The 576716-nt window shown below is 41.8% G+C and overlaps 9 protein-coding genes and 1 pseudogene across 27 annotated transcripts; 6 read left to right on the forward strand and 4 right to left on the reverse strand.

Annotated features, from left to right (window-relative positions):
• The first annotated feature begins 83539 nt into the window (after nt 1-83539).
• On the forward strand, nt 83540-92751 carry ATP5PO (ATP synthase peripheral stalk subunit OSCP). The gene is made up of 7 exons (XM_030880823.3): nt 83540-83649; nt 84846-84896; nt 85894-86004; nt 88712-88841; nt 89558-89670; nt 92184-92270; nt 92570-92751. Exons 1-7 carry the CDS (start codon nt 83614-83616, stop codon nt 92681-92683), a joined length of 642 nt encoding a protein of 213 aa, XP_030736683.1. The 5' UTR covers nt 83540-83613; the 3' UTR covers nt 92684-92751.
• A 12394-nt stretch (nt 92752-105145) lies between these two features.
• ITSN1 (intersectin 1) lies at nt 105146-337642 on the reverse strand. Of its 6 annotated transcripts, XM_060297826.1 has the most exons (40): nt 337429-337642; nt 276365-276424; nt 274088-274180; nt 273037-273100; nt 260755-260915; nt 250726-250905; nt 249146-249242; nt 245601-245701; nt 241459-241522; nt 238454-238591; nt 236925-237040; nt 233314-233576; nt 231000-231149; nt 230773-230913; nt 222817-222904; nt 222543-222682; nt 195103-195230; nt 191921-192147; nt 189966-190087; nt 188199-188213; nt 180330-180577; nt 177494-177653; nt 173878-174083; nt 173018-173100; nt 168905-169071; nt 165557-165602; nt 163109-163230; nt 159677-159794; nt 157797-157988; nt 138335-138456; nt 136417-136523; nt 130792-130975; nt 128694-128792; nt 118314-118481; nt 113863-114075; nt 112734-112855; nt 111591-111673; nt 111227-111310; nt 110233-110406; nt 105146-107752 (listed from the first exon to the last, which is right to left on the reverse strand). In XM_060297826.1, exons 2-40 carry the CDS (start codon nt 276390-276392, stop codon nt 107604-107606), a joined length of 5163 nt encoding a protein of 1720 aa, XP_060153809.1. In that variant the 5' UTR covers nt 276393-276424; nt 337429-337642; the 3' UTR covers nt 105146-107603. The 6 variants fall into 6 exon arrangements, with proteins under 6 accessions (XP_060153809.1, XP_060153810.1, XP_060153811.1 ...); XM_060297827.1 differs by lacking the exon at nt 188199-188213; XM_060297828.1 differs by lacking the exons at nt 165557-165602; nt 168905-169071.
• A 304-nt stretch (nt 337643-337946) lies between these two features.
• CRYZL1 (crystallin zeta like 1) lies at nt 337947-372694 on the forward strand. Of its 3 annotated transcripts, XM_030880817.3 has the most exons (14): nt 338370-338448; nt 338649-338738; nt 347249-347320; nt 348959-349036; nt 351278-351350; nt 354375-354419; nt 355873-355941; nt 363440-363573; nt 364637-364748; nt 366845-366943; nt 368333-368454; nt 369276-369381; nt 371569-371614; nt 372132-372694. In XM_030880817.3, exons 3-14 carry the CDS (start codon nt 347255-347257, stop codon nt 372229-372231), a joined length of 1050 nt encoding a protein of 349 aa, XP_030736677.1. In that variant the 5' UTR covers nt 338370-338448; nt 338649-338738; nt 347249-347254; the 3' UTR covers nt 372232-372694. The 3 variants fall into 3 exon arrangements, with proteins under 3 accessions (XP_030736675.1, XP_030736672.1, XP_030736677.1); XM_030880815.3 differs by lacking the exon at nt 338649-338738 and having other exon boundaries at nt 337947-338448; nt 371565-371614; XM_030880812.3 differs by lacking the exon at nt 338649-338738 and having other exon boundaries at nt 337949-338448.
• A 147-nt stretch (nt 372695-372841) lies between these two features.
• DONSON (DNA replication fork stabilization factor DONSON) lies at nt 372842-382706 on the forward strand. The gene is made up of 10 exons (XM_030880809.2): nt 372842-373651; nt 374400-374480; nt 375624-375827; nt 376854-377032; nt 378471-378649; nt 379283-379364; nt 379472-379576; nt 380175-380373; nt 381096-381308; nt 382069-382706. Exons 1-10 carry the CDS (start codon nt 373346-373348, stop codon nt 382204-382206), a joined length of 1686 nt encoding a protein of 561 aa, XP_030736669.1. The 5' UTR covers nt 372842-373345; the 3' UTR covers nt 382207-382706.
• Nucleotides 382707-384001: 1295 nt separating this feature from the next.
• On the reverse strand, nt 384002-414539 carry SON (SON DNA and RNA binding protein). 6 transcript variants are annotated; one of them, XM_030880804.2, is made up of 12 exons: nt 414407-414539; nt 411169-411335; nt 403480-409422; nt 401980-402140; nt 399926-400072; nt 399557-399745; nt 392332-392442; nt 391134-391250; nt 386858-387005; nt 385112-385183; nt 384890-385005; nt 384002-384332 (listed from the first exon to the last, which is right to left on the reverse strand). In XM_030880804.2, the coding sequence occupies exons 1-12, from the start codon at nt 414481-414483 to the stop codon at nt 384174-384176; spliced, it is 7407 nt and encodes a 2468-aa protein (XP_030736664.2). In that variant the 5' UTR covers nt 414484-414539; the 3' UTR covers nt 384002-384173. The 6 variants fall into 6 exon arrangements, with proteins under 6 accessions (XP_030736664.2, XP_030736665.2, XP_030736666.2 ...); XM_030880805.2 differs by having other exon boundaries at nt 384189-384385; XM_030880806.2 differs by lacking the exons at nt 384002-384332; nt 384890-385005; nt 385112-385183 and adding an exon at nt 387637-387716 and having other exon boundaries at nt 386862-387005.
• An 871-nt stretch (nt 414540-415410) lies between these two features.
• Nucleotides 415411-443210, forward strand: GART (phosphoribosylglycinamide formyltransferase, phosphoribosylglycinamide synthetase, phosphoribosylaminoimidazole synthetase). 4 transcript variants are annotated; one of them, XM_030880796.3, is made up of 22 exons: nt 415482-415564; nt 418257-418442; nt 420885-420980; nt 421456-421630; nt 422699-422810; nt 423878-423946; nt 424881-425006; nt 425854-425941; nt 426502-426587; nt 426776-426944; nt 429838-430069; nt 432474-432568; nt 432859-432968; nt 433685-433883; nt 434885-435136; nt 435296-435448; nt 437062-437268; nt 438356-438493; nt 439586-439716; nt 439964-440105; nt 441141-441256; nt 441354-443209. In XM_030880796.3, the coding sequence occupies exons 2-22, from the start codon at nt 418298-418300 to the stop codon at nt 441543-441545; spliced, it is 3033 nt and encodes a 1010-aa protein (XP_030736656.1). In that variant the 5' UTR covers nt 415482-415564; nt 418257-418297; the 3' UTR covers nt 441546-443209. The 4 variants fall into 4 exon arrangements, 3 of the variants coding, with proteins under 3 accessions (XP_030736661.2, XP_030736656.1, XP_060153816.1); XM_030880801.2 differs by lacking the exon at nt 418257-418442 and having other exon boundaries at nt 415411-415564; nt 441354-443210; XR_009563663.1 differs by lacking the exons at nt 439964-440105; nt 441141-441256; nt 441354-443209 and adding an exon at nt 437892-437950.
• Nucleotides 443211-462795: 19585 nt separating this feature from the next.
• DNAJC28 (DnaJ heat shock protein family (Hsp40) member C28) lies at nt 462796-465971 on the forward strand. 2 transcript variants are annotated; one of them, XM_030880795.2, is made up of 2 exons: nt 462796-463090; nt 464605-465971. In XM_030880795.2, exon 2 carries the CDS (start codon nt 464636-464638, stop codon nt 465794-465796), a length of 1161 nt encoding a protein of 386 aa, XP_030736655.1. In that variant the 5' UTR covers nt 462796-463090; nt 464605-464635; the 3' UTR covers nt 465797-465971. The 2 variants fall into 2 exon arrangements, with proteins under 2 accessions (XP_030736655.1, XP_060153528.1); XM_060297545.1 differs by having other exon boundaries at nt 462797-462884.
• Nucleotides 465972-480611: 14640 nt separating this feature from the next.
• TMEM50B (transmembrane protein 50B) lies at nt 480612-515193 on the forward strand. 2 transcript variants are annotated; one of them, XM_030880791.2, is made up of 7 exons: nt 480612-480747; nt 500152-500291; nt 501687-501799; nt 503648-503715; nt 507467-507559; nt 510488-510545; nt 513744-515193. In XM_030880791.2, exons 2-7 carry the CDS (start codon nt 500193-500195, stop codon nt 513787-513789), a joined length of 477 nt encoding a protein of 158 aa, XP_030736651.1. In that variant the 5' UTR covers nt 480612-480747; nt 500152-500192; the 3' UTR covers nt 513790-515193. The 2 variants fall into 2 exon arrangements, with proteins under 2 accessions (XP_030736651.1, XP_030736652.1); XM_030880792.2 differs by having other exon boundaries at nt 480622-480756.
• An 8068-nt stretch (nt 515194-523261) lies between these two features.
• Nucleotides 523262-523826, reverse strand: LOC115865781 (histone H2A.Z pseudogene; annotated as a pseudogene).
• Nucleotides 523827-530005: 6179 nt separating this feature from the next.
• Nucleotides 530006-564637, reverse strand: IFNGR2 (interferon gamma receptor 2). 2 transcript variants are annotated; one of them, XM_030880788.3, is made up of 7 exons: nt 564359-564637; nt 549601-549733; nt 542598-542806; nt 538161-538306; nt 534372-534531; nt 533805-533962; nt 530006-530680 (listed from the first exon to the last, which is right to left on the reverse strand). In XM_030880788.3, the coding sequence occupies exons 1-7, from the start codon at nt 564432-564434 to the stop codon at nt 530498-530500; spliced, it is 1065 nt and encodes a 354-aa protein (XP_030736648.1). In that variant the 5' UTR covers nt 564435-564637; the 3' UTR covers nt 530006-530497. The 2 variants fall into 2 exon arrangements, with proteins under 2 accessions (XP_030736648.1, XP_060153817.1); XM_060297834.2 differs by lacking the exon at nt 530006-530680 and adding an exon at nt 531754-532367.
• Between the last annotated feature and the right edge of the window lie 12079 nt (nt 564638-576716).

Consider the following 576716-nt stretch of genomic DNA (forward strand, 5'->3'; position numbering starts at 1 on the left):
CTATATTCAGTATCCTATGATAAACCATAACGGAAAAGAATATAAAAAAAAGAATGTATATATGTATAACTGAATCTCTTTCCTGTACCCCAGACATTAACACAACATTGGAAATCAACTGTACTTCAATTTAAAAAAATAAAAAAACAAGAACAAACAGAACAAAATTAATATAAAGCCAAGAAAAGAAAAGATGGTTCCCCAAGAACTACAAGGAATCCCCTAGACCTGGCCCGTGGTTGATCTTCTCTTACCATCAAACGTCATGGTTTCCTTCTCAGAATAAAGGTCAGGGGGTGGGTGTGGCCAATGTCTGCCTCTGCCTCCCCACTTTGTACTTTCCTCCCTCTTCCTCTGGCAGCAGCTAGTGGCAGAAACAGACTGACCCTGGAAAGCGTTTGCATTCCAGTTCTCCTTCTACCCACATGACCGCTGGCAAGTTTCTGAGCTGTTCTGGGCTGTTCTCCTTTCCTCAACTGATAAAATCAGCACGGATAATACCTCAAAAGATTTGGGGGTGAATTCCGTGAGCGAGGGAACATAAAAGAGCACTAAAGGATGGGTCTTTCTTTCTGTTTTGTCTTTTTTCCATGAGAGGGAAAAAGATTCGAAGGTGGGAGGAAACTGAGGTTGTTCACTTGGTACTTGGAAAATCTCTTCCTTACTGAAGCTTTGGCGTGTCTTCACTCTAACCACACAGCTGTAGTGATGCTTCAGCCGCCTTTCTGCAGAGTTCTGTCCATCTAGATCTGAGTGCACTGCACGCACTCTACAGGGGGCCTTCCGTGCAGCCTCTTTGACGATCATGATGATGAAGCCATTTCCTGCCTAGAGGAGCACAGTAATTCTTCTCACTAAAGTGATCTAATTTCACAGGAACACATTTTGTGCGTATTTTGAGTGTAAATGGAAAACAACCTTTAAAATAGTCATTTTGGAGTTCCATAGCTGGGATTTCAAGGGGTCTGTAATACCTCTGAAATTATATGAATGTTTACGTGTACTGTGTACAAAAGAACATTTCCAAAGAGAATCTCTATAGCTGTACTTCCAATGAAAATATAATGTGAGCCATACACGTCATTTAAAATTTTCTAATGGCCATGTTTTAAATCAATTCTAATATATTTTATTTAACCCAATATATCCAAAATATTATCACTGGAACATATCACCAATATTTTAAAAGATCGTTAGTGAAATATTCTACAACTTTTCTTTCTTTCTTTGCTTTTAATTTTTTTTACAAAGTTCACATCCTAGTGTGCATCTCAGTTCAGACTAGCTCTATTTCAGGTGTCCAACAGTCCCCTGTGGCTAGTGGCTCCCATACTGGACAGGGCATCTCTATACCTTTCTTCAGATTTTCACATCCCATTGCTAACAGAGAGTGTCACAATGTGGCAGTGATCAGCAAGAGATTATCACTGAAAACTCCAAAACTGAGTTCTTGGTAGTCTCAATAACAACTCAGATTTCTCCTTATGAGTTCAAAAGGGCTTTCAAATAAATGATCTCATCAGATCCTCATAACAGCCCATGACATGGACAGGGCAAGCAGATGTAATTTCCTCATTTTTTAGTTTAAAAATATTAAATAATTGGCCCAAAGTCAAAGAACTAGAGGTTGGTGAGTTAGGAACTTGAACTGAGGCTTGGGATTCTAAATCCCGGGGCCTCCCTGAGGAAGAGGCAGCTGCCTCTGTCTGCCGTCACACTGCTACGGGAGCAACGTTTGTTTGCATCTCCCGCGGCATAATAAGGTTCAAGAGGGTGGGAACTGATAGGCCTCCTGTCCACAGTACCTGGCACAGAGCAGGCACGTGGTTCTTACTTGAATTAAATTCAGCTGAACCAAAAGAGTCATCCATACCAGACCCCTCATAGTTATCACCCAATCCACTCCATCTCTGGGACCTTTCGGTGAAGCCAAAACCACAAAAACCACCTACATGCTGAAGTCCTGAGTTGCCTTTGTTCACCCTTTGATGCCCCTTTAGTCCCCAACACACAAAATATAGATTAGGGATTTTTTTCTGGACAAATAACCTTCATTGTGGCTCTGTTTTCATGCTCACATTGCATTTTTTAATGGAAATTTACATCTCTAGTGGGAAAAACACCTCCAAAGTAGTTTCAAAGTTCCTTAAAAAACTAAAAATAGACCTACCATATGATCCAGCAATCCCACTCCTGAGTATGTATCCAGAGAAAAACCATACTTTGAAAAGATACATGCAGGCTTCCCTGGTGGCGCAGTGGTTAAGAATCCACCTGCCAATGCAGGGGACACGGGTTCGAGCCTTGGTCCAGGAGGATCCCACATGCTGCAGAGCAACTAAGCCTGCACACCACAACTACTGAGCCTGCTCTCTAGAGCCCGTGAGCCACAACTACTGAGCCCGTGTGCCACAACTACTGAAGCCTGCGCACCTAGAGCCTGTGCTCCACAACAAGAGAAGCCACTGCAATGAGAAGCTCGTGTACTGCAACGAAGAACAGCCCCCGCTCACCACAACTAGAGAAAGCCTGCATGCAGCAACAAAGACCCAATGCAGCCAAAAATAAATAACAAGTATATAAATACATTTATTAAAAAAGATCCATGCACCCCAATGTTCATTGCAGCACTATTTAAAATAGCCAAGACATGGAAGCAACCTAAATGTCCATTGACAGACGAATGGATAAAGATGTGGTATATATATATACATATACAATGGAATACTACTCAGCCATAAAAAGAATGAAATAATGCCATTTGCAGCAACATGGATGCAACTAGAGATTATATTAATTGAAGTAAGTCAGACAGAGAAAGACAAATATCATATGATATCACTTATATGTGGAATCTAAAAAAAGATACAAATGAACTTATTTACAAAACAGAAACAGACTCAGAGACTTCAAAAACAAATTTATGGTTTCCAAGGGGAAAGGTGTGGGGGAGGGATAAATTAGGAGGTTGGGATTAACATACACACTCCTAAATATAAAATAGATAATCAACAAGGACCTACTGTATAGCACAGGGATCTCTACTCAATACTCCATAATAACGTATATGGGAAAAGAATCTGAAAAAGAATAGATATATGTATATGTATAACTAAATCACTTTGCTGTACACCTGAAACTAACACAACATTGTAAATCAAGTATACTCCAATATAAAATAAAAATTAAAAAAAGAAAGTAGATTCAGTCTGACTTGTGATTTGGATGCCAATTTCCACCTACCCAAGACCACCTAGAGAAGCCCAGGGACCACCACAGGAGCCTGGTGAAGCTACAGCACCAGGGAAACACCTCATTGCCCCTCCACCTTGCCAGGCGGGCTGGGTTGAATCACACAGACCTGGGAGATTGGTAAAACCCCTGACAAGCGATGTCAGAGGGCGGCTTGAAACCTTGGTGGAGACACAAGCCTATTCCCAGCCACTCCCGGCACAATCTCCAGCTGGCCCCTGGCTCACTTTGATGTCCCTGTCAGCTCCAGCCTCCTTCACTGAAGGTGCCTTTCCTGCCTGTGCAGCAGCCTGGCATTTTGGGTTACTGTGCCAAGGTTTCCCTGAGACCCCGGGCCAGGTGCTGAGAGCTGCTATCTTGCCAGAGTTGTTGGGGTATCAGAGCAAAGGCAGAGCTCCAGGACTGACCCTGTCTGCCACACATCCTCATCAGCTGCTTCTTGCCAGCTTGCCACTGGGCACGAAAGAGGAATTTAGAGTGCGGGGTACAAGCAAAAGCTTATTCTGAACTTTGCATGAGCTCCTTAAATCAGACAGGCAAACATGCCATAACTCAGGACCCCACATGTGCCCCTACAAACGCAAAATGCGATCCAACTGAGTCCCATACTATTCCTGTCAAATGTGCCTTATTTTTGCAACGTTTCTCCATGAACTAGTTTTTCTGGAAAACACCCAAAATCATATCCACATTTTGGTTGAAATAATAATTTTTTAAAGCTTTGTTAAATGAACAAACTGAGCTAAGTGCAGTGAAAGAGTCACGATTCATTCCGTTAATAATTGAATACCTCCTGTTCCTGAATGTCAGAGTTTCAGGCACTAGAGAGAACAAGGTGATTAAACCACAGAGTCCCTTGTGAAGTTTACAATCTAGTGGGGATGGGGCAGACAGTAGATAAGAAGACAAATCCATAAATAAGATCATTCTAATGGTCATACGTGCTATGAAGACACCAAAACAGGGTCATGGGGCACAGAAACACACTGGGATGGGGAAGGCCACTTAGAAGGGTGGTCTGGGAAAGCTTTTCAGAAGAGGTGACACAGGGGCTGTGGAATGAATGACAAGGGGCAGCCAGCCACAGGAAGACCTGGGGAAGGGTGTGTTGAGCAGAAGGAACAGCCAAGGCAGGAGTGAGCTCGGAGCGCTGGGAGAGGCCAACATGGCCAGAGCGTGGCGAGCAAGGGGGAAAGTGGTAATGAACAACATTGGGAGGTCATCAGGGCCCCATGGTGATGAGTATGGATTCTACTCAAAGCAACAAGCAAAGCCATTGGAGGGCACCAAGCACAGGAAGTGATCTGAGCTCATTTGGGCTTTCTGAGGTCCACCTCAGCTGCCACTGGGGATGGGTGGTGGAAGGGCCAGAAGGGAAGCAAAGGGCTGTGGTGGCTTCCCTGAAGGACATCTCGATTTAGAGAAGGAGCAAACCCAAAATCCCTAGAACTCAGGTCAGAGTGCTCCAGTTAAGTTTTACAACAGAGCTTTAAATTAGAGGCTGAGAAAACAGCCAGTGAGAAAAAGCTATTCCAGCTGAGGAAATGGGAGGATTCAACGGAGCTGCAGCAGGGGCCAAGCCTGAGCCTGCAGGTAGAACACATCTTTTTTTTTTTTAAATATGTGTTTTATTTATTTATTTAGGCTGCACCAGGTCTTTAGTTGCAGCACATGGGATCTTCATTGTGGCATGCAAACTCTTAGTTGTGGCATGCAGACTCCTTAGTTGCAGCATGTGGGATCTAGTTCCCTGACCAGGGATCAAACCTGGGCCTCCTGCATTGGGAGCACTGAGTCTTACCCACTGAACCACCAGGGAAGTCCAGAACACATCTTGAGTTTTGTCTCCCATTGACTTGAATTTCTCAGTCTCCACATGAGTTTAGTCTGATACCAAATAACCATTCTCAATCTCCCCAGCCCCGTGGGGGGCATAATTGCTGTCTTCTACAGCCTTATACCCTGGTCATGGGGTATAGAGCCAATCTTTCCATAGGAACAGTACAGTCACTTCCATGTGGGTAATAGCAACAGGAAGACATCTGATTTTTTGACATGGGGAATTCAAAAGATGCTGGAAACCACAAAGGGCAAGGCCTTATTTGCTGGTTGGTTACTAAGACACATCCTGGGTGGAGCTCACTTTGGTGAAACTGTGAAGCCCTCCCAATTTGCAGGGATCAGAGCAGTTCAGAACTGCACAGGACCTCGCTCACCATCCGGTCTAGCATCTCCAGACTCAAAGAGTGGTCCTACAGCAGCAGCATCAGTATGACAGGAGCATACTGCAGATGCAATCTCCAGCCTCATGATCCCATGAACCACAATCTGCATTTTCATAAGGTCACCAGGTGATTTGTGTGCATATTTCACTTTTCAAAACACTGCTCTAGATGTTCTCAACCTTCAATGGGTAGCAAAATCACCAACACAGTTTTTTAAAATACTATACAGATGCTTGTGGCCTGCTCTAAAGATTCAGTTTCAACTGGTCTCGGGTGAGCCCAGATAGTGTTCATATTTTTTTAAATGTCCTTGCATGTCCAGGAGAACCTCTGATGTAATCCAAAGTCCTTATCTTACAGATGTGAAGCTCAGGCTCAATAAATTGAGATTTATGTCTTGCTAAAATACAGGCATTTTTTAAAAATGTAGGTTCCATGGTGGGCCCCAAGACTCTGCATTTCTAACAAGTTCCTAGGGGAGGCCAACACTGCTCCTTGGACTATACTTTAAATAACAGGTATAATGCTTGATTTTATGTATCTACTTGGCTGGGCCGTGGGGTGCCCAGATATTTGGCCAAAAATGTATTCTGGATGTGAGAGTGTTTCGGGATGGGATTAACATTTAAATTGGTGGACTTTGAGTAAGCAGATTTCCCTCCATAATATGGGTGAGCCTTACCCAATCAGTTGAAGGCCTGAATTGAAAAGAGACCAACCTCCCCCAATCAAGAGAGAATTCCCCAGCAGACTGCCTTTGGACTCAAACTGGAACACTGGCTCTCCTGGGTCCCCTGGATCTCCAGCTTACCAACACACCCTGAAGATTTTGGACTTCCCAGTCTCCATAATCACATGAGCCAATTCTTTATAATAAATCTTATAAAAATTCCTTATAATAAATATAAATATATACATATATGTATATTTTATATAAGATTTAAATAAATCTTATATAAGATATGTAAATGTATCCTATATAAATAAGACATATCTATACTTTATTTTAACTTATATAAATCTTATAATTCCTTATTATATATATAAATATTAATATAACATATATCCTTACATACCCTGTATCTTATAATTCCTTATTCTATATATACATATAAATCTTAAGGATACATATATCCTTTCTCTGGCCTGATTAATAGAGCATGGTTGCAGAGTGCTCTGTTGAGGTTCCAATTCCTGCCACAGTGGAGAATTCACACATACCACACATGCCACAATGGAGAATTCACACCTGTCTCCTTCAGAGTCAACTCAACTGAGATAGGAAACCCAAAATCCAAGAAACAAAGGAAAAACTATGAGAACTCTGGAAAACGACTGCTATATATATGAGTGTTAGGTGGGAGAGGGGTGTGGTAGCCTGGGACAGGGACAGCAGCTGTTGCCACTCTAGGAGGATAAAGTAGAAAAAGCAGCTTGAGTTCTGCTCTTCTTCCCTACCACTGCCTTGGGACTATCAATAGTTTCCCCCTCCCCTTTAGAAAGTAATAGTAATAGCCCAGACTGCTGGTTTAGGAGCAAAACTGGAGCAGCTCAGAAGTCACGTTCCAGTAAAATGTTTCTGAACACAAGTGAAGGCTGAATAGCCTCTGCATTCCCTGCTCCCCCAACCCAGGGTTGGTCAATGATAATCTGTGAGTTTCTCTTCCCAGAGCTGCTTCCCCCTCACAATCTGAAGAAGAAGACTTGGTCTCAAGAGTTGCTTGCTGGATGATACCAAATGGGGGTGTCCTATTTGGGGCTTTTCCCTGGGCTTCCCCTGTTTCTCTCCTTGTTCATGACAACAAAGGTATATAAAACAAAGATAGGGAGAAATACAAGGTATGAAAATTATATAATGGGAATAAATAACACAATTAAGTCTGCTACATGGTTAAATGAATACAGCTGAAGAATAAATTAGTGAGTTGGAAAACCAGATGAGAGTATATATATCTCCAGAAAGAATATAGGGGAAGATTCAGAAATGAAAAATGTAATTTGTAGAAGCATCCAGAAAATAGGAGTAATGGAATAGAAAAAATAAAATAAAATAGAAATGGAGAGAAGGACACATTCTAAGAATTAATGGAGACAAATTCCCCCAAATTAAAGAAGAAAAATAACTTCAAATTGAAAGGGTGCATAGCATTCCAAAAGGAGAAATAAGGAAAATCCAACACTTACACACATTTGAATGAAATTTAAGAACACCAAACTCAAAGAGAAACTTCTGAAAACTGTCCAAAAGAGCACATCACACAAAGGATAAAGAATCACATTTTTTAACCACAATGCTGAATGCAAAAAGATACCAGAGTATTAGTTTTAAAGCACTGGAAAAAGTGCTTTGAACCTAGAATTCCATTCCCATTAAGGTTGTCATTCAAATAAGAGAATGTAATAAAAAATATTCTCCAACATACAAGGCTTGAGGAAATCAGCCATGCTAAGACTCACATTAAAACTTTTTGAAGATGTGATACTCAAAAAAAAGAAAAAAAAATCCAAAAGAAACTGCAAGAAATACACAAAATGAAAGGGATCACACATCTTGGAATTTTTGTTGTTGCTGTGGATATTAACATGGGGAAGATATGTTCAGAGGGTATGAAAGCATGCTAAAGCTATATAAAAGATATTGGTATGAAATTTTCTAAATAACTGAAACAGGAATTTTTAATCTTTTACTGAAATTAAAATTAAGAAGACAGAAAAAAATTTAAATACATCAAAAATTAAATAAATATAAATGACCTAAATTTTCCAATTAAAAAATCAAAGTTTTCAGATTAGATTTTAAAAACAAAATCCATCTATGTACTATTTGTAAGATAGATCAAAAGCATTAAAAACATGAGAAAGTTAAAAATGAAAAAAGATAGCAGACATATGTCAATATTAGATAAAACATACTTCAAGAGAAAAAGCATAATTAGGACTTGAAAGGATCACTCAATAGCAGTGACAGGGTTAGTTCTCCAAGAAGACATAGCAATTCATAATATGAATGCATCTAATTAACTAGCCTCAAAATACAAAAAAAAAGAAGTTCATAGGAAAATTGACAAATCCACCAACACAGAGGGAGATTTCAATTATTGGTAGGTCCCAATTATTGAAAAGTTGGGCAGACAAAAACCAGCAACACAATTAACAAGCTTGACCTAATGACCATATACAGAATTCTGCAACAAATAATTAGAAAATGCACAGCCTTCTCACATATGCATGAAACATTTATTTTTTTAAATCTTCTAATAATTAATAGAGGTTTTAGTTGAGTTCACAGACACTCAGAAAAAGACTACATTTCCCAGCTTCACTTGCCTCTAGGTATGGTCATGCAATGCGACTAACCGCTTGCACCTGGGATATGACAGAAGTGATATATTTAACTTCTCCCTCAGGCCCTTAAAGGGCCTCCTACTGCCTGGATCAAGAAACCGTTGATAGGTATCTTAGATCATGCAAAGGGGGCAGAGCAATAAGACAGAAAGAGCCTGGGTTTCCTGTCCTGACACTAAGGGTTGCTCACTGCTTATTCTCAAGATATTTCATGAGAAAGAAAATTGTATCATGTTGAAATCTCTTCTTGAAGTGAGATGAGTCCCCTTCCGTTTTGTCTCCCTCAGGACCCCTAGCACAGAGTACGTATTGGAACTGACAAAACTAAAGCAATGCACACCAGACTCACCCCAGATAGAGAAGACATTAATAAGGATGATAGACAGGAAACCAGTCTTTGTCTTGCAGCAAAAATCTTAGATGCTGGTGGAGATTTTGAAGAACGAGCTCAACATGATCAGAATCTTCCACCAGTCAGTTCTGGGACACCGATCAGATATGCAGGGCCTGATGGGAGGGGTCCCACCCACCCTCATTCCCACAGAGGGGGAAAGGCAGAGAAATAAAGAGGAACAAAGGGAGGAAACACATGCTTCGCACACGTGAAGGAAGTGACAGCAACTGGTACAGGAGAGCAGCCGTTACCTTAGAGTAGTCAGGCTCAGTATGCCAAAACCATACTTGTTTTGAGATTGGATTGGAGGGAGGAGTGCTCCTTTGTAAAAACTAACTAGTTTCTGAAAGCAACAGGAAAACTGGGAGGCAGGTGGCAAGCGCAGGCCACAGTGGAAAAACACATCCTTTCATCACAAATTGCTGAAGCTCGGCGGACACAAGACTGAGGAGAACCAATGATGGAGAATGACTCAGAGGAGGAAAACTTTCTGTGGTGACGCCGACAGACTCATTGCATCACCAGAACAGGGGGCAGCCGAAGCTTAAAGTCCCTGCGTGGAGCCCCAGCCCTCTATGCCATCGTAGGGGAGGACGTGCCAGGAGTTCTAGAAGCACAGATCAACACATGAAGTGGAAAAGTACTGACCTTAGGTGGTTGCGCCAGGGTTTCCTTCCAGGAATTTCCTTAGCAGGCCGACATGCTCCACCCACCACAGGGAAGGGGCGAGGCTGGAAATGAGCCCTCTCGGAGGTCCAGGGGCGGGGCATGCCCAGCAAATCCCCAGCAGCTGGAGGCGTCTTTGGTGTCTTCTCTTCTTCCTTCTGGAAGCCTTTCCTACCACCTAGACCTTCTCTACCTTGTCCCTTTCTTCCTTGCCCCAATACGCCCAATGCTGCCATGGTCCAAACTCCTTCCAGAACGTTCTTTCGGAGCCCTCCTCTGAACCCCCAACACCCCACACCCTAAAGCCACTCGAACCCCGCTGCGTGTCTGGGAAGGCAGCTGGGTAAAGTCCAGAGCAGCGCCACCTCCCCAGGGCTATTTACAACTTAAAAGAGAACGCCAAAGAGCACCCATGAGCCTCCAAGTCAATACCTCAACCCAGGTGAGATACCTGAATCCCCGTGGAACTTTACAAAATACAGATTTTGGATTTCCACTGCTCATCTAGGTAAACAGAACACCCAGGAAAGGGGGTGAGGTGGCAGTGTGCAGTTTCCAACCTTTTGTTTAAGGGATTCTGATGCCTGCCAAGACTGACAACCAGGGCTGGAGGCAATATCCAGAGAGATGATGATACTTTGGAGCTCCAGCTCCACTAACTCACAGGTGTAGAAAGTTAAAATGAGAGTAAAGATATACCGAGAACTACAGAAAGAATTCAAACTGTTGTTCTTGCCTTCCTCACTCATCTTCCAGCCCGCCTGGGCATGGTGTACAGCTTTTTCATTCGGAAAAGGGAGTGGGGTGAAGAGAAAGGAGAAGGACCAGGTATTACCGACCCCCTTCAAAGCCACCTGCACCTGTACCTTTCTGCTTCCTCTCCCTCCCCAGAGACTGGAAATAAATGGCTATAAATAAGTAGCAGCTATTAATAATTTCCTTACTATTAGGGTAATGTTTAATCTCTTATTGTCAACCAAACTGGTCTGTGGACAGAGGATTTCTGATTTATTATAGTCATCACTACCTTAGTGTTAGTCTTATCAAAAAAATATTTTTGCTTCATTTTTATTAGTGAGGTATAGACTCTTGAATTTCTTGACAAACCAAAATTCAATCAGTATTTTTATTATTTGTTCCCCAGCCTCTAAGTCTTCTAAAACCCAACCAATTATGGTCCTACTTATTAAGGGCCTTAATTAGCTTGCTAATAGGCATTCCCTGTTTAAGGACATGATCCTGAGCAAGCACACAGACGTCTTCAACCTCAAGTGTCATTTACATTGAGTTACTCGTTGAACTTGACTGTTGCCCCCATCATGTCTCAAATTAAATTAAAACCAGGTTTCCGATCAAGGCTCTCCACCATCAGCCTTCCCCTACCTAAGAAACTTCTTGTGTCCCCCTCCCGCAATGGATGTCTTCCATTCCCTCTTCCTGGAATCTTCTCCTCCCTACGCTATCTGGCAAGCTCTCCTTCTCCATTTAGGATGGAGACCTACACCCCCCTTCCCTCTCTAGGAAGCCTTCTACACCCTCTCCAGCAGGGTCTGCATCTTCTTCCTCCAAGCTTGCTTTGACCAGAGCTCAGATATATTGTCCTGGAATATCTACACCTCTATCCTCCCAGACTTTGAACTCTTCAAGTGCTGGAAATGGGGTTTGGTTCATCACTGTATCCCCAGTGTCTTGCACAAAACCTGTCTATGGCAGGTGATCAGTAAATGCTGGAGGAGTGGAAAGAAAGTACAAATGAAAAAAGCCCACATGCAGCTCATTTACACAACACTCACTCTCTCCTCCAACTTTCTCAACTTTCATTCTTTTGGCTTAGAATAACCTGAAAGCCACACACCTACCATGAGGGCAGGGATGGTGTCCATTCTGTTCTCTGTTGTATCCCCAGTACCTAGGACCGTGCTTGGCACATGGTAGATGCTCAAGAGCTATCTGTTAACTATATGGATCAATCCTTTAAACCTGTTGCTCAAAATCCACCTCCTCTACCAGTTCTCTCCATCCCCTCCCAGCACTATCCCTAATAGTGCTCTCCTCTTGCTTCCACGTCTCCATGGCGTGACTAAGTCAAACATGACAGAAGAAGCAAACCCATGCTTGGATAAAGCAATCATTTCAGGAGCTTCCTGCACAAAAGCAGATATGATCTGATAATCTATTCGATTACTGCTCAAGTAAAGACGAAGGTAAGTACCAGAATGAAAAGCCACCTTCTGTAAATCTCTATTCATCCTACCATTCTGTCTTGATCTGGAATTTTGGTGCAAATATACTGGTTTGGAGTTTAGGTAAAGTTTTTCCACTGTGATACAATCCAGAAATTGACAATGTACTTATTTTTCCCTAGATACAAAAGAGAGAAAAGAAAAAGAGTCTGCTGTGCAAACTTTATAGGTAACTATTAGTTATTATTATTAGTCAGGTAAATATCTGAGTAGGCAGAAGAACAGGGTATTCTGCTCTGTTAAACACTGTGGTGGATAGAGAATTGCTGTTTACATCATTCATTCCTCCCTAAGTTTCCAAGAATTAGAACACAATGAAATACACTTCACAGTAAAAAACCTACCAAAAGCGAGCGGAACTTTCTTTGCTCTGGATCTACATGGCCCCTACGTGGCTCCAGGTTCACTCTGAGAGGCATTATCTGTTTACAAAAGGTACAGAGGAGAGGTCCCGTGGTTAAAGGACCCACTTGAAAGGGTGCTGCGTGCGTGAGCTGGGTACTCGTTGCCCCTCCACATGCTCTGGGTCTGTCTGTGCCTCGGTGCCCACCGTATAACACTTTCATGTCAATAAACTCCACTGACTTCTTGTACCGGCCTGTTTGCTGATAAAACCAGCCAGCGACCTACCCCTCCAGCTCTCGCACTCCCAAACTCCATCTTCTTGCGAACTCTAGTGGGAAACTCATTTATTTTACTTTAGCTTACTCTTTCAATTTCCTTCCCCTTCTATTTATTTTTCTGAAAGTTAGAGCTACAGAGGACTTTGGTATACCCAACGAGCCATCATTTTTATAAAACAGTGCTTGAGGGCCACGCACCACAGGATAAAACAGCAGTAAAAACCTTATGCTTCGGGCTTCCCTGGTGGCACAGTGGTTGGGAATCTGCCTGCCAATGAAGGGGACACGGGTTCGGGACCTGGTCTGGGAAGATCCCACATGCCACGGGGCAACTGGGCCCGTGAGCCACAACTACTGAGCCTGCGCCTCTGGAGCCTGTGCTCCCCAACAAGAGAGGCCGCGACAGTGAGAGCCCCGCGCACCGCGATGAAGAGTGGCCCCTGCTCACCACAACTAGAGAAAGCCCTCGCACAGAAAGGAAGACCCAACACAGCCAAAAATAAATAAATAAAAATAAATAAATTTATTTAAAAAAAAAAAAAACCTTATGCTTCAAGCTTAAGTTAATCGTTTTCGAAGGATTTTGATGGCTCTCATTTTAAGGTGAAAAAGATGACTTGACCTTCTGCATCCGGATAGACAGGTGAAAAACCTGGAAGATTGATCTAATCAGACCTTGTAGTTAGGCCCTGACAGATGTGTCACAACATGGCTATCGTGATATTTCTAATAATAACATCAACAACGATAAAAATAATGGCTTCCATTTTATGAAGTAGGCATTATTATTCCCCTTTTACAGGTGAGAAAACTGAGGCTTAGGTTGTAAAAAGCCAGGATCAAAAGCTATTAAGTGAGGTTGCTGATACTCAGACACATCTGTGTGATACCAGAGCTCACCCTCTTAGCTACTCTACTCATCTGAGGTCATTACCAGCCCCGTTCTCTGCATGCGTGCATGCACACACTCATCCCAACATCAGAGAGCATTTGTGATTATTTTGGTTGCCTGGCATCTCTGAATTTGGGGGCTGCTTCATCCTATGGATGCATCTGGTGGGAGACAAGGTCAAGAATGTCCTCGAACAGAAGCTGAAAACACAAACTACCCCCCCTTCCCAGCCAATGTTGCCATTAGGGCTTAAGCATATGGCCAGGGCTCAGCCCATCCAGAGTCTGACTCAGGAGCGGTGATGGTGAGAAGCAGAGCCCACAGGAAGTTGTTCCAGTGCAGCCACAGAGGCCTCCACGCTGCAGGACAGAACCGAGGGCCAGTGTCCAGGGTGGGTGTGCAGTGGTCGGCTAGGGTCCTGGCTGTGGTCTTGGCTTCCTCTGTCCTGTCCACAGCCTTCTGGTTTGTTTTATGAGCTTGGTTTGTGATCAGAGTGGGTCTACCCACCAAGGCCAAGCATCTCCACACTGAGAGTATCAATGCCAAGTATGTCCTGAGGGTGCCTGGGTGTGGAGGGGAGCTGACTAGCCAGTGAGCCTCTCCAGCCTCCACCACGTGACTCCTTAACTCCACATGTAGCCAAAAGTGAGAAAGTGCTAGACAGCCTTTCCAAGCAGGACAACCCGTTTAATGGTCTGCTTGGGCTGCCATAGACTAGACAGCTTAAACAACAGACATTTATAGTCTCACAGTTCTGGAGGCTGGAAGTCCAAGATCAAGGTGTCTGCAGGGTTGGTTTCTCCTGAGGTCTCTCCCCTTGGCTTGTGGATGGCCATCTTCTGGCTGTGTCCTCAGATGGTCATTCCTCTGTGCCTTTCTGTGTCCTAATCTTCTCTTTTCATAAGGACACCGGTCCAGTTGGATTAGGGCCCACCCTTATGGCCTTATTTTAACTTAATCACCTTTTGAAAGGCCCCCATCTCCAAACACAGTCACATTCTGAGCTACTGGGGGTTATGGCTTCAACATGTGGATTTGGAGAGGGGACACAATTCAGCCCATAGCCGTATCAAATAATTTAACTTGTCCTCATTATACTTTAATACATGTTAAATGTTAGCATATGTTAAGTGAGGATCTATTGAATGAGGGTATGTTAATAAAACATTGAAATTGGTATTTCATCATCACAACACCTGTACTTGAAATTTGCATTTGAGGAAGTGGGAAACTCATCAGCACAGCCTGGGTCAACCCCTTACAATGTCCTCAGCTACCTAGTGTCTGACACCCAGCATCTGGGACCTGGTGTCTGGCTAGGGTGATGGCCCCAAATCTGAGCTGACTGCTGCCCCAAGGAGGCTTCAGAGAGAGGAACAGCCTTCTTCCCAGCCTGCCTGTCTGGTCATCCTGTGTGTCCCCAGCTCCTCACTGATCACTTGGGGTCTCTGGGCTCAGACCCCATGCTCTCAGCCCGAGGCCATCTTGAGGTCATCAGCTGTTGGGAACCAGACTCCGTCTTGCTCCCCTGTAGATGTCACACAGCAGACACACTCACTTGTCAGCAGGCTGGGCCCTCAGCCACCTGAAGTGTTTTACCTGCCACCTGAGCCTGCGCTTAAATGGGAAGAAGTGATTAGCAAAAGGGCTTTGCTTTAAACTTAGGCAAAACAGTGCATGTGTTCCAGAAGAGACTGAAGGGAGAGCTGGTAAGTGTCCTTAACCGAATCAGTTACCCATTTCCACAAGCCTTACCTTTCTTCTTAGTTTTAAATGCAATCCACAAAGCCTCTCCTCCAAGCTTGGTAGACACCATCTTTTCCCCCAGAAAAATGACTCATGGGAGGATTGCAGACCCTCCTGGGAACTCTGAGGCTCTTAACAGCACCCACCCCACCCCACCCCCATCCTTTTGCAAATCAAGCAGTCTCTGTGGAGGGTTCTTCTGCAGGGATATCAGATGCATCCTCTGTCAAGAAGCTGCCTCCACCCAGAGGCCATGTCATGTTGGGAAAGGAGGCTTGAGCTTGAATCAGAAGAGATGAGTTTAGTCTCACTCGAAGCTTGCTGACTGTGGGACCTTGGGCAAGTCACAGAGGGCTCTTTTCCCCAGCTCTAAAAATGGCAAGAATAGGATTGGCCCAGTCTGCCAAGGAAGCTCTTCAAGGAAGCAGACAAGATAATGCACCAGAAAGCACCTGGGAATAGCACTGAGCTCTTCAACCGTTTGCAGCCTCCCCTCTCCCCCACTTTCCTGCCTGCCAAGGTCCTGCCCATCCTCCAAGGCCCATCCTAGCTTGTGGGGTGGGGGGAGTGGGGAGGGCTGGAGGCCTGGGCAGTGTGCAGAGAAGAGTGTGGCTCTGCTGTGGGAAGGATCCTAGAGGCCAGAGCCAGCATGACACAGCTGAGGTCACTTTCCTCCCAGGGTTGGAGGGATTGTAGGTGGGAATCTTGCCTTGGACGTGCTGTGATCCAGAAGGGGGTTGAGCAATGGGGTAGCAGAGGGTGCCCTAACAGATCCCCAAATCCAACTTGGTGTCATCCTCTGTGTTTATTTGCATTAATTGGCACTCACCAAGGCCGCTGGGAGAATCTTGTTGAAGGAGGAAAATTTAGAGGAGTATTTAAAGGAAGATCGGTTCTGTTGGTCTCAAGGACTGGATGAGCCCCATGGAGAGAAAGTTGTAAGAGTTTCTATTTTTGAATAGTTGGGGTAAATGGGGAGGCATGGGTGAAAGTGGGTATCTTAGTCTGTTTGGACTGCTGTAACAAAATACCACAGACAGGGTAGCTTATAAACAACAGAAATTTTTTTTCTCAGTTATGGAAGTGGAAGTCCAAGCTCAGGGTGCTAGCATGGTCAGGTGAGGACTCTCCTTTTGGTTGCAGACTTCGCACTGTGTCCTCACATGGTCGAAGGGGCAGCAAACTCCCTGTGGCACTCTACTAGTGCTCTCTATTATAAGGGCACTAATCCCTTTCATGAGATCTCCACCCTCATGACCTAATCACCTTACAAAGACTCCACCTCCTAATACCATCATACTGGGCATTAAGAGTTCAACATATGAATGTGGGGTCAGCACAAACATTCAGACTATAGTGATGGATGATGTCTATCTGGTGAGAAAACCACGTCGCCCAAGGACTGTGCAGCTCAGGGACACTTCCAGCCCTTTGCACATAACTGTAATTAGAAAGCTCCCTTCTTCCTCAGATTTTTCTTAAGAACTTCCTCAGATGTCCCCTCCGTCATGAAGCCTTTCTGGATCCCCCAAAGGTGAACCTCCCCAAGCACTCTCACCCCCATGTACCTGGCTCTACCTCCTGAGAGGACCAAGCAGAATCTGAGGACCCAAGTCCTGATTCCAACCAACAGCATGATTTTTGCACAAGTTACTTCTTGTCTCTGGATATGAGGATAAGAGTTCTTGCCAGACCTGCCTCTCAAGGTTGTCAAGATGTGAGGCTCAAATGGATAATAAGCATGGAAATACCTTCCCAGCTATGATGCGTTAGGCAATTGTCAAGTTTTATTATGACCAGACTGTACGTTTCTTGAGGACCGAGGGACACACAGGTCTTTACTTACCTTTGTATTTTTCATAATACCAAGCACCTAACCTGCTCAAAATCCTGGGCCTCTTGTTTGGTCCCCAGGTATATAGTCAAGAAGCCCTACGTCTTGCCTCTAGAGTCCAAAGCCCCAGAGGGCTATGAGCCCCAGCAGCTGGGCACTCATATACCTGGTGTGATGGACTGAACGGTGTCCCCCAAAATTCATGTGTTGACCCCCTAACCCCCAGGACCTCAGAATGTGACCTTGTTTGGAAATAAGATCATTGCAGATATAATTAATTAGGATAAGGTCATACCCGAGTAGGGTAAACCCTAATCCAAAATGACTAGTATCCTTATAAAAAGGAGAAATTTGGACACAGACATGCATACGAGGAGAACACCATGTGACCATGAAGACAGAGACGGAGTGATACATTTACAAGCCAGGGAACTCCAGAAATGGCCAGCAAACCATCAGAAGCTGGAGGCAGAGCCAGGGACAGCTTCTCCCTCACAGCCTCAGAAGGAGCCAAGCCTGCTCACACGTTGATCTCAGACTTCTGGCCTCCAGGACTGAGAGACAATCAATTTCTGTTGTTTCAGCCACTCAGTCCATGGTACTTTGTTTTGCAGCCCTAGCAAACCAATACACCTGGCAATCCTGTCAAGTAATGATTTGCCATATTTCCCAGACAAGCAACTGCTGGCTGGGTGACGGGAACCCTAGGAAACAATTATCTAGCTTGTTTCTCCAGGAATATGAGCTCTCCTGAGGAGCTCCCTACACAACCCCACAGGACATGTGGCGTGTGTGTGTGTGTGTCTGTGTCTGTGTGGTGTGTATGGGTATGTGTGTGCTGTGCATGTGGTGTGGTAGTATGTGTGTGGTATTGGTTATATGTGGTGGTGTGGAGGGGGGTGGGTGGTATAAGGGAATATGTGGTGCTGGGTATGTGTGTGGTGGTGTGTGTGTGTCTGTCTGTCTGTCTGTGTGGTGTGTGGTGTGTGCTGTGCATGTGGTGTGGTGGTATGTGTGTGGTATTGGTTATATGTGTGGTGTGGAGGGGGGTGGGTGGTATAAGGGAATGTGTGGTGTTGGGTATGTGTGTGGTGGTGTGTGGTGTGTGTGTGTGTTGTGTGTGTGGTGTGTGTGTGTGTGTGTGGTGTGGTGTGTGTGTGTATGGTGTGGGGTGTGTGTGTGTGGTTGTGTGTGTGTGGTATGGTGTGTGTGTGGTTGTGTGTGGTGTGGTGTGTGTGTGGTGTGTGTGTGTGTGGTGTGTGTGGTGTGTGTGTGTGGTGTGGTGTGTGTGTATGTGGTGTGGTGAGTGTGTGTGGGTGTGTGTGGTGTGAGGTGTGTGTGTGTGGTATGGTGTGTGTGTGGGGTTGTGTGTGGTGTGTGTGTGGTGTGGTGTGTGTGTGTGTGTGTGGTGTGTGTGTGTGGTGTGGTGTGCGTGTGTGTGGGGTGTGTGTGTGTGTGTGTGTGTGGTGTATGTGGTGTGTGTGTGTGGTGTGTGTGTGGTGTGTGTGTGTGGTGTGGTGTGTGTGTGTGTGGTGTGGTGAGTGTGTGTGTGGTGTGGTGTGTGTGTGGTGTGGGGTGCATGTGTGTGTGGGGTGTGTGTGTGTGTGGTGTGGTGTATGTGGTGTGTGTGTGGTGTGTGTGTGTGGTGTGTGTGTGGTGTGTGTGTGTGTGGTGTGGTGAGTGTGTGTGTGTGGTGTGGTGTATGTGGTGTGTGTGTGTGGTGTGGTGTGTGTGTGGTGTGGTGTGTGTGTGTGTGGTGTGGTGAGTGTGTGTGTGTGTGGTGTGGTGTGTGTGTATGTGGTGTGGTGAGTGTGTGTGTGGTGTGGTGTGTGGGTGTGGTGTGGTGTGTGGGTGTGGTGCGGGGTGTGGGTGTGTGTATGGTGTGGGGGTGTGTGTGTGTGGTGTGGTGTGGGGGTGTGGGTGTGGTGCGGGGTGTGGGTGTGTGTATGGTGTGGGGGGTGTGTGTGTGTGGTGTGGTGTGTGGGGGTGGGGGGGTGCGGGGTGTGGGGGTGTGTATGGTGTGGTGTGGGGGTGTGTCTGTGTGTGTGTGTGTGTGTGTGTGTGGTGTTGGGGGTGGTACTGTGTGTGGGGGGGGGGTTGTTTAGGGGGTGTGCATTCGGGGGTAAGTGGGAGCCAGAGCAGGGAAGGAGGCCGTGTAGCAGGCAAGCTCAGGGACAAAAGGCTTCCCTCAAGCCTCTTCTCTACCCCACTCGCCTTCCACCCAGGGCCCGTCAAGCCAAACTACTTTTATTCATCTTCCCATCAGCTTAGAAGCAGAGAACGGAAGAGACAGAAGGAAAGCAATACTAACCTTCCAAGATGCCTCTCCATTTCCTTTCCCTCTCCTTCCTGCCCCTAAAACCCTGTGCCAAGTGTCAACCTGGAGAATTGAGGTGAGCTGACATTTTCTTAGCAAGCGGTTCAGTTCTGGGCCCTGCAGCAAAAAGCAGACATCTGTCTCCTTTGACTGAAAAAGAAAAAAGTTGGCAAGACCAAAGCACACACACACACACACAAAATAAAAGCAGAAGATGACACGGACCCTCCCACTATTAAAGTCCCTTCCATTCCCCAGTATCTTCAAATATAAAATATTGTGCGGAATCTACGCCAGGCCTACAGCACAGCTTCGGAGATGGGGACAGATTTCACGTGAAGTGAAGTACACACGTTTGGGGGCTGTGAGCGGTACTAGCAACGTGTCCTTTGCCTTTGGAATCCTGAGCCCCGCACAGACCCCACAGGTGAGGCAAAGGCCAAAAGCCAGACCTGGAGGCTGATTCCTGAACAGACAGCCAGGCTCTCACCAGAACTCCGAGGCAGGGGCCCGCGAAAATTATGCGGCCTCATGTGCTCAGCGGTATCACTCATGTGCCTGCATATTTTGGACCTTCCCTCGGCCGGTGGGGATTGTTTGCGTGGAGTGACCCGGTGCTACCAGGCCAGGGACAACTTTGTTTTTGAAAACATCGTTTCCCATAATAGCTCGTGAAGAACTAAAAACCGAAATGGAATGCATCCAGGCGCCAGAAACAGTCTCCTGCCGCATTCCCCAGACCGAGATGATTCTCATCAGATTCTCCTCAGATGTTACCACCTCCTCTACGTCCTCCTGAGGCAGGCGCCCAGCCTCAAAGCTGCTTTGGGCCAGACCTCCACTTCCAGAATGTTCTTCAAAATACATCCCAGCAGGAAGATGCAGTGGGCTGTTTGGTCATCCAAGGCAAGCATGGTAAGAAATGGCTCCATTCTGTCAGGGGATAAAAATGCTGCCACATGAAAGAGGTGTTCTCATCTACTTCCTCACAGTGACCCGGAGGCATCGTTCTGTGGGGGTTTTATCCCCACATAAGAGAAGAAGAAGGGGAGATGAATGCCCAAGTTCACACCACCAGACAGAGGGATCCTTTGACCCCATGTTCTTTCCATCACTCTAGAACATAGCGTAAACAATACGTGTACTTACATAACTCAGCCCGGTTGGTTGTGTATAAATGGTTACTGTGGGTTCTGTGTGAGCTCATGGCGCGTGTCTGAATGTAAACTGGGATGCCTCTTCTTCTCCCCTAAGAGACTGTGGAATGTTCTTTGAGGATCAAAGAGCTGGAGGGCAGTAGAAGAAAGTGTCCAGGACAAGAGAAAACCCGAAGGGGGCTTCCCTGGTGGTGCAGTGGTTGAGAGTCCGACTGCTGATGCAGGGGACACGGGTTCGTTCCCCGGTCCGGGAAGGTCCCACATGCCGCGGAGCGGCTGGGCATGTGAGCCATGGCCGCTGAGCCTGCGCTTCCGGAGCCTGTGCTCCGCAACGGGAGAGGCCACAACAGTGAGAGGCCCGCGTACCGCAAAAAAAAAAAAAGAGAGAAAACCCGAAGAGACCAGCAGACCAATGCAGCAGAGTAAGGAGTTGCCAGAAGATGTGGGCTGGGGGTGAACAGATCCCCTCGACTTGACTCCTCAGCCAGCAGGGCCAGGCAGGAGGCAGCCAGGAAGAGGAACTTGATTCAGATCAAGTCCAGGACCACAGGGACTGTCCCCACACTGGACAGAGCTGTCCTCTGCCCCCATGACTGCCGCAGAGGTTCTGGTCAGCTGCACCCATATCCTCACTCTAGGGTCATCTCTGTGGTTCTGGAAGACCTGCCCAAATGAGTGGACCAGAGTGGGTGACCTGCTAGCTGCTCCCAGGGCCTCCGGCTACAGCAGGAAAGACAGACAGCAAGCAGCTGGCTGGCCCAGGAGGGGTTATTGCATTTAATAAACCAAGTGTTCAGACATTATCCAGGAGAAACTGAACCCTCATGCATGCTGATGGGAATGCAAAATGGTGCAGCCACCATGGAAAACAGTCAGGCAATTCCTCAACAATTCAAACATAGAGTTACCATATGACCTGACAATCCCACTCCTGGGTATGTACCCAAAAGAACTTGAAAGCAGGTGTTCCAACAAGAATTTATACACGAATGTTTATCGTAGCACTACTCATAATAGCCAAAAGGTGGACACAACACAAAGGTCCATCCAATGCATGAATAGATAAACAAAATGTAGCATATCTACACAATGGAATATTATTCAGCCATAAAAAATGAAATACTGACACAGGCTACAACATGGATGAGCCTTGGAAACGTTATGCTACGTGAAAGAAGCCATACATAAAAGGCCACGTTTTATGCATCCGTTTAAAGGAAATGTTCAGAATAGGTAAATTCATAGATACAGAAAGCAGACTTGTGGTTGCCAGGGGCAGGGGGGCGGGTGAGCAGAAACGGTGAGTTACTGCTTGACAGGAACGGGGCTTCTATTTGGGATGATAAAATATTCTGGAAGTAGGATGCACTTAATGCCACTGAATGGTACACTTTGAAATGGTTAAAATGATAAAATTTCAGTTGTGTGTATTTTACTACAACTGGAGGGGAGACAAAAGAAGACTGAAAAAAGAGTTATCCAGAAATTTTTCCAGTTCGAAAAATTTGATTCATTGAAAAGAAACTTGATCCATGACAGACGAAATGCTAAGTGTCAAGCTTTCAGTCATTCTATGAGGTCAGGTTTGCTTCATCTGGAAACAGCATCACGTTTGCAGAGTGCTTGCTGGGTCCAAGTCCTCAGATTTCCTCTCATCCTCATGGCAGCACCAAGAGGGAGATAGAGCCGTGGTGATCTCCTTCCTGCAGGAGAAGCTGAGGATCATGGGAACAAGGAGCAGGGACTTGCTGAAGGTCACGCAGCCTCGCGGTGGCAGCCCCTAGACTCTGGTTCAATGCTCCTTCTCCCACGATCTCCTCGCTGCCTCTTTACGTGGCATCTCAGGCCCGAGCCTCGGAATCCCTGGCAGAAAACCTCTGCCTGAAACTCAGGAAACTCCGTAGCGGGTTGCCTGAGTTCGGTGATGACATCAGAGAAGCTTGTGTTATTCTTCTGTCCAAATTCTGCCCATGGGGAGGCAGCTGGTCTGCCCAAAGGCAGTGGGGGAGTGGTGAGAATCTTAAAACCATTAAAGGGATTTTTTTTTCGTTTTTTCCTCCCCAAGATCAGTCGCCTGGCTGTGTCCTTATAAAAAACGTCTCTAGAACTCAAGCACTCTTAGATTAAACCATGTGACATCTGCGTCTGCAAGTATAGTGGGTAGAATTGTGTCCCCCAAAAGATATGTTAAAGTCTTAACCCCGGTACTTGTGACTGGGACCTTATTTGGAAATAAGGTCTTTGAAGATGTAATCAAGTTAAGACGAGGTCACACTGAATGAGAGTGGGCCCTAGCCCCATGACCGGTGTCCTTATAAGAAGAGGGAAATTTGGACACAGAGACACAGGGAAGAAGGCATGTGAGGACAGAGGCAGAGATTGGAGTGGTCCAACTATAAGCCGGGGGATGCCAAAGACTGGGCATTAGAAGGTGAGGAGAAGCAAGGAAGGATCCCTCCACGGAGCCTTTGTCAGGAGCACGGCCCTGCTGACACCTTGATTTCAGACGTGCGCCTTCTAATACTATGAGAACAAATGTTAAAGTTACCCAGTTTGTGGTGACTTGTGATGGCAGCCTTAGGAAATTAATACAGTGAGGAAAACAAGGTTGGACATCAGCCATTTCACATGCTTCCAGCTAATGGATATGCCTGTCATGCGCCGCTATGACCTCAGCTGTCCAGAAGATGCTAAGCTGGCCCGGTTTGCTGGGCCCCTGGACGCAGTTGCTCATAAAGGTGGTACCATCTTGGTGCCCTGGCCTCACAGGGACAGTGGCTGACGCTTGACAAGCCCTGCCCAGGCCTCAGCCCCTGTATCTCTTCTCTTTCTTCCTTCCCTCACTCATTCCCTAGGCCAAGAAAGCAGCCACAGACGATGATGAACTGAGTTCCTATTTTAAAATTTATACAGAAAGCAAAGTCTCCTTGAAAATTTCAAAAAACTAAAAAGACTATACCTCAACAAATGAGCGTAGTTGGGTTCCTATAAAACTTTATTTGTGAACACCGAAATTTGAATTTCACATAATTTTCATGAGTCACAAAATATTATTCTTTTAAACATTTTTTTTCTAACATTCAAAAATGTAAAAACCATTGATACAAAAAGAGGCAGCAGGCTAGATTTGGCCCGTGGGGAATAGCTTGCCGACCCTCGTCAATCTCACTGGGTCCCCAGGGCTAAAAATGCTAAATCTGTACGATAACCCCACAAATCAAATTCCTATCTTTTACCCAGACTTCTCTCTGAGCTTCAAAGACCTCAGCCATGTCCACTTGGATGTCTAATGTGTATTTGACTTTCCAAATGTAACATTCTAAGCACAACTTTTGATTTCCCTACCCACTTGAAACCTATCCCATCCCTCTGGTCCCCGTCTCAGTTAATGGTGTTACCATTCCCTATCAGGCCAAAAATCTGTCATCATCCTTGACTCCTTTCTTCTTCTCAAACTCCGTATTCAATCCATCTGCAAAATCTGTCAACTCTACCTTCACAGTACACCCAGATCTGACAACTTCCCACCTCCTCTGCTCTCATCCTTGTCCAAGCTACCAGCACCTCCCAATTTATCTCCGGGGTCTCCTACCATCTATTCTCCACACAGTGACCAGTGAGATCCTTTTGAATTTGAGCATCCTGTTCTCCTACCCTCAAGGCTGCCTCTCATCCACTGAATGCTCCCTACCGCCCTTAGAATAAAATCCAACACCTGCAAATCAAAACCACAATGAGATACCACCTCACATCACTTAGGATGGCTACTATCAAAAAAAAAATTAGCAAATAACTGTTGGAGAGTACGTTGGAGAGAAATTGGAACCTTTGAGTACTGTTGGTGGGAACATAAAATGGTCAAGCAACTACAGAAAACAGTATGGTGGTTCCACTAAAAAAAAAAAAACACACACACACACACACAGAATTACCTTATGATCTGGTAATTCTGGGTACATACCCAAAAGATTTGAAAGCAGGGTCTGGAAGAGATATTTGTACACCCATGTTCATACATAACAACTTTATTCACAATAGTCAAGAGAAAGAACCCAGGTGTCCAACAACAGATGAATGAAAAAGCAAAATGTGATATATATACATACAATGGAATATTATTCAGCCTCAAAGAGGAAAGAAATTCTAACACACGCTACAACATGGATGAAGCTTGAGGACATTATGCTAAGTGAAAGAAGCCAGAAACAAAGGACAAATTCTGCATGATTCCATTTGTATGAGGTCCCTAGTGTAGTCAAGTTCATAGAGACAGAAAGTAGAATGGTGGTGACCAAGGGCTGGGGGCAGGGGGAATGGGAATTTTTGTTTAATGGGTACAGAGTTTTAGTTTTATAAGAGAAAAGAGTTCTGGAGATTGGTTGCAAAATGTGACTGCACTTGACACCACTGAATGTACACTTTAAAACGGTTAAGATGGTAAATGCTACGTTATTTTTGTTTTACCACAATTTTTTTAAAAAGGCAACTCCTTCCATGTTCTTTGCACCCTTATGTGATCTGGTGCAGCCTCTGTCTCTGACTTCATTTCCCAGCCCACCCCCTTCCTCCTCATCTCTAGCCATCCTGGCCTTCCAGTTGACATCCTCCCTTCCACCTGGAATGATGTTTTTCCTCCAGACATTCTCAGGACTTACCCTCCCAGCACTGCAGGCCTGCGCTCGGGGAGACCTCCCCTAACTACCCTTTCCAAAATGGCATCCTCCCTTGCTTTTTTTCTCTTTGTGGCATTTCCCACACTTGGCGTTACGTTACAAGTGCAATTGTTTGCTTCTTTATTGTTTCTCTCTTCTTTGTGTGCACAGGGGCTTTTTCCTTTTTGCTCACCACTCTCTCTCCAGCTCCTGGCACACAGTAGGTGCTCACTCAATACGGTGGCTTAGTGAGAGAATGAATGTGGCCCTACAATGCAGTCTTATATCAAAAGACAAGGGTAGGGGTCCCCAGGCACCCAAACCACCCACCTACTAATCAATAAATCCAATTTCCTCCCTGGACAGTGGGGTCCCTTCAAATGCCTCAAAGGCTGAGATGGTAAGTAATGGAATCCTATACGTAAAATACTGTGAACTCTTAGAGATAATAATTATGAAATGCGTAACAAGCAGCACACAACAATGCTTGTTGTTTGTAGAATACAAATATTTGTGTTGGCATGATTTAAAATTTTAAACATAAGCTGTTTTTCCATTTTCTCCAACCACAAGAAGGCTGCTGGTCGGGGGTCAGGACATCTGAACTCTAGCACTGGTGCCACCAGATACCTGCTTTGTGAGCTTGGGCAAGCCAGTTTCCTCTCTGGACCGTAGTTTTCTTTCTGGTCCTGTAAAAGGACTAAGCTGGTATCCCATGAGTCCTTTTCTCCTTGAAGATTCTAGCATCTTTGATTAGTTGTAGTTCATTCTCCCTGCAAGATTGTTGAGATTTTAAGTTCATCTCAAATTACTAATTAATCCGATTCCTTTTGCATGCTTCCATCAGTTGGCAATGCAATAACAGTAGAAAAAACAATTCTACCCAGGAGCAAAACCTCAATGATTCATGACTTGTTAAACCTACATGTAATGGGGGAGGGGAGGAAATACAGGAGAAATGGGAAATTTACTGATTCTTGGAATAAGAGGAGCTTCAGCTCAAAACTGCATTATTCACGGTAACATCGTTCATCGTGACAAGCTGCTGTGTTTTTCATGAGGGTGTAAGATGTGATTCCTCAGGCATTCATATGATATTAGGATGCTGGAGTCCCCTCTTGTCAATGAAAATGGAATAAACTGCACTTTTAGGGAGTCCAGGAGTGAGTCCCAAGGGACAAGCACAGAGGGTGACACTGTTCTGGGAGCAGTCCCTGGGACTGGACATAGAGTGTCCAGGATTAGGAGGGCGGGGACTGTGGGTGCCCCTCTCCCCAAGCTCACAGCTGACTCCCAGTCCACTTAGGTGAAACAGGAAGTGGGCAGGCAGGCATGCCCAGGCACACCAGCTCCGAGGCTGAGAGGAGGGTGGCAGGGACTTTCAGAGTGTGGCTGTAGGAAATTTACCAAGTGGAACCTGGGGACTCGAAAGAGTGCATGTGCTTTCCCGAAGAAGAGCTCAAGGCACTTAGGCCAAAAATAGATGAGTAGCAGGTGTGAGTGAATGTGTGTGTGTGTGTGTGTGTGTGTGTGTGTGTGTGTGTGTCAGGTTCGGTAATTTATAAAGCAGGTTCTGTGGCTCTCCCCATTCAAATCCTCCCACCCGAATCCTCACCCCCACGTCCCCCTCCCAGGTTCCATGTGTCTGAGAATGTCTGGCAGCGTGTGAGGTGCCCCCCACCCCCGCCCCAGAAGCTAACCTGCATGCACCGCGTCGCTCAAGTGAGTACCTGAAAGGAAGGGAAAGTTAGGCTTGAAAAGCTTGACTGCCCTCTGAAAAAAACGTAACCACTATCAGCAAATGGGAGGGGCTGTTATATTTACAGTCTACTCTGATCCCTGTGACCAGAATTGTCCACGTGGGCTATAGCCAGAGGAACTACAAGTGAATATGGAAGGAGTTGTTTTACTCAAAATATTAAAAACTGGCCCAAGCAGCTTAGGGACCCACCACCGCCTCTGCCACCCACGTGTGTCACTGTTGCACAGATAGCTGTGGGGCTGCAGCTTTCTGAGAACCTCAGAGGATACAGACTCACCCGGATCCTCTGAGCGTCACTTAGTGTTTTGGCACAATAAGCAAGAGTGACATTGGTTGTCTGTGGAAGAGGCAATGACCTGCGGGAGGCAACTTTCACTGAAGGCAAACATGAGGTGACTTCACGCAACTCTGCAGATGGCAGAGGCTTCTCCTTGAACGTGACTGAGGGCTACCAGGGCAGGAGAGGAAGACCAAGCAGAACGCTGGGGAATCGTGGACAGGTTATATCCCTGATGTGTGCCCTCTCGGCATGCCCAGAAAAAACTGGAGCTGGTCATATTCAAAGACAACCAGACATACAAGAAAACACGACACCATGAGTGAGAGCCAACAGACAAGAGAAACACCAAGATTTCAGATATTTGAATTACTAGACACAGACTCAAACAATTCTGTCAAAGAAATAATCAGCAAGTTTGAAAATTTTAGCAAAGAACTGGAAGCTATAAAAAGGGTCATAATTGATGTTAAAAAGAATTTCTAGGTGTGAAAAATACGTTAGCTAAAATTAAGGACCTAGTGGATGATTTTAACCACACTTTTATACACAGCTGAAGAGAGAATTTGTATACCAAAACTAAAGCAGAAGAAACTATCAAGATTATAGTATGGGAAGATAAAAAGATTATAAAGGCAGAAGAGAGGGTAATAGAGTATACAATGAATAAACCTAATAAACATTTAATGTATGTATCAGATGGAGTAAAAAGAGGAAAAGACACAGAAAAAAAATATTTGAATATCTGATGATGGATGATTATTGAGAACTAATGACACTCATCCCCAGAATCGAGACCAATGAATCCCAAGCAAGACAATGAAAAAGACACTCATATTCAGAAAAGAGAAAAAGAGACAGAGACAGAAAGAGAGGGAGAGGAAAAGAAAATCTTAAAGCAGCCTGAGAAAAAAGAGATTGCCTTTAAAGAAGCCATAGAAAAACAATCAGCTGACTTCTCGAAAGCCACAATGAAAGCCAGAACACTATGCAATGATGTCTTCAATTTGCCAAAAGAAAAACCCAGATCCTCTAGGCATGGGAAATATCCTTCAAGAATAAAGGTTAAATGCAGACATTTTGGGACAAGATAAAATGCAAAATCCCAAGGGCATTCACCACCAGCAGATCAGCATCTAAAACGAAAAGGAGAATTACCCCAAATGGAAGGTTAGAAGTAAAAGAAGGAGTGAGAATTAAAGAATGATGAATATCTTCATGTGGAAAAAGTGACCAGATTTTCATCAAATCAGGAGTGTATTTGGAACGACCTAAGCTTGGGCTCCATGGCATGTGAGTCATTGACTTTGGGGAGCCTTGGGCAGACCTCAAAGGAATCAGGCCAGCAGCCATCCTCCAGGGCAGCTGAAGCTGAGCCAGCGGGACCCACCTGGCAACTGACCAGGAGAGGCATGCCGTGTCTAGTAAGATTCAGAGAAAGCAAACCAGGTTTCCCAATAGGAGGGAGAAATGGAAGGTCACAAGGACATTTGCTATGGCAGCTAATGGTTGACAGCAACACTGATTCTCTCCTGACACTCTTCCGTGTGCCCCAGGGTGAGAAACCTCAGGGGTCTCTTTATTCAACATTGGTTAATGATCACCCTGTCTCCCTAGTAATCCATGAAGAAAACTACACCTAGAGTAGGGGTAAAAATCTGCACGGTCATGCAAGTTGGAGATGACATTGGCTTGGAGCAGAGTGGTGGCCGTGCAGGTGGAGTGGAGTGGACACGTATTTTGGAGGGAAATGCAGCTCACCTACAAACAGACTGGATAGGAAATCTGCAGTGGGGATCGAGGATTACTCAAAAAAACTTAACGAGAGACTGGGGGTGCCTTTGACGGAGATGAGAAAGACACAGAAAAGAGCACATTTCTAAATTCTGGGACAGGAGAAAGCAGATTCAAATTGTCCATTGTAGACTTTTAAAGTGATAACACCTGTAAGACCTCCGAGTGGAACCATCACTTCTGCAGTCGGAGCCCAGAGGAGGGGTTTGTGCTACAGACATAAACCTTGGAATTATTAGCACATTATAGATGGTATTTAAAGCCTGGGATATGGATGAAATTCATCTAACAAAAATGCGTACAATTTTAAAATACACATAAGTTTTAGAAAGAAAATAAAAATCATCTGTAGTCTATGAACAGATATCATCTATAAATGATCTAACCACCTAAATATAAATTTATAGAATTTTATGTTATTCACATGTAAGTATATGTATCATCGGGAGGATAATATTATTGAAATAATAAACAAAGATCTTAGCCACAATTTCCTTGTACCCTTAGCCCTCTCTTCTTTCCTCCAAACTTTAGAGGGAGCAGCTGAGTCATTTGATGCCCAGTGCCTCAGCGAAGGGATGTGATAATAGCATATCTTCTAGTTTTGGAGTTTCCAAGGGACATGGAAAGGACCAAGATCACCCCTAGGTGACAGGTTGGGAAGAGCATCCAGTGAACACGTGTTCCAGTCTAAGTAAAGCTCTTCTGGATGGGAGGAGAAAGAGGACCACATGGAAGCAATGGGCCACAGGTGCTGATGGGTCCCAATGAGAAGAGCCCTCCATCCCCACTCCAGGCCAAGTGCTGGACCAACCTCCATGTGGACTCTGATAGCAGGGGAATCCTGGGCCTCTTTGCTCAGGTAGCACCCAACAAGCAGGGCCTAGACCCCAGAGGAGGAAAAACTGCTAGGTAAAATGACCTTGGCCCCCACTGTAGGGCAGAAGCAGTGGCAGGTTACCGTGCACCCAAGTGTGGATGGGAAACACAGAGCTGATGGACTGAACAGAGCTTGCAGCAGGGGAGGGATCCTGGCAACCTGTGTGGACCAACGACCATAGACAACTCCACGGAAATCAGCAAGGACTGGATGGACTCCCAGACATATCTTGGCCCATCAAAGCCCCCTGGAACATATATATCCCCAGGGGAAACATGGGAACCCTAACATGACATGGCAAAGTGGGGGTTCAAGATAGGAGTTAAATTCAGCTAGGGAAAGGACTTTCCTGGTGGCACAGTGGTTAAGAATCCACCTGCCAGGGCTTCCCTGGTGGCACAGTGGTTGAGAGTCTGCCTGCCGATGCAGGGGACACGGGTTTGTGCCCCGGTCTGGGAAGATCCCACATGCCGCGGAGCAACTAAGCCCCTGCGCCACAACTGCTGAGCCTGCGCTTTAGAGCCCGCAAGCCACAACTACTGAGCCCACGCACCACAACTACTGAAGCCCATGTGCCTAGACCCCTCGCTGCTCAACAAGATAAGCCACGGCAATGAGAAGTCCATGCACCACAATGAAGAATAGCCCCCACTCGCCTCAACTAGAGAAAGTCCTCGCACAGCAACGAAAACTCAAACGCAGAAAAAACGTTAAATAAATAAAATAGTAGTAATTAAAAAAAAAATTCAGCTAGGGAAGATTTTTTTTTTTTTCAGTACGCGGGCCTCTCACTGTTGTGGCCTCTCCCGTTGAGGAGTACAGGCTCCGGACACTCAGGCTCAGCAGCCATGGCTCATGGGCCCAGCCGCTCCGTGGCATGTGGGATCTTCCCAGACCGGGGCACGAACCCGTGTCCCCTGCATGGGCAGGCGGACTCTCAACCACTGTGCCACCAGGGAAGCCCGGGAAGAATTTTTTAAAGTTATACTTCCTGTGATATATCAATAAACTCTTGGAGGTGGGCTTTGCAGAGTGGTTGGAGATTCTGCAAGAGCAGGCACAGGCAAACGTGGAAGAAACACCATCGGTTACTATTCACAGCATAGCATCGTACCTCCCAGGGTGGTGGGGCTTGGGAAAGAAAGAAAGGAGGGAAGGGAGAAGACAAAGACAGAGGGAGAGCCCTTGCCAGTACCTGGGACACAGATGGTGAGTTTGGAGAGAACGCCAAACACGCCCGCTTCGCTCATCACTGGCACAATTCCTCAATCAATGTTAAGCATCTAATGAACGTTTGTGGAATGACTGAATGGTAGGAACACAATAAATATTTGTTGAATAAACACACATATCGTATATGTGAGATGTAGAGTTTATTGAAGCAACATAATATTGTTGGAGAACAAAATAGAAGAAAAAAATTTTTTATCTCATCTAAATCCCATCATCCCCTGAAGTCAAAGCATTAACTTTTTTGGTACTCCCTCCTGTTGTGTTCTGGATAAAGGTGGAGTCAGAACATCTAGCCATGACTTATTTTCCTGAAAAAGTTTTCCTTCTCTTGAAGTAAGCATTTGCAATTACAGCTGTTAGCCTCCTAGAGGCAGGAGTCTCATGCCGATGTCCCCACTGTCACCGTGAAGGGCTAGAGTCGGCACACTCCATCAGCGCCTGCGCAGTGGGACCACAGCCTCCTGCCCCCGTGGTCCTGAGGGCCGAGGCAGCCGGTGGCGGAAGTTGCCGCAGCCTGAGCAGCGGATGGACCCCGTTCTGGTCCTGACACTGGCACCACCATCCCTCCATCAGCAGCCCGGGCTTCTGTTCCCCATCTGAGCTGATGATCTTGGAGATGCCTTTCAGCTTAAATGTTTGATGATTTTGAGTTTCTTTGATTAAAGTAGCCGATTGTCACGGGGGATTGATTCCAAACGCGTGTGTCAGCACTGAAGCTGACATGTGAAGAAGCCTGCATCTCCCCCGGACGGGAAACCCAGGCATGGGGAACGTTCTCCTGTATGGCCAATGAGCCAGGCTTAACTTACATCCCCACCCCTGGCCCTTCCACAAAAGAGGAGAAACTCTTGCTGGGAGACCGAGGGTTAGGGCGAGAGGTGGGGAGCTGCCAGCGTGTGTGCCCCCCTCTGGCCCGGCAGCAGCGTCTGCACTGGTGCCTGGGTCTCTGGTGACTCCAGCTTCCACGTGCCAGGCCCACCCTGGCTCTAGCACCCAAGGGTGACCCCAACCCCCAGGTCCAGTAGCCCTTCCTCCTTCCTGCAGCCTAGGGGTGGTTGTGGCATCTGTTGTTGCTAGTCTCTGAGTTGTCTGACTCTTCCCTATTTGGCTTCTCAGTTTTCCCACCAATTTCCTGGATTATGTATGTTCCCTTGTTTAAATACTTAGAAGGCCTATTTCCCCAATCGGACCTTGACAGACGCAAGGGCTGTGCAGCTCCTGGAGAATGCAGGTCAGACGCAGGCACTCTCCCCCCCAGTCCCCTCTGCACAGGGGATTGGGTGTTTATGGGAGGCCGTACAAAGGGTGACAAAGTCGTCTCAATTTGCTCAGTTTTAGAACTGAAAACCTCACAGACCAGAAAACCCCTTAGTGCTGAGCAAACGGTGATGGCCGGTCACCCTATACCTCAACAAGATGGCTCTGAGGAACATAAAATACAGTCTTCAAACTGAATAAATCCATAAGAGGGGTCAGAAACAGGCAAGTTCCTGGTTCTTGGCGTCATGAACAGAGCCCTGGACTCAGGCTTGGCCACGTGTGTTGCGTGTCTCTGAAAAGCCACTCAAGCTCTCTGAGCCCGGTTCCTGTGGAGTGGAGACTAAGACCTCTGATGTTACATCTCACCCATCCCCTGAGTTACCAGGAGAGTCAAAGGAGGGACTCTCGGCAGGCTCCTGGTAAGGCAAGAAGAGCCGTGGGGGCAGGGGGTGATGGTTGCCTCATCTCCCTCCCTTCCAGGGACCGAAAGAGTATCATTCGGGCTCAGACACTTAAGCAGATGACAAATGCATCAAAGCTCCTGTGATAGGAATTCACAGGTGCATCGAGCAGAAGCCCAACTGTAATTCCTCATCCCGTGACTAGACTTGGGGGACCCACGTGTTCCCTAGGAGAGCCCCTCTCCAGGCCTTGCCCCCTCTCCTGACCACGGGCCTGTGAGCCCATTCTTGCTGGCTGCACCCATGGAATTCCCAACATACTTCCATCTCTGAGCACTCTGGCAGCTCTCCGCCAGAGGCCAGAAGGATGGTGACAATTCCAGGGGAGTGGCTGCACACACTGGCCCCAACCCCCCTGCCCTAAGAATGCTGAGGAGTAATCTCATTCCCCAGGATAATAAAGGTCCACGGGGAAGAGGGATTATGTAAAGATCAAGAGCCCACAGGGTTCCATAGGCAGTGACCACACTGCCTTCCTGGAAACAAAAGACGTTTGTGTGGCTTCTCTTCCTATATAATAACATCATAACTGCCTGGTGAATATCCAGCTCAAGAAAAAGGAAGAAGGTATTTGCCGCTGTGGCTAGAGCTGGGGCCCCAAATGCATTAAGACTCTTGATGGCGGTGTTCAACCTGACACCTCCTGGCATTACAAGGTAACCAGGTACTATCAGATCTCTAAGCAGTAAAAAATAATAATCTTCCCACTTGGGAGAAATGAATCGTCGTCATGCTCGAGCAAGGTCAGAAAGCCTGGACTTCTCTGGTCATTAGCACCTGGGTCTCTTTCTTGAAGCATCTTCTGCCTTCCTTTGAACTTTGCTCCTGGAGTCATTCTATGGCCAAGGGCACTGGCACCTATAGCCAACTCAGACCCTGAACATTCCCCAGCCCACATCAGTCCTGGCCCTGTCACTCTTTATTGTGTCCATCTGGGGTAGAGACTGGCCAATGGGAGGGCAACTCCTCGCTCTTCCAGACTCAGTGACATTTATTGAATTCCACTATGTATATTTTCACAAATGTTGCCTCTTTTAATTTTTGTGTCCTTTAGGATAGGAATTACTATCTTTGCTTAATAAATGAGTGTGGTAGGCTGAATAATGGCCCCCAAAGATGTCCATGCCCTAATCCCTGGAATCTGTGACTATTACCTTATATGGAAAAAGAGCTGTTACAGACGTGATTAAGTTAAGGTCTTGAAGCTATTATTCTGGATTATCCAGATGGGCACTAAATGCAATCACAAATGTTCTTATAAAAGGGAAGTAGGGGCTTCCGTGGTGGCACAGTGGTTAAGAATCCACTTGCCAATGCAGGGGACACAGGTTCGAGCCCTGGTCTGGGAAGATCCCACATGCCACGGAGCAACTAAGCCCGTGTGCCACAACTCATGAGCCCGTGCGCCACAACTACTGAGCCCGTGCGCCTAGAGCCCGAGCTCCACAACAAGAGAAGCCACCGCAATGAGAAGCCCACGCACCACAGCGAAGAGTAGCCCCCGCTCACCGCAACTAGAGAAGGCCTGCACACAGCAATGAAGACCCAATGCAGCCAAAAATAAATAAATTTTTTTTTTTTTAAAAGGGGGATGTAGAGGGAGATTCGACAGGAAAGAAGGCAGTGTGACCACTGAAGCAAGATGTTTTGCTGTTTGAAGATGGAGGAGGGAGACAAGAACCACAAAATGCAGGGAATATGGCATTAGAAGCTGGAAAAGGCAAAGAAATGGACTCCCTGCTGGAGCCCCCAGAAGGATCGTGGCCTTGCCAACACATGACTTTAGCCCAGTGAACTTGATTTCAGACTTCTGACCTCCAGAATTCTAAGAGAATAAATGAGTACTATTATTATTTTTTTGCGGTAATTGGACCTCTCATTGTTGTGGCCCCTCCCACTGCGAGCACAGGCCCCGGATGCGCAGGCCCAGCAGTCACGGCCCATGAGCCCAGCCGCTCCGCAGAACGTGGGACCATCCCGGACCGGGGCACAAACCCGTGCCCCCTGCATCTGCAGGCGGACTCCCAACCACTGCGCCACCAGGGAAGCCCTAAATGAGTATTATTTTAAGCCAACAAGTTTGCGGTAATATATTACAGTGGCAATAGGAAACTAATAAAATGAGTAAACAGGGAAATTTACTCTGACTCGCTTCAAGCCACCCAGCAAGTAAGTGGAGCTAGACTTCACACTCTGGCCTTTGACCCTAAGCCTCACATTCTTTGTGTTACACCACGTTGCTTCTGAGACTGCTGCAGTTTGCGATACAATAATTGGGAAACAGATAAGTAAGCATGCGGATGTGTACACACACACACACCTGCGCATGCACACACACGCTATTAGCAGGAGGAGAGAGAAGCATGAGAAAGAGAACATATCATTGAACGGCATTCATTCCTCAAACCGTAGCCAATGGAAAACTGAGAAGCACCAGATAAAAACTTGACTAGGACGAGTCATTTTTAAAAGCTATCATTGAGCTCAATGTTGTGCTTTGTTGGTCCTGTCTACCTCACATGCCCACCTCCAGCAGTGGACTTAAAGAAAGGTTTGCAGGAAAGCAAAGGTCCTGCCCCTTGAGAGTCCTGCTAAATAACAGAATGTGAGTAGGATGGATACCACCAAGGGTTCTCATTTGGAAGGTCTTGAACTCCAACGTTTGCCTTTCCTGAAGTTGATCAGAAGGCAGGCACATCATGAATAGACGCTGGTCACCTTTGTGCCGGAGCCCATCCTTGAGGCCTGTTCACCTGACTCGTGTTGAATTTTCTCTTTCATTTTTAGCTCCTCCAAAACCCCAGGAATGGTAGACTGAGAAAGTACCTCATTTAACTTAACAAGGACTCTGAGGCCCAGAGAGGTGTAAGGATGGCTCCAGGGCTCACTAGAAGGAGTGGGGGAAGCCCCTCTGACTTTCTGGATGCTCTCAATGGAAGAACTGCAAGTATCTGTCCTTGTCTCATCTTCTGAGAAAACAATTTATCAGGAAAGCCTGTCTGTTGCTGAGCTAGTCAGTATTCTTTTACATATGAAAGCTTCTCCACGAACGACTCCCTTTGATACAGAAATTTTGACCTCACCTAGCTTTAATAATGTATATGTTTATGTATAAATAAAGGCCGGTTAGATACATACTACTTGGACATGATACCACAGTATTATCGGAGGGATCACAGCACATTTCATGCCCTGGGTTAAAGAGAACAAATAAAAGTGAAAGACCCCTAGCCAGAAGATGACAGCGTGTCAAAGCTTAATGTGAAGGGGCTTTCATTTCTATTTTTGGCACCTTTAACTTGGGCAAACATACCAAGTAACAAACACTGAGAAATGTAAGTTGGGTAGGTCCCTCTAGTTGATTAAACTCTCTCATTCTTTTCCAGGGTTCCCCACCTCCCAAACTCTGAAATCCCCTATCAGCTCTCATAAGGACGACAGAAGGAAACAAGCATTTTCTAAACACTTAATCCTATGCCTACCTAACCTCCCTCGCTGACTGTGCCAGGCTTCCTGTTTCTTTCTTTTTTTTTTTTTTTTTTTTGGCGGTACGCGGGCCTCTCACTGTTGTGGCCTCTCCCGTTGCGGAGCGCAGGCTCCGGACGTGCAGGCTCAGTGGCCATGGCTCACGGGCCCAGCCGCTCCGCGGCATGTGGGATCTTCCCGGACTGGGGCATGAACCCATGTCCCCTGCATCGGCAGGTGGACTCTCAACCACTGCACCACCAGGGAAGCCCTGGCTTCCTGTTTCTTTAACTCAAACTCCACCGCTGGTTTAAAAGCCACCAACACCATCTCTGTTGCCAGGAATTTTCTGTAGCTGGGACCCACTTGGCTTGTTTTAATTAGGGGGGTTGAGGTGGGAAGCTGTCTGAAGCCCACCTTGGGGGACCAGTGTGGAATCAAGGTAGATTATTGATGGCTGGGGTAGCCATCCTCAACTGAGACGAGGTCGGCTCAATGAGCGACAATCACAAGATCTGCTGAGGAGATCTTTGCTCAGGGCCTGCACCTTTCGCTTGGCAATTCCTCACGGATGCTGACCGCATACCAGACAAGAAGGCAGGAGTTTAAATAGCATGGCGGAGGATATCTAGAGCCATCCCTAAATTCTAATTCCCTGAACCAGAGGACTTTGCCGAGGAAAACATGCTTATTTTGTCAATGACATCTACTGGCAGAGAATCCGAGGCCAGGGAAGCAGTGGGCATCCCTACAGGCAGGAAGAGTCACCAGTTACTTTGGCACATCCCTGGTTTCTCTCCACAGTTGACAGCTTGATGGCATTAGACAACATCTTCTACAACGACTTCTACAACCTTGCCTTTCTGTTTCAAGTTGCCCTCTTTGGAAACTCTGATCAAATTCTTATGGGCTAAAAGTGTGCTATCTTAAATCCAGCTAAATGCAAAGATTCCCAGGTTTGCTTTGAGGAATCCACCGGACTGATGGCCACTTGTTCAAAATTCAGCAGCTACTCTATTTGGTTAAATCCAACAAATCGTTACTGAGCGGTGCTGTGGCCAGGCTCTGCCGAGCGCAGGGTCTTCTGGTCGTCTCTGACCTCCTAGAGCTCCCAATCTCGCTGGGAAGGCACGTTTAAATAGGGAATCACAAGTGTGATGAGCTTTGCAGAGTGTGCTATAAATAGCAAGGGAGTTAAAGCTAATCTAGAGGGCCAGCTGCTGCTGCTGTTGCTGCCACCGCAACAAATGGAAGCCAGAAAGAGAAGGAAAGAAAATGCAGGAAATGTGCCTGAAAAAAAAAAAAAATAGCCTGGTGGCCACACACAATGGTGATCAAGTTTTTTTTTTTTTTCCCCCAACTTCCAATGAAGCATCCATTCATTTTTATTTTGTGAGATTGAAGCAGTAATAGCTGGGCGTACAAAGAATTTCCTGTAGATTAAATGAAGCTGGAAGGAGTTGATACACTTCAGGCAGCGATTTGGGCTATTAATCCAAGCCAGTCATTCATTAACCCTCAGGAAGTTTTCTGTGCCAAAGTCATTATTATTATTATAAACTAAACCCCAAGCCTCAAATGGGTGTACAGCTACTTTTCTCTCCAGGATGTTCAATGTATGAGTCAGCCAGGGAGCCTGAATCATTTCCTAAATTCCCCCCGGTGTGCGGGGACTTGAGCGTTGTATAGTGTATTGCTGCTGCTGTAATCCAGCAAAGAGCCCTCTTGAAATGTATCACTCTTGCCTTTTTAATGAGGGCCTGAGAGGCTCTGACAGGCTGCTGATTGTCCCCCAATTTCAGTTCTCCTTTCCTTTCACCATGTAACCTTTTAGCTGGCAACGTGGACATCTGGCTAAAGACCACATTTCCCGGCCTCCCCAACAGTGGGCGTGATCACGTGACTAGGTAAGGTTGGCAGAAGCGATGAGGGTCGTTTCTTGACCTTGCCCTCAAAGAATTGGAAGGATAATCCCCTCCCCACTCCCAGTCCCTTTCCCCCTTTCCTTTGCTGGAAAGAGATGACAGGAACTAGAGCAGACTCCTCAGAGCACAAAATGGTCCAGGTAGCCATTCTCCACGTAGAGGATGAAGAGCTGACCCAACAGCCCTGGATGGCTGACTGGTACATGGGAAAAACATCAACTTCTATCTTGGTAAGTCACCACACTTTGGAATGTCTTTGTTACAGCAGCCAAGCCAGTACTCCTACAAATACAGTAACTACTGAGCAAGCGCTGTGGCCCCAGATCAAGCCCCTTCCCACAGCCTAAATCTGATGTATTGGGGCAGTAGTTTTTATCCTGAGCATATGTAATATGGGGTGCATTCTATGTAATGAGTGTTTTTTTACATTATCTCATTTAATTCTCCCAATAGCCCTATGTGGTTGGTACCACTGCTGTCCCATTTTAAAGATGAGGAAACTGATGTACAAATATATCAAAAAACTTGCCCAAGATCCCACAGGCAAGTAGGTGATGGAATAAGGATTCAAACCCAGGCAGTGTAACTCCACCTTCCTGTGCTGCCTCTAACCAGTAAGATGACATGTTCACATAAACATTCCCTTTGGAGTCCAAATAAACACATACCCAAAGTTAAACAAGTCCAGAAAATAGTCAACTATTTGCTCTGTGCATCTAACCCACATCTCTCGCTTTTCTAAAGGCACCATTGATCAGCCACCCTCAGAATCTCTGCCTGGAGGTTCAATAGTTCAGCAGCTCTGCATTGATTGAATTCCTATTGTTTTCCAGGCACTGAGTTTGGGGACATAAAAATGGGTAACACATGGCCCTGGGTCTCAAGAGACCTGCCTTCCAATGGGAAAGAAAAAGACTTGAATGGATTCTTTTAGTATAATGAATGCGACAAGTGATGAGAGGATGCGTAGAGCATCACTGCAAGCTGTGAGATTTTGTTTTTTTAAGGCTTCCCGAGGGGTAAAGAACTACCCATTTGGTACTTGAAGGGGAAGGTAAATAAAAGAACATCTGCTGAGACTCCGTGCTATTTTGTAATACATGTTATGTTATCTAATCTTTACCATAAAACTAAGAGGGGTATAATTTTATCCCCATTTTACAGAGGAGGAAAGTGAGGCCAACAGAACCTAAGTAATGTTCCCAAGTTCCTACACTCTGCAGCAGAAGCAAGATTTAAATCTAGTTTTGTCTGACTTCAGAGCCCATGTCTTGTTGTTGTTGCTTGTTTTTTGTTTTGTTTTTTAAACTGAGGTCTATTTAACACATAACATTATATTTGTTTCAATATTTTTTATATATTGTGAAATGATGACCACAATAAGTCTAGTTAACATCCATCACCATCCACAGTTACAAACTTTTTTCTTGTAATGAGAACTTTTAAGACCTACTCTCTTAACAACAACATCCAAATATGTGATATGGGATTATTAACTATAGTCATCGTACTGTATATTATATCCCAAAGACTTACTTATTTTATAATTGGAAATTTGTACTTTTTGACCCCTTCAGCCATTTTGCCCAGCTGCTCCCCTCCCCCGCCTCTGGCAACCACCAATCAGCTCTCTGTATCTATGAGTTCTATTTTTTGTTTGTTTTTTTAGATTCCACATAAAAGTGAGATCATATGATATTTGTCTTTCTCTGTCTGACTTGTTTCACTCAGCATAATGCCCGCAAGGTCCATTCATGCTTTCACAAGTGGCAGTATTTCATTCTTTTTTTTTGGCTGAATAATATTCCATTATGTATCTATAAAGAAAACATGAGGAGTCCTGGGGACTGCGAGCTGGAGGAGCTTCAAGATGGCGGAAGAGTAAGACACGGAGATCACCCTCCTCCCCACAGATACATCAGAAATACATCTACACGTGGAACCACTCCTACAGAACACCTACTGAATGCTGGCAGAAGACCTCAGACCTCCCAAAAGGCAAGAAACTCCCCACGTACCTGGGTAGGGCAAAAGAAAAAAGAAAAAACAGAGACAAAAGGATAGGGATGGGACCTGCACCAGTGGGAGGGAGCCGTGAAGGAGGAAAGGTTTCCACACACTAGGAAGCCCCTTCAAGGGCGGAGAATGTGGGTGGCGGAGGGGGGAAGCTTCGGAGCCGCGGAGGAGAGCACAGCAACAGGGGTGCGGTGGGCAAAGCGGAGAGATTTCCGCACAGAGGATCGGTGCCGACCAGCACTCACCAGCCCGAGAGGCTTGTCTGCTCACCCGCCAGGGCGGGCAGGGCTGGGAGCTGAGGCTCGAGATGGTCAGAGCGCAGGGAGAGGACTGGGGTTGGCGGCGTGAACACAGCCTGCAGGGGGTTAGTGCACCACGGCTGGTCTGGAGGGAGTCCGGGGAAAAGTCTGGACCTGCTGAAGAGGCAAGAGACTTTTTCTTCCCTCTTTGTTTCCTGGTGCGCGAGGAGAGGGGATTCAGAGCACCGCTTAAAGGAGCTCCAGAGATGGGCACGAGCCGCGGCTAAAAGCACGGACCCCAGAGATGGGCATGAGACGCTAAGGCTGCTGCTGCCGCCACCAATAAGCCTGTGTGCAAGCACAGGTCACTATCCACACCTCCCCTCCCGGAAGCCTGTGCAGCCCGCCACTGCCAGGGTCCCAGGATCCAGGGACAACTTCCCCGGGAAAACGCATGGCGCCTCAGGCTGGTGCAACGTCACACCGGCCTCTGCCACCGCAGGCTCACCCTGCATCTGTACCCCTCCCTCCCCCCGGTCTGAGTGAGCTGGAGCCCCCAAATCAGTGGCTCCTTTAACCCCGTCCTGTCTGGGCAGGAACAGACACCCTCAGGCGACCTACACGCAGAGGCGGGTCCAAATCCAAAGCTGAACCCCAGGAGCTGTGCAAACAAAGAAGAGAAATGGACATCTCTCCCAGCAGCCTCAAGAGCAGCGGATTAAATCTCCACAATCAACATGATGTACTCTGCATCTGTGGAATACCTGAACAGACACCGAATCATCCTAAATTGACGAGGTGGACTTTGGGAGCAACAATATATATATATATTTTTCCCCTTCTTCTCTTTTTGTGAGTGTGTATGTGAATGCTTCTGTGTGTCATTTTGTCTGTATAGCTTTGCTTTTAACATTTGTCCTAGGGTTCTGTCTCTCCATGTTTCTGGGTTTTTTGTATAGTTCTAAGAGCTTGTTATCACTGGTGGATTTGCTTTTTGGTTTGGTTGCTCTCTTCTTTCTTTTTTTTTTCTTTTTTTATTACTTTTTAAAAAATTTTTTAATAATTATTTTTTATTTTAATAACTATTTTATTTTATCTTCTTTCTTTCTTTCCTTCTTTTCTCCTTTTTATTCTGAGCCACGTGGTTGACAGGCTCTTGGTACTCCAGCCAGGCATCAGTGCTGTGGCTCTGAGGTGGCAGAGCAAAGTTCAGGACACTGGTCCACAAGAGACCTCCCAGCTTCACGTGATATCAAATGGCAAAAGTCTCCCAGAGATATCCATCTCAACACCAAGACCCAGCTCCACTCAACGACCAGCAAGCTACAGTGCTGGACACCCCATGCCAAACAACTAGCAAGACAGGAACACAACCCCACCCATTAGCAGAGACACTGCCTAAAATCATAATACGGCCACAGACACCCCAAAACACACCACCAGACATGGACCTGCCCACCAGAAAGACAAGATCCAGCCTCATCCACCAGAACACAGGCACTAGTCCTCTCCACCAGGAAGCCTACACAACTCACTGAACCAACCTTAGCCACTGGGGGCAGACACCAAAAACAATGGGAACCATGAACCTGCAGCCTGCAAAAAGGAGACCCCAAACACAGTAAGTTAAGCAAAATGAGGATACAGAGAAACACACAGCAGTTGAAGGAGCAAGATAAAAACCCACCAGACCTAACAAATGAAGAGGAAATAGGCAGTCTACCTGAAAGAGAATTCAGAGTAATGATAGCAAAGATGATCCAAAATCTTGGAAATAGAATGGAGAAAATACAAGAAACGTTTAACAAGGACCTAGGAGAACTACAGAGCAAACAAACAGTGATGAACAACACAATAAATGAAATTAAAAATTCTCTAGAAGGAATCAGTAGCAGAACAACTGAGGCAGAAGAACGGATAAGTGACTTGGAAGATAAAATAGTGGAAATGACTACTTAAGAGCAGAATAAAGGGAAAAAAATGAAAAGAATTGAGGACAATCTCAGAGACTTCTGGAACAACATTAAACGCACCAACATTTGAAATATAGGGGTCCCAAAAGAAGAAGAGAAAAAAGAAGGGACTGAGAAAATATTTGAAGAGATTATAGTTGAAAACTTCCCTAATATGGGAAAGGAAATAGTTAATCAAGTCCAGGAAGCACAGAGAGTCCCATACAGGATAAATCCAAGGAGAAACATGCCAAGATACATATTAATCAAACTACCAAAAATTAAATACAAAGAAAAAATATTAAAAGCAGCAAGGGAGAAACAACAAATAACATACAAGGGAATCCCCATAAGGTTAACAGCTGATCTTTCAGCAGAAACTCTGCAAGCCAGAAGGGAGTGGCAGGACATATTTAAAGTGATGAAGGGGAAAAACCTATAACCAAGATTACTCTACCCAGCAAGGATCTCATTCAGATTTGATGGAGAAATTAAAAGCTTTACAGACAAGCAAAAGCTAAGAGAATTCAGCACCACCAAACCAGCTTTACAACAAATGCTAAAGGAACTTCTCTAGGCAGGAAACACAAGAGAAGGAAAAGACCTACAATAACAAACCCAAAACAGTTAAGAAAATGGTAATAGGAACGTTCATATCGATAATTACCTTAAATGTAAATGGATTAAATGCTCCAACCAAAAGACATAGACTGGGTGAATGGATACAAAAGCAAGACCGGTATATATGCTGTCTACAAGCAGCCCACTTCAGACCTAGGGACAAATACAGACTGAAAGTAAGGGGATGGAAAAAGATATTCCATGCAAATGGAAATTGAAAGAAAGCAGGAGTAGCAATTTGCATATCAGACAAAATAGACTAAAACAAAGACTATAACAAGAGACAAAGAAGGACACTACATAATGATCAAGGGATCAATCAAAGAGGAAGATATAACAATTGTAAATATTTATGCACCCAACATAGGAGCACCTCAATACATAAGGCAAATGCTAACAGGCATAAAAGGGGAAATTGACAGTAACACAATCATAGTAGGGGACTTTAACACCCCACTTTCACCAATGGACAGATCATCCAAGATGAAAATAAATAAGGAAACGCAAGCTTTAAATGATACATTAAACAAGATGGACTTAATTGATATTTATAGGACATTCCATCCAAAAACAACAGAGTACAGTTTCCTCTCAAGTGCTCATGGAACATTCTCCAGGATAGATCATGTCTTGGGTCACAAATCAAGCCTTGGTAAATTTAAGAAAATTGAAATCCTATCAAGTATCTTTTCCGACCACAAAGCTATGAGACTAGATATCATTACAGAGAAAAATCTGTAAAAAAAAAAAAAAAAAAACAACACACGGAGGCTAAAAAATACACTACTTAATAACCAAGAGGTCACTGAAGAAATCAAAGAGGAAGTTTTAAAATACCTAGAAAAAAATGACAATGAAAACATGACGACCCAAAACCTATAGGATGCAGCAAATGCAGTTCTAAGAGGGAAGTTTATAGCAATACAATCCTAAGTTAAGAAACAAGAAATATCAGGGCTTCCCTGGTGGTGCAGTGGTTGAGAATCTGCCTGCCAATGCAGGGGAAACGGGTTCGAGCCCTGGTCTGGGAAGATCCCACATGCCGCAGAGCAACTAAGCCCGTGAGCCACAACTACTGAGCCTACGCGTGTGGAGCCTGTGCTCTGCAATGGGAGAAGCCGTGACAGTGAGAGACCTGCACACCGCGATGAAGAGTGGCCCCCGCTCTCCACAACTGGAGAAAGCCCTCGCACAGAAACGAAGACCCAACACAGCCAAAAATAAATAAATAAATTTATAAAAAAAAAAAAGACACAAGAAATATCTCAAATAAACAATCTAACCTTTCACCTAAAGCAATTAGAGAAAGAAGAACAAAAAAAACCCCAAAGGTAGCAGAAGGAAAGAAATCATAGAGATCAGATAAGAAATAAATGGAAAGAAATGAAGGAAACTTTAGCAAGGATCAATAAAACTAAAAGCTGGTTCTTTGAGAAGATACACAAAATTGATAAACCATCAGCCAGACTCATAAAGAAGAAAAGGGAGAAGACTCAAATCAATAGAATTAGAAACGGAAAAGGAGTAGTAACAACGGACACTGCAGAAATACAAAGTATCATGAGAGATTACTGCAAGCAACTATATGCCAATAAAATGGAAAACCTGGAAGAAATGGACAAATTCTTAGAAAAGCACAACCTTCCAAGACTGAACCAGGAAGAAATAGAAAATATGAACAGACCAATCACAGGCACTGAAATTGAAACTGTGATTAAAAATCTTTCAACAAACAAAGGCCCAGGACCAGATGGCTTCACAGGCAAATTCTATCAAACATTTAGAGAAGAGCTAAGACCTATCCTTCTCAAACTCTTCCAAAATATAGCAGAGGGAAGAACACTCCCAAACTCATTCTACGAGGCCACCATCACCCTGATACCAAAACCAGACAAAGATGTCACACAGAAAGAAAACTACAGGCCAATATCACTGATGAACATAGATGCAAAAATCCTCAACAGAATACTAGCAAACTGAATCCAACAGCACATTAAAAGGATCATACACCATGGTCAAGTGAGGTTTATCCTAGGATGCAAGGATTCTTCAATATATGCAAAACAATCAATGTGATACACCATATTAACAAATTGAAGGAGAAAAACCATATGATCATCTCAATAGATGCAGAGAAAGCTTTCAACAATATTCAACATGCATTTATGATAAAACCCTCCCGAAAGTAGTCATAGAGGGCACTTACCTCAACATAATAAAGGCCATATATGACAAACCCACAGGCAACATCTTTCTCAATGGCAAAAAACTGAAACCATTTCCCCCAAGATCAGGATCAAGACAAGGTTGCCCACTCTCACCACTATTATTCAACTTAGTTTTGGAAGTTTTGGCCACAGCAATCAAAGAAAAAGAAATAAAATGAATCCAAGTCGGAAAAGAAGAAGTAAAGCTGTCACTGTTTGCAGATGACATGATACTATACATACAGAATCCTAAAGATGCTACCAGAAAACTACTAGAGCTAATCAATGAATCTGGTAAAGTAGCACGATACAAAATTAATGCACAGAAATCTCTTGCATTCCTATACACTAATGATGAAAAATCTGAAAGAGAAATTAAGGAAACACTCCCATTTACCATTGCAACAAAAAGAATAAAATATCTAGGAATAAACCTACCTAAGGAAACAAAAGACCTGTATGCAGAAAATTATAAGACACTGATGAAAAAAATTAAAGATGATACAAATAGATGGAGAGATATACCATGTTCTTGGATAGGAAGAATCAACATTGTGAAAATGACTATACTACACAAAGCAATCTACAGATTCAATGCAATCCCTATTAAACTACCACTGGCTTTCTTCACAGAACTAGGACAAAAAATTCCACAATTTGTATGGAAACACAAAAGACCCTGAATAGCCAAAGCAATCTTGAGAAAGAAAAATGGACCTGGAGGAATGAGGCTCCCTGACTTCAGACTATACTCCAAAGCTACAGTAATCAAGATAGTATGCTACTGGCACAAAAACAGAAATATAGATCAGTGGAACAGGATAGAAAGCCCAGAGATAAACCCATGCACTTGTGGTCACCTTATCTTTGATAAAGGAGGCAAGAATATACAGTGGAGAAAAGACAGCCTCTTCAATAAGTGGTGCTGGGAAAACTGGACAGGTACATGTAAAAGAATGAAATTAGAACACTCCCTAACACCATACACAAAAATAATCTCAAAATGGTTTAAAGACCTAAGTGTAAGGCCAGACACTATTAAACTCTTAGAGGAACACATAGGCAGAACACTCCATGACATAAATCACAGCAAGATCCTTTTTGACCCACCTCCTAGAGAAATGGAAATAAAAACAAAAATAAACAAATGGAACCTAATGAAACTTAAAGCTTTTGCACAGCAAAGGAAACCATAAACAAGACCAAAAGACAACCCTCAGAATGGGAGAAAATATTTGCAAATGAAGCAACTGACAAAGGATTAATCTCCAAAGTTTATAAGCAGCTCATGCAGCTCAATATCAAAAAAACAAACAACCCAATCCAAAAATGTGCAGAAGACCTAAACAGACATGTCTCCAAAGAAGATATACAGGTTGCCAACAAACACATGAAAGGATCCTCAACATCACTAATCATTAGAGACATGCAAATCAAAACTACAATGAGGTATCACCTCATACCAGTCAGAATGGCCATCATCAAAAAATCTACAAACAATAAATGCTAGAGAGGGTGTGGAGAAAAGGGAACCCTCTTGCACTGTTGGGGGGAATGTAAATTGATACAGCCACTATGGAGAACAGTATGGAGTTTCCTTAAAAAACTAAAAATAGAACTACCATACGACCCAGCAATCCCATTACTGGGCATATACCCTGAGAAAACCATAATTCAAAAAGAGTCATGTACCACAATGTTCATTGCAGCTCTATGTACAATAGCCAGGACATGGAAGCAACCTAAGTGTCCATCAACAGATGAATGGATAAAGAAGATGTGGCACATATACACAATGGAATATTACTCAGTTGTAAAAAGAAATGAAACTGAGTTATTTGTAGTGAGGTGGATGAACCTAGAGTCTGTCATACAGAGTGAAGTAAGTCAGAAAGAGAAAAACAAATACCGTATGCTAACACATATATATGGAATCTAAAAAAAGAAGAGAAAGGTCATGAAGAACCTAGGGGCAAGACGGGAATAAAGATGCAGACCTACTAGAGAATGGACTTGAGGATATGGGGAGGGGGAAGGGTAAGCTGGGACAAGGTGAGAGAGTGGCATGGACATATATACACTACCAAACGTAAAACCAATAGCTAGTGGGAAGCAGGGAGATCAGCTCGGTGCTTTGTGACCACCTAGAGGGGTGAGATAGGGAGGGTGGGAGGGAGGGAGACGCAAGAGGGAAGAGATATGGGCATATATGTATATGTATAACTGATTCACTTTGTTATAAAGCAGAAACTAACACACCATTGTAAAGCAATTATACTCCAATAAAGATGTTAAAAAATAATAAATAAATTTAAAAAAGAAAACATGGGATCATATATATATATAAAATCACTTTCTTTATCCATTCATCTGTTGATGGACACTTTGTTTCCATGTCTTGGCAATTGTAAATAATGCTGCAGTGAACATGGGAGCACATATATCTTTTCAAATTAATGTTTTCGTTTTCTTCAGGTAAATACCCAGGAGTGGAATTGCTGGATCTTATGGTAGGTTTATTTTTAGTTTTTTGAGGAGCCACCATACTGTTTTCCACAGTATCTGCACCAATCTACATTCCCACCAACAGTGCAAGAGTGTCCCTTTTCTCCATATCCTGGCCAACATTTGTTATTTCTTTTCTTTTTGATAATAACCATTCTAACAGGTATGAGGTGATATCTCACTGTGGTTTTGATCTGCATTTCCCTGATGATTAGTGATGTTGAGCATTTTTTCATGTATATCTCAGCCATTTGTATGTCTTCTTTGAAAAAATGTCTCTTCAGATCCTGTGCCCATTGTTTTTTTTTTTTTTTTTTTTTGAGGTACGCGGGCCTCACACTGTTGCGGCCTCTTCCGTTGCGGAGCACAGGCTCCGGACGCGCAGGCTCAGCGGCCACGGCTCACGGGCCCAGCCGCTCCGCGGCATGCGGGATCTTCCCGGACCGGGGCACGAACCCATGTCCCCTGCATCGGCAGGCGGACTCTCAACCACTGCGCCACCAGGGAAGCCCCTCTGCCCCTCTGATTGTTTCTTTGCTATTGAGTTGTATGAGTTCTTTATATTTTTTGGATATTAGCGCCTTATGAGATATATGATTTGCAAACATTTTCTCCCATTCAGTAGGTTGCCTTCTCATTTTGTTGATGGTTTCCTTTGCTGTGCAGAAGTTTTTTGTTTAATGTCAGAGCTCACATTTTATCAACCGCTCCCCAAATAAAAAAATAAATTGATCTTTAGATTGGGGAATTTTTCATCCAAGTCTTTGACTGGAATGCAAAATACCTGGATTGTGGAAACATCCAGGCGAAAGGGCTCTATAAACATTCTTTAAGAAGCAGTGCTTTGTATCAGCCTCAGAGAGAAAATGTCTTTTGTTAGCATGGGGGAAAAAGGCTCAGATTATGATTGTTGTTTCCTTTCCCTGTTCCTTTGAGGAGCTGCTTCTCCCCAAGTTGATGTGGTTCTGCAGGGCTGAGCCTCAGTGCCCCCTGAGAAGGTAGTGACAATGGCGCAGGTCTGGCCAATCACGGGCCCCCTCGGCTCCTGCCAACCTGGAAGGCCAAGGGAGAGGCATGTGACCAAGCAGGGCCGTCCAGCTCGTCCACAATTTCACATGTCCCTGCTGGGAGAAAGAGATGCTTCCTTTGCTCCTCTGGGCATCAAGCCATAGCGACCTGGGAGTGAGGCATCACGTTTCTCTGGTCAGAGGACGCTGGTCTGCAGACAGAGCCGGAAGGTATGATGCCTGGGAGAGCCAAGCTGCAGGGACCAAGGGGAGGTGGACAGACTCCCAACCCTGCTCATTCCCGAGCAGAAGCAATAAATAAATAAGTAACATCCCCCTTTGTCCTAAGCTAGGCTGGGTTCACTTTCTCTTACTTGCCAAATAAAGCATCCTAATACCATAGGGAAGTGGGTCTGAGTGAAAAGAGCCAGCTCACAATTTCAATACTTCTATTTCTTATACCTATTTCTTACTTTATATGTTATATCCTTACATAATATTATATGTCATATTATTACTCATTGTATTTATACTTATGTAGAGAATATTTTTATACTTTTATTGATGATTATCATATTTATATTCTATATCATATTCTTATGTATTTCATAAATTTTGTAAATTCTGAGAATTTCAGGCATACTCCATTTTCAAATGAAATCACGAAGACAAATGCCAAGGTCAAAGCTTTGGAATTGCCATATTTCCTCTGGCTCCTGTAGCATTGGTCTTCTGTGTATTTCATAACTTAAGTCTGGTCCCCATTTTTAGCTTGTATGTTACCAAGGATGCAGACGGTAACTTCTGGCTTAACCCCACCCCCATGAGATGTCATCTGTGCATACTGAGGAGTCTTTAAATGTGTGTTTCTACCTGAATTGCCAGTTTTGTCTAACAAAACTCATCCTATGATTAACTTCTTTCATTTTCTCTTCTTTCTAAAAGGTGTCACTCAAAATGGATTTCCCTAGCTTTTCACGGCTTTCTAGAGTTTGTGGCCAAAAGTAGGACTATTTTTCCATTTCTATTCTCTGGGACCTGGCCTGATGTGTGGACAGATTTGGGGGCGACTTCAGGGCTTTGGGGTCCCTGCCTATCCCAGGGCCTCACCACTTGCTTCCTGAGGTTTAAAAGTCCTTCTTGGTGGAGCACGGCCTCTCATTCCTCAGAGATAACTTAAAACTGGACTCCACCTGGCAGAGGGGTGAATTATTTAGTGACTGCAGACTGTGTGCCTGGCCGTCATAATTTCCATGTGAAATGAAAATAGGTGAGAGGGTTTATTCAAAACGTATTAAGGATTTCAAGATATGGACGACAGAGCATTAAACCAAGCGCAGGGCCCTGTGAGCACAAGACCAACATGCCTGCACAGGCTGGCCATGAAGCTGGCTCTGCTGGCAGTGTTTTAGGAGCCAAGGACACAACGGTGACAAAATAAACAAACATTTATACCGTCGTGGGGTTTACACTCCAGCAAGAAGAGGTAGACAGTAAATAAAATAAATAATAAAAGAGAGAGAGAGAGAATAGTAGAAGTGCTATGGGGGAAATAGATCAGGAAGGTGGGGTAGGGGGTCAGGAAAGGGGGGTTATTTGCTATTTTCATTAGGATGATCAGGGAAGAGCTCACCAAGAAGGGGGATTTGCATAAGGACTCAAAGAGACAAGGGATGCGCCGTGCAGGTATGTGGCAGAAAGACTTCCAGGCAGAGGGAACAGCAGATACAGAGGCTCTGAGTGGGAGCCAGCCCACTGTGCCAAAGAGCACGGGGCGGGAGGGGAGTTAGGGAGGGCAGAGCAACATCAGGTGACGTCAGAGAAGAGAAGGATCTGAAGGACTCCATCTGAGGCCATCCTCATTATCCAAGTGACAGATGGTGGTAGCTTAAAGCAGGGTGGGGACTTCTCTGGTGGTGCAGTGGTTAAGAATCTGCCTGCCAATGCAGGGGACATGGGTTCGAGCCCTGGTCCGGGAAGATCCCACATGCCATGGAGTAACTAAGCCCATGTACCACAGCTACTGAGCCTGCACTCTAGAGCCCACGAGCCACAACTACTGAGCCCACGTGCCACAGCTACCGAAGCCTGCATGCCTAGAGCCCATGCTCCGCAACAAAGAGAAGCGACCGCAATGAGAAGCCCGTGCACCAAAACAAAGGGTAGCCCCCTCTCACCACAACTAGAGAAAGCCTGCGCGCAGCAACAAAGACCCAAAGCAGCCAAAAAAAAAAGCAGGGTGGGACGGGCAGATGGTGAGAAGTGGTCAGGCTGCAGATGCATTTGGAGGGTAGAGCCCAAAGGAAAGGGCATCAGAGAGGAACAAGGATGACTCCAAGCTTCTTGGCCTGAATAATGAGAATAAAGTTGCCATCAACGGAGAAGAGAAGTGTGTGGGGAGGAGCAGTTTGGAAGCATCTTAGGAGCTCAGTCTTGGACAGGTTACGTCTGAGATGCCTCTTAGTTGTTCCAACAGAGGCACCAAGTGGGCAGCTGGAGATATGAATTTTGGAGTTGGGGGAGGGAGATACTTATGTGGGCGTCTTCAGAGGTGATGTGGGACACAAGAGGAAAGGACCCTCTGAGAGCTTCGGTCCACCTGGAGATAAGACACACACAGAAGCTTCAAGCAGAACTGGACGTTGTGTGACGAGAATGGAAAAGAGACAAAGACAGTAAATCTGAAAGGAGTTCAAAGTCAGGTGTCAGAATGTGGGGAGTGGCCAGGGCCAAGCCTGGAGGATTGAGGATGAGGAAAGCAGACAGACTGGCCAAGAACAGGACCAGCGGAGCCCACGAGGCCAAGTGCGGAGGGCCCCAGGGCTGCTCCCTGACAGCTCACCCACTACCTCGTAGCCACCATCAGGTCCCGTCCCTTCTACCTCTGAAATACCTTCCAAATCCACCTGTCCCTTTCCTTCTTCATTACCAGCACCCCAGGGACAACCACAGAACTCACCTCTGCTGTTACTTGCCCCTGATGCTTCCTCTTCTCAAGACTACCTGGTCTTAGCATATAAATCACATCTCATCACTCATTTGTTTAAAACCTACATCTATATGGCTTCTCACTGCATTTCAGGTTCAGCCAAACTCTTTTCCAGGGCTTCCCGAGTCCTGCATGATCTGGCCCCTGCCAACGTCTCAGGCCACTTCCCTTCCTTTCTGTGCTGCGACCACACTGTTCTCCTTTGATTCCTGGGGGCAGGGTGGTCCAAGGAGGTGGTGAAAAGTGAACGATTCTGGATATAGTAGGAAGGACTTGAATTGAAGCTTGAGACTCTAAGCTTTTTCCCATCTAGGGGCCTTTGCATGTACAGTTCCCACAGCCTAGAACATTCTCTGTACCATCTTCCTCTAACCCGTCTGGTTTCAGAGGGGTCTGGACCCTTCCATATCCCTTACGGCACTTTGCACAGTTTGAAAGGATAGATGTACTAGTTTGTTGTTGGCTTGTGTTTATTCTCCCACAGCGGTCCACAGGCCCCATGAGGGAAGGACCATGCTTGTATATACTGCCGTCTGATCAGCTCCCCTACCCTGGGCGCTAGGCAAACAGACTCTGGATCTAAAGTCGATCCTCATTATTCATGGATCCCATATTTGAAATTCTCCTACTTGCTAAAATATATTTGTAACCCCCAAATCAACACTCGTGGTGGTTTCATGACCAGTCACGCACAGAGGACGGGTGAAAAGTTTGTGTCACCTCTGCATATGTTCCCGGTGAGGCTGATCAAGGCAGGGCTCTTGGTTCTTATTTCAGCTCTCAGGCTGTAAACAAGTGTCCCTTTCCCGGGCTCTTCACTGTCACACTTTTCACATTTGGTACTTTCTGTTGGTGACCTCACTGTTAAAGTGTCCCCCAAGCACAAGCTGAGATGCTGTCTACTGTCTCTACACACAAGAAGGCTGGGATGGGCCTTATGGAGAAAAGACGTATGTTAGAGGAGCTTCTTCAGGCTTGTGGTCTTCTGTTGGGCATGAGTTCAATGTCAGTGAGTCAACAACGTGTATTATACATGGTGTCTTTAAACAGAAACACACATAAAATAAGGTTAGGTGTTGTGTCCATGAAAATGTTGTGACCAGAGGCTTGCAGGAACCTAACCCTGATTTTCTGCTGGGGCAATGATGCGTTATTCGCTAATTCTCTTCTAGAGGAGCAAGGCAAGGACCACCCTTCATAGGGCCACCCCAGGAGCGAGCAGGAAAGAGCTGCCTAAGCATTCGCTATTTGGTAGCCACACTACTACCCTGAGAGCCTCCCACTCACCCATGCTCAATGCTGGGGGTCTATAAATCCTGTTAACTAAAGTCAAAGCAGAGATGAGGGCAGAGTTACAGAAACCTAACTAAGAAGTCTGGAACATAAGGCCAGAGGTTTACTCTATATCCTCAGAACTGCTTCACAGAGCTTCAGAAACTACCGTCAACAAAAGCAGGTTTGACCCTAATCAGAGCTGAGGCTGTACTGCAGGTAGATGTCAAATGGCTTCCTCGGTAGTGGGGTGGGGTGGGGGGGGGCGGTCCAGAGCTGAGAACTCATTCCAGAACTGGCAGCCCACAGCAATGAGGATCATGTGAAGACTTCTCAGAGAAGGTGGGTCTTAAGTGGGTCTTGGAGTAGCCACTGGAGAGGGGCAAGGAGCTCATCATTCCAGGCCAAAGGGATCATGGAAACCAGTGTTTCTCAAACTCCTTTTGGCCAAAACCCACAGTAAGAAAGAGATTTTACACCCATACCCAGAAACAATAATTACCCTAACTACACACAGTTCAACTTTTTAAAAATTCTATTCTATTCTAGCCTATTCAGTTCTATTCCATTCCATTCTACCTCATTCTATTCTATTCTATATCATTTTTATTCCAATTTTTTGCAGGTGAATCAATCTGGCTAATAATGGCTGATATGTATTGAGCAACGGGCCAAGCATTATGCCAGGTACTTTGGTACAATATTATATTTATTCCTCAAAATAAAACACTTAGGGTTAGGTAATGTATACCTATTATACAGTTGAAGCCTTCTGAGGTTTAAAGAGGTTGAGTTCTTTGTCCATGCTCAGCCAGCAAGAAGTTTTCCTGACTCTAAATCCTAGGCACTTAGCCCCTACACTGGTGTAGTTATATAGGGGACTACAGGGAAATGAGATGGGATGGTCAGATTTGGGCCAGACATCTTGAGATCATATATGATTTTATCTCAGAGGCAAGGGGAATCATGGAAGGGTTTGGAGAAAATTTATTTTTCCAAACTCCTTTTGTTATTATTATAAATATTTCACACATTATAGTATAATAACAATAGAATTAACTCAAAGGTACCTACCACCTGGTTTTATTATTTTATCCTATTTGCTTTATCTCATTTCCTTTTTTTTAACCTAGGTCATTACATTTAAACTGGGGTTTTTTTGTTGACAGCTTATTTTGGGGTCTTCTTTGTTATCCAATCTGACATTCTCTGTTTTTTAATTGGTGTGTTTAGATCATTTACATTTAATGTAATTATCAGTATGGTTAGATTTAAGTCTATCATTGTAGTATTTGTTTTCTGTTTGTACCTTCTGTTTTTCCATCTCATTCCCTCTTACCCATTTTATTTCAGACTATTTGAAATTTTTTATTTTGTTTTAATATATCTGTTGACTGTTTGGCTATATCTTTTCATCTATTTTTTTAGTAGCTGTTCTAGGGATTACAATATACATTTCTAACCTTTCATAATCTACTTCAAGTTGATATTTTACCCCTTCCTAGTAAAATGTAGACACCTTACAACCATATACATCTTTTTTTCTCTCCCCTCTTCCTGCAATTGTTGTCATATGTAATATTTCTAAATACACTGAGAACCCCACTAATGTTATAATTTTTGCTTTCTAACATACTTGAAGAGCTTAAGAGGAGAAAAACAGTTTATTTTATTTACCCGGATGTTTACATTTCTTTTGCTTTTCCTTCACACCTGAAGTTCCAAGTTTCCCTCTGATATGATTTACCTTTGGCCTATAGAGCTCTCTTTAGCATTTATTTTAAAGCAAGTCTGATGGAAAAGAATTCTCTTACTTTTCCTTAATCTGAGAATGTCTTTATTTTACCATTATTCCTGAAAGATATTTTCTCTTCATATAGAATTCTGGGTTAACAATTCTTTTCTTTAAGCACTTTACTATTCTACTATCTTCTGGCCTCCACAGTTTCTGGTGACAAATCCTCAGTCATATGAGTCATTGTTCCCCTACATACAATACGTTACCTATCTCTGGCTGCTTTCCAGAATTTTCCATTGTATTTGGTTTTCAACAGTTTGATTATGATATATCTAGGCATGATTCCCTTTTGTTTATCCTGTTTGAGGTTTGTTGAGATTCCTGCATCTACAAATATATGTTTTTCACCAAATTTGGGATGTTTCAGCAATGAATTCTTCACATATTTTGTTTCCGCTCCAATCTCTTTCCTCTCTCCTCCTGGTGCTCCAACAAGAATATTAGAACTTTTGATCTTATTCCACAGGCTACCTGAGATTGTTAAATTTGTTTTTAATCATTTTTCTCTCTATCCTTCAGATTTGATCATTTTTTAAATCTATCTTCAAGTTCACTGACTTTGCCACCTCCACTCTGCTACTGAATTCATTCAATGAATATTTTAATGTCAGATATCATTTTCATTTCTAAAACTTCTCTTGCACTCTTTTTCTGTGGTTTCTGTTATCTGCTGACCACTTATGTCTTTCCATTTGAGAGTGTTTACCTTTACTTTATGGGCATGATTCTAATAACAAAGTATTTGTCTGATGATTCCAACATCTGGGCCATCTCAGGATTAGCATCATTAATTGCCTTTTCCTTGGAGAAATGGTCATTTTCCTGGTTCTTTGTATGTCAAGTAAGTTTGCACCGTATCCTGTACATTTTGAATATTATTCTGTAAAACTCTAGATCCTGTTTAAAACAAAAGCAAACCAAAAACCTCTACAGAATGTTGGCTTTTGTTTTGTTTTGTTTACGCAGGCAGTCAATCCAGTTGGGTTCAGATCATAAGTGCTGTCTTGTCTTCTGTTTGTGGGGTTCCATTGTCAGGTCAGTTGTCAAAGCCTTTGCAGCACTGCTTTTATGTTTGCCCTGGGCATATGCAGCTCTGGACCAAGCCCAGGATTTGTGTTGGTTCACACAGAGAATTAGGGGACCCCCTTCTCCGGCTCTCTCCTCTTCAGAATTTCTCCTACTCTCTAGCTCCGCATCCCTTTTCTCAGTCTTCTGGCCAGAAGACAGGATTTCTCTCAGAATTTTTGCCCACAACTAAGTTGCCTTCTGATCAAAGCTGAGACATGAAAGGGGGGAAAAATGAGCCTCTCACCCCTGAATGAGTCATTCTTCAAGTTTTTACTTCCCTCCCCAGTCTGATCGTGATTACCTGAGAGTCCTCTCGTAGCTACTCCTTCTGTCCTGCATTTTGGGTATAATTAGTGGGAGAGATAGGCTTAGAGGGTACACTCCATCTGTACCAGGACAGGGAGCTGATCTTTTCTTTTCTAAGTTATTTTTAAAAGCACTTCAGATACTGTTGGCTATACCCTAATATGTCCTTCTCTCATCCGCCTTTTCTCCTTTCGTGTCCAGAAAAACAGCAGCCTGAACTTGGGACTTACTGCTTCCATGTGTTTTACACTTTTAATATGTGTAATATTCACAAATATTGTATAGTATAGTTTTACAAGTTTTTAAACATTACATAAAATGGCCTCATAATGTAAATGCCTAGTATCTAGTCAACTTCTATAAATCTTCCATACTTGCTTAGAAAGCACATATATGCTCTACTGCTGAGTATAGAATTATGGGTATGATTATTGTTCAAGCTTATTCATTGTGTTGTCCAAATCTCCTATAATCTTACTGTCTGTCTTCCTGGCTTATCAATTACTATGGAAGATATGTTAAAATCTCCCACCATGATCGTGAATTTGCCAATATTTCCCTGTAATTACATAAGTTTTTTCTAGATATATTTTAAGGTGATCTTGTTAGATGCAATCCAGGTGGACACATCTTAATGAACTGTTCCTTTCATCATATGTCGTGACTATTTTTCTCCCCAATAGTGCTTTCATACTTAAAGACTATTTTGTCTCATATTATTATAGCTACACTAACTTTCTTTTGGTTAGTATTCTATTGGTGTATATTTTCTCATTATTTTATTTTCAACCTTACTGTTTTACTCTTGAATAATGTATTCTACATATATACTTATTATGATTACTCATACATTTAGGTTTATTACTATTGCCTTATTTTGTACTTTTCTCCTTACCCTACCTTTTCTTTTCTCTTTTTCTCCTTCTATTGGATTGTTTGAGTTTTCTTGATTTTTCTTTCCCTCTACACTACAGATACATATTTTTTAATTCTGCTCAGGACTTAAATGGGCTTCCTGGCTTTTAGGATTCAAGTCTTTAATCAATTCTAAAACTTGTTGAGCCATTATCACATTGAGTACTGCTTCTTTTCTTCCCCATTATCTATCTTTTTACTTTCTGAAAATCCCATTATACCTGTATTGAAAATCTCATCCTGTCCTCCTGTCTCTTAACCTCTCATTCATATTTCCCATTTTTAATCTCTCTGAGCTGCTTTCTGTGAAATATCCTCTGCTCTACCTTCTGATTTCCTAATTCTCCTTCAGCTTTGCCTAACTTGCCCATTGACTTTTTAATTTAATGACTATATAGTTTTCATTTTTATTAGTATTATTAAATTCTCTTTCAGATCTGCCTCATTCTTTTTAATAATGCCTAATTCTCTTTATATGTTTAATACTGTCTTTTAAGTACTTATTTTAAATACATTTATTTTATAGTTTATTTGATAGTTCTATTATCTTAAGTTGCTGGGACCTAATCTCGCACTTGCTTATCTGCTGACTCCAGCTCATGCTGGACTTTGGTTCATTGCATGTTTTGGAATGTTGGTTTGTGAACTCATATTTAGTATGCTTCTACTTTAGCAATCTTGAGCTCCCTGGATTGAGGGCATATCCCTCCAAGGAGGTTCTTTATTTCCTTCTGACAGGCATTGCAGGGATATTATCACTGCTTGGGAACAGTTTTATATTAACTTCTCAACTTGGAAATTTCCAGACCAAATGGGTAGTGTACATTTGAACCTTGAACCTACATAAGGAATTTACAGTAGCTTCAATAAAACATCAAATACCTAGGTATTCGTGTAATGGAAGTTGTACAAGAGCTTTACCATGTTCATATATTGGAAGATTCAAAATTGTAAAGATATAAAAACTCTACCATTTGATATATTTAGAGTTTTCAAAGTAATCTTTTATTTTTAACATCTTTATTGGAGTATAATTGCTTTACAATGGTGTGTTAGTTTCTGCTGTATAACAAACTGAATCAGCTATATGTATACATATGTCCCCATATCCCCTCCCTCTTGCTTCTCCCTCTTACCCTCCCTATCCCACCCCTCTAGGTGGTCACAAAGCACCGAGCTGATCTCCCTGTGCTATGCAGCTGCTTCCCACTAGCTATCTATTTTACATTTGGTAGTGAATATATGTCCATGCCACTCTCTCACTTTGTCCCAACTTACCCTTTCCCCTCCCCATGTCCTCAAATCCATTCCCTACATCTGTGTCTTTATTCCTGTCCTGCCCCTAGGTTCTTCAGACCACTTTTTGGCTTTCCTTTTTTTTTTAGATTCCATATATATGCGTTAGCATATGGTATTTGTTTTTCTCTTTCTGACTTACTTCACTCTATATGACAGACTCCAAGTCTATCCACCTCACTACAAATAACTCAATCGTTTTTTTTCTGGCTGAGTGATATTCCATTGTACATATGTGCCACATCTTATTTATCCATTCATCTTTCGATGGACACTTAGGCTGCTTCCATGTCCTGGCTGTTGTAAATAGAGCTGCAATGAACATTGTAGTACATGACTCTTTTTGAATTATGGTTTTCTCAGGGTATATACCCAGTAGTGGGATTGCTGGGTCGTATGGTAGTTCTATTTTTAGTTTTTTAAGGAAACTCCATACTGTTCTCCATAGTGGCTGTATAAATTTACATTCCCACCAACAGTACTAGAGGGTTCCCTTTTCTCCACACCCTCTCTAGCATTTATTGTTTGTAGATTTTTTGATGATGGCCATTCTGACTGGTGTGAGGTGATACCTCATTGTAGTTTTGATTTGCATTTCTCTAATGATTAGTGATGTTGAGGATCCTTTCATGTGTTTGTTGGCAATCTGTATATCTTCTTTGGAGAAATGTCTATTTAGGTCTTCTGCCGATCTTTGGATTGGATTGTTTGTTTTTTTGATATTGAGCTGCATGAGCTGCTTATAAATTTTGGAGATTAATCCTTTGTCAGTTGCTTCATTTGCAAATATTTTCTCCCATTCTGAGGGTTGTCTTTTTGTTTCGCTTATGGTTTCCTTTGCTGTGCAAAAGCTTTTAAGTTTCATTAGGTCCCATTTGTTTACTTTTGTCTTTATTTCCATTTCTCCAGGAGGTGGGTCAAAAAGGATCTTGCTGTGATTTATGTCATAGGGTATTTTGCCTATGTTTTCCTCTAGAGTTTTATAGTGTCTGGCCTTATCTTTAGGTTTTTAATCCATTTTGAGTTTATTTTTGTGTATGGTGTTAGGGAGTGTTCTAATTTCATTCTTCTACATGTACCTGACCAGTTTTCCCAGCACCACTTATTGAAGAGACTGTCTTTTCTCCACTGTATATTCTTGCCTCCTTTATCAAAGATAAGGTGACCATATGTGCATGGGTTTATCTCTGGGCTTTCTATCCTGTTCCATTGATTTATATTTCTTTTTTTGTGCCAGTACTGTACTCTCTTGATTACTGTAGCCTTGTAGTATAGTCTGAGGTCAGGGAGCCTCATTCCTCCTGCTCTGTTTTTCTTTCTCAAGATTGCTGTGGCTATTCGGGGTCTTTTGTGTTTCCATACAAATTGTGAAATTTTTTGTTCTAGTTTTGTGAAAAATGCCAGTTGTAGTTTGATAGTGATTGCATTAAATCTGTAGATTGCCTTGCGTAGTATAGTTATTTTCACAATGTTGATTCTTCTAATCCAAGAACATGGTATATCTCTCCATCCGTTTGTATCATCTTTAATTTCTTTCATCAGTGTCTTATAGTTTTCTGCATACAGGTCTTTTGTCTCCTTAGGTAGGTTTATTCCTAGGTATTTTATTTTTTTTGTTGCAGTGATAAATGGGAGTGGTCCCTTAATTGCTCTTTCAGATTTTCCATCATTAGTGTATAGGAATGCAAGAGATTTCTGTGCATTAATTTTGTATCCTGCTACTTTACCAAATTCATTGATTAGCTCTAGTAGTTTTCTGGTAGCATCTTTAAGATTCTCTAGGTATAGTATCATGTCATCTGCAAACAGTGACAGTTTTACTTCTTCTTTTCCGATTTGGATTCCTTTCATTTCTTTTTCGTCTCTGATTGCTGTGCCTAAAACTTTGAAAACTATGTTGAATAATAGTGGTGAGAGTGGGCAACCATGTCCTGTTCCTGATCGTAGTGGAAATGGTTTCAGTTTTTCACCATTGATAATGATGTTGCCTGTGCGTTTGTCATTTATAGCCTTTATTATGTTGAGGTAAGTTCCTTCTATGCCTACTTTCTGGAGTGTTTTTATCATAAATGGGTGTTGAATTTTGTCGAAAGCTTTCTCTCCATCTATTGTGATGATCATACGGTTTTTCTCCTTCAATTTGTTAATATGGTTTATCACACTGATTGATTTGCATATATTGAAGAATCCTTGCACTCCTCAGGTAAACCCCACTTGATCATTGTGTATGATCATTTTAATGTGCTGCTGGATTCTGTTTGCTAGTATTTTGTTGAGGATTTTTACATCTATGTTCATCAGTGATATTGGCCTGTAGTTTTCTTTTTTTGTGATATCTTTGTCTGGTTTTGGTATCCGGATGATGGTGGCCTCGTAGAATGAGTTTGGGAGTGTTCCTCCCTCTGCTATATTTTGGAAGAGTTTGAGAAGGATAGGTGTTAGCTCTTCTCTAAATGTTTGATAGGATTCACCTGTGAAGCCATCTGGTCTGGGCTTTTGTTTGTTGTAAGATTGTTAATCACAGTCTCAATTTCAATGCTTGTGATTTGTCTGTTTATATTTTCTATTTCTTCCTGGTTCAGTCTCAGAAGGTTGTGCTTTTCTAGAATTTGTCCATTTCTTCCAGGTTGTCCATTTTATTGGCATATAGTTGCTTGTAGTAATCTCTCATTATCCTTTTTATTTCTGCAGTGTTAGTTGTTACTTTTCCTTTTTCACTTCTAATTCTATTGATTTGAGTCTTCTCCCTTTTTTTCTTGATGAGTCTGGCTAATGGTTTATCAATTTGTTTATCTTTTCAAAGACCCACCTTTTTATTTTATTCATCTTTGGTATTGTTTCCTTCATTTCTTTTTCATTTATTTCTCATATGATTTTTATGATTTCTTTCCTTCTGCTAAATATGGGATTTTTTTGTTCTTCTTTCTCTAGTTGCTTTAGATGTAAGGTTAGGTTGTTTATTTGAGATGTTTCTTATTTTTTGAGGTAGGATTGTATTGCTATAAACTTCCCTCTTAGAACTGCTTTTGCTGCATCCCATAGGGTGTGGGTCATTGTGTTTTCATTGTCATTTGTTTCTAGGTATTTTTTGATTTCCTTTGATTTCTTCAGTGATATCTTTGTTATTTAGTTCAAAGTAATCTTAATAAAAAATCCCAGCAGGTTTAGTGAGTATACCTGGAAATTGACAAGTGGATTCTAAACTTTATACATGAATGCAAAGGATCAAGAAGAACCAAGACAGGGACTTCCCTGGTGGTCCAGTGGTTACGACTCTGTGCTTCCAATGCAGGGGGTGCAGGTTTGATCCCTGGTCAGGGAACTAAGATCCCACATGCTGTGTGGTGCAGCCGTAAAGAAAAATAAATAAGTAAATAATAGAAGAACCAGGACAAGCTTGAAGAAGTTGAAGGACTCTCTCCACCTGTTATCAAGACTCATTATAAAGCTAGGTAATGATATAAAATGTGATATTGTCACAAGGGTAAACAAACAGACTAGCGGAACAGAATAGAAAATCCAGAAACTGACCAATACATATATGGTCACTTGACTTATTACAAAGGTGACAATGCAGTACAAGGGAGGAAAGAATACTCTTTTTTTAATTAAATGGTTGGGATCGATTGGATAACTCGATGTGAAAAAGTAATATCAACCTCTACATATACAAAAAACATCTATATGTACAAAAAATGAATTCTAGATGGATTGTAGATATAAATGTGAAAGATAAAACAATAAAGCTTCCAAAAGAAAACATAAGGAATATCTTTATTATTTTGGAGAAAACAATAATTTCTTAAATAGGTCACATAAAGCAAGTACTATGAAGAAAATCTGATAATTGGACTTTATTAAAATCAAGGACATCTATTCATCAAAAAACATCACTAGGTTAATGAAAATGCAACTTACAGAATAGGAAAAGATATTTGCAATACAGGTACCTGACAAAGATCTATATTTTAAGTATATAAAGACTATAAATCAGGTAAGAAAAAACAGAAAAATGAAAAAAATACTTGAACAGACATTTCACAAAAGCATATGCCAAATTGCCAAAATACTTATGAAAAAGTGCTCACTCTCATTAGTCATCATGGAATCACAAATCCAACCAGAGTGGCTCAAATGAGGCAGAGAAGAAAAAAGACAATATCAATTGTTGGGGAGAATATGGAGCAACTAGAATGCTCATTCACTGGGAATTTTAAATGGTCAAGCACTTTGAAAAACTGTATAACAGTGTCCTTCAAATCTGAGTTTATGAATATCTAAGATTCAATAATTTTTCTTTTAGATATTTGTCCAACAGTAATGTCTTATGTACAACCAAAATTAAGGTACTAGAATGTTCAAAGCAGCACTGTTCATAGTATCCCCAAACTGGAAACCACAAAATGTTGTGGATGAACCTTCAAACCCAAGTGCCTATATTAACAAAAGAAGCCTGTACATCCTACCCCCATCCCCAGGGATGTCACTGCTTTAGTCATATGCTTGATGCGCTATCTTGCAATTCCCTTTGTCCCCTTTACTTTCTTATGACCTTAGATCTACACTTAAAAGGCTGTGCCTGACAGTTCATCCAGAACATCAGGAGGTTTTGCAACAGAAGTGTCACTAGGTTACATGGTTCATAACGTGACCCATCATCTTTCCATGTCCCCACCAAGGTGTGAAAAGTCTTCCTGACACTGTTTTTACAGTCTAAAGATGATGTTTGGTTGGAATAGAAGAGGAGAGAGTAGAGAGGGAGAGAGAAAATACTTTCACTTAACACCAAAGGGGCAGGGGAGCATAGTGGACGAAGTACCTCTCCCTGCATTTCCTTTGCTAAGACGCCCAGGTGTAATACATTCCACATCCTTGCTGCCCAACTGGATAGAGACCAACTGCCTGGCTGCTCTAAGGACCCACCTCTGGTCCCATGAGGTTGGCAGCTCTTTGCGGAGCCTCCATTCACCCCTGTCAGGCCCCAGGTTTCTGCTATAGCCAGTCTGGGATTTAGGCTGCCAAGCCCTGCTGACAGGTGTGCAAAGAAGGTGGATGTGAGGGCAGCCACTCCCACCTGTTGCCCTGCCTCCACAGTCCTTGTGAGATCCCCTTCAAGGTCACACCTCTGTGAAGGAAGAACAGGTTTAATCCCTGGGTACAGCTTGTACTTCTTGTGTCCTAATTTTCAACAGCCCATGAGGCCCCAGTGCTACGCCCCAGGCCACCCAAAATTAGGAAATTGTTGGCAGGCTGGGAAAACAGTAGTTCTTCCCAGGGAGCTGGACTCGACCCCAGAGCATGGTGGTGAGTTTCCTGAAGACCACTTCCCTGTGGTTGAGTGAACAGGCTTTCACATTTTGAGGTAGAACTGGGGCTTCTTACAACCCACTGTCATCTTTAACCTGTAGCAAAAGAACAAGTGTGGGTAAACAGCTTCTTTTCCAGAGAGATGTTTAGGCCATAACAACACACACAAAAAAGAGTTAACAGTTCTAGAGTATTCTGTGTGCCAGGCACTGTACAAAGTGCTTTAAATGGATTATCTCATTTGTCTCAAAATAACCCCAAAGGTATGTATTATTATCCCCGTTTTCCCTGATGAGGCTCCAAGAGGTTATATGTCTTGCTGGAAGTGACAAAGCCAGGACTGAAAGCTAATAAGTCTGGCTCATGTTCCTTAACCAGCGTTGTAGATGTGAATATTTTGTCACTGATCCTGGACTCTAAGTCACCTCTACTGCACAGAGTGTCCTGCCTTTGGAGGAATGCTTCTTACCTTTTCATGGTTCGGGGCTCCAAAGCACTCTTGGGTGGCAATGGGAGTAGGGGAGACCCTCCCTGGTAGGACTCCCAAGAGCCCCTCCTCACCCATTTCCCTCTTCCTGGCCATTGGTGCAGCCCTCCGCATAGCCAGGGTCTCCCGAATGCACTGACCTACCTGTCTCCTTCGAATTTACTTTGCCCATCAGTCTTCTCACTCAACTCTGACCTAGAGTCAACCTAGACTGATCCCTTGTTCCTCTTCCCAGTCTCCTAAAAAGGAGTGGCACACCCCTCGGACCATGGGATGTGGCTGCCTCAGGCTAGTGTTGAGGACTGTCTCCTTGGCCCTTCCTTGGCTGGTAACACCAGACCAGGAAGGCCCCCGGGGTTTCCTTCAAAGGGAGTGGTTTCTCTAAGAGCAAATGGTTCGGATTCTTGGGAGTGAGAGGCAGAGTCTTTAAATGTACAAAATAGTATTTTGGGTACCAACTGAGGAGGACTTACTGGAACCAACCATCTTCAGTGGTTGTGGTTTAAAAGCTAGAATCAGAAAGTCACCTTCAGATAAGGCATCCCACATATTTCCTGTTTGAGATCTCGACCTCTGTGGGGCATTAGACACAGCTCTAACAGCTTCAGAGCAGAGGTAGCATAACGTGCTGGAGTTGTCGGACCCAGCAAAGTCATCCTCCCAGGTTCCCGGGGCACATCCTTCAGCTTCATCAGACCTCCATCAAATTCCAGGTCTTGACCACCACCAAAATCTCACAGTCAGACAAGGGTTCCTGCCAACCAACCTTGTTCAGTCCTATAAGGCGGAACATCGGTCCAGGGTAAGGCCCCCAAAGCCAAGGGATAACTTTAAGGAAGGCAAACAGATATCATAATGGGCCCAGAAAAAAGATCACTGAGCCAGGAGTCTGAGAACTTATAACCCAACCCAATCACCAAGCATCAACTTTGACAATCCAGCTGGATCCTGCCCCAATGATCCACTGGAAGAAGTAGGGGGATTAGAATTCCTTGTTGGGCTGAACCAGATGACATCTTAAATTCCCTTCCAACTGGGAATCATCTATGATTCGCTCAATCCTTGTAATACCTGCCACTTAGTAATCACTGGGAACAAGGCATATTGATGCATTGCCACACTCAGCCCTCCCCAAAACCCAGTGAGGTGGGTTTTATTAACATCTTTTTCAGAAATGGGGAGAGAAACTTGCCAGGATGCCAGAGCCGGTTGCGGAAGAGAAAGGATTTGAATGTAGGTCTGTCTAACCCCAAAGCTGATACCCTTTCCTGCCCATCCCTCTGCCTCTGGCACTGGATCAGCTACTCGGCCTGCTGCCCCTCGAAAGGAAGTAAAAAGCACCGACAGATGGGGCCCAGGTAGAGACCCTACCCAGAAAATGGGCACTTCCGGAGCAAAACAGCCACAGCGACAGGCCTTGTAAACGACAGCCTCCAACGGTTAACCACAGGGCTGCCTCCCATGTAGAAACAGGCTCCCTTTTGTCCACACAGCCCCACACACAAACAATAGCTCTATCATACAGGAGACCACAGAACAAAGGGAGGGGGAAAGATATGGACAGAACAGGGTATAAATAAGATGCTGTATGGGCAGAGAGAAAAGAAAATGATTTAAAGGCAGAAACACCGGCATATTTGACATGTAGGCTTTTAAATTATGCCTACACTCTTTATGTGAAGAGTGTACACAAATGAGTATGTATTTTCAATTACGTCACATGCCCTGCTTTGCAACCAAAAACAATATTTGTGCTTCATGTGCTGCACTGTGGTGTTTTATACACAGAATCACCTGGCACAGGTCCTGTACCCTAGATGCAAATTAATGCTTTCATGGGGGAGGGGTTCGAGGGAAGGCGAGGGGGAGGCGTGTTCTGCCGGCCACACTCCAGCGCTGACATTGCTGGGCATGATGGATGCTGCCAGCGCTGTTGCTTAGCAACCCAATACCCTTCAAGAAAATCCAGCCGTCTCGCTGGCTTGAAGAAGCAAGCAGGGCTGGTTCAGCATGGCATTGGGCATGGAAAGATAATAATGGTTTTGTTCCAGTTATTAATAATCATTCTTTCTGATTTCCTGTATAGATCAACATACCTGAGGGTACCCAGAGCCCTGCACTAGACTGGGGCTGAAAAAAGCCCAGGGCTTTTAAATTACCTCCAAAGCGGCTTCAGAGAGTAGTGGAATTTTACTGGCTGGTCCCATGATGCTTCTTCAATCCCAGGCCCTTTCCACAACATAAAGGCAAATCTCCACGCCGTGACTCACCAGCATACCTTCAGATAGTTGTTTGTTAGCCCTGTCATGAGTCATCCTTTCTTCAGCTTTCTTTTTTCTCAAAACTGAAACACTTGACATTTTAGAATGGGGTTGGGGGAAGGTTTTTGATTTTTTTTTCTTGAAGTCGCTCTGTGGCTTTGTGTGCAAGTGTCGGGGTGTGTGGGACGAGGTGAGTAATGGCTGCGAGAACAGGTAAACAGGAGGGAGGTTCTCCACGCCATCAGTCGCCTGGAAAGCCACCAAGTGTGAGAATGCTGTCATTTGTATCACGCAGGAACGGAACGCCCCTGGGCTACATGCTAGAAGGGACAGTACCCCGGTCAGCATTCTGCCGTCCACCCGTTCCTTTTCAGCAGCGAACTGCTCCCTGTATCCCTGACAAAGAGATCTGCTTCACTTTGTGCAGCACAGATGACAGCATCATTGTAAGGCTTTAAGAAAAATCCTGCAGGAGTTATAAGGAACAAAGGAAATTGGGATTTTCAGGAAAAAAAAGAGAAGCGTAATTGCCACACAGAAATTGTGCTGGACCAAACAGACGGCAGGACCCCTGGGTTCTGGTTCTGATTCTGACATTCACTGGGAGTGGGATGAACTTCTGCTTATTTTGCATGGCCCAGCACAAGTCTCTTCTTCTCAGTGAAGCCCTCAACCCTGTACACTTATTCACTTAGCACTGTTTTCCTTCCCCAGGTATGAGCACCTCAAAGTCAGGCACTATTTTATGCGTGTCTGTATCATGTCAGTCCAGCATCTTAACAGATGTATAGTAGATGCTCAATGCATGCTTCTTGTCTGGAGGAGAGATAAACAAAAGAATTAATTAACCAGGGGCTTCCCTGGTGGCGCACTGGTTGAGAGTCCGCCTGCCGATGCAGGGGACACGGGTTTGTGTCCCGGTCTGGGAAGATCCCACATGCTGCGGAGTGGCTGGGCCCATGAGCCATGGCCGCTGAGCCTGCGCGTCTGGAGCCTGTGCTCCGCAACGGGAGAGGCCACAACTGTGAGAGGCCCGCGTACCGCAAAAAAAAAAAAAAAAAAAAAAGGAATTAATTAACCAGCCCAATAACTGGATAGTTAACCTCTTGGACCTTTATTTGTTCCCATGCTTAACGATACACACTGTCTATTCACAGAAAAGGAATGAGGGTCTAGGAGTAGCAAATGAAAGCATTTTGAACACTACGCAACACCATGTTATTACAGAGCATTATTAGAAAAGAAAAAATAATGATGATCAAAAGTGTCCCCAGGGCTTCCCTGGTGGCGCAGTGGTTGAGAGTCCGCCTGCCGATGCAGGGGACACAGGTTCGTGCCCCGGTCCGGGAAGATCCCACATGCTGCGGAGTGGCTGGGCCCATGAGCCATGGCCACTGAGCCTGCGCGTCCGGAGCCTGTGCTCCACAACAGGAGAGGCCACAACAGTGAAAGGCCCGCATACTGCCAAAAAAAAAAAAAAAGTGTCCCCAAAGGCAGGGATCAGGACCAATTCTGCACATAGACAAAGTAGGGAAGGAGAAAGTGTGAGCTAATACAAAATATTTCTCCTATCAGGTTGGGGTAATGCCTGAAATTTCCAAAGTATTTCTTACTTTGTCATAACAATGTATTTCTTCGTTAAGACATTACAGATCTTTGCTTAAAATGTAAATGCTCTCTTACAGCAATCAGATATTAATCCATTATTAACCTCGAGTGCTTTAGTTACACGTATTAAATCCACTCGTAGAGAGTAAGGGACACGAGACAGGAAGTTACTTTTTACTCTTCATTATGAAAATATTCAAACATACAAAACTAGAGGCAATAGTATAATAAGCCCCTATGTGTCCATCAGCCAGCTTCAACAACTATCATCCTAAAACTGATCCTGTTTCATTCATCTACCTCCCCAAACTGGATTTTTAGAAGAAAATCCAAAACCTCCTAATATTTAATTTCTGTGTATTTCAGTATAGAGCTATAAAATACAAGCACTCTTTTTAAATTAATTTTTATTGGAGTGTAGTTGCTTTACAATGTTGTGTTAGTTTCTGCTATACAGTAAAGTGAATCAGTTATACATATACATATATCCACCCTTTTTTAGATTTCCTTCCCATTTAGATCACCGCAGAGCACTGAGTGGAGTTCCCTGTGCTATACAGTAGGTTCTCATTCGTTATTTATTTTATACATAGTAGTGTATATATGTCAATCCCAATCTCCTTATTCATCCCCCCCTTCCCCTCCTTGGTATCCACAAGTTTGTTCTCTACATCTGTGATTCTATTTCTGATAAGCACTCTTTTTTAACATAACCACAATATCAGTATCATACCTAAGATGATAGTACTGATAATTCCTTAATGTCAGCAAATAGCCAGTCAGTAATCAGTGTTCAAGTTTCCCTGATAGAATAGTTCAGTTCTTAGGTAAAAGTAACATTTGATTCAGAACATGGCAGGGGCTGGTCCTAGGGCTGGTCTTACCCAGGGGAAGAAGAAATGAATTTCACTCGTTTCACTGTGTTGTTTTGTTTCGTTTTCCAGTTTCACAATTGCCAAGAGCCATCCACACATGAGGAAAGACATGAGTATGTAAGCCAAAATATGAATTACTCTCCCTATTAGCCGATGGCATTCACCAGTTTCTCCCAGCTCTTATAAAAATAATAAAGCGTTAGGTTTCCTTAACCTGACAACAGTAGGACTTGATTACTTAATCCTGTTGTCAAGTTCACCTGATCATAGATAAGCCAAACATACTTGTCTGAGCCTCAGTTTCCTTGTACAACAGAGGCAATAACAGGACCTACAACGGAGGGCTTTTAGGAGCAGTAAAGAACATAATGTATGTAAAGCACTTAGAGAAGCTCTTGGCACAGTAAATGTGTAATGAACATGAACCATTGTGTTGTTATTTCCAAGTGTCCTTGGAAACCAAAGCTTGGGCAAGCTGATGCTTGATGAAAAGCCTGACGTTCTTCTCTTGGCAGCCTCCTCTGCTTGACAAAATACTACACCTGAAATACTTTAAGCTAGTATTCCTGAAAGTGTGCTTTTCAGACCACCTGCATCAAAATCACCCTGAACAATTATTTAAAATGTGGATCACTATGCCCTGGGCAATTCTTAAGAACACTAAAGTTTGAGAACTTCTACTTTCAACTTGCTTGAGTGGTTGTAGAGTGACTTTTCCAACCAGAGAGGAAATGGGGTGTCTGAAAGGCAATGAGGAGTAGCAGAAGGGACCTGGGACCTGGAATCAAGAGGCCAGCAGAGGAAACTGGCCATCCATTTACCTGTGGAACGGAACTAGTCATATCTCCCTCATGGAGCTACAGAGAGAGCCAAATGGGATCTGGAGAATGGGAAAATATTTTCCATTAACCAACTGATATTCGATGTTACTCACTTGTATTTTTATCCAAATTCCAAGAACCTAAATATAGAATTCCTATTTGGTGCTTCCAAAAGAGGACCATGTGGTCTAATGATGTTTGTGACAAAGGACATCATTCATGAGCATCTCATCCATTCATTCATTAACAAATATTTGTTAAGTGTCAATTCTTTGCCAGGGACTGTGCTGGCGTAAATCAGGGGGAAAGTAGTCACACTCCCCGCCTTCCTGAGCACATAGAGGGCTCTGAAATATCCAAGGACAAAGAAGGGACAAGGAGAAACTTAAAGCTCACAAGAGTCTAGAGCTAGGAAAGGACCTTAATGGACACGATTCCTTCATAGAACTGGTGAAAAGACGAAGACCCAAAGAGGCGAAGCACCTCCTCGCCCCTCAGTGACTTGGTAGCTAGAAAGGCACTTATTCCTTAGTTCATGGAACTATTCCTATCCTGTCTGTTTCACCCTTTCCTGCACCAAGAAAAGCAAAGAAGCAAAACAAATATTGAGTTGCCATTTCTCCATGTCATCAGCATGAGTCATTTGAGTTGACAGCAACAAAATTCTTCCCACTTAATGCAGTGCTTTTAAATTTTCATTTTCCATTTAATTTCAAAGCGGGTTACAAAACAGCATGCAGAGCGGGATCTCATTTTTGTAAACAATCTACCTGTGGTGTATACGTGTGCGTAGAAAAATGGCTGTACAGATCAAAGGCTATCGATAGATATTCCCTAAGGGCTAGGATTAGGGGCACTTTTTATTTTCTCCTTTATATTCCTGGAACTTTCTCAGAATTTTCCAAATCTTCTACAATGAGCACAAATTACTTCTGTAATGAATAAAAAGTTTATTTCAAAATAATGTTGGGTTATTTTTTTTTAAGTCACTGAGTTTTGCCTTTTTGAGACTAAATCTATTCTCATGAGAGGGTTCTAGAATCTTTTTGTCCAGATTACAGCCAAAGATTAAACTCAGTGTTGGTCTTCCAACAGAAGTGATGAAGCACAAAATAGCCACCTACTGACAGAACTCCTGGGATATTCCTTGCACGTGTCTGGGCAAAGACAGCTGTAGTCCTGAATGGAATCAACTCTTCTAAAAGTATTTCCTGAACCCTACCAAGTTCAAGGAACTGCACTGTGCCCTGTGTCCCAAGGTCAAAGATGCGTAAGACACGTAAAACACAATCCCAGTCTTCAAGAAACTCAGGATTTAGCTGAGGACTTTGAATATATACAAAGTTTAGTAACAGAACATGAACAAGAAAGTGATATTGGAAAGTACACTGTGCGCTGGGCCCACAAGGACAGTTTATTTCAGGAGCCAAGTGGCAGAGAGGAGATGGGGGACAGTGGGGAGCCATGAAGGTTTTTTAGGGGGAGGTGGCATATGATCTGTGTTTCAGGAAGACTAAGGTCTGTGCAATGCACAACTATATTTGCACAGGGAGAGACAGAGAAGAGGGAAAAAAACAAATGCAAAAGAGGTCAAGTGAAAAGAACACTGGGTTTCAGGTCCAGCTCAACCACTAACAAGATGACCTTGAACATGTCACTTCTACTGCCTGCAAGTAGCTTTCTCACCTGCCAAGTGAGAGAGTCAGACCAGACTCTCCAAGGTCCTTTTCAGCTGTCAAAATTCTTTAGTTCCTTTATCTTTAGGCAAGAATGATAAAGGCCTGAAAGAGGGTGTTGCCGTGGCAAGCATGTGGTTTTTTCCAGCAAATGCCTCGCAAGGAGAGCGGCTAAATCATCTTCACACAGGCACCAGCAAGATCACATCAGATTGTCCCCCTTACTCTTCTTATTTTTAACCCTTGGGAGGCTTGGGGGCAAATTTTTTCTTTTTACTTTTTTTTAACTGAGGTGTAATTTAGATACCGTGAAATTCACCATTTTAAAGCACACAATTTAGTGGGTTTTAGTATATTCACAAAGTTGTGCAACTATCACCACTATCTAATTTCCAGAATATTTTCATCACCTGCAAAAAAGAAATCCCGTAGCCGTCAGCGGGCACTCCCCAGTTCCGCTTCCCCAGCCGCTGGCAACCAGCAATCTGCTTTCTGTCTCTATAGATTTGCCTCTTTGTGGACATTTCACATTAATGGAATCATACAACCTGTGACCTTTCGTGTCTGGCTTTTTTTACTCAGCATGCTGTTTTCAAGGTCTGTCCATGTGGTAGCACGTGTCAGGATTTCATTCCTTTTTTATGGCTGAATACTATTTCGTTGTAGAGATATGACTACTTTTTTTTATCTTTTCATCCACTGATGGACATTTGGGTTGTTTCCACTTTTCAGCAGTGCACTGAATCTTATTCTCTTTGCTATCAGAGGTAAAGCTGTCACATAAGCTTCCACTATTTGAATTTAAAAAGAAGTGGAAATTTTGGGTGGAGAGAGCATGGTCAATTCCGGATGGTGACAAAACCCACTTCATCTGCGGTAACCATTATAGACAACATTCTGACAAGTTTTTCCATAGATACTGCAGGGGTACACAAAATATTTGTACCTCCAAAGGGTGTGTGACTTCAAGTGAGAATTTTTGAGCAGCAAATGCCACAGGATTAGGGGATAATCTTTAGCTTTCATGTTCTGCCAATGAGATGGCATTGAGTTTGTAGATTCCCAGGCATGACGGAAGCTGCGTCTCAGCCTTTGTGTGTGACCTGCTTTTCACTCCATAAACAACCAGTTCAGACCCATTCCTATCAGAGCTTCAGCATAACTTCTCTTTTTCCCACAGTCCAAGCTGTTCATTTCCTCACTGTATTTTTATGAGCCAGAAAAACATGAACTATCACTGAACTGTCAATGTTCGTTTTACATTATAAGACCCAAGATGTCTTTGTCTTTTCCTAAATCAAACTGAATTTCTTAAAGTCCAATAAAACATTTATCTGGTTGACATGAGACCTCTGCGTTCAGGCCTTCCTAAATGGGAAGGGGAGGGGGGAAAACTCAGCTGCATGTTTTCTTCTTCCAGTCATTTACTATAATTTTTAAATTACCACACAGACCAAGAAAGAAAGGAGAGTCTTAAGGCTGAGAACTTTATCACCAAGAAAAAAACATTTACTGAGCACCTACTTTGTGCCAGGAAGAGTAATGAGTTCCATGGTCTCTTGTAATCTAGTTGAAAAGATATAACCATTAAAAATCATCATAATTTGCCAGAGGCTGTTGGGGGCAAAGAATGGGGGGAGTGATTGTAACGGGTATGGAGTTTCTTTTTTGCCGAGGTGAAAATGTTCTCGGATCAGATAGTGGTGATAGTTGCACAACCTTGTGAATATACTAACAACCACTGATATGTACATTTTAAAAGGGTACATGAATTTTATGGTATGTAAACCGTATCTCAGTAAAATTAAAAATTGAGATAATAATAATACCCCATCATTTTATTACAAATAAGAGTGGGGAAAAAAAAAACATGCCTGGGAGTAGAGTAGAAGATAGCTTTTCTTTCAAATGTGAGTTTCACTCCTAGGCAAAAACTGTAGTATATTTCCCTGCATCCTTGTCACTGCCCAAATTTCCCAAAGCCCTCCCTTAGCTGTTCCCACTGCAAGGGGCTGGCCTCCCCAAATCCCCAGCTTGCCCTGGTTCAATGGACACCCCACTCCACAGACTTCTGTGGAAGTTCTCTTAACTGCTTTGCCCCCGAGAATGTTTCAGGAGAACGCTGCCTGGCTTACAACGTGATTTGGAAATATGCTGCTGGCTGTGTTTTATGCATTTTATCAAGTGTTTTTAACTTTGTACTGGCTGGGACCATGAAGGGCACAGTTTTCGAAGGTTGAAGTTAATAATTTCACACCAGAAAACGTTCAACCGGGGTCGCCGAGCAGCAAGCTGCCTGAGTCTCAATATTCTTGAGCCCTGGAGGCAGCCTCACAACGAGAGGTTGCACAGTGGCCATGGGTCGAGTTTGAGGCTGGATAACATAGTAGTTGAGCCCAGGCTTTCTTGGAGACAAGCCAACTGACTGGCCACGTAATCTCAGGCAGGGTAATTAATCTCTCTAAAACCTCAGTTTCCTCATCTGTAAAATGGGGTAGGTAACCTCTGGGTTTTTGAGAGAATTCAATAAAATGCTTAGCGCTTCCCTGGTGGCACAGTGGTTAAGAATCCACCTGCCAATGCAGGGGACACGGGTTCGAGCCCTGGTCGGGGAAGATCCCACATGCCACGGAGCAACTGAGCCCGTGCACCACAACTACTGAGCCTGCGTGCCGCAACTACTGAAACCCGTACACCTAGAGCCCGCAACAAGAGAAGCCACCACAATGGGAAGCCCACACACCACAACGAAGAGTAGCCCCCGCTCGCCGCAACTAGAGAAAGCCCGCGTACAGCAACGAAGACCCAAGACAGCCAAAAATAAAAAAATTTAAAAATGCTTAGGCAAGTGGCTGGCAGGCACTAACCACTTCCTAAGCAGTGGCTGCTGTCAGAATTGCTATGACTCCTCGTGCTGTTGCTCTCTGACTGTCCTTAAGGAAGGAAGGTGTTTGCCTCATCAAATGACCCTCACGGAGGCTGGCAATCTGGCTGGGTATATTTTGATTGTCATCCCACTTAGATATGTCACATTCTAAAATAAGACAGCTAAGGAGCATGTGTCCAAGGACATCCTGGGGGAACTTAGTAGACATTCCATGATGAAACCAACAGATCAGGTTTTCACATTCTCCATTTTCATCATCTTTAGACTTTAAGCTATTTAAGGTCAAGGGCCCATTCCTCACAGGTTCCCAAAGGGTGGTACCAGAGAGTCTGTCAGAACCACACAGGGTGTTTGTTTAACATGGGCAATTCCCAGCCCCGCCCCCCTCCAGATGTACTTCACTGGCACCTGCAGGGAGGGAACGTGCCTGTCAACGAGGTCCTCACAGCCTCTTCTGCTGGATTTGAGGAAACTGAGCCTCTGCGGCCCAAGTGCCTAAAACTGTCAATGTATAGCACACAGCAGGTGCTTAAGACATTTTTTCCTTAATAAATAGAAAATAACATTAAATAATATTAATAGAAAATTTTTAAAGGCTAAATAGAAATCACGAATGAATGAATGAATGAGACAGTCATGTGTATCTAGTTTCCTTTGCTCCTTCTCACCACATTGTCCCTGATGGGGAAACCACTAACATTTACTGAAGGAATTTTTCCCCAGTACAAAAACAATATACGCTTGATGCTTAAAACTTAGAAAAGACAGAAAAGCACCGAGGAAAAGACTAACGGTGGTTACCACCTTAGGCGTATTTGTGCGGTTCCTTCTGGCTTTTTGTACGATGCATACAAATACATGATTATTTAATAAAATATCATCAGATTATACACCAAATGCTCTTTTCAGCCTCCTTTTTTTTTAACTTAGCAATGCATTATGAATAGGTTCTCAGCTCAGCAAATATTCCTCACTATAATTTTAAATGGCAGCAAGGTATTCTATCTAGACATACTACATGTTATTTAATCCCTGTCCAATCACTGAACATTCAAGCTCAATAATTAATTTAAAATAAAATGTACACGCAGATTCTAATTCACATGTCTTCGGTGGCTATCTGTAGTTTTTTAAGTTCCACAACTGATTCCAATCAGTAGCCAGGACCGATGGCTGAAAAACCACAATGAAAAGCTACTTCTAGGATGTTCTCTCAGGAAACCTCCGGAGTTGGAATACAAATGAGGAAAATTTCCATGCCTCAAGAATGTCAACAAATCTGGATTACAAAAACTCTGCTGATTCCAGGGTGCACAGCACTGTCACAGATCACAAGAAGAAAGAACATTGGTCCTCTTGTCATCGTCAAAAGTGGATCAATTTGGGGCTTCCCTGGTGGCACAGTGGTTAACAATCTGCCTGCCAATGCAAGGGACACGGGTTCGAGCCCTGGTCCGGGAAGATCCCACATGCCGTGGAGCAACTAAGCCCGTGTGCCACAACTACTGAGCCTGAGCTCTAGAGCCCACAAGCCACAACTACTGAGCCCACGTGCCACAACTACTGAAGCCTGCACGCCTAGAGCCTGTGCTCTGCAGCAAGAGAAGCCACGACAACGAGAAGCCCGCGCACCACAATGAAGAATAGCCCCCACTCACCACAACTAGAGAAAGCCCACACTCAGCAATAAATTTATTAAATAAATAAATTTATTTTTTTAAAAAAAGTGGACCAATTTGATCCAGTGCCACCAAGAGGGTATCAACTTTATTTCTGATAAACAGCCACTTTGAGAACTATACAGTGACGCTTTGCCAGCTGGAATGGTTTATTTTTATCATTTCTTCCCCTTTCGTTGCTTCAATTAGTTGCCAAGATATGATAGGAGGAGGTTGCTGTCCCTTAGGAGCCCAGATGTAGAAGGGATTCCTACAAAATAAAAAGATTTAAAGATAGCCCAGAGTTTATAAAATTATGTTGCAATTTAGTTAGTTTGATTTTTAGCCAAACACCATACCAATTTCTTTTCCAATGTGTAGAACAAAGGGGAGGTCATTTTAAAAAGTGAAAAACTGGGAGTTCCTTGGTGGCCTAGGGGTTAGGATTCAGTGCTTTCACTGCTGTGGCCCAGGTTCAATCCCTGGTCAGGGAACTGAGATCCCACAAGCCACGCAGTGCATGCAGCCAAAATCTTTTAAAAAATAAAAATAATAAATGAAAAACTCATTCAAAGGGAGCTGGCAACAGCTCCTTGAAGGCAAAGTCATTCTTGGTTGCCTTCATTCTCTACAGCAGCTATCATGATCTCTAACATGCAGCTAATGTTTGGTAAATGAATTAATGCCTGAAAGAATGAGTTAATGAATTAGGGGATGGTCCTCTATCCCACTTCAAGCCATATAGTATAAATGGTCTGAACTACTCAGTTTTCCTGCAGATTGGCCTTAATCTCCAAAGACCACCCGACCAATAACTTCCCCGTTACTGAAAAACTCAAAATAGTTAGTGTTCTTATTCAACCTTGCAATTCAAAGCACAGAATCAAAAACCCACAGAAATAAGTCACCAGTCTCCCCCTAGGAGGTACTGTCAACTGAAGTAACAATAATAATGATGATGATGACGCAGGATGCTGCAAATAAGAAAAAGAGTTTATTTGGGGGTCTTAAGAATTGCAATTCAGAAGACACAGATTCAGGTTACTTGGAAAGAGTGTTCTGGGAAGGAAAAAAGTCAGGGGCTTATAAAGCCAAAAATCACAAGGTTATTAAAAACTTGCCTGGAGAGAATTATGATTGGCTCTGATGCAAATCAGAAAATATTTGTCCTTAAGGAATCATAATCTGTTTTAGGGTAGGGGTCTGAGAATTAGATAGACTGTCATGAGTTTCTGGTAGATGTTCTGGATGATTTGATCAAGTCACAGGTCAGATTCCATCCAGGCTGAGACATGCACAAGTCACCCTCTCAATGGCCTCCCAGCTCCATTTCAGAGAGCTCTCTTAGCAATACTGACTCCATCTTGAGCTTCCTTTCCCAGTACCCAGTTAGCAAAACGAAAAGTCTCATTATTCCTTGTCACTTCCAGGTCACAAGGGCCATCTGCAAGGTCACACTAATTCATTTGCTACAGAGACAGTGGCTGTCTTTAAACTCGGAGGTGGAAAAATGCCTCCTTTATTCTGAAGTCACCTTATGTACACTGTTCCCAGGCGCTCAGCTCCATGAGGCTGGACTGGCCGTTGTTCTTCTCCATCTTCCTTGTACTAAAGTGCACCACCCCAAACAGCTCCAGCCCGATTTACCAGGAACCTCAAAGTAAGCGTTCCTCCCTGTGTGCTTCTTTATTGATAAAAACGACACAGTGGTTGGTCTGCCACCAGGGTTCATCAACACTTTGTTGGGTGCTGCATCCCACTGTGAGATCCAGAATGATCCCATCTCTCTACTGGGCATTTCGAAATCTGACTGGACCACACACTGTCCCGTGTTCTGAGAGCGCTTCCCCTCCTGTCTGTATACATTTCATTCCCTGACTTTTATTTTCCCTTTTACTACAGCTAAATAACTATGCAAAGAAAAAAAAAAAGTATAATTTTTTTCTTTATCAAACAATTTCCTTTTCCACACCAAACTCCTACAAAGCCTTCACTATTCTCACATTTTTACTTGCACCAAATATACATACTGCTTTTTTTTTTTAAGTAATCAGTGTTCAATGCTTTCTTGTTCACCAGTATATCCTGAGAGCCGATTGTTCTAAAAACACCAGTCCGTCTCTTGTAACCTCCCACATGAGGAGACCCAGTTGGGACTCACCAGCTATGGCCCTTCCCCCTGCAGGCAAGCTCCTTCAAAAAGGAGCTGCTTTTGACGATAACAATTTCCCAGCTTTCAGAAGCCACAGTGAAGCTCTGCTCTACGTTCTGGGCCACAGCACAAGAAGGAGATGAAAATAAGAATTAAAATTCCATAATGAAGAATGACCCGGGTTTGTGTTCCTCCTGCCTCTGTATGGAAAGATGCTATTTAGAGAGATGGTCTTGAGGAGAGTAACAGTTCAACTCCATGGCGCGCTGGTTAGCTCACATGACCTGTATGGTTCCTATCTGCATTCTCCAGGTGGGGAAACCGAGGCACAGCGGTTAAGGGACTCACCCAAGCCACACAGCTGGTGAGTGGCAGGGCTGGGATTCCAACCCCGGCCGGGCCTCGGGGCTGCAGAGCCTGGCACTACCTCTGCAGGAACAGCAGACAATGACCAAACCGCAGGGAACCAGGGCCTCCCACGCCCCCAAAGCCCCATCTGGACCACCAAAGAGAAGCAAGAATGGGAGCTGCGGAGCGCTTCATTACATCAGAAAGGCCCCCAAACATACACTGTTTACTGTCAACATTTTTATCAAATCAACAAACAGAAGAATGTTCTGCATTTATCATTTGCTCGTTCCTTCCGTCATTACCACCTCCCGGAACACGGCACCCATTGAACGGTATAACTTTTCCCTGAACTGTCCCAAACCCAGAAAGAAAAAGGACTTTGATAAGAAAGACTTCGGTCCGCTCTAACCCACGAGCGATGGTCTCTAAAGCCTGTGGAAGCAAACGCCGAACCAGCCCCAGGAAGTGTGAGGGCTGAGGAGGAGGCGGGGCCCGCGCCGACTGGAAGGAACATGGTAGGGGGGAGGGGGGAGGGGGGAGGGGAGGGGGGAGGGGAGGGGAGGGGGAGGGGAGGAGAGGGGGAGGGGAGGGGGAGGGGAGGGGAGGGGAGGGGAGGGGGAGGGGAGGGGAGGGAGGGGAGGGAGGGGAGGGGGGAGTGTCCCTGGGGGTCCTAAGACCGGCTTCCCCACTGAGGCTGGGTGACAATAACAAGAAACTGTGAGCCCCGAAACACAAGCAGCCCGGATTAGAGCATCTCTCAGGAACCAGTTTGTTAGTCAATCTCACAATACTCTGATTCATACTTGCTTGTGTGAGCTGTGACACGGGGGTTTGAATGGCGAAAGCTCTGGAAAGAAATTGATTCCAAGGCCAGAGGCTGAGTTGACAACGTGAGGAGATGGCGCCCCCCAGTGTCAGGATGATGCTTCGGAAACCTGGACCAGGCTGAGCGCGCACAGTGACCTTGAGGCCTCAAGGTAGGCACGACCGCTGCAGAAGGGGCGGGAAGGTGCCCGTGGCCGGGGAGGGGAACCGGTTCCCGCAGTACCTGGTTCTCCCTCTGTCGCCGTCCAGGTCCCGGCTCTGTGCTGCAGACCCATCTAACGCAGCTTTCTCCAAAGACTCAAAAATATCACCAAGCCGTTTTCATGTGTTTTATTCACTCTTTTCTTCTGTAGTAGATGCATCAAATCCCGAGGATAAACAGTTTAAAATCATACGGTCTCAGCACCTGGAGCCCCACTGTCAACAATTTTTCTTGTTCAAAGCCAGATCAGTTCCAGCCCAGGGGCCTCTGCTGATTGGCAGGACTGGCCTTAAACCCCCTTTAACGCCATAGACATGTGTAGAAAGCTACCAAAGTCACTTTCCCATGCTTAAGGTTTAAATGGAAAGACAAGCTACCTATGAAGTTCTAAATCGGGGCTGCCAGCCTGGGTCCCCAGGACAGCAAGTGGCTCTGGTCTGCTGTAAAGTATCCGTGTACAGTTCTCAAAATAAACTTGGAGGGGGAGAGAACTAAAAGAAAGAGAAAACTGATGGAAATTCCCTCCAAGATAAACAAATATATGAATAATGCAAACACTTCCCGGGTCCTTTCAGTGTAACAAAATGTGTAGGGAAAATCTTAACACCCTTTGCCCTGAAGATAACATCCTTAGTATGGATTCTGCAAAGCTCAAGAAAATGTTCCCTGGGCTGGTGGAGTCTAGTTGAAGCTAACCTTGGAAAGAAATCTTAGAAGTCCTTTGGTCCAACTTTGGAGCCTGGTCCCTCATGGAACTCATCAACTTGAAGCATTTCCCTGCAGGTCAGAAGCTGGGCATTATCAGAAAAGAGAGTGGATGGATCTCTTCTTTACTGGGAACATAGTTAAGGGACAGGATCACGGTATTCCGCCCCCCCTTTTTCTCTTCTGATTATGGTAGCGACACGTGCTCATTATAGAAAAATACACAATGTGGTTTGGAATTTTTTCCTCAGTGTCATTAAATATTTTTCTATGTCACTAAATACTTTTCGAAAATTTCACGGTATCAGCTGCACAATATTCCATTTTTAAAACCATTCTCTTATGCTCAGACATTTGTTTCCAATTTTTTGCCATTTTAAAGTGAGTGCAGTGAACATTTTGCATATTAACCTTCATCCAGATTTCTGAGTTTTAGAAGGTTCTTTCTGGGTCAAGGGGAAAATCACTTCACTTTTTAAAACATGTGTAATTGAGGGTCTCATGACACCACGCTGCTGGTTTTCATGACAGCCTATGGTGCCTTTAAAGAGAAAATAAAATGGTGAGAAATATATTTGTTTTGAATTGAAAATCAGCTTAAAACAAAAAAGCTGAGATTTGATGTCTGGATTTCACTACCGCTGTAGCCCTGGACTGTGGCCTTGGGCAAATCCCTTTGACTCTGTCAGCCTCAGAGTTAAAATAACTATTTTTTAAACAATTTAGTTTGTACAGGAGGAAAGCACTATAAAAGTAAAGTGCTAAGTCTTTTCCCTTCTTCTGTGGGACAAAATTCTTTTTTTCTTTCAAATTCTCTCTTCTTGCATTTAAGAAGTTTCGATAGTCCCCCATCTGGGAAACTGCTGTCAGGGTCCCTCGTGAGAGTTTGTCTCTGAGGTCCTGGCTGGTCATTGCTGGGCTTTGCTTGCTGTGAGATTTCAGCAGACACCCAGGAATCCATGAGCAGGTGGAGGGAGGCTTGACTGTGGAGGCGTCAGGCATCAGGGCTGCTCCTGTGTTTCTCCAACTGTCCAGATCACCAAGATGTAAGCAGCGTACACTGGCATCAAAATCTGACACCCGGAAATGCATCCTGAGACCCAGAACTGCCATTTCCTAGATGAGCTGCCCAAACAGGATCCAAGAAGTTTCAGCACCTATAAAGTAGGGGAGTACCAGACTACTTACATCTTAGAGTTATCCTGAGACTCAAAATAAAAATGAAACCATACATGTGCAACCATTTGATAAACCCTAAAATTCAAACGACCACAAACTATTATTTTGGCAAAATGCAAAGGGCTGAAGTGAGATGGGGGTAAATACAAAGGAAATAGAGGGACTCTCCCTGTTGCTATGCAACCTTACCGCTTCCTTATAATTAATTATTAATGAGATAGTCTAGAATTTTCCAAGTATATTTGGCCCCAGAACTTTTGATTTGAATTACATTTAATAACACCCACACATTAGGAAACATGGGGTTTGTGGTTTGGTTCCACATAGAATATAAGGTCTATGAAGGCAAGCACCTTGTCTTGTACCCTGCTGTACCTCCAGGGTATAGAAGAGCTGCCTGCACATAATAGGTGCTCAATAAAATCTGTTGCATAATGCATATACTTTCCATTAGACATGTTTGAAGACAGCCTCCCAAAAGAGTTTGCAGAGAAAAGTAAAACAAGGGTTTTTATGCACTGCTAGTGAAAGCATAAATTGGTTTAAAGTTTTGAAAAGAGCATGGCCTCATTCATCAAAGACTTTGAAAGTGCTCATACCCTCTCGCCAAGTTGTGCCAGCTCTGGAAATCTATTTGGAAGTTATCCTAAGGAAGAAGAAAAAAAAATTTGTGTCTGAAGATGCTCAGGAGATGAAGTATTGTTTAAAATGGAGAGAAAGAAAAAGGCAACCATCTGAATTATGTTCAAAATTATTGAATGATTAAGTTACAGAATATAAAAACAAAATAGAGAATATTATTCAGTGCCAATCTGTCAGACAATTGTTCCAAATCTATAGATAGATGGATAGATAGACAGATAGATATACAACTTGTTCATTTTTCCTAACAGCCCTAAGGTAGGTGCTATTCTAATACTCATAGATTAGAACACTGAAGCACAGAGAAGTTATATAATTGGGCCAAGGTCAGTGAAAGGACTGGGATTCAAGCCTGGGCAGTCCAGGCTACTATCTGAAAAAATAATGGGAGACAACACACTCTGAGTGTTCGAAAAGAGGGCAATTACATCCCTTCTACTTTTCTGCATTTTAACAAGTTTATGTAATGATGAGAAACCTGCACTCGAAAAGGGTAAATTAAGGACTTAATCTGTGTTCCTGTAATAGATCTGAGCAGAAAGACATCTTAATTGACCATAGGACCCCATTACTGCAACCAGGAAACTCCAACAAACAGCCAACTCTCTTCTGTACACAAGAGAAAATTAGAGTAAATTCCATTTAGAGGGAAGTGGGTTGAAAATAGGTTGTTTTTATGAATGCAGAGAAACTAGCCAAAGCTAGTGTTGGGTTCTCAGTTTCAATGTCACACTTGCTCAAACACTAGTTCTATTTTTAGGTATGGTTCTCAGATAATCACTCTGCCTTACCCAGAAGGAAGTGTTTAAACACCAGAACCTCACGCGTCCGCACAAACCAAGAGGTCAGCGCTGTACTCAGGTGAGATGGGGCGGACGTGGGATAGAGGTATGCAGGAGCAGTCACGGCCCAGGCACTGGGCACGTAGTGTACGCTGCTGGAGCTGTAAGGCTCGGGGTTTATATATACATACAGCGCGAGGAACTGCGCTTGATCACCTTTTAGCGTGGTAGGAAGAAAGGGTAAACACGCTAATGATGCTAGTGATGAATGTGAAATGGAACAAATGCCACCGTACTTATCTACATGGAAATTTTAAGCTAAGGGCACTATATCTATTCTACAATAAGGGTCACTTAGTAACTCTAGAATTTCATCTCCAGGTGCTGTCTGAGCCCACTAGTCCCAATCCCCAGCCCTGTGGGTTCAGCCCTGACCACTCGCTTCTAAGGACTACAACTCCCAGTCTGAGGGAGATCCCTACGCATGCGGCCTGACGACCTAGCCTACATTTCCCAGCAGGCCGAGCGGCTACGCTGACGCACGCGTGCGCTCTTGGTCGCTTTTGCCAACTCTGGTTTGACCTACAGCCGCCAGGAGAAGATGGCCGCGCCGGTAGTGTCTGGGCTCTCCCTGCAGGTGAGAGAACGGAGGTCCTGAAAGCCAGCGGGAGAAGCCCTCCTGGGGTGACTTGTACCAGACCCCTAAGTTCCACGGTTCCAGGCCACAGCTGGGGAGCGTGGCCGCCGTTCAAGGTCGCGGGGCCAGGCGAGTGGGGGGCGACGCCAGGCGGCCTGGGCAGCCCCGCTTTCCCCCCGGGATGCACGCGGGCCGGTGGGCTTGGGGCTGTGCGTGTCCTACCTTGGCGTCCTCTGAGCACAGCCTCGAGAAGCAGCTGGTTTGAAGGGCACAGGTTAAGGGGGATCGCTCTTTGTTGTGGTGGTCACACCTGGCCGGGGTCACCAGTAATGCTAAGGAATATTTGTAAAAGCACATTTCACGTTTTAATAAAAAAGTGAGACTGAAAAGTTAAAATGACTCGTCCTTGGCTGCTCAGCCAATAAGGGGTAGAGCTGAGATTCGAATCCACAGAGCTGGAAAGAAAATTCGTGCTCTTTATATTACACGATGCTTTACATATCATGACAGCGTACAGCTTCCGTAAGTTTTCCATAAGTGTTATAAAGTCTTTTAACCCTCACAACCGGTATAGTACATTTAGAGCTGGAATTATCTGAAGGTGACCTGTGCCTTTGCAGGTGCCTTTTAAACTCTGGATTCCAACTCTTGATAGACAAGATACCATCTCAACAATATCAAGGTAGTATTTTGCTAGACAAGGTACTAGGGCCTGTTCTCACATCAGACGGCTGGAGTACCCAAAGAATTCGTCTGTATTTTCAGATAGCATTTGGATTCTAAGAAGGTCCATCTCTTGCAGATCATGCCTGGAATCCTCCCACTTTTTATTAAAATCATGCTCGAGGGTGGTAATATAAATGCCGAAAATCTTGTTAAAAATTTTTGGAAGACACATTTCACCAAACTTAGTGTTTTCTCTCTCGTAGTGGTGTGCTTGCCTCAGCCTATTCCTAGTAACCCAGGAAGTTAGAAGTAGAAAAGCAATTTCCCAAGCAACCTGGAATGATTTCCAGTGGGGAAATTTACTCCTAGGTAATAAAGAGCAGCTCACCCTCATGTAATCTATGTGATGATACAAGGACACATGAGAAGCGAATCATCTAGAAGTCATGTTTACTGTTTATTATTGCAGGTTTAAATGCAGGAACCCTTTAAGTAGTCTCATTTGGATCTCCTTTCTCTTTGTTTTAAAGGTGCGATGCTTCAGTACATCTGTGGTCAGGCCGTTTGCCAAGCTTGTGAGGGTATGTCTTTTGTGATTGTAAAGCAGATGAGTGTGTGTGAATCAGACAGCAGTACACTTAGGAGCATGGATTTTGTATAGTTACCCCTAAACCTTTCTGCATGATCTGTGGTTCCCCAAATATGATGGGGGTGGAGGGGCTAGGGGACGGAATAATGTTGAATGCCTGCCGTGGGACAGGCCCATGCATAACCTTTAAGTAGGAGAATTTCTTAAAACCTGATAACAGTGATGGGAGGTAGCTGGTCTTCCCATTCTACAAAAAAGGAAACAGACTTTGGGAAAACTTGCCCAAGGTTATTCAACTTAGTCTTAAAGCTGGACTGAAACTAAATCTTGCTCATCCAAAGCCGCAGCTTTTCCACTACAATCACACAGTACCACTAAGCATATGTAGTCATACACTGATGGTAGTGTGGTTTTAAAAGCCAGTGGTTCATTGTAAAAAATAATTCAAGCCTCAGGCACTTAGTAAATTGCTAAAGGGCTCCATTAAACTGAACATTTATGGAGCTCTGTAAGGGATATTTGCAGTATTACTCTGAAATGTATAAAAGTGTGCTTGTGTATGTTTCATAAACACCTGTTTGCCTGGTTCTAGCATGTTCAAAACTGCCTTCTATCAGTGTTTAAAACCTCCCAAACTTGGAATAAGTAGTTATTGAATTCAAAGGAATCCTAAGCTCATCTCATAATTAACATAGTTGAATTATAGATAGTTAGAGCAGAAGGGGACTTCAGACACCATGTTTCCTAAACCCCTCGTTTTAAGGTGAGAAATTGGAAGGTCACAGATAGAGTGACCTGGCCAAGGAAACATCCCTCATTTTGAGACTTGTCATTCAGGATAGCTCTTTGATGACATATTTAAACTGTTTTGTGCTATAAAAGATGTATTTTTAAAATTATAAATATTTCTTTCTGCTATTGATACCGTAGTATTGTCTTAACTGATTTTCCTTTTCGCTTCCTCCCCTCCTCCACCCTTGTTTTTAAAGCCACCTGTTCAGGTATACGGTATCGAAGGTCGCTATGCCACTGCTCTTTATTCTGCTGCATCTAAACAGAATAAACTGGAACAAGTAGAAAAGGAATTGTTGAGAGTAGCAGTAAGTAGCCTTTCCTGTTCACTACTTATTAAGTTCTCGTTGTATATATTTTGCTTAGATATTTGACTCTGCATCCCTAATGTGGTGTATCCTAAGAGAAAGAGTTGCAAGAAAAAGGAAAAGCATATTTTCTGTAATGATGTTGATAGTAATAATACTGGGTATTATCGTTCTGAACCTATTGTATAATAGGTACAAACTGACACAGGTAAGGATATTAATATTAGGAACCAAGATTTGGGGCTCAGAGAAGAAATAGAAAATCTAAATTTAAGATGGTAATTTAAGAAACATTGTCATTTCAAAAGAGAATTAAAAAGTCACCTTGATAATCTTTGCTTGTATTTCCAGGTATTTCCAAAACAGTCTTTAGAATATATTATGATTTTGTTTAACTGGGAATTTATTTTCCTTATGAAGCCTTTTGTGAGGAGAAAATGAGCAGAGCACGCTGGGCAGCAAAATTAGTGAAGGTGCAAGAGTTTCATGACGATAATAGAGAACTGGCAAAGACCACAAGGCTACAGGGGAAAGTTTATTTTTACGCGTTTTTTAAACATGAAAAGAAGAGTAAATGAACTGAATTAACAAAAGCCTACAGTGTAACTTAAATAGAAGAATCGCCACTGCAGTTTCCCCTGAGTTTTCTAGTTAACACATTTTGTTTCTTCCCCTGCTCCTTTTACAGTAAGTCCCCTACATAAAAACGAGTTCCGTTCCAAGAGCACGTTCATAGGTCCAACAGAGTTAGCCTAGGTACCCAACTAACACAATTGACTGTATAGCACTGTACTGTAGTAGGTTTATAATACTTTTCACACAAATATATAAAAACTAACAAACAAAAAACAGAACATTTTTAACCTTACAGTACCTTGAAAAGTACAGCAGTACAGTGCAACAGCTGGCATCCAGGGGCTGGCATCGAGGGAACAGGCAAGAAGAGCTACTGCCTGGAGGAGGGAGAGGCGGTGGGAGACGGGAGAACGGAAGGGTCGTCAGCAACAGGAGACGGAGGGCTGCAATTTCACTCACATCCCGGGCTTGAAATAAAGATACTGTACTCTATACAGTACAGTACTTTCTAGTTCCCACCTCTAGCAGTAAGTTCTGCATTAAAGAAGGGGGATGTACAACTAGTATATAATCTCTCCAGAGAAAGTTGTGTTCTTTTTTTTGATTTTATGTTTTAAGAATTTCTTATAATTTTTAAACAACTTCTAAAGATTTTTTTTTTTAATCTTACTGTTTGTTAGAGGGGATAAAAACCTTCACAGACTAGTTGTATAGAACAATAAGTTTTGTTCGTTTTTTCATTTTGAGCTTTTGTGGGAACTTTTGTCCTAACAGACAGTAATTTTAGCTCTGTTTTCCTCCCTTCGTCCATCTATCTCTGCAGATAACGCTTTTGATCTCAGTTGGTACTGTCAACTGTTCTGACCCTCACAGAATCATACTTACTGTTGGAGACACTCGGGGGACGGGTAGCAGGAGCAGACAGGGTCACATACAGGCTTTCGGGAGGTGACGGTGACTGCCCGCCGCTCGTCCCACGCACCCACTTTAGACCTGAGCACCGGTGCTCGCCAAGGGGCCAGTGGCTGGCTTGTGGACGTTAGAATGGGGTTTAATTAAAACTTGAAGTCGGTTAAGACGTGGAGACATAGAGAGGACGCCATTACCTTAAGACTCTTTATAAAAGAAAATCAGCCATTTCTTGGCACTGAGAGGAAAATATGCTGCCCAGGTGTCACTAACTGTCCATGGGTGATGCAGCAAAAACAGATAAGAAACATGAAAAACTGTATGGTTCCAACTCCAGAATGCTTGTAGTTTGTATAAGCTAGCAGTTTTTATGGAAAAATATTGTTTCTTTGGGGTCGCTCAAGTTGAAGTTTTAGCATTAGATGGCAGTGTAGGCAGGTAGCTAGGATCAGAGACAGAAATTGTCCAGGAGCCCAGGAGAGGGTGCTGACAGAGGGGTTGAGGGGCTAATAGAGGTTCATGACTGAAAGATGCCCAAATGGAAACAGCCGTTGGTTTGCTGGAGCTCTGGCCTGACACTCAGGGGAGCAGAAGCTGCACGTGATCACTGACCAGACGTTGGTGACGTAACATAGCGGAGACAAAGTTGTGTCTCTCATGGTAGTTGCACTCCCGTTTTTTGGCCGTTTTTCCTCCCAGACTGGCTGAGGCTGCTCTGGAAGCCCCAGAGCTCCCGCACAGCGCTGGGTTGGTTCTCCTGAGCTCTCTGAGGGGCAGGACAGAATCCGGGTCAGCCTGAGAGGGAAAGGCCAGGAGGCCGCCTGCAGTCAGCACATCTTGTCAGGTCTACACTTGAGTGTGGGCATCATTAGCGCCCTCTTAGCATGGGAAAAACTAGAGCATTACCCATAGTAGGTACATTAAAATAGGTGGTGAATTGAATCTTTTGGCTGCTTAGGTTTTCTTTAATCTCTCTTGAAAGGCAAAAATAAATTTAAGAAACTTCATTAAAGTGGTTTTAAGTATTTTCAAGAAATACTGTATCCTGTGTAAAATCATCTTAAAAGCAAAGAAAATTTTGTGATTGTAAGCTTCCCTTCATGTGCTTTGAGAGTGCTAATTTTATTTATGAAATGTATGATTCATCAGAACATATGTGTACGGCAGCTAGGATCATTTATGGCCTAAAGAGTTTAAGAAGTTATTTTTTTGGTACTTTTAGCAAATCTTGAAGGAACCCAAAATGGCTGCTTCTGTCATGAATCCCTATGTAAAGCGTTCCATTAAAATGAAAAGCCTAAATGACATGACAGCAAAAGAGAAGTTTTCTCCCCTCACGTCCAACCTGATCAGTAAGTATTAGATGTTTTTTATTGAAGTCTCTGAAAATTCTGCTACTGAAACTGTCCTGCATGGGCCAGGAGCCCCAGCACCGCCTGCCTTTCGGCAGTGAGGAATCTTGGTCTCCCCCAGCCTGCTGAGTCACAATCTACATCTTAACTGGCTCCCCAAGTGAATTGTTTGGGCGTTAAAGTTTGAGGAGCATTGTCTAAAGGATATTAAGATGCAAGAATGTCTGATTGCACAGTTTCAACCCATGGACGAGACCAGTGGGACTCATACCAAGAAAATGGTTTGTAACCAGTGGCTGTGCCCCTGTCCTTGAAGACATTTGCATTCTTTAGTACATTTGAGTTGCTTTTCAAATCCCATGATCACTCAGAATTCAAAGAAAGCGTGTAGTGAATATAGACAGCGTGTTAATTTCAGGATTTATGGCCAACACTGGTATCTGTGGCATAAACCTGAAAATCAGATTGAAAGCCGTATCAAGAAATCTACTGCAAATCCATGTAAGACACACACACCCTTACAAGTTTAAATCCTTGTTTGTTCAGTCTTTTTTTTTTTTTGAACATTGCATATTCTTTTTAAATAAGTTGTGTCTTCTCCATTCACATTCTTAAATGACATTGAATTTTAAGGCCACAAATCTAAGTTTGCGTTTGAGGTGAATATAATGTTTCATGAATGACCTGATTTAAGTGAAATACCTTTACTTTCCCAGGTTTGCTTGCTGAAAATGGTCGCTTGAACAATACCGCTGGGGTCATTTCTGCCTTTTCCACCATGATGAGTGTCCACCGGGGAGAAGTGTCTTGCACAGTTACCACCGCATCTGTAGGTGACGGGCTGTTGCTGCTGCATTTGCCTTGACATCCCCTGTGTCACATTTTGCAGAACAAAAAGAAAAAGGCTAAAATCAAGAAATCGGGACAGGCGGCTTGGCACTTGGGCGGTTTGCTTCATTTATACCAGCTCTGTGCACCTCTGCTTTGCAAGGGCCAGCGTGTCTTCTTGGTGCTTCCCTAACCAGTGATTATTCATAAAGAGTGTAGATTGAGTTAAAAATGTGTCGGGAAATACTGGTTTACGTTCCTTTAAGGTTTAAGTTATTTTGTAAATATCACACTACGTAGTTTACTGAAATGCGTGTCTAATCTTTTGCGGTGGTGAGTGGGAAGGGGTAAGGCGGAAGGGCCCTTTGGTCTTACTGACTCGCTGAAGTGGACTGAATTTTGAAACCTACACTATTCTGGGTGCTTTATTTTAATATCAAAGGTCTGTGTGAAGCAGAAGTGTTACTATCTTCATTTTACTCGTGAGGAAACTGAAGCCCAGGGGAATAAGTTGCTTGCTCGAGGTCACAGAATGTGGAACTAGGATTTGAACACAGGCCTCTCTCTCAGAAGTCCGTGTTCCTTAATCTGCACTACCTCCCCAGAATTAATTTTGTTGTTGTTGTCTTAAGTATGTATTCTCTTCCCACTGTAGTTCAGTCAAGGTAGGAAAACAGTCTGTGGGGCTTAATTATCAGTAGAGCATGGTAGATTTACTTGGGATACGCAGCACCTGACCTCACCTAGATTAACATTTCTAGTGTTGAAAAGATATTCTAACTCTCCAAAAGAGCATAATGTGAAGGAGACATTTTGGCACATAGTACCTATTCGTACATTTGTAGTTCAGTAGTTGGTGCCCCCAAAGCACATTCCTGGCTGAGAGTCAGCATAGCTCAAATGTTCTCCAGAGCCCACCGTGACTGCACTGGTTCTCCTTGACCACAGAGCTCAGACCAGGCTTCCCTGGCCAGATGGTCACGCCATCCCCATGGCCAAGCACTGGTGCAGGTCATTCTTCAGTGATTACAAGGACATGATTTTGTAAGTTTCTTAGAACCAACTGATGCTAATGTTTTTGACATTGAGTCTCCCGGGTAAATAATTTCCACCCTTAAATATATATATATATATATATATTTTTAATATATATATTAAATATATATATATATATATACCTTGATTAATGACTAGGGGCACAGACTTTAGAAATAGACTGATTTCAAATATTGGCACTAGTCCTCACTTGCTGATGGGACCTTAGGTGAGTTCTTTTTTCTTTTAATTAATTTTTATTGGAGTATAGTTGATTTACAATGTTGTGTTAGTTTCAGGTGTACAGCAAAGTGAATCGGTTATACATATATCCACTCTTTTTTAGATTCTATTCCCATATAGGGCATGACAGAGTATTGAGTAGAGTTCCCTATGCTATACACTAGTTTCTTACTAGTTATCTATTTTTTATAGGTATATATATATATATGTGTGTGTATATGTTTATCCCAGTCTCCCAATTTATCCCTCCTGCCCAGGTGAGTTCTTCTTAACCACTGTGAGCCTCAGTTCTCCCGCACGTAAAATGGGAACAATAACTCCTGACCTCCCGGAGTTGTCCAGGTTAAGGAGATGGTGGCATAAAATGCCTGGCACACACGGGTGCTTAGCACGCAGCATGTGTCTGAATAGAAGGTGGGGCGTATACTTCTGAGTTCTCTAACCTCAGAGCCTCAGCGAATGATTGATGGAGCACTGATAGACTTCCCCACCACCACCCCCCAAAAGACACTGTCGGATCTTTGCAGAGCTTAAAGGCTTCTTTGCTAGCTTTTGGACTCTTGGGTGTGTGGGTTGGGAGGTAGGATTTGTGACAGGTGAAATGCCGCTCCTTCAGCAACATTTGCCGTTCTCACCCAATCAGGGGTAAAAGTTGGGGCAAAAAGGAGAGAACGCTGTCTGGATGGTCAGGGCACTTGTTCTGTAGGAACAAGATTACAGAGCTGTACTGACTTCAGGAGCCAGCCGCCTGCCCGGGCTCTCTGTGAGCTGCAGAGAGTGGAGCGGCATGCCAGAGCTCCTGGTACCCGCAGATTCCAGGTCAAACTGCAGCTTTTCATCCAAGGGAATAATAGACTCAGGCTGCACCCGGGGGAGCTGCGCGGAGGAGAGGCCTGTCCTCAGGCATTATAAACTTCAGGTTTTTCCCCTAATCGTTACTTCTAAGTTGTACTGCTAGTACCATGGAGCAGAGATGGGCAGTAAGTGAACCTAACCTCCCAGTGTGAGCTGCCCATGTGTTCTTGTGAGGCAGGGCCTTTGCACACCCCGACACCAGCATTGATGAGTGACCATTGCGGCACAACTCCAGGATGGGTCCTCAGATATCTAAGAGAGGAATTCACAAGGCCTGTCTTGGTGATACGTTGCCAGAGGGATGTTTTTTCTCTCCTTCAACTATAGTAACTTTCTGTTTTGCTTTATCTAAATTTAAAGGATGGTTTTGTCCTTTTTTAGCCTTTAGATGAAGCCACTCTTACCGAATTAAAAACAGTCCTGAAGAGCTTCCTAAGTAAAGGCCAAGTATTGAAACTGGAAGTTAAGGTAGGTTTTTAATTACGTACGGTACGTTTCCTCAGGTTGTTTGACACCTAAAATGGCTATAGAAAGTGGAAAATTAGATTTGATTATGTAAAAACTTGCCTGTAGTAGAACCTTCATATTTATATTCAATATAAATGATTATTGAGTCCATTCACAATTTGACTTGTCATTTTCTAGATATAATTGTTACCGCTTACAGTTATGTAGCACGTAGACTTTTCAGAGCACTTTTTCATCTTTCTTTTTGATTAATGAAATGTCAATGTGTTTTCACATTTCCAACCTATTTTCTTTCCTAGGTTGATCCATCAATCATGGGTGGAATGATTGTCCGTATTGGAGAGAAATATGCTGATATGTCTGCAAAAACCAAGATTCAGAAGCTGAGCAAAGCGATGCGGGAGATTCTCTAAAAGTGTTGATTTCCTAAAAGTGAAAGTTCTTAAACTTGGAGCAACAATAAAATGCTTCCTGAACAGAATATACTATGTTTGCTGTCTTTTAAAGTGGAAATATAGGGAGCCTTATTTTTACATCTTTCACAATCCCCTTAGTTTAAAGGTTAAAAGGCCCTTTGGAACTTAGTTTGTGTCGATTATTCTTAGGAATTTATGGAAGCTTGTATCCCTTAGGAAAAAGTTAACCTTTATACCAGGGACTGTTAAGTACTTCATGTATCTTACCTCATTTCCTTTGTCTTCAAGGCCTGAGCCTGCACGTGGAGTTAAGGTAAAGCAAACCGGTTGTCATCTCCAAGTTTCAAGTGCTGGGGCCCATCTCTAGTCAGACACTGAAAGTGGTCCCTGAGCCCACGCTGGTCAGACACTGGCAGCTGCTCCTCCTCTGCTGCTTCACGCTTCTTGCAGCTTCTGCAGCACGTGGGCCAGCCCCTACTGCTGTGCCCCTGGGGTCCCATGTCAGCCGGGTGACTGGGCTGCACAGAGTCCTTCAGATAGGCCCAGGTTGTGCTCACCTGCTGAACTCTTAACAAGTACTTCCAGCGTGTGCATTCGGACTTGTTTGAGCCCAAAGTGATTTGGCCTACAGTCCCACCCTCCACATTATCCTACTTTTAAAGGGAGTAATGTTTTCTGTAAAAGCTTTCAGAGAGATTATTTCCGAAAAGATGCCTCTAGTCTAGAATCTAGAAAATCTAAAAGCAGTTACTCTGCTAACAAGCATTCATTCCCTCACCCCACTGAGCACAGAGGTCCCCATCAGAGCTGTGCACTTCGCAAGGGAAGGCAGCGGAATGGCAGCTTTCTCAGCCAGCCGGGTGCACAGCCCCCGAGAATGTCCTCTGAACCAAGGAATGGCCAGGAGTGTCTGCACAGAATGGAATCACAGGATTTTCTCCCCTCTTGGGAGCAGGTATTCCAATGGAAGGTACACTGATAGTTAGAAGTCACTGCTCTTTGGGGCTTCCCTGGTGGCGCAAGGGTTAAGGATCCACCTGCCAGTGCAGGGGACACGGGTTTGTTCCCCGGTCTGGGAAGATCCCACATGCCGCGGAGCAACTAAGCCCGTGCGCCACAACTACTGAGCCTGCATGCCACAACTACTGAAGCCCGTGCACCTAGAGCCCGTGCTCTGCAACAAGAGAAGCCACTGCTCACCACGACTAGAGAAAGCCCACATGCAGCAATGAAGACGCAACGCAGCCAAAAATGTAAATAAATAAATAAATGCAAGTCCTTGATGTGTGGCAGAACTTCTGCCCATTGGTCCTGCCAATTAAGGCCTTTCCAGCCAGGCTGAGGGAGCCAAACTTGAAATAAATCTTTTTGCTTCTCTGATAATTACAATTATCCTGAAACTGCCCGAAGAGATATCTCAAACACAACCTGGTGTACATGCAGCCACCACACTTGAGGTCATAAAATACATCCTGACAGGACTATAACATCTGCACCCACAGTGAATGTATTACTTCACTGGGGTAGTAACCCTTTCCCAGACTGTAGAGTGACCTAGTCGGGAGTAATAACCACTTTACAAAACTCGTTCAACAGGAAGTTTCATAAGGGGATATGACATGCTGTCCGCGGTGAGTCCTGTGATGTTCACTGCTTTGCTCTCTGCAACAGTAGACGAGGTGACTGAGAACGCATCTTGGGGCATTTGGGGGGTGTATGTGCAAGGCTCTGCTGTTCCAACCCATGAAGCATCCCACCTTCAAGGCTCGGTTTCCACCCCTGTAAATGGAAGAAGCAGTAATGCCCACTCCCTGAGTGGCTGCGAGAGTGAAGCAAGATTATGATGAGCTTAGTACCAGGTCTCACAGATGTAAAGGTGTCAGCAAATGGTGCTGGTTACTAAGGTCCAAAGGCCTCTGACATCTCTGGGCCATCTGACCCCGGGGGTTAAACACTGCACCTGACAGGTAGTAGTCACTCAAGCAAGGTCATCTGGCAAGTCATTCTGCCTGCCAGACTCTCCTGTCTTCAAGAGTCATTCAGAACTCCTGGTTCCTACTAGATCATTAGGATGACTCGCTCCATCGGTCCTCCAGGGAAGTCTCTCCCCAGTAAAATGCCCTTAATCCTGACATAACACCCCTAAGTGAAGGATGCTCTGCAGTTTTCAAGGCCATTTCATGTATATCTTACTAAGCTTTGTAACAGCCTTGTGGTCCAGGTGGGACAGACATCACCCCACTCTACAAATGAGGAAAGAGATGGAGGGGCCTTAGAGATTTGCTCAGGACCACGGGCTTGGATGGCTAGTGGGACAGGTCCCAGAGCCCAGGTCCTTCACTACTCCTGCCCCCACCTCTGCCCCATTTTGTGCTTGTTCCAGCTTGTCACTGGCCACACCCTGGCACATGGTCCCTCATCACTGGAGCCAACAAGCCAAGCTAATCTTAGGTGAGTCCCTGTGTCCCTTCCCACTTTGTCCCTAAGATGCTCCCGATTCACCCCTTAACCCGGGTCAACTCTCCCCTACACTTTCCCTCCTGTGGGTCTTGTTAGAGAAGATAGAGTGGTCCAGACAACAGCCATCGCAGGCGCCCATTCCTTGGTCACCCTCCAAGTGTTTGGACAGCAAACTGATTCTCTTCCCAGAACTACCTCTGGGTGGGCAGGGGCAGGACGACGGCAGCTAGGAAGTCCTGCAGGGCAATGAGGGACCCAGGGCCACATCCTAGGGCTCAGATCAATGTGCCCTCCATCTGCCATGACATTTCCCTCCTGGCTGTCACGTTGCTGAAAATCTGGCCTCCTCCTGGCAAACCAGCTCCACAATCACCTAACATGTCCACTGACAGAGACACCACTTTGGGTTCCGCGGTTCTTTCCCAGGAGCCGGGAGTACTCAGACTGGTGTGTGGCCCCAGTATCCAGTCACCTAACTTTCACCTGGACATCTGGCCACCCAGCCGGGGACTACATTTACCAGCCTCCCTTGAGATATGTGACCACGGAGCTAAGTTCCAGCAGATGAGAGGAGAGGAAATGATGTGTGTGCCTTCCCGACTGACCTCATGAGAACCAGGCACACAATTCCCTTTCCCTCTGGCTAGATGCGGACGAGACAGCGGGAGCTGGAGCAGCTGCACTTCAAGGTAAAAGCTAAGTGATTTCAAGGCCCTGCCAGGCCTGACCTCGGACCTCTGGGCGGTTAACATGAAGGAGAATAAACCTGTCACTGAAGCCACGGGATGATGGGTCTCTAAGTCTCAGTAGCTGCGTCTGTAACCCAGCCAACACTCTGGTTCGCCAAGACTCACCTGCCTTCCTCCTGGCTTGCTTCCTGATGGCAGCAGGGCTCACACTGCACCAGACAGGGCATCACACACTGCATACCCCTGTCAAACCACAAGTTTCCAAGATACGTGACGGCTGATAGACAAAATATCTTTGGGGGTAATACTGCCCATATCCTTCAGAATCAAACTCAACAACCTCCCTGTAAATTAAGCGCATAGAAATGGGGGGAAATGGTGACATGCTTCAAACACTGCCTTACATGGTCATCAGAGATTAACCCAGAGATCTGTGGACAATGATATTCTTCACGGCACTTTTTTACCACGGTGAAAATTTTAAAGCAGCCTCAACATGTAACCATTCATGATTCTTTTTAAAAATTAGGGTAAACTGGAATACATTCAGGCAATGGGATACTATGAAGTTCTTAAAAATCAAGTTGTTGAAGAATGGAGATGGATGATAGATAGATAGATGATAGATAGATATAGATAGATGATAGATATAGATATAGATCTGATTGAAAAGAAAGCAATCAAAATATAAGTGAGATGATTTATGTAAATTGTGTAATTGAACAGGGCCTTGCATAAGGGAATTGTTCAAGTTTATTGGTTATAAACAGTACAAGAGCATCTAAAATGCAATGCACACACACACACACACACACACACACGCACAGAAAAATAACAGGAAGAGTGTGCATCAAAATGCTAACATTTTTTTTGTGTGGAAGAATACCCCATTAAGTGATTTTATTTCCTTTGTATTTTTCTGTGTTTGCTGAATGATCTGCATTAACAAATATTACTTCTGTAATTAGAAGGAAAGCAATAGATATTCTAGAACAAAATATTGCCTTGATTATGCTGGTTACTAAATGTAGTGAAATAGGCAATTATTCAACATGTTTCATACCAGTGATTCACTCCACCTACCAAGGGGGACCTTGTCAATCTCGCAGAAAACTAGGTGTAGTTCGGAAAAAGTACTTTATTTTCTTTGTTTTTCAATGACGTTTAATTTATTTTTAGAACTTCAAATAACAACCAAGAAAATGGCCTAAGATTTTTTATGTTTGTCAAAAATGGGGCCTACTGGTTTAAAAAAGGCAAAGATTTGTTGCTTCAGAATCAGTCTTTTTAATGTGCTATAATAATTCAACTAGTGTCCAAGCCAACCAGTGAATTTAAGGGATTTGATCATATTTAGATAAATCAGTGATGAAATAAGGAGGAATTACCTTAAAACCAGAACTGAAGAAAATACTAGAGCTTTCCCATGGAAATTTAGGTTACAATAAAATTCTGTGTTGGTTTGCTAATTCGACCCAGAGTTAAGTCAAAGTTCTGAACATGTGGAGTTTTTTGTGTTGGAAACTTCTTTGGGGAAAGCCCGAGGAATCCCTCTGAATGTCTCTGTAAGACAATATTCACTTTTGCTTTCCCCTCATATCCCCTGGCATGTCTCATGATACACAACATAGAACTTCTGAAATTCTCAGAAGTACTTGGTACAGGAAATCCATTTCTACTTTGTGCTAACATTTGTCTGAAGAAGACATGGGGGGTGTTGAAAGGGTGGTTGGTTTGGTTTGGTTTTTTATGTTTCTTTTTGCATAAATTTCCTTCCACAACTTTAGCCTTGTCTGTGGGAAAAGGAAACACACAGAAAGAGATGCCATTTGCACAGCTGTCAGTCTGCTCAGAAAGGAGGTGGGGCAGAAAGAACCCAAATCAATCCACTGTAACAGGGTTGGTTTTTCTCCTTTTATTCATGAACTATGTGAATTTAAACCATACAGGTCAAAATGACCAAAGAGTTGTTTGGAAGAGATTCTTCTTTTTAGATTCAAGATACACAGGAATAGCCATCTGTATTGATGTTGCTACTGGTTTAAAGAAGGAAAAAAAAAAAAACTCAGTTATCATAATCTTGACCAGTAAAATTTAACATTTCTTACATAAATAAGGTGCCAAAGGAATGCTCAGACAGCAAAAGTAACCTCAGCTTCTTTCAAACAAAAAAGAAACCTAATGTTTTGGCCCTGTTTCATCAAACCTTAGACAAATATGTAATTCTACAATTTATAGTAGTGTCTAGTAATTTTTGGAACTCCATTGACATTACACATCAAACAATATAGTCTCCCTTTGATGGGAAATTAAACAGTACCATTATTTGGCAACAGAAGTATATTACAGTCAACAGGACGTCCATCAGGGGTGGCTTAGTCCCACCCCTGGGCAGGGCTGTAAGGGGAGCAATATGCCACCAGCACTGTGACCCATTTGTCACTGGAAACACAAAGGACTCATGTCAGGATTGATACATTCTTTTCTAAACAGATGAAGGCTAAGTGGAATGGCTTGAAGCAGTCACTACTGGGCAGGACCCCACATCCTCTGGCTTTTCTTGACCCGAGACTTTTGCAACAACCAGGGCCCAAAGGGCGGTTGACCGGCTGACTCATTCCCACTCACAGCCCTCTTGCCACACCAGCCACGAGGGCTTGGTGCCCAGGAAGAAGGTCAGGACTCACACTGGGTGAGTGGACCGGAGCTTGTCCACTTCTGCTGGCTGGCTTTAGATGGCCTTCCCTGGCCACCTTGAACAAAGAGATCTCTAAACAGCTCCATGTTTGGAAATAAAGTCAGTTACATCCACATGGACAGTTCCTCAAGGAGATTTGCAGATTACTCATATGACAAGAGACTCCAGGAAGCTTCCAGAAATCACAGCTCCCCACACCCCAGAAGTCCAGGAGGTCACTTGGACTCCAGCATTTGCCGATTTCAGGCATGTCGAAAAAGGACTTTGACTGTTGGTTGACATTATTAGGAAGCACACAACTTGTTGAAAACCGAAGGCACGCACTCCCCATTTGTCTTTTCAAGCCATGGCCCTCAACTTTCCACAAATGGTGATCCACATGCAACACCCCCAGATCACCAGGAACTGGCTATTTTCGCCACTTCATCATTCCCAGCTTGTTAAGGGAGGGGTTGCACTCACGGGGTTGCCACCTCCTGAAATGACCTCTGAATGTACCTCTCAGGGGTTTAGACCTTGAGTTTCACAGGATTTTGCATTCCATCCCTCCCTAGGTGGCCTGCGGGGACATTTCTGGTAGCAAAGTATAAAAAGTCTGTGCCCCAGAAGTAGCCTGGACCTCTGATCCTTTTCTGGGACAGAGAAAAAGAGGAAGGCCTCTTGCCCAGGGGTCTCCATCATGGACACAGGCACCTAGGAGGCTGCTCTGTGCTGCCTGTTCTGTGTGCCAGAAACAGCTTAACCCACAAAGCCCCAAACTTCATCCTTCAACCCACCCAGCAGTGCCATAGGTGAAGACGGTGAGGATGCCCCAGGAAATTTCATGGAAAACGCAAACATCAAAGGGATGTGCTGAATCTATCCAGGAAGAGAACTGCAAAGGGTGAGCCAGGGTGGGTCAGGGGGTGGCCTCCCTCCCACGTCAGGAACTCTCTAGAAGGATGGTTAGGTCCACCCAAGATTCCTGACCAATATGCCAGAACCCATGGAAGCTTCTGGAGCACATCACACAGATCTGATGGGAAACAGGCTCTCAATCCTCCTGTCCTACCTGTTTAATGAAATACCTGGGTCTCATCCAAGGTCATGGCTAGAAGGTACTTATCAGTTTATCACAACACCACCCACTTTATTTAAATTCATCACATTCTATGCCCCTCAAAAATGACTTCTTTGAATTTCTAACGTATGTAACTCGGATTTTCTTTTTAATATAAGAAATTTAGTTGGGTTGAACCCAAGTAATCTGATTAAGTATTTTCTACTCCTGGGATAGGTTTTTAATTTTTTTCTATAGTTTTATGCACTTAAATTAGATTCCTAAAATACTCTCATATACATACAGAAAAATAATCTCTCAATGACAAATCACATTTTACAATAACAAGTTAAATATTTATAACTACAGAATCTGTGTTAGTTTATGCAACATTTAACCATAGCCTCTTACACGCTATATGTACATTTAGTCATGGACATTCCCATAAACATACAGCAGAGATTTCTGGACAGACCATTTAAAGAGCGTAACTTTTTCACTTTATGTAGTGGAATTCTGCATTTTTCTTAGCTGGAAACTGTATAAAACGCAGAAAATCAGAAGCTAAGAACTGATTATCATACACAGGACATTTTTGTTGCAGATTCTCATCTGTTTACATGTATTTACACATATATTGACCACCTATAGATGTGAAGGTACAAAGCTGATGTAGCAAAGGCAATAGGACATGAATTGTATGATTGATTGCCAAGTTGTCTATCTAGGCAGGGCTATGAAGGGGTAAAAGAAGTGGGTCAGGAGGATACAGACCTCAGCCTGCTGGGCTTCAGCAGACAAGATCTGAAGTTGGTTTTACAGTCCAAAGACACTTGGGCTATTGGCAATGTATGTTTTAAATGCATGTGTTAAAATAAATATCATTACCAAAGATCTTGCTAGAATATCTACTTTCCAATAGTGAATATTTAGCAGATGACATTATAAGGATGTTGATTTGTAAAATGTACACCAAAATGTTCATTCATGAAAACTAACGTTGACACAATATTAATTAAATGCTTCTAGAAAACACTTCTGAACTTTCAGTAGTCTGGACGATGGCACTACACGTAGAAACAAAGCTATAATTTGCTATTTCGTTCAGAGCGACGCCATCAAATCCATGCAAGGTGAATTTGATATTTCTGTTCAACTTTCTTTCAACACTTTTACTTAGCAAACTTTATAATCCCAGACAGAATCGGGAAACATAGACAGGATTATTGCTCTGTGTGTGTAGAAGTGAAATCGATTTGCAAAGACAAAGCAGAAGTGCAAAGGTTTTGGAGCATCCAGCCGAGTGCTAGAAAACACTAGCGAAAGAAAGTAACAATAACCACACGGCAGGAGGGGCAACTCCGTGGTCAGCTGCCTCCCCGGCACGTGGTCTTCTAGAACTCGAGGCTACTCACGCAGTGGGGTCGTTCCTCTCTCCCCACATCACCCTGCTCATGGATGGGATCCCATGGGGGAGAGCCCAGCTGGGAAGCTGCTGCCCTTCTGAAGCAGGAGCCCTCCGGACACCTGTGGAGCAAGGGACCAGCCTGGGCAGGGTGGCAGAGGGCTTCCCTCTCTCCAGGGAGTGGAGATGCAGGTGCAACGTCCAGCCCCAGGGGAGGGGGCACTGAGCACTACCCTACCCCCGCCAGTTCCCCATTCTTGTTACCATCACCTGGATGGTCACTTGAAAGGCAGAGGCTGGAAAAGCCTCTCTGTCCTACCAGCAAAGAGGAGACAAGCCCCCAGTGGATGACTAACGACTGAAAGGAAGGGTTTTATTTCAAATCAGTGGGTTAAATGGTAAAGGCTTGGAGGCCTCTTGGCACACATGGCCTGCCCTGGACTTGGAGCCCGGAGACCAGGCGCATCTGTCAGCTAGAGGCTTGGGTCCTGTACCCTGTGATTGGTCCAGACCATCTGTGCCTTTACAAAGTAAGAAGCCAAAGGTGAAGCCCCACTTGCTTCAAAAATCAACTGAAAATACAGTGTGACCAGGTCCAGCTTCACGGGTGTCCAACCTGTGCAGTCACATGGGACCCTGTGCTTAAGGGGGCCTGCTCTTGGTTTAATTCTCTGCTGTCATCACCTCAAAATTCTTCATAATTTTGAACAAGGGGCCTCACACTTTCATTTTGCACTCAGCCCACAAATTATGTAGCGGGTCCTGAGTGTGACTCTGGGAGGGTCAGACCAACCTGTTTTCCTGTTCAATCCCCATATCCACTCATTCCTCCCAGTGCACATGCAAACACACACACACACACACACACACACACACACACACACACACACACACACACACACACACACACACACACACACACACACACACACACACACACACACACACACACACACACACACACACACACACACACACACACACACACACACCATGCAATGATCTGCATGGCCCCAACAGTCCCTTTACATCCGAAAGCCCAGAAGTCACAGTCTCCAAGTAGAGACTCTGCTATCCAATCAAGCAGAGGGGACCTTACTTCTAGAACCCTTCTTGGGGAGAGGGCGCCTCACCCAGTGCACCCGCCCCGCGTCAGCCCAGTAGTGGGGGGACACCTCCGACTTGCAACTAAGGCCCCTGCTGGGATGAATCTCAGGGGCCTTCATCAAAGCAGATGCAGAAAAGGCAGGAAGGCTAAGAACCCCTTATAGCCCCAACCCCAGCAGTAGAGAAAGGCAAGGTGTCACCAGGTACCCCAGGGGTGCTGGGTTCGAGTCTCACGCCGGCTTCTAACCCTCCCCCCACCCCTTCCGTCTCAGACCCAGCAAGTTCGTTCCGTGATTTACACGAGAGCAATGCCCGGGAGCTTCAGTAGGTGGAGCCAGCGCCCAGGGATCCGCCAGTGGGACCTGCAAGTTCCCAACAGGGAGATCGCCCCCTAGCGGTGATAGTGGGTATAACGGCAGCTGCTGGTTCCTCAACCAGGCACTGCAAAGACTCCACCAGCACCCACTCCTTTTCTGGCTCCTGCATCACCCTCTTTGCTCCAGGCCCCATTCTGTTTAGACAGAGAAATGGGAGGAAATAAGGGGTTTGAGTATGAGAGGAAAAATGCAAAGGAACTCAGTTTTAGGAACACCGCCGCATAGGAATGTTATTCTTTTCAACGAAAAAAGTACAAAAGCAGAGTTCCTAGCAGAAAAATATGCATTCTTTCCACTGCATAAAAAGAAACCCTGGTTACTGGATAATTCTCAGTAAATATCAGAGAAACGTTCAACTTTTTTCAAGGCTGACCACGTAAGCCCACTTCTGAACAGTTTATTTGGTGGGCTTTGAATCCTAAATATTCACTCTCTTCAGATGATTTTAACAATGTAGGCTGGTATAGAAAGTAGAACAAAATATTAAAAAATGACTCACAAAACACCCTGACATACACTAGGGGCAAATTTACCCTGAAATATGACAACCACACATAGTGATGAACACGTTATTATGTGGGTGTTTTCTGGTTCCCCGGGGCCAGATTAAAGAGGGTTCCTTTCAGTGGAGGAACTGACTGAACCTGCATGTCACTGAAATAATTATTTGGAGGTGGAGATGAATTTTTACAAGCACTGGCTGTTATTCAAATGACTTAAAGTTAGATCTACAATTAGTCTGTGAAAGCCACAACGGCAGGCCCCTCTTCACCACCTCCCAGCCCCTCGGATGGTGTTTTGGTCCAGAATGGGGACTCCCTGAATGAACAGCGCGCTATTAACAGTGTTGACTGTGTTACTGAGAGGCCACAACCCGGACATGGGACTTTCCAACTGTTGGCATCTGGGTTTTAATGCTTCCAAGATAGGGAGCTATTAGAAGTTTTCTATCTTTCATGTGGCATGAGTTTTCCATGCTTATCAGGAATAGATTTTGGTTCCTAAAGATAGCAGGTTATGTACCTTAGCTGAGCCTGGTGACCTACAAACATATCCTGGAACTGACACAATGCAGGGTGAAGAAATGGGAGTTCTAGAAGGTTCCTTTCCTCTAGCTCAAATAAACAGCTGCTTTCCAGGTGCAATAAACATCCCAACCATATTGACACAATACTAAGTGGCCCCCATAAAACATGGCTCAGGGCACTGCCAGCTGAGTCTTGGCATCAGATCTGAGCCATTCCCTGCAGTCAGGAGAAGCCCCTGAGTGCAAAGAGAAGGCGGTATTAGTTTTACCAGATACCCCTTAGGGTGGCTCAGGCCACAGCATCTGAGGGCTTCACCGTGTCACTGATTCACTGATTATGCTTCCACCTGGTAGGAATTAAAGTTCTAATCCTAAAATCCAAACAAGAATATCCAGCCTCATCTGTTGTCATCTCCTCACGTTCTGCACAGGAAGCTCTGAACTTTCAAAGCAAGTACATCTGGAGTAGGCAGACCCAATGCTAACCTCACACTAACTTCAAGTCTGAAATTACCCTGCCACCTCTAAAGTATGCAGGCGTCCATTTCAAAGTGCTAGTGTCCGCTGTAAGCTCATCTCCAGCCTCAAAGAGAAGGGAGAATGCAGTGAATTGAAATAAAATGAAAAACTACTTGCTGTTCCCAATGGAAATTCTTCAAATCTTTACATACACAAAACAAATATTCTTCTTGCGAATCAAAAAGGCCCAACCAATTAGGAAAAAATTATTTGGAGTAGAGATAGAGAAGTCTTTTTCTGCTCATACAAAGTACTGGCAAACTCTCAAACAGACTCCAAGGATCTCCTTTTAAATAGAACCAGAAGACTTCATTCACTCCCCTTTGTTCTCCAGTCCCATCAGATTCTAGAATGCCCCTGTTCTGTTGTGGTCAGTGGCTTTACGCTTGCACCAGCCAACTCCTGGAGAGACAGGAGTTTGGGGTACCAGGTCACCGAGACAATGCAAGTGAGCAATTTATCCATTTTCCAATGGATTTTTTTTCCAACTAAATTCAATGCCACTCAACCAGCTGAAATCAGTTACTTTCATAGACTTAGGTCATGCTTAAATTGTTCAAAAACCAAAGAAGAAAAGAATGATCCTTTTAACATGAACGTTCTTTGGGAGCATAGCTCTCTCCTCTGCCATCAGAGGTCAGGGGCACATAGGAAGCCTGGTCCCAGTTTCTCAAGCATCCGTGGAGACCCCAGCCTAGAAAGGTCTCTCTCTGTGTGTCAGGCCAGCCCTGGGTCTGAATGAAGCCCAGGGCACAGCCCTGTGAGCAGAAAGGCCCCTGGCTGGGCTTAGAGGAGGTCAGCGTAGCTCAGAGAAAAGGGAAGCTTGTGGGGGTGTCTAGAGGGCTGGGGTCGGAATGCCAGGAGGTAGTGGCCTGGAGAAACCCTGTGTTTCGAAAGCAAAGAGCTAGGGCTTCCCTGGTGGCGCAGTGGTTGAGAGTCCGCCTGCCGATGCAGGGGACGCGGGTTCGTGCCCCGGTCCGGGAAGATCCCACATGCTGTGGAGTGGCTGGGCCCGTGAGCCATGGCCGCTGAGCCTGCGCATCCGGAGCCTGTGCTCCGCAACGGGAGAGGCCACAACAGTGAGGGGCCCGCGTACCGGAAAAAAAAAAAAAAAAAAAAAGCAAAGAGCTAGGAGATAGAAAGTTATTGGCAATGGACATTTCATCTCTATGAAACACAGCCCGGGCAGCCCAAAAGGTAGAAGGGAAGGACTAGAGGTCAAAGAATTTGAGACTCCACGCATCACCCACATTCCTGTATCACACATGACTCACGAGTCACACCTGGATCTGAGGGCCAGCCTATCTCATCCATAAGGAGGATCAGTCACCTCACAAATTACCCCAGTGAGTACAAAGGACAGAACTGCTACCCTGGAGGAGCATCTAAAGGATGCTCAGTATAGTCACTTGGGGAAAAAATTCACATATTCCTTCTTCATGCTACATTAATTCCGATAATGGGACTCTGCGGGTGGGGGACCTGGTGGACCTAGAAAGGTGACAAGATGTTTGTCATTGAGCACATCGCATCCTCCCTACATGAACCGAGATGCCCGGCATTCACACGCAAAGAAAGCCGATGAAGAAAAGGGAGAACAGAAAGAAAGGGATTGGAATGGTGACCCAATATGACCCCATTTTCACAGGTAACCCTTCTTTTTCTACCATAGTAATATGTCCTTCTTCAGAAGTACACTGAACAAACTGTATTTGTTATAGAATAGGAAAACATGATTGGTAGGTCTATTCATAGATTTAATTTAAAACAGTTTCCTAACAACATCAAAAAATATAAACTTAAAGTATTTGAACCATGTCTGCTGCTGGAAAGTGGTAAACGAATGCATGCTTGAAGTTGAACCTGGTCTCTAAGGTCTTCAGTTGAGAGTTTCTAACTAAAGGGTATATCTGCTTGCTTCAAAAAATACTTATGTCTGTTGTTCTTGATACAAAAGTCTACACTATCTTTAATAAATAAATAATAGAGTGTTTCTTAAAAGTATGAAATGTAAACTTTGTTGCCTTTTCTGACACACACATTTTAAAAATCGCTTGAACAATGACAGGGCTCTTATGGGAAAGGATGACACGACATATTCAGTTCCCAGCAAAGTGGGTAGTTCACTCTGCCACTAGGTTGATGCTATCTTCAAAAAGTGTTTCTACAACCCTAATTAAATTCTAAGGACCTCCAATCAAAGAGAACGCCATCTCACACAGGAAAGCTAGATTCAAGGACCGAGAGAACGCGCAAAGAGCATTAGATGAAAACCACGAACTGGGATGATGAGAACATTATCATGCAAACAAACTACGGCCCACGCTTTTCATTAGCGAATCAAGTTCTTATGTGGTTAAGCAGCCTATCTCCTGGCATTTAAGGAGAGAAACTCAAAGAGCACAAGCCAGACTTCGCACGTGTTCATACACTCCTGACTGCCAACGCACCATGTATTTTTCCGTTACTGAGAGGTTGCTTGTGTTACAGCAGGGTTTGGGAAGGAGTCTCAGGTCTTCTTCCCTGGAACTGAGGGGCTTCCATGCTTCTCAGGTCTCTCCCCCACCACGTAATAGATTTCCTCCACCGATTGTCACTTCTCCTTCTCACACCTTGGGGATGCCTGTGCGGGGAACGTACCAAAGACATCTGCAGAAATTTCCCATGATAATCAGGCAGGAGTAGGCTCAGATCTGGTCACCAACAACTACTCTTGTGAAACATCACAGGACCTCCAAGCCAAGAGAGCATTTTCCAACCGGCCTGGCAACCAGGACCCCATAATGTCGGAAATTAGCCTTTCAGGTGACCTGCAGTGATCTAATCCAGCAGAGTATAACTTGGTAGGTAACAACCTCCCTTAACCACCTTCCAAGCATGCTGGAAATCAGAATCAGATCACCTGATAGTAGCCAGTGATAGTTTTCATTGACGTCTAGCAATAAAAGACCTGGAGGAGACTGGAAATGCTCTAACAGCACAACTGCTGGAATCTCCCATGGACCAGCTCTTCGAAGAGCTAGACCAGTGTCTGATCAGGCGACCGTCTCCCGAGTGATCAGATGCAGGGGAGCATTTCAAATAAGGTCCCAGTGGGAGAATGAGATTCTGAAGCAATAACAAGATCATCATGATTATTTCTAAACACACCAAGGACTCAGGCATCATAGGTCAGGGGGCCTACCTGGAGGCTGGTGGAGGTAAGAAACAGGAGGATTACATGAGTTCTCCAAAAATACAGACATGGCATTTATAAATCTATTTTACAGTAACCAGACCCAAGCCTCAGGCCCAGGGATGGGTCAGACTCCCAACCGAACGTAGCTAGGGGCGATGGGATTTCAAAGACCCTGGAAGCCATGATGAGTCCTGCAGTGAAAACAAAGGAAAACACAGTTTCGCTTCACAAAATGGGAAATTGTTTAGGGGGCAGGATTGTCAAGAAGTATTCCCAGAAGCTTTGAGGGTCCTGTCTTTGCTGTCCTGTTGCCCTGTGGCTGAACACCAAACAGTGGTCCTCGAAAAGCAACACCATTTCCAGACAGCATCCGCTGCCTCAGGCTGGAACGCTGCCAAGCACACCCTGGGCCGGCTCCCTAGGGCTCATCAAACAACTGCAGGTCCAAGCGGACCACGATCTCTCCCGTGGGAACTTCATGCAGCAGGAGACACTTTGTAACTGGACCCTTGGAACCCTGGTCCTTCTTGATGTCAGCCACGCGGATCTCCGTCCGACCCAAAAAATCTGAAAGGAGAAACACACAGACCCTCCTCAGAGAGGATGCCTTCTCTTCAAGGCAGGTACTTGCCATATGGGGAATGTCCCAGCAAATTGTTATACTCTTCCTTCTTCCAAAAGGGAGTTAGGTCAGTTTCCGAGAATCCAGGGACGACAATGACAGCATAATTTTTATTTTCTTAATTTTTTTAAATAAACTTATTTATTTTATTTATTTATTTTTGACCCCATTGGGTCTTTGTTGCTGCGCGCGGGCCCTTTCCAGTTGCGGCGAGCGGGGGCTACTCCTCGTTGCAGTGCAGGGTCTTCTCATTGCAGTGGCTTCTTTTGTAGCAGAGCACGGGCTCTAGGCACACGGGCTTCAGTAGTTGTGGCATGCAAGCTCGGTAGTTGTGGCTCGGGGGCTCTAGAGCACAGGCTCAGTAGTTGTGGCACACGGGCTTAGATGCTCCACGGCATGTGGGATCTTCCCGGACCAGGGCTTGAACCCTTGTCCCCTGCATTGGCAGGCGGATTCTTAACCACTGCACCACCAGGGAAGCCCAGCATAATTTTTAAATGAATTGAAAACAAAAAGGTACCAGGATGGGGATGAAGGAGAGCCCAGAAGGAGCTCAAAACACAGACTTTCCTCACACTTGAGGACCCCCAAAGGGCTATGAGCTTCCTGGGAGGCAATGCAGAACCAGATGTCCTATCAGCTGCACAATTTGCAACTTACATGAAATTTAAAGAAATTGCCCAGAAGAAAGTCAGCTATTTCTGGGACAAAAATTGGACAGTAGTTTCTCCCAGGGGTTGACCCAGGAACATGCTTCGCGATGTCACACTCCTTTTGGAAAAGTCAAGGATGGTGAACAAGGGCTGGTCCTTATAATGCACCACTGTAAGTGCCAGAGAGCAAACTTGAGGGGGTGGGGAGGAGGTGACAGCACGGGAGCTGCGTGCTTCCAGCCATGCTCCCAGGACTATCTCAACACCACTTTTTATCAAATATTGAGTCAGTATGAGAATGGACGTGAGCGTGTTTGAAACAATTTTTGACGCTGTGCAAATGCACAAGGGTGTTAAACGGGCCTCCAGACCATTAACTCCTTCATTTTTTCATTCAACGATTAGTTTTTGGAATATACTATGATCCAGGAACACTTGTACAGGAAATAGCTTTTCTTTCAACGGTTAAAACCTGGGAATTTTTTCTGGTGGAAGATACCGGTTTATTTTTCCCCTTGTGCATTTCATGGAAATGATCTTTGAAGTAAGAACAATACTAGGATTTGCAATTTAAACTCTAATGGAGCTGCCATTGTGTCGTGGTATTTCACTACTAAAATAAATCCAACCTCAAGCCTTTATTTATCAGAATAAACGCTGCCAATGAGGGACTTCCCTGGTAGCTCAGTGGTTGAGAATCCACCTGCCAATGCAGGGGACACGGGTTCAATCCCTGCTCCGGGAAGGTCCCACGCGCCGCGGCGCAACTAAGCCTGTGTACAACAAGTATTGAGCCTGTGCTCTAGAGCCCGTAAGCCACAACTAGCGAGCACGCTCGCTGCAACTAGAGAAAGCATGTGCGCAGCATGGAAGACCCAACGCAGCCAAAAATAAATAAATAAAATAAATTTAAAACCAAATTGCCATTGAAACACAGTGCTTCAGAGCCCAGACTTATGAGTCAGATGGGTCTGGTCATGTTCTAACATCTAGCCAGCTATGTGACCATCTCTGGGCAACAATTAATAGTAACTAACTCACAATGAGATAATTCATATAAAAGTACGAAAAGACAAAAGCCACGTGGAGCAATTTAAGCCTTGCACAGATCATGCCTGCACTGGACCCTCACTCCTAGCACTTAATTTTACTCCTTTGAATATAATTAGGTTGAGACCGCAATCTTTAAACTTACTCTCTTATTTTTGTTGCGTTGAGGAAGGGAGAGAGAAGTTTCTCAGAATCATTGCCAGTCCCATTTTTTTTCCAGGCTCAAGCAGAAACAGAAAGTTGGTTGAAGGGATGATGCATCCAACACGATCCCATCCCTTTAATTAACCAGAAATGTCACCCAAAGGGCACTGATTGATTCTGCCACGTTTTTTGTGGGCTAATGTTCTTCTTGCTCTACTGGCTAATTTTATGAATTTTCACCATAGCTTTTAGCCAAGGACTAAAGAATTGGGTGGAGGCTTTGTGGTATAGCTCTCTCTGCATTTACTTGCTTTGGGGAAACACGGGACCATGGTCTTTGTCTAGGGCAGCTGGACCACTCTAGACCAAGCATGCTTTGTCCACCTTCTCTGAGACAACCTGGCATCAGTGAAGGCCTCTTTCCAAGGGATGCTGAGTCTTGTCTAATGCCAGCCTCATCTCTCTGGCAGGAAGCCCAAGAAATTCTGGGCACCAAGTTCCCAGGTAGAAAATATTTATCCATGAAAGCCAAGTGACAGCGAAAGGGGAAGGGTACCTCGGGGCCGCTTTTTACTCACCGTCTGGAGAGAACTGGTCCCTCTCGAACACGGTGATGCAGAGGACCTCCTGCTCCAGGTCTTTGATGAAGAACTGGCAGTTGGAATTCCACTTGGGATTCAGAGTGTCCTGGATTGTCTTGGTGATGTGACACTGGGAGCCCATGGTCACCTCGCAGTACGGGTTACTCTTTCCTAGAGGGAACAGAGCCTGCTTGACTCCCGCCTGCCGCCCAGCTCTTCTGGGTGAGCGTGGCGGGGTCACAGTCATGTGGCAGCTGTTCCCGCCACACCCCTCATTTTGATCTCACTCCAATGCCACACTTAATAAGCTGCATAAAATGGAGAATCCAGGCGGAAACTCACACAATCCAGCATCACACTTAAAGTATACTACTTAAATATTCATAATACTTAAATAATTACATTAGTGGGCTTCAAAACTAAGCCTTTCCTGTCTCCTCACTTTAGCCCTAGATTGTGTCAAAACCACAGTCATCCCTCAGTATCCACGGGGACTGGTTCCAGAACCCTCCACAAATACCCAAATGCTCAGATACTCAAGTCCCTTAGATAAAATGGTATAGTCTTTGCTACCCACATCCTCCCATATACTTTAAATCACCTCTAGATAACATGTAATAACCTAATACAATGTAACTGCTATGTAAAGCATTGCCAGTGTGTGGCAAATTCAAGTTTTGCTTTTTGGAAAATTTTCAAATTTTCTTCGAATATTTTCGATCAGCAGTTGGTTGAATCCGCAGGTGCAGAACCTGCAGATACAGAGGGGTTGACTGTACTGTGAAAGGGCGGCCACTCAGATCTTTCTCGAAAGCAAAACGGTGGAAAAGAATTAAAAAAAGACTTTTTTTTAACAAGTGCTACAAAAACCAAGTCTGGAAAGAAATTGAGGATTATGGAAACAGCACATTTGTTTTAAAGCCAGGTGGAGGGGATGCAGAAAAGGCTTCCACCACTAATATGTGATAGAGGGGGCCTCTTGGGTCCTTACCGTGTGACCGACAGGGTTTCAGTTCAATGCCCTCAACCACGTTCACCATCAACCTTCCAATGCCTGTGGCCCTTTGGGAACGGACTATGACGGCAAGAGAAACAACACAAAATGCTCCCGTTTAGGATTTGCTGCCTTTCTGGTTTGCCTCATGATCTGTCTTATGCTCCCCTGCAAGAATAATTCCCCACCCCTACTCCACCTTGAATTCTCGCTTCCTTGATCCTGTAATCTGCCCTCCACCCCTCACCTTGCAACCCGCTCTCCCTCTTCCGCGTGCCTGCCCCCTCAGGCTCTCCCCTACCCCCAGGCCCATCTTCCAGCTCTAAGGGTTCTAGGCACAACCAAATGGCTCTGTATTTACCCAGGTACGCCTTCTCCCGCTTCTTCTTCTCCGTCTCTATGTAGAGTTCAGAAGCAGCTTTGATTTTCTGCACCCAGGCGGTCCTTGGAAAGGGAGAGACAGAACGGTGCCAAACAGAACTCAGGCTTCAGGTCTGTACAAATTCAGTTTCTAGGACTCTGCCTTGCTCGTTTGATTTTTACAACAAAGGCTCAGCAAAGAAAGTCTGGTTTTATGTCACATGGTGCTAATCATGATTTCTACCATGCACAACGAAGGCACGAGTGACATTTTTACTGATGTACTCAAGACCTGAGTTTGCGTCCCCATGGAAGAAAATCTATGATGATAAATGCTGCCCTGGAGGAGATGTTGGCAACAACACCTCTTCCTTCCTTCTTGAAAAGCATCACATATTTGCCTAATCCAATAAGGCCAGAAGGATTTCTCTTACTAAACCATCCAAGGAAAGAAACCATTTCCCAGATAAGGAACCACTTTCTGTGAAAGAGCACACACACGCTGGGGAAAGCATCTTGGCTTTCCCCAACATCTTGGCGTGATGTTTTCGCCTTCCTTTTCCTGAGAAGCATATGCATGACGACTTTAGCCAATTTCCTGCTTTTTGGCACAAATGCTCTTGGAATGCTGTAGGTCGTATGTCAAGTCCACCCTTCAGAAAATAATCTGTTTCATTTGGCTCCGGGGCAGAACCTTGAAGAAGAGATTAAAGCAAAAATGCCCACAGTTCTAGGATCCAGAACGTCTGTCCAGGGGAGCCAGCTGAGGAGGGGGTCAGGATTAGGTGGTCCTATCCATCCCCAAATCACTTTCCTACTGGTTTCTGCCACCTGGGAAACCTTGGGAAATGAGATGCTCCATTTATCTCAAACTCTGAAAATTGCTTTTTAAAAAATTCTCAAGCAAAATTCATTTCAATGTCTTTTACTTTGCAAAATTCATGCCATGGGTCAAACTTCCGAGAGGCTCTAGAAAAACGTATTAAGACCGCTCCACCCTCATGCCCCCACCCCACCTCCAGCCAGAGGGGGTGGCATTGCAACTGAAGGAACGTTGGGACCTGCTGATTAATTAAATGTCCCACATCTGTCCTACACCTGGTGGGACCTGGGCGCCCAGTGCCAGTGAGGAGGCAGGTCTTACCTTTCGTTTATGCTTTCTGCTCGGAGGGTGTAGACTCGGTCAATGTGGGAAATGTGGAAGATGGGTTCATCCCCGGAAGGGTCAGTGGGCAATTTTACTAGAACCTCATTTAGGAAAATAGGCTGAAAAATAATGCACAGCCATTACAAAACCAGACTGGGGGCCGTGTATTGCAATAAACTATGAGTACGTGTGTGTGCTTATGTGCACGTGTTCTAATAAACTAGACTGAGGGTGAAGGGTGTGTGTGTGTGTGTGTGTGTGTGTGTCTACGGCGGGGGTGGGAGGATGTTTCAGTAAACTATACCAGAATAATGATTTTGTGTTCATATTAACTTTCAGATACTGCAAATTATAAATATGGATTTCCCCCCTCTGTTTTGCAGGTATTTTTAAAGTCCTCCAGAATAAGAACTGATGGGTCTGTTTTTCTTATAGTATATCCTAATCAGCAGTTTCCATCAACTCTACCTCCAAGCAATTCTCTCCAAGTTGTTCATACAAAGCTGCTAGTGGCAATCTACATAAGTACATTGTGCTTTTCCCCAAAATAAAGCTAACTGCTGCTTCAGAGAGAATTCTTCTGTGAAAATACCCACACAGAGACAAGTTTAGAAAAACAATATCCCATGACACAAAGACACACAAACACAGCCATGCACGTAGAAGCAGACCACATAAACAGCTTAGGAAAATTCTCTACACGTTGACTATTTAGACTGGCTTTTGCTGGAAAAAGGTGAGGGGCACAGATGTTCCAAACAATCTGGAGAAGTTTGGAGGGAGATCTGGGAATGTTCGGGAAGAGGGTGCTTGAGTTCTAGTCTCGAACTTTCCCACACCTGCCACACTAGACCGGGAACCCCACCAGGGCAAGGCATACCTTCAACACATCTGGGGGACCCACAGTAGCCACTTGACAGCTAATAGATGTTTTGTCAATGGATTTGAGCGTCGTTCCTTTTCTGATACTGCTGGACTCGTGATGCTGTGGTCACCCTAAATCCTGTCTCAGCCCCTGCACTTCCTGTATGCCACAGCCCCCAAACCCTGCTGAAATGCTCCTTTTGGAAACTTCCTCCTCCCCCCAAACATCAACTCTGATAGTGCACTCTAGAATCAAACTTACGGTTTTGTACATTTTATACTGCAGGTTTGATTTGGGGCTGAAGACTTTGTCGGTGCCCGAAGAGCCCAGGGGCTTTATGATTTGGGTCAGCAGGAGGAAGTCGTTGAAGAGGAAGCCATACAGCTCCTTGTTGCTCTTGGCCTTGTAGAGTTTCCCACTGTGAAGAAACTTGCGTGGCCCCAAGCAATTGGTCACTGAATTGAACACAAGTTGCTGAGAAAGGAAAACAAAACCCAAAGAAGACACGATGAAGTGAGGTCATTTTTTTTTGTTTGTTTTGTTTTGTTTTTCTGCATCTGAAAGCATGGGTTCCATCAGAATCTGAGGCCTGTAACTTAGGCTCACATCAAGGACTGCTTTGAAAACTTCAGGCAGGGACTTTTGAAGCCAAGAAGTCAAAGTCGTGGTTCTGGAGGTTCCACGTGTCAAGATGATCTTTGGCTATAATTCCAAATGCTTTTCCTTGAGGTCTGCTCAGTGTCTCAGGGCGACTGCTGCTTTTCTCCCTTGTGTTTATTGGGGAAACTGGGCAGCAGGAAGAAAACACCCAGCCCTCTCCCTCCTTGACGGGTATGTGCTGTGTGCAGGCTAGTCCGCCGGAGGTGGCGTGAACCAGCTCCAATGATGGCCCTGCACAGGCTCAGACAGTCCTACGCGGTTCTGGAAAGCAGCAGCGACTCTCTCTGTACAGTTCTACAGGACAAATGCTACTTTCCTAGGCGCAGCTTGAGTCCAGGCCCCTACCACATGGGTGGACTACAAAACTCAGTGGTGCTGACAGATGCCTCGAAGCCAAGCAGAACAGACACTGTCGGTGCCCATTAAATCTCACCCAATTCAATGGTCCTGAAAATGTGAAGGGGACAGGCAGCTCTCTTCCTTCCACTCCCCAAAACTTGGAGACAGATCTAAGTGTGGAAACGCAGCTCTGTCATCCCCCTGGGCTCTATCATCTCATGCTCTATCATCCCCCCCCCGGGCTCTATCATCTACTGTGAGCAGGTTCTAAAGGGGCAGGGGGAGACTGTAGAAGATATGACCCCACTAAGGCCACCCTTTTGGATAGCAGGGGAGAGATTGAGGGAGGGGAAGGCCACAGCTGTGCCCAGGAAGTGATACGATCCAGGCAGGAGTCAGAACTTCGGGTCTCCACCTGCCCACACTTGGGTCCCAGGGGTATCCTCCATCCAGCAGCCTTCAAGGCTGAGGCTCTCTCCAGAGCTATGAACCCTACAGACCTCCCTGAGAAGAGTATTAATGAAGAGGTGACAGTTCACAACACACATTCCCCAAGAGATGCTGCTGGCCACCTGTCTGCCTCCAGTGTGGGAGAAAGAATCAGTGGGGCCTCTATGACCAGAGACCTATAGGCAGCAAGGAAGAGTGATCAGTCCACTCTGTTCTCAGGTACAAGGAGGGACGAGGGCCTCTAACCTCCCACTGAGGTTCTGAGGGAGCCCCAAAGACTGAAGGTGACACCACAAAGAGAGCCTTCAAAGGATGTCAATCTAGCCCTTTTTACTCACCAAGAGAGAGTTCAAGCCACTTGGGGGCAATGAATCTGGCAATTCACTTGGATGACATAGAGTTGATGTGGTTTATTCACACTCAAAGGTTAGAGCCTCCAACTGGCCAGGCTAACACTGAACATATGTGAATTGGGAACAGAATTGATAGCTCTTGATCTTAAGACAAGAATGCCAAAGACGGCATTTATTTGAAACTTAATCACCGGTGTGTGTCCAGATCTGGGCCAGGAAACAGAAGCCAACACGCCCCCTCCCCACGATTGTGAACCCTGACTGTACAGACAAAACAGACCATACAGAAAGCTAGTGTACAACAGCCAGGAAGGATCGATCACTAAAGAAGGACAACAGTCTATTTCAAAGAGGGTATATACATCCCAAAAAAGCAAATGACAAGAGTTTATTTTATTCTTAATGTTTTGAGGGGTTTTTTATTGCTGTGCCATGTGGCATGCAGGATCTTAGTCCTCTGAGCCCATGCCCCTGCGGTGGAAGTGTGGAGTCCTAACCACTGGACCACCAGGGAATTCCCTATTCTTAATGTTCTAAGATGAAGACACAGGCCTCACTGAGTCCCGTGACTGCAGCCCTGAGACTCAGGGAAGGACTCCTTTAAAAGTGCACAGTGAGGGGAATTCCCCAGCAGTCCATTGGTTAGGACTCTGTACTTTCACTGCTGGGGCTGGGTTCGATCCCTGGTCAGGGAACTAAGATCTTGCAAGCCACGCAGTGTGGCAAAAAGGAAGGAAGGAAGGAAGGAAGGAAGGAAGGAAGGAAGGAAGGAAGGAAGGAAGGAAGGAAGGAAGGAAGGAAGGAAGGAAGGAAGGAAGGAAGGAAGGAAGGGAGGGAGGGAGGGAGGGAGGGAGGGAGGGAGGGAGGGAGGGAGGGAGGGAGGGAGGGAGGAAGGAAGAAAAAAGATAGGGAACATTGAAAAAAAAAAAGAAAAAGTGCACAGTTGCACTTCAGCCTGGCAGATTCAGGAGCTGTTCATGTCCAGTGTCTTCAGGATCAAGTTAACGCTCCTTGGAATGATACACAGCCCTTCCTTGCCCTGGTTTCAACTTGCCTTAAAGCTTATCACCTGTCACCCTACATTGCTCACCGAAGTCCTGCACAGGCTGTGCCCTCCACTGAAATGCCCTCCCCCTGGATTCTTTCCTGGAGAGGTATCTTCATCCTTCAACACCCAGCCAAGTGTCACCTTCTCCAACATGTCCCTGAATCCCTCCATGACGGTTCCTTCCTCCATGAGTGTCCAACAGCACTTGGCACCTAGATCTGCCTCATGATGTCTCACACTGTGTGGTAAATATTGGTTTGATCCCTCTACTTGGTCCAGGACTGTAGGCTTCTTGATATGGCGTAGGTCACATCTTATTGATTTCTTATTGATGTTCTCAGTGTTTAGTACTGAGCAAGGCACATGGGCAGTAAATGTTTATTGAATGAATGAATGAATAAGTAAGCCAGCCAACCAGTGAATGCCCCTGGATTGCTTATCAACACAGTTCCAAAATGGGAACCCACATCCATCACCTTGGTTTCCACATGGCTGCTTCCATAACTTTGGTTATCCCACACCTTCACGGAAGGGGGACAGGAGGCAGGGCAGAGAGGAAGCAGTGGTGTAATTTCCTCAGGTAGTGAATGCCTTTGAAGCTTGTAAGAAGGAAGGAGCCACAGGAAGAGTGGGTGAGGGAGACAGTCTGCCTGGGCATTTTGGCAAACCCTAGTCAATGGTGTGTGTGCATGAATGTGTGTATGTATGTGTGTATTTGTGTGTGTGTACAGAGGCAAAGAGAAAGAGAGTGAGAACAGGCAGAAAGAATGAATGAGACTAAAGTAAAGATAAGGGACAAGAAGAGAATCAAATACTACAGGAGAGACTCTGTTTCTGGTAGTATGGTGGACTAGAGACTCTGACTCACCCAGTGAAAAATTTCAAAACCGAATAAAATATAGAACTGTAGTTTTTAAATGCAAGTGAGGTGGTAAAAATTAAAAATGAAAATAAGAAATTTGCAGAGGCCAAAAACAGCATGAAAATGTGAACCCTGGAAGATAAACAAGTCCCTAAGCTGGCTTTAGCCCTGAGAGTCTTTCTTAAATCTGGTGACCTTAAGCTTCCATTTTAAAGGCTATGGAGGGTGCAAGAGACAGGAGATATATCCAGGGCCCACATGAGATAACAGGAGATCCCAAAACGCTGGACTCCAAAGGAAGAATGACAAGTAAACTCAGCACAGAAGGGATGACCAAGAAAACTTGCTTGTTTTTGAACTTGGTGTAAGTGGAGGAAAAAAAAAATGTCCCTGAGAATGTGTAACCACGATGCAGTTCTCATTTAAGTTTACAACCACAATTCACACACTAGTGTGATCTGAAAACCCCTCTATATCTAATTTAGGGTGATCCTGGTAGCTAGCAACCCTTGCAGGAGGAATACAACTTCAGACCTCAAAGATCCCACAGATAAAGTTCCAAGGAATGTTGAGCTCACAATCAAAAATCAAAGTACATACAGAGAAACAGACATGTGTGGTGAGAGCTAGCAGAAGCAACAGACAAAACAGTGAAACTCATAACCTGAGTTAATGGAATGATCAGATCTGAAATATACAAGAATAGATTTTAAATGTGTTAGGAAACAAATGAGAAGCATGGTCATTTGTGAAAGGACCAAGACAAGAAAGAAACCAGCAGATTAGAGAAAATAACTAGAATGCTGGAAAGGGTAAAAGAAAATAATTGAAATTTAAAAAACTCAGTAGATGGATTAAACAGCAGATTAGAAGCAGCTGGAGAGAGAATTAGCAAACTGGAGGCCAATAGGGAGGACATTCATGTTTTTTTTCTCGTCCTCCTTCAGGCCAGCTTCCAAGGCTCAGTGGGGGAGACCCAGGTCACACCCTAAGGCGCTACCTCAGACAGGCCTTCACACTGCACATGGGCCTGGATCCACTCCAGCCGGTCCGAGTTCTCCTTCTCCCGCACCCCTTCGTTCACCTGGGAGCACAGCTCCTCTGCCTTCTCCAGGGCGTGCTTCAAATGGCTGTGGTCTGGGTGGTTTTCAGGAGTGTTTTCCAGGATCTATATTGGAGAACAGAAGACAACATCCTTAGGCAGTGTGGGTGAGCCTGTGGTTCACTGTCCTGGAGGGCCAGACCCAACAGAGGCAGGGCATAGCACAGACCTTTCCTGAACAGTGCCCACAAGAGCAACTGAAGCTCTAAGCACACACCTTGGCAATGACATGGAGAGAGATGACCACTCTTTGTTGGCAGGGGACCCTTGGGGGGGCAGGGGCTGCCACATTATCTATACTTGGGGTATGAGGAGGGCAGTGGCTACAGCAAGGGCAATATCGCACCACATGTGGCTTTCTCCCTGGAGAATGGCTCTTTCCTGGGTCCATGCACAGCTGTAGGCATCTATGGACCCATGGAACTACATGCTAATGGGTGCATCTGAGCAAAGGCATTTTTCTGGATAAATTATTCCAAGCCAGTGGTTAAAAGTGCCAGCTCTAGAGCAAGACCTCCTGGGTTAAAATCCCTGCCCTGCCACTGACCAGCTATGATATGGGTCAGTCACATAAATATTCTGAGCCTCATTTTCCAAATATGAAAAATGGAGAAACTAATAGCACCTCCTTCATAAGGTTGTTTGGAGGACTAAATGGCTTGATACAAGTAAAGCACTTTGCAAAGTACCTGGCCCTTTGAAGGTGCTCAGTAAGTGACAGCAGTTACCATCAGATTCTCAAAGGACTTTGAGGACATTGAGAACAGTCATACTGAGGAAAGACACTAAGAATGAAGAAAGGTCCTAACCCATCTTTGCAATGTAGTAGGATTATGTGGAGGGTGTACTTGCCCAGGTCTTGTCCATATACAAATAAGTCAAGTGGGTTTTACCCTGAATAATATCTCATCCCTAGGGTATACTTTGGTTTAAAGTCCTAAGGAGGCACCCAGTTTGAGGAAAACACCCAATCTGGGTCCTGTGTGTCCACCAATCATCTCCAAACAACAACCCCAGTCCCGGGTGGATCTTGGGTGTACATAGAGTCCCTCTGAAAAGTCCTGATGCCTCAACTCTGACCATATCAGAATCCCCAGGGGTGGGACTCAAGCATCGGAATTTTCTAGAGCTCCCTGTGTGATTCTAACGTACAGCCAAGACTGAGGACAACTGCTCTCGACAGGAAGCCCACATAGCTGAATTGTGTGAATTCTTTTTTTGTTTGTTTTTTGTTTTTCAAAATGAAAATAGGTTTATGTTTTTTCTCATTGTAAAATTATTATTGTATAAAATTTAGAAAGTTATAAAAAAAACCTAAAAACCACCCATAATTGCACCATCAGGAAATAACCTCTGCCTATCTATTCATTAATACACTCTGCATAGATATAAATACATATAGTTTAAAAAAAATAAACATTGGATCATGCTACCATACTACACTGTACCATTTTGTACTTGCTTCTTTCCCATTTCATGTCAGTTATAGCACAGCATTTAGTGTCCACTTTATATGGACCTAGATCATCATTTTATTATTTTTTAATTGAAGTATATAGAGCATCATTTTTAAAGATTCTATAATATGTCATTGTAAGGATGAACCACAATGCATTTAAACAGCTTCCTTCCCATAAAACTTAATGTTTCCAATTTTTCAATATTTCTCTGATTATTTCTTTAGAATAAACTCCTAGAGATGGTAGTGCTGAGCCAAAGAGAGCGTGGAGTTTGATGTATACATCACCCTCCAAAAGGCTGAACCAGTCTACCTTCCACAAGCAAACTTGCCAACACTGAGGACTCACAATCTTCTCAATATATGCCTACCTGGCAAGCCAAAAGCAGGTATTTTCTTGTTTGCTTACGCATTTCTTTTATTACCAGAGAATTTGAATTTTGTGTACACTTAGGACATAAGTACACTAAATGATAAAGCTAACATTTATATACAGCTTAGTAGGAGCCAGACATACATATATTCACTCAGTTGATTTCTCACAACCCTATGCAGTAGGTACTATTAGCATATCTATTTTACATATAAGGGAACTGAGGCCCAGAGAAGTTAAGTAACTTGCCCAAGGGCACACAGGAGTGGTACCAAGATTCAAACACAAGCAGCCTGGTGCCTGACATCATTTTCTGTAATTATTTTTTTTAACATCTTTATTGAGGTATAATTGCTTTACAATGTTGTGTTAGCTTCTGCTGTATAACAAAGTGAAGCAGCTATACATATACATATATCCCCAAATCTCCTCTCTCTTGCATCTCCCTCTCACCCTTCCTATCCCATCTTCTAGGTGGACACAAAACACCAAGCTGATATCCCTGTGCTATGCTGCTGCTTCCCACTAGCTATCTATTTTACATTTGGTAGTGTATATATGTCCATGCCACTCTCTCACTTCGTCCCAGCTTACCCTTCCCACTCCCTGCATCCTCAGGTCCATTCTCGACATCTGTGTATCAATTTACATTCCCACCAACAGTGTAAGAGGGTTCCCTTTTCTCCATGCCCTCTCCAGCATTTATTTTTTGTAGATTTTTTGATGATAGCCATTCTGACCGGTGTGAGGTGATACCACATTGTAGTTTTGATTTGCATTTCTCTAATGATTAGTGATGTTGAGCAGCTTTCCATGTGCTTCTTGGCCATGTGTATGTCTTCTTTGGAGACATGTCTATTTAGGTCTTCTGCCCATTTTTGGATTTGGTTGACTGTTTTTTAATATTGAGCTGCATTAGTTATTTATATATTTTGGACATTAATCCTTTGTCTGTTGATTCATTTGCAAATAACTACTCCCATTCTGAGGGTTGTCTTTTCGTCTTATTTATGGTTTCCTTTGCTGTGCAAAAGCTTTGACGTTTCATTAGGTCCCATTTGTTTATTTTTGTCTTTATTTCCATTACTCTAGGAGGTGGATCAAAAAAGATCTTGCTGTGATTTATGTCAAAGAGTTTTCTTCCTATGTTTTCCTCTAAGAGTTTTATAGTGTCTGGTCTTACATTTAGGTCTTTAATCCATTTTGAGTTTATTTTTGTGTATGGTGTTAGGGCGTGTTCTGAATTCATTCTTTTACATGTAGCTATCCATTTTCCCAGCACCACTTATTGAAGAGACTGTCTTTTCTCCATTGTATATCCTTGCCTCCTTTGTCATAGATTAGCTGACCATAGGTGCATGGGTTTATCTCTGGGCTTTCTATCTTGTTCCATTGATCTATATTTCTGTTTTTGTGCCAGTACCCTATTGTGTTGATTACTGTAGCTTTGTAGTATAGTCTAAAGTCATGGAGTCTGATTCCTCCAGCTCCACTTTTTTCCCCTCAAGGCTGCTTTGGCTATTTGGGGTCTGTTGTGTCTCCATACAAATTTTAAGATTTTTTGTTCTAGTTCTGTAAAAAATGCCAATGGTAATTTGATAGGGATTGCACTGAATCTGTAGATTTCTTTGGGTAGTATAGTCATTTTCACAATGTTGATTCTTCCAATCCAAGAACATGGTATATCTCTCCATCTGTTGGTATCATCTTTAATTTCTTTCATCAGTGTCTTACAGTTTTCTTCATACAGGTCTTTTGTCTCCCTAGGTAGGTTTATTCCTAGGTATTTTATTCTTTTTGTTGCAATGGTAAATGAGAGTGTTTCCTTAATTTCTATTTCAGAGTTTTCATCATTAGTGTATAGGAATGCAAGAGATTTCTGTGCATTAATTTTGTATCCTGCTACTTTACCAAATTCATTGATTAGCTCTAGTTATTTTCTGATAGCTTCTTTAGGATTCTGTATGTATAGTATCATGTCATCTGCAAACAGTGACAGTTATATTTTTTCTTTTCCAATTTGGATTCCTTTTATTTCTTTTTTTTTTTCTCTGATTGCTGTGGCTAAAACTTCCAAAACTATGTTGAATAAAAGTGGCGAGAGTGGGCAACCTTGTCTTGTTCCTGATCTTACTGGAAATGGTTTCAGTTTTTCACTACTGAGAACAATGTTGGCTGTGGGTTTGTCATATATGGCCTTTATTATGTTGAGATAAGTTCCCTCTATGCCTACTTCCTGGAGGGTTTTTATCATAAATGGGTGTTGAATTTTGTCAAAAGCTTTTTCTGTATCTATTGAAATGACCATGTGGTTTTTCTCCTTCAGTTTGTTAATATTGTGTATCACATTGATTGATTTGTATATATTGAAGAACCCTTGCATTCCTGGGATAAACCACACTTGATCATGGTGTATGATCCTTTTAATATGCTGTTGGAATCTGTTTGCTAGTATTTTGTTGAGGATTTTTGCATCTATGTTCATCAGTGTTATTGGCCTGTAGTTTTCTTTTTTTGTGACATCTTTGTCTGGTTTTGCTATCAGGGTGATGGTGGCCTCGTAGAATGAGTTTGGGAGTATTTCTCCCTCTGCTATATTTTGGAAGAGTTTGAGAAGGATAGGTGCTAGCTCTTCTCTAAATGTTTGATAGGATTCACCTGTGAAGCCATCTGACTGGGCTTTTGTTGGAAGATTTTTAATCACAGTCTCAATTTCAGTGCTTGTGATTGGTCTGTTTATATTTTCTATTTCTTCCTGGTTCAGTCTCAGACGGTAGAATTTTCTAAGAGTTTTACCATTTCTTCCAGGTTGTCCATTTTATTGGCATATAATTGCTTGTAGTAATCTCTCATGATCCTTTGTATTTCTGCAGGGTCAGTTGTTACTTCTCCTTTTTCATTTCTAAGTCTATGATTTGTCTTCTCCCTTTTTTTCTTGATAAGTCTGGCTAATGGTTTATCAATTTTGTTTATCTTCTCAAAGAACTAGTTTTTAGTTTTATTGATCTTTTCTATTGTTTCCTTCATTTCTTTTTCATTTATTTCTTATCTGATTTTTATGATTTCTTTCCTTCTGCTAACTTTGGGGTTTTTTGTTCTTCTTTCTCTAACTTCTTTAGGTGTAAGGTTAGGTTGTTTATTTGAGATTTTTCTTGTTTCTTGAGGTAGGATTGTATTGCTGTAAACTTCCCTCTTAGGACTGCTTTTGCTGCATCCCATAGGTTTTGGGTCGTCATGTTTTCATTGTCATTTGTTTCTAGGTATTTTTTGATTTTTTCTTTAATTTCTTCAGTGATCTCTTGGTTATTTAGTAGTGTATTGTTTCGCCTCCATGTGTTTGTGTTTTTTACGGTTTTTTTCCCTGTAATTCATTTCTAATCTCATAGAGCTGTGGTCGGAAAAGATACCTGATACATTTCAATTTTCTTCAATTTACTGAGGCTTGATTTGTGACCCAAGACGTGATCTATCCTGGAGAATGTTCCATGATCACTTGAGCAGAAACTGTATTCTGTTGCTCTTGGATGGAATGTCCTATAAATATCAATTAAGTCCATCTTGTTTGATGTATCATTTAAAGCTTGTGTTTCCTTATTTATTTTCATTTTGGATGATCTGTTCACTGGTGAAGGTGAGGTGTCAAAGTTCCCTACTATAATTGTGTTACTGTTGATTTCCCGTTTTATGGTTGTTAGCATTTGCCTTATGTATTGAGGTGCTCCTATGTTGGGTGCATAAATATTTACAATTGTTATATTTTCTTCTTGGATTGATCTCTTGATCATTATGTAGTGTCCTTTTTTGTCTCTTGTAATAGTCTTTATTTTAAAGTCTATTTTATCTGATATGAGAATTGCTACCACAGCTTTCTTTTGATTTCCATTTGCATGGAATATCTTTTTCCATCCCCTCACTTTCTGTCTGTATGTGTCCCTACAGACTTCCGTCTGAAGTGGGTGTCTTGTAGACAGCATATATACGGGTCTTGTTTTTGTATCCATTCACCCAGTCTATGTCAGTGGGTCTCTTGTAGACAGCACATATACGGGTCTTGTTTTTGTATATATTCACCCAGGCTATGTCTTTTGGTTGGAGCATCTAATCCATTTACATTTAAGGTAGTTATCGATATGTATGTTCCTATTACGATTTTCTTAATTGTTTTGGGTTTGTTATTGTAGGTCTTTTCCCTCTCTTGAAGTTCCTGCTTAGAGAAGTTTAGCATTTGTTGTAAAGCTGGTTTGGTGGTGCTGAATTCTCTTAGTTTTTGCTAGTCTGTAAAGGTTTTAATTTCTCTGTTGAATCTGAATGAGATCCTTGCTGGTAGAGTAATCTTGGTTGTAGGTTCTTCCCTGTCATCACTTTAAATATGTCCTGCCACTCCCTTCTGGCTTGCATAATTTCTACTGAAAGATCAGCTGTTAACCTTATGGGGATTCCCTTGTTATGTTATTTGTTGGTTTTCCCTTGCTGCTTTTAATATTTTTTCTTTGTATTTAATTTTTGATAGTTTGATTAATATGTGTCTTGGCGTGTTTCTCCTTGGATTTATCCTGTATGGGATTCTCTGTGCTTCCTGGACTTGATTAACTATTTCCTTTCCCATATTAGGGAAGTTTACAGTTATAAGCTCTTTAAATTTTTTCTCAGTCCCTTTCTTTTTCTCTTCTTCTTCTGGGACCCCTATAATTCGAATGTTGGTGCATTTAATGTTGTCCCAGAGGTCTCTGAGACTGTCCTCAATTCTTTTCATTCTTTCTTCTTTATTCTGCTCTGTGGTAGTTACTTCCACTATTTTATCTTCCAGATCACTTATCCGTTCTTCTGCCTCAGTTATTCTGCTATTGATTCCTTCTATATAAATTTTAATTTCATTTATTGTGTTGTTCATCATTGTTTGTTTGCTCTTTAGTTCTTCTAGGTCTTTGTTAAACGTTTCTTGTATTTTCTCCATTCTATCTTCAAGATTTTGGATCATCTTTACCATCATTACTCTGAATTCTTTTTCAGGTAGACTGCCTATTTCCTCTTCATTTGTTTGGTCTGGTGGGTTTTTACTTTGCTCCTTCATCTGCTGTGTGTTTCTCTGCATCCTCATTTTGCTTAACTTACTGTGTTTGGGGTCTCCTTTTCCCAGGCTGCAGGTTCATAGTTCCCATTGTGTTTGGTGTCTGCCCCCAGTGGCTAAGGTTGGTTCAGTGGGTTGTGTAGGCTTCCTGGTGGAGGGGACTGGTGCCTGTGTTCTGGTGGATGAGGCTGGATCTTGTCTTTCTGGTGAGCAGGACCACATCCAGTGGTGTGTTTTGGGGTGTCTGTAGCCTTCTTATGATTTTAGGCAGCTCTCTGCTAATGGGTGGGGTTGTGTTCCTGTCTTGCTAGTTGTTTGGCATAGAGTGTCAAGCACTGTAGCTTGCTGGTTGTTGAGTGGAGCTGGGTGTTGGCGTTGAGATGGAGATCTGTGGGAGAGCTTTCGTCATTTGATATTATGTGGGTCCGAGAGGTCTCTGGTGAACCAGTGTCCTGAACTCAGCTCTCCCATCTCAGAGGCTCAGGCCTGACACCCAGACGGAGCACCTAGACCCTGTCAGCCCCACGGCTTTTTTTCTTTTCCTCTGTGCTCAGTCTAGTTCCACTTGCTCATAGAGGGCCATGTTCAGAGGCCTCCCCCCTGCACTTCAGACCAGACTTTCTCATGAGAAATGGTGACAGTGACACCTCAGCTCGAGGGCAATAGTTGTGACTCTTCTTCTCTGTCCAGTTTCATGTGCTTATAGGGGGTCGTGTGCAGAGGCTTTGTGTCTAACGCGTCAGATCACAGATTCCACGGCAGACTTCTGCACGACACCTCATTGAAGATGACAGCATGTTCTTTACCGCTATTCTACACTCCTCTCAGAAATGTCTAGTTGTATATTTTACCTATTTTTCTATTAGGGTATTTGTCTTTTTCATTCTGAGTTATAAGAGTGCTTGAGATGACAGATAGATAGATAGATAGATAGATAGATAGATAGATAGATAGATAGATAGATAGATAGATATTATAGATAGATAATCCATGTGTATTTCAGTATCTTCTTATATACAGTTAAAATCTGTTTACTCAGCTTATATATGTCATTTGTCTTTTAATGTTCATTATATTTTGTTACACAACATTTTTTAAGAAAAATGTTTATTCAAATAATATTAACACATTCTTGATATGCAAGAGTCAAACAACACGGAAGTATAGATAACAACTGTGCTCTATCCCCTTTGCTCTCCTGCCTCAGAGGTAACTGTACCCAGGCTTAAGGGCATCCCTTTATTTCCCTTCAGATGCTCCACATACATTTAACAGTCACACAGAGTTTTTCCTCAGTTTTGCAAAATGGACCATATTGTAGGATTGCTTGTGAAAGGTTGTTTTTGGGTTTTGTTTGTTTGGTTGGTTTGTTTTGTTTTAACTTAACAGCATTTTCTAGATATCATTCCAGCTAATATAAAAAAGTCTCTTTCATAGTATAGACTCACCACTTTATTTAACTACTCTCCTTAATGAACATCTAGGTTTCTCCCAGAGGAAAAAAAATTTTTTTCAAGTTGCTACAACTCAAAATTCTTTAAAGTTCTGTCTTTGGTGCCATGCTAAGAATTTCTCCACCTCAGTATTATAAAGAATATTTAATCTTAGTATTTTTACAGTTTTCCATATGTATGTTATAACTGGCCAACTTTAAAAATTCTCTTCTTAGGTTTGCTAGTTTTCAGTTCGTTCTTTTGGGTTCTCTAGGGTAACAATCATGTTTCTGCAAAGAATGATAATTTGATTTTTCTTTTTTGATATTTATGTCTCTCAGTCCTTTTCTTGTTTTTGTTTTTCTCCCCATTAGCTAGATCTAGAACACCTATTTTATTTTTTTTAATATTTATTTTATTTATTTGGCTGCTCCAGGTCTTAGTTGCAGCATGCAGGATCTTTGCTGCAGCATGTGGGCTCTAGTTGCCTGACCAGGGATCAAACCTGGGCCCCTTGCACTGGGAGTGTGGAGTCTTAGCCACTGGACCACCAGGGAAGCCCTTAGAACTTAAAAAGCTTGTTTCCAACTTCAATTCCCAACTAAATATTGGGGGAAGTAAAGAAAGGTGTTGAGTTAGTTTAACAGTAACTGTCAAGTTGGAGAAAAGGAAACAGTAGATTGAAAGCTTCTTTCAAAACTAATTCTTTAGGGCTTCTGTGGTGGCGCAGTGGTTGAGAGTCCGCCTGCCGATGCAGGGGACACGGGTTCGTGCCCTGGTCCGGGAAGATCCCACATGCCGCGGAGCGGCTGGGCCCGTGAGCCAGGGCCGCTGATCCTGCGCGTCCGGAGCCTGTGCTCCGCAATGGGAGAGGCCACAACAGTGAGAGGCCCGCATACCGCAAAAAAACAGAACTAAACAAACAAACAAAAACTAATTCTTTAACTCAACCAATGTGGCCACAGTGTATTTTGTGGGGTCAAACTGGGCTTGGACTGAGGAACTGGCGTATATGAGAGGGAAATTTGCTACATATAAGGGGATTCAGCAAATAAGTAAATCTATTGAGGATAATGAGAGCCAGGCTTCTCATGGAGAAGAGAGTTATATACAGAGAAAGGGGAAAGGCTAGAATAAATTCCATGATACTAGATTAGAACAGGAAGTACTGGTGTAAACTCATGGGTTTTAATACATATTATAATATATATAAATCTTGAAATAAATATGTTTGCACACTTATGTTATGTAAATATGTGGGTATGAATATATACACATATATATATTGCCTGGCTTGGCCACTGAGAGACTCAAAAGGCAACAACACCTCAGTATCAGTGAGCACACCAGTGTCTAGATCTGGGTTTCTAAATTCTCCATTGAAAGGAAACAGATCTAAAACTTCTCTCCAGGAGCTTTCCTCCCTGTGGTTATAGAGTCACAGGCTCAGAGGATGTCTAAGTCTGCTCACTCACTTTACAGATGGGCATGTTGAAACCCTAATTTTTCTATTCTTTTCTTTTGGTATTGGCTTTCTTAAAATGACAGGAGAAAAACAATCATCTAATATCAACATAGAGTATCTCACAATGGCTTTCTGAAGATGAGTGGTGGAAACTATATTTCTTTCTCTCTTTCTTACTAGGAAAACCAAGGCCTAAAGACACTCTGCCTGTATTAGGAAAAGAACTGAGCTCTCATGTTCCGACTTAGAAGGTGGAGGCCACTTGGTTGCACAGCTGAAGGCTGTGTATTATTAGCTCTTTTCATGATAAGCCAGCTTTTCTTTCTGAGTTACCAAGTAGATGCCTCCTGCAGCCGGTTGGTATAAGATTTCTACACAATAGATACCAGGTGTGTTGGCTGGCTAACCTGCCCATGGCCCCAGATTCCTGACCTGCTGGGAAAGCATTCCTCTACTTGAAAAGGCAAGACAGCTACTTACATTTTTAATGATCAGTGGGTATCTCGTTACCCGTTGCATAGGCTTCAGTATAAAACTAGAGAGTGGCATTCCCTTACAGCGAGGGTCCATGGCCAGTCTCTGCAATAAGAGATTTTTTTAAATGTACTTAAGAAGTTTGCAAAATCTGGTCAGTGACATCAACATCGATGTTATTCAGGACTCCCCACCCATCACATTGTCTCATTTAGTTGAATGACAGCTGAGGAACCGGAGCTGGAAGAGCCGGGCTGGTTATCCCCAAGCCAGGAGGAGGCACGTTCCAGATGGAGAGTGGGAATCTACCTTGGACGTGACTCAGCTGCAGGGTTGACCCCTACTCCCCAGATCCAGTGGACCTTCCATGGGACATGCGGTTCCTTACTTCCAGAGATGAGATTCTGGCTTTACAGAGAATATTTCCTCTGGATACCTACCAAAACTTTATAACATTCCCAGGAGCAAGGAGAGTCACAAGACTATAGGGTCAGAACAAAAATCCCCCTTAAGTCCCAGAGATGCTGGAAGCGCCTGGCCGGATCTCACTATCTGTTTTGGGTGAAGCCTGCACTCGCCGGTGGGAGCCCCAGAAGGGTAGGGTTGGTGAAGCCGAGACATGAGGGTCAGGCCCCCAGTCCCAGGGGCTGTGGTTATCTCCACTCTGGACTCCCTGCCTCTTTCCTTCCACCACTTTTGTCAACTTGACTGGAGGACAAGAGTTCTTTTACCTCCAAAAGGTGACCCTGTCTACAAGTCACAGGGGTTATATGGTGACAGCTCTCAAAGGTTTAATGTCTTAGGAACAGGTTTAATGCCATGACCTGGACCCCAAGCCCTGGGACCTGTCAGTGCCTGAACCTGCTCCATCCGTGGACACCATTATTCCAGGAACACTTTGCAGCAGGCAAAGGCATGTCAAAGTCCCACAGGAATAAGGCAGGGAGAGGGGAGGAGGGGAGGGGTGAGAAGGGGAGGGGCAACAAGGCCCCTCCTGGGCTGGTGTCAGCATTTTCCTCAAGTTCAAGTACATCCAGTGATGAACTCATCCTGCCTGCACCCAGGGAGGATGCGGCCCTTGGCTGGAACCCCAGGTGGCCCATGGCACCTGGCAGCCCAGTATCTGCTCTCCAGTCTCCAGCCCACCCTAGGCCTACTTCATAGCAGTGTTTCTTCCCTTAGATGCCCCACTCATTGGGTAGAAAATCAGAGCATTTAATATTGAGAAATAGGGTGAAAAAGAAAGAACAAGAACATCTGATGCTACGGCTGAGAAGAGATGGCATTTTCCCCTCCCAGTGATGACTCCACAAACTTGGTTACTCAGGGGAGTGGGAAAGGCCTGCCCCCAAAATGCAGGAGGTACAAAGATAAGCCTGTCATTAGTATGATTATTTTGCTGTCTGTTCATCAAAATGTGCCTGTTTAGCAGACGTTATTTTATTCTCTTTTTTCTTCCCCTCTGGGAGAGGTTGGGGCTGATTGCATGGGCTGGCCTGGCCAGCAGGGACCCACCCCAGCGAAGGGCAGTAGACCCAAAGCCTGGGGTCTCCAGCAGAATGGGGCCCACTTCCCCACAATGTCCCTTGGTGGGCACATGGCTCTCCAGACCCTTGTTATCCTCCAAGGCAGAGGTCCTGGCATCCCACATTCACCCCCATGGGCTTCTTAGAGCTTGAGCCCATCAAAAAGAACCAATTGGGAAAAAAACAAAGGGTCCATTGGGATTGCTGGCCATTCCCTTTGCAGGTGAAGGGCAGAGAGCAGCAAAGAACTGAGGATGCTCAGATTAAACAGAATAGGAAACATGAGACCCACCAGCCCTCCTAGGCCTAAAATTGAGATGGAGGATTTAAACGTGTATTCAAATAACACCACTCACACCTGGCCAAGGCAGAGCTTCTAGGCCAGCACTGGTCCCTCCTCTCCAAGCCCACCCCCTTGGTCCCAGCCACTCGCCAGCAAGAGGCAGCCCCTACTGTTCAGCCGGGACCTCACCCTTGTTGGCCTTCTGTAAATGCGTGAATCAGCCCCTCACATGCCCAGCTGCTGGAAGACGGCCACTCGGCGGGGGCAGAGACTCAGCTCAGCCTGGGCTCCTTACTTTGACAAACTCCTTGAAGTCGGGGGCCTCATCTGTCTTCTGCTGGATCAAGGCAGCCCCGTTGAGCTGGCAGCTGCAGAAGCGGATGTAGGGTTGCATGTGTGGCAGCTGGGCAGTCAGGATGTCCCCGATCATCTTCACAGGCATCTTCTCCCCAGACATCTTCTTGCGAACTCTCAGCGCTCTGCACAGAAACACGAGAAGTGAGCGCCCTCTTCACGCTCTCTGACGCGTACACAGCACACTTCTAGGTGGTACAGAAATGGGATGTGTGTGAGGGGCACAAACCCAGGGCCACTAAAGCATCTATGTGGCAGACAAGGAACAGGAAAAGAAATGAGTCTAGTGCTACAAAGAGGTATCACTGGGGCATTTTTCTTTGACATGAAGTCTGTTTACTGGCTCTTCGGAAGAAAAACTTAAAATAAAAAAACACAACTTTGCTGAACAAGTCAGCATAAAAGACAATTTTTTCTTGTGGAAATATATGGAATCCTGTTTTTGAATAACTCAGACAGGATCCCTGGGTGGATGTCTCACTTTATGGTTGATCTGTCCAGGCTGGTATGGCCCCAACACTGAACCTGTTTCCGGGGCCAGTGCTACCCAAGGGAAGCTGCTGTTGCCAGGGGCCATGGAGGCTCAATTTCAGACCAAACAAAACATAATCAAGATGGTAAATCAACTGCCACAGAAAAACAATCCCATTGTGTTCACGAAAGCCAGGTATAAATGATTGTCTGAACAATCTGTGCCATTCTCTGGTTCACTGCTCCATCGCTGTGGCTAATTTGAAGTTGACTGGATTAAGAGGAGTTCTGAAGAGAGAAGCCTATTCATATGATAATGGGTCATAGACTCAAACAATTTATATCCTGGAAGCTGAGAAGGGACTAGAGGGACTGGAAAGTGTTTGTTCAGGAGTCCAGCTGCATCTGAGTGTTCAAGACCATAACAATCAGGACTGTGCATCCCACCCTTCTAACTCGTATGTCAACTCCTAACCCAGCATCTATAAGAAGGGCGTGGCACCGAGCTTTTATGCAGCAAGGATAGCAAGGTACTATAAGGGCAGGACCTCGACATATGAGGCCATGGGTGTGTTCTGCCTACCCTGGTGATTATGGATGATGGATGGCTGGATGGCTGGATGCCTGGATGGATGGATGGATGGATGGATGGATGGATGGATGGAAGGAACAGAATGGTATGATATGGGATTTTTACATAAGGCTGGGAGGATGTTACTATGAATTCCTCTGGCTGCTTTCAAGGTCATGGGTAGGGCTATATAATTCTAAGAAGGCTCTGCAATCTTTGTATTAAAAACTTCAGATCACTTTATTTTCTTTCTCCTACATTTTTGGTTAAAGAAAAAAAAATCTTTGGACTGGGAAACAAGCCAAGGAGAAAAACTTTAGGGACAGTGCGTTATGTGGTCCAAACAATGAGCCACTCCCCCTCAAGCAGGTGCCCTTGTGGGGAGAGGTGCTGGTCTGCGCTGGCTGCCTGGGGTGTGAGGAGTGGCAGGTTGGTACCCTCAGGATGGCCAGGTGGCCACTGCTCATTGGGGGGTTGGTGTGGAATATCTCCCAGTGTGTAGAAATTTGCTCAAGGGTTACGTCACTACCAATCCTGGGGGATGAGAGTGCTGAATAACGATGTTACAAACTTGCTATGGACGGAAATGGGAAGAAATTCCATCATTCCATGATTTTCCAATGAGGAGCAACACAATCTTTCTGCAAGGGAATAAGAGTGCGTTCACCTGCTCCCCTCCTTTTATTTATTTATTTTAATGATGGGGAGAGAAGAAAAAGGGAAAAGAAAAAAGATCACACGCAGATCATCCCTGTCTTGAGGAAGTTAAGCCAGTTCCTGGGTTCTGGAGGCCCACACTTGGAGACCTGAGTTGTTCAACTGCGAGACAGACCTAAAATCAGGCCCCTGCTATGGACCAGGCACCTGTTAGGTTGAACTGTGAGTCAACTTCTGGGATGTTCTACCGTACAGGCAAGGCTTTTGAGGACTGAGTTGGAGTGGGTTGAAACAGGGCACGTCACCAGGCTCAGGGGTCACATGAGTCCATTGCTGCAGCCTCAGCCCCGCCCTTGGGTGAGCTGATTTGTCATCTCATATAGAGGTCTATGGAGTCAAGGTCAGCTAATGAACACATCAGAGAGCCTGACATTTGCTGACCGAACAAGTAGCCCTCTGAAGTCCTCAGATCAAGGGGATGGTCAAGAGAGCTGGCCTTTATGAAGGTGTCCTATGTGTCAAACAATTTTTTTTAACCTATATGACTTCTTATCCCTATTGACAGTTGGGGAAACCGAGGCATGCAGAAATCGAGTGACTTGACCAGAGTCACACAGCTCATGGGTGGCAGGAAGCCCTGGTCTCCAGAGCCCACAGTCTGCAAGAACCGCATGTGAGAACAAGCACCATGCCCAGCCCCGCCTCCCCTCAAGCTGCTCGGGGCTCCTGGCCTGTCCTCACTCCAGAAGCAGCTCCTGCCATCCCACCAAGGGGGGCTTCCACGGCCCCTCTGCTCTTCCCTTCCCTTCTGTCCTTCCTCTTCATTTCCTCGAGCCTCTCCCTCCTTTCCTCCCACCCTGCCCACTCCCACCCAAAGCCCCTTCTTTCCTTCTCCCCACCCTGTCTTTACCCCACAAGGTATCTTTTTCACTTTTTATTTTTCTTTGTTTTTCTGCCTAAAATAAAATCATGGCTATTCTTCTTAAGTTAAAAAGAAAACTGAATACTTAATATTTAATAAAAACTTTTTTGGAGGGGGAGAAGTTCTTTCATTTATTTATTTTTCAAGCAAGGAGGCAGGAAAGGATCTTGATTAAAAAAACAGCTGTAGTACGTGGCTCTACACACCCTATCTCACTTCTGCGTCCCTGCTGCTATCACTCCTAACAGCCCTAGGGGCCTGCGCCTAGCTCTTAACTTTAAAATGTTCTAGATTCTTCTCCCCTACTCTGCTCATCGAAGACAAACTTCTCAGCTCTCTGCTCACAGGTAAGACGGTCAACCATCCATTTTCACCCCCAACCAGAGGCGGCATTAGTAGGAAGTCTGTGTGCCCCAGGTAGATCCCTTTTATGACCATTTTATTTGTTTCTTATTTATCTGTTTGATAAATCCTACGTCCCCCCTCTAAGTACAAGGAGTCGCTGGCCCTTGTATCAGGAGTGAGAGATACGTGGCTGCCCACTGCGGCCTTCCAGGGAGAGCTGCCTTAAGTTCTCTTCATCTTCTTCCATCCTGCCAGGAGTCCTAAATCTTCCCATCATTGGGATTAGTCCTTTGCACAAAGAAATTAAGTCTATGCAGCAAAAGTGTATAATCTACAATATGGGTGCTCACCATAAAATTCTTTCAATTTTTTCTGGTATGTTTGAAAATGTTCATAATAAGATTTTGAAAAGGAAAAAAAAAAAGAAAAGAAAGGAAGAAAGAAATCAGGTCCCCGGAAAGCTCCTGCTAAATACAAGTATTTTATCTGGAAAATGAAAAGATCAGCCCAACTAACCAATCAGGTCATCAGAGGAAGGCGCAGAGCATACCTGTGACGGGAGAGGGGGTGTCTGTGCCCGCTGGTGCCATGATTGACAGGACGCCAGCTGTACACCTGATCTCCTTGCTCCCTGGGATAACCCTGCATGCTAGACAGGGCAGGCGCCCTGACTGCAATTTTACAAGCTCTGAAACAAAGGGGTGGGGAGTTATCTGCCCGAGGTAACTGCCCAAAACGAGTTAGAAGGCACTGGAGCGCAGATGAAAACTTGAGACGTCTGCCTCCTGGTCTCACCTTCTTTCCATCGAGGGCAGGACAGTGTGGAACCCCTAGTGGGACCCTGGGCGTTGTCCACTGAGCAGCCCAGGGCACCCTGATCGCCTTCTGTGTGACTTTGGACAAGTCACTCAACCTCTCTGAGCCTCGTTTCCGCGGTTGCAAGAGCGTTCTCAACTCCTACCTCTGGGGCTGTGGAGCCCATCAGCGCTAATGGGAGGAAGGAGCACGCAGGCCTGGCCCTGACAGAGCTCAGGAAAGGGGCTTCTGCTTTCCTGACAGGAGCAGGACGGAGGGTTAAAAGTACAGAGACAACAGAAAGGCATGGGGAGCGCCGATGCTGGGAGGGCTGGGGAGGGGTGTCACTCGGGAACATCAGACCCATTTCCCGCCTCCCCACCCCCATGCAGCCGCCCAAGGAAAGAGGTGTTAACTTGTAGGTATCTGTTCAACAGAAAACCTCTTCATCTATTTCAAAACAACCTGTCTCCAACACTTGAGGTTTAGTACTTGTAGGTTCAGGGGTTAACTAGCCCACCTGCCTCAAGTGACAAGGCAGCCTCTCTCCAAGGCAAGAGTGGGTGCTCAGCCCACCCTGGGGCCCAAGCCCAGCACTTACGAGGGACCAGGCAGTCGCTGTCTAAATGCTCCCTAAGGAGAACCGTACATGGTAGATACTATTATCACCCCCATTTTACAGATGAGGACACTGAGGCCCAGGGAGCATAGGCGACTTGCTCAAAGCAGGTAGGCAACAGCAGGGTGTGAGCCCAAGAGTCTGACCCAGACCTACGCTAGAAACCTCTACAATATGCTTCTCAAGGGGGGTAATGGAAATACTTTCTCCAAGCCACCCCCATGCCGTCATCTTTGATTAACGTCTTCTAGAACATAGAGACAGAAGACGTTATAGTTTTTCTTCACATCCACCTCTCTGTCCATCCCTTCATCGACTCCCAAACACACTCAGGAAAGTGGGGACCTGAAATCCCTTTATAAAATCCCAGGGACCACATTCAGGGAATAGCTGCTTCCCGATTATATGAACCTAGAGAGCTGGAATGGACACCAGTTCCCAGGGCCTGTGCTTCCTCCTGGCCCCCAGGATCACCACAGACTTCATCTGTTTTCTAGCAAATGATGTTATACCGAGGGCCTGGTGGACACAGATTTGGAAGTTCTTTTAAGAACTGGAAAGGACTTTTGTGATGATGTAATCCAATCCCTTCCTTTTACCGGTGGGGAAACTGAGGAAAGGCAGCAAGTTGGGCTCCAAACCCAGGTCTCCAGACTCCTGGCCCAGTGTTTCTCCCTGGCCCTGCAGCTGCCTCTGAGAATTAAAACAGGAATAAATAAAATAGCAACCGCTCCAGGCCAGCTCCTCAGAGGCCTATGCTGAGAACTGCCGCTGACCGTGGCCATGCGCGGTCCCACCATTTCCCATCTTCAGGAGCCAAGAGAGTCTCAAGAGACCAACATTCCCCCAATGGGACCAGGGTCTGAGGCATGGGGGGCTGCCCCCCGCCTGGATGGAGCTGGCCAGCGATTAGGAGCCAGAATTGGCCCAGCTCTGTTCATTCTAGAACCACGGTAAAAGCAGGAACCGGGATGCCTGAGCAATCCGTTCTCCCCAGTGAAAAATTGGGGGTGTGTTTCCAGAAAGCACCAGGGCAAGAAAGAGCGATGGTTCTCGTGAGTGGAAATGAGGAAGAGAGGCAGAAAGAAACACAGGGCGGCATGCACGGAGGGGACACACGGACGAAGCCGCGTGGCAGGGCCGGTGCGCGAGGGCTAAGGCGGGCTGGGGTAGAGAAGAGGCTTACTTCAGCAGTTTGATATTACACATAATCAGGTCCTTCCAGTTAACAAAAATCATAGCACCCTCTTTCTCTGTCAGCAGCTCAGACTCCATCAGGGGTTTCTGAAAGATCTACAGATGCAGAAAACGAAGCAGTACAGAAAGCAAACAGTTAGCTTAAAACTCAAACGCACGCACACACCGGCCTGTTCAGAGCCACGGGAAGGACCGAGGCATCTGTAGCTTTGGCTGGGAGGCCCAGAAGCTGCAGAGTTTCTGAAGCAGGTGGCCCTCCCTCTGCCGGGGGCTACGGGGGGTGGTGGGTTCCCACCAGGTCCACACTGTTTTACAAGGAGGCCCACTAAACCCTGGAGGACAGGCCTTAACTCCGCCAGGACTCAGCCGGGGGTCTGGACAAAGGCACTCAAGCCCTCACCTGCCACGGTGAGGAATTGGGCACAGGGGGGAAGTGGAGGGCCGAGAGATGCATGGGGTGGGGGGCACTCCCGCATTCCTGCTCCCAGCATCGGCTGCACAGACAAGCCTCAGGAAGCCCAGGGGAGCAGCCCTGGCAGCCGGGCCCCCAACCAGCAGCCTGGGGACAGGATGGACTCCTCTGCTCTGCCCGCAGCCTGGGCTGGGCCTGGGACGGAGCCAGTGAGTGAAGGCCTGGTACCAGGTGGGCGCTGCCCCCCTCCGGGGCTCCAGGAAATTGAGGAGCGTCACCAAGCTCCGCGTGGGTGGGCAACTCACAGCAGACCACAGGTCTTGACTGAGCCCCACGTGGTGAGCCCCTGCCTAGAAAGAGGTCATAGCTGCCATTGCAGGCAGGCCACTCGCTGGAAGGTACCTTAGGGACCGGGGCAGGCTGAGGCTGATCCCTGGGAGCCCAGAGCACTTCATGAGTCTTTAAGCCGATGTTGAACCTGGCATATACCAGGCCACTGCACGACGTACCGTATCTAAGAGGGTCACATTCACAGCCTAGACATCCAAGACTGTATACTTAGTGACAGTCACATGTCTTGAGAAAGGGACACCTCTTCATACCGATGCTCCCTAAGCATGAATGATGGCCTTGGGGGCCATCAACTCATCCTGCATCCTGTACTCATCAACACTGGGTAACCAAGCAATGCCTTTCGGGGTCGTTAAGACTATCAGAGGAGATGGTTTCACAATAGTTGGGGTACAGGGGTTCCCAAACGATGATGGTACTTTTCAAACTGTAGGGTGACCCCGACGTCCAGCTCTGCAAACCCCTGTCTCCTAATATGGCAACCTCCCATGAGTATGGACCAAAGGCTTCCTGAAAAGCAGAACTTCCCAACTCTGCACCTCCCCATCCTCTGGACTAGGCAGACAAGGCCCTTCAACAGCTCCCTGGGAGGAGAGCCAAAATGAGACATCGTCCAGGACGGGGGAGGGAGGGTACGCACGGGGTGCCGGGAGGAAACATCTTCATTCTCTGCAACAGATTTTTCTGGTGGGTAATATGTAGCATGAGGAATAACCAAGATATCAGCAGATGACTGCCATCTTTCAGATGTCACTGCTGAGGGCCAGGGAGATGATGCTCTATGGCATCAATTAGCTGGTGGCTGAGCTGCAAGTTCTCTGAGCCGAGCTCAGACTCCCACCTCACAGCCCGTGTGTCCCCTCTCATGCACTCCTCACAGGCTCATCTATCCCTGGCTTGAAGGGTCTCTGCCCCTCTGTGGGTAGGACTCACAGATGAGAATTGAGTCCGTGGCCGCGGATGAGAATTAAGCATCTTCTCTTGGGTAAGACTCTCCTCTGTGATGTACCGTCCTGATGCTCCCGTACCTCAGAAAGCTTCTCACACTGGGAATCAGGACCCAGCCCTCCTTGACAGAGTCGCTGCCTTCCCCACCCTCTGCCAGTGCCCCCCACCCTGCCCCAGCACCCCCAGCTGCCCTTACCTCCGTGACCAGCTGCAGGTCATTCACATAGTTCTCCTCCGTGACAATGAGCTCGTGGATGTAGCCCTGTCGCTTTCTCTCAGTTGGGGTCAACATATCCAAGAGGTGTAAGTCTGAACACCCTGCAAAACACAACCATGGGGACAATTTAGTCCAGGTCTGGGGAAGCCTGTACAGCTTCATGGGGAAGATCCCCAGGGTCCTCGTGGCCTCGTGGTCTCACTCCAGTTAGACAGTGTTGTCCCCTAAAAAAATATGTTCAAGCCCTATCCCTGGTAACTCTGAAGGGGACTTGTTTGGAAATAGGGTCTCTGCAGATGCAATCTAATTAAGACAAGGTCATATTCAATTAGGGCGGGCCCTAGTCCAATATGACTGGCATGCTTATAAGAAGACTACACAGAGACAGACAGAAGGAACGCCACATGACGACAGAGGCAGAGCCTACAGTGACGTGTCTACAAGCCAAGGAATGCCAGGGATTGCTGGCAGCAACAGAAGCTAAGGGAAAGGCATGCAATAAATTCTCCCCTGAAGCCCGCAAAGGAACATGGCCCGGCCCAAACCTTGATTTTGGACGTCTCACCTCCAGAACTACGAGAAAATAAATTTCTGTTGTTTTAAGCCCACCCAGTTTGCGGTCATTTGTTACCGTAGCCTCAGGAAGCTATTACAGGCCTCACACTCCTGCTTCAGCAAAACCACTAAAAGAGTGTCAAGAGAGAAGACTTAGTGGGGACTTCCCTGGCAGTCCAGTGGTTAAGACTCCGTGCTCCCAATGCAGGGGGCACGGGTTCGATCCCTGGTCGGGGAACAAAGATCCCACATGCCACATGGGGCGGCCTAAAAACAAACCAAAACAAACAAACTAAACAGAGTAGACTTAGTAACAACTGGCTGACATTGCCTGAGGGCTCTCACCATGCCAGGTGCTCTACCAGGAGCTGAACACTGACAGTTGTGTTTAATGCTTACATAGACACTAAAATCATCCCCATTGTACAGACAGGGAAACTGAGGGTCAGAGAGGTTGCCTCACCCAAGCTCTCTCAGCTGGGTGGTGGAGAAGCTGAGATGGGAACCTGACACTTTGACCCCAGAGACTGGGCTCTACCCCAGATCACTGCTGTTAGATCCGAGCTACAGGAGGGCACATGGTTATCCTGAGGTTGGTTTTTGGAGGATGAAATGGCGGTGCTGAGGCTCCTGATGGGCCCGGGGATAGGGCAGAGGTGGGGCACATCCAGACGCTGCTGGGCAAACTCTCCTGGACCAGGCTGCTGTCCTGCACTCACGGGAGCTGAGCAGTGAACCTACAGGCGGACAGGGAATTCCTCCAGGTGCAGATGGCCGGACACAGCTTTGGCTGCAGGTCCACGAGGAGTAGGCTCTGCTGACGTGGGGTGGGGCAGGCACAGCAGGTGGCGCCCGCCCTGGCCTCTGCTCACTCAGCCAGTTACTTGGGGTTGGTCTGCTTTGGATGCTCTCGGGTTTTGGGCAGAGGCTGTCCCCTGCCCCAGGCACACTGGAATGAGGGGCGGGGAAGCTCGCAGCTCTAGGGAGTACCCCTCCTGCAGGTCTGGACCTACCTCTTCCAGGTCAGTGGTCCCCTCAGCCCTGTCCTTTTTATCAGGGGTTCTTTGTTTAATCACCAAAACCAGATTTGTAAAGAAGACTGGGAGGTGTCTTGGATGTAGGTGGGGGTGAGGCGCTGAGTCCCATTCACTTGCTTTCCGCATCCCTTCTTCTCCCCACAAGGGGGTGCTGTGGAGCACAGTGCGGAACCCCCTGCTGGACACCAGTGGTTCTCAAAGTCGGGTCCCTAGACGGGCAGCATCAGCAGCACCTGGGAGCTTATTAGAAATGCAGATGCTCAGGCCCCTGCTGACTAGACTGTGGAGTCAGGGCCTGGAATCTGATATAATAAGCTATCCAGGGGGCTTCCCTGGTGGCGCAGTGGTCGAGAATCTGCCTGCCAATGCAGGGGAAATGGGTTCGAGCCCTGGTCTGGGAAGATCCCACGTGCCGCGGAGCAACTGGGCCCGTGAGCCACAACTACTGAGCCTGCGCATCTGGAGCCTGTGCTCCGCAACAAGAGAGGCCGTGATAGTGAGAGGCCCGCGCACCGTGATGAAGAGTGGCCCCCACTTGCCACAACTAGAGAAAGCCCTCGCACAGAAACGAAGACCCAACACAGCAAAATAAATTAATTAATTAAAAAAAAAAAAGAAACAAGCTATCCAGGTAACTTTTTAGGTACACTCAAATCTGAGAAGACTGCTCTGAACTATCAGGGGTTCCTCAGAGTTTCCATCTTCCCCCGAGGGAGCTTCTAGGCTCGTGACTGATCTAGTCTATATGCTGGAAGCTTCTGCAAATAGAACGATCCCTCTGGGGCGAATGATATCATAGACTTCTTGGTAAATGCTTCACTAGGCCCAAGATTAACTCTGAGCTGGCGCTTCCAGCCTTCAGTTGTCCCCTCCCCTGGCCAAATGCCCTCTCTAGAATGCTGGAGCTTCTCTTCCTGGGACAGGATAATCCCAGGATGGGCAGATGGATGCCAGGAAAGCATCAAGGCTTTCATGTTAACACCCTCCACGCCCTTCCATCCGAGACCTCATTCAAAGCCATGGCAGTGCGGCTAAACTACAATTCCACAGGGCCACGGGCTGAGTATGAGCCTTCGCGTAGGTCTGCAGATGTTTCTGGGACTCGGGCCCTCTGTTCAGCCACCAGCTTGGTCTAGCTGTCCTTCCTGCCTCGGTGCATTGACTGTGTTTTATTAAAACAATTGCATCAACAATGAATTCTCAGGGAGGAAGCAAGTCATGACTGCTCATCTGGGGGGCTCAGCCAACCTCTGCCAAGGTGACGCGTGAGCCCCGGCTTACCGGAAGCTGAGTGATGTCACCAGTTTCTTTAGCTTTCTTTAGGAAAGCCACCCAGGAAACACTCTTGAATTTGGGAGGAAAATATCTCATTCCTGCCTTATTCTTACCAAACTTTCCTGTTAGTGAGTCCAAGGGCCCAGGGGTAAGTCCATTTCTTGTTAAAGGGTAGAATACAGCCCTTGCATTACAGACTTGTATGAACTCAGGGAAGCAGAGTCTCCCCTGCAATTTTCAGGACGTTCCTTTCTTCAGGGATATGAGTACTGGTACAGACCAGCAGCTCTAAAACTCAGTTCCCACACACTGTGCAGTGACGTTTGCAGGGACACAAACATCGGGCTAGTAGTGGACACTGGTTGGAACAGTCTTCCAAACGTCCCCGTAGGTCACAATTCCTCTTGCAGAATCTGGTGGATGCTATGAACTCTTACCTCAGAAAACATATGCATACAAAGCACACAATATACACATTCTGCACACAATTTTAAAGGATTTGCAGACCCTCTTGAAGCTTGCTCATGGATCTCATTCCTTCATTCCTTTGACAAATATTTACTGATATCCTACTGTGCTGGGTGCTGGGAATTCATGATGGAAGAGGAGAAACGCCTGACCCCCAGAGCATAGCGCTAAGAACCCTGGGGTCGTCAGCTGGGGGTGATGCCGCCCCCCCCCAACAGTACTGAAGGCAGTACTGCCCCCCCACAGGCTGAAGACGGTACTGCCTGCCCACAGGCTGAAGACGGTACTGCCCCTCCTACAGGCTGAAGACGGTACTGCCCGCCCACAGGCTGAAGATGGTGCTGCCCCCCTACAGGCTGAAGATGCTACTGCCCCTCCCCCAGGCTGAAGACGGTACTGCCCCTCCCCCAGGCTGAAGACGGTACTGCCCCACCTACAGGCTGAAGACGGTACTGCCCCCCCTACAGGCTGAAGATGGTACTGCCCCCCCCAGGCTGAAGACGGTACTGCCCCTCCCCCAGGCTGAAGACGGTACTGCCCCTCACCCAGGCTGAAGACAGTACTGCCCCACCTACAGGCTGAAGACGGTACTGCCCCACCTACAGGCTGAAGACAGACTGAGGGTGGTATTGCTCCCCACCAGGCTGAGGGTTGCACTGCAACCACCACTCAACTCCAGGCTGAGAATGAATTCTTGGTTGTCATAATGACTGGAGGTGGCTGCTGGAATTTGGGGGGCTGAACCAGGGCTGCTAGATGACCTGCAATATACAGGACAGAGAATGGCCCACCTCCAGTGCCAATAGCACCCCACTGAGAAACGGTGACATTCCTAGAAACTGATAACTCTGCAGCAAGGATGGTGCACGTGACCAGAGACACACAGAACGACTGAGGAACCGGACACAAGGACCTGTGAGGAAAGATGACAGGAACTGGCTTGCTTTGGATTTCAGAAGTTCATTCTTCTGAGTCTTCAAGTTTCCCACAGTGTGGTTTTGAAGAAGCTCAGAGCCAGAGCAACAGCAGAAGGTCCAGGGTGGATTTTGGGCCACTGGTCTAAGAATCCCAGGTGCTGAGGCCAGTTCAGGGTGAACTGACCGTCTCCTGCTCATGGAGGTGGGGGACATGAGAAGGCTGCATGGCTTCCTACTCCCGGCAGCTCCAGCCTTCGGTCAATCCACCCAGCAGGCTGAGAAATATGGGGGGCCAGTGCTGTGTGACTCTAGGCTACTTGCCCCAACAAATCCCACCCTGTGCTGGCCCCCCAACCAGCCTGCCTGGAGACAGAGTGATGGTCCAGATGGCCTCTCCAGGACCCAGAACCCAATGAACAGCAAAGATTTTGTGGGGAGATTCGTCTCAGCATTATGTGCCAACAATGTTGGCTTGGAAGAGTCTTTTCAGCTACTGAACTGACCCACAGGATGCTGTTTTAAAAATTCTTGCTGATGAATGCCAGACCAAGAGAACCATTAAAGACTTGAAATAGGTACTTTGAACTCAAAAATATCCTTCCTTTGAAAATTTAATATTTAGAAAAACAAAAGAGTTTAGAAACTCCATTATTCAGAGCAGGGTAAGTGGAAAAGACATTTCAAATAGAGAGTTTTCTTTAGGGGTGGAGGGATGTGGTCCTTCTCTCCTCTGGGAACCAGTATAAACATGCTTTGCTGGCTTCCTTTCCCAGTGAAAAACGAGAGGGCAAAGCACAGCAAATAAATTTCGTGGCCATCTCGGCATGATGGAGGGATTCTTATAACTAACTATAATCCACTCGCAGCTGAAATAATATTGCAAATGACTCCAGGCAGTCAGAAATGATCCCCAATTACAACCCATGTAAAATTCCTAATCTGTGTGCTGTCCCTTATAATTTCGTATAGTTAAACACATTTACAGAACAGAGAGAGCCGTAATGCCCCTCTGAAAGGATTTGAGTCTGGGGCACTGCAGAAAAGTATCTTACCCCCAAAGATCATCTTGTCCCCTCGGTGGGACATTGCTCATAGGAACAGCATAATCTAAATAAATCGCTTTTTCACAAAAGTAATGCACGAACACATGCTTATTGTAAACAGTTCCAAAGACACGAAGTGTCGAGATGTAGGGTAAAAAGCCCCCTCTCCCTACCCCAATCATTCTACTTCCTTTCCCAGCGGGGACCATAATTTTTAAAACCAAACCAGGCCCCACAGCAAGCTGGCCACAGAGCAAAGCAAATAAACAGGCTTCATTCCTCTTATGAAAGGGCCAAAATATACAATGAGATGGTCAATAAATACGCATTGCATTCCCCCTGAAGTCCAAGAGACACAGAAATAAGCAAGGTAATGTCCTTGTCCTCAAGGAAACTCAGCCCTGGGGGTGACTGGACATGAAAATTAAATTTAAAATAGCAAGCAACAAAGAATGGTCCTGCGGGCTGTGCCAACGGTGGAGAATGCAGCAACTCAGAAAATGAGATGCTCTCCATCCTGATGGAGGAAGGTTGTACAAGGACCTGGTCCTCCTTGCGCCAGGCTTCTATACGGCCAGGGAGGATGGGGCCATTATGTTGGGGACGTGTGGGCCAGCATGCCAGGTAAACACAGAGATGCTATGGAAGGTAAGTGTAGACAGTAGATAAGGTGGGAAGTAGGTTACAGAGGCCATGATGCCAGAGGGACAGGGGAGAAGCAATATGGAAGCTTGGGCTATGGTTTTTCACCTTTAAGGGAAAGGATCTACCAGTGTCTGTGGGGACATTCGGTCCAAATCCTCTGGCTAAATGGCCCTGGGTCAGCACGATCCATATTAACTGGGATCCTGGAGCTCCCGTCTACACAGAAGGCTTCTCCAGGGTTGGCCTGAATGTAGGAAATGGGAGCGTCATGGCCCTGGTGTCTCCTGCCAGGTGGGCGCACTTCCCTCAAGGCCACACTAGATTCTCCTGGGAAAATGAATCTAATCGTGTTGCCCTTATTGCCCACAATGGATGTGACCACAAGAAGGTTCTGTGGTCAGAGCACTTCGTCCTTGCCCTGCAGCCGATGTCTAAGCCCCCTCTTCTCTAAGCTGTGGCCCGCTATGGCCGCAACTGTGCTTGATGCTGGGATTCACTGATGAAGGAGCAGGACAGGCTGTTGTCCTGCAGGAGCTTCAGTCTGCTGGAGGCTGGGGCATCCCATCCACACTCTGGTCCTTGCTGATTCACAGGTACCTCACAGAGGACACCATACACCCTGTCATCCATCCCTGAGACCTCAGAGGTGCAAATCCTTAAGACTGGATTTTTTTGTTGTTGTTTTTTGCGGTACGCGGGCCTCTCACTGTTGTGGCCTCTCCCGTTGCGGAGCACAGGCTCCGGACGCGCAGGCTCAGCAGCCACGGCTCACGGGCCCAGCCGCTCCGTGGCATGTGGGATCTTCCCCGACCGGGGCACGAACCCGTGTCCCCTGCATCGGCAGGTGGACTCTCAACCACGGCGCCACCAGGGAAGCCCAAGACTGGATTTTGATGGGGGTCTAGAAATGCCAAGTGGGCACGGAGGCCTGTGGTGAGAGGTGGGGGAAATGCTACCGGATGGCACCAAAGAGCCCCTGAGCTATGTCCAGCTGAGCCCAGGCATCCCTCTGCAGCCTGTCCGGGGACTCATCAGGGCCTTCTGCTCAGCTGCACTCAGTCACAACCCGGAAGTTTAAAAGCGCCAATGTGGTTTCCAGATAAGCTTAATTGTCTCCCAAGAAGGAGAATCCAGCTACATGGGCTGCTGGGCAATTTAATGACTGTTGAGAAGTGGCGAAAATCAAATTACTCTCAGGGATAAATCATCTCTTAATTTTGCATCAAAAAGAATGTTAGTAATTTTTTTTTAATCAAAGGCATATCATTCATGGCTTTATAACCGATGTTGGAATTCCTGGCGTGCCATCAAGTGCCCCATGGTCTGCATTTGTTAGCTCATTCCTGGCCCCGTTTATGTCACCATCCTTGTTTTTCTTTCTTTCTGAGTTCCCGCTGTCAATGTGCTCTAACCTGCAGTATTTTAGGGGTCCTTACTAGCCGCCGTAAATAAATCTTTTGAGTACACAAGGCAGATCGGTGTGTTAGAAGTACAAACACATTTCTATTGCAGTATGAGGAAGGAGGCCATAGTGTTTTTTTTATATAAGTTTATTTATTTTATTTATTTATTTTTGGCTGCATTGGGTCTCTGTTGCTGCACATGGGCTTTCTCTAGTTGCAGAGAGCAGGGGCTACTCTTCTTTGTGGTGCACAGGCTTCTCATTGCGGTGGCTTCTCTTGTTGTGGAGCACGGGCTCTAGGTGCGCGGGCTTCAGTAGTTGTGACACGTGGGCTCAGTAGTTGTGGCTCATGGGCTCTAGAGCACAGGTTCAGTAGTTGTGGCGCACAGACTTAGTTGCTCCGCAGCACGTGGGATCTTCCGGGACCAGAGCTCGAACCCATGTCCCCTGCATTGGCAGGCGGAATCTTAACCACTGCGCCACCAGGGAAGTCCCAAGGCCATAGTTTTGATGAGAGGGATCTGGGAATATTTTCCAGAGGAGGAGGAATTTGAGTTGAGCTTTCCTCAGGCAAATGTCAGGGTGGGTGAGTAGGAGTTAGGGATCAGAGCAGAGGGGCAGTCGGAGAAAAGGGCTGCAAAAGTGGGGTGGTAGGGCTAGAAGGCAGGTGTGGAAGAGGGAAGCAGAGGCTGGGGTACCAGGGAGAACGGAAAGTTCACACGGATGCTACTCTGAGCTACATGGTTCCAAGTGCTGTACGTTCATGGACTCACGAAATCCTCCCCAGTAATCCTATGTGGTAGCCACTGCTGTTATTCCCCATTGAACAAACAGGGAAACAGGCACAGAGAAGTTAAAGTAACTTGCCAGGGACTCAGTTAATAAAAGGCAGAGGGGATCTTACCCCAGCGTTCTTTCTCTTGATCACTATGCCTCTCGCCTGGTGGAAGGGTGATGCATCAGTCAGCCGGCCTGCTGTAACAGAGTTCCACAGACTGGGCGGCTTGGACAACAGAATGTATTGTCTCACAGTTCTGGAGGCTGGAAGTCCAAAATCAAGGTGTCAGCAAGTCTGGTGTCTTCTGAGGCCTCTCTCCTCAGCTGGCCATCTTCTCGCTGTGTCCTCACATGACCTTTCCTCTCTGTGCGATCATCCCTGGCGACCCTTTGTGCCCAAATCTCCTCTTCTTAGTAAGGATACCAGTCAGATCGGATGAGGACCAAACTTGATGGCCTCATCTTAATGACCTCTTTAAAAGTCCCTTCTCCAAATTCAGTCGTATTCTGTGGTATGAAGAATAAGGGTAAGGGCTTCAACATATGAATTTTGGGGACACAATTCACCCCTAACAGGTGGGGAAGTACAGTCGAGGAGGCTCTGAACAATGTAGCTAGGTGTCTGGATTTTCGTCTTTGCTTGGGGAGCCAGGGAAGGTCTGGCTGTATTTTGGGAGGGTGTCTGTGGCAGCTGTGTGGAGGATGGAGGGGGCCGTGGCTCTCGAGTTTGGCTGCACGTCGGAATCACCTAAGGAGCCTTTAAAAAGCCTGGCATCCCCGCTGTACTGCAGACTCATCGAATATGACTGGCTGGGGTGCGACCCGGGTGTCCATGACTTGTAAACCTTCCAGGAGGTTCTGATGCGCAGCCAACGGTGAGGACCACGCCATGAGAGGGAAGCTTGCCTGGAAACAAGGCGCCTGGCGTGAAGAAGGAGTAAGACTCAGAAACTAGATCAGTCCAGGCACATGCAGGATGAGAGTGGCCACAACCGCTGAACCGACTCCAGCCCAAGGCAGCTCACTCACGCCACTTGTCCAAGGAGATGTGATGGCCGTAACCACAGAATGCCATCCTCTAAGGCCATCCACACCCCAGAGCCCAGAGAACCTCTGATGCTCTGTTCCCGGAGGCCACACTGCCACCACCACCTGACCCCCAACTCCAGGGCTAGAGCTTGTAAGATCAGTCTGCTTGATGCCCTCATTTTATGGATGGGAGAGCAGAGTCCAGAGATGGACGGTGACTTCTGAGATCAGGAATAAAACCTTTGCTCTTGCTGTCTTGGAAAGTGGAGACTCACAAGGAAACCACGAGCTTTTGAAAGAGTGGGGCTGAGGGTGGCCCATACCCATGGCTCTCCCAGTCCATTCCTGGATGACCCAGTTGAGAGGACACTCCTGTCCTCGGAGCCAGAGGCTGGTGGGGGTTGGTGGCAACCAGACTGGGTCAAGGCTGCCAGGTCTCCTCTGAAAATGACCCTGGCTGACCAGTCCCAGGGCAGCCCCAGCCCATGGGAAGCTCCGGACACCAAACCAGCCCTGGGTGGTCCACAGGGGCATGGGTGGACTTCTCATCCCAGTGGAACTTTCTTCACAAGGGTCTAAGAACAACCTGGTCCCCTGTGGTCTCTCCTAACTTGGCAAACTGACCCCACTGGAACACAAGAGACCACCCGAGCCCATGACATCTCGTTCTCTTTCTTAGCAACTGCAGAGATGCCCTCAAGTCCCTGCTTCCATGGAGCTTCCATTCTAGTGGAGGGGAGACATAAAACCAAACACAAAATCAATATATATTATTCAGGGTGGCGTAAGAATGGTGAATAATAAGTCTCATGATTAACAAGCTCATTTCCTGTTCTAAGGTCTTCTCACATGGATTTTTTTTTTTTTTTTTTTTTTTTGGCTGCAACCGCACAGCTTGCGGGATCATAGTTCCCCAACCAGGGGTCGAACCCAGGACATGGCAGTGAAAGCGCCACGCCCTAACCACTGGACCGCCAGGGAATTCCCTCATGTGGATTTATCTTTTCAGAGCGGTGCCTTCCCAGGTGCAGTTGGTGCAAGGCTCTAGGCCACACACAGCGGGGAGACTGGACACTGGGGTGCATCCTTTCCCTCCAGCCTCGCTGGGGATGAAGAAGTAAGCCTGCGGAACGACACGGGGGCAACACCAGACTGTCCACCACTGACACTTCTGAGCAACGGCCGAGAGTGAGGTACCGTGGGGAATACACAAGTGTGAGAGGTAGGGGCTGCCCTCCAGTTTCTAAGCAGATGGGGAGACTGGGCATCATTCAGTACTAAATACAAAGGCAGGTACCTTTGCTATTTAGTGTTTGTAGGTCTTCATGGGATAGGACCTGGCTCCCAAGAAGCTCACAGTCTGAGGAAGGAGGTACGAGTATCTCTGTCTATGCATCAGCTTCCACCCACTCAGCTTATGTACGGTAAGTAACTAGTATTCAGCAAAGAGCTCAGACATGGCGGGTTAGAGGGGCTGGCCAAGGCAGCAGAGAAAGGAGGGGTGAAGGTGGGCAGACACAGCAGGGAAAGATGGGGTGAGGGCATTCCAGCTGGGGCCCACCAGTGGCTTCAGCTGAATGCAAGAATCTTGGAGAGGTGGTGAGGAAAGTGTGGTGATAGAAGGCCTGGCTGCGTAAGACTCGACAGGCAGGGCGGGGCCGGTGATGGGGGTCCATGGACCCGAGCGCACATACCACCTCCCCCGGACATGCAGGCACACAGAACCCTGGGAGGAAGACGAAGCTCAGGGAGGTTGAGTCGTGTGATCTACAAGGCAGGGAAAGGCTCCACGTCCATGCTGTCTGCCCAGCCAGGATGCCACAGTGGGGACCAGTGATGAAAGTGGACCTTTCTTTTTTTTCTGGCTGCATCACACGGCATGCGGGACCTTAGTTCCCCGACCAGGGATTGAACCCGTGCCCCCTGCACTGGAAGCGTGGAGTCTTAACCACTGGACCACCAGAGAAGTCCCAAAAGTGGACCTTTCCGTCAAGTAATTTGGAGGTCAGAGGAGGCAGTTTTCAAGAGAGCCAGTTGGAAACCCACTGGGCCAACAGAAGCCCAGACTTCTGTTTAGGGTCATCATGGTGACCCAAAAGGTAGCAGAAGGAAATAGAAAGAACATTACACCAGGATGCTGGACACCAGCCTGGGACTGCACCTCTTTAAGCATCAGTATCTCCTCCTGGAAGCCAGAGTAGCTGCAGCCCCTGCACCCGCAACCCGTTCTGATGCCAGAAACGTGGAAGGTTTGTAGATGACAGAGGCCACTAATGGTGGTCCCGTCAGCAGCTCAGAAAGGAAGACCCTGGTTGGGGAAGGCTGAGCACAAAATGGGCAAACAGGTAGGAATAAATGATGAGAGGGCAGGGCAGGGGCTGCGCATGGGCAGGAGAAGGGAGCAGATCAAGCGGGGCCTCATGGACCAAATGCAAGATTTGGGTCATTATCCCAGGGACCTCCCTGGATGATTTTAAGCAGAATTAATTGGGTTTTTAAAATAGTTCTCTGCCCATGGTGTGGAGAAGAGGCTGGAAGATGGCAAGCATGGAGCAGGTACCGGGTAGAAGACTAGTGCATCCTTACGGGAGGAGCAGGAGAAACTCATCAACCCTTGGGGCCTTCGCACTGGCTGTTCCTGGGGCTTGGAATACGCTTCCCCTTGACGTTTGCATGCCGACTCTTTTTCTGCAGTCAGATCTCCACCCCTTCACGTTACCTCTCCAGAGAGGCCATCTGCTATAGCCCTGGCCTTCCGTCACACTTGTCCCAGGTCATCCACCACTAGCTGAAACGATTCTGCTTATTTGTCTGCTGGTGGCCTCTTCCCGCTCGGAGAGCAGGCACCCTGTCTGCTGGGGTTCTGCTGAGCCCAGCCTCATCGCCTGGATCCGTATTCCTCAGCTGAGATTCTCAAGGAAGTAGCGGGAAAGGAGGTGCTTGCTGGAAATCAGCATGCAGGCGGTGTCCTGAGCCTGTGATACAGTCAGGGGGAAAAGGGACGGAGAGGATGTACTTCTGCCCCTTGAGGATGCGGTAGGGTGAAGGTTCCTACAGGAGGTCACATCAGCGGGGGATTCAGATGCGTGGGGCCCTTCCCAAGGGGGCCTCAGAACCCCAAGGCAATGCCCCAGAGAGGAGAGGGGGCATCCTGGCTTTGCCTCCTGAGCTGGGGCAGACTGTAGGGCTTGCGGTCTGCTGGAGGCCCGGCAAAGAGGGCAGAGATGCCCAAGGCCCAAAGCTCTGGATCCTGAGAAGCATCTCAGGGTGTGCACAGGGGGGTAGGAGAGAATTAACCTCCAGTCTTCAAGTGTGCTGGGGGTGGTTGCTCTGGAGACAGTACCTTGGGGAAGCAGCCCCTAGTGATACACATCCCTTAGGCAAGCTACATGGTTGCTTAAAAAAACAACGAGCTTCTGGCATATTTGGGGGCTGAACGTTCCAATCTTTGCTGGCAAGAGAACACAAGGCCACAGAATGCAGTGATGAGAAATAAAGGACCCAGTGACTCAATGCCTGTGTGACAGGTTTATTGTGGAGCGCCGCATGGGCCTGCCAACACAGTCCACAGACGTGACATTTAAAAGCCTTGTGCATTCCACTGGCTCTGTTGGTCTCCCCACTGCCAACCAGCCGTGTGAAACCCAGGGCGGCTTCTCCCCCTCTGCCAGGGCATCTGCCGAGACTGTGGCCCAAATCCCAAATGTCCCTGCACGTTTAGGGAGCACAGGAAGGTGTTTGAAAAAGCTGCTTGCTTTGACATGGGCCAGCCTCCTGCTAACTGAGAAGGGCCCCGATTTGCGCACAAATGAATGAGACGTCTGACAGTTTTCAGGGAAGCTGTCCAAGCTTTTTTCTCTGAAATCCCCATCTGCAAAAGCGTGTTTTCTGAAAGTCTTAAATGCACACAATCCTGTGCTGTCTGGGTTTAATGCAAGAAAACAGGAAGCCAGTTAAATGGATTCCGTGATGCTCACCGACCAGGCACAGATGCCTTTTCTCCTCAGCAACAGTAACAACAAAGCTAATATCTATTGGGAGCTTACTATCTGCTAGGTGTTATTATTATCTCTCCATACGTAAACGAGGAAAATGAAGCACAGAGGTTAAGTAATCTGCCCACGACCACACAACCAGTGAGGGGCAGAGCTGGGATTTGAACCCCTGCTCTGAACTGCCATCTTCTATTGCTTCCTAGCCTCTAAAAGGGCCCAGGATACAGTTATGTGGATCCCCCACGCTCCCCTCTACTATCTACCCAAATAGAATGTTCCAGGGAATTCCCTGATGGTCCAGTGGTTAGGACTCGGCGCTTTCACTGAAGTGGGCCCAGGTTCAATCCCTGGTCAGGGAACTAAGATCCCACAAGCTGCACAGCACAGCCAAAAAAAAGAAAGAAAGAAAAGCAAGTGTTCCAAAATTTTAAGAGAAATGGAGTCAAATATTACACTAAACTTGTAGATAAGTTGTGTTATTATATACAGCGGCCAGGGAATGAAAATTGAGAAGCTACAGCAACACGTGTTCCTAGGTTGGTCCAGAGTGAGGGCAAGCCTGTGTCTTTGGAAAATCTGCCTGCAGTTGCAGTGAGAAGGACTACGGTTGAGGAAGCCAGTGGCGTCTTGAGCCCATGTGCTGAAAGGGGCAGGAATATGTTGGAATCCCTCCCTCCCATGGCAGCCCCAGGAGTGGGAGGACCACACAAGGGAAGGGGAACTCGCTCTCCATCTTTCCACAGATGCAGTCACTGATGACGTGGAGGTGGGTGGCTCTGAAGCCCTGGCAGAGATAGGGCTGCTCTTCTCAAATGCACAAGCCAGAGAGTCTGGGAGCTGCCTTTGAGAATGTCACTGTAGCTCCCAGACCGTCAGTGCCCTCAGCTACAAAGTGCAGGGCGTGTGCCCAGTGTTCTCCAAGACTTCAACCTCCTCAAATAATCCCGGGGGGCAGGGGGTAGCACCTCTGCATGTACCTGCGGCCACCGTAGACCTTTTCCTATGTGGGGCCTGGACTGCAACTAAGTGGACTGGGACCAAAGGGGACTGTGTGTGGCAGGGACCGAGGGGGGAAGGGGCAGCTTGGGGCATGTAAGGGGAGTCAAGTTGTTCAGTACTCTGAGTGAAGCAGCATCGTTGATGAAAAATGGCAGCTCAAAAGTGCCTTTCCCCCTCCTGTGTCAGGAGAAAATACACAGAGGAGACTCTGTCCAACTTTTAAAAACATGATGGGCTGGGTCAAAGGAAGGGATGCTTCCTCTTTGGAAGCTTGTGGCATCATCTGACATTATGTGCCAAGCAGATGTGGGAACAGTGGCTGTCAGCCTGTGCCAGGATCTTCGAGAGTGATACTTGTCTGCTTACTGGTGGTACTACGAGCTCACCATTCACCCACTATTACCAAGCTACTGACGTGGGCATTTAAGTCACCTGTAAATCATTGTCTCTCTTTGTCTGTCTGTCTGTCTGTCTCTCTCTCTCACACACAAACACACACACACCCAGTCTGCTGACAACATAAAATAATAACATCGTAGCTTCAAAGAGGTAGCATGCTTAACAGGAAGTTGCACTGATACAATTTTATAGCTGATTCTCATTTTCTACAAACAAAACCTTCAGTTTTTGTGACTCAAGTTATATTATTAAAAAATGACCAGGGAGTTTTCAGTGTCAAGAACAGACCCTTCCTAAGAGGCAATGGAAACCTTTGATATGGAATCACCACACACCAGGAAACATTTTGGAAGTCTGGTTTTTATGTGTGGAGTTTTCTTAAAGAAAGGCTCAAGAGAAGTTTGGCTGAAGTGAGATGTTCACATCAAGCTATCGTGATCCTTGACCTCATTATGTTTCCCTATCCTACCAGATCCAAAATATCAGACATTTTGAAGAAAGGGCTATTTTTCTGTGCAGTTTTGGGACTGTTGGCATTCCATGTCGTTTCCATAAAAATTCTCTTGGGTATTTTGGAAACTAAAAAGAATGAATAGGATTAACTTACAATTTTGCTAGAAGGAAAAATGAATATTCACTTTCTCTCATAAGTGATTTTCACTCTGCCAGGAAACAGGACTGACTGATTTGTTAGGCCTGTTCCCCAGATAAGACCCGGGCTGGCATGGAGACCTGGTCCAGACGCAGGGGAAGACGCCCTGGCATCCCGGTCCTCAGCCTCCTGCACTGACCAATGAGCGAGAGGCTTCAGGAGCAGCCCCTTCTAAGGAGACTGTTGCTCTCAGGAAGCTCACACCTAAAAGCGGAAGGGAACTGCAGAGACAGCCCGGCCTCTCCTCTCCTCTCCGGGGGTGATAGACTGCGACCCAAGAACCGGAAGTCGGTGCTTTCCTCTCATTCACTAGTTCCCGGTCCCACCCACTGGACAGGCATTCTTGAGCACCTACCCTAGTATGTGCCCAGAGATCATACAGTGTATTGGGTTGAACCACATGAAACTGCCGTTTTATAGGTCAGAAACAGGAGTACTGGCAAATACTTCATACAGTTAAACCCACCACTTCGAAGGTTTTCCTAAGCTAGTGTTAGCAGGTTTTTCTTCTGATGCCATCAGAGAAGGTGGAGAGGACCCAGTCACCACTTGCTAGGGGATCTGGGCCTAATTCCAGAACAGGGTGGACATGCAATGATGTAATACACTGTAACTTTACAGGGGAATGAATCCTTGCTTTAGATCGGCTTCTCCCAGATACCATTTTATGCAGAGGCAGCCTGGAGCTTGGGCCACGTGGTTGCCTTCAGCTTTCTGGGTCCTGCTCTGCATGGGCGGGGCAGGCGGACACAGGAAAGCACGTTGTCCTCTTCTTGTCCACGTGCCACTGGGGCAAAACTGTACCCAAAGTTCAGTCGCAAGTATATTCACCCAGAGCAACCAGGAGAGCATTACCCACAGCAGCCAGTGGGATGAGACCAGGGTTTCTCAACCTTGGTACTGGTGACACCTGGGGCCGGATCGCTGTGGCCCCAGGGGGACTGTCGCTGTGGGGGACCGTCCGGTGCACTGTAGGATGTTTAGCAGCATCCCCAGCCTCTACCCACTGGATGCCGTGGTCTTCCCTCCCTCTGGTTGAGGAGCACTGGGTCAGATGGCTACTCTACAATCCAGTGCAAACTGAATGATCTGGGAGGGGGAAAGAGCAGTTTCCTGGGGACCAACCTGTGTCAACAAACTCAGAACACAGCCTAGAGGGATGATCTATGGAGAGGGGCCTGGAGAGAGTTATAGAGAGTATTAGAGAGCATTACCCACCTTGGCAACTGCGTCCCTGCTAGCCGAGCTCAAGGCTGGAAACACTGACTTATACAGGTGAAGGGGTCCCGGCCAAGAGACCGCTCACAGGGGGGTGGGCTGGGGGACAGTGACAGGGATCTCTCCGCCCACCTCTGGGCCTCCGTGTGACATCTCTGCCTCAAACAGCCACTTCTCTTCCCGGCTTCATCCGGCTCCTACCCATCCTTCCGGTCTCAGCTTACACATCCCTTTCTCCTGGAAGGGTTCTCTGATCCCTCCCTTCAACGCCCTCCCCGCCCGGTCGGCTCTGGATGTCCTGCTCAGTGTTACCTGGCGTCCATATTTCTCCTAGCATAGAACGTATCACCTTAGCACACACACGCACACGCACACACCCACCCCACATATATTTATGTACAGATACTTATGCAGTAGTTTGGTTTTCTGCTTGTTCCTCCCATTAGAACATGAACTTCATGAGGACAGGGACCCTGTCTCTACTGACGGAGCAGCACGCTCTCCCCAGAACCCAGAGGGGCGTCCACACCCGATGGATCTCTCCCCCACAATATTTGGTGAACTGATGAAGGAAATCACTTTTCCACTGAATGGCAGGGGAGGACCAATAAGTGAAGTTCCTGAACGGAATCAAGCACGTGGTCATCGTAGCCAACAGTTCCATCAACGTGTACACCAGTCTGTTTCTGCAAAGGCAACGAGACTGGAGTGTGCAAGGCAGAAACGGATGGAGAACAACAGTATGGAAGATGTGAAAGTTTCCGTATTTACCCACATCTGTATGTTCAACAGACCCTTATCGTGATATATCTTTTGGACAAATGTTTTATACTCTGAGTCACATCACACACCTGCCAATGTATCAGCACCATGTACCAAAAGCCCAATGAGACAGTTAAGCACGAAGCTGGGTGGTAGTTCTATTCTTCAAAACCAGTATTATGAGGGTTAACTGTTTGCAGATTGATCAGGGAGGGGTGGGTAGCAGGGGAAGAGGGAGGGCCATTCAAAGAAGACTCAGTGAGGCTCTCATGGTGTCTGTATCACAATGGACAGCAGGCCACCTGCTCACGTCCAGTCTGCTTGTTCCCCGTCACCACTGCCAGCTTCCAACATCAAGAACACAGAGACATTTCCATCTAACTTTTATATGAAGAATTTAATTATCTATACACATAACTAATTCAAAAGTTGTATTACAGTTGTTAAAGCCGCAGGTTTATATATTTATATATTTTACATTCATATCCATGAAAATACTGACGCGCCAGTGAATGAGGGGGAGTCCTCGTTCTCGGCACCATGTGAGTGGAGAAAGACCTCTACACAATCGCCAGCATGGAATCCCCAAGGGGAGAGACGTAGAAACAGAAGTTCACTACTGTTAAAAAGTCATTAGTAGAACCGCTAGGTTGTGCTTGAGGCTCCCTGCCCCCCGCCCCATTTTCTGTGCTGTCGGCAACGGCGTTTTTATTGAGAGCTTCCAACTAGTGTTTAAAAGACAAACATGGCTTCAGCTACAACATATCCAACACATTAACGGACCATGAGCTCCATTTCATATTAATCTGTAGAAATTCCACAGTCTAGTTAAAAAATGTAAACATTGGAAATTAATTGCAGGGAGACTCCTATACATTCTTTCTTGTCAAGAAAATTACTTGTTCAAAATATGTCATTCCATGAAAAGTCACTGGAATAAAACTTGGTGTAACAGAGACTAAGGCGAGATTGTAGATATTGTTGATCGTAACAACCTCAGTGGTGTTGTCTACGGATTTATGGTATGAAAACACGCAAAATTAAAAACCCAAAACAGAAAACACCAACTCAACCAGATAAATCTGAGACCGAACAAAAACACAGGTGCTTTCTCGTGTGGCTACAAGGTCACTGTGCAAAATAAAATTAATGTAATGTGATTAGAGCATCATACAAGATAACAGCTTTTGCCATGGAAAGAACTAATTTCTTATGTACAGGATGTATTATTACATGCTCAACAAGGTACATCTGATACACACAAACAAGCACAAAACAGCTTCTGTTTAATTGGCCTCGTTCTACACGTCTTTAAAACAGATATACTGAACTCCTCTGTACTTCTATAGTAGGGGGTCAAAAACCCAAACGACACAATTTAGTTGGTAACACTGGACAAAATGAAAAAAATACATCGAGTCTCAGATTTATGGACATTTGGAACATTTTTTAATAGCACATGCAGCATTCCTTGATAGTGGGTCTTTTTGCAAAACCAAAATAGCAAAGAAGTAATTCACTTTTTTTTATTAAAAGGCTAAGATATTTATTTTAAAATAATTTGAAAACTATTGGAAGCACCTGTGCAAAGGTGGGGGGAAGTCAATTTGAGTCACTAGGAAAGCCACAAAAGGACCCACTACCCTGTGTATTTTTGTAATTTTTTTGCTTCTATCTGTGCAAGTAATAACTCAACATTGCCATCACATGCAACTAAGGTAAAATGAGGTAAACTGCTCTGCAGTGAGTTCTTCTACTCAGAAGGCAGTAGGTGATCATGCTGGAAGTCACATGATCAAGGCTGCATCTCCCATCATCCCTCTGGGCAGTGATATGGGATAGTGGGTCTCTTTGAGGACTTTCAAGCCTGAGGGGGGGATGGACAACATATGATTCCTAGAAAAAGGAGGAAAACAACACATAAGCAAAACAAAACAATGAGCAAAATTCAAGCTAGGAAAATGAGTCAGGCATGTAAACAGCATGGTGCCAAAATGATTAAAAAGAAAAAAAAAAGGAAAAGGGGGGGAGGGAAGGGAGGGGACATGCTACAGAAGGAATGATTTTTTTTTTAAAGAAACAAAACAAAACAAAAACCCCACGAGATAAAGTCTTGCATTACAGAAGGTCTTCAAAGAGACTGTTGCGAATGCAGCAATGGTCTAGCTTTAAGTTCTGCAAACAAAGCTCAGCAGAATCAGAGCAATGCTGCATGTTTCACCATGAGACACCAGAGAGGAGAGGCAACCGAGGCACCAGGGCACTTACATTGCTGGCTGGGGTCCATGTCTGTGGTCAGCTTCACGTAATTGGACGGGAAGAGCCCCACTTGCCCGTGGACTTCTCCTTTCCACCAGTCGGGGTCCTCCTTGTTGAGGACGTTGATGATCTGGCCCTTGTTGAAGGCCAGCTCGTCGTCATTCTGCGCGGTGTAATCGTACATCCCGATCACCTGGCACACTGCAGGAGACAGGCCAGGTGAGGGGCAGCGGCACACCTGCGTGGCTCGCGGGACGGGCTACCTGGGGGTATTAGGTACTCTCGTGTCTCATCTGTGTCCTTTCCGAAGAGGACAGAAGTAAGTGGAGGGCTCTGATGGGCTTTGTGTAGTGGGGGCAGTAGAGGAAGACGGAGGATTGAAAACCAAGACGACAGCAAAAATGTCAGACCAAGCCTTGAGTTTCTATAATATCTTCCTCTTTTACACGTTTAGTTGTCAGCAGAAAATGTACAGTGATAACTGAAAGCTTCCATGGAATCATTTCTATTTGAGTGCAGCGGCACTCCTTCAAAATGCTGACTCTGAACATTGGCCCAACTTCACACACAGCTGCATATCATGGGGACTTCACTGTTGCTCTTTATTTCTTTTGTTTTTTGTTTTTTTTTTTAAGGTGGAAGGTAATTATCATCTGACCTCCAAAAAGTTCGACTCTTAGTGAAAAGTAAAATCAGTGTTTTATTCTGCTGTACCTTTGTGTCTCAAAATTTTTTCTCAAAGAAACACACAATTTCCACATTCAAGAACAATTTTTCTTTTCTCATTTTCCCCTCAAAACTATAGGAGGTTACACTGCCTTTATGCCCTGGCATTTTTACACTTCAGATAAAGTTTGCCTAGTTAGGTTTTACCCCCAGTTAATCTTTCCTAACCAACCTCTATACAGTCTCAGGCTTTAAAGATGCTCCAGCTAATCCAATCACCTCAGCAAACTATTTCTGCGGGTTTTAACCAACCTGATGAAGGGGACGCCGCCAGGCCTCCCCAAGGGAGAGGAGATCCAGCTGGTACCACACTCCTCTGCCCACATGAGGCCACGGCTCAAGCAAAGGGGCCCAGCTGTGGTTGGGAACCAGTCACAGTGTTGGCCAGTCCTTTCATTTCTTGCAAAGGCTGCCAGGTTTTAATCTGATTTCGCTGGGGATGTACAGCATAGACATTTAACCACAAGGTACTGGAATGAAACTTCTGCATTTTCCACAAGTGCCACCCAAGCACTGATGGCTTAAAGACCTAAAGCAGAAGTCTGCTCCCCTAACCTCGCCCATCTCAACTATTACCGAAGCATCTAATTTGGTCTCTTCAATCAGAAAACAGCCAACCATCTAAGCTGCCGAGCCTCTGTTCCTTTTTAGCCCTTTAGCAGAGCGTGTATAACATCCTGTCCATTAAGCGCAGCCCCTGTGTTCACAGGAAATGTCGCAGGGGAGCTATTTCAGTCTCAACTGAGCGGCACATTACAACCAACAGAGCCCTGGGGCCTCCCAGCTCAATCTCCTGACCTATTTAGACCCCGGCCATTTATTTTTAGGAGGCCCTTTTTGTCCCCTCGCCCCCAGCCCAAATTCCAATTTAAATAGCTGGAAGGAAATCAAGAGAAAAATCTGGCTTCAATGGCATAGCATTCAGGGCCCCTTTAGGAAGCCAGTTCCAACAAGGGCTCTGTTGTACCCAGCACAGCAAAGCTGCTTCGATACTTGGTCCTTTTGAAAAACATACTCCATATCACATTAGCTGGGTGTCAGCCCCAGCAAGTACAAGAAGCGCTTACAGCCAGTGTGAAAGACAATCTAAGCTAAAAAAATTGAGTGGAAAGGCTACCATGACGCATAGACCATTTTCTGAGCAGAGAGTATAAGCTGCTTACCTGCTGGGAATGCTGCGGGCTTAGGTGGCTCTGTTGGAGTGATTTTGCTCATCCCAGGGCTTAAAAGTTTGACATAGTTAGCAGGGAACCAGCCTATCTGGCGCTTTTTCCCACGTGCCTAATAACAAAAAATTACATTACAATGTTTCAAAGGTTCATGTTCTTTCATGTTATACTTTGCACTTATACCAAGTTTACATATAACTGAAAAACAAATGACATCAATAGTAGAATCTACGGATTACTGTATTACAAAATGAAAACATGCCAGCTAAAATTCAAATCGTGGCAGCTATCAATCAGCAAAGCCTAGAATGTTCTGGCATGGGCTGGACTGTGTGGATCACAGAGCACTATGTAGTATGTACAGGATGGGAAACTGCTCATTTAACAGCTCTCAGCTGTCATTTTCAGGTAATGTAGAGGTTATGGTTTATGCCAATGTTATATATGGATTTTAGGAATGATAATAATGGCAGTCAGCACGTGCTGGGTGCTTTTTATGAGCCAGGCCTGTGCTAAGCACCTTATCTGCATTTACCTACACAACAATTCCAGAAGGATAATACTATTACTATTTCCGTTTCCCACTATTACTATTCCTAGTTCCCAGATAAAAAGAGTAAGGCTCAGAAAAGTTAAGTGACAATCTCAAGGTTACAGGCTAATCAGTGGCAGGCCAAGATTCACAGTCACATCTGCGATCTTCCTATGGAGAATAACTGTACATATACGAGATGACATACACGCAATATGTGGAGGACACAAGGAGTCTAAACTTCACCTTGTTTTCAAAAGCCATCAGGCTTATGTGATGGATCAGCCACATTTTCCACCACCATGCCTGCCTCCTTCTCTTTTATCTAATTCGACACAAAATCCATTCATTGAGTGTTTACATGCCGGGAGTTGTTGGAAGGGGATAGTATATGACACAGAGGAACTTATAATGAAGTTGGCGAACGAAGACTTGCACTCCTGACACAATTCCATGAGATGAAGACTCTAGTTAGGGATGATGATAAGTGTTATAACTGCCCTTCTGCACATCACCAGGAACAGAGAACTTAACTTACAGCACGTATACACACACACACACACCCCCTCTAGAAGCAAGGCTTTGATAAAAACAGCTGCCTTTGGGGACAGGGTGGGAGGGAGACATTTGAATTCCCTTTCGTAATTTTAATTAATTAATTAATTAATTTTCTGGGGGTCACGACACGCAGCATGTGGGATCTTAGCTCCCCGACCAGGGATTGTACCCGCGCCCCGTGCAGTGGAAGCACGGAGTTTTAACCACTGGACTGCCAGGGAAGTCCCTTGTAATTTTAAAATTTGAAACCATGTGAATATATTACCTATTCCCAAAATAAGGAAATAAAATTAAGAGAAAAGGAAACTTCCCACCATCTTACCTCTGCCCTCTCATCTGATTCAGTTTATCAAGAGGGATACTTCTGGGTTACTTTTAGAATGCCAATCAAATTTCACTTTCCTTGGAGTCATAGATTTCATGCCCTTGGCTCAAGGACTAAAGTTCTAATCCACTGTTAATCCACCAATGGTTGAAGCCACTCCTTTAAAAGCTCCCCCATGTTAATCTATTGAGCATATACTGCCGTAGGTCTCCCATCCCTGCAGCTTCACAAGGGCAGAACACAGAGCTCACTGGCAATTTCTTCATTTGTGTATCCACTGGGGAGAAGGGCTGGTGAAAGCACCAGAAGCCCCCCTGGGCACGGCAATTATGGATTGCAAGAGCCACTCAGGACTCTCTTTTGAGCAAGGTACAAGGAACGTGATGATGAAAAAATACGGTTTCTGCCTTCAAAGAGCTGATAGCCTACAAGAGGAAGTAAGAAATATGCATGGAAGTAATAATATCCACATCAACACTAAATACCAAGAGTGGTGCAGGCATCGGGGCCACCACGGTTCACGGGAAGAAGACGTCGCTTCTGGTGGGATGGTCACAGAAAGCTTCCGGAAGAAGTGGGATTTGGCCGGCTCTTGAACGGGGGAGAGGTGGAGATGACCATGTGGGAGGCGCTATGGGCAAAGGCAGTGAGGCATCGGGGTCTGAGGGTTGCTGCTTGTTTTCAAGAGAGCAAATCACCGAATGAGGCTGGAGTAGAGATGTCGCTGTGAGAGGCCAGACTGGTAAGACAGATGCTGGAAGGGGAGGAGGGCATCTGAGGGGAGTCTTGGCCAGCAGGCTAATAAGGAGGGCCAGTGGGGACACCCCCTTTTTTAAAAAAAATTTTTTATTGGGGTATAGTTGTTTTACAATGTTGTGTTAGTTTCTACTGTACATCGAAGTGGAGTTCTCTGCGCTATACACAGGTTCTTATTAGTTATCTATTTTAGTACATATTACTGTATGTATGTCAAGGGGACACCCCTTAAGTCTTCAGAACAGGGGAGTGACATATGGATGGGAAAGCCAATGAGGTGGCAACTCTCTACAAGAAATGAGACCCACCGGTCTGAGGAAGGCCTCCTCCTACCCAGTGAAGGAAGAGACATATTAAAAGGGGGAGTGGAGGGCATTCCCTGCCAGTCCAGCGGTTAGGACTTGGCGCCCTCACTGCCGGGGCTTGGGTTCAATCCCTGGTCGGGGAACTAAGATCCTGTGAGCCATGCAGCCGAAACACTCAATCACTTAAAAAAAAATTAGAAAAAAAAAAGGGGAGGGGGGGTGGATTCCAGGACCCCAATGGAATCCTAAGCCAATAAACTGTATCTCGTCCTCCCTGCTCGATAGGGCTTTTATGGCTGCCCACCAGCAAGCTCCCAGGGGAACTTTTGCCTTTGGGTACTCCAGGCTGTGCCTTCTATTCCAGCCAAGATACATTTCTTCAGTCCACCAGCTCACTCTTCACTCTCCGGCACTTTAGTTTTTAATTAGCTGCACAGAAAGGTGCTGTATTTCTTTACCTCACCACAACATAGACCTTTGCCTTCCTGACCAAGGTTTGCCTTGACAGAATGATGAATTGAGGACACACAAACACACACACACACAGGAACTAAAACTGTTGTGCTGTACAGATGTGGCTTTGAATGCAAAGGCTACTCTGGTACCACACCTTATAGCACCGCTCATGGAAAGCTCCGCTCCTACAACGCTGTGACTTAAGGATGACTCCGTCATGAATTCTCACTATCCTACCACTCACTGTCTGAACTCAAGAATCCAATAGATTTAGATACATCTTCAGAAGCATTCTTAGCTCTCACAATTCTGTTCCTGGCTGCCCAAAGCTTAGGAACCAAATGGATTCAGATAACATGGCATCTCTCACTACACAAACGCAGGATTTAGGTGGTGCAGGGTTATCTGTACTTTGCAACGAAACGGTGTCCCTTTGAGATCTTGCATATTGAAATTTGGGCAGAGAATTTTAAACAAATGGAAAAGACACTGACTTGCAGCTCTCCTTCCCACCATCCACCTGGGTTCTTTTTTCGGATCAAAATCAGCTGACCAGGGGCGAGGGTAAGCTGCTCGGGACCAGTAGCAGTGTAGGACGCAATAACCTGGGCAATTTCTGGAAAACAAGACCAAACATAGCAGTGCACCATTAGAGTCAGGAAAAGGAGAGCCTAAGAAGACACAGCCACCTCCCAGGGTCACGGGTCAACATCGTCAAAGCCGGTGTACGGGCCAGTTTTCTACTAAACGAAGAAGGCTTGGTGGCCCTTCTTTGACCACACGGCAAATGCAGTATTCAGGAGCTGGGCTTGTCTTCCGGTTCTGCCCAGTCTGCTCGAGGACCCCCTCATCTCTCAGAACGTACCAACTTGCCTCCACAACCTCCCACTCTCCCCCAAGTCCGCACCCTACCCCCACTGCCCCAATTCCCAAGAACACCCCGATGCAGCAGCTGGGCCTCATTCATCCCCAACTGCCCTCCGCCCTCACACAGTGCTGATTATTATTAGCACATGGTCCAGTCAAGGATGGTTGAGCGAATCAAGGAACTCAAGTGAACCTTTTCCACCTGCCAAGTACAGTAGAAAGAGAAATCTGTTTTCTTCAGAAACCACCAGGAGTGTGCACTAGCTAATTTCTTTCTATGTTACGACTTTCTTTAGACTCTCTCTTCTACCCACAAGCCCATTTTCTTTGAGGCTCACATTTTGAGGGTGATCCCTGAATATCAGGTAGGAATCACATCAATGTAAGTTTACTTCTTTTTACTTCAAGTTAGAGGACGATCCTGCAGTCAAGAGGAGGGATTTTATGCAAAACAACAATTCAGCACAGAAAACAAAAAATGTAAACAGTTCTGTACTTTTCCTGAATGTGAACAGTCTCATGGGAAAAATTCCAGCAGTACCACAGACCAGGCGCTGAAAAGTACATTTCTCCTGGCACAGGAGTTCAACTACGAAAGGACAAAATCCTCCTCTGACCGAATGCTGGTGTATCCGCAGCGACAGCCTTGTGAACTTCTAGAAGCAAGACAGAACAGATTGTTCTATTCCTCTCCACTCTCTCCCCATCATAACTGTTCTTGAAAGAAAGAGATGAAGAAAGAAGGAATGAAGTAAAGACAGACAGACAGAAGGAAAGAGGTGAAAGGCCCATGCTCCTGCTTCCCTGAAGGCACATTAGCCCCCTAGGACCCTGTTCTGTAATAAGCGGCCACCAGGCTAGGAGCACCAGACCGTCCCGGTGCAGACTGGCCCTGACGCATGCATCCCAGAGCTCAGGCGAAGCGAGAAAGAGCCCAGCGTACACATACGTGGGCTCCACTGAGAGCTCAAGCTGGGAAATCTCTGCTGGGGATGAGAATTCTCCCCCAACATGCCAAGGACTAGCTCTAAACTCCACGAGTTTTCCATTTGGAAAAGATCCAAATCAGTGCCCGATTTGGCCCCTGATGTCCCTGCTCCTCAAAGGACCTGGCCTGCGTAGCCAGTGACCTGCCCTGACACTCTTTTCTGTCTTTTCCAGCTTTTTTGAGCAGCTCGCTGGTTTCAGTGCAAAGTGAAGCCCCTCTGGAATGACAATTCAAAATGTAGCATACTCCTGGTTAAAACAGACATTTGACCGGGGTGGTCCAACATCTGAGTCAGACTAAAATCCTACAACTGCCTAAAACCCCACCTTTCCTTGCCAGGTAAGCCCATTTGGAGCTGAGCACCAGACACAGATACACATCCCTGTCAGCACTGCGGTGACTCTTTCAACCTGTAATTTCTTAAGGCTGTAATAGCACAAAAGCTCAAATGACCTAGAGAGGAAGACAGGCCATACAACCGTATGATTTCACATCTGCTTCTTTCTTCTTTCAGGCTTGTATGTATAGAATATGTGATTTTGTTGAAATAAACTAAAACACTCTGAGTTCAGAGGGATGACTGTGATTTTTGTACCTTCACCATGTACCTGAGGAAAACCACCCAATGGCTTCTAAATTAATAGGATCTGCACTCTGATAATACGTGTTGCTCTCTCATCTCCTCCGTTATTTATGTCCTGGGACTAAATATGCTTCCAGGAAACAAACAAGGGCTTCCTGAACCTAACGAGAGGAGGACTAAGCAGCTGCTGACCCCAAATCCTACAGGTTCATGCATTATAACTTCCCACCATCTTGCCTGAATTATTTCTTCACATCCCAAGAGAACACTGTCTGGTAATGTCCCTACTCTCCATGTGTGAGGCAACAGCCACATTTCATAACCATCTATAAATACATTAGTAATGGATTCCAAGGAAAGGATCTCCTCCAACCACTCTTCGGACAGATTCTTTTGTCTTTTCTTTTCTTTTTTAAGGCTTCTGGCCCCAATAAACAAAGATTGGGAGCAACTATCAATTACATTTAAAATATTGAAAAATAAGCATCAGGGTTTGTCACTTACCAGGTTTTTTTCCTAAACTCCCTGTTTTCCCAGCAGTTCCAGAGCCCTTAAAACAGAGCAGAAGGTCTCATTTGCATACTGAAGAGTTTTGGTCAAGCAACTTAAAAACGATTAATGATGACACAAACCCGCTTGAGCCCCTAAATTCCCCTTTTCATTCCGGGGAAACATAGCATTGTATCTCCTGACATTATGATCTGTATCAAGGAAAACATGGGGCGAAATAAGTACTTTAAAAGCATGTAGCTTTTACTCTCTTCTTAAGAGAAAAATTAGCAAAGTAAGTGGCATTGTAGGACCCCAGAGGGCTCAGGTATTGACTGTGTGTAACATGGGCGCATCCTGTCCCTGGGTCAGGTGAAACAGGGGCTGCCCCGCCAGGAAGACTGTTAGTCTACAGCCTAAACACTAAGCTCATGCTTGATGTCCAAATGGTTAATTATTAAACACTTCACACATAAAAAATGTACAGAGACTATAATAGACATCCATGAGTGCAATGGATGTCTATTATAGTCTCCATATACTAGAGACTAAATATGTGAAAATATTAATATTATTAATATTCTAATTAAATTAACAATACATGGAAATATTAATATTTTGGTACATTTGCTTTAGGGCTTTCTTTTTTTTTTTAAAGAAGGAAAACAGTACAGTGGCAATTCAAACACCCCTTCCCCCATCCCATTATCCAAAGAGGCAGCCACTCTCCTATATATCCTTTCTACCCAAACCTTAACACTGTTTAAACACTGAAATTTCTCTTGTAATGCTGGACACACCGCCCATAGAAGCAGACCATTTTTTTCCCCAACTACTAAGTGTTTCAAAAGTGCTCTGGGGTTGAATTCCTTCATAGATACTCATGGAATTTTAAACCAGCTGAGCAAGCCAAGCCAGCAGAGACTCAGCTGGGACAGGGGCCAGGCCGTAATCTGTCCTTGCAAAGTGCTTTATTCCAGATTAATTTTCACTCTTGTGTCCCTATCTTCCAGTAAATTAAGTATTCCAATTAAAACAGAATAAAACAAAAGGTTTAATTAACTAAATGAGAGTAACTTTAAGAATAAAAATATGTAATTATCTACCAGGAACACAACTTATCATTGTCCCTACCTATATTTATACTGAAATTCAATAACCATTTACCAGGGAAAGTTTGAATTAAAATGTTTACTCTGATTATGCTTTCTGTATTAACCAAGTTATACAATACCCATCTTCCTTGCAATTTTTATAGGCTGCATATCAAAATGAAGGAACACTAATGATAGAAGATTCCAAATGACCAGTTACTTTCCCAGTACAGGCTTAAATATACTCTCTCTATTCCATAAAAAGAACAAAGCAATTAGCAAGCCAGTGATAGAATTCAAGCAGCTTCAATGTGCTCCCTTTTAAACACCACAGCCAGCACTTAAGCTGAGACGCAGTCAGATGGCCAGGTTCCATCCTGGCGTTTCTTAAGAATGCAGCAGAAAAGTTGATCCAGGCTACGTGCCCCAGCCCTGCTCGTGTAGAGAAGGGAAGCAGGTTTAGGACAACCTCCCCCTTGTCCACGGGTCAACTTTGGTATCTGAAGCTGGGTCTGGTTTTTAAGTTTGGCGGGATATGGCCTTATAATATTGAAGTCTATGTCCAAGTAGGATGAAAGAGCTGCCTTTTTTGATTTTTTCATTATTATGAACTAATGTTGCTAAATGTCTAAAATCTTTGGCACTGTTAGTTCTTCTGTGGCTGATATTTAAGGCTGCGGTTAAGAAAGCACTTTACAACTCAACTTACCTTTAGAAAATGTCACAGTGCATTTTTTGAAACTTACTGACTTTGGATGGTTTTTGGTAGAAAACTCTAATTTATTAAAATCTAATGCAAGTAATGGCTTTTGTGTTTAACTGATCCCAAAGGTAAAGCCATTTTAAGAGGTTTTGTGCATGGGAGCAGAAATCCAGTTTAGTTTTTAATGTTTTCCCTCTACTCCCCTGAAATATCTCCATGGTTCTTATTGGATATAACTGGCTGGCCTGCAGAAGAGTTGAATTTTCCCTCTCCAGGTCTGCAGAGGACAATACAATGACTGTCCTACAGAAAAGAAGTACTTTCTTTCCAGCTTCTGCCAAATTCTCCAAGGGTAAAACACTTATGCAAATCCCTTCAGGGGAATTTCAGCAAGCTGCTCTCAAGACCAAAGCAAGGGAAAACAAACCAAAAACTCCCCAAACAACAATGACATTCCTTAAAAAGAAAAACAAAGCAGCAGATAAAACTATTCCTAGGAACTGCAGGGAAGGTGAGAAGGCTGACATGGAAGAACTACCATAGCTTATCACCAGGCCCAGCTTCGCTCCCCAGGCAGCCATGGGTCTGTTAAATGACTACATCTATAACCTGAAATTCTCACTAACTTGAAATTGGCCACTACGAGATAGGTTCCCATACTCTAGTAGGCCCACACCACCATTTCCTTAATCTTGTGCTATCTCAAGGCCACTTCATGCAACTGAATTTTTAGGGCCCCATTAACAACAATGGGGAGCCACTTCCAATTTGTAAGGATAACAGCATTTAAAATAAATTCAGTCCAGGGGGCTTCCCTGGTGGTGCAGTGGTTGAGAGTCCGCCTGCCGATGCAGGGGACGCGGGTTTGTGCCCCGGTCCGGGAAGATGTCACATGCTGTGGAGCAGCTGGGCCCCTGAGCCATGGCCGCTGAGCCTGCACGTCCGGAGCCTGTGCTCCACGGCGGGAGAGGCCACAACAGTGAGAGGCCCGCGTACCTCAAAAAATAAATAAATAAATAAATAAATTCAGTCTCTGATCAACGGAGATACTAAGTTCTAGCGAAAGTGTACCAATTTCTTAGATCTTGAGTCTTCCTAGTGTGTAGGCAAAAATACAAATTCTAAAAACTCTACTGCCCAATATTCTGGGGCCAGTATCACCAAAATACTTTTGTTTACATGGGCAAGATATTGCTGTGTATCTTTCTTGAAGTTTCTCAAATCAGTGACCCTGAAGACTAAATCTAGAATATTTACTCCGAATCCTAAGTCAGTTACATTCAGGAATAGAGATGAATCCTGAGTATTATCCCAGCTGACGCAGACCAGCCTCATTATGAGCAGTCTCCACTGAGCCCCGGGGGGGTTCTTCTGCTTCTGGGAAGCCAAGGCTGACCCTGCGGCACCAATAGACAATTTCAAACAATTACAGGTCACACTGTATTTGCTGTCACGTTCCAGAACTTAGCAAAACCCAACAATGATGTTCCACCGGCAAACATCATGACTCCCTGAAAAGAGAATCGCTGCACAGAAAGGGAGAGGAAACAGTTAATGTGGGTTTACCTCTGAATCTTTAAGCCTCACATAGTTAGAAGGGAAGACTCCGGACTTGTCGCCCACTGTTCCTGTCCACCAGTCACCATCTTTCTTGGTAACCAAAATCACATCCCCTTGCTGAAAGGTTAAATCGCCTTGCTCAGAACTCTCGTAAGTGTACATGGCAATAAATTCTGGTGGGGAGAAATATTGAGATACGGAGAGAGCTTGATCGTTTACAGAAATCCCAGACAACTTTGCAAAAGCAAGATTATGAATAAGGAAATTATTAGGATAAGGTCCATTCAAGAGAAAGGCTAGTCACTGATAAAATGCAGAGTTACAGAACCCCCTGGGCTCCAAATTCCCCGACTGCACATAAAAATTCAATAACTGCAGCCGGGGAGACAATTCCTGTGAAGACCCAGGACCAGGAACAACAACAAAAAAAACCCAACTGCATGTCCACCAACACCAGTACTGACAGTGATCCCCGATTTAACACCATGGTTTCTTTTTACATGAAAATGGTTTTCACGTTCACTTTTAGCTAACATTTACTGAGTACCTAGGTCATGCTGAGCACTGGGTTAGATGCACTGACATGCCAGGCTCCTTGGTGACCTCGTCAAATATCTGATTCACTTTTGAAGATACCAAGTCACCATTTTAGAAACCTTTTAGACATGGTATATCCTTTATGTAAATTAAGTAAGACACGTTTTTCATTATTCAAGTGCCTCGGTGAAAATTTAAGTCCTATTGTGCCATATACACAGATGGCAGGAAGCTGTTAGAACACAAAATTTAAAATATATATTCTTTGGTTAAAAACGGACACCTACTTGTCATTCAAGTATAAACAGGTAGAGTGGACTGCTGACAAAAGTAGTGTCTACCCAATCCCAGAAAATAATCACACCTTTCTGAACAAGTGGAAAAGACAAATCACAGTTTCTTACATTTGATTATTCATGTAATTTAGTCGTAAAGGACAAGAATTAATGTTCTTTACTGTCCTGAATGTGAAGGATGTGCATTCCAGAGGAAGTTTTTCTTTTGAATTATAAACAGCTGACTTTACTAAGGCTTAGAAACCAAGTCACACTCTCAGAAAGATCACTTGACACAAAGTTCTAGACACTACACTAGGTAGAGAATAAAAGATTTCCGGAAAGATGAACATACGTTTCTTATTTCCACTTTTTGTCCATTTTATCCTAGGCCTTTGTGTATTTTTTAAAAAGCAAAAAGCAAAAAACTCCCCCCCAAAAACGACAAAACAAAAAAACACCATTTACCGGAAAAGTTCATTTTATGATGGATGATGGATGGAGTGTTTCTTGCTAAAATTTCATATGATAGTCCTTAAATGCAGAGCTTAATGTAAATTAATTTAGTATGGAGGACTACATTAATTTAGTCCTAATTATAAGAGCCTCTGCAGGAGGCACTAATGAAAGCTAAAACAAACACCAAAAAACACAAACCCTCCTAATGCTTATGCTAATGTGGGCAGCTCTCCAAGGGGCTGCTTCAGCCTCCCTGTGCTGACCTGTAGGCTGAGGCCAGCAGACCCCGAGATACAAGGTCATCCAAATGTACAAGGCAGAACAGAAGCCTCTCTGTCTTTAGCCCTCCAGCACTGGTGACACACACCTCCACAGTTAAAACTGGAAAAATGATTTCCCGCACAAGGAAATCAAAGTTTGGCAGCTTGAATAAGGACATTGTTTTATCATTAATATATTCCTTTTTCGGATTTCTCAACATTCTGACCCTTCCCTTTTCATTTTGTTCCGTTACTTGTTCCTTAGCTCATGTTTGGCCATTTCAGATTGGATCCTTGGCAATCAATCCTTTTCCCAGTGATTCCTGCACTTAAAAGTCACTTTCTTAAAATGGATCCAAAGTTTGAAGTCACTTTCGAAATGCTTAAGAAACTTCAGAAGTGTGAACTCTAGCTGAACTTCACACTGCAGCAGAAGATACCAAGGAGACAGGAAAGACTGTGGCTTTACTTGCCCTGTGTGCATGCAGGCATCTGCGAGGACCTTCTGGATTCAATGAAAATGGGGAGACGTGAGGACCGCTATGCGGGGCCTCCTCACCACTCAGACCCTCTTCCCCAGACATGTTAACACAGGGCACTGGCAATTCCCAAGCCCATATTTTAAGAGCTAACCAAATTAACCATCTATTTAATCTGGTTTCTGGTTTACGTGAAATCTGATTACATTTAATACAGTACTGATAAGTGGTCCATTAATATAATTAAGTATCTTTTCTCAGAATTTCAGATGTCAGTGCGCTCTCACACCCCTCCAGAAAGTCAGCAATCTCTCCTCAAATTTCTAATACCTAAATCATTTCAAAATGGATGTAATAAATGTCAACCAAGGTTAGAATTTAACTCTCTTCTGTTGCCCAACTTTAAGGATGTGTGTGGTTCATCTGTAACCTACTTGTTGAGGCCTCAAGTGTAGAGGCCTCTCTCTGTACAATGTTTCAAAACAAATCAACATTCATCAACCCAGCTGTTGGAAACTAACACACCATTGTAAAGCAATTATACTCCAATAAAGATGCTAAAAACAAAAACAAAAAAACCCAGCTTTTGGATGAGAAAGCTCACTGCTTTAAGTGACTATCGATAAATCCAGGAAATGAAGCAAAAAGGAAATAAGAGTAGCAGACATTTACTGACCTTTATTTCAAAAGCTTACACTATTATCTCATAAGCCTTGTAATAATTTCCTACCTCAAGTGGTGATTATTATGCCCATTTTACAGATGAGGGAGTTAAGGCATGACTAAAAGTAAATGGTCACTAGGTGAGAGAGCCAGGATACAAACTCTGGTGCTCCAGTGAGACTGAATGGATATAACACACTGAATTTGGGGGGACGGGAGGCACACATAATTTGCCTGACATAATACTGACTACACGTGCTGTGTTTAAAAGACCTTCTTGCCTGTTCTCCTAACAGTGGATAAAAAAGTCATTAAGATGACAAAAAATGTATGAAGAGAACTATCTTAATGATTGTTTTGGCAGTAATGGCAAAAACTGGATACAATAAAATACTGGATTTGTTCAGTGATGATGAAGTTTTACAGCTATACCTATAAACCAAAAAAAAATTTTTACTTCTGAAATTCCTCTTGAAAAAGTAACTTTGTTACTACCTGAAATACCATTAAATTTTAACCCTTGCTGTCTCCATTGAAACAATTGCTTTAATAATTCTATTTTTCATAAGGCAAAGTTTCTAAGGAATGTAAGTCTCATAATGGCAAACAAACTGAACGAAAGATTCCACCCTCGTGGAATTTATTCAAGGAATCTATGAAAAACTACTATACAGTTGTGTAGACATCTGTTAGCTACAAACACTGTTCATACTTCAACATGGAAAGCCTGTCTAACTTGGGTAGCGCTCATTCTTCACTTAGTACTCTGATAATGGCTGGACCAAATGAAGAAAAGACATGAGATTTTTACCATTAGAGCCTGAATTATGCAGGTTTTGTTCATTTTTAAACCTATACTATATATTGGCATATATAATCGAAAAGATTATGTCATGAAGAAGAGGAAATAAAGCAATTAATTATTTGTGTAATAAACACTCAAAATACAATTTTTAGGCCTAAATAATCTGCTGTGGTTATTTACATGGAACACAGAAATGAAACTTCTGTTTCATTTGGGGTACAAATGGCACTGACGTTACTGTGACAGTTTTACTGAACTGTATAGTTATGGCTTTAAGCCTTAATACTTACCTGTATAAAGTCAGAAAAATAGCAACTACCACAAATTACCTGTAGAGATGCTCAGAGAACTTGGTCCTTAGTGACTGTGATGGGCCTCTTTCAAGAGTCAAAGGGCTCATAATCAAACATAATTAGAAAATTCAGTTTTTATGATCAATATATCTGATAGTATTTTGAAAGTCTCCATAAAGTACTATGACTTTGTGAAGAGCTAAACCTCATTTTAGCTTAGAGTTTAATATAATGAACGTAAATTAATGTAAACTATTTAAACATGAAATCCAACTTCATTTCCAACATTCACTGTATTACACGATTCCCTCCACCTTCTAAAGAACATGATCTGAGTCAGGTTCTCACCTTCTCCTGACACGGCCGGCTTGGCTGCTGGGGAAGCTACTCTCTTTAGACTAGCAGGACTTTCTGAAGAACCAGAATCCATGCTGGAAGAGGGGGGAAAGTATTTTAATTTTCACCCTCAAAGAAAACAGTACAAATGACACTGACTTTTCTTTTTAAAAACTGTTTAACATTTAAAGCATTGATAATCTACAGCTGAAATAGATGCACTCAGCTAAGTCAAAACACATCACAAGGGGCCACAGAGGCCTGATTCTAAGCTCACATCCTTGTTTGTCAGCACTTTGCTTTGCTGGATACACAGCTAACGTATTGGTCTATTTCAAAGCATGACTGACAGATGCTCATTCAGTAATTTTGCTCTTCATTTCTTCTTGAAGCTCATAATTTGTTTTGACCACCTACATGGTTAGAACAATTAAACAACAACCTTTATGTTAAGGTTGCATGCTATAAGTTTCCTAATGAAAAAGATAATTCATTCTTCCATAAATTTTCCCAAATGCTTTGGGCCTCTAAGTAGTCCTGTACGTCTGGAACAGTACTGGATACTAAGCATGAAGAGGGGCATAATCTCCAACAAATCCACAAGAATGTTCCAGGTCTCAGAGTAGAATTCCCTCATGCATAAGTCAATGAAAAACAGGATACACAGGTTTCTATGAGCAAGGAAAAAAATGACCATTTATCTGTAAGAGGCTCTCCCCTGTTGCCATGTACCCTAATTTCTGCAGTTAAAAGATCCAGTTTAAAGACAAAACAATCCTGCAACTCCTATCTATGAATCTTAACTAGTGCAAACAATAATTTCATGCCTGACATGGTTTTCATCCAATAGAAGCAGATAAATACAAACATACCTCGTAGATTTCCTTATGGGCCCTGAAATGAGTTTCACGTAGGACTTGGGGAACCACCCCTTCTGGCCTTGAACTTCTCCAAACCACCACATGTCTTGCTGCTCCAGGACTGTGATGACATCATTTTTGTTAAAATTTAAATGGTTGTCTTTTTTGGCTCTCCAAGGATACAGGGCTTGTGCTTGTAGCCCCTCCACCTTTTCGCCCTTGTGTGGAAGAACATAAAGGACCTCTCATCACTCTGTGATTTGTTATCCATTCAGGTGACGTGAACACCGGCTCCTCCCCTGCGACGGGCACACGCAGGCACATGCTCAGCCGCAGAGGACCCTGCCTCAGCACAGCACTGGTGCCACATGCTCCACTGTTTTCAGTAACTGTTTATTTCCAAAAGTGGAGGTGAAAATCTGCTAGCCTATTCACAAAGCCGTGGTCGGGCCATCTAGAATTCTCTATTTAAACAAGCCAGGAGGTCGTGTTTATTCTGTTGTACCCGGCTGTGTGCCTTTTCTGTTTGGGTTCTATTTTAAGTCTCAAGTTGCCCAGGGCACTCCCACTCCTGCCAATTTCCAATCGGATTTGGGTGTTTAGTGGGGGATTAATACCAGAGCAGAAACCTTATAAAATCTCAAAAGGTAATTAACTGATATCTTAGTTTAGGTGGACACAGGGAAATACACCTTGCATTGGATTAGGCTTGTTTCAGTTCCTTTTTAGAGGAACAGGGGTTTGGCAAGCATAAATCCACTGTAATCCTCATTTACTATAAATACATCTATATGCAAACCATATACAAAGATGAATAAAATGCCATCTCTGCTCCCCCAAATAATTTAGGTTAAAACACTTTATTAACCAGAAAGCACTATAAAAATGGGCAGTATGATATTATTACCAAGGAACTCATAATTAATGAGGAAGAAAGAGATACAAACAACTATGCCTACCACCCGGCAGAATGAAATAGGCTAAGAAGAGGTTCCAACTATTCACTGCCGGAACAGAGAGAAAAGAGGGATTAATGCTGCCTGAGGGCAACATGGGGAGTTTCACAGAGGAGGCAGCGTTTGAGCTGAGCCTTGAAGGATGAGAAGGATTTTGGTAGCTAGGGCTTCGGAGGAGGGGCACTCCAGGCGGAGGGCACGGCCGCGCGACGCTGTCCCGCAAGGTCCAGGAGGAGAAGCGCGATCTGGGGGTGCATGTGGCCTAGTCTCATGGAGGGGTGGAGTAGGAGGTGAGGCTGGAAAGGTGGGGTGAGGCATTTATTACCTTTTTTAAGACTGTAACATAAAACAGTTACAGTATCTTAAAACAGTACTAAAAAATACAACAACATCAACTTTCAATTATATACGTAAATGGACAAGAACAAGGGATAATGCCCAATGACAGTTCATTCAGAACCAACTTGGACTTGCCTGTACAAGATATTTTCATAATGACATTTAACTGTGATTATGTCTGACAAGTGGAGAATTTATGAGAGGTCAAAGAGTTTCGGCTTCCATGTTGGTCTCCATGGGTTCTCGCCTTCTTAGACCTATGACATCCCTATTTCTTTCCATCTCGACTGTACACTCCACCCAGTCTTCAGAACTGAGGAGGGGTCTCTGGATTCCAAACGCCCCCCAGGACCACAGAGTCTCTGCCCACCGTGTCCCCACCTCGTGCTTGCAGGGAGCCTCACACCGGAGCCGTGGATCTCAGTGCTTCTGTGTTGCCCAATCCTCTCCATCACTTCCGTTTAGTCTCTGCCATTTCACCTGGGCTCCAGTATTTCATAACCTCTCACCCCGAGAAATCTCTGCTGCACCTGCCCTGTCCATCTTTCCACGTGGAGACGCCTGAATAACCAGCATGGAATCAGGCAGAACACGGACTCTGGGTTTGAATTCCAAGTCTGTCACTTACTAATTGTGTGACCTTGGACAACTGTTTAATCTCTCCAGGCCTCAGTTTCCACATCTCTAAAACAGAGACACTTTCTTCAAAAGGTGGTTAAGAAAGTGTAACAGGATCTATCTTTAGAGCAGCTATGAGAGTAATAATCTTAACAGGGGTGGCTTATGTTACTATTATTATTTCTAGTCCCAAACTGTGCAGTATTGCTGAAGAAAGCCAAGATAATGTGTGATGACCAGTTACACGTTCAGGTTAAATTCAGCCACGTCAGGCTTCATCGTTCTTTACGCAATTCCTTTTATGCATGCTCCGAAGGCCCTCGGGCGCCCCTCCTGAAAAAGCTGCCCAGAGCACAACCTGAACTCCTTTCCCTCTTTCTCCAACCTCTCTTCACCCTTCCTCTCCCAGAAGAAAAAGAAGCCTGTCTTCTTTTCTGTGCTTTTAATGCTTCTCCCACTTAGGTTCACAGATATGTTCTACTTGCCTCTTTGCCCAGACCACCGCCTTTAATAATATGAGCACCACCACCCCCGCTTTCTGGAAACAGCCTTCAACTTCGCCTCATTTTCCTGGTCCTGAGCCCTCCTCCACCAGAGTCACCACGGCTGAGCATGACACTTGTGCCACCTGCTGAGCTGGGACAGATGCAAAGAAAAGGAACAGCTCCTCTCAGGAGCTGCCCTACTTCCAGGTCAGAGAAGACACACGCTCTGTGCAATTTCCATCTTCGTGCACTCTCTCTCCTTTGAAGAGCTCACTCATTTCCTGAGATCTGATCTATGTCCCAATTCCTGCCAGACAGAATGACCTGGCTGTCCCCCTCTCACCTTAAAATTAACACGTCTAAAACCCAACTTCTTTTCGCTAAAAATCAATTTCTCTTTCTGCCTTCCTTGTTCCCCTGTAAAGTCAAATCTTTTTCTCAGTCCCAGACCTTTCCTTTCCTTTTTGCTCCCACAGGCACTGGGGCTCCACCCTCTTCAACTGTTGTCAGTGCCCCTGTGTCCCCGACTCGAATCTTCCTGCACACACCACCCTCCACGTGAATCTGCCCGGAGCCTGTGTTCACTCTGGCTGTTCCCCGAGCAGAAACTGTCCCTGACCCCAAATGCCTGCCAGATGGGCAATTTCACTGTTTGGTTTGACTATTTATAGAAATTTCATTCCTTTATTTATTAAGTAAATAAATAAGGGAATAAATTCCTTTACTTATTATCCTTTCAGAAATTACTTTCTTAGCAAGGCATTTAAGAGCTTCCCATTAATCTGTAATCGGTCTATCTTTTTGGGTAAATATTCAATGGTCTAGCCAAATGGATTGACCCACGACTTTTCTGAAACACTCTCTGACCTCCTACCTAAAGCCTCTCCTCACATTATTTTCTTTTTATCTTTTTATTTTATACTGGAGTAGAGCTGATTAAAAATGCTGTGACACCCTCACAGTATTTTCTGTCTGACATGCCAGCCCTCTCCGTTTCCTAAGAAGCCCTTACCCACTGTTCAAGATGGAGTTCAAATGTCTGAACTCCATCCTCTGAACTGTCACTATTCCCTCTACTGGGAAAATGTGAACTGGATCCCGCCCTGCCAGCCGACCCAGATGCATATAATGAGGCTTTACTCCTAAATGACATTGACAACAAGCACTGGCTGAATCTGTCCGCCCCACACAGGCACTTGAGGTCCTCCCTGCTCCCATCGATGCTGTTACCTGGCCTAAAACAGGAGATGGAGAGGAGCCCGTGGCTGTGGCTGGAGTGAAGGCTGATCTCTGTCTCAACTGCCCGGCGCTCGGAACGGTGAGGGAGGGCTGGGCTGCCCATGCATCCCAGTTGTCGGTTTCTGGTTTCTCGTTCGTGCTGGTGGGCCACCTGGAAGGCGAAGCACGCCACCGTGAGTGGCAAGGACTTCCTGATGCACCGACATTTCTCCCCCCATAAACATACACCCAGGATGTGCCTGGGGCTTGTTTAAGAACAAGGAGGGGGGAAAGAGCACTGGACTTGGGTTTGGGTCTGACCGTCACACACTAGCAATGGGTCTCAGGCAAATTCTAGTCGTTTCTCTGAATCTTGATTTCCTCGTTGATAAAATGGGAACAATATTGTGCCACTCTCGTTAGTTGTGAGGGTCACATGAAATACCACATAGAGAAGTACTTTGCAACGAGAAAGCACCAGAGAAACATCCTCTCGTGATCATTATCTTCATTTGTAACGACAATCCTAAATAAGCAAAAAGAAGTTTCGCACCACATATGAAAACATGCCAGCCCAGCGGCTGGTGCATCTCTCTGTCCCATCATCACACAGCAAGCACCAGGCCATGTGCTTGGATACCATGGTAACTACCAGTGGTATCCTTACAGCAACCTGTTGTCCTGATATCAGGGATGGTTTTAATTTTGCGATTTTATAATTTTAAATAAACACATCTGTGTCAGTGCAGATTTAAATTCAATTGACTTTTTAAAAATCTTTATAAGACATAAACAAATCTGAAAATTAGAATATTTCCTTTGATAGATGGCACATCCTGATTCAGGGTTTGGAAAATAAGAAGCCTGGAATTATAGCAGGAGAGTTGCAGACCACACATTTATCGAGCAAGAGAGTAACACTGACTGGATCCACAGCAAAACAAAATCCTGGAAAACACAGCACTTGTCTTCTTAAAATTTTAGTGTAAGCTTTAGTTTCAAAAGTCAGAACTTTTTTTTTTTTGCGGTACGCGGGCCTCTCCCATTGCGGAGCACAGGCTCCGGACGCGCACGCCCAGCAGCCATGGCTCACAGGCCCAACCGCTCCGCGGCATGTGGGATCTTCCCGGACCGGGGCACGAACACCGTGTCCCCTGCATCGGCAGGCGAACTCTCAACCACTGCGCCACCAGGGAAGCCCAAGTCAGAACTTTTCAATCAAAATCAGGACAAGGGAATACAAACTACTATACACAAAAAAGATAGGCAACAAGGATTTACTATATAGCACAGGGAACTATAATGTCATGTAATAACCTATAATGGAAAAGAATATGAAAAAATATATACAGTAAGTCCCCTACATATGAACAAGTTCTGCTCCAAGAGCGCATTCGAAAGTCCAATCTGTTCATAAGTCCAACAAAGTTAGCCTAGGTACCCAACTAACATAATCGGCTATATAGTACTGTACTGTAATAGGTTTATAATACTTTTCACACAAATAATACATAAAAAACAAACACAAAAATAAATAAAACATTTTTAATCTTACAATATAATACCTTGAAAAGTACAGTTCAGTACCAGCTACATTACTGCTGCTTTTATGCTTGCTTCCCGACATCCTGGGGTTGAAATAAAGATACTGTACTACTGTACTCTATACAGTACAGTATAGTAAAGTACACAAAAACACAACCATGTGACAATGTACGCCAGACGCGTGAACTGACTTATGTGATTGGACATGCGAACGCACGTTCACGTCTTTGAAAGTTCGCAACTTGAAGGTTCGTATGAGGGGACTTACTGATATATAACTGAATCATTTTGCTGTACACCTGAAATTAACACAATATTATAAATCAACTATACTTCAATTAAGAAAAAAAATCGAGAGGAGAATTTCAACTTGTTTTCAATCATCTAATAAAAGACTACTTTTTAGCAGAGATTAGATAGGGAGGACCTTCTTTAGCACTTTCAACCATTTATGTGAAAATGTAAGTATGAAAAACTTGCTATTCCTTACATCCTTCCCTCTACTTCCTCCTGCCTTTGGTCATCACTCACCTCTCTTTCCTCTATTTCCTCCACCTGGTCTTTCTCCAACATTAAGCCCTGACTCCTTGCCTTCAATTTGTTTCTTCTGAAAGATGATCAGACTTGAAAACAAATTTTAAACACTTCTTACGTCCCTTTTACTTGAAAGCCAGTATAAAATATTTTTAGACTACTGCACACCTAGACCAGTCCTATAACTGGAAGTGTGGACAGCGGCTTCATCTCTGCTTTCAAACCTCTGCTTACACACTGTTTTTAATGCCATTTCCTGATGACCAAAGGCATAGCACGAACAGTGGCCAAGAGTACACATCTCTTTGCTCTGGTGTACGTTTGTACAGGACTGATGAAAGAGAAAAGCTTCACAGGAAACAGCTTTCTATCTTATTCAAAACCACATGACTAAATTCAATTTCTGTTTCTGTCCAGGAAAAAAAAAGTGCTATTTCCGTGCAGGAAATGACTCTAAATATTTGCTGTCATGGGTGTCAAGCACATTATTAGGAAACTGTAGTTCTCCATTTCTTCCACAAGAATGTAAGATACAGACAAATTATTGAACAAAACAAGGGTCATAGGCTTAACTTTATCCCAGGGCAAATCACTGTTGAGCAATGATATAGTTAAATCCGGGTCAGAGAATGCAATCCACAATTTGCCAGAAGACCAGAGAAAGTGGCCATGAAAATTACTCAGAGGTACAATCCAAGACTATAACAACACTTAAAAGATCACTAAGCTGGGATTTCAAAAATCATCATAAGTAGCATCCTACACATACGTGGAGCTGAAGTCGGCCCAGTTGTTGGGGGTCGTGGAGGGCTCTGCAGAGGTCACCGCGGAAGGAGCAGGGGTCTCACGTAGAGCCAGTTTGGGTGCAGGGGTGGAGGCAGCATCAGTCACTGGTTTGACTGGGGCAGGAACCTCGTTTTCTGGGATTTTCTCTGCGTAGTTTGCAGGGAACCATCCTGTCTTTCCTTTTAATTCTCCTCCAAGCCAACCCGGTTCTCCAGTTTGGCTTTCATCCACCTGCAGGAAAGTCATAAAGTTTAATTCAGTGGAACTAAATCAACCCCTAAAGACACCAAACACTCTACCAGAACAAAGCCCCCGCCTCTGACCCGGTCAGACTAACACACGGCACAGACATTTCTTCACTTTATTCTTAGTCTAAGAGTCTGGAAAAATGGTCTCTAAACTTTAACTCTGAGGAAACAGTAGGTGCTATAATTCAAGTTCTTAGTCTTTTGTGCCTGTTTAGCTTCTTCTTTTTCCCCTAATAATAGCAGTTAAGACCAATAAGGAATCCTAATAAAGCCTACAGTTTAAATTTTTAGAGCTACTTTGAATTAGAAAGTGATTGACAGACTTCATCACTCAGGAAGTCATGTAATTATTAGAAATAATTTGACTTAGGTTTATTATTTAAAATTGAAAGCAAAGGGTGCAATCAATATGAATTTATTTAGCACTCTGAAAAAAATCTCTAAACTAAGCAGTACTTATTCAGCATAGGGACAAGGAGATAAAAAACAGAGCCTTAGATGGTTTCTACAGCAAGTAAAACTGGCTGCTGTGTTTAGCCATTTAAAAGCTCCATAGATACATGACGAGAAAATTAAGGAAATGATTATTTACAGCAACAATTAATTTTATTAAAGTCCTAGAGTTTTCTTTTGTATAAATTTCACTTTAATATTCACAAACATGCACATGAGAATATAGAATTCCGCTGTTAAAAAATTTCAGAGATTTATTACACCTGTGTTTTTAATGCTTGCATTTTATTTTAATTCTGACCAAAAGGATTAGTCAAAATCCCCAGAATGATTCTACTTATCTTTAGAAGTTACCCTCACTATTTTATGAGCAACAGGAGATCAATATGAGGACAAGTACATTCACTAGTAGGAAATTATTTTCATTACAATAAGTCAAATAAGGTTCTGTCAGAGACCTTATCCTATTTTGATTGCATAATATACTGCCTAAGGAGTAAAACATTGGACCTTAATGTTGCTTTTTCGAAATCACAGAAATGAGTATGTAGGGTCTTAACAATGATTTTGGAAAAAGGGGCAAAAATACCAGTTTTCTAACCCAAATATTCAGTTAAAAAAAAAAAAAACCCAAAGCAAATAACTATGGGACCAAACATCTGTTTGTATTCAGTGTAGAGTAATATGGTATGATGTTTCTTAGCTTATTTGAATTAAAAAAAAAATGCTTGGGGTAGGGGTGGAGAAAGTAGAATACAGGACTTCCTACTTAATTCTGCATGTTATTTATAAAATATTCAGTCCGTAGGAGAGCTTCCTTGCTGCTCTACCTTAGGAACCCTATTGTCATGGGTAAAAGCAGTTTTTAAAGCTGAGAATTCTCCAAAAAGGAGTTCCCCGAGATAGCCGCTGCTTCCAAAGGTTCTATTTTTGGCTTTACAGTTCTGGTGCTAACACTTGTATCAATGTGAGCACGTGGGCCACTTCTCATTCAGCCGCCCAGCATTGTTTTCTTCTTTCTTTCCTTTTTCTGGGCAGCCCGAATTGTTTCTCCAGGTGAGGATTTAAGGTGACATTTTTTTCCCACTTGGATCTTATTTTCTGCTGAACTCAAATGGCTAGATGCCTTTTCTCTCTTGTTTATATTTATTGGTGATATTACGACGCACTTTAACTTTATTGCTGTTTTGCACTGGAAACACAGCTGTTTCTAGGTCAGGCTGAGCCGGGGCCTCCCCAGCTTCTCAGCCGGTTAAACAGCCCAGTTCCTGCCCCTTCCACACGTCCCAGGACCAGAGGTAAGGTCTGGCAGCAGTGAGTGAAGACCTAGAGCCAGACACAATCACTCCGCCTCAAGACTGCAAAGTGGGGCTTCCCTGGTGGCGCAGTGGTTAAGGATCCGCCTGCCAATGCAGGGGACACGGGTTCGAGCCCTGGTCTGGGAAGATCCCACATGCCGCCGAGCAACTAAGCCCCTGCGCCACAACTACTGAGCCTGTGCTCTACAGTCCATGAGCCACAACTACTGAGCCCGCGCGCCTACAGCCCGTGCTCTGCAACAAGAGAAGCCACCACAATCAGAAGCCTGCGCACCATAAGGAAGACCCAACACAGCCTAAATTAAATAAATAAATTAAAAAAAAAAAAGACTGCAAAGTGTCATGATTAAGAGTAGGGCTCTGCAATTAGACTGCCTCAGTTTTAACACCACTTCTACGTTATTAGCTGGTTGACTTTGGGCAAAGTGTAATCTCTTGGTGCCTTGGTTTCTTCATCTGTAAAATGAAGGATAATACCAGTACCTGTTTTATAATAGTTGTTGTAAAGAATGATAAGTATCTAGAACACTGCTTGGCATATGAGACGTACTTAATGACAGATTTTCTAAAGCCATCTCTCCTGTTGTCCAGGTCTGACTCTACTGCAGTTCTCTTTTGCCCTGTTCTAAAAGCCTGGCCTCTATTTGACCCTGTTTACTTTAGGTAACCAGAGATTTCTGGTTCTCTATGGGGAGTTTCCTGCTCTAGAAACCCGTCTAGCACCTTAGGCCCTCGGGGTTGGCCTTCCTATCTTCCTGTAGGGGCTGGAATGTGATCCCTGATCACGACCTATCAAACTCCTACTGGTCTAAGCTAGTTGGACCTCCTTGAATGCCAGCTGCTTTACCTAATTATGTCCTGTGACCCACTGTCATTCCCTTGAGACATGGGTCTTACCTGGTTAACCAGACTTTTGGTTGACATCTGGAATTGGATCTGAAGCCCTGAGGAAATGTTCCACCCTATGGGCAGGTCTAGCTCACACCCTAGTTGATCACACCCAGCCTTGTCCCCTGATATGACAGAAAGCAGGCTTCACCACTGAAAGGTGCTTGTGTGTGCTCAGGAAGGGGAGAAGGTGCCACATCAGCTCCTTAGCCCTGCAAATAAGAGTTTCTGCCATCCTTGAGGGCAATGGTGAAATCAGTATTTCACTTTTAACCAAGGAAATCCATCAGTCAACTTGAACAAACAATAATCTCAATTAGTTTGATCTATTCTTATATGAATCCATTAATTTTAATGAGTAATTAAAATTTAATTTTAAGGTTCAGAGGTTATAATAAAAATTCCCTCCTAACATTAAATTATCCACTTAGAAAAAGCATAAGGGGTCTCATATGAAAATGAGAAATATTCCTTCCTGGATTTGAAAAGCTTTACTCAAAATGCCAATCCCCTTGTGGAAAAACGGGACATAAAATTAGGATAGAATAAGCAAAGTCAAGCACACAAACTTCTTTGTAATGTGGCTGGCTATAATGTGGACTTATACACACATAGGGTAGATTCATCTATTGGTGGCTGTAAGTCAGGGGGATTTTGATATTAACAATATTGGTCTTTTTAAAAAATTAATTAATTGATTTATATTTATTTTTGGCTGCGTTGGGTCTTCGTTGCTGCGCGTGGGCTTTCTCTAGTTGCAGTGAGCGGGGGCTACTCTTCATTGCGGTGCACGGGCTTCTCATTGTGGTGGCTTCTCTTGTTGCGGAGCACGGGCTCTAGGCGTCGCAGGCTTCAGTAGTCGTGGCATGCAGGCTCAGTAGTTGTGGCTCGCGGATTTAGTTGCTCCGCAGCATGTGGGATCTTCCTGGGTCAGAGCTCGAACCCGTGTCCCCTGCATTGGCAGGTGGATTCTTTACCACTGCACCACCAGGGAAGCCCAACAATATTGGTCTTAATACAATTTCATTTAATCAGCCCCACAGCAACACCTCAAAGCATTTGGGGTCATTCTAGTGAAACATCAAAGTGGGAAGCACAAACCCCAAATGTTGCTTAAATGTCTGGGAATATGTTACAGATCTAGTCTACGAACTGTTAATAATTATGCACTGCATACTGTAGGGCACTGATGCAACAGTCAAATGCACACAGCGTATCAGGTTCAAGTACACGTGGCTGAAACCCAATAATATTTCTTTTCTCAATGTTCATATGCTTCATGACCGCCATCTTCATGGTGACACTAAGATTTTTAAAGCCTCTGACCTTGTCACAAAGAAGGGTAACAGAAATTCCCTCTCCCCTCACAAGCAGGACAAAGGGCATGGACAGCAAGCAGGTTTAAACTGTGTACCAACTTAGACCCACCAGTGCAGCTGCCTGGGATGTGCTGCAGAATGTAGGGAGAAGCACGTTTCGTACATTTGCTAGTTTGGAAGTAAAAGGTTTCCCCCTAAGCTCCTGGATGAGGATATTAAAACTGTTTTCTAAAGCGCGAATCTAGAGGTTGGCAAAATTCTCCTTAACTTGCGCAGTGACTGAACTGTGCAGCTGTAGCACAAAAGCAGCTGTAAGCAATATGTAAATGAACACGCCTGAATGTGTTCCAATAAAACTTTATTACAAAACAGGCACGGGCTGGATTTGGTCCACCCCTGGAATCAGGTATGTGCTGATCCCTCAACACAGCAATGGCTCAGATGTTAAGATTATAGAAATCTAAGAAAGGCAGGAAATAAAAGGTACTGACTACATCGAAACAAAACAAAACAAAACAAAAAAACCCAAAACAATTCTCCATCAAGAAAAGGAAAGGAAAAAAGAATGAGTTTAAATTGTTACAAAAGAAACACTAAATTAGAAGATAAACAACTTTCTGAATGAACTAATGGGTTGATGACTGACAGCCCCTAAAGAAGGCTCCTTTTTTGGATATCTCTAAGAAGAGGATATTTCCCAGAATGACTTGGGATTAGTCCAGACAGAAAAGAGATTAGGTTAGATCAGTGGTTCCCTAAACTGACTCCCTGATAGAACCACCTGGACAAGATTTTGAATCCTAAATATGGATGAAAAGTTCCCACAGTCTCTGGGGGTGAGCCCTGGATTGGTTGTGGGTTTTTTTTGTGTTTTTTTTAAGGTCCCTGAGCAGGATTGATGCACTCAGCCCTGCACCATTTAAAACCAGCTGAGTAGATCATCAGCCTGTATTCTTAAGATAAACTTCAACAAAATGGCAGTGAGCAGAGGTGTTCCAATTTCTTTTTTTTTTCTGGCTGCGTGGCATGTGGGATCTTAGTTCCCTGACCAGGGATCGAATCTGCGCCCCCTGCATTGGAAGTGTGGTCTTAACCTCTGGACTGCCAGGGGAGTCCCTAATCTCTTATGCTATTCCAATACATTGTGGATATCAAATTGGACTTATTCACCCTCCAGGTATTGGGACCTCCAGATCAGAAGACAGGCCATAGATTTTCAAAGTATCTAAGCCTTAGTTGTCCAGGTCAAACTCAATTAAGATGTTTCCATTCAGAAGTCTTCCCTGAGCACCTTAGTTCACTCTGATTTCTTTCCTCTTTTACATTCCTAGCAGTTAGTGAGCATTCATTGGGAACTTCATCACACAATGGCCTTTTCATGTGTTTCTCCCTATTTTTCTAAAGAGATTTTAAACATATGAGTGGGAGAATTATCTTATATTTTTTTGTATTATCAACAACATTTAAAACAGGATGATATATAAAATACCACTTTAATTTTTGTTAATCATGAAAAAATATTTTTGGAGAAAATTGCGCTGATAATCAAGTTTTTTTAACAACAAAATATTTTTTAAAGCCCCCTCCAAGACTGCCTACATTAAAACAGAAAACATTGCTAGACTTCTAAAATCTAACAGATATAGTTAGCTACTTTTCAGAGAAGTTTGAGAAATCTGAGAAGCCGATGATTACTGTGCCCACAAAAGTAAGTGAACTCCTGATTATTCAACCAAGACAGATTGCTAGGAATGTTCTATTGCATATTTTTCATGATCGTGTTTCTCAACTGCAAACTTCATGAAATAAAAAAATTGCTATGATTACATGTCCATTTCCACTTGTTGGGTACCGATCATTAGCCTCACAAACATAATACAGTAGAATGCCATTTGAGGTGTCTTGCTGCATCTTGTGGTACAAAATGAAGACACCAACGCTGTCCCCTCCGCAAGAGAATACAGTATACCTCACAGCACAGCCCCTTCGTTAACATATGTGGGATGTCTGAGATAAAATAAACACCATTCCGGGCCTGGGGACACATTCTCTGTTAATAGTTGTCAAAGTTGGATTTATCTTTAGTGTTTCATTAAAAATTACAAATGTTAATACATTTGTAAACATGAATATAGAATTACATAGAATTAAACGTGAAAGACACCTCTCTAACTGCCCAGTGGTAACCACTGTGAACAGTTTGATGCCTATACCGCGAGACTGTAAACTATATACGTAAAAACATTCATACACACACAGAGCTTTTTATTTAACCAAATGCAATTATGCTATACATATTGTTTCTGCTTTTTTACTAGAGTTTATTTGTATATGTAGATCTGTGTAATTTTTAAAAACATCTTCATTATATTTATTGTTTAGCTGTATCACAATTTATTTAAACTATTCCCTTACTGATGGATACTGGGCTGTTCCTTGTTTGCTTTTACCAACAATGCTGCAGTGAACATCCATGGACACATTATTTGTGCACTTGCTAAAAGCAGCCTAGAGGAGGGAGAGTAACAGAATTCCTAGGTCAAGGGGAATGAGAATTTTAAATTTGAATAGGTACTGCCAAATTGCCCTCCAAATGGCTTAGCCAATTCATACAACCATGCTGACGATGTATACTGTATCCACTTTCCTATTCCTACACTCTTGACAAAGCTTAATATTATCAAACTCTTAAACTTGCTCTCTGGAGAGATGAAATATGCTATCTCATTTTTAATATTTACATTTTCCTGATCACCAAAGAAAGAAGCATCTTTTTTTTTTTGTTTTGTTTTTTTTTTTTTTTTTGCGTTACACAGGCCTCTCACTGTTGTGGCCTCTCCTGTTGCGGAGCACAGGCTCCAGACGCGCAGGCTCAGCGGCCATGGCTCACGGGTCCAGCCGCTCTGCGGCATGTGGGATCCTCCCGGACCGGGGCACGAACCCGTGTCCCCTGCATTGGCAGGCGGACTCTCAACCACTGTGCCACCAGGGAAGCCCCTTTTTTTATTTTTTTAAAATCATTTACTTTTCTTCATCTGTATATGTCTCTTTATATCCTCAGCCAACTTTTTAAAGCTGTGGGTTTCTTTCATATTAACTTTTCAGAGTCTTTATGTAATATGGATAGTGACCCTTTGTCTCCTATGTATTTTGCAATCTACTGGATTTAATTTTTTAATATTGTCAAATCTGTCCATATTTGTCATTGATGGTTTCTAGTTCTAACTCAGAAAGGCATTTCTTAGAAAACTATTCCAATATTCTCCTTAAAAAGAAAGGAAAAAAAAAGCCTTTTAAAAAAGAATTTTAACTTTTAAGTTTAACACTACTTGGAACTTATTTTTGTCCATGATCTGAGACAGAGACTTGACCTAATAATTTGCCAATACGGAAACTTCAAGTTAGTCCTTTCATGGAATCTAGCAAACAGAAACCTGGTAACACAAACTTTTACACCTTTTTCTTCATTTTCTATTTTAAGCACAACCTACTACACAAACTCAAAACATCTTTTTACTGCCACGACAACACCCAAAGATATGTGTACTTACACAGAATTAAACTGATTTAAGAGAACAAAACATTTAATAAGATGCAGACTTCCTGACAGTCACAAGGCACTCACCCATTCCCCTTTAACCTCCACCAGGAAAGCAAAGGTTTGAAAGCAAGGCAAAATACATGTTTAATGAAATGTTTCATTCTCATGGTATATCTACACTCTATTCTTCTAGTGGGCTGGTAGTTAACTAGTCAGTTTGAGGAAAAGGACTCAGTACCATTGTAACAAGACTATGTTTCAAAAAAAATAGCAATATATACTCATTAAAATATAGATCATCTGTAACATTTCCTTATCGTAATATTTGGTAACACTTCCTTATTTCAGGAAGAGAACATTACTTTTCTGCACCTTGTGTTGCAACAAAATCCAGTTTCAAATATGTTAGGCTTTTTTTTTTTTTTAAAAGCAGTATAAAAATCAACTTTGTAATGAGGTCTTCTCTGCTATGGCATTGTACCTTCATAATGTTTAGATTCCTGCTATTGCATGGTATTTAGATAATTTCCAATTAATCTGCTTTAAAAGGCACAAGATATTTCAAAGACTAGGCAGGAGGAATAAAGCAGCCTCAGGCCATTAGGAAAAAGAAGATGGGGAAGAAGCTGCGAAACACTCGGCCCGGGTCACCATTCACGTGCAGTGTGGTGCGTCCACACTTGAGAGAAACCAGCAGTTCTTTCTGTAAAGAATGAGTGAGGCTGGTGCCCAAGCAATCAAAACTCTGTGCTGGATGAAGGCAGAGAGATTACTGGAAGAGGGTTTCGTTATTGTTAGGGAGATGTTGACTTTGAAAACTTCTGGAGCATTGGGCACGACTCCCTTATTTCCAGCCCATAAGAACTAGAGAAAAAGCTATCAGAAAATAAGGGGAGAAGGGATTGAGTTCTTTGAGGACCAAACACACTGTTCTTTCTATATATTTTGGCCCATGAAAGATCACATACTCTAAATACAGATACGATGCATAAATGGAAGATGAATGCATGAGTAATTACAGTGACTGCATGACACCCTTTTATACTTCAAAGACATGGGTCCTACTATGGGAAGTGGGTTTGTCTCAATTCTTAACTTTCATAGTTCTTAAAAAATATTATGAACATTTCCATAATAAAAAGAAAAAAAAAGCCAACAGTAATGCAAAGCTTAACCACTTCTAAGACTTACGTTAATAACTGGATTGAGGAACTACTATTTTCTTTTAGGAAATAATTTAGGTCAACCACATTGCTTTATTCTTTCTTAAACTGGTTACTCTAGTTTTAGTTACAATCATAAGATTATTATTATTATAATTAAACAAGCTGTAACAAGCAAAGTTCTAAACTCTTTCATCTGTTCATTTATAGAGTAGGAAAGCAGGTTAACTGTATTTAATTCATTACTCTTCACACAATTCAAAGTTTACACAAAGGGAAAAAAAGATGCTTTGACCCAAAGATACAAAAATTATCAGTGGCAACTATGAAAATGATGATCAAGCATTTTGCATTTAAAACTATTTCTGAAAGACTACTTTTAATATCTAAGTAGTAATCTAAACTCTAAAATTACCAGAGCTTTACACATTTAAAATTATGCAAGGCTATGTTAAGAACCCATTTTCTTTAACAATCCTATTTTAAAGTGACGCTGGGATACGTTTTTAAGTGCCAACTTTCATTCTAATAGAAAAGGAAGAAGAGTGAGGCTATACTTCAAAAACTCAAATGCTGGATTACTGGATTTCACACTCACTAACCATTTTACAATTGTCAAATAAAGTACAAAAAGAGGACAGATGTTAACCATGAACAGAAAGCATGCTTTCGCTGGAGTCTTTCTTACCATGACTATATCTCCTGGCTGGATCGTGATTTCATCGTGACTTCTGGACTCAAAGGGATAGAGTGCTCGGTAATACACCACCTTTACATTCTCCTGTGCAGAAATGCTAAGTGGACCTTTTTCTGTTTATGAGGAAAGAAGGAGAAGGGAACAAAAATAAAACGTTACACGGAACACAAATGCATGACACAAGCCAAATTACAGACATCTATCTCCTCTGCTGCCTATCTTAACATCTGAACAATTTACATCTCCTCAAGGAATTTCTGGAACACATAGTGAGGATGTGTTTGGTTCTGAAACCAAAGGAGAGCCAAATCTGATGTCAGCAACTAGGACCCATCAGAGAGGTCATTAGTGGACGCTAAACCAAGGTCATCCCAGTGCTGGGTGCAGTGAGGCTGCCTGACGTCCCTGTTCTCTGCTCCCTGGCTTAGGCGTCAACAGTGCGCACCTATAAAGCATCCAGACCTCTTTCCCCCATGCAGGGTGTCTAGCACGATGCAGCAGTTCGAATGTGATGCAAATTTGAAACAGCCAACTCATAGGGGAGGGGGCAAAGAAGCACAACTTTAACTTTCCATATTAAGAGACATGGAAAGGTTGATGTTTTAGGCCCTCAATGTGGTCATGTAAAACATAAGTGCTGATTTCACCAAGAACCGTTCTTATTGATCATTCAATTGTAATTCCTGGTGAATTACACGTCCTAGAGAAAAAAATGAACCAAGGACAGACCCTAGATGAAAATAATGTAGCTTTACAATGAAGTAAAATTTTTAAAAATGCAAGTGAGCAGAGGATATTTTGGATCCTGATTAATAACTACTCACAGCCCTCTGAACTGTTTTTACCCAAGAGCTGCAAGTATTTTGATACACACCTATTTTCTCTGAAAAGCCGTGAAAGTACTATCTTTGTGTCATCTTGAACTGAATGATGTGCATAATTTCCCACTGACCAAAGGAGAAAAAATATCCTCATTTTATACCAAGAGGACGCATAAGGAACTTAAGATCAAGTCACGGTGAAATAATTTTCAGATCAAAAAAAATATTAAAACATATATTTTGTCCTCGTATGGCACAGGCTCCTGTGTGGATCTGATGGCTTGCCAGTCTTTCTCCCTGGACTGCATGCATCTTGAGGCAGGGAGGGTGTCGGCCAACTCTGAACCCTCACTCCCATCCCTGCCCGCTGTGCAAACAGGAAACAAACATTTGTCATTTGCCAAACAAAGGAAAAGGCCATCACTTTCCTCAGCTGAGTATTATCTCCTAAGCTTTACAATATCGTACAGCCACACAAGAATTTAAAAAATACATTCTAGTTTGCATCTGATAAAAGGGATAATGTTTTCTAGCTATTTCAAAGTCTTTCATTTATCGTTATTTATAAAGATGTAACTTATGTTCAAAGGGCAAAAAAAAAAAAAGTTTCAAAAGGTAAGAACACAGTTGTACGCAGTGCAGACTGAGGACAGTGAATGTCACGTCACTATAGGCAAGGGGAAGAAGTGCCACTTCCTGCTTTTGAGACAGCCCTGAAGTTCCCAGAGAACATAACAAAACAGAGAAGCAGGAAGGGTTACGACCTCCATTTGGAATACAGGTGTATGAATGGGGCTTGGCAATGAAACTTCATGCCACTGTCGTCTGCAGAAGACTTCTGGATGCCAAAGGTTGGCACGGTGTGGGGAGAACTAAACAGACATCTGATGATGCTAGAAGATGAACAGCTGCACCATCCAAAAAAAGACGCTGACGTTCTCATCGCTATGAACACAGCCAAGATAGAGCCTGATAAGACATGAATATTTCCCAAGAGGATCTGGGAGAACAGGATTTTTTTTTTTAATTTTTATTTTATATTGGGGTATAGTTGATTTACGATGTTGTGTTAGTTTCAGGTGTAGAAAAGGACTTATTTGCTAGAATAATTTTGGCCTCTCATACCTGCGGTGGACCAGGGTGCTTGGACAGCTGGCTTAGCTGGCTCTTGTTGATGGAAAAGCCGACTCAGCTTGTCTTGCATTTCCTGTTTGCCCTTTTCCTCACTCTCCTTCTTTTTGACACTCTCTTCCCTTTTGAGTTTTTCCTCCTCGTGGGGTTTTCTTGGCCGCTGATGCTCATCTTCTTGTTGCACGTGCTCCAGCCACTGCTGGTCCCTTTCCTGAGCTCGTCTGTCAACAAAATGCCTGATTACAGCAGGGAAGCAACTCCCAAGTTAACACTGCTGTGTGGCCTCTTTGCACAAAGAGCTCCATCTAGTCAATGGGATGCTAAACACCAAGGGATATTGTTCTTCAGATGGAGGGATCGGAATCAATGAAACAGAGGCTCTCAGGGCTCCCTTTCTGAGTGAGATGAAATCACATGATGTAGAAAAACACAGAAAGAAAATTCCTGATGTAGCTAGCTTATAAAGTGATTAGAAAAAAATCACAAAAATACTTCTCGGTTTTCAAACTGGCATATAATTGCAAAGAAAAATAAAAGCCATACAACATAGGAACATAACTTCCATGAAGAGAAAGTATACCCAGCACTGCAAATGAAATATTGCTTAAAGAAGTCCATGAACAATTAGATCACTGAGGGGACACACTGTATGTACACGCACACAAGTAGCTCCCCAGAACTGAAGCGGGAACCAACAGGTTATTTTGAACCCTTCAGGTAGTAACCAACCCTTACTAAGCAACAGTTTCTATGTATCTTACTGAATTCGACTGCTTTGTTTTTTAAACTAGCTGACACAAAGTGCAATTAAATATAGGCCTTGAAAAATATGATGGCCTCAACCTGAAATCCATAGGAAAAGATCAGGGATGATTTTTCCCTCATTCCATAATATTTTAGAAAATCAGAAAACACTTTAAATGATCACACATTAAATGAAACTAATGTGGGACTTCCCTGGTGGCACAGTGGGTAAGACTCTGAGCTCCCAATGCAGGGGGCCTGGGTTTGACCCCTGGTCAGGGAACTAGATCCCACAGGCATGCCGCAACTAAGAGTTTGCTTGCCACAGCTAAGGAGCCCGCCTGCCGCAACTAAGGAGCCCATGCACTGCAACTATGACATGGTACAACAAAATAAAGAAAGAAAGAAACTAATGTACAATAATAAATGATACCATGTTAATAATAACTAGTCCTCCACGTTTGTTAACTACTTTAACCCTCACACTAGGTAGGTAGGTCCTATCATTATCATCCAAATTTTACAGATGAAAATGAGGCAGAGGGAGTGAATGACTTGTCCAAGGTCACACAGCCACACCAGCTTGGGGACCACTTCAGGCAGCCTGGTTCTAAAGTCTACAGCATGAATCGCTAGCCTGTGACATGGCTAACGCACAAAGGTCATCTCCTGGAACTAGGAAACTGCTAAGGGAACATGATATAAACAAATAAAACTTTTATTCTCCATTAAAAAATATTATATTTATTTCTACTCTGTATAAACGTGAAGCTTTACTGCAGTAGAATTCTTTTCAATTTAAATCAAGCATTTCACTTACAATTTTCAAAACATCTTTTAAGAAAGCATAACAGAAATTTTTTGGAGGGGTAGGAATGTTAATTGTTATTCATAACAACAAATAAAATTTGCTTAACATATTCCACCAATAAAGGCCACCATTTATAAAAGCATATAACCACGTAATTTCTGAAGTTAAATTTTGGGTGCTATTTATCATACAATTTTAAGCAGAAAATTTAAACTTTTATATCATGACACTGTATGTGTATTTCTACTCTGTAGGAAAGTGAAACTTTGGTGCAGTATATTGTGAATAATAAACTTCGAAGATAAGAAAATGATGGAGTTAATCAACATATCCAAGGAATTAATCCCTGGGACATAATCCTAGACCTACCTCCTTCCACCGAGAGAACCATAAAATAGTCCTCTAAATTGGTTTGAAACCCTACCTACCCACTGGCATGATAAAAAAGACCAAAACACCAAATGCAAAATACAATATGTACCCATAATAAAAAGTGCTGCAGAAGTGCACCCTGGGGACTTCCCTGGTGGTCCAGTGGTAAAGAATCCATCTTCCAATGCAGGGGATTCGGGTTTGATCCCTGGTTGGGGAACTAAGATACCACATGCCGTGGGGCAACTAAGCCCATGTGCCACAACTACTGAGCCCGCTTGCCTCAACTAGAGAGCCCATATGCTGCAAACTAAAGAGCCCATGTGCTCTGGACCCCGCATGCCACAACTAGAGAAAAGCCCGTGCACCGCAACGAAGATCCCACATGCCACAACTAAGACCTGATGCAGCCAAAAATGAAATTAAAATAAATAAATAAATAAATGTTAAAAAAAAAAAAAAAATGTGCACCCTGGCAGTTAAACTGAACTCAGGCCAGTAAAAGACAGTGACTTGCCTAAAGTATGAGTTTCTTCATCTTTTTAGTCTAATTTCAATAACCAATTTTTATAATTTACACTATATCATTGGGATATTTGGTCACTTTTGTTTCTTGGGAGTCTAAAATCAATTTGTAGTTTAAAAAGCAAATATCTGATAACAAAATCAGACACACCAAAAGGGAAACAATAAATTTCTACAATTTACTACGAAAGGTTACAAATAAAAGACTACAGACATAAATATTCAAACAAAAATGTGTCTGTGTCCTAAGCAGCAGCAGCAACAGCAAATTTTCTCCTTTTGTACTCGAGTTTCATTTGCAGTTGAAAAAAAGAAGAAAGAAGATGGCGTGGTATACTTTCTGTCTCACTGGAGAAACCCTGTGTGGCCACTGAGCTCAGGGACTTTGATTTGAAACCCAGGACTCTGATGGCCACTGTTATTAAAAGGCTGTGAACTGGAAACGTATTTTGGTCATTGGCATGCAAACAAGCATACCAAGTGTCCCAATTTCTTGTATAATTACATTTATCTACATAGTCGTAGCCTGAGAGAGCTCTGGGCACCAACCAAAAACTTTGGGGGGTACTTATACATGCAAAGATTTATATATACATGTGCCCACACACACATTAAAGACTGAAGGCTCTTTCTGGTGCAGTAAGAAGTTGGAGAAGCCCGGCAAAGAATAGTAAATACTCAAAGTTCCTTCCAGAAGCGTCCACAATCCACTGAAAAGACTCACCTTTGGGCTTCTCCTTTTTGTTTTTCTAATTCTATGATCTTTCGCTCTTGTTCTTTCTGTTTCAGTCGTTCAGCCTCTATGGACTTCTGTTTCTGTAGCTGCTGCTTATTATGTATTTCTCTTAGTTCCTATAAATGATCAAGAAACAGTTCATGTAATGACATGCGCTGATAGACATTTCCACTGTTTATCAGCATGCAACATTTCATAGTGGGGAAGCCCAGACATGTAGGAGATAATGCTTCAGGTTTGAAAAACGTTAACTTGGAAAACTAAAATTACTCTACATTTTGACATGACTGATCTCCAGAAGCTGTCTGAGATCATATTTTAGTGAGCCATAACACACTGCACCATGGTCCATGAGGTGCTTTAGAAGGAGCTTGCTAGGGACGAGCATTAGAAAAACTATACTGCTCAGGGCTCAGCAACAATAATGGAACTCAACCAATTTTGAGACACGGTGATGATCATGAATGGAATCTTAAGATTCTTTTGATAATAATCAACACCAACCTCCACTGACTTTGAAGATGTACACACTTCTTCATACACTTGCTCCACTAAACCATTACAACCTCACCTCCTTCTTATGATATGCTGCTTTGAAACAAAACGACATCCTTCTCCTCCACAGCTTTGAGTCTCCCCCCAGGGTATATTTTTCTTCAAATCATACCTCTTCCGAAGCATCTTTTCTTATTAAAACCATGTGTGAAGCTGACAGCTGCCCCAAACTAAGCCAGCAGTCAGATGGAAAGTAAAAAGCTATAATTTGATTATCACTTTGGATCCGATTTCCTCATTTGATACTAACACAGGAATAACAGTAATTTCCTTAGCATGCTACTGAAAATAAAGTGTATTTTATGATATTTAAAGTACTCAAGTCAGAAGTTTAAACATCCAAAAATATGAAGAACAAAGAAATGCCTGTTGGTGGGGGAAAACCCTCTGATTCCATAGGAATCAAATGGTCACTAACAGATTCAGTCACCAAATCTCTTCTTACTTGTGTTAACAATAAATCAGACAAGTCAAAGTGTCCAGTAGAACCAAGACTAAAGTTCCAGTTGACTTCTTGGTCTGGCTAACTAGGGGAGCAGCCAAGGGGTCTATATGGTGAGATTTAAGAACTAAGGCCTGGGCTTCCCTGATGGCACAGTGGTTGAGAGTCCGTCTGCCGACGCAGGGGACACAGGTTCGTGCCCCGTTCCGGGAAGATCCCATATGCCGTGGAGCGGCTGGGCCCGTGAGCCATGACCGCTGGGCCTGCGTGTCCGGAGCCTGCGCTCCACAACGGGAGAGGCCACAACAGTGAGAGGCCTGCGTACCACAAAAAAAAAAAAAAAAAAAAAAGAACTAAGGCCTGCCCTGTCTTCTCTTGATTTGCTCACTGGTAAGTCCAGATGGGTAGGTTTCTTCCTGCCTTATTTCTACCTTTAGATTTCATTCACAGATCAGACATCAAAGGTAGAGAGATTGTCTGAAGAAGATCAGTGTTAAAATGCACTTATTCCTAGAGAAATGCCCTAAAGTGAGGCTAACCTTTTCCTACTAGCTAGACCGTTCTTAAGATAAAGTTAGAATGTATGTAACAAGCATTCTGTATACCATAAGTGACATTGAGAGGTCCTAAAAGGGATCAATGCGATATGAGAAAAAGTTTAACTGGAGACCAGGAGGTTAGGGGGAGCAGGTACTGGGCAAGGAGGAAGGACTGGAGAGAAGGAGGTACTTGAAGAGGGGGAAGGAAGGAAAGAAGGAAGGGGCTTCAGTAGAGAACCCAGCAGATGAGCCTGGGAATAACCAGACAGGATGCAGCAGGAAGACACAATTTTGTAAGGCACAAACTGAAAGACTATTCCCTGTGGCTGCAGCCATGGGCATGTGACTTCCAAATTATGACGCGTACTTGAGACAGGAGTTTAGCTATAGAGGGGCCATGGAAGGCCAAGAATGGAAACTGGAACATAATGATGACGCCTTGGTCTGTTTACAGTTCTAAGAGACAAAAATCAACATCACAAAAAAAGAATTCCATTTTTCATCATCTTTCTCACTGCTATACCATGGGATGTAAAACTTTAATGTGCTAAAAGTTCAGCAGTATTGCTTTTCATAGTAATTTGGAATCAAGCATAAATAGTAATCTCTAAAAACATGAATAAAAAATCTGGTTAATATCTGGGATTTGATATTTCAGAGACAAATGGAAAATAAGGGTCAATTTCTGTTAGAGTTATTCACACTCTTGGTTCAAGTTAATATCTACGTGAAAAGGAAAACTGCAATGGAATGCTATTAATCGAAACTCTATATGTCCTAAGAGAGGAAGTCAAAAGTCTGCCTCTGCATAGACAGGGATGGCCCACTCTGTCACTGACCCAATGGCTGAGACCCTTTAAAAAGAAGGGTAAGAAGTGATGAAAATTTACTTTTTTTCCTATTTTCAAATTTCATCTTCAACTGCACAAAATTCTCAAATAGGTTCAGAAAAATAATTTATGGCAACAGACTATAATTGAAAGGTACTGAACTGGGAACAAAGATACCAGGATTTTAATCTCAGGTCCCTGATATGCACCACAAGCTAAATCAGAGTAGACAATCTTTAGTTTTTAGTTTTAAGATCTGTTAAATTGTTAGACATTGTTCATCACCATAAAAATTTATTCTCTATTTATCTGTGTCTCTTTTATTTAGGATTTTATTCTTATTACATAAACTAAAAAGGTATAACCAGTAAGCAAAATAATTCTAAGCTGAAATTAAACACAAAAGAGTAAGAAATGACAGAGGAGGGGACTTGCCTGGTGGCGCAGTGGTTAAGAATCCACCTGTCAATGCAGGAGACACGGGTTCAAGTCCTGGTCCAGGAAGATCCCATATGCCATGGAGCAACTAAGCCTGTGCGCCACAACTACTGAGCCCGCACACCTAGAGCCTGTGCTCCGCAACAAGAGAAGCCACTGCAATGAGAAGCCTGCACACCACAACAAAGAGTAGCCCCCGCTCGCCACAACTAGAGAAAGCCCGTGTGCAGCAACGAAGACCCAGTGCAGCCATAAATAAATATTTTTTTTAAAAAAAGAAATGACAGAGGAGGAATCTGATTGTATATTAAAACAGAAAAATTCTTACTTCATCCAGGAAAAATGTATTTTAGGCATAGTGATATTCAAGACACTTAACAACACATACTTACTGCACAAGAGCTGGCCAGTTAGAATGGACGCTGGCCATGATGTACCAATGCATCAGGTAGACCGGGGCACAAATGAAGATTTTTCATTTTAACAAAGAATTATACTGCATATTTCCTTTCTATATTGGGCTCTAGTAATTGGATATTAATTTATAGATCAATAATTACCAGATGCAAAGTCAAGACAGATGGAAATAAAGCTAGCAACATATTATGAGGGACTATAAAATGAAAAGCAATAAGAAATAAACTTAAAGCATCTATAGGAAAAAAATCACGCTAATGAGAGTTTGAAAACAATTTTTAAATGTTTCAAATACATGAAGGAAGATATTTTTAAAAATTTAAAGCACACTTATTTTTTAGTATAAGAGAATTGGAGGATAAGCTGAACCTGTCTTCGAAACTGTCTAAATAAGCTGCAGTTTCAAGTACCTCCAAGGAAATGGAGCTTGCAGGAGCCATAAAATAACAGACGTCAAATGAGGTAACAGAAGGCTCTGACATCTTCTGATCCAGATTTGAAGACTGCAAAGTTTTTCTGTCATTTCCTTCATCCAAGTCAAATACTGCTGAGATACACAATCAAGTGTAAGAAAATCAAGATGCTATGAATAGTAAGGCATTCTGGGTTTTCCTCTCTTTCCTTGGACTTGGGAGTTTAAGATGGCATGAACTAAAATAAGCAGGAAATGTATGATTCCTCAGTTGATTACTTTTTTTTTTTTTTAAAGCTGAACTTCTGAGATGGCAATCTATAGAATGAAGGAATATAAACTAAAAACTAGCTAACAACTTGCTTTTCTGTGCATGACAAGGAGCAACGGGTCCTTTCACATGGGAGCTGAGGGCTGCCCTGTTCCTTCATTCCTTTTCAATACCGTTTAAGAAATTCAAGTATAAGTATAGTTATTTACAAGTTGCCTTTTAATTCTTTCAGGGAAAACATTTTCCAGGTGACAAATAAATCTGGTGTTTTATTAATTTTTTTATTTACTTAGGAAATAAGAGAACTATTGGGAGAAGTAGCTAAGAAAAACTTCCCCACACAAATCGTATCAACTCTCCTGGTGATCAGCCTGATGTAAGTGACCCTGCAAATTCTGTTAAATCTTGTCACGGTTATTTCTCTATTATAACTAAGATAAGCAGAACAAATAAGAAATTACTGCCATTCAAAACTAAGTATCTCACTTGTAGCTCTTCCTCAAATTAACTTACTTTTTTCTAAAGTAAGTAACTCTACAATCACATATTTATTTATTGGCTGTATATTTATCTAGCAATATGGTATTGAGTGTACAACTTTGTTGACCTTTCTTCTGAGTTCTACTCAAGGGTATATGTTTTACACTAGATATACTGAACAATAGCTTAATATTAACTCCTAATAAAGTATGGTGACTTTCTTAATAAGTAAGAAATAAGCATGCATTCAATAAGTTTTAGCTACAAATAAATATATAGGAAAAATAAAACTCCTATAAAATGCATAGTATATATAAATTAAAATAAGATTTTGTCCACCAATAATATCTACAGAATTCTAAGATAAAGCAGAGTTTCTTATCCAGGATCTATGAAAAAACTTTGGCTCTGTGAACGCTATGAAATTACATGCAAACTGGAGTATACTGGCATTTTTCTTGCTGAGAAGGCACATAGCTTTTATTTGACTCTCAAAGGGGTGTTGGATCAAACACAGATTATAAACCACAATAAGAAAATTATTGGCAAATAAAGACTCTGTCTTATATTAGTTAAGATTAATGAAAATCAGCTTGTTTTTAAATTTCTTCCTTCAACCAAGGGGGAAAAGTCACTTATTTCCCCTAAAGAATTAAGATATTTGCACCATAAAACATCTGTGGCATACAGCCAAAGTATTTCAAAAGCAATATGCTTCACAAATTGAATACTCAAGAAGATCCCATTTTTTGCCCTGAGAAATATGGCTCACTTTCAAGTTTACTAAAGACAGTTGTTCTATTGCTATGCAAGTGGCACAGAATCACTTAATTAAAAAACTGTGAGTGTTTCTCCTTCATTTGGTCTTAGAAACACTCAAAAATAAATGTATTATGTGAAGTGATGTTACATAAAGTATAAAGAAGTACCCACTGGGGTTCAAGGTGACGGAGTAGAAGGACGTGCGCGCACTCCCTCTTGCCAGAGCACGGGAATCGCAACTAACTGCTGAACAATCATCAACAGGAAGACACTGAAACTCACCAAAAAAGATACCTCACATACAAAGACAACGGAGAAGCTGCAATGAGACGGTAGGAGGGGAGCAATCACAATAAAATCAAATCCAATGACTGCTGAGTGGGTGACTCACAAACTGGAGAACACTTATACCACAAAAGTCCACCCACTGGAGTGAAGGTTCTGAGCCCCACGTCAGGCTTCCCAACCTGGGGGTCTGGCAATGGGAGGAGGAATTCCTAGAGAATCAGACTTTGAAGGCTAGTGGGATTTGATTGCAGGACTTCAACAGGACTGGGGGAAAAAGAGACTCCACTCTTGGAGGGCACACACAAAGTAGTGTGCACATCAGGACCAAGGAGGAAGGAGCAGTGACCCCATAGGAGACTGAACCAGACCTACCTGCTAGTGTTAGAGGGTATCCTGCAGAGGCTGCGGGTGGCTGTGGCTCACCCCGGGGACAAGGACACTGGCAGCAGAAGTTCTGGGAAGTACTCCTTGGCATGAGCCCTCCCGGAGTCCGACATTAGCCCCACCAAAGAGCCTGTAGGCTCCAGCGATGGGTCGCCTCAGGCCAAACAACCAACAGGAAGGGAACTCAGCCCCACCCATCAGCAGAAAAGCAGATTAAAGTTTTACTGAGCCCTGCCTACCAGAACAACACCCAGCTCTACCCACCACCAGTCCCTTGCACAAGCCTCTTATATAGCCTCATCCACTAGAGGGCAGAAAGCAGAAGCAAGAAGAACTACAGTCCTGAAGCCTGTGGAATGAAAGCCACATTCACAGAAAGACAGACAAAATGAAAAGGCAGAGGACTATGTACCAGTTGAAGGAACAAGATAAAACCACAGAAAAACAACTAAATGAAGTGGAGATAGGCAATCTTCCAGAAAAAGAATTCAGAATAATGACAGTGAAAATGATCCATGACCTCAGAAAAAGAATGGAGGCGACGACTGAGAAGATGCAAGAAATCTTTAACAAAGACCTAGAAGAATTAAAGAACAAACAAACAGAGATGAACAATACAAAAACTGAAATAAAAAATACACTAGAAGGAATCAATAGCAGATAACTGAGGCAGAAGAACGGATAAGTGACCTGGAAGACAGAATGGTGGAATACACTGCCGCGGAACAGAATAAAGAAAAAAGAATGAAAAGAAATGAAGACAGCCTAGGAGACCTCTGCGACAACATTAAACGCACCAACATTCACATTACAGTGGTCCCAGAAGGAGAAGAGACAGAGAAAGGACCCCAGAAAATATATGAAGAAATTATAGTTGAAAACTTCCCTACCTTGGAAAAGGAAATAGCCACTCAAGCCCAGGAAGCGCAGACAGTCCCAGGCAGGATAAACCAAAGGAGAAACACGTTGAGACACATAGTAATCAAATTGACAAAACTTAAAGATAAAGAAAAATTATTAAATGCAACAAGGGAAAAACTGCAAAAAACATACAAGGGAACTCCCATAAGGTTAACAGCTGATTTCTCAGCACAAACTCTACAAGCCAGAAGGGAGTGGCACAATATATTTAAAGTGATGAAAGGGAAGAACCTACAACAAAGATTACTCTACCTGGCAAGGATCTCATTCAGATTCAAAGGAGAAATCAAAAGCTTCACAGATAAGCAAAAGCTAAGAGAATTCAGCCCACCAAACCAGCTCTACAACAAACGCTAAAGGAACTTCTCTAGTGGGAAACACAAGAGAAGAAAAGGACCTACAAAAACAAACCCAAAACAATTAAGAAAATGGTACTAGGAACATACATATCGATAATTACCTTAAATGTTAATGGTTTAATGCTCCAACCAAAAGACACAGGCTCGCTGAATGGATACAAAAATAAAACCCACATATATGCTGTCTATGAGAGACCCACTTCAGACCTAGGGACACATACGACTGAGAGGGAAGGGATGTAAAAAGATATTCCATGCAAATGGAAATCAAAAGAAAGCAGGAGTAGCAATACTCATATCAGATAAAACAGACTTTAAAATAAAGAATGTTATAAGAGACAAGGAAGGACACTACATAATGATCAAGGGATCAATCCAAGAAGAAGATATAACAATTATAAATATATATGCACCCAACCTAGGGGCACCGCAATACATAAGGCAACTGCTAACAGCTATAAAAGAGGAAATTGAAAGTAACACAATAATAGTGGGGGACTTCAAAACCCCACTTTCACCAGTAGACAGATCATCCAAACAGAAAATTAATAAGGAAACACAAGCTTTAAATGACACAATAGACCAGATAGATTTCATTGATATTTATAGGACATTCCATCCAAAAACAGCAGATTACACTTTCTTCTCAAGTGCACACAGAACTTTCTCCAGGATAGATAACATCTTGGGTCACAAATCAAGCCTCAGTAAATTTAAGAAAATTGAAATCATATCAAGCATCTTTTCTGACCACAACGCTATGAGATTAGAAATGAATTACAGGGAAAAAAATGTAAAAAACACAAACACATGGAGGCTTAACAATACGTTACTGGGAGATGTGAGAAGATGGTGGAAGAGTAAGACATGGAGATCACCTTCCTCCCCACAGATACATCAGAAATACATCTACACGTGGAACTGCTCCTATAGAACACCTACTGAACGGTGGCAGAAGACCTCAGACCTCCCAAAAGGCAATAAACTCCCCACGTACCTGGGTAAGGCAAAAGAAAAAAGAAAAAACGGAGACAAAAGAATAGGGACGGGACTGGCACCAGTGGGAGGGAGCCGTGAAGGAGGAAAGGTTTCCACACACTAGAAGCCCCTTTGCGGGTGGAGACTGCGGGTGGCGGAGGGGGGAAGCTTCGGAGCCACGGAGGAGAGCGCAGCAAAGGGGTGCGGAGGGCAAAGCGGAGAGATTCCCGCACAGAGGATTGGGGCCTACCAGCACTCACCAGCCCAAGAGGCTTGTCTGCTCACCCACCGGGATGGGTGGGGGCTGGGAGCTGAGGCTTGGGCTTCGGAGGTCGGATCAGAGGGAGAGGACTGGGGTTGGAAGCATGAACACAGCCTGAAGGGGGCTAGTGGGCCACGGCTAGCCGGGAGGGAGTCCAGAAAAAAGTCTGGACCTGCCAAAGAGGCAAGAGACTTTTTCATCCCTCTTTTTTTCCTGGTGTGCGAGGAGAGGGGATTTAAGAGCGCTGCTTAAAGGAGCTCCAGAGACGCGCGAGCCGCAACTATCAGCACGGACACCAGAGACGGGCCTGGGACGCTAAGGCCGCTGCTGCCGCCACCAAGAAGCCTGTGTGCAAGCACAGGTCACTATCCACACGTCTCCTCCCGGGAGCCTGTGCAATCCGCCACTGCCAGGGTCCTGTGATCCAGGGACAACTTCCCCAGGAGAACGAAAGTGCGCCTCAAGCTGGTGCAACGTCACGCCGGCCTCTGCTGCCGCAGGCTAGGCCCGCATCCGTATCCTCCCTCCCGACGCGGCCTGAGTGAGCCAGAGCTCCCGAATCAGCGGCTACTTTAACCCCGTCCTGTCTGAGCGAAGAACAGACGCCCTCTGGCGATCTAAACACAGAGGCGGGGCCAAATCCAAAGCTGAACCCCAGGAGCTGTGCGAACAAAGAAGAGAAAGGGGAATCTCTCCCAGCAGCCTCAGGAGCAGTGGATTAAATCTCCACAATTAACTTGATGTACCCTGCATCTGTAGAATACCTGAAGAGACAACGAATCATCCCAAATTGAGGAGGTGGACTTTGGGAGCAAGATATATAATTTTTTCCACTTTTCCTCTTTTTGTGAGTGTGTATGTGTATGCTTCTGTGTGAGATTTTGTCTGTATAGCTTTGCTTTCACCATTTGTCCTAGGGTTCTGTCCGTACGTTTTTTTTTCTTTTCTTTTTTTTTACTTAAAATTTTTTTTCTTAATAATTATTTTTTATTTTTCATTTTAATAACTTTATTTTATCTTACATTATTTTATTTTATCCCCTCACTTCCTTCCTTCCTTCCTTCTTTCCTTCCTTCCTCTCTCTCTCTCTCTCTCTATCTCTCTTTCTTTCTCCCTTTTATTCTGAGCCGTGTGGATGAAAGGCTCTTGGTGCTCCAACCAGGAGTCAGTGCGGTGCCTCTGATGTGGGAGAGCCAACTTCAGTACACTGGTCCACAAGAGACCTCCCAGCTCCACGTAATATCAAACGGCAAAAATCTCCCAGAGATCTCCATCTCAACACCAACACCCAGCTTCACTCAATGACCAGGAAGCTACAGTGCTGGACACTCTATGCCAAACAACTAGCAAGACAGGAACACAGCCCCATCCATTAGCAGAGAGGCTGCTTAAAATCATAATAGGGCCACAGACACTCCAAAACACACCACCAGACATGGACCTGCCCACCAGAAAGACAAGATCCAGCCTCATCCACCAGAACACAGGCACTAGTCCCCTCCACCAGGAAGCCTACACAACTCACTGAACCAACCTTAGCCACTGGGGACAGACACCAAAGACAACGGGAACTACAAACCTGAAGCCTGCGAAAAGGAGACTCCAAACACAGTAAGATTAGCAAAATGAGAAGACAGAAAAACACACAGCAGATGAAGGAGCAAGATAAAAACCCACCAGACCTAACAAATGAAGAGGAAATAGGCAGTCTACCTGAAAAAGAATTCAGAATAATGATAGTAAAGATGATCCAAAATCTTGGAAATAGAATAGAGAAAATGCAAGAAACATTTACCAAGGACCTAGAAGAACTAAAGAGGAAACAAGCAATGATGAACAACACAATAAATGAAATTAAAAATACTCTGGAAGGGGGCTTCCCTGGTGGCACGGTGGTTGAGAGTCCGCCTGCGGATGCAGGGGACACGGGTTTGTGCCCCGGTCCGGAAAGATCCCACATGCCGCGGAGCGGCTGGGCCCGTAAGCCATGGCCGCTGAGCCTGCACGTCCAGAGCCTGTGCTCTGCAATGGGAGAGGCCACAAGAGTGAGAGGCCCGCGTACCACAAAAAAACAAACAAACAAACAAAAAAACAAAACTCTAGAAGGGATCAATAGCAGAATAACTGAGGCAGAAGAACGGTAAGTGACTTGGAAGATAAAATAGTGGAAATAACTACTGCAGAGCAGAATAAAGAAAAATGAATGAAAAGAACTGAGGACACTATCAGAGACCTCTGGGACAACATTAAAGGCACCAATATTCGAATTATAGGGGTCCCAGAAGAAGAATAGAAAAAGAAAGGGACTGAGAAAATATTTGAAGAGATTATAGTTGAAAACTCCCCTAATATGGGAAAGGAAATAGTTAATCAAGTCCAGAAAGCACAGAGAGTCCCATACAGAATAAATCCAAGGAGAAACACGCCAAGACACATATTAATCAAACTATCAAAAATTAAATACAAAGAAAACGCATTAAAAGCAGCAAAGGAAAACCAACAAATAACATAACAAGGGAATCCCCCTAAGGTTAACAGCTGATCTTTCAGCAGAAACTCTGCAAGCCAGAGGGAGCGGCAGGACATATTTAAAGTGATCAAGGAGAAAAACCTACAACCAAGATTACTCTACCCTGCAAGGATCTCACTCAGATTTGATGGAGAAATTAAAACCCTTACAGACAAGCAAAAGCTGAGAGAGTTCAGCACCAACAAACCAGCTTTACAACAAATGCTAAAGAAACTTCTCGAGGCAAGAAACACAAGACAAGGAAAAGACCTACAATAACAAACCCAAAACAATTAAGAAAATGGTAATAGGAACGTTCATATCGATAATTACCTTAAATGTAAATGGATTAAATGCTCCCACCAAAAGACACAGATTGGCTGAATGGAAACAAAAACAAGATCCGTATATATGCTCTGTACAAGAAACCCACTTCAGACCTAGGAACACATACAGTCTGAAAGTGAGGGGATGGAAAAAGATATTCCATGCAAATGGAAACCAAAAGAAAGCTGGAGTAGCAATTCCCATATCAGACAAAATAGACTTTAAATAAAGACTATAACAAGAGACAAAGAAGGACACTACATAATGATCAAGGGATCAATCCAAGAAGAAGATATAACAATTGTAAATATGTATGCACCCAACATAGGAGCACCTCAATACGTAAGCCAAATACTAACAACCATAAAAGGGAAAATCGGCAGTAACACAATCATAGTAGGGGACTTTAACACCCCGCTTTCACCAATGGACAGATCATCCAAAATGAAAATAAATAAGGTACACAAGCTTTAAATGATACATTAAACCAGATGGACTTAATTGATATTTATAGGACATTCCATCCCAAAACAACAGAATACATGTATTTCTCAAGGGCTCATGGAACATTCTCCAGGATAGACCACATCTTGGGTCACAAATCAAGCCCTGGTAAATTTAAGAAAATTGAAATCGTATCAAGTATGTTTTTTGACCACAACACTATGAGACTAGATATCAATTACAGGAAAAGATCTGTAAAAAATACAAACACATGGAGGCTAAACAATACACTACTTAATAACAAAGAGATCACTGAAGAAATCAAAGAGGAAATCAAAAATACCTAGAAACAAATGACAATGGAGACAAAATGACCCAAAACATATGGGATGCAGCAAAAGCAGTTCTAAGAGGGAAGTTTATAGCAATACAACCTACATTAAGAAACAGGAAACATCTCAAATAAACAACCTAACCTTGCACCTAAAGAAATTAGAGAGGAAGAACAGAAAAACCCCTAAGTTAGCAGAAGGAAAGAAACCATAAAGATCAGATCAGAAATAAGTGAAAAAGATATGAAGAAAATGATAGCAAAGATCAATAAAACTAAAAGCTGGTTGTTTGAGAAAATAAACAAAATTGATAAACCATTAGCCAGACTCATGAAGAAAAAAAGGCAGAAGACTCAAATCAACAGAATTAGAAATGAAAACGGAGAAGTAACACTTGACACTGCAGAAATACAAAGGATCATGAAAGATTACTGCAAGCAACTCTATGCCAATAAAATGGACGACCTGGAAGAAATGGACAAATTCTTAGAAATGCACAACCTGCCAAGACTGAATCAGGAAGAAATAGAAAATATGAACAGAGCAATAACAAGGTCTGAAATTGAAACTGTGATTAAAAATCTTCCAAGAAACAAAAGCTCAGGATCAGATGGCTTCACAAGCGAATTCTATCAAACATTTAGAGAAGAGCTAACACCTATCCTTCTCAAACTCTTCCAAAATATAGCAGAGGGAGGAATACTCCCAAACTCATTCTACGAGGCCACCATCACCCTGATACCAAAACCAGACAAAGATGTCACAAAAAAAGAAAACTACGGGCCAATAACACTGATGAACATAGATGCAAAAATCCTCAACAAAATACTAGCAAACAGAATCCAACAGCACGTTAAAGGATCATATACCATGATCAAATGGAGTTTATTCCAGGCATGCAAGGATTCTTCAATATATGCAAATCAATCAACGTGATACACCACATTAACAAATTGAAGGAGAGAAACCATAGGATCATCACAATAGATGCAGAGAAAGCTTTCGACAAAATTCAACACCCATTTATGATAAAAACCCTGCAGAAAGTAGGTATAGAGGGAACTTTCCTCAACATAATAAAGGCCATATATGACAAACCCACAGGCAACATCATTCTCAATGGTGAAAAACTGAAACCATTTCCACTATGATCAGGAAGAAGAAAAGGTTGCCCAGTCTCACGACTATTATTCAACATAGTTTTGCAAGTTTTAGCCACAGCAATCAGAGAAGAAAAAGAAAGAAAAGGAATCCAAATAGGAAAAGAAGGAGTAAAGCTGTCACTGTTTGCAGATGACATGATACTATACACAGAGAATCCTAAAGATGCTACCAGAAAACTACTAGAGCTAATCAATGAATTTGGTAAAGTAGCAGAATACAAAATTAATGCACAGAAATCTCTGGCATTCCTACACACTAATGATGAAAAATCTGAAAGTGAAATTAAGAAAACAGTCCCATTTACCACTGCAACAAAAAGAATAAAGTACCTAGGAATAAACCTACCTAAGGAGACAAAAGACCTGTATGCAGAAAAATTATAAGACACTGATGAAAGAAATTAAAGATGATACAAATAGATGGACAGATATACCATGTTCTTGGATTAGAAGAATCAACATTGTGAAAATGACTCTACTACCCGAAGCAATCTACAGATTCAATGCAATCCCTATCAAACTACCACTGGCATTTTTCACAGAACTAGAACAAAAAATTTCACTATTTGTGTGGAAACACAAAAGACCCCGAATAGCCAAAGCAGTCTTGAGAACAAAAAATGGAGCTGGAGTCATCAGGCTCCCTGACTTCAGATTATACTACAAAGCTACAGTAATCAAGACAGTATGGTACTGGCACAAAATAAGAAATATAGATCAATGGAACAGGACAGAAAGCCCAGAGATAAACCCACGCACATATGGTCACCTTATCTTTGATAAAGGAGGCAAAAATATACAGTAGAGAAAAAACAGCCTCTTCAATAAGTGGTGCTGGGAAAACAGGACAGCTACATGTAAAAGTATGAAATTGGAATACTCCCTGACACCATACACAAAAATAAACTCAAAATGGATTAAAGACCTAAATGTAAGGCCAGCCAGTATCAAACTCTTACAGGAAAACATACGCAGAACACTCTATGACATAAATCACAGCAAGATCCTTTTTGACCCACCTCCTAGAGAAATGGAAATAAAACCAAAAATAAACAAATGGGACCTAATGAAATTTAAAAGCTTTTGCACAGCAAAGGAAACCATAAACAAGACCAAAAGACAACCCTCAGAATGGGAGAAAATATTTGCAAATGAAGCAACTGACAAAGGATTAACCTCCAAAATTTACAAGCAGCTCATGTAGCTCAATAACAAAAAAACAAACAACCCAATCCAAAAATGGGCAGAAGACCTAAACAGACATTTCTCCACAGAAGATATACAGATTGCCAACAAACACATGAAAGAATGCTCAACATCACTAATCATTAGAGACATGCAAATCAAAACTACAATGAGATATCATCTCACACCAGTCAGAATGGCCATCATCAAAAAATGTACAAACAATAAATGCTGGAGAGGGTGTGCAGAAAAGGGAACACTCTTGCACTGTTGGTGGGAATGTAAATGGATACAGCCACTATGGAGAACAGTATGAAGGTTCCTTAAAATACTACAGATAGAACTACCATATGATCCAGCAATCCCACTACTGGGCATATACCCTGAGAAAACCATAATTCAAAAAGAGTCATGTACCACAATGTTCATTGCAGCTCTATTTACAATAGCCAGGAAATGGAAGCAACCTAAGTGTCCATCAACAGATGAATGGATAAAGAAATTGTGGCACATATATACAATGGAATATTTCTCAGCCATAAAAAGAAAAAAATTGAGTTATTTGTAGTGAGGTGGATGGACCTAGAGTGTGTCATACAGAGTGAAGTAAGTCAGAAAGAGACAACTAAATACCGTAGGCTAACACATATATATGGAATCTAAGGAAAAAAACAGATCATGAAGAACCTAGGGTTAAGATGGGAATAAAGATGCAGACCTACTAGAGAATGGACTTGAGGATATGGGGAGGGGGAAGGGTAAGCTGTGACAAAGTGAGAGAATGGCATGGACATATATACACTACCAAATGTAAAATATATAGCTAGTGGGAAGCAGCCACATAGCAGAGGGAGATCAGCTCGGTGGTTTGTGACCACCTAGAGGGGTGGGATAGGGAGGGTGGGAGGGAGGGAGATGCAAGAGGGAAGAGATATGGGAACATATGTATATGTATAACTGATTCACTTTGTTATAAAGCAGAAACTAACACACCATTGTAAAGTAATTATACTCCAATAAAGATGTTAAAAAAAAAACAATACGTTACTAGATAACCACGAGATCACTGAAGAAATCAAAGAGGAAATCAAAAAATACCTAGAGACAAATGACAATGAAACCATGATGATCCAAAACCTATGGGATGCAGCAAAAAGAGTTCTAAGAGGGAAGTTTATAGCAATACAATCCTACCTCAAGAAACAAGAAAAACCTCAAATAAACAATCTAACCTTACACCTAAAGGAAATAGAGAAAGAACAACAAACAAAACCAAAGTTAGCAGAAGGAAAGAAATCATAAAGATCAGAGCAGAAATAAATGAAATAGAAAGAAAGAAAACAATAGCAAAGATCAATAAAACTAAAAGATGTTCTTTGAGAAGATAAAATTGATAAACCTTTAGCCAGACCCACCAACGAAAGGAGGGAGAGGACTCAAATCAACAAAATTAGAAATTAAAAAGGAGAAGTTACAATGGATACCACAGAAATACAAAGCATCATAAGAGACTACTACAAGCAACTCTATGCCAATAAAATGGACAACCTGGAAGAAATGGACAAATTCTTAGAAAGGTATAACCTTCCAAGACTGAACCAGGAAGAAATAGACAATATGAACAGACCAATCACAAGTAATGAAACTGTCATTAAAAATCTTCCAACAAACAGAAGTCCAGGACCAGATGGCTTCACAGTGAATTCTATCAAACATTTAGAGAACAGCTAACACCCATCCTTCTCAAACTCCTCCAAAAAACTGCAGAGGATGGAACACTCCCAAACTCTACCGGGCCACCATCACCCTGATACCAAAACCAGACAAAGATACTAGAAGAAATGAAAATTACAGACCAATATCACTGATGAATATAGATGCAAAAATCCTCAACAATATACTAGCAGTCAGAATCCAACAACACATTAAAAGGAACATACACTATGATCAAGTGGGATTTATCCCAGGGATGCAAGGATTCTTCAACACACACAGATCAATCAATGTGATACACCATATTAACAAATTGAAGAATAAAAACCATATGATCGGGCTTCCCGTGTGGCGCAGTGGTTGAGAGTCCGCCTGCCGATGCAGGGGACATGGGTTTGTGCCCCGGTCTGGGAAGATCCCACATGCTGTGGAGTGGCTGGGCCCGTGAGCCATGGCCACTGAGCCTGCGAGTCCGGAGCCTGTGCTCCGCAACGGGAGAGGCCACAACAGTGAGAGGCCCACTTACCGCAAAAATAAAACCAAAAAAACAAACAAAAAAACAAAACCATATGATCATCTCAATAGATGCAGAAAAGCTTCTGAGAAAATTCAACACCCATTTATTATAAAAACTCTCCAGAAAGTGGGCATAGAGGGAACCTACCTCAACGTCATAAAGGCCACATAAGAGAAACCCACAGCAAACATCATTCTCAATGGTGAAAAACTGAAAGCATTTCTTCTAAGATCAGGAACAAGACAAGGATGTCCACTTTCGCCACTATCATTCAACATAGTTTTGGAAGTCCTAGCCCCGGCAATCAGAGAAGAAAAAGAAATAAAAGGAATACAAATTGGAAAAGAAGAAGTAAAACTGTCACTGTTTGCAGATGACATGATATTATACATACAGAATCCTAAAGATGCAACCAGAAAACTACTAGAGCTAATCAATGAATCTGGTAAAGTTGTAGGATACAAAATTAATGCACAGAAATTCCTTACATTCCTATACATTAACAATGAAAGATCAGAAAGAGAAATTAAGGAAACAATCCCATTCACAATTGCAACAAAAAGAATAAAATACCTAGGAATAAACCTACCTAAGGAGGTAAAAGACCTGTACTCAGAAAACTGTAAGACACTGATGAAAGAAATCAAAGATGACACAAACAGATGGAGAGATATACCATATTCTTGCATGGGAAGAATCAACACTGTGAAAATGACTACCTCAAAGCAATCTGCAGATTCAATGTGCAATCCCTATCAAGTTACCAGTAGCATTTTTTACAGAACTAGAACAAAAAAATCTTAAAATCTGTATGGAGATACAAGAGACCCCGAATAGCCAAAGCAATCTTGAGGGGAAAAAAACAGAGCTGGAGGAATCAGATTCTCCGACTTCAGACTATACTACAAAGCTACAGTAATCAAGACAATATGGTACTGGCACAAAATCAGAAATATAGATCAATGGAACAGGATAGAAAGCCCAGAGATAAACCCATGCACCTATGGTCAACTAATCTATGACAAAGGAGGCAAGGATATACAATGGAGAAAAGACAGCCTCTTCAGTAAGTGGTGCTGAGAAAACTGGACAGCTACTTATAAAAGAATGAAATCAGAACACTCCCTAACACCATACACAAAAATAAACTCAAAATGGATTAAAGACCTAAGTATATGGCTGGACACTATAAAACTCTTAGAGGAAAAGATAGGAAGAACACTCTTTGACATAAATCACAGCAAGATCTTTTAGACCCACCTCCTACAGTAATGGAAATTAAAACAAAAATAAAGAAATAGGACCTAATGAAACTTAAATGCTTTTGCACAGTAAAGGAAACTATAAACAAAACGAAAAGACAACCCTCAGCATGGGAGAAAATATTTGCAAACAAATCAATGGACTAAGGATTAATCTACAAAATATATAAAGAGTTCATGCAGCTCAATATTAAAAAAACAAACACCCCAATCAAAAAATGGGCAGAAGACCTAAATAGACATTTCTCCAAAGAAGACATACAGATAGCCAAGAGGCACATGAAAAGCTGCTCAACATCACTAATTATTAGAGAAATGCAAATCAAAACTACAATGAGGTATCACCTCACACCAGTTAGAATGGGCATCATCAGAAAATCTACAAACAAATGCTGGAGAGGGTGTGGAGAAAAGGGAACCCTCTTGCACTTTGCACAATAGGTGGGAATGTAAATTGATACAGCCACTATGGAGAACAGTATGGAGGTTCCTTAAAAACTAAAGATAGAATTACCATATGACCCAGCAATTCCACTACTGGGCATATACCCCAACAAAACCATAATTCAAAAAGACACATGCACCCCAATGTTCATTGCAGCACTATTTACAATAGCCAGGTCATGGAAGCAACCTAAATGCCCATCAACAGACGAATGGATAAAGAAGATGTGGTACATATATACAATGGAATATTACTCAGCCATAAAAAGGAACGAAATTGGGTCATTTGTAGAGACGTGGATGGACCTAGAGACTGTCACACAGAGTGAAGTAAGTCAGAAACAGAAAAACAAATATCGTATATTAACACATATATGTGGAATCTAGAAAAATAGTATAGATGAACTGGTGTGCAAGGCAGAAACAGAGACACAGATGTACAGAACAAACATATGGACACCAAGGGGGGAAAGTGAAGGGGGTGGTGGTGGGATGAATTGGGAGAGTGGGATTGACATATATACACTAATATGTATAAAATAGATAACTAATAAGCACCTGCTGTATAAAGAAATAATAAAATAAAAGTCAAAAGAAAGAAGTATCCACCTGAACAATATGTATGGCTTTCCTTTTCATAAACATGACATTGCATAAAGGTTTGTGAAGAGAGAAAAAAAATGAGCGAGCAATGGGCGGGGGGCGGGGGGGCTAAAAAAGACCAGCAGTTAATGAGAATATATTTATTGCTAATTTGGTCATCTAACTTTTCTGAAGGATTACACTGCTTCTGGTTTTTGCCTCAGGCTATCTCTTGGAAAAGAAACACAAAACCAAACATACCTTGATTAATTACTAGAAATTCATGAACTCAACACTATAAATCAAAATAAAACTGTGGAGGACACATCTCCTATTTACAACAGTCTTGGTACTGTTAATATTAAATGGAACTCTTAGGAAATTAATTTAGTTACCAGCAACAGAAATTGCAGGTGTTTGTTTTGTCTAGACCTAATACCTACAGAAAGTTAGAAGCAGAAGTGCTTTTATTTATTTTTTTCCCCCACACTCCACCCAGGACACTCAGCTTGAATCTTTCCTGGCTTCCACAAAAAACTTCAATAAATGGCAGAAATCTCAAAGCCTCCAGACCCTCTTGTCCCTGGGAGTCAGCCTGATAAAGGAAGAGTGCAATTGGCAGGTCCTTCTCTAAGCCTCTGTTTACTCATCTGCAAGACTTGGGAGGTAGTACCTGTCCTACCTACAGGAAAGGGAAGGCACTATGAAGAGCAAACAAGTGAATCCATATGGAAGGAAATGCCTTGTAAACTGTCCCGTTTCTATACAAATGTTAGGGGGAGAGGGGAAGTTACAGATTTTACAGATAGGCGTGCTTTTGTATAAATAAACATCACTTTACTTCTCACCCAGGGATATTGTGTAGCACACAATATCAGAATTTTTAAAAGGACTTTTGAGTCTTTAAATATAGTAACTTATCCCAATTAAGTGGTTGTGAAACAAATGGAAAGTTATTAAAGAAAGCCAATCAACAAACCCAACGAAGAGAGGGGAACTCCTATCTGTGTGGAAAAATCTGAAAAAAGATCATTTCAAAAGAGAAATTTTACCCATATCAAGGTAAACTGATATTCCATTACTGCAAAATTAGAAAATGTATTCATTCTTGATGCAAGAAAAATCAGAGGAGTATAAAAAAATATTGATTGGTTATTTAAATTCCAAAAAGGGGTACACTAACATTTAAAAACATCCTTAAATATTACTTCTAAATCTGTAGTTAGTAATTCAACTAGATAGTAAGTCCAACTCCCCACGGCACAAGGCGGCAGTGAATGTATCATAAGTGCTATAGAAGAGCCAAAGAGGGATGAATTGGGTAGCGTGTAGGTGCATGTGTCTGTGAAGGGTGAGGCGATAGGCGAACAAAAAATGGGAGAAGAACTAGAAAACCCTGTGGTTTCTGCAAAAGAAATAGCTAACTAAGAATCTTTTCTGATATCTCCCAAGAGCCTTTGCTAGACACCCATATATCCCAGAAAGAGAAAACGGACTCCATTTTGTCCTGAAAAATCTGTTTACCCCAAAATGTCTCAACTTTATTTATAAAGCAATATCCCATTGTTTTAAATACATGTCATTCTAAAGGATAAAATTGTCAAGGGGGTTGAGTTGGCTAAAGAAGAGAATCAAAAAAAAAAGAAAACATCTTTTTCAAAGACTGAGTTCTGCTTTTGTCCCTTTCCCAAATCACCTTTTGTTCAGTATTTTTGAAAACCCTCAAAAGAAAAACCCACACTATTACTAAAAACTCAACCAACCAACAAGCCTACTGGTATGGAACAGAATCTGATGTACAATGTCTGTTAACTATTTTGAGTCTTGGGGGTGTTCTAATTATTTTTCTACATTGAAGGAATCTGTGTAAAGTTTCCACAATCACAGGTACATTGAATGAGAGTTAGAGCATTTTATTACTTCTGTGCAAAAGAGGTCTTTTCGAAAGGATCATAGAGGTAAAAATAAAATTTAATCTTGAACAAACCATGAAACAGCCAAACATTAATCTACTAACATAAGAAAGCAACACTGTAATTTGAATTCACACTGATTTCTCTTGCTGTCTCTGCATCTCCTCTTTCTGGATCTTTTTCTTTCCTTCCTTGTTTCCCTTCGCATGCATTTTTTTCCTGACTTCTCATTCTGTTCTGCAGTTCCTTCTCCAGATCTTTTCTTTTCTCTCCTGGTTGCTAAACATTTTGCCTTTCACTGCCTTCAAAATGAATGAGGCTGCCATGAAAGCAAGTGTCAGAAACCAAGAGCATAAAAGCCTTAGTTAAGCCAAGAACCTCATTTACTGTAACTGGCATCCTCATTTCAACAACAATTCTGTTCCTAGGAGCAATTTTTAGGACAGGTATCATTACAAGCAGAGTTTATATTTCTAACAGCCTCTTGTGTTCAATTTGCAAAGCCCGGATTTCCCAAATATATTAAGGAATATAATTCTTAATTCTGAATTAGTCCTAAATACATTTTTCTAAGAAATAAAATACTATCCCCTTTTGGAATAGTATACTGACTATACTATCTGATGATGAAAATTTGCATATCAACCTAAATAATGACTAAGTGTTGTCTTTCAAATTTTTGCAGCCACATAGCAAATTCAATGATCTAAAATATGCTTGTTATAAAGACTACAGTATACAGTACCTTATCCAGCTTGTAGTTCAGAGCTTTCATCTCACACACACACACACACACACAATTTGTCAAGAGGAAAGATTCACTCATACTCCAATGATGTATAATAACTAATCATTATTAACTTTTATAAAAAAGGATTAGCGCTTCATGGTAAATGCTGTCTTAGACACTGAGGACTCATCTGCACAGGGAAAACTGAAGCACAGAGCTGGAGATGGTTCACCATTCTTAGTTTGAGAAAGATGTGCATTGCCTGAGTAGGGCATGGAGACCTTTAGAAAGAAGTCTAAGTGGATGACACTGCCCAGGAGAACTGCCAGGCACTACAACACTGCCTCCTGCATTGCCACTGACTGGAAGAAAGAAATGCTCCAATGTAAACGCCATTCACGTTAGGACTTGGCCAGCACACAGTGACTAGATGGGAACCAACAAGGACTCAACTTACCAACATGAAACACAATATCTAGCCTCTTTGCCTGGATTCTCTTTATTTGGCTGACAATGGAGCCCTGAAAACTATAAGCTGTACTTTATGTTGCTGCTCTGTTATCACAGTGGTCTTTAAAGTATGGAACATTAAGCTATCAGGGCCAAGGAAAACTGTTACAGTAACTACTAACATTGCCAAAGGCAAGCAGTCAAACGCTGCTGTCTAAAAAGTCCCTACTGGTAATGGTATTTGACACTTGTTAGAGCCACAATTTTACACCTATAGCTAAGCACTGTATATAAGAAAAATAACTATCAGAATGATTCTATGTGCCTAAAAGGTAGACAGATTCTCCAAAAAATGTCGAGAGCTTTAATTTTCCTGTAAAACAAGGTAAAAAGAGAAAAGTCATAGATAAGTGATAATTTTATTTTTTTAATAAATTTATTTATTTTTATTTTTGGCTGCGTTGGGTCTTCGTTGCTGCATGCGGGCTTTCTCTAGTTGCGGCGAGCGGGGGCTTCTCTTTGATGCGGTGCGCAGGCTTCTCTTGTTGCGGAGCATGGGCTCTAGGTGCGCAGGCTTCAGTAGTTGTGGCACACAGACTCAATAGCTGTGGCTCGTGGGCTCTAGAGTACAGGTTCAGTAGTTGTGGCACATGGGCTTAGTTGCTCTGTGGTATGTGGGATCTTCCCGAACCAGGGCTCAAACCCATGTCCCCTGCATTGGCAGGCGGACTCTTAACCACTGTACCACCAGGGAAGTCCCAATAATCAATAATTTTAAATTGATGTTTCTAGGCCATGAACATGAGAAGACTTTTTATTCCTTAGCATGAGAAATATTTGCTGCACATATAACACATTTTAAAAGCAGAAAATTTGGGCTTCCCTGGTGGCGCAGTGGTTGAGAGTCCGCCTGCCGATGCAGGGGACACGGGTTCGTGCCCCGGTCCGGGAAGATCCCACATGCCGCGGAGCGGCTGGGCCCGTGAGCCATGGCGGCTGAGCCTGCGCGTCCAGAGCGGGTGCTCTGCAACGGGAGAGGCCGCAATGGTGAGAGGCCCGCGTACCGCAAAAAACAACAACAACAACAAAAAATAAATAAATAAAAGCAGAAAATTTGATAAACAAATTTGGTCCACTGAATTAAAGCTACTTCAAGAAGGGTTAATTCATCCTGGCAATAATTACTAACAAAATCAACTATTCCTGGTTAAATCATTGGTTAAATTTTTCATTAGATCATCAAAAATTTACTGTTCACACAAAAGGCGGTAAAAATACAAAATCTATCAATTGGGAATTTGAGCACAAAAGCTTCAATATCAGAGTGCTATCATTTCCCCCCTTTTTGCTAGATCTACAAAAGCCAAGTTTATTCCCTCTGTTTCCTTTTTTAAGTAATTCTTCGCTTTGGGTGATAAATTAGAAAGACACTTATGTCTTGGGATCAATTTTGGAAAACATAAATATTGTATCTATAAGGAAGATATCTACCAAAATGCATGGAAAAATAGCCTTTTCTAAAAGGAGAAAAAGAGTCCTCAATTTCCATGATATCAGATAGAAATGTAAAGGTCCAAGATTCTAGAGACCTTATGTTCCACAGCCCTGAATAACACGTCCCCAGAACTGAAGTATGCTTTATATTTTCAGTGGGTTGCTACCAATATGAAACAAATACCTGTTAATCTAACTGCAAAAGTAATTGTTTTCCTCTTTAATTAATGCCTTGAGTTATTTCCATCATTGGTTATCAGATATTGAATTAGGAGGCGTAAGTGCAGTTCTTGTTTGAAGAAAAAAGGAGAGATTCTCAAAAGAATGAATCTCAACTAGACACCTGGTAGACAGAACTAATCCAGACTGCATATTAAAAAAGAATAAGGGCTTCCCTGGTGGCGCAGTGGTTGAGAGTCCGCTTGCCGATGCAGGGGACACAGGTTCGTGCCCTGGTCCGGGAAGATCCCACATGCCACGGAGCGGCTGGGCCCGTGAGCCATGGCCGCTGAGCCTGCGCGTCCGGAGCCTGTGGCCATTGAGCCTGCGCGTCCGGAGAAGCCACAACAGTGAGAGGTCCGCGTACCGCAAAAAAAAAAAAAAAAAAAAAAAAAAGGAAAAAGCATACCTAAACTCTTTCTCATTCAAGAAACTAAATATAATTATACTTCCCAATCCCAGTCTTATGCTTAAGAATCTGGGCTAAAGCAGGGTGCTATTGTTCCCATGACCTTATCCCTAAGGAACTGGACATGACCTTGAGTGTGCATCAAAAGAAGTGAATGGCTTATTGTAAGAGGTTTTGTATCAAAGGAACTATGAGAGTTGGATTTTGCTAAACGGAACCCTCATTTACGGAGCCAGCCATTGAATATAGGTTTAATGTTCCAATCAACTAATTTTAAATCTTTGCACTCCATAAGGTATTTCTCCAGTGTCACCATATTAGTTGATAATGAGTGAATTAAACTTTCTTTCTCTAGATGAACACTCTATACGAATATAAAACAATACTAAGTCCGAATTTCTTTTTTCTACTCTCCAGGCTGGTTTCCTTTTAGGAGAGGAAGGTTTAGGATGGAGCAAATTCACACCATCAAATTCGATGTGTGGAATGACTGGGCAGTTGAACTGTTTCACTGTCAGCAGGGTAGAAGTAATTTTTGCATCATTAGTGAAGATGCTGTAAAGGCACTGCTGTATCAAGGGAGACATGGAAGAAATCCCAACGGGTCAGAATGTGGCTCTCTTGGTCCATCACAAGAAACTACAGCTGCTAGTGAATATATGCTCTAAAGTCAGAAAAAAAAAAGCTTCATATTCTCCAAGGTGACTACAACAAAGAAAAATTGGCAGGAGATACTCAATGGATACTTATATCTGCCTCTGAGTTGTCTCAATCAAATTATAAATCTTTTGATTCTTCAATGTAACTGTTTCTGCTTTGGTCTCACCAGGTTTGAGAGGAATAATAGAAATAATAACCGTCAGGTAACATAATATAGTCACTAAGTCCTCCAAACGAGTTTTAAATAACAAAACAATATAGCTACATACTGGCTTGTGATTTTGTTTTTTACTCTCCACATTGACTTAAATTTAAAGTAATAATGGAAAACTAAAATAAAAATTACAACAGAAAGGAATGTTCTTATTTTAAAAATAAGTATATTTGGAAAAGGGGCTAGTGGAATAAAGGGCTAAAAAATTAGCCTTTGTATAAGCAACTCTCTGATACTGAAGGCAGCATTAGTCAACTAAACACAGTAACAGTGACAAACACCACATTTTAAGGGTGTTCTCTATAGCAATGACAACAGTAATCCAATAGCTGAAATACAGCCAAAATAATGTGTAAGTCATCGAGGCGTTATCAAAAATCACCCACCAGGGACACTTCCCGGGTGGTGCAGTGGATAAGACTCTGTGCTTCCCAATGCAGGGGACCTGGGTTCGATCCCTGGTCAGGGAACAAGATCCTACATGCATGCCACAACTAAGAGTTTGCATGTTGCAACTAAGGAGCCCTGGAGCCACAACTAAGGAGTCCACCTGCCAGAACTAAGACCCAGTGCAACCAAAAAAAGAAAAATATAATCCACCAGAATACCCCTTCCCCCTTCCTTCCTTCCTCCCTCCCTTTCTCTCTCTTTCTCTCTCTCTCTCTCTCTCTCTCTCTCTCTTTCTTTCTTTCTTGCCACACTGCAGCTTGTGGGATCTTAGTTTCCCAACCAGGGATCGAACCTGGGCCCCTGGCAGTGAGAGCGCCGAGTCTTAAGCACTGGACCGCCAGGGAATTCATCAGAGTATTATTTTCTAAAATGTGTGAACCTTGTTTTGGGTCGAACTTCTATAGGAAGGAATCTTAAGATTAAGGCAGAAATCTAGAGTACTGCCTGGGTTCAGAAGATACCTGAATACTTAACAGTTTATAATCCAAGAGACTATTAAAAAGGACTACAAGGGCTTCCCTGGTGGCGCAGTGGTTGAGAGTCTGCCTGCCAATGCAGGGGACACGGGTTCGTGCCCTGGGCTGGGAAGATCCCACATGCCGTGAAGCGGCTGGGCCCATAAGCCACGGCCGCTGAGCCTGCGCGTCCAGAGCCTGTGCTCCACAACGGGAGAGGCCACAACAGTGAGAGGCCCGCGTATCACAAAAAATAAAAATAAAAAATAAAAAGGACTACAAGCTTGCACTAGTGCCATATTCCTTTTGCTTGAAATAGGGACAAGTCATAAGAGAGTTAACATGTTTCTACTGTACTTATTCTAGAGAAGGAGAACTGATAGCTGTACTTCCAATACTTACATGTGACACAATCATATGTGTACGAATATAGAAAAAAAATATATAGTACATACACACATGTACACAAATACATATTCTGTGTAAGCATGAAAGCAAAAAAAACCCCCAAACACTAAGTTTACTCAAATAATATTTCCCCTAAGATCACTTTCCTGGAATTGTATAATTGAGAAAAGCTTATTACTTATTACTCTGAAAAAACAGTACAAATACTTCAAACTCAAATGTCTAGACAATTTGGCCTAGAATCACAATTCAAAAGTCAACTAAAAATCTCAAATATGCTTTCTAATTTGTTTTTCTATTTCTACTAATGAAGAATAGGATTTTAACTTTTTCCTAGTGTCAAAAGCTAAATTGGCCAGAATCAAGTATAAAGGATTTTAGGTTGGAAAAAGAAAATATTTGAGAAAAACAAGTGTAAAATCCAACTTTTTATAAGAACATAACTGATTAAAAATGCCAATAGCTACTTAAATCTACAGTATATGATTGTTATTGACAGGAAATGAGCTGTTTGCACTCCAAGATATTTTATTACAAGATAATAATCATTCTTAAGATGATAAAGTTCTAAAGTTAAATCAAAAGCACCAAATCAGAAAAAGGCTGTGATCTAACTACTTTTACATTCCCTAAGAGCTTTGGCATTTTCCTGAGTTTTACTGTGTAAATATGACAAAACCATACACCACTTCTGCCACAAAGACAAAAGCAATTACTCCATTAAACAATAATATTTTAAAATGTGAGGTGACAAAATAAAGACTTATATTCAAGTACAATCTTGAAGGTAAGAAGTGGAAGAAAAATTCTTAGTTTTAAAAGAGACAACAGTTCCTTTTCAGTAGTCTTCAAAGAACGTAAGAAAGATGAAGCTTTTGGAGCCTAGCTTTTGGAAATTCAACTTGATGTAGTTCTCTACATACAAAAGGATGAAGATGTGTAAAAATGTAATTCAGGTAAAAGACAGATGTCATGTTGGGGCCATTCACTCAGCCCTAATTTAGAGATGCCAAATTCATTTTTATATTTTAAAGGAGAATAATTCAACTTAGATTGTTTAATGTTTATCCATAAATGTGAAGGCTTTCATGAAGGCTGACAAACCAGCCTAATAAATTTTTCTGCCTGGGATCAAATATCAGCTAATCATCTGGCCAGTTAGAGAAATTAAAAAGTAAGACATACATGTAGGCACACACAGAATAGTTACCTTCAGCTGATTATTGAAAATATCAATCTCCTGTAGTTTTGATCTAGTTTCTTTCTCCACTTCATCCAGTTGGTCTCGTAGCTGCTGCCGAGCTAGTTCTTTTGCTTCTAAGGCTCTTTTGAGTGTAAGAAGTGAATCTCCTGTTTTAGAAAAACATCGCAAGATAAGAAAAACAAACTGGCAGTGAGGAAAAATGGTTTTTAACGTTCTCATTTCAATTAAGAAAATTATTGCCAGTAAAAAGGGAAAAAGTCAACTTTTATAAAACACCTACTGTGCAAACTGTTCTGCTGAACTTGTTTTAATTGGTCATTGAGTATCTGTTTTTCTGGAATAAGTCTTCCAAGCATTTGCTGAGACTCCTAGGAGAGAAAGAGAACACAGCAATGAATGATAGAGAAAACCACCATGTTTCCTCATCCCTCAAAGACTCTCCTAATCTCAACCTGAATCCTCTACAGTGAAACTGTCAGGGTGGTTTCACAACTCAGCAGAGAAAATGGAAAGCAATGATCTCTCAATTGCACTGGGATCAAATGCAAATGCAGTGACCCTGCTGTTTGCAAACTGACTCAGTAGTTTAAACAGGAACTGTTCTGTCCTGAACTTTGAGCCTTAATAGGGTTGAACTGGATTACCATACACCTGAAGTTGGAAACAGAAATCAAAAAAGGACTTTTAACAATTAGAATCTTAGCTGCCATATATGTTTGTCCAACACTCAGGATAGAGGCACAATTTTAAACAGCTACACAAAAATCTTGAACCAATTATTTTTTAACTGACATAGATAAAAGCTAAACCACATTGTACAAGCCTATTTGGAGTTTTCATGGGTGACTTGACAAGCAATTGTATTTGCCTAAGTTCAGCTGAAATTATTCAATATAGTTTCTACACATTTTAGAAAAAGGACAGATTTTCCAGGCTTTATTAAGGAATATTTGACTTTTATTTTTACTCTGATTTGAGAAAAAAATCTCTGTATATTAACTTTTGGTTTGAAAAAATTAAAATGTCAATTAAAAATTTTCACTAGAGGCTAAGAACCAGTCCCTTTCTGGAACAACCACCTTTAGATATAGACTGGCTTGTGTGTAATAAATCTTTGTGTACTATATGTCTGAACAGTAGACACAGTTCAATGGAGAGGATTTGGTAGCATCTTCTCATATGAATAATCCACACAAACACATATACCCCCCATCCCCCAAAATTTGAACAAAACAATACAAAAGTCGATCATTTTCCCAAAAAAGCATAGCCAACTAAGCTTCTCCTCTTGTTCTCCTTGCTAAATTAAGGCAAGGCCTCTTACCCAATCCCAAAGATTCTTTCCTGAACCAGGACAAACAATGAAGGATCAAGATGAAGCCTGGCTCAGATCACTCAGATTGTTTCATTTATTTAAACGTTACTTTTAAATGGACTACCTGAGTTTCAAAAATAGGTCAAACCAATATGAAGGGCTACCTGACTCATTTACAGAGCAAGAATTTGCTAATTACTGTAAAGAAAGGAAACAGATTTCTCACGGCCTACTATGTACCTGCCTTTCTTCAAACCATGTATTATCTTTAACTTCACTACTTTTTCAGGAAACTTGATTGGTATTTTATTATCAATAACAATATACTAAGCATCAATCTTAAATAATAAAAATATGTTTGGACACAGAGCATTCAGTGAGATAATAAACACATGGCCTTCACTCCTAAATTTTCAACGGAATATTTTATGACACTTCTCATAAATAGTTAATGAAAGACACAGAAAAACAGTTACCACAGAAAAGAATACACTTTTAAAAGGTGCATGCATTTTAAAGTATTTTCAAACAATTTCTAGCAGTGAACTTCTGATACTGTTTACATTATACGTCATATCTTAATATCTCAAATTGATTAGGACTTCAGTGATAATCAGTAAGGACACAGAAGACATGAACGACATCATGAAACAACTTGATCGACTGACATTTACAGGACACCCTACCCAACTTCAACAGAGTACACATTCTTTACAAGTGCACATGGAATATTCACCAAGACAGATCAAATGCTGGGTCATAACATAAGTCTCAATAAACTTAAAAGGGTTAAAATCATACAGAGTATGTTCACAGATCATATCATAAATAAATCAGAAATCAATAAGACAAATGGAAAAAAAATCCGAGCATTTGGAAACTAAACAGCATAATTCTAAATAATCCATCAAAGAAATGACAAAGGAAATTTTAAAAAAGGTTTTGAATTGAGTGGATTTAAAAATACAACATATTCATATGGCTATGACAATGCTTTGAAGGAATTATATAGCTTAAAATGTTATACATTATCAGAAATGAAGAAAGATCCAAACTCAGTAATTTAAGCTTCCTCTTTACGAGGCTAGAAAAAAGCAAATCAAACCCAAAATAAAGAGATGGAAGGAAATAATAAGAAGCCTAAGTCAATGAAATAGAAAACAGACACACCACAGAGAAAAAAAAAAAAATCTATAAAATCAAAACCTTTTTTAAAAAAACCAATCAATAAACCCAATATGCTCCTAGCTAGATTGATGGAGTAAAGGAGGAAGAGGGGAAGGGAGAGGAGGAAGAGAAGGAGAAAGGGGAGGGAGAGAAGGAAGAAGGAGAGGAGGAATTGGAGTGGGAGAGAAAAGATACAAATTCCCAATATCAGGAATGAAAGAAGTAAAATCACTACAGATACTACAGACTTGCAAAGAATAATAAGATATTATTATAAACAATTTTATACAAATAAATTTGTTAACTTAGATGAAATGTTCAAATTCATTGCAAGATACAAAATTATCAAAACAGACCAGAGAACAAATAGAAAACTGGAATAGGCTTGTGTCAATATCTATTGAATAAATTTTGCAATTAGAAGTTCTACCACAAACAAGACTCCAGACCCAGAAGGCTTCACTAGTGAATGCCACCAAAAATTTAAGGAAGAAACACAGTTAACCCTCAGTATCCATGGGGGATTGGTTCCAGGATCCTCTCAAGAGCAAAATCTGAGATTGCTCAAGTCCCTTATATTAAAATGGCATAGTGCAATCAGCCTCCCGAATCCTTTAATCTGCACATTTGGACCAACTGATCTGATACTGGAACCAGATAGCTATTCCAGGGGGTGAGAGAAAGTTTTATAGAAATATACAGGATTTTAAGAGACAAGCTGATGGGGTTAGCTAGGAAGGCAGTGTAGTGTCAAGGTTGAGGTTGGATGTAAAGTCTTGAAGTCACATAGATCTGGATTCGAATTTGGATTCCTGTTTCCCAGCTAGAAACTGAATGCCAGAAACTGATTCTAGAATGTTCCCTTCTCGAATCTTCACTTTCTCACGTATAACATGAGAGTAATGATAGTGCCCTTACCAGATTACTGCGGGACTCTATTAAATATCCACATTAAGGTCTTAGCACTGAGCACACTGGCACATGCCAGGCTTTGGATAAATGGTAGCTACCACTACAGTCAGTCCACCATATCTGGATTCAACCAGCCTAGGATCGAATTTCAATTCAAATATGCCAATATGGAAGAACTACTGTACTATCGGTTTTACATAAAGGACTTGGAGCACCCACAGATTTTGGTATCCCCAGGCAACTTGGAACCAGTGCCCCCACAGATATCAAGGAAAGACTACCATCATATATTTTTAGAAACTAAAAGAGAAAAGAATACCCTACAGCTTAGTTTCTTATTTATTACCCTGATACCAAAGCTAGACAAGGACATTATGAGAAATCGATAAACTAATATCCTTCAAGAATTTCAATAGAGACCCCTAATAACAGCAAGTTGAATCCAGCAAAATGTTTGTTAAACAATAATACACCATGACCAAGTGCAGTTTACCCCAAGAATGGAAGGTTGGTTTAACATTCAAATATCACCATATTAACAAAATAAAGGAGAAAAAAACCACATAAACATCTCAGTAAATGCAGGAAAAAAGAATATGACCCAATTCAACACCCATTCATGATAAAAACTGTCAGCAAACAAGGAAAAAAAGGGAAGTCCCTCACCCTAAAAAGGGCATCAATCAGGGCTTCCCTGGTGGCGCAGTGGTTGACAGTCCGCCTGCTGATGCAGGGGACACGGGTTCGTGCCCCGGTCCGGGAAGATCCCACATGCCGCGGAGCGGCTGGGCCCGTGAGCCATGGCCGCTGAGCCTGCGCTTTCGGAGCCTGTGCTCCACAATGGGAGAGGCCACAACAATGAGAGGCCCGTGTACCGCAAAAAAAAAAAAAGGGCATCAATCAAAAAAAACCCTACAGTTAACATCATACTTCATGGTGAGAGCAATGCTTTGCTCCTAAGATCAAGAACAAGACTCTCACCACTTCTATTCAACATAGTACTAGAGGTTGTAATCAACGCAGTTAAGACAAAAAAAGAAATAAAAGGTGTATAGATTGGAAAAAAAAAAAGTTATGGTGGCACAGTGGTGAAGACTCCATGCTCCCAATGCAGGGGGCCCGGGTTCAACCCCTAGTCAGGGAACTAGAACCCACATGCATGCCACAACTAAGAGTTCGCATGCCACAATTGAGAAGCCCGCCTGCCACAACTAAGACCTTGCCACAACTAAGACCTGGCGCAACCAAATGAATAAATAAATATTAAAAAAAAAAAGAAAAAGAAGAAATAAAGTTATCCTTATTCACAATGTTTATGCATGTAGAAATTCTAAGGAAGCTACAATAAAGCTATTAGAACTAATAAATGAGTTAGGCAATATCACACATATAATGTCAATATATGAAAATGAATTCTGGTTCTATATACTGGCATCAAACAACTGTAAATTGAAATTAAAATATGTAATACACAATAGCATCAAAAACCTTGAAATTAGGGCTAAACTTTACAAAATATGTACAAGACTTGTACACTGAAAACTACAAAACACTGCTGTAAGAAACTTGTAACAACCCAAATAAAATTAAGAGATATACTATTAAGACTCAGTATTGTTAAGATGTCAATTCTTCCCATACTGATCTATAAATTCAATGGAATTCCAATAAAAACTCTAAGAACTTTTGTAAAAACTGACATGATGATTTTAAAAGCTTCTGTGGAAATGTAAAGGACCTAAAATAGCCAAAATAATTTGAAAAAGAAAAATACTGAAGAACTCACACTACCTGATTTCAAAAATTATTATAAAACTAAAATTATCAACAGAGTGAAATACTGGTGAAAGGATAGACATAGATCAAAGGAACAGAAGAGAATCTAGAAAAGATTTTTTACAAATGTGGTTAATTGATTATCAACAAGCTACCAAGGCAATTCAATGCGGGAAAAGGACAGTGTTTTTAATAAATGTTGGTAGAACAACTGGGTGTTGGTATGGAAAAAAACGAACCTCACCCCTTACCTTACACTTAAGTAAAAACCAACCTGAAATGGATCACAGACCTAAACATCTAATATAAAAGGGTAAAACTTCTGGAAGAAAAGATAAGAGAAAATATCTGCAATCTTGGGATAGTCAAAGATTTCTTGCATCGAACACGGAAAGTATAAACCATAAAAGAAAAAAATGAATAAATTGAACTTTCCCAAAATTAAACACGTCTGCCCTTTAAAGAACACCATTACAAAAATGAAAAGGTAAGCCACAGACTGGGCGAAAATGTTTGCAAAACATCTATCTGACAAAGGACTTCTGGGACTTCCCTGGTGGCACAGTGGTTAAGATTCCACGTCCCTAATGCAGAGGGCCCAGGTTCAATCCCTGGTCAGGGAACTAGATCCCACATGCATGCCGCAACTAAGAGTTTGCATGCCACAACTAAGGAGCCGGCAAGCTGCAACTAAGGAGCCCTCCTGCCACAACTAAGGAGCACACGTGCCGCAACTAAGGAGCCAGCGAGCCACAATTAAGGAGCCTGTGAGCTGCAACTAAGGAGCCTGCCTGACACAACTAAGACCCGGCACAACCAAATAAATAAATATTTTTTTAAAAAAGGATTTCTTATGAGAATATATAAGGAACTTTGATAATATGCTAAACAACCTACTAAAAAATGAGCTAAAGATTTTTTCACAAAAGACACACAGAAGAAGATGCACACTTATACACATATGAAACAATGACCAACATCATTAGCCTTCAGGAAAATGCAAATTAAAGCCAAATGAGATATTGTTACACACCCACCAGAGATGTTAAAATTAAAAATAATGGCAATACCAAGTGTTGACAAGAATGAGGAACAACTGAAGGACTCATACACTCCTGGTGAGAATGTAAAATGGTACAACCACTTTGCAAACAATTTGATAGTTCCTGATAGGGTTAAGCACATACTTACATGACATAGTAATTCCACTCCTAAAATTTAACCAAGAGAAATAAAACACATTTCCACATAAAGATGTGTAAGTAAATACTCATTGCAGCTTTATTCATAAAAGTCCCAAACCAGGGACTTCCCTGGTGGCACAGTGGTTAGGAATCTGCCTGCTGGTGCAGGGGACACAGGTTTGATCCCTGGTCTGGGAAGACCCCACATGCCGCAGAGCAACTGAGCCCTTGCACCACAACTACTGAGCCTGCGCTCTAGAGCCCGCGAGCCACAACTACTGAGCCCGCGCGCCTAGAGCCCGTGCTCCGCAACGAGAAGCCACTGCAATGAGAAGCCCGCACACTGCAACAAAGAGTAGCCCCTGCTCGCTGCAGCTAGAGAAGGCCTGCGCACAGCGATGAAGACCCAACGCAGCCAAAAATAAATTAAAAAAAAAAACAGTCCCAAGCTGGAAAAAAACCTACATGTCCCTCAACAGGTGAGGGGATAAATAAGGAAATACTACTCAGTGATGAAAAGGAACAAACAACTGATTCAGTCAACAATATGGATAAATCTCAAAAAAAGCATGCAGAGAGGAAGAAGCTGAAATAAAAGTCACAATGCTCAAGGGACTTCCCCGGTGGGGCAGTGGTTAAGAATCCACCTGCCAATGCAGGGGACACGGGTTCGAGCCCTGGTCCGGGATGATCCCACATGCTGTGGAGCAACTAAGCCCGTGCGCCACAACTACTGAGCCTGCGCTCTACAGCCCATGAGCCACAGCTACTGAGCCCGCATGCCTAAAGCCTGTGCTCCGCAACAAGAGAAGCCACCCAATGAGAAGCCTGAGCACCGCAATGAAGAGTAGCTCCCGCTCGCCGTAACTAGAGCAAGCCCGCGTGCAGCAACAAAGACCCAACGCAGCCTAAATAAATAAATAAAAAGAAAGAAAGAAAACGTCTCTGAGAACACAGAGGTTTTAAAACGACTTACAAAAAAAAAGTCACAATGCTCAAAACTGATCATATTTCATGATGATATGCAGAACAATATCTACATGAATTTGATGCCCCCTAGCTCAACACTTGAAACCAAACCAGGTGATACTGTAACAACTTGGTGGTCAAGGTTGTATAGGTAATAAAATGAAAGCAGAACTGCTTAGAGTACTCCACTGTCTCCAACTGTTGTGTATACATACATTTCTGGAACTCCCCCTAATATACTTAACTGCACTTCTTTATTGTGCTCATCACGGTAAAGCCAAAGTCCCATGAATGGACTATAGGCCCTGTGTGATCCAGCCCCCACTTGCTCCAACCATAGTGGTCTCCTTGCTGTAACTGGCATCCCAGAGACCAGCTACAGCCTCAGGTCTTCTGCACTATTGTTTCCCTACCTATAACTTGCTCTGCCAGATATTCACATGGCTCAGCCACTCATCTCTTTCAAGTCTTTGCTCAAAAAGCATGTTCAGAGAGAGGTCTGTCCTGACCACATTACTCAAAATCACAGCTCTCCTTACTACTGGGGACTCTCTTCCCTACTTGCTCTCCAGAGCAACTTTTCATCTTCTAATAGAGTACATACTTGTTATTTTATTAGTGCTTGTCTCCCCTGCAAACAGAAGGTAAGCTCTGTGAGGGCGGGGTTCCTGTCTCTGCTGTCCACTGCTGGATCCTCAGTGCTTACCAGAGCTTGCATTGAGCTGGCATGCAGCAGTCTCGGCAAGTGTGCTGAGTTACTAGACAACCTATTTTCAGGCAACGACCTTATCTACTTCATCTTGGCTTCCCAGTGCCTATTAGATGCTTGATGTTTGTTGAGTGAATAAATGAATGAGATGAATCAGAGAAAGGCATGTAAGCCAAAAAGCTTTTAAGGGACATATTTTCTCACCTGTAATTGTTGCTGTAGGTGGGTGATTTCAGCAATTCTCAACTCTCTAGATTTGTTTGTGCTCTCAATTTCTTGCCTTTGGGTTGTCAATCGACATCTGATATCTTGAAGTTTTCCTTCCAGTTGATGCTTCTTATCATTCTTTAACAAATGAAAAATAATAAGAATTATTAGCATTTTAATGGTTCAATGTAAGTAGATTCCCAAAGCATAATCAAACTACTCACTAGAGCTTCTAATTCAAATTCCAAAGTCTTTTTCTTTGCTTTCAGCACAACTATGTCCTCTTGTTCTTTGTTTCTTTGATTTAATAGTTCTTGTCTTCGATTCCGTTCCCATTCAAGCTGTCGTTGCCTTTCAAGCTCCCGTTTTGCAGCCTATGACATACACAGACGATTTATTAATTCTTCAGTTCTTACACTCTTCAAGGTCTCTTAGTAAGCATTACATCTAGTAAGTCTTTTCTTTTAGGGGTGAAATATTATTAAACATTACAAGAAATTTTTATTTTAATATAGCAGAAAAATTTTATACAAATATAATATTCCTTCTATGGGAAAACAGAGAATATTGAGAAAGGCTATTATATTTACATGAGCTGAGAACAGACTGGATTGTTTCACCACTGACATTCAATTCTTTACGCTGCTAAGGATGCTTCGTGTGCTAAAATAAGCTGCTCTTCCTTATTTACGGACTCATAAAAAACAAGGAAAATTAATCTAGTAAAATCAAGCCAAAAACCCCAGAACAAAAAACAAAACAAAAAAAGCTTTCTTCCATCAAACAAGTAATTATTATTTCTTCTGTCACATGAGAGATTATTATTTGTCTCAAGCTTTAAAAGTCTGTAACCGCCATCTCCCTAATCATTCATTTCCTTTTTAGCACAGAAGGTTCTGTAATTTCTCTGGCAATGTCAGCTCTCTTCAACGCTGACTCTGATGGCTGCTAGGCAGAGTAACTGTGGGAGCACCTGGCACTCTTTATCGTATTGTAATTGCTTCTTACATACCTGTGCTCCAACTACACTGCAAGGGCCTGGAGGACAGGTGGAGTTCCTGTTTATCACCATATCTCCAGGGACTATCAATGCCTGGCACATGGTAAATGTCAATTAAATAATCTTGAATAAACACTCTAAAATACTTTTTTTTTTTTAAAACACTGAAGAAGGAAAGGCTGTCTACCTTTTGGTTGTCATCCTGGAAATGAAAATCCTGTTAGTATCTGTGTGTGTCTGCCCGAATGAAAGGGAGCTTATAGCTACAAGTTTTCTAAAGCAATCATCAGGAGATGAAACCAAAGTATTATTTTTTTATAAAGACAAATCCCCCATCTTTAAAATACATTTTATCCACACAAGAGAATCATGTCATTGCTTCTGTAACAATATACTAGGACTTCCCTGGTGGCGCAGTGGTTAAGAATCCACCTGCCAATGCAGGGGACACAGGTTCGAGCCCTGGTCCAGGAGGACTCCACATGCCATGGAGCAACTAAGCCCATGCACCACAACTACTGAGTCTGCACTCTAGAGCCCGCGAGCCACAACTACTGAGCCCGTGTGCCACAACTACTGAAGCCTGTGTGCCTAGAGCCCGTGCTCCACAACAAGAGCAGCCACCACAATGAGAAGCCCATGCACCGCAACGAAGAGTAGCCCGCACGCAGCAATGAAGACCCAATGCAGCCATAAATTAATTAATTAATTAAAAAAAAACAATATACTAAAATTGGAAAGACAGACAGGAGATAGGCTTGGCCCCTATCCAGGTATGGCACCAAATTTAGGAAGCCATCCATAAAATACAGTGAAGATTACTAGACATATTTTCTAAAGTGGAAAAAGAAAAAGATGCAGAACAATAAAATTAGCGTGATACCATTACAGTGGTTTCATAAAACAATTTCAACTAAACCTTCAACCTCCCCACCATATAAACCTTTTTGTTTCTATATTTGTATGTGAATGCAGAAAAAAGGCTAGAAAAAAATACTTAACTGCTATCAGTGGTTTGTTACAAGACTGTATTATCAAAAACTTGTACATGAATGTTCATAGCAAGAGTATTCAAAATAGCCAAAAAGTAGAAACAACTCAAATGTCCACCAACTGATGAATGGATAAATTTAAAATGTGGTCTATCCATATAATGGAATACTATTCAAACACAAAAAGGAATAAAGTAATGATTCACGCTACAACTTAGCATGAAAACATGCTAATCGAAAGCCAGACACAAAAGGCCACATATTATGTGAATCCACTTATACAAAATGTCCAGAATAGGCTAACCTATGGAGAGAGAAAGGAAATTCGAGGTTGTTAAGGGCAGGAGGAGGGGGAATGGGGAGTAACCGCTTAATGGGTAAGGAATTTCTTTTTGGGGTGATGAATTAGTGGTGACGGTTGCACAATTTTGTGAATAACTAAAACTACTGAATTGTAAAAAGAAAAAAAGACTGTGTTAATATATTACTTAAACAGCTCTGGAAGAGCACGCGTGTTCATGACGGGGCTGCTCCCCAGCTGCTCACCTCTCGCCTCTCGATTTCTTTCCTGCGCTCCTCCTCTCTCTGACGTTCTAGCTCCCGCTGCTTTTCCAGCTGCTTCTCCAGCTCCAGTTGCCTCTTGCGCTCCTGTTCCTGGCGTTCCCGCTCCTTCCTCTCCTGCTCCGCCCTCTCCAGCTGGGCCAGGCGCTCTTGTTCTTTGCGCTGCTGCTCCAAGAGCGCTTGTCTCCGTTTCTCCAGCTCCAGATTGCCACGTTCAAAGTTCTCACGCTTCTTATCTTCAAAGGTTACTTTAAAACAAGACGTAACGATTAGGAAAAGCCATGATTTTCAACATAGTATTTTCAAAGGGAAAACTCAATGGCATATTGGAAATGTGTAGTGTGCCTGCAAACCTGAACTCCCAAAGCTTCTTTCTCACCTGTGCCCTCACTGATAAGCACTATGAACGTGCCCTTCACCCAGCTTCTTGCTTATATACTCTCCCCTCCAGATGAACCACATCACAGTGTTCAAAATGCCAAACGCGGTTTCTGGAATAATCTTTTGACAGCAGTTCTGCATCATCACCCAACCTCCATACCTTCCCTGTCACTCTACCCTTTCCCTTTTCTATGACCTGGATTCAGCAACTGACCCCTTGTCACTTCTGTACCATGAATCTTTCCCTTTCTACCTCTTTTTTCTTTGCTTAAAACCGTGCTGTTGTGTCTTCAATTTTAACAAACAAGACAGTTTCTGAATGCAGAGGTAAGAAGGTAAGTCTCCTCCTGGGTTTCACACTGAAGAGCAGGTTGTGCCCTAATCATCATGGAAATGATACTCCGTAAGTTATTTTTTCTAACCCATTACTCAGTTTCCTTCTTTGAGAACACCAATTATGAATTTTAGAACTGTCCCCAGGTCAATAATTGTTTTTCTCTGATCCTTGCTAACACTGTTTAGATCCATTTTATTTTACTTTAAAAAAAAATTCCATCCACCACATCCCTTACTATGTTTTCAGCAGCGTCTATTCAGTTTTGTGTTTGCCTCACACGCTTCTCCTTGGAGCCAGCCCCAGACAAGGGAAGCTCTCACTGCCAGCCTGTGCAGCATGTCATTCCCATTGTTCCCAATCTATTTCAAGGGCCGTCACTTCACACACTGTCTTGAGATGTGTAGCTGTGAGCATCCTTTCTTGGCTTCTTCCCACATTCCTGTCTGGCCTTCACTGAAAACAGACCTTCCTTACATACTGTAGTTAGATTAGAGATCAGAGATGGCAAGCAAGTTTTATTTTCTTGTTCTTCTGGCTCCTTTTGTGATTTCAGAACAGGCAGCAATCATTTTACTCTGCCACCTTAAAATCGAAAGTCCCCTCCGTCAGAGAAAGGAATGAAGTAATGATACATGCTACAATGTGGATGAATCTCAAAAACACTATGCTAAGTGAAAGAAGCTGGATGTAAAAGGTCACCCACTGCATAATACCATTTATATGAAATATCCAGAAGAGGTAAATCCAAAGAGACAGAAAGCAGACTGGTGATTTCTAGGGGCTGGGGAAAAGGGAGAATGGAGAGTAACTAGGTATGGCCACTGTTTTGGACTGAATGGTTTCCACCCCACCAATTTATAGGTTGAAACCCTAACCCCCAAATGGGCTGGTATTTGGAGATGGGAACTTTGTAATTCCAGTTAAGATAAGGTCATGACGATGGGGCCCTCATTATGAATTAGTGGCCTTATAAGAAAAGGAAGAGAGAGCTACCTTTCTTTTTCCATGTGCACACACCGAGGAAAGGCCATGTGAGGACCTAGTGAGAATGCAGCCATCTGCAAGTCAGGAAGAGTGCCCTCACCAGGAATGGAAGTGGATGGCACCCTGATCTTGGACTTCCTATCCTCCAGAACTGTGAGAAATAAATTTCTGCTGTTTGAGACACCCAGACTATGACATTTTATTATGGAAGCCCAAGCTGACTTAGACAGCCACTGAACTGTACACTTCAAAATGATCAATTTTATCTTAAGTAAATTTTACCTCGATTTAAAAAAAAGAAAAAAACTGAAAGTCCCTATACATCTTTTTAATTCCAAAATCTGGCCCTATTTCTGGTACACAGAGGCACATAATAAATGGTTGTTAAAAGAAAGAATGCACTAACCCAAAACTCTAATACTGTCACATCCTGTTCAAAACTTTAAATGAATGTCTTCTACCAACAGAAAAAGAAAATTCCAAATTCTAAGGATTCCTGTCCTTATTTGCTTTAAGACTTTACTCCCATTATTATCAACCTGAAATGTTCCTCTCTTCCACTTGTAATGACCCAATTACTCTTCAAATCTCAACTCAACTGTGACCTCTTCCATAGAGATTTAATTGCTTGTGTATTTCCCAGTCTATGCCAACCAGCTATAAGTAAGCTCTGCTGTGCATCTATAATTCTGTCTTCAGGAATTTATCATATTTATGCACTGCTTTGATGATTGTTTATATGGATGTCTTAAATCCTCAGTTGTATTATAACCTTCCAGAGGGCATGGACCATGTATTATTAACATTTAGATTCTTCACTGTACTCAACACACTTGAACAAAGAACATTTTCAGTAAGCAGTTTATCACTGAACAAAAAGTAATTTAGTTAAAGAGGAGACTAGGAGACCTAGTGTCCTGAGCTGGTCAATTATCCCCTGAGCACTTTAAATGCAACAAAATGACACTGACAGAGTATTAAACATAAAGAGGTTCCATAATAAATTTCATTAGGGTGTCAGTATCAATTGTCATCTCATCATTAATAATTCATAGCTACCATAGAATATTTTAATAGTATGATGAATTTATCTTTGTAAATGAGGATAATTTAAATTAGGTTCATATTAAATTTAAAATAACTTCTTGTTATCAAGGAGCTTCCGATTCTATAACAACATGAGAAAACAACAGTAGGCAATTTTACATTCTATTTCTGCAACCACCTTAAAGGCTTATCAGTTTTGAGCATTTTATAGATAACATTTATAAAATTTTTGTTAAGTGGTAAATAATCAGATTTCAATTTAAAAGCTAGAACAAGGGTGCATTAGCAGAGTACATAATGTTCTTATTTCTATACATATATTCAAATCCAAAAGCATATGAAAAGTGTCTCCTTTCTGACTAAGGTCAGTTAAAGAAACATAGCAAGGGCTTCCCTGGTGGCTCAGTCGTTAAGAATCTGCCTGCCAATGCAGGGGACACGGGTTCGAGCCCTGGTCCGGGAAGATCCCACATGCTGCGGAGCAACTAAGCCCATGTACCACAACTACGGAGCCTGAGCTCTAGAGAGCCTGTGAGCCACAACTACTGAGCCCGCGTGCCACAACTACTGAAGCCCACACGCCTAGAGCCTATGCTCTGCAATAAGAGAAGCCACCGCAATGAGAAGCCCGCGCACCACAACGAAGAGTAGCCCCTGCTCGCCACAACCAGAGAAAAGCCTGTGCACAGCAACAAAGATCCAACACAGCAAAAAAATAAAATAAATAAAATTTAAAAAAAGAAACATAGCAAGAATGTCAAAAGCTAAATTTATTTTTGCCTCCATCTTTGCCTTAGAGATAGAAAATCTCTAATATGCTATAATTCAAATATAAGGACTGTCTTACCAGGTAATTTCTTTTCTAGTTGTTGCTGTTCATCTTCTAAAACTGGTTCCTCTGGTAACCTCTGATCTACCGAAGTTGAGCTTATGACAGATATACCACTGCCAGATCGAACTCTTCTGCAGTTGTGGAAAAAAAGAAAAAAAAAAAAAGGATTCATGTAAAGCTGTCTAGGTAGAATTGGGTAAACTATGAAAAAAAATTTTTTTTAAGATTATGCCACATATCATGGAGCAAATTTCATTTTTAGTGAGGAAAAGATAAAGATTTGGTCTTCTCTATTTACAAGAGTTTCTTAAAAATGAGTATCTGAACGTCATCAGACTCTGAGTGCCATATTCATTCAAATGTTTAGAACCATCACGAAAAGTAGGACAATTCCAAAGGATTAAATCAATGAACAATTGTCAAGTGGTTAGAGCAGTACCTTGGACATAGTAAGTGTTTGCTGTTCCGATCATAACCCTCCTATGAAACATTAAATTTCCAAGGGAAGATTAGCAGCTCAGCTAATTGAGAGCATCTTTTTTTTTTCCCTTTACAAAGTCTCTCCACGTTATCTCTTAACAAACACATGAAATGTCTATACTTTATAGTTCTTAAAACAAATCACTTAGTTTACTGCTTAGTTTCACTTTACACCATTAATCTTGCTCTTTTAAACCGATCTACCTATCTTCTTTTTATGCTTTTTTATCAGCTTCCAGTGTTGTGTTTCTTGTAGCGATTCTTGAAGCTGTGAGATTTTGTGGGCAAACTGTCCAGCTACCGGTTTCTTCCTACACATTCACAGTTTTCTCAGCTCCCCCCTGCACCATGTATGTGCTGACAGTGATGGCTTCATGTTTCATACTTTTATGGGGACTTTTCCCCCAGTCCTTCCTGTGAGGAATTAGGACAGAAATTCTTATCTGCGCTTCTTTTGTTCTTCTTTGTCTCGTAAGATCTCAAATTTGTCTTTTAAGTTAAAGCTTTGAGACACAGTTGTCCAAGAGGGCTGTGTATGCGTGGTTGTGTGTAGGCGGAGGATACCAGTAACTGCAGAGTCTTCCCAATTGGACCCTGAACTACCCTCTCAATGTCTCCATTGAGGTTATGTTTCAGACCATGAAAATTTTCTTTAATAATCTTCCTGATTATAATTTCTACATTGCCAGCATTTTGTTACCTCTGTCTGGAATGTGTAGAATTCACAGGCAGAATCTCCTTGCTTTATTTTCTATGTACAGGTTGATATCATTGCACTTAAACTGCTAAAGTTTTGGGTGAGCTTTGATTATATGGATTGTCTCAAAAATCACAAAATCTGTGATGTTTTATTTGACTGTTTTACTAATATCCTATGAGTACTTTAAAGAACAGAACAGGGAAAGATTAACACAAACCTACCTAAGAAGATTTGCTTGAATTCATAGATATTTCATTTACTTGCCAAGAATAAAAAATGACTATAAGATACACAGGCAACAAAGCCAAGTTTGAAATTCACAAACTCAGCGCACAATTTCTTATGAGAGCCAAATATTCCTTACCTAAAGGAAGGTGGAATGTATTCTGGGGGCAGGACCGGTGGCAGTGGTTGGCCAGACATAGCTACATCAATTAGGTGCATAGCCAGGATAAATTCTTCTGCTGTGAGTTTTCCATCTTGATCAATGTCAGAAAGATTCCTATTCAACAAAAAGTTCATTGTAATCTAGCTTCATGAAAATGCATGCTTGTTACTATTCATGAGTGATTTAAACGTTCTATTTTCTTATTCTGACTCTAGGCCAACTGAGTTCCTCTGTGCCTCAGTTTATAAAAATAGTACCTATTTCACACCACCATTGCAAAGACAAAATGATACAATCCATATAGCTGGGATGGTGTTCAGCATTCAACAGATGTTAACTATGATTATAATTACACTCTTCTCAATCATTGCAACCCATTTTAAATGTATCATACATTCCATGTGTCTAATTTAGACTACGCTCTGCAGACTATCAGGTCAGATAGTAAATATTTAAGCTTTGCAGAACACACAATCTCTATCACACGGAATTCTGCTGCTGCAGCAGGAAAGTAGCCACAGACAATATATAGAGAAACAAATGGGCACGGTTGTTTTAAAAAACAAAACCAGGTGCAGGCCAGATTCAGCTCACTGGACCAAGCCCTGATCTAGGCCTCCAAGGGTGGATCTTTACGGCCTCCAGCCACAGAGGCAAGGTGTTTTCTGTTCCTTAATCTTAGGATTCAATCGTCACTGTTCTTCATAATCAACTTGCCCTGGTAGCTAATTAAAGTAAACAGATTTTTCTAGCAAGTCCAAGAATGTGATTTTACTTAACAACTTCTGGACACCAAAAGAGGATGCAAGACCACAACACTGTTCACTAAAATACCAATAGGACAGATGCTACACTGGGCAACTAACTGGCTTTGCTGATGCGATAAACCAAGAAACTCCTCTTAAATCTGAAATTTCCTCAGGTGGCATAAACTCTTTTTTTTTAAGGTACAATATCCATACGGTAACATCCACCCCTTTTAGAGTACAATTCTTCGAGTTCTGACAAACACATTCAGTTGTGTAACTCTACAACGTATAGAAGTTTCATCATCACCGAAAATTCCTGTCTTTTTATAGTCACCCTTTCCTTTGCCCCCAGGCCCTGGCAACCACTGATCTCTTTTCTGTCCCTCTACCTTTGCCGTTTCCAGGTGCCAGACTCCTGTTTTTAAGTAGAACACAGCCACAAATGAAAACTCTGCCTGTTTTACCTTGTTCTCTCTTCCTTTCCACTGCCCACTCCTAGGTAAATGCAATTCAAAGGCAGGTGGAATTCCTATTTGGTTTTTTCCCCATACCTGCCTGAAGAATGGCTGTACACATTTAATTAAATATCTTTTTATCATATAGAAAGAGAATATAATATTCTAGTAGGAGAAGACTCAAGTATTTTTTTCAAAGAGGGCAGGTTATAAATGAGAAACTTAAACATTTCATTATATTCTAGTGTCATGAGAACAACCAACGTCCATAAATGTTAGGTCTTTAGTTTTTATTCCAGAGGGCCCTAGGATATTGGTACACACCCAGACTTAAAGAGGTCTAGATGTGTCATAGATATAAGATGCTTGCTAACTGGTCTGTTATTATGCTATTGCAAGAGGCTGACCCTTTAACGCAAAGCAGAAGGGACTATAATGGGTGAAGGGAGCAGCCCTAGAGCTTGACCACTTATGAAACAACCACATCAATGAGCCTGCAGCAAAATCTTGAACCTAGCAGGTAAGTGGTACAGACCGGGTTTATCTTCCAGGTGGAATCAATGGATAATGCATAACTGAGAGATATACACTCCTGAAGAGTGTGTGTTCTAGTTAATATTTAACTAGATATTAAAATTAAATATTTAACATGCTAGTTAATATTTAAATGTAAAGAATCCTACAGGATTAGGCAAGGCTCATCAATAGCTACTAAAACTCATTACAAAATAGACAAAGAGACATAAATGTACCTACTGATGAAAGTACTCGGTATCATCTCTGATGTATTTTGCAAAAAAAAAAAAAAAAAAATTCAAACTTGAATCTGATGAGTGGTTCTCAACCACTGATTGATTTAGTACTGCAAAGAACATCTGCCAATGTCTGGAGACATTTCTGATTGTCACAAGTGGAGGCGGGGCTCATGCTGCTGCAGTAGGCAGAGGCCAGAGATGCTACTTAACAATCAAAAGTCCACAGGACAGGCCTCCACCACAGAGTCATCGGGCCTAAAATGTCAATAGCACTGAGGTGCAGAACCCTGCTCAAGATCTAATTACCAATCTACAGGAAATACAAGAATGAATTAACACCACAAGGGTGCCATCAGCTAAAGTTAGGCTATAAGAAACTATAGGACAAATGATCCGGGGTTTTTTTGTGGGGTGGGGTGGGGGAGGAGTGGAAAACAAGACAAGGGGGAGTTTATAGGTTAAAGGAGACTTAAAAGATGTATCAACCAATTGTTACAAAATATAGATTTATTTCAGTCCTGATTTGAACAAATCAACTATAAAAAAATTATGAGACAATCTAAGGAATTTAAACACCATCTGATTAACTTAATGATAAGAATTACTATTTAACAGTTTTAAGTGGACTTTTGGTATTGCAGTCATGTGGGGAAAAAATCCCTATGTCTTTTGGAGATACAAGCTGAAATATGTGCAGATGGAAATGATATAATGACTGAGATTTGGCTTAAAATAATTGAAAGGAGGAGGGGAGAACCAGGACAAGTCATGAGTTGAGACTTATTTAGGCTGTATTATGAGTTCTTGAGAATTCATTATATTGATTGCTCGGCTTTTGTATTTTTCAAAATCAAAAGGGGGGAAAGTAAGAGGGGTAATCATAACAACTCATTGGAAAATTAAGCCTACTCCATATATCCCCCTTAGAAATAACGGTATTAATCTAAAGACCCATGAGCCATATCAATTCAAGAAATACAGTTTCCTCTTTATACAAACCAAGGAACTTTTTCATTCCTTACCATATTGAAGCCAGCTGAGCCTGTGGTAAACTTGACTGCATAAGAATAGTTCTTGCTTGGGGACCTAAACAAAAACCAGGAAAAAATATAAAGATGAATCAGCAAATCTTCACTGATCAGTGTTCTGCACATAGGTACTATGTAATCTCATGCAATCACAGTGCTTTAAACGATATTTGCTATTACCCGAGGGGCTTTTTAAAAAGGAAACTAAGCCCCAATGAAAAAGGCAAGAAACACAAAGCACCTGGCACACAGTCAATAAATTTTTGTTAAATAGATGTTTAATGAGGAATGAGTATGTAAAGGATTAGAGTTTCAAAATATAACCTGCCCCTCTGTCCAGGTTACCATCTCTATTCGTATCAGGCTTTTATTTACAAAGCTGAAACTTATTCTCTCTAAATTCAGCATCTTGGCCACCACCTGCTTCCTCCACCATGATGACTATCAAATTCAGATAAGAGTCAGAGAATCTTAGAGGAGGAAGGGACCTTAGAGAGAACTTTTCTACTCATTTCATTATACAGACTCTAAAACAAAACTAAATAAAAAAAACTTGCTCAAGGTTGTATAAATGGCCAATTATCGCAGCCATTTCCTAGGTTAGTGATAAAGAAGAATTTCTGGAATTTCAACTCTCATCTCAGAATCAGCTCTCACTTCTTAAAATACTTGTATATATCTTCAGTTTTGGCATGAAACTAGCCTTAGATACCAGAAAGGCTACAATGTAAGAATTTGAATGTTTAAATAAACTAGTGTTAGGAGGAGAGAGATAAATGTCTTATGTCCATCACTGACTCCCAAGGTGTGGTCCCAGGATGACATGAAGACCAAGGAATGGAAAGTGGTAGCAACTGTGTTAGGAAGATTACCACGCATAAAATTTTGCTTGTTCTGTGGTATACTGGAATGAGAAAAGTTCATTGATCATTTTATTTAGTCTCTAACATTGTATTTAGAATGTTGGCAACATTAAAGTAGAATTAGCAAAAGTTTAGTGAATGCTTCAATTTATACTTGTAACAATTCTGCCCACTTCAGAACTATATAAAAGAAAGTTCATATTTCATCTATTCAATAAAAAGTGTAACAATAAATGAAAAGAACTAACCCTGGACCTGGATATCAGGACATATGGATTCCAGTCCTGACTCTTCCACTCCCTAATGACATGTGACATTAACAAAACTACTTTTAGGAAGTTCTTTTATCTCTGAAATGAGGAAAATGATCTAGAACAGGGATTGGCAAACCACAGTCTATAGGCCATATCCAGCCCTCCACCTGTTTTTGTAAATAAAGTTTTATTGAAACATAGCCATGCCCATTCATTTAAGCACGATATACGGCTGCTTTCATACCGCAACGGCAAAGCTGAAGAGCAGTGACAGTGTATGACTGCAAGTCTAAAATGTTTTTGTATCTGAAAGGGCGAATTACAAGTATACACAAATTCTCTGTATGCCTCGCTCACTCTGCTAAAGCAGTAGCTGTCACTTTTATACATAGCATGAAAAACCAGGCCAGCTTATATGGGCACTGAAGGAATATTTAAAGGTAGTTTTAAGTACTGTTTAACATGGTTTGACACCAGTGTGTCATATAGACCCAGACCTGCATTGTCACTGAATCTGAAAACATTATTTTGCTGTTTATAGAAGAAGTCTGTTGACCCCTGCACCAAAAGATTCCAACTGTCTTTTGCAATTTCTAATACTTGACTCTAAGTCCTAAGACAAGGTTGTGAAACATTAAATTAGATCAGCAACAGCAAAGATAGTAACAGGACAACATAAAAATCAAGCTCTGAGTGTTCGGAACTATTCTGTAGAAGCCTACATTCATGAAAGGCAGACTGGCTTATAAGGAAACATTAAGGGAATAAACACAAATCTCAAGTTCACAAAGCCTACAGTGGGTAGCTATGTTTCAGTAGGGAAGCTTGAATGGAAAGAACAGACAATTAAATGAAGTTAATGCTTTACTTCAAACAATGACTAAGACTTTTAGCATTTTGTGATTAGCATATGAATAACCAAATAACATATGCACTGTTTCAGAATGCAAGGAGATAATCGAATACCTCTTTGAGAAGTGGACTAGCAAGAATAGCATTACCAGAATTCTAGAGCTACTTATATAACTTAGATTAGGAAGGACTCCTTCTCTCTTTTATAAGAGTGTCTCTTTTAAGAGCGTGCAGTAGCATATACATCAGGTTGGGAAGGAACAAGGGGGTGCCCACCTAACCAGGTGTATCAGCGAAATCAACCCAGGTAATCAATGGGGTAAACTGTGCCATTGCTAAATATTTCACTTCTGCCTCTTTCCATTCTGGGAACTATTCTCAACTTTCTTGATATTCTTCTTAATCTTATTCAATTCTTAAGCTGAACTGAGTAACTGCTTTAGGGGTTGAGGATTCACACAATTATTTTCACAGTTGTGATCATGAAAATAATCTTTGTATTTCATCTCAACAAAACCTGCTCTGCTTCCATCAACAGTCTTATTTAGCCTAAAACACACCTTATATTGATTCCTCACAAAGGGAAAACAAATTAAATGTCTTTTATTTACTATTTTAAAATGTACTGTAATAAATTATTCTTTCTATTTGACATGACTATACAAAGATTTGAAAATGAAATTCCCACCTTAAATTCCTTCCAGGACAAAACAGTAATAAGTATACAGCTAAACAGTAGCAAAAATCTGCTCATCCATCCAGTATATTTCAAATTTTATTTTCTGCCTCAGATATTATAAGTTCTAAATATTTAAGTTCCTGCGTCATATACCTTCTACCTGATACTATACTTCGGTCATAAAACACAGCCTACCAAGAAAAGAGAATTTCAGCATCAACATCGCATCTGAATACTATTTTAAGTAACTCCCAGCAAACACCAACAGTGCTTTAAAAAATGTTTTCAGATTCACTGACAATGCAGGTCTGTGTCTGTATGATACACTGGTGTCAAATCATGTTAAACAGTACTTAAAACTATACTTTTGAATATCCCTTCAGTGCCCATATAAGCTGGCCTGGTTTTTCATGCTATGTATAAAAGTGACAGCTACCGCTTTAGCACAGTGAGCGAGGCATACAGAGAATTTGTGCATACTTATAATTCGCCCTTTCAGATACAAATATACGCTTATTTGAAATGACTGCTGAGATTCTTTACTGGGATAGGGTTCAAGGTTAGACCAGAACCCTTCGAAGTCTCACCCAATCCTGACATTTTTAAACAAGGATGAATTTTTCTCTTGGAAGTAAAAATTGCAATTGCAAGTGATAGAAAAAAAAAAAAGATAGTAAGAATCAGAAATTTAAAATGTTTTTTGCTGAATATCACTGCTTCTCCACCTCAGGAAAATGACCCCATTCTCCCCTCCTTTCATATTTGTTAAAGAGCAGTTATATTTTCCCCCCTTTTACACTTAATGTTTGTATTGGAGATCTCTATTTTCCTTTATTAAAATTATGCTTTTCTTTATAACTCTGTAACAATTTTAAGTGTTTTAACCCCTTATTAGAAAGGTTTCTGGACAGTATCATAAAATCCTTTGAATCCTTCTAATGTAGACAACAATCTTTTTTTAAATCCATAGAGACCACATACCTTAACTCTGGCCTTTTATACATGAAGAAATAAGATCCAAATACGTAAAGTGGCCTCCAGCTGGTTAGTGGCAAAGCTAGGTTCTAAACTCCCCAACCATTTACTAACTTTCACCCTGTGTCCTGCCATAAACACTGATTGTTTGAGTAGACAGTTTCAAGTTCATCTACTAAGTTGAACTTCAGAATGTGAACCAGGCTTTGTCCACAGCAGTGTTTCTTTGCAAGTGCGCTGATTTGCACAACAGCGGCATCTAGGGTGCTGGGGGATCCTTGGTCTAGGTTCTATTTACCAAGAAGCAAAAGCCTGAGGCACTGGAGAATAAAATAACTATGGCCTTATCAGTAGATGAGAACTGGAGGTAAGGGGAATAACAAAAACCCTGTTTAGAAAGAAGTACAGTAAATGGAGGAAGACATTGGGAAAATCTTCAGCCCAACATCTAGAAACAATTTGCATTTAGAACAAAGATCATGTTTCACTAACTTAATTCTCATCTGTAAATACCTGTTAAGTGTCCACTCATGGTTTTGTCATGACTGTTGAATAACTGTCGGTATTTCAGTCTGGATGGCTGAGGAACAGCCCATTCAGCTGCGGGAGGAACACTGTGGGGCAAAGAGAGGAAGGAGAGGAAAAAAGGATTAATAGTAAGGAAAATCACATTTAAGTTCTCTAAAAACAGTAAACTAAGAACTTCTCTAGAAAACTAGATTTAATATTTTATTCACTTCCTAATCACTTTCTGAATTTTCTATAATGATTTTTTCCATTTTTTAAGGTTATAAACCTTTCTCTCCAGATAAGCTCATTATTTTTTCCAAATCAAGGGTAAACACAGCAGACCAAGTGGCTGGTTCAAGTTATATGGACAATTTACTAATTTAAAGTTTCTACAAAAGAATGGAAAATCTCCTCGGAACTGAGGTGATACAGTAATGACCAGGCTTCTCTAAACTTCTAGAACAGTCCTCTTTAGGTTCAAAAAGCAATGATGATAGAAAACAAATAACTGCTTTTAAAGGTATTAATTCTTTAAAATGTTTAACTTTCTTTACACCAAAATACAGAATGTATTTCTTAATGAAATGGAGTTATTTCATTCTGAGAATTTAAATGCCCAAAATGGAGTTTCCCAGAGAGAAGAGAACATTCCCAGGGCGGTTGGCAAATCAGCAGTGCAGTATGGGAAGGAGCTCTGCTTCTGACTGCAATCCAGTGCTGACCTTTCCTTGCCAACATGCAGCTGACCTCAGGAAACCCCTTGCTGGCAGCCAGTTCGGGTGTAGACCTCCTTGGTGATCAGTTCCTCCGATTAGTTCCCACACAGTATCATGCTGGTTGGTACCCATGGCTTCTTGAGAGCCAGATGTTTCAATTGGGCAATTTAAACACGATGGCTGAGCTGGCAGTAAAAATGGCATTCCACTTCCAGGACAGATTACAACTAATGCCCCATTTGCAATTTCCTTTCATTTCAACAAAAATATCTATTTCTCACAGATTACAGTGAAATTTTAATCATGAACTGGACCTTTTAATCATCATTTATGTATGTTACCTATGCACTGATACTTACTATGTACACTTCTCAAAGCACAGAAACAGCTCCCAAACACTTGAAAAGTACCTATAAAAATTTATCTTTTCAATTTTTATAAACTTCTTAATAAAAACATTTACCAAGTTCTAATCTGCTGTGCATACTTCTGCAACAACTCTCTCATTTTAAACTAATATTTTGAAGATTCCAACTCTTGCCTATTTGTCAAGAAGTTAATTATATCTCTCCTGCACCCCAGGAATGTAGGGTATTACACAGAAGGTGTTCAAGATTACACTTATCCAATCATAGTTTTCTACCAAATTCCTGAGAATTTAAATAGGCCTAAAAATGCATTAACCAAAAAGTTAGATGCCACATTATAAAAACTTGCTAGAAACTTAAATTATTGAAAGGTAACTACCAAAAAAACCCCAGTGTTTTTATAACCGGAGCAGGACCCTATGGGGCTTTCTGGGGACAGACCCCTCCCCTCACGTCCTCTGCCTGCCTCTCTCAATTTTTTTTTTCTCAGCCTATCTCTTGTTTGTAGAAAAGCTGTAGTCTCCCAGGCCTCCCCTGAGTCACAAAAGGCTGACTCAAGAATTAATGATTGAAAGTACATGAACGTGTAGTGACAAAAGCAGCAACTGGGCCAGGAGAACTGGTAACAATGTAAACAGTCAGCCATATGGCAGTCACAGAATCTTTAGTTCCTCCCTGAAGTACCTAGATAACAGTATCTGATGCACATTCCTGAGTTGTTTTACAGATGCTAAAACTCCACCAAAGAGAAGCTGGAGCCTAAGGATTGATAACATTAACCCCTGTGGCACTGCCCTGTTACCTCACCATCAACCAATCAGAGAACGGCGCACAGCTGATCACACATCCTGTGACTCCCTTCCCTCATCTTGCCTTTAAAAATGCTCCCCTAAAACCCATTGGGGAGCTCAGGTTTTTTGAGCATTAGCTGCTCCGGACTCCTTGTCTGGTGCCTTACAACCTGGTGTCAGTAGATTGGCTTTACTGCACATGGGCGAGCAGACCCAACATTTTAATAGCATTAATTTTGCTAATACTGGCTGTTTGTTCATTTTAATGTCACAAGTCAATTTTAAGACAGATTTCAAAATCACTTGTGGAAAGTCAGAGAATACTCAAAGTTCAGCGTGATATGGGAGAAAGAATAGAAAACATGGAATTTAGTGTTAGATCATCTCAATTTAAATCTCAGCTCTGCTGTTTAGTAAGCTGTAAACTATGGGTGAGAAATATAACCTCTCCGGGTGTTTCTTCATTCACAATTCTGAGCCAATTACTACCCTACAGGTGGTTGTGCGGGTTAAATGGGATTAATGAGTCAAAGCAGATACTCAATAAATATTCCTGCATCCTAGGAGTAAAACTTTAATTAAATGGAACACAAATACCTGTATACCACAATTAACCGAAGTTTTCAGGGCAAATTTTAAGAACATCTGCCTTAAAATCAGAAAGATCTCAGTTCAACTCAGCCCTATCACCTAGGAGTTAAGTTATCCTGCGCAAGTCACTCCTGTCTCTGAGCCTCCTCGTCATCTATAACACAGAAAATCAGTCATCTTATGGGGAAGAAGGTGAGCATTAAATGAGTTAATGTGCATAGAGCATCTGGCACAGTGTTTTTCAGTTTATGGATTTTCTTTACATTATTTTTTAAAAGGCAGTGAATTATTGAATTATATTCAACATGCTCTTTTCTTTAAAGAGGAAAAATGACTCAATTCACTTAGGAAAGATTCCTAAAGAGGACTGAAACAAGAAAAGATGGAATCATCTTCATTTACATCTCCTTTTCATTTGGAAAGCTCTGAGACAGCTTATCAAGAGTCTTAATTTTTTATTTTAGTACAGCAGCATGCAAGGGGAAAAAATGGGTAAAATAAAAATATGAAAGATAATATGAACCAAGATTGGCCAAAACAGAAGCAAACAGGTCATGTAAGCTGTACCCAAAATTGAGCCACATGTTTGATTTAATAACAACTGTCCCGTAACCTGAATAACTCATTTCATAAAACCTGATCTAAAGTTTTACTAACAATCCACACAGACCCCATAAGATTGTCTGAGATAAAATTAGAGCCCGTTTTGGCTCTAATCTTCATATAGTATTTTTTATACATAAACTTTTAAATGACTGACACAAAACAGTTAATGTGCTTTTTTCCCTCATACCTAGAGTTCTATTTTTTTAAACATTTACTACTACCTATTTATCATCCTCTTTAAAAAAAAATCAACATGCAACGCTTTCAAAGGAAAAGTAGTGTTCTTGATTCTGTCATCTCTACAACAAATAAATAATAAAACCTAGTAACATTATCCAGAATTAAGAAAATTATTAGCATTCTGCAAACTAAAACAAGACAAATAAAGAACACAGAGCTAATTCACTTTCAAATGTATGAGTCAATCAGATAATGGTTGAACCAAACCACCCATTTAAAAAAACAAGCAAACTTACCTAGCCACGTCAAATGATTGTGCCTTCTGTAATTTAGTGTTTAACTGTGACCCTGGACCAGATCTACTAAAGGAAGAACTCTTTGGCAATGTGGCTGCTGAAAAAATAAATAAATGTTGAATAATTTTAATTTTACAAAAGTAAGAAACATTTCCCTATTTATAAAAATTAAAATGCATAGTTATCAAATCTGAGGCAGAAATTATTCCTCCCTTCTTACCATTCCAGACTCAAAAAGTTATTCCCTCCTTGCTTCCTGCCCTCTAGCCAAAAGTGTTTTACTAGTTCCTTCAGAAAACCACCTTACTAGGTAGTAATGTTTACATCCATAAAATCTGACTCTTCATTAGACACTTAGTATCACATTTTAGAGGATCTGTTCCAATAGTTAAAGAAGTAACAGCTTAAATAGATAGCTGGCATATTCTTAACTGTACTGAAGGAGCTGAAGTATTAGTTCCAGATGTAAGAGCCAAGAAGTCACAGACTTGTCTTGGCCAGATGACACGTAATGCCAGGAAGGGCCAGCTTTTGTGTCTGAGTCTCATTCAAGCTGGTTAGCTGTGTGTCAGGAGAAAAACTTCGAGCCTTAACCAACATTCCCTTCAAACTTGCCTACTGTCTTGCAACATTCGCCGCAAAAGAAAACAAGACACAGTGCGGGGATTCACGGCTACTACTGGAAAAATAATTACAAGCATTTTCTCAGCTGCCATCACACCTGCAGTCACGGTCTCCTATGAAAGATAAACTACCTGTGAAAAGAACATCTTAAAAACAAGAGGTCGATTTGGATTCTGTGGCTATAACTTAGAGACACATCCTGACGGATGTAATAAATGCGGGGGCCTAGGCAGATTCATATATAAGGCTCAAACCCACACTGTCAGTCACTTACGAATTTATTCAGACATATCCGAAGTACTTAAAAAACAAAAAAAAACCTTTCCATATTGATATGAATCCCTTCTGATTTGTTAGACTAAGACCATCTACATCTACACTATGCTTTTCTTTAACTAAAGGGAAAAAGACTTTGAATAAAGTCTCAATTAAGCAAGCATGTAATACTATAACCTTAATATATTTAGCCATTCAATAGACTTCCTTCCCCCTCTATGCCTGATTCACTCCACCTCCTCAAAAAAAAGAAAGGCAATGTTCTTTTTTTCCCTCCCACATAATTCTACTCCTAAGGGATTGGCTTGTTTATTAGCAATTCATGGCAGCTGAAGAAAAGTAGTAAATGATACATGGAAATAAAAAGTGTTCAAATACTGTTCAAACTTGAGCTGCTCTCATCAAGGCCTTGTAAGGAAATTATGCTCTTGGTTTTAGCTGTTGAGTTCACCTCTGTGTACAATGGCACCCAAAGCTTCATAATTTCATTCTCCTTTCCCTCTCTCTAGCCTAGCTCATCCCCAAAATGAGACATTAAATGAGAAAAAAGAAAAAACTGAAGATGATTTCTTCTGGAATAAAATACCATTTAAATATAATCAGAACGTGAAGACAGAAAACGAGAATGAAGAGTAAAATACAGGTAAAAGTTCGGCCTGTGGCTTCAGCAGGTCACGTACCAGGATGAGTGAATGCAGGCAGAGGCTGTATGACAGGGGGCGTCCCGTTAGCCAGAGGAGGCACTCCTGCCGCAGGAACAGAGGATACTAGCGGGGGAGACATTCCGACAACAGGAATGGAACCCATTGGCACTGGAGCAACAGCGGTCAGCGGTGGCATGCTGGCGATACCTCCCATACCTATGAAGGGAAAAATCCCAACAAAATTCACATGGAACCACATTTCAACATTCAATGATAATTAATCCAGGACTGCATGGAGAAGAAAATCCCTTTCCAGTTGTAATACAGTTCCATTTAAAATATGAATTCAGATTAATCATTTTGAAGGGGAGTAAAAATTGTCAAGGATCATATCAAAAGGGCTCAAGACCCAACTTAAAGAAGGATCTACTGGCCAAAGTTGAGGATCAATAAGAATAATAACTGCAGTGGACTGAAAGCCACCAAAGAGAATTCAATTCACAATGATTTTTTTTTAATCCTAATTGGTCACCATAGGCAATCAATTTATTTTGAAAACTAGTACATAAAGGCAGAAAATAAACATTTATCCTGCCTTTCTTTTATTGACTGAACCTCAGAGTAATCAAACATTTGATGAGAAAGTTTCTCTTTATAGAAGTATTCTAACCAAAAAATGAAGAAACGATAGAAACTAAAATAGATGTTTCTATTCTTTTAGTTTCTCTATCCTAACTTGTGATATGGTGATATAATAAGAAATATATATCTGGTCTCTGTCCCCAGGTCTTGATTCCTGGCAGGGCTCCTAAAACTCTTTTAATTTCCTGACTGATAGGAACATCTTTTGCCAAAACATTTGGTCTCAGTCCCTGGTTCCTGACACAGAGCTTTTAAGATCCTTGGAATCTCTAGAGTGGTAAGAGTATCTTTGTGTGTTTGATGTGGTGACTGATGGCTGGGGACCCCTAAATAGCTGCAGGATGGGAGCTGGTCACGGGAAAGATCACAGCATGATTAGAGAGTTGGAACTCTCAGCCCCACCCAACTCCCACCTCCACACAGACCTCAGGGGAAGGCAGAGGGGCTGGACACTGAGCTAATCAAATGCTACCGATTTAATCCATTATGCCTGCATAATGAAACCTCCATAACAACTCCTACATACCAAGGTTTGGAGAGCTTCTAGGCTGGTGAACAAATCCACGTGCTGGGAGGGTGGCGCTCCCCAACTCCACGGGGACAGAAGCTCCTGCACTCAGGACCCGTCCGGACCTTACACTATGCACCTCTCCATCTGCCTGTTCATCTGTATCCTTTATAATATGCTTTATAACAAACCAGAGAATGTAAGTAAATGTTTCCCTAAGTTTGGTGAGCTGTTCTAGCAAATTATAGAAAACGGGAGAAGAGTTTGTGGGAGCCTCTGATTTTTAGTCAAGTCGGACAGAGCATGGGTACCCTGTGGCCCATTACTTGTGACTCAAGTCTGAAGTGAGGGCAGTCTTGTGAGACCGAACGCTTAAACCTGTGGAATCTGACGCTGACTACCAGAGTTAGCGTCAGAATTGAATTTAATTATAAGATATAAAGTTAGTGTCCGGAGAGTTGGAAAATTGGTTGGTGTGGTTTTTCTGGACACAAAATTCTTGGCTGATTCTTTCCCTGAGAATCCTAAATATGTCACTCCATTTCCTTCCGGCATGAAGCACTGCTGCAGAAAAGTCTGAAGATATTCTAATTTTCTTTCTCATTAGCCATGTGTTTTCTTTTTCTTTGGGCCCAAATGATTTTTTGTCTTACTAGAATGTATCTTAGTGTTGATCTTTCCAGGTCGATCTTCTCGGGCACATACTATATATATTCGTTCAAATTTAGCTTCAAACCTTTTATGTCAAGAAAGCTGTCTTGAACTAGTTTTTGCCATTTGTTCTGTTCCCTTGCTTTGGTTTCCTTCTTCAGAGACCCCAACTAACCTACTCAATTCTCTTTGCCTTCAACATTTGCCACTTTTTCTCAAATTCTTTGTATCTCTTTTTTCATTTCCTTTTAATGTTTGAAATCTTCCTCTTTTTACCTTCTATTTCCTTTCAGATAGTCTCTCTTGTGTTGCTTCTGGCTCACTCTTCATTTCTGAAATGACTCTTTCTTTTATGTCTCATTCTTTCCTGAGTGGTTACCTGATTTCTGGGGTTTTAAAATTCTGATCTCTGTTAGTCTTTCATGACTCGCATCATTTTCTTAGTACCTTTCAGCTTGTTTTGAAATAGTAGGTTACTGATGTGCTGTCATCGTCCACAGGGGTGTTACTCGGCTCTTCATCCTCTTTTTTCTAATAATAACCGTGTGTGGGATTTGACCTTGGCCTGATACTGCCTGATGCTCGTTTTGATATGAGCCTTGACTCCTGGGATTTCCAGGCTCGTTCTCCTCCCCCACTTTGGTCTGGACCTTCTCCTCCTTCTGTCTCTGTGTCGGTGCCCTGCTTAATTTTTATTCCACTCCCAGTCACTTCTCCTCAGTGTGAGATCCTGTCCCCAAAGGCAGCCTTGTTGGGCCAGTGCTGAGAGTTCACAGGGACCAGATCTTGCAGGTCTTCTTATTCTCTAACATCATAATTTTTCCATTTTAAGTTACCTACTCAGCTCCTAAATTGCCACTGCAAAGACTACCATCCTTGTACCAACTGACTGCCTTTTCTGAATGAATGAGTGCTTTCTGAATACTTCTAAATAAACACACCTACCAGAGGCTGTGCTTTAGATGCCATCCCTCATGACGGTGCTAAGTCTCAATTCCTGAAGTTTCACCCTCTCTCCTCAACCACTGACGGAAGCACTTCCCACCATAAACACACCATTCTTCAGCTGACATGCTCCCCTTACAGTTAAACCCTCCCCTCTTCCAAGCCTCCAGCAGGCTCCTGTCCCTACCACTCCAAGGAGTTCGTCAAGGTGAGGTCCAAGATCGTCTTGCCAAATCCAATTACTTTTCTGTCCTATTCTTACTCAGTCCCTCAGAAGCAACTTGAACAATGGGGCACTCCCCTCCGAAACACTTTTCCTTGGCTACTAGGACACCAACTTCCTCCCACTTCACTCTGTTTCTGGCTTCTTCCCTTTCACTAGAGCTTTAAATGTCACAGACCGCCAAGGCCTGGACCTAGGTCTTCCGCCTACTCTAAAGCTACACTTCATCAACCTAAGTAAAGAGGAAAACTGAGGCAAACTTGAATTACCAGAAGTTGAGTTTATGCAGGCATAGCAGAAGAACTGCAATTCTGATATGCCTGGTTTTTTTTTGGTGGGGGGGGGCGGTGGGCACCACGCGGCATGTGGGATCTTAGTTCCCCAACCAGGGATCGACAACCCTGTGCCCCCTGCGTTGGAAGCGTGTAATCTTAACCACTGGTCCGCCAGGGAAGTCCCAAGAATTGCAATTCTGGACACGCCAACTGCGGTAAGCTACAAGTGAGACCTCTGAGGCTTTGGAGTGGGCTGGATACATGGGCAAGGATCACAAAGAGGAGGGAATTCAATTAGAGTCCAAGCAGCAAGTTCATTGGCTTGAGGAGGAGAAGAGACTTTTGCAGGATGTTCGTTAGTCAAGGGATCAGTTTCGATTTTCTATAAATGCCTGACCAGTCCCTTGGTCCTTAAGTTTCATTTTCCTGAGGACCCATGCATGAGATTCTCCATTTTATATCCTCTGGTTCCATTTAAGATTGAAATCTTCACACTTCTCTCTAAGATACCGTATCTAGCCCCGGGGCTTTCAATGCCATCCGCACCCAAACTCACCCAGAACTGACGGATCCCTCCTGAGTTGCAGACATACAGATTCACCTGCCTCCTTCACATCTCGACTTGGAAATCAACGAGGCCCCTCAAACTTGAAATGGTCAAAATCTGATTTATTTTTTTCTCCACAATACAGGATATCATGAATCTAATTCTACCCTATCTTCCACGTTTATTATCACCACCCAGATCTAAATTACCATAACCTCTTGCCTATGGAAAAAGACTCCTTACTGATTTCCCTTTTACTTGTCCCCCTGCAATACAGTCTTCAAATAATACAAATGACAAAACAACAAACAAAAAATAACAACACCAAAGAAACAAAAATAGTCTTCAGATAACACAGATTTTTTTTTCTAAGTGTCTATCAATCATGTCACACCCCTGCTTCAAAGCTTTCAACTGCACTTAGACAAAAATGCTAACTCTTTAGTGGTTTTATCAGGCCCCAAACCACCTGCCTCCTGCCTTACCTCCCTGACCTTAAGGCCTAAGGATACTTCAGCTACAAGGGAAGTATCTCATTTTTGTTCCTCTCACACACCAAGCTTTGCCTTAGGACCTGTTGCTTTTGCCTGGGGGTCTTCTCCCCTCACGAGGCTCTCATGCTTAAGTCAGCTCAAAAGTTATCTCCTCGGAAAATTCTCCCCTAACCACCGGGTCCTACTTGTCTCTATCATATTACCCCATTTTATGGAATTATTTGTTTGCTTCCCCCAACTTGTCAACAAGCTCCATAGCAACAGGAGCCATGATGTCTTGCTCACCACCATATTCCCAGCAACTAGGACACACAATCAGGGCTTAAAAATATTGATTGGTCTGACTTAATAAAACCATGGACTCTGGCAAAAACAAAAGCAACAACCTCCCCCTGAAACAGTTGAGTCCAGAGTATAAGAAGAATGATGCTGTGTGCAAATACACTGAAGGAAGAAGGTATGAGGCATACTCACAGAATGTCCTTAAACACAGTTGGCAAATCACAATATCACTGCACCCCATTTTCCTCTTCTTAACAAAAATGATTATCCAACCCCTAGCCAGCCTTAATTCCACAGTGTGTTAACATTTGCATTAACCTTGGAAGAGTGACAATGCCCCATGTCACCCTCATGATTTAGTGATAAGGAAGGTGGGAAGAGAGAAGGAAATAAGGAAACCAAGAGCCTTCAGGAAAACTGAGTTTGAACAGGCTCCACCTCCCTTTCAGAAACATGGTCTCAAGCAGACTGTTCAACTTCTTGGAATCTCAGGTCTCTCGTTTGTATAAGAGAGCCAATAATCTCTGCATACTTTTAGGGTTACTGTTGTGACCAGATAAAATACTATATGTAAAGACAGACCACAGGGCTAGGAAACCCATAGTCAGATAATGTCTAATATTAATTAGAAAATAATAATAGTAATAAATTATGTTCTCAAGTAGCCAGAAGAAGTATAAGAAAAAAAAATTACCTTGGCAAAGGCCAGATCTTTTTTTTTTTTTTGCGGTACGCGGCCCTCTCACTGTTGCGGCCTCTCCCGTTGCGGAGCACAGGCTCCGGACGCACAGGCTCAGTGGCCATGGCTCACGGGCCCAGCCGCTCCGTGGCATGTGGGATCCTCCCGGACTGGGGCACGAACCCGTGTCCCCTGCATCGGCAGGCGGACTTTCAACCACTGCGCCACCAGGGAAGCCCCAAAGGCCAGATCTTTGAGTAAACTTGGGCAAAGTGGATTAAGACCATGTACTTTTAACTTCTCTTTATTTTCTATAATTCCCTCATGATTTATCTTCTTGAAAACAGTTTACTGAGAAGGGTGACGTGACGAGAAGGAGGGGAGGGAAAGCAGTGGAGAAGCTGGGGGTAAGAGCTAAGGTCTGGCTGGCAGGAGGGCAGCTAAGAAATCCTGGCTTCCCTTAGAGGCCGGGGCAGGTTACTCAGCTGACTGTAAAACCCTCTGGGCAGTGAGGCCACCCCTCCTGAAAATAAATCGGCACTATCCCTAGCGTTGAAATTCCTATAGCAGGATGGACTAAGACGAGACATATTATATGTCAGAGGAAGAATTACTGACACCCGGGTTTCTGGGAAAAAGAGGCAATGGGATGCCTGTGGTTATCTGACCCTTTCTCCACTCCGAGGTTTCTTCTTGCAGCCCCGGAAGGGAGGCCAAAAGAAAACCAAACACCCTTTAGCTGTTTTGGGTTTCGACCAAACGCTGGCTACAGGGCCCTTCAGAGATTCAGAGTAACTTCTACTTTTAACTAAGCTGGTTAACTGAGGACTAGAAACCGCGAACACACGATGGACAAGATCAACAGGGGCCCTGGTCCCTTGCAGCCTATGGCACTGCTCACCTCTGCTCTTCCTGGCCTTTGCTCTCACGTGACTTCTTGAGTTTTCCTTCTTCTCTTGGATCACTGTCCTACTTGCCTAACCCAAAACCTGTAACCTTCCCGTTAAAATATCCAGACTTGCGGCTCAACCTCACCAAAAGAAAGGCAATGCATAGTTTGTTTGTTTTTAATAGTGAACCTTTAAGTAAAAGCATAGCATTCATTTATCTCAGCTTATCATTAATTGTATCAGAGACAACCTGAATGACTATTGACTGTCCCCTCCCAAACCTCCTTCACTTTACTCCCTGTCATCAGATACATCAGGATGAAGAGAGAGAAGGAAACTCTATCCACAATTTTTGTGTTTTGTTTAAACTGTCTAAGAACTTTCCCATGAATCAGATGTTGGATCTGATTACTGTAATCTTTAAATCAACCTAAATAATTAAAGTCTAGGTTGAGAACAGGTAAGAAATCAGAACTGTTGGTGATCTTAGCTGACTAATTACCATTTAATTTTTAAGAAAAACATCTGACTAAAAGACAGCTTTTTATGGAATTATGTTTTAAATTGGGATAATAATGGATTTTTTTCCCTGTGGAATTTTGTTCTAAGAAATAACTTAGGACTTCCCTGGCAGTCCAGTGGTTAAGACTCGGCACTTCCAATCCAGGGGGTGAGGGTTTGATCCCTGGTCCGGGAACTAAGATCCCATGTGCTACGTGGCGTGGCGCAAAAAAAAAAAAAAAAAACTTAATATGGCCAATTGCCTCATTACTGTGAATAAAATACATATTTCTTAATACCATAAAGAAAAGGAGCACAAGGAAACACAAAGATGCTCTGGAAACACAAAACCTTTCAAAAGGAAGTATGTGACAATGTGAAAGGTCAAGAATCCAATAAGAGCAAGAAAGAAACAGAAGATGCAGCAGGACACTGCAAGTTTGTTCCTTTTTCCCTGACAATCTGCACCTTTGATTTCATTTTTTGTTGGTGTTCTGTCAGAATTTAATGTGTAAACAAATACAGAAAAATAAGCACTACAGCAACAAAACAGGTTTGCATCTTATATAGAAATTTTAAAGACAATTCACCAACAAGTATGAGGTTAATCTCTGTATTAAAGCTTACCTTCTTATAGAATAATTTAGCAGTCTCTGAGATTTTAAGCCAGAAAAACAAGACTCATGCTGGTAAAGCAACCTGCAAATACCTTCTGTCTGTTCTCACAATTAGTCTACTTCAAACATAAAAAGACCTTCCAAAGGAGGAAGACACTGCACTTAATGGAGATTGCTGGGACCTTCCTGGGAAATCCTTGCCCAGAGGAGACGCTTTACCACCTGCAGGACTAAAATGGTGGCAACAAATTGAAAGCCAGGAAAAGATTCCTGTAGCTTTGGTGTATTTGCCCAATTTAAGTGTTACCTTCAGATGTATAATAAAGCAAGTAAACAGAACCATAAAGATAAGCTTTCTATAAATTAAATGGTATTTGGCTATAGTACTAAGGAGGTGAGAGAATAAGAAACTTATGTTAATTATCAATCCTAAATGACTACTTGCCCATTGCAACTGAAAACTGAGGACTCTAAGTATGGCAGATTGCTAATACTTTAGAGTGTTTTATTCATGTTTTCCATTGAGAATCCTTAAAATGTTTGATAAGCTCCTTTAACTAAGAAATCACATAGGGGCTTCCCTGGTGGCGCAGTGGTTGAGAGTCCACCTGCCGATGCAGGGGACACGGGTTCGTGCCCCAGTCCGGGAGGTTACCGCGTGCCGCGGAGCGGCTGGTCCCGCGAGCCATGGCCGCTGAGCCTGCGCGTCCGGGGCCTGTGCTCCGCAATGGGAGAGGACGCAGCGGTGAGAGGCCTGCGTACCGCAAAAAAAAAAAAAGAAATCACATAGGATCAATACAATACTGAACTAACAATGGTCCTCACACCCATACTGCATTATCTGAGGACATATTACAACTCAAAGTGGTCTTTTTCCTGAGAAAGCCATGTTACAAAATGGCATAAGACAATACACATTTTCTCCATTTTTTTCCACCAGCAAATAAGAAGGGAAAATCAGATTATAATATATTTTATGAGGAAAACATGTTTGTTTCTTAAAACTGTTTTCAATCACTTTTCCGTCTACGATTTTTTTTTTTTTTTTTTTTTTTTGCGGTACGCGGGCCTCTCACTGCTGTGGCCTCTCCCGTTGCGGAGCACAGGCTCCGGACGCACAGGCTCAGCGGCCACGGCTCACAGGCCCAGCTCCACAGCACGTGGGATCTTCCCGGACCGGGGCACGAACCCATGTCCCCTGCATCGGCAGGCGGACTCTCAACCACTGCGCCACCAGGGAAGCCCCATCTACAATTTCTTAAAGGGTGAGAACCAAATTTAAATTAAGAATGACCATTTCTACAAGGTGAGAGAATGAATACATATGGTAAACTTTGTACTTTATATTAAAGTGAAGAAACTAAGGCACAGAAAAGTTAATCAAGCTCAATTTCAAGGTTGAGTTTAATAGTAAAGGTAGAAATAGAATCTAGGGCTCTGATTCTCAGGTTAGAGGGTAATGGGTGGTATCTTCCCAAGATGGAAACATTTATTTCTTTTGGTGGGTAATGTTCATAAATCATTTTTAAAATATATAATATGAATTTCCTTGAAAATCTTTGGCATATGTGAGTCACTGGAGGCTGAAGTTTATAGAAATCCTCTCCCCCACCCCAATACAAAAAGGCAGGGGAGCTAGTTTTTAAATGAATCAAAAAAGATTAATCTTGAATGGATAAAGAAGATGTGGCACATATATACAATGGAATATTACTCAGCCATAAAAAGAAACGAAATTCAGTTATTTGTAGTGAGGTGGATGGACCTAGAGTCTGTCATACAGAGTGAAGTAAGTCAGAAAGAGAAAGACAAATACCATATGCTAATACATATATATGGAATCTTAAAAAAAAAAAAGGGTTATGAAGAACCTAGGGGCAGGACAGGAATAAAGACACAGATGTAGAGAATGGACTTGAGGACATGGGGGGGGGGGAAGGGTAAGCTGGGATGAAGTGAGAGAGTGGCATGGACTAATATATACACTACCAAACGCAAAATAGATAGCTAGTGGGAAGCAGCCGCATAGCACAGGGAGATCAGTTTGGTGCTTTGTGACCACCTAGAGGGGTGGGATAGGGAGGGTGGGAGGGAGATGCAGGTGGGAGGGAGATGCAAAAGGGAGGAGATATGGGGATATATGTATATGTATATGTATAGCTGATTCACTTTGTTATAAAGCAGAAACTAACACACCATTGTAAAGCAATTATACTCCAATAAAGATGTTTAAAAAGAAAAGATTAATCTTAATTTCAAAGTGACCTGAGTTTTATTCTGCATTGTTATAGAAATCAATTGGATAGCTGAGTCCTGTGAAACGTCACAGAGGGCACTACACCTCACAGATTACACACACATGTATCCTGCAATGAGATTTATATGACTAGAACTTAGTCCACATTTTTATAAAGTACAAAATTAAATCTCAGTCTAAGTTTTCATAAGCCAATGACTCAAAGATATCAAACTTGTTACAGTGGGATGATTAATTCATATATTGTATGCTATGGAGTTAGCCCCCAATTCAGGTGTTTTTATTATTCATCCCAGGCCTTTGTATTGGTTGAGATGTAAGCTGTGAAATTTATTTATTTGCTTTCATTTTGATTACTCTCATCCCAGGGTTAGAATGTGACCATGCTTCTTCCCTTCCATCATTATCTTTCTGCACAGGGCCATCATTTTTCAGACAGAATACTTCCTAGAACTTCACAATGCTACAGACTGAGAGAGGAGGGTGGGAGAAGGGAAATAGTTATTTTAAAAACATGTAATGAAATATAGGAACCAACTCCTTTTCAGACTCACCAAACGCTGGTGCACTAGAAATAGCAACTGGTTGCTGTTTCATGACAGGGGGAAGTGCGGAGGGGAGCTGATATCCTTGTAGCTTCAGTTTGATGAGTTTCATAGCTATGGAAAACTCCACTTGATCCATTCTTCCATCATTATTCATATCAGCAAGCGCCCTGCAAACCAACAGCATGGGCTTAGAATGACTGTGACCTTAAAAGAACCTTTCCCAAACCACCACTCCCACCCACACAAAAACTAAATAATCAGCTCCCTCGGTCCCGGGGAAAACGAAACAAAACAAAACTTGTTTACCAAGCTGTAGGGAAAAACTGAAAAGGTTTTATATAAATATGAAATATGTTTTATTATGTTACTCTCTACTTTTACGATACACATGGTAATTTTCAGTCTGAATGTCAGGATATATACCATGGACATCAAATGGGGTTTCTGTTTGGAGTGAGAAAAATGTTCTAAACTGGGTAGTGGTGATGGTTGCACAATTCTGGAAAGACTAAAAACCAATGAACTATACACTTTAAAACTGCGACTTTTGTTATGTGAATTATGTGACAATAAAGCTATTAGGAGGAAAAAAGTATTTAGAAACAGAGTTTATTTCTAGATACTTGATTAGATTGCATCAACTCCTCTGTGGGGTTCTACAAACCTCACCATGGGGATGTGACACACTATGCTCTACTATACTGTAATACTAGAATACTTTCAAAGCTCTGGAAATTCATTAAATGACCTTACAAATGCACTTACTATTTGAAAGTGGTACTCAAACAAACGGTCAAGTCAATTTCCAATGAGTTATTATGTAAAGCATTTCTCTCAAATAAGAGTAAGAGGAAGGAAGAAAGGGGTTTGTACTTGCAACTGGAAACTACATTTTTGCTAACTGAAACTGTGCATATTCATGATTTAACCTCTTCTGCACAAAATATGTTCATTCAGATTTCATTTGTTGAAGTCTAGATTTTAAGGGCATAAGGATTTATTTTTTAATCCTTTCTTAAGAAAAGTTTTATTTGAAACTTCAAATGTTAAGACCAGCTACTCCAATTACAATGCCATCATTGGCAATGTTTTAAATGAGCCACATAAAGATTGTGTCCTCAAAAGAAAATTAAGCTACATAGAAAATAACCCTACATTTCTAGAGTTAACTCAAAGTAAGAAAACATGAGGCACAGTAAAAAGCGTAATAATACAACAAAGATTAAAAATCTTTAAACATGTTAAGAATTGTAAAAGTCAACACTATTCTTCAGGAAAAATTTTAATGGTCATAAAGTCATAAAGGGAACCCCATGGCTACAGAAACCACCCTTCTGCCTCAGATAGGAGTGCCCCAGGCCTCCTGTGGTCAATGACCGCCTTCAGCATACCACACCAGTGGAATCTGAATTTCACTCATTTCTAGTGGCCTTGAGCATCGCTTGCCATGTTTCTTGGGCACTTGGACTCGTGCTTCCATGAACTGCTCCTTCACATCCTTTGCCAAGCTTTCTGATGGACTGCATGTCTTTTCCTTGTCAGTTTAAAAGCACTCATTGTATATTACATATCAACTGTTTATCTGTCAGTTGTTGAAAGATTTTTTAAAACTCTGTCCATTTTGTGTGTAATATCTTTAGCATACAGAAATTCTACATTTTTATATGTGTAAAATATTTCTTTTATCACATAGCTTTCTTTTCTAAGATGGTATTACTTTATTACATTTCAATCTTTAAACCAATTGTAATTGCATATATGTGTGTGGTATGTTACCCCAGGGTTCAACCAGATTTCCTTCAGGTGGATACCTAGGGTTCCCAGCAATGTTTATTAACCAATCCATCCTCTTCTCATTGAAGTAAAAAGAAATATTTTTGGGGTTCATTAAACGTCCATATGAAAGGAGATCTATTTCTGGATTATCTACTCTGACTGAACAATTCCCAGGTCAATGTGACAATAATCTGATCCCACTGACTCTATGGTATGTTCTGGTATCTGGCAAGGCTTTTTTAAAAAAAACTTGTTGGATGGACCTAGAGATTGTCATACTGAGTAAAGTAAGTCAGACAGAGAAAGACAAATATCATGTGATGTCACTTATATGTGGAATCTAAAAAAAGGGTACAAATGAACATATCTACAAAACAGAAATAGAGTCACAGATGTAGAAAACAAAGTTATGGTTACCAGGGCGTAAGGGCGGGGGGAGGGATAAATTGGAAGATTGGGATTGACATATATAAACTACTATATATAAAACAGATAACTAATAAGGACCTACTGTATAGCACAGGGAACTCTACTCAATACTCTGTAATGGCCTATATGGGGAAAGAATCTAAAAAAGAGTGGATATATTTATATGTATAACTGATTCACTTTGCTGTACACCTGAAACCAACACAGCATTGTAAATCAACTATACTCCAATAAAAAAAAAAACTTGTTTGGCCATTCACAGACATTTCTTTTTCCCTATTAACTTTTAATTTATCTATTCTATAAACAACTCTAATGAAAATCAAGATGGAACTGCATTAGATACATGAATTTTTAGAGAACTGACTTTTTTTTTTTTTTCCGCGGTACGCAGGCCTCTCACTGTTGTGGCCTCTCCCGTTGTGGAGCACAGGCTCCAGACGCGCAGGCTCAGCAGCCATGGCTCACGGGCCCAGCCGCTCCGCGGCATGTGGGATCCTCCCGGACCGGGGCACGAACCCGTGTCCCCTGCATCGGCAGGCGGACTCTCAACCACTGCGCCACCAGGGAAGCCCGAGAACTGACATTTTTATGATAGTTAGTTCAGAAAAATAGTATGTTCAGTTCTACTAATATTTCCTTTAATAAGATTACATCACTTCCTTCAATATAAGTAACTACTTTTCTTGTTAAATGTGTTCTTAGGAATTTTATCATTTCTGTCACTCTTTTAAATAGAACATGTCCCCCATTTCCATATTTAGGTGCTTATTTCAAGCACAGAGAAGAATTTTGCTTTTAATAATCATTTATGCTGGGTGTATTGAGCAATCTTACCAAACTTCTGTGAATCTTACACAATCACATAACTAGCAAAAAAGAGAGTTAACTTTCGTTTCCAATATTTATACCATTCCTTTTTATTGTAAATAAATAAATATTTATTTACTTCTATTTATTTGGTTGCACCGGGCCTTAGTTGTGGCACGTGGGCTCCTTAGTTGCGGCATGTGGGATCTAGTTCCCTGACCAGGGATCAAACCCGGGCCCCCTACATTGGGAGCTCAGAGTCTTAACCACTGCACCACCAGCGAAGTCCCCACCATTCCTCTTTCCTGTTGGTCTTACTGCCTCTATGACATTACTAAGTGAGCATCCCTGCTTGGTTTTGAGTTTAAATTAAATGGTTTTTTAAAAAAAATGACTACAGTGTTTCATTGTTTAGAATAATATTTGGTACTGATTTTTAGAAAGTAATCTGACATATTTAAGCAGTTCCCTTTTCTACTTATCAGAAATGGTTACTATACTCTTTATCAAATGCTTAGTCAGCATCTGCTGATCTGATCCCACATTTTCTTTTTCCTTTTATCTCCTGATATAATAACGTTGAGGGAATTCCTTGATTCTGAACCAATCTTGCACCCCTGGCATAAACTCAAGTTGGTCATACTTTTTGTACATTGTGGAATTCTATTTGCTAAGATTTTGTTTTGATTTTCTGTGTCTACGATCATAATTGAGACTGGTCTCCGGCTGCTTTACGTTTGTACTGTTTTTCAGGTTTTATAAAGGAAACTAAATCAATAAAATGAAATGGTGAGCTTTCTCTCTTTTACCAAATTTTTTTTTTTTCACGTCACCACGCAGCATGAGAGATCTTAGTTCCCCAACGAGGGATTGAATCTGTGCCCCCTGCAGTGGAAGCACCAAGTCTTAACCACTGGACCGCCAGGGACATCCCCAAAATATTTTTAAAAAGATATTCAGCTATTTCAAATGGTTTTCATGGATTAAAAAAAACCTCCCAACAATCAACATTGACATGCATACTTAAAAAAAAAAAAAATCAGGCAGATAGATTCCCACTCCCTATTCCCCACACTACTGTCCCCAAAATATGTTTTCTAGAGAGACACAAAAATACCCAGTGTGGGATAATGAGTGGGTTCTGAGAGAAGAGACTTTCTAGTAATGGTTTAATTAGGAGAAGCCTCAACAGGAGAGGAGAGGAAACACATAATGCTCAGGTTCTAGACATCCACCAAAATTCCAAAACTTTTTTGACAATTTTGTGTGACCTTTTTAAAAAAATTCTTTTGCTCAACTAACAGAATATAACTGTTGGGACTCCTTTGTAGTAAAAACTCAAAGGTCTTTTAGAACTATAGCAGTTACTCCTACAAAGCTCAACTCTCCCCACCCCCTCCTAATATACTGGAGTAGATTTGCAATTCGATTTCTCAAATCTTCTCTGCAAAATATGATTTCAGCTCTGCTGTCCAGTTCATCTCTTATTTATAGTTATTTCTCAGTTTACTGATTTCTTTTTTTTTTAATGAAAGGTTTTTTTAATAATTTATTTTATTTATTTATTTATTTTTGGCTGTGTTGGGTCTTCGTTGCTGCGCATGGGCTTTCTCTAGTTGTGGTGAGCGGGGGCTACTCTTCGTTGTGGTGCGCAGGTTTCTCATTGTGGTGGCTTCTCTTGTTGCGGAGCACGGGCTCTAGGCGTGTGGGCTTCAGTAGCTGTGGCACGTGGGCTCAGTAGCGGTGACTCGCGGGCTCTAGAGCACAGGCTCAGTAGTTGTGGCGCACGGGCTTAGTTGCTCTGCAGTATATGGGATCTTCCCAGACTAGGGCTCGAACCCGTGTCCCCTGCATTGGCAGGCGGATTCTTAACCACTGCGCCACCAGGGAAGCCCAGTTTACTCATTTCTAATAATCTCCCCAAAAGACTAACTAAAAGTCTGAGGATCCTGAAATTAAATTCACAAAACTTCCAAAGCTAAAAAGAAAGTATGATAAAAATATTTTCAATAAAAAAAAAGACAAAATAGCTATCTATGACTCCTGAAAACAAACTGATCTTAAATACAGTGTTTAGTCTGATATTAAAATCTATATATAAGGACTGCCCTGGTGGCGCAGCTGTTAAGAATCCACCTGCCAATGCAGGGGACACAGGATCAAGCCCTGTTCCAGGAAGATCGCACGTGCCTAGGAGCAACTAAGCCCATGTGCCACAACTACTGAGCCTGTGCTCTAGAGCCCGCGAGCCACAACTACTGAGCCCATGCGCCACAACTACTGAAGACTGCACACCTAAAGCCTGTGCTCTTCAGCAAGAGAAGCCACCACAATGAGAAGCCTGCGCACTGCAATGAAGAGTAGCCCCTGCTCGCTGCTACTAGAGAAAGCCAGCATGCAGCTATGAAGACCCAATGCAACTAAAAATAAATAAAATTTAAAAAAAAATCTATATATAACAGGCATGGCTGAGATGAGGAAAGGTCCACAAGTATGCTGAATACTAAGGGTAAGTTTTCTGTTTGATTTGTACAAATAAACCACATAGCACTCTTACATACTGTCAGCAGGAAAAAGTGCTTCAACTCCAAGTGTAGGAAAATCTGGCCACACCTACAGAACTACATATGCATTTACTCTTTGACACAGTGATTCAATCCTAGGAATTCACCCTGAAGATACACTTCCAACAATACAAAAATACATGCTTTGGGCTTCCCTGGTGGCGCAGTGGTTGAGAGTCCGCCTGCCGATGCAGGGGACACGGGTTCGTGCCCCGGTCCGGGAGGATCCCACATGCCACAGAGCGGCTGGGCCTGTGAGCCATGGCCGCTGAGCCTGCGCGTCCAGAGCCTGTGCTCCGCAACGAGAGAGGCCACAACAGTGAGAGGCCCGCGTACCGCAAAAAAAAACAAAGGAAAAAAACATGCTTTAACTCATTCTTTGCTGCATTATCTGTAATTGCAAAATATTAGAAATAACCCAAATGCAGAAAACACAGGAAATTAGCTGAATAAACTATGGTATATCTTCAACAATAACTATTATATAACTGTAAAAAGAAAATGAGGAAGATCTCTATGGAATGTTATGAGCGATTTCTAGGATACACCGTTAAGTGAGAAAAGCAAAGAACAAAAGAACATTTATAGGAGGTTACTTTCAAAGTAGAAGGAAGAGGAAATAATTTAAATATAAATTTGCATACATATTATGGACATGCTTTTTCCCCACAGAAATAAACAAAGAAAGGATAATAAGAAGCTAATAAAATAAGTGGGAATGGGATGAAGCAATAGGACAGCGAGTGACACTTCTCTGAGTTCACACTTTTGTAGAGTTTAGCTTTTGGAATCTTGTTAATGTGTTACATATTCAAAACATAAAATTAAGTTCACAAAGATGAGAGCAGATCCCTAAACTAAATAAAAACAAAAACATATAAACCAAGGGGGGGGGATAAATTGGGAGACTGGAATTGACATGTACACGCGACTACATATAAAATAGATAACTAATAAGGACCTACTGTATAGCATGGGGAACTGTACTCAGTATGCTGTAATGACCTATATGGGAAAAGAATCTAAAAAAGAGTGGATATATGTATATGTATAACTGATACACTTTTCTGTACACCTGAAACTAACACAACATTGCAAATCAACTATACTCCAATAAAAATTAATTAAAAACAAAAAAACAAGCAAAAAAACCAAATCAACCTAATAGTATTTTAAATAAGTAACATGTCCACATAGGAAGAAGGGAAAAAAACTAATCTAAATAACTTCTGAACACAGTACTTCATATATCCTCAGGCTATAAACAAAAGAACTATGAAGTAACCTTGAACGCCATTGAATAGGTTTGTTGTTTGTGGTGGATGGGAGTGTAGAAATTCTGAAACTGTCTTGTTTGTATCATAGGATTCAGAGAAAAAAGGCGGGCCTCCTCTCGCTCAGTCTCATTCACTACACCAGAACTGAAGCCAACAGATTCCTTTAGGAGCCTACTTCACCCACAAAGGCTCATCACAGGCTGCTCACCTCCCACTGTGCAGATTAACCAGGCCTAGTCACTCACCCATCTGTTTGTTTATTCATCCGAAGTTTTTTTTTTTGGCCGATTGAACCTGGACCACCGCAGTGAAAGCTCAGAGTCCTAACCACTGGACCACCAGGGATTTCTCCAACAAATATTTTTGAACAGGTCACCTACTAAGGTCTCTATCCAGGAACTAGGCTTACAACTAAGAAAAAGACAGGCAAGGTTCCTGCCCTCAGAGCTTGTTTCAGTGCAAGCAGACACTCAACAAGAAAACTAGTCAGATTATTCCACACGGTAAGTGCTATTAATAAATAAAGCAAGGCCTTCCCTGGCGGCGCAGTGGTTAAGAATCCGCCTGCCAATGCAGGGGGAACATGGGTTCAAGCCCTGGTCCAGGAAGATCCCACATGCTGCAGAGCAACTAAGCCTGTGCACCACAACTACTGAGCCTGCGCTCTACAGTCTGCAATGAGCCCATGTGCCACAACTACTGAAGCCTGCGTGTCTAGGGCCTGTGCTCCACAAGAGAAGCCACCGCAACGAGAAGCCCGCGCACCGCAACGAAGAGTAGACCCCGCTCGCCGCAGCTAGAGAAAGCCAGCACACAGCAAGGAAGACCCAATGCTGCCAAAAATAAATAAATAAAATAAATAAATTTATTAAAAAAAAAAGAAATAAAGCAAGGTGATGGGAAAGAGAAGACGTTCTTCAGAGCAGGTGGGGAGAGGGAACTGCTTTAGATTAGCGGTCAGGAAGCCCTTCTCTGGGGAGGTGAACCAAAACCTGAAGGGTAATCGGCCAAATATGTGAGGATCTAGAAGAGTTGCATGATAGGAAGAGAAAATGCCAAGTGCAATGACCCTGAGGCCAAAGGAACCCATTTAAAGATAGAAAAAAGGTCAGAGAAACTAGAGTGCAAAAATTGAGGAAGGGAGTGGTACAAAATAAGAGAAGAGGGAAAAAGCAAGAGCCAGATCATATTGGGCCTTGTGGCCTTGGTCATGACTTTGGGTTTTCTTATCAATGGAGAGTTTTAAATGGATTTACTTTTTCAAAAGATTGTTGGGGTGCTGTTGGAGAATGGAATCTAAACAGGCAAGTGTGAGAGACTCCAGTCAGAATGCTCGGGAGTCAGAATGCTCGAATAGTGGGCCCAGCTATTAGGCCCACTATGACAAATTAGGATGGTAGCAAAGGATACAGAAAGAAATGGCCAGATTGGGGATACAGTCTGTAAATGGAGTCAAAAAGTACCTGCTGATGGATTGGTTGCGTAGGGTAAGGAAAAGAGAGGAATCAGGCATGGCTTCCAGCAGCCGGGTAGATGCTCAATGCCATGAACTGAGATGGTGAAGACTCAGGAATGTCCAGGATGACTTTTTCTGGGGGTAAATGACTTTGGCAAACTGATCTTGCTGGGGGCTGAAGGCCCTCCTGACATATGCTCAGTGGTATCCTAAGATAGCATCCAAAGGCGTCACACAGGCGTTAGCCTTGCCCCCTGCCGCATCCTTGAGCCAGATCACCAAGATGTTCTAATTTCTGCCCTTATGCCTCTGGCTTCCTCCTCCTCTTGGGGCCCATTTCTAGGTGGTGCTGCCTCTCTTCCCCTCATTTCTCTCCTTAAGAGCTTCTAATCCCCATTTCTGTGGCCCCTACCTACTGCCTCTGATTCCAAAGTCCTCATTCCACCTCTGCTTTCCTCCGCCTTCAAGGCTCTTGTCCATTGCCCTCTGCTTTCTTCTTCTCTGTCTCCACACCAGATCAAGGTTGCAACAATGTTAAGCATTTAAGCTGCCAAAAGGATATAGGATACTGGCCCTGTTCCTTCCAGTTCCTTATTAGCAAGACAATTTCTAGGAAGATATATCATCTTTGGCCACAGTTATAATTTGGCATTACACACACTGACTTGACTCCATTCTGAGGGAGAATTCAAGTTTTCCTGTATTCTTAATTGGAAACTGGGTTGGAGAGATAGGTAGTTCCAAAGTATTAGTAGGTTATAGTTCCAAAGCTCATAAATTAATTAACTGGAATATAATTTCTACATGGATTCAAACAGATATTTCCCAGCTGTGCACATCACTCACACTTTTGAATGGTCCAGAGCAAATGAAAGTAAGGCCCAGAGAGAAAGAGAAACTAGAAAAAGGTCCTAATTCTCAATCCAAAATTTTCTTCTTCCCCAGAGGAATGACACAGGGACTGCCTAAAATTTTAGACTCAAACCCACTTCTCTCTCTACCAAAAGTGGCATTGGACTTGCCCTGTGATCCCATCAGAAAAACCACATGAGAACACAAGATTAGCATGAGAGATAGGGAGGGAAAACTATTTCATTAGTTCAGCTGTTATTTATAAATTTATAAACCGAAATTTGAAGAGGTGAAGTATTGCTCAAGCTTCCAAAGTGAAGAAGCATCAGAGCTAGTGTCAAAAGACAGATGTTCCTCACACTCTGCACCACACCATTCCAGCATCTTAGCAGGACATCTGTGGCTCGAGAAATTTCTAACGACTTTTCAGAGATATTGCTTTTGGGAAAAGATTCTTAGAGGTGTGTTTCATTTTGTTTTTTTTCCCCTGATAGCAATTCTTGATGAAAGTAAAATATGCCATCACAAATTTATTTAACAAAATGTCAGAAAAAAATTAAAGACAAAGAACACTTTTGATTTAACCTAAGTCTGCAGACTCATTATATTCACTGTTAAAAAATTTTCACAATGAAAAGAATAAGTTGGTAAAAATGACTTTGGTATACTCTGGTTAAAAAAAAAACAAACAAAAAAACCCAAAAAAACAAACAAAAAATTAACTGTCTTAATTGAAAGAACTGAAATTTACTAAATAATACTTTATTTTTCTCCATTACACTTATTAACATGTGACAGTTTTTATGCTGTCATTGACCATCTCCTTCCACTGGATTGCAATTTCGATGAAAGCACAAATTTTGTCAGTTTTGTTCACAGCTGTATTCCCAGCACCTACAACAGGCACAGGCCCATAGTAGACATCTGCTAAATATTCTTCCACTGTTGAATGAATAAATGTTAATTTATTATAGATTTCCTTGCAGCAGAGTATTCATTACAAGACTGCTTCTTGAATGAACCTTTATAGATTGGAAATACAGTATAAAAGCAGAATTCAGTGAAGGAAGCTAAGTCTGGGAAAGGAAGATTCTAGTGAGTGATCTTGGCTGATGGTGTGAAAAACAATCACACAGCAGAACACAAAGCAAAAAGAAATTTAACACAGATGTCACAAGTTTCTTGCATTTAGACTTAGGCACTTAACCAACAGGTCAGTGTCCCTGTGCTCAGAAGTACATGAGTGTTCCTTCTGTGTGTGTGTGTGTGTGTGTGTGTGTGTGTGTGTGTGTGTCTTTTACTTTACTTTAAAAGTAATTCCAGGGACTCCCCTGGTGGCACAGTGGTTAAGAAGCCACCTGCCAATGCAGGGGACACGGGTTTGATCCCTGGTCCAGGAAGATCCCACATTCCGTGGAGCAACTAAGCCTGTGCGCCACAACTACTGAGCCCGCGTGCCACAACTACTGAAGCCTGTGCGCCTAGAGCCCGTGCTCCGCAACAAGAGAAGCCACTGCAATGAGAAGCCTGTGCACTGCATCGAAGAGTAGCCCCCACTCACCACAGCTAGAGAAAGCCCGTCCGCAGCAACGAAGACCCAACGCAGCCAAAAATTAATTAATTAATTAAAAAAAATAATAAAAGTAATTCCAAAAACCTTGGTTATCTGAATTTTCTACTTCAAAGTAGATGAGACATTAGCACTAAAAGGGTATCATAGTTGAAAGAGACAGTCTGGCAGCCCATATGCTGACAACCAGGAAAAAGAAAATAAAGCAGACACCAAAAAAAGCACAGGAATCTGATATCATTTAATTTCAATTCAAATAAATCCACACACAAATAATATATAATTTCCCATGAAAGTTTTGCTATTTCAGAACACAGTAAATGATTTTCATGCTGACAACACTTATAATCAAGCTTAGACTATGTTCTGTAGACTCTGCTTAAAGGCAACAAGGAACTATGTCAATCTTTATTTTTGCGTTCCGTAACATCTTACAGAAAAACCCGAACGAACATTTTTGGCCAGCTCAGTACCTTTCTGGGGTTTTGTTTTGAGGCTCTATTATGTGCCAGGGCCCACACTAAGTCCTTTACATACAGTTTCTCTGCTAATCCACTCAATAACCCTGTAAGGAAACAAGTGTCTTCCCATTTTCTAGATGTGAAAACTGAGGCTGGGGGGGGGGGTACGTACATGTTCCAAATCAGAAAGATAGAAAGTAGTACAGATGGGATTCAACTACAAATCATGTGTTCTTTTCACCATAACAAGCTGCCCATCACAACACTAACGAACCCAGGGAAATGATGTACTAACTGTAAGAACCATACACTGCAGGAAAACGTGGCTTCTTGCCCAAAGAATTCAGCATGGCTTCCCAAAGTCATAAACCTAGAACCCAAAACTGTATTTGCCAGTCTTTTTCATTCATTCTCTTTCTTTCCTGTGGTTTCAAAAGACTGAACACTTATTTGTGCTAGTTAATCAAGAGATTCAACAATATTTTTTATGTGCTCACCTTGCACAACACTGTAATGAATACTGGTTATTTCACTCTTTCACTGGTTATTCCATTATTAACCTCAAATATCTTCTTTACCTTTTATTCAATGAAAGATACAGAACTATCACATTATAAAGCAGGAAATGTGGACCATTTAGATGAATATGGGTGATGTGGATGAAGGTAAAACAAAGTGGTGAGAAAGGGACTTCCCTGGCAGTCCAGTTGTTAAGACTCTGTGCTCTCAATGCAGGGGGCATGGGTTCAATCCCTGGTAGGGAACTAAGATCCCACACTCCAGCATGGTGTGGCCAAAAAACCCCCAGAAAACAAACAAACAAAAAAACCAAAGTGGTGAGAAAATATCAAAATGTAGATTTCTCAACTGGAAATTCAACTTTGTAACAGTTATCTTGCAAATGTCACCACTTTTTTTTTTTTTTTTTTAAAGTTCCATACCAGAAAGACACTTTTCAGAAGTACTTCTCTGGTAAGAAGTAGTGGGGTATTTCAGACTAGAAATACATGTTCTCCTCTGTAACTTAAGAAATTAAGATTAGATATTACTGGACTAGTTTATAACCTTCTGCTTGTATGAAGTCCCAACTTACCATATCTGTGCTAAAACAGGTTGAGGTAACCCAGATTGAAAAAAAAAGTTTCTAGCTTGATCACCTGTAAATGAAATGGAAAAAGTTTTAGAAGAAAACAGCAGCTGACAGAAAACCACTTATGGCAAAATTACAAAAAGAAAGAGGTTAATAATCCTGTAAATACTGAACTGAATACATTTTAAAAGCCAAATGATAAGTTTATAAATCACAATAAAATGAATCCATCAGCACTGACTTTAGAATGTAACACTTAAAAAAAAAATCATCTCAAAAAGGGCCTACCATTGTGTAGGGGTGGATTGTCCACTTGAATTAATCTGCTAGTAATTAAGATGGTAACAGCTACACATTACAACAAAGTGAACCTACAGAAATCCTCAAGAAACTGATGACCCATACTTCTACTTTACAAAAGAGTTCTTTGCCATTCTCATTTACCTACACTTCAGATTTTTGGTACTTCTAACATATTTATGGAGAGTTAGTAACAATGATTAAAAGAATCACATCGAGGACTAAGAATTAGTAAGTTAAAGAGAAGTGAAACAAATACACACAAAAGCAAGTTCCCAGGAAATCTAGATCCCATTTTTTCTAAAGCTAATTCCTGAAGAGTAATCAAACAGGAAAGAGATTAGAAAACGCAAAGTACAAAAGGACCTTAAGGACATAGCAATAAGAAAAAATTTTTTTAATGCTCATAATCTGTTAATTTACTCAAGCCAGTTCAAGATCAGAATTAAGGAAGTGTTTTTGCTCAAGGACCACAGTCCAATGCTACAATTACTTAAAGAATGTGGTCCATTAATCTTAAACAATTCCCAACAGTGATATGCCTAAAACAGTGACTTGGCATTCATTAAAAACTGTAAAAAAGACTTGAGTGCATTGGAAGAGAAGCAACTGTAAAAATACAGACTCCAGGTTAAGGCAAAATAGGCAAAGTGTACCCTAGATCACATGTGCCCACCTTCGCTCTGCATAATAGATTTTCCACAGATATATGCACTATGATAAGTAAAAATGTAAAAATACTGACTCCAATTACCAGTAATAAATCCAGATATTGGCTTTAAACTATGGAACTGTTGATCATGCTTTGCTCTTTCCTCTACAGTTATGGCCCAAATATCCAGGCTACCTACAATCCAAAGAAAAGACAAAGAAATTATTCAATGAGAAAATAAAAACAAAGTGCTCACACGCACAGTTTCCATAGTACCTCAAGATACTGTCGGTATGTTATAAATGATTTGATAAGTTAACATCTGTTTGTCCTTGGAAGTTTTGAATATAAAGTTAGAAAGCTAAGAGTAGACATATACACACCACTATATATAAAACAGACAACTAATAAGGACCTACTGTATAGCACAGGGAACTCTTCTCAATACTCTGTAATGACCTATATGGAGAAGAATCTAAAAAAGAGTGGACATATGTATATGTATAACTGATTCACTTTGCTGTACAACAGAAACTAACACAACATTGTAAATCAACTATATGCCAATAAAAATTTTTTAAAGAAAGGGGAAAAAAAAGAAAATTAAGAGTAAAGCAGGCCCAAAAAAATAAAAGATATTAGCACAAACTCTTTTTTTAAAAACTTGTCCTATAACCCTGTAGTTAGCAGGACTGTATGAAGACATGTTAATAATCATCATTTATTTACATAAACAGACTGATTTACAAATCAATAGTCTAATTTAAAACAGTATTTTCAGATATCTTAAATGCCACAAGTGAAAGTTATGGAAAAATTGAGCTTCACTAAATTAGTATCCTATGTGATTCCATGAAAATCTTTTTGGAGTGATAAAAATATTCAAATACTAGATTGTAGTGAATTTTATGGCATGTAGATTATAACTCACTGAAGCTGTTTTTAAAAATGGGTATCCTGAAAAAAACAATGGCAAACCAGAGGGAACAGGGTTTAAGTCCTTCAGTTTCAGTTCTTGGACTGACCAGATATCCCCTTGTTTCTGGGATTTTCCTCACTTTAGTGTTAGGTTTTCTCAAACAAATTCACCAAATAACTCTAGATTACACAGGTAGAAGGTTTTCAAAAGTTCAGACATTTTCCCAAAAGGTGGGAACAGACAGTATGTGAAGGTGCCTAGCATACAAGCAAAATGCCTAAACACTGAAATCTCCCTTCTCTGCAGGGTCTGATATGACAGCGACAGGCAGAGCAGCAATTCATTCAGTCACTGAAAACAGACTTGTTGAACACCTCCTATGTGCCACACACTGTGTTAGACATTAGGGATAAGATGGTGACCGAAATAGATCAGATCCCTACCCTCACAGGCCTTACAGTCCTGCAACTTCTATTGCCCTGTCAAAATTTGTCAAACAGAAACAAACCCCACCAAACAAGCAAAACAAAACAAACAAAAAACTTGCTCAGTAACTAAGAAGGGGGACAAAAACAAAACAGAAAATAAAACAGTAAGACTAATGGTTCTGAAAAGGTTGCAGACTTCTGTACTAGAAGCTCACAGAGACTTTTACAGATGTAATCCCAGGGATGGGGCTTTATGCTGCCTTACTCTCTTCACGGTGGCTAGGTTTGACAGCTGCCAAGAGAAATTCAGTCATATGGCATGCTCTCTTTAAAACAAAACAAAACTTGGCCAGTAAGCAAAACCAACATTTAACACTTTCCTAATAATCTTAGGGGAAATTACCTGAAAAACACATCTTATGCAGATTGATGTTTCAAGCAGATTAACTAAAGTAAAACAAAAATGTCATGCTTTAAATCCAGTCTAAAGAAAAAGTACAGAATAAATGACCCAGTCACCTCAACAAATAAACTGCAAAACAAAAAACCAAAAAAACAGGGATGGAGAAGGGTTCACTAACAAAGCAACTTAGGAAACACATGAACTAATTGTAATGTGTGTGTCTTGTTCGGATCCTGATTTGAACCAACCAACCATAACAACAACAACGAAAAATATCTAAAGACTATCGGAAAATTTTAACACTGACTTGATAGTTGAAGACATTAAGGAATTACTAGAAACTTTACAGGAGTGGTAACAGTATTGTAGTTATATCTTTAAAAGTGTTATCTTTTAGAAACACCCACTAAAATGTTTGTGAATGAAATGATCTGATGTATGAGAGGTGCTCAAAAGAATCCAGGTGAAACTATATTGGCCATTAGTTGATTGATAATCACTGAAACTATATGATGGGTTGATTATATTATTCCCTCTACTTACGTGAATATTTGAAATTTGCCATAATACTAAGTTTTTAAAAATGCGATTCCAAGTACATTAAAAAAGGAAAATCTTTGAAAACTTACCACCAAAAGGTGTTGGAAACTGAGCCATGTTTCTGTTACTTTCACCTTGCTAATGGACGCCTGTAATTGAAATGCAACATTTAAGTTTATGAAAACTTCACTCCTAGGTACTTATAAACACACTAACATGCTGTCTTAATGACCTGAAGACTGATACTAGAGTTAGGGGATAGCACTGCAAATGAATGTTACAACTAAGGGTTCATTCATTCATTCCTTCTCTGCACAGTTTCTCAGTCCCAGGTACAATGATGGGCACTGAGGAATGTGAACGAAAGACTCTCCAGCAACAAGAAGCTTTCAGTCTGGGGAGTGATACTATTAGCTCGGGACAGCCTATTATCTCATTATTTGTATTGTTGTATTTGTTATTTTTTAAATGTATCTTTTTCCTAACCATCTACATATACTACTCCATCTGCTTCATGGTTACAACAACTGCTCTTTTTAATGAGCACTTAGTACATGCTGCACACTGTCTTATCTCTCCGTTTTTGGGGGGTTTTTTGGCTGCACTGTGCATCATGCGCAATAGTTTCCTGACCAGGGATCAAACCTGTGCCCTTGCAGTGGAAGTGCTGAGTCTTAACCACTGGACCTCCAGGGAAGTCCCTTAACTCTTTCCATAGTATCACAGCCCTATGACATAGGTACTATATTACCATTCCATACTATACACGAAGAAAATGAGAATCAGAGAGGCGAAGTGATTAGAACAACATCACACATTTGGTGACCAAGCTGGATTTGAGCAGGGGAAGCAAACTCCACAGCCTGTGCTGCTTTTATGAAAAACATTGTCTGCGATTGCTGTTTTAAAATGCATATTACACTAATGTCTGCCCAGAATACCAAACACAAACCCAGGCTCAAATACCCCCATCAGGCATTATTTGCTCATGAACAGTCAACGTGAAACCAAGCCAGTCCTCTTCCCCAACTGAAAAAATCCAAACTTAATATTTTCCTTACGCTTAACTAAACAACATAGTAAATGCACACAGTTAAAAATGAATACTAAATAGTAACAGAAAAAAATTAGATAAATTTAGAATTAAAAAGTGAGAGTCCCTTTGCCCTAATACTCAATTTCATCTGTCCATGGAATTTTTGTTTGTTTGTTTGTTTGTTTTTGTTTTGCGGTACGCGTGCCTCTCACTGTCGTGGCCTCTCCCATTGCAGAGCACAGGCTCCGGACGCGCAGGCTCAGCGGCCATGGCTCACGGGCCCAGCTGCTCCGCGGCATGTGGGATCTTCCCAGACCGGGGCACGAACCCGTGTCCCCTGCATCGGCAGGCGGACTCTCAACCACTGCGCCACCAGGGAAGCCCTGTCCATGGAATTTTAAAATTCCAAAAGCTCTATCTTGTTCTCAACTATTTATTCCTAGTGTTCTCCTCCATCTCTTTTTTAAATGGACACAACTTCTTTTATTCTTCTGATTTTTTGTTTTCATTTTACTCTTTAGTTTTCTTCTGTTTCTTGCATCATTTGATTCCTTTTTTGTTTGCTCACTGATAGTTCGTTTAGGGTCATTCTCTTTCACTTTTGAGGCTTTGCTCATATATCTGGTGATCCTTGGATGTACCTTCATATTTAAGATGGAGGCACTAAAACAATGCTCAGAAGCTGGGCATGGGTGGCAGGTTTATTAATTGATGGGCTTCTCCCTATGATGATCAGATATATCTAGTCACCTGTTCACTGGGAGATCTCCAAATGTCAGATTTTTTCTATTGAAGCTATATTCAGCTAGATGTGGTATTCCAGCTGGCTTCTGGGGAGGAGTGGAGAAGGGAGAAAGAAGTGAGGGGCCTAACTTCAGTGGGTGGACTTGTATACAATCCCTTTATTTTCAACCCCATGTTTCACCCTTCTAGTCTGGAGCATCTCTGGCCTAGTGCTCTTCACATCTCCCCAGAGGAAGGGGGCTGACGTAATCACCTGTCTGCTGGGGTGCAGGAGAGAATGGTTCAAAATGTCTGAAACACAGACTGTTGAAGAATTTCGATTTTCAGCTGCAAAACTGACCTAGGAATGCCAGGAGCCTCCAAGTACTCTGGGCCTGGGACAAGCTGCTTGACCTCATCTTTATTTGTAGGCACTGTTTATCTACCTCTGAACTCAAATTAACACTCCTTTCCAAAGTTATGTTTCTCTTTACAAAAAATTGTCAAAATCTTTTGTCACTGGGGACTTCCTTGATGGTGCAGTGGTTAAGAATCTGCCAGCCAATGCAGTGGACACGGGTTCAAGCCCTGGTCTGGGAAGATCCCACATGCCACGGAGCAACTAAGCCCCTGCGCCACAACTACTGAGCCTGAGCTCTAGAGCTTGCGAGCCACAACTACTGAGCCCGTGTGCCACAACTACTGAATCCCACGCGCTTAGAGCCTGCGCTCCGAAATAAGAGAAGCCACTGCAATGAGAAGCCCGTGTACCACAATGAAGAGTAGCCACTGCTCGCTACTAGAGAAAGCCCGCATGCAGCAACAAAGACCCAACACAGCCAATAAATAAATACATACATACATTTATATTAAAAAAAAAATCTTCTGTCACTATCTTCTCTACTGTTATCTTTTTCCTTAGGAGTTTACATCTTTTAGCTGCCTATGTGATTATGGCAGACATCAGGGAAGGAGAAGAGAAAACACATGTGGTCAAGCCACCACAATGAACTGAAAGTCTGTGAGTCCAGTGATGAAGCAGGCCACTTCTCACTGCCAATTCCCTTTAAAAACTACAGCTGCTATTCTGTTCTTCCACTATTTCTCAGTCAATATATTATGTAGGTAAGCTTGATAATTTTCCAAAAAATTTTAGTTTTCCACCTCACTTAATCTTCATAATGTCCTTGAAATTGACAAGTCATACGTCTTTTGAGCTGTATCCCCCCAAAATTACAGAACAAGACTGTAAAGAACATGCAAAAATTCTTCACCAAAGAAGAATTCAAAGCTGAAACTCAAAAATATATAACAAAGGATATACATTGGCAAAAACATAACCAAGGGTTTATGCAGAAGTCAAGGTTAATTTAACATTTGAAAATAAATTAATGTAATCAACCATATTAACAGAATAAACCAAAAAGCTCATATAATCGTTTTTCCATAAATGTGGGAAAAAAAGCCTTGACAAAACCTCAACACCTAGGGATGATAAAAACTCTCAGGAATCTAAGATTAGTAGGAAACTTCCTCAAACAGATACAGGGCATCTATGAAAAAGCTATAGCTAGCATCATAGTTAAAGGTTAAAGACTAAATTTCTCCCCCCAGAGATCAGGAAGAAGGCAAGGATATCTACTTTTACCACTTCTATTCAACATTGTTTTGAAGGTTCTAGCCCTGAAATAAGGTAAGAAAAACAAACAGACCAAAAAAAAAAAAAAAAGACAAAGATTTTTAAAAAATCTATAAAACTCTATTTACAGATGATATAATTGTTTACATAGAAAACCCCAAGAAATCTACAAAATAGTACAATAAGTGAATTTGGCAATATCACAGGATGAAACGTTGATATCAACTGAATTCTTATATATGAACAATAATTGGCAATTGAAATGAAGACAAACAATCCCTCTTATAGCAGTGTCAAAAAAATGTAAAAGTCCTAGGTATAAATTTAACAAAAGACATCCAAGGCCAAGGTCTCTATGCTGAAAACTATGAAATATTGCTTAAAAAATAATTAAAGAAGACCTAAATAAATGGAGAGATATACTATGTTAATAGAAAGATTCAATATTGCTAAAATGGCAATTCCCGCCAAATGGATCTATATATTCAATGCAATCCCAATTAGAACTGCAGCAGGCTTTTGAGTAGAAATTGGCAGGCTGATATTGACATTTGCTTGCAAATGCAAAGGACCTAGAATAACCACAGCAATTTCTAAAAAGAACAAAATTGGAGAATTTATTCTACCCGATTTCAAGATTTACTAAAAAAGCAATGTAATAACCAAGGCCTTTTGGGACTGATGTAAAGGCAGACATACCAGATCAATAGAACAAAGCATTGAGAAATAGATTTACACATGTTTGGTGAATTCATTTTTGGCAATGGCAAATCACTGGAGGAAAAAAGTCTTTTCAACAAACTGAAGTAGATCAACTAGATATGGGGAGGTGGTGGAGGCGGGAGGGGGGAACACCGATCCTACTTCACAAAATACACAAAAATTAATTCAAAATGGATCAAAATTTAAATTTGGCCTAAATTTAAAACCATATAGTTTTACACAAAAAAATTCTAACAAGAATATCTTCGTGACCCTCGGGCTAGGCAACAATTTCTTAGGACACAAAAAAGCATGATTTATTTTTTAAAAAAGAGAGAGAACAGTAAATTGGGCTTCATCAAAGTGAAATGTTATCTCCTTAAGAAAACAAAAAGGCAAGCCATAGACTGGGAGAAAACATTTGCAACACATACATCAGACAAAGGAACTGTACTCAGAATATATAAAGAACTCTTGCAACCTAAAAGTAAATAGTAAGACAAACAACTTAGTGAGGAAATTGATAAGAGATGTGCACAGACACTTCACAAAATAACTCTCAGAAACGGACAAGAAACACATGAAAAGGTGATCAACATCATTAGCCATTAGGGAAACTAAACCAAAGTCATGTGCCACTATGTTTCCACTAGAATGGCAAACATGAAAAAGACTGAGCATACCAAGTGCAGACAAAAATGTGGAACAGCTAGACTCTGCTGGTAGGAATGTAAAATGGTATAATCACATTGGGAAACAGTTTTCTTAAAAAATTATACAGGGCTTCCCTGGTGGCGCAGTGGTTGAGGGTCCGCCTGCCGATGCAGGGGACACGGGTTCGTGCCCCGGTCCAGGAAGATCCCACATGCCGCGGAGCGGCTGGGCCCGTGAGCCATGGCCGCTGAGCCTGCGCGTCCAGAGCCTGTGCTCCGCAACGGGAGAGGCCACAACAGTGAGAGGCCTGCGTACAGCAAAAAAAAAAAAAAAAATTATACAGCTACCATTCAACCCAGCCACTCTACTTCTCTATATTTAGCTACGAGAAATGAAGATTTCTATCCACAGGAAGATTTCTACACATATCATATCAACTTTATTTTTATTTATTTATTTTTTTGCAGTACGTGGGCCTCTCACTGTTGTGGCCTGTCCTGTTGTGGAGCTCAGGCTCTGGACACGCAGGCTCAGTGGCCATGGCTCACGGGTCCAGCTGCTCCGCGGCATGTGGGATCTTCCCGGATTGGGGCATGAACCCGTGTCCCCTGCATCAGCAGGCGGACTCTCAACCACTGTGCCACCAGGGAAGCCCCTCAACTTTATTTTTAAGAGCCAAAAACTAGCAACCCAAACAACTGATGAATGGATAAATAAACAATGATATACCCATACAATGAAATACTATTTAGCAATAAAAAGGAACCAACTGTTGCTATAAGCAATAACATGCATGAATGTCAAAATTACTATGCTTAATGAAAGAAGCAGGTATACACACACACACACACACACACACACACACACACACACACAGTATAACTCCATTTTTGTAAAAATTGCAGAAAATATTAACTACTCTATAGTGATAGAAAACCAATCAGTGATTGCCAGGAGATGACAGTAGAGGAAGGGACAGAATGTAAAATTACAGAGAGGCACAGGAAAACTTTGGGGAGGAATGGAAATGTTTGCTATCGTCATAATGGTCATGGTTTCACAGGTATATCCATGTGTCAAAACTGATCAAACTGTGCACTTTTTTAAAAATTAATTAATTTTTTGTGGGGCGCTGCATAGGGTCTTTGTTGCTGCGTGCGGGCTTTACTCTTCGTTGCAGTGCGTGGGTTTCTCATTGGGTGGCTTCTCTTATTGCAGAGCAGGGCTTCTAGGTGCGCGGGCTTCAGTAGTTGTGGCTTGCAGGCTCTAGAGCGCAGGCTAGGTAGTTGTGGTGCACGGGCTTAGTTGCTCCGCATCATGTGGGATCTTCCCGGGCCAAGGCTCGAACCCGTGTCCCCTGCATTGGCAGGTGGATTCTTAACCACTGTGCCACCACGGAAGCCCAAACTGTGCACTTTAAATACATACAGTGTAGTGTATTGATACTTCCCATTAGGTCACAAGCCACAAAGAAAATTCTAAAACTAAAAGTCAAGAGTTTGGCAATCCTAGTAGTTGAATACAAACTAGAATATCTACATTGGACTATCCTCTTAAGAGAGTTTCCAATAACTTTCAACAAGTATTTTATCTTTAAAACACACATAAAAAAAGACTCAACTTTAAGCTCAAGTTAAAAAAAAATAGAAGGGATAGAACAAATGATGGACAGACAATACGGCTTTTGAGCAAGAATACTTAATATAATTAAGGAGTTTACAATGACCTCATTTGACTCAATAGAAAAATAATGTAATAACAACAACAACAACAACAATTTTTAAATGGGCAAAGGACCTGAACAGACAATAACAACAACAACAACAATTTTTAAATGGGCAAAGGACCTGAACAGACACTTTTCCAAATAAGACATACAAATGGTCAACAGGTACACTGAAAAGGTGCTCAACATCACTACTGATCAAGGAAATGCAAATCAAAATCACAATGAAGTATCACTTCACTCCTGTTAGAATAGCTATTATCAAAAAGAGATAACAAATGCTGGCGAGGATGAGGAGAAAAGGAAACCCTTGTGCACTGCTGTTGTGAAATGTAAATTGGTGCAGCCATTGTGGAAAACAGTAGGGAGGTTCCTCAAAAAATTAAAATAGAACTACCATATGATCCAGCAATGCCACCTCTTGATATATATCCAAAGGAAATGAAATCATTATCTCGAAGAGATATATGAACTTCCATGTTTGCTGCAGCATCATTAACAATAGTCAAGACATGGAAACAACATGTGTCTGCGGATGTATAAACAGATAAAGAAAATGTGGGGTACATATACAATGCAATATTATTCAGCCTTAATAAAAGAAGATCCTGCCATTTGTGACATGGTTAAACCTGGAAGACATTTTGCTAAGTGAAATAAGCCAGACACAGAAAGACAAATACTATGTGATCTCACTAATGAATGAGGAGACCTGGTCAAAGGATACAAACTTTCAGTTATAAGATGAGTAAGTTCTGGGGATCTAACGTGTAGCATGGTGACCACAGCTAATAATACTGTCTTGTATACGTGAAATGTGCTAAGAGAATAGATCTTAAGTGTGCTCACCACACACACAAAAAAATGGTAGATAAGGTGTGGATGTGTTAATTAGCTTGACTGTGGTAGTCCTTTCACAATGTATACACATACTGAATGCTGTACATCCTAAATATATAAGCTTTTAATTTGTCAATTATACCTCAAGAGAGCTGGGGGTAAAAAGGACTTTATAATTAAACAGGGGATGGAAAAATCACATCAAAAATCTGTGTGTATGTGTGTGGGTAGAGGGAGAGAGAAAATGTAGGTGACATAATAATTCACTAAAATTGTATTATTAAATGCTACTAACACGCCTGACCTGTATTAGCCAATTTAATCCAATTGACAACACTATGGGTTAAATAATATTACTATCCCATCTTAGGGATGTGGAAACAAAGGCACAGTTTATATAGTCATTCAAATTTCCTGAAGGTTTGAAAATTTTCTAAATGACGGAACAGAGAGTCAGTCTTGTTTCTGTGCTCGTGTATAACCTCATACTTTTAGGATTAAGAACTTAATGGAATATTCCTGAAGTAGTTAGCCTGGTAAACCTTCCAGGGTGGAGCTGGGGGTAGGGAGTGAGAGGATACTGTCCCAAGCAATAAAAGCGCTGGAAATCAAAAAAACGAGGGAAGGGAAAGCAAGTGGGTTTGTTTGCTTATTTTTCATAAACTTATTTATTTATTTATGGCTGTGTTGGGTCTTCATTGCTGCTCCGCGGGCTTTCTCTAGATGCAGCGAACGGGTCTACTCTTTGTTGCAGTGCACAGGCTTCTCATTGCGGTGGCTTCTCTTGTTGCAGAGCATGGGCTCTAGACGCGTGGGCTTCAGTAGCTGTGATGCGTGGGCTTCAGTAGTTGTGGCACGTGGGCTCAGTAGTTGTGGCGCATGGGCTTAGTTGCTCCGCGGCATATGGGATCTTCCCGGACCAGGGTTCGAACCCGTGTCCCCTGCATTGGCAGGCGGATTCTTAACCACCACGCCACCAGGGAAGTCCTGTTAAAGTGTCATAGCAGACCACAGAGGAAACTGAATGCAGGAAATAAGTTTAATAGAATTTTGCCAGGTAAGTCCAAAGAGCTTTTACTTCTTATATGAAAAGTAAAATGTAAGCATTTATCAAACGGAAGTTAAAAGTCTTATATTAAAAAAAAAAAACTAACAGAGCAGTTTAAAAAAACAAAAAAGGAGTGAGTGAAGGCAGAAGTTCAACCCATATGATGGGATTTCAGCAGGGTACGGTGTGTTACCTACAATGAAAACATACAGAAACGTAGGAATCTACCTGGAAGAAAACAGAGAAGGGTTTTCTTCTCCCTACGGTGCTTGGCCCTACTGCCTGGGAAGCAGGGAGGCAGGACCACTGCCCCAGAACAAGTGCAGAAAGCTCAGCAGCTGATGCAGTGCTTCCGGGGGGGAAGATCTGTTCATACAGGCAGAGAAGGTAGCCACCACGAACACAAGCATGCCCACCCCATTTTATTAACAGCTTAGTGTTTGTATTTCCTCAATATACAACTGTGCCTTCTTTTGGACACTTTACATTATAATACATACTTTCCCAAAGTTAGTAAAACCTTTCATAAACACATTGCTGGCTTAGATATTAATTTTCAGAGTGAGGCAAACACTCCTATATTTACATATAAAAGATAGAAAAACACTCAGACATATTGAGTAATCAAGGAACAGGTAAATAGTGGTTTGAAAGGCTTGGCTAAATGTTAGGATTTTTAAGCCAAAAGCTAAAACATGGTTGAGAAAAGTCTTCAATCTTTCTTCACTTCAGCTTCAGAAATGAGAGCTGATTATAGAAAGCTGAAAAAATAAGTATGACCTCTAGTTTCACTATGTACATTAAAATCCCAAATGTTGATGTATTTCAAGTAGAAGACACCTCTATAAATGTGTATGTATAAAACAGGTAGATCATCCTTAAAACAGTATTTATTAAAATGTCACTTTGCATGATAAAAAACTGTTAAAACAGGTTTGTTATTTGATTTCCAATGTTTTGCTATCATAAATAAAGGGAGATTATTCAGAAAATATTAAATGATTTCAAAAAACAAAATACGAAACGTGTATAACTGGTTTCTAGCACACAACAGACACTAAAATTTTAGACACTAAAATACTAAAAAAGGCAAAAACTAATCATGAGGAATAAAATTTCTAAACAATTATTGGCATAATTTAAAATTTTTAACCTTATATTAAATAATTAAACTATTTAAGATGTCTTTAAAAACAAGTATGTCACATTATTCTTCTGAATTTCCTGAAAGTTTGAAAATTTTCTAACATGTTTTAAAATTAAAGGGGGGAAAGGGTAAATATAAAAAGAAGTATCGAGATGAAATGAGATAATTCAAACATATACTCATTCACAGAAAAAGAAATCCTCACAATTACGCAATTCTAATAATTAGCAGAATTCTAACAACCAAAGCAGGGCCAGTTAAGGATTAATGACTGAAAGACCAAAAGGAGATTATGAATATACAGTATCTGTTTTTTACTTAATTAATGCCCATTCCCTCACAGAATCTTGGAATCATCTTATATACGTAAGGAAAACAAGTCCCAACAATTAGCAAGCAAAGGCTATAGGAGAGGCAGAGACCTGGGCTGTGCTGTGAACACGCCACACTGACTTATGTTGCTGGATTCATAACCAGAGAACACCTGGTCTCAATATTTAAAGATATACTCTTGGTAGAGAAGGCATTTTATGTACAACGGAAAATTATAAACAAATTAGGCTTACATTCTCCCACCTATTCTCCTTAAATGTACAGTATTCCAACAGTTCTAGATTGCAGGAAACTACTTTCATCACCACAGAAAGGCAAGCTGGCTAGAAGGTATCAGAGGCCAGAGAGGTAAGGAAACAAAAGACCTATTCTTCCTCATATTTAAAATAGACTTAGTTTTTGGCTTGCATTTTAACAGGTCTATTGTCTACACCCAGTTCACAGTGCCCTTTCCCAATATTCAGGCTAATTTATTTGAAATAGATTTTTATGGTACTAAGGCAATAAACTTTAAATTCACTTCTTATTAAAAAAATTTTTTTTTAATTTTGTTGTAAAGTTGATCAAAAGGTTTAGTTTTAGGTGAAAGGACCTACATGATGGGAAGGTACAGAATAGAAATTGTAAATTTCTAGCAATTTGGCATCAATGAAACATAGAGAAAGAAAGGAAAGTGTCAAAATGTGGGAGAAAAATGAAAATATATGTATAAATATCTTGAAAAATATAAAAATATTCTCAGGAACACATAAAAGTATATAATATACTCATATCATGATACTGTCTCATATTTGAGAGTTGTGAGGGTCTGGTTTAAGGCACTGTTCTGCCCATATTCATCCCTGTTCTAGAATAAAAATTAAAAGGAATCACAAAAAATAAAAACAAACTATTGTCCCCACTCCTCTTACTTTTGGAGGCCTTTACATTTCTAAAAATTTTAAATTAGAAAACCTTAAAAAAAAAAAAAAGGAAATCTCTTTTATTAAAAAAAAAAAAGTCTGCAATGAATGGAAAACAACTAGAAGAGCCTATACCCCTGCTTTATAAGCAAGTCTTACACCAAATTCCACTCCTGTGAAAAATGAGCAGGAGGTGAACAAAAGGCAGAAAGTTGCCCTGTAAGATTACACATAAAGGCAGGATGTAAACAAAGCTCTTTTGAAACACAGAGAAAAGGTACTGAAAGCCACACAATAAATGGACAAAGAAACTGACAAATCCCAAACATACAGCCAACCTGATCAATGCCGAATTGTCATGTCTGAAGTCATGGACCTCCAATGTAGCTTATAAATGTGCTACTGTTTGAAGCTGAACAAGATGACCTGTAAGGACGTGCAGCTTGTTCATGAGTAAGATTTTAAAACTGCATGAAGGGTGAAGAACCCAATGAAAAAGAGAACTAAGTTCAAAGAGACATTGTCAACGTTGTCTGAGAAGCTGTAGTGAATATTCAAGTTGTCCTCTCAAAAGAGAACAGGCGTGCCTCCCAGATTTTTGTTGTTGAGGGAAGGGTTGGTGGCAGGGGACAGAGGTGAGAAGGGGATGCATCAGGAATGACCAGTGGTCAGCAATCACTGTCAGGCCCAGCTGTCAGCACATCCCTTGGCAACACTCACTGGCATTTTAGCCGACTTGTCCATTTACTCCTGCTTACTTTCCACAAAGAGAAACACCAAGGAATGTCGCCTATAGAGCTCAATGAGCAGTTCTTCTAAATCACCCTTCCTTTAATATTTGCAATAGGAGAGAATTCATCAGGGAGCAATAAAACCAAAACTAGCTACAAAGTTGAAAAATGAGGGACAGTGAACAAAGAGACAGAGAAAGGCATTCTTGTTCTAAGAGAGAAAAGGAAATTAACCAGCTCCTCTTTGAAGCTTATTTGCACCTCTAGACCAAAGTCACATCTGAAAAGTAGGTCATTAACTTATAGCTTGTCTAACTTTTTTTTTAAGAAATCAGATTCTAGAGCACTACAGCTGCAGACAGGATAACCATTCATAAGCCTTCAATGAAATAAATGAGGGACTTTATTTCTTCCAGAAGGTCTCATTTTCAAGAAGGTCATTAAGAATAAAACATTATCACTGAAAGGTACTGAAAGCTGAAAAAGTAATTTCTGGAAAAGAGCAGATTACCCCAAACCAAAGAGCAAACAATAAAGAATCAATGAGTGGGAGAAGGGCATTTCAGATTAAATTTTATTTTAAATATAAAACTTTTGGAATTTCAAGATTATCCGCCAAATTAATGAGATTATATACATTTAACCTATCAACTCACTTTCCAGTTGCTTCCCAAATAAAAATTAATAAGTGACCAAAAATTGAAATTTCACAGGTAATTGTAAATACTTACCACATTAAAAAAAAAAAGTAATGAACTAAGTAACGGGAGAACAAAATGTTGTCCTCTGTGTCATGTGGATAAATATGGTGGTCACTAAAAAGAGATGATCGAAAGGTTTTCTTTCAGCTAGAAACTGAATTCTCAACACATTACAAGGCACATGCACACTTAAAAGAAAATATTAAAATAACCTTCCATGTCGTAGCACAAGAAATAATATCACACTTAGTCTTAAATCAACACAGTGTACCGGTTGACTACTCTCACCTTTATCGCTAGATAATTAACTTGTAAACCTCCAAATACAGGCAGCAACCAAGCCTGGTCTTACCAGTTCAGCTGCAGGAACAGTGGTAACCATAGGCAGAGAAAAGTTTTAGAGAAAGCCTCAGCATTGGAAAAGAAGTCAAGGAACTACCCAGAAAGCACCGATTGTGCAAAACAGCACTGCAACACTGAAAAGAGCAAGAAAGCAGGAAGGCCTCCTGCCAGATTTTTAAGCCTCGTTCAACAAAAATAGTGCAACAGCTGCAACCGGATAAATTAAATATGAGTTTATAGATCATAGTAAAAGAAGAAGGAAACATACGCATGCTGTACAAAAAAAACCATGTGCTAGTGTTGATTAAATGCTCTGCATTTGAATATATTCATCAAAATTAAATTTGGCTACATGTAAGCCTTGATAACGAGTACACAACTGAGAAGCCAGCGAATATTTCACACCTTTGACATCTTCACAGATGCAGTGTGCCACAATGGACAACAACGACAATTAGACCAACTCCTGATGCCAGCAAGTGGAAACTTCAAGGGAGATTTGTTTTAATCTCTTAGTAGAGTCTTTGCTAAGGACTGGTAAGTGTTTCCCCAATCAGAAGATAAAGGAAATCTACAGAGCTACCTGTTGATAACCTGATCCATGCACAGATGCTGGTTGCCTCCTGCTACAGCTGAAGATTATTTACCAACGTGTAAAGAATGGGCGAAGTCCAAGGGAAAAGCCTTACTGCAACATCAATGAAAAGTCACTGAGTATCATGAATGCGAGTAAAGGACAATGCAGTCATTAACAAAAACCAACTGCACCCTGCTAGGTGACCTAGAGGACTTCTATGCAACACAAGATTTATCGACACAAGGAAGTTTTAGGACTAAAAAACTGTTCAATAACATTAGCATCACTAAAACACTCAACAGACAGAAGCCAACAGAAAACCAGAGTTTTCAGAAGGCAACAGATACATGATTCCAATCTTTAATTTCACTTCACTTGACTGAATTACACTGAAATATATTCAAGCCTGAGAAAAAGGAGAAAACCTGAAAAGAATCCTGGTCATTATTATTTACTGAGGAGTTCACTCAATTTCTTTAAGTAGATCCATCTGTACCATTAAAGTACAGAAAGGAAGCTTGGAAGTTTCTGTTAAAAATCACAAATAGTGGGAGGGAGATGCAAGAGGGAGGGGATATGGGGATATATGTATACATATAGCTGATTCACTTTGTTATACAGCAGAAACTAACACAACATTGTAAAGCAATTATACTCCAATAAAGATGTTAAAAAAAAAGGACTTCCCTGGTGGCGCAGTGGTTAAGAATCACCTGCCAATGCAGGGGACACGGGTTCAAGCCCTGGTCCGGGAAGATCCCACATGCCGCAGAGCAGCTAAGCCCGTGTGCCACAACTACTGAGCCTGCGCTCTAGAGCCCGCGAGCCACAACTACTGAGCCCACCTGCACAACTACTGAAGCCCGCGTGCCTAGAGCCCGTGCTCCACAACAAGAGAAGCCATTGCAATGAAAAGCCCGCGCACCGCAAAGAAGAATAGCTCCCGCTCGCCACAACTAGAGAAAGCCCGTGCACAACAACGAAGACCCAATGCAGCCCAAAATAAATGAAGTAAAATAATTTTTTAAAAAAAAGGATGCTTTCAGAAGGTAAACACACACACACACACACAATCACAAATACACCGTGGTCTGGAACAAAATTGAAAAAGAAGAAAATCCCAGTTTTTCTCAATTTCGTATTTTCTTTAAAAAGGTTCAACTTCTCATAATATGAAAAACTTTGCAGAAGCCAATTTTATTCTCAAAATGTGAATTCCAATTCAGTTTATCTAGAATTAGAATTTAGGCATGTTTGCACATGTCAAGTTGACTGCATTTGACTTCAATGTTGTGAAATCCAGTAGAGCTACTAAGCTTTACAATTCCGAATAACGATCAAAAGATTTTGAAAAGATAACTATTGTTACTGAAGAGAAGAAAAGTTAATTCATTCAATACGCAGCTCACTGATTAACATTCATCTACGTGGACATTATAAACTAACCCTTTTATTCCCTCTCTGACAAAGCTTTTCTTATTTCCTTTACACCTCAGCCTTTAAAATGGACATTAGAAAGTTTTTGTCAGAGGGACATTTTACTTGGGAATTTGAGCCAATTTAATTAAGGTCAATCCAGCTTGAAAGCTCACCACAAAGGAATGAAGTAAAACCTCGAAATAAATAAGGTTATTATTGCAGATTTCCAATATTAATAACCGTATAGCCACTAGAGCCCCCCTCCCACTGCTGGTGGGAGGGCGAACTGTTACATCTCCTTTGGAAAGCAATGTGGCAAAGCTTCAAGAGTGAAAAATGTTCTTTAACCATGTAACCAATAATTCAACTCCTGGGAATCTGCCTTAAGAAAATAATCCAAAATGCAAAGACCTATAGCCAAAGATGTTTACTGTGACTTTATTTTTCACAATTAAGAACTGAAATAATCTTCATCTAAAGCTTGTGCAATGATTCACAGTCACTACTTCCCATACCTTGCATCAAATGAAACAACCCACGGGACTGTGAAAGCCCAGAGAAAAAAGCTACCAACTTACCCAAGAGAATAAGTCACTCTTCAGAACAACTAGCAATGAGTGTGACTGAAATTACTAGCAGTATATAGATACATAGGAAACAGCATTCTAGACTAAAGAACAGGACAAAGGGCATGGGCAAAGCACCATATAAAAGTTTAATAGGCATCCAAGGACTAGTCAATAATTCTGAATGGCAGGAACGGAAAAGGGACAAGAGAATATAAGAAATGTTATACATAGGATGGGAACCCAGTAGTGGAGAGAAACCTCCAAAATGTCTTGCAATCTAAGGAACCTTGTCTTCACGCTAAAGCGGGCTTCCTTTGAACACAGACCACAGAAGCAGCAGCTATATAAGCTACTTGATTTTTAATTTTTATTTCTCATAGAAAATAGAGAAATCACACAAAAATGGTCTTTTTCAATTACTACCATTTAGAAAACAGCCCATTCATAAAGTTTACAAGGTAACTCACTCATACGTGAAGAGCTCGGCAGAGAAATAGATTGATTTTTCTCCCTTCTGTGGTTATATCTCAATAGGTGAGATCCAGAAATCTGGCTGAAAAATGTTATTCTGCTGAATATATATATATATATAAGAAAATAGAAATGTGTATAAATAGTCACACCATCTATCTGGAATTCTAATAACGCTAACATTTAAATCCCTCTTTATTGCAACCTGAGTATGCTGCTCCAGTGGAAATCATGGGCCTTACAACAGCATTGACAGCAGCAAGGCCACGAGTCATTCTAAAAGAGAGGCAAACTTCTACTGACTCTCACAGTAGGTTAGCAAAAATTAACTGAGCCATCACAGGCAGGACACAGTCCAGAAAATGATCAACAGTTTGAAGCCTTCAGATGGAAAGCAACGAGCAAGCATCCAGCTCTGGTACTTACTGGCTGTGGACCTTGTGTAAGCTATTTAGACTATTTCTAAGCTTTAGATTCTTTATCTATAAAATGCAGATAATAATAGTACCTAATTTAAAAGCTCATAATGACAAAGACTTTCCCCTGACCAAACTTTAATCAGGCTGCTCTGAGCCCTCTTCTGGACTAGGCCTCAGCCTTGGCCCTGTGCTGTCTTCAGTCTGCCTAGACCAGTTTTAGCAAGAATCCTGCTAGTCAATTGAACAGAACCTCCCTACCCCTGATATCTGATCACACCTGATATCTGATCGAGTTCCTCATCGCCAGCCTTTGATGTACCAGTCCCTGTACTAGGTCAATTTAGCAAGAATCCCCCTACCCTGAAGTCTCCTCTTAGTAAACTTCAACCCACTGACCCCCTTCACCCTGCTCCTTGGCTACAGATCCCCACTCATCTTTGTTATACTCAGAGTTGAGCCTGTTCTCTCTCCTCTATTGCAATAGTCTTCAATAAAGTCTTCCTTATAGTTTTAACAAGTGTCAGAATAAGTTTTTCTTTAACAAGGAGGATAAAATGAGTTTTAATATAAATAAAACACTTGGAACATTAACTTATACACTTTTGTTCAGTCACGATCATCATCCAGTAAATATAAAAGAGTAACTAAATGTTTAAAGGCTAAACTGTTCAGCTTAAATCAATTAATGGCTATTTATTACACAGCAGTTATTGTGATAAACATAAAGACCCAAAGAGAGAACGATACAGGGCCTGCCTCAGAGAGCTTAAATTTAGAACAGGAACAGAGAATCACTCTACATGTGCTCATACAACAATGGACAGCAGGTCAGGGTACAAAGGCAGCAGAGAAGAGAAACTGATGAACTGAGTGTAGTGGAAGGGTCACCAGACAGGCTTTGAAGGAGGAAGAGAAGTTGCAGAATCACTTTCAAGGTGGAGGATGAACACTCAGGAAGAAGGAAGCCATCCCAAGGGCAAAGGTGTAAGGGTGGAGTTGAGACCAGACCATGTCTCACTGGCACACTTGGGCAAGGGAGCTACTGAAAGATTTAACAGGAACGTGCCAGGACCAGAGTTACCTTTTCCAATTTATGTTTTTCCAGTCTGTCCCTCTCCAGCAACTAAGAAGCCGGATTTGGGAAGGTGGCAGCTTAAATCCAAATAAACGCACATTATGTAATTGGCAAGAAAATGTAGATACTTCCCATCAACAAGCACAAAATGGACAAGGGAAAAAAATAGAGCACAGACAGTTTGTAGAAACGCACCAAGGGAAAAAGAGCCAAAATTAATATGTCAACATTAGGCAACCATAATGATTTACTGTACAACTATTACAGATTGGTAACTATTAACTACTGGACTATCCTTATAAAAGAATTGAATTTACCCCTTGTAGGGCTCTACCCACGCTCCCTCTCTGTCCTCCCTTCTTGACCTGGCTAACTCTTCCTGCTCTTCTAAACTTGGGCCACATGTCCTGTTTGGAGGCTGGAATGGTTTTAAGTGGATTTCCTCTATTGTTCCCTTTGCACGCTCTAAGCTTAGAACTAAATCCACTGTAAACTGCTTGTTTACTGCGTGCTCCTTAGACAAGACTTTGGTCCCTTGAGAACAAGGACTTGTTTCTGCATTTCTAGCACCTGTTACACGGTTTGGCCCATGAATGACACACAATGTGTACTGAATGAATAGGTCTTAGAACGAGTGAATGAAGTAAATACTGAGAATTCCATGTGATCACCCTTCCACCTTCAGGGGTCACCTGCATAAACTGAGGACTAAACAAGGAGTCTTTCCCCAGTCAGATTCCTGATATTGTATAATCCTGCAAATGTTCAGGAGCCAGACCAATTTCAATTTTCCAAAGTGACAAATATCAAAGCAAAAACCAAATCTTGATTTTAGAAGTTCCAAGGAATAAAAATAATCCCAAGGAATACAACAGAAATGAACTTGTTCCCTACATTTCACAGTACTATATTAGCCATGTTAATTTTCAAATCAATTATCTGGAGTTAAGACAGAAATACATAAAACATAGACCAACTAATGAAGCTGATGCTCAAGCAAATGCCTTTTCAAAAAAAAAAAGCTATGAATGAAAACACTGATGACTTTTTAACTTAATATTTTAACAGAGGCAAGGCAGCTTTTTTTTTTTTTTAAGATAAACCAGACAATCATGTTCTAGAAATTTGCTATTTTGGAAGCAACAATCAAAACTCTTAGGAGGTTTTTCTCTTTATCTGTACAGGGCATAAGTTTCTCTTAGAAACAGTCTTCATTTATTTGGCCCTAAAATCAAATAAATTCAGTTTAACATCAGAGGCTTCCTTTGCTTATTTTATTTACTCAGTACCAAAGTACATCATCCCTGTTTTTTAAGGACCTTTTCAAAGCAAGGCAGTTGTCGCAGTTGCCAATTCAAGTTGTATGACACAATGAGGACCACTGACAACTGTCCCTACCTATATATTTGGAATGCCCTCCTAAGCAAGTCATCTCACTTGGTCTTGAAAGTTAACTCAGGGACTTCCCTGGCGGTCCCATGGTTAAGACTTCACGTTCCAATGCAGGGGGTGCAGGTTCAATCCCTGGTCAGGGAGCTAAGATCCCACATGCCTCAGGCCAATAAGACAAAACATAAAGCAGAAGCAATATTGTAACAAATTCAATAACGACTTTAAAAATGGTCCACATTAAAAAATAAATCTTAAAAAAAAAAGTTAATTCATTTCCAAACGTAACAGAAACCAAACCCTTTGAGTAGGTCAATATAACAATGTAACGAAGGAGACCACCCTCTGAGAAAGAGAAGCTCCTGTTCCCTGAAGAACCACCAAGCCAAATCCTCAGGCTCTCAAGTTCTATAAACTAGAAACATCAAAACCTAAATATATCACAGCTCATCTCCTTATGTGAAAAGCTCATGCCTACAGAAGTATCCCAATGAGGCTGGGGAATCCTTTAAGTAGTACCAAAGTTAGAATTCTTCAACCTTAACTAAGTACAAGGTTGGCCAACCATGGTTGGGACTAAAAGAAAATGAATCTTCTGCTAAATGTACATGAAGCATGTCCAAACTTTTCCAAACAATACAACCCAAACCTGATAAGAGAACGCTTTCACCCATAAGTGCACAATAAGCCCAGAAAAACTGAGGAGTCTAGTGACATGGCTCTCGTCACAGATCTGCTCTCTAATTCCTGTCGCCTAACACGAAGAATTTCATTCTGACTTTATTAGACAGCACTAAGCCTCACTGCAGTAGTTAGCCAAGTAGATCATCTACACTGAAATGCAAGATATAAAATAAAGCTGGGGCGGGGGAGGGGATAAGACAAAAATTGCATTCAAGACAGCCAGGCAGCAGGCAAACTGATTCAGACTACCCAGTCACAGACAGTGAAACTGTCACTGTAAACAGTAACTCTACCCTGAAAGGGGAGAGGCCAGAGGATACACAGGCGAGCACTTAGTGCTCAGTTCAATTACCTTGCCATTACCTGAGCCATCTATCCAGACTCATCACTGTGTACTAAAAATAGGACACAAGATTGCTTTTATAGCATCCCAGCTGCTAAAAATGTTCAGAGAACAAATTTCAAAACATGTAGCAGAACCTGCACCAGGAAAAGAGAAAAGTAATACATGCTTCTAGTGTCAAAAACACAAATCAAGAAAAATGAGATGTTAATAACACCTTGCTTTTATATAGCACTTATCTGTGAAGCAGCTCAAATATTCTTGCAAATTAAAAATAATCTAATTATAGGACTTCTAACAACACCTCTGTGAAACAGGTGGAATGTAAATATAAGTACTTCTGTTTAGCTACTGAAGAAAAGTAGACATATTTAATCACACTGCAAATTAGAGTTCTGATCTGGCTCAATCCAGCACTTTCAGCATCCCATACAGCCAAGTCACCAATAACCCTAGGGATTGTAACCAAGTAAAACATAAAAACGAACCCCACAGTTTCCTATGTTCAAGAACTAAACTCTAACAATTAAGTCAAAATTGGTTTTAGTTTTTGAAGGAAAACAGTTCAAGTATTCTATTTAATCTGTTGAATCTACTTTTTAAATTTTTTTGGAATCTACTTTTAGAAGTTGAGAAACCATTATGATGGTTATTAAAGCTACTTGAAATTTAGAAATCACAGAGAAAAGTAAAAATTCTATTTCTCACACTCACCAATATAAACTGACAGTTTTATGCCTCCTTCAAAGGATGAAAGGAATTCAGTTTAAAGTGCAAGGTCAAAATATACAAAAAGACACACTGGCCTGGAAAACCAATAGGTTTAAAAACAAAAGATGAGTCAACTAATACTTGCAGATCTCAGGTACTTGAAAGAATATTTTATTTTAACTCAAAAAAGGAATTAAATTGTCCCACTGATGGCTAGGAAAAGAGATCACCTTTAAGTGTTTTATTTGTGCTTTTTGAAAGCTATTATTATGAGGTACCTTTAAAAGCTAGTATATTATTACAGCACTAAGGGGCACTTCCTACATATACTCAATATATCTAACTCCTCTCAAAGCCAACTCCGGGTGAAATAATTCTTTCTTCCCTTCAATACTATTTAGATAAGGCACAGCCAAAGCAGTACAGGATGACTAAACCTGAACTTGCTACAGGAATTTCCAAACAGATAAGAACTTAAGAACTTTGCAAATACATGCCTATTTGAAAGACAAGAGAAACTTGAAGAAAGTATCCAGTGAAAATATGAGCTCTTTTCTCAAAAGGTAAGCTCTTCAATGCAGAGTCTGTCTCCTTATAAATTCTATTCAGCCCTGAGAGTCTGTGCTAGTGCCAAGAGGGAAAATGGCTTCTACAGTCACTATCAAAAGCAATTCACTTTAATGAAATGATATGATGTCTAGAATTTGTTTCAAAATAATCTAGAGTTGGGGCTGGCGGGAAAGATGAAACAAGACTGATGAGAGTTAACACCTGCTGAAGCTGTGTAATGGGGATTACTACTGCCCCCACTTCTGTAGTTGTTGGAATTTTTCATAATAAAAGGTTAAACAGAGAAGGAGAAGAAAGCTAGTTTTAGAAAGCAAATGCCTCTCAGCTAGCCTATTTCTATAAGACCAGCTTATAGAAATACTTAACTGAGAATTCTAAAGGAATATAATATAGCAAGAATTATCTAAATTCTTTATAGTCATAAACAATTAGAATGACCCTATGGTTCTTCTGTTGTTCACACAGGTGTGAAAGGATGAATTAAGAAGTTACCTGTCTCTAAATTGCTATTGTAACCGAGCTGGACCCTATGGGGTCTTCCCGGGACAGGCCTTTCCCCATATCCTCTGCTTTAGCTCCTCTCTGAAGTACCTAGATAACAGTATTTGATGCACATTTCCTGAGTTGTTTTACAGATGGGAAAACCCCCCACCAAATGGAAGATGTTAACTACTTGATGACCATGAGCACATGGGCCCAGGCCTCCTGGAGCCTAAGGACTGATAATGTTAACCCCTGTGACACCACCCTGTTACCTCACCATCAGGCAATCAGAGAACTGTGCACGTGCTGATCACATACCCTATGACACCCCTCCCTCACCTGGCTTTTGAAAATGCTTTGCTGAAACCCTTCCCAGAGCCGGGGCTTTTTAGGGCATGAGCCACCCATCTTCCTGCATGGCCCTGTAATAAAGCTTTCTCTGCCCCAAACTCCTACGTTTTAGTTTGTTTGGCCTCACTGTGTGTCGGGCACACAAACTTGTGCTAACAACTTGTTTTCTCCTTTATCTGTCATTGCAATTAAACCTGATTAAAAAGAATTACTGGTCATTTTTTTCTTCATCTCGACAAAAGACACTCTTTCCAAAATTAAGGAAATTAAGAGATACCGTAGGGAAACTGTTTCTACCCCAAAATCCAGACTTTTAATGAAGCTTAGCATATTTTAAACTACCCTTTACATCAGTTTCTAAGAGTTAAGCTTAGATTAAACTAAAGTAAGCTGATTTTTAACATATTACTTTAATCTTGATAAGTATTCTCATAAATCATGCTAGTCCATATTTGGAAATTTTCATTCTTTTAAATTCTGCTAAAAATTGCAACACAAAAGAGACCAAAGCCCTGATGTCTTTTACTCAACAGAATCAGTACTCTGATGAGTGCCATCAAGATCACTTTAGCCTCCAGAATTGATCTGAGACACCTGACAACCAAGATTAATGTCTGACCTGTGAACTGACCTTAATAATAGATACTTTTCTTAAAGGAGATAAATGTTAGATAAGTAATCACATGGAAACTCAAAGTTATCACTGAATCGCATTTCTTTAAGAAGTTATCAGCACTCTTTTCATACAGAATTTACCAAGATACCTTAATAGAACTGGGAAAATTAAAATCTAAGGTGGGAACCGAAGAAAAACTTGCAAGGCTCACATTATCTCTAACATATGTTACATGGTGGGGTTCATTCTCCTGCTTTTCCCCCCTTTCTCTTTGGATCTGGGAGCTTTACTTAGAGGCATCTGCTTCAACAGCAAACAGATTATTTAAACTGTTGCTCTGCCCATACTCCGAACCTATTCGGCAGAGCAGACATTTCAAAACTGGACAACTATGAAAACTAAACTAGAAAAATTCACCAAAATTCAAAAACTGGTCACTGAGCTCCCTGAGTCTACATTTGGTATTTCAAACTATTTGGAAATTACATTAAGTACAGGAGTATTCAAAAGAGTTTAATAAATAGTTTGGTTAATCATGTCATCTATATGGCAACTCTTGATAGCCCCAATCAGATCCCTTTGTAAAATGGACACAAAAGGTATCTTTTAGTAACGTGTAAGGAATTCAGTCTATGCGTTACAAGAGACAAACCAGTTAGATCTCTACTGAGACAGCAAATATTTCATGCATTCACCTCAGCAGGGTGGATTTCCAGCACTGCAAAGGACCAGATGACTCAAGAGTCAGCCATGTTTCCAAAGCTTAGAGGGAACATGATTAATGATACAAAACAACAAGGCATGGTGAACTTTTACAATGGGTTGCTTACAAAAGCTCAGTTGCTAACTAAAAAGTGCTTCAACCTTAGATAAAGAGGGCACTCAAATCATAGGTTCAAGTAGGGGCTACATTCTGGAACGACTCACATTAAAGTTATCTAGTACATCACAAAAACATAATAGTACTGAAACCAACTTATTATCAAGTTTTTGACTTTCAAAAGACTGTGAAAACTCCAAGATATGAAAAACTGATTTCTTAGTAAAAGAAGAAAAAGAAAAGATTAAAAAAGAAAATGAGAATTCCCTGGCGGTCCAGTGGTTAGGACTCTGGCACTCCCACTGCCAGGGACCCGGGTTCGATCCCTGGTTGGGGAACTAAGATCCCGCAGGCCAGCCAAAAACAAAAACAAACAAAACAAAATATAAAAACAAATAAACACACACACAAAAAAGAAAATGAGCTTGATGCTCCTGGAGCTGATTATCTAGTCTGAGAATCACCTTCCCACCTTATTTTTCATGCCTCTGGTCTACCTTTCACCATTCTTCTGCTCATTTCCATGCTTGCTTCCGTGAGACAGAATAGGAACAGGGTGTGACTTTTCTGATTAAGTGAATAGTTTATATGAAAGAGGACAGTCAGGAAGAGAGGAGAAGAGGGAAAATTAAAATTAATTTTATAATACTCATCATCTATGTCCCTTACAATTGTTGATTCACAACATTATGTGTTAAGCAAGAGATATTGCAGAAAGTACAAAAATAAGTAATCACAATATGACTATAAATATGGACAACGTTCAAAATCCATATGGAGAATAAAAGGAGGAAAAGAAAATACACTGGGATATATAATAAACATTATCAGTAGTGGTCCTGAGTAGCCAGATAGAAGATTATCCTTTCCTTGATTGTATTTAATGCAATCAAAATTTTCTATAATGAATATGTAGGTCATTAAAAAAACAATTTCTTACATGGCAAAAAAGACCCCCGAGAAAGCATTTTTCATTTAATAACATAACACATGTAGTTTATAGGACCTGCTCTATAAAATTCTTTCAAGCTAAGCTGCAAAAGGCACTAAAGATAATGAAAAGATTGATTTTCTTACTATTGTTAGAAGTCTTTGTCCACTAATCCAACAAACGTTTACTAAGCAGTTATCATGTATTAAATCCACTGTCTGCTGAGGTCCCCAAAATGTAATTAAGATACACTAGTCAATTCTCACTATCAAGGTGCTTAAAAATGTAGGCTGCAAACCTTCCTGCCCCATCTCCAACTCTGAATACCCCTCAAAAAAACCCCTAGGAAACCTTTTTGTAAGGTCACTACATCCAAAAATATACTGCAATGTTACTGTGAAAATATTTGCTCTCCTTCCCTTACCGGGTCCTTCCCTACCCATTCATCCCTGTAGGGGATTATACTTTTTATCCACTGAGGCCATGTTTGACCACGTGACTTGCTTTGGCCAATGAAGTATGAGTAGCAATGGCAAATGTCACCTTCTAAGCAGAAGCATTAATAGCCATGGGGAGGGTCTATCATGGCTCCTTCCACTCTTTCATCCTGGGTCCTGGAATGAAACCCACAAAGTATATTAATGTGAGAAATAAACTTTTGTTGTTGGAAGCTACTGAGATTTGGGGATTGTTACTACAGCATAATTTAGCAAAAGCTGACGAATTCATATACCCTTCACTAAACTTTGATACATTAAAGACCGTCACTCACCAATGGGCAGGAGGAAGAAATAAGTAACCTCCTCTATAGTTTCTAACTTACTCTTGCAAAGTATATGACAATTTGACCCCAAGCAGGATATCACTAGCCCACTGCTTGTTTTGTTTTGCTTTGTTTTCTCTCTAGACGTCTGGGCTGGCCAATTTGCTGCACTTCAGGCATTTGGAGTTGTCCTCTAATTCAACCCTTTACACAGGTATGAAATTCCCTTCCTTAAAGAAAACCTGCAAAATATGGCACCAATGAAAATATTCTACAGGACACAAGAGAACAAGCAACGTCCAGAGGAATGAAATCTACTACTTTCTTTTGAAACAAATTAACTGTAAGAATCATTGTTGTACACCTGAAACTAATATACTGCTATATGTCAATTATATTTCGATTTTCAGAAGTTAACTATAGGGAGTTCCCTGGTGGTCTAGTGGTTAGGATTTGGTGCTTTCACTTCCATGACCTGGGTTCAGTCCGTCGTCAGGGAACTGAGGTCCTGCAAGCTGCGGCAGCACGGCCAAAATCAATCAATCAATAAATAAATAAGTTATTTTTTAAATCAGAAGCTATTTGCTTGGGAAACAATAAAATGCAGAAGAATACTGTATCTATTAAACAATAGTCTGCTGTGAAAAGAGCAGGCCAAGCTAACTAGAATACACCTGAAATAAAAACAAGAGAGGGAATTCCCTGGTGGTCCAGCAGTTAGGACTTGGCAATTTCACTGCCAGGACCTGGGTTCAATCCCTGGTCATAGAACTAAGATTCTGTAAGCTGCGTGGCGCAGTCAAAATAATAATAATAACAAAATAAAAGACAGAGACTGAAAATTTAAAAAAAACACAAAAAAGAAAGGAAGAGTTATTAAATTTAATAAAGTACCACTTCAAGGAAAAAGCTGTATACAATAAAAATTTTTTATTTTCATAAGATGTATAATCTACAATGAAAAGAACAGTTGTAAAACTTTATACTCCCAATACTATAACATGAAAACACATTAGACAAAAACAAGAGGCAATCTCTTTGAACTTACTGGTTAAAATGTAGAAAGCAATAACTTAAGAAACAACTGGGATGTTTCTAATTAATAAGAGTAGCCGGAAACTAAAATACTGAAATTGTCATAGGACAACTGTCACAGAAATGAACTAATATTTAGGGAGCAGCTACCTGGTATAGAGTATCAAAACAGTGAGGAGTTAAACAGGAAGCACAGAAGTCATAAACTACACTACCATATACATATAGATCAAGGCGAAGATATGTTTATATGTATGAATAACACACGTGGAACATAAAATATTTACACAATAAAGCTATAAAATGCTTTGGCTTGGGGCTTCCCTGGTGGCGCAGTGGTTGAGAGTCTGCCTGCCGATGCAGGGTATACGGGTTCGTGCCCTGGTCCGGGAGGATCCCACATGCCGCGGAGAGGCTAGGCCCGTGAGCCATGGCTGCTGAGCCTGCGCGTCCAGAACCTGTGCTCCACAACGGGAGAGGCCACAACAGTGAGAGGCCCACGTACCGCAAAAAAACAACAACAACAACAAAAAATGCTTTGGCTTGAGATTCAGGAAGCACTCTTTTAAAAGGGTAAATATGAGATGCTATAATCTCATAATCATCCTAATTATAGGATTAAAAACAATCTATAGTATGCAGTTCAGTATGTAAAGAAAAAGCAGGAAATGTTTAAAATCTTGAGCAGGAAATGTTTAAAATCATGCTGTACTCATGCTTGCCCCTTCAGGTTGAAAAGGCAGGAACCATATCACCAATATACTTAGGAAGTGAATGCAACACTCTGACAGAAATGTCAAATTAAAACCTCTTCTTCCTCATATATCCTCAGAGTAAATTCCTATCTTCTGAGGAAATTATCTTCAAACTTTTGTTAACCAACAAAACATTCTGTACACAAAACCTCACCCCAGCTCAAGACTGAACAGCTGAGCTGCTATGACTAAAGTGTAAGTAAGGCAGGGCCACAGGGTGGGAGCAGTTCCACAAATGGCTACCAAGTACCTCCCACCAGTAAGGAGCACCATGAGCCAGGCACTGGGCTAAGCACAGGGAATTCAGGAGGGAACAAAACAGAGTCTCTGCCCTCAGGCAGCTTACATTCTAGAATGGGGAGAAAGCTAATAAAGAAGTAAACAAACAAATATGATCATTTCACACACAGAGAACCACTCCAAAGGAAATGAGGTAGGGTAACAAGGCAGATGATGGTTGGAGGTGGTATCTGGGATTTCTCTGTATGCCTGGGTAGTCAAGGAGAACCTCTCTAAAAAGACACTGGGGTTCTTTCTGGGAGGGTTCAGCCAGTGGAAAGACCCATGGAAGGAAAAGAAACTGTCCAAGGAAGAGAAAGAGGCCAGTCCAGCTGGAGCAAAGTGAACAAAGTGAGCATAGAAAGAGGAAACGGGAGAGGCAACAGAGACCAAAATACAAGCATCTCTTAAAGTGAGGCTTGGATTTTATTTTAAGTGTAATGGGAAGTCTTTGAAAGGTTTTGAGCAAGGGAATAACAGGATCTGATTTTTAGCGTAGAAGGTGCTGTGTGGAACAGATTCCACGCAGACAGAGTGAAATCAAGAAAACCAGCGAGGAGATCATGGCAGACACTCACGTGAGAGGCAGTGGTGGCCAGGAGTAACATTTAACAGTGGAAATGATGATAAGTGGTCAGATTCGGGATGTACTTTGAACAGAAAGCTCACAGAACTTAACGGAATAGATATGGAGCAGGTAGAAGACAGAAGAATCAAGAAGAGCTGTGAAGTTTCTGGCCTGGAGAACTGGGTGGATAAGGGCGCCATCTGCTAAGACGGAAAGGTCTGGGGTGTGTAGATTAGACTGGGCATAGCATCGAGAATTTTTTTTTTTTTTTCTCTCACTGTTGTGGCCTCTCCCGTTGCGGAGCACAGGCTCCGGACGCGCAGGCTCAACGGCCATGGCTCACGTGCCCAGCCGCTCCGCGGCATGTGGGATCTTCCCAGACCGGCGCACGAACACGTGTCCGCTGCATCGGCAGGCGGACTCTCAACCACTGCGCCACCAGGGAAGCCCGAGAATTCTGTTTTTACAGTTGGCCAATAGGCACATGAAAAGACACTCGACATCACTAATTATTAGAGAAATGCAAATCAAAACTACAACGAGGTACCACCTCACACGGGTCAGAATGGCCGTGATTAAAAACTCTATAAATAACAAATGCTGTAGAGGTTGTGGAGAAAAGGGAACCCTCCCATACTGTTGATGGGAATGTAAATTGGTGCAGCCACTATGGAGAACAGTATGGAGGTTCCTTAAAAGACTAAAAATAGAGCTACCATATGAGACAGCAATCCCACTCCTAGGCATATATCCGGACGAAACTATAATTCAAAAAGATACATGCACCCCAATGTTCATAGCAGCACTATTTACAATAGCCAAGACAGGAAACAACCTAAATGTCCATCAAAAGATGAATGGATAAAGAAGATGTAGTATATATATATATATATACATATATATATATACACACATATACAATGGAATACCACTCAGCCATAAAAAAGAATGAAATGCCATTTGCAGCAACATGGATGGACCCAGAGATTATCATACTAAAGGAAGTCAGAAAGAGAAAGACAAATATCATGATATCACTTATATGTGGAACCTAAAATATGACACAAAAGAACTTATCCACAAAACAGAAACAGGCTCAGACATAGAAAACAGACTTGTGGTTGCCAAGGGGGGGAGGGGGGAGGAGGGGAGGGAGGGATAGATTGGGAGTTTGGGATTACCATATGCAAACTATTATATATATATATATGTATAACTGAATCACTTTGCTGTATACCAGAAACTAACACAGCATTGTAAATCAACTATACTTCAATAAAATAAATTTAAAAAAAAAGAACTCTGTTTTGACTATGTTAATTTTGAACAGCCTATCATTATGTTCCCAAGAAGACCTGCCTACTTAGATGGTGCCTAGCTGACCACCTCAGTCTGCAGTTCTTGGGAGAAGTTGGAGCTGGAAACACACATATACCTCCCACACCTCTATTCCCATGGCAAACCCTTTAAGACTTCTCAGAAATCCCAGGGCTCCCCAGAGCAGTGTGAAAACTTAATGCTTACCTCCAACTTGCTACCTAAACTTGCCTAATGTTTGCATAGTGTAGACAAATAATTAAATTAAGAAAATGTAAATCACATTTGCCTACACTAGAATAAATTTGTTGACACCAAAACAAATTACAGATGGCTTGAAGATTCTAGTGAAAAAAATGAAACCATGAAAGTATGCTAGAAGAAAATATGGGTTAATATTCATAAAATCTTGGCATGAGAGAGGACTTCCTCATTTGACCGCAGGCAGAAATCCTTAAAAATGGAAAATAACGGTGGATTGTCGGGGGGGGGGGGGCAGGTAAATACTTCTATAAAAGAAAACACCACAAGTTTTAAAAGCAAATGAAAAACTGGGAATAAAGAAATATCCCTGGACTTCCCTGGTGACTCAGTGGTTAAAAATCCACCTGCCAATGCAGGCGGGTTTGAGCCCTGGTCCAGGAAGATCCCATGTGTCATGGAGCAACTAAGCCCGTGTGCCACAACTACTGAGCCCGCGTGCCACAACTATTGAGCCCACCTGCCACAACTATTGAAGCCCATGTGCCTAGATTCTGTGCTCCTCAACCAGAAAAGCCACTGCAATAAGAAGCCTGCACACCACAACGAAGAGTAGCCCCCACTCGCCACAATTAGAGAAAGCCCACATGCAGCAACAAAGACCCAATGCAGCCAAAAATAAATAAATAAATTTATTTAAAAAAAAAAAAAGAAATATCCCTAAGTACAAGGAGCCCACATAAATGAAGAAAAAAGATTAACTCCAAAAGAAAATGTGACAAGGACAAGAGAAAATTCCAAAGAGAAGAAATAATATACATGAGCAACTAACACAAAAATTTTTTTAAATTAACACATTAAAAAATGCTAAACTTATCAGCAAAAGAAATTAAAACAAGGAGATACTATTTTTTTCCCTATCGAGCTCATAAATATTAAAATGGCAATGAGCATAGACTTGGAACCTGGGCAGTAATTACTAAGCTCTTTCTGGAGACAATTTGGTAAAATGTTTCAAGAGCCATAGATTTTAGAAGCTCTTTGACCTACCAATTCTGCTTCATGGAATTCATCCAAAAGGCAGGGGTATCAGGGGGTTTGTTTCAAAAGATTTCAGCACAAATTATGTTTTTCAGATTAGAATATTCTGCACCTAAAAAAGAGATGCTTCAGAATCACATCTAATAACATGAAAAGATATTGGATTTTAAAAATTAGGTTTTAAATGAAAAATCAGAAAGAGAAATTAAGGAAACATGCCTACTTACCACTGCAACAAAAAGAATAAAATACCTAGGAATAAACCTACATGAGGAGGCAAAGGACCTCTATGCAGAAAACTATAAGACACTGATGAAAGAAATCAAAGATGAAACAAACAGTTGGAGAGAGATACCATGTTCTTGGATTGGAAGACTCAACACTGTGGAAATGACTATACTACCCAAAGCAATCTATAGATTCAATGCAATCCCTATCAAATCACCAATGGCATTTTTCACAGAACTACAACAAAAATTTTTACAATTTGTATGGAAACACAGAAGATTCCGAATAGCCAAAGCAATCTTGAGAAAGAAAAATGGAGCTGGAAGAATCAGGCTCCCTGGCTTCAGACTATACTACAAAGCTACAGTAATCAAGACGGTATGGTACTTGCACAAAACCAGAAGTATAGATCAATGGAACAGGATAGAAAACCCAGAGATAAACCCATGCACCTATGGTTACCTTATCTTTGACAGAGGAGGCAAGAATATACAATGGAGAAAAGGCAGCCTCTTCAATAAGTGGTGCTGGGAAAACTGGACAGTTACATGTAAAAGAATGAAATTAGAACACTTCCTAACATCATACACAAAAATAAACTCAAAATGGATTAAAGACCTAAATGTAAGGCCAGACACTATAAAACTCTTAGAGGAAAACACAGGCAGAACACTCTATGACATAAATCACAGCAAGATTCTTTTTGACTCACCTCCTAGAGTAATGGAAATAAGAACAAAAATAAACAAGTTGGACCTAATGAAACTTCAAAGCTTTTGCACAGCAAAGGAAACCATAAACAAGACGAAAAGACAACCCAACCCTCAGAATGGGAGAAAACATTTGCAAACGAAGCAACTGACAAAGGATTAATCTCCAAAATATACAAGCAGCTCTTGCAGCTCAATATCAAAAAAACAACCCAATCCAAAAATGGGCAGAAGACCTAAATAGACATTTCTCCAAAGAAGACATACAGATTGTCAACAAACACGTGAAAAGATGCCCAACAACACTAATCATTAGAGAAATGCAAATCAAAACCACAATGAGGTATCGCCTCACATCAGTCAGAATGGCCATCATCAAAACATCTACAAACAATAAATGCTGGAGAGGGTGTGGAGAAAAAGGAACCCTCCTTCACTGTTGGTGGGAATGTAAATTGATACAGCCACTATGGAGAACAGTATGGAAGTTCCTTAAAATCTAAAAATAGATCTACCATATGACCCAGTAATCCCACTACTGGGCATATGCCCTGAGAAAACCATAATTCAAAAAAATACATGTACCTCAATGTTCATTGCAGCACTATTTACAATAGCCAGGACATGGAAGCAACCTAAGTGTCCATCGACAGATGAATGGATAAAGATGTGGCACATATAGACAATGGAATATTACTGCGCCATAAAAAGGAACGAAGCTAAGTTATTTGTAATGAGGTGGATGGACCTAGAGTCTGTCACGCAGAGTGAAGTAAGTCAGAAAGAGAAAAACAAAACCATACGCTAACACACATATATGGAATCTAAAAAAAATAGTACTGATAAACCTAGTGGCAGGGCAGGACTAAAGACACAGATGTAGAGAACAGACTTGAGGACATAGGTGGGGAAGGGGAAGCTGGGACGAAGTGAGAGAGTAGCATTGACATATATACACTACCAAATGTAAAATGGATGGCTAGTGCGAAGCTGCTGCACAGGGAGATCAGCTCAGTGCTCTGTGACCACCTAGAGGGGTGGGATAGGGAGGGTGGGAAGGATGCTTAAGAGGGAGGGGATATGGGGATATATGTATACATATAGCTGATTCACTTTGTTGTACAGCAGAAACACAACACTGTAAAGCAATTATGTTCCAATAAAGATATTTAAATACATAAATAAAAGTTTCAAAATAAATATTAGGTTTTAAAATCGTGGTCAGGATAATACATACAATAGGCATATTCATAGAAAGAGATCTCTAATAATAAATTATAGGAAATTAACAGTGGTTCTGTCTAGAAAAATTAAGTGTTCTTTATGATCTTTTTCTTTCATTATAATGAGCATATATTATTTGATAATAAAAACTTCATTTTGGGGGGAAAAACAAAAATAAAAGTCCTATGCATATTGAATAGAAATTACCAAAAAATTAACAGGAGATATTTTCAAGTGATAAAATATAATTTTGCGAAATTTTTCATCACTTCTAGAATCGAAATTCTCTGTATTTTACACACTTCCCATTATGAACATGCACTACTTATTTTTTAAAAAGGTAAAACAAACTTCTAAAAATTACTTTCCAATTTTATCTTAATTTGAATGACCGTTACAACTATCACACAGTATTTTCAAGGGTTTATGCCCTTCTCTTCATGTACCAAAACAAGTTCTTCTTCATTATTCTAAATAGCTTAGGGGAGCACAAAGGGATTCTCCTGAAACACGCTGGGTCCCATATCTCCCTCCATGTTAATACCTTTAATGGACTTCAACATTTTAGCTCAGTGGTTCCCGAAGTCTTGTCCCAGACCTACAGCACCAGCATAAACAAGGAGCTGGTAAATGCAAATTCTTGGGCCCCACCTCAGACCTAGAGAATAAGAAACAGGGTGGGACCCAACATTGAGTTTTATCATGATACTCTAGGTGATTCTGATGCATGCCAAAGTTGGAGAACCACTGTTTCAGCCTATAATCTTTGGGTCTTCAAAGATTTGACTCTCCTAGACAGTCAAATCATTTTTCAAATTATATCTTTCAGAATTCTAATGGTAACACATTAAATCATTCAAGGGGACTGAGCTGCTAAATCTCTAATCGTAACAGCTGAAAACAAAATTTTTAAAGAAAAATAAAAAGATAACAAGGAAAGAAAACCATACCTGTAGAGATGTCTTAAAGGTACCAGTGAGTCCTAGAGACATCACTTCAAGCCTTCCACGGCCTTTGAGGTTGACACACCTGGCCTCCTCAAGGAACACGCTAAATGCGAACTCATTTAACTACAAGTGTCAAAGGCAGGGCTTCACAATCAAACAATCCACCAGACTCCTCAGTAAAAACAATACTGAAGCCATATCTAGACATAAATACAACAATCAGGGGGCTTCCCTGGTGGCTCAGTGGTTGAGAATCTGCCTACTAATGCAGGGGACATGGGTCCGAGCCCTGGTCTGGGAGGATCCCACATGCCGCGGAGCAACTAGGCCCGTGAGCCACAACTACTGAGCCTGCGCGTCTGGAGCCTGTGCTCCGCAACAAGAGAGGCCGCGATAGTGAGAGGCCCGCGCACCGCGATGAAGAGTGGCCCCCGCTTGCCACAACTAGAGAAAGCCCTCGAACAGAAATGAAGATCCAACACAGCAAAACTAAAAAATAAATAATGAGGCCAAAGGAAATAACTGTCCTTCAAAACAGATAAAAAAAAATACAACAATCAGGTGTGCTAAAAACTTGAGAAACATCTTCACCTGAACTAATCAGCGAGCCCATTTGGGGCAAGGTCTACTGGCGTTTGATGTGAACAACAATTAATATAGTTGTTTACTTGTAATGGAGGTATAACCATGAGAGAAATGAAACAAAGTTTATTCACAGCCCAATGAAGTACCAAATTTTTCTGCCACATTCATCTGTTCAAAGAGCCAGGTACAAAGCTAGTGCCAGAGACAAAATGATGTCTAAAGTACCTTTCCTGCCCTCCAGAAGCCTGCGGTCCCCTTGGAGACTGGCGGAGTCCAGACAGGACCTCCACTCACCCCAGGGCAGAAACTTTACATACATTCTTTAATACTTGAGGTTAAGTCGCTTGTTCAAGGCCACCCAACTCCCTACAAGTCCAGGCTCTGCTCTTGCCCTTCCATCCTGGCCCTAATGTTGGCACCAAAAGGAGACATGAGTATGCACTGTCGCATCTTACATGAGATTGTGCTAAGAATAAAGCCAAGAATAAAAGCGACTTTGTTGTTATTAAAAAGGGGACATACAATTAGGTAAAATCAAGTGGCATCAGGCCAAGTTAAAAAAAGGAGTTTAGGACTTCCCTGGTGGCGCAGTGGTTGAGAATCTGCCTGCTAATGCAGGGGACACGTGTTCAAGCCCTGGTCTGGGAGGATCCCACATGCCTCGGAGCAACTGGGCCCGTGAGCCACAACTACTGAGCCTGCGCGTCTGGAGCCTGTGCTCTGCAACAAGAGAGGCCACAATAGTGAGCGGCCCGCGCACCGTGATGAAGAGTGGCCCCCACTCGCCACAACTAGAGAAAGCCCTCGCACAGAAACGAAGACCCAACACAGCAAAAATAAATTAATTAATTAATAAACTCTACCTTAAAAAGTTCAAAAAAAAAAAAAAAAGGCGTTTATCAGGGAGTTCCCTGGTGGTCTAGTGGTTAGGATTCACCACTTTCACTGCCATGGCCCAGGTTCAATCCCCAGTCAGGGAACTGAGATCCCTAAAGCCGCGTGCGTCACAGCAAAAGAAAAAAAAAAAAGTAGTTTCTAATGATCCTGCTTTTTTAAAAAATATTTATCTATCTGTCTGTCTATCTATCTCTCTACCCATCTATTTTGGCCGCACCAGGTCTTAGTTGCGGCACGAGGGATCTTCGTTGCGGCACGTTTAGTTGCCACATGCAGGCTTCTCAGTTACAGCATGCGGACTCTTACCGGGCCCCCTGCATTGGGAGCGCGAGGTCTTACCCACTGGACCACCAGGGAAGTCCCCTAATGATCCTGCTTTTGAATGAGAAAAATTATCTATAGAAGCAACAGCAACAAAAAAAGGGCAAGACGAATATGGAACAAAAATATTAATACTGATTATGCTGAATGGGAAGATTATAGATGATTATTGTCCCAATTCAAAATTCTTTTATAATGTAAATTATTTTTTAAAAATGATCATCCAACATTTAAAAAAATTTTTTTTAACCCAGCCAAGATTCCATTAATCAGTAGTTCTCCACAGGTTTGTACCACTCCCCAGTGGATGTTCGGAAACATGTGGGAGTGTTTTTGGTTGTCACATTCACTGGGAGGCACCACTGGCATTTAACAGGCTCCTGAGAACAGTCCCACACAAGGAACTGTCCCATGTGACTCGAATGTCTGTCTAGACATTCCTGTAGGGGAAACAAAATCCATTTATAACTCTCCGAACCTAGAACCAAATTCCACTTTACATATAAACACAAAGGACTTTTTACAAGTTTTTACTATACACCCTAACCCTAGTAGGGTGCTAGCAGTATATGTCAAAAGAACATTGTTTTCAGTTTTACCAAAAGTTGTTCACAATTTCGGAAAAGCCACGTCATTAACTATACTGCCCTTCTCAATATCTGAACCACGTCCAACAGGGTACACCGGTAGCCAGTGCATTCGCAGTGAGCATCTCACTCCTGTGTCTTCTGGTGCAGTCAAGACCAAGCTCGGACATACTCAAATGCCAAAGAAATGCTGTGATTGCTTCTTTATAAAAAAGTTGGGGCATTACATTGAGAGTTTTGAAATTATGTGTATATTACTGATGAATTTACCTCATGAGACTAAAGGAAGCATTACAAAAAGGCAGTGCTGGGTGTGACAAGGCTGAGAGCTGTGGTGACCCGAGGAATGTATGCAGTGATCAGAGTGCTGCTGACTTCTACTAGGCCAGACATTAAAGAGATCTGCAAAACCGCAAAACAGGGCCACTTATCTCTCTACAATTCTTTGTTATGAAAAATAGAGTTATTTTCATTAAAGAGTTATTTATGCTCACTTGTAATGAATTTATTATTTTTAAATGAATTAATAAAGCAAAAGTGTTAAAAATAGGTAACTTTTCTGTTTCAATTTTAATATGGAAATACCAATGAAGAATACATAAACAAAAGCTCTGATAGTCTTCAATACATTTTAGGTGCGTGAAGGGGGTCCTAAGATGAAAATGTTTGCAAACTGCTGCTCTTATAGAAAAAGGTAAGGAAGGAGGGCACTTTTGGCTGGAGAGGGAGCAGGTCACAAACCAGAGCAGTACCTGAGTAGGGTGAGGGAACTTCGAGAACCAAGTCAGTAGTGCTGGATTACAAGTGGCGAAGGGAGAGGAAGGAATCCCGGAATGAGGTATAAGCTTCTGACTTGGGCAGCTGAATATACAGGATGCCACTCAGAGGAATTTTAATACCATAACCATTGCGTCATAAAAACAATTTTTAAGTAGAAAATAAACCCACAAACATAAAAGTTTAAATGAAACTACCAGCACATACAGCCCTTTTTCATGCAGACATAATAATAGTCAAAAATACCTTCTTCTCTCACTGCTTCTGATACATGTTAACAAACCAGACGTTTGGACAATAGTCATGAACATGACTGGAGCCCACTCCATGGCACCAAAAGTGGAAAAGGAGAGACAGTATCCGCCCTCGTTCCCCCCTCCACCCCCTGCCAGGCCTCCTTCAGCCAGCATCTTCAAGGAGTCCATACAATATTTTTTTAAGGATTCAGCTTCAAAAACCTTTTAAATCAGAGATGTTCAAAGAAGCAGGAAGGAGGGACCACCTACTGCCCCGTGGCAGGTTTCTGCAGGAACTCCTGGGCAGGCTCTGCCTCTCACTGGCCCCGCAGGGTCGTGCTTTCCCTCCCAGAGTTCAGGACAGAGGAACGGATATGGCCACGCAGCAAAGAAAGTCTCTTAAGGAAGAGTCCAAAAACGCCCAATTTTTAACACTAGTGGAGCCACCCCGTCACACAAACTGTCTGGAACCAGGCCCCACCCCTGCTTCCTACATCACCCCAGTGCATATCTTGGACCTAGAAAGGGAGCCGGGGCAGTAAGACTGATACTAGGAAGAGAAAATCAGGGAGTTCCCTGGTGGCCTAGTGGTTAGGATTCCAGGCTTTCACTGCCGTGGCCCAGGTTCAATCCCTGGTCAGGGAACTGAGATCCCGCAACCGCATGTGGAGGCCAAAACAAAACAAAACAAACAAACAAAAAATAAGTAAAAAAAGAGAGAGAGAGAGAGAGAAAGGCAGGAGGTGGGATGGGAGGGCACATCCTTGAGCCCCAGGGCAGATCTCTTGGCAACATTCCCCTTGTAGTCCAGGGCTAGAGGCCTGGGTTATTCCGCCTCTCCTTGCCCCAGTGGTGACAAGCCTGGGGCAGCCCACACCAAGGCAGGTGACATTCTTAGAGGTTGGTAACTTTTCCTTTATATGAATCCCAAGGACCCTTATCACCATTAATAGCTGTACCTACTACTTCTAAGTTACTTTTATTATTTTTTAATCTTAGCCAACTGTTTTTTCTGTTTTTTGTTTTAGTATTTATTTATTTACTTAGGCTCCACCAGTTCTTAGTTGCAGCACGTGGGATCTTCGTCATGGCATGCAGGATCTTTTTTTTTTTTTTAGTTGCAGCATGCGGGACAGGCGCAGCCGCTCTGCGGCATGTGGGATCTTCCTGGACCAGGGCACGAACCCGTGTCCCCTGCATCGGCAGGCGGACTCTCAACCACTGCGCCACCAGGGAAGCCCTTGTGGGCTTCTTAATTGTGGCATGAGAACTCAGTTGCAGCACGCACGCGCGATCTAGTTCCCCAACCAGGGATTGAACCCAGGTCCCCTGCATTGGGAGTATGGGTGTCTTACCCACTGGACGGCCAGGGAAGTCCCTTAAAAGTTACTTTTTTAAAGGCTGTCTTTAACACCTTCCCCCACCCCAACCTTTTTTCTCATTTCTAGTTGGTAGTAAAAACCCGCAGAATCATTCAAATGGGGTAAATGCATGACTCAAAGACAGATTAGGAGAAAACTGTGAAAACCTAACTTATTTCAAAGGGCTGAAGAAAGGGAGAGAGATGCTCCTATAAGCCATAAGCTGAGCCAATCCCTAGGAAGGAAACATCCAACTAGAAAACTGGACCAGAGGCATCCTGGGCAAGAGGTTTGGCACCCTACAGCTCCCCAACCTCCTATTCTTGCTCCCCATGTCTCCCTGAACCACTTCTTTGCTGGAGACCCTGCCCTAGGCACTAGACCCAGGCCCCCTCCCAACCCAGCACCACTGTCACGCAGCACTACAATGAGGTAGAAGTGTGGGCGGGCCTTCCAAGTGGGAACTGTCTCTATATATTCCCAGTGAGTTATTATTATACAGAATGCATACATAAACTAGTATATAGCATAGTGCGAACAGTGAAGACTCTGGAAGCCAGACTGCGTGGGTCCTAATACCTAGATCTGCCATCTACCAGTTGTGGAATCATAGGTAAATTATTTAACCACTATAACAGTACTTATTCTGCAGAGTTATAGGGAGGATTAGATGAGTTATCACATGGGGAAAGACCTAGAACACTGCCTACACATAGTAGGCACTCAGTAAACATCAGCTGTTATTATGAAGCTTCAAATACATTATGGGTTATACAAGTTTGGGGGAACTGAATACGGTAACCTTAATCAACATATCTAATATCATTCCTATTGTAAAATGTGTTCAAATTTAAAAACTATAGACTTAACCAATAACCGAGATCCTTTTCCTAAACTGGAGACTTACAGTGTCCAGAAAAGAACACCCTGGTTCCAAATCTAATAAGCTCTGAGCAATAAAGACATAAAACCACCACCACCAAAAAAAGCCAAAAAACAAAAAAAAAATTGGCTTACAATTATTTTCCCTCTATTTTCAAAAATGCATAATGTAGGTACTTCATACATTTTTAAAAAATTATTAGCACATAACATTTTTGTTAAGATACTGATTCTCTAACTTTCTGGCCTCAGGACTTTTTTACATTCTTAAAAATTAGTGAGGAATCCAAAGAGCTTACCTTAGGAAATTCTAAAAAATAGACATATATAAGCACATAAAACATTAGCCATCAAAGGAATGATGTCATCAAATGCATAAAGCCACTGGAAAACTACACTGAACACATGGAGAAGGAAAGTATAAAAGGGAAATCACATCTTAACCATCATTACCAAAATAATCTGAACTTGCAGATCCTTTGAAAGGGTCTCAACAATCCCCAGGGGCTCCAGACTACATTTTGAGAACCTCTGCACTAAGGAAAGAACAAGTATCAAAATCCTCATTGCTTTCATTTTCTACCTTTTCTAGATCTACAAGAGAATAATTATAATATATTTCACCGGACTATATACGAAATGAAAATGATCACATCCTAAAATTATTTTTAAAATAGTCTAAGAAAATATTTTGACAAAATTGCCATTAGGGTAAACTAAATGTCATGTCTAATTTTCTCCCTTTTTTAAAAACACAGAATGTAAAATTTACCATTTAAATCATTTTAAAGTGGACAATTCAGCGACATGTAATACATTCACAATGTTGTACAACAAACACCTGGTTCCAGAACATTTTCATCATCTCTGAAGGAAACCCCATATCCTGTCCCTAGCAAATAATCTGCTTTCTACGGATTTGCCTAATCTGAATATTTCATACAAATGGACCATAGAGTATGTGACCTTTTATGTCTGGTTTCTTTCACTTAGCACAATGTTTTCAAGGTTCCTCCATGTTGTGGATGCATCATTCATTCCTCTTTATGGCTGAATACTATTCCATTAGAAGAATATACCAAATTTTGTTTGTCTATTGATAAACAAAAGTCGATGGACATGACTATTTCCACCTTTTGGCTACTGTGAATAGTGCTGCTATGAACATTCCACATACAAGTTTTTGCTTGAACACCTGTTTTCAATTCTTTGGGGTATATACCTAGGAATGAAATTGCTAGGCCACATAACTCTATGTTTAGCTTACTGAGGAAGAGCAGTAGCACAATTTTACATCCCTACCAGGAATTCCAATTTTTCCACATCCTTGACAAAACTTTATTTATTTATTTATTTATTATTATTTTTTTTTTTTGCAGTACGCAGGCCTCTCACTGTTGTGGTCTCTCCCGTTGCGGAGCACAGATTCCGGACGCGCAGGCTCAATGGCCACAGGCTCCGGACGCGCAGGCTCAGCGGCCATGGCTCACGGGCCCAGCCGCTCCGCGGCATGTGGGATCTTCCCGGACCAGGGCACAAACCCGTGTCCCCTGCATCGGCAGGCGGACTCTCAACCACTGCGCCACCAGGGAAGCCCTCTGTTGTATTTTAATAGCCATCCTAATAGGTGTGAAGTGGCATCTCATACTTTAGATTTCCATTTCCCTATTGACTAAATATCAATACATTGAACATTTTTCATGTGCTCGTTGAGTGTTCATACTACCCTCTTTGCAGAAATGCCTAGTCACATCTTTTGCCCATTTTTAAAATTAGGTTGTTTCTTTGTGTTGTTGGATGTAAGAGTTCTTACGTCTAACTATTTTTCTGTAAGTAGATGAAAGCACTTTAAACCTACCAGGCATCTGGTTCTCTCCTCTCTACCAAGCTTAAGACAAATGCCAACCTTCCAGATGACAGAAAGAGCAACCAAGAAGTTAAAAGAGGTCACAGAATCAATTGGCAATAATACTATATAACACCGTCATTTCTGTCTTAAATTATAAATCCAGGATTGAATCATAGATGATGATAAAATAATAATATTCATTTCTCAGAAAGTGCTTACTATTTAGTGAGGCACTGTCTTAGGTGCTTTAACATCCTCACAGTAACCCTACAAGGCAAGAACTGTGATCCACCTCATTTTATAAATGAGGAAATAGGTGCATTAAAGTTAAATAGCTGGCTTATGGTCATACAATCAGTAGCTGAACAGCTTGGCTTCAGAATTTGTGCTCTTAATCCCTTTGTTAGACTACCTCTCAACCATGAAATAATAAGCCTTGCCTGAATGCCTGAGGACTTTTTTAGAAAATGCTAGTAGCTACATTTTGATATGTCACTTTCAAGTTCCAATCCCCACTGTCTGCACAAATCTTGGTTCTAGAACTCTTTAATCGGGCTTAGGAATGTCACAAAGAAGTAAGCCGAAAACCAAAGGGGTGAATGTCATTTTATCATTCCAACTTAGGTCTTTTCTAAGATTTCTGAATCTGACGAAGGCCATTCAGGATGTGACTCAACAGTCTATTTCCAAGAGCATCTGGATTGCATCTTGACAGTAATTATAAGAGGTTACAGTTACCAGCAAAGCCAGTGCCTAAAGGTCCATCGAACTCAAACCCATAATTTGCAGTATAATTATACAGCAGTTAATGGCTTTGCAAACTGAATCTCAAACTTGAGAAGAAATCTAAAAGGTAATATATTTCATAATAAAACCAATAAGAACACAATACTGGAGTTTATAGATTTCATTTTCCGAGCAATAATTAGAGCCATAACTTCCTGATATTTCTAACATTGCTGCAACTGCCTGGAGTTATGGGACCTCAGAATTTGAAGGAACTTTAAGCCATATCTAGAATAATCCTTCACAAATAACTCTTGCTTCTTCTAGAATTAAAAGGTGGACCAAAGCGCTGAAGTGTGCCTACCTGATACACGTTCATTTATACCAAGTGTCAGTTCATAATGTTATCCTCCTATTTACTTTTGCGGTAACTTAAGAATTTTATTTAAGTTCAGCTATCCAATGTGACTTATAATGTTTTCATTACTACAAATGTAGCAAATGTGAGGTTCTGTTTTCTCATCTGTGACATAAGGGTATTTGCCATCTATCTCACAGAATTGTAGAAAACAAATTAGATGGGATATGTGAAAGTCCCTTGCAAAATACCTGAGCTGGGACAGGTACTCAGTAAGCATTCCTCTGTGTGTGTGGGGATGGGCAGTATGGGTGTGTGCATGGGGGGAGGGGGTGCGGATAGTGACAGGTGTGGGTCAGATAAAACCAGAAGTCATTCTAAAGCATACTTTACATAAGCTAAGCACAACTCAGCTTACTTATCTAAAGATGACTTATCTGATGAACTTAGGCGTATATAACCCCAAATCTAGATGATACCAGAAGAGTTTCCCAATAAGGAAAATGGGTATCATTCATGTAGTTATTAAAGGAAATCAGGTTATTCCTTGGGTAGACCAATCTATAATACCATTTCTGATAGAGCAGAAGGCTCCAAACAAATATCTCACCCCCTGTTTGTTCAAATGTTTCACTGAATTATGGCTAAGAAGGTTCAACATGTAAAACATTAGCATGAATAAGCTTAAGTCACAAGAGGGATGTAAAATGCTTTCCTGTTATGACAGGCTTGTGAAATTAAGAATTGTAAATCAAGGGACCTGGGAAATAGATGGAAAGAGGTACACTCAAAAAAGGTTGAGAGGGGGTGGGATCAGAGAGAAAATGACTAACAGCTGTGGCAGGACCTTCCGCCTCAGGTAGGTCCAGTTTGGCCTAGAAGGGTATCAGCCAGAACCAGAGTAGGGGAGGCAGAGGAAGAGGGCAAAGGAAAATGCTCGCTTGGGGGAAACGAAATGTCAAGGTAAGTGCATGTGACAAAAGGACGACATTTTGAGGTGCAGGTGGCCGGAATTGGGAAAGGTGAGGTATAGCTGGAGAAGAGGAAATATTAGAAAGGTCAATAGGAACAGAGCATAGACTCTTTAGACTGTGCATAAAGGTTTAGACTTTATCCTATAGGGTGGCAATCAGTGTGGTCTGTGGATCCCTGGAGTTCCCAAGACCCTTTCGGGGATCCTGAAGTTCAAAATTATTATCATAATAGTACTCAGACATTACTCTCCCTTTTCTTATGTTTGCATTGATATAAAAACAAGGGTGGGGGACACTACAGCCACCTTAGCAGAGGGACCAAACTGTACTAGTGGTCCTTGTATTCTTCACTGCCACACACTCACATTTAGATAAATTAATTTAAAAAAATTAGGGCTTCCCTGGTGGCACAGTGGTTGAGAGTCCGCCTGCCAATGCAGGGGACACGGGTTCGTGCCCCGGTCCGGGAAGATCCCACATGCCGCGGAGCAGCTGGGCCCGTGAGCCATGGCCGCTGAGCCTGCGCGTCCGGAGCCTGTGCTCCGCAGCGGGAGAGGCCACGACAGTGAGAGGCCCGCGTACCGCCAAAAAAAAAAAAAAAAAAATTAAACAACAATTTCACCTCAGAATATCCTTGATGAGTTATTAAAAAGTATTACTTTATTAAATCTCGGCCGTTGAGTACATGTGTTTAATACTGGTGTGACTAAAGGACACTTCTATGGCACACCAGAGAATATGACCAATATCTCCAGGTAACAAACTTGTGCAAATGAGTTACAAGCTGAACTAGCCACTTTTTTCATGGAACACAATTTTTGTTCAGCAGAATGACAACAGAAAAACTATGGTTATTCAGACTTGAGTATCTGGCAGATGGTTTCTCAAAAATGAAGGGGACCTGCTGCTTCAAGAAAAATGACTGACAGTATTTGTTGCTGATGATAAAAGTTAAGCTTCGGGGTAAAAATTTTAAATTTGGAAAACTAGTATCTGCTACTGTGAGTTAGACTGCTTCCCTCAAATTTAGAGACTTTTCTAATAAGATGGGTGGTAAAATTAACAAATGGGATTTCGTGATATTGTTTAATGAAATGTATCAACATCTGGAAGACCCACATAACTTAGTGGAGCAATATTTTCCAAATGACCAATACATGATGTTACAAAATCACAGAGGAGTAAAACATCCATTCAAATTGCAAGATGGATCAATAGATTTTATTTTAACAGAGCATGAAGAGTTTACTAATATAACTTCAGATTCCACACTGCAACTAACCCTTAAGAAACTACCAATGTCAAATGCTGGTATAGTATCAAAGAATAACCACAATTTTTGGAAAATGCCATCAAAAGACTCCTGCTTTCTCCAACTACATATCTGTGTAAGACCAGATTTTCATCAATTACTTCAACCAAAACAACATTTCGTAACAGACTACAGAGCAGATATGAGAATCCAGCTGTCTTCTACTAAGTCAGACATTAAAGCGCAAAACCGTAAAACAGTGCCACTCTTCTCACTAAATTTGTTTTTTTAAAAAAAATACATTTATTTATTTATTTTTGGCTGCATTGGGTCTTCGTTGCTGCGCGCGGGCTTTCTCTAGTTGCGGTGAGCAGGGGCTACTCTTCGTTGTGGTGTGTAGGCTTCTCATTGCAGTGGCTTCTCTTGTTGCGGAGCACGGGCTCTAGGCATGCAGGCTTCCGTAGTTGTGGCACGTGGGCTCAGTAGTTGTGGCTCGCGGGCTCTAGAGCACAGGCTCAGTCGTTGTGGCCCACGGGCTTAGTTGCTCCGCCGCATGTGGGATCTTCCCGGGTCAGGGCTTGAACCCGTGTCCCCTGCGTTGGCAGGTGTATTCTTAACCACTGCACCACCAGGGAAGTCCCTCTGTTTTGTTTTGTAAAACAGTTTTCATAAATATCTGTTTTTTATGTGAGTGTGTAATGGGTTTATTACAGATATTTTCAATAAATAAATTAATATTTTATAACTCTCTCAGTTTTAATTTCTAATCTGACAAATAGTGATAAAACACACATAAAGAAAATCTGCTTGGGGTCTTCAATAACTTTTAAGAGTATACAAGGGTCCTGATACCAAAGTTTGAAACCCATCCCCGTAAGAGATGAAACCACAGGGGAAGATTTCATCGTGAGGCAGCATGTGAACCAATACACTCCTCTGGCAACAACATGCGGGTGAGACGAAGTGGATGAAGGAAGCCTGACCAGTCAGGAAGTGGAAGCCAGTAAGAGCAAAGCAGTCAAGTGAAAATAGGTAACTGCCTGGACTAAGACAGCTGCAACGGCGAGAGGGAGAAAGGGGTGAATTCAAAAGATATTATGGAGACAGAATCGACAAGACCTAGCAACTTCAGAATCAGAAAGAGACCAGGCTGCTGCTTGCATGGCTGAATTGTAACTGACTGTCCATTTTTCTGGCTTAGACACAGGTACTGAGTCTACACCATATACAGTTGGCCCTCCGTATCCACGGGTCCCGTAGCTGTGGATTCAACCACCCTCATATCGAAAATACACAGAAAGAAAATTTCCAGAGAGTTCCAAAAAGCAAAATTTGAATTTGCTGAGCACTGACAACTATCTGCATTGCATTTATATTGTATCAGGTATTATAAATAATCTAGAGATGATTTAAAGTATATGGGAGGATGTGCATAGGTTATATGCAAACACTACACCATCTTATATGAAAGGCTTGAGTATCCAGGAATTTTGGTATCCGTGGGGGGTCCTGGAACCAATCTCACCACCCCACAGATACCGAGGGACAACTGTATAGACATCTACAGACTCTACAGTCAGGGTATGGTTTTTTAAAAAATATTTATTTATTTATACTTTGGCTGCGCTGGGTCTTAGTTGTGGCACGCAAGATCTTTAGTTGCAGCATGCAGACTTATTAGTTGCGGCATGTGAACTCTTAGTTGTGGCATGCATGCAGGATCTAGTTCCCCAACCAGGGATGGAACCCAGGCTCCCTATATTGGGAGCGTGGAGTCTTACCCACTGTACCACCAGAGAAGTCCCAGAATATGTGTTCTAACAACAATTCTCTGACATCAACTAGGTGTCCTACGGTTCAATTTAGCGCAGACCCCACAGGTTAAGGACTCAGTCCCACTTCAACCCCAGCCCCAAGTCTCAATGATCCCCAAGCTACCAGCACTTCTGCCATGTAGGCTACAAACTCGCAGGGTCCCATGACCACACCGACCCCCGCTGCCCCAGGTTCAATAACTCACAACTCACATAACTGAGGAAAGCTCCATACTTGTGATTACAGTTTTATTATAAAGGATATAACTCGGGAACAACCATTTGGCCATTTGGGCTAATAGGGCAAAGTATGGGGGAAGGGAGGTGCAGAGATTCCACACCTTCCTCTCCTCCTCCATGGAATACAGGTGCACTCCTTTCCACACAGCTAAGTGTTCGCCAAACCAGAAGCTCCCCGAACCTCATCATTCTAGGATCTTTATATGGGATTCCATCATGCAGGCATGACTGACTAAATCATTGGCCATGTGACTGACCTCGATCTCATCCTTCCCTCTTCCTCTTCCCTGAAGGTGATGGTAGTGGGGAGCTGAAAGGTACTTCATTAGCATAAATTCAGGTAAGGTCCAAAAGGGCTCATTTTGGATAACAAAAGGCATTCCTACCAACTCAGGAAAGTCCAAAGGTTTTTCTGTGACAGGAATCCAGAACAAAGACTAACTGTATTTTTTTTTAATTACACCAGAATATCTGATAACATAGTTATTGGTATATAACAGTATTCAATAAACAACTGCTGAAAGAATGAACAAAAGGGCAGATAACAGTATCATTCACCAGAATGGGAAATACAGGCAGAGAAAGAGGTTGTCAGAAGAAAGGTGGTGGTGAGCTCTGTTTTGGACACACTGCATTGGAAGTGCCCAAGGGTCACAGGAGGCACTCAGATAAAGGGTCAAAACCCAGAAGAAAGGACAGAGCTCCAGGTATGGACATGCAGACAATAGGACTTAATTGTGACAGATAAAACTAAGAGTGGAGATGACCGTCCTGGAGGACAGTGTAGGGTCAAAGGAGGGTAGAGGGGACTTCCCTGGTGGCACAGTGGTTAAGAATCCGCCTGCCAATGCCCTGGTCCGCGAAGATCCCACATGCTGCGGAGCAACTAAGCCCTTCACCACAACTACTGAACCTGCGCTCTAGAGCCCGTGAGCCACAACTACTGAAGCCCGAGTGCCTAGAGCCCATGCCCCGCAACTAGAGAAGCCACCGCAACGAGAAGCCCGCGCACCGCCATTAAGAGTAGACCCCGCTCGCCGCAACTAGAGAAAGCCCGCGTGCAGCAACGAAGACCCAACGCAGTCAAAAGTAAATAAATAATTTTTTTTAAAAAAAGAGGGTAGAAAAAACACCCCTGGGGACAGCAACATATAAGGATAAGGAGCCCTCAGAGGAGACTAAGAAGTCCTAGATGTGAGAGGGGAGAACACACAGAGCAGAAGACACAGAAAGCCAAGCAGAAGAGTGTTTCTACAGAACGTATTGAAAGTCACAGAAAGATAGAGAAATGAATTGACAGGAAATTGTGCATGGGACTCAATGATGGAGGGGCAGAGGCAGACCCAGACTGCAACAGGCAACAGGGACAAGCAGACACCCAGCACAGCTATTCTTCCAAGAGACAAGGCTGTTAGAGGAAGATGTGAGATGACGACAGTGCAGTGTCGAGGGGGTCAAAGCTGAGCAGCGTGAAGGAGCGAGCAGAGACCAGGAGGGCATGGAGGACACGGGAGGCTGAGAGCAAGCGTGATTCAGATCGGGACTCTGAGATGGACACCGAACCCTTCTGTACATGCCTGCAAGGTCCTGCACATCTGGCCTTACCTCCCTCTCCAGCTTCTTCATGGCGGCCACGGTGCCTTCTACTCAAATATACTGTGCTTCTTTATGCCACAGGCCCTGTCACGTTCTGGTTCCTCAGCCAAACAACTTCTTCCCTTCCCTGATGACCTGCTAGACATCCTTCAGATGCCAAGGAAATGTCACATCTTCCCTGGACTCTAGGACTAGACTAGGTCCTCTTGGACACTTTCTGAATAGCACTTACAACAGCTAGGAATCATTTATTTCTGTGATTGGGGGGCGTGGGGTATGTCTGTCTGTCCCTAGTAAAATATAAATAGAGTGAGGACAGGTACCTGTCACTACTGTCTCCCCAGCTCCTACCACAGCACCTGCACACAGCAGTCAAGCGGAATGGAGTTGTGGCTCTGATGAGGGACTGAGCTCAGAGCCTCAGAGGAAACCGAAGAGGACGGCATCTAGAACCAGGGGAAGGGAAGGAGACACCTGCCTCTTCCTTCACCCTCTTATCTCAAGAAGCAAAGAGCAAGTGTGAGTCAGATAGATTTACGATACCTGCCTGGGAAGTGGGCAGCAGGCCCAGCCAGGAGGCAGAACTGCTCCTGAGAGCGAAGGTTCAGAGGAGCAGGGAGGCTTGAGGAAAGGGGCAAATGTGGTACAGTGTCTGTGAGGAATGGAGAGAGAGCGGAGGAAGAATTCCTAGCAGAATACAAGCTCAGGAAGAATGCAGCTAAATGGGTAAGGACAAAAGTCCGAAAGTTTGTTCAGTTTTTGTCAGCTGACTTTTAACAGCACAGATACAGGAAACAGAACACAGATAGTTGGCTTGGTCTAGCAATGGAGGTCTGCGGGGTAGACGTGACAGAAGGATACCAGGGCAAGGAAATAGCTGGGGTGACCCACTCTGAGGTCCCAGCTGCAGGTGGAAGGAAATGAAACTGGGGGAAACTGACAATCTGAGATAAAAGGAAGAAGGTCCAGGAACCAGAGTTTATGGGTGGAATTGTTGTAATCAGAACATGTGAAATATTGATAAATCATGCTGCAGATATATAATTTAAAAAATAAGTAGGAGTTCCCTGGTGGCCTAGTGGTTAGGATTCCAGGCTTTCACAACTACGGTCTGGTTTAAATCCCTGGTTGGGGAACTGAGATTCTGCAAGCCATGGGGCGTGGCCAAAAAATAAATAAATAATAAAAATTTTTTTTTAAAGTGCAACATTTTTCAAGATACCATAAGCTCTCACCACCTACTGTTATCGGTCTCTTAGAACAAAATAAAACAAAACAAAACAATTAAAAATAGACCCATGCCCTTCTGAAAAAGGTCAAACTGCTATCTTTCCTGGAGTCTAATTTAAAAAAGCAGATGGCTGAAGAAAGGATATCCCCTTCCAGCTCCAACTTTTCCATAGTATACACATTTCCCCAGCAGTTCCAGATGAACCGTAAGTTAGAAAGCCTCCAAATACACACCAAGAGAGAATACTAACATACCTTTAGGCATGGAAAAAAATCTGACAAAATCTATAATTACAGAAGTAGTCAAACTAGTGAAATAATGTCCACACTTCTAAACCAAAGGTGATCTAACCAGATTAGAGATGAGCTGCCCAAACTTCATCGTATCTAGAGCAATCACAGGATGGTAAAATATATTTTGTTTTAAAATGAATGAACAATACAGATTCTTGGGCAGCATGTTGAACATTTAAATTTAAAAAGCTTTATTGAGAAGAAAGTGCGTATATACTTTGGATTGCTTTGATGTCTTTGTATTATTGTTTTATTAAAGACTATCACTCAAAAGGAAAAAAGAGGGTCACCATCAGCCCCTTTCTGTCGGATCACTGTATACGATGAGTGTGTTAGCCTGCCTGGCATTCTTTCTCCCCCTAATTGATCCCACTTGCCCTCCTTCTGCTAATTCCAGGAGTCTAGCTACTGACTTTACAAACTGGTACAAAAGGTGGACCCAAAGGCCCAGGACAGCCAATGAGAGTCCTGCCTTCCCCTGGCCATGGTGACTGGTTCAGGCACATGATCAAGCCAGGCCAATCAGAACCCTTGGACTTGACAGTTATGTGAGTCAATACATTTCCTTTTTTTTCTTAAGACAATTTGTGCTTCTTCTGCTTGCAAATGAAAAAGTTCAGATAAATACAATTATGAATAAGGAGAATTACAGCACTGAGCTTTCTTCCTTCTCTCTACTACAATTCTTTCCTTCTCTTCCTATCATTCTTCATTTTTTTCCCCTCCCCATCCAATGCCTTTAGGATAGTGGAGTATTTAAACTTAGCACTGAGTACTTATGACATCACCATGAGACAGAAAGTTAACCTAAGAATAAGCCTAGCCCCAGGTAAATTATACTGTGATTCAATTTCTTGATATTTAGATATTAAAGTTAAGAGTCTTCTTTCACTGGCTGGAACAGAACACGCTTGAACAGACCCTCTATACAGATGCAGTATCATTTTTTTCATGAGGTCAAACGGTTATATGTATGTGAAGGGGAGTAACTCCACTGAAATTCTAGGGCATTTGGAATTAAGTTCAAAATCTCTTCTCAGAGATTCTCTTAAGTTCAGATCTCTTCTGAGATCTGAACTGGCTTAAATGAGGTCAGAGGGGGCATCCACATTTGCAAAATGGCCTTTCCAATAAAATCATAATTGCCTAAATTAGCTTAAATTTCTGCACTTCTGTGTCTCTTGCTGTCTTTAATTTTTTTTTCTTTTTTGGCGGTACGCGGGCCCCTCACTGTTGTGTCCTCTCCTGTTGCGGAGCACAGGTTTCCGGACGCGCAGGCTCAGCGGCCATGGCCCACGGGCCCAGCCACTCCACGGCACGCGGGATCCTCCCAGACCAGGGCACGAACCCGTATCCCCTGCATCGGCAGGCAGACCCTCAACCACTGCGCCACCAGGGAAGCCCCTAATTTTTTTAATTTAATTTTTATGTTACATTGGAGTATAGTTGATTTACAATACTGTGTTAGTTTCAGGTGTTCAACAAAGTGATTCAGTTATACATATACATATATCCATTCTTCTTCAGGTTCTTTTCCCATATAGGTTATTACAGAATACTGAGTAGAGTTCCTGTGCTATACAGTAGGTCCTTGTTGATTATCTTTCTTTTTTTGGCTGCGTTGGGTCTTCATTGCTGCGTGCAGGCTTTCTCTAGTTGTGGCGAGCAGGGGCTACTCTTTGTTGCGGTGCACAGGCTTCTCATTGTGGTGGCTTCTCTTGTTGTGGAGCATGGGCTCTCGACACGCAGGCTTCAGTAGTTGCAGCACGCAGGCTCAGTAGTTGCAGCATGCAGGCCCTAGAGCATTCGGGCTTCAGTATTTGTGGCACGTGGACTCAGTAGTTGTGGCTCGCGGGCTTTAGAGTACAGGCTCAGTAGTCGTGGTGCATGGGTTTACTTGCTACGTGGCATGTGGGATCTTCCCGGACCAGGGATCAAACCCATGTCCCCTGCATTGGCAGGTGGATTCTTAACCACTGTGCCACCAGGGAAGTCCCATCTAACTTATATATAGTAGTGTATCCTTAATTTTTGATGTTGCTGTTATATGGAGAAAATAATAATAAATTCAGAACTTCCTCAGACGATAGTCAAGAAATACAAGAGATGAGGTAGGATTATAAAAAGAATACAGAGCTGAAAATGAAGAGAAGGCTTAGATCAGAGTAACAGAACCCAACATCAGCTGGCTTCAACTAACACGTGTGTTCAGTGGAGGGGGGATGTAATCATAAGAATATAGGAGGACTTCACAGAACTCAGAAACAGGAATGCAACCAGCTCCAGAAAGAACTGGAAGAGATGTTTCAAGTTATCAGTCTCAGGTAGTAGTTCTCTCTTCCTGCTTCTCTCTAGATACTTGCTTTATTTTCTCCATCCACAAACCACCTTTATCTGTCCCCAGACACAAGAGCAGAACGTAACTGCCTATAACTCCCAAGTTTTTACGTTATGGCCCGTGAACACACTGAGGTCAAATCTCCAGGAAAGGACACTGATTGGACTACCTTGGGTCAGGGTCCCTAAACCTGGTTCAATCCTCTGTGTCTTCTGTGGGAATGAAGAAGTATGCAGGGGAGTGGATGTCTAGGTTAGAGGACAGTTAAGGGATTCGTGTTGAGTCAGGCAGACACTCCAAAAGTTCCCATTACACATTCCCAGGGTTGTACCCTGGTTTTCTCATCATCAAAATAAAGGAAATGGTCACCAAAGTCTAGAGTTTAATAGAACTTAAGAGAATTAACTGAATTTAAGAAATGAGAGGGTAACTAGCATTCACCACTGTTTGGGGAGTTCATGTCAGTAAGAAATACAAGCCAAAAAATTAATTATAAATTCTAGAAATAAAAAGTATCTTTTATAAATATGATGGTCTACATGAAAAACTCAAAAGAAATGAAAAAAATCATGAGGTCTTGGAGAGTTGAGACCTTTGTCTTGGTTCAAGGCTGGACACCTAGAGCAATGCCAGGCACAGAGCATGTGCTCAAACATTCACTACACCACTGACCAAACTCAGAACTTCTCACCTGTAGATCTTTAACATGGGTTAGGGGTGTGCTCAAGGTACTGATGCCCTCAGGTTTAGGGGATGATGCCTGCCATTAGTACTAATTACTAGGACTGATGTGGTACAAATATTATATAATGTTAGAAAGGTTGAGAAGCACTGAATAAATGACCAAAGCACTACTGGAACTCAGAGTTCCAGCAAGGTGGCTGGTTACCAAGTAAATCTGTATAAGGCCAATAAGCATTTAAATGTTCAACTCATCAGCAGTACCAAAAAATGCGAGTTAAAACTAATAAAACTGGCTAAGATTTTTTTTTTTCTGAGTTGGTTCTACCCAATGCTGGTAAGGAAACAGTAGACAGGTACACACTGCCGAGGTAGCATACGGTTAAGGCTTGGGAATATATTCCAATATACTAAGTGAAAAACACAGGCTACAAAACTATATATATCTGAGGTTATAAACTGGCAAGGCAAAAAAGACTGAATGCAGCCCTCAGGTATGCTTTGTTTGAACCCCAGCGTGTTATTAAAAATTGTGGCCCACATAAAAATTGGGAGATTTCTTATTAAATCCATATTTCTAGATTTCCAGCTTCTCTTAAAAAGCTAGAAGGTGTAGTAACACCAAGATGCATCCTCCCAGGGCCACAAATGTCTGGGCAGATTGGCCCTGGGCTGCCCCATCCATGGGACCATCTTCAGTCCCCAGAGTCCCTAACATGCCTTCATGTTTCCCAGACTGAATACAACTAAACTTCTAGGTAATTTGAGCAAGCTGATCCCTCACAGGGTATGGATGGTCATTATCTCTGGACAGTGAGATTCCAGATACGCTCTTTTACTACTTTATCTGAATTTCCAAAGTTTTCTTCAATAAACATGCATTGCTTTTGTAGTAAGAAAAACATGTTACTTTTTAAATTACCAAATCACAACTGCAATATCACTTAACCTAATGAGATCAAAACAACTAAAGATAATAGATAATGACTATGGTTTAAAACTAACAGAACTAAGGAAGTAACGTAAGGTTACAATTACTGCAGTATTTCCCTCCCTTTGATACTAATTAAAACACCAGATTGGACAGACAATATTAGCATTTTACAAATAAGATCTTCCTCAAAATGAATAGCTTCTATAGACACTCAATTCATAAAACAGCTATTTTTAAGGATTCATTTCCATATATTTAAAGTTTCTTTCACCAAAAAATGTAAACAGAAAAATCTTTCCTATCAGAAATCTATAGTCATAACCTCAATTAAATTAATGGTTAAAAAGTTAAATAATTCCTGATCTTTATTTTACATTGTTTTATTTTATTTGATCCATAAGAATAGTGGTTTTATGGGGTTCTCTTTTCCTCAGAGAACTTCAAAAGTTTATACAAATCACTATTCATCTCACCCCATCAAAGAGTAAATCTTATTACCCTCATGGCAAAGAAAAAGTACAAGGCCAGGTAGAAATGTCAACTTTCAGATAACTGAAAGCAGGGTCAATTTAACATTTCTCTCTTGCTCTCCTCCAGTCCACTCCCACGTGACATCCAGAGGAATCTATTCAAACAAAAGGTACTCTCCTGCTTAAAACTGAGGTTGGGGGCTTCCCTGTTGGTGCAGTGGTTGAGAGTCCGCCTGCCGATGCAGGGGACACGGGTTCGTGCCCCGGTCCAGGAAGATCTCACATGCCGCGGAGCGGCTGGGCCCGTGAGCCATGGCTGCTGAGCCTGCATGTCCAGAGCCTGTGCTCTGCAACGGGAGAGGCCACAACAGTGAGAGGCCCACGTACCACAAAAAAAACCACAAAACAACACTGATGTTGGCTTCCTACTTCCACTGACTCTGAATAAAATCCAAACCAGCTCCTGTCTCCTTTATTCCTCACCTGTCTCTCCAGTGCTCACCTGACCTGGGTGACTCGGGCCTCCAGGTAAACAGAGCCTCAAACACTAATCTATTCAACATGCCAGCATGCGACTGTTGAGTGTCCACTGTGCACCAGACACTGTTCTAAGTCCTGAGGATAAGGCAGAGAGGAACGCAGATAAAACTCCCTGTCTCGTGGAGCTCACACCCTAGTCAACCCCTCTACCAGGTTCTCTCCCTCCTCAATTTCTCTAATCATTTAAAGAATATTAAAACAGCAATTTTAATGACAATATCTCAAGGTATCTGAAAATAAGCAGTACTACCTATAAGAGACATATTATTATTTACTGACTTTGTTTAATATTATTTATTGTAAGTGAAAGAAAGAGGAGAAATAAAGGAGGGTGTACCTTTAACTACTGAAACTTGGTATATATACCAGGAATGGTACTAATTTCTTTGTCAACTTTTCAAGGTTTCTCTCATTACTAGCTATACAGCTTTTATATGTCAGTGATCAAAGTGGAATACCCTAATTCTGTAAGAATGGAACAGTTGAGTTTCAAATGATTCCAGAAACTGAAAGATTACTTGCTTCTAAAATCTATTATCCTAAGATTACAGCAGAAATGAATTGATTTTTATAAAACAGTGGATCCACAACACTCTTATTATAGATAATGCACAGGAATGGGGGTGTGTGTGTGCGTGTGTGTTTATACAATGTCTTATAATACAACACATTACTCTTGTTAGAATAAAACTGCTCGGGAAATTTGCCTCAGAGAGAGGTGATTAGCCCTCTACACACACACACACACACACACACACACACACACACACACACACACACACACACACACACACACACACACACACACAACGAATGACTCCGATGACACCTTGTTTCCAAGGTTTTATCATAAGAATCAGTGTCCTTCGTAACCAGGTTGGTGAAAGCATGACACTAAAAGCCAGTTGGCCTTGTCCATTTCCCAGTATCCACCAGTCACCAGAAGGACTTGCAGACAAAATGCTGGGATGAACAAAACCACCCCTGACAGAGAAACAAGTCAAAGGGTTCACCAAGGCACACAGGATCCAAAGCTGGCCCTCCTGCGTTAGCATGGTGTACAAGAGTTCCGTTTCCCTCCCCCTTCCTTTTTTTGGGAATGACTTAACCAGTGACAAACCTAGTGAACTGTTTGCATTTTTAGGAAGAAGAATGGGATGTTATTGTGACCAGTTTGGTGGTGTGATATGGAAAGTCAGAAAATTCATACACCTGTCACAATGATAGCTAACTTTTTTTTTTAGCTGCATTAGGGAGAAGACGTTTAATTTTAACCACCAAGGATTAAAAAAAACTTTGACCAACTGCTATGACCTTATTATTGGGTTCACAAAAAAGTTCGTTCGGGTTTTTCTGTAAGATGTTATGCAAAAGTCCGAATGAGCTTTTTGGCCAACAATATTTTCTCAAATTCAGCTGAATCCGAAACTATCGCATCCCTCAGTTCACCTGCTGGCTCCACCACTGGATGAGGAGTAAAGTGCCCCCAGGACCACTCCCACCCGGCCTGGGTGGAGCTCCAGCCCTCACAACAGTGAGAGTGGGTTTTGGTGTCCAGCTTAAAACTGAGCGGTGGTCGTCCTGCCTGACTGAGCAGCTCAAACTAAGGCCAGAGAGCTGAAGTCAAAATGATTTCACCAGCCCTCTGGGCAATAAGCTAGTCAGGTAAGCTGCCAATCATTAGTCCTACTAGAAAAAGGTGAAAAGAGCAATGATGAATTCAAACAGATTAGCTTACTGGAAATTCACCTTGTTAGAGGGCTACAGTCATGAGCAACAAAACTTTAATGATATTCTATCATCACACTTATGAATAGAAGGGTTTTTTTTTTTTTAATGGTCTCCCAATGGATGGGTGACAGCTCTCTACAGTGAGGCCTTTGCATTCCTGAACTGAACTTCCACTGGGCACTTCAAATCTCCAAACCGGCCAACATAGAAATGTTTGGACAGACTCCCGGCTGTCTCCCTAATCACACTTCTGTACGTTGTTTCGTGTTTCCAAGGCAAGTCCACACCACAAGTAAACTGCCTTTTCCAATTTCGCTAGTGTTCTCTGTGACTAATCCTGTTTCTCACGCAGGGGTGCTTTAGGAAAACCACTACAGAGGAAAGGGTAGCACACTGCTTTGAGAGGTGGGTGCTAGAAAGGACATGAGGCTTGTTTATGTGCTAACTTATGCGATGAACTCCTCAATGAGAGGGCTTCAAATCTGTGCCCCACCTACTTAATAAATTAGTGCACGCCAAGAAACTGCTAGGTTATTTCAAAACAGAAATCAGGAATGTAGAAAGTACCCCCAGTGCCATACAACATGTGCAGGAAATAGGCAATCCAGCGCTGTGGCTAAGAGTTTGGGCTCTAGAGTAACAAATCTGCATAGCCACTTGCTGGCTCTCTGTTACTTAACTGCAGGTACCTTGGTTTCCAAGTCATATTCATCTAAAGAACAGAAAAATTTTGAAAATTAAGTGAGTTAATGCTTATAAAATGTTGTAAACGGACTCAATAAATGTTAGCTATCAGGAATTCCCTGGCGGTCCAGTGGTTAGGACTCCGTGCTTCCACTGCAGAGGGCACAGGTTCAATCCCTGGTCTGGGAACTAAGACCCCACAATCCACCCAGCACAGCCAAAAAAAAAAAAATAGTTAGCTATCATTGTGACAGGTGTATGAATTTTCTGACTTTCCATATCACACCACCAAACTGGTCACAATAACATCCCATTCTTCTTCCTAAAAATGAAAACAATTCACTAGGTTTGTCACTGGTTAAGTCATTCCCAAAAAAAGGAAGGGGGAGGGAAACGGAACTCTCATACACCATGCTAACAGTGTAAATTGCTACAACCTTTCAAAATGACAAACTGGAAATATGTATCAAAAACTCTTAAACCATAGCATGCACTTTGATCCTGCAATCAAACCTCTAGAAATTTATCCTAAGGAAAAAAAATCTCAAAAGTATATATAGAGATGCATGGAGGATAGTCATTGCAGAGATACTGATTATAGTGGTGGGAAAAAAATAAACTAATGTTTAATAAAAACAAATTGGTTAAATTATCACAGACCCATAAAATGGAATATTATTCAACTACTATTATAACTGACTATACAGACATGAAAAGATTCATGTAAGATGTTAAGAAAAAAAGTACAGGTTACAAAACAATCATGTATAGCAGGATCCCATATTTGCTACCAAAAACTGTATATAAATAACCACATGCACACAGAAAAAGGGTCTGGAGAGAAATGTATTCAGGTAGTGGACCTCTAAGTATTTTATGGTTTTCTACTTTCTGCTGTTCTGTATTTCAATTGTTCTACCATAAACATGCGATTCTTTAAAATACAAGGGATTATCTAAACTGATTATTAGTTTCTTTCTGAAATAATACTATTAAGCTGAAAGTGATGACAGGTTTATTTTTATTTAGGAAAAAAATTTGCATAGAACTTGATGTTTTATTAAATACTTTTAATGTTTAGTTATTGTTATAATTTAAAAATTATACATATTTAGTGCCAAGAAATTAGCAAGAGACTTCTTTTTTAAGCAATGGATTTCTATTTACTACCATAAAGTACAGTAGTACAAAAACTGAGCGGACTAGCTAGAGTTTCATATATTTTTATATACCTCAACTTTTTATGATCATCGTAACTACCATTTATTAAATGAATGGATCTGAAGAACTTAAGCAAGCACTTAGAAGTATTAAATTTTACTACAACTATTCCCATTTTCAGCTGAGAAACCTGAGGCACTGAGAGGTTAGGTGACTAGATCAAAGTCACAGACTATGTGTGGTCAAACCCAATATTCTCTAGATGTTGCACTCTTAACTATCCATCCCCTCAACTACACAACAGAAGCTGTTATTTATGGGGCTGAGTCCTGTGCTGGACTCTGAAAAAAAGGAGTGAAGGTCATATGTTACGAGGATGAAAAATAAAATCAGAAAACATACCAGTTTTCTACATTTTTTGGAAACCAATTTCTATTGCATTATGTTGGGCTTATCATAGCTTATAAAATGGCATTTTAATGTAGTGATACCATAGTAATTTATCACTATACTGTGACTTATATTTATATTTTGAGTCTAAGCAAACATTTTGCTAGGAGCCTTCTTTCCAGCTTATCGCCTTGAGCAGTCTAAGCTTGGGAAAGATTCTCTCCTTTCAGAGCCAACCAAACTTACAGAAATGACTGGGGTACAATACTTGCGGCTCCAAGCTTAAAATCAATGACTACAAAGTGATAAGATTAACTTTACAAGTAAAGGTTTAAAGACGTGGCCTCACTGTGATGTAATTCACTCAAGAGTTTCATGAAGCTCCTCCAGGCACTCTTCTAGGCACCAGAGGTACAATGATGAACCAAAGTCTCTGCCCTTCTGAAATTTATATTATAGGTGTGTCACATACCTGAATGTCATAGTTTTTTACTAGCAGCCTAAGGGATAAAAGTTATTGTCTCTTGAAAAAACTTGCTATCCTCTTCAAAACATGGTCTTAGGACACGCTCAGTGAGAAGGAAGCACAATGCCAGTGGTTCTCCAACGCTACTGTGCAAGAAAACTTCCTGGAGGACTTGCTGGAAATCAGATTCCAGGAGTCTGTATTTTTAGCAAGAACCTCAGGCAATGCTGATATAAGTGTTCTGAGGTCCAGACTTTGAGAAACCCGTCAGTAAGTGGAACCATTCAGAAGAGAATGATCATTCAGAAGAGAAAAGCTCTATGGCAGTGGAATGTGAACTGAGTAATATAAACCCAACCGGCCTGTAATTAATTCCCTATAATTCACAAATCTAGCAAAATTAAAAAGCTGAGTAAGGGCTTCCCTGGTGACGCAGTGGTTGGGAGTCCGCCTGCCGATGCAGGGGACACGGGTTCGTGCCCCGGTTCGGGAAGATCCCACATGCCACGGAGCGGCTGGGCCCGTGAGCCATGGCCGCTGAGCCTGCACGTCTGGAGCCTGTGCTCCGCAACGGGAGAGGCCGCAACAGTGAGAGGCCCGCGTACCGGAAAAAAAAAAAAAAAAAAAAGCTGAGTAAGAGTAGAGGGATTTACCAGCACCGCCTTCTTAACCCCCATTATAGATTTGAGTTTGCCTTAATCTAGTTATTTGGGGAAAACATGAACCTAAGCAGAATTTTACTACCAATATTAGGGATAAGCATTAAGAAAAAGGAAATTGCTAGTCAACTGCAAAAAAGAAAATTAGCTAAGAGAGACAAACATTTCAGGGAACTAACTTGCTACCACTCATTTTATGCCCTATTTCACAATGCTTAGTATCTGAACAATCCACAGGGTTCCAAAGTACATCAAAAATTTGTTCATTTCCTCTCTTACTCAGGCAGAATAATAATAGAGTTTTGTGAAGGTACCATGTGCCTCAGCAATTTCAATAGATAACATTCTTAGATAAAGAAATAGCCTTTAAAAAAAAGTTGTATCAGAAATGCTCCTTACTGGAGCTACTTAAAGAAGTTTTAAATAGTTTTTAAACCATCACTAAATTAGTGTCCCTCATTTCTCAATTTAGATTACCTAAAGTTTCTGGGTTCTTTACAAACCTCCTACAGAAAGAACTCAATATTTTAAAATGGTTTTTTCTTTAGTAATAAGCAAACAACCATCAAAACAACATAAATGTTTCAAGTAAACTATTAAAAATTTGAGAACAAAAACACATAGTATTTTGTTCTCAGTGACAGGTAGAAATCATAACTTTGGGGGCGTTTAAGCTTCTGCACCTTAAGTCATCTAAAAATAAAGGTATCCCAACAAATACATTCCTCCTATTTCAGAGGTTAAGAGTAGCACTACATAAACCAGCTGGCCTGCTGGATCCATGGCCCCAGTTCCTTCCCTCAGATCCTGTCCACCACATAATCCATGAGATCTCTGAGCCTGGTCTTCATCCTTTCAAAGGGATTAGTAAAAACTGCCTCCCCGTTGACAGAACTGAGATTTTCCAGATGCATTTTTTGGTATGGTATTTGTTTTTAGTATCTATACTTTTTATTGTACTTGTTTTTATTATCTGTACGTTCCGACCACGGAAACATTAAGAGTAGGATGCCAGCAGATAAGCACAAAGAAACGCATCTGTCCGGAGTCTGCATGTATTTAAAATTTCAGGCTGGTGCTGCCTTCAGAATAGCAATGATGATGGCAAAGTTCTAAAGGAAACTTTCATATTAAGAGGCCATCAAAAATCTCCATAGCCTTCAACTCAACATAGAAGCCGCTAATTTATTTCTTCAAAAGCAACGCCTTTAGTCTGAATCACAACAAAAGATGTCTATAGGAAATATAATCTACGAAGTTGCCTTCTAATCCAAAGGCAAACAAGGAGTAAAGGAAGGCGCAACCCATTCCTCGTTGGTTTCCTTTTCCTGGGGATTCTGATTACATTTCCTCGTTCAAGCAAGAGCCGGTAATTGTGCCTTCGGTCCACACCGTAAAGCCGTGTCTGTGCGTAAAGAAAGGAAGGGGAACGGCAGACACCGGGGACGCGCTCCCACTGAAAGGAGAGCCGCTTTCCGTTAAATACCATCAGAGACAGCCCCAGCAGGAGGACTCAGGGCCAAACGGCATTGACTGTCCTTCACTGACAGGGATTTTGAAGGCACAGGAGAGAGAAAAAGGGATGAGCCGGGGACTCAAGGCCGGGGGAGAAAGGCGGGAGGCGCGACGCCGCTCCCCGCGAGCTCCGGATCCCCGGGAGGCTGGCGGGGAAGCGAGGCTTGGCCAGCCCGCCAGGCTCAGGCGGCCGAGGGCAGCGAGGTCAGCCCTGGAAGGACCGACCGCCCCACGTCCCCCCTGAGGAAGGAGGGACCCCGCTCGCCGGCCACGGCTGCAGACGCCCATTCAACCCGAAGCCCGTCCCGTAGCCGCCACCCCCTCAGTCCGTCGCGGAGCCCTGGCCTCCCGGCGCCCGCCAGCCGGCCGCCCCACCGCAGCCCCCGGGAGAATAGGAAGGACGAGGCACAGGGTTTGCGGGTGCCGCGCCTCCCGACCGTGTGGCAAAGGGTGAACGGCGCCCGGAGGGACGCGCACCGGCCCGGGGAACGGGCGCCCCAGGCGGCCATCGCGCCGACCCCCGCGCCGACCCCCGCCCCTGCCGCCTTCCCGGTCCAGGCCGCCGCGGTCCAGCCCGCTCCTCACCTCATCTCCAGGCGGGTCCACGCTGCCGCCCCAGGGACAAATCAGTGCAGCTCACTCGCAGCGGGAGGGAACGCAGGAGCCGCAGCCCCGCACACCATCCCCGCCCGCCCGCCTCTCCGTACGTCCCGGAGCCCGCTCGGGATTCTCCCTTGCGAGCCGCCGTACTACGGAGCAACCAAGCTGCGCTCCCTCCCCTCTCCTCCGCTCTTCTCTACCTCCTTCGCTCCCTCGCTCCCGCCTATCTCCTCATCTCCCTCAGCTGCCTCCCCTGCTCCCATCCACCCCTCCATCTCCGCCCCCGGGTGGGTGGGGACAAAAAAATCTACCAATCGAAAGAAGGGGCCTACACCTCCTCACCGCCCCCTACCTCTAGCCCCGCCCACCGCGGGGAACCAAAGGAGGGGCAGCTGAAAAAAATGAAAGAGCACGGAGTGACAGCCGAATAAACCAATCAGCAAGTGCAAAGGGGGCGTGACCTGGTCTCTCCTTCCTCCCCACCCCCTTTCCTGAAGGCGTAACTAGAGACGTCAGGTCTGGGATATTCCTGACGGGGCTTAGGCATATTTTGTTCCACGATTTCGGTGCATTTCTCCGTTGCCGTGCGAGGCGAGACACTAGTTAGGATGCATTCAACTAACGGAAAGTGTTAAAGGAAAGAACAATGTGGAGGCAAAAGGGAGGCGGGGCACAGTCCAAAGAAGATGATGGGGATACGGTTGGAATGAGGAAGGGTGTGGTCTTTAACTGATACTTGCATAAAACTGAACCCTTCGGCAACTAGGACTTCGCGCATTTATTGGTAGCCCCTAGTGCATCGCCGTAGAGCATGCCGGGAGATGTAGTTCCATGTTCGGTTGCTATGGCGTTCCCTACAGCCTCGGGGAGTCCGAGAGCCTCCGAGACTGACGAGCGGCCTGGCCAATGGGAACAGCCCCTGGCCCAGAGGGGGCGGGCCCTCTGCAGAAGGACTCGAAGGTGGCTGTGGTGAAGGTGCAGGCCGTTGGAGCTGCTCCGAGGCAGGTGAGTGCCGAGAAACGTGCTGCGTGTCTTGGGCAACCGGGCCTTGGGGGAGAGAGCGGGAGACTCCCCGGCGAACCGTCGAGCCCTGGGGCGGATGGTGGTTACCGTCCTCAGATCTCTCGGGCCCAGGCCTCGCTTAGCTGAGGCCGCTGAGGGGCGGGTAAGACTTGAATTGACTGACGATTTCCTGGTCCTTACAGGTTTGGATGGTAGATTTTACCTCAGTTTGTATCTCTCTCCACATTTATGGAGGCAGAAGTCTGGAAGTTCCCTTCCACTGAATCTCCCAGGTTGGATTTCTCCCCTTCCTGCATCTTTTTGTTCCTCTACTTGGAGTTTTTCTTTCTACCTTACTCCTTCCCTCCCGCCGCTTTCTCCTCCACTTTTCTTTTTCGGTGAGCACTTACTTAAAGCCAGGGTATTCGCATTTATGTAACTGTAGGGCCAGGTTTGTCCTCCAGAGTAAGCTCAACAGAGGAACACTGGAGCAGTGCGTGAGAACCACCTCAGAATCATACTGAAGCGCAAATGCTGATTGTGTAGGTCTGGGCGGTCCTGAGAATCCGCAGTTTGACAAGCTCGCCATCAGCTCTGAGTGCAGATTTAATGAGAGCCACGTTTAAAAAAAAGAAAGAAAGAAAAAAGAAAAGAAACATGAAATTAATTTTAAAGTTTCATTTAACCCAGGATGTCTAAAATATTGCCATTTCGGGATTTCCCGCTGTCCAATGGTTAGGACTCCGAGGTCTCACTGCCAAGGGCCCCGGTTCCATCCCTGGTCTGAGGAACTAAGATCCCACAAGCCGCGCGGTGTGGCCAAAGATAAAAAATAAAATATTATCGTTTCGATACATAATCAGACATTTTGAAATCGAGATATTCTTCATTCTCTTTTTCTTCATATTAAGTCTTCGAAATCTGATGTGCATCTTACACTAACAGCACATCTCAGTTCTGACTAGGCACGGTTCAAGGGCTCTTTGGTGGCTAGTGGCACAGATCTAGATGATATCATAGCCCACGGCCAAAATTAAAAGGTGTTAAAACTCAAGTTGCTCTGGACAGAACCCCTCGCTGCTCTGTGAGATGGGCTTTGGAACTCTTGATATTTTACAAGTTCTCTGCTCAGTTTACAGAAATAATAGTAAAAACAGTCAACGTTTATTGAGCACTTACTGTGTGCCAGGTATTGTACTGAGGGCTTTGCATGTATTTTTTTAAGCCTTACAGTACCCCTTTGAGGTAACTACTGTTATTATTCCTGTTTTATAGGTATGGAATCTAAGGCCCAGAGGGTTAAAATTACGTAGCCCAAGTCATACAGTGAATAAGTAGGAAAGCCAGGATTCAGGGTAGGGTCAGTTATGACTTTTCAACTGTATCCATCAATCACTGCAGTGTCTAATTATTACCTTTTATCACTAATTTCAACTTATTGATGCCTCTGCTCTAGATGGCAGAGGATGAGACATTCAGATTTGAAAGAGAAGGTTCACCATACAAGGCAAAGTTGCCTGTCAGTTGCAGTGAAATATTTTGGTAGTTTTACAACTCTTTGTGCTGTGCATTCAAAATCACAGTTCTAGATTGAAGAAGAGTGCACAAAACCTCAAGGAATATATAGGCCTCTGAACCAGTACTATACCCTGGACAGTAATGTGTCTTGGTTCATTTGTGTACCTCCTTGAAGGAGGAAAAAGGGAAGGCTTGGGAATTCTTAAAATGTTTCACTATGGAATCACAGTGTTTTGGGGGGTTGTTTTTGGTGAAATATTTTTTTAATTGATAAAAATGTTTTCTTGCTCCTGTGAACTTCACATAGAATAGTTCAAAGACAGCTTTATTTATGATTTTTCTAGACCCAATAAACAGTATACGTTGAGCTAATGACAGTTTTATGAGTAGAAAAGCAAAAACACACATATCCACATAATGCTAAAATGTAGTATTTTGCAAAATAATTTTCTTCTCTTTTTATACATTATAATAAAGATGACATCTTGTGTATTATTTTCCCTTGATTGTGAATTTATTAGTAAATATTTAATCAAAATTACATGTCCTACTTTGCATCTGAAGTAAGAATTGATTTAAAATCCTATAGTGATTTAGAAAACTAAGTGTTGACAAACTGCAATAATGTTAATCTGTGGAGAACATCCCTTAAGTCAGTTGGAGAAGAGGGAGAATGTATTAGAGATATAGGGAGGATCCCTCAATTGCTTGTCTTCCTCATCACCTTCATTGTCCCAGTGTCACATGATTAAGCCAGCAGGAAGGGATGACTGTCATTCATGCCACCATTGGCTCCACTGTTCCCCAGTAGTACAATATGGGAAAATATTATGCTAATTCAGAAATATAAATGAAAGTTAAGTTTCTGTCGTTCTAGATCTTACTGTATTAAATGGCCCTACATCAAATAGAAACTGTAGCAAAAATTTCTAATCTTTCAATTAATAACCATCCCACTTCCCCAATCAACCCACTACCCACCTCCCAGCAGTACTAGCAAGGGGGTCCTACTAGTAAGAATTCTTAAGTGAAAAGGTATTTTGTAAATCAACAAATAACAATAGTTAAGCTCTCTTAGAGGCAGGAGAGTTAATCAGAAATTCTTTTGCGATTCGGAAGAGGTCATTGCTGAAGCCACTTGTTGCATATATAGCCAACAATTTGACGTATCCAATCAAATGCCTCTTGTTGTTGCGTCCACCTAAAGCCCATATCAAAAAAACTTTTTTTCCTTTCCTAATTCTTCACCTATCTTTAGATCTCAGGTTGTGTGAGTTGTAAAGATTATGCGTCACTTGTATAAATTCAATTGAGTATATCTTGATAATGTTCATATAAATCTAGATTCTCATAATTAGAAGAGACTGTTATGGTCATCTCGTCCCTCGACCCCCTCAACTGATGCTTGAATCTCCTTTATGATGCCACTGTAAATGTGTATCCAGCCTCTAGTTTAAATCCATCTAGTAAGAGGAACCATTGCAACTTCATGCATTTTCCTGTTTTAAATCATATACCTAAAATGTGAAATAAAAAGTTCTTATAGGGGCTTCCCTGATGGCGCAGTGGTTGAGAGTCCGCCTGCCAATGTGGGGGACACGGGTTCGTGCCCCGATCCGGAAGGATCCCATATGCTGCGGAGCGGCTGGGCCCGTGAGCCATGGCCGCTGAGCCTGCGCGTCTGGAGCCTGTGCTCCGCAGCGGGAGAGGCCACAACAGTGAGAGGCCCGCGTACCGCAAAAAAAAAAAATTTCTCATAATACATGTTATTAGCTAGAAATGCTTTCCAGGTTTAGCTAGGTATGAGCCACTATCACAGTGTCTCCCATGCCCATCTTGTAACAGACCCAGGAGAACAGTACAGTGTGTAGCCAAACACCTATGTATTCATTGCTTATCTAAAGTGTCCTTGAAATATACGCATTTCTAGAGACTGTTGCCTGCAAGATGTAGAGATATGCCTTCCTCTTTAAGAAGCAGAGCTGGCCTATCTAGTTAGGACTACCAGTCTCCTCCACAACCTGCAAAGTATGGTATTTGAACCAAACCTCCATTAGTTACTTGGATTATGCTGACCATATGTTTTATGGGTACATGGTTTGACATACTTCTTTCTGTGATATGTAGATATGTATGAAAAGTCCCACAGATGGGTAAGAACATTGTTAAAACTTAGTATTGTCACCTCTTCAATATAACTGAAGATTTACCCCTAACAATCCAGCTAGCATCATAATGCTGTACACTAGGCCCAGCATGATGGGCCAACATTTCAGAGTTGACTTCATCTGGTTTTTTTGGCAGCCTAGCTGCTTGACAGTGTATCTGTGCTTTCCTTAAAATATAAATTAGGGTGGGTTAGAAGCATTAAAACTGAATCCCAGGCTTCCCTGGTGGCACAGTGGTTGAGAGTCCACCTGCCGATGCAGGGAACACGGGTTCGTGCCCCGGTCCAGGAAGATCCCACATGCCACGGAGCGGCTGGGCCCGTGAGCCATGGCAGCTGAGCCTGCGCGTCCGGAGCCTGTGCTCCGCAACGGGAGAGGCCACAGCAGTGAGAGGCCTGCATATCCCCCCACCAAAAAAAAACCAACTGAATCCCGAACCTGAAGTGGCCACCAAATTGTAAAGTTTGTGTTGAGGAGAAATGGAAAATTGAGCATATAAGAAGAGTTTGGACTTTCAGGCTTAAGTTGTTCATAGAGTAACAGGTGTATTGGATGAAGGAAAGAAAGAAAGCCATTCAGCAGCCTGTGGCCATAGCGCAAGCCTGAGGCATTGCAGTGTTAGCCCATCGCTTGTGCTAACAAATAAAATGAGCAGGTAAGCCAGGACATTATAAAGGAAAAGGAAGCCTATGGTTGATAACTTAATGCAGAGGAAGGAATTATGATAGATTCTAAAATGTCCTCGATTACTGAAGTTTGGTACAGCAAAATCTTGTTTGGGGGAAAAAAAACGAGTCTAGTTTTATGTCCATTGATTTTGAGGTTGATCTGATACTCAGAACACTTTTGGTCTGAAAGTGTAGATAAGGAATGATCTGTAGAGGTTTTATTTACAATTATTAATAGATGAGCTCCTTGGGGCATAGTGTAGCAGGGGAACAGCAAGTGGAGTTCATGTTGTTATAACTAAGATGAAACCATTTGAAATTTCCTCCCATTGTTTTTTTTTTTAGAAATTCCTTAAAAGATAGTACTTTCTTTAACTACTTTCTTGGTGTTATTTATGGTAAATGTTTAATTTATGCAAATTCCTTATTCTGCTTTGTACCAAAAATTATTTAAAATAGAGGTCTTAATGTTTCTTTCTCCAAATTTTTAATATGTTACCATTATAAAAATTTAAAATATTACAACCATAATCTTCAATTTGTGGACTTATGTCAAATATATTTAAAATCAGATGTACCTGGAAAACTTTAAAATCTTTATGCTTTTTGTAGGGCTTTTTACATCAGCCTATATTTTTAAACAGATTTATTTTTATTTAAAAGTTTTACGTAGTACTTTTTTTTTTTTTTTTTTTTTTTGCGGTACGCGGGCCTGTCACTGTTGTGGCCTCTCCCGTTGCGGAGCACAGGCTCCGGACACGCCGGCTCAACGGTCATGGCTCACGGGCCCAGCCGCTCCACAGCATGTGAGATGTTCCCAGACCGGGGCACGAACCCATGTGCCCTGCATCGGCAGGTGGACTCTCAACCACTGCACCACCAGGGAGGCCCCGTAGCTCTTCTTTGATAAAGGAAAGCTTACAGTAGAATATATAATTTTGAGGTTGCATAACATTCATCCTTGGAAATGGCATGATAAATAATATACATTTAATTTATACTTTTATTTTATGAGGTGTTCAGTTATTTTATTTTCTGTATGCAAATATCTTTACATTCAATAAAAATTTTGTTAAATAGTGGACTAAGTGTTCCATTTAATCTGGACCAGTGCCTAAGAAACTTAGTGGGACTTGAATATCATCCATCCTACCATTTTCTCCCTGTTAAGAACTTAGTGTTGGGACTTCCCTGGTGGCGCAGTGGTTGAGAATCCACCTGCCAGTGCAGGAGACACGGGTTTGAGCCCTGGTCTGGGAAGATCCCACATGCCGCAGAGCACCTAAGCCCGTGCACCACAACTACTGAGCCTGTCCTCTAGAGCCTGAGAGCCACAGTTGCTGAGCCCGCCTGCCACAGCTACTGAAGCCTGTGCTTCTAGAGCACATGCTCTGCAACAAAAGAAGCCACCGCAATGAGAAGCCCATGCACCGCAACAAAGAGTAACCCCACTCGCTGCAACTAGAGAAAGCCCTTGTGCAGCAACGAAGACCCAACGCAGCCTAAATAAATAAATTAATTATTTTTTTTTAAAAAAAGAGCTTAGTACTCATTTTTGGGGTTGCAAAACAAGTAATAGTTCCTCAATTTTCTTCTGGCCACTTTTGTAAAAACACTTCTCTTTCTTCACTTTGTAACTTTGAGGGGTTTTTTTGCTCCCACATGTTTCCTCATTGGACCAACTAAACATTACTTTTTTCTACCAGCCAAATTGATTGTAATCTAATTTGGAGGAACTATTTAGGATGATCAGACCAAAAATACTGGCAGTATTATGTATATAACAGTTGTCTTAAGGGACACTAGGGGTTCACACAAACAGCTTCCAGGGTCTTTGAAACTGGAGGTGCATACAGTATGAGATCCACGTGACTGCTGATCTGGGAGACATGCCGTATGTTCTCAGATGCAATGGGCAGGGAAGACAGTGGCTTCCAGAATTACAAAGGGAGACACTTTGAAATCGAGGTGTTGATGTGTAATTATTTCATTTCTCAAAAAGGCAACTCCAGTAGCTCCAGACTGAGTAGGAGCAGAGGTTTATTTACTTCGTAATAAGGAATATTGATTCTTTGAAGCAATAGCTGGGAAAACCCACTAGTTAGTGAGTGAATAAAGCAAGGCTTTGTTTGTTAGTATGTAACAATGAAATCTAGAAGCATGGGACAGATGGGGTAGATTGCAAGTCACTGGGAGGTGATTTCAGATAGGGAATAGGACTTGAGCTTTATTTACTTCACAGAATCTATAGCGTAAGTACTGTGCAGTCTCAGAGAGCAGGCAGTGCCTTGGAGCCCTGAGACAGCGGTGGCCATATGGTGTGAAGTCATGCTGACTAGATCAGACAGGGTATGTGTTGGAAAAATGGGGGGAGTAAGGTAGACTAGGGACAGTGGGTATGCATCTAGACAGCCTTGACAACTAGGCAGAAGAGCTTAGATTTCTATAAAAGGGAATGCATAGCCTCTGTTCTGTGCTTAGGTTCTTCCCCTCTCCCCTCCACCCCAGCAAACATATTGATGTATGTACACACGCACACACCCACCCCAGAGGGCTTCTCTAACCAGAGGGCTAGACTTAATTTAATCTTCCTACCTGGCTCTTCTTTTCTTTATGTACTTTGTTGATAGATGCTACATACATAATTTCTATAAATGTCTGGAATGTGTACTCATTTCTCTTAGTTCCAGCATTTGATTATTACCTTCTAGAAAGCAACCATTACTGAACTGCTCAGTAAAAATCCACTATACAGCTCCATTAGATCCACTAAGATTCTGCTTTCAGGGCCGGCTTCATGAGCACGGGACCTATGCAGTCACAATGGACCTCACACTCAGAAGGGACTCAGGCTTGGTTTAAATGCTTGGCTGTCACCATCTTGAAATTTTAATAATTTCTGGACAAGTTTCCCCACATTTTCATTTTTCAGTGAGCCTTACAAGTTGGGTTGCTAGTTCTGTCAACAAGCACTTAATTATCAATCCTAAACTATAGGAGATAGGATTCTAGTTTTAAGTGATACATCTAACGTTAGCAGCTCAATAGAAAACCATTAAATATGATGGTTAAGAAAAATGACTTTGGAGTTGTTAGCACCTGATTTGTCTCAGCTGTAGCCCAGCGGGTGCTCTGAGACCCCAGGTATGTGCCTTAGCCTCTGTAAGTCTCCGTTTGCTCATCCGTAAAATAAATTCAATAATACTATACTACTTTCACCAAAAAATATGTACAAGAATGTTCTTAGCAGGATAATTTGTAAAAGCCTTAACTGGAAACAGTCAAATGTCTATCTTTAGTGGAATGGATAATAGTAATTTATTCATACCATATAACAATGGTGTGAATGGAATACCAGATAACAATGAGAATGAATGAAATAAATACAGCTACAGGCAACAGCATGAGTGAAATTCATAACACTGAGAGAAAGAAACTAAACATAAAGGAGCATGATTTCATTTATATAAAGTAAAAAACAGACAAAACTAACCTGCTCTTAAAACTCGGATATTGAGTGTCCTTAGGAGGGGAAAGTAGTGACTAGAAGGGGAACCAGGGAGCTTCTGGAGTTCTAGTGATGTGTTTCCTGCTATGACAAGGCCACATACACTTTGTAAAATTCAGCAAGCTGTACACTTAGGATCTGTGAACTTTTCTATGTGTATTTTTTTTAGTTAATTTTTTTTTGGTAAGTTTTCCTTTGCTTGTTTGTTTGGGTTTTTGGCGGCACCACGCAGCATATGGGATCTTAGTTCCCTGACCAGGGATCGAACCTGCACCCCCTGCATTGGAAGCACGGAGTCTTAACCACTGGACTGCCAGGGAAGCCCTTCTATGTGTATTTTATACAGTACTTCTATAAAATTTACATTTAAAAAATAGTCTTGTCATACAATTACTATGAACATTAAAGAAATGGCTGTGAATCCTTAGAGGTGCTTCAAGAAGTCTGCAGAATACAGGTTTAAATACTTCCATTAAATGGCTTATAAACTGATACAGAGGAATTAGGGGTACAGTTTCAATGAGTGTCTTGATTGTCCACTTTTTCCTTTTTTAATGGTCTTTTTTAAGACTTTGAAAGCCCTTTCGTTGACACCTTTGGTTATTAAAATTGAGCCCTCTGGCCTGCATAAGGCTTTTTTTATTTTTTCAAGTACATCTCAAACTTTTTATTGAACAGTAAAGTGAAGTTAAGCACATGCTCACCTTTGTGTGAAAGGCTGAACTATAAGCCCATTCTCAAATGCGTACCAGAGATTGTTGCATACTATCTTGTTTGATTGCTTTCAAGAACTATTACCTGAATTCGTTTGAAGACAACACTTAGAGTTGTCATTTTATCCTTTGCCAGCACTATTTTTCAATTTTTACTTTCATTTGATCTGGAAGACGTTTTGTTGATTAGTTTATTTCATGTATATTTTTTCTTTTTTTTGTTTTTAGGTGACTATGAAAGGCTTATATTTTCAACAGAGTTCTACAAGTGAAGAAATAACATTTGTGTTCCAAGAAAGGGTAAGAAAAATTGTTTAATCATTAAATGAAACAAGATAGTGTATTTTCCATATGTGACAGACCCAGTTTTAAATGGCCTATTACAAATTATTTTGAGTTGAACTAAATGAGTGAAAATTACTTAAGTGAAACCCTATAAATTAATTTTATGTGAAAACAGTGGTCCATATTGTGGTATAACTATATTTTTTAAAAGAGTTGCTACAAAAGAGTTTTTAGTTCCTCAGGGTGGTGGCATAAAAGATATTAGGAAAACAGAACAACTTCAGTAGTCTTATGTGTTGCGAAATTAACCCAGTTTATTCTGAAGACCACAGTAAAGTGAGCTTTCAGATTGTAGGCATATTTGAGAAAATACTTTCTCTCATATTGGGAAATGAAAGAGGTGGAAAAGCATTGTTTTTCACACTAACTTCTGAGCTGTGCGAAGTTACCTCATTCACTAAGCCTTAAATGGTTTCCAGTTTTTTACCACTTTAAGCATAGATAGTAGAATTTTCATACATTGGTGATTGAAAGGTTTGTGGCAGGCCAGAGTCATTATCGCACTGTAAATTTAGGGATGAAAACTAAGTGCTATATGTATTTCATAGTGCCTGTATATTTCATAGTAGTAATAAAAATTTCCAGCTCATGAACACAGTCCAGTTTTCCTGTGTTATCTTTCTACAGCTCCAAAATCATTTAAGTTAGGACTCTAAACCTCAGACAGCTTGGTTTCTACCATTGGGTCAGGATGAAAGGTCTAAGAGTTTTGATTGGCTCTCAGGAGCAGTCATCACCAGGTTCACACAATCATGAGTAAAATCCACAAATTCATCAATATTGTTGAATATATTCGTGTTATCACCAATTATCAAATCTGAGTTTTAAAAAGAGATAGCCCAGAGTATTGTGTTCATATCAAATTAAACACAGTGATCCCTTTGATAGAACACAGGAGGCACTGTGCAAGTAGCTGTTCTAGCCAACTTTTGATCTAATATTGGGCATATCAGGGGTTGAAGAAAGCATTTTAATTATTGGTGTCATTGGTGGATGACATTGAGTACCTGAGTCTGAAATATCTTTGCCTTTGAAGTTATATCTAGCTGTGCAATATGAGGAATAATTAAGTTCTATTAAATTTGTATTTTGACCCCAGAGTGCCATGGGGCATGCTGAAATGTCCAAAAAGATGTTAAATAAGGCAGAGATTAATAAATGACACTAACGAACTTTATTTATAGCATTAAGAAAATTCCATAATCAGTACACTGTATATATTATGTGTATGTGTTTAAGGCTATCCCTGCATGAAGGTTTGATGCTTTGAGATTATTTAAATTAAAATGAGGTACAGTATTTGTTGCTCTACTTCGTTATCCTGTGTTCATTGCCTACACATATATCCCTGTCAGTATCTTAAGTACCTTTTCAAAATATGTACCCTAACTAAGGCTTTTTAAAATTTTTACCCCCAAATTCCCTATATTCTTTTGTATTATATGCTATAGGATAATTGCTTGTTCCTTTTCCAGTTAAGTTAGGTGTAAGATTTGGAGTCTGTTTGATTTTGTTCGATTATGTGTGAAAATTTTTGCGACATGGAGGCATATTCTCAAAGGAATGTGTAATTATTTTATTATTTGGTTCTAGGAAAATCTTCCTGTTACAGAGGATAACTATGTGAAGCTTCAAGTTAAAGCTTGTGCTCTGAGCCAGATAAATACAAAGGTATAAATACAAAGGTATTGGTGCTTTTATTTTGGCCAAAAGTCAAATGAGAGTTTCACAATATATTTAGTGTACAAAAATTATAATAATAACAACTGACTTCTGAGTACGAAGAAATTATCATTCTTAGAAGAATAGAACAGCTAGGAAAAAATTAAATGTTCATTTGTGTATTTCTATATTAAGGTAAATTATTAGCCTAATTGAAGTCATGCATTTTATATTATTATATGAAAATATTTTATAAACTCCTTTACATTGTGAAAAGCTGAGAATTTATAATTACTAAGGCCTATAATCAAGGAAGAAGTGACTGTTTAAATATAGTAAAAATAGAAACTAGAAACCTAAAATTAATTTATTAAGTCTCTAGTCTGTAGATATTTCTAGTCAAAGTCTTGATAGGGTTCATATTCTTCTTGTCATTTCTCTTTGTCTCTCTCTCTCATACACCACCTCACACCACCCCACAGTAATCTTCCATTATTGACCACGAAGTGCATGGAAAGTCTTCAAATGGTAAATAAATAAAGTATGGTTAAATGTGCCATGATAAATAGAGCAGGCCCATTTACTCAGTTTTATAAAGAGGAATACTATAGTTTTATTGGACCCTTAACTTATTGGCTTATAATGTCAGCATAACTTCTAGGGATCTAAAAGTTTTCTTCAGTAAAGTCACATTTAGGGAAACTACAGAACAAAGGTATAGGCTTCCACTGGGCGATTCTGTAACATGAGCATGACTTGAGAAGTGAATTAGTGAGATGCCCTGAAGTCCTTTCACTGGGAATAATCTACTGTTCCTTATCTGGAGAGATCTGTGTTCAGCCCTTCCAAGATGTTCTTTATAAAACTACAAAAAATCCATTCAAATGCTGGTCTAGGAAATTATCTCCATGTCTAACAGAAAGAAATGGTAAATTACAGTGAAATAAATTTGATTTTACAACTATTAATCATAATGATTATGGAAACTGTAGGAATGTGAGAAGATGCTTATGGTAAGTGAAGGAGAACAGGGTGCAATTGCCATAACCATGATTTTAGCTCTGCATAAAAAATAAACACTGTAAAACACCGAGTATTTCTGTAAGAATGTTATGTGAACATCTTAGGAAAAGGGTAAAGTTCCACATTGAGAAAGAGACTTTTCTGGCAATGAAGTATGTATAGGAGATCAAAGAATTGAAAAATAAGGGAAATATACAAGAAAATTATTTCAATTTCTTTTTACTTACTGTTCCTAAAATACTAACATATCTACAAATATGTTCAGCATCTCTAGTATTATTATAAAAGTATAGTAACTTTTATACTTTTAGAAAAGTATAAAAGGAGCTTAAACTACAGGCTTATCTGTGTACACTCTTGTCACTTTAAAAATCAAATGCTGAATGTGGTCAGAATCTAACAACATACTAATCTCTCAAAAATAAATAATTTGGACTTCCCTGGTAGTCAGTGGTTAAGAATCCTCCCACCAGTGCAGGGGACACGGGTTCGATCCCTGGTCCAGGAAGATCCCACATGCCGCAGAGCAACTAAGCCCGTGCGCCACAACTACTGAGCCCAAGTGCCACAACTACTGAAGCCCGTGCGCCTAGAGCCCATGGCTCCACAACAAGAGAAGACATCGCAATGAGAAGCCCGCACACCGCAGTGAAGAGTAGCCCCCACTCGCCACAACTAGAGAAAGCCTGCGCATACCAACAAAGACCCAGTGCAGCCAAAAATAAATAAATTAAATAAACAAATGAAAAATAAATAAATAATTTATTCTTTAAAAGAAGAAACTCCAGCCTGAGATTATGTGGCAGTTGCCCTGTGTATATCCATCACGACTTCTCACCTACTCCCTAACCCAAGGCTTGTGAGAAACACTCAAACCCACCCCACCCAAATGAGGTGACTGGTACAAAGTGTTTAGCCAACTGAGAATTGTTCTGGCTATAATTTCCCTTCATATTTGGCAGAATAAAGATGTTAAAGTATGTTGATGGTGGTTTGAATGGTAATACTCATACCTAAGCCCTAATGTCCACTAATTCCTCAGCAAACTTGGTTTCCTACTCTATAGAGGAACCTGTTTTGTGAAGTTACTTGCTTTTTGTCTTGATGCCAAAAATGGAGTCATATTTGCTTTTTATGTGGTTTGGTTTTTGCTCCTGCTTTCCTCATGTATGAAAAGAGGTTCGGATTTATTCTTGACAATAAATTCAAGCCTTTGTCATTATTTAGCTTCTAACAGAAATGAAGATGGAGAAGGATTTCTTTCCTGTTGGGAGAGAAGTTGCTGGAATTGTGTTAGATGGTAAGTTTACAGATATAAGTATCTGTATTCCTTTTCTAAGGTAAAAGAAATTAAATGGTAGCTAATTGGTTTACTGACACATAAAATTATACACACTTCTTCAAATACAAAAGTTAATTATGCAGAAGTGTTTTCCCTTTTTTTAATTAAAAAGAAAACTAGAACAATATTGGTATTTTATAATTGAAGAGCTTATTACAGTTTAGTAAATATTTAGAGATTATGTATTTAAATCCATGAGTAATCACATTGAATAGAATGACCAGTATTGTCCTTTTTACGGTATTTGCAGACCAGCATAAATTACTTGTGTAAGTTGGCTTTGGGCCAAAATTTATATAATGGTCAGTAACTACGTTCACATTAAATTTTTAAAGTATGCCTAAAATGGAGTATTTAAAAGGTAAACAGTTTGCTCATCTGAAATTGGTTCTGGGGAGAAATAACCAGTAATATTTTATGATTGCCTTAAATAAAGAAAAATTTTAGTAAATAATGGTCTTAACATGCAGAACAGTAAGCCTAAGTACTTGAAATAATTTCTGAGTAAACGTAGTGTTCATATTTTCTGCTAATAGTTCATGATCAATCAGTTTATGGTTGCTCTTCTTGCATATGTGAGTGGATGAATGAGCATTATCACGTGGGTTAGACTATTTGAATTTCACCTGTAAATTTAATCTATAATACATCTGATACTCTTAATGTAATCTTCTAACATAACTAAATCATAATTTTATTTCCTCTCCTTTCTTCTGCTTGGATTGTACGAAAATAAAAATAAGAATTATAATAGCCAGAAGATGATCAATTATTCATTCATTCATTTATTTATTTATTCATCATTTAATGAGCACTTGCAAAGTGCTTGGAATGTGAAGATAAATAAGACAGTCCCTGCCCTCCAAGAGTTCACAGTCTAGGGGAGAGGCAGACAAACACGTATAGGCAGATTCATTCTGAAAGCTCCAAGGAGAGGTGCCCAACCAGCCAGCAGAAACAGGAAAGGCTTCTTGGAGTAAGTTAGCCAGACAGTAAGGGGTGGGCAGGAGGAGAATTCTTCTCCAAGAATCACGCTCAGCAGAGAAGATAGCATGAGCAAAGACGCAGAAGCAGGTAATAATGTGATGTATGTAAGAATTATGGAGTTCGGTGTTACTAGAGCAAAATTAAGTTCTGGGCATGAGTCATAGGCAAGGTACTTGGCAGGAAAAAAACCACTGTGTCAAGAAAATTCTCCTTCAGAGATCACAGAATAAAAGATATTGAACAGAATCTTTTCATGATGATAGGAACACTGATTCCTTCCCCCCCAAAACATGAGACAAGAGGGTAGGCAAGGGCCAGACTCATGATGAGCCTCCTATCTCAGATTGGGTTATAGAGAGAGTATTAGAGTGGCCATAAGAAGGGTGGATTTGAAGCAAACCAGGCTGTAGGCAAGAGGACTGTTTGGGTAGTAGACCGACAGGCAAGAAACGGCATGAGGCTTCCGGGTGGCGCAGTGGTTAAGAATCCGCCTGCCAGTGCAGAGGACACAGGTTCGAGCCCTGGTCCAGGAAGATCCCACATGTCACAGAGCAACTGAGCCACAGCTACTAAGCCCGTGAGCCACAGCTACTGAGCCTGCGCTCTAGAGCCCGCATGCCACAAATACTGAAGCCCGCGCGCCTAGAGCCTGTGCTCCGCGACAAGAGAAGCCATTGCAATGAGAAGCCCGTGCACCGCAACGAATAGTGGCCCCTCCTCGCCGCAACTAGAGAAAGCCCGCACGCAGCAACGAAGACCCAGTGCAGCCAAAAATAATTAATTAAAAACAAAAAATGACAAAGTCCATAACCTAGACAGTGGCGGCAGACGTAGTGAATGTATTCAAGAAATAATAAAGCCAGCAGAACTTAATAATTGACTGGAACAGGGAAATTAAAAACAGGTAAAAGCAGGAAATGATTTACAAGATTCTGGTTACATTCGAAAGTTCTCAGCTTATAGGTTGTGTTTGAAACTATAGAAGGGTAATGAGTTCATCCAGGGAGAGAGTTGAGGTGAAGGAGACACAGCATGGAACCCTTAGCAATGCCACTGTTTGAGGGACAATTAAGAGGAGTACGAAGGAAGCCAAGAAAAAAGGATCAGGGTGATTTCAGGTAGACAAGAATCCTCAGCAGGAGGGAAAAAGAAAAGTACAGAAGCCAAAATTATTGGGGGATAATGGCACAGAAGAGATCCAAAGAAGCAGCAAACTGGGGCCCTTTTGCAGACAGAGCCAGCCTGAGGCGCCGCTTCCAGATTTCAGGCTCTACCTTACTTCACTGCTGCACCTCAGTTTCCTTGTCTGTTAAATAGGAGTAATAATAGGTACTTAATGGGTATGCCATGAAGATTAAATGTGATAACACGGTAAAATGCTGGGCACAAGTAGGCCTTCATGGAGGTTTGGGATTTTTCCTCCCATTTCCTTTTGTAACTATTTGAACAAAAATATTCTAAAGAATTGACTGATGGTATAGGACTTTTCTCTACACACAAAGAGAAAATGGAACTATCACTTCTGTATAGTCCCCAAAATTTCTTGGCACCATTCTGAACTTATTCCATAATCCCAAATCAAAGTAGTTTATATGTGATTCTAACCAGAATTCCCACTGTGCGTCAGAGATTTTACAACTCAAACAATGACAGATTGGACGAGCCTCAGGAGGGGTGGAACCCAGTGTATCCAATGTCATCATCATAAGAGCTGTGGAGTGGATTATTTTCCTTTATTCCTTCATCCTTAGCTGAACAGAGAGATATCCTGCTCCACGGTGTCAACAACCACATGGCCCAGATATTGGAGAAAATTCAGATTTGATATGTTCTTTCCTACTGTCCTTACAGACTATCAAAATGTCCTAGAAGTTCTGAACTTTTTCTCTGAGTTAGTGACTTTTTATTAATCCATGGCTTTTAAAATTCATTTTAATTGTTCAGTTATATTTAATAACCTCAAAATAATGATTATTAATTTTCTCCACTCTTTAGTTGGAAGCAAGGTATCATTCTTTCAACCAGGTGATGAAGTAGCTGGTAAGTTATAGGTCCTAGTCCTATTTCAAGTCGTCTGTCTTACTGTTGTTTCTTTTTCTTTTTTTCTATACAATTGCTGATGCTTAGTGTGACCTTTCTTCATATACAAGTATTTACCTAAGTTTTGGAATTTACTCTCAAATATCCATTGATGAAGAGAATTGGGAGTTTGATCACAATAGCAGAACATTTAAAACTTTTCAATATTTGTAGATACGATAGAAAGATGACCATAGTTGTTACTGTCCCTGGTGCAGCCCTTCACTGGCAGGACCCCGGTCTATAGTTAGACTGAAGACTCCAGAGAAAAGAAAAGTCACAGTCCACCTGCTTGAAGACTACTGACTGACTTGGCTACATAGAAGCTCTTCTCTCCACATCCGACTTGAATTGTACAGAACTGCTCCCTTACCACCCTCATAAAACTAAAAATTGACTGGAAACATTTAATTTATTGGTTTTCTTTTTTAATCCATAGTTAATACCATTTTGCAAAAATATACATTTATACTTGTGTCCTAGACATTCACACAAATATAAAGTATGCATTTAGTAGTAGTCTTTGAAATTGCCAATTCTCTGTAGAAAATATTCATAGGAAAATATTCATATAGACTTAGAAAATGTATAGCTTTACAGCATGCTTGAAGCTGTTAAGAATGAATTTATAGGAAAGTTTTCATCAGCTTTTAACACAATTGCCTTTGACTTGGGTATTTTCTTTGAGAATTTATTATTTCTATCTTATCTTTATTATCTGCCCAAGAAGTCAGTGACATTGTATTATTCAAGATCCTGGGGCTTCCCTGGTGGCGCAGTGGTTGAGAGTCCGCCTGCCGATGCCGGGGACACGGGTTTGTGCCCCGGTCCGGGGAGATCCCACATGCCGCGGAGCGGCTGGACCCGTGAGCCATGGCCGCTGAGCCTGCGCGTCCGGAGCCTGTGCTCCGCAATGGGAGAGGCCACAACAGTGAGAGGCCCACGTACCGCAAAACAAAAAACAAAAAGAACAAGATCCTTTTTGTAAGAGACCAAAAATAAAATCAGATTAGCTCAGGGGAAAATGGGATTTTACTGGAAGCATACCTCACTATCCTATAGAACCAAACTCTGGGAAGGGAGCCGTGAATCAGGGACAAGTTTAATGAGGAGCACAGATGCCCCCAGGACTCTGACTTTGTTCTGTACATCAGCCATCGTCTTTATCATCATTCAGAGGTGAGAGAAGAGGAAGAAAAAGAAAGAGGTAGTACAGGTATTATAGTGTTCGTATCAGAAAATAAACTATCTACTTCCCTTCCTTAGTTCTGAAATCTCTCCCTTCTCCACACTAGTACTGGAACCTTCCTAAAAATCCCACTGAGGAAAATTTAGACTAATGCTTACTGGCATCTCATTAGGAGTGAATTCATTTTTGGATTGTGCCCCTAAAGTTTCTCGTTTTAATTTTCAGGAATTTTACCCTTGGATTCTGAAGACCCTGGACTTTGTGAAGCTGTTCGAGTACATGAACATTACTTGGGTATGTGGTAGTCCAGTGTTTTGGAACTCACGTAAGCCTTATTTCACAGATGTGTGTGGCTTTTAGTAACAGTATGATTTATTTTTATCTGCTGTGAGTGTACCTAGGAAATAACTATTGGGTGGACATATGACTACTTCTAGCTTATATTTTGTATCCATAAAATTCATTTTCAAGCTAAACAGTATTTAGACCTTTAAGTTTCTCTTACACTGCTCATGGTAAGAGGTTTGAAAAGCCATTTCTTCCTTGGCTCTGAAATTATATCAGTAACCAGAATTTTTTACTTCTTATTCTTGGTTATTAATTGAAATTTTTAAATGTATAAAATCTAGACAATACATGTAGAGTCTGAGTCAGGAAAGACTCAAAAACACTTATTCTTGTTTCTGTTGATAATATCTTTTGACCAGTATTCAATGTAACTTAAATGTTAATTTAAAAATTTTCTACAGTAATTTACTTCTTAAATATTTAAATTTAAATGAATAAATGTATAAACACAGACACTCTTCATGAAACCATAGTGAAAAGATGCTGCATCTCCTTAGTAATCAGGGGAAAGCAAATTAAAACCATTTAGAGGGCTTCCCTGGTGGCGCAGTGGTTGAGAGTCCGCCTGCCGATGCAGGGGACACGGGTTCGTGCCCCGGTCTGGGAGGATCCCACGTGCCGCGGAGCGGCTGGGCCCGTGAGCCATGGCCGCTGGGCCTGCGCGTCCAGAGCCTGTGCTCCGCAGCGGGAGAGGCCACAACAGTGAGAGGCCCGCGTACCGCAAAAAAACAAACAAACAAACAAAAAAAAACCATTTAGAGATACCATTATGCATCCATGAGAATGACAGTTATAAAGTTTGACCATCCTAAGTGTTGGCAAGGATGTGGGGCAGTAGAACCTTTTATGCACTGGGAGTGTAAATTAGTACAAATGCATTAGAAAATAACTTAGCATGATCTAATTAATGATGTATTAACACCTCAGACCTAGTAATTCCACTGGTACTTTCATACACCAGAGAAGCTTGATGTGTACCAGTAGCACATGCACAAGAGTTCATAGTAGCATGGTTTGTAATTGTGGAATAAAAAGAGAAACAGCCAAATGTTCTTCCTGGGAAAATGGATAACTCAAGATATTTCTAATTAACTCATCAGTGAAAATGAATAAATAACAGTCAAACATATCAAGACAGATGAACCTCACAAACTGTGCTGAGTGAAAAAAGCAAGTTGCAGAAGGATACGAACAGTGTGATACCATTTCATTTCTATGAAGTTCAAAAACATACAAAGTTTAATTAAGCATGTGTTATTTAAGGATATAAGGAACAGGTAGGGATGAAAAGTCATGTGGAAGTTACCTTTGTGGGCAAGGCAAGAGGATGTGATCAGAGTAGATCCACGGGACTACAGTGGTACTGCCAGTCGGCTATTCCTTATGTTGGGATTCATGTTGTTTTTCATATCTTATCTATAGGTTATTATACATTCTTTTGTGTTCTTGAACTGTTTTATTAAAATTTTTCCTAAGTTCTTTCTTGAATGATACAAATGCTAATCAGACCATATGGGCCAATTTGGATTTTGGACTATTAAAAATAGTAAATTTGAGTCTATATAGTAACTTGAACTAGGGTAGGAAATCTTTGGCATTTCATTTTTGAAATTATAAATTGTTAAGTAATTTATATTTAAATTAATGACATTTACTATGTCTAAAATTTCCAAGTAATACCATCTTGTTTTATTAAAAATTAATTTTTGGGCTTCCCTGGTGGTGCAGTGGTTGAGAGTCCGCCTGCCGATGCAGGGAACACGCGTTCGTGCCCCGGTCCGGGAAGATCCCACATGCCACGGAGCGGCTGGACCCGTGAGCCATGGCCACTGAGCCTGCGCGTCCGGAGCCTGTGCTCCGCAACGGGAGATGCCATAACAGTGAGAGGCCCGCGTACTGCAAAAAAAAAAAAATTAATTTTTTATTAAATTTTATTCATTCATTCATTTATTTATTGGATGCGTTGGGTCTTCATTGCTGCGCGCAGGCTTTCTCTAGTTGGGGCGAGAGGAGGCTACTCTTTGTTTCGGTGCACAGGCTTCTCATTGCGGTGGCTTCTCTTGTTGCGGAACACGGGCTCTAGGCATACAGGCTTCAGTAGTTGTGGCGTGCAGGCTCAGTAGTTGTGGCTCGCGGGCTCTAGAGCGCAGGCTCAGTAGTTGTGGTGTACGGGCTTAGTTGCTCTGCAGCATGTGGGATCTTCCCGGACCAGGGCTCAAACCCGTGTCCCCTGCATTGGCAGGCGGATTCCTAACCACTGTGCCACCAGGTAAGTCCCTTAAAAATTAACTTTAAAAGACAGTTTTCCAGAAGTCTGAGGCCTGTACTTATTTATGTATATATTAAGCCTACATATGGAGCCAACTATGTGTCTTCCTTTCAAAGATAAATCTCACTTCCAAATACCGTGCAGTGAAAGTCTCTGATCCATGACTATTTTGATATAATGCAGTTTGAAAATTGAGGACGGCTGCTGTCTCTTTTATGGGAAGCTCTACTATTTTTAATCCCAGAATTTCCTTGGGCCCTTTTTTTAAAAATATTTATTTATTTATTTATTTTTGGCTGCATCAGGTCTTAGTTGTGGCTTGTGGGATCTTTTGTTGCATTGCGCAGACTCCTCTCTAGTTGTGGCGTGTGGGCTTCTCTCTAGTTGTGGCATGCGGGCTCAGTTGTTGCGGCGTTCGGGCTTAGTTGCCCCGCAGCATGTGGGATCTTAGTTCCTCGACCAGGGATTGAACCTGCGTCCCCTGTGTTGGAAGGCAGATTCTTAACCAATTGGACCACCAGGGAAGTCCCCCTTGGGCCCTTATTGTCCCTGTTCTTTTGAGAACCTTGTAAATATGGAGTCAACTAAAACCTTTAGTTTGGATTCCTAGGCTTGAGTTTTGATAAAGTAAGCTAAATTAAATTGTTATAGAAAGTTAACTGTTGAAAAAACAAACCAAGAATAAAAAAGGTGCATTTCCTTAAGCATTGCTGAACACTGGAGGATTATAAGATGGACCAGAAGAAGAACAGCAAACTGGAACATCAAAATTTTCTAGCTATAAAGCTTAATCTAAGACAAGAGAACCACACAAGTGACCTTTTATTTTCCTACAAATCAGGAGGATTATAGTCCCAAAATCCACCAACATATACAGAGAAAGCAATTCTATTGATAGATATTCCTTTAGAAGGGAAACACAACAAAATGTTTCTTTAAAAGAAGTACTTTTAAGAATGGCCACTAACACCTGAAACATTGTAAATCAACTATACTTCAAATTAAAAAAAAGAAGAATGACCGCTAACTGTGTGACCTTTAGGCAAGACCCGGGCACATTTTACTTTGTCTTTAAACAAGCATGCCAAACTAGATAACCTCTAATCTCTGCTGTAGCTCTAACATTCTATGAAAGAGAAAATAATTTCAGTATGTCCTCTGAAGATTTGCAGGGAGAAATAATTTAGTTCCTGTTATAATTATAATTTAGTTCCTGGAATAATTTAGTTCATGACTCTATTTTAGTTCCTGTTAATTATTTGATGATTTTTTAAAATAAAAGCTCACAACTCAGTCACCTTCTAGTAAGTCAGTTCTTTTACCAAACCAAAGAACCAGGCTCCAAACAACTCCCAAAAGATGTCTTATTAATCTTGTTTCAAAATGTTGAGGACAAAGGTAAAAAGTTGAGTAATTCTTCCAGATCTTTTGTGCTTTCAGTTCTCAAGCCATTCTGATTTTATTTTTCATACAAACAGCTCATGCAGCTCAATGTCAAAAAAACAACCCAATCAAAAAATGGGCAGAAGATCTAAATAGACATTTCTCCAAAGAAGACATACAGATAGCCAAAAAGCACATGAAAATATGTTCAACATGGCTAACTATTAGAGAACTGCAAATCAAAACTACAATGAGGTATCACCTCACACCAGTCAGAATGGCCATCATCAGAAAGTCTACAAATAATAAATGCTGGAGAGGGTGTGGAGAAAAGGGAATCCTCCTACACTGTTGGTGGGAATGTAAATTGGTACAACCAGTATGGAGAACAATATGGAGGTTCCTTAAAAACTAAAAATAGAAATACCATATGATCTAGCAATCCCACTCCTGGGCATAATCTGGAGAAAACCATAATTCAAAAAGATACATGCACCCCAATGTTCATTGAAGCACTATTTACAATAGCCAAGACATGGAAGCAATCTAAATGTCCATCAACAGAGGAATGGATAAAGAAGGTGTGATATATATATACAGTGGAATATTACTCAGCCATAAAAAAGAAGGAAATAATGCCATTTGCAGTAACATGGATGGACGTAGAGATAATCATACTAAGTGAAGTCAGTCAGACAGAGAAAGACAAATATCATATGATGTGACTTATATGTGGAATCTAAAAAAATGATACAAATGAGCTTATTTACAAAACAGAAGCAGACTCACAGCCTTAGAAAACAAACTTCTGGTTACGAAAGAGGAAATTTGGGGGGGAGATAAACTGGGAGTTTCGGATTAACATATACACACTACTGTTGATACATACAAAGTAGACGATCAACAGAGACCTACTGTATAGCACAAGGAACTCTACTCAGTATTCTTTGGTGACCTATATGGGAAAAGAATATGAAAAGGAATGGATATATGTATATGTATAACTGGATCACTTTGCTGTACACCTGAAACAAGCACGATGTTGTGAGTGAACTATACTCCAATATAAAATAAAAGTTAAATTTTTAAAAAATTGGCACACATTTTCAGCATTATTCCTTTGGACCTGAGGTAGAAAGAATTGAAATTGTAATTCTTGGGCTCTGACATACTGTTATTATTGATCCATACATGGCTCTCTTCTATTTATTTTCTTAGTTTTTATGACATAATAAACACTTGTGTACCACCTAACACAAAAGCAAGGATCTCAAAGTTAAACCATGTCCAACCATGTAATTTTAAAGCCTCTGCAATCTTAAATGTAGTTTTATTACTGTTAGAATTTTTTAAGCACTGAATTTGTTATTTCCTAATGAAAGTATAGGTAGTCCCAATTCTTATGATGAAAGATGTTCCCAAAAAATTCCATATAAATAAATTTTACATAGATTGAACATGCACTGTTAGAGTAGATGGGCTTTAAAGTCAGACTTTGAAACTTGTGGCCTCAGACAAATTAATTACCCTGAACCCCATTTCATAATCAGTAAAAGTGGGAAAATAACTATCTTGAGTTTGGTAAGGAATAAAGTACTGTGTGAGATATCCCCTGTTTTACTCTTTTAATGCCTTGCTTGTCTGTCTGAACATTTTCATCATGTGCTTGGATGCTTTGCTTCCCCACTAGATGGCACTAATTAGTTAGTAAATTCAATGCTGACTGGCCATGCTAACCCATCTGAATCTATTGACATAAGAGGAAAAATAGTCCTGGTAAAGACTACAGAAAGTGTTATAAACTTGATTGTAGGTAAAATGAGAAAGCATTGCCTATACTGTGAAAAAAATCACATTCAGTGTACAACATAAAAACAATAAAAATTAAATAAACATATTAAAGAGCAGCTTAATGGTCAGAAAACATAAAGCTAATATGGCTTAAATTACAGTATATTAGGAGTTTGCATTTTGTTCCAAGTGCAATAGAAAGCCATTGATTAATTTTAAACACAGAAGTGTTAGGATGTCATTTATGTTTTTAAAAGATCATTCTGACACTTCTGTTTTTCAAAGACACCACTAAAGAGATTGAAAAGAGAAGCCATAAAGTTGAAAATAATTATAACACATAAACAAGCAAATGACTCATCTAGAATATATTAAGAATTTTTACAAATCAATAAGAAAAAGTCAACAACAATAGAAAAATTAATAGAACACTTGAACAGTCACTTCACAAAGGGAATTCCATATGGCCAACAAACACGGAAAGGTACTCAACTTCATTAGTCGTCAGGGGAAAGCAAATTATCAATAAGATCACATGTAAGAAACCATTACACATCCATATGATGGGCAAAAATGTATAATACCAGGGTTGACAAGGATGTTCACAACAGCAGCTGTGGGAGAGTAAATTCATACAGCCACTTTGGAAATATAAAGTCGAAGGTCATATATCCTGGAGCTGGGATTTCCATTCCTCAGTAAATATCCTGGAGAAAACCTGTGTACCAGTGTAAGAGTAACTTTTATACAAGAGCATTCTTAGTTAAGAATGCTTAACTACCAAAAATGGGAAAAAAACACAAATGTTCCTTGACTGGAGAGTGGATAACCAATCCATTCTATGAAATTTGATGTTGCCATAAGACATCAAAAATGGAAGCACTGGGCTTCCCTGGTGGCGCAGTGGTTGAGAGTCTGCCTGCCGATGCAGGGGACACGGGTTCGTGCCCCGGTCCAGGAAGATCCCACATGCCGTGGAGCGGCTGGGCCCGTGAGCCATGGCCGCTGAGCCTGCGTCCGGAGTCTATGCTCTGCAACGGGAGAGGCCACAACAGTGAGAAGCCCGCGTACCGAAAAAACAACAAAAAAAAATGGAAGCACTATACTATAGCCACATGTAACAAGAAAGGATGTGTCTTAAAAAACGATGTTCAGCAAAAAAGAAAAAATGTGTATGGTACAATTGCATTTAGATAAATTTCAGAAACAGGCAAAACAAAATTATATTGTTTAGGAATGGATACTTGAGTTATTAAACTATGAAGGTGAATAAGAAAATACATTAGAATGGTGGTGACCTCTGATGTCAATTATATCTCAATTTTTTTAAAAAACATCTCTGGGGCTTCCCTGGTGGCGCAGTGGTTGAGAAGCCGCCTGCCGATGCAGGGGACACGGGTTCGTGCCCTGGTCCGGGAAGATCCCACATGCCGCGGAGTGGCTGGGCCTGTGAGCCGTGGCCGCTGAGCCTGCATGTCCAGAGCCTGTGCTCCGCAATGGGAGAGGCCACAACAGTGAGAGGCCCGCGTACCGCAAAAAAACAAAACAAAACAAAACAACAAACAAACAAAAAAAAACGTCTCTGGCTGGAGAGGCGAGGCTGTTGGCGTGAGGGCTGTGTCCTCTCTCTCAACCAGGATGGTGGTTACTTCATATTTATTCATCCAGCTGTACTTTATTTCGTGTACTTTTCTGCATACATTTTACTTTAACAATAAAACATTTAAAAAATACAACACACACACACACACACACACACACACACACACACACACACACACACACACACACACACACACACACACACACACACACACCTATGCTGAAAGTGGAGTATGCATGGGTAAGAATGGAAACAGAGAAACTGTAATGTAGGTGAGAGATACTAGAAGTAGGCTTGGACCAGGGCCATGGTGGGAGCAGAGATGGAGGGAAACAAATCCAGGAAGCAGATCTAATGGGACTTGCTAACAGATTGTTTCCTCTTTTTCTTTGTGGTAGTTCACAAACCAGAAAAAGTTGCGTGGACAGAAGCTGCTGGAACCATTCGGGATGGAGTACGAGCCTATACAGCTCTGCATTATCTTTCTCATCTCTCTCCTGGAAAGTCAGTGCTGATAATGGACGGAGCAAGTGTAGGTGCTAATGGTTTTGTTAAGAAACAGACCAAAATACAAATAAACTTAGGGAATTGAGAAATGGGCCATCCATTTGCTAATATAATTTGTTGCCAGTTAGCTTATTCACTGATACATTTACCAAACTCCCATTTTCTAAAATAAGCAACTTTTATCAAGGAGATAAAAGTTAGCATTACTGTGTTTAGTTTCTTTTTACTTTGAATCTGCTAGTACTTTAAAAAAGCAGACAAGCCATTTTTATTCATGTCTGTTACACAAAGCCTGAAATAGCTCATAGTCTGAAGCCAGACCCCAGGACTCCCTGCCAATTTTGTATTATATCCCTCATACTTACACTTATGTGATTAAGGTGTTACATTTATAGATAGATCACACAAGCTCAAAACTGTGCTAATTTAAACATATTACATACATCTTCAAAATATAGTTCAAGATACTAAAAGAGATTACATAAAATATAATTATAATAGAAAAATGTCACAAAACTTGGGGTGATTTTATAGTTTTATTTTCTAACTGGCTGTTGATGAAAATGCTTTTTCCCCTGCTTTTCATTGAAAAAAAGGCATAACTGTCTTCAGCATTGGCTTCATCCTTATGTCCTACATCAGGATAGTAGTGTTTCCCTGAACTTACTCCACAGGTCAGCAAAAGGATGGAACTTTTGAAGTTGAGGTTGCTGGACTTGCATATGTATTGATATTATATAATTAGCTTAGTACATTATGCTGGCAAGGCCCTTAATGGCCCATTTATCTCATTCCAAGGCCGTGTTCTGAATTCGGCCTCTGTCCTTGAAATTGTGTGCTGCTTGCAGTCAGACTGGCTGAGAGCCTGTGGCACACATAGCTTTTCCACCACCCCTCTTGAGGAAGAGTGTGTCAAATGTTTCCACTTCTAAACTTATCCGTATTTTTTTCTTTTTCTATCAGACAACATTTTAAAATATACTGAGGTAGCACTAAACTATTACAGTTTATTAAACGACCTATAAAATGAATTAGATACGGCCTCTGCCCTATATCTATAACACCATCGTGTATTTGTTTCCACACAGGCACTTGGAACAATAGCTATTCAGTTAGCACACCATAGAGGAGCCAAAGTGATTTCAACAGCGTGCAGCCTTGAAGACAAGCAGTGTCTTGAAAGATGTAGGCCTTCTATAGGTGGGTAATAGTACTCAACACAGACTTTAAAACATAAAATTTTGAAGAGATATCACCTTAAAAACTGCACTTGTAAAACAAACTGCAGGGCTTTCCTGGTGGCTCAGTGGTTGTGAGTCCGCCTGCCGATGCAGGGGACACAGGTTCGTGCCCCGGTCCGGGAAGATCCCACATGCCGCGGAGCAGCTAGGCCCGTGAGCCATGGCCGGTGAGCCTGCGCGTCCGGAGCCCATGCTCCGCAATGGGAGAGGCCACAACAGTGAGAGGCCTGCATACCGCAAAAAAAAAAAAAAAAAAAAAACAACCAACAAACTGCAAAATGCCAAATGCATGTCATTTAAAAAATGCACTTAGTATCTGTGCTAAGTCCAAGTTTACATAAGTTACAGTTTAAATTTTAATGATTTGTTTCTTAAACCTACATTTTTCAGTGTTTTTTCTTCTTTGCCTCATTGTTACCAACTCACCCAAGTTTGAATTAGGTGAACTTTGACACGGTTGAGAAACACCTGATGCCTCTTTGGTTTTAGTCAATAAATCAATATATTTTTGCATCACTTTTCATGTTTCTCAACCTCTTTTACCCAGTGATATGCCTCTAAATTTGTCTGTTTCCTGTGATACACTAGGAAGGGAGATGAGCCACTTACACAGAAACCCAGGTCAGATATAGTTTAGGATAAATAGGACATGGTAGAGGCTGGGGAACTCTTGAAAAGATTGAACGTATACGAATAGTGATGAATATGGAAAGGAGAAAGAAAATAGAGATTGAAAAAGAAGAGAAGAAAGATAGGAATGGAATTTTACAGACTGGAGTTAACTGAATTAATGTTGGAGTTTAACAGATGAAGAGAAAAGAAGATGAACAGAGTGTAAGTGAGGGGCAGGCAGGAAGGAAAGTAAGGTTCATTGAGTGTTAATATGGATGATAATTCCTTAAATCCTCAACAACCCAGTGTCAACTAACTGGGAAACAGCATCTCAGAATTTAGCTTGTCCAAGGATGTACCACTAGATGTACCACTAGGCCTGGAATGGAATTTGAACCCAAGCCTGCCTAATAGTAAAGCCTGTGTTATTTCCATAGTTATGTTATGCTTCTGGCAGAGATAACCAAGAAATGGAAGGAAGGTTAAAACAGGGGCTGGAGAAAGGAGGAAAATAAGAAAAAAAAGGTAGAAGAGAGATTGAAAATGGAAGGGGGTGGGTAGCATGAATAGTATTGTTGAAGGGAGCGGTTTCCTCTTGGTTAACCCTGCCCTTCTGAGGTGCTTCAGCCCCCTTTCCCTCGAGTCCCCCCACCCTCACCTCCATCCCCCGAGACTTCAGTCACCACTGGACAACACCTCCAATCTGAGAATCTCTGAGAGGAATTCTCTTTACTGAGAAGGTGTTAAAAGATACAAAAATGAAATATAAACATGTGTCTTCGTTTGCCAATTCAAATTGAGATTTTTTTTCTTAGTTCTCTCACTGGCTTGTTGTATTAACACATTAAAGCAACCAGTTAAAATTAGTTTAATTTTTACTAACCCTGCTTCAAATAATCCTGGGTTTTTTTTCACCTTCGGGATTTTTTTTTGTTTTGGAAGGCAAAGTCGGGAGATGCGGGTGTGGGCTGGGATCTCTATGACTGAGAAAGGTTAAAACGGCCTCTAACAGAGAAGTACCAAATCACATAAATATATCTTTGTACTTTTTAGCTCTAAACTCTATTAAATCTGAACATACTTAAGAAATTGCTTAATCTTTCAGTCCACATCTTCATATATATGTACCTGTGTGGTTTAGAGATTCTCAGTTCTGGCAAAATATCCTTTAGCTGTAAAGAACAATCCTCTGTGTCAACAAACCAACGTTGGGACACATTATCCACAAAATGCTCATATTTTTATTTTATTGAATATACCAGTTCCTTCATTTAAATTGATCCTTAGCAATACTGGTTAGATGAGAAAAAGTATAATTTGATTCAGTAATTGCTTCAGCCATTTAATTCATTTCAGAGAAGAAATATTTATTTGCTTTTCTTTCTCTTCTTCTCTGAGTTGTGTTGATCACACACAGATTGCCTGACTTCCTGTCCTTTACAGCCCGAGTGATCGATGTGTCCAATGGGAAAGCCCAGGTTGCTGAAAGCTGTTTAGAAGAAACAGGTGGCCTTGGAGTAGATATTGTCCTAGATGCTGGAGGTGGGTACTTTACTACATCAGTAGTCTCTGTAGTTTTTTTATTGTGATGGGTGAATTCCTGGGGAAAAAAAATATATAACCAGGAAGTATTTATTTATATATTATTAAATTGATGTGTAGCGTTTTTTTTATTTTTGAACTTTTCTATTTAAATTGGCGCTTCTTCATTTTATTCCCATTGTAAGCACTGTCTGGAAGAGAGAACATACTTGCCTTTTAAAGTGTAGGCATTGGACTTTAAGTATCTCTACAAGAAATCTGCAGACATGATCTCCTCAGTGGTTCCTAGATTAGTTCAGGTCTCAGCCAGTTGCTTAATTAGTCAGTTCTGCTATGTATGGCTGCCCTCTATTGGATGGTAGACTTCTGCAGTCCTTGTTTGGAAAGTGCACAGAATTTTGTTGCATTTTCACCTTGCTTGAACTTCTGTAGTTTAACCAATATCTACTTAACACCTAATCTTTACACTCTTAGGTAGTGCCATCACACCTAAAGAACAGGTTTCACAAGCCTGCAAAGGGATTCTGTTTATACTTCGTTAGAATTTATCTTCTATCCTAAGAATCGTAATGAATACAGCTATGACCATATGTATTCCTTTTTAGCCAGTATTTTCAAGATTCGAAATTAACTCAGAAAAATCTTTCAGTGGAAGTGAATGTATACTTCATTAACTTTTCAAATGGACATTTCAATAATTATGTCAAAATATGACTGTCTTTTTTTTGTTTGTTTGGCTACATTGGGTCTTTGTTGCTGCACGCGGCTTTTTCTAGTTACAGCAAGCCGGGGCTACTCTTGATTGCAGTGTGCGGGCTTCTCATTGTGGTGGCTTCTCTTGTTATGGAGCACGGTCTCTAAGCGCGTGGGCTTCAGTAGTTGTGGCACGCGGGCTCTAGAGCGCAGGCTCAGTAGTTGTGGCGCACAGACTTCGTTGCTCTGCGGAATGTTGGATCTTCCCGGACCAGGGCTCAAACCTGTGTCCCCTGAATTGTCAGGTGGATTCTTAACCACTGTGCCACCAGGGAAGTCCCAGTATGACTGTCTTGAATCTGAGTTCCTTACTCAGAAGTCAACTTTTCCCAAAGTGTTAAGCTATCAATGTTATGATTGAAACTATCAGACTTAGTTATGTGCTATGTTATCTTGCCTGATTTTCAAATTAAAATAGACTTTTTATCTTTAGTTATATCACTTATAATTAAATCTAAAGTGTATGACCAGTTTTAATGCAAAAAATATATTTTAAGTGTCTGAATACAAAATGCTTCCTTGTTACTACATTAAAAAGTAAAGAGAACTAGTTTGAAGAATAAATTTTTATCAGATTACTATAAAATACATTTTCTCTCTCTCTCCCTCTCTCTCTTTAAACAAATCCTTTGTAAGTGAGATTATATAGTAAAGATGATGAACCAGCTGTAAAATTACAACTACTACCACATAAACATGATATCATCACCCTTCTTGGTGTTGGAGGCCACTGGGTAACGACAGAAGAAAACCTGCAGGTATTATCAGAAACAATAAAGCATTACTGATACACCAAAAGGATGCAATTAACAAAGAATAATGCTTAAGTCTTTTAGCAAGATGTGGCTAAATTTGTATAAATTCTGAATTATATCCTATTTTTAAAGAAATGTAGCTTTATTTGTTTTAACTTCTAGCTGTTGGCCAAATGTTGAAATATAGTGCTTAGCAAAGGAGTTCATTTAACTTTTATTTAGTGGTTTGGAAGTAGTGACATGAATTTTTTAATAGTGTTTCAAATAAGATTTTTTTCCTTAGTAACAAACATTCTTGTTGACATATACTTAAAATATTTCTATATAAAATTATGACAATTTCCTAATTCAAATTATAATTTACTATATATGTGTGTGTGTGTGTATGTGTGTGTATACACATTGTCTTCCAAAGTTACATTTCTCAACAAAATTCAATTCAAGTATTTTTATCATGGTTGATATGCAAATACCATAATTCTCATGTACCAATCTTCACCAATTTTCCAACTTCCTCATGAAGATGACTGGTGAGTAGCAACGAGAAATATCTCTCTCTCACACACCCCCGCACACATATACCTACTACTGCTTCATCACCTCTAGATTGGCCTTGCATTTGACCTTGCTGTTTCATCATTTTGGACAATGCATTAGAAAAGAAAACATTATAGTATGCATATTATTATTAAAGTTTGTGTGCTGATTATTTGTGATTTGGGTATTATTTAATTTGTGTAAAAGCTTTTCTGGCTGAAGATGCCAATCATTCTTCTGCTATTAAACTCACAGTAACTGATCATTCTTTGTGCATTCTATCCAAGCTGGATCCTCCAGATAGCCACTGCCTTTACCTCAAGGGAGCGACGGTGGCTTTCCTTAATGATGAAGTTTGGAATTTGTCAAATGTACAACAGGGAAAATATCTTTATATCCTTTTTTTCTACTGACTTGAGTTTCTGGCTTGAAATTTACCTTGTATTCTCATCATTAAGTTCTTTAATAATAATAATAATAATTAATAATAATAGCAACTAACTTTCATTGAACATGCCAAACAGTGTTCCCAGTGCTTTATAGGTATTAATTTATTTAAATATTAAAACAGCCCTGTGAAAGTTAAGTACTACATTATCCCTGTGTCACAGGTAAAGAAACTGAAGGACAGAAAGGTTAGTACATGCCTAAGGATGTAGCTAGCAAGTGGCAGGACAGGAATCACACCCAGGCAGTCTCGCTTGTTTCTGAATGAGAAACTATAGAATACATGGAAGAGTTTGCTTCATTTTTAACCCGGCATTATGGAAATTACAGATCACTTTGACAGGCTGCGTCTTTACTCCTATGGTGGTGCCATTGTGTTAAACATTTCAGAATAGTTATCAAAATTAAGAGTTTGTGGGGGGTTTTTTTGTTTTTTGGCGAGTTTTTTTTGGCTGCGCGGCTTGTGGGATCTTGGTTCCCCGAGCAGGAATTGAACCCGCCTCCCCTGCATTGGAAGGGCAGAGTCTTAACCACTGGACCACCAAGGAAGTCCCATGTGGGGTGTTTTTAAGAATATCAATACTAGGAAATCTTCATCAAATGAAGATGGGTTTGATTTTTTTAAATGGAAGTGATTCAGTAACAAATCTAGTGAATGAAATCGATCATTCCATTTTGGTAAAAGTAATGAAGAGTTTTCTTGAGAATATGAGAGCAGTTCCAAAAGAAAGGTCCAAACCTCTTTAGAGCAGGGTCAACTTAAGAATAAACGTTTTATTTCTAAGACGCCTGTTTTAAAGGCAGCTGTACTTGGTAAAAACTTTAATATAGTGGATAAAAATTAAGTTCTCATTACTTAATAGAATATAATTGTGCGTGAAGAAAGAGACTTGCACAACCGTATGTTTGTCTCACTGAATACCATTCTTTATTTTTATTAAATGTGCATTGTTACAAATGCGTGACGTGTACAAAGGCCAGCCTCCTCTAAGAGCAATGGCAGACTTAATACAGAGTTTTCAAATAGTTGAATAATATTTAATTAGTATACTGCATATGTTGAGTTTTAAAGAGTACACATTTCAAAACCAGAACGTCCCCTTAATGTAGTGAATGTGTGTGTTTAATGTATTTCTGATTAAATATTTTCATATTAAATTTGGAAAATAAACTTAATTTTCAACTTTCTAAAAGAATTCTTTAAATTTCAACTTTAAATAATGACACATTCAATAACATTGTAATTATCAAGAATACCATGGGATGTTAATGACAGAGACCATGTATTAAAAGTAACATAAGTTAGTATGTTTTGAATCTTTCATGTCAGAAGGTAGCCTGGCTGCTAAGCCTGCGTTACTTAATAACTTAAATCTCTCAGCTGCTCCCCTTTCTCCCCACCATGAGATTTTAACCTATTTGACAAATCCATGGACCATACTGAAACGTGCCATGTTCATATGAAATGTTAAACTTCCTGAATCAGACTTCAGTCCTCACTTGTGCACACCCCCTCAGTTGCATCACACATGAGCCAGTTGCTGCTTGTGATTTAACATAGCAATCTCCTTCCAGTTGTGTGATTATATGCCATAAATAATTCTCCTGTACTAGCAGTTATATAGACTCTCAGTTCTAATATTATAATTTCAAGTAAATGACTAGAGTTTTAAATTTTACCCTGCTTTTTAATTCTCTTAGTGGCATATATTACACACACAGATTATTAACTTTCCTGCATATGTATTTATTAGCTGGTTTAATAAATAAATGTGCACCCAAAGTAAGAGAGATAAGTGCTAAAATTGTTTTTTAACTAACAATAACATAAGTGGCGCTAAAATGAAACCCTGACCCCATTCTGTTACCATCCATTTGGGATAACACTAGTCATTACTTATGACAGGCATTAGGCTTCTTTCATCTCTTGTCCTTAGAAGTTTAGGCTCTATTATGTCACCGTCTCTCTCAAATCAGTTCCCCCATTTTCCTGTTTTAAAGGTAAACATGACAGCTTACAGAATTTCTATTAAAAAAAAAAATAGGTGACCTGCCTAGTACCTTCTGCTTATCAAATGGTTTTATTTACTCCTCTCTCCTTTACGTTGCCACCTTAACAGTCTTTCCAGCTACGTATCTTAAAAGATGTGATGGAGAAGTTATCAACTGGTGTTTTTAGGTATGCTAAATGACCAAATTATTGTTCTTGTTTATTTTTCTATTCTCCAGGAGATAAAATGGGCATTCCCATTTTTGTTTCCGCTTTCTCAGTACACCTCTTGCCTCCATATTTTATTATTTTGCTTAGATAAATAGCTGCTCTTTAGTATTTCTCGAAGTGTATATACACCAGTATGCATTCCCTAAGATAGACGTGGTTCGTTAGTTTTCCTTACTCCATTCCATACTGTACCTCACCCTTTGCTTATCCTCATCACCCCTCCCAAAGCAACTTGAAATAACCTACAGGTTGACAAGAAAGTACAATTTTTTTTTCAGCTGGATCTGTTTATCAAAAAAGAGAGAATGCATAAAATAGGTATTTTCCCTCCTTCAAAATTTAACTGCTTTTAACAGTGGAAATGGACAAATTTGATTTAAAGTAATAGAGTTGAACTATAGCAACTTTAAACTACTATGCTGTGTGCTCTGTTCATCTTTAACTAGACATTTCTAATAATTTCATTCTTCCTCAGACCTCAGTTGGATGAACCCATTCCACTATACGAGGCAAAAGTTACCATGGAAGTTGTTCAGAAAAATCAAGGAAGAAAGAAGCAAGTTGTTCAATTTTAATTTTGTTCTTTCTCAGACCTCAGTTGGATGAACCTATTCCAGTATTGAAGCCAGAGTTTCCTTGCAAATTGCTCAGAAAAGTCAAGGAAGATAAAAGCAAATTTTTATGTTTTTAAGCACGTTTTCCTGCTGAGACACGATGCTCAGAGTTATCTGAAGTATTTGAAAAGTATTTGGAAACAACGTACAGACGGGTCAAGACAATTCTAAAATTTAACATCTAAAGGGAATATTCTGAAAGCCTTTTAAATTATTGTTCCTATATATTTGCCTCTTATAAAATTCTTTACATGAAGAAGACTGCTTTCAGCAGAAGCCACGCTACTCTGATAAAGCTGTTGGAGTCTTGCTATGTCAAAATAACATTACTTTTGTTATCAACTCCATTCTCAACCCCTTCCTTCTTTAACATCCTTTGCTGTCGTAATTTAATACTTTGAATATATTTTCAAGTCTCAAAGGATCTAGCCCATTGAAAGCTAAATTTTTTTTTCAAATATTCATTCACTCCAGGGTTTCCTCAGGATCGAACGGGAGCATCACGGTAACTCGTCCGTGACCACTGCAGTGTTTGCGTGGAAGGCTGCAGTGCCGATGCTTGGGAAGCGGGGCGGGAGACTGCGCTTGCGTAGCCGGCGTGCTGATTTCCTGTTGGGGCTCTCTGTTTCGGGGGAAGGGGAAGGAGGCCCAGGCCTCCCTCCAGCTCTGGACGTCGCCGCTGCGCTCTGGAAGCTTATCGAAGGGGCAGCTCAAGTGTGACGTTTCGTTTTCATCCTGGCGCCGTGCCTGGGGCTCATCACACCCTGCTGCGGATTTGAACAGCGCTCATCTATTCCGGTGCGCAGGACCGCGTGCTTCCCAGCCACCTAGCACCCGGCGACCCGACTACAGCCGAGGACCCAACCAGACCGCCAACGCGGCGTCCGGCGAGGCCCAGGGCCCTCTCGTGCCCTCGGCCTCAGAGGAACACAGCCGGGGGCGGGGCCTCGCGAGCGCCGTACGGCACACGCGCCGAGAGACGCCGCGAGGGCGGGGCTACGTCGGGGCGGGGCCGCGGCGCGCGGGAAGCGCCAGGGGTTGCTGCGGGTCGGGTCCTCGGCCTGCGAGGCGCGTGATGGCACTGTCGGTGCCCGGCTACTCGCCCAGTTTCAAAAGGCCGCCAGAGACATTGCGGCTCCGACGGAAAAGGGGCCGGAGCCTTGGGGCCGCCTCTCCGACCGAGGAGCGGCCCGAGCCGGCGACCCGCCGCGCCGCCCTGACGGCCGGGCTGCCCCTCCGCCCTTTCCCGGCAGCGGGCAGAGGCGGCGGCGGCCCGGCCGTGTCCCGAAGGAACCCCTTCGCCCGCCTGGACAACCGGCCGCGGGCCGCCGCCGAGCCTCCCAGCGTGCCGTCCCGCGGCCAGCAGGAGGCGCCGGGCCCGGTGAGTGTCTTCGTGCCTGGGAGCCGAGGGGCTCTCGTAGTTCGTGGGTCGATTCGGCTGTGAAGTAGAGATGGCGGGTTCTTGCGTTCCAGGAGCGAAATGGGCGCGAAGCCGAAGCCGCCCGCGGCCTCAGGGGGCCCCGAGCCCTGGGGGTGGCTGCCCTGCGAGGTCGGGGCGGCGTGAAGTGCGCTTCACAAGCTGCCGCGGGACTTGCGGGGCCTTCCCATCCTGAGGAGTGGACCCCGCCGCCCCGCCCTGCGCGCGGCGGGGGAGTTTGGGCTGCAGCCGTCTGGTGGGGGGTTGGAGATCAGTGGGAAGAGAGCTTCGAGTAATCCTGGCACTACTCCTGGAAGGCCACCGTTTGATGGGAAGGTTACAGGACCCTCTTTCCTGCGTGATTCAGTGCCTGCCTTCTCACACGCTCAAAATTGTTCTGGGGTTGGGGGAATGTTGAGTATTGATGGGGTCAGAATTTACTAGTATTTGTCTTACCCCACAACCTTTTGGATCTTTTGAACTGAGATTATTGATTACTGAGTTCTTAGTTGCGCAAATCACCTGCCCTTTTCTTGGTCCATTTTGATAGTAAAGTTCAGGCACAAAACAAGTGAAATCCTCTGTTATACTGATTTGCGCTCACGTGAATTCCTGCACTTGCTGAGAAACTTGTATGCCAGGTGAAGGTCTACATGTTTAAAGCGAACTCCAGCATCATTTATAATTTAAAAGGACCATTTTTTAACCTCAGTTTTTAGATTCTAATCGAGAAAATGATTTGCTCTGGGAAGAGAAGATTCCTGAAAGAACAGCCGTTACTGAATTACCCCAGGTAATACTTTTTAAATGTCATTAGAGTGTATATTCTTATAACATAAGTGTATACTTCTCAGAAGTGTTTTACTTGGAAAATAGTTTCACAGAGAGCCCCAAGTGATCATCTCTACCAGGGTTGAAAAGATGGCAGGCGTCAGCCTTGGTAAAGGACTTTTATGTTGTGGTAATGTTTATAATGGCACCAGTGCCAAAGCAGGCGTAGATGTGGGTTTTCTTTCTGCCCCCAACAGTTCTCACGCTCTTCTGTAGGTAGTGACAACTCCAGCTCATCACTCAGAGCCAGTGCCTCCAGGCTCAGCTGCTTTTTGAACTTAATCTTTCACTGCATCTTCAAACCAAATCCCCAAATTAGTTCCACAGGTTGTGGTATATCACTGAACCTCCCTACCACCACCATACACACAGAAACGCTTCTTGATTCCATTCCTCAGCTGCTTCTTTCGTGATAGTTTAACAAATGCATAGATTGTCCTAATGGGAGCAGGCTAGAAGAGTTCCCAAGACCCAGTCTCCCTTCCTTGCAAATAAATGGCCTTTGGGTCTCTTGGAAATAGTTCCCTCTTCCCCGTTATTTTTTAATAATGTCATCTAGAAGAATTATTGTAACGTGGAGAATACTGACTTGACAGCAAAACAGTTGGGGAGGAATTTTTGAGGTCGGCAAATGCTTCTTAAATATGGCCTCTGAGAACCCAACCTAAGTTACCTGCAAGAGCAACTTAGACCTGGTTCCAGAGTTTTAGAGGCTTAAAAAGTGCTTTTTAAAAAATACTTGGAAGATTTCTGCTTTGATAGCAGTATCAATAGTAGATGTTTTTAAATCATGATCGTGAAAATAGTACGTCTCTTGTAACTAAACTATATAGAACTATAATAAACTAAAAAGTGAAACCTGCCCTTCCACCAGCCTCAACAAGAAATTCCCACTTTCCAGAGATAACATCACTGTTAATGGTTTAGTGTGGCTCTTTCCAGACTCTTTCACAGTGTGTAGTATATGTTCAGTGTTATTTATTGTACCGTTCATAACATTTTGAAATTTCAGTGGTCATGAGTATGTTAGTTGATGAATTCTATAGATTGAAGGGGTTTTTTCCATGGTACTCTACTAATTTTTGTGTTCTTTGTTTTCTGAAAGACTCCTCATGTATCATTCTCCGAATCTGATATTCCGTCCTCAGAAAGTACTGAGTTACCTGTGGACTGGAGTATTAAAACTCGACTCCTTTTCGCCTCTTCTCAACCCTTTACCTGGGCAGATCATTTGAAAGCACAGGAAGAGGCTCAAGGTGTCATCCAGCATTGTAGGGCAACAGAAGTTACTTTGCCTCAAAGTATACAGGTAATTCTGTAAGAAAATAGCTATGCTTAAAAGTAACAAATTAAGTGTAAAATGTTCTTCTCTGCAAAATATCAGAGATATTTCCTTCCATTAAGTTTTTCTTTTGACATTTAAAGACACAGAGACTTGGGAAATTTTTTGTTTCCCAAATGCTGCTTTCATACTGTTTTTTAAATCAGATTTAGTAACTGCCTGTTAAATTTATAGACCTGTTCTGAGAATTAGTCACTGCTGCAGGCAGGAATTGTTTGAACTACACTATCCTTTTCTAAGGCCTTTTGAGAAAGAAAACATAAGAAAATGAAAAGCAATTGAGGAGTAGGATTGCAAAGACAGATCGGTTATTTTACTGGTTTTCTCACATAATGTATACTGTATTTTTTAAATGCACTAATTCTTACCACCTGGGTGATGGTCTGTTGTAAATTTACAAGAGTTAATGAGTGCTAGAAAGGTTTTAGAGAAATGTAATTGCATTACTTTCAAGCAGCTCATCAACTCAAACTAGGTTAAAAGAGATTACCTGAAAGAGGCCTTGGTACATCTTTTTTGATAAATAGATCCATATGATTTGTGATTGGGATTATCGGTTTTTATTGGCTACTTTTGAAACAGTGCTATGAGGGGAGGGGGTTGAATATAGTGTTACACACACGCACGCGCACACACACACATCCAGCCACCCACCTACCACCGCCACAGCCGCCACTCCCCACCACCACCACCCGCCCTGGTGATAAAGAGTGATAGTCACTGTTCTCAAGGATGGTAGAGACAGGCGAATATTCCCATCTGCGTCTAAGCATCCCTTCTGGTATGTGGTTTAACAGACTGTAATGGCTGGGAAGGAAGGTTTTCCCAAACAATAATAAACTACATTTTAGCCCCTGTAACAGTTATTAACACTTTCTTACAGGAAGCAGTAAAGATCCTGAGAATAAGTGTTTGGTATATTCAGTGTCTTTTTAATTAAATTCTGTACTTCTACTGGGGCAAGAACTGTCCAATATCATCTTTGTATTTTAGGATCCCAAACTCTCCACTGAGCTCCGTTGTGCCTTCCAGCAGAGCCTTATCTATTGGCTCCACCCTGCCTTGTCTTGGCTACCATTGTTCCCTCGTATTGGAGCTGACAGAAAAATGGCTGGAAAGACAAACCCTTGGTCAAATGATGAAACCCTGCAACACATTTTAATGAGTGACTGGTAAGATTAGTAAAAATTTGTGCAACCCCTTTTCGCAGTATTGTCTCCTTATTTTATTTATGATGTGGAGATGAGCAGTAGTAGATGGATTTCTGTGTCCTTCTGAATTATTTTATTTAAACTGTAATAACTAACATTTAAATTGTTTACTTTTGGGTAATTCCCTGGCGGTCCAGTGGTTGGGACTTGGCGCTTTCACTTCTGTGGCCCAGGTTCAATCCTGGTCAGGGAACTAAGATCCCACATGCTGCGTGGTGCAGCCAAAAAGAAAAAAAATGTTAATTGTTTATTTTTTTTAGCTCTTATTCACTCTTTTTTTTAATTTTAATTTTTTTTTGGCCACACTGCACAGCTTGTGGGATCTTAGTTCCCTGACCAAAGGGATCGAACCCATGCTCCCTGCAGTGGAAGCGCAGAGTACTAACCACCAGATGGGGAGGGAATTCCCAGCTCTTGTTCACTCTTTACGTAGTTGTGGAATATATATATAAGTGTTTGATAAATATATAGAGACCTAATTCTTTAACGTTGTTATACTTTTTGCCAGTAGCTGCTTCCCTTCCCATCAGTGGAAGGTACTTATTAAAAGTCAGCAATCAGGGCTTCCCTGGGGGTGCAGTGGTTGAGAGTCCGCCTGCCGATGCAGGGGACACGGGTTCGTGCCCCGGTCTGGGAAGATCCCACATGCCGCGGAGCGGCTGGGCCCGTGAGCCATGGCCGCTGAGCCTGCGCGTCCGGAGCCTGTGCTCTGCAATGGGAGAGGCCACAACAGTGAGAGGCCCGCATACCGCAAAAAAAAAAAAAAAGCTTTAAAAAAGTCAGCAACCAGGGCTTCCCTGGTAGCGAAGTGGTTAAGAATCCGCCTGCCAATGCAGGGGACACGGGTTCGAGCCCTGGTCCGGGACGATCCCACATGCCGCGGAGCAACTAAGCCGGCAGGCCGCAACTACTGAAGCCCGCGTGCCGCAGCTACCAAAGCCCGCACACCTAAAGCCCCCGTGCTCCGCAACAAGAGAAGCCACTGCAATGAGAAGCCCGTGCACCGCAACAAAGAGTAGCCCCCCGCTTGCTGCAACCAGAGAAAAGCCCGTGCGCAGCAACAAAGACCCAACACAGCCAAAAATAAATAAAATAAAATAAATTTATTTAAAAAACAAAAGTCAGCAACCAGTTATCAATTAAGTTTTGTTTAAAGACAAAATGGCTAGTGTTTAAATGGTAAACACTGTTCGTTAAAGTATTTAGAAGTCATCAGTGAGTCCTGTGACCAATTTCAGTCCTTTAAAAAGCCAAGTTCTATGTCATGGCAAAAATTCAGACCATTATCTGTAATATTTGTGTTTTAAATCAGGTGAGTATCAAATTAAATTATACAAAAACTATTTTAGATGTTGAGTTAGTTTTAACAATGCCTAAAGCAAAATGTTTTTCTTCATAGGTGTGTGAGCTTTACTTCTCTGTATAATCTGCTGAAGACAAAACTTTGCCCCTATTTCTACGTTTGTACCTATCAGTTTACTATCCTTTTCCGTGCAGCGGGATTAGCAGGAGATGATGTAATCACGGCTCTCATGTCTCCTACAACTAGAGGTATAAGAGAAGCTATGAAAAACGAAGGTAAAACTATAGGTTTAAAGTGAGAATACCACACTATATAGTAAACACTCCTTAAAAGCTAAAATTTGAACTGTCTTTTAGCAGTTGAATTATCTTCTACCAGTTCTATCTAATTGTTTTAAGAATTATTTTATTCATTTTTTAATTTTTTTTCCAGCGTTTAATTAAGCTGTCCATTATACATAGCTTTAAGTTGTGTTCCCTTCTCTGATCTCTAAACATATATCAAGCTGGAATGTCCCAATCTGAATATACTCCTATAGAAATTCTTTTATAATACAAATTATCTACCCCCTTTTGATAACATGATCTTTAAAGAGGCTCAACTCATTAGTGGGTCATGAAATCTATTCAGTGGACTCATTCAGCACCTTATAAAAAAATGAAATAGAGTAGTATATACTTGATGAAAGAGTACCACATGTAGTGAGACTATGTATTGTCCTGAACCATTTGTTTCAAGGAGATATGTGTGTTGTGAGCTGCCGTCAAGAAAGCATGAAAAGTACTGCTTTAATACATCAGGAGTAAAAACTCATTTTCAAATATACTCTCTACAAGTCGGGCACGCCTGTTTAATTCCTTCAGATTATATTAAAGAAAACATAGTTACATTTTTCTTTTCTCATGTAGGTATTGAATTTTCTTTGCCTTTAATAAAAGAAAGTGGCCATGAGAAGAGGAAAGCGTCTGGAACAAGCTTGGGACATGGGGAGTATGTGATTAAAATAACCTTTTACATCATCTGGTGACTTATGGATTCAGTGTAGAGGAAATAGCTTTAGGAAATGGGAACCCTGACTAACTATAGCAATTTCCTAGGGAGCAAGCAGTCAGCGATGAGGATGAAGAAGAAAGTTTTTCCTGGCTGGAAGAGATGGGTGTGCAAGATAAAATTAAAAAACCAGATGTACTTTCTATCAAGCTGTATCCTTTCAGTTGCTGTTAACTAGAATTTATTTTCATTGAATTAAGTTAGCAATGTAATTTTTTTTTTTTTTTTTGGCCGTGCCACACAGCATGCGGGATCTTAGTTCCCCAACCAGTTGCCCCCTGAAGTGGAAGCGCAGATTCCTAACCACTGGACCGCCGGGGAATTCCCTTGAGCAATGTAATACTGACTGACAGTTTTATTTAACTATAAACTTAAACTATCTTTAAGATATTAAAACTGATACTCCATCATGACATTAAAAAACCCCTAAGTACCAAAAAGCCATGAACAATTATTAAACTTTTTTAAGTGAAAATATTCTATTTTGGTTAAGTTTGTGAGGGAACTGGAACATATTTTTGACTAGAGGAGAAATCAGTTTTTGTTAGGTATCAATTTCTAGCTAATTCAGATGGTCAAAAAAATCATTTTGATCATTCAGATGCCTTATAATTGCAGTGAAGAGGATTAGCAAGAGCATTTCCAGTTTGGAGTGGGGGAAGAGGGTTCCAGGTGATTCAGGATTAAGATAACTGCTGTTCCTTTTGGTATGGGATTTGCATTTGCAGTTTCCTTGATTGTCATGTCCAGGCGTAAAGAGATACATGAAGTACAAATGGATCACAGACCCGAGTCTGTTGTGTTGGTGAAGGGAACGAATACCTTTACATTGCTAAATTTTTTGATCAACTGTAAGAGTTTAATCGCTACCTCAGGTCCCCAGGCAGGACTTCCACCAACCCTCTTATCACCTATAGCTTTCCGAGGCGCCACAATGCAAATGCTTAAGGTAATAAAAAAAAAAAAAGAAATTCTACACTGATCCTCATAACCTAGCTTTTAAAGACATACTTTTCCTTTTTTGATACAATAAATTCTGTATTTTAGTAACTCCTGACATTTTTACATGGTGCGTATTTTCTTTTTCTTTCCTCCCAGTAAAAAAATTCCTTGATATAAAGTTATTATCAAAGGAATTATATGAAAAGTTATATTTGAATTATTGCCATAAGGAAAAGTTGCTTTCTTAAAGTTTGTCTTTCATAACCAGTGAAAGAATAGAGCCAAGAATGTTATGTTAAATTATAGGTGGTCTCAAAAACTGGATCATGGATAAGTGAAAAGAATAACTATATATCCATATTGTTGAAGAATTACACATGTAATTTTCATGTGTTACATATGCTGAAGGTAATAGCAACAGAATCTAATTTTTATTTTCCTAATATTATGCATTGAAAGTGCATTAATCAGAAAGGATACCATATTAAAGTTACATTCTCTAGAACTAATACTTAAATTGACAGCCTCATAACTTGGAGGAGAGGATGCTGGAAACAGAATTACTGAACATTTTTTACTCATGTAACATTCTTTTGATGTCTTATGAACTACTTTTGTTCCTTAACTGTTAAAGAGAGGAATACCCAAATGAGAAGTTATTGATCACATTTTTAGTTAGGGACAAAAGCTTGAGAGATGACCATAATTTTCTTTAAATTATTTTTGAAGGCGCGAAGTGTAAACGTGAAGACACAAGCTCCTTCTGGATACAGAGATCAATTTAGTTTGGAGATTACAGGTCCTATCATGCCTCATTCTCTACATTCAATGACTATGCTACTCAGATCTTCACAGAGTGGGTCATTTTCTGCAGGACTGTATACACATGAGCCAACTGCTGTATTTAATATCTGCCCACCAAAGGATAAAGTACTGGATAAGGTAAGTAGACAGCTGGTAAACACATTTAGTTGCAGTTTTCTCAACCTAAATGGATGAAGTCAGTCATTTATGATGAGCCAAACTGGTGTTTCAAGTTATTAAACTGTACTGCTTAATATTATCAATTACAATTACTAAGAGGGAAGGGATAATGACTATAAAGTATTTTTGTGTGTGAGGTAAATTTTATGAATTCAGGCTGTTGTATTCAACACTGACTAAAGAACTTCCCAAACAAAAGGCAAGTTTTCATTGTTCTCTCAGATCCAGAACCTAACAGTGCCTGCTTGCTTACTGTGGGGGTGGGGGTAAATAAATAATTATGGGTGTTTATTTAGCTGCATAGGCCTTTTTTTCTATAGAACTTTTTCTTAGATTCGGGGAGGGATGAGCTGCTTGTTTCATGTGATTCAGCAGTTTCTAGATATGTATCCACACTTTAATAAAACTGAAGTAGCTGCTTTACAACATATCTGCCTTTAATTTTGGACATATAGCTTTTTACTTAGAGGTAATGAGACCTTTAAAACTATTTTTATCCGTTTGCCAGACTTATAAAAATAACCAAAATTATTATTTTTGGATGCTGTCATTATGCAGAAATTCTTAGGATGAGCTTCTATTGATAATGATAACAATGAATTTGCCCTTACTGAATAAGGCATCTATTTGTCAAAGAGCCCATGGTAATTTTAAAAACTCATCAGTGCTCAAGGACTCTGACAGTGCTTTTTACTGACTTGCATACATATTTCCACAGGAGGCTGTTCATGAGGAGCTTGCCAACTGTGGATTGCACCCTAAAACTCTGGACCACCTTAGTCAAACACCGATACTGGGGAAATCATCTTTACGGCATGTGGCAATGAGTGACTACATTTATAATTGGAGATCCTGAACACCAAAGTAAGCCTAAAAGGAATCTTTGAGGAAAAAAGCCTTCTAGCAAGGAAATTCAAGATACTTGTATCTTTGGCTTTAAAGTTCACTTTGGAAGTTTAAAGGAATATAGCTTTAAAAATACTCAAATGTTTACAAACATTAACCTTTTACAATACTTTCATTACATGCACTAAGCAGTAAATAGGATTAAGGTTTCAAAATCAACATTTGTTTTTACTTTTTTGATTAAATATTCAGATATGAAGATAAACTTTTTAAAAACTTCAAAAACCAGGCTTCCTTGGTGGCGCAGTGGTTGAGCGTCCGCCTGCCGATGCAGGGGACACAGGTTCGTGCCCCGGTCCGGGAAGATCCCACATGCCACGGAGCGGCTGGACCCGTGGGCCGTGGCCGCTGAGCCTGCCCGTCCGGAGCCTGTGCTCCGCAACGGGAGAGGCCACAACAGTGAGGGGCCCGCGTACCGCAAAAAAAAAAAAAAAAAAAAAACTTCAAAAACCTTGAATGAAAATTCTAGATCCATTAACCTAATTATAAATTGGGTAGAAAACTGAGCGTTTCCTTGCAAATGGAAGTTGAGGCTTAGTATCAATTATCTCATGCCATTGTGACTAACAGCATCAGGGCAAAACGATCTTTAACAAGTTCCTTAGGATTATTAGCAAGTTCTAGTTATAAAGGTAGAAAACAAATGTAGACAGTATCTACTGAGCTGATTGTTGACGCTTCCACCTTAGTTGTTTTCCTACCTGTTTACAATTCCTCTATTCTCCATACATATTACTTGTTTTAATGCATGTTAACTCAGATGAGGGTATTTTGTATTCCATATAGAATAGGATTAAGAGTTGTAAAGTATGCTCAGCTGTCATGACGAAGTAGTATTTAATATGTTCTTGTAGGTATTTGTGTATGTGTGTGTATATATACATATATAATTCAAATTTTCTTAAATAAAAGTGCTTAGAAATCAAAAGCATTGGGTGAAGAAGTAACAGTAGTGAAGAAGTATGTGTTCACTTTGTAATCCAGAAAATAAACCACCACATTTATTCCAGAGAAGTTTATATTTGGGCCTTAAGCTTTTGAAAATAAAGTTTAGAGACAGAGCATATGAATACCACTGTAATACACATGAAATATTCTATCAGACCCTAAAAATTAACATAAACTTAAACTTTCTCATAGTCAACAAAATAGTGGCTGGGTGCCGATTTTATTAGATAAGTTGGTTACAGCATTTTAATTATCATTTTACGTCTATCTAGGTGTAGCTGAAATTCAAAATGCACATCAAAGTAAAACTATATCACAACTCAATGCCATACTAAATGTACTTGGCCTCTGCAGTAAAATTCTAGTCAGACTTCATTTTAACTCCCTTCTCATTCATGGCCCAAGTGGCTTTTGACAGAAACGCAGGACTTAGTGCTGACCATCACACAACATACCACTTTCTTTTTTTTATAACCTCTACAAAATTTAAAGGGGATACAGTGGCGTTAGCCCTGTGGAACAGATCTTGCTTGATTACCTCAATAACACTGGCCCAGTATCTGTCCAGCAGAACCCATTGTGAACTAGTACAAGGTGCACAGCCCTTCACTGACTACAGGCAAGTGTTACAGCAGCCTAGCCATAAGTAAGGGGAGTTGACATCATAGTACAAAATACAGTATAAAAGCGTTATTTAACATTCCACACTGAAGATTACGGATGCCTTCAAACAATCGTTTGGATGTTAGCCACTTAAACAAATACATCACTAAGGTAAACAATATAAACATACCAAAACCTTGTATGGTTAAATACAATTTCCATGGTACAAAAATCAAAGCCTGGAGATGTTTGTACAGATTGCTTTTTACACAATGTCTTAAATTGCCAAATATTTACAACATTAAAGAGGAAATACATTTTGATGCAGAGTAAAATTATCTGAAATGATTAATATAAAACCTCAATCTATCTACGTGAGGCACTCCTGAAGCAAGTGGCATTAGCCATGAGGTCCTTTGGTACAAGGCCCATTGCTTGAAGAACCACAGTAGCTGCTGTGGCTTTAGCATGCTTCTTATTAGGGCTGGCAAAGCTGGGCTGGTAAGCGCTTCCATTTATCAATACCTATTCAAGAAAAACATACAATTGGGCTGGTAAGGGCTTCCATTTCTCAATACCTATTCAAGAAAAACATACAATAAGAACAGCATCAAACTTTAATATCTATTAGCTTTGTAATTTTTTCACTAAATGCTAGAAAGATAATTTACAAAAATATAAAACCCATACCATGTAAGTCAAATAAATCTCAACCCTAAAAGAAGCAAATCATTTGGGAAAAGGGACTTGACTGCAAATTAAGAGCAGGTCTCCAAATTGAAGCGCGGGGGGCGGGGGGGGGGGCACGGCGGGAGGGAAGCCTGATAAAAACAATTAGTTCCCCACATTCCACTAGAAAAGGTCAACAAATTGTTCACCAGATTTTGCCCACATCTTTCCCGCCAACATTTAAAAAATAATAGGATATTAACAGGTCACATTAAAGCATATACACATATACACACTCCCAACCCACAAACAATACATTAATCCTGTGATCATATGATGCTTATCCCTCACCCTCTAACATCAAGTTATCAAATTAACAAATGTATACAATTAATGCAGAAATTCATATTTACCCTAAAGAGAAAATGTTTGCGATGATCAGGGCCACTATCATGGACCAAGAGAAATTCAGGTGGTTGCCACCTTCTCTTATTACAGATTTCCATCAAGGCAGACACAGGATGTTTGCCTGCAGAGAAAAAAATAACCAGTTATAATTATCTCCACATCTGAGGCAACAAACTTGAATTCAAGGGGAAGGTGGAACAAGAAGAAATTCAAAACTGTACTCTCACCTGACAGATCTTTCATTGCGGCAGAGAAGTTTCCAGACCTCTTTTGTGCTCTTTCTCCTACTGCAACAAGACCTTAAAAAAAAACAATGATCACTGAATAAATTTCAAAGCATTAAAATTACAATATAGCAAAACAACTACTCCCTCTATAGGAAACTGAACCTCAATCCAGGCCCTCAAATAGAAGTCAACACCCACCCACTACCCTTGATCTTGACTTCTATTTTGTTGTTTCAATACGTAAATCTATACATTGTCTTCATTTATCTTAGTACTGGAAATTGTATGAAATTAAAATTTTCAGAAAAGTTAATGTGAATACATAAATTGCTATAATTATCAACAACTCCAGATCTGTTTCTTCCTAAGTTTAAAAAGTAGTGGCTCTTTGCAAATGATTTCTAAAGGTTTCTCATCCCTTGAAAAATGATGCTCAGTTTAAGTATGTTCCCCAGAAGTCGAGGATTTTAGGCCAAAAAAAAGTGAGAAAGGCTCTCATGGATAAATGGGTCCATTTCTTTTTCCAGCTAACAAGCCCTTTCTGACTTCAAACATGAGATGTACTCAAAAGACCAACAGCCTCAGCCTCACTTTCCAAAAGGGGTTTATTTAGCTACGTTCCTAACTAAAATCAATGCTTTCCATTTAAATCCTAGGGGGAATTTTTCAACCAGTTCTTTGCCAATTCTGCCACTATGCTTTCCCAAACCCAGGCCACACTGCACAATTCCAAAGGAACTATTCCCTGGAATTATGCAATGCACCCACAGATGTTGTCTTCTCATAAACCACCTTTTATGACACACAGAATCTATGCAACTTGTATAAGCAGTATAATGTCAATGTGACAATAAGTACAATGTCGTTTTCTAATTTAAAGTTTGCATTAATGCTGCATTAGTGGATGATTGTGTTATTTCCGAGTATCACTATTACAATAAATTCTCTCCAATTTGGAATAAAATGGCAACATACTATTCTTGGTAGATGACAATGTAGAAATTCTGATACAAAACATTTTTTAAAATACATAATTTGGTCAGAGCTAGTTGGTTTCCAAATTCATTAGGATAGTAATTTAACTGAATTAACTTCAACTTAACTTTCTGATTACAAAGATAAGGAAAATAAATTAGTTTTAAATTTTCCAGTTTTTAAAAATCAGCTTTAAACAAGCTATTGAAATCACATTTAGCTGGCAGCCCCATGTGATTCTACAATAGACATTATTCCAAGGGAAGAAATGCAATGTGAAGAGGTAATACTGCTGTCAGCAGTGGGTCTACTCTCCAGTCCCAACCCAACAGAACTCAATTACTGAGCTTGAAAAAAGGGATGTGCAAAAGGGGTTTAGAAAGTGAAGACTAAACAGAACTCTCTAATAGGAAAATGAGAATATGTGGGATAAAGATCTTTGAAAGAAAAAATAAATCCTAGAAACAAAAACAAGCACATGTTCCCTGTCAAGAGAAAACAAAATGGAAATTCTATCTAAATATGAAATCTAATTAAAAACTTAATCATATATTGCACATAACAAAGGTTGTCGCCTTTTACGCTCAAATTAGTGTCTCCATCTATATATAAAGCTTCTGAAAATGGGTTAAACATTTTTTTCCTAACAAAAAGCTATATATACTGTAAGAAGTGCCTCCAGTTCAGGATCACTGGCATCAGAAGAATTTATGATAGTAATGAAATCCTAAATGTTAGAGGAGGTATAATAAACATTCTAAAAAAACTTACCTTTTCGATCTGTCTTAAAATCAACTAGAATAGGTTCCTTATTTCCTTCTTTGTTTTTTCCTAATCCTTCTCCTTCTTTCCAGCCCATTTTTCTCATCAAAACGGCTCCCATTCCTCCAGTTACTGGGGCTGCTCTTAAGAACTGATCCTATCCAAAGAAAGAAAGGTAAAATATCCCCATTTTATAGTTAGAATTTGACTACAAACTCAGTGCAACTTTTTAAAGAAAGAAAGCTTATTTTACTTCTAGATCTGTTATAGTTACAGAAATTAAATGCTTCTATACTTATATACATACTGTAGTGTGTATGTTCTAATTATTTTCACATAAACATAACAGTATTTTCAAAGTCAAATAAGTCAAATAGCAGGTTTTACGGTGGCCCTTGTGCCCCCCTCCAAAAAAAAATTAGAACACTCCTGTTTTCGTCCACTATTTAGGTTCACTGGTATCTCTTCTTAGCTTGCAAAATAAAAAGAAGGCAATGTTAAAACAGTCAATAATATTAATTGTCCCAGGTGTACCTAGTTAATGAATAAAGCCTAGAAATCATTTAGAAATAGTCTGGACACTGAAGAAGCATACTGTTATCATCCAAAGTTTTTTCCCCCCATTCTACCATAAATCAAGTATAAATTTTTTACTTAGAAAATCCCTATGAAGCAAAAAGATAACACATAAAATACCCTGTAATTATACCAAACTGAATTTTGAATTCTTTTAAAACCTAACTTGATGTTAAAAAGACTTTTAAAAAACTCCTTAAACGTTTACATACCTAGGCCTCGGTAGCAGCAGTGTTGTGAATAGTAGGGCTGGCACTGACCGGGGCAAGAAGACAGCTACAAGGATTTGGCCCTGAAACAAGTTTCCATACAGAGGGGTGAAAGTTCACAGGTTATTCTGTGAACAGTCATCTCTCTTGTATCCAACCCACTGAACCATAATTTCCATCAAAGCAGCAAACCACTTAATGTCGTAAGATGCACAACTATATACATTAGCATGGTCAACAGTTATTTTCACACGTTAAGAACTATGTGATGCCTCTTTTTAAAGGGCATCCATGTACATGTAACAAACCACTGAATTCTACTGTTGATCTTTATGTCCATTTTTTTTAAATTTATAACATACATATCCAAATCATGTTTTATTTCCCCTTGTTATTAAACAGTCTAGATTTACATTCTCTAGCAAATGTAAGCAAAAGTCATTAACTTATCAACAGAGGCAGTCAAAACTTTTGGTAGCTCTAGAAATAGTATACATTAATCTCCTCTACTGATAAGTTAATACTGAATTTTTAAATCTTGGTTTTTACACCATAGTAAAACTGTGTACTGTTATTTTTTCCCAGCTTTTTAATTATCTGCTGGGGAGAAAACATGCCAATGAAGTGTGACTAGACATTAAGTTCAACATGGTACTCTGATGGAAGGAGGCAGCTGTGGAGGTAAAAACATACCCCTGGTTCAGTTCCTTACTTGGTGCAGGCCATGCAGTGTTGGTGGACAGAGAAAAGTTAGCTGATGCTTGGATACCAACTGCCTTGTTGCTACACACCTAAAATTACTTTTACTTACTTCCAGGTTCATCCGCCCCTCTTTTCCAGGAAACACTCCTAAAAAAAAGGGCAACTGTGCAGAGTATAATACAAATCCCCAATAACGCAGGTTTCCGATTTTGTTTCCATTCTCTAATATCTTCAAATCTTTACACCAGTGTGTATACAGTTCAACAAAAAGCTAATTAATGAGACTACAAAAGTAAACAATATTCATCACGTCATGGCCAAATCATTTCATTCCAGAAAATAAAGCTTCTTTCAAATCAACGACCATTTAAATTTTTTTTGCTAATAATAAAGTCTCATACTTTTTCATCTAAGAATACACTGCAGCAAAGTAAAAAAGAATATGGAGAATGTTGGCATTCCATGTACTCTTTAATATTAAAAGAGGGTGCTGGCCTACAGCAAGGCAAGAAAACACCAAATGAACATTCTGAAAAAGTTTTCTAAATGAAACAAGTAGACAGTTTGTGATACTTGACAGTGAAGATGAATGTTAAATTTCTAGCTGCCTAATGACTTTTTCCATGTTTTTGCTCATTTTTATAAATAAAATGTTCCTGGCCTTAACTGACATTAGCAGCATATATTGTTCAGTAACATACAAATGGAACTGAAAACACTGCTTTCGTCTATAATTATTTAAAAATTTGGTCTGATGAATGAACACATCTTTCTCTTGTGATAACTTATCAAAAATGACTTATGTCTACATTTTAAATGATGTAAATTATTTAAAATCTGCCAACTGTCTACAAGACTGGAAATCAAAAAAAATTAAGGGAAAGTTTACAGGGAACCAATTTAATCATTTTGTAAGAGTTATGTTAAAGCGATGACGTTTAGAAGTCTGTAGCATTATATATGGATCCGAACTTCACTGTACAAATGAAGACCAACTTTGCAATGGAATCACATTCTGAAGTTTCTACCTAGTAATGTACATGACTATTTAATTATTATGTGCTAAACACCCACATAAACTTCAAGTCTAACTTTCTGAAATATGGAGTACTCAACTTCAACATTAAATAGTATTAAAGAACTAAAATTGTTAAAGAAATAGATGTACATTTATAATTATTCCCAATGAGATGAAAGCCATTTTTCAAGCACTACACGAATCACTTTGGTATCTTAAATACTGTAATATAATTAGTCCAAAACTAATTCAAGCTTAAAAATATTTTGCTAGATTTTCATCTTTTTTCCAACATCAACCCCTAGTAAACTAAGTAAGTTGTAATTTTTTTAACCAACTTGATTGTGTACTCACTATATACATATTGGTGCAACTATTCCCCCCTCCCCCAAAAAGGGGGGCAGGCAAAGTAAGGATATGCTTTACATTAATTTGTTAATAAGAAGATCACCAGAGATAATGCTATCAAAATTGAAAAAAAAAGTTATGAGATTAAAAGGTCCAAAGCAACAAAAAATATGACTTTTCAGAAATTCAGCTCACTCACTGGCACTCTCAGCAGTTTTCTATAGGTACCCATCCCATTACTGATCACCACCCTGCGAGGCAGGAAGAAGGCACTTGCAGACTGAAATTCCAAGTAATTACTTGCCACAATCACAAAAGGAGTCAGGAGTACAGCAGGATAAAGAAACCTTCCCAATCCATTAGACCACACAGCCTCCCAGTTTCAGCACTGCTATGCTGCCAGTACTCCTGAAACAAATTTCCCCATCACCCATCCAACCAAGCCACTCCCTTCACCAGAATACATTTTCTTCAGAAAGCCCTCTGTAACCACCTAAGACTCCCCCAACAACGAGGCAGCCGTAGGTGGAGTGCACACGTCTCACTGCAGGAGGAATCTGAAACCAGGAGCACCTACATCTTCACAGCACGAGGCGTCCGTCCTCTCCCTTGAATTTAGGTCTTACATATCCTGTTTTTTCACGAGATCAGCGGTTCTCAAATTGAACCTGTGGATCACCAGAGGCCACCAGGGCCTAAATGGTGGTCCACAGATAGTATTCGCCATCCCCGTCCCACCCGATTCCCCACCCTTCAGCACTGCCCACCCAACACTTCAGCCATCCTCCCCCAGCTTTCCAGACCCCTGGCAAGATCACCACATGCAGCACTAACACTGGGGCCTCCCAACCACGTGCTGTAACCAACAGCTGACAACCATGGGGACCTGGGGCTGGAGATCACAACAGGAATGAGGACTAGGGGCCAAGGGAGCTTACAGGAGGGCGCAGGCACTAAGGAAGAGGGGAAGAAGGGCACAGGAATAGAGGAACGGAAAATCAGGTGGCAGAAGGCTCTTGGGGGCAGTGCACCAAAAATAAACCTGTAATAAAGTATCCCATGATGAGAAAAAATCTGAGAACCACTGCTTTGAAATCATTAGATTGGTTGTCCAACAGGAACTGTGGAATATTCTGAACAGCACCTGATATACACTGTTAGCATTCAAAACACAGTTTAAAAAACCACCCCCACAAAACCCAGGAGCAGCAGGATATAAATTAAGTGGCTCTTGAGCCATATTTATACATTAGCCATTGTCTCATCAATCGATCCATCTTCAGTGTCCATCCTGGAGGATATATATACACATAGCAAATTTACCATGAAATTGGTTAGATTCACTGGCCTCTTTCTGCACTTTTAATAAAACATTTTCTTAAAAATTTTAACTTTGTACGTGGACACTTTTGTATGTGCATATGTTGTGTACCTTTTTAATCCAGGCCTGGGCACCAGTATTGGCCAACTGTTCTTGTGTCAGAACCTGTACTCCCGTACTTCCTGTGAACTGGCCAGGAATAGAGTTCAGCTGAGCCCAGGCATCAATCTGAAGAAAAGAAGAGGCCTCAATTAAGTAAAATTACTTCTCTAGTTAAAGTGCTACTGGTATTAATTTAATTCCCTAAATGAAATGGTTTACTTAGTTCCCGAAAAGGCTTAATAACAAACTTAAATATTCAACTTTTCAAAAACAATATACTGAATTTGTACATCTTTAAAATTGTTTTCCTAAACATTCCAAAGCAGCAATTCAGTAACTGCTCAGTGGATCCCACTGATAAAATTTGAGATATCTCTAACAACTAAAAAGCACAGCTGACACTCATTCTTCAAAGTATCACACGGATACATGAAAAATATAGAAAATCACTCATATGGCAAAGGATCCTTGCCCTCCTGCTTACATATCTCATAAACGCATGCTAATTTGACAACCTCAATTTTTAATTACTTTCTTTGAAGTGTTACAAATCGAGAATAAATTCAAGATACATAGTTAGAGAATAATAAACATAGGAAATTGTTCAAACACTGTGATAACTAAAGAATTAGCTGTCATTCATTCAAAGTCTATTTACTGAACACCCGGTATTGTCAGTCAATTTATTTTCTCTCTGAACATGTACTTACTGCTTCCATATATTTACCATAGAAAAGCAGCCTATGGAGCCGCTGTCCACTGTTAAAAAAGCACAGACTCTGGATTCAGACTGTCTGGGTTTGGATCCCAGTTCCCTACTTAACTAGTTTTGTGACCTTGGGCCTCATTTAGCCACTCTTTACCTGTCTTCTCAGATGGAAAGTGGATTCAGACTGTCTGGGTTTGGATCCCAGTTCCCTACTTAACTAGTTTTGTGACCTTGGGCCTCATTTAGCCACTCTTTACCTGTTTTCTCAGATGGAAAGTGGAAACTCAATACACCTCACAGGGCTATTATGGGCACTTAGCTATTTTTATACATTAGATTATAAATTCTATGAGGGCAGATAATTTTTTCTATTTTTATTCTCTCAAGAAACAGCTCCTGCCCCACAGTACACAACATATACTGAATGATCAAGCCCCAAATCACTTTAAGTGAGCTTGCTAGATAAATGATCATGTAGACATTAAAACTGCTACATACCCGTTCCTGAGCACGATTTAACATGCTCATAGCTTCAAGGTCAAATGCATTCTCGCTGAGTCTTTTCTGAGCAAGTGCCCGCTCACTCATTGCTGTAGAGATGTCCACAGGCTAAGAAAGAAAATACAGATAATTATCTCAAATAACAACAGACCCCCTAAATTCTGAAAAATGCTCATATCTTTAGTTGCTTCATGTCAAAAACAAAATAAGTTTTATAGATTAAAATTTTGTAAAGTAGGGAGAAGAAACTAACCTTGAAGAACAGACAAGGATTGTTTAAGGTAAATTACAAAGTATCAGGCAGCAGTTGAACTCAACCTAAAATCCGACTTCTTTCTACTACATCAAATTACAATCATAGAAAGTTCCATGAAGAACTTAATCTCTGGCCTTCACTAACAAAACAGTCATTTATAATAAATGCGAATTTTTGAACAATTAATTTTGTAACTCATTAGCATTTTTCATTTTACCCTACTTCTCAGCATAACCCTCAAAAGCAATAAGCAAGGTTCTTAAATAAGCAGAAAACCACTATCACATCAGTGATCGTTCCTTCACTCGTCTGTCTGCACGTTTTCACCTACTTGCAGTTGTTCATATAGTTTGGTCTTAGGAACTCGGTTTCTTCAAAGAATATATTTACTATATAAGTAAGTGGATCTTTTGTTTTCAGTTTATGTACATTTATGGTGGAAGTTAAAGTATTTCTGTGGGGTACATAATTAATTGAAGCACTTAAAATACGTTTGAAATGTCTTAGGTCCTCCTTTTCAAAGCTCATATTCTACTTGTAAAAAGCTTAAGCTAAGCAGATGGGACTTAACTTTTTAAGAAGTATCATAATGTCCAAGAAATTTTTAAGGATAATCTTTAGAGCAAATACCGTATTTGCCAAATTTGTGGAGGGCTCAACCAGAGAAAGAAAAATTTGATGTTTTTGGTTCTAACATTAAGAGGTTAGGTTGATTGATGTTTGTCAACTCACCAATTCTTAATACTTGTTTTTCTTCTAACACTACTTAACCCATTAATATTTTCTAGTATTTCACCCAAGAAAATTCATTTTTGGAAAACGCTTATCTGACATGAAGTATTCCTAAATTCACTTACAAAGAATGACTAGTAAGTACTGCATGGATGTGACAAATACAAGGAAGTCAGTAAAATAACACAGGTTTTTTTAAAAAGCTAAACTAAGGTTACCTGTAATTTGACTGTGTAGTTGAGTATGAAATACTTCTTTTATAAATAAGACCTATATAGTTGAGAAGGGTGTATGACTTTGAGAGAATAATTATACCTCATGCATAAAGATTAGTAATCTTCCTTTTTCCTATCTTCAGAACCCCTTAATCACTCCATCATTCTTAGTTATCTTGCTGAATCACCTAGTAAGATTCCTTTAGCAAAACTCAATTTTTCCTCCACAAGGTACCAGAAAGTACAGATTTCTATATATTTGCCTTCTTAAAATGAAAGCAGAATTAATCTGAATTCATTCTGTAACTGTTTATTAGACTGCTTACATATCTCATTTATGAAAGGTCCTAATTTCTTAGTCAACTTAGTAAATTATCCACACTAATTAGAATATTTCTGGGGCTATATAAGCAAAGCCAGATTGAAACACTAGAAAACTTAGTAGGTTCACTTTTCACTTCTATTACAATTGTGATCACCTGCTGGGACTTTAAGTGGGAACCCAGATACCTTAGTTCAAAATGTACATTCCTTTGGCCTTAGATGTTAAGATCATCGAAGTAATTTTTGAAAGCCCACTAAATATATCTCAAGTACTGTTCTTTAACCTTGCCAGAATTACTCCAGGTTTCATACCCATCTACAAATCTAAGTGTTAGGGTATTTAGGTATAAAATAATAGGTTTTTATTCTAAAAAGTCAAAACACAGAGGAGATACTGAGGAAAATGCACCTACCCATTACCACCCCAAGCTCCGATCCCCCAATTTCCATCTGTAAATTAGCCATAAAAATGTAGTTAAGATGGCTCCGAAAACTCCCAACTTTTCTAGAATAAAATTACTTCTTCCCAACTGGAAAGCAAATTAACATACCTATCTGTGAATTCTTCCTTCTGAAGACATTTTTATATCTTCATACTTTTTTCTCTTTTAACCTTTATTAAGTAAGTAGGTAACCTAAATACCCCATCATCATCCTCAGGATGAAACTTCATTCAAATCTCAGTAATATTATACGTTAAATTCACATCTCACTTTGAAAGAAATTTTTATTTATTTATTTAAATAGTATTTATTTAATATATCAACATTGGGATTTAATGTAAATTTACTTTAGATAAAATTACAACTAGTTTTTTCCTAATACAACTTCATTTATTCTTCAACAGGCTTACCAAATGAGCTGTAAGTTCATGTCAAAACTTTATTAACAAATAGTAATTTGACTATTAATTTCATATTCATACTTTTTAATGTGGAAAAATATACTCAAAGTATAATCAATCAGGATTATCTTAATCTCTTAAGGATTCTCAAGAGTTTGTATCAAAAAGCATATTTCCAGGTTTTCAAGGTAACTCAGGATATGCAATAAAAAGCCCCAAAGCAGTAATATTCAAAGACTACACCAAATGTTATGCATCAGTATTAAAACACTCATAGAATATCACAGCTACCCTTTAGAACAGCACTGTCCAACAGAATTTTCTACAGTGAAAGCTAATGAGCACTTGAAATGTGTCTAGTGCAATTAAAGAACTGATTTTTCAGTGGTTCACTTAATGACTACTGTATTGGACTGTATAGCATTTGTGCATATATAGTATATAGTAAACTATACAGTGTAGCAGGGCTTTAGAGTCTTAATCATCTTTTAATGTTGCTCAAAAACAGTAATGTGTAAAAGGTACCAAAATGATGCTAAAAGTTTTAGAATGCTAAAAACTGGGGGGAAAATTATCTTAAACTGTACAGAATACTGTTATCAAACTATCATCAAGCCTTATTTATTTCCACTAATACAAGACAGACTTTCTATGTAATGTATAGTAATACTCTAAGTATTATAATGGGGGGAAATGTTTAATTTCCTTCTCCCTAGGACTTGTTCTAAAAGGTGAAATCCACATAAAAGACTATCCTCAATTATAATTCCACTTCTCACATTAATAAAAACCTGTCCAAGTTATTTCAGCCCTCTACATCAGTAACACAGCAGATTACTACTTCTATAACCTAAAAAGTTGTCAGGACTAATGAAACACATATAATTGACACCATGTAACATGCATTTCATGGCCTAAGTTGTAACTGTGTACCTTCTATATCTTCATTTAAAAAACCCTTCTAAGTCAATTTACCTCCCCCCTTTGTTAACCCAACTGTTTATATAAATAGAACAATTATCTTAAGTATTTCCTATAAAGTCAATGAAAGTATACAAAAGAACTAAAGACATTAGAAGGTGGTCAGTCAGGTAAGGAAAAAATAATCCCTGTAATAGGCAAATTATTTTCTACAGAGGTAACTGCAGGTATCTCAAATTAAAAGATGGTAAAAAAGGAAATTTTTAATTGTAAGAAAATAGAATTAAAGAAAAAGCACCTAACCTGCATACAAAACATGATTTTAAAATATTTAGCTAAAATTAATAAAATACAAAGAGTTTCACGTAGAAAATGAAAACTACAGAAACAAAAGCCACACTAAATACACACTACGTAAAGTTGTTACGTAAAGTACGTTAACAACGTAAAGTTGTTACGTGGCTTGGTTTTAAAAACTGATTTATGAACCTTTTCATTATTTCACATAAAATTCCTTAGTGCAACTCTTAGTTAACTTGTACATTTAATCCAAATGAATCGTAATAAGAAACAGATAAATCATTAAATGGTAAAGAAATTCCATGTTAATCACCTAAGAGAATCTAAGGAGAGAAGAATGAACAACAAAGCTGTACTTAACACATGCTAGCACTGCCAGGACCTAGTTTTATTTTCAATTAAAATTTTCGTCTTACCACAAGAACTCAGCTTTCCTAAACTTCAAAAATTTAGAGCTTCTAAATATAAGGGAATTTTAGCTCCACTGGACAGGGAAATATTCTTCAATAGTAACAAATCAAGCACAGTTGCCAGAGACAAAAACTGTCCTAACATGTAAACAATCACTAGACTTAATGGCAAGCTACCTCTGGACATTTATGATAAATAGTTAACCCAAGGAAATTTTACGTCAGAGACTACATTTATATCTTCTACCCAATAAGTCTTTGCTAACTTTATTACCAAGAATTAATGCCCCCGAGGACAATTTTTAAAATGTTTTCCAACACTTTTGATTTCATTTATAAATCAAATTGACACAAATATGATCAAGGTTCTGCAGCCACTCCTTACTGAGGATGATGCTGGTTGGCTTCTGGGTAGGAAGACGATGCTATGGCAGTAGGGCACACAGTCTGATGAGTTGATATTCCGTAAGATATGGATTTATGCTGATCCATCCACGTTTATCCACTCATACTTATGTCAAAGAGCACTCATGTGCAAAACAATTGGGGGGATTAAGGATCATAGCAAAGCTGAGATCAAATCTGTGATCTTTGCCTAAATGTTTCATGCTCAAAACTAAAGAACCGCAAATTCCGTTTACATTTATTAAAATGAAAAAGACTAACAGGTAAAAAAAATTAAAAGTACTATTCAGTTAAAATGTTGACCATTTTAGAAGAACTTTCCTTTTCTCTATAAATTCTTTATTTCAACCCCTGACAGGGAATCAAGAGTCAATGCTCCCATAAAATGTCACCAATAGTATTCTACAAACATTGGAATATAGAACATTTATCTTACAAATATATTTATAAGATACAGCTAAATAAATGGAACTAAACATTTTATATTATGAACATTTCCTCTAGGTGTTTCATATCACTGCTAGGTAAAAGCACGAAGACCTGAAAGCAAGAGCAAAATTCTGTCCCTTCCTAAAATTTTGGGATTGTTTTATTTGAAATTATAGTTAACATATATTTTTTTTAGTCTAATCATCTAAGAAACTAGCTTAGAGTTCTGATATCAAATAGCTGTATATATCCTCCCCACAGGAGAAATCTGCTTCATGAACAAAACTTTTTTTCCCCTCCTGCTTTAATAAAAGGCTCCTTTACTTATTATAAAATCTGAATACCCACCTACTCCCCCGTAGGATTTCTCTGGAATAATTCCCCCCAACTTTTCATTCAAATCTGACAACCACTGTTGATGACAGACAATGTAAGGCACCACGGTTTTAGTGTTAAAGCTGAAAATGGCTAAATACTGAAATATATATATTTACACATAAGCTCTCAATCAATAAGAACCATAATCACCAGGATTCACTAAGCACTCTCCCGATGTTCAACTGAAGTCAAAATAGTTATGGTCACTTATCTTCCCAGGAAAATCCCTTGGAATTTTGCAATATTTATAGGGCTTCACTCTGTTGGAAAATTTTTCTCACATAAATAATTCCCTTATGTTTTTTTTCTGTTAATTGCTTAATCTTCAAGCAATTACTAAAAGCGTATGTATCAGAATTTCTAAGTCAGTCTGTTCAGCCCTCTCACCATGGTTTATATTCAGCCTCTACAAGATTTAAGTCAGTTACAAATGTCAGTTAACCTTTCCCTCTTGAAATGTGCAGGTAGCTTGATTTGGGAATTAGCAACTGAGCTACTCAACTGGCTTCTCTAAAAACTGTCCCAACAAGCTATCTATCCTCTCCCTCACTGGTGACGGTATAACTTGCTTCAATTGTTGACCCCCATGTAAATATAGATCATCAACAGTGACTGTAAGTTGCACTGGCTAGTTATGTCCAGCTTCATTGTATATAACTTGCTCTCTTTTCAAATGCCACAGGTAAAAAGAAAACCACAGTGAAAATGTCACCTGTGAATAGCCCAGGGGAAAAAAAATACTATCAAAGTTTCTGATTTGGGTTCTGTTCACTTTTAACTTTATAAACAGAATTCGTTTATTTGTATTATCAGAGGTGTTTATTGGACGACGATGATATGGCCAATAAAGTGAACCTGTATGTGAAGAGTACAGGTCTCTCTGACCCACATATCCCAGAACTGCAAGGAAAGGAGCTGGGGAAGAATTCCTACATTGTAAGGGCATCAGATATCTAATCCAGTCCTTGGACAAATGTCTGGGCTTTGGAAACGAAGGGCAAGAGGTGATGACTAGTCTATGGTATCATTTAAAACTCCCACCCCCCTAGTAAGTCTCCACCCTCCCAGATCCCCCAAGCGTGATTTTGCACAACAAGTTAAATAAAAGTAAACTGTTTATTAAAAGATACAGCAAAGGTACAGATACAGAGATACATACAAAGATACAGATATATATATATATATATTTACATATATATACAGTCTTGCTGTTTTCATGTGCACTATATTTAGCAGCACATTATTTAATCAGGCGGCATTTTAATGGGGCTGTTTTGACACTTGGCATTATTACCGCGTCATTTTTGACAAGATACAACTATAGCCTCCTGGAAATTTCAAGGTGTGAATTCCACTTCTCCAACTTTTAATAGTAGCAAAAAGGGGAAGGAGAAGGGAAATGGAGTACCAAGGCTGAACATTAGGTTAAACACAAGAATCCAAAGGGCCAAGGTAGCATAGGGAAGGGAAAATAATTAAAATTAAAGGCTATCTGACAAACAACCCAGAGAAATAGAAACCATTATTTAAGGGCAATGGGCTATGTATCCAAGATGCTCACATCAGCCTACAACGCCTTTTCCAATCCAGTTCTTGTGTTGAACCTGAGGATCTGCCTCTCTCTGCTCAATCCCTCCACCCAATAAATTTGCTACCACCAAAATCTAGAGCTATAGAGCCTTGAAGCAAAACGGGAAGCTAAATAGTTGTACCTTGGGCTACCTTCCCACAAGTGCAAGGAGGGCCCAATGTTGGGTAGGGATGTGATAACACTGTTCTCTGCAATTCGATGCTTTTCACTTTGTGGCTTGGTTCCACAAAGTGAATTGCATCGAGTTACTGTCAAATGAGAAGCTGCGGGTTGTTTCATCTGTCGTCTAACCCGGCCCTGCCGTTTAACCCGGCCCTAAGAAGAGTGAAACAGAATCCAAATCAGATATAAAATAACAATAAAATGCAGATTCAGGTATATAAAAGGAAAAAAATACATAATATTCCTTTTACTTACCTCAGAGGGCAAACTGCTGCTGAAAACATTATCATCATCTTTGTTTTCTTCACCATTTTTCTCTACAGGAACCCATTCTCCATAAACACTATCTGCTTCTTTTTTCCGATGTTGAGATCCAGATGACACAGGGAATTCTTTTGTTAATGTTACCTGGCTTTTTGGTGGAGTTGGCTTTGCTGCAGCAATCTAAAAAATAATGTTTTGCTTAATTAAAACTCAATAGATGTTCAACATAATCTGAAAATGACTTTGTTCATTATTTCACACAGTATTTAACCTAAATTAAAAACTAAATTCCATTTGAATTTTACTTAAACAGTTCTACAAGTTGTGCTGTTTCACTAGTCTAGAAACACGAATACTCACATTCAGATTGAAAAAAATGGGTTTGGGTTCACTGAGTTTAAAAGGATGATGATAAAAAGGAGGTTCTTCTTCCTCTTCATCCGAAACATGAGGTTTATTCACTATTACATCATCATCTTCTTTACTCTGTGCAATCTGTTTGCATTTCTTAAAAAAGTAAAAACAAACAAAAGATAAACCTTACACTTTATGCAGAGTAACATGTAATTTCTTAAAAGAATCAAAACCACATAATATCAATTTTCAAAGGTAAAACAAGATTAATGATAGGTTACAGATATGTAACTTAGCTTACTGGTTACTATTTAAACACACTCTAGCTGGTCAGTCAGTTAACAACATTTATTGAGCACCTACTATGTGCAGAGCACTGTACTGGGCACTGTCCAGGGAATACAAAAAAAATAAAGTAAAAGACATGGTCCCTGCTCTCAAGGAGCTTACAATCTAGTTCAATAGACGGAATACATACACATGAGATAATTGAGGAACGCTTTTACAGAGCAACACAATTAACAAGTGCAAACTGATATAATACAAACTGAGTACATAAGTGCTCAAAGAACAAAAGCTTAAGAGAACAGAATCAGGCAGAATCTGATAATCAAGGAATACTCCTCGCAGAGTTCTAAGCCAGATTTTCATAGTTACGAACAAGGATTAGCAGGGAAAGGAAAAGAAAGTCACCCTAGTCAGGTAGTGGTAAAGAGGTGAGAAAAAACTTATTAGAAGGGACAGAGGGCTGAAGATGAGGCTAAAATATATAGGGAAACACTAAGTGTTCACAAGGTTTTGGATAAGGAGCTTGGATTTGATAAGCAAGCAACAGAAGCCTTCACTAGGTCCTTAAACTTAAAAAAAAAATTGTAATAAATCTAAGTAAGGAAACAGATTAAGAAACTATATGATCCCCAAATGTATGGCTAAATAAAATCTCAAACACTTGCAACTGGGTTAGATGATAGCATGTCTTTCCATAAATGTTTTGTAGGTTGAGTCTCTAAAGGAACAGAACTCAAGAATGGAATATAAGGCATGATGAGGAGGGTGCAATTGATGAGGTCTGACACATAAAGCAAAGTCAATTCCGCCTTGAGAAGCAAAGGAACCGACTCCATTACCTGGCTTTATAAAAAGGTCAGAGTAAATTTGGGTGGACATGTCTCTATACTAGCAGTAGAATCTGTCATATCCCTTATCAATTGAAAATATTTTAATAGGATAAAAAGCTCATATAGCCAAAAACACAGAATATACCAAGCTTGTAACCAAGGGGAACAGAATATATTGACAGTGGCAGGCTGGCATAAGGCTAGCCAATAACAAGTTTCAATATCTGAAACAATGTGGTATTTCTGGATCCTAGCAGCAATATTTCAGCGTCCTCCAAAAAAAAAATTTTTTAATAAAATAAAGCCAAAAGACAAAAAAAAAAGCCTCAATTTAAAAGATCAAATTCTTAAAAACAAAAATAAGTGTGTTTAAAATATATATGTTACTGCCAAAACCCGAACCGCAGGAAGAACTGATAATGGCCGGCCATTATCACCAATGGCTGGTACCAAACAGCCAAAACCCGAAATGTTGATGCGAAAGAAGTTCCTTTCAGGCAATGGCCAGCTATTCTCATTAATTTCCAAGCTCCGGTGGCAAAAGATCATTTCTGAAGATTGTCTGTGTCTTTGCGTATATGCAGTACACTCGTGGCGATCAGTGAACACGTCGTGAATGGAAACGAAACTGTAGGCGAGCTTCTGCGTGTTGCTCACTCAACACCTCCTCCATTCAAACGAACCGTCCCACTCCTCAGTCAGTTTGGCTTCTAAAACTGGAAAGCAAAAGTAATGGGAAGTAACTTTTAGCTAGCGGAGCTTAGCCATCCCGGATAATGGCCTGCTAAATAGAGCTTCTGCCGCTGCCACGTCTGTATTTCGGGTTTTGGCCACTCGGTGCCAGCCATTATCAGTTCAGCCCACAATTCGGGTTTTGGCACGCTCCAGAGTCAACATCACTGGAATAATCCATTTAAGAATGACAAATTCTGTCTAGCTTACCTCAGTTAGTTCTTCTATAGTAGCTCCTCCTGATTTTTTAGCAACTTTCTCTTCTATTGAAGGTGGAGGTGCAGGCTTTAGGTTTGGCGGTAAAGGAACACCAGCCTTAGCACACATGGCAGCTGCATTAGCTTTGGCTATTTCAAGTAACTGAGCCTTATCTGCAAGAGGAATATATAAGAAGCAGTTTTCCTAAAAGGCTGTACATTTTGTATTATCTAATGTTTCATATGCTAACAAAATTAAAGGCATCAATCTTCTGCCCTAACTTACAGCTGTGATGAAATCACTCTTTGGCTCAAAGTTTTAAAACAAATGCCCCATATTTAAAAAAGAATTAAGTCCACATTTAGCTTACTATTCAAACACTATACAAAATAGCTAGACTACACAACTATAATGATCACTCTGCCACACACATTAAGACACACACCTGCCCAAACCTACTTTATTTTCCACAACTATCACGCCCCTTAAATTACTTTCCTTCTAATCTCGGACAACATTTTAAAGCACTCTTGGAGCCCAAGTTCAAAACTGCCACCTCTTCAAAGTAACAAGTCTTAAGTCAGAATTTAACATTCCTCTCCACCGTGCTCCCAAAGTACCTAATCTATACCAGTAATTACAGCAATCATCACATTCTACTCTTTTTGGTAGTTTTACTATTTGGTAAAAGAGACATATATGCATTTTATCTGTGTCTCTTGTACTAACTTGTAATCACTCCAGAAATTATATACTGTTTTTTGCTTTGAATAAAAAAAGAACTCAGAAACATCTGTTGAACTGAATGCATTCTCCCTTGCGGTTCTGTTAAGATCTTTTTCTTTAGACAACTCTGACCTGGAAATGTCCAATCCACTGGGATAATGATAAATTATCCATTATTATTACAGGTAGTCACGCATGATCCATCAAGTTTTAATCACCTCTGCACACTTTTTAAAATTAGGAGAAATTAGAACACTTCATCTTTTAAAAGGCAGACTGAAATCACTTTAACTCCCCATATGCAAAATTCCCTACTCACTTCCATCACCCATTATACCAATCAGAATTATTTTCACAAACATTTAACAGTACTGTATTGCCAGTTTAAGACATGTAACTTATTAAAAAAGAAACATTTGATTTTAGGCTTATCTGCAAGAATTTATGTTGGAATACATACAATAACAACCTGAGCAGATACTAGCCTTGTCTTTAACTGGACTTCTACCTGCCATTTTTAGTTATGGAATATGGTTAAAGCAAAAAGAAAGCATTCAAGCATGGAAATACCTTGGTTCTAATTTACTCCAAAGCAGGTCTTTTAAACGCTAATTACAAATGTACTTATTCCTACATTTTCTAAACAGAAGCTAAACCTAACTACAAAAATTTAAAGATAGAAATATTTATCCTAAACCAATAACCCCAAATATTCCATTTGACTCACAGAAAAAAACTCAGCTTTAAATCATTCTCTAATACCATTAAATTTTTTAAATGACTCACTCAGATCCGTCAGACGTTTAGGTGATCTGCCTCTTTCAGAAGACCTGGATCGTTTACGGCGGATGGGAGACCTGCTAAACCTTCTTCTCAAGGGTGTTCGTGATCGCCTTAATCTGACTGGTGATATACTGAAGCTTCGTCTTCTTACCACAGATCTTGATCTTCTCCGACGGCTCGGGGTGCGGCTCCGTCGGCTCGGGGTGCGGCTCCGTCGGCTCGGGGTGCGGCTCCGTCGGCTCGGGGTGCGACTCCTTCGGCTCGGGGTGCGACTCCTTCGGCTGGGGGTGCGGCTCCGTCGGCTCGGGGAGATGCTGAAGCTCCTTCTTCCCCCAGATCTAGATCTTCTTCGACGACTCGGAGTGTGACTCCGGCTCCGACGGCTTGGGGTGCGACTCCGAGCTCTACCTGTTTTCCGGTTATCCCTGGAGCTTGATCTTTTTCTTTTTCTTTCCCTGGACTTGGATCTGTGCTTTGGCGATCTTTTGCGCTTCTCTTTTGATACAGATCGCCTTCCTCTAGACTTTGATCTTGACCTGCTGCTCCTCCTTCTGCGTCTTGATCGTGACCGTGAACGTGTTTGAGAGCGATGAGACTTGGACTTCGATGATCTCTTCCTTGCCCTAGAACGAGATTCACTGGTGCGCTTTCGCGATTTGTGTTCAGAAGACTTGGAACGCTTACTTCGAGATCTTAACGAAGAGTCCCTTTTCTTCTCTTTCTCACCTTTGTCACGGTTCTTATTTTTCTTGCTTTTTTCATGTGTGTCCTTAACTTTTACAAAAATTTCATAATCATCTTTTTCCTCTGAAGACGACTCTGAAGCTCTTTCTGGTATACTAATTACAACTGGACTGGCAGCAGATTTATCCCGTTCAACTTCACTTGCAAGTAAAGGTCCTTCAATACCAGCTCTAAGGCTTGTAAGACGTTCCATGTCCTTAGGAAGTAATGGTCTCACTAAATCAGCTTCATTAATATCATCAATGTTGGCAGAAAATCCTGAATCAGACAGTATCTCTTTAGTAGGGAGAGGTACTTCTTTATCTTCTCCACTACTTTCTTTAGGACTGAGAGCCACTGCTAATGTCTGGTCACTCTCCTGTATAGGTAATGATCCTTCTGCATCCTTACTGACAAAGTTATTATTAGCTGGTATATCAGGATGAATGTCTTTAGCAGGTAAAGGTCCCTCTATGTCAGCTTCACTACCACCACTGGGGCTGGTGGAAATTACCATGTCATGTTCAGTATCTTGAGTAGTTAATGATACTTCAACATCATATTTACTAATTGAACTGAAAGCAGATGCTGTGGCAAATTCAAGACCCTTACCAGTTCCCAGTGCATCAGGTTCAAGAGCAAGGGAACCAGTAGAAGACAGAGTCCCTCCTACATCAGTTTCACTAACAGTAGGACAGGTATCCAATACTGTGCATTGTTTAGTCTCATTGGTGGGCAAAATCTTCTCTTCACCAGTTTCACCAACAGCACCAGTGCTGGCAGCAGACACTGTGTTATGTTCCATCTCTTTAGCAATTAAGTGATTATTTATATTAAGGTCTATATTCATACCACTTTCAGTTTCATAAGAATCATTCTTCAGGTGTCCTTCAGCATGTGGCTCTTCGTCTGAATGCATGGGAATCTCCTGCACGCTAATCTCTGGAGCAAGATTTTGATCGCCAGACAGTAAATTCATTCCTTTTATAACGTTAGACTCCAGTATCATTGGTGTAGACTCTAAAACCATCTCAGTGGGTATTACTTGAGTCTGCTCTGAGAGAGTGACAGGAGGCTCTGAAATTGTCACAGTAGATTCTTGGACACAAATAGATGGTTCTGAAACAATCACGTTAGGTTGAAAGACTGACACCGCTGGTTCCAGGACAGGCACAGTAGGCTCCAGGGCAGAAACAACTGGCACAGGAACGGTAATATGCTCTGGCTCAGACAAGGCCAGGGGCTCTGGGACAGCCTCAGCCGGTGGGTCCTGGACAGCCACAGCCGCTGGGTCTGGCACAGCCTCAGCCTGTGGCTCTGGAACAGCCATGGCTGGTGGCTCTGAGACAGTTCCAGCTGGTTGCTCTGGGACAGCCACAGCTGGTTGCTCTGGGACAGCCACAGCTGGTAGCTCTGAGACAGCCATGACTGGCAGATCTACAGTGCTCTGGGATGGCTCTGGAATAGGTACTGCTGCCTCCAGCAGGGACATAGATACCTCTGAGGCAACATGTCCTGAAGCCCTCATGGAATCAAAAGTTTCTGCTGCCTCTGACATAACAGAAGGCTCTGATGTTAACACAGTCGGTTCACCTGATGTTGTGGGAGTTTCCGACACCATATAAGTCACTGGTCTTTCTGGAATAATTTCATGCTCTTCTGCTACAGCAGCAGACTCTACAGGTGTTGATGTGACCAAAGACTCTGGCTCCAGTGGTGGTTCTGGAACAGTCATGGAAGCCTCTGATGCTAACATTGAAGGCTCTGATGCTGACGCTGAATAATTAGCAAGCACTGCTGAAGGCTCTGAAATCTCACTTTGACTCACAGGAGGTTCAGGCAGCGACACAGACTCTTCAGGAGGTAATGCTGGCACCTCAGTAGGCCAAGTATTTTCAGCTGTTAATGCTGACTGCTCAGTGGGTAATGCTGGACCCTCTGGTGGTTCCTCAGGAGGCAATGGCGGTGTCATTGGTGGCTCTTCAGGTGGCAATGGTGGCATTGTTGGAGGCTCTTCAGGAGGCAAAGGTGGCACCATATATGCCTCCGTATATGTATCAGTGTAAGAATCGGTGTAAGAATCAGCTGCCATAGACATCATTGAACGATCAGCAGTATAAGATGACATCATAGATCGATCAGCTGCAGAGTACGATGACATCATAGACCGGTCAGCAGCAGAGTATGAAGACATCATAGACCGGTCAGCACCCATGGACATCATAGATCGGTCAGCCATCGGGGACATCATGGAGCGCTCATAAGCTGACATCATAGAGCGTTCATAAGCTGACATCATAGAGCGCTCAGCCATAGGGGACATCATAGAGCGCTCATAAGCTGACATCATAGAGCGCTCATAGGCTGACATCATAGAGCGTTCAGCCATAGGGGACATCATAGACCGCTCATAAGACATCATAGAGCGTTCGTAAGATGACATCATGGAACGTTCTGCAGCATAGGACATCATCATAGAACGTCTAGATGCTAACATCAGGGGTCTAGGTGCTAACCTATATGGCCTGGGAGCTATTCTATAGGACCTGGGTGCTATCCTATAGGGTCTAGGTGACATCCTATAGGGATCAGGAGTTAGTCTGTAGGGATCATGGCCTAATCTATAGGGGTCTTGCCCTAACCTGTAGGCATCATGACCTAGCCTATAAGGGTCATGACCTAACCTATAGGGATCTTGAGCTAACCTGTAAGGATCCTGAGCTAACCTGTAGGGATCAGGAGATTTTGAACCCAACATAGCAGAATCTTGGGTACTAGATGCTAACATCTGAGCATCCATGGTACCAGACGCTAACATCTGAGCATCCATGGTGCCGGAAGCTAACATCTGAGAGTCCATAGTACCAGATGCTAACATCTGGGAATCCATAGAGCTAGTGGCTAACATCTGGGAGTCCATGGAGCTGGTTGCTAACATCTGGGAGTCCATGGTGCTGGTTGCTAACATCTGGGAGTCCATGGAGCTGGTTGCTAACATCTGGGAGTCCATGGAGCTGGTTGCTAACATCTGGGAGTCCATGGAGCTGGTTGCTAACATCTGGGAGTCCATGGAGCTGGTTGCTAACATCTGGGAGTCCATGGAGCTGGTTGCTAACATCTGGGAGTCCATGGAGCTGGTTGCTAACATCTGGGAGTCCATGGAGCTAGTTGCTAACATCTGGGAGTCCATGGTGCTAGAGGCTAACATCTGGGAGTCCATGGTGTTGGACGCTAGCATCTGGGAGTCCATGGTGTTGGACGCTAGCATTTGGGAGTCCATGGTGTTGGATGCTAACATATGGGTCTCCATGGTGTTAGAAGCTAACATATGGGATTCTTGGGCCATCAAGGGATCCACTCCTACTGTTACAGAAGTCTCCCCCACTAATGTAGTAGGCAGCTCCTGTGCTACCGTATTATACGACTCCAGCGCTGTCGTCGAGGGCACCTCCAGGGACTGCGACACGGTCATCGTTGACAGCTCCGTTGTTGTCACCACAGACTGAACAGAGATCTCCAGCGCCACAGTTGCCACAGGCTGCCCAGGCAACTCTGGCGCCCCAGGCTGCCCTGGCAACTCCAGCACCCCTGTTGCCAAAGGCTGCCCCAAAAGCTCCAGTGCTCCAGCTGCCCCAGACTGCCCCGAGAACTCCAGTGCCCCAGCTGCCATGAGCTGCCCAGGCAACTCCAGTGCCCCAGTTGCCACAGGCTGCCCCGACAACTCCAGTGCCCTAGTTGCCGAAGGCAGCCCTGGCAACTCTGGCACCCCAGTCACCGAAGACTGCCCTGGCAACTCCAGCGCTGTCGTTGCCACTGGCTGTCCTGGCAACTCCAGCACCATTGCTGCCTCAGGCTGCCCCAGCAACCCAGTTGCCGTCGTCACCTCAGGCTGCCCAGGATGTTCCACCGTTGTCATCCCCACAGGCTGCTCCAACTCTGTCGTCGTCACAGGTTGTTCGGTCAACTCCATTGCTACTGTAACCACAGGCTGCCCTGGCAGCTCTACTGCTGCTGTCACCACAGGCAGCCCTGGCAACTCCTGTGCCATCACAGGTGGCTCTGGTACCTCCTGTGGTGGCTCCAACCCCATGGATGGTGCTGGAAGCCCTGGCAATTCCTGCGACAACTGTGGCACTGACGTCACAGAGGGCCCCGGCAACTCAGGCACTGCTGTCGCAGGGGGCCCTAGCAACTCAGGCACTGGGGTAGAAAGGGGCCCTGGCAACTCTGGCACCGGGGTAGCAGAGGGCCCAGGTAACTCCAGCACTGGAGTCACAGGGGGCCCCTGCAACTCCAGCATGGAGGTCGCAGGTGGCCCCGGCAACTCCATCGCTGAGGCCACCGACGACTCCTGCAGCTCCAACGCTGTGGTCTTGGGCAGCTCCAGCATCTCCTGCGGTCTTGTCATGGATGAATCTGCACTCTCCGATGGTACTTCTACAGGCTGCTCTGGCAATCTTAGCACTTCAGTTGCCGATGACTCTGGAAAATCCATTGTTGTTGATGTGCTTGGCTCAGGGTGCACCTGAGTAGGTGTCTCTGATGACACAAGGGTTTCTGATGGCTCTAGCACTTTTGCTACTGGAGGCTCTAACAACATGATCTTTGATGGCTCTGGAGGTGTGCTCTCCAAAGATTTCAGCCCAGGCTTCACCTGACACTCCACTGACATTGTCACAACCGGCTCAGATGACTTTAGCACTACTGTTGTAGTAGGCACTGGTGCTGTTGCAAAGGAATCCAGAATCTTTGTCGTGGATGGTTCCAGCATTACTGCTACAGACTGCTCTGACTGCACTGAAACTACTGATGTAGATGCAACTGACAGTTCTGCAGTTTTTGTAGCTGGCTTCAGAATTTCTAAGGTGTGTGGCTCTAATACCTCCATAGATACTACAGGAGGTTCTAGCACAAGTGCAGGAGACTCACTGGTGTCAGATAGGCCGAACGCTCTTACAGGATGCTCCAGTGCCATTTCTGAAGGTTCAGAATCAAACTTCAAAAAGGAATGTGATTCTAAATCTACGTTCCCATCATGATGTGATTTCGGCTTTGATTCAGATTCTTCTGGCTGTCTTTTATACTTTTTTTCCTTTTCTTTCTTCTTTTTCTTCTTTTTATTTTTGTGCTTTTTATGTTTCTTCGACTTTTTGGTAGGTATTTCATCAGTAGGATCTGTTTGTACAGACACACATCTACTTTTTCTGGAAGCCTCCTTCAAGTCTGAAATTTAGGAAAATTAATTTTGTCAAATATCCCCCAAAATAGATTTAGGTAAGTCGTATAAACCAAAACTTACAATCCATGTTAAGATACCATAACACTTCTTGTTAAACAAAAGGTTACTAAATAAACTATTTTCCATAAACCAGTTATCTGAAGACTGACACTTTTCCAATACTTCTTTTACAACTGAAGCCTGGGTTAAAAATAATTTCTTAATTTATTACAAAAACTTTTAGAATTACATTAAGATGTGTTTTTACTAAGTTCATTTAAAACAATTACTTTCTCCAGCTCTCACTATACAGCAAATTACTTTTAAACTACAGTTATGATGAATATCTTTCATATTATTAACTCTAAGAATTTCCACAAAAACACACGTTAAAAAACTTTTGTAACTATTTTATCACTCTTATTTATACAGAAAGCAACATGGCACTAGCTCTGGAACACACTGTCTGCTTTTGGATACTGAATCAATTCACCACTCACTAAATGAATAGACGTGGCCAAACCGCTGACACTCTGTCTTCCAGAGTTAGAGGACGAACTCAGTTAAAACATACAAAGTACACTGAATAATGCCTGGCACCAAGTAAGCCCTCAGCAAATGCTAGAGGTTGCTTTTATAGTACAAGGTCTAAACAACAAATGTAAAATACGGAACCTGAATTTTCACCCATGTTGCATTCTAATAAAAATAACATCTTCCCCCCAATACTCTTCTAAATTACTAAGAAGTAATTTTTTTTAATGTTTCTACTTTAAAAATGATAATAAAGTCATTTGGAGAAGAAAATTCGTACAGCCCTTAACATGTAACTTAAGAACATTTCAATCTGCATATCTAAAAGAAAAAGTGGTTTATAATCCACTTTGTAACCAGATGAGATTTACTCTAATGCCAATATCATATTAGATAAACCTTAATGATCTTAGGTGATCGGAAATCCAGGTCACCAAGATTATGGAAAAAGCAAATCAACACATGACAAGACCTCTTCCAAAGCAAAATTAATCATTTTCCACTAATTGTTTATTATGTACCAAACGTTAGCTACATTATACTTCAAGAAAAAGTTGCTAGAGCCATGAATCTAAGCAAGGCTACAGTCCATGCTATTTTTTTTTAACCATACTCTATACTAAAAATAAAAAAAAAAAAACCCATACCATGGCCCCCCATTTACAAAACTAAACAATATTGTTATTTTTGTGGCTGATCACAAATCCTTCATTTCTAAGCATCAATTATTTAATCAATTCCCCAAATGCTAAATATCCAGCAATGATTCCTCTCCATTCATTGCACCTTTAAGAGGAGTAGACACAAAAACAAGATCATCTCTAATCTTGAGCTTTAAAATAAAACCTTCCAGGGTTTTAGAATCATTACAGATATGGTCCGGACTCCTGTACCTTCCAAAACTGACATTTATACAACTGTTCAATGAAAACCTACATTCAAAATCCTGGCACTGAGGCACTGTAAGACTAAACCAAACAAAGTTATATTCCACCAGCAAAGTAAACAAATGCATCGATGCTCATGGTTCCAGTACAATTGTATTTTCAAAAAAATACTTAAGAAAATCTTCAGTAAATCAATTAAACTAAAAATTAAACTTATTGAAGTTTTAAATCTAATGAACATCTTAAATACTCTGCAATCAAGAAATACTACTGTCAACTATTAAAAAAAAATCTTCAAGTTTTCAAGACAACTGATTATCTCCAACTTACCTGGCTTATATCGTAGTTCCGTATCTAAGACCCCAGAAAGTACTTCCTCTATCTTCTGAACTATTTCTTCATTTGGTAGGCTCCTGGCAGAAGCAGCTGCATCACCTGCCTGGTTTCCTTCAATAGGTGTATTTGTTTCACCATTGAGCTGGCCTTCACTCCTTCCACTTCACAAGAAAAGTTACCAAAATTCATTAATATTTTTATCATGCCATATAATAAATTAATATTTGTAACTCAACTGATTAAAACAATCTTATTTGTACACTTCACCATTTTTTATTTATTTTGGATGCTATTCCCCATCAAAAGTGCTTCCTTAACACTATCTACTTACAGTTGGTACATTTTTATTTTCACACGATTAAAGTTTTCAGAACTGTGAAAGTTAAGAAAAAGTCTTTCAAACAGGTTTCTAAGCTCATCTTTTTTTTTAACAAAATACTCCCCAACCAGCATATTTCTCTCAGGGGAGGAAAATTATTATTAAGATCACAATCACAAAACCAAAGAAAAATACATGACCTAACATTATGGTAGAAGCTATAGCCACAGTAAAGCCACACTTGTGCAAGTATCACAATCACCATCAGCAGTATCAAGGAACACAACTTTAGCCACTGACACATTAAGTCAAAACGGTAACTTGTAGCACTGGATCAGGTTTAGACTGATCAGACTTGCTGAAATGCCATAATGTTGAAAAGGAAAAATACATTTATATAATTTTCACCCAGTTATCAAAAATCATGTAAAACAACTCATTTATAATAACAGTAAATGAATCACTTAACATATTTTCAATTCACGGGAACAGAAGAATCTTAACAGACATAAAAACATATCATTTACTTAGTCTTTTGTACTATTTTGTGTAAATTTACAAAATTGTATTGAAAAATACTTTAAACAGCACGTTTGACTTAATGTAACTTAAATTTTAGGTAGCAAAATGGGTCGACAATTATGCTCCACTACCTGATAAAAGTCTGGTCAAAACCCAAAAAAATTCAGTAGTTAACCAAGTGTTATTAAAAAACATTTGGTTTTCTAATACAATTAGTCATACAATAGCAATATTTAACATTTATTAACTATTAATTAGGGTTGCACAGTTCTACATTTTTAAACTCATTTATCCTAACAAAACTCTAAGATCAGCACTATTTTTCTGATTATTTAAACGAGGAAAATGAGGCACAGAGAAGACAAAAAAACCTAGCTGTACATCATACATCTAATTAAGAGGTAAAGCTGGTATTTAAAACCAGAGCTCACACTCAACCGTCTATATATAATAACAAACTGTCTAAAAGGTCAGTCTCCTCACCCAAACCCATATTCATAAAAGTGAGAAAAAAAGGAACTATAGTTCACCGAAATGGCAAATAATCAAAAACTTCATTTAATACTGACAATATATAGCATAGTATTTGAAAAGAAGCTAAATATTCCCTTAGTAATAAACTGCTTTATCTAATATTCTTTTTAAACTCTCTTCCTGGAGCTCTTTTACATTTTTCCTAAGCACTTTCACAGTGCGTACCTTACTAAAAAGGCCACGATTTAAAAATCAGAAAAGTAGGGCTAAAAAAAAAAACCTGTCAGTCTAGGACAAAGTAATCATCTTAAAGCTGTGAGGATGCTTACTGAACTGCTGCAAAGGAGTGGAAATTTCAAAGCAACTAAATATCCATCAATACAATCCTACAACAGAATTCTATGGAGCCATGAAAAATGTTTCAAAGACTACCGAGACTGATAAAACACAAACGTGTTCACAATATATAGGTGAAAAAAACAACCAACACACAACAAGATGATCACACTTGACAAAATATGTGCATCTGTATGCACAAGGAAAAAATGAAAGAACATGAAGATCAATAACCATGTGGTGTTTTAAAATTTTCTTTCCTCTTTTTTCCTAAACTTTCCACGACAATAACACTTCTAATACAAAAATTGAATTTTAAAAAGTATAGAAAAAAGACATTACAACCAGCAAACACAACTACTTAATATATGCAACTATAAAAAAGTTTTCAGGAAAATTATATTCCCTTAACTCAGGTCGTTTATCATCATCCTAAAAATAACCAGCATATAACAAAATTTTAAAAAGCAACTACATCAATGAGAAGATCTATTTCCCAATGAAATAACAATATACCCTGGAAAAATATTACAGCAATACTGTATCACTGCCCCAGTAACCTTATGTTAATTTGAGCGCTCAGTTTACAAATGCGTTTTCGGCTGATTTTCAAATTCACGTTACGTGTGGTTCTTGCTCTCAACTTTTAAAATACAACCCGCAAATACATTTGAACTCGGAACAAATATTTACGTTATACAAAGCAAAAAGGCAATCACTGAATAACAACATGACCCACGCGATTTTCGTTTCTGAGTAAGCAAGTATTTCTTTGAAAATCTCTTCCCATTCAAATTGTGGGGAAGCAAGGGTAAACCAGTAGCAATGACAAAAGTAGCGTGTTGGTCAAATATGTCAATTGGGTCAGGGGCGGCAAAAATATTTAGAGCTACACATGAAGTCCACTTTCCGCTGACTAAATTAAAAAAATTACCACTAATGCAAAGTCCCCTTCCATCCTCACCTCGAATATTCTGTCAAAGTAGCTAACATTAATTTGAGCTGTTTTAATTTAAACTTCCAATCTATTAAACTATTAGAATGCTACCTGGTGGAAGCCACAGAACAGTAGGACCCAAATAATCTAATTAAAGGATCCCGACCCCCAAATGGTCTGAAGCTTGCAATAATAAAGCGGATTTAAGATTACCCAAGAAACGGCCGTTAGACCCCTTTCCGGTCAAAGACACCGGCCGGCGAAATCCGCGGAGGCAGAGAGGGGGAGGGGAAGCGCCGCGGCGGCTGAGGAGCTGAGGAAGGAACTAGGCCCGTCCCTGGTGGACAACCAGGCCTACAGTAGCTAAATGGTAGGGAATGACCAAACGGGGGAGAAGCCTGAGCATCCTAACTCGGTTCTAGAAGAGGGAGCCTGGGATTACCTCGGAAAGGGCGAAGTTCCTAGCTGGGAAGAGAGGGAGCGGACGGGGGTGGGGGGGGGCCGGAAAATGGATCCCAGGCCCAGGCGGGGCTGTAGCCGGGCCTGAGACGAGGAACGACAGCGTCCCTGAAGAAAGGTGCCACGGACGGCTACGTGAGGCCCTATCGGTCCCTTGGGAGCAGAAGAGCCTGGGAAGAGTTTACCTTGAAAGCTCCTGTTGAATTTCCCGGAATTTACTGACCACGAAAGACCTAAAAATCTGCTCGATGTTGGTCGCCATGGCGTCCGCTCCGTTCTCTCAACTCCTCCTCACTAGTCCTCCAGGCTCCCAGCATGCCTCGGGAGGAGGCGCAGCGGCCAATTCCGTCTCTAGCCGTCCTGATTGGCTCCTGTGGGAGCGCCCAGTCCGGCACGCTCCGCCTCTGAACCAATCAGTGAGCACGGCCCCGCTCTCCTCCGCTGTTTCTGAGCGTCTGGGGTAGAGCTGCTGACGTTTGCGCCGCGCACGACTATGTCCGCCATGTTAGTGACTGACGCAGGCGCCATTACAGGAGAAGTCTCTCTAGAGGCGACTGTCAGCTTAAGCTGTCAGTCTTCAACAGTGTTTGGGGGCCTTAAGAGGTTTATTTTGGTCACTAAACACCCTAGATTAAATTCCGTGAGGAAAGGGAGCAAGGAGGGCAACATGGTGTTTGACCGGGGACTCCAACAGTCCCGGATGGCACCGAGTTTCGGCAGGGAGATCCATCCGGGAAAACATTAATCAGCGCTTGCCCCCATACGAAGAATACGTTTTTACCGCCATCTGCCTCCCGTGGCATCCTATTATTGGCCTCGGCTTTTTTTTTCGTTTTAGCATTAGGCCAGAGGTCCTGAACCACGTGTGTTCAAACCTTGGTGCATTTTAATCTCGTCAGGAGCCAGGCGTGTCACGAGACTTTTGCATGGTAGCTGGTCAGTCCTGACTCGTGAGCAACACACAATTAGCTGAACATGGGTTAAGCATTTTGGTGCTCCCCCTCCTCAGAGCTCAGGAGGCTCTGGAAGAAGCGAAGAGACGTTACGTGGCACCTGACCCTACAGTGTTATATTGTAAACTCGCTAGGGCTTGGGAGCTTTGCTCTGGGGGAGGTTCAGGCCGCGCCCGAGAGCGGGAGGGAATCACTCTCGATTACCTCGCGGTGGGGCCCACTGGCCACACCGACCAATGGGGAAGCGAAGCCAGCCGGGGGCGGGGCGGGTGGGCGGGGGGCGTGCGCGCCGGATCCCATCGGCCGACTTCCGGCGCGCGGCGGGAGAGTGGGTTCAGAGCGCGCAGCGAGGGTCTAAGTGCGAGCGCCCAGAGAGCCCTGGGTCCGTGGGTAAGCTTCCTCCGCTTTTCAGGAAACTACATTTATGGTTTGGTTTGGGGATTACTATCAGGAATTGGATGAAACTGTAGGAACTGGTTTGGCGGTAGGGATTGTCCTCTTATTTTTAATCGCAGTGGGTGAGGGTTGGCCATGTGCTTTTCAGTTTTAACTGAGGTTTACATTGTATCTATCACTTTCTCTGCTTTGTAAGGTGTCAGGGCCTTTTTGCATCTCTCTGCTTTTTTAGGTTTTTTAGGTCATGCACCTAAATTGCATATTTTCTCATTTTGCATCGTTTGTCTCTAGCAGATTACTTAGTCCCATTTTGTAGTTGGTTTCTACCTTATTTTATTCACCAAGTCCTTTGTTTTGTTTTGTTTTCTTTTTTTTTGGCAATGCTGCACAGCATGCGGTATCTAAGTTCCCTGACTAGGGATGGAATCCAGGCCCCCTGCAGTGGAAGCGCAGATTCTTAACCACTGGACCGCCAGGGAAGTCCCAATTCACCAAGTCCTTTGAAATGGCTTTTCCTGGCTCTCTAATTCTCCTCGTGTTACCCATTTAGATGATTGAGGCCCAAGAAGGTTAAGTCCCTCAAGGTATCCCAGCTAGGAAGTCTTAACTCCTTAACTCAAACCTAGGCAACTCTGGCTGGCGGCCTCCTAGCCACTCCTGGGTGTAGATTCCCTCAGGCTGAGTCCTAATCCTTTTTCAGAGATCAGCGGCAGTAATCAGGATAATTTCCCTTCACTGACCCTCTTATTCAAACTAAACATAAATGTTTTCTCTAAATTTAAAGATACGTTCATTTTAGATATGTCGATACACGCGGCAAGTCTTTTCCAGTAAGCTAAAATAGTGTTTTTCTCCGAGATGATAATTTAGTAATTTTTTTCTTCCTCATATTTTCAACTGTTAAAGAGTATCTGAAGCAAAATTGGTTCCGTTGGAATCCAGGCTACATCCCCACTTATCTATGTGACCTGCAGCAAGTTACATAACCTAACTGAGCCTTACTTATTTATCTGCAAAGAGGGCATGGTAATCCTATCTGCCTCACAGAATTCTTAAGATTAAGTGAAGTAATTCGTGAAAAGCATTTAGAATAGCATCTGGCACGAAGTTAGTGCTCAAAAAATCTTCTTTATATTAGCAAATTATATTTTTCTTTAAACGTGTAATGCTAGCATCTCACGAGAAGTAACTGATTTCAGTTTTTCCTGTTATCAGTTCGCCTTCTACATAATTACATGTCTTCTGAAAATCAGTAAATGAATGTGACAAGTTATTCATTCCTTTGGCTTTTTTTTTTCTTGTTAGAATTTCTTTCTCTCCCTAAAGCATCAATTTGGCAAAAGTAATAAATAAAATATAGCAGATTAGCATTTACTACTGCTGAGTGTAAGAAATTGTACTAATTGTTTATAAATGTCATTTCAATTCTTACTAGGCCTCATAAGACAAATTCTCTTAATTCCACCTTTTATGATGTGAAGAAATTGAATTGCAGGTAGTAAGAGCTTAACCAGGGTCACACTGTTAGCTTGAGAGATAGTTGCCTATCCTGCCCAGGATCAAATGCCAGAACTAAGCAAGACGTGTTCAAATTTGATTTTTGCCTTCTCTACCAATTTTCTGGCATATTGCACTAACTTCTTAAATAGGGGTCAGCAAACTACTGCTCTTGTGCCAATCCTTCCTACTACCTGTTGTTGTACAGTCCACCAAATAAGAATAGTTTTTACATTGTTAAATGTTTGTGGGAAGAAAAGGAAAAGTGATGTTTCTGTGACACATGACAGTTATACAAAATTCAAATTGCAGTGTCCATAAATACAGTTTTATGGAAACACAGCCACAGTTATGCTTTATAAACCTCTGATAGCTTCCTGTTACTTAGAGAGGAAGTAGGCAAACTATGACCTACAGCCAACTGCCTATTTATGTAAGTTTTTACTGGACACAGCCAGGCCACATTTGTCTCTTGTCCAAGGCAGCTTTCATACTACAGTGGCAGAGTTCAGTAATTGCAACACAGACTATATGGCCCTCAGAAAATATTTACTATTTGACCCTTTATGGGCTCTAGTCTTAAACATTTCTTTGAATTTATTGTAACTTTAAAGTCTATTATTTATAAGACTAAAGGTTTAAAAACAGTTATTTTCAATTTGGTGTCTAAAGTTAAAACATTTTCATTTTTAACTGAGATTTGATGACTTTTAAATCTTCTAAAAGTGAAGCCCAGGGAATTCCTGGTGGCCCAGTGGGTGGGAGTCTGCCCTCCCAATGCAGGGGGCCAGGGTTCAATCCCTGGTCCGGGTAGCTGTATCCCGCATTGCATGCCACAGCCAGCACTCTGCATGCTGCAACTAAAAGATTCCGCATGCCGCAACAAAGATCCCACATGCCGTAGCTAAGACCCAGCACGGCCAAAATAAATAAATAAAAGTGAAGCCCAAAGAAGGGTGATTGTTCATAGATTTTGTTTTAATGCAATAAGGAGCTTTAAAGTACTGCTCTAATCCTTAAGAGTACACAGTCATATTTCTCAAATTATGAATCCTAGTTTTTCACAAATGAATTGCTGGGATAAAATGTTATTTGTATGATTACAAATAACTACTTAAATCATATTTAGAAATCGTGGTTTCTAAAGTATATGTATTCTAAACTATCAACTGTGGTTTTCTTTCTGCAGCTTTCATTTTCCTGCTGAATTCCTGCTTTGCAGACTGAGCAATGGCAGCCCGAGTACTTGTAATTGGCAATGGAGGAAGGGAACATACTCTGGCCTGGAAACTTGCACAGTCTAATCATGTCAAACAAGTGTTAGTTACCCCAGGAAATGCAGGCACTGCCTGCTCTGAAAAGATTTCGAACACTGGTAATCATTTTTTTGAAGTAAAAGTGAACGATTATAAATGATAAAACTGTCACTCACATCTCTTCTTTATAAAGGTCAATTGCTGTTCAGATTTGAATGCTTTTTTTAACCCAGAAATTTATGTGGTAATTTGAATACTTGCCATATGTTGTAATTTAAGGTATCCTGTTGTTCAGAGTGTATCATTTTCTTACCTTAGATTATTTTAAACCTTACAAAACACGTCCACTGAAAAAGTTACAAAATGCCTAATATAGGTTAAAGGTGTTTTGGTGTGTATTTTGGGGAATGCAAAATTGAGCAGTGCTATTAAATGTAAGTTCTGGCAATTCTTACTCCATAATAGATCTCAGCCTTCATCTCTTCCACCGGTAAATAGGAAAAGATGATCGGTTCTTATGCTGCACTAAATTCTTCAGTGACTTCTCATAGTAGTCAGTATAAAACTCAAACTACTGTCCTTACGAAACCCTCTGTGATCTGGCCTCTGCTGGCCTTTCCAGCCTGATCTTTTATAGCCCGTGTTTTCTTTTCACTGTGCCCTATCCATGCAGTCCTGCCAGTATCCCAAACAGAGCTGCCTTGGACTTTGTTCTCACTCCTAGCATGACTGGCTCTTCATCATTCAGGTCTCAACTTATGTTACCATCTCAAAGAGGACTTTCCTAAAGTTTCTAAGTAAAGCATGTTCACCCCCCAATTCATTTGTTTTCAATCATGGACTATTATCTGTATCTTCTTTTACTTTTGTCTGTCTCCTATCTTCATTTTCCTCCTAGAACATAAGCTCTAGAATGTAAACTGCATGAGGGCAAGGAAGTCGCATGTCTTTTTTTAAATAAATTTATTTATTTATTTTTGGGTGCGATGGGTCTTTGTTGCTGCGCATGGGCTTTCTCTTGTTGTGGCGAGCGGGGTCTACACTTTGTTGCGGTGAATGGCCTTCTCATTGCGGTGACTTCCTTGTTGCAGAGCGCAGGCTCTAGGTGCACAGGCTTCAGTAGTTGTGGCTCACGGGCTCTAGAGCACAGGCTCGGCAGTTGTGGTGCATGGGCTTAGTTGCTCCGCGGCATGTGGGATCTTCTAGGACCAGGGCTCAAACCAGTGTCCCTGCATTGGCAGGGAGATTCTTAACCACTGCACCACCAGGGAAGTCCCGTGTCTCCTGTCTTATTTTGCACTGTGTGCAATGTGCCTAGTACCCTACGTGGCACATAATATTTATGGAGAGAACATAGACCCAGCAAGGTACCAACTGGGAGAAGATAATTGTGTACATAGGAGCAAAAATAATAAGAAAAAGATAAGAAAATATCTGCTTCCCTGGGATCTTAACTCTGGGAGTGAGGTACTGTATTTTTTTTTTTTTACAGAAATGGCACATTTTATCTAGATGCAATTGATGTTATACAGACCAGCCCATGAAAATCTCCCAATATTGTCATGAGGCTGCTATCACTTGTAGTGACAGGTTAGGTGTGTCATCTTCCTCTTGCCACCCTTTGCTGTGCTGAGGTAGTTGGCTCTGTTCAGCCCAGTTGTGTTTGCAGCTACTAACCCAGAGTGCATGGTACTCCATCCTTATCCCACTCAGGCAGTTCCTGTAGATTGAGAACTCTGCCTTTTCTGCACTTATCCCCTACACATCACAAATACCACATATGTACAGAGACTTCAGCCAGCTTAAGAATGGTGGCCCAAATAACAGTGAAGCAGAAGAGCACCTATAGAACCTACTCATGATTAATATATGGTTGATCCTACTACTACATAGAACTCCCATCAAGAAAGAAAATTTACCTGGCTTGTACATTGGAGAAGTGAGCTAGGTCTTAAAAGTCATCCTTCAGTTCTTAGCTTAAACGTCTTTGCAAAGAGACCCTTTCTGGCTTAATCAGAAATAGCCTCCCAGTTTACCTCACATCAGATTTGCCTAATTGTTCACACTTTGTATTATTTTGCTTGGATATTTATAACTCAACATTCCCACAGTGAAATATAAGCATCTTAAATATAGGGACCCTGTTTGTGTTTACATCTTAACCTGGTGACTAGGACAGTATCTAGCATATAGCAGTTCTCAGTAAATCTTGAATGAATGACATTTAAAAGACCAGTTTCTGAGTATATTCTCTGGTACACTTTTTTGTTTACAATCAGCACTGGCAACATGAACACCATAGTCAAGAAAGTATAGCTCTTGGAAAACTTACTCAGTTCTCTGCTATCACTGTAGTGATAACAAAGCAGAGAACTGAGCTTTGTTGGTTAGCCTGATGTACTGTGCTCTGAATTTCTCATGGTGAAACCCATCTGTACCAGTAAAAGAAAACCAACGATTAATAGGCATACCAAAGTATAGTACTTACATTTCAGATAGACAGTTAACTTAAAGAATGTTTTTATAAACAAGGTGGGTTTGTTTCTTTTTTCTTTTCACAGACATCTCAATCAGTGATCACACTGCCCTTGCACAGTTCTGCAAAGATGAGAAAATTGAATTTGTAGTTGTTGGACCAGAGGCACCTCTGGCTGCTGGTAAAGTTCATTGCTGTTTATTATTATGGTATACACCGTGCTAACAGGAGCTTGGAGATCATCTCATCTAATACATTTTACAGATGAGGATTTCTAATATAATACACTGAAAAAGCTTTCACCCTCTTGAAATTTATGGATTCCAGGATTCCCCCCCCCAAGCATCAGTAGTATGAATAATAAGACTAAATTTGAATGAGAGATCAAATTTGCAGCTGTAGGAAATATTTTGTTTTTATTCTGCTCTATTCTGGTGTCTATTTAATAATCCATGTATTTGAATATCAGACATGATTTTTGTTGGATTTGAATCATGTGTCAGTAGCATTTTGTTTATATCCTATATAAAACATGAAAAACGTAGTTATTCTCTGCCATTTGCTTCATCTCAATGTATATTTAGCCTGATCCTAATTCTTCAGAATGAAAAGGCCCTGCAGAGAGCTGGGCTACGGCTGCTTGTTTCCATCCCTAGGAATTGTTGGGAGCCTGACATCTGCAGGAGTGCGGTGCTTTGGCCCCACAGCAGAAGCAGCTCAGTTAGAGTCCAGCAAGAGGTTTGCCAAAGAGTTTATGGACCGACATGGAATCCCAACTGCACAGTGGAGAGCTTTCACCAAAGCTGAAGAAGCCTGCTGCTTCATTATGAGGTAAATAGAAGATAGCCTGTGAAGGGCACTTGTTATATGATATTTGAATATACGGGTCACTTTTATGTTACGAGTTTATAGTAAGATAATTCTAGGGGAAAACTCATAGGATGTAGACTGCCTTTTTCCAACATCAAAATAAAATGGGATTTACTCTTGCGGCCTTGCAGAAAGATAAATTTTTTTTTTTTAAGATAAATTTTTTTAATGTTTGTTGCTGAATAGTTTCTAGGGGAAAAGGATACATTTGGTTGTATAGGCATTCCCTCTTAGCCAAATTGACACATAAAGGATGGTGATTTTTTTCATCAATAATTAACTAGAGTGAGGAATCATCACTTGGCCTTCTGCCACCACTGTTCAATCCTAAATCTTAAAATTAAACATCCTGTTCTCTATTATATGGAGAACATTGAGCAATAAATGAATGTTGGTAGATACATGCCTTTGCCCCCTATTTTTGTTGACACTTTTCCTTTTTACCTGGTATGTTTTCTTTTTAGTTGGGTCAGTTTCATTCTTTGTTTTTTCTTCATCCTACATTGAATTTTATTATTTCCTAGTAGCCAGATACCTCCCAAGTAACAATTTTGTTACTTACTTTGGGTAAGTCTCCTTCTAGATCTCCAGTTCTACTCAACAGAAGGAACTACCAACAACAGTTTCTTATGTGTACTTGGAGAAATGATCTGTGTATCCATGCTTATATTGGTCTTATACAGCTACATCTTTTACTTGAAGGAGAGCATGATTCATTACTTTATATTGTATCTTAAAAGGTCATTCCATATGCATGCTATGCAAGTGTTGTTTTCCCCCAAAGATTTTGCTTATATGATCTCATGGTAAGTGAGAAAAGCAAAACTGTATGTACCATATGACCACAACTATAAAGAAATACATAGGAAAAAAAAATCCTGGCAGGAAGTACATCAAAATGGTGTTAGCAGTTTTTTTTTTCCTGCTTTTCAGTTGTTGCTATAGCATATTATTACACAATGCCAAAGCATTTTAAACTTTTGAATCTTAAAGATTTATTGGATATTGAAATTTACTCTGTCTTCACAGTGCAGACTTCCCTGCTTTGGTTGTGAAGGCCAGCGGTCTTGCAGCTGGGAAAGGGGTAGTTGTCGCAAAGAGCAAAGAAGAGGCCTGCAAAGCTGTACAGGAGATTATGCAGGTAAGTTGATGCCTCTTAAAAAGTTTATAATTTTCTAGTCACACTGGATAAATAAATACTGTTAAGCTTACAAATATTCCTCAAGGCAAGGAAAACGTATAGCAAACAGTTATTTTTCATAGTACTATGTATTATAATCCATCTCTGTAAAAGGGTTGTTACACATCTACACTGATGGCTAAACTATGATTCTGTTCTTTGCAAGTAAGTTCTGTTTAGCATCCTTTGTTGTCTGCTCTGAAAGGTAAAAAGTCTTCAGACTACAGAACATATAAATAAACACTCAACAATCCATGAGGACAAAAAAAGTATTTATCCTTTGTGTCTCAGGTCTAAGAAAAGTGAAGCAATGAACTAATATACTTTGCTTTTTATGATCCTTCTTGGTGGTTGTGGGTTTCTCCCCCTTGTGGAAATCTGTTTTCACAGACATTAGTATAATTATTGTAAGCAAACATAATTATAAGTCAGAAATAGAGTTAAATGGTAATGATGAAAACATCTGTTTTTCTGTTAACCTTATTTGAAACTGGAAAGCTGGACCCCCAGAAGAGTTTAAATGATGTGTTCATCTCATCTGTACCAGTGCTAACTCTACATCATTGCAACTCTGAAAATAGGAAACATTCGGGCTTCCCTTGTGCACGGTGGTTAAGAATCCGACTGCCAGTGCAGGGGACACGGGTTCGAGCCCTGGTCCGGGAAGATCTCACATGCCGCAGAGCAACTAAGCCCGTGCACCACAACTACCGAGCCTGCGCTCTAGAGCCCGCGAGCCACAACTACTGAAGCCCGTGCACCACGATGAAGAGTAGCCCCCACTCGGGGCAACCAGAGAAAAGCCTGTGTGCACCAATGAAGACCCAATGCAGCCACAAATAAATAAATAAAATAAAAATAGGAAACATTCATATATGTTCCTTTGCAGCTTTCAGAGAGAGAAAGAGAAATTATAATACTAGTGCGTTGGTTCATAATACAAATGGTGCAAAATGACAACAGCCAATTAAGTAAATAATAAAAGCTTATAATTTATTTCTCTTTGTTTTGTTTTTATCGACAATAAGGATAAAGCTTTTGGAGAAGCTGGAGAAACAACTGTCATTGAAGAACTTCTTGAAGGAGAAGAGGTGTCTGTATGTATATTCATCTTTTGGACTTTTACAGAGTATAAGCTGTGTTATCTGACCTATGATCCCAAAAAAGGCTTGGTTTACTCTGGTCGCTTCATCCAAGAGCATAACCTGAGCAGTTACACAGGAATTTGTATACGTTTAGTATTTCAGATACAAATGAAAAAAGAATTTATCTTCTTTTTTTAAAATATATAAACTTATTTATTTTTGGCTGCATTGGGTCTGTTGCTGCGCGGGCTTTTTCTAGTTGCTGAGAGCTGCGGGGCTACTCTTTGTTGCAGTGCGCGGGCTTCTCATTGCGGTGGCTTCTCTTGTTGCAGAGCACGGGCTCTAGGTGTGCAGGCTTCGGTAGTTGTGGCACATGGCCTCAGTGATTGTGGTTCTCAGGCTCAGTTGTGGCTCGCAGGCTCTAGAGCACAGGCTCAGTAGTTGTGGCACATGGGCTTAGTTTTCTCCGCAGCATGTGGGATCTTCCCAGAACAGGGTTCGAACCCGTGTCCCCTGCATTGGCAGGCAGATTCTTAACTACTGCACCGCCAGGGAAGTCCGAAGAATTTATCTTCTTTTAATCATCCCCAGTGTAGCAGTAGGCAAATTGGACTTACATCATCCCCAGTGTAGCAGTAGGCAAATTGGATTTATATCACCCATTATTTAAACAGGGGAAAGGTTGAAATTTTTTACTTTGAGAGTAGCTTGATTTCCGCGCCCCCCCAACCTAGCTCAAAAATTACAGATCCTTCAGAACAGAGTATACAGGATCTTTTGATTCTCGATCTAGGAAACTTAGGGTTATTTATGTTTTAAATCATTTTACTTTAAAAAAGAAAACTTTTCCTCTAATTAGAGTTAAGGTACATATAGTTCTCCTTATTAAATTATTTTTTTACTTTTTGGCATTTAAGGTTAAGTGGACCGTTTGTTTTCTCTACAGTGTCTGTGCTTCACTGATGGAAAGACTGTGGCCCCCATGCCCCCAGCACAGGACCATAAGCGATTGCTGGAGGGAGATCAGGGCCCCAACACAGGGGGAATGGGAGCCTATTGTCCAGCACCTCAGGTACTTCACAGAGGCTCAGCTGAAGTTCAGTAGTCATTTTTTGGTCTTCTCAAAGAGCTCTTAGGCACTTTCTGTTTTTTTTTTCTGTAAATGATATTACTAATCAGCAAATTGGTTTTCCTAGTAAATGAAAAGTGTCTCTTCTGGTCTCACTCTAAAACTAACCTTTTCTAAAAGCCTTTGAGGAACTAACTTAAGTATCGATTGAACAGATCCTTCTAGCCCCTCCTTATTCATCATTGGATATCCAGGGCCCTATACACAAGTGCTCAGTAAGAGTGGGTATGGTGAATTGAGAACCAGGTCAGACTACCATTTGTTCTTCTAGTCTTTCTACTTCATAACGGATAGAGCATGTTTCCAAACAATTCCTTGACAATGTTTATGAAAAATATGCATTGAGCATATTATAAATAAATTAGCACTTCAGAAACTCACCCATTTCCTTTCACTGCTGATAGTTATAATTGTTTGTGCTAATAATATGGTGCCTTTTAGATATTTTTCTTAAGTAGATTAAAAACCAAACAGGGTTTACTTTAGACTTTGTGTATTAAAACTACCATTTGGTAAAAGTGATTTTATTTACGTATATTTTTTACTTAAAAAAAATTGTTTACTTATTTATTTTGGCTGCACTGGGTCTCAGTTGCAGCATGTGGACTCTTAGTTGCAGCATGCATGTGCAATAATTTCTACAATTAATTTATAAACTCTAGATTCTCAATTTATAGGCTAATGAGGTATGCATAGAATATACTATAAGTATACAAAGGAGCCTCAGTGTGGGCGAGGACTTTTTCAGTTAAATACCAGTTACATTTAAATAAGTCTCTATGTTCCCTAGGTTTCTAAGGATTTGTTGCTAAAAATTAAAAATACTATTCTTCAGAAGACAGTGGATGGCATGCAGCAGGAGGGTGTGCCATACACAGGTAAGCATATTGATGTCATTGTGGACATTATTTATAAAGTAAGTTTGCAACATTTTCTTTTTTTATAAATATATTTATTATTATTTATTTTTGGCCACATTGGGTCTTTGTTGCTGCACACGGCTTTCTCTAGTTGCTGCAAGCACGGACTACTCTTCGTTGCGGTGCGCGGGGTTCTCATTGCGGTGGCTTCTCTTGTTGCGGAGCTTGGGCTCTAGGTGCCTGGGTTTCAGTAGTTGTGGCACACAGGCTCAGTAGTTGTGGCTCACGGGCTCTAGAGCGCAGGCTCGGTAGATGTGGTACATGGGCTTAGTTGCTCTGCGGCCTGTGGGATCTTCCCAGCAGGGCTTGAACCCGTGTCCCCTGCATTGGCAGGTGGATTCTTAACCACAGTGCCACCAGGGAAGCCCACCATTTTCTTTTTTTAATTGACCACTGTTATAACATTTGTTACGGCCATTCCAAAACTTTCAGTACTATAAGTTTATATTCTGATTTTCATAGTCACAATACAGTGTCTTCATTATAGACTCTTTTTTTTCCCCCATTTTTTAACGAAGGTATCCTCTATGCTGGTATAATGCTGACCAAGGATGGCCCAAAAGTTCTGGAGTTTAATTGCCGTTTTGGTGATCCAGAGTGCCAAGTAAGTAATAAAGATAATAATATAAAGTGTTACTTTGTAGAATATGTGTGCTGTTTTAATCTTAGGATTTATCAGCCTTGAAATAATTACCTTTGAGAAACATATGCAAGTTCTGGTATCCCAGTGAATAAAATGTCTAAGGACAACTGAAGTTTCTCTTAGTTGCCATGTTGATTATGTTTTTCCAGGTGATCCTCCCACTTCTTAAAAGTGACCTTTATGAAGTGATTCAGTCTACCTTAGATGGCCTGCTCTGCACATCTCTGCCTGTTTGGCTTGACAACCGCACTGCCGTAACTGTGGTCATGGCAAGTAAAGGTTATCCAGGAGACTACACCAAGGGTGTAGAGATAACAGGTGAATATCAGAGAACAAAAGGTTGGATTGCAATGTGACAGGTGACCAGTACCACAGTAGGCCTTTGTCCCATTCAGTGTTGTGTTCCTTTTAAGGGTTTAGAGACATCAGTAACCTTTTAGGGGTTTCTAACATAAGCATGTTGCTTGTTGGATACGGGTGTCCAGATATCCAAAATTACTGTATTTAAAGAACTGCCGTCCGTTTCTCTTCCTGCACAGCGAAGACTTAAGTGGGCCTAGCTAAGTTTCCAGAGAATCACCCAGTGCTGCTTTTCTTGTCCATCCTCCAAGAGCCAAGAAGATAATAGGAATGTATGAGAGTTGGAGGAACTTTAATATAAATTACATCAAGGAGAAAATTTCAGGGCTTGATCTCTGAATGATCACAAATTAACCCCCCAGTTTGCAGTGCACCCCATGGTCACTTTGATGGCAGAATTAAAAGTTTCAGAAGTATAGCCTTCTCTTCTGTTTCTCCTTATAGGAGGTGAGGCATCTAGTTAAATGATGTTAGATAAAGCAGTGTTTTAAAATGCTAAATAAGTTCCAGCACGATAAGGCCAACACCAGACCTTTAAAATCCCTAGCAGGCTGTCATTTGGCAGCCTGCTAGGGATTTTAATACCCCAATACTGTGTTTGATTCAAACACCCTATTTCTGTCTTACCCAGACAGTAAGTCTTAATACCCCAATACTGTGTTTGATTCAAACACCCTATTTCTGTCTTACCCAGACAGTAAGTCCATTGCCCTGTGCGTCCCACACATGGCAGCTGGGCAGTTAGGAGCTGATTGCCTTTTAAAATGGAGAGAGGGAAGGGATAGAATCAAGATCTTTTGTATTGGTGAAATTTCCCTAAGATTGGGGTGACAAGTGTCATAGTTATTTCTGACACCCCAATATTGGGTGTTACTGATACCACCACATACTTGAGTACCTGTGACTGAACGCCCCTATGTTATAAAAACACCTGAGGGGACCTCCCTGGTGGTCCAGTGGGTAAGACTGTGCTCCTAATACAGTGGGCCCAGGTTCGATCCCTGGTCAGGGAACTAGATCCCTCACGCGTGCCACAACTAAGAGCCTGCATGCCACAACTAAGACCCAGAGCAGCCAAAATAAATAAATAATATATAAATATTTTGAAAAAATAAAAACATGTAGAGAAGACACGATATTATAAACAACTACAATAAAAAAAATGTTTTAAAGAAAATTTGATACAGCAAAAAATAAAAAACACCTAAGGAAGATGTGTATTAACAGATTACCAAATATGGTGCTAAAAGAGAAATGGAAAAGGACAAACTAGGGATATGAAAGTTTTTTGGGGGGGACTTCCCTGCTGGCACAGTGGATAAGAATCCGCCTGCCAATGCAGGGGACATCTGTTCGAGCCCTGGTCCGGGAAGATCCCACATGCCACGGAGCAACTAAGCCTGTGCACCACAACTGTTAAGCCTGTGCACCACAACTGTTGAGCCTGTGCTCTAGAGCCCATGAGCTTAGAGCCCGTGCTCCACAACAAGAGAAACCACCTCAATGAGAAACCCGTGCACCACAATAAAGACTAGCCCCCGCTCACCACAACTAGAGGAAGCCCGCACACAGCAGCAAAGACCCAACTCAGCCAAAAATAAATTAATTAATAAGGAAAAAAAATTTCTTTTTAATTAAGAGGTTGTCTTTTTATAAACTGTCCGTGTTGGTCATTTCAGAATTTAGAAAACACAGTCTAATAATAATTTAAATGTAAAATATATATGTGAGATCTTAAAACTAATTCAAAAGAAAATGAAGCAGGGGACGTCCCTGGTGACACAGTAGTTAAGAATCTGCCTGCCAGTGCAGGGGACACGGATTCGATCCCTGGTCCGTGAAGATCCCACTTGCCACGGAGCAACTAAGCCTGTGCACCACAACTACTGAGTGTGTGCTCTAGAGCCCACAAGCCACAACTACTGAAGCCTGCATGCCGTAGAGCCCGTGCATCACAACTACTGAGCCCACTCGCTGCAACTAGAGAAAGCCCGCACACAGCAACGAAGACCCAACGCAACCAAAAGAAAAAATGAAGCCAGGGATTTTCTTTTAGGCTGAGCCCTAAACCTAATTTAAATCATATTTGTCTTAAAATTTTACAATTGTTGTATTAGGGAAAAGATTAAGAATATGTTTTGCATTGCAATGATCTTATTGGTTTTTTTAAAAAAGAAAGCAACTTTATTTAGTTGGCTATGATAAAGCAAAAAGATAGTCTTTTACTCTTCAGTAAAAAATGTGATCAAATGCAGGATTTAGGGCTTCCCTGGTGGCGCAGTGGTTGAGAGTCCGCCTGCCATTGCAGGGGACATGGCTTCGTGCCCCCATCCGGGAAGATCCCACATGCCGTGGAGCGGCTGCACCCATGAGCCATGGCCGCTGAGCCTGCGCGTCCAGAGCCTGTGCTCCGCAACGGGAGAGGCCACAACAGTGAGAGGCCCGCGTACCGCAAAAAAAAAAAAAAATGCAGGATTTATTCATGATGTTTAGGTTTTGTTAATTTTTTTTTTTTAACTTTTCGGGAGAAAATAACTTTATGCTTCTAGTTTCAAACTTTTCAGGGCTTAGCTTTTTTTTTCCTTCCTTATTGAAATAATCACTCTTACATGAGATTTATGATAACACAAGGTTTTAGTAATACAGTTATCACCCTAGAGCGGAACAGACTGTTCTTAGGAGAAAGGCTGTATTTACTATAATATTACATTAATTCCTTTCTGATAGGATTCTTGTGAAAATTCATTTAAGTGAAATAAAGGTTTTATTTAAAAAAAAACTTCTGGAAATTATAAGCCACAGTGTAGAATATTATTACTGCAATTGATATGTCAAATATGCTCTCTTACAGGGTTTCCTGAGGCTCAAGCTTTAGGACTAGAGGTGTTTCAAGCAGGCACTGCCCTAAAAGATGGCAAAGTGGTGACTAACGGGGGTAGGGTCCTTACAGTAACGGCCATCCGGGAAAATCTCATCTCAGCCCTTGAAGAAGCCAAGAAAGGACTAGCTGCTATAAAGTTTGAGGGGGCCATTTATAGGAAGGACATTGGCTATCGTGCCATAGCTTTCCTCCAGCAGCCCAGGTAAACTTCTGACCAAGGTGATTATAGCACAGCTTCAGAACTGGCATAAATGGTGATGTAGAAAACTCCATTAACCCTGTACTAAGTCATTCTGCATTCTTAACTCTATGAGACTGATCTGATTTTTTTATATATATATAAATTATTTATTTATTTTATTTTTGGCTGCGTTGGGTCTTCGTTGCTGGTGTGGGCTTTCTCTAGTTGTGGTGAGGGGGGCTACTCTTCGTTGCGGTGCTCGGGCTTCTCATTGCGGTGGCTTCTCTTGCTGCGGAGCACAGGCTGTAGGTGTGCAGGCTTCAGCAGTTGTGGCTCGCGGGTTCTAGAGTGCAGGCTTAGTAGTTGTGGCTCATGGGCTTAGGTGCTCCGTGGCATATGGTATCTTCCCAGACCAGGGCTCGAACCCGTGTCCCCTGCATCTGCAAGCGGATTCTTAACCACTGTGCCACCAGGGAAGCCCGACTGATCTGATTTTGATTTGCATTTAGTTTGAATTGAAACTACTAGTTACAGCAATATTCAAATGAAATGGAAAAAACTTCATGGTAGCTCATGTTTGAAAAGCTCAATAAGATCAGTGCTGTTGAAAGATTTTTTCACATTGTACGTTTTAGATATATGCAATCAGTTGTCAATTATTCATCAGTAAAGAAGGGGGAAGGGATTTTTTTCCTTGAGTTATCATATATTTATATATTACTGTTGTATTTATCTTTTTTTAATAAATTTATTTATTTACTTATTTAGTTTTGGCTGCATTGAGTCTTCATTGCTGCACGTGGGCTTTCTCTAGTTGTGGCGAGTAGGGGCTATTCTTTGTTGTAGTGCGCAGGCTTCTTGTTACAGAGAACGGGCTCTAGGTGCACAGGCTTCAGTAGTTGTGGCACACGGGCTTAGCAGTTGTGGCTCTCAGGCTCTAGAACACAGGTTCAGTAGCTGTGGCGCCCGGCCTTAGCTGCTCCACGCATGTGGGATCTTCCTGGTCCAGGGCACGAACCTGTGTCCCTGCATTGGCAGGCAGATTCTTAACCACTGTTCTACCAGAGAAATCCCTGTTGTATTTATCTTAGTTCATGATTTTGTCAAAGAATTCAGGATGAAAATATTGGTTGTCTAACTTTGCAACTTTATTTGATTGTACTATAAATTTTGGCCATCTCATTTGGTCACTGCATTTATATTTATTACTGAAATGTATTTTGTAAACCCTTTATTGATTCATTTATTGTCATATACAACTAACTATTCCTTTGTAAAATCAATGAACTATTAACTGCAAATGTGGGTATTTTGATCTCATCACAATTACTATTGCTCATTGAGTTCATCTATGAGAAATAAATATGTTTTAGGACAAAATGAGAAATTTTTAGCAACTTAATTCAAGTTACATTGTTACTGATAGGCAAATTTTTTAAGGTTAAATAATGGAATTTTTTTGAACATTAAAATACCATGCTAAAATTTTATTTTTTATTTTAAAATGACTAGATTCTATTGAAATGACCTATTTCAAGTGACTTGAAATCTTAATATTCATCTGATTCTTCAAAGATGAAGAAGATGAGAGGCTACAGTGCCAATTGCTACCTGACAAAAGAGTTGTTTTTAACCAGTAGAACTTCGTTTCCTATATAAGCATGACCCCAGACTGCTAACTTTATTGGAGTTAACTGCCACATTTCTCTCAAGTCTGTACCCTGGCACCTTGCTTCTAATAAAACTTGACATATTTCTTCATGTATCCCTGAATCCCACTAATCCAGAGTTGTCATTTTTGTAAGGCAAGACTAATGAAGTCACATTGCCATTTATAAACTTGATCTCTAAATGTACTGTTCCAACTTGTTGGCACTATTATAGATGGAAATGATGCACTGAATATCATTACCTGGTTTTGCTTTTTTTGGAGTTTTTTAAATCTTATTTCTTACTGTCTTTAGTTATAAGGAAACATACAGTTCTCTATTATTGCAGTAAGGGCTCAGTTTCATTATTGAGGATTTCTTTGTAGAGTCCTTATAATCCTAATTTCCACTTTTTTGACTCCGTTTTGGCACTCCTTTCCTTCCCATACCAAAATTGAACAGAGAAATATTACGGCCAAATATTGGTATATTTAACTGCCTGTGACAAGTACTTCTGGAAGAAATAGTTAAGTTAGAGAGGTAGTTACAAATAGTGAAGTTCCAAATAGTGATGATCAACTGAGGAGGTTGTTTAAACACATTTCAATTCCTAGGACCTGCCCTAGACCAGCTAAATCAAAATCTCTGGATATGGCCCAGCGTATTGGGGGATATGAAAATCACTAGTGATATCTTCTGCTTTAAATAATATGTTAAGGTTAAAATAATTCTTCCCTGGCATTTAGGTGATGCCTTTGTTTTTTTAAACTCTTTAGGGGCCTGACTTACAAGGACTCTGGGGTAGATATTGCAGCTGGAAATATGCTGGTCAAGAAAATTAAGCCTTTAGCAAAAGCCACCTCCAGACCAGGTAAGTCAGGGCCTGTCCTTTGCTAGTTCATTAACTGTGACAAACATTGTGTATTGATTTGTGCTTTGTAGTTTACTGAGGAAAATGTTCCAGATTAATGCCAAGTTGCTGTAAGTCTTGCCCCATTTAAGCCAAACTCATAGTGTTCGGCTTTCTTATCTCTAACACTAAAAGCATTTCTTACCCATGACCTTAAACTCAAAAGGATATGTATACCCCTTTAATATCTGCTTTCTTGATCAACTCTTTGCTGTTGAAATGCAGCAAGTAATTAATTTTCTCTCCAACAGGCTGTGATGTTGATCTTGGAGGTTTTGCTGGTCTTTTTGATTTGAAAGCAGCCGGTTTCAACGATCCTCTTCTGGCCTGTGGAACAGACGGCGTTGGAACTAAACTGAAGGTAATCAGACACCTATGTGAGTAAAGGCCTTTTATGAAAGATATGAAAGAATTTACTGTGTATCAAATACATATCTTTCGGGACTTCCCTGGTGGCGCAGTGGTTAAGAATCCGCCTGCCAATGCAGGGGACAAGGGTTCAAGCCCTGGTCCAGGAAGATCCCACATGCCGCAGAGCAGCTAAGCCTGTGAGCCACAGCTCCTGAGCCTGCACTCTAGAGCACGCAAGCCACAACTACTGAGCCTGCGTGGCACAACTACTGAAGCCCGCACGCCTAGAGCCCGTGCTCCGCAACAAGAGAAGCCACTGCAATGTGGCGCGATGAAGAGTAGCCCCCGCTCGCCACAACAGCCCACGTGCAGCAACGAAGACCCAATGCAGCCATAAATAAATAAATAAATAAAATACATATCTTTCCCCTCTTGACATATATGCACTAAAGAGAACCACACCAAGTAATCATACAGTTGGCTACAATAGCTACGTGTTTCTAATAACACAGTGTTGGTGAGACTATATCCGGATAGAAGGGTTATCTTAGGGGAAAAAAGGGGATACTTTCGGACCAAGTAGCTTATCGGAATTTAGTGTTCTTTTGTCTTTAGGTGTTCAGAGCACCTAGCCAAAAGTCAGTAATATTGTTAGCCTCCACTGATAATTGACAAGATATAGGTTGGAGCTTATTCTCTTACGTGGATGTTTATATTCTTCTGTAGATTGCCCAGCAGTGCCATAAACATGAAACCATTGGTCAAGATTTGGTTGCGATGTGTGTAAATGATATTCTGGCACAAGGAGCGGAGCCCCTCTTTTTCCTCGATTACTTTTCCTGTGGAAAACTTGACCCCAGTACAGCTGAAGCTGTTGTTGCTGGAATTGCTAAAGCTTGTAAAAAAGCCGGATGTGCTCTCCTCGGTATGATCATCCATTTTAATCACACATCCTTCTTATGTATTTCAGCCCTATGTACAAACATGATCGGTTACCAGTATACCTAACGAGACAAACTGTGTGTCACAAGACGAGGCAAGTAAAGTATAGATGACACCACCTAAGGACAACTTAGACCTTTGTGCCCTCGAACCCTCCCCTCAAGGCTTGGTCCCCAGACTGAGACTCATACTCCACCATCGCCCAGGCCTTATCTTCTCCCTGATCCTTAGCCACCATTTCACTCCCATCTCTCTCAGTGGCCTCCTGGACAGACAGGGTAGGGGGCTGTTTCCTCCTTATGGCCCTGCAGCAGAGGCAGCTCGGGTCTTGGCTTTCTGAGTCTTAACTTAAGCCTTATTTTCCCACAGAAATGACACTAAGAATAAAATGTACCCAAGGTTTACAGAAATATTAAATACATACATGAGGATTTTGAACACAATTAATTTGTAGGTTGACCAAGGAACAAAACTACCTATTTTATATTACCATTTCTGTGGACAGGTATGTCCCCAAAGCCAAACTTGCCTTTCAGCCATCTTTGAGAACAGTTCCTAATTCGGATCTGCCTGCCTAGACCGTGTCTTTACACAGTATCGTGGTAGTATGAACTATGACATTTTTTTTAGGCCAGGGCATTTAGAGTTAGGCAGGTCTATTAAATCACTTCTCTAAGCCTGTATCATTATTGGAACATAGAGTGATTGTAAAGATCAAATATAGGTGAAAGCATTTCTGAAACTAACTGCTAGAGAAATGGTGTTATATTCAACTGAGTATTCATCCCGTAAAAATAATGATGTTTGGAGGCTATACTCACCCTTTGTGGAAATTAGCACTATTTCCCCTGAAATCATGCTTAGATGTTTGCGGAATACAGCTTTTGTTTAATTGTTCATATGAAGAGTAGCTGGTGTCACTACTTCCTAGACAGGTTTATAATATTCGGTGATTTCTTTGCTCTTGTTTTCTCTTTCTGCCAGGAGGTGAAACGGCAGAAATGCCTGACATGTACCCTCCTGGAGAGTATGATCTAGCCGGTTTTGCCGTTGGTGCAATGGAGCGGGATCAGAAACTCCCTCACCTGGAAAGAATCACTGAAGGGGACGCTGTTATTGGAATAGCTTCATCTGGTCTTCACAGCAATGGATTTAGCCTTGTGAGGAAAATTGTAGCGAAATCTTCCCTTCAGTACTCCTCTCCAGCACCTGATGGCTGTGGTGGCCAGGCCTTAGGTAAACATACTCACATTTAAACTCTCCTGCTTGGGAATGTCTGAGCAACCACTTAATTGGGTTAGGCTTTCGTTACTTAAAGTTAGAATGGAACAAACTGCGTATGTTTTGGTTTTATATTCATAGACTAAGTTTTTGTCTCATCTTCCTAATATACAGGTGATTTACTTCTAACTCCAACCAGAATCTACAGCCATTCACTGTTACCTGTCCTGCGTTCAGGACACGTTAAGGCCTTTGCACATATTACCGGTGGGGGATTGCTAGAAAACATCCCCAGAGTCCTACCTCAGAAATTTGGGGTGGATTTAGGTAAGATTGCTAAAAAGAACGTTTGCTCAGAAAACTGTTATGAGAAAAAATACATTGTGGAAGGAAACTTTATGGGTAGTTAGTACACATATGATTATGTGGAAAATTCTTTTTTTTAATATTATATTTATTTATTTGGCTGTGCCAGGTCGTAGTTGCGGCATGCAGGATCTTTTTAGTTGTGGCATGCAGAATCTTTAGTTTTGGCATTCGAACTCTTAGTTGTGGCATATAGGATCTAGTTCCCTGACAAGGGATCAAACCCGGGCGCCCAGCATTGGGAGTGCAGTCTTAGCCACTGGACCACCAGGGAAGTCCCTACCTGGAAAATTCTCAGATCATTGGGGCTTCTTGTGGAAAAAATAGGACTGAACTTTTCCACCTTTTCTCGCTTCATTAGCCATGTTTATAAGGCATAAAGTCCTCATGTAATTGACTTAGATGAAATTCTTTAAGCAGATTCTCCAAGGGGGTCAGTAAGCTCAAGCTCTATCAAGATGGAATCAGGAACATGCTGGGAAGGGAAGTGGTAGTTATTAAATAGTCTGTGCAGGGGATAAAGGAGACCTGAACCAAGGCATAGAGAAGGGAAACAGATTGGAGAACCATTTTGTGCTTAGAAGGAAAAAAGAAGTCCCAAGTTTCTAGTTTAGTAGGTGAGTAGATTTGGAATAGGAAGTGGAAATACAGTGTTTTACATCTTTGAAGTATTTATTGTAGTGTTTTTGTGAGCAGAAGTTAAGTTGGGTACTTATATGCAGATAGTAATAGTTAATCACAAAGAGAATAGGAGGGACCAAAAGGTTGTTCCTCAATATTCCACCCACCTTAAAGTTTGGCAGAGGTAGAATTTCTAAAAAAAGAATAGTCAAAATCAGGCAGTAAACCATGTGAAAGTATCAACTCCGAGCAAGGATTTCAACATGACACTGGTTAGCAGTGTCAAAAAGCAGCTTGGTGAGGATAGATACCACCCCCCATATATTGGAGCGGGGGGTGATGGCAGAGATACAGAGACAATGAGTGAAGATTGCTGTTTCAGGAACCTTATTGGTTGGGAATTCCCTGGTGGTCCAGTGGTTAGGGCTCAGTGGTTTCACTGCAATGGCCGGTTTCAGTCCCTGGTCAGGGAACTAAGATCCTGCAAGCCATGCAGCAGGGCCAAAAAAAAAAAAAAAAGAATTTTATGTGTGTGTCTATATAGGTATTACCTAAAATTTTTTATTAGAGATTTTTGTTGTATTAGAGGATAGGTTCTTACACCTAAATCTAGATTTTTTTTTTTTTCACATTCACAAAAGGGTAGTATGCCGACCTTTACTGGAATTCAGGCATTAGAGCATCTAATTCATTAGGGGATTTCTAAGAATCTAGTTAGTTAACACAGCACAAAACTTCACGCAATCGTGAATACTGGCCAAGTGTGACAAGAAAAGTGTTCTCAATGCCTGAGGTACAAATGGATCCCAAAAAAACTTCTGAAAGGCCCGTTTATAGTTTTACCCTCTATAAAATAGCAGTGCTGGTTTTAATTTCCATAGGTTTGTATATGTACATACTTCTATACTTTGTGTCAATAATAGGTTAATTGAACAACTCTTGCCTGTTTTCAGATGCCCAGACCTGGAGGATCCCCAGGATCTTCTCGTGGTTACAGCAGGAAGGACACCTCTCTGAAGAAGAGATGGCCAGAACATTTAACTGTGGGATTGGGGCTGCCCTCGTGGTATCAAGGGATCTGACACAGCAGATTCTGCAGGATATTCAGCAGCACAAGGAAGAAGCCTGGGTGATCGGCAGAGTGGTTGCATGTCCTGAAGGTAACTGTTCCTTATTTAGTTGCTCTGTTTCAAGCCATTGATAGGCAACTATCTTTACGCAGCTGTAACATGAAAACACCCATGCCAGTAATACCATGCATCTCTTCATTTCTGCCTCAGGGCTCTGACACCTCTGTGTAGCAGTGACATATGCACAACTACACCCTGCAGGACAGCCCTTGACCAGCGGGGTGAGAACTAGTGAATGAATGCCCACTTTAGGGACAGAAGAAGGGAGCGGTTCTGAGGCACAGTCTACATGGCTCCTTTGAGGGTCTCAGTGGAATCAAGCCCCAATTGCCCACAGTGGTTACCAGTTTAATAACACAGTCTTATATTGGCTCTTGCCCATCCTCATTCTGGTTCCCTAGGATCACTTCCCAAAGTAATCACCTCGCATGTAAGACCTTGTCTCAGGCTCTGCTTTGTGGTTCAGCTCAATTCAAGGAGTAGTGAGCAAGCACCCTGACCAGTACTGTGTATGACTTAGAACTCTGTTAGAAGTACTAGAAATTGGCAGATTGACAGAAAACCAACTCAGTTTCTCTAACAGAGATGTCAAGGCTTGTTAATTTTGTCTGTATCTGCCTTTCATCCCTTTATTGTGTGGCTTTCACTTTCAGGCAGGCTCTCCAAATACCGGAAAGATGTCTTGAGCCCACATCCTTCAACTCACATTGCAGTAAGAGAGGCCCTCTCTTTCTCAACATCCTATATCGAGTCTTTGAATAGCCTTGCTTGGGTCACATGCCTACCCTTGAAGCCAAGAGGTCATAGCACTATTGTGGATGCAAGACTTGCGGGAAAGGGGAGACAGAACACTGGCAGGCAGTAACATATCCACTTTATGTTTAGATATAGTGCTGTACCTTTTAGTTGAAGTGGGCAGTTATATATGTTCACCATCAGGAAGTTTGTATGAATGAGTGACGATAAGTGAAGCGAACGTATTGTTTTAGTCCTTGCATATCTTATTTTCAGAATAAAATACAGTACTCTAAAGTTTTTATAGAACACTTCTCTTTCCATATTACTGTTAATTCACAGTTGTTCTTTTTTTTATTTATTGGGTGTGTTTGAAACAAAGGTTCTCCTCGTGTGAAAGTCAAGCATCTGATTGAAACCATGCAAATAAATAGATCAGTATTGGAGAATGGCACCCTGAAAAATCATGTCTCTGTTCAACCAAAAAAGGCAAGAGTAGCTGTCTTAATATCTGGGACAGGTGAGATGTGGCTTCCTCTTTACTATAGAGCTGTAGAAATGCTCTTCCTTTTCTCCCACCCACACCACCCCCCCCCAAAAAAAAAACCCTCCTTCCGACTCTGAGAACACTCTCAGTACTGGGGCCTAGGTATCATTAAGGAGTGTTATCTTTTCTACATCCTCAGTCTTTCCACTTTCTCAGGCATTTGAAGCAGCTTCTAAAGGAAGAGTAGAGGGTGTGGGGAAGATGGTTGAAGAGAGAGAAGCTAGAAAAGACAGAATGGAAATTCCAACTTCTTTTGAATCATAGCTTTGTAGTTGAAAAGTCTTAGGACAGTTGAGGCTTTTTTAAATTGTTAATAGTAACAATACAAAATTTGTGTTTGACTCTGCGGACAGTGGGGTAAAGTCCTAAGAGCATTGTATTCTCTCATATGGATGGATATAGTATGATTCTTTTTTCCTTTTATTTTTTTTATTTGCACCATGCCATGCAGCTTGTGGGATCTTAGTTCCCTGACCAGAGATTGAACCCAGGCCCTCAGCAGTGAGAGCAGAGTCCTAACCACTGGACGGCCAGGGAATTCCATCCACTGTTTTAAGTAACATTGCTATGAACATTCTTTTAAATATACAATAAGTTTGTAAGTGCATATCTGGTTATTTCTTTAGGTTAACTTTCCCAGAAGTATAATTGCTTTACAAGTCTATTTTAAGGTTTCAATATACTTTAGACCCAAGTTGATGGTAAAGCAAAGAAACTACTGTAAGGGTCATAGTGGTTTATTCTTCTTCAGAGGGTTGATTTTTTTGCTTAATTAAGCAGCTTATTCCTCATCAATCAGTCTTAAAATCATGTTATACTGTTTCTACTGGTCTGCTAAATCATATTATTTTGCAGGAGCAATTACATATCCTTGAACCAGGAGTGCCTATGTTTTTGTAAGATACTAATCCATTATTCTAAGAGGAACGGAATTTTAAAGCCTCACATATTTTGCCAATCTTTTCTAAGACATTTTTATTCAAAAATCTTGACCATTCCCTATTCAAAATGGTATAAACGTTTTAAAGAAGTGTGCACTCACCTGTGCTTTTCTCCCTTTTTCAGGATCAAACCTCCAAGCTCTCATAGACAGTACTAGGGAGCCAAGTAGCTCTGCATACATTGTTGTTGTGATCTCCAACAAGGCAGCAGTGTCTGGCTTAAATAAAGCAGAAGGAGCCGGAATTCCCACCAGGGTAAGTTACTGTGAAAAGTATCTTTCAAGATTACTTACACTCATAATCTGCCCCCAAGTGTTCTTTGGATGCCTGGATTTGGGGTGGGTGCTGGGCTTGCCTTTATATTCATCCTGTCCATTCCTTAATTCTTGACATCACGTGTATCTTCAGAAGGAGGTGAAGTATAGTCTATATAAAGGTTGAGTTTTAAATTATTTTTGGTAATTTGTTGGAAATGGATTGTACTTATCTTTTTCTATTCTAGGTAATTAATCATAAATTATATAAAAATCGTGCAGCATTTGACACTACAGTAGACCAAGTCCTTGAAGAGTTCTCCACAGACATAGTCTGTCTTGCAGGATTCATGAGAATTTTATCTGGCCCCTTTGTCAGAAAATGGAATGGTAAGCAAAAATAGTTTGATACTACATTGAGGAATTGACTGAAAATGGGCTATAGGGTGGTGAACTTGCCAAACAATCCCAGTCATGGTATTTACTGTGATGGTTTATTTTGACACACGTCATAACTGAATTTCCTTTGCCTTTAGCCCAAAGAATAATGATTTATTATCCTGCTGTCTCTATCAGTTTTCTTTGGCCTGCTGTAATTACGGTTTCTAATGTAGCTTAGGTTGGTTTCACATTACTGCAAACATATTATTTCATCTTCTGGATAAATATTGGGAAGAGACTTTTTTACTTGTTTAGAAGCAAGAGAAGGTGACTCTCTGTATCCCAAAATAGAGTTCCTCTTCTGAGGAACTGTGAACCATTGCCAGAAGATGGAAAGGAAGGCATTGTTGCCAGATAACATAGTGTCTGCTGTTAATGCCTTTCCCGCAGAAGTTTTGACTGCTTCCTGTGGTTCTTTTTTGTGCACATATTTGGTCAATAAATGTATTTCCTCTTTGGAGAGTTTGTTTTCTTAAGTGAATATAGTTAGAGCACTTGTGGTGTAATATACCACAGGCAATGCTTTTGGTGACATAAGGCACACAGACTGACTAATCCGGCATCTGTGGATTAGTCACATGTGAACATGCCACTTTATGGTTAGAAGTCAAGCACATAGACACTACGCAGGAACCGCCTGTCTTTCTAATATTATGTGCCAGGGACAAGCTGAATTTTCTTCAAGAGCCCTATGATCCAGATTAGAACCCCTCCCATCCAGCTTTGAGTCAGTGCAGGCGCCTGTTCAGAAGCCCCTTGGTGTGTCTTCAGCTGTGCAAGGCAGAAACCTGCTGCTCCCAGGGCCTCCTTGGATGAGAACGTGTATTTCACTTTTCCTCATTTCTGTCTTTGACAAAGAAAACACCCATCCTAGAAAAACCTTGCTCCTATTGACTCCTGATTCTAGACAGGAAAGTGTATGTTCCTTTGACAGAATACATAGGGTTTTTTAATTCTGACCACTATGTTTTAATTAATTTCCAGGGAAAATGCTCAACATCCACCCATCCTTGCTCCCTTCGTTTAAGGGTTCAAATGCCCATGAACAAGTCCTGGATGCCGGGGTCACCGTCACTGGGTGCACCGTGCACTTTGTAGCTGTAAGTATGTCTCTTTCTACCAAAATCTTATTAGTATTTAATGTAAATTGTACTTGGCAGAAGTAATGTTCAAAACTTTCTCATTTTTCTTTTCCAGGAAGATGTAGATGCTGGACAAATTATTTTACAAGAAGCTGTTCCGGTGAAGAGGGGTGACACTGTTGAAACTCTATCTGAAAGAGTAAAATTAGCAGAACATAAAATATTTCCCTCAGCCCTCCAGCTGGTGGCCAGTGGAACTGTACGGCTTGGAGAAAACGGCAAGATCTGTTGGGTCAAAGAGGGATGAAGCATCCTAATCCAAGAATGGAGCCAGCTTTGAAAGAATTCTAGCTACTTGCAGAGTGACTTTTATCGTGGACTCAGCCTGAAAGACATCTAAGACATATATGTATTGCTTCCAGTGGTCTTTCAGGTTTTACCTGTTTGGGGCCTTTTTGTTCATCATCAAAACAGGCATTCAGAATTCCTTTTACTTTCAGCCAAATAAGATACCAAAACTTAATCTTTCTTATATATTCGTTTTCGAAGAGCTAATAAGTCTAATAAGTTAATATCTCTTCCCCATATTGTATATCTGTACTGATCTGAATTGAGACTTCTCTAATTATTCTGATCCTAAGTTGGTGTCATAAAATTTTGAGGTAGTTCCCATTTCTGAGGGATAGTGTTCTTTGTACTTTGAAATATCATTACACATTCCTATAACAATTGACAATTTTTGTAACACCCAGATTTTAGCTTCACAGTTTGGGAGGATGGAAGGCAATCTACTCAGACTAGTAAAGAGTATAATGGGACTGCATGATTTCCCACTCTAGCCAGTCATCTCTAATGTGGATATGCAGTTCTGGAACTGGGAGGTCTAGGTTGACATACTGGGCCACATGTGCATGACCCTACACATAGGACCACATTTCTGTCATCGCTGAGCAAACAGGGAATGGCCACCTGGCCCATAGGCAGCCAGCCAGCCTTAGACTGCTGAGCCACCTTCAGGGTGGCCTGAGAGCTCTGCCTGCCCAACAGGGGGGCACCTTACTGGAAGGGTACCTTGAAGCCCTGTTCAAGTCCTCCCTTGGAGTTTAAACTCAAAACTTAACGGCACAGGACTCTTACAGTAGTTATATACAGAAGAGAGTAAACTCTCGCCTTAATACAGGAAAGAGGGTCAAGAGAAGCAGAGTGCCAGAAAAAAGGACAGACACCTTTGCCAAGAGACCCTCATCACTGCCTCTGGTGCAAGTCAGTTTCCCCAGGCAGCTGGCCGACATTACCCTACCTCTCCTTGACTGTAGTCAGCAACTGTCGTCAAATGATGTCCAGGTACATCATTTTACATAGGTGTCTTTGCTGCAGAAACAATTGACTCACCTTTTTCTAGAGAGCTCACTCAACATAATAAGCACCTATTGTGTATATGCCAAACTATCCTATGAAGGTTTTAGAAAGTTAGAAGAGATAAAGGAAAATGTTATTGGTTGATAAAATCATATACTGTAATAAAAGTAGAAGCTGGTACCAGGGTAAATTAGAAAAATCAGTAAGAGTTTATGACTTTAGAAATACAATTTTCCAGCCCTTATTTAGACACTAATATCCACTAAAAGGAACCTGGACACCATGGAAGGTAGCTGATTCAGTATCTTCAGATAGGAAGAATCAAAGTGTGTCTGAAATATGTGGTTGACAGAAACCAAAAAAAAAAAGTTGAAAGTAGCAGGGATGATACTGAAAGGACAGAGGAGTCAGCTGAAAGGGTGTCCTACTGTCTAGTTTGTGATAAACAATATTATTTGGACATGTTGAGTGTGTGAGCAGCTGTTGGTTTATGATACTCAAAAGGTCATTTAAGTTATGAAAAAGACAATGCATAGAAGGGTGAAAATATGTTAGTTTTTTATTAATGTAATAAATATGGATATTTGTCTTTTATTATAGATGTCTCTGTTTCTATTTGTGTAAGCAGGAGTAAAACAAATGAGCCCCTACATCGTGTTCAGGTAGAAAGATACGGGGTGGATAGGGGAAAGAGGGTTCAACTGTTAATCAGTTCTGCTGGTTACACACAACAATCAAAAAAGGATTCAAATGCGAGTTCTAAAATGATAAGTAAGCCAAATGTTCTAAAGAGGAATGTTATAATAATTTCTAAGAGATTTTAGTCTCTAAATGTTCCTTCTTAAATTTTTTACCATTTTTAACTACTGCACATGAACTTTAAAAATAACTCAAGTACAGGGAATTCCCTGGCAGTCCTGTAGTTAGAACTCGGCACTTTCATTGCCGAGGACCCAGGTTCAATCCCTGATTGGGGAACTAAGATCCCGCAAGCCACGTGGCATGGCCAAAAATAAATAAATAAAGTACAATATGGTATTTAATTATAATAAAATTTAACGACTGGTACAGCTAGTCCCTCCTCATTACTTATTTTCAGAATTTTCTTGGCTATTGTCCCATGCTAAGCAGCCAGAACCACGGCCAAAATCACGCCCAGGAAGAGACTGGCAAGGACACTGCTGCCACGGCCACATCAGCTCCTTCGGCCCTACTTCAGTGAGCATTCAATTTGTAGCTGCTCCCGCAATCGAAATGCACTCAGAATGCCTCTATCTCTGGGTCACTTGCCCAGGCAGGATTATCTGATTGGTCAAGTCTAGGTCTCTCACCCTGCTCTCATGGCCGGGGGTCAAAGAAAACAGGAAAATGGTCTTTGGGCTGTCACGAGAAAAACTGCCTCTCAGGCAATGGTGGATGCCCCAGACAACAAGGGATTCCCGTGCTCAGCAGCCCCCATTTGACAGAGGTCCAGCTCCACAGGTCACCTGATAGATACAGCTGCAAGTAGTTCAGGAAGATTAATAAAATTCCAGTTGTTTGTTTTTTCTTTTTAAGTTCACGTTCTGCTGACAGTTCCTCCTGGCTTCTTTATCTCCCTGAACTGCTTTTTACCAATTATCTAATACATAAATTTTACCTCTTCCATCACTATTCTCTTTTAGACAGCCTTATAGCCATTCTTTCTCAAGCCATGTAAAGCTTACATTAACCACAACACAAGGCCATAAGTAGAAATAATCCAAATGTCTGCCAGCTAATGAATTGAAAAATAAAATGTAGACTATCCATACAATGAAATATTACTCTGCCGTGAAAAGGAAAGAGATACTGATACACCCTACAACATGGACCAACCTTACAACGTTACGCTAAGTGAAAGAAGCCAGTCACATGACTGCACGTGTAGGAGTCCATTTATATGGCATGTCCAGAATAAGCAAATCCTGACACACCAAGGAGATTAATAGTTGCCCAGGGCTGTGGGGATAGAGGTATTTGGAGATGATGACTAAAGGATGCAATGTTTCTTTGGGGGTAACGAGAATATAATAAAAGCGATGGTGTGATAGTTGCACCACCCCGTGAACATACCTAAGCCATTGAATTGTACTCTTTATTTTATTTATTTATTTATTTTTTTTGCGGTACGCGGGCCTCTCACTGTTGTGGCCTCTCCCGTTGCGGAGCACAGGCTCCAGACACGCAGGCTCAGCGGCCATGGCTCACGGGCCCAGCCGCTCCGCGGCATGGGGGATCTTCCCGGACCGGGGCACGAACCCGCGTCCCCTGCATCGGCAGGCGGACTCTCAACCACTGCGCCACCAGGGAAGCCCTGAATTGTACTCTTTAAATGGGTGAATTCTCTGGCATATGAATTATATTCAATAAAACTGTTCCCCAAAAAAGAGAGATACAACTCCTTCTCTGTTACCGTAGAAAGATTAATTCATAGTTTTTGAAATACATCAAGATTACATGTAATCTTATGTTATAAAATGCATCAAGCTTACATTTAAAATACTTCACGTTCAGCATGAAGTCACTTAAATGAATACAGATAGGACTTGCACACTTTGTCACAGAAACTGATGGCAAACCTCGGCCTCTGCGCACCGCTGTCAAATCGGATCTCGGAGAGAGCTTTGGGGGAAATAGAAAAGGATAGCTTTATTGCTTTGCCAGGCAAAGGGGGACAGAACGGGCCGCTGTCTCGAAAAATGTGTCCCAACCCAGGAGGATCTGATGAGGAGTTTTATGACAATACTCCAAGGGTGGGGTTAGATGAGGGTGTGAGCAGGGTCTCAGGCAGTGGGTCTCTTAATCTGGATGAGCTTCTCTGGTCCCTTTAATCTCACCTCAGGTGGTTTCTTGGCTGCTCCTCCCTTGATGAGCAACTGTACGAATCTGCCCTTTGGAACTCAGGGAAGGTCATGGAGGCTGGAGTCTGGTCTACAAGGAAAGCGGGGCACAAAGAGGCCTCCATGCCCAGGAGCCCCACAGTCACCCCACCCCACCCGCCCTGGTTTCCAAACCATACTAAAGACTATCCATCAGCACAGCAATCCTAATCCTCAAAGCCTCCATCTGTTAACCTGGTAGTTCCCTGGGTAAACTTATTAAAAATGCTAACTCCCGAGCCCCATCTGTATTCTGAGCATTGCAATAAAGCATTGCATGAAAATTTTAATATTCCAAATCGATTTCATTTTTTTAAGTTTCATGAATTGAAATATTTGTGGACAATGAAAGTCAAATTTAAAATTTTTCTGCACCACTAACCTCCAAAAATTTATAGGAAAAAAGAGTTTGGGGGACTTCCCTGGTGTTGCAGTGGTTAAGAATCCGCCTGCCAACGCAGGGGACACGGGTTCCATCCCTGGTCCGGGAAAATCCCACACACCACGGAGCAGCTAAGCCCGTGCGCCACAACTACTGAGCCCGTGCACTGCAACTACTGAAGCCCACATGCTCTAGGGCCGGCTCTGCAACAAGAGAAGCCACCGCAATGAGAAGCCCGCGCACCTCAATGAAGAGAAGCCCCGCTCGCCGCAACTAGACAAAAGCCCGCATGCAGCAACGAGACCCAACGCAGCCAAAAAAAAAATGTTTTGTGTAGCAGTATCACTCAATTCCTTGACTGCTTCTGTTACAAGCAAAACCAAAATGAAACAAGATCTATCATTTAAAAATCATGTTTAATTAAATATTCAGCTAAGGGACTTCCCTGGTGGTCCAGTGTTAAGACTCTATGCTCCCAATGCAGGGGGCATGGGTTCGATCCCTGGTCGGGTAACTAAGATCCCACATGGAAAAAAAAAAAAAATCAGCTGACAAAGCTATTAGGGTGTGCTGAAAGCCAAGCACTGGAAAATCTCCAGTTTTTTAAATAAGTTATTTCTTATTCTCTACAAATAAGAGAATAATCTTATTCTCACGGCAAATCAGCCTTTTCAACTGTGCCTCCGTTTGGAGCCCTGAGGGTGTTTACAGCATCCTGTAAGATTCAGGATAAGTGCTAGGTGTGCAAAATAAGGAAAGAATAAAGTTCAAAGGGGAGGAGGCAGCAGCAGCCCCAGGGTGAGACCTGTAGGACAGGGCATGTCTGCAAGAGGGAAAGGAGAGAGCTAAAACTTCAACTTGCTTTCAGAGTTTTCCATCTGAGAGGAAACAGCTTGGATAATACAAATTCCTGAAGTCCACTGAAAGAATGCATGAGATCAAAGAGAACTGTTGTATTAGTTTGCTAGGACTGCTATAACAAAATACCACAGACTGGGTGTCTTAAACAACGGATATTATTTTCTGACAGTTCTGGAGGCTGGAAGTCCAAGATCAATTTGTTGACAGGTTTGGGACTTCCCCAGTGGCACAGTGGATAAGAATCTGCCTGCTCATTCAAGGGACATGAGTTCGAGCCCTGATCCAGGAAGATCCCACATGCTGCGGAACAACTAAGCGCCCGTGCGCCACAACTACTGAGCCTGCGCTCTAGAGCCTGCATGGTTAGTTTTTATGGGCTGGGTAATTTCATAGGCTAATGAGTGGGAGGATTATTCCAACTATTTTGGGGAAGGGGCAGAGATTTCCAGGAACTGGGCCACAGCCCACTTTCTGGTCTTTGATGGTTGGCCTCAGAACTGTCGTGGCACTGGTGGGTGTGTCACTTACCTTACTCTAATGTATTACAATGAGTGTATGATGAGGCTTAAGGTCCACTGGAAGTCAAATCTTCCGCCATCTTGGATCTAGTTAGTTCTAACCAGTTTTTGTCATGTCCTATGGCTATATCATTCTTTTAAAGGTTGTACCCTGCCCCCTTCCCTCCTGTTTCACTTTCTACGTCCAGATTTCTTCCTCCTTGTAGGACACCAGTCAGACTGGATTAGGGCCCACCCTAATGGCCTCATTTTAACTTCATCACTTCTTTGAAGGGCCCAATTCAGCCCCTAACAACTATTATCTCCAAATCTGAGGTGCAAGTTCACAGATGGCCTACTGGGCCCGACAGCTGTCACTGCAGTGCCATCTTCCAGCCACTCAAAGCGAAGGACCAGCCCAACAACCGTCCAGGGTTGGCTATTCATAGAGGTCATTCTGAAGAAGGGAGAGAATTAAAAGGTGGGAGTAAACAACATGCTTATGTATAGACTATCTCTATGAGGACACAAGTAACTCTGTTCTGTCGCCCCAGCAAAGGAGGGGGGCAGAAAAGAAAGGGGAGATTTTTCAGGCATATTTTGCTTTTTAAAACTAATAATTAATTTATTAAAGTTACAGTATTGAAATTCAGCTTACATATCTTATTATCTTATTTATAAGTTTAACAAACGTTTACTGTCATTGTTAAGGGAACTTTAGTTAACAGTTGATTCCAGGGACTTCCCTGATGGTGCAGTGGTTAAGACTCTGCACTCCCAATGCAGGAGGCCTGGGTTCGATCCCTGGTTAAGGAACTAGATCCCACATGCATGCCGCAACTAAGAGTTCACATGGTGCAACTAAGGAGCCTGTGAGCCGCAACTGAGACCTGATACAAATAAATAAATATTTTAAAAAATAGTTGATTCCATTAACATATGAAAACATTTGAGGCTGAATTTTAAGTTTTCTATATTTGTTTTCCTTTCCAAATACTTCTATTATCTGACTTAAGAAAATAAAAAGCCTGAGTATTACTATGATACATTAAACTTACAAAATAAGTTAATGGCTAAAATTCTCTTAGATATGCTAATAATGTATATAAACTTAGGAAGATTTCAATTTTAAATCAAAGTCTAAATTACTCAATTACACATTTTCAATTATAGTTTAAGACTGTCCCAGAATTCTATTAGGTGTGAGTTTCTAAATATTCAACTATATAAAATACCAAATATACTCTAATTTCTTAACACAAAAAAATTAACACTTCTGATTTTTCACTGAGATATAATTCACACACTATACTTTTAAAGTGTACAATTCGGTGATTTTTAGAGTATGAACAAAGTTGTACAACCATCACTACTATCTAATTCCAGAACATTCACATCACTCCAAAAAGAAACCCCTATCCGTTAGCATTCACTCACCTTAGTGTTTTGCTTCTTCCACTTAGCATAATGGTTGTAAGGTCCATGCATGTTGTAATACGTATTGGTACCACATACATTCTTATGACTGAATAATATTCCACTGTATGGATATATCACATTTTGTTTATCCATTCGTCAGTTGATGAACATGTGGGTTGTTTCTACTTTGGGGCTATCATGAATAATGTCACTGTGAATACTCATATACAACTTTTTGTGTGGAAGCATGTTTCCAGTACTCTTGGGTAAATAGGTAGGAGTAGAACTGCTGAATCATTGGTAACTCCATGTTTAACCTTTCAAGAAACTGCAAACTGTCTTCTAAAGGGGCTGTTCCATTTTACATTCCCATCATCAATATATAAGGGTTCTGATTTTTCCACATCCTCACCAACACTTGCTATTGTCTATCATTTTGATGATAGCCATTCCAGGGGTATGAAGGGGTATCCCACTGTGGTTTTGATTTACATTTCCCTAATGACTAAGCATCTTTTAATGTTTTAGTGGCCATTTGTATGTCTTCTTTGGTGAAATGTCTATTCAAATTCTTTGCTCATTTTAAAACTGAGTTAAATATCTTTTTATTAATGAGTTGTAAGAGTCCTTTATATATTCTGGATACTAGACCCTTATCAGATACATGATTTGAAAATTTTTTCTCATTTTATGTGGCTTGTGTTTTCAGTTTCTCAATGGTATTCTTTGAAGCACAAATATTTTTAATTTTGATGAAGTCCAATTTTTCTATTTTTTCTTTTGTTACTTGTGCTTTCGGTATCATATCTAAGAAATCATTGTCAAATGCAAGGTCACAAAGGTTTACACCTATGTTTCCTTCTAAAAGTTTTATAGTTTCAGCTCCTATATTTGATCCATCCCAAGTTCATTTTTGTATATAATGTGAAGCAAGGGTTCGACTTCATTCATTTGCAAGTGGATATACAGTTGTCCCAGCAACATTTATTGAAAAATCTATTCTTTCCCCCATTTAATTGTCTTGGCATCCTTGTCAAAAATCACTTGACCATAAATGTATGAGTTTATTTCTGGACTCTCAATTATATTCCATTTATCTATATGTCTATCCTTATGCCAGTACCACAAAGTCTTGATTACTGTAGCTTTGTAGTGAGTTTTGAAATCAGGAAGTGTGACTTCTCTAACTTTTTTTTTTTTCTTTTTTTAAAAAATATTTATTTAGGCTGTGCCTGGTCTTAGTTGCGGCATGCAGGATCTTTAGTTGTGGCATTCGAACTCTTAGTTGCTGCATACATGCGGGATCTCGTTCCCCGACCAGGGATAGAATCCAGGGCCCCCGCATTGGGAGCGTGGAGTCTTACCCACTGGACCACCAGGGAAGTCCCCTGTTCTTCTTTTTCGAGAGTATTTTTTATATTCTGTGTTCCTTGAATTGCCATATAAATTCATGATCAGCTTGTCAACTTTTTTCAGAAAGGCCGACTGAAATCTTGAAAGGAATTTATTTTAACCTGAAGATTAATTTGGAGAGTATTGCCATCTTAACAATATTAAGTCTTCCAATCAATGAACACAGGATGTCTTTCCATTTACTTGGGTCTTCTTTCATTTCTTCCAGCAATATTTTATAATTTTTTAACATCTTTATTGGAGTATAATTGCTTTACATTGTTGTGTTAGTTACTGCTATATAACAAACTGAATCAGCTATACGTATACATATAACCCCATATCCCCTCCCTCTTGTGTCTCCCTCCCACTCTCCCTATCCCACACCTCTAGGTGGTCACAAAGCACTGCACTGAACTGATCTCCCTGTGCTATGCGGCTGCTTCCCCAATAGCTATCTATTTTACATTCAGTAGTATATTATTTTATAATTTTTAGTGTCTTATACCTCCCTGGTAACATTTATTCCTAATTGTTTTCTTTTTTCATTTTGATGCTATTTTAAATGGAATTGTTAATTTATTTTTCAGCTTTTTCAGTGCTAGTTTATAGAAAGACAACTTACGTTTGTATTTTGACCTCGTATCCTGCAACTTCGCTGAGCTCATTTATTAAGTCTTGCAGTGTCTTTATCAACCCTTTAGGATTTTCTATATAGAAGATAATGTCATTGGAAATGCAGTTCTACTTCTTTCTTTCCCACTTTTTTCCCAAATAAAATATGTCTTTTATTTCTTTTTCTTGTCTAATTTACCTGGTTAAAACTTAAAGCAAAATGCTAAATAGAGGGCTTCCCTGGTGGCGCAGTGGTTGAGAGTCCACCTGCCGATGCAGGGGACACGGGTTCGTGCCCTGGTCCGGGAAGATCCCACATGCCGCAGAGCGGCTGGGCCCGTGAGCCGTGGCCGCTGAGCCTGCGCGTCCGGAGCCTGTGCTCCGCAACGGGAGAGGCCACAACAGTGAGACGCCCGCGTACCGCAAAAAAAAAAAAAAAAAGAAAGTGCTAAATATAAGTGGTGAGAGCTGACATTCTGTCTTGTTGCTAGGGGAACAAGTTTTCAATCTTTACTTTTAAGTGGATTTTAGTAGATACCCTTTACTAGATTGAGGAAGTTCCTTCCTAGTCCTTGTTTGTTGGGTGTTTTTATTATGAATGAGAGTTAGATACTGTTAAATGCTTTTTCTGCATCAATTGAGATGATCATGTGTTTTTTTTCCTTTCATTCTATCAATATGGTAGATTAATTGATTTTCATATACTAAACCATCCTTGCTTTCCTAGAATGTCTCTCTTGGTCATGGTGTATAATCTTTTAATATGCTGCTGGATTTGACTTGCTAGTATTTTGTTGAATTTTTTCATCTATATTCATAAAGCATATTAGTCTGTAGTTTTCTTTTCTTGTAATGTCTTTGTCTGGCTTTGGTGTCAGGATAATACTGACCTCAGAGAATGAGGAACATTTAGGAAATGTTTTCTCCTCTTCTATTTTTCTTTTCTTAGCACCCTTCAAATAGACCTTTACCGCCAGGGCAGAGAAAGTTTCAAAACAAATCAAAGTAACTAATTTTATCCCATCAGCTTTGTGCACTAGAAGAGTAGACAAACTGATCCTTCAAGAATTTGGATGGTCACTAATCATTAGAGAAATGCAAATCAAAACCACAATGAGGTATCACCTCACACCAGTCAGAATGGCCATCATCAAAAAATCCACAAACAATAAATGCTGGAGAGGGTGTGGAGAAAAGGGAACCCTCTTGCACTGTTGGTGGGAATGTAAATGGATAAAGCCACTATGGAGAACAGTATGGAGGTTCCTTAAAAAACTAAAAATAGGGGCTTCCCTGGTGGCTCAGTGGTTGAGAGTCCGCCTGCCGATGCAGGGGACACGGGTTCGTGCCCAGGTCCAGGAGGACCGCGGCTGGGCCCGTGAGCCACGGCCGCTGAGCCTGCGCGTCCGGAGCCTGTGCTCCGCAACGGGAGAGGCCACAACAGTGAGAGGCCCGAGTACCGCAAAAAAAAAAAAAAAAAATACCGTATGCTAACACACATATATAGAATCTAAAAAAAAAAAAAAGGTTCTGAAGAACCTAGGGGCAGGACAGGAATAAAGACGGAGACGTGGAGAATGGACTTGAGGCAGGGAGGGGGAAGGGTAAGCTGGGACGAAGTGAGAGAGTGGCACGGACATATATACACTACCAAATGTAAAACAGATAGCTAATTGGAAGCAGCCACATAGCACAGGGAGATCAGCTCGGTGCTTTGGGACCACCTAGAGGGAGATGCAAGAGGGAGGAGATATGGGGATATATGTATATGTATAGCTGATTCACTTTGTTATAAAGCAGAAACTAACACACCATTATAAAGCAATTATACTCCAATAAAGATGTTAAAAATAATAATAATAATAAATAAATAAATCTCTGGAGAGCCTTTGAGGAAAAAAGAATTTGGATGGTAAACAGATTTTACTCATTTCTCATTAGCGATTAGAATAAAGAGATTTTATGCATGTGTGGGCATGCACGCGTGCATGAACACACAGATATGTGCATATGAGTGCATATGTGCATATGAGCAAAAATTAAAAAGAGATTACCTGGACTTCCCTGGTGTGCAGTGGTTAAGACTCTGCGCTCCCAATTCAGGGGCCCCGGGTTTGATCCCTGGCCAGGGAACTAGATCCCACATATATGCCACAACTAAGAGTTCGCATGCCACAACTAAGGAGCCCACCTGCTACAACTAAGACCCAGTGCAACCCAAATAAATAAATAATAAATATTTTTTTAAATAAGAGAGAGATTACTAACTCAATGCATTATCAAGGGTGTGTAGAGTAACAGGCAATCACCAATATGCTGGTAGTGAAAAGTGGTTCATCCCTTTCAAACATAATTTAGCAATATTTATTTATTCACAAAATACAATGGCCATCTTTCCATGGCTTTGCCTAGAGATCCATGTCAATCTTTTTACAGGCTGTAGAGGATAGGATGCCTCATAATTTATTTCTTCAATCTCCTGTAGTTATTTGATTCCCCCCGCCTTTTTTTGCTCTTATAATTAGTGGTTCAAATGAAACTCTTGGACCCTCTTCCTGAAATTTTCAGATGTAATCAAGATCCTAAAGTTTGTGTGAATTGTTTTTATGCTGATCACGGCCTTTTAAATGGAGAATTTATTGATTAAGAACATTCTGTCATTGTTACTTTGTTTTATGTATTTTTGTCACGTTAATGGTTTGGATAAAAAAATCTGATTTTTCTTACTAGCAGAATTTTACTCCTATACCTAGAGAAGAGGAGAGAAATGTTTTGTGGTTTGAATCCTTTGAGAAACCAGTCAGCATTGGAAATGAGACAGACACCATCATCCCATCTCCCACCTTTACAAGGCACCCAGTTGAGGATAATAAACGGTCCTTGAGAGGCTGGATGGATGGCAAACTTCAGTGATTCTATTTTCTACATGAAGTTTTGAAACTTGGAGTGCATTTCAGAGGCAAGGCAGGGAGAAGGAAGGAGATGAGAGGTGTAAGGCAGGAGAACAGGATGCCTACAGGCAACTTTTAGGAAGTTTTGCTTGGTGGCTTTGAATGGAACCCTCCCCTCCGTGTCCTCTAATCTTCGGCAAAATGTCCATTTTTCATTGACATCTTATAATATGAAGAGAAGTACCCAAACCTGCTCCAGAGCTGTAGGAGGCAGCAATAAAGGCTTGCTGAGAAATTATTTCTTATTCTTAACACTTTTGTCAGCTGATGATTTGGACACAAAGAATATGTTTAAATATCTAATAAATGGGGCTTCCCCGGCGGCACAGTGGTTAAGAATCTGCCTGCCAGTGCAGGGGACACGGGTTCGAGTTCTGGTCCAGGAAGACCCCACATGCTGCGGAGCAACTAAGCCCATGCGCCACAACTACTGAGCCTGCGCTCTAGAGCCTGTGCTCCACAGCTACTGAGCCTGTGTGCCACAACTACTGAAGCTCGCGTGCCTCGAGCCCATGCTCCGCAAGAAGAGAAACCACCGCAATGAGAAGCCCACGCACGGCAATGAAGAGTAGCCCCCGCTCGCAGCGACTAGAGAAAGCCCGTGCACAGCAACAAAGACCCAATGGAACCAAAAATAAATAAATAAAACAAATAAATTAGAAAAGAAAATCTAATGAATGACTTAACAACAGTCTGGTACTACTAACTACATTTTGAAACAATTTCTCCTAGAGTTGAGATTGTTAATTTAGAAAGCTCTGTGCCAAGCCGACATGCAAATGCTCTAGCACTTCTTTTCCTTCTGCAGCACTTCAGCATGTTTGTCCTCTGGATGGGGAGGGTCATAGGAAAACATCGCGCAGTAGACTCTGCCACTAACTGTATGGCCTTGGGCATGTCATTTTTCTCTCTCAGATGAGTAAGACTACATGATTTCGAAGGTCCCCTCTAGTTCCAACATTCTTCTATTCCTTGATTACCAACTCTAGCACATCATAATAGATCTAGGGGGAAAAACAGGAAAAAGAGAAAAGAGAGAAAAAATGGTCCACAGCAGAATCCCCGATCCTCAGCATTATTGACATTTTGGGCCGGATAGTTCTTTATTGTAGGGGCTGTCCTGTGCACTGCAGATCTCAGGGTCTACTCAGTTTGCCTCAGATGTGGTCAATGGAACCCCTGCATCAGTATCATCTGAAAATGCATTAAAGATACAGATTCTGGCTCTCCGCAGCACCACAGAGTTAGAATCTCTAGAGGCAGCATCTGGAATTATTAAGAAGCTCCTCAAGTCACTCTTTTGAACACTATAGGGTGAGAACTCTGCTCTAGGCCCTCCCAGTTCAAATCTGAAGAGAGCCATCAAACACTACTCTGCTCGAATTCAGATTAGCCCAAAAGAAGGAAAGAGCCTCCAAGTTCCTGATTCTGACTATTGAAACACTGAATTCAAAACAAACCCTGACACAGTGCTCACCACATCCTTTACAACATTAGCTCTTTGAATCCATACAGCAATACTACCAGGTGGATACCACCATCACTCCCTTTTTATAAATGAGGAAACTGAGGCACAGAGGAGTTAAGTCACTTGCCCAAGAACATTCATCGAGTGCTAGGCATATCCAAGATTTGAGCAAAGGCAGTATGGATCCAGGGCACATGTACTTAACACTCTGCTTCACTTGAATAGATCCGTCAGGACACAATGGCAAAGCAAGGAGTTAATCGGGGAAAGAGATGGGCAAGAAGCGGCCTCCTGGAATCTAGTCAACTCTGAGTTTGGGAAAATCATGAGCACACAGTAGGTTGCACCTACTCAGGAGCAATCAGAACAGGACATGAGCAAACTTGAAAGTGTTCCCCAAGCTACACACAGAACTGCCCATACAGGGCAGAAGCCTCACGGGCACAAGAGGCTTAAACACAATCTCTTACTAACGTTGGTTCACCAACAAGCTACTCTGACCCAGAAGCAACTTCCAGGAAGCCAGGCCTAAAAATACCATACTCATCCCTGGCAGTCTGAAAACTGTGTGCATGTCCAAGGCTGTGCCCTTTCAGGAACGATCAGAGAGGAAACCTCCAAGTTATGATTCCCTGGCTGAACATAAGGCAAAAACATAAATTCCCTGAACCATGATAGCCACACACACATACAACGGTAAAGAGCAAAAATCTAACTGGCTAGGAGGGCTTAAGCACAACCTTTGCCCAATAAGTGTCTTATTCCCACGCAGAGGCAACCCCTAAATAGCCATGTTAAAACAGAAAAGCAAGGGCTTCCCTGGTGGCACGGTGGTTGGGAGTCCGCCTGCCGATGCAGGGGACACGGGTTTGTGCCCTGGTCCGGGAAGATCCCACATGCCGCGGAGCGGCTGGGCCCGTAAGCCATGGCCGCTAAGCCTGCGCGTCCGGAGCCTGTGCTCCGCAACAGGAGAGGCCACAACAGTGAGAGGCCCGCGTACCGCAAAAAAACAAAACAAAAAAACAAAACAAAAAAACCAGAAAAGCAAGAGGGGAATATCTGAGCAAGAACATCAGAGGCTACACATTGTGGAGAAATAGACTTGGCAGAATTAGTTCAGCCAACTCACTAGACAAACAGACAACAAAGCAAATAACAACCACCTTTAGAGGGGGGAAATCAGTATCCAAAGTTGCTACAATATATTACATAAAATGTCCAATTTTCAACAAAAAATTACAAGACATGCAAAAAACAGGAAAGTGAGACCCATATACAGGAAAAAAAGTAGGTAATAAAAACTGCCTTTGAAGGGGCCTGAATGGTGCACTTTGCAAAGACTTCAAAGCAGCCATTATAAATATGTACAAAGAATTAAAAGACGGGGGACTTCCCTGGTGGTCCAGTGGGTAAGTTCATATGCCGCAACTAAAGATCCCACATGCCAAAACAAAAATCCCACGTGCCGCAACTTAAGACCTGGCACAGCCTAAATAAATAAATAAATATTTAAAAAAAGAATTAAAAGACGGTATCATGAAAATGTCTCATCAAATATAGAATATTAATAAAGAGATAGAAATTATTTTAAAAGATTCAAATAGAAATTCTGAAGTTAAAAAATATAACATTTGAAATGAAAACTTCACTAGAGGGACTCAGTAGATTTGGGTTTTTTTTTAAGTTTTTATTTTTATATTTTTAACTAATTAATTAATTAATTTTATTTATTAGGCCATGTTGGGTCTTAGTTGTGGCATGCGGGATCTTTTGTTGCGGCACACAGGCTCTTTGTTGTGGTTCACGGGCTTCTTTCTAGTTGTGTGCACAGGCTCCAGAGCGTGAGAGCTCAGTAGTTGCAGCATGTGGGCTCTAGAGCGCATGGGCTCGGTAGTTGCCCTGCAGCATGTGGGATCTTAGTTCTCCAACCAGGGATCGAACCCGAGTCCCCAGCATTGGAAAGCGGATTCTTTACCAATGGACCACCAGGGAAGTCCTCTCGGTAGTAGATTTGAGCTGGCAGAAGAAATGGTGAACTTGAAGATAGATCAAATAGAGATTATCCAACCTGAGGAACAGGGAGAAAAACGAATGAAGAAAAATAAACAGAGCCTCAGAGAAATCTGACACCATTAAATACACCATCAAATGCATAATGGGGGTGTCAGAAGGAGAGAAAGGGATGAGAAAAACAATTAAAGAAATAATGGCTGAGAACATCCCAAATTTTATGGAAAAACATTCATTTACCATCCAAGAAGCTCCATGAACTCCAAGCAGGATAAACTCAAAAAGATTCACATCCAGACACATCAGAGCCAAAATGTTTAAAGCCAAAGATAATGAATGTACATGGTAGTAGATACCAGGGGAATTCGGATCACACAGGACTTTAATTGTTGAACAAACCCAATGCATAAGAGAAAAAGAACGCAATGGATCTTAACTTCAGATAAAAATTCTTTACCTATAAATGAAGTCCCAGGTTTCCCAAGGATTGATGAAGGCTTTCCACCCTGCAGTTGGGAATCTCAAAAAAGGAAAGAAAGAAAAGAAAAAGAAAACGGTAACTATGTGAGGTGATGATATGTTAGTTTGTTAATTAGCATGGTTGTGATGATTATTTCACAATTATACATATACAAAATTATCAAGTTGTGCACCTTACATGTATACAATTTTTGTCAATTATACCTCAATAAAGCTGGAAACAAATTTTGAAGGATGAGAAAAACATAGTGTTGTGCTGTAAAGCGGTGATTTTGATAAACAGGTTGGGTAAATATAATATGGGTTGGAATCAATTCAAATCTTGATTCTCAGGCAGCTGATGTGCATTTGTTTCCCTATTAGTAGCCTGCAAGTAGAGTGAGGTATATACATTATTCATAGTTCCAAGGAACAGAAGGCACTAGAGATCAGCACCAGTCAAATGCAGATAATTCAGGCTCAAATGACAATAAATCAACATGTTAATTCGATGCCAAATATGGAAACTGGCATCCTGGGTTGGGAAAGGCAGTTTTCCATAGCAAATGTCCACAAATCCTGTGTGTGGCCCTTACTGACCACCTTAGAATGGTTCAATAACTGGGTAACCCACCTGCGAAGAGGGAAAACGGGAAAATATCTAAATGAGTGTGAATCTCCTCTTTTCCTGGGTACCTTTTCCCAACACCCCTAGCCTTTAGGTCTTTGTTATGCTAATTAAGTTAATCTACTGCCTTTTTAAAAAAAATTTTGGCCACACCGTGCAGCATGCTGGACCAGAGATAAAACCCAGGCCTCCGCAGTGAAAGCACTGAAACCTAACCATTAGGCCACCAGGGAATTCCCTCGTTGTCTTTCTTTTAAAGCTGACACTGCCTACAGCCAACTCTTCCTTGATCAAATAGAGTAAAAAATGAATTAATACACTCAAACTAACATAATACTGTACCTCAACTCTATTTCAATAAAATAAACAAAAAAATGAATTCAGATGAATTGAGAATCATATTTCATAGTGAATGAACTGAGAATCATATTTCATAGTGAATGAATTGAGAAGCATATTTCATAGTGCTTCTGGGAATTGTAGCTTCAGAAGATAAGATTCGCAAACATCACTGAAAAATATGTGATTTTAGGATGCAAATGGAACGATAAATCAATCTTCAGGGGAGTATGATTTTGGTTACTACGGCACCACAGTTATTGGAAATAAATCAACTTCTTTGCAGTTACTACAGAACCAGCAAATGAAAGAAAGGAGAAAAGAAGAAACAGATGGATTAAAACAGAGTCCTCACTTGCTTAATTTTCTTTTTTTAATATTTATTTATTTTGGCTGCAGCAGGTCTTAGTTGTGGCATCTCCGTTGCGGCATGCGGGATCTTTAGTTACAGCATGAAGACTTCTTAGTTGCAGCATGCATGTGGGATCTAGTTCCCTGACCAGGGATCGAACCTGGGCGCCCTGCATTGGGATCTCGGAGACTTACCCACTGGACCACCAGGGAAGTCTCGAGCCCTCACTTGCTTTAGTCAAAGTGTGAAACTACATCTGAGAGTACAAAGAGAAAAGAGGTTACTTTTGTAGTGCCATGCTTCTTGCAGTAGCTCAGTGAAGTATTTAATATAACTATAAGGTAAGAAAATTTGTTTTCTGGTAACTTTTAAAAAATATCACACATCTATTTCCCACCCACTCAGAAACAGAATTAATGATTAAGTTTTGGTGTGCTAACTAAATTCATGCCAATTCTCTACCCTCCCTTGTTTATGGGGAAATTTGTTTCAAAATGCTCAACTCTATTCTGAGAGCATGGAATTATGAAAAAGATGTTCCAGACTAGGAAATGTCACACACATCTAAGCCAATACACTTTAATTTAAAACCAGCCCTTATGTGTAAGATTATACTACAACCCGGCTGACAGACTGGAGGTAATAATTAGACTTTGTGGAAAATAATAGACTGAGGTTCAAGCATGTTGATTTGAATCATGACATAACCTTAAAGTGGTTAACAATTTTATATAGAAAATGAACAGGTTTTTAAAAGTCTGTGGAAGTACTTCCCTGGTGGTCCAGTGGTAAAGAATCTGCCTTACAATGTAAGGATGCTGGTTCGATCCCTGGTTAGGGAACTAAGATCCCACATGCTGCGTAGCAACTAAGCCCGCGCGCCACAACTACTGAGCTCATGTGCCTCAACTAGAGCCCGTGTGCTGCAGACTACAGAGCTCACGTACCCTGGAACCTGCGCACCACAACTAGAGAGAGAAAAGCCGCACACCACCACTAGAGAGAAGCCCACGCACTACAATGAAGAGTGTGCGCGCCACAACAAAAGATCCCGCATGCCTCAGTGAAGATCCTGCATGCCACAACTAGGACCTGATGCAGCCAAAAATAAATAAAATAAATAATAAATAAATCTTTAAAAAAATAGTCTATGGAGTTCAAATAAGCGAGGTAGCATGATCACATTAAAAATGCTAGTCAACCAGGAATTCCCTGGTGGTTTAGTGGTTAGAATTCGGCGCTTTCACCGTGGCCTGGGTTCAATCCCTGGCCGAGGGAACTGCCAACAAGTGGCACAGCCAAAATTAAAACAAAAAAAAATGCTAGTCAACTTACGTGTTTTGTTCTGACTCTAAATGTGATCCTCTGATCACTTCTTATAATCTTTAGGACTGTTGACTGCAGAGTATGCAGGCACCTTCTACAAGGAAAAGAACTAGGACTTCACTGGTGGCGCAGTGGTTAAGAATCTGCCTGCCAATGTAGGAGACACGGGTTTGAGCCCTGGTCCGGGAAGATCCCACATAGCCACAACTACTGAAGCCTGCATGCCTAGAGCCCGTGCTCCACAAGAGAAGCCACTGCAATGAGAAGCCCACTTGCCGCAACTAGAGAAAGCCCACAGGCAGCAACAAAGACCCAACACAGCCAAAAAAAAAAAAAAGAAAAGAATTATATTTTAATTCTTTTGTTTTTTTTTTCCTGTTTTAATGAGAACTATATTTTCAAATGGTGGACTCTTTCTTCCCATAACTAAACTGAGGAAGACCTGCTGACTTAAAAGTCCATGGGGAAGGGGGGGCTTCCCCGGTGGCGCAGTGGTTGAGAGTCCGCCTGCCGATGCAGGGGACACGGGCTCGTGCCCCAGTCCGGGAAGATCCCACATTCCGCGGAGCGGCTGGGCCCGTGAGCCATGGGTGCTGAGCCGGCGCGTCCGGAGCCTGTGCTCCGCAACGGGAGACGCCGCAACAGTGAGAGGCCCGCATACCGGTAAAAAAAAAAAAAGTCCATGGGTTGCGGATTCCCTGGCAGTCCAGTTGTTAGGGTTCTGCGCTTCCACTGCAGGGGGCACTGGTTCCATCCCTGGTGAGGGAAACTAAGATCCCAGATCCCACAAGCCATGTGGCATGGCCAAAAAAAATAAATAATAATATTGTATCTATGTTAAATCTGCTGAATTTGATAACAGTGCTAGGATGATGTAAAAGAATGCCCTTGTTTTGAGGAAACAAATACTTAAGTACTTTAGGGTAAAGGGACGTAGAACATGTAATTATTTTTAAATACTGGTGTACTTTGGGGTAAAGGAACATAATATATGCAATTACTTTTAAATAATTCAGAAAGAAATACATACATGGAGAAAGAGAGAAAATGGTAAAGCAACTCTTGGTAGCTGAACCAATACCAGAAACTGCCTACCTCCACCATTTCATATAAATAAGAAAAATAATCCCCCAAGTCAGTTAGCTAATTTACACTTTGCAGCTGAAAGCGTGCTTTACTGATAACTCAGCTGACTCCAATTCACCTTCTACATGTACAGAATCACACTATAGAATTGACATTCTGAAAACAGAAATGGACTTAGAGTCCCAGTAACTTACAGAGTCTAGTCACTTAACCAAGTCACTTAACTGCTCGCGGTTAAAGTATAGTTACTTATAAGATGCGAACATCAAGATGGCACTTGTGATGAGTGCATTGTAAAATGCAAAGTGCTATATAAGTACGGGTGTTTCTAAAACTGTGTTTCTGCGTTTTTACCCTTTTATAGCTTTGTTTGAAATGTTGGCTAGAAGAGTTAAAACTTGTAGAAACATTTTCTTTCGCACAGGAGTTCTTCTACGCTCATTGTTTGCTTATAAGGAAATACTTCTGAATAAGAATTTAACCATTTTCTGCACACTACACAGAAGGTAACAAATTATTACACTGTCTATAACTCAGAAGCCTTTCTAGGCTAGTACCTATTTCTGGCTTCTTTTAGGAGACACAATCATAACAAATATATTTAATGTGCCAGGCATTGTGCAAAGTGGCATACGTACATTGTGTAATTCTCACAAAAACTCAGTGAGTTCGATGCAATTATTATTTCATCATCAGTAAAATGGGGAAAACAATAGCAATTACCTCACAGGTCTGTTGTAAGGATTTGAAAAGACTATACGTAGAGCATTTAGCACAGTGCTTGGCCAAAAGTAACTGCTAAATACAGTTTACCATTAGTTGGTACCTTCATTTTACAGATAAACAGACACAGAAAAAAGGCAAGTGTAAGCAACAGGATTTTCAACTCAGGTCTGACTCCCCAAGTTTCTGCCGCTTTCTTTCTTCTTCCTTTTTTTACAATTATCTCCTCGTACAGTAGGGGGGAAAAGTAAATCCCCATGATAGTGGCTGAACTTAAAGCCAGGAAACACCTAATTTAATTGTCTTCGACTGTGCTTACCCCCTACCAACGCCAGGCAGAGTGAGCTGCTCACTACGTTCTTGAACTAATGAAAGACTAGGTTTCTAACCCGGGTGAGCTAGATCTTTCTGGGCTGGGTAGTTTCCTCGTCTCTGAGCTGGTGTCCCCGGCTGCAGACCCGAAGAGGCTGTTCAGGTCCTGTTCGGGGAAACGGACTTGTCTTCCCCTCCTCAAAAAACAATTTACCGAGGGCCACTGCCCTCCGACCCACTAGGACTTGAAGGATCCCAACCTACATTCGCCTACGGTAACTCCTATATGTCTCCACCACCTGCACGGCGACCTTCTCGGAGCCCGGCTCTACCCGCGCCTTCCTCTTGGCAGACGCAGGCGCAGGCGCGCGGCAGAGTTCTGCGCGCGCCGCACTTCCCGGCAAACTACAGCTCCCAGAATCCCTGTCGATCGATCCACCTCCCACTCGAGGTGGGGGCGGAGGCGGAGCAGATTGTCTGGGGAGGGGCGTATCATCTTGAAATGTCCTGCTCGTGTCCTCTTGGGAAGAGTTCGTTTTAAAAGAGATTCTGGGGTTCCCTGATAAGGTAGGACATCTGTTCCTCTTAGGTATAATACTGCCCTCCGCACCCCGAGGGTTCCCTCAGTGTAAAACGCAGGTGGTCTAGTCCAGCGGAGACACTTGCCCCCGGCCACGGCGGGGAAGCCTGAGGAGTGAAGGGCCCATCGCCCACGCATGCGCACAGGCGTAGCATGGGGGCGGGAGCCGTTGAGCCCCTTCCCAGCATCTGAGGTGAGTAGGGGGCGGGGCGGGGCGGGGCGTGTCCCGGGTTGGGACTGACCACTCCCCCGCGACGGCCACAGTTCGCACAATCACTACTATCCCAATCAACTCTGAAACTCCCAGACCCCAATTGTCCGGAAAATTGGAGTCCCCAGAAGCTCAGTTTTAGCGTTTATACATCAAAATACTGTTTTCAGTTAAACCACTTCCAGCATTTCACTGCCGTTATCTGTGTACAAGACTTTCTTCTCTACTATACCGTGCTTTTTGTTTGTTTGTTTGTTTGTTTTTTTTTTTGCGGTACGTGGGCCTCTCACCGCTGTGGCCTCTCCCGTTGCGGAGCACAGGCTCCGGACGCGCAGGCCCAGCGGCTGTGGCTCACGGGCGCAGCCGCTCCGCGGCATGTGGGATCCTCCCGGACCGGGGCACGAACCCGTGTCCCCTGCATCGGCAGGAGGACTCCCAACTACTGCGCCGCCAGGGAAGCCCTACCGTGTTTTTTTTTTTTTTAAAATAAATTTATTTATTTTTGGCTGTGTTGGGTGTTCGTTGCTGCCTGCAGGCTTTCTCTAGTTGTGGCGAGTGGGGGCTACTCTTGGTTGCAGTGCACGGGCTTCTCATTGCGGTGGCTTCTTGTTGCAGAGCACGGGCTCTAGGTGCGCAGGCTTCTGTAGTTGTGGCACGTGGGCTCAGTAGTTGTGGCACATGGGCTCAGTAGTTGTGGCTCACGGGCTTAGTTGCTCCACAGCATGTGGGATCTTCCTGGACCAGGGCTTGAACCCGTGTCCCCTGCATTGGCAGGCGGATTCTTAACCACTGCACCACCAGGGAAGCCCTATACCGTGCATTTTTAAAATAATAGCGAACATATTGGGAGGCCTCACCTTTCATCTTGGTTTTCCGGCATGCAGCAGATAGCTCCTTCCTAACAAGCTGTAGAGCTTAAAGTCTTTTGGACACTTGATTCTATTCAATTTAGTGTCAGACTAGGTACATACTTTGTCATGTTCTCTGATTGTTTCACGTATGTCTTCTCATGACAGGACTCCTTGGGACGATAAAGACAATGATACACTCACTAACTAAAGAAATGGTGGTGCCAATGAAATTTATAATCTGCTGGGGATACAGACAATTAAGCAAGGGGCTTATTGTGCCCTAACCCTAACCATTTTGCTTACAACTTGCTGTGGGACTTGGTTATGTTGCTTAACCTTCTGGGCCTACATTTTCTCACAAAAAGAGAAGATTGGACTAGATGATCTCTCAAAACTTGCCAGCTCTAAAATTCTGTGCTTAGTTAGTGAGGAGTAGAATCCAGATTATATCATAATATGTTAATGCAAAGCATCATCAACTTCCATTTCTCTGCTAACATAAATGGAATATAGCTACAAGAATTTTGGCAGCAACATTAGAAAGAACTACCCCTTGTTGTACTGTAATTTAATCCTTATTGCTGAAAATATGAATTTAGCTGATAATACAACTGTCTTCACCCTATATTTGTTGTCGTTTTATAGATCATTGCTAGGAAGAACTCTGGGTACAATAATGAACACAGTGTATGTGATGATGGCTCAAATCTTAAGATCTCATCTGATAAATGCTTCAGTGATTCCTAATCGAATGAAAATGGGTCCATATCTTGGTGTCATTAGAACTAGAATGATGTCAACTCATAAATCCAAAAAGAATATGAGAGAATATTATAGGCTGCTGAATCTGGATGAAGGATGCTCTGCAGATGACGTCAGGGAATCTTTTCATAAGCTTGCCAAGAAATACCATCCAGATGGTGGCTCTAATACTGCTGATTCTGCAACATTTATAAGGATCGAAGAAGCTTATAGGAAGGTGCTTTCCCACGTGATAGAACAAACAAATGCCAGACAGAGTAAAGTTGAAGAAACAGAAGAAGAAGAAAAAAAATTCAAATATAACACACCCCAACACCGGCATTATTTAAGTTTTGAGGGTATTGGTTTTGGGACTCCAAGTCAACGAGAGAAGCAGTATAGGCAATTTAGAGCAGACCGTGCAACTGAGCAAGTGATGGAATACCAAAAGCAGAAACTGCAAAGCCAGTATTTCACCAATAGTATAACTGTTAAAGATGTAAGACACAGTAAGGAACAAAAGATAACTCAAGCAATAGAACGTTTGGTGGAGGATCTCATTCAGGAATCAATGGCAAAAGGAGACTTTGACAATCTCAGTGGGAAAGGAAAACCTCTAAAAAAATTTTCTGGCTGTTCATATATTGATCCCATGACTCACAACCTGAACAGAATATTGATAGACAATGGATACCAGCCAGAATGGATCCTAATGCAAAAGGAAATAAAGGATACTATTGATCAACTCAGAGAGGCAATTTTAGTGTCAAGGAAAAAACTTGGGAATCCAATGACACCAACTGAACAGAAACAGTGGAACCAAGTTTGTGAGCAGTTTCAAGAAAATATCAAAAAACTAAACAAGCGAATTAATGACTTTAATTTAATTGTTCCCCTTCTGACCAGGCAAAAAGTCCATTTTGATGCACAGAAAGAAATTGCCAGAGCCCAGGAAATATATGAGACGCTTATAAAAACACAAGAAGTCACAGATAAAAACCCAAATAACTTTGATCAGGGAGAAGGAGAGAAAACACCTGGAGTCAAGACAGGTTTCTTTAACTGGATGAATGTGTGGCAATTTATTAAAACATGACCATCTCGTTGCTCACAGAACTGCCCCCAATCATTTTCAGTAGTACTGACATCACACATAGAGGCTGAGATTTCTTTCTGTAACACAAGAGTCTGAGAACTGTGTGCCTCTGTACTTTTCACAAAACAAGTCACGTCTCCAGTGATGTGTAGATGAGAGAGCTGTAAGAAACTAAGTCAGAGAAATATTCAACCAGCTTTGCTCTGAGGATATGGCAAAACAAGAGGAGAACTTACTTTTAAGGAAACAATTTAATACATTTCAGTTCGTAAATGTCGGATATCAGGTGAAAGGAGTTAGGATAGGGACTCAGGCTGGGAATCATAAAGGGTATTCCAAAGTCTTAGTGCAGTTTTAAACTCTAATTTAAAAACATTTGTTGTTTGCCATCTTCAAACATAGGTACTTCAACAACAACTAAGAATGTATCATGAAAGGTCACAAAATGAAAGAAGTATGGAATGTAGGCAACTAAACCTCCAAATGATGTATGTTTTTCACAAGTTTGCTGCATTTATACACCTGAGGTTATTAAAGTACAAATTTTTCTAAGACTTTTGGGACATTCTCTATATGGTTGGAAATGTTAAGATCAGAAAATTAGCCTCGTGGAGTTATGACACTCTTCTTTTTTATAAAGCCCTTCTCTCTGGGTACTGAATAAAGAAACCACCAAATATCTTGGTTGTACTTTTTCCTGCCTAACTTCATGAGCCATTGGCAGATCCATCAGCCAAGCTAGCTGATTTAGCTATTCTAGAAATAGACTCCAATGTCCACTTTTAAAGAGTTTGAAAGTATTTTCTGACCTTTCAGAGGTGGGGGAAAAAAAATCCTTGGGCTCAATGGAAACAAGATTTCACCTTTGGCTTCATCTCTAATCAGAGTTGAAGTGTTAGGTTTACATAAACCTACCTGAAGCCTTTCTTTGTTATGTATCAAACTCCCCAGAGGCTTTTTCAGTGATATGAAAATCTCAGTTTACTGTCTTAGGGATCCAATTTCCTGTCTTAGGAACCCTTTAATAAACAAAGATACGGTACCCACTTGCACCTTTGGCAAATGACAGGAGATTGACATCCATGAGATTGTGTCTCAACCACTTTCAGAAAGACCTGACTTCTTTAGGTTTGTGTAACTGACTATTCACAGAATCCGGCAACTAGAGGATAATGGAGAGTGGTCAAAAGGAGCAGGTCTGTTTCCTTATTTAATTCGGAGCGCTGTACTATGGAAGTGCCTCAGAAGCATGTCACTTGCCCCTCTGATTTTGGAAGAACAAGTTATTTTGTAAAGTGTGTGATAGTTAAATAAAATTACATCTTCAAAAGGAAATTTCAGACCTTTCTGCTTACGTGATGGGGCATTAATTGGCATATGTCATTACTTTATTGAATGAGTCATCATTAGCTTCTGCAATGATATATTATTCTAAATACAATTGTGAACAGTGTGAAATAAGAGTTTATAATAAAAGCTATAGTTCCAAAACATTTTAGAAGGCTATGATTCTGTGAATCTTCTTAAATATTAGAATTAGATACCTAATTACATTGCAGCAACATATATGAATGAAACCATTTTTGCTATTAGATAATGAGAAGTCAAAGTTATCAGGAAACTCCAGTAATTCCTAATTTCAGCACAGCACACTTTATGTTTGTAAATGTTGTCTATATTAATAAAGTTAATAAGGTTAATTAATAAAGTTAATTTTAATGATTAAAGTTAATTTTAATGATTGTTCTATAAACAACTAATAGTAATAAAAAGCATATTTTTGCCTGGCCGTCTAAGTTAATCTTTTTTGTCTTTTTTATGGATAATGTTAAAACTGAGAGAGACATGGACTATTCTTTTTTTTTTTTTTTTTTACTATTCTTGTTAAGAAGGCAAATTTGCCTATGTAAAAACAGATTCACTTATTTAAATAACTACGTTCCAGGCCAGAAAAAAAGATTTGGGCTGGTTCATTGGAGTTTGTGGAATAGGAATCTGACACTTACCTCTGTTTTGATGTATTGTGTTAGCCAAAAAGTTTGTTCCGGTTTTTCCGTAACATCTCATGGATGTTGGTGACCCAGCAGCTTGAGGATAGATCCTCAGATCACAGATCACAGGCTTTTATCTCTGAGTTGTGTTCTTGTTCTGTGTGCCTGAGGTTCGGCCTCCGTCAGTAGTCTGGTCCCTCAGGACTATAGTTTTAAGTTCCTTGATAGAACTACTACATTATTATTCATTTTCTTCATCGTGCTCCCAGGATATAGCCCTGGTTTGGGGGGTACCCCTCCTACAGATGGGTGTCCCCTGTAACGTTGTCTCTATGGCTGGGGCCGTAGTTTCCTGCTACCAACTGCCTGAGTCCCCATCCCTGGGCCTCAGCCACCTTCTGGGACATTTCCAATACCTCTCAGGCACAACTCATGCTGATTTGCCTGTTCCTAGAAGTACTGATTTTCCTTTTCGACAAAGTTCTGTTCATTCAACATATGGTTACTGAAGTCCTGCAAGGCAATCCACCATTCCACCATCTGGATTCTCAGAAATCAGTAACTGGGGTGGGGTGCAGCAAAAGGATGCCTCACCCCCAAATGTAGCCCTCAGATACTCACTTTGCTTGGTATTCCTGCTACCACTGCGACCTAGCTCCAGGGGCGGGGGCTGGGCAGGGGTACGAGGCTTCCTCTCCTTCTCTGGCCTAAGGGCAGACCCAGAGGTGTTGTTATAATACCTCTTGCCTGGCTGAGACCAGACTGGAACATCCAAACACAGCTTTCCTCAAGGCTCAGGGATGACAGAAAAGAAAGGAAGACAGTCCCTAGGATGGGATGATACAGCTTGTGACCCTCTCCAGTTTGCCTCGGAGCCCAGTCCCCAGCCTGCTGGGGAGGGAAAGAGCACACCCCTCTTCCACTTTTGTCAGGGCCCTCAAGTGCCCTCAGCATGCCTCTCCTCCCCCACATCTAGGCTAGGAAAGTAAGGTCTTAAGGCAGGGGTCCGCTACTGCGGACCAGTAGCGGTCCGAGGTCTGTTAGGAACCGGGCTGCACAGCAGGAGGTGAGCACCGGGCGAGCGAGCGAAGCTTCATCTGCCGCTCCCCATCGCTCCCCATCACTCACATTACCGCCTGAGCCCTGAACCATCCCCTCCCCTCCCCACCCCCTCCGCCCCAGTCCATGGAAAACTTGTCTTCCACAAAACCGGTCCCTGGTGCCAGAAAGGTTGGTGACTGCTGTCTTAAGGGACTTCCTTTACCGCCAAGACTGATTTCAAAGGTCTGGCTTCCTGTTCAAAGACCCACATCTTTCCTAGGTGATTGATGTCCCCCCATCCCCACTAAGTGGCAGATCCTACCTGAAGGTTTCGACAGGACAGATAACATCTGAATACACTCCAGTAAGGTTAAGATTGTTACAAGAGACCTACTCACAGTTATGTGTGTAGAGGGTGGGAGGTCTTTCCTGGTGCACCAAGAGGACCTTGTATTGAGGAGCATATGGTCCAGTGGCAACTTGGCTTTGGCATTTATAGCTGGGCCTCTGTGCTCTCTGTGGTTTTATCCTGCGGGGGAACCTGGTTCCATGGCCTCATCCTCTCAGCTCCTCCATTCAACCACAGTTTATGCCATGATTGGCCCAGCCGAGCCCCAAGATTCCCAGTGAGCTTTGCTTAAATGGATAGTAGACAATTGTTGTACTTTTGGTTGCCCATCATCTTCCAAATAGTCCACCCATATTGATGACGGCATCTGTCATTCATCTGGGGAGGATGTGGTTCTTAGCACAGGAAGTCAGACTTTTGAAGTTGGTCTTGGCAAGAGAGAAAATCCTAGTTCACTTAAATATGCTCAGAAATGGGTGCCTGACCTAGACTGCCAACAAGACTTGTCCTTGGGAGACATGTGTTCAGAATGAGGCATGGGAGGAAATGCGTTGGTTCTCTGTGAAAGTTCCACTTGGCTGGTACAGGAAGGCAGTGGCTGCCAGGTGGAACTGCTGGCCCAGAAGTGGCATCAGTGCTGGTGGCAGTGGCACTCAAGTTCCTGGCGTCTAGTGCATGGTGGCCACAGCCATTCCTGTGTTTTTTTCACCAGCCCAGTTCTTCAGTGTGGTTTTAGGCATTGTTCCTGGAAACAACCTTGAGCCACTTTCTCCACCCTCCCCAAACTTCCAGTGTCCTTTAGTAAATCCCTTTTCTGCTTAATCCAGCTGCTTAATCCAGGACTGCCATTTGCAACTAAGAAATGTGACCGACACGGATGAGATCATGGGAATTTCATGGTTTGGGGATAAACAGGCACTATACACTAGATTGTAGGGCCTGGGGCACGTGGACTCATTAAACTTTCTGCTCTGCCACTTTGTAGGTGTATGATCCGTGACCAAACCTCACGGACCTACAGGTTTCTCAGGTGTAAACAGGAATGCTTCTTATGAGGATTCAATGATCTATTGTACGTGAAGAATCCTGTGTGGTTAATGAAACGCGATGAGCACTCCACCCTAAGTATTAAATTATGTACCCTGTTGTGCTAATATAATAATAAACAGAAGTTTTTATTATTTTTAAGATTTGTTGAAAAAAAATGTTCCATAGTTCTTCTCTTGGGGAAGTATCGATTTCAAAGCAAATCTTGCCAGTTTCAGTCAGTTTCCTGCATTGACTGAAATTTCTCTGTCTCATCTTCAGCTAGCTGCAGGCTTTAAATGAAAATGTAGAAGGCAGTCAAGAAAGACCACAAATTGTATGATTCCATTTGTATAAAAAGTCCCGAGTAGGCCAGTCTGTAGAGACAGAAAGTAGATCAGTGCTTGCCTAGGGCTGTAAGGAAATGAGTGACTGCTAATGGTGACAGGTTTTCTTTTAGGGGGTGATGAAAATGTTCTGAAATTGACTGTGGTAGTGGTTGTACAACTCTGTGAACATAGTGAGAACCATGGAATTGTGCCTTTTTTTTTTTATTATTTTTATTTTTTTGGCCACGTCACACGGCACGGTGGACCTTAGTTCCCTGACCGGGGATCAGACGCGCGCCTCCTGCAGTGGAAGGGGGAGTCTTAACCGCTGGGGCAGGGAAGTCCCAAGAACCATGGAACTGTGCCTTTTAAAGGAGTGAATTTTATGGCATATGAAAGCTTTTATTAAGACGAGAAAACAGTAAAGGACAACGCAGAGGGGTTCTGCTTTTGGTAGGTTGCTTGCTACTTTTCTATAGGCAAGAAATATCTTCAGAAGCATAGGAAACGAGAACTATTTTATTTTATGTTTTAATTTTTTTTTGAAGTTTTAAATTTTCTTGATTTTTTTATACAGCAGGTTCTTATTAGTTATCCACTTTATACATATTAGTGTATATATGTCAATCCCAATCTCCCAATTCATCACACACACACACACACACACACACACACACACACACACCCCGAGAATTATTTTAAATTGTGTTAAGCAGAGAAATGACTGCCAATGTTTTAAGAATTTTATTTTAGATGCTTTTATGGCTGCAGCAAAAATTGATTATTACTTACCAATTTCTGCCAAAACCCCATGAAACTTTGCTAGTATTCCCAGGCCTTTGTTACTGTGTCTTTCTTACAACAGATAGCTACTCTTACCAAACTGAGCAGTGGCCTTACCTAAACAAGAATCCATAATGTGGAGAAAAACTAGATAAAAACAAATGCACATTTTGTGAAAATGACTGAGAGAGAATGGTCTTTAATTACATATACAGACTTTTTACTTTAAAACTCAGCAGGTGATCAAGCAGTAGTTGCTATGTCAATTCCCATTGTTTCCTGTTACACATCCTGTTGCCCACAGCCTGTGGGGAAACTGAGGTCTAGGGAACCTACCTGCCCTCTCTTCTCTTTCTTTTCTCCAACCCTAAGAAAAAGCATCCTAAGAAGTCATGATTCCATGGCCTTCTGGACACAGGGAGCTGGCAGAGGAAGGCAGAGCACGTGTGCATGCCTCTGGGTCCCACTTTTATGGACTTGAGTATCCTGAGAGGTTTGGAAGATACTCATTCTAAATGTATCGATTACAGTGCCTGCCTGCCCACAGTCCCACAGGGGCCAAAGCCATTGGCCTGAGGACAGGGCCAATCATCATCAACTGGATGATGAGGTGTTACATAGTTCAATAGGTAAGGTTCTTTATTTGGGGGAAAAAGATTATTTTAAAAATTTGTATGTATATAGTAAAAAATCCAATCAATGAAAAAGGATAGGCAATAAACAAGTGAGTTCCTCTTTACCCCAGACTCCTCCAGATCCAGACCTCCTGAGCCTACTTCCCAGATCTAATCTTCATCAACAATTTCTTGCTTATCTGTATTATGGATGCTGTAACAAATGACTGCAAACTTAGAGGCTTAAACAACACAAATTTATAATCTTACAGTACTAGAGGCCAGAAGTCCAAGGTGGATCTTACTGGGCTAAAATCAAAGTGCTGGCAGGGCTTCATTCCTTCTGGAGGCTCTAGAGAAGTATCTGATTCCTTGCTTTTTCAGCTTCTAGAGGCTGCCTGTATCCTTGGCTTGTAGCCCCTTCTTCTGTCTTCAAAGCCAGCAACAGCAGGTGGAGTCCTTCTCATGTCACACGATTCTGACTATCCTGCCTCCCTCTCTCACTTTTAAGGACTTTTGTGGTGACACTGGGCCTATCCAGATCACCCAGCATAATCTCCCTATTTTAAAGTCAGTTGAGGGGCTTCCCTGGTGGCACAGTGGTTAAGAATCCGCCTGCCAGTGCAGGGGACATGGGTTCAAGCCCTGGTCCGGGAGGATCCCACCTGCTGCGGAGCAACTAAGCCCGTGCGCCACAACTACTGAGCCCACGTGCCACAACTACTGAAGCCTGCATGCCTGGAGCCTGTGCTCTGCAACGAGAGGCCACCACGACGAGAAGCCCGTGCACCTCAACGAAGAGTAGCCCTGCTCGTCGCAACTAGAGATAGCCCGTGCACAGCAACAAAGACCCAAAGCAGCCAAAAATAAATAAATAAATTAATTAAAAAAAATAAAGTCAGTTGAATATACATGCTACTATGTATAAAATAGATAATCAACAAGGACCTACTGTATAGCACATGGAACTCTACTCAATATTCTGTAATAACCTATATGGGAAAAGAATCTAAAAAGGAGTGGGTATATGTATATGTATAATTGAACCACTTTGCTGTACGCCTGAAACTAACACATTGTAAGTCAACTATGCTCCAATACAAAACAAAAATTAAATTAAAAATGAAAAAGAAAAAAAAGTTGATTAGCAACATTAATTCCATTTGCAAATTTAATTTCCCTTTGCTATGTAACATAACATATTCAGAGATTCTGGGATTAGGACATATTTGGGGGGGCCATTATCCTGATACCACAATATCCTTTCAAAAATTTCTGCACAGCTGACCCTCAAACAACACAGGTTTGAACTGTGCAGGTTCACTTATATGTGGATTTTTTTTTTCAATAAATGCATACTACAGTACTGCACGATTCACAGTTGGTTGAATCTGGGATGTGAAACCAAATCCAAGTTATCCTTGGATTTTTGACTGCACTGCACCCCTAACGCCTGAGCTGTTGAAGGGTCAACTGTATGTGATTTACATACCCGCACTGTCTCTCCATTGCTTTCACAAAAATACACAAATGTGAGCACACTATACATATTCTTATGTTTTTCTTCACCTGCCTATTAATATATCTTCAAGATTTTTCCAATTCAACACATATAGCGCTATCTCATTATCTGTTAAACCAGCATGAGATTGTTGTATGCTCTCATGGAAAGTAGGACTAACCAATACGGAGCAAATGAAATAAACAGCAGTGCAAGTTTGCACAAAGACAGATGACAAGGCATCAAGAGGGCAAACGCAAGCTGAAGTCATCATGAATCAGGAAGGTGATAGGGCGTAATAACGAGCCATGAGGTATGAGATACAGAGAAGGCGACAAAAGCCTACACTTGTTGAACACCTTCCTTACGTTAACTAACTTAATCTTCACAACAATCCTATGACATAGGTATTATTATTAACTGTTTCTGAGAGACAGAGAAACTAAGGCACAGATGAAATAACTTGGCATGCAGCTAGGAAGTGGCAGAGTTGGGATTTGAATCCAGACCGACTATAGTTGGTCTGATTCTAGATCCCTGTTGTTACCCACACACCAAGCTATGGTGCTGGCAGAGAGGAAACTGGAGCAGATCACATTACTGAGTGATGATTCCAGAACTCCAGACACTGAGGTTCCTGGGGCTGCTTTGCATTCAGTGTGTGGGTTTTTTTTATTATTTTAATTTTTATTGGAGTATAGTTGATTTACAATGTTATGTTAGTTTCAGGTGTACAGCAAAGTGAATCAGTTATGCATACACATATATCCACTCTTTTTAAAACTTCCTTCTCCATATAGGTCGTTACTATATGTTTGGAGTAGCGCTCCCTGTGCTGTATAGTAGGTAGGATTCAGTGTGTTTTCTAGCTGGATTATTATTCTTGTCCTTTATTTCCCTCGAGGTCCCTGCCTCCCTGACTAACTGTAACACCGACGAGCAAGAGGAAATGTGATGTAGGGGAGAGGAAATGAATGGGCTTCAGAGCTCGAGAGACTTGAACTCAGATCCAGGGTTTTCCACTCGCTAGCTATGAGACCTTCTTGGGCTTCTGTTTTCTCACCTGTCAAATGCAGGATTGTTGTAATCCTTTGAGAAGATGAACATGAAATGCTGGGTGCAGGGTGCGGTCCTCAGTGGTAACTCAGTGGTTCTCAGCAGAGGCATTACTGCCCCCGAGAGGACGTTTTGGAAATTTGTGGGAGAATTTTCAGTTGACAAGGTGATTAGAGGGGCACTACTGGCCGAGCTTCTGTTTAGCCCATTTGGACCAGTATGTCATGCTGGCTGGCACCTATTCTGATTGGTTGGTAAGTCCATGGAATCCTAGATTTATTTTTATTAATTTTTATTGGAGTATAGCTGCTTTACAATGCTGTGTCAGTTTCTACTGTACAGCAAAATGAATCAGCCATACATATACATGTATCCCCTCCCTTTTGGACTTCCTTCCCCTTCAGGTCACCACAGTGCATTAAGTAGAGCTCCTTGTGCTATACAATATGTTCTCATTAGTTATCTATTTTATACATAGTATCAGTAGTGTATATGTATCAATCCTTATCTCCCAATTCCTCCCCCTCCCCCTCTCCCCCTCCCCTTTCCCCCTCCCCCTTTCTCCCTCCCCTTTTCCCCCTTGGTAGCCATACATTTGTTTGCTATCTCTGTGAACCCTAGTTGTTGAGTATTTCTTTTTTTTCTTCTTCTTTTATTTTTTTTGGCTGCGTTGGGTCTTTGTTGTGTTGCATGGGCTTTCTCTAGTTGCAGCGAGTAGGGGCTACTCTTCATTGCGGTGCATGGACTTCTCATTGCAGTGGCTTCTCTTGTTGCGGAACACAGGCTCCAGGTGCACAGGCTTCAGTAGTTGTGGCACGTGGGCTCAGTAGTTGTGGCTCGCGGGCTCTAGAGCGCAGGCTCAGTAGTTGTGGCGCATGGGCTTAGTTTCTCCGCGGCACGTGGAATCTTCACAGACCAGGGCTTGAACCCATGTCCCCTGCATTGGCAGGCGGATTCTTAACCACTGTGCCACCAGGGAAGTCCCTAGTTGTTAAGTATTTCAAATATCACCCCTGATCACAGGCATTCAGGAGGTGAGGCCAGGGATGTCGGGTGTTTTGCAATGTACGGGTGGTTGACCAAAATGAGGGATTGTTCTGTGTCCTGCTCAACATTCAAATGTCCCACCAGACATTCATGTGGGTGAATACTCTGTTTATAGTCATCTAAGCCTAGAATGGGATTATATTTTACATACAAATATGACATAATTTTGCATGATTTTAAATACACTCATTTTTTCCCATAAATACAACTACTGTGAAAATTGTACTTCATTTTCTTGGGAATATTACCAAGAGTTGTACCTCATTTTAGAAAAACATGGCACCATGGCTTACGGCATTAGAATTACCAGTACTACATGCCTACTGGAGTTTGCATTTGCAGTGCTGAAGGCAAATATGTACCAGAGGAGATCAGAGATCCCTTTTAATTTAGAAGCAAGTGTTATTAAATTAGTGGAGGTCATAGCTAGTGTCCAAGACGGTCCCTAAAAATCCCCTTTCTGATATTCACATTTTTTTGTGTAGCGCTCTCCCACAATAGAACAAACATGATGGTATGCTCTGTGTGACCAACAGAATATAGCAAACGTGATGGTATATCTCTTCTGAGGCTAGAAGCTTCCTGCTCTCACGCTCTCTCAGATCAGTCACTCTGAGTGAAGTCAGTTGCCATATCTTGAGGCAGCCTTGTGGAGAGGCACATGTACTCAGGAACCAAGGTCTCCAGCCAACAGCCATGTAAGTAAGCTTTATGGGAAGCAGATCCTCAGGCAAGTCTTCAGATGTTTGCAGCCCCAGCTGACAGTTTTATTATAAGCTCATGAGGAATCCTGAGCCAGAACAACTCAACTAAGCTGCTCTCAGATTCCTGACCCTCAGAAATTGTACAAGATTATAGATAAATAGTTGATGTTTCAAGTTGCTGATGTTTTGGGATAATTTGCTAGATAGCAATAGATAACTAATACAGAAGATATACATGAAACTCAGTAATCTCATTAATTTCATCAATAAGCATTGTTTAAAAAACATTTCATATGTGTTACCCTTCTAGTATAATTAAAGTCAATCTATATTATAAAAATTACGTGTTGAAATGATTTATTAATTTTGGGGTCACCTATTGTATTTCTGTCTTATACTGTCCCCAGAGACCTTCCATCTAACTTCTTTAGGGTTTCTTTTTAAAAAATTTTATTTATTTTTGGCTGCATTGGGTCTTTGTTGCTGCATGCGGGCTTTCTCTAGTTGTGGCATGCAGGCTTTCTCTAGTTGTGGCGAGTGGGGTCTACTCTTTGTTGCAGTGCATGGGCTTCTCATTGCGGTGGCTTCTCTTGTTGTGGAGCACAGGCTCTAGGCATGCCGGCTTCAGTAGCTGCAGCACGCGGGCTCAGTAGTTGTGGCACGTGGGCCCTTGAGTGCCCGGGCTTCAGTAGTTGTGGTGCATGTGGGATCTTCCTGGACCAGGGATTGAACCTGTGGCAAGTAGATTCTTAACCACTGCGCCACCAGGGAAGTCCCTTTATGGCTTCTTATACTACTATACTACTGTATATTTTTCTGACCCATCCTCTGTTCCCTGTTACCCACTGAAGAATTTGTCTCCGTATCAGTCTTTTAAACACTGGTGTCTGAATATATCCTTGACATACAGTACTTGTAATATTTCATCACCACCTCTTCCTGTGTCACAACATAGATGGTTATTTTAACATGACACATAAAAAATCCTGACTCATTTGTGAGAGTATCATACTTCTCATTTTCTCTGTATATATCTCTATTTAAACTGAGATTATGTCCCCCTTTTTCTGTTCTAAAACTAGTTTTTTTGTTTGTTTGTTTGTTTGTTTTTACTATTCTAAAAAGCCAGTTTGAGACTGTTTTTTTATGTTATTTGTAACTGAAAGAAACCAAATGATAAATGTATCCACTGTCATCAGAGTCTAGACTCCAGAAAGAAGTGTTTCCTCTTCTGCCTAAATCAAATGATCTTCCAAGCTTTGGTATCCTGTTTTCCCTCTAAAAGACCATCTTTTACCTAGATGACTGATACTGACTATCCATCCTTTTAGGAGAGGGTCATTTAAGATCCAAAGGAATGTAATCTTAGTCTTAAGTCAACTTCATCCAAATACAACAGTTCTAACTGACTTACTAACAGGAAGTCTTTTTGTTTCACAACCCAATAAGCTTACAGAGAAAGACAGTATTTTGGGAAGTACATGGTTACACAATATGCTTTACATAACATAGCTCCTGCAGTATACTTTGGTGTACTTAAAAGATGGGACATGAATGCCATCCATTAGAGTAAGTTCATGAAGCAGCCTCAAGAAAGTAAGAACAAACCAGAACCTGTGGGACCTGGTGTGAAGGACAGCCTGGATTGTTCCTTTCTCTTAGTAGGTTTGAACCAACTGGACTGGATTCTACCTGTCCAGTTTTAGGTGAAGTAGGTCTTTTAGAACCTGTCCTGGCCCAAACCTGAAAATGGTCCTAAAGTCACAAAGATTCCAGAATCTAGGAGGTAATAGGAATTTAAGAAAACATGCTTAGGTAGAGAGATAATCGAATACCAACTGAATGAGGGCATATGTGGAGTTTTTTTAAAGCTGATCGGCAAGTTTACTAAAGACTCAAATCAGTACATTTGAAATGCTGACACTGAAATGTTGACATCAGCAACTTAATCCCAATATCTTTCAAATGCCCATATTTTTGAAAGCATAGCTACATACATGTTTGACTCTCTGTGAAGGAGAGGCTTACAGAATGATAGAGAAACAAGCTGCATTAGTGCAAGTCCCCCCTCAAGTCTGGGAAGGCAACTCAAAGCACGTGCATCCTAATGGCAGGTCAACAGTAACATCCTTCTTCATAACTGGGGGTAAGCATTTGTTCTCAGATACTCTTCTGTAATAAAGGTAAAACATCTAGTAGAATCTTAAAATACTTAATGTTTTAAACAGTGATGCGATTTGAGACTATGGTAGAAACTTCTACTTGTCCCCCAGTATCTATTCTTCCTTTCTTCCTCAGTACTGAAACTGCATTTTCTAGCCTCCCTTCCAGTTTAGTGTAGCCAAGTGACTAAGTTTTTGCCAGCAGAATGAAAGCAGAAATGGTATATGCGAACTTTGGGAAAGGTTCTTTTTTTTAAAATAGTACAACCACTTTATTTATTTATTTATGGCTGCGTCGGGTCTCAGTTGTAGCATGTGGGACCTTTCCTTGAGGTGTGAGGGCTCTGTAGCTGTGGCATGTGGGATCTTAGTTTCCTGACCAGGGATCAAACCTTCGTCCCCTGCATTGGCAGGTGGATTCTTAACCACTGGACCACCAGGGAAGTCCAGGGAAAGGTTCTTAAAGAGAGGACATGTTCCCTTTGTCCTCTCACCTTCTGGTTGGAATGCAAGTATAATGGCTAGAGCTCCAGCAGCTCTCTTAGACCATGAAGTGACATTGGGAATGGAGGCTGATATCTTCCAAATACAAGTATATTTGAAAGCATAAATAAATACATGTGTGACTTTCTTGGCTGCAACAAGGATGCTGCATCTGTCTCCATGAAGTGCCAGGCCAGCTCTAGGCTAACTTTGGACTTCTAAAACTTGAGAGGGAAATACCAATTTTTGTTTAAGCCACTCTTATTTTCTGGTTGTTTTCCCCTGCTTCATGCAGCCAAATCTAACCCTAATACAATAATCAAAAAAGAAGGGCTTTCCTGGTGGCACAGTGGTTGACAGTCTGCCTGCTGATGCAGGGGAAGCAGGTTTGTGCCCCGGTCCGGGAAGATCCCACATGCCGCGGAGTGCCTAGGCCGTGAGCCATGGCCACTGAGCCTGTGCATCCAGAGCCTATGCTCCGCAAGAAGATAGATTTTGAAACCTTTTATTTATTTACTTACTTTTTGGCCACACTGTGGCCTGCGGGACCCTAGTTCCCTGACCAGGGATCGAATCTGCATCCCTCGCAGTGGAAGCACAGAGTTCCAACCTCTGGACAGCCAGGGAAGTCCCTAAAAACTTATTTTAAAAAGTCAACTTTCATAGGTCAGCAATTTAACTAATTTTAAGGTTGCACATATTTTTAAAGTAATTTATTCAACAAATATTTATTGGGCACCTAGATCCTAGCACATGTTATCAGGATGATGGGTAATGTAACTGCAAGTGTATATAAAATATAAAAGATAGAAAAACAGTATCCATGAAAATGAGAACTGATAGTGGAAAAAACATCAAAAACTAGGGATTGTTCCTCTTACACGTATAAGAGTTATAGGAGTAACAGGAGTAGAAGAGGATGGCCTTTTGTGATAACTTGGGACACAAAACCTTTTATTTTATTATACTTCAGGTAAAAGCTTTTTTAGATTTCTATTGATAATAACTGGACTTACACAATGCCTTTCCCCCAAGCAACTAAATGACATTTTATATTCCGTAGGAAATTTAGACAGACGGGGCTTGCAAAGGCTGTTGAAGTTACATTGAAAATTCAAGATGTAGCGTCTGTAAAGGATACAGTAGGAAGAGACCTGACAATAAGAAAAACAAAAATCTGGTGGATGGCCGGGAAAAGCTTCAGGACAGAATCAGAAGACTAGTTAGTTGTGTTGGTAACCTCGGGTTACAGTACTAGTTGGTAGCCTTGGACAAGTAACTTCACCTTTCTAGGCCTCCATTTCTGAGTGGCGGGGATTAGAAAAGGACATCTTTACAGACCTTCAGTTCCTGAGAACCCTCTTGGAGCACGTGCCCTACACTGGGCAGCTGGTGGTCAACGCCGCTGGGCCTGTAGGCAAAGAGAGCCCCTGCCCCTGGGTCTTGGGCTCCCCCTGCACGTGATCTCACGGATGCTGCACTTGAAGTCCCTGAGCAGGAACGCAGCTGTGCTGCCATCCAGAAGACAACATGAGTGGTCAGGTATACGCGTCCGCTAATTTACAGACGCCAAACCTGGCCAGCAGCTCCCGGAGAGCCGGCAAAACCCGGGAGCCCTCGCTCCGCCCCGTGGCGTCCTCGCCCCGCCCCTAGAGCCCCGCCCCGCCCCGGCCGGCCACTTGCTGCGCGCGGATTGGCTGCTGAGGTGCGCACGGCGCCGCGCCCCGCCCCGCCGGCGCCCTCGCCTTTCGCCCGCGGACTGCTACCGGCTCCCGGGGGCTGAGGTGGAGCCGAGGACCCCGGCTCTGCCGCGGCTTAGCCGCCTCTTCCTCTGCGCTCGCGCTTGGTGTCGGCTTGGACGTCGGGTAAGCCGGGTGAGTGCGGGAGGCCGGTTTGGGGCGTGCGAGGGGCTGGCGCTTGCCGCCCGCGCGTAGGAAGGCACCCCCGGTTCGTCCGGCCCGGCCTGCGAGGTGCGGCGATGCCCGGCCCGGCCTCTCCGGTGAGAGGCGCCGCCGGGCGGAGCGGGTCCGCGGGGCGTCCGGGCGTTCTGCGGGGCGGGGGCCGCCGCCGCCCCCTCCGCACTAGCCCGCGTCCCCTCGGGCGAGCGTGGCTGGCGCTCGGCCGGAGCGGGCCGCACCGCCACGTTGTCTCACCATCGAATTGCTTCCCTGGAAGGTCTGGAAGGGTTTCCGTCTTGAGCCTGTCAGCTTCCCGGGGCGACGGGCGGTGGGGAGACGATGTGCGGCCCGCACGGGGCGTCAGGGGGCCACTCAGGTGCTTCGTCGCCCCTCCCGTTTGCTCTGAACCATGGCTGGGAATGTTTTCAGTGTTCGGCGCTCTTTTCCGAGTCTCTCCGTAGGAGAGTCAGGTACAGAGGTGTGAAATGGAAATGGAAGAGGATCAACCTTCTTTCGCGTATTAATCATAAAGTGTTCGTGCCTTTTTAGATAAAGAGCAGCAGAGAGTTGCCCATGTAGCAAAGGTAGTTGTGCTGGGGAAGACCATTTTGGTTTTTAACCAGTAAATTGGCTTCCGAGTTAATCAATGGAAGGTGCTTAGTTTGAAAGGTAAATATATGACCTTTTGAAGCCCAAGCAGTGCTGAGATCGACTGTGCTCGCTCCCTCCCCGCTGCTGGCGCCGCGCGCGCGCGCGTGTGTGTTTGTGTGTGTTGGGATTTCTCTTCGGAGTGTCCCACCTCTTCTCTCAAACTGTTCACCTACCTGCGCTATAAATCCCTTTCCTTAACAATTACCAAGCCTCTTACTCCCAGGATTGTTACACTTCTTTTCCATCATCTTCAGACAAACGTAGTTTTCAGACGTAGAACAAACGTTAGACATTTTTTTTGCCGATAATAGTGTTGCAAGCCTCTTCGTCCTTAAAATGAACATCAAAAGTTATCTTGAATATCGACCCGACAGGAAAAGCTGGGTTAATGAGAGCACGGAGAGGATGCAGTGTTCCTCTTCCGGAGACACGCCTTCCCCTCCCCCATCCTCCTCGGCCCATTACTGGCTGGTCATTTCTGAATTCACTTCTGGAGTCCGAAGTAAAGAATTTATCTTATTGGTTTATCCTTATCTGCCCTTTTTAAATGATTACGGTAATATATCCAGGTTGTAAACTCTTTTTGTAATGTTACAGGATAATATCAAGTAAAAATTGAAACAGCACGGAAGTATATCAAGTGAAAAGTTAGAATTCCTTGTTTCTTTACTTTGCATCCTGAATTCCAGTCCCTAGGAGGGGTTAGTACCGTGATACTGTTGGGCAACTGACTTAATATAAGGACACGTCTCCATATCAGTGTGCACCTACCTCATTTTTAAAGTGCTGTACAGTACGCAGCTGTTTAGATATACTCTAATATATTTTATTGGTCCCTTAATGATGGACGTTTGGTTGTTTCTGAGATTTAGCCATTAAAAGACTTACTGCAAGAAAATCTTTTGGGCATTGTTGGATAAGTTTCAGGTAGTGCTCTTTTTACCAGGAATCTTTTTTTGTAACTTGAAGGATTTTATAATTTAAAAGCAGTAGTTAATTTGCTTGAAATAAATGCATTTCTTAGAATCTGTGTGTCTTTTTATATTTAGAGACTGGATCAAAAAAATTTTGAGGACCAGGTTAAATAATGGTTAATTTATTAACCTTGTTACAACTTAATGGTGTTGACTTTAAGGTTATATTGACTCATTTGATTAGCTTGGCAGGAATGAATAGAGAAGGCCTTAAGGAAGAGAAAATTTGAACAGAGGCCGTGTAATAACCCTCCTGTGGTAATCCCCTTGAATATCCAACAGTAACAGATGTTCTTTTGTTGCAAAATGTATCTCAGGTACCAAAAAACGTGTACAGAATATATATAAATATATAATTTAAATAATACTATTGCAATGATCAACATTGTATCTACAACCAAATTAAGAAATGAAACATTTACATCTTTCTTCCAGAGGTGGCCTCTACCCTGATTTTTTAAATTAATCTTTTTCTTGCTTTCATTTTGTTTTGTTTTTTGGCCATGCCGCGCAGCTTGTGGGACTTTAGCTCCCCGATCAGGGATCGAACCTGGGCCCTTGGTACTGAAAGCGCCGAGTCCCAACCACTGGACCGCCCGGGAATTCCAGTCTTTCCCTTGCTTTTTAAAATAAGCTTTACAGGGCCTGCATGCTGGCACAGTGGTTAAGAATCTGCCTGCCAGTGCAGGGGACACAGGTTCAAGCCCTGGTCCAGGAAGATCCCATATGTCGCGGAGCAGCTAAACCCGTGCACCACAATTACTGAGCCTGCTCTCTAGAGCCCGCGAGCCGCAACTACTGAGCCTGTACTCTAGAGCCTGCGAGCCACGACTACTGAGCCCACGTGCCACAACTACTGAAGCCCGTGCGCCTAAAGCCTGTGCTCCGCAACAAGAGAAGCCACCGCAGTGAGAAGCCCACGCACCACAACGAAGAGTAGCCCCCACTCGCCGCAACTAGAGAAAGCCCGAGAGCAACAATAAAGACCCAACGCGGCAAAAAAGAAAATAAATAAATTTTAAATAAGCTTTACACATAAATACATAAATATACACATGTACATATATGCACACGTGTATAAATATTTACACATAAACAGTATATTTAGTTTTGAGTGAAGTGTTAAAAACAAAACAAAATTCTCATACACATAGCATGTTTCAAAGTTTTATTTTATAGTTATTGAGGGTGCCACAAAGAACTGTTTTTTTTTTTTTTTTTTTTGGCTGCACTGCATCTTCATTGCAGTGCACAGGGCTCCTTGTTTAGGGTTTCTCACTAGTTGCCGTGCAGGCTTAGTTGCCCTGCGGCATGTGGGATCTTAGTTCCCCAGTCAGGATCGAACCCGAGTCCTCTGCATTGGAAGGTGGGTTCTTAACCCCTAGACCACCAGGGAAGTCCCACAAAGAACTGGTTTTAAGAGGATTTAAGAAATAGATATCTGTGTAGTCCATAGGGAAAGGAATGTCTCAATAAAATTGCTGAGTTAGATATAATTGGTTAATGTTCCAGAGGGCAACAAAATCATAATACCTTGTGATTAATCATTTCTACCAGACTATAAAATCATAACACCTTATTAACTTCTGCAGTTAAACTGAAACCTTACAGGACTATAAACTGTGTCTTTATTAACAGTGAATTGTTCATTAAATAAACTGTGATAATAAAGTTATTTTCCTCAGAGCACAGATGAGGTCCAAACAGGCTTATTAGAAAATGCTAGCGCTTTCTCAATTTGAGATTAAAAATTTGTTCCATAATTGTAAGCACAAACCTGACTGTGTAAGGAAAGGACAATATTGTCACTTTTAGATGAAAGCTTCCAGGAAAGATGAGCAGGATGGAATGGCTTCAGCTTCCCTGTTTCCCTGACAGGGGCCCTTTCTCAGGAGGTCAGTGGGCAGTGTTACGAGGGAGTCTTGGCTACGGTGTTCACTCCAGTCAGGGCATCAGAGGGCTCTAGTGTGCACCAAATACTGGAAAGATGGCAGAAATACAGACTGAGGGAGTGGGCTGCTCACCGTGGCCTGCATGCAGTGATCAGTGTAGGTCAAAGTAGAACCTTCTGTGAGGGAAGTGAATGTCCTTTGCTGATGCAGGCTGCAGGGTTCAGAAGGAAAGCAGGAACTGCACCAGCATATGATCAAGATCAAGCCAAGCACAGCTGAGTACAGATAGGAATCTGGGTCAGGTTCATGGGGCATTCAGTCCTCAGGTTAAAAAGCTGAATAGGGACTTCCCTGGTGGTCCAGTGGTTAAGACTCTGCACTTCCCAGACTAAATGTCCATTGACAGATGAATAGATAAAGAAGATGTGGCACATATATACAATGGAATACTATTCAACCATAAAAAGAAATGAAATTGAGTTATTTGTAGTGAGGTGGATGGACCTAGAGTCTGTCATACAGAGCGAAGTAAGTCAGAAAGAGAAAAACAAATACCATATGCTAACACATATATATAGAATCTAAAAAAAAACAAAACGGTACTGATGAACCGAGTGGCAGGGCAGGAATGAAGACTTAGACATAGAGAATGGACTTGAGGACACGGAGGTGGGGTGGCGGGAGAGTAGCATGGACATATATACACTACCAAATGTAAAATAGCTAGTGGGAAGCAGCCGCATAGCACAGGGAGATCAGCTCAGTGCTTTGCGACGACCTAGAGGGGTGAGATGGGAGGGTGGGAGGGAGGGTCAAGAGGGAGGGCATATGGGGATATATGTATGCATATGGCTGATTCACTTTGCTGTACAACAGAAACTAACACGGTATTGTGAAGCAATTATACTCCAATAAAGATGTATTAAAAACAAAAAAAAGACTGCACTTCCACTGCAGGGGCCACGGGTTTGATCCCTGGTTGGGGAACTAAGATCCTGCATGCCATAAATAAATAAAAACTTAAAAAAAAAAAAAAAACTGGCATAGTACCTGGTTACATTGCTTCAGTCTGGCCTGGTTGTCCTCATCTGGGGCATAGCTGGATCCTCTTTACCTCTCCTGTGTGGGGATCTTTCCTGTATTCTCTTTCGTTGATTTACTCTCTCCGGTGGCACTCAAACTCCAGTAGCTTCTTGACAAGAAGAGTTATGTTTTCTTGGAGACATTGCCTGTCTGAATATGTTTTTATTCTATCCTCATACTTGACTGATACTTTGGCTGGTAATAGAATTTTAGTTGGAAGTAATTTTCTTTCAGAATTTTGAAGTAATTGGTCCATTGTCATCTTGCTTCTTGTGTTGCTGAGAATTCCAAAGTATTATGATTCCTGATCCTTTGTATTTGACCTGTTTTTTTTAAATTAATTTTTATTCGCGTATAATTGCTTTACAATGTTGTGTTAGTTTCTGCTATTTGTTTTTGTTTTGTTTTGTTTTTAATTTCTGCAGACTAATTTCTGCTTTGACTCCAGTGGTTTGAATTTTAAAATGGCCTGTCTTAGCGTGGGTCTATTTTCATCCATTAGGTTGAGTATCTGATGGGCCCTTTAAATCTAGAAATACAGTACTTTCTATTCTGGAGAGATTTTCCTGAATATTTTGTTATTTTTCTCCCTTGTATTCTCTATAGTGTCTCCTGAAACACCTCTTATTTAGATGTGAACCTTTTAAAGGTCTTCTAATTTTCTTACCTGTTTTCTTCTGTTTTCCACCTACTTACTGCTAGATTTTGGGGGGCTGGGGGTTGGGGGCACCACGTGGCTTGTGAGATCTTAGTTCCCTGACCAGGGATCAAACCCACGTCCTCGGCAATAAAGGAGCAGAGTCTTAACCACTGGACCACCGGGGAATTCGCACTGCTAGATTTTCTTAACTTTTATTTCTTAACCTTTGTATTTGGATTAAAAAAAAATTCCACAGTTATGTTTTTATTTTTCAAAGCTATTTTTTAGTCTCTGAATGTTTCTTATGATAGCATCCTGTTCTTGCTTTAAAATGCAATATGTTCTCTTATCTCTGAGGTTATAGTGATTTTGTTTTCTTTCTCTGCATAGCTTTCCAGATTCTTATCTGGAAGGAAAGGATCTGGCTGCTAGTCTTCTGCACCAGAACAGAGGAACAGAGGTCCCTTCTGTCCAGTTTTCAGTATGATACCTGCATCTTCTGTTGTGCCTTGTATCCCCCAGTCCAGAACACAAGACATAGGGGGGGAAAAGCCTCAGATTTCTGCCAGGATATGGAAGAAGCAGTTGCCAGTACCATGACGAGAAAAGGGACAGGTTCTGGGATCTGACTTTTCTTCCTGCTTCTTCCCAAGTTGTCAACTGTGTTGGTTCTCAGCTTTCCCCACCACTGGCTTGGGAATTCGGCTTTCTTGGGTGTGCTAAGTCAGTTACCATGTCCATCTGCTTTCCAGCTTTCAAAATTTTATTGCTATTGTTTCATCTTCTGTTCTCCCTATCGTTAGGAGTTTATGACTTTTTAAAAACTCCTTTTATTGATTGCAGTTTTCGTGAAGTTTCAAGAGGGAGCAGAATGAGGTGCTGTGTACATCTGCCATCATCACCCAGAGATAGTAATCGTTTTTCTCTTCCAAACAGTAATGGCAGTACTGCCAGGAGCAGAGTCCCTCTACAAAAGCAGTCGTATGTATGTGAACCATCTTCTTGGTAGGTAGTGGTTGATTGCATTGAGTGATCACATGTGCTGGACACTGCTTTTCTTATTAATTCTCACTTACTGAGGGATGTGCTGTCATATCCCCAGTTTACACCTCAGAGGACCATAGCCCAAGGACATTTAAAGCTTGAACAGTGCCTGTCACACAGCGACTCTTCCATTAAAAGTGGAATGGATAAATGAACATGGCCAAGTAGGCACAGCTGGGAAGAGGCCCAGGCCAGTGCTAACTCCAAAGCCTGTACTGTTAGCTGCCTGCATGGTGGCTAATGCTGGAGGAGGATAATTGGTACTTCAAGGCATCCACTTCCTTTGAGCCCCTTAGAAATGTTCTTACTCTAGGCCTTTGGCATCGCAGTACTGCTTGCCAGGTGGGTTCCCTTTCACCTGTGTGGTTCAAAGCTGTGACCCTGGAGCCAGTGTCTCTGAACTGGGGAGTAGGGCATTTTCTGAGCAATCCCAGAGGACGCAAAGATGCCTAAGCATGGCTTCTTCTGGGAAACCTAGGTAAAGATGGCCTCAAAGAGTGAGTGAAGTTTTGCCATGGCTGGATCAGCTCTGGGATTGTGTAGCAGTCATCTTTTTTAGGTGGCAATTCATGATAGTGTGGCTTTCTATTTTTTCAACTTTTTATTATAAAAAATTTTTAAACATACAGAAAAATTGAACAGTACATTCAACATTTTAACATTTTGCCATATTTGCTTTACTTTTTTTTTCCTTAACCATTTGATCATATGTTGCTGACATCGACACCTCACCCCTAAATATGTAAGAATGCATCTCCTAACAAGGTCGTTCTCTTTACGTAACCACAATACTATCATTATCACATCTGGGAAAATAATTCTGTAATATTCTCTGTCTGACCTGTATTCAGATTTACCCAGTTGGCCCAGACTGCCTTAAAAAAATTTTTTTTTTGGAAACCAGGATCAATAAAGGTTTACACATTTCACTTGGTTTGTTAATTGTATGTTTTGACGTAGATGAAATTAATGATGAAATCTTTTGAACTTTCTAGTTCATATCGCTCTTGGAGACTGCTTCATTACTAGAAGGGTCATGGTTCTCAGAATCTTAGCAACGGAAGGGATCCTTGATGTAATCTGGTTCAGTTATTTCCAAACTTGGCTGATGTGTGTCCTGAAGGTTGAATTGGGAGTTTGTCTGTAGACAAAGAGATGAAAGGGGCACTCCAAGGACATAGATAGACGTATAGAAATAGATATAGAAATATGTAAATAAATATATTAAAATTATTTAGCAGTTTTCCTAACAGTAGGTATTCAATAAGTACTGGCTACCTTCTCCCTTTTATTTCTTTGTGGCTGGAGTAAAGAGTACATCAAGATGGTAGGAGATAAGAAAGCTATAATAGGGGAGACTGTAAATACCCTGTATCTTTTGGACTTTATCTCAGGCTGTTGGAAGTTTTTGATGAAAGGCACGATCTGGTCTGAGTTTTAGAAAATTCTGGCAGGATCTGGACTTGAGGAAGCAGGGAGAATGGTTTTAAGAAATAATATGTTTTAGGGACTTCTCTGATAGTCCAGTGGTTAAGACTCTGCGCTTCCACTGCAGGGGGCATGGGTTCGATCCCTGGTCGGGGAAGTTCTGCATGCCATGCGGTGCGGCCAAAAAAAAGAAATAATATGTTTTAATATATTGTCCTGGCAAGATTTATTTCCCTCATTGAAATGATGCTTCTTTTTACCAGCGTCTACAGATTATCAGTTTAAATAAACCTAGGTGTAAAGAAGTAGACTTTTTTTTTTTTGTGACAGGATAATGAGACAGGTATTGCATTTCAAAATTTGAAAGACAAAATAGTTAGTCAGTCATTCAACAAGTATTTGAGTGCCTATTGTATGCCAGGCCACTGTGCTAGGCTCTGGGAGAACTACATTGAGCAAAAATGGGCATGGAATGTCCTTTGTGGATTTTACTCTCTTCAGGGGAAGGTATGTATTAATCAAATAACAAGATTAATAATGAAGTACTAAGGGGACTAGATCTGGCCGTGGAGTCAGGAGGTCATGGAAGTCATATCTTTTTATTATTATTATTATTTTTTGCGGTACGCGGGCCTCTCACTCTTGTGGCCTCTCCCGTTGCGGAGCACAGGCTCTGGACGTGCAGGCTCAGCAGCCATGGCTCACGGGCCCAGCTGCTCCGCGGCATGTGGGATCCTCCCGGACCGGGGCACGAACCCGCATCCCCTGCATCGGCAGGCGGACTCTCAACCACTGCGCCACCAGGGAAGCCCAAGTCATATCTTTTTAAATTTTATTTTATTTATTTATATTTTTGGTGGCCGTGCCATGAGGCATGAGGGAATGTGGGATCTTAGTTCCCCTTTCAGGGGTCGAACCTGTGCCCCCTGAAGTGGAAGCGCGGAGTCTTAACCACTAGACAGCCAGGGAGGTCCCCATATCATCCTTCACTTTCAACAGTATCATCCTTTCAACAACCTGCACCACAACTACTGAGCCTGCGCTCTAGAGCCCGTGAGCCGCAACTACTGAGCCCTTGTGCCACAACTACTGAAGCCCACACGCCTAGAGCCCACGCTCGCAACAAGAGAAGCCACCGCAATGAGAAACCTGCGCACCGCAAGGAAGAGTAGCCCCCGCTCGCCATAACTAGAGAAAGCCCGTGCGCAGCAACGAAGACCCAATGCAGCCAAAATAAATAAATAAATATTAAAGAAAAGAAACCCCCTGTGCTCCCTGTCTTTTACTTTGGTTTTTAGATTTAAATCTTTTATGAAAATTGGTGGTACCTACTAAATTTTATTCTTGTTATAGATGATTTACAAGTCAGAAGGCAAATAAGCATCCTGAGATTATGTAAAATGTCTTTCCAAAAATGCTTAGCTCTCTGAATAATCATACTGTTGGATTTTAAGGCCTATAAAATATTCACACTGTGACTACCTAGACACCAGGCTTATAGCAACCTAAGAAGAAAAACTGTATTCTCCAGACTGCTTTGTCAAGTTGTGAATCAACAGTAATCACCACTGTCATTGTAGACCTCACTGGACTGCTTTCTTCTGTTTCCAGGTGATCGCAGTATTCATCTAAATTGGGGCTCTTTCTCTTCCATCTCGTTCTTCTTGCTTTCTTCACCACAGGCAGTAGAATAGTAACTTTCTCCTCACGAAATGGAAATGAGAGAAATGCTGTGAAACTGTCTGGCAGCAGTACAGTGTATTGGTCATGAGCACAGGTTTGGAATCAGATGTGAACTTCAGTGGAATCCTGGCTTTCCTTCTTGCTAGCTGTGTGACCTTGGGCTAGTTACTCTGTAAACCTTTTTAGTAATACGAGATAATAATAGTAACTGCCTTAGAGTATTTGTGAGGATTCAAGGGAATCCTCTATGAAAAGAGTTTTTCTGAGGATGGAGTAGAGTTGCCTGTAACCTGTAAGCACCCTATAACTAAGAGCCACTAGTAATAGTAATAGTAGTAGTAGTAGTAGGGAAGATGTCGATTTTATTTTTGTTTAATTTGAGTCAGCTGTTTTGCTCTGGCTATGTAGACCTAATACCTTGCACGATATTTAAATTTAATTTCTGGATTTTTTTTGCTAACTTATTTATTTATTTATTGGCTGCAGCATGTGGCATGCAGGATCTTAGTTCCCCGATCAGGGATCAAACCCGTGCCCCCTGCAGTGGAAGCTTGGGAGTCCTAACCACTGACCCGCCAGGGAATTCCCCCAGATTTTTTAATGATACAAATTGTAATTTAATTTTAAAAGGTGTTAATTGATTTCTCTGCCAGTTTGTAAATCTCCTGATGATGAGGGCCAAGTTTTATTCATCTTTATTTTCCCCACAGTGCCTTGCTTGTAGGACATGTTCTGTAAATATTTCATTCATGATCTAGAAGAGTTTTGTGCTGATTAAATACCATTGTATATGTAAGTCTGCTGTAATGCCTGGCAGACAGTAATGCAAGGAAGGAAGAGAGTGAGTCAGAGATGAACACTGAATCAGTCCTCAGCCCTCTTCCATATTTTCTCCTTGAGATACCCTAGCTGCTCCTGTGACTTCAGTTACCACTTAATTACTATCAGCCTGTAATCTGTATTTCTGCTTTAAACCACTCTTTCAGTGGTTTCTGTACATCTGTCTTACATACATTTCTACCTGGATGTCCTTCAGTCACATCAAACACATTATGCTCAAACTCTCCCTTGCTCCCCTCCCTATTTTGGTTAATGGTGTCTTTCCAGCCGTTGGGTACCCAAACAGTCATTCTTAGCTCTTCCTTGCTTGTTGATAATACCACATCAATATTTCTCAAATAAAAACCTTTTCTTTAGCCTGTATGAGTATGGCCTCAGTTTACATCCTTATTCTCTTCCTTTCTAGAGGGTGTCTTTAACATTTTCCTTCAGTCCTCCTCCATACTGCTGCCACCAGAATTGTCTTTCTAAATCGCAGAGCTGATTTTGTCACTTCCCTGCTTACAAGCCTCTGGTAGTTTCCTAGTGCTTAGAGCAGGGGCCTGCAGACTATGAGCTGTGGGCCAAGTCTGGTGGTCTGCTGCCTGTTTTGTAAATTTAAGTTTTATTGGAATACAGCCATGCTCATTTGGTCACATATTGTTTATGGCTGCTTTTATGCTATAACAGCAGAGTTAAGTGGTCGTGACAGAGATTGTTTGGCCTGCAAAACTAAAGATGTACACTATCTGGTTCTTTCCAGAAGTTTGCTAATCCCTTGGCTTAGAGATTAGAGGTCAAATTTGTGTAGGCTGAAAAATCCTTGATGATCTTGTCCCAAACATGTTAATCGCATCACTCTTTGAAATACCTTAAACTCTACCCTGTTCTCTTGTGGCCCTACATAATTTCGCATATTTTATTCCTTCTTTTTCATCTGTCAAACTCCTCTTCTTGCTTTAAAACCCAGCCAAGTTTATTCTTCCTTTATCAAACTTTCCTCAACTCTTCCCGGGAAGTAGTGTCCTATAACACTCTTTTCATATTTCTATTATAGCCCTTTTGTGTATGTATAGTATAGCACATTTTATAATGCAGTTATTTATTCTTGTGACAATGTCCCTAACTAGACTGTTTTCTACATTGATTGTCTTAATCGTTTTTGTATACACAGCGCCTAACATTTGTAGCATTTAACAACTAGTGAAGAGCTGGATGAACAAACAGATGGTAACATGAAAGTTTGGTCAAAAGAAAAAATTTTGAATTAGGTATGTTATTTGGACTTTGATGCATATGGAAATCACTCAGACCATGTTTATATGTTAAAGTGTGTAGTTGTTTTCTCCTCTTGCTTTTTGCAGCTATCCTTTGGTTTCCTAAACTGAGTGTTTGCAATTTTCACAGTTGAATCACTTAAAATGCTCTCTAAAAAGGACTCATTTCCTTTTATAAAGAGTTGCCTCTCTAGTAATAGGAATAATTGCTATCTAATGTATTATAAGACTTGTGGGTCCATTATTTCAGTTCAATAATCTTGTTTTTTTAAAAATTGGTACCTGGGTCAGTTTTGCGGGGGAACATACCAGTAATTTCCTTGATCTCAAAAAAGTTTAAGTTTATTTAAAATAGTTACAGACATAGTACATTATATAAGAGGTTTCTCAACAGGCACGAATCAACAATTCATTGTGTTAATTACAATAACTTTTAAAATCACTTTGCATTAAAAAAATGTAATTCATGCTCAGTGCAGCAAACTTTGAAAATAGAAAGCAAAACAAACACACCATCCTGTGACCCATATATAAAATAATATTATGAAAGTACTGGTGTTCGTCCTTCCAGTATTTTTATGCATGTATGTGTTTATATATATATATATATACTATTAATTCTTTTTTCTAAAAAGGAAATAATGCTATAGATACATTAAAAAAATTTTTTTATTTTATTTATTTTTGTCTGTGTTGGGTCTTCGTTGCTGCGTGCGGGCTTTCTCTGGTTGTGGAGATCACGGGCTACTCTTTGTTGTGGTGCACAGGCTTCTTATCGTGGTGGCTTCTCTTGTTGCAGAGCACGGGCTCTAGGTGCGCGGGCTTCAGTAGTTGTGGCACACAGGCTCAGCAGTTGGGGCTCGCGGGCTCTAGAGCACAGGCTCAGTAGTTGTGGTGCATGGGCTTAGTTGTTCTGCAGCATGTGGGATCTTCCTGGACCAGGGCTCGAACCCGTGTCCCCTGCATTGGCAGGCAGATTCTTAACCACTACGCCACCAGGGAAGCCCTAGATACAGTTTTAATAACCTGTTTTTTTCACTTGGTATTAGTCATTACCATTTACTCATGCCATTAAATGTTTTTCAAAAATAGATTAAAAAAAAATTTTTTTTGTGGCCACACCCCGTGGCATGTGGGATCTTAGTTCCTCGACCAGGGATTGAACCCGCACCCCCTGCATTGGAAGCATGGAGTCTTAACCACTGGATCACCAGGGAAGTCCCTCAAAAATAGATTTTTAAATGTCTGCATTAAGTAAACTATTTTACTTAAACATTTATTCTATTACTGAACATTTAGATTTCCTCTAAGTAGTCTTTGCCTTCATTAAGTCTCCAAAGGCCTATTATCTTAAGTTAAATATTGTATACTTATCTCCACTTTAAGCCAGGTGATCAGTGTTAGTATTGTCGATTGCTGTTATTAAATCAAGACTGTCATGATAAAATGTGCTTATTTTTTGGTAAATATCAATAAGAAAACCCATATGAAAGTCAGTCTTCTCAGTTCAGAGTGTTAGTTCTTAATATACTAGCCCTCTCCTAAATGTTTACCATAGTGACCATCTTGGTGCCTTTGCTCCTTTTATCCTAACGTTCTTCACTTGGTTTCCCGTTGCACTTGGTGAAACCCCAAATCCATCATGAAGTCGACATTAATCTGCAAGGTGATCTGGTACTTACCTGTCTCTCTCCATATTTATTCCAAGCCACTTCCTCCCCTAACTTACTATAGTCTTATTCTCTTTGGTACCAGCTAATTCTTCCTTGCTAGTATCAAAGGGACTTAGTGGCTTTTGTATGTAATCTTCCCTCTCTCTGCTCTGCCTCTTTTGCTTTTCCTTAATCTAATTAACTTTACTCAGCTTTTAAATTTCAGGGTGTTTTAAAATTTTAGCACGTGTTGCCTCTTTAGAGAGGCATTCCCTGACCATTCTCAAATAGGTCTCCCTTATTTTGTATCAGGATCATGTGCATTTCCTTCATAGTAACTGTTTGTATTATTTTGATGTTTCTCTGCCCCACCCAAACCCCTGACCCTCCAATTTAAGCTCCAGGAGGGAGAAGACCATGACATTTCAGAAATTAGTGTGTGGAAATAGCCCTCTGTATCCTTGGGTTACACATCCACAGATTCAACCAACCAGGGATCAAAAATACTCAGGAAAAAAAAATTCCAGAATGTTCCAAAAAGCAAAACTTGAGTTTGCTGAGTGCTGGCAGCTATTTACAGGGCATTTACATTGTATTTATAACTATTTACATAGTATTTACATTGTATTAAGTATATAAGTAATCTGGAGATGATATTAAAGTATATAAAGGAGGTTATATGCAAATAGTATGCTATTTTATATAAGGGACTTAAGCATCCACAGATTTTGGTATCCGAGGGGGGTCCTGGAACCAATCCCCTGTACATACTGAGGGACAACTGTATGTTTTCTGCTTATAGAACTATTTATAAATAGGTTAATATATGCAAAATGACTTTTATAATAGGAAACATGACTTTTGTTTTTATAATGTCACTTTAAAAAAAATAAATTTATTTATTTATCTTTGGCTGTGTTGGGTCTTCGTTGCTGTTCACGGGCTTTCTCTAGTTGTGGCAAGCCGGGGGCTACTCTTCGTTGCAGTACGTGGGCTTCTCACTGCGGTGGCTTCTCTTTGTTTCCGTGCACAGGCTCTAGGTGCGCAAGCTTCAGTAGTTGTGGCTCGTGGGCTCTAGAACGTAGGCTTAGTGGTTGTAGTGTGCGGGCTTAGTTGTTCCGCGGCATGTGGGATCTTCCCAGACCAGGGCTCAAACCCGTGTCCCCTGCATTGGCAGGTGGATTCTTAAGCACTGTGCCACCAGGGAAGTCCCATGACTTTTGTTTTAACCTTCAGACATTGTCTTAAATTCATGGCGACCTTCCCTAAACTTGTTTTTAACCAGTTAATATTTAATCTTTGATAACAGTTCATCTCTGTGTCTGCAGGCTATCTTGATAAAATGTGCCCATAATGCGTACATAGTAAGGCTTTAGTGCAGCTGAAGCATATCTAAGTGATAAAATTTTTAAATCTTCTTTGTGGGTAAAATTTACATACTGTAAAATACACAGATCTTAAGTGTACACTTCAGTAACTTTTGATAAATAAATATACCTGCATAATCACTATCCCATCCAAGATATAGAACATTATTATCACCCCAAAAAAGTTCCCTTGTAGTCAGTCCTCAGCCCCTATTGGCAACCACTGTTCTGATCTCTGGGACTATTGATTAGTTTTGCCTCTTCCTAAGCTTCATTTTAAATGGCATCATACAGTATATACTACTTTGTGTTTGCCTTCTTTCACATAAATCAGGTTTTTGAGATATTTTTTTCTATGTGGTTATATATATCGTTCATCATTTTTTGTTGCTGAATAGTATTCCATTGTATGAATCCATCATAATTTGTTTATCCATTCTCCTGTTGATGAATATTTTGGTTGTTTCAGTTTGCTACTAATATGAATAAACCTGCTATAAACTTTCTTGTAAAAGTCTTTTTGTGTGTGGACATATGTTGTTACTTCTCTTGGTAAATACTTAGGGATGGAGTTGCTGGGTTATAGGGAGGATTATTTTTAACTTTGTAAGAAACCGCAACCAGAAATGTATGAGATTTCCAGTTGTTCTGCTTCCAACAGTCAGTCTTTTTAATCTTAGCCATTCTAGTGGATGTGATGATATTTCTTTAATTTGCATTTCCCTGATGACTAATGATGTTGAATACCTATTTAGATGCTTTTTGGTCATTGTCTTTTTAAGTCCTTTGCCCATTTCAAGTCTGTTCAACTCCCGTGCACACTTTTTATTGCCTATATTTTGTTTTTTTTATTATTAATCTTTAAGAGTTCTTTCTATATTGTAGGTACAAATCCTTTGTCAGATACTTGTTTTGCAAATATTGTCTCCCAGTCTGTGTTTCCAGTGTTTGGACCTTCTGTAGTATATTTATAGTCCTTCTTTTCAGATTAACAATTAGACCCATTACTTTAAATTTAGAGGTATTTCACTTAAATCCATATTTAAGCATATTATTTGAAAATGTAACTGACATGCTATTTAGAAAGTTTATCTTTGTGGATATCCTTTACAATGTTATAATTTTTGCTTTAAATAGTTGTCTTAAATAAAGAGAAGGAATAAAAAATAGTCTTTTATATTTACCCACATATTGATTATTTCTGGTATTCTTCATTCCTTCCTATAGATCTGAGATTAATCTGGTGTCATCTCCCTTTAACCTGAAGAATTTCCTTTAGCATTGTTTAGTGCAGATTTGATGATGAATTATCTTAGTTTTTGTTTACCTGAAAATATTTTTTTATCCTCATTTAAAAACTTTTTTGAGATACAATAAAGATATGATAACAGTCACCTGTTTTAAGTGTACAGTTCAGTGATTTTTAGTATATTTATGTGCAGTAATCGCCACAGTCTAATTTTATAACCTTATGCCTATGAGTACTCACTCCCTATTACACTCCGCTCTCCCCTGCCCATCACTAGGCAACAGCTGATTTACTTTCTGTGTATAGATTTGCCTCATCTGGACATTTTATATAAATGGAATATACCATACGTGGTTGTCTTTCACTTAGCGTAATGTTTATGAGGTTCATCTGTGTTGTATCATGTATCAGTATTTCCTTTTTATTGCTGAATTTGTATTCCATTGTATGGTATCCCACATTTTATTTATTCATTCATTAATTGACATATGTTGGGTTGCTGCACTGCTTAGTTATTATGAGTAATGCTGCTATGAACATTTGTGTACAAGTTTTTGTGTAGACATATGTTTTCATTTCTCTTGGGTAGATAGATAGGGGTAGAACTTCCATCACCCTCACTTTTGAGGAATACTTTTGCTGGATATAGCATTTGAGATTGATTTTGGGCCGTGCTGAGTGGCTTGTGGGAGTTTAGGTCCTTGACGAGGGATTGAACCTGGGCCCTCGGCAGTGAGAGCATGGAGTCCTAACCACTGGACCGCCAGGGAATTCTCATGATTGCTTTTCTTAAAAGCACGTCAAAAAATGTCCTTCCATTTTCTTCTGGCCTCCATTGTTTTTGATGAGAAGTCAGCCATCATACATATTGTTCTACTACCCCTGTATGTAATGTGTTGATTATTTTTTCCCCCTAATGTTGCTTTGTTTCTTTTTATCTCTGGTTTTCAGCAGTTTTATTATGATGTTTTCCTTGTGTTTGTCCTCCTTGGAGTTTGCTGAGCTTCCTGGATTTGCAAATTATTATTTTTCACCAAATTTGGGAAATTATCAGCCATTATTTCTTTAAATATTTTTTCTTCCTGATTCTTTTATTTTTCTGGGACCCAATTAAACATATGTTAGACCAGTTATTAGTGTTCCTAAGTTTCCTGAAGCTTTATTCATTTTTTCCCCCTAATTAAAAAGAAAAAAACCCTGTTCTCTAGATAGGATAATTTCTTTTGATCTTTCTTCAAGCTTACTGTACTTTTCTTCTGCTGTCTCTGATCTCCTACTGAGCCCATCTAGTTAATTTTAAATTTCAAATATTATAATTTTCAGTCATAAAATTTACATTTTAAAGTTTCTCTACTGAGGTTCTCCATTAACTCGGTTATTTTGACCATGTTCCTTTGTCTTTGATGTGTTTATACTGGCTGCTTTAAAGTCATTGTCTGCTAATTTTCAATATCTGAATTATGGGGGGGGGTCTGTTTCTATTGACTGCTTGTTTTTCCTCCTTGAAGATAAACCACATTTTTTCTGCTTCTGTAAAAGTCAAGTAATTTTTTTTTTTTAACTATACAGTTGACCTTCAAACAAAACAGGGGTTAGGGGTGCTGACCTTCTGTGCAGTCAGAAATTCATGTTTAACTATACATTGGTCCTCCGTATCTGCAGTTCTGCATCTGTGGGTTCAACCAACCACGGATTGTGTAGTACTGTAGTATATATTTAGTGAAAAAAATCCACATATACGTGCATCTGCATAGTTCAAACCTGTGTTGTTCAGGGGTCAACTGTATATTGGACATTGTGGATGATACATTATAGACACTCTGGATCAGTTATCTTCATCTAAAGAGTATTACTTTTTGTTCTAACAGGCAATTAAAATACGGACTGATCACCCTGAAATTGTGGAGATTTGGTTTTATACTTTGTTGGAGTATGTGGAAATCCCAAGGTGTTTACTAATCTCTGACCTGGTGGAACTCAAATTCCAAAATGCCTTGCAGGGGATAGCAGCTGAAATCTGTTTAGTACTTTTAGCCTTCCAGATATTTTTTTCTGCTGAGGTCCTTGGAATCTCCTTCATGCATGTGCTGTTCAGGGATTAGTCAGGATTTAAGAGGGTTTATATTAGTGTTTGGGGCTCCCTCTTGTGACTTACCCCATTCCAAGATTTCCCCTTCAATTTCCAGCTGCTCTTGTCATCCTGAACTTCATCCACTGATACCTGAAGCCAGAAAGACTGATTTTTTGCTCAAGTTTTAGCTATTCTGCACCACAGGGACTCACTTGGCTGGGAGTGAGAGGTTAGGGGATTCTTCAGGGGGAAAAGCTGTATTAAAGTGGATCTTGCTCATTGTGTTTTCTTTCAAGGGGTAAATGACCTCCAGTTTCTGCCTGCTTTTCAGCACTCTTTAGTGCTTTAAAATAGTTTTTTTTTCCCCTTTTCTTTCTGGAACTTAAGGTGTTCCTGAATCATCACATCTGAACATACTCTCTTTGTTTTGAAAATTTGCACAGCATGCTGTACCCTTATATAGTTTTTTATGCATGTGATTTTTCTCCTTCATCTATTGCTGCATACAGATAACTCTAGAACTTAGTAGTTTAAAACAGCCATTTTATTATGCTTACAGTTCCTGTGGGTCAGGAATTTGGAAAGGGCATAGCCAGGATGACATGTGTCCGCTCCGTATACCTGGGGCCTCGTCAGGGAAGTCTTAAAATGTGGGAGTAATGCTAATAACCAGAGCAGCAGTCACATCTGGCAGGTGGCGGCTGGGCCGCCACCTGGAACCGTGGGCCAGAACACCTCTACGTGGTCTCCTCACAGCACTGTGGCCTTGGATTTTTTACAAAGCAACTCAGGGCTCTAGTGTTAGTGTTCCAGAGAACCACCTGCAAGCTGCATTGTCTTTTATGATCTAGTCTGAGAAGTTGTATGGCAGAGTTACATAGCATCACTTTCTCTACTTTATCGGTGAACCAGCCTTTTTTGTTGACCTAAATTCAAAGGTAGGGACATAGATCCACCTCTCAATTGGAGAAGTGTCAAAGGCTTTGCAGACACTTTACTTTTTTAATATGTCTTTATTGGAGTATAATTGCTTTACAATGCTGTGTTAGTTTCTGTTGTACAACAAAGAGAATCAACCATATGCATACATATATTCCTATATCCCCTCCCTCTTGAGCCTCCCTCCCCCCCCATCCCACCACTCTAGCTTGTCGCAAAGCACCGAGCTGATCTCCCTGTGTTGTGCTGCTGCTTCCCACTAGCTATCTGTTTTACATTTGGTAGTATATATATGTTGATGCTACTCTCACTTCATCCCAGGTTCCCCCCACCCCGCCCCATGTCCTCAAGTCCATTCTCTATGACAGACATGTTTTAAAATCTCCATGCTCATTTAACAAATAGTAAGCTCCTTATGTGTCCTAGGACAGTCTTATGTATATCTCAATAGATATTCATTGTAGTATTGAATTTTTCTTCTTAACTATAGTAGATTTAGACCTAAAGTTAAATTTGTGTTTAAAGCTTTAAGAAAGGAGTAAGATATTTCACTTCTTAAAAACATTTCCTTAGATCGATTTTTTTTGTCTTTTTATTTGTAGAATATAGTATTTAATGAAAAGTCCATGCTTAAGTGGTGAAAATGGCAGGCTTCCTAGATAATTTCCGTTGGCCAGAATGTGAATGTATCGACTGGAGTGAGAGAAGAAATGCAGTGGCTTCTGTGGTAGCAGGTATATTGGTAAGTGAAAAAGCCTGGTTGGTGACATTTATACCTCACTTTTTGCCCTGAAAATTAATCTTGATTCCTTTGAACTGTGAATACCCATGATAATACAGTTTTTGAAGGCAGTAGTTTTTTAAGTAAATTATGTAATATGTGTCATTCCTTTAGGATCCTCAAAGGCTCAGAATTTGATGTAACTAATAATATTGTTGTGACTCATTGAAATTCAGAATGTGCAGACAGTAGTAACAACCTTAGGCTGCATTAGAACTGAAGCCCTGCAGCCCTTTAGGGAAGGGTTGCCATCTTCATACCCCAGCTGCAGCACAGGCAGGAAGCGAGAGGAAGAAATTTGTGGAGGAAACTACTGCTTAATTTTCTTTCCAATATTTTTTTAAAAACTTTTTTATTATTGAAAATATCAATAGTATACACAAAAATAGAGAGAATGGTATAGAGTCCTCTCTCATCCCCTGTACTTATCATTGAGCTTCAAAAAAAAGTCAGATCATGACCAATCTTGCTTTAGCATTCCATCAAGCACTCCCTGCCCCCACTGCACTTTTTGAAGCAAATTTCAGTATATGTTCCACTTAATTTAAATTAATCTTTTCCAGTATATAGTTCTATACCTGAAGTTCAATAGAAAAGATAAATAAAGAAATAAAGTGGAGCAGGAGCTAAAGCTATTGGGGTGGCCAAAAAGTTTGTTCAGGTTTTTCCATAACATCTTAGAATTGCGAAGCAATATGCATGCAGAATTCTTTTAGGTGTTTCCGAGTTTTTCTTGCTCTCTGTGGTCACCTCGCCTGCACTTAATTTGTCTATGAAATTCCTTAGTAACTTGTCTACTTTAGTTCTATTCAGCTTAGTTTACATAGAAACATTACATTTTGCAAACTCATGTTTAGTCAGTTTTGCAGTATTTAATCAAATTACATAATTAAAATTATAGCAAGCGTAGATATTTTTTGGAGACGTGGGAGCTCATTTGTGGAAGCAAAAGTGCTTGGGCATATTAAAAAAGAATGTTCCACATTCTTTTTAATATGCAACACATCAGGTAATCAGGGAGCTGGTTAGTTGGAGGTTAGTTAAGAGAGCTTTGGTTGTATATAATTTTATAGTGGATAAAAGAAGCAGAAAATTCATTCCTAGGTAATAAATTTTTCATCTTGCATTAAGAGCAGAACTTGAATCCTACACGGATTTGATTAGATTCACCTCATATGCTATAAAGAATAAGTAAACAAGGAATTCTTGTTTTTTATAGTTCAACATCTAAACCTCAAAGTAGACATATTTTATGTTTCAATTATATGGTCCATAGAAAACATGGAATGTTAAGGAACAGTATCATGCTAAGCCAAAGTGTTAGTGTTATTTTAATGACATGGGTTCTTTCTCAAGTTTTTTACAGGTTGGTGGATAATGATTGATGCAGCCGTGGTATATCCTAAGCCAGAACAGCTGAACCATGCCTTTCACACATGTGGTGTATTTTCCACATTGGCTTTCTTCATGTAAGTATGAAGGTAATTCTCAATTCAAGATTATTTTTCTAAAAACATTTTTTCCTCAAAGTTTAATGCTATCTGGAATAACTTTTTAATTTCATTGATTGATTCTTCTTTAACATGATAAATATATGTGTGTATATCTATATTGCCATTTTATTAAGATTTTTAAAATCAAGAATGAGTGTTGAATTTGGGGGGGAGAGATTAATTGGGAGATTGAGACTGACATATACACACTACTATATATAATATAGATAACTAATAAGAACTTGCTGTATAGCGTAGGGAACTCTACTCAGTACTCTCTAATGGCCTATATGGGAAAAGAATCTAAAAAAAAAAAGAGTGGATATATGTATATGTATAACAGATTCATTTTGCTGTACACCTGAAACTAACGCAACATTGTAAATCAACTATACTCCAATAAAAATTTTTTTTAAAAAAGTGTTGAATTTAGTTAGATAATTTTATTATACTTTATAAAGATTATCATGTGATTTTTGTTCTTATATTTGTTAAACTGACAAATTACTATGTTTTATAGATCTTAAGATTTTTTTTGTATTTTAATATCTTTGAATATCAGTGTGCTTCTTGTAGTCATTGGTATCTTATAATTCATAATATTTTTTCCTTCTTGGCAGTATAAAAAAATAATGGTGCATCTTAAAAATCATTGGCATCTTAGGTTTAATGAAGTATGTTATATTTCTAGATTTTTTAGTAGGAAGTCATCCTTGAATACTCTAATACATTCAACTTTTTTTTAATCCTTTTTAAAATTTATTATTTTTATTGGAGTATAGTTGCTTTACAATATTGTGTTAGTTTATATTGTACAGCAAAGTGAATCAGCTATACGTATACATATATCCTCTCTTTTCCAGATTTCCTTCTCATTTAGGTCACCACGGAGCACTGAGTATCTAATACATTCAACTTTTACCATGGAGTATTATTTTCTTTAAGTGTGTCACTTAACTGTATTTGCCAGTATTGGAGGGAGGGCAGGACTGGCCTTAAATGAGATTGATCTGTGGCTTTCCTTTTTTATTAAATCATATTTAGGTTTAGCCATTATCTCACTTCATAAAAGAGTTTGGAAGCTTTTCATGGATGTCTTTTAATAATTTAAAAAAATATGTTAAGCATTAAGATTACATAATTTTCTTATACTGTCAGGAGCTTCAAAAAGGTAAATTGTAGAAGATGGAACTACTTATATTCATTCAGGATGCTTAGAAAAGACAATTCCTGCTACAAATATACCCGCTCTAACAAGAATGGAAAGAGAAGCTGAATAAAGTAGGCCTATTTATTATACCGAATGTTCTCTGAATTTGAGAAATGGATGAGAGAAAATCACTTGACTTTTAACACAAAGAGAAACTTTTGAACTCTTGGTTATAATGAGAACCTTAAAATGGGGTAACTCATGGTGGGTCATTCATGTATAAATATAAAATAAAATAGACAAAGAACTCAGAAAATTGGTCTCTTTCATAATCTTTGGAGACAAGTGATAGTAATCCCTTAAAATTAAGTATGTTTTTGTTTGATGTTATTATAAATGGAAATGTTTTCTTAATTTTGTTTTCAACATATTTATTACCAATATATAGAAAACATTGATATTTAAAAAAAATTAAGTATGTTTTCTGGGTCTACTTTAGGAAAATAAGACTAGCATAGTATTTCTATCCACTAGGATATTTAAATTAAAAGATAATGTTCAGTTATTGAGATACTGGCTTTAGATAGGAAATGCTTCCCTTCTAAATGATATATAAATATCTCTGAATATTTTAGCAGCATGAAAGCTTATTAGATGATTTTGTATTGTTCTAGGATAAATGCCGTGTCCAATGCTCAGGTGAGAGGTGACAGCTATGAAAGCGGCTGTTTAGGAAGAACAGGTAAGGGCACTTTGAGTTGTTAATGTATGCTGGCAAAAGAGGGATTTATCAGCAGAAAAAACAAAGCCTCTAGTGAGTCTTTATTTAGGGATGATTAATGATTATGTAGGATTTTTAAAAATTTACTTTTAAAAAAAGTTCCTGTGTTATTTAAAACTTTAAGAAAGTTAAAGTTACTGCCAGAGGTTACTGGTTTTTGTCATGTTATATTGCCCATAGTATATAGATAAAATGTAACCACGCAAAATCAATGGATCTTGACTGTTCCTGTGTTAATGATGGATTTATTCTTATCCCAAATGTTGACCAATAATATTACTTACAAGATGGCTGACTGTGATTATTGAATAGCAAAGTATGGACACATTAAGAGATCAAACCTAGGACTACAGTGTTTTTCACATTCAGTTCTGATCACCTGAGTAACCACCCATATAGGCTACAACAGAAGTATTTCGAAGAAACATGCTCTTTGTTTACATATACATATTTTGTTTAGTTTGAATTTTTTTTGGTTTGTCATCCAACAGTATTTTTCTTTTGTTCAGATTATAACACATTCTATTAGAATCTAGGGGTTTGTTTTTAGTGGAATTTCCATGCTGTATATAAAAAGCTCAGGACTAGACATTCTATTTCCAGCCTTTAAGAACTAGGAGGGGTGACTTGTGGTGGGACCAGGATTTGAACACTGACAATCTGGTTCCAGAGCCCATGCTCTTGGCCACCATGCTATGTTTGTATCCAGTCGAGAATCATTTAGTCTCTTTGTCTACAGTATCATATATATATATATATATATATATATATATTTGTCAGTGTATTTGAGGATAACTTATATAAAATATAAAATAAAATTCAATTTAAAGCGTACAGGTCGATGAGTTTTGACAAATGTATACAGTTGTGTAACTGCCACTACAATCATGATATAGAATATTTCCATTACTCCGGAAAGTTCCCTCATATCTCTTTGTAGTTAATCCCCTTTCCCCCACCTCCTGGCCACCACTGATCTGCTTTCTATCACTGTAGTTTTGCCTTTTCTAGAATCTCATATAAATGGAATCATAAAGTATCATAAGACATTAAACCAAATCAAGGAGCTGACGAGCTTAGCTTTAAAAAAAAATTTTTTTTTTTGTAAGAACACTAAACATGAGATCTCCTCTCAACACAATTTTAAATGCACAATACCATATTGCTAACTATAGGCACAGTGTCGTACAGCACTCTAGAGCTTATTCATCTTGTGTAGCTGAAACTTTATACTCGTTGAACAGCAACTCCCACTTCCCCCTCTCCTAGCTCCTGGCAACCACTACTGTACCCTCTGTTTCTATGAATTTGACTCTCTTAGATACCTCGCATAAGGGGAATGGGCCTTAAAAAAGAAGGAAATCCTGCCATATGTGACAACAGAGGTGAACCTGGAGGACATTATGCTAAGTGAAGTAAACCAGTTACAGGGGAACAAATTAGCTTTCTTTTGTACCTGATGCTTTAAATGCTGATGCACATTTTAAAATTTCACTTCCATTGTGATCCTTGAAGAATGGGAGAGGATGGGAATAGTGATAAATGACAGATGAACCCAAGTTAAAAGTGCATTGTGTGTGTCTGTGCATGCATGTTTACACACACATGCATGCCTTGTGCCCCAGCTTTAGCAGGTAGTGTCAGGAATGAGTGAGAATAAAGAGTAAAAAAGCATGTATTAGCAAGTGACGTTGTGCATAGAGCACACATTAACGTATTTGATCATTTTTCTTTCAAAAATATTCCACAGGCATTGCTGTGGATTATGTTACTATTATCTATTTTCTGTAGAAAATTTCATTGTAACTTACCCAAACTTTTTAGCTTAAAGCTAGAACTTGTATGTGCCTTGGGTCTGTCTGGTTCCAAAGCCCATACTTTTTACTCTCAGTAGTGACTATAACATTTTATTCCACGATTATTTCTTACCCAGTTAAAATTCACAGTCAGTTTACGTCAGTTTACATTTATATGTGGTACCGTTAGTGCAAGTTCTGTCTAGTGCTTCAAAAATTCAGGGCAAACTATCTTGTAGGCATGCTCAGCTCTTGCCACACTAAGCTTTCATACTACTTAAATGGTTTGTGTGTAATTTATTCCCATTTAATTCCCAGAGGAATTTGCAGGAAAGTGTTATTAACGTAACAGATATACTACAAATGGAACTGTTAAATAAGAAGGAACAGGAACTAGGTAGAAAGAAGATCATGTATTGATACTTAGACTCTAGGACAAAATGGATACTCTTAATTATTAACCTTGACTCTGAGCTTCCTGGTAGTCAAAGCAAAAAAGGGAAAATGTTACAGTTTTTTATTTTTTGCTAAACAAAAGTGTACTCATTTTTCAAGGGAAGTTATTTTCTTGTTCAGTTTTGTTAAAAAAATTTTGTGTGGTCATATATAAAGGACATGAAGGAAAATAATTACAAGGATTTTTGATACTTCCTTTCATTCACTTTAGGTAAAAGCTGTGATTGAATTTGGAGGATGTTTTCCTCCAAGGAAGTAAACATTGTTGTATATTTCTGGAGATCTGTTTAGTATTATAATAAAACTTAGATAACCTAGGGACCCATTTCTCTCAAATATTAGCTGTTCTACTCATTCTGAGCTTTGAGCTTCCTGTATATCTGGTGTCTAAAATATATGAATTTCTGTTCAGTTAGTAACAATATCTGAAATTGAGGCAAATTTAGCTTTCTATTATGGAAATTGGCTTGGATTTTATTTTCACTTCAGGGGAGCTATATTCCCCTTCCATAGAGTGACAGGCCGTCAATATACCTGTGATCAGGGTCTGGCACAAATGCTAACTTGCTTTCCTGAAAATGTATTGAATCTACTCAGGTGTCCAGATGATCACTTTATTGAGATTCTGTTGTATAACTTCTAAAATTCTATACAGTAGGGGGTTGAAGAGATACTTTTGTCCTTGAACTTTTCAAGGGTATGTGGTACAGTTTGGCTGAATAAGAGAGATTGAATATATGCTGTTAGTACCATGTTGAGTAGTACCATGATATTAACGTTGATGAAAAGAAGTCATATGGTCCTTATTCATTTGCATTCTCTCATTCCTGTGTGGTAATGGCTATCTGAAATACATTTGCTACTTCTAATAGAGCAATTACTTTGATAATATATACAACACGGTAATTTTTCAGTTAGGGTTTTTTTTTTTTTTTTTTTTTTTTTGCGGTATGCGGGCGTCTCACTGTTGTGGCCTCTCCCGTTGCGGAGCACAGGCTCTGGACGCGCAGGCTCAGCAGCCATGGCTCACGGGCCCAGCCACTCCGTGGCATAGTGGGATCCTCCCGGACCAGGGCACGAACCCATGTCCCCTGCATTGGCAGGAGGACTCTCAACCACTGCGCCACCAGGGAAGCCCTCAGTTAGGGTTTAATTAATCAGTTTAGTCAAATAATTACTTCTGAAGCTTTCCTACTTTAGTTAACTCAGCTGTTAGTTTCTCTAGCCAGTAGAATGGTAACTTACCCTTTTTCCCTTTCCAGGTATCGCTTAACACCTTTTAGTTTTAGTTTCTGTTTTTCAATCTTCATTCAGTTAAATGTTTTAGCAGGTGTATATAAATACGTGACTGCCTTTGATAGGCATAGCATATATTAGATGAGCAGTGTTCTAGTGTTATGTATTCCTAAGGCATAGAGCTGTAGAAATGAGCAAAATCATAAAGCCTATTTTTCACACAGGTGCTCGAGTTTGGCTCTTCATTGGTTTCATGTTGATGTTTGGGTCACTTATTGCTTCTATGTGGATTCTTTTTGGTGCATATGTTACCCAAAGTAAGTATTTATTCCTCTTTTATTTCATAGGAAAGATTCAGATATGTCCTTTATATTTGGCTTAGTCTGTCAACTCCCCGTGGAGTAAAATTTAGTTTAATAATTCAGTTAGCTTGAAGGTAAGTCTCTGTTTGAAGATATAAATTATTTAATAAAACTTCTCAGTGGGGTCATTTAGTGCAGTGGGATAGCCTCGTTAGGAAAACCAAGCCACTGACAAGACCAGGTAACTCTCAGCTGTCTCTAGAGGTTCTGATTTCCTTCCTTACCCCAGATAGCCGGGCTCTATACCAGAGGCCTTTTACTGAGTGTTGTAGTGGTAAAAGTGAGAAATCTGTACAGGGCTACAGCCCCTTATACACAATTCTAAAATCCACAAAAGTGCTGAAGGTCAGGTTTTTCATAACCAGTTTGGCAGCAAAACCTGACCTAATGATCCAGGGCTCATTATAGTCTTTATTTCATTTAATAAGTATTCAAATGTTTTATTAGAGGAATGTGGTTGTATTTGATTGTGGGATGCTGGTCCAAACATAGTTGGGGGTGCTATGTAATATTATGCCCTGTGTTACCGTTTTTCTTTTTTTTAATAAATTTATTTATTTATTTATTTTTGGCTGCGTTGGGTCTTTGTTGCTGCGCATGGGCTTCCTCTAGTTGCAGGGTGCGGGGGCTACTCTTCGTTGCGGTGCGCAGGCTTCTCATTGCTGTGGCTTCTCTTGTTGCAGAGCATGGGCTCTAGGTGCGTGGGCTTCTGTAATTGTGGCACGTGGGCTCAGTAGTTGTGGCTCGCGGGCTCTAGCGCTCAGGCTCAGTAGTTGTGGCGCACGGGCTTAGTTGCTCCGTGGCATGTGGGATCTTCCCGGACCAGGGCTCAAACCTGTGTCCCCCGCATTGGCAGGTGGATTCTTAACCACTGAGCCACCAGGGAAGTCCCCCTGTGTTACCATTTTTAAATCTGAAAAATCCTGAGTTCCAAAACATACCTTGCCCCAAGGTTTTCAAGGTAAGGCGTTGTGGACCCCAGTATCTTTCTGTCCACTGATACGTCTTCTCTCCAACCCCAACCTCTAATTTTTCATTCATAGGTACAAGGGGAGGGTTTTTTTTGTTTTTTGATTTTTGTTTTTTAGGGGGCAGAGGTGCTGAGAAGCACTGTCAGTTCACAAGGGGAGTTTTTTAAGTGCAAGACTGAAGACGTGTGTAGCCTTCATGTTGAAACTGGTGATGCAATGGAGTGAGCTCTTAGTATACCATTCTGAGTTTTGTGACTGTTCCACTCACCATAGCTTTTCATCACGGGGATGGCGAGAGGTTTTGAAAAGCAGGACCCAGTCTCAGCATGTGCTTCTGGAAGCATCAGAAGAACCTCTTTCACTGGCTCTCCCTTCACTCCAAAGACAGGAATAAGTTTCAGATAACAGTTTATTCATCTTCTGATGCCTCTATCTTTGGAATCTCTTTGTCACTCTGCTTAACTGTCACATCTTGTCCTGACCCACAACTGACCTTTTAATATCTTGATAGGATCCCTTAAGTATCATAGATTGATCAGTATAAGATTTGGGAATACCTTTGTCTTTCATTTTGCACAAAATAAGTCAGTACAAGAGGACAGTGGTTGTCTAATGTTTAATTAATACTACTCTAAAATGTGTTATTTTAGTTAATTAAAAATACCCTGGAGCACACAGTTCTAGCATGAAGCTTATTTGAGGGAAAGTAGTTTTTTTTACTTTCTTTCTTTTTTCTGGGGGCTGTGCCACGCAGCTTGGGGGATCTTAGTTCCCCAACAAGGGATGGAACCCGTGCCCTTGGTAGTGAGAGTGCAGAGTCCTAACCCCTGGACCCACGGAATTCCCTCAGTGGTCGTATCTTAATCTTTAAAGAACTAGTACATACTGAGAAATTTCTCAATTATGGATCTCACCTTCATATTTCTACAGCGTTGCTCATTATATATACTTTTTAGTTTGTAAACTGACTTCAGAGAGCATTTCTAACACATATTTCAAATCTTTTACTGTACAGATTTTTCTGGAACTGTTAATAATCATAGCAGCAGCTAACATTTATATAGCACTTTATGAGCCAGGAACTGTTCTGAGCACTATGCATAGTCCACATCTCACACTCTGTGGGGCAGGTGCTGTTACAATGCCCATTTTACAGATGAGGAAAGTAAGGCATAATGAGGTTAAATAATTTGCCCATGGTCATACATTTAGTCAGTGGTAGAGTTAGGATTCAAATCCAGGGGTATTGCTCAAACTTGGGGCTTTTAACCATGCAGCTATATTGTTTGCTATGATATCAAAGGCTACAAATTGAATATTTCTTCATCCCAACTAGTATTTTTAATCAACATTGATAGTTTTATAAAAGTTAAATATCCACAAAAATTTGAGTAATTTCCAGATTTTTCTTTTTCCTTCCTATGAAGATAGGGGCTGTTTTCTCCAGGAGAATATGATGATGAATTATAATGATTCTTTTCATATATGTCAGATTTGTGCAATAAAACTCCTGAATTCATGAAAGAAAATAAAATGAACAGACTGTTACATCATCAAAAATTTAATTTGTATCTTTCTAACATTGTGTGTTTCTGTATTGGCCATAGGAAGTGAAGGGGTGAGCTGCTGCTTCCTCGGCAGTTCCGATGCAGCTAAAACCATAGCAACTACTTTAGACAAAAAGAAAACCTAATAATTTCATTGTCTTTAATCCAGAGTGAGAGTAATCCTTTGTATTGGGAGAATGAGATTGTCATTTTCTTACTTCAATTTCATTGTGGATTTCTTAGAGTTAATGAATAATAGTAGTGTTTTATAATATACAGAGCATGTCATTATGAATGGCATGAATACTTAGTTACTGCCGTTTGCCTTTTGTAATTATCTGATCTGTTTTACTTTGTGTGTGCAGATACTGATGTTTATCCAGGACTAGCTGTGTTTTTTCAAAATGCACTTATATTTTTTAGGTAAGTTGCCTAATTTTTTAACTATACACCTGTAACATTTATAGAAACATCATCTTTATTATAAGAGCAGCATAGGCACTGGAACATGTATAAATCTCTTGGATTAGTTACAATGTATAGAACTTCTTTTAAAAGGTGAAAATTCTACTATTGCATAAAAGCGTACACAAGCCATTTAATTAGGGGCCCTGCTATGTGCCAAGACCTCAGCTAGATGCTTTATATATGTTACCTTTTAAATTCCCACTTAATTATCTTAAGTATGTAAAACAGGTGGTGCTCCCGTTTTATACATGAGGAAATAAGACTCAGAGCTTACTTAAGGCTGCTTAGCTAGCAAACGCAGAACGGGGATTTGAACCCAGACTGCTGCTTCCATAGCCTGTGTTTTGTTAAGAAACCATATCATGTACCTTTAATAAAATAAGAAAAAAAGAAATTAGAATTAATACATACTATGCATGTCGTATACAAAACCTGGTTGGTGAATTGGGTTTTGTATTAAGTTTTTAAGATAACTTAAAGTAAGTATAAAAATAAAAGAATATCAAAAGTATTTTTTAGGGGCAATCTTCTAAAAAGCTTCCAAAATGAGGCCCTGTAGCCTTTGCTTTCCAGAATGAAATGTCTTTTAGTGTAAAGATAGGTATTTTAGGCGTCATTTATAAAATTATATCCCTTACCCCATACCCCTCTCACAAAAGCATTAAGATCTAAGCCTTGAAGAAATTTGTTTTTGTCATTGATTTTAAGCAGTTTGATTATGGTGTGCTGTGGTGTCGTTTTCTTCATATTTCTTCTGTTTGGGGTTCATTGAGTTGCTTGGATCTGCGGATTTATAGTTTTCATCAAATTGGGAATCTTTTCGGACATTATTTCTTCAGATATTTTTTTCTGTCCACCCTGCCCTTCTGGCTTCCAATTACATGTATATTAGGCTGTGGGAAGTCATCCCACAGCTCACTGGTGCTTAGTTCTTTTCATGTTTTTTTTTGCCCTACCTCTCCACCCCTACTCTTACCCCATCACTCCATCAAGTATTCTCTTTTCTTGTTTTCTCTCTGTATTTCATCTGGGATAGTTAAATCTTTAAGTTCACTAATCTCTACCTCTGTCATGTCTAATCTGCTATGACTCCCATCCAGTATGTTTTTCATCTTAGACATTGTATTTTTCATCTCTATTAGCTTGATTTTTTTTAAAACAATTTCCATGTATCTCCCTAACATACTTACGCTTTCCTCTGCCTTCTTGAACATATGAAGTATGTTTATAACTATTTCAGTGTCCTTGTCTAATTGTGTCAATTCTTAGTCTGTTCCTATTGATTATTTCTACTTATTTTTTTCATTCTGGATCTCTTTTCCCCTGTTTGCTTCTTTGCATGAAGCTGATTGGGGGCTGGACTTTGTGGTATTCCTTTAAATGCTTTTGAGCTTTGTTCTGGATGCAGCTCAGTCACTTGGAAACAGTTCAATCCTTTCAAGTTTTGCTTTTAAGCTTCGTTAGGCAGGACCAAAGCAGCTTTAGTCTGGAATTAATATGTCCCCCTTACTAAGGCAGTACACTTTTGAGTATTCTTCCTGATTCTCCACGTAGTCTGAGGTTTTCCACTCTGCTATGAGATTCTGAAGTCTTCCCAGCCCTGTGGGAGCTTTGGGAATTGTTCTTTCCAGTGATTCCTGCCCTTTTCTTGGGTAGTTTCCTCACATGCATCTGCTGTCAGCACTTGGCAGAAGCCTCAAAGGGAACCCCCTACCGATCTGCTGGGCTCCCCCTCTCTAGTTCTCTGTATCCCGCCTTGCACACTCCAGCCGCTTGGCCTCCCTGAACTCTCAACTCTGTTTCCTCAACTCCGGGAGACCACTGTGGCCTGCCTGGGTTCCCTCTTATTGCACTGTGGCCTTGGACACTCTTGGTTTTTAAAGATGTTCGACAGTTTCTGCTGCCTTGTGATTGTATTTCTTGGCATGTGACTGACAGCCTTCTGGGAATACAGTGAATTTTCATGAAGATACCTTAGGCACTGTTGAGAGATCAAGTTTAAATTCAGATTCAGCCATTTGTAGTGGTAGAAGAGTCTATATAAATGACAGTTGGATGAACAGAAACCTTGTATGTTTAAAGGCCTGTGCTCACATGGGCAATGACCACTGCATCAGCGATGCGCTATGCCCAGAGGCTGGCAAGTTATCCAGCCAGCTGTGTGCTTCCTGTGTGCCAGGCCTTTTCTAAGCACCAGAGTGCACTCCTACTTCTCCGGCCACTCTTCCTCTGTTTCCTTTGCAGGCTGATCCTCCACCCTCTGGCCGCTAACTTTTGAAGTTTCTTAAGGTTCTGTTCTAAGCCTCTTCTCAACTCGTTCTTGCTCTAGGTGAGGTCCTTTTTGCTTGGGACTTCAGTTATTGCCTATATGCCAGTGAGTCACAGCTGTCTATCTCCATGTCTAAACCACATATCCAGATTCTTACTTATCCCCTCTTGGGTGGCTGACATTTCAAACCTACCACCTCCAGCATACCCACAGCTCAAACTCACGTTGCCAGAGTGTCCCATCTCTGCCCCGCTCCTTCCCTTATACCTTGCTGAGATAATTCCCACTCTTCTTTTAGATCTCAGTTCAGTCACTACTTCCTCAGGAAAACCTTCTTGACCTCTAACTAGATCAGATCCTTGTATTTCCCTCTCTTGGTACCATGTGTGTCATTGAGTTGGAATTTGATTGTCTCCCATTAGTGAGCACATTTGTCTTGTTTTGACTCACAGTCACATTCCCAGTGCTTAGCTAGGTGCCTGGTGCCCAGCCAGTACTCTGTACAGTAATTATTTGTTAAATGAACGAAGAATTTCAACATGGTCTGTTAGGATGCTTCAGTGTTTGTAGCTCAGACATTGTAGGATCGTAGAGATGTGAGTGGCCCTCATGCCGGCTACTATGAGAAATGCCCCCTTTCCTTACAAGTGACCTATCTAGTAACTTCAGGCTTTAAGAAAAGATATTCAATTAAGCTCAACCATCAAGGTCAACAAACTGCTTTATAAAACAAGCAAATTCAGACCAACACCACCACAATCTGTAATTTTAGAAATTGATACAAAGGGATCAGTGAGGTACCCATCAAAGCATATTTAGAAAATAAATTCTCTTTTGCGTTTCTATGTGATTTTACCTCATGATTTATTTTAATATCTTTCTAGCACTCTGATCTATAAATTTGGAAGAACTGAAGAGCTATGGACCTGAGATCACTTCTCAAATCACATTTTCCTTTTGTTATATTCTATTTGTAGATAAGTTTTTATCTCTCAATATAATTTACACATTGCCAAATGGAATAGATTGTACATTAAATGTTTTGTTTCTTTACACTTTTATGCTCTGAGTTTTGAAATAGTTTTATGAAATTTCTGTCCTTTTTTTTTCATTGAATAGATTGTTAATATGTACATAGTATAAGACTATATAGATGAGATGATCTGTGTTGGTTTTTTTATTCTTGAAGACTTAAAGCTTAATCTGTTCCCTGAGCCAGGGTTGTATCATCACCTAATTATAGAGTTAACTACTTTGTCTCAGTATCTCTAATTTTCAAAATGTGCAAAAAATACAGCTCCATATACCTGAAATAAGCGCTGAGCCATTAAAAAAGGTATTTCAGCAAGTTGTAATTTATTTTGGCTTAAAAATGAGATTTTTTTTTAAAGGAAAAATGTTTGTTCTTATGTATAAAGTGGACTTTTATATGAAGATTTTTAAAAATGTCTGAAGGACTAGTTTGAAAGCCTCTTTTAAAAACAATTCCTCTCATATGACTTTATTTGAGAAGGGTTAATACATGATCAGATAAGCTCAGTTTTATATGGTTGATGTAAAACGACTGTAAGGCAGCTCAGCAACGTGCTTCTTACAAAAGCAGCTTAAATGGTTCTCTTTTGACAGCCTACTATTATCTGACACTACAAAATTCTATATCAAGCAAGTTTGAGACAACTGCAGCTTAAAAGCATGAACCATATAACAAAAAGTGGAACAATTAGTTTCAAGATAAAGCACTTCTTCCCAAAGAGGATTATTATGACGTAGTGAAAAATTAGGCATTTCATCCACTCAGTTACTGACTGCAAGTGTCTTTTTGCTCTAGCTCTCAAGCTTTAGGTGAACTCTTCCTGCAGAATACATCTTTAACCTGCAAGTTCTTACTCCAGTCAAAAACTTCTTTTGCTGAGTTTGAAATACTGTATTTGCACTGAGTGTATTCCCGTGAGAGATTTCAGAGGGATAGTTGGGTCTTTATTTCTACTTTTGCTTTCCTTTGTTATACAGGTTTTGTGTTGTACTTTTTTCCTCCAGAGGGATTTTTCTAGAGCCTTTTGTTGTAAGACAGAATAATATCAGTGGTATTATATGCAGCTTCTAATATAAGCCTTATTTTGCTTAATGTCTCTCCTCTCTGAGGATTTACTGTGCACAGAGCATGAAGCAGTTGTGGAATGCTGTGCCTTTGTCTAGATACCATCTTGTTTAATTACTTCTTTCTTTGTTGTTTTTTCCTCAAAAAAAACCTGTGTCTTGCTTCCAACAAATTTTAAGACTGATTACTTGTTTCTACTCCCTTCTAACCTCTTGCAATAAATATTACTTCTCACACATTCTAGTATTGTTAAATCTGTTGGAGAAAATGAACTATAAAAGTGGGTTGGCTGTTCATTTTGCAGTTACTCAAGTGGACCTGGTCAAAGAAGCAGTTTCCTTTTATAAAATAAAGAGAAATATATATATATATATATTTTTGGGGGGGGGGCGGTGGAGCATGCCATGCGGCTTGTGGGATCCTAGCTCCCTGACCAAGGATCGAACCTGGGTCCTTGGCAGTGAAAGCACAGAGTCCTAACCACTGGACCAGCAGGAAATTTCCAGGAGAACTATATTATACTCAGATTTGTGAAATGCTAATGTGAAGGCTAATGAAGGCCATCCAGAAGGCCTAGTGGCAGTTTTTTCTGTTTTTGACTCTGTCATGAATTTGTTTTAATTGTGAGCAAATCACTTAATTTCCCTGTTTGTTTCCTCATTAAAAAAAAAAAGATAATGTTAGTATCCACTCCTATCAGACATTGTGAGTTAGAATAGGGTCCTTTGTAACCATTTAAAGATACATGTGATTCCCTTAATATAAAGGTCTCCTGGGGCAGAGTCAAGATGGCAGTGTGGGAAGATGCCGAATTAGCGTCTCCCCACAACTAGGGTGCCTGCCGGCCGCTGATGGGGGACCCTGATGCCCAAGGAGATGGGAGGAACCCCCAAGTGAACCGATAGGGACGTGGTGGGGGCAGAACGGGGAGGAGAAGTGGAGGCCAGACAGCATCCACGCCCCTGAGGCCGGGGAGTTCAGGAGAGGTAGGCAGGAGGGACCCTCTGGGAGGAGTGGAGGGCATTTGCCCCACCCACTCAGGCCCTGGGAGCCCGCTGAGCTCCCAGGCCAGTCCCCTGCCCTCCAAGGCCCCCTCCACTCCCCTGCCACATTGGTCCTGGGAGCATAGGAAGGAGGCTGGGGAGATCAGGAGAGGCAGGTGGGAGGGGCCCTCCAGGAGGACCAGGAGAGGAGCGGAGGGTGTTTTCCCCACCCACTCAGGTCCGGGGAGCCTGATGAGCTCCCAGGCTGGTCCCCTGCCCTCCAAGCCCCCCCCCACCGCCGCTCCCCCTGGCCACATTGGTCCTGGGGGCATAGGAAGGAGGCTGAGGGGAGTTAAGGAGAGGCGGGAGGAGGGGCGCTCCAGGAGGAGCAGGAGAGGAGCAGAGGGCGATTGCCCTGCCCACTCGGGCTCAGAAAGCTTGCTGGGCTCCCAGGTGAGGTCTCCCGTCATCTGAGACCAGGGGTGGGGGGCACGCCTGGGCCCCTTCTGTTCCTTGAGCCTAAGCCCCACCCCACCCCCAGCCCCCAGGGCCTTTTCCAGCCCTGTGGGTCCTGAGCATTGGCCCTGCCACCGCCGAAACCTCACCCTTGCTTACACCCTGCCCTCCACAGCCAAGGCCTTTACCCCATTTTGTTTGTTTTTTTTTTTCTTTTCCCTCCTCCTCTTTTTTACTATTGTAGTACTGATATACCTTCCGGTTGTTGATTCGTCTATATTTTTATTTTTATATTCTTCCTAAAATATCTGTTAGTTTCCTAGTCTATTTTATTTTTTACTTCATTTTTTTTTTTGCTGCCCCAGGTGGCTTGCAGGATGTTGGTTCACGAGCCCAGGGTCAGGCCTAAGTTCCTGCAGTGGGAGCTCCGAGTCCAAACCACTGGACTAACAGAGAACCTCAGTCCCGAGGGAATATTCATTGGAGTGAGGTCTCATGGAGTTCCTCATCTCAGCACCAAGACCCAGCTCTACCCAATAGCCTACAATCCCCAGTGTTGGAAGCCTCAGGCCAAACAACCAGTAAGACAGGAACACAATCCCACACATTAAAAAAAAAATTGAGGGCTTCCCTGGTGGTGCAGTGGTTGAGAATCTGCCTGCTAATGCACGGGGACACGGTTCGAGCCCTGGTCTGGGAAGATCCCACGTGCCATGGAGCAACTAGGCCCGTGAGCCACAACTACTGAGCCTGCGCGTCTGGAGCCCGTGCTTCTCAACAAGAGAGGCTGTGATAGTGAGAGGCCCGTGCACCGCGATGAAGAGTGGTGCCCGCTTGCCACAACTAGAGAAAGCCCTCGCACAGAAACGGGGACCCAACGCAGCAAAAAAATTAATAAACTCCTACCCCCAACATCTTTAAAAAAATAAATAAATAAATTGAGATGGCAAAAGTGTCACAGATGAAGGAGCAAGGTAAAAACCTGCAAGACCAAATAAATGAAGAGGAAATAGTCAATCTACCTGAAAAAGATTTCAGAGTAATGATAGTAAAGATGATCCAGAATCTTGGAAATAGAATGGAAGTGTGGATTGAGAAAATAAAAGAAATGTTTAACAAAGATCTAGAAGAACTAAAGAACAAACAAACAGAGGTGAACAACACAATAACTGAAATGAAAAATACACTAGAAGGAATCAATAACAGAATAACGGAGGCAGAAAGAATAAGTGAGCCGGAAGACAAAGTGGTGGAAGTAACTGCTGAGGAGAAAAATAAAGAGAAAAGAATGAAAAGAATTGAAGACAATCTCAGAGACCTCTGGGACAACACTAAATGCACCAACATTCGAATTATAGGGGTCCCAGAAGAAGAAGAGAAAAAGAAAGGGTCTGAGAAAATATTTGAAGAGATTATAGTGGAAAACTTCCCTAATATGGGTAAGGAAATACCCAAGTCCAGGAAGCACAGAGAGTCCCATACAGGATAAACCCCAGGAAAAACACACCAAGACACATGTTAATCAAACTAACAAAAATTAAATTCAAAAAAATATATTAAAAGCAGCAAGGGAAAAAAAAAAATAATACACAAAGGAATCCCCATAAGGTTATCAGCTGATTTTTCAGTGGAAAATCTGCAGGCCAGAAGGGAGTGGCAGGATATATTTAAAGTGATGAAAGAGAAAAACCTACAACCAAGATTACTCTACCCAGCAAGGATCTCATTCAGATTCAACAGAGAAGTCAAAAGCTTTTCAAAGAAAAGCTAAGAGAATTCAGCACCACCAAACAACTTTACAACAAATGCTAAAGAAATTTCTCTAAGCGGGAAACACAAGAGAAGAAAAAGACCCACAAAAACAAACGCAAAACAATTAAGAAAATAGTAATAGGAACATACATATTGATAATAACTTTGAATGTAAGTGGATTAAATGCCCCAACCAAAAGACAGACTGGCTGAATGGATACAAAAACAAGACCCATATATATGCTGTCTACAAGAGACCCACTTCAAACCTAGGGACACATATAGACTGAAAGTGAAGGGACAGAAAAAGATATTCCATGCAAATGGAAATAAAAAGAAAGTTGGAGTAGCAATACTTGTATCAGATAAAATAGACTTTAAAATAAAGACTGTTACAAGAGATAAGGAGGGACACTACATAATGATCAAAGGATCAATCCAAGAAGAAGATATAACAATTATAAATGTTTATGCACCCAACATAGGAGCACCTCAATACGTAAGGCAAGTGCTAACAGCCATGAAACCACTTACACCAAATAGATCATCCAAACAGAAAATAAATAAGGAAACACAAGCTTTAAATGACACAATAGACCAGATCTAATTGGTATTTGTAGAATATTCCACCGAAAAGTGGCAGAATACACTTTCTTCTCAAGTGCACACGGAACATTCTCCAGGATAGATCATATCCTGGGTCACAAATCAAGCCTCAGAAAATTTAAGAAAATTGTAATTGTATTAAGCATCTTTTCTGACCACAACGCTATGTGACTGGAAATCAATTACAGGAAAAAAACTGTAAAAAACAATACATGGAGGCTAAACAGTGCACTACTGAATAACCAAGAGATCACTGAAGAAATCAAAGAAGAAATTAAAAAATACATAGAAACAAATGACAATGAAAACACGATGACCCAAAACCTATGGGAAGCAGCAAAAGCAGTTCTAAGAGGGAAGTTTATAGCAATTCAATCTCACCTCAAGAAACAAGAAAAATCTCAAACAATCTAACTCTGCACTTAAAACAACTAGAGAAAGAAGAACAAAGAAAACCCAAAGTCATTAGAGGGAAAGAAATCATAAAGATCAGAGCAGAAATAAATGAAATAGAAATGAAGAAAACAGCAAAGATTAATAAAACTAAAAGCTGGTTCTTTGAGAAGATAAGCAAAATTGATAAACCCTTAGCCAGACTCATCAAGAAAAAAAGAGAGAGGATGCAAATCAATAAAATTAGAAATGAAAAAGGAGAAATCACAACTGACATTGCAGAAATACAATGGATTATAAGAGACTACTACAAACAACTATATGCCAATAAAATGGACAGCCACAAAGAAATGGACAAATTCTTGGAAAGGTACAATGTTCCAAGACTGAACCAGGAAGAATTAGAAAATATAAACAAGCCTATCACAAGTAATGAAATTGAAACCATAATTAAAAATCTTCCAACAAACAAAAGTCCAGGACCAGATGGTTTCACAGGCGAATTCTATCAAACATTTAGAGAAGAGCTAACACCAATCCTTCTCAAACTCCTCCAAAAAATTGCAGAGGGAGAAACACTCCCAAATTCATTCTACGAAGCCACCATCACCCTGATACCAAAACCAGAAAAAGATACCACAAAAAAAGAAAATTATAGACCAATACCACTGCTGAACATAGATGCAAAAATCCTGAACAAAATCCTGAACTAGCAAGCAGAATCCAACAGCACATTAAAAGGATCATACACCATGATCTAGTGGGATTTATCCCCGGGATGCAAGGATTCTTAAGTATACTCAATCAATGTGATACACCACAGTAACAAATTAAGGAATAAAAACCATATGATCATCTCAGTAGATGCAGAAAAAGCTTTTGACAAACCCAACACCCATTTATGATAAAAACTCTCCAGAAAATGGGCATAGAGGGAACCTCCCTCAACATAATAAAGGCCATATATGACAAACCCACAGCAAGCATCATACTCAATGGCGAAAAACTGAAAGCATTTCCTCTAAGATCAGGAGCAAGACAAGGATGTCCACTCTCGCTACTCTTATTCAACATAGTTTTGGAAGTCCTAGCCGTGGCAATCAGAGAAGAAACAGAAGTAAAAGGAATACAAATTGGAAGAGAAGTAGTAAAACTCATTATTTGCCAATGACATGATAATATACATAGAAAATCCTAAAGGTGCCACCAGAAAACTACTAGAACTAATCAATGAATTTGGTAAGGTTGCAGGATACAAGATCAATGCACAGAAATCTCTGGCATTCCTATACACCAACAACAAAAAATCAGAAATAGAAATGAAAGAAACACTCCCATTTACCATTGGAACAAAAAGAATAAAATACCTAGGAATAAACCTGCCTAAGGAGGCAAAAGACTTGTACTCAGAAAACTATAAAACACTGATGAGAGAAATTTCATAAAATAGAAATATAAAAATAGAATTACCATATGGCCCAGCAATCCCACTACCTGGCATATACCCTTAGAAAACCATAATTCAAAAAGAGACATGCACCACAATGTTCATTGCAGCACTATTTACAATAGCCAGGTCATGGAACCAACCTAAATGTCCATCGACAGATGAATGGATAAAGAAGATGTGGCACATGTATACAATGGAATATTACTCAGCCATAAAAAGCAACAAAATTGAGTTATTTGTAGTGAGGTGGATGACCTAGAGTCTGTCATACAGAGTAAAGTAAGTCAGAAAGAGAAAAACAAATACCGTATGCTAACGCATACATATGGAATCTTAAAAAAAAATGGTACTGCTGAACCTAGTTGCAGGGCAGGAATAAAGAGGTAGACATAGAGAATGGACTTGATGATATGGGGTGGGAGGGCGAGGCTGGGGTGAAGTGAGAGTAGCATCGACATACACACTACTGAATGTAAAATAGTTGGCTTGTGGGAAGCAGCAGCATAGCACAGGGAGATCTGGTCTGTGCTTTGCGATGACCTAGAAGGGTGGGATAGGGAGGGTGGGAGGGAGGCTCGAGAGGCAGGGGATATGGGGACATGTGTATGCATATGGCTGATTCGCTTTGTTGTGCAACAGAAGCTAACTTGGTATTGTGAAGCAATTATACTCCAATAAAGATGTATTAAAAAAAAAACCAAAACAAGAAACTCCCCCAAACTGCAAAGGATATTATTGGAACAATTGGAGACACTTGAATATAACTGTGTATTGGATAACTAGTAAAAAGAAAAAAACAAACCTTGTTTAATATAGTTGATTCATAAGCTTGAGCTCAAAGCAGCACTATAACATATGCCCCAAGGAAGCTTCTAACTCATGCATTTTTTCCGTAAGGCGCATTCCAGTCTTGGGGGTCATTTTACACAGTGAAATCAGTAACAAGACATAAAAATGTGAAAAAGGTGGCACAAAATAGGCTGTGGAAAGGACACATTACAGCATGAGAGCTGAAACAAGAAGGCAGAGCTTCATCTCGTTCCACCTCAGCTGGGGATCTGTGGGCCAGGCGACCTCAATTACCACTCAAAGCATATCCGAAAATGACCAGGGCGTGCCACGAGTATTGACTTGGGAGTTACAAATAAATGTTTTATCGAGTAAGTGAACTTGCAAATAATGAAGTTTGACCGCAGTTTATAAAGAACTCTGATTGACCTGATCTTCCTTTAGCATAGCATTTTTTCATCATCATTCCTATCATGGTCCATCATTTCTTTCCTCATTTAATACTCTGCCGTCAGCTAAATCTTCCCACTGGAGGGCCCTATTTCGTCATGTCATTTTTCTGCTCAATGCTGATTGCTAACTTGTATCGAGAACTTTCTATGTGCTGTGTATGGTCTCATTCCATCCTCACAATTGGATGTAGGAACTTTTATCTGGAGAGGTGAAGTGACTTGCCCATGGATCGGAATCACAGCTCAGGCCCTTTCTTCCTGAGGGCGAAGTCCTGCTCTTCTCACAGTCAGCATTTCCTGAGCAGCCCTAGAACCTTGGTGTTGCTTTAGGAAAAAGTGTGCACTGGTCAGAGAACCTTGGGAGACCCTTGGCTGGACTAGGTTAAAACATTTTTTTTCCTGTAAAGTTTTTTTCTTAGAGCTTTTTATACACTATGTCTTGTATGTTTTCAGGAAGGAAGTGTCAATTCTATGGTGTTTTCCATCCTTGAGTCCTGGAAATTTATCTCCTGGAACATGTTGAGAAATGAAATTTGGGGAAACTGCTGCTCTGGTGACTTTAGAAGAATAGACAGAATGCAGGGAATTAAAAGGAGAGGGAAACTTAGGTGTGGATGTTGTGATCTTGGGAAAAGCCAGTGGCCAGCCTGACATGCAGAATAGAAAAGATGAGGATGGAGAGAGGAGGAAGAGTATTTCCAGTTGCATTGTTACTGGAGATTTCTGGTGTTGGAGCTGGGATAATTGGGGGACTATAAATTTACGTTGATTTGCTTTTCCCTAATTCTGCCACTGCTATTTATTAGCTATGTGACCCCCGAGGCTGTTTGTCTCTCTGTAAGTGTGGTTTGAGAATTAACATGAGGGAATGCCTCGTGGTGCCTGGAAACAGTAAGTGATCAATAAAGCTGGGTCCTTCTTTCCCTGGTGGCTTTGCCTGCAGTGGTTTTTCCTTCCTCATTTGATGGCTTTTTGGCCTTTTGTCACAAGGTGGCATGCCACCTTAAAAAGAATCTGGAGTCGGTTGGTTTTTGTTTTGAACCTGCCAGTACTTTTTTTTTTGTTTTTTGGTAGCAGATTTAACACAGCTTAAGTCATTTTACATAGGGTTTTAATTTTTTAATTTTTAAACATTTATTTTGTTTTATTTTATTTTGGGGGGGGATATGACCTTTATTGAGCTTATCCACCGGAGTGGAAATAATGTCAGTACAAAACCCAATGTTTGTTACTGTAACTTCTACATCACAATTAAAATCCAAACAGTTTTTTCAAAACAGTCATCTCAATCAAAACCCACTACTTCAGAATCAATAGCTTCTTTGAAGCCACAGTAACACTTAAATATGGTTAAGACTAGAATGCAGAAATTTGGTTGATTGGAAAACTAATTAAACTTCCAACTTGCTCAAACAGAATTACAAAAAGGCAAAATTGTGTTTTTCACAGAGATACAGTCCACTGGAATCACCAGCACTGGACAGCTGTTAGAGTATGTGGAGTCCTGAGATAATAAGGAATCCAGGCATCCTTTAGACAGTCTTCCGTTGTCCTTTCTTCCCAGAGATTTGTGGATGTGTGGAATGACACCACCACCAGCAATCGTAGTCTTGATGAGAGAGTCCAAGTCTTCATCTCCACGAATAGCAAGTTGCAAGCGACGAGGGGTAACACGCTTTACCTTCTGGTCTTTTGATGCATTTCCTGCCAATTCAAGTACCTCCACGGTAAGGTACTCCAGAATGGCTGCGCTGTACACAGCGGCAGTCGCGCTCACACGTCCATGGCTGGTCGCCCTAGATTTCAGGTGACCATGAATACGGCCCACCGTATTTCCTCTCTGCGAGCGGGAAACCGCCTTTGTCTTGGCCTTTCCGGAGTCCTTCCCAGCCTTGCCGCCAGCCATTTCGAATTCTGCTGAAGCTCAAACAAGCAAGGCAGAGAAAGTACTAGTCAGACACCCAGCGAGAACCTGCCGCCTACGGCTTCGTCGCGCCACGATTCAAACTGCTACGTAGGGTTTTTAGATGATAGTATATGCCTCTTCAATTCTTTAAGCTGCAGCAAATAGGATATTTTAAATTTCTACATGTCAGTGTGGCAGGGCAAACCTTCTAGAGCCCCATGGATAATGTCAGTGCAGAGATCACCAGATCTTTGATTTAGGAGCACCTTGTCCAGGTGACAAAAAGGGATTCAATATGAGGCTAAGTGTATTTACTTCCTGTTATGAAAGTTATCAACGTAGAGATTGAATAACTTTATTTTGAAATAACTTCAGACTTACAGGAAAGTTACAAAAAAAAACTCAGAGAATTCCTGTATAAACTTTAGATTCCCCAAAGGTTGACATTTTACCGCACTTGCTTTAGTCTATTTTTTTTCTGAGACCTTTGACAATATGCTGCAGACAGGATGGCTCTTTACCCTTGAATAGTTCCGTGTATATTTCCCCAAATCACAACTGCTGTACAATACCAAAATCAGGAAGTTAACGTTGATACAGCACTAAGCACTTCATTCAAATTTTGCCAAGTGCCCCACTAGTATGATTTATAGTAAAGAAAAATAAGTTATTTTCAGTTCCAGAATCCAGTCCGTGATCACACATTGCATTTAGTTGTCATGGCCCTTTAGTGGCTCTTAACTTTGGACAACTTCAACCTTTGTCATTCATGACTAGGTTTTCTTTTTTTTTTTTTTAAATACATTTATTTATTTGTTTGTTGTTATTTTTGGCTGTGTTGGGTCGTCATTGCTGTGGACTTTCTCTAGTTGCGGCGAGCAGGGGCTACTCTTCATTGCAGTGTGTGGGCTTCTCATTGTTGTGGCTTCTCTTGTTGCGGAGCACGGGCTCTAGGCGCACGGGCTTCAGTAGTTGTGGCATGTGGACTCAGTAGTTGTGGTTTGCGAGCTCTAGAGTACAGGCTCAGTAGTTGTGGCACACGGGCTTAGTTGCTCTGTGGCATGTGGGATCTTCCTGGACCAGGGCTCGAACCTGTGTCCCCTGCATTGGCAGGTGGATTCTTAGCCACTGTGCCACCAGGGAAGCCCATGACTAGGTATTTTTGAAGAATGCAGACCAGCTGTTGTGTAGAATGCCCCTCAATTTTGGTTTGTCTGATGTCCCATCAGGAGTAGATTCTGGTTATACAGTTTGGGCAGGAATAACACAGAGCTTATGTTTTCAGGACATCAAAGCAAGCACACATCTGTCCCAGTACTGGTGATTTTAACTTTGCCTGCCTTGATGCCCAAGGTGGTGTCCTCCAGGTATCTCCACTGTAAAGTAGCTATTTTTCTCCTTTATAATTATTAAAGTACCTTGTGTGGAGAGAGACTGATTAATAAGTCAAACAGAACATGTTCGTTGTAATTTTTACTAACAGCAGTATGTAGACTTGAACTAAAGTGGCCCTGTGATATGACAGAGGAGATATACAATTTGTGTGTAACAAATTATAATTTTTACATATATAAATGCTTCTTGTCTGGTTGAAGAAAAACCCAGATGTGGGGGGAGGGGGAGTATATAACCTTATCCTGAAATCTGCCTGTTTTCAGTCTCTTCCATCCCAGTATCTCTTGGACCAGAGCACTGAGCTTTCATTTTATACAAAATTTGTGACATTATTTCATCAAATTTTATTTTATTTATTTATTTTGGCCGCTCTGCATGGCTCGCGGGATCTTAGTTCCCCGACCAGCAATCGAACCCGTGCCCCCTGCAGGGGAGGCCCAGAGTCCTAACCACTGGACCGCCAGGGAATTCCCATTATTTCATTATGAAAAGGAATATTCTCTAGAAAATCGCTGGAAAACAGTAAAAAGAAATTCATGTTACCATCTAAAGTCTACTAGTGGCTTTTTGGTGTGTAATAAGTTTTAAAACTGATTTTGCAAGTTAGCATGGAAACCTTACCATTAACTTTTTTTTTTTGGCGGTACGCGGGCCTCTCACTGCCGTGGCCTCTCCCGTTGCGGAGCACAGGCTCCGGACGCGCAGGCTCAGCGGCCATGGCTCACGGGCCCAGCCACTCCGCGGCATGTGGCATCTTCCCGGACCGGGGCAGAACCCGTGTCTCCTGCATCGGCAGGCGGACTGTCAACCACCGCGCCACCAGGGAAGCCCCCTTACCATTAATTTTGACAGTTTTTCATGAGGAAATTCTAAATCTCAAAGGAACCAAATACATTTGTATTCTGTGTATGTAAATGGCACCCCTGGGGTTGTGCAGTGCACAACCTATACAAACGTACACATGGCCCTAACTATTGGTGCTGTGTTCATCTTTTAGTTGTAGCATGGGGCTGGCCACTTGAGAAGTGTTTGGGGTAGCTGGAGTTACACACAGTCATACTAAGGTTCACAGCAACACTTCAGAAAGGAGCTAGTAAAGAAGCATATCGGTTTAATTGGTTAATTGAATTTTATGCCAGGCCCTTTACTTGCCCATTGGCAAGGGCCTCAGAGTCCTATGTGGACTCATCAGCTCTTGGAGGGCTTAGGCCTTCTCTCATTCTCTCAACTACAAAAAGTACACTTATTATCTACAGGGACAATATCAAATAGTTCTATTCATTTGAATGCAAAAGTGAAACAAGTCCAATTCATATTTATTATAAATTGTTATTCACAGCACTATTTAATTACAAGGGAAAAGTAGTTAATGTCTTTTGCAAGCGATTACGTTTTAACCAGGGGTATGTACGTAAAGAAACCCTGGGGGGGGTCTGCCTCCCCCCTTTTTTTAATAAATGGGGGGCCTGGAGAAGCCACTCCTGCCTGTATTTCATTATCGGTTTGAAATTTTAGGTGGCATCTCAGTCTTCCTAGAGTGTCGGCAAATGGCACTGACCAGATCCCTCCCCGGAGCCAAGTGCTGCTCCAAGTATCCACTCTGACCAGCTTCTGTGCCCTCCCGAGGCAGCTGGCCATCTTCCCTCACCACAAGCTGGAAGCAAGGAGGAAGAGGTCACTTTTACTGTATCCCCATCAGAGAGCTGTTGCTTCTTAGGAGAGCCTGTGAGCACTGAGGAGTGGGAGGTCTGACTGCTCCACGGGGAGATGCCTGTGTGGATTCGAACTCTCACCAAACAGTTGGGATGGTTTAGGATGTTCTCGCCTAAAATACAGTCTTTCTGGCATAAAGCAAAGTTATTTTGGAGGGCCCTGGGGCACCTTAGGGATACACAGTTGTTTCCCAGTAGTTGAAAGCAGCATAACTTGTGACTATGGACAGAGATAAGTGATGGTAAATGAAATAAAAGTCACAAAGGCAGATGCCCCAATCACGGGCTAGGACCTGTGCCGTTCTCCACGCTGGTAGTTTCTGGTGAGAGGGCAGCAGCAGTTTCTCCAGTTACAGTACACCAGCCAGTGACCTACAGATATGGAGACAGTCTCCCTTCTCTGACCCTATCCCTCCTCCAACTCCCCCCTGGGGGCCTCCCCTCTCCACCGCCATGTCCCTCAGCTCCTCGCCCTGCTGGCCTTGGCACCATCCAGAACAAGAGGGCTTCACCCAGCAGCTTCCTGTCCCAGAGCGCTGAAGTTGTCTGCAATCTGCAAGCTGAGCGCTGCAGAACCCCCAGGGGGCGCTATTCACACTGAGGCGCAGGAGATGGCATGTTCACTTAAAAAGAAAATTCGTGGCACAAATCAAAGTGTCTTGAAAGATGGGTGTCTTATCTAATTCACATAACGGTACATTATGGAATGGCAGCGTCCTTGATCCAACTCACCCATCATCTCTGGGTGACCTATTATTGATGTAGGGCCTACTTTCCTCCATTGATCTTCATACTCCTAAATTGTATCCAGGGTACATAGTCCATAATGTGCTTTATAGAATACACGCAAGAATCAAATACCCCTCCTCCCGTATAATATATGAACCTTGAATTAAACAGTCTCGGTATCAAGTGGGGTCTTGTAGGGACCTTCTGTAACTGTATAAACCTAAATAATGGAAGTGAGTCTGTTTTCTCCTATACAATGAACACTGCATTGTACAGATCAGGGGTCATCAAACTCTTTCTGTAAGCGTTCAGGTAGTAAATATTTTAGGCTTTGTAGGCAAACAGTCTCTTGCAACTACTCAATTCTGCCTTGCAGTGCAAAAGCAGCCACAGGGTCCCAATAAAAGTTTACTTATGGACACTCAAATGTAAATTTCATATACTTTTCATGTGTGATGAAATATTATTCTTCTTTTGATTTTTGCAACCATTTAAAGATATAAAAACTATTTTTAGCTTACAGCCTGTACAAAACCAGGGAGCAGGCTGGATTTGGCATGTGGGCGGCAGTTTGCCCTGTTATAGGTAATTTATAGACTTTTTCCAGCTCAAACATGATTATGTACTTAGCTTGACTAGAAATTAATGTCCCAAGTTAGTATAAGTATTAATCCCATTGCTTAGTCATTTATTTGATAAAGTAGAACCAGGTGTTTCTTTTTGGAAAATACTATTAAGAAGGAGTATCTTACTTACTCAAATAATTCCTGTCCTTTCTCCCTGGGGCTGGATAACAGGCCAGCCCCATGCCCCCTGGGGATGCTTACTGAGGAAGGATGGCGCGGGCCCGAGAGGAGAAGCACGGTTGGACGCTTGGTGAACCCAGTTGGGTGTCAGTGTAGCCCCTCCCCTATAAAGCAGTAACCTTGTAGAGTTTGGCCCCTGTAGCCCCTCCCCTATAAAGCAATGACCTTGTAGAGTTTGGCCCCTGTAGCCCCTCCCCTATAAAGCAATAACCTTGTAGAGTTTGGCCCTTGAGTGGCACCTGGAAATAGTGCTGGCCCTGGGCTTGGGCTCTGAGTCTGTCACTCACTGAAGCTGCTGCCTGCAATTAAGAAGGGCCTTTCTGAGCCTGAACCCCAGTCTGCCCCAGGACACTGGACTGATTCCACCCCGAACCCAGTTCAGCCTTATCAGAATCTGGTCCCCACGGCCAGCCTGCTTGCCCCCGACTAGCTGGCACCTCCTTTTATGGAGGGTGGCACAGAAGAGCTTATTCCTGACAGAGCTGATCTGTCCCCATTTCTGCTGGGTTCAAACTCTTAACCGGTTCTCTTCCTGCTGTATACATGTCCTCCTCTCCTCGCTGGGCTGCTTCGTGTGGCCCAACAGAGGAAGCTCTTCTATCTTCCATTTCCTAAATGATTTGAGGGAGGTCTTTACCATTTCCCTCTACTAACTCTTTCTCCAAACCTGTCCCAACTCAAGGTGCACCTAATCAATAGACATCTCACAAGGGGACTCGCCTGGGGTGGGTGGGTGTCCTTTTCTCTCATGTCACCCTGGATGGAAGGGTGCACAATGATTGATTGGTTAGAAAGTCAGCCCAAGAGCCAATTCCTCACCAGAGGCACAGGGCCCCAACAGAGACACAGAAGGTGGTTCCATCGACCAGTGCTGGAAGCTTCATGTACCTCCTGTCAGCATCGCCTCTTCCCACTGTCAAGGTTAGGCTGCCAGTAGGGGCTTCTTTCTCAGGCAACCTTACGGCAACATGTCACTTTGTGTGTGTGTTGGAGGGGAGGAGTGAAGCTACGCATCCATCTCCTAAACGTTAAGAGTCATATATATGGATTTTATTTTTTAGAATATATTTCCTTTTATTTATTTATTTATTTATTTGGCTGTGCCGGGTCTTAGTTGTGGCACGCAGGATCTTTTAGTTGCAGCATGTGGGATGAAGTTCCCTGACCAGGGATCGAACCCAGGCCCCCCTGCATTGGGAGCGTGGAGTCTTAACCACTGGACCACCAGGGAAGCCCCCATATAAATGGACTTTTAATTAATATCCTCTGAACAAAATAACCCATCAGTACTTGCATCATCAGAAGACTTGCAGGCCCAGTGGCCATCACTATTGCCCATTGCCTAATTCTCTTTACACGCCTTGCTCAACACATGTGACATATCACGTACAAATGCAGGGCTGATGCAGCTTCTGAGAATCCCCTTCCTAACTTTTCAAGGAATCAAGTGACACAGGTCAAAATTTCTTGCTGCGTGACCATGAGGTCTCTGGGTAGCTCTACTGGGTGTTATTTAAGAAAACAAAAATTTAGATATAGTCATTTTTAAAAGTTGAAACTTTGCAGAAAATAGACCAAAATAAAGGTGAAGAGGAAAAACTTCACAGACTTTTAAAAAGTTAACTGTACAGTCTTTTATTTCTAGCTTGAAAAGAAAAAAATGACCCTTAAATTAATAGGAAACTATTTACAGGATTAATCACATTTTAAGCCAGGACACTCAGTGTCCCTTGTTACAGGGAGAGGCTGGGACAGCTTAGGTGACCTGCCCAAGGGGCCCAAGCTCCTTGCCATAGCCAGGAGAGGACCCTGTCTCCTGACCGCCTGGCCCCACCCACAATGTACGAAATATCAGAGGGGTGCCACAGCCATTTTGATAACAAATAATTATGGGCCTTTTTAGTGTTTAAGAGAAACCTTAATTTTTTTGGTATGTAGAATCGGTCTAGAAACTTGTTGGATTTAGGAAATTCTTAGTTTAAAAAAAGTAAGTTTTTCTCTCCCACGGGACCCAGGACCTCTCCCCAGGCACCCCCGGGTCTTTTCATGACAGGAATAAGGAGTCGTGGGCTCCATCAAGTCCTGACAGGCACATCCGCAGCTTCACTGTCTCAGGGTCCTCCTTCCACAGGCTGGTGGCTTGGATCCGTGCTTTGGTTCAAAGTGTTTTGGAGAATGTCTTCTTGCTTATTCTCTGGAAACGATACGATGGACACAGAGTCCCAGGCATCATCCTTTGGCGAGCTGTCCTTGTCCAAGGCGTCTAAGATGGGCTGAGCTGGATCCTTTAAATACTTGAAAAGGTTGAACACCATTATCATAATTTGTTTAGCAGTTCCAAATACCAGAACTTCATACTTTAGTTTTAGTTGGCATAATCCTATTTCATTCAGGTGTAACTTCCAATTCTGTCCACCAACGAAGTAACTTCTAAAACCGGACCCCTGTTCACCCCCCATCTCAATAACTCACACGAATCCAAGGGCCAACCCAGGGAATACTCTGAAAGCACGAAAGGGCAGCGTAACTCAGGAAAAGCAAGTTCTGACTTGCTGCACTGGATGAGGGCTTGTGGATTATCAATCCTAAAATGTCTCTGGAATTCTAACTTTTCAGGGAAGGAGGAAATGGAGCCTCTTGTTCAACTACCATGGGGGCAAAGAGGGAAAGTTCACGAGCATTTTTCTCAGCCACTCCACCCACTGGTTGGTTCTACTTCACACAACACACGGGGTGCAGAGGATCTGTGCTACGCAGCCCTGGGCGAACCAGAAAGCGCAGGTCCTCAAGGCAAAGTGCCGGTCCACAGGCCTTAACTTGCCCTGGCCCTCCTGCCTTGGCTCTGGGCTTAGCCATCAATTACCAAGTTACCAAGAACCAACTGCCCGGCTCTTGGAAATGCTGAAAGATACTGAAATACGGTCAGCTTAGAGCTGGCTGATGAGAAGACGAATAACCACGAATCACGCGCACTTGTGAAACCTCAAAAATATAAGTGAAACCTGATTCATTATTCTCATGTAACTTCAGTGACCTTTGATATAGACTTTTCACACTTTCTCAGAAAAGTGAACCGAAACACTTTATGTTTTAGATTCAAGCACCAAAGGAACAACTAGTACTAAATTCACTTACTAGGGTCCTGCTGCTAGTTCTGTGAGACAGAGTTATTTGTTCGTTTGTTTTTTAAATTTTTTGCCTGTGCCACGTGGAATGCGGGATCTTAGTTCCCTGTCCAGGGATTGAACCTGTGCCCTCTGCAGTGGAAGCTCAGAGCCTTAACCACTGGACCACCAGGAAAGTCCCGAGACAGAAATTATTGATGCAAGTAAAATTCTGAGTTGAGACCTGTTACGTTGTGACAGTATTAACCAGGGAAGGTTTTTTTTTTTTTTTTTTTTTTTTGTGGTAAGAACACCTAACATGAGTTCTACCTTCTTCACACAGTTTTAAGTGCACAACACAGTACTACCTACAGGCACAATGTTGTACAGCAGAAACCAGAACTTATTCATCTTGCATAACTGAAACTTTATACCATTTGAAAGCAACTCCCCGCTCCCCCTGCCGCCTGGCCCCTGGTAACCACTGTGCTACTCTCTGCTTCGATGAGTTTGACTATTATTCTATTTAGATTCTTGATAGAAGTGGAATCCTGCAGCATTTGTATGGAGGTTCCAGTAGGGAATTTAACATGTGCTTCGCATAACGTCTGTGTACTTTAAACACCTCATGACAGATGAAGGGAAACAAGTGACTATAGCTCTTTCTAGAAGCACCACTCTGTCTTTACAGACTAGATACAACAACATAAGGTTCTGTTTCCAGTACTTTGACCCTGATCTTACTGCAGAATGATGAACCCCCAGAAGCAAGTGGTTCCAAATATGCTTGTATCAGCTAGCTTCTGATCCCAAGAATGTCCCGGCTGTCTCCTCAGAGGGCCTGGTTCCCTCGCAGAGCCTCAGGGGGTCGCTGGAGCTGGGCAGGAAAACAGGACTTTCCATAAGACCTACCCACTCCACTTTTCTTTCTTAAATCCTTTAAAATACTAGTAACATCCCCTGTGTACTCGGCGTGCAAGGCTTTGAACTCACGGCTCTGGGTGTTTACTCTAGAATCCTCCTGCCTGCACACTGTCTGACCCAAAGCTCATGCTCTTGACTGCTGTCCCCACTGGTCCATGTCCCCTCCAGCCAGGCTCCAAAAGCCCGGGACTCTCGTGTTGTCTCCAGAGGGAACTACTGCGGCCGATCTCCTGTCCGGGTCAGACCAGGCCACCTTTTGGCCAACCTCGTGCCATTAAAAAAATTAAAAAAAAAATTTTTACTTTATTTAACTAATTAATTAATTAATGTATTTGGCTGTGCCGGGTCTTAGTTGCCGCATGTGGGATCTTCGTGGCGGCATGTGGGATCTAGGTCCCTGAACCCGGGGGATTTAACCCTGACCCCCTGCATTGGGAGTGCCGAGTCTTAGCCACTGGACCACCAGGGAAGTTGCCCCCCAATTTTTTTTTAATTGTGGTAAAATACACATAACATAAAATTTACCATCTTAACCATTTTTAAGTGTACAGCTCAGTAGTGTAAAGTCTATTCACATTGTTGGGCAATGATCACCACCATCTGTCTCTAGAACTTTTTAATTAATTAATTTATTTATTTGGCTGTGCCGGGTCTTAGTTGCAGCATGTGGGATCTAGTTCCCTGACCAGGGATTGAACCCGGGCCCCCTGCATTGGGAGTGTGGAGTCTTAACCACTGGACCACCAGGGAATTCCCTAGAACATTTTTCATTTTGCAAAACTGAAACTGTCCCCGTTAAACACTCACTGCCCATTTCCTCCCTCCCTCCGGACCCTGGCAACCACTATTCTACATTCTGGTTCTGTGAATGTGAGTACTCTAAGCACCTCATATAAGTGGAATCATGTAGTATTTGTCTTTTTGTGACTAATTTATTTCCCTTATCATAATGTCCTCAAGGTTCATCCATGTTGTAGCATGTCTCAGAATTCCCTTCCTTTTTAAGGCTGAGTAATATTCCATTCATATGTATACACCACATCTCTCTCTTGTTTTTCTGGCTGCACCTGTGGCTTGCAGGATCGTAGTTCCCTGACCAGGGATTGAACCCGAGGCCAGAGCAGTGAAAGCGCCGAGTCGTAACCACTGGACTGCCAGGGAACTCCCACCACATTTTATTTATACATTCATCTGTCGATGGACACTTGGGTTGTTTCTACCTTTTGGCCGTTGTGAATAATGCTGCTATGAACATGGGTGTACAAAGAACCAAGTGCTGCTTTTAACACAAATCTCAGTGTCATGGCTTTGTCCACTGCTCTACTCTTAGGCGTTACCAGGGGGGCATGAAAGGCTGACATGTCACCCTTTTAAATGTGTACACACATACCTCTTCTATTTGTGATGGGATGCTTGGTGCAGAGTGAAACCAGTATTTAACCAGGCCTCTGTATTTCAGTACCAGGAAGAGACAGGCCCCCACCAGCACTGACAGCAACAAAAAGGTTCCCATAGAGATCAGGATGACTTGTTGAAGCTTGGTAGCAGCTAAACAGGTGACATAAAAGTGAACAAGATGACCATCCTACATACGATACAAACATCGGGTAATTTCTCAGCCACCACTGCAATAAATAGAGTTCTCAGCCACCACTGCAATAAATAGAGTCCCAGTAAACTGGATGGATACTGCCCCTCCTCCACCCAGCCCTGTATGCTTTAATTAATAGCTAGTAAAGGCAAGCCTAAAACAAAGCAAGTGTTAGCTGTCTGGCAGCTCTTGCTACTGGAGACTTCAGCACGAGCTTGTTATGTCTACAGTGAAGTGCTGTCCTAGCCCCTTCTCTCTGGGTCTCCGCACTCTCACCACCCTCCACCTAATAAGGAATCCCTGATTGCACTATTTTAGGAGTGTTCTGTTCCCATCTCAGAAAGGACTTAAGAAAGCATACATTACCATCCACTGTTGTTTCGGAGCAAGATATGTTGCTTAAATGCCCAGGTCTAGAGATGTTTTCTTTTGCCAAAAACAGTTCTGCCTTGAGTTGGAAACAGTATACTCTTAAGGGTTTTAAATCATTCAACGTGATGAAGTTGCTCCTGAAACGGTGTGTCACCTACGTAAAATACACCAAGAACCACACCTGAAAATCACCCACATAGATATGGTCAAGCCCCTTCCATCTTCTCCAATGTTTCCTCAAATTCACACTGAACACAATAACCAAAGAAGAAGGTAATTCTGTTTCTAAACAAACAATACCAATTTTATATGTATCACATATGCTTATAGCAGACAAATTTTATATGTGAAAATTGGTGAGGAACGTCAAGAAAGATGCTGATGGCATTAGAGCTGTGTTTCTGGCTGTGAGGTCCGAGGGCCCAACCGAAGCCCCATCACAGCAATGGAGGGTCCAAAGCTGGAATTTAGCAAATCCCAGTTTCTAGGACGAAATTTTCTCCTTTCAAATGAACATTTTGTATTTCATGGTTAATCTCATCTAGATACTTGAAGTTAGTCAACAAATAAAGGAAAAAAGTCATTCTAGGAGATAATGTTCCTTTGGTTCCCAATCTGCTTCTGGTTTTCACTGAAATGTGCTGACTCCTTTTATAGTTTTGGTCAAAATGATCTGAGTGATTTATGTCATCAGGAAAGAGTTGGGTCCCAAATTCTTAGCGGATTCTGTCCCCTCCTTCCCTCCCTGCTGCTACCCTCCCTCGGGTCTTGTCACCTCCACATGGTCAGTCAATGGTTCCTCACTCTCACCTCAGACAAACTGTCACTGTTCCACAGGGAAAGGAGAAAAAACCCCACTATATTACGGCTATATAGGATTTCTCATAAAGGACTGCTTTCATTTTTTTTTTTTTTGTCTGCTGTGGGTCTTCATTGCTGCGTGCGGGCTTTCTCTAGTTGCGGCGGGCGGGGTCTACTCTTTGCGCGGTGCGCGGGCTTCTCATTGCGGTGGCTTCTCTTGTTGCGGAGCGTGGGCTCTAGGCGTGCGGGCTTCAGTAGTTGCGGTGTGTGGCCTCTGTAGCTCCGAGGTATGCATGTGGGACCTTCCCGGACCAGGGATCGAACCTGTGGCCCCTGCATTGACAGGCGGATTTTTTTTTTTTTTTTTTGTGGTAGGCGGGCCTCTCACTGTTGTGGCCTCTCCTGTTGCGGAGCACAGGCTCTGGACGCACAGGCTCAGCGGCCATGGCTCACGGGCCTCGCCGCTCCGCAGCATGTGGGATCTTCCCGGACTGGGGCACGAACCTGTGTCCCCTGCATCGGCAGGCGGACTCTCAACCACTGCGCCACCAGGGAAGCCCCAGGACTGCTTTCTGATTTTGAGATACTACAGTAGAATATACTATAGCCATTTGAAATGGTGGAATATCACACACACTCCGGAACGTGGAGGTGAAGCTGCTTACATATGTTGACTGAAAAAAGGCAGATTTTTCAACAGTATATAGAACATCATCTTATTATTTATTTATTTATTTGGCCACGCTGCGGGACCTAAGTTCCCCGACCAGGGATTGAACCCGCGCCCCGTGCAGTGGAAGTGCGGAGTCTTAACCACTGGGCCGCCAGGGAAGTCCCATGATCTTATTTTTAAAAATACAAAATGATCATATTATATTTGAATAGTAGGATTAGAGATGAGTTTTAATTTTTTTTCCCTCCGATTTGAAAGGATGACTGCCATGGCAGAGGAGAAACAGTTTTACTCCTGATGTCACAGAAAGCAATTTTAAGGACAACATTCTTTTTGAGTAGTTTATTTTGGCAGCCAGTTGGCTATTCCAAAAGTTAGAATCACAGACTGCGGAGAAGAGCTACCATGCAGGCCTGAGACCGCTGTCCTTAGAAAGGCTTGCTTGCAAGGCTGACCCAAGGCTGGCATCTGGGACTTGGATTTGAGCAGTGTTTCCGCCATTCCCTGACTGATAAGGGTGGTTTCCTGTATAAACAATGCTCTTTATGCTGAACACCTGCTCTCCCTCTGGGAGTCTGGAGTTTTGGTGTCTATGTTGGGCAGAGGGTGCCTGTGTGACCAGCCCCCAGTAAAAGCCCTGGGCACTGAGCCTCTAACGAGCTTCTCTGGTAGATAAGATTTCACACGTGCTGTCACGTCACTCTTGTTGTTAAGTGTGTCCTGGGTGACTTCCAGGGGAAGACTCGGAAGCTTATGCCTGGATTCCTTTAGACTTTGCCCCATGTGCCTCTTCCCTTTGCTGAGTTTGTTTTGTGTCTTCTCTCTGGAATAAATCACAGCCTCGAGTACAACTATACACTGAGTCCCATGCATCCTTCGAGCAAATCTAGGGGTTGGACTTGGGGACCCCTGACATACAGACTCACAGCTGGAAAGGAGATCGTACAGGTGGCTTTCAGAGTTACTTTAGCCCCAGAATCTTTTGTTCATGAAAGTCCAAAGTATACATGCTCTGGCTGAAAGGGAGAAAGGGGAATCCCTTCTGCATTCTTCCAGGCGTTCTCTATTCCAGTTGACCAGACCTTGACCTCAGGATTTCCGGTCCCTGGAAACGATTATTTCTTTCTTCCCTATTTGCTAAGAGTCTGTTCTTCAGTGAGTTTTGCCTTCCTCCGTGTTTTTACACTCACCACAAAGAAATGAAGAGCAAGTGCAAACATCAACTATGTGGGAGAGAAACAGCAATTAAGAGCATGGACCTTGAGGCTAGATGTCTCCTCTGCTTTGCTGTCAGTTGCTGGCCTTGGGCTAGTTACTTAACCACTTGGTTTCCCTCTCTGTGAAACAGGTGGGTGTAAAGGTTAAATGAGATGATGTATCTAAAGTGCCTGGGCCAGGTGCCAGACACAAAGAAAGCTCTGGATAAACATAAGCTCTTATTCTTATAAAAAATTATAATAATGTTGAACTTAGGAAATCACGAATTTACACAGGTAGTAAAACATCACTAAATGTAGCTTGGAGGGACTTCCCTGGTGGTCCAGTGGTTACGACTCCACGCTTTCACTGCAGGAGGTGTGGGTTCGATCCCTGGTTGGGGAACTAAGATTCCGCATGCCGTGTGGCGTGGCCAAAAAATAGAAGAAAAAGAATGTAGCTTGGATAATCAGATACTGGAGGTGATTAAAGGCCGTCAGTTTTTTCTTGTGCTACCCAGGGCTGACCAGACCCCTTTTGGTCTGACCCACCTTTGTCAACCTTACCCTGCCCCAGCCCCTCACGTGGCCTGCATTTCTAAAGGATCCAAGCACGTGCAGTTCCCCAAATGTGCCGAGCCTTTTCCAACCTACTGGCTCTTCTCCCTAGAACACTCTCTCTCCTTCCAGTAGACTTTTCACCTATTCATATTGCCCTCTTTGCAAACCATGCAAACCAGAGAATTCATATAGTTAAACCTTGCAGACTGCAGTAGTAAGTTCATTGCTGTAGAAACAGGCCCACAGAAGCTCCCCAAACTCCGGAGTGTGGCAAAGGCACCATGGGCACCGGCTGAGTCCAGACCCAGACCATGGGGACCATGTGATACCAGGCAGAGAGGGCCCTGCAGATGGGTCTGGTGGGAGGGGAGTCTCAGCACAGTGAGTAGAAGCAGAGGTCCTGAAGAGAAAGAGCAAAACCGCTAAGGCTCAGCCCCTAAGGGGATACTGGGATACCCTGGTGTCCTTGGCCACTTTAAAGTAGACTTTCTTTTGCTATCCAGAAACTCCAAAGAAATGAAAATCAAAAACAAAGAGGAAAAATGCTCTTGCCTGTTTGCTTCCTCCCTTTTCCCAGTAGTAGACATAATACCAAAAAAAGGCCACAGAGGCAGGGACATCAAAGGGAGAAGAAAAGCTGATGATAAGGGAACCTTCTTCTGGGGTCACCCAGATGTCTTCTGGAGGCCCGATGGTGGCTGAAATAGAATTACAAACAAAATCAATCCATCAGTCTATGTATATACGTAGATACATATATATACATACACATGTACATCATATATATATATACAGAATATGTATATTGTACATGTAATTATATTTAGTATGTTACACACATGCATATATTTATATATGCCATGAGATTGCATTCAGACTACCAGAGGCTGTTCTGGGCACCAGATTTACTTGGAAGGCTCTGGGGCAGGTAGCCCAGTGGAGCTACAGAGTGGCCCCAGGGGTTTCTGGCCTTCACGGAAGGAGGGGTCCTCACAGTTGTCCACATGGCCGCGCCTGCCCACCCCCAGGAGACAGCTCAGGTGCAAGGATCGGGCAGGTACAGGGCACTCCCTGGCTCAACCACAAGAGCCAGTATTTCTCATCACAATTCCACAAGAAGAGTTTCCAGAGTCCCCACAAGGGACATGCCCAAGTTACAAGAACCCCTTCACTCAGCAATGCCCCAGACACGGTTTCCTACCAGGTGGTTAAGACTGGCCTGGTTGAAGTGCTATTTACCAACCAGAGGTCCTTCTGACCATAAGCAATGCTAGTAAGTCAGAAAGAGAAAAACAAATATCGTGTATTAACACATATATGTGGAACCTAGAAAATGGTACAGATGAACCGGTTAGCAAGGCAGAAATACAGATGTAGAGAACAAACGGATGGACACCAAGGGGGGAAGTGGCAGGGTGATGGTGTGATGAATTGGGAGATTGGGATTGACATATATACACTAATATGTATAAAATAGATAACAAATAAGAACCTCCTGTATAGCATGGGGAACTCTAATTCACTTCGCTGTATAGTAGAAACTAACACAACATTGTAAAACAACTATACCCCAATAAAAAAAGGAAAAGAAAAAAAAATAACGTGGTTCATATGCCACCTTTATCAGGTTTCCAGAGAGCTGGAAGGTTAACCAAAGGTCACATTTTCATGCAGAGAGGGAAAAGATTTTGTTAGCCCACCAAAAGTGGTGTTTAAAAACTTTTAAATACGTGTATCTTTCTAGCTTTTTCTAATACAGTGATTAAATATAATAACTGAGAAATATTAGCAGCATACGTCTATTTGTTAAGGCTTTTCATATAAGTCACAGGACAGCCAAGGACTATGGCTCATGATATGCTCTTAGAAGGAAGATTACGGCATTTATCAGCTGAGCATTTAAATTGTATAATTAACCAGAGGAACTCAGATCAAAATACAGGTTGTGTCCTCCAAATTCTAAGAGGCCTGTTTCTGCATCTTCTATACACACAGATGATCATATCACGGTGACCAGTTCTGCGTTCACCAAAGTGGGGCTGGATTTCTCTCTCTCACTTCCACACTCCGCCCTGGGCTCTCCCAGGTTGGGGAGGGTTCTGGTCACCTTTCTCTCTCTGTAAAAGTAACTGGTCCCTGCAGGGTTTGCACTCATGCCCTCTGATCTCCTTTGTTCTGGTGGAGGAACTAAGTCCAGACAGATACAGGGTCGGGCCTGGCCCACCTCAAGCCACAGCGATGTTAGTGGATTAGCTGTGTGTAACAAAAAGCTCTCATTAAACCTGCTCACAGATGCTGGCACTCACGTCTTCAAGCTACGCTTTTGAAAGCGAAGTGACTGGAGCATGGAACAACATGTGGACCTGCAGGCCCAGGGCCCCGCTGAGCAGATTCTCTAGACTTTTCTGTGACTTACCCACCGGAGTGGGCATGGGAGCCTGGATGACTAATCACTTAACCGCTGAAAGGTCAGCACCGAAAGACCTGCCCTTCTGAAGGGCGTGCCAGATGGAGAATCTGATACCAACGTGATGAGTCTGTCTCTCGAAGGCGGACAGTCTGCCTTTTCTCTGGGCCCTGAAGGAGGACTCAGTGGATCTATGGGTCATTACTGATAGCAGTGTCCACAGACTGAGCGATCACTCTAAACCTGGCAACACGGACTTTATATCCGTGTCCACACAGATCTATGTAACAACCACAGAGGGCCATCCCCATTTCCCAGAGGGGGAAACTGAAGCCCAGAGGGACATTACTTGCCCAGAGTAACAGCCGGTAAGTGGCAGTGTTGGGATTTGAACCCAAGTTTATGTGATGCCAAAGCCTGCCCCCTTCAGGCACCATCTCATCCCTCTACCCTCAGTAAAGCATCTTCAAGTTGGTTACCCATCCTGACTTGACTGCAAGTGCTGAAAGCAGCGATGGGCTCTGAGAACACCACTGTCTTGAAGTTTACCAGTGACTCCCCACCAGTAACTAACCGAGGACATGGCTGCCCACCTCTGGCCGGGAGGAGAGAGCAGCAGCTGGCTGACTCTGGACCAGCAACTTGACGACAGGTCCTGCTTCTGATACCGCCATTACTTTTTTCTCCACTAACTCCCACTTAGGTAATGCTTGATAGCTCAGATGTGTGATGGTTCTCCACTCAAGGACAAATAACTTGTCCACAGAAGACCAGCCAGCAGGGACTGCACTGTCTTCTCATACCATCCTCAAATTGCTAGCAAAAACCTTTTTTTAAAAAATAATTTTAAAAAAATTTATTTATTTATCTTGGTTGTGCTGGGTCTTAGTTGCGGTATGTGAACTCTTAGTTGCGGCATGCATGTAGGATCTAGTTCCCTGACCAGGGATCAAACCCGGGCCCCCTGCACTGGGAGTGTGGAGTCTTAACCACTGCACCACCAGGAAAGTCCCTTTCTTAGCTTCTATTACAGAAAATTTCAAACATATAGAAAGTAGAGAAGACTGTAAACAAAGCTCATGTACTCATCACCCAACTTTAAAGCAACCATCAAGTCCTGACCAGTTTTGTTTCTCCTGTGCCCATCCACCTTGTAAGGACCACCTTGCCCCTCCCACTCTCTGGATTATTCTGAAGGAATCTCAGACATTACATCATTGCATCTGTAAATACTTCAGTATGTATCTTGAAAAGACCAGACTCCCCGCCTTTTTAAAAAAAATAACAAAATACCATTACAACACCTAAAGTCTATTAGCAACAATTGCTTTATAAATCATCAAAGATCTAGACAGTGATCACATTTCCCCAATTGTCTTATACCTCTGTTTAATTTGAATCAGGATCCCACGAAGTTCCATACTTTGTGTTTGCATAGACACCGGAGAAACATTAGGCATGGCTGACCATGTGAAAAATGAATAATTGAAGGAACACATCTATAAACTAGTGTCTGACGACTCTCATGCTCCCTTCCAACATCTGGGAGCATATCTGTTCATTCAATCATTCCACAGATATTTTCTCCTATGTGCCAGGTACTGTTCAAGGCTGAACTAAAATCCTTCCTGAACGTAAAAGAAGTTGTGCCATGTAACAGTGATCAGTGAAGCCAATATGCTAGTATTCCCTCCAGCACAGAGGTTAGCAAACTTTCTCAGTAAAGCACCAGAGTGAGTTGACGCTCTGACTGGTCACGCAGCCCCTGTTGCGACTACTCAGCTCGCCTGTTGCAGCTTGGAAGCAGCCATAGACGGTATATGAAAAGATGGGGAAACTGCATTCCGATAAAACTTTTTTTTTTTAAATTGAAGTATAGTTGATTTACAGTATTGTGTTAGTTTCAGGTGTACAGCAAAGTGATTCAGTTATACATGTATTCTTTTTCAGATTCTTTTCCATTATAGGTTATTACAAGTTCCCTGTGCTATACAGTAGGTCCTTGTTGTTTATTTTATATATAGTAGTGTGTATATCTTAATCCCATACTCCAAATTTATCCCTCCCCCCCTTTCCACTTGGGTAACCATAAGTTTTTTCTCTATGTCTGTGAGTCTGTTTCTGTTTTGTAAATAAGTTCATTTGTATCATTTTTTTAGATTCCCCATGTAAGTGATATCATACAATATTTCTTCCTCTGACTTACTTCACTTATATGATAATCTCTAGGTCCAACCATGTTGCTGCAAATGGCATTATTTCATTCTTTTTTATGGCTGAGTAGCATTCCATTGTACATATATAACACATTTTCTTTCCAATAAAACTTTACAAAAACCAGTTGGTGGGCAGGATTTTGACCTGCAGGCTGCGGTTTGACAACTCCCAGGCCTAGCAAATCACCCTCCCCTAGCCCCAGCTTCCGTGGTCAGTACTCGGGTTTGACGATCATACCCACCTGGGTGCTGGTTATTTAGGGTGAGAGGCAGGACGGAGGGGCGTGGAGTCAGTACCGCTCAGCGAAGAGGAAAGTGAAGAAAACCTGCAAACGTTAAAGGAAGTTTGTACCCAAGTCGTCTTACCATTCCGATAGTGTTCGAACCAAGGCGCCTCTACCCAGGCAGAGACGAGGTCCCCCAGCTTAGCTCGGAGGCGTAAAGTGATGTTGAAATGCCGTGGGAAGCCCTCCGAGAGGCTGTTTGCGGTAAAGTTGCACTCTGTCCCGGTGAGGTTCGTACAATCCACCCTGCTGTCTTTTCTGTTGACGTCATACCAGGTACTACTCGTGCTGCTGCAAAGGGAAGAAGGATTTTACTTTGCACAAGTCTCTCTTTGATCACATATTAACAGTTTCCCCAGAGATGAGTTTTTATTTATTTATATTTTATTTTATTATTTTTTTTTTTTTGCGGTACGCAGGCCTCTCACTGCTGTGGCCTCTCCTGTTGCGGAGCACAGGCTCCAGACGCGCAGGCTCAGCGGCCATGGCTCACGGGCCCAGCCGCTCTGCGGCATGTGGGATCTTCCCGGACCGGGGCACGAACCCACGTCCCCTGCATCGGCAGGCGGACTCTCAACCACTGCGCCACCAGGGAAGCCCCAGAGATGAGATTTTAATTCGATGTTTTTGATTGAGACATTGCTCACATACCATACACTACCCCCATTTAAAGTGGTACCACTACCCCCATTTAAAATGGATTTCAGTAAATTCACACGGGTGTGCAGCCTCAGCACAATCCATTTCAGGACACGTTCATCATCCCCTAAAAACCCCTGCACCTACAGCAGTCGCTCTCCACTTCCTCCACCCCCCAAGCACGGTACCACTGATATACTTTCTACCTCTATGGAGTTGCCTGTTCTGGACATTTCATAGAAATACAATCATGAACTATGTGGTCTTTTGTGACGAGTGCCCTTCACTTAGCCTGTTTTACTTAGTATGTTTTCAAGCGTGATACATGTTGTAGCATGTATCAGTACTTCATCCCTTCTTATGACCAGATAATGTCCCATTGTATGTACATACCACATTTAGTTTATCCACTGATCTGCTGATGGGCACCTGGGTTGTCTCCACTTTTTGGCTATTGTGAATAATGCTAAGAATATTCGCATGTAAATTTCTTTGTGAACTTATGTTCAGTTCTGTGGGGTGTATACCTAGGAGTGGACTTGCCGGGTCATATGGTAACTCTATTTTTAACTGATTTCCGAAGTAGCTGCACCATTTTACATTCCCACCCACAATGTATGAGGGTTCCAATTTCTCCTATCGTCACCAACACTTGTTATTATGCCTTTTTTATTTTATTTTTAAAATAAATTTATTTATTTTATTTATTTTCGGCTGCATTGGGTCTTCATTGCTGCACACGGGCTTTCTCTAGTTGCGGTGAGCAGGGGCTACTCTTCATTGCGGTGTGCAGGCTTCTCATTGCGGTGGCTTCTCTTGTTGCGGAGCAAGGGCTCTAGGCGCGCGGGCTTCAGTAGTTGTAGTGCGCGGGCTTCAGTAGTTGTAGTACACAGGCTCAGTAGTTGTGGCTTGCAGGCTCTAGAGCGCAGGCTCAGTAGTTGTGGCGCACAGGCTTAGTTGCTCCGCGGCATGTGGGATCTTCCTGGACCAGGGCTCGAACCCGTGTTCCCTGCATTGGCAGGCGGATTCTTAACCACAGCACCACCAGGGAAGCCCATGCCTTTTTTATTGTAGCCATCCAAGTGGCTGTATTTTCCCTGGTGACTAATGATGTTGAGTATCTTTTCACGTGCTTATCGGCTATTTGCATATCTTCTTTGGAGAACTGTCTACCCAAATCCTTTGTCTATATTTTAATTGGGTTATTTGCCTTTTAATTTTGAGTTGTAAGAGTTCTTTATACATTCTGGATACAAGTCCCTTATCAGATATATGATTTGCAAACATTTTCTGCCGTTTTGTTCTACAGTTGATTTTAATGCTTCAAACTCAGCCTCTGTAGCCTATGTCTTAGGCTGTTACAGGTGTTACATGTATGATACTGTGTTCATACAAACCATACCCATACTTCCTGCTGGTGTAGAGTTTGTTTTTACCCCATAGCTGCCCATTTAAAGAGAGTCTTGGCCACATGAAAACTTTGCCAAATGTAAGGCCATGCATCCTTGTAAGTGAGAATGCATTCCCCAGAGTCCCAATGCCACCTGCCCACGTGGGATTCTACTCGCTGACTCTGAGCTCTGTCCTTAGGTGACTGACTTGAGAAAAGGCAGGGAGGAAGCTCTAGAAGCCTCAGTAGTGCGGCAGCAGGCACGTCCCCTCTAGGGACAGGCTGTGCCCTGGACAGCAACTCTGGCCTGGAAAGCAAGGCCAGGGGAGACAGGAGAAATGAGGCTGAGGGGGTCACGGCCACCAGCTCTCACACAACACATGTGCTTCTAAGTGTACCTCTGACCCTGCCTGGAGACTTATCTTCTGCTAATGTGGCGGGTGACCAGATGAAAGCCACATGTGGCCAGGGATTCCACAGAAGACGCCCACCATACTCCACGCCCTGGGGCCACAGGCCCTAATGGGGAAGGGACCACAAACCACAGGCAGCCCCTCTCAGTCTGGGGGTGCTGTGCTTCACAAGGGGGTAAGTGTTTTTTTTTTTAAGTTATACAGATACTTAAAGGTACTATAACCTTCTCCCTGCCAATCCCAGCTGTTGAACTGGGGCAAAAGGCCCTCTCCCTGATTTGCCAGGGAACTGACCATCTCCCCCCTCACCTCCAAGCTTGCCCCTTTCGGATTTATCCCAGGGATGCAAAGGTTTTTCAATATACGCAAATCAATCAGTGTGATACACCATATCAACAAATTGAAGAATAAAAACCACATGATCATTTCAATAGATGTAGAAAAAGCTTTTGAGAAAATTCAACACCCATGTATGATAAAAACTCTCCAGAAAGTGGGCACAGAGGGAACCTACCTCAACATAATAAAGGCCATATATGACAAACCTACAGCTAACATCAGACTCAAGGGTGAAAAGCTGAAAGCATTTCCTCTAAGGTCAGGAACAAGGCAAGGAGGTCCACTCTCGCTACTTTTATTCAACATAGTTTTGGAAGTCCTAGCCAATCAGAGAAGAAAAAGAAAGAAAAGGAATCCAAATTCGAAAAGAAGTTAAACTGTCACTGTTTGCAGATAACATGATACTATACATAGAAAATCCTAAAGATGCTACCAGAAAACTACTAGAGCTCATCATTGAATTTGGTGAAGTTGCAGGTTACAAAATCAATACACAGAAATCCGCTGAATTTCAGAACTACTTTTTAAAAGTGTTTCTCAGAAAAGGTGTTTAAAAGGGCACAAGCCATCCAAATTTAAATGAGAGCTGACACATGAAGGTCAGCAGTTTGCGGGGGTGGGGGGAAGTGGAGTTCTGGAAGGTGGCCTCCCCATCTAATTGCAAAGGACAAAAATAAGGTGCTGTGGGCCCCATTTAAATGGATAATGAAATGGACACAGCCTCACGAGCATGGCACTGCCCCATGTCTGGACTCCCACCCTCTTGCCCAGGCTTATGTTGAATCAGCCAGTCTGAGCCCTACCCAGCAAGTAGTCCTGGCTCCTGGCAATGTACTCATGTGGATGGCCTCTGTCCCTTTTACCTAATTTTGAAAGCAACCTCATCATGAGAGAGAGAACAGCATAATGATTAAACACATGGACTCTGGGGCCAGATTACCTGGATTCAAATCCCAGTTACTTCACTTCTCTGTTCCTCAGTCTTCTTATCTATAAGATGGGATGAACTATAGCATCTGACTCTCAGGGTTGTCCTGACAGTTGAAACAGTGGACACCAGGAAAGTGCCTGGATCAGGGCCTGGTGCCTAGTAACCACCATCTAAATGTCTGTTAAACACCTGGGCAACCAATGATTTCACTGTCCAGCCTCTGTTACATCACTTCCAAAAATGATGAAGTTTTTTCCCTTTGAACCCAGCAAGTCATCGTCCAGAAATGTAAGAAAACAATCCGACACAGTTTATGTTTGAGGACATTACTTATAACAGTCACAAACTGTCAACTATTTATACCACTCATGAGTGAGGAAAAGTTTAAAAAATCCTGAGTGATACATCATATAACAGAACATAGAATAAAAATGTTCACACAGAAATAACTGTATGAAAAAAGTGGCTACATGCTTAACTACATTAAGTTAAAAGGAAAGAAAAAAAGGAAACAGGACCCAGAAGCATAACCCCAGTTTTGTTTCAGTCTTACACACATGCTGGCACATTTGCAAACAACTGCACGTATTTAGAAAAAAATGTCTAGAGAGAAATACACTAAAATGAGAATAGTGATTTTTCTTGGACAGCAGGTTGTTTTAATTTTATTCTTTTTACTTTTCTGGATTTTCCACATTTTCTATAAAGAAAATGTATTGCTATTAAAATTATAAAACAATGAAATTTAAAAAATGCATTGGGAAGACTGGGCAAGTGGGGTGTGACCTAGAAAGGGCCCTGCTGTCTGCCTGTTTTTATTTTCAAGAAAAAACAGAAATTCGGTTCTTTTTTTTTTTTTAAGTGAACTCTCCAGATGTTTAAATGTTGGCACTAATTGGAAAAAAAAAATTAAACACTGTGACCAAACACAGACTTTAGGCCACATGATCTGCAACTTCTGATTTAAACTTAAAATTTGCCCACAAAGTGCTCTATGTAATTTTGGCTTTGCTACTGTGACTGTCAAAAAACAGAGGCACGTTTATTTATAATTATAGTGATGTTTTACTGGAGAGAAACAGAATGGAAACTTTTAAGTCCCATTTTTTAATTTTTTTTTAAATTTTTTAAATTTAATTTTGAGCCCCCTCAAAATTAAATTATTTAATGTAACTAAAATGTCCTAAACATGTGAAAGTACCTAGAAACAAACCGACAAAAAAAGCAAAGGCCCTCTTCCATGATCAAATCTATAATTGGAAAAGAAAACAAAATTAGCTTCTGTTTGAGTTTTCAGTGACCCCCTCAGCTTTTACAAATAGGGACATTCACATTCAACACATCACATCCCAAACCAACCTCTAACCTGATAAAATATCTACAAAATGCTTTCCGAATAGAAAACACAGTGAAACAGGTTGGTCTGTGATGTGAAACTGTCAAAGGCTTTAACAAATACTTCTAATATTTAGAGGTGCTCTGTCAACCCACAAATGTACTTCCCCAGTCAAGGCTAAGGAATGCTAGTCAACAGATCAGCTGTAACTTCCCCTTACTGAAATCTTCTTGTGTGGCTCTAGGATACCATATTTACTCAATGCCGAGCAGGGCCAGCTTCACGGGCACGTGACCTGCGCAGTGGCACAAAGCTGTACTCCTAGGAGGGCACCTGGTTTGAAGCTCTGCTTTACCATCCTGAAATTCCCAATAGTTTTTGCACAAGGGGCCCTATGTTTTCATTTTGCACCGGGCCCTGCAAATTATGTAGCCGGTCCTCATGGACTGGTCCTTTTATTACAGATGATCATGTTTATAATTTATAATTACTTAAGAAATAGATAAATGCAATCCAGAGATAGTACTCAAATCCCAGTTCAGAATTTATTTTTGTTAAGCAAGTATTGTTACAATGGATAGTTCACGATGAAAACGAAGTCATCTGGAAACTACTCCTCTAACAAATTAACCGTCTGTAATTTTTCTACATTGCCTGCCTGCTCTTGACCACAGACTCATTCCATGTCGCATACAGTTGCACCTGCTGTCATGTGACACATAACTACCCTTTTTACTGGTCACCTAACGGTTCATCCATAAGTTAAAACTTGACACAGTTTGCCACCTTCCTGCTAATGGACATGAATAGACACTTCAATGTATCAGTATATCTTCATGAATAAAAGTTTGTTTTTTTTCATGATGGGGGGGTCATATTGTCTGCCTAGGATGAAAGTAACATGGACATCCCTAAGACTGTAAGTGAAGAGTAGAATTATTTTCTAAGGGGGCTGTGCTCATAATTGATCCTGATCCAGCACTGCATCCACCAGCCACATTCTCAAAAGCACTGAGCATTCCTTTTTTTTTTTTTTTTTTTTTTTGCGGTATGCGGGCCTCTCACCGTTGTGGCCTCTCCCGTTGCGGAGCACAGGCTCCGGACTCGCAGGCTCAGCGGCCATGGCTCACGGGCCCAGCCGCTCCGCGGCATGTGGGATCTTCCTGGACCGGGGCACGAACCCGTGTCCCCTGCATCGGCAGGCGGACTCTCAACCACTGCGCCACCAGGGAAGCCCCTAGCATTCCTATTTTTTAAAATTTTGCTTATTTAGTAATCTAAAAATGACTTAGCCGATAATTTTGTGTGTGTGTGCACCGTGTGGCATGCAGGATCTTTGTTCCCCGACCAGGGATTGAACTCACGCCCTGTGTATTGGAAGAGTGGAGTCCTAACCACTGGACCGCAAGGGAATTCCCACAATAATTTTAACTTAGTCTCCACTTAATTCATTTAACAGGGTAAACAAGGACTTGGATTTTGCCTTTCTTCTTCCCCTATGTGTCTATACTGCAAATCAAGTGATGGCAAACTGTAAAAAAGCTTGAAAAGAAGGTGAGAGACAGAATGAGGGGCCAGAAAAAAATGCAAAATGGAACACCAGCTTAGAAACTGAGAATTAATAGTTCATTAGATGAATAACTTCCTTATTAGACCAAATTTGGCCCACAAGCCTAAATAAACCAGATTTTGACACTTGAAAGAGATGAAGACCAAAAGATGCCTCTTGCCCTTTCAAGATAGGAAGGCTTTTTATACATCTTCTCTTGAAACTGATGAATCAACTTTCACCAAACTAAGCAGTCATGTGGTTAGACAGCTGAGTTCTCTGATGGCCAGCGTCCTTTCAGCCTTCAGATACACGGGGTGTTGTGAAATCTCTGTCCTTGGAGATGTAAAAAGTACAAGAGAACTATCTGCTTCCCATGGATTTGCATACAGCCTGCCAAGAGGCAAGAACAGGCAGCTGGCCTCAGGTTCCGTAACAACCTCCCAACCCCAGCTCCCAGTAAGAATGCCAACGGAAATGTCGCTTACTATTTATACTGCACCTGGTAGACCACCGGCCTTGCGTCATTGTTCAGGGACACAGGCTCCCAGCTCAGAGCCTGGTGGGCGTTGTACAGGTGAACCTTCAGGTTTCGAGGAGCAGGCAGCTGGAAGGGGGTGTCTTGACAGGGACAGAGAATAAGAGAAGGGAGGAGAGGCGGGAGAGAAAGGGAGGGTCAAGAGGAGAAAAATCGATTACAAAAATATTCCAATGCACTCTACCAGACCATTCCTACACCTTGGTTTTTTTTTTTTTTTTTAACTAATTGCTATTGGAGTATAGTTGCTTTACAATGCTGTGTTAGTTTCTACTGAACAGCAAAATGAATCAGCCATACGTATACATATATCCCCTCTTTTGGATTTCCTTCCCATTACGCCTCAGTTTTTGGTATTACCCGTTCTCCCCTACTCCTTTAGCCTTTGACTAAAGACGGCACCACTGACACAGACCGTGGGAAAAAGGGGGGCTTGGGGATGCCTTTCCACTTGCAGGTTCCAGTCCTTATGAATGGGTCCTGGGTATGGGGTCTGGCTGAACCAGAATGCCTGTTTTACGTTTAGTAAGTGTGGGTAACTTAACAGCCCGGGCTTCTGTTTCTTCGTCAGGAGTAAGGAATAAGTAACAGTAGACTGCAGAAGGCCGTGGAGAAAATTAACTTGATGACTACTTGACATGCATTAGACCCAGACTTATACCAAAGGAGTGTTTGGTAAACGTCCACAAACATGGGTGCGCGCGCGCGCACACACACACACACACACACACACACACACACACACACACAGAAACATACCCCAAACCAGGCGTGCAAAGCCCACAGACACCTGGGAGGGTGAGGACTTGTCTTCTGAGCTTCATCAGAGTCGCTGTGTTTCTCAAAGACCCCCCCCAACATCACAAGCACTGAAGTTAAAATGCAGATTCCCAGGCTCCGCCCCAGACCAGGAGTTCTGCATTTCAACAAGCTTCCCAGCTGATTCTCATGCACACTGAAGTTTGAGAACTACAAACGATAGAATAACACATTCCCCAGGGAACTGCCACCAAGATCTGAATCCCCCTTTTCGGGGTGACCTGGGAGACACAACTCCAAACAGGTGCTTTACAGGATTGGGCTAGAGGCTGCCCGCACGGGAGCCTTTGCTCTAGTTAGAAAACAGACCGTAATGATAGACTTTCTCTGAGATTTAAAGATTAATGGGGACTTCCCTGGTGGCGCAGTGGTAAAGTATCCGCCTGCCAACGCAGGGGACATGGGTTCGATCCCCGGTCCGGGAGGATCCCACATGCCACAGAGCAACTAAGCCTGTACGCCACAACTACTGAAGCCCGTGAGCTGTAGGGCCCGTGTGCTAAAACTACTGAAGCCTGCATGCCTAGAGCCCGTGCTCAAGCCACTGCAATGAGAAGCCTGTGCAACAAAGAGTAGCCCCCGCTCGCTGCAACTAGAGAAAGCCCACGCACAGCAACAAAGACCCGACGCAGCGGACAAAAAAAAAAACAAAAAAAAAACCATTAATGAGAAACACCCAGAGGTGGAAAGTGAAGTTTGAAAAACATGCCGTTCCAGAATTCAAAGCAGGAAACTCAAACCACACAATTTCAGTAAATGCATCCAAGCTTAAAGAAGGATGCCCGGATCAGCTGATAGCCTGGCCCGCTGCTCTCTTCTGAAAGGTACATTACCTAGAGTCTGTGGCCACTTGTTTACTTACAGAATGTCCACTGTCTTCACAGCTATGACCTTGGGCTGACCTCCATTCTAGATCTTAATTCAAGCAGCTCACCAGCACTGCTGCCAACTCATACCAGGCCTCATGGAAGCTGGGCCAAAGGCGCAGCATGGCGGGAGGCTGGTCTCCTGGTCAGGCCCATCCCGCTCACTGTGGCTGCTATAGCCCAGTGGATGCCAAAGCTGAGCTGAGAAATGAAGTTCTGCTTCCAGGGAGGGATGTGCAGGGTCTCAGGGGTGAGTGCTTGGTTGGGGCTGGGCACCCATCAGAGCATACCGGAGGCCTTCTACTGTCTATATTAGTTTCCTAGTTTTAAAAAATTAATTAATTTTTGGCTGTATTGGATTTTCATTGCATGCGGGCTTTCTCCTAGTTGTGGCGAGCTGGGGCTACTCTTTGTTGTGGTGCGTGGGCTTCTCATTGCGGTGGCTTCTCTTGTTGCGGAGCAAGGGCTCTAGGTGCGCGGGCTTCAGTAGTTGCAGTACACAGGCTCAGTAGCTGTGGCTCGCGGGCTCTAGAGCACAGGCTCAGTAGTTGTGGTGCACGGGCTTAGCTGCTCTGCGGCATGTGGGATCTTCCCGGTCCAGGGCTCAAACCCGTGTCCCCTGCACTGGCAGGTGGATTCTTAACCACTGCACCACCAGGGAAGTCCCCAGTTTCCTACTGATGTTGAAAGAAATGACCCCAAATGTAGTGTCTTAAAACAATCCAGATTTATGCTCTTACAGCTCTGGAGGTCAGAAGTTTGCAGTAGGTCTCACTGGGCCCATGTCAAGGTGTCGGCAGGGCTCTGTTCCTTCTGGAAGCTTGCCTTTTTCCTTGCCTAGAAGCTGCTCACATTCTTTGGCTCATGGCCTCTGCCTCCGGCAATGCTGGGCTGAGTCTTTCTTGTGCTGCCGTCTCTTTGGTTCTGACTCTCTTGCCTCCCTCTCCCATCTTCCAAGGACCCTTGTGATTGCACTGGGCCCACAGAGCCCGACAATCCAGGATAATCTCCCCAGCTCAGGACCCCTAATTTAATCACGTCTGCCAAACCCCTTTTGCCATGTAAGATGACGTGGTCACAGGTTCCGGGGATGAGGATGTGGACACCTTTGGGGACCCTTATTCGGCCTCCCCCAGGGCTCCTCCCCATCTCCCCATCTCTGGGGAGGGGCCAGAGGCGTTCCCCCTCCCTCCGCCCTTCTCCTGGCACCCTCTCCCCCGTCTAAACATTCAGCTGAGAAAGGGAGCGACAGGGGACCAGTGAAGTCTTCCACCCCAACTGGCACGTGGACCAGAAGAAAGGCTTCTGGAAAAGCTGGGGTCTCCAGATGAGTCTTCCACTTTCTTCAACTTTCATTTTACTGAGGTGTGGAGAGAGGACCTGCAGTTTTTCTCTCGTATTTGAGTTTCTTGGACTCCCCTGTCTCACCACATTCAGAGAAGAAAATGAGTCTTACGGCTGTAGATTTCACAGTGAAGTACCAGAGGCTGCCCACTCATTAACACCAACAGCTTCAACCCCGGCCCTGCACGCCTCTCAGGAGGCCCGTCCCTCCACAGCCTCCCGTGGCCTCCTCCTTGTTCCTGGGAAGCGCCGGGAACCCTCCCACCTCGCCTTGCCCTTGCTGCTGCCCTTCTCTGGAGCCTTCTCTCCCCCTGTGCCAGGCTCTCTCCCCCGCTCCCTTCATGTCTCTGCTCAGATGCCACCTTATCAGAGCAGCTTCCTGCCTACGAAGCCCAGGGCAGGCCACTCCCGATCCCTGCTTTCCTTTTCTCCTAGCTTTCCCACCACCTGCGTCCTTTGTTTACACCCCGGTGGTGAGAGGCATGGATTCCAGAACTTGACTGCCTGGGTTCAAAGCCACGCGTGCTTTGCGGGACCTTGAGCAAGCTGTTTCCCTCTCTGTGCCTGGTTGCCTCCCCTGCGAAATGGAAACGAAAACAGTGCAGACTTCAAAGGGTTATTATGAGGAATGAGTGGGTTAATTTCACATGCGGTGCTGAGAACAGTGCGAGCACCACGTGATCGTTTCCTCTCCTCCTTGCTAGCAGCTCACTGACAGTCTCCCCCAACACTAGAGCAGCGAGCTCCAGGAGGGCTGGGTGTTGCCACACTTGGGGGCTGTTTCATCCCTAGTGCCTGGAGGACCAGGCACGCAGGATCTGGGGAGCGAGTGGCTTGCAGCCCAGCGGCCTGAGTTGCTTCAGGGATTATGTAGCCAGTTTCTGTGTCCTCAGGGTTGCATTTGTCCACCCGAAACCCGCGCTAATCTCAGTCTCTCTTTCTCTTCCTTGCTTTATGTGTAAGTCCTGCCTTTTCTCTGGTCTCAGTGGCTGAGGCAGGGAGTGGGTATAACTCTGGACCATGGACTTATCTGGATGGCTCTAAAGGGTCAATATATTTAGGGCCATAGCACCTTCTGTCAACAGTGTTGACAAAGGCTCTGTGGGAAGGGAAGAGAATTTCTGGACAAAGGGCTTTGGCTGGAATCCTGATCCTGCCACCTAGAGCCATGGGATCCTACCACGACCCCACCTGAGCCTCAGTTTTCCCAAGAATAATGAAATGATACCATCTCTCCCAGAGATGGAGTGAGGGGCAAATGCAGGACCACAAATGAAAGGCAAACCAGACACTGCTGCCTAAGTGTGATTTTTAAGACGTGCCCATTTCAGGGTGATCTGATGGATGGCTGCTTCTGCAGGTGGCGAGCCGCAACCCGATACCCAGACCCTGCCTTCAGTGATCAGCAACAGAGGGCCCAGCCCCATGCTGATCACTGCATTCAATGGTCTGACCCTGCTGTAGGCAGAACAGTGGCCCCTCCCAAAGATGTCTGTGTCCTAATGTATTCACAGGACACAGATATCTTTGGGAGGGGATGAAACTTAGGGTTCTGAGGAGGACACAGGGCGTGCACAGCCGTGTGGCTGACAGGGTCTTGGTGCTCGGCCAGGTGTCAGGCCTGAGCCTGTGAGGTGGGAGAGCCAAGCTCAGGACACTGGTTCACCAGAGACCTCCCAGCTCCAAGTAATATCAAACAGCGAAAGCTCTCCCAGAGATCTCCATCTCAACGCTAAGACCCAGCTCCACTCAACTACCAGCAAGCTACAGTGCTGGACACCTCATGCCAAACAACTAGCAAGACAGGAACACAACCCCACCCATTAGCAGACAGGCTGCCTAAAATCATAATAGGATCACAGGCACCCCAAAACACACAACCAGACGTGGGCCTGCCCACCAGAAAGACAAGATCCAGCCACATCCACCAAAACATAGGTGCCACTCGCCTCCACCAGGAAGCCTACACAACCCACTGAACCAACCTTAGCCACTGGGGACAGACACCAAAAACAACAGGAACTACGAACCTGCAGCCTGTGAAAAGGAGACCCCAAACACAGTAAGTTAGGCAAAATGACAAGACAGAGAAATACACAGCAGATGAAGAAGCAAGGGAAAAACCCACCAGACCTAACAAATGAAGAGAAAATAGGCTGTCTACCTGAAAAAGAATTCACAGTAATGATATTAAAGATGATCCAAAATCTTGGAAATAGAATGGAGAAAATACAAAAACCATTTAACAAGGACCTAGAAGAACTAAAGAGCAAACAAACAATGATGAACAACACAATCAATGAAATTAAAAATTCTCTAGGAGGAATTAATAGCAGAATAACTGAGGCAGAAGAACAGATAAGTGACCTGGAAGATAAAATACTGGAAATGACTACCACAGGGCAGGATAAAGAAAAAAAAATGAAAAGAGTTGAGGACAATCTCAGAGACCACTGGGACAACATTAAATGCACCAACATTCGAATTACAGGGGTCCCAGAAGAAGAAGAGAAAAAAAAAGGGACTGAGAAAATATTTGAAGAGATTATAGTTGAAAACTTCCCTAAGATGGGTAAGGAAATAGTCAATAAAGTCCAGGAAATGCAGAGAGTCCCATACAGGATAAATCCAAGGAGAAACACACCAAGACACATATTAATACAATTATCAAAAATTAAATTCAAAGAAAAAAGATTAAAAGCAGCAAGGGAAAAGCAACAATTAACATACAAGGGAATCCCCATAAGGTTAACAGCTGATCTTTCAGCAGAAACTCTGCAAGCCAGAAGGGAGAGACAGGACATATTTAAAATGATGAAAGGGAAAAACCTACAACCAAGATTACTCTACCCAGCAAGGATCTCATTCAGATTCAATAGAGAAATTAAAATCTTTACAGACAAGCAAAAGCGAAGAGAATTCAGCACCACCAAACCAGCTCTACAACAAATGCTACAGAAACTTCTCTAGGCAGGAAACACAAGAGAAGGAAAAGACTTACAATAACAAGCCCAAAAGAATTAAGAAAATGGTAATAGGAACATTCATATCAATAACTACCTTAAATGTAAATGGATTCAATGCTCCCACCAAAAGACACAGACTGGCTGAATGGATACAGAAACAAGACCCATACATATGCTGTCTACAAGAGACCCACTTCAGACCTAGGGACACATACAGACTGAAAGTGAGGGGATGGAAAAAGATATTCCATGCAAATGGAAATCAAAAGAAAGCTGGAGTAGCAATACTCATACCAGACAAAATAGACTTTAAAATAAAGACTAATACAAGAGACAAAGAAGGACACTACATAATGATCAAGGGATCAATCCAAGAAGAAGTTATAACAATTGTAAATATTTATGCACCCAACATAGGAGCACCTCAATACATAAGGCAAATACTAACAGCCATAAAAGGAGAAATCGACAGTAACACAATCATAGTAGGGAACTTTAACACCCCACTTTCACCAATGGACAGATCATCCAAAATGAAAATAAATAAGGAAACACGAGCTTTAAATGATACATTAAACAACATGGACTTAATTGACATTCAAAGGACATTCTATCCAAAAACAGCAGATTACACTTTCTTCTCAAGTGCTCATGGAACATTCTCCAGGATAGATCATATCTTGGGTCACAAATCAAGCCTTGGAAAATTTAAGAAAACTGAAAATTGTATCAAGTATCTTTTCTGACCACAACACTATGAGACTAGATATCAATTACAGGAAAAAGTCTGTAAAAAAACCAAACACATGGAGACTAAACAGTACACTACTAAATAAACAAGAGATCACTGAAAAAATCAAAGAGGAAATCAAAAAATACCTAGAAACAAATGACAATGAAAACATGATGACCCAAAACCTATGAGATGCAGCAAAAGCAGTTCTAAGAGGGAAGTGTATAGCAATACAATCCTACCTCAAGAAACAAGAAACATCTCAAATAAACAATGTAAACTTACACCTAAAGCAATTAGAGAAAGAACAAAAAAACCCCAAAGTTAGCAGAAGGAAAGAAATCATAAAGATCAGATCAGAAAGAAGTGAAAATGAAATGAAGGAAACAATAGCAAAGATCAATAAAACTAAAAGCTGGTTCTTTGAGAAGATAAACGAAATTGATAAACCATTAGCCAGACTCATCAAGAAAAAAAGGAAGAAGACTCAAATCAATAGAATTAGAAATGAAAAAGGGGAAGTAACAACTGACACTGCAAAAATACAAAGGATCATGAGAGCTTACTACAAACAACTATATGCCAATAAAATGGACAACCTGGAAGAAATGGACAACCTGAACCAGGAAGAAATAGAAAATATAAACAGACCAATCACAAGCACTGAAATTGAAACTGTGATTAAAAATCTTCCAACAAACAAAAGCCCAGGACCAGATGGCTTCACAGGCAAATTCTATCAAATATTTAGAGAAGAGCTAACACCTATCCTTCTCAAACTCTTCCAAAATATAGCAGAGGGAGGAAATACTCCCAAACTTATTCTACAAGATCACCATCACCCTGATATCCAAACCAGACAAAGATGCCACAAAAAAAGAAAACTACAGGCCAATATCACTGATGAACATAGATGCAAAAGTCCTCAACAAAATACTAGCAAACAGTATCCAACAGCACATTTAAAGGATCATACACCATGATCAAGTGGGGTTTATCCCAGGAATGCAAGGATTTTTCAATATATGCAAATCAATCAATGTGATAAACCATATTAACAAATTGAAGGAGAAAAACCATATGATCATGTCAATAGATGCAGAAAAAGCTTTTGACAAAATTTAACACCCATTTATGATAAAAACCCTCCAGAAAGTAGGCATAGAGGGAACTTACCTCAACATAATAAAGGCCATATATGACAAACCCACAGTCAACATTGCTCTCAATGGTGAAAAACTGAAACCATTTCCACTAAGATCAGGAACAAGACAAGGCTGCCCACTCTCACCACTATTATTCAACATATTCGAAGTAAAACTGTCACTGTTTGCAGATGACATGATAGTATACACAGAGAATCCTAAAGATGATACCAGAAAACTACTAGAGCTAATTAATGAATTTGGTAAAGTAGAAGGATACAAAATTAATGCACAGAAATCTCTTGCATTCCTATACACTAATGATGAAAAATCTGAAAGAGAAATTAAGGAAACACTCCTATTTACCATTGCAACAAAAAGAATAAAATACCTAGGAATAAACCTACCTAAGGAGACAAAAGACCTGTATGCAGAAAACTATAAGACACTGACAAAAGAAATTAAAGGTGATACAAACAGATGGAGAGATATACCATGTTCTTGGATTGGAAGAATCAACATTGTGAAGATGACTATACTACCTAAAGCAATCTACAGATTCAATGCAATCTCTATTAAACTACCAATGGCATTTTTCACAGAACTAGAACAAAAAATTTCACAATTTGTATGGAAACACAAAAGACCCCGAGTAGCCAAAGCAATCCTGAGAAAGAAAAACGGACCTGGAGGAATCAGGCTCCCTGACTTCAGACTATACTACAAAGCTACAGTAATCAAGACAATAAGGTACTGGCACAAAAATAGAAATATAGATCAATGGAACAGGAGAGAAAGCCCAGAGATAAAGCCACGCACATATGGTCACCTTATCTTTGATAAAGGAGGCAAGAATATACAATGGAGAAAAGACAGTCTCTTCAATAAGTGGGTCTGGGATAACTGGACAGCTTCATGTAAAAGAATGAAATTAGAACACTCCCTAATGCCATACACAAGACTAAACTCCAAATGGATTAAAGAACTAAATGTAAGGCCAGACACTATAAAACTCTTAGAGGAAAACATAGGCAGAACACTCTATTACATAAATCACAGCAAGATCCTTTTTGACCCGCCTCCTAGAGAAATGGAAATAAAAACAAAAATAAACAAATGGGACCTAATGAAACTTAAAAGCTTGCACAGCAAAGGAAACCATAAACAAGACAAAAAGACAACCCTCAGAATGGGAGAAAATATTTTCAAACGAAGCAACTGACAAAGGATTAACCTCCAAAATATACAAGCAGCTCATGCAGCTCAATATCAAACAACTGGGGCTTCCCTGTTGGCACAGTGCTTAAGAATCTGCCTGCCAATGCAGGGGACACGGGTTCGAGCCCTGGTCTGGGAAGATCCCACATGCCGCGGAGCAACTAAGCCCGTGTGCCACAATTACCGAGCCTGCTCTATAGAGCCTGCGTGCCACAACTACTGAAGCCCGTCTGCCTAGAGCCTGTGCTCTGCAACAAGAGAAGCCACCGCAATGAGAAGCCTGCACACTGCAACGAAGAGTAGCCCCTGCTCACCGCAACTAAAGAAAGCCCACATGAAGCAACGAAGACCCAGCACAGCTAAAAAATAATAAATAAGTAAAATAAATAAATTTAGTTTTTAAAAAACCCCAAACAAACAAACAACCCAATCCAAAAATGGGCCGAAGACCTAAACAGACATTTCTCCAAAGAAGATATACAGATTGCCAACAAACACATGAAAGGATGCTCAACATCACTAATCATTAGAGACATGCAAATCAAAACTACAATGAGGTATCACCTCACACCGGTCAGAATGGCCATCATCAAAAAATCTACAAACAATAAATGCTGGAGAGGGTGTGGAGAAAAGGGAACCCTCTTGCACTGTTGGTGGGAATGTAAACTGATACAGCCACTATGGAGAACAGCATGGAGGTTTCTCAAAAAAACTAAAAATAGAACTACCATATGACCCAGCAATCCCACTACTGGGCATATACCCTGAGAAAACTATAATTCAAAAAGAGTCATGTACCACAATGTTCACTGCAGCTCTATTTACAATAGCCAGGACATGGGAGCAACCTAAGTGTCCATCGACAGATGAATGGATAAAGAAGATGTGGCACATATATACATTGAAGTATTACTCATCCATAAAAAGAAACGAAACTGAGTTATTTGTAGTGAGGTGGATGGACCTAGAGACTGTCATACAGAGTGAAGGAAGTCAGAAAGAGAAAAACAAATACCATATGCTAACATATATATATGGAATCTAAAAAAAAAAAAAAGTTTCTGAAGAACCTATGGGCAGGACAGGAATAAAGACACAGATGTAGAGAATGGATTTGAGGACACGGGGAGGGGGAAGGGTAAGCTGGGGCGAAGTGAGAGAGTGGCATGGACATATATACACTACCAAATGTAAAACAGATAGCTAGTGGGAAGCAGCTGCATAGTGCAGGGAGATCAGCTGGGTGCTTTGTGACCACCTAGAGGGGTGGGATAGGGAGGGTGGGAGGGAGGGAGACGCAAGAGGGAGGAGATATGGGGATGTATGTATATGTATGGCTGATTCACTTTGGTATAAAGCAGAAACTAACGCACCATTGTAAAGCAATTATACTCCAATAAAGATGTTAAAAAAATTAAAAAAAAAAAAGAAATTTAGGGTCCAAATCAGAAGACCTAAAAACAGATTATCCTGGAGTATTTGGGTGGACCCGATGTCACCATAAGTATGTTTGTCTAGAAGCTGGAAAAGGCAAGGAAGTGATTCTTCCCCTAGAACCCTCAGAAAGGAGCACATCGCTACAACACCTTGATTTTAGCCCAGTGAAAGCTGCATCTGACTGCTGACCTCCTGAACTGTAAGACACTAAATTTGGTTCTAGGCATCTTCACCATAAGCTTCTTTGCCGTAGACATTTTTGCCACAGCATTTTCACTGCAAACATTTTTGCCAAATAACTAATTTGCCATCAGGCGATTTAGCTCTAAAAAGTAAAATAATGAAAAATAAAAGAGAGACAGTGCATAAGACATAATGAAACATGAAAAGTGATGACAAAACTTAGAAGACTTTATTGCAAAATACAAAATATTTGAATCCATTGAAAATGTGTGTAGATGCATGGCAATACTGCGCAAACAACTGATTTTATTTTGTGGGCTTTACAAAGCCCTTGTCTTCAAAGTCTTTCGTTCATCATATTATACGTTGTTTTGTTTTTTTCCTATTGACTTGTTTCATGCTTTCTCTTTTTCACTAAGATTTCATATTGCATTAAGCGAGGTGTCAGTTTCTGAACACTGGGATGCATGTTTGTAACTGAGCTTTGTACTGCGTTGTGAAAGCCTCTACGCTATTGTGTGGTCTTGGCATACTGTCACGTGTCCCTTGAGAAACGTTTAGTTCTATGGGAAACATTGGTTCAACGCTGTACCTTTAAGGCCGTTGGTCTCTTTCTCTTCCAGGGTAGTGTGTTTCAAAATCAGAAACAAAATCATCATCATCGGTCAGCTCGATAAAGTCATCAGTAACTTCACTAACTGGAAGAAACGCTGCTGACACATTTCAACCGCTTGAAACCAAACTATCAACCAGTTATTTTATCTTTTACAGCAAAATCGCCTGATGGCCAATTAGTTAGGCGACGAACATGTTTGAGGTGCCAAGTTGGTAGTCATTCGTTCCAGCAACAACAGGAAACTAATACAGTCCCTGGAGGTGGACACCAGGCCTTTAATGACACTCCAGCTCCTACAAGATAAAAGCTCACAGTCCTAAGTAGCGTGTACAAAGCCCCAGTCTACTTGTTTCTCCACGGTCTTTGGGGCAATGGTTCACTAACTGTCAATGGTAAGAAGAGATAACCTAGGGAGGTGCCAAGTGTGTCCTCTGTACCTCACAACCACAGCTCCTTCTGTTCCACCTTCCTGCCCCAACCGGCCACCTCCATCCACCCTGGATCCAGGTGTTTGAGATTTTATACATTTTTAAGAATAGTCTCTCCTGGGTCTTAACAGCATAGTTTGATAAACACACATCACACACAGATAATAAAGTACTGCTAACATCAAAATTAATCATTTAATCTTTTTTTTTTTTTTTTGCGTTACGCGGGCCTCTCACTGCTGTGGCCTCTCCCGCTGCGGAGCACAGGCTCCGGACGCGCAGGCTCAGCGGCCATGGCTCACGGGCCCAGCCGCTCCGCGGCATGTGGGATCTTCCCGGACCGGGGCACGAACCCGCGTCCCCTGCATCGGCAGGCGGACTCTCAACCACTGCGCCACCAGGGAAGCCCTAATCATTTAATCTTGACAATCGAACACCCTTCAGAATCTTCCCATGGATGGGTCATTATTATGAACATCAATGATCTCACCTCCCTGCAGATGAGGAGAAGTCAAAAAGACATTCCCTGAATCCTCACCCATAACCAGGAAGCTGCTCTCGTCTGTAAATACTGGACATCAGCTTATTTACCTAGACCATTTGTCTCTTCCTATAAAGGATGGTTTGGTTTCCCAGGGAGTAAAATGGGGCTCTTATCCACTTCAAAATATGGGTGAGGAAATTAGGAGAGATCATGCATAGAAAGCACTTAACAGCTTGTCTGAGTTAAAAGAGTAGCCCAATAAATGGTGGACATTACTATCATTTATAGAGTTTGCCCCCAAACATTTCAGTTACATAGTAGTTTCCACTGTTGAGATTATGGACAAACAGGAGTTACTTAATACACATTTATCTGCAATGGTTTTTATGTGGTCGGGGATTTATGGTTTTTCTCAGTGGTCTCTAAGCTCTCAGAAGTTTTGGATGTTCAAGCCAGCAAGTCATGGTGAGAAAATTTTGTGGCCTAAGGACATTCCAATCTGCTAGACAATAAGCAGCAGCTCTGACAATTACAAATAGAAGCCTTAATTCTTCAACATTCGGGTAATTAAATTACTAAAGAGTGGGTTGACTTACTGCACTTTAATGCTTTGATTAGCTTCTATCTAAAGCACCACCTACTACAGATTGGGTCAGGTCCGGTATTTTACATATGTTATCCTTCTAACAACTCGAAGGGGTAGATATTGCAAGTGCCCCTTTAAAAATTTTGTTTCCAGTACTTGTATTTTTCCCCCCTCTGACCATAAAAGCAATTACGTGACTACTGAAGGACACCTGTAAATTATGGAGAAGTCTGGAAATTTTTCTACTTACTACCCGTTTACTATATAATCGTTAATCTTTTCACTTTGTGTTTTGACCAGCAAAGAGTTTCTCTTAAAAATATCCCGGTTAGTTTTCAATTGTTTATTATGCAAAATTTCAAATAGTCACAAAAAACAGATTAGTATAATGTGGTGCTGCTTTGCAAAGAATCTGTGGTGAAGGACCAGTTTATTTCCAATGCATCACAGAGACCCAAACTTTTGCAGAATACAATCAAAGATAATCACTAGAAAGATGGACCTAGGACCACCTTGGGCAATTACTAACATTTTACGAGTGCCCAAATCTCATGTGAAGGAAGCAGGGAAGGGGCAGACATAGGTTGTTCAAGGCTTGAAGCTGGGGAGGAGCGGAGTCGAGATTCAAACCCATCTGTCCGACTCCCAGGGGAAACAAGCCATTTAACCAGGAGCACACATCCCCATATGCAAGGCTCCCCTCAGCCAGGATCTACGGCATTTAAGGGCTTTAGCAAGGGATGCTGATAAAAGAAACAAACGCAAACAACACCTTGAGAATTCAAGTGGGAGGAAATTTCTAAATTCTTGAGACTTCTTAAGTGTTACCCAATCTATGATACCGGCTTTTCTACAGGAAAGAACCCAGCAAAACACAAACACGTGCACATGCACAGAATGTTCTCACACATCCACCTTTGTCATTGTTTTCTCTTTCTTTCTCTTTTTTTTGTAGTTTTTCTCTTTCGCTCATAAGTATGGTCAGTTAGTGTCAGAGGTAAGCAGATGGCCGATCTCAGGTAAAGGGCCGTCCAGATGGGAACGGAGCTGGGATTAACAGTCTGGTTCAGCTGACCGACCTCCTTACCCGCAACGCGACATTTCTGGGTCCCGCCCTGAGCGCAGCCCCGCCCCGCCCCCTTCCCCCCCATCTAACCGTTCCCCATCGGGGTTTCACACCGATATCAAACACACCCGGCCACAGTAAGACTGAGTTACAGTCACAACCTCCAAGACGGAGGTCCCTGCCGGTGGCTGGCCTCCACGGCACGCAGCTGCCAGGAAGGCAGGCCTGGGACCTGCTTCCAGCTCAGGCCACTGGGGAGGACGTGCCAGACGGGGCTACGTTCAGGCGGCCCAGGAGAAGACTCTGTGGCCCGCAGAGGCGGCCTTTCCTCGAGCCCTGGATTCGGTTTTTCCTTTGTTCATTTTGAGACATTCGGAGTCGGGCCGCGCTGGAGTTTGGGCGGCGGCGCGGGGGTGGGAGAGAAGGAGCTAGAGTGTGTCCAGATTCAGGCAGGGGCAGCTTGGGCCCCTCCTTCCTGCCAGCGATGTCCAGGGCGCCGGGAGAGGCGAACGGCGTCCAGCGGCTCCTCCCGCTGCGCCAGCTCCACGCCCCGAGACTGCCCGGAATTCTCCCCTACCACCCCACACCCACTTCGGGCTCCCCGCGGACCCCGCCCGATCGGGGCAGCCCTGTAGCCCCTCAACCGATCCAGGTTCCCTGCGGATCCCAGCCGCTAGGGACACCCCCGTTTACCCCCAACCTATCGGGGTTCCCGTGGGCACCCCACCTACTCCGGGCTCCCCGCTGACACCCACCCGTGCGACAACGGTTCCGGCCGGCCTCTGGGTGGGTGGGGGGCCCAGGCCCCGCTTACCTGCCGGGGGCGTCGCTGCGCCGCAGCTACTGAGCAGTAACAGCAGCGGCAGCAGTAACAGAGGCGGCGGCCGCATGGCCCGGGGCTCTGGGCGCTGCGGCCTCAGCGGCACTCTGGGCGCGGCCCGGCCCCGGCGCGGGGTCGCCAAGCCGCTCACGTCGCCGCCTAGGTGGCCATGGCGAGCGCAGGGCGCTGGGGCCTGCCTCTTCCAGAGCGGCGGCGGCGGCGGCGCGTCCCGGGCGGCAGGAGAGCCCGGCTCGGCCGCCGCGCCCAGGCCAGCCCCTCCCGGCGCCCGCGCCCCGCCCAGCGAGGCCGCCAAGTTCCTGCGCCCCGCCCGCCGCGGGGATTTTCCCGGCGCCCCCCATTCGCGCCGGCGCTCCCGGGAACCGCGGCCCGGGGCCTCCCGGCCCCCCCACCCCACCCCGTCTACCCGCGGCCGAAGCGCCCAGCGCGGCCCGATCCCGACCTCTGCGGCCGCCCGAGCTGGGGTCTCCCGAAGCGAGGCCTGCGCCTGGCACAGAGGACGGCGGGGGGGGGGTGGGGGGGGTGGGGAGAGGGAACCCTGCCAGACGCCACCTTCGGGGGCCTTGCGACCCCCTCGAAACCCAAGGCCCTCGGTGGGCCTCGCGCGGAGCCCTCCATCCTCACCCCACCCCGTCTTCTCCCACTGCTCCCTGATTCCAGGGGTTGCACAGTTGGAGCATTCCTCCCTTGAGCTGAAGCTTTTGCTTGCTTATTAGTCACTAAAGTACCTACTCAGCTTTGAACCCTTTTTTGAAAATAGGTTTTAAGGGTATAGTGGATTGAAAGAGCCTGCGAGAAGGAAGGAGTGGGGCTTCGGGGCTAATGGGCGCCCAGTATCGCGGAGGGGGAGAGAAATGTCCTACATTTCAAAACGGCCTGTGGGTTTGGCCCAGTTTCAGGCTGTGAAGGAGTGTATGAGGAAGTAACCGCAGGCTCTGGGGCTGCGGGGGTGTGTGTGGGAGGCCTGCCCTCAGGCCGAGTCTGCGCTGTTTCCAGTTTGATGCCAGCAAGGATTTGAGTCTCTGCTGTTCTCCCAGGATGAGCCATAAAGCAAGTTCAGCAGGGAAGGAAGGGGGGCAAAAAAGGGAGGGAGTTGTGGGGATGGGACGGGGCGGGGAGACCAAGAGTGAAGGAAGAGGGTTGTCGGTCCCGCTGGGGGGCCCTGCTGGGCTAGTTGGCCACGTAGTGTTTGGCAACATCCAGCTTTACTTTTGGACTTTCTGCATTTTATTTCCTTACTGTAGAACTCTTTGGAGTTCTACAGCCACTGTTGCTCACACATGTGATGAAATATCTAGCAGTATTTGAATGGTACTTTGAGTGAGTTTTTTAAGACAAAGGCATGTTCGTATGTTGTGAAAAAAAGCAGAGTCCTTGCAAAAATGACGTATTGAGAAAGACTGGAGGGAATATGCCTAAACGCCGATGTGAAATAGGGTGTGGGATTATGAATGGTAACAGGTTTTGTTTGTTTGTTTGTTTAATGCTTGTCTCTTTTTCCCCCAATGGGCATATTTTACTTTTATGATCAGGAAAAAAAAAAAAGTCAAGTTAAAGAAAAGGACACAAGTTCATGTGTCTCAGCCCAGGCTAGGGAGGGCTTATGATCTCCCTTGATGTAGAATTCTCAGGGGCAGCGGCAATGAAGCCTGTGGTCCTCGAGGGGTACCTGAAAACCCCCAGAGTATTTCTCCTCAGCTGGAGAATCTCCTTCCAGAGCTCTTCTCTGCTAAAACGTAGGGGGTTTACATTTTCCTTACAGTTCCTGGCAGAGTACTAAAAGGAGCCCTTCCCAGTTTGCCACTTGGGTGGGCATCCTGCGGTCACCTCAGGCAGAGTATCCCCAAAGCAAGTAACTGTCCCCCGATTCCAGGGCAGCTCTCCATAGAAAGGCCACTTCTCTCTGTGGTTGGCCTTTCCTTTTCCTCTTCCTCCTGGCTGAGAGACTGTGAAGTCGTGGATAGATGACTCTGCTTTCTACGGAATCCTCAGTCTGAAGAGAACAGGAAGACAGTCTCACTGGCATTTTTGATGAAGGATGTCTAGCACCCACTGCCCTTTGTCTGGTTCCATCTATCCCCCTCAGAGCCCATGCAGTAGCTCCGTTTATTGCAAATAATCTTTGTAAGTGGGTTCCCTTCTGTAACTGCTCCCCTTTGGAGGCAGATTCACTGAGAAACCACTGAAAGCTTACACCTCAGTAAAAGTGTGAAAGGGACTCTCCTTAACACAACCTCTTCCACGGCCATGGAAGGGGCTCCCCACACTGTGTTCACATGGTCATATGCTTTTGTGAAATCTGCCAAGTAAGAGATTTTAACCACAGTCATTCAGACCTCTGTCTCTTTCCTCTTCGACTTCTCCTTTAACACACTTCTCCTGTATGGCTGTGTTGGGGTGACTCTGGTGTTTTCGAGAAATGTCTTGACATGATATAGCAACAGCAGACTGTGAAGTTAAAAGACACTTTTCTAAATTGTCAATAAGAAGAAACATTTTGATAAATCATTCTAGAGGAAAGTTTGAATTAACTTTCTATTCTTTCTCTACAGCATATTTTATGTATTTTTAAATTTATTAATATTATTTTATTTTATTTTATTTTCTTGGCTGTGCTGAGTGGCTTGTAAGACCTTAGTTCCTGGACCAAGGATCAAACCCATGCCCCCTGCAACAGAAGTACAGAGTCCTAACCACTGGCCTGCCAGGGAATTCCCTAGAGCAAATTTGAAAAGGTTGTATGTAGACGCAAAGATTACACAATCAAATATGTAGGTAAAGAATATTAGAGAGGTTTGTCAGGCAGTGAGCTAAGACAAATATTTTATTTTTCTGAATTTTGCAATGTTAGTGGTATTGGGCAGCTTTTAAAAATTTGTAACTTGTGATTTATTTTCTCATTCTAAGTGAATACTTTTATTTTTTAATTTTTTTGCGGTACGTGGGCCTCTCACTGTTGTGGCGTCTCCCGTTGTGTAGCACAGGCTCCAGACGCACAGGCTCAGCGGCCATGGCTCACGGGCCCAGCCGCTCCGCGGCATGTGGGATCTTCCCGGACCGGGGCACGAACCTGTGTCCCCTGCATCGGCAGGCGGACTCTCAACCACTGTGCCACCAGGGAAGCCCTAAATGAATACTTTTGTATCTAATTTTATGCTTTTAATTGTGTAGTCTTTTACAAATTTATATAAACATAAACTTAAGCCTTACAAAACCTGAATCACCCCATTCCTTTCCGTTAATTTGCTGCCTTCTGACTAGTTGATCTTCATGCAAATAATCTAGAGATGCTCCCCTCCCCTTCCTCAGGAGGGTGGATGAGCGGTGGAGAAAGACGCCAACATTGGTTGATGGCCAGGGGTACTTCTGCATGTGTTACACCACTCAGCCCTCACACTTAGGGCCCTCATGACTGCTGTTTCACAGATGAGGAGACCCAGGCTCAGAGCATTTAGTAACTCGCCCTGCAGTGGATTTGTAGGGTATCAATTTAGCTAAGTCATAACTGCATTTCCTAGAATTCCCTTCTTGCATAGTTCTGAGTTAGCATGGGCCAAGGGTTTTTTTTTTTTTTTACAGGATTTGGAAGGTAGAAGTGAAGGTGCAGGGGCTTCCCTGGTGGCACAGTGGTTAAGAATCCACCTGCCAATGCAGGGGACACGGGTTCAAGCCCTGGTCTGGGAAGATCCCACATGCCGCAGAGCAACTAAGCCCATGTGCCACAACTACTGAGCCTACGTGCCACAACTACTGAAGCCCGTGTGCCTAGAGCCTGTGCTCTGCAACAAGAGAAGCCACCGCAATGAGAAGCCCGTGCACCGCAACGAAGAGTAGCCCCAGCTCGCTGCAACTAGAGAAAGCCTGCACGCAGCAGACCCAACGCAGCCAAAAATAAATAAGAGAAATTAAAAAAAAAAAAAGAAGTGAAGGTGCAGCCACATTCCTCTACTCTCGGGAGACTGGGGCAGGGAGTGGGACATTGCTGCAATTCACAACACTGTGGCTTATCTGCTCGCAGCCTGGAGGGCGGGGAAGCAGCCAGGCCTGAGACTCTTCCAGCACCTGCCAGATCCTCTGCTACAGCTTCCCTTTCTCCTGGGCCAGGTGCATGTTTAGCTCCCCGGCAAAGGACACCAGCTTTTCCTGCAGGACACCCTGCTGGAGGCTTGGAGGTGGTGAGAGACTCACGGTTCCGGCTTGTCCCTGCATCCTCTTCCACTCGTCCACCTTCTCTTCCCCACCTCCTGCCCTGAGAACTTCAGGCTCCAGCACCAGCCATAGAAAAAAAGGGTCTCACATAGACTGTGTAGCCGACTCCCATGATTTCTTAGGGTCAAATCCCTATCACACACACACACACACACACACACACACACACACAAATTCCACAGTGGTTCTGCTTCTCTGATCAAAATCTGACTGATCATACCCCAAACTGCACAGCTGATACATGGTGTGGTGAGCTCCTAGCCAGCCCTGTCTAGCGCCAAAGCCCCTTGCAACTCACGCCAAACTTCTTATCTTGACATTTCTGTTTCCCCCTAAAATCAGGCCCGGCTTTGCCCGCCCCATCATACTTTCTGAGGCTCTCCAACAGGACCCTGCTGTTCCATCTGTGAGTCTTTAAGGATTTTTTAAATCGAAGTATAGTTGATTTACAATATTGTGTTAGTTTCAGGTGTACAGCAAAGTGATTCAGATATATATATATATATATGTATATATATAGTGTGTATATATATTCTTTTTTTCTATTCTTTTCCATTATAGGTTATTACAAGATATCGAATATAGTTCTCAGTGCTATACAGTAAATCCTTTCTGTTTATCTGTTGTCTGTATGGTAGTGCATATCTGTTAATCCCACTCTCCTAATTTATCCCCCCACCATCCATGAGTCTTTGAAGATGTACTTCACGAAAGCCATGAATGTGCTAGTTCTTTTCTGATGCAGTTCACCCCACCCATATACCCCTCTTCCTTCCTTCACCTCTCACCACTCCCCCACTCCCCAAACCCACAATCTCAATTCTAAAACTCCATTTCTTGTCTGAACTTCCACTTCCCGAGAATTGTGTCACTGTCCCAGATTACCATCTTCTGCTGTTCAACACCATCTCATGTCACCGTTGATCTCTGCGGAGATGGGCGCCCCCAAAGTGTAGGTAGATGAGTGACCCCTATCGATTCAAACAGAGCAGCAAGAGCTCTGAACCCAAAATAGGCCCTGAGCATTGCTAAGTGGGGCCTTGATGGGGTGTTCTAAGAAATTCGAGCAGCAAGGTCGGAGGGACTGGCATATAAGTCAAAGGACACATTCACCGCAGGTCTCTAGGGACAGGGTCCTGTCTCCTCACTGTGTCTATCACAGGCCATACCGCCCTCCTTTCAATTCCATGCAAGTGTTGCATTTGTGCTTCCCCAGTGGGGCACCGTAAAGCCCCATTCAAAAAATCATACTATTTTCTCCTCTAGTCCTCCCTATGAAGGACCCTTGCAAGAGTAACTATTTCAAAACATGACATTCTGCATTTCATTCCTCTGTAAAACAGGGGATGGTTAATATCCAGAAGTACGGCAGGGAGAAGAGAGAGAGTAGGCAGAGAGAAGGAAATTTACAGGTCCTTTTAACCCCTATAGAAACAGACACTATGGCTACATGTTAGGTAAATACCAAAGCTTTAATATTCCTGCCCCTGGCGAGTCCCCTGGGAAAGCCCCTAGAGTTCCAGGGAAGGGGCCCAGGGCTTCAGGAAGCTGCCAGTGGGAACTGCCAGGGGCAGGCGGGAGGTGTCTTCACGGGTTCTCAGGGCAGGATTTGTGTGGTTAATTCAGAGGAACTCAAAAGGAGTCCTGTTTTCTGTAGAGATTAAGATCATATCATTATCCTTCTGGGTTTAAATTTGCCATCTGGGTCCTGTAGACTTCCAGGAAAAACCTGGCAGGTTGTACATGAGTAAGAGTGGTTCATTAACAGACAGACTCAGACTAGGCAGTAGCTCAGTGCAGCTGGGAAGTGGCAGGCAGAGCTTCTGATGAGTCACCACAAGCACCATTAGCAAAGCGGGAGTCAAGCCTACACCCTCCTGTAAGAGACCCTGCCCTAGGTCATCCCTCCACTTCATTATAAGCCTATGAGGTCAGGGCAGTGATTGTTTTGCTCAGCACCTTCTGAGCACCCTTGGTATATCTGGGGACTTCTCAGCCTTATGAGTTCTCCCCCTTCCAGAAAACTCCAGGTCCCAGCCTCCCTCACAGCCCTGTTACTTAGCCTGAGTCAAGCCTCCATCACTAGACACCTTCTCTGAGCCAAAAATCATGAAAAATTTCACCTCCAAGAACCACCAAGAGTTCCCTCTCAGACTCCGGTTCTTCAGTAATTTCTCATGAGGGAAATTAGTCCCATATAATCAAAAGAATTTTATGTTATGTATCTTAAAAGTTAAAAACACGTATTATTCCACCTAGCTGGCCTATAACTGAGTCACCAAAAGGTTTTGTTCTTTACTTTATTCTTACTTATTTTAGAATTCATTATTTCACACTCATAAATGCTTATTGTCCTTGTAATACATCTTTTGGGAAAAAAAACTAAAAAAAAAGAAAAAAGGAAAAGAGGCTTTTAAAACACAAATTGCTAAAAGGACTCTTTTGCCCAAATTTTAATAATCACAGCCTCCTTAAAATTGCTTGCCAAAGGCAAATACAGATTTTGAAAGACTTCCACAAATAATAAAAGACTTCAGAGTGAGTAAACAATTTATTCCAACTGATATTTATAAACTAGTGAGTTTTGTATTTTGCCTGGTGTTTGACTAAAGTTTTAGAATGAAAACTAAAAAAAACAAAACAAAACGAACATATTATTCTAACTCTTTTTCTTTGCAAGCATTTATAGAATATCCTTTCAGATATATTCTTTTCCTTGTTTACTGAGATTTCCCTTGTTTTAAAACATATACTTGAATTTTTTTTCAAACATCATTCTAATTTGATTACTGTTACTCTTTGTGTTTGGAACATGTGTACTGGAACCTCTTGTCAGATGTATACTGTATGTTTGTTTGTCTGGGAGAAACAAGGATCATCCTTCCCTGTGTGTGTGTTTGGAGGGGTGTTATGGACTGAATGTCCTCCCCAAATTCATATGTCAAAGCCCTAGCCCCCGCCCCCCCCCCGCCCCCTGTGATGGAATTTGGAGGTGGGGCCTTTGGAAACTAATTAGGGTTAGATGAGGTCATGAGGACATGGCCCCCCTGATGGGATTAGCGACTTTTCTGCAAGCCAGTGTCAACCTAAATAAACCTAGGAGTCAATAATCCAGCAAAAAGTGTTTATTTGGGATCAAAGACTGGCAATTCAGAGCATACAGATTCCCGCTAGAGACTGAAAGTCAAGGACTTTTAAAGGCAAAGAAGGAAGATTGCATTACAAAGAAGTTTAATTAGAAGTGGAGGCAGAAGCTAGTCTTGGCTAAACAAGAGTTCTCCACTGTGACAAGTTTCAGGTGTTCTTGCAGAGTCGTTAGCATATTTATATTGTTTGCCCAATTCAAAAGTTTATGGTTCCACCTGGTGAGGATGTGTGTAAAGGCCAACCTCCTTAATGGCCTCCTGCCTCCATTAAAAAACCTCTTGACGGGCTTCCCTGGTGGCGCAGTGGTTGAGAGTCTGCCTGCCGATGCAGGGGACGCGGGTTCGTGCCCCGGTCCGGGAAGATCCCACATGCCATGGAGCAACTAAGCCTGTGCGCCACAACTACTGAGCCTGCGCTCTAGGGCCCGTGAGCCACAGCTACTGAAGCCTGCACGTCTAGAGTCCATGCTCTGCAACAAGAGAAGCCACTGCAATGAGAAGCCCATGCACCGCAAGGAGGAGTAGCCCCCGCTTGCTGCAACTAAAGAAAACCCGGAGATAGCCTCATCCACCTGAGGGCAGAGAGCAGAAGCAACAAGAACTATAATCCTGCAGCCTGTGGAACAAAAACCACATTCACAGAAAGGTAGACAAGATGAAAAGGGAGAGGGCTATGTACCAGATGAAGGAACAAGATAAAACCCCAGAAAAACAACTAAATGAAGTGGAGATAGGCAACCTTCCAGAAAAAGAATTCAGAATAATGATAGTGAAGATGATCCAGGACCTAGGAAAAGGATGGAGGCAAAGATCGAGAAGATGCAAGAAATGTTTAACAAAGATCTAGAAGAATTAAAGAACTAACAAACAGAGATGAACAATACAAAAACTAAAATGAAAAATACACTAGAAGGAATCAATAGCAGAATAACTGAGGCAGAAGAACGGATAAGTGACCTGGAAGACAGAATGGTGGAATTCACTGCTGTGGAAAAGAATAAAGAAAAAAGAATGAAAAGAAATGAAGTCAGCCTAAGGGACCTCTGGGACAACATTAAACGCAACAACATTCGCATTATAGGGGTCCCAGAAGGAGAACAGAGAGAGAAAGGACCCGAGAAAATATTTGAAGAGATTATAGTCGAAAACTTCCGTAACATGGGAAAGGAAATAGCCACCCAAGTCCAGGAAGTGCAGAGAATCCCATACAGGATAAACCCAAGGAGAAACAGGGCGAGACACATAGTAATCAAATTGGCAAAAATTAAAGAAAAACTCTTGAGAGCAGCAAGGGAAAAATGACAAATAACATACAAGGAAACTCCCATAAGGTTAAGAGCTGATTTCTCAGCAGAAACTCTACAAGCTAGAAGGGAGTGGCATGATATACTTAAAGTGATGAAAGGGAAGAATCTACAACCAAGATGACTCTACCTGGCAAGGATCTCATTCAGGTTTGATGGAGAAATCAAAAGCTTTACAGACAAACAAAAGCTAAGAGAATTCAGCACCACCAAACCAGCTCTACAACAACTGCTAAAGGAAATTCTCTAAGTGGGAAATACAAGAGAAGAAGAGGACCTACAAAAACAAACCCAAAACAATTAAGAAAATGGTAATAGAAACATACATATTGATAATTACCTTAAACATGAATGGATTAAATGCTCCAACCAAAAGACACAGGCTTGCTGAATGGATACAAAAACAAGACCCATGCTGTCTACAAGAGACCCACTTCAGACTTAGGGACACATACAGACTGAAAGTGAGGGGATGGAAAAAGATATTCCATGCAAATGGAATTCAAAAGAAAGCTGGAGTAGCAATACTCATATCAAATAAAATAGACTTTAAAATAAAGAATGTTACAAGAGGCAAGGAAGGACACTACATAATGATCAACGAATCAGTCCAAGAAGAAGAGATAACAATATAAATATATATGCACCCAACATAGAAGCACCTCAATACATAAGACAACTGTTAACAGCTATAAAAGAGGAAATCGACAGTAATACAATAATAGTGGGGGACTTTAACACCTCACTTACACCAATGGACAGATCTTCCAAACAGAAAATTAATAAGGAAACACAAGCTTTATATGACACAATAGACCAGATAGATTTAATTGATATTTATAGGACATTCCATCCAAAAACAGCAGATTACACTTTCTTCTCAAGTGCGCATGGAACATTCTTCAGGATAGATCACATCTTGGGTCACAAATCAAGCCTCAGTAATTTTAAGAAAATTGAAATCATATCAAGTATCTTTTCTGACCACAATGCTATGAGATTAGAAATCAATTACAAAGAAGAAAACGTAAAAAACACAAACACATAGAGGCTAAAGAATACGGTACTAAATAACCAAGAGATCACTGAAGAAATCAAAGAGGAAATAAAAAAAATACCTAGAGACAAATGACAATGAAAACACGATGACCCAAAACCTATGGGATGCAGCAACAACAGTTCTAAGAGGGAAGTCTATAGCAATACAAGCCTACCTCAAGAAACAAGAAAAATCTCAAATAAATAATCTAAACTTACACCTAAAGGAACTAGAGAAAGAAGAACAAACAAAACCCAAAGTTAGCAGAAGGAAAGAAATCATAAAAATCAGAGCAGAAATAAATGAAATAGAAACAAAGAAAACAATATCAAAGATCAATAAAACTGAAAGCTGATTCTTTGAGAAGATAAACAAAATTAATAAAACATTAGCCAGACTCACCAAGAAAAAGAGGTAGAGGACTCAGGTCAATAAAGTTAGAAATGAAAAAGGAGAAATTACAACAGACACCGCAGAAATACAAAGCATCCTAAGAGACTGCTACAAGCAACTCTATGCCAATAAAATGGACAACCTGGAGGAAAGGGACAAATTCTTAGAAAAGTATAGCCCTCCAAGACTGAACCAGGAAGAAATAGAATATATGAACAGACCAATCACAAGTAATGAAATTGAAACTGTGATTAAAAAATCTTCCAACAAACAAAAGTCCAGGACCAAATGGCTTCACAGGTGAATTCTATCAAATATTTAGAGAAGAGCTAACACCCATCCTTCTCAAACTCTTCCAAAAAATTGTAGAGGAAGGAAGACTCCCAAACTCATTCTATGAGGCCACCATCACCCTGATACCAAAACCAGACAAAGATACTACACACACAAAAAAAATTACAGACCAATATCACTGATGAATATAGATGCAAAAATCCTCAAAAAAATACTAGCAAACAGAATCCAACAGCACATTAAAAGTATCATACACCATGATCAAGTGGGATTTATCCCTGGGATGCAAGGATTCTTCAATAAATGCAAATCAATCAATGTGATACACCATATTAACAAATTGAAGAATGAAAACCATATGATCATCTCAATAGATGCAGAAAAAGCTTTTGAGAAAATTCAACACCAATTTATGATAAAAACTCTCCAGAAAGTGGGCATAGAGGGAACCTACCTCAACATCATAAAGGCCATATATGACAAACCCACAGCAAACATCATTCTCAATGGTGAAAAACTGAAAGCATTTCCTCTGAGAGCAGGAACAAGACAAGGCTGCCCACTCTCACCGCTTTTATTCAACATAGCTTTGGAAGTCCTAGCCACGCCAATCAGAGAAGAAAAAGAAATAAAAGGAATCCAAATTGGAAAAGAAGAAGTAATACTGTCACTGTTTGCAGATGACATGATACTATAAATAGAGAATCCTAAAGATGCTACCAGAAAACTACTAGAGCTAATCAATGAATTTGGTAAAGTTGCAGGATACAAAATTAATGCACAGAAATCTCTTGCATTCCTATACACTAATGATGAAAAATCTGAAAGAGAAATTAAGGAAACACTCCCATTTACCATTGCAACAAGAAGAATAAAATACCTAGGAATAAACCTACCTAGGGAGACAAAAGACCTTATGCATAAAAGTATAAGACACTGATGAAAGAAATTAAAGATGGTACCAACAGATGGAGAGATATACCATGTTCTTGGATTGAAAGAATCAATATTGTGAAAATGACTATACTACCCAAAGAAATCTACAGATTCAATGCAATCCCTATCAAATTACCGATGGCATTTTGTACAGAACTAGAACAAAAAATCTTAAAATTTGTATGGAGACACAAAAGACCCCGAATAGCCAAAGCAGTCTTGAGGGAAGAAAACGGAGCTGGAGGAATCAGACTCCCTGACTTCAGACTATACTACGAAGCTACAGTAATCAAGACAATATGGTACTGGCACAAAAACAGAAATATAGATCAATGGAACAGGAGAGAAAGCCCAGAGATAAACCCACACACCTATGGTCAACTAATCTATGACAAAGGAGGCAAGGATATACAATGGAGAAAAGACAGTGTCTTCAATTAGTGGTGCTGGGAAAACTGGACAGCTACATGTAAAAGAATGAAATTAGAACACTCCCTAACACCATACACAAAAATAAACTCCAAATGGATTAGAGACCTAAATGTAAGACCGGACACTATAAAACTCTTAGAGGAAAACATAGGAAGAACACTCTTTGACATAAATCACAGCAAGATCTTTTTTGATCCACCTCCTAGAGTAATGGAAATAAAACCAAAAATAAACAAATGGGACCTAAGGAAACTTCAAAGCTTTTGCACTGCAAAGGAAACCATAAACAAGACCAAAAGACAGCCTTCAGAATGGGAGAAAATATTTGCAAACGAATCAACGGACAAAGGATTAATCTCCAAAATATATAAACAGCTCATGCAGATCAATATTAAAAAAACAAACAACCCAATCCAAAAATGGGCAGAAGACCTAAATAGGCATTTCTCCAAAGAAGACATACAGATGGCCAAGAAGCACATGAAAAGCTGCTCAACATCACTAATTATTAGAGAAATGCAAATCAAAAGTACAATGAGGTATCACCTCACACCAGTTAGAATGGGCATCATCAGAAAATC

Source organism: Globicephala melas, chromosome 4 (assembly GCF_963455315.2).
Source record: "Globicephala melas chromosome 4, mGloMel1.2, whole genome shotgun sequence".
Lineage (NCBI taxonomy): Eukaryota > Metazoa > Chordata > Mammalia > Artiodactyla > Delphinidae > Globicephala > Globicephala melas.

Excerpts from the sequence above, each read along its gene's own strand:
- ATP5PO (XM_030880823.3), top strand. The coding sequence starts at position 83,614 with ATGGCCGCGCCGGTAGTGTCTGGGCTCTCCCTGCAG. Across the intron at positions 86,005-88,711 it reads AGGAATTGTTGAGAGTAGCA|CAAATCTTGAAGGAACCCAA; the intron begins GTAAGTAGCCTT and ends TGGTACTTTTAG. Across the intron at positions 89,671-92,183 it reads GCACAGTTACCACCGCATCT|CCTTTAGATGAAGCCACTCT; the intron begins GTAGGTGACGGG and ends GTCCTTTTTTAG.
- ITSN1 (XM_060297826.1), bottom strand. The coding sequence starts at position 276,392 with ATGGCTCAGTTTCCAACACCTTTTGGTG. Across the intron at positions 169,072-173,017 it reads GCCGGCCGTGTCAGGAGAAG|AATTTATTGCCATGTACACT; the intron begins GTGAGAACCTGA and ends TCTCCCCACCAG. Across the intron at positions 111,311-111,590 it reads GCGGGAGAAGGCGTACCTGG|TCCGTTCCCAAAGGGCCACA; the intron begins GTAAATACAGAG and ends TTGCCGTCATAG.
- CRYZL1 (XM_030880812.3), top strand. The coding sequence starts at position 338,350 with ATGGGAACAGCCCCTGGCCCAGAGGGGGCGGGCCCTCTGCAGAAGGAC. Across the intron at positions 354,420-355,872 it reads ACCAGGTGATGAAGTAGCTG|GAATTTTACCCTTGGATTCT; the intron begins GTAAGTTATAGG and ends TTTAATTTTCAG. Across the intron at positions 368,455-369,275 it reads CGACAGAAGAAAACCTGCAG|CTGGATCCTCCAGATAGCCA; the intron begins GTATTATCAGAA and ends ATTCTATCCAAG.
- DONSON (XM_030880809.2), top strand. The coding sequence starts at position 373,346 with ATGGCACTGTCGGTGCCCGGCTACTCGCCCAGTTTCAAAAGGCCGCCA. Across the intron at positions 374,481-375,623 it reads CCGTTACTGAATTACCCCAG|ACTCCTCATGTATCATTCTC; the intron begins GTAATACTTTTT and ends GTTTTCTGAAAG. Across the intron at positions 381,309-382,068 it reads AGGATAAAGTACTGGATAAG|GAGGCTGTTCATGAGGAGCT; the intron begins GTAAGTAGACAG and ends ATATTTCCACAG.
- SON (XM_030880804.2), bottom strand. The coding sequence starts at position 414,483 with ATGGCGACCAACATCGAGCAGATTTTTAGGTCTTTCGTGGTCAGTAAA. Across the intron at positions 409,423-411,168 it reads GGAACTACGATATAAGCCAG|ACTTGAAGGAGGCTTCCAGA; the intron begins GTAAGTTGGAGA and ends CCTAAATTTCAG. Across the intron at positions 400,073-401,979 it reads CTATAGAAGAACTAACTGAG|AAATGCAAACAGATTGCACA; the intron begins GTAAGCTAGACA and ends TACTTTTTTAAG.
- GART (XM_030880801.2), top strand. The coding sequence starts at position 415,411 with ATGGGGAAGCGAAGCCAGCCGGGGGCGGGGCGGGTGGGCGGGGGGCGT. Across the intron at positions 415,565-420,884 it reads AGAGAGCCCTGGGTCCGTGG|ACATCTCAATCAGTGATCAC; the intron begins GTAAGCTTCCTC and ends TTCTTTTCACAG. Across the intron at positions 421,631-422,698 it reads GCCTGCTGCTTCATTATGAG|TGCAGACTTCCCTGCTTTGG; the intron begins GTAAATAGAAGA and ends CTGTCTTCACAG.
- DNAJC28 (XM_030880795.2), top strand. The coding sequence starts at position 464,636 with ATGAACACAGTGTATGTGATGATGGCTCAAATCTTAAGATCTCATCTG.
- TMEM50B (XM_030880791.2), top strand. The coding sequence starts at position 500,193 with ATGGCAGGCTTCCTAGATAATTTCCGTTGGCCAGAATGTGAATGTATC. Across the intron at positions 500,292-501,686 it reads CTGTGGTAGCAGGTATATTG|TTTTTTACAGGTTGGTGGAT; the intron begins GTAAGTGAAAAA and ends TTCTTTCTCAAG. Across the intron at positions 510,546-513,743 it reads AATGCACTTATATTTTTTAG|CACTCTGATCTATAAATTTG; the intron begins GTAAGTTGCCTA and ends ATATCTTTCTAG.
- IFNGR2 (XM_030880788.3), bottom strand. The coding sequence starts at position 564,434 with ATGCGGCCGCCGCCTCTGTTACTGCTGCCGCTGCTGTTACTGCTCAGT. Across the intron at positions 538,307-542,597 it reads GTTCGAACACTATCGGAATG|CCACCATCGGGCCTCCAGAA; the intron begins GTAAGACGACTT and ends ATTCTATTTCAG. Across the intron at positions 533,963-534,371 it reads CTCCGAAACAACAGTGGATG|CTGCTACCAAGCTTCAACAA; the intron begins GTAATGTATGCT and ends TCACCTGTTTAG.